The 576,716-nt window shown below is 32.9% G+C and overlaps 32 protein-coding genes, 1 long non-coding RNA gene and 1 pseudogene across 45 annotated transcripts; 17 read left to right on the top strand and 17 right to left on the bottom strand.

The window, feature by feature from the left end:
• The first annotated feature begins 94,369 nt into the window (after positions 1–94,369).
• Positions 94,370–151,687, top strand: LOC111004149. 2 transcript variants are annotated; one of them, XM_045630766.1, is made up of 16 exons: positions 96,303–96,654; positions 98,762–98,850; positions 100,601–100,787; positions 108,453–108,599; positions 115,741–116,002; positions 121,630–121,810; positions 133,635–133,779; positions 134,241–134,498; positions 135,117–135,246; positions 136,208–136,371; positions 136,642–136,873; positions 137,372–137,533; positions 147,268–147,419; positions 147,760–147,872; positions 148,023–148,205; positions 148,551–151,687. In XM_045630766.1, exons 3-16 carry the CDS (start codon positions 100,664–100,666, stop codon positions 149,064–149,066), a joined length of 2,769 nt encoding a protein of 922 aa, XP_045486722.1. In that variant the 5' UTR covers positions 96,303–96,654; positions 98,762–98,850; positions 100,601–100,663; the 3' UTR covers positions 149,067–151,687. The 2 variants fall into 2 exon arrangements, with proteins under 2 accessions (XP_045486721.1, XP_045486722.1); XM_045630765.1 differs by lacking the exons at positions 96,303–96,654; positions 147,760–147,872; positions 148,023–148,205; positions 148,551–151,687 and adding an exon at positions 94,370–95,682 and having other exon boundaries at positions 147,268–147,471.
• Positions 151,688–152,156: 469 nt separating this feature from the next.
• On the top strand, positions 152,157–186,475 carry LOC111004138 (alpha-actinin, sarcomeric). Of its 3 annotated transcripts, XM_022275008.2 has the most exons (20): positions 152,157–152,460; positions 174,997–175,201; positions 175,949–176,079; positions 176,780–177,014; positions 177,359–177,444; positions 178,214–178,291; positions 178,750–178,842; positions 179,415–179,518; positions 180,048–180,174; positions 180,338–180,485; positions 180,588–180,738; positions 181,071–181,256; positions 181,761–181,983; positions 182,085–182,273; positions 182,455–182,582; positions 182,681–182,859; positions 183,287–183,409; positions 184,012–184,118; positions 185,190–185,348; positions 185,794–186,475. In XM_022275008.2, the coding sequence occupies exons 1-19, from the start codon at positions 152,332–152,334 to the stop codon at positions 185,346–185,348; spliced, it is 2,781 nt and encodes a 926-aa protein (XP_022130700.1). In that variant the 5' UTR covers positions 152,157–152,331; the 3' UTR covers positions 185,794–186,475. The 3 variants fall into 3 exon arrangements, with proteins under 3 accessions (XP_022130700.1, XP_022130699.1, XP_022130698.1); XM_022275007.2 differs by lacking the exon at positions 177,359–177,444 and having other exon boundaries at positions 178,206–178,291; XM_022275006.2 differs by lacking the exon at positions 178,214–178,291.
• On the bottom strand, positions 186,451–187,911 carry LOC111004141 (uncharacterized monothiol glutaredoxin ycf64-like). The gene is made up of 2 exons (XM_022275012.2): positions 187,526–187,911; positions 186,451–187,344 (listed from the first exon to the last, which is right to left on the bottom strand). Exons 1-2 carry the CDS (start codon positions 187,779–187,781, stop codon positions 187,163–187,165), a joined length of 438 nt encoding a protein of 145 aa, XP_022130704.1. The 5' UTR covers positions 187,782–187,911; the 3' UTR covers positions 186,451–187,162.
• Positions 187,912–188,332: 421 nt separating this feature from the next.
• Positions 188,333–190,284, top strand: LOC111004140 (serine/threonine-protein phosphatase 4 regulatory subunit 2). Its single transcript, XM_022275010.2, has one exon. The coding sequence runs from the start codon at positions 188,485–188,487 to the stop codon at positions 189,877–189,879; it is 1,395 nt and encodes a 464-aa protein (XP_022130702.2). The 5' UTR covers positions 188,333–188,484; the 3' UTR covers positions 189,880–190,284.
• Positions 190,285–190,313: 29 nt separating this feature from the next.
• LOC111004139 (probable 4-coumarate--CoA ligase 1) lies at positions 190,314–199,555 on the bottom strand. The gene is made up of 9 exons (XM_022275009.2): positions 199,291–199,555; positions 196,389–196,599; positions 195,799–195,945; positions 194,431–194,631; positions 193,961–194,069; positions 192,747–192,973; positions 192,032–192,210; positions 191,589–191,744; positions 190,314–190,602 (listed from the first exon to the last, which is right to left on the bottom strand). The coding sequence occupies exons 1-9, from the start codon at positions 199,501–199,503 to the stop codon at positions 190,330–190,332; spliced, it is 1,716 nt and encodes a 571-aa protein (XP_022130701.2). The 5' UTR covers positions 199,504–199,555; the 3' UTR covers positions 190,314–190,329.
• Positions 199,556–199,718: 163 nt separating this feature from the next.
• On the bottom strand, positions 199,719–211,182 carry LOC111004142 (probable 4-coumarate--CoA ligase 1). The gene is made up of 9 exons (XM_045630732.1): positions 210,891–211,182; positions 207,964–208,174; positions 206,166–206,312; positions 205,560–205,760; positions 204,307–204,415; positions 202,415–202,641; positions 201,132–201,310; positions 200,833–200,988; positions 199,719–200,034 (listed from the first exon to the last, which is right to left on the bottom strand). The coding sequence occupies exons 1-9, from the start codon at positions 211,125–211,127 to the stop codon at positions 199,756–199,758; spliced, it is 1,746 nt and encodes a 581-aa protein (XP_045486688.1). The 5' UTR covers positions 211,128–211,182; the 3' UTR covers positions 199,719–199,755.
• A 2,782-nt stretch (positions 211,183–213,964) lies between these two features.
• On the bottom strand, positions 213,965–222,624 carry LOC111004143 (ATP-binding cassette sub-family B member 10, mitochondrial). The gene is made up of 10 exons (XM_045630731.1): positions 222,176–222,624; positions 221,889–222,095; positions 220,971–221,173; positions 220,353–220,487; positions 219,357–219,503; positions 218,355–218,586; positions 217,619–217,896; positions 217,239–217,322; positions 216,222–216,374; positions 213,965–215,820 (listed from the first exon to the last, which is right to left on the bottom strand). The coding sequence occupies exons 1-10, from the start codon at positions 222,525–222,527 to the stop codon at positions 215,542–215,544; spliced, it is 2,070 nt and encodes a 689-aa protein (XP_045486687.1). The 5' UTR covers positions 222,528–222,624; the 3' UTR covers positions 213,965–215,541.
• Positions 222,625–222,778: 154 nt separating this feature from the next.
• LOC111004148 (Golgi resident protein GCP60) lies at positions 222,779–227,616 on the top strand. Its single transcript, XM_022275021.2, has 10 exons — positions 222,779–223,035; positions 223,269–223,482; positions 223,599–223,667; positions 223,744–223,848; positions 224,120–224,380; positions 224,567–224,649; positions 224,721–224,909; positions 225,698–225,808; positions 225,891–226,009; positions 226,438–227,616. Exons 1-10 carry the CDS (start codon positions 222,915–222,917, stop codon positions 226,552–226,554), a joined length of 1,389 nt encoding a protein of 462 aa, XP_022130713.2. The 5' UTR covers positions 222,779–222,914; the 3' UTR covers positions 226,555–227,616.
• A 209-nt stretch (positions 227,617–227,825) lies between these two features.
• On the top strand, positions 227,826–236,936 carry LOC111004144 (GATOR complex protein NPRL3). Its single transcript, XM_022275015.2, has 11 exons — positions 227,826–228,341; positions 228,568–228,780; positions 229,135–229,229; positions 229,379–229,592; positions 230,208–230,362; positions 231,083–231,214; positions 231,923–232,087; positions 233,193–233,391; positions 234,924–235,395; positions 235,773–235,966; positions 236,616–236,936. Exons 1-11 carry the CDS (start codon positions 228,143–228,145, stop codon positions 236,765–236,767), a joined length of 2,190 nt encoding a protein of 729 aa, XP_022130707.2. The 5' UTR covers positions 227,826–228,142; the 3' UTR covers positions 236,768–236,936.
• A 1,114-nt stretch (positions 236,937–238,050) lies between these two features.
• On the top strand, positions 238,051–239,169 carry LOC111004147 (motile sperm domain-containing protein 1). Its single transcript, XM_022275020.2, has 4 exons — positions 238,051–238,314; positions 238,385–238,548; positions 238,690–238,856; positions 238,927–239,169. The coding sequence occupies exons 1-4, from the start codon at positions 238,194–238,196 to the stop codon at positions 239,114–239,116; spliced, it is 642 nt and encodes a 213-aa protein (XP_022130712.2). The 5' UTR covers positions 238,051–238,193; the 3' UTR covers positions 239,117–239,169.
• A 249-nt stretch (positions 239,170–239,418) lies between these two features.
• Positions 239,419–241,636, bottom strand: LOC111004146 (beta-1,4-N-acetylgalactosaminyltransferase bre-4-like). The gene is made up of 4 exons (XM_022275018.2): positions 241,182–241,636; positions 240,842–241,114; positions 240,550–240,765; positions 239,419–240,460 (listed from the first exon to the last, which is right to left on the bottom strand). The coding sequence occupies exons 1-4, from the start codon at positions 241,511–241,513 to the stop codon at positions 240,331–240,333; spliced, it is 951 nt and encodes a 316-aa protein (XP_022130710.1). The 5' UTR covers positions 241,514–241,636; the 3' UTR covers positions 239,419–240,330.
• Positions 241,637–241,827: 191 nt separating this feature from the next.
• LOC111004145 (shootin-1) lies at positions 241,828–246,561 on the top strand. 3 transcript variants are annotated; one of them, XM_022275017.2, is made up of 6 exons: positions 241,828–242,605; positions 243,160–243,254; positions 243,707–244,011; positions 244,314–244,524; positions 244,838–244,986; positions 245,476–246,561. In XM_022275017.2, the coding sequence occupies exons 1-6, from the start codon at positions 241,963–241,965 to the stop codon at positions 245,681–245,683; spliced, it is 1,611 nt and encodes a 536-aa protein (XP_022130709.2). In that variant the 5' UTR covers positions 241,828–241,962; the 3' UTR covers positions 245,684–246,561. The 3 variants fall into 3 exon arrangements, with proteins under 3 accessions (XP_022130709.2, XP_022130708.2, XP_045486749.1); XM_022275016.2 differs by having other exon boundaries at positions 244,305–244,524; XM_045630793.1 differs by lacking the exons at positions 241,828–242,605; positions 243,160–243,254 and adding an exon at positions 242,873–243,127 and having other exon boundaries at positions 244,305–244,524.
• Positions 246,562–250,893: 4,332 nt separating this feature from the next.
• Positions 250,894–253,547, top strand: LOC110995911 (ankyrin-1). The gene is made up of 3 exons (XM_022263318.2): positions 250,894–252,329; positions 252,408–252,626; positions 252,787–253,547. The coding sequence occupies exons 1-3, from the start codon at positions 251,172–251,174 to the stop codon at positions 253,003–253,005; spliced, it is 1,596 nt and encodes a 531-aa protein (XP_022119010.2). The 5' UTR covers positions 250,894–251,171; the 3' UTR covers positions 253,006–253,547.
• A 77-nt stretch (positions 253,548–253,624) lies between these two features.
• LOC110995912 (xaa-Pro dipeptidase) lies at positions 253,625–261,644 on the bottom strand. Its single transcript, XM_022263319.2, has 13 exons — positions 261,506–261,644; positions 260,671–260,865; positions 260,100–260,291; positions 259,873–259,920; positions 259,621–259,682; positions 259,449–259,493; positions 258,588–258,663; positions 257,441–257,634; positions 256,788–256,922; positions 256,600–256,714; positions 254,470–254,661; positions 254,047–254,198; positions 253,625–253,770 (listed from the first exon to the last, which is right to left on the bottom strand). The coding sequence occupies exons 2-13, from the start codon at positions 260,839–260,841 to the stop codon at positions 253,716–253,718; spliced, it is 1,437 nt and encodes a 478-aa protein (XP_022119011.2). The 5' UTR covers positions 260,842–260,865; positions 261,506–261,644; the 3' UTR covers positions 253,625–253,715.
• A 1,203-nt stretch (positions 261,645–262,847) lies between these two features.
• On the bottom strand, positions 262,848–265,041 carry LOC123689624. The gene is made up of 2 exons (XR_006750559.1): positions 264,936–265,041; positions 262,848–263,988 (listed from the first exon to the last, which is right to left on the bottom strand). It is a non-coding gene; the product is annotated as an uncharacterized LOC123689624 (long non-coding RNA).
• Positions 265,042–268,109: 3,068 nt separating this feature from the next.
• LOC110995900 (organic solute transporter alpha-like protein) lies at positions 268,110–283,801 on the top strand. Its single transcript, XM_022263297.2, has 7 exons — positions 268,110–268,388; positions 275,920–276,068; positions 280,344–280,492; positions 280,927–281,013; positions 281,692–281,788; positions 282,853–283,099; positions 283,502–283,801. The coding sequence occupies exons 1-7, from the start codon at positions 268,238–268,240 to the stop codon at positions 283,696–283,698; spliced, it is 1,077 nt and encodes a 358-aa protein (XP_022118989.2). The 5' UTR covers positions 268,110–268,237; the 3' UTR covers positions 283,699–283,801.
• On the bottom strand, positions 283,775–289,963 carry LOC110995899 (GRIP and coiled-coil domain-containing protein 2). Its single transcript, XM_022263296.2, has 6 exons — positions 289,153–289,963; positions 287,513–287,730; positions 286,831–286,975; positions 286,377–286,599; positions 285,917–286,122; positions 283,775–285,443 (listed from the first exon to the last, which is right to left on the bottom strand). Exons 1-6 carry the CDS (start codon positions 289,780–289,782, stop codon positions 283,821–283,823), a joined length of 3,045 nt encoding a protein of 1,014 aa, XP_022118988.2. The 5' UTR covers positions 289,783–289,963; the 3' UTR covers positions 283,775–283,820.
• A 516-nt stretch (positions 289,964–290,479) lies between these two features.
• On the top strand, positions 290,480–296,974 carry LOC110995891. 2 transcript variants are annotated; one of them, XM_022263287.2, is made up of 6 exons: positions 290,480–290,648; positions 290,731–290,870; positions 291,228–291,394; positions 291,695–291,869; positions 291,975–292,058; positions 292,124–296,974. In XM_022263287.2, exons 2-6 carry the CDS (start codon positions 290,844–290,846, stop codon positions 294,374–294,376), a joined length of 2,706 nt encoding a protein of 901 aa, XP_022118979.2. In that variant the 5' UTR covers positions 290,480–290,648; positions 290,731–290,843; the 3' UTR covers positions 294,377–296,974. The 2 variants fall into 2 exon arrangements, with proteins under 2 accessions (XP_022118979.2, XP_045486694.1); XM_045630738.1 differs by having other exon boundaries at positions 290,480–290,870.
• Positions 296,975–301,647: 4,673 nt separating this feature from the next.
• On the top strand, positions 301,648–306,179 carry LOC110995905. 2 transcript variants are annotated; one of them, XM_022263307.2, is made up of 5 exons: positions 301,648–301,762; positions 302,008–302,195; positions 302,683–302,802; positions 305,368–305,525; positions 306,045–306,179. In XM_022263307.2, exons 2-5 carry the CDS (start codon positions 302,031–302,033, stop codon positions 306,148–306,150), a joined length of 549 nt encoding a protein of 182 aa, XP_022118999.2. In that variant the 5' UTR covers positions 301,648–301,762; positions 302,008–302,030; the 3' UTR covers positions 306,151–306,179. The 2 variants fall into 2 exon arrangements, with proteins under 2 accessions (XP_022118999.2, XP_022119000.2); XM_022263308.2 differs by having other exon boundaries at positions 301,656–301,762; positions 302,018–302,195.
• Positions 306,180–307,370: 1,191 nt separating this feature from the next.
• LOC110995895 lies at positions 307,371–334,958 on the top strand. Of its 2 annotated transcripts, none has more exons than XM_045630856.1 (13): positions 307,371–307,482; positions 322,109–322,142; positions 322,404–322,526; positions 323,562–323,609; positions 327,034–327,175; positions 327,884–327,967; positions 328,809–328,942; positions 329,341–329,474; positions 330,849–331,003; positions 332,601–332,679; positions 333,210–333,372; positions 333,727–333,883; positions 334,506–334,958. In XM_045630856.1, exons 1-13 carry the CDS (start codon positions 307,466–307,468, stop codon positions 334,679–334,681), a joined length of 1,446 nt encoding a protein of 481 aa, XP_045486812.1. In that variant the 5' UTR covers positions 307,371–307,465; the 3' UTR covers positions 334,682–334,958. The 2 variants fall into 2 exon arrangements, with proteins under 2 accessions (XP_045486812.1, XP_022118984.1); XM_022263292.2 differs by having other exon boundaries at positions 329,338–329,474.
• A 1,980-nt stretch (positions 334,959–336,938) lies between these two features.
• On the bottom strand, positions 336,939–363,000 carry LOC110995897 (actin-histidine N-methyltransferase). Its single transcript, XM_022263295.2, has 9 exons — positions 362,550–363,000; positions 361,889–362,110; positions 361,353–361,441; positions 361,030–361,169; positions 341,500–341,608; positions 340,506–340,633; positions 338,462–338,661; positions 338,124–338,307; positions 336,939–337,752 (listed from the first exon to the last, which is right to left on the bottom strand). Exons 1-9 carry the CDS (start codon positions 362,833–362,835, stop codon positions 337,653–337,655), a joined length of 1,458 nt encoding a protein of 485 aa, XP_022118987.2. The 5' UTR covers positions 362,836–363,000; the 3' UTR covers positions 336,939–337,652.
• Positions 351,739–360,889, top strand: LOC110995896. The gene is made up of 6 exons (XM_022263294.2): positions 351,739–351,855; positions 351,944–352,105; positions 356,644–357,378; positions 357,992–359,264; positions 359,340–359,891; positions 359,965–360,889. The coding sequence occupies exons 2-6, from the start codon at positions 351,965–351,967 to the stop codon at positions 360,456–360,458; spliced, it is 3,195 nt and encodes a 1,064-aa protein (XP_022118986.2). The 5' UTR covers positions 351,739–351,855; positions 351,944–351,964; the 3' UTR covers positions 360,459–360,889.
• Positions 363,001–379,855: 16,855 nt separating the features above from the next.
• LOC110995893 (activating transcription factor 3) lies at positions 379,856–442,170 on the top strand. The gene is made up of 6 exons (XM_022263289.2): positions 379,856–380,288; positions 430,195–430,635; positions 433,015–433,104; positions 435,281–435,436; positions 438,959–439,117; positions 439,866–442,170. The coding sequence occupies exons 2-6, from the start codon at positions 430,369–430,371 to the stop codon at positions 440,376–440,378; spliced, it is 1,185 nt and encodes a 394-aa protein (XP_022118981.2). The 5' UTR covers positions 379,856–380,288; positions 430,195–430,368; the 3' UTR covers positions 440,379–442,170.
• On the top strand, positions 395,876–396,835 carry LOC123689655. The gene has a single exon (XM_045630866.1). The coding sequence runs from the start codon at positions 395,876–395,878 to the stop codon at positions 396,833–396,835; it is 960 nt and encodes a 319-aa protein (XP_045486822.1).
• Positions 442,171–443,925: 1,755 nt separating the features above from the next.
• LOC110995904 (histone acetyltransferase Tip60) lies at positions 443,926–454,141 on the bottom strand. Of its 5 annotated transcripts, none has more exons than XM_022263302.2 (14): positions 453,980–454,141; positions 453,773–453,899; positions 453,424–453,576; positions 452,706–452,840; positions 451,110–451,273; positions 450,003–450,191; positions 449,624–449,707; positions 449,064–449,265; positions 448,284–448,406; positions 447,212–447,374; positions 446,889–446,997; positions 446,351–446,454; positions 445,219–445,249; positions 443,926–444,009 (listed from the first exon to the last, which is right to left on the bottom strand). In XM_022263302.2, the coding sequence occupies exons 1-13, from the start codon at positions 454,028–454,030 to the stop codon at positions 445,243–445,245; spliced, it is 1,611 nt and encodes a 536-aa protein (XP_022118994.1). In that variant the 5' UTR covers positions 454,031–454,141; the 3' UTR covers positions 443,926–444,009; positions 445,219–445,242. The 5 variants fall into 5 exon arrangements, with proteins under 5 accessions (XP_022118994.1, XP_022118995.1, XP_022118998.1 ...); XM_022263303.2 differs by having other exon boundaries at positions 443,926–444,005; XM_022263306.2 differs by having other exon boundaries at positions 453,448–453,576.
• A 3,666-nt stretch (positions 454,142–457,807) lies between these two features.
• On the top strand, positions 457,808–459,130 carry LOC110995907 (mitochondrial import inner membrane translocase subunit Tim9). Its single transcript, XM_022263309.2, has 3 exons — positions 457,808–458,001; positions 458,421–458,516; positions 458,916–459,130. The coding sequence occupies exons 1-3, from the start codon at positions 457,957–457,959 to the stop codon at positions 459,048–459,050; spliced, it is 276 nt and encodes a 91-aa protein (XP_022119001.1). The 5' UTR covers positions 457,808–457,956; the 3' UTR covers positions 459,051–459,130.
• A 110-nt stretch (positions 459,131–459,240) lies between these two features.
• Positions 459,241–464,553, top strand: LOC110995913 (annotated as a pseudogene).
• On the bottom strand, positions 464,552–465,848 carry LOC110995892. Its single transcript, XM_022263288.2, has 4 exons — positions 465,304–465,848; positions 465,140–465,223; positions 464,966–465,061; positions 464,552–464,775 (listed from the first exon to the last, which is right to left on the bottom strand). Exons 1-4 carry the CDS (start codon positions 465,695–465,697, stop codon positions 464,579–464,581), a joined length of 771 nt encoding a protein of 256 aa, XP_022118980.2. The 5' UTR covers positions 465,698–465,848; the 3' UTR covers positions 464,552–464,578.
• A 223-nt stretch (positions 465,849–466,071) lies between these two features.
• Positions 466,072–468,843, bottom strand: LOC110995902. Its single transcript, XM_022263300.2, has 4 exons — positions 468,173–468,843; positions 467,799–467,846; positions 467,066–467,205; positions 466,072–466,598 (listed from the first exon to the last, which is right to left on the bottom strand). The coding sequence occupies exons 2-4, from the start codon at positions 467,824–467,826 to the stop codon at positions 466,110–466,112; spliced, it is 657 nt and encodes a 218-aa protein (XP_022118992.1). The 5' UTR covers positions 467,827–467,846; positions 468,173–468,843; the 3' UTR covers positions 466,072–466,109.
• Positions 468,844–470,554: 1,711 nt separating this feature from the next.
• Positions 470,555–473,924, bottom strand: LOC110995894 (UDP-glycosyltransferase UGT5-like). The gene is made up of 4 exons (XM_045630893.1): positions 473,798–473,924; positions 473,362–473,584; positions 472,726–472,942; positions 470,555–472,185 (listed from the first exon to the last, which is right to left on the bottom strand). Exons 2-4 carry the CDS (start codon positions 473,504–473,506, stop codon positions 471,891–471,893), a joined length of 657 nt encoding a protein of 218 aa, XP_045486849.1. The 5' UTR covers positions 473,507–473,584; positions 473,798–473,924; the 3' UTR covers positions 470,555–471,890.
• A 1,180-nt stretch (positions 473,925–475,104) lies between these two features.
• Positions 475,105–478,240, bottom strand: LOC110995915 (UDP-glycosyltransferase UGT5-like). The gene is made up of 4 exons (XM_045630865.1): positions 478,040–478,240; positions 477,031–477,250; positions 475,816–476,032; positions 475,105–475,389 (listed from the first exon to the last, which is right to left on the bottom strand). The coding sequence occupies exons 1-4, from the start codon at positions 478,238–478,240 to the stop codon at positions 475,113–475,115; spliced, it is 915 nt and encodes a 304-aa protein (XP_045486821.1). The 3' UTR covers positions 475,105–475,112.
• A 1,850-nt stretch (positions 478,241–480,090) lies between these two features.
• On the bottom strand, positions 480,091–483,572 carry LOC110995916 (UDP-glycosyltransferase UGT5-like). Its single transcript, XM_045630787.1, has 4 exons — positions 482,748–483,572; positions 482,110–482,332; positions 481,108–481,324; positions 480,091–480,384 (listed from the first exon to the last, which is right to left on the bottom strand). Exons 1-4 carry the CDS (start codon positions 483,555–483,557, stop codon positions 480,099–480,101), a joined length of 1,536 nt encoding a protein of 511 aa, XP_045486743.1. The 5' UTR covers positions 483,558–483,572; the 3' UTR covers positions 480,091–480,098.
• Positions 483,573–483,710: 138 nt separating this feature from the next.
• On the bottom strand, positions 483,711–489,417 carry LOC110995909 (UDP-glucosyltransferase 2). Its single transcript, XM_022263316.2, has 4 exons — positions 488,408–489,417; positions 487,054–487,276; positions 484,881–485,097; positions 483,711–484,149 (listed from the first exon to the last, which is right to left on the bottom strand). The coding sequence occupies exons 1-4, from the start codon at positions 489,224–489,226 to the stop codon at positions 483,834–483,836; spliced, it is 1,575 nt and encodes a 524-aa protein (XP_022119008.2). The 5' UTR covers positions 489,227–489,417; the 3' UTR covers positions 483,711–483,833.
• Positions 489,418–534,377: 44,960 nt separating this feature from the next.
• Positions 534,378–535,541, bottom strand: LOC110995910 (DNA translocase FtsK). The gene has a single exon (XM_022263317.2). It carries the CDS (start codon positions 535,484–535,486, stop codon positions 534,695–534,697), a length of 792 nt encoding a protein of 263 aa, XP_022119009.2. The 5' UTR covers positions 535,487–535,541; the 3' UTR covers positions 534,378–534,694.
• Positions 535,542–576,716: the final 41,175 nt, after the last annotated feature.

Raw genomic sequence — 576,716 nt, 5'->3', positions numbered from 1 at the left:
ACATATGCTCTGTTAAGAAACAAATAAGAGGAAACCGTTTGAGATCAAAATCGACTACCTGTAAGCCTTATAACGTATAAAAACAATAATTAATGAAACTGGTGCAGAACTCTGATACAAAGTCCCACTAGTAGTTAGGGAATAGTCGAAAACATGACTTAGCATATAAGCATATAGCTTCTATATTAGCAGACAGCGTCCACGCGGCTTCGTCATTAAGGACCTATCTATCCAAACTACAAAAAAGTACATTGTTTCTTTCCATTTTTTTGTCATCATTTCTTACAGTATGGCAAATGGAAAAAGTGTATGGTAGAGTTGAGTAGTTTATGTATCCATTTTAAAAGATCGATACATGATTGAAATAACTTCGCTCTATAGAAAAAAAGTTCAAACAATTTTTGACAATCATTTCATTTCATGACGAAGATTTATTGATGAAATTTACATTAATTTAATGTTTTACAAATGCCACATACAAATGACACAGCAATTCATGCTAGGATAGAGCCTTAAGGTTTATTTTAAGCACAATTGGAATTACAATAACTGTAATACAATTTTAAAACAAATCCATGCTCATAGTTAAAATTATATATATATATATATTATTATTATATATATAATTATATTAAACAAGGAAATTTGATAAATATTGAAAGAAGATTTCAGTCTAATGTATGTTCTACATTTGGTGTAGATAATTTTTTTGTTTTATGACGATGTACTATTAACGCAAAATATTTGATAAAAAATTATTATTTTTAGATTTAGTCTTTAGCTTGCGATTAATTATCCAATTTGGATTTGTTTAAGAGAAGTTTAATTAGATCACGCTGATTCTACAAAGCTACCGACCTGTTATAATGAAATAAAAGTGAAGCGAGCTTTTTGATGAGAAGAAATCTTACAGCGATTTTGAGCACTAGGCATTAGGTATATAATCAATTTATTTTTACTTACCACACATTACCTATACATTCATTCTTCTCATTGGATGCGTCTTTCACGTAGATCATTTAATATGTAGGAGTATAGATATTATTTTCTATATCATTGTACACACAATTAGAATTTCCACACAGATTTTTTTTTATGAATATTACTAAAACTCTATTAAAAATAATAATTGATAATTTGTCCTTGATTTTTATTACATAAGATTATAGATATTTAGATTACAAACATTTACATTTTTATTTTAAATCTTTTATTTTTATATTAAATTTCATAAAAAAATAATATTAAAATATGGTTATAAATCAAGACTGAGGTTTAAACCTAAAAACCTAAAGCAAAATCCTACATCACATTACCGAAATCTGTTGAAATCGTGCTGGTCATTGGCACTCCACAAAACCCTTGGAAACCTATCAATATTGCCTCCCTCCACCTGTCCCACATGTTTACGTCAACATAAATGAAAGTGCACTTAGTGGTAGCCATCGAGAGGGTATACAATGGTCCCTGTATCGGAAAACCATGTTAGCCCGTAGGTATGCCTTTCAGTATCTAGGTTTTATTTATCTTACTTATATTTATTTTTAGGCCATTTTTATTTAGATTTATTCACTTTGCATGTATGAACATCATATAGGACAGGAAGTAAAAGTACAACAAGTACATATATTTACATATCATTTCTTTTAAACTGTAGAAGTGAATCAAAATCCTTTCAACTGAGAATTAGAATATTTTCGATAACCAAGAAATTGACGAAACTATTTTCACTACTTTTGACGTGTATGTATTAGAAAGAATCTGTTAGCTCTATAATGTTTAAGAACTTATTCACTAAAATGTATCTTACTGTGAAGAAGCAATAAAAAGAAATGTGTTAAATGTACAATTATTGTGTCTATACACATAACACAGAAATGAAAAAAAAACGAAATAAAGCAAAATTTATTTGTATTTCTATCTTTGATTTTCAAAATAGATGTTATTTGAAAACATACAAATTGGGTTTCACGAGATATTGAAGATTGAAAAGGTTTCTTTATCATATCGAAATACATTCAAACAAGGTAAATATCGACATTTATTTTAGGCTTTTCAAGCAACATTTATTTCCGCCCAACCGAGTGTGTGACCCGGTCGAAGGCTTGACGTGGGCGAGTCAACTTTTTACGGTCTGTTTATAAAATAATAATGTTCAGTGACGACGGTAACATTCAGTTTTTTTCTTAAGTAATAATAGAAAATATGTTCTTCTTGCTTGTATAAGCAATGCAATAATGAAATATTTGGCACTGATTTCTGCAGTTACTTACTGAAACTTCTTTGTTGTGGTTCCTAAATTTTGTATTGGTTTCAATCCTTGGTTCTCTTATTACTTACTTCTTAAACAATTCTCAAATATTCTTCTCTAGTCTGTTGTTGTTGGAGTGACCATACGGTCATGAATTTGGTGCCCCATCTCTAGCATTTGTTCCGAGATCAAAACCAGACCGTAGTTTCATACCTTCTACGTATATTAATTCCTTCCTTAATTGTACTTCTATAGGATAAGTGTACTTTAAATATTTAAAGTATACTTACAATATTTTACTACATGTTCCATTATTTAATATTACCAAAGTTTTAGTTATAATTAATAATACCCAGACGTTGCAATACAAAAGCAATCATCAAACACTAATTGTTCCGAAGTTCATTACGAACTAAATATTCCCATTAATATCGTTAAATATCATTAAGAGCTCATCAATTACATCGTTTGTATCAATTTCAGTCGATTGTCTTTTCTGTTTAATAATGGAACGCTCATAAAGTTTGAGTTCTTAATTTAAATCAGTCCAAATACTGTTTTAGTACAGAGTAGGGTATTTTTATGAAGTTATTGATTTGACTTTGCATTCTTGTAGTAATATATAGTCAACCATATGTCTTGTTTCTAAATATTAAAACTCAATTTGAAATAATACAAATATAAATAAAATAAAATTAAATGTTATAATTAAGTAGTAATTTAATGATGTAAAGTAAAAAATATTTTTTTATATTTTTATAAAATAAATATAAATCCGCATATTAACAGCGATGAAAATATTTATGTGTTTTCTTTCAACAACAAGCAGCAGCAGCAGGTTCAACAGTCTGCAGTTGCCGTAACCTTGTTTATCACGCTCTTAAGGTTTAAGTTTTTCTTTAGTCTAGGTTATCATTGTTACTTTTTTTACTATTTTACTTATTTTTTAATGTTCTCTTTTGATAGTTTACTAATGTTCTCAAATAATTGATGTGTACGTGTGTTCAATTTGTGAAGTCATATTTTCTTGAATTTACTTAGTCGTAGTTTTGTTTTAGATTTTAGAACGTATAAATAAATAAAACGATTTATGAAAATACTCGAAACGCATAATAATAATATAATTTGTTACAATTAAAAATATTTTTAAAAACTTCGATGCGGTCTAGATGGATAATTTAGTAAACTCGTTTCACAGTTCCTTCGTTTGAGATCTGCCCTTAAAACTTTCTTAGAAATATAAATTGATAAAAACTCGTTGCTTTACCATTTCGCATAAGTTATCAACTTATATTATCCCCTTCGGGTTAGCCCCTAAACTTTGAATAAATAATGACAACATAAACCAATGCCATTTTAATATTAGCTACCCTTTTTTGATGACTATTATGTTATATGTGAGAACTATATGTCGAATACAATGTGAACGGGTAAAGTTAAAAAAAAACGCCATTGTTTATTTATTTATTAACACTTCGTTGCATTACATAAAAGGAAAATATTAAACATAATTTAATGAAAAGCAACTGGCGGCCTTATCGCTTTAGAGTGATTTCTTCCAGACAACCACTGTGAGTAAAGGAAAAAACCACTGAAACATTGTTACTGAGCTCGACTAATTAATACTTACCATGATTATTAGATTCAAGTCTTACGTTATGGAACATTACGTCTTCGTCACGACACAATATCATGTATAAAAAAATACTACGATTTCTACTTAACGGTTGTTTTATTTTTTTTGTAATTTTTTAAATCTACTTAATAAAAATGACCAGTTTTCACATAAAAAAGTGTCGAATAACACTTCTTACAGTCTCTACAGTGGAATCTTGTGTACAAGGAACGGAGTTCCTGAAATTGGGAAAAAATTAGAATTCTAAAAGACAACTTTTAATAAATTTTACCCAATTTCTACGTATTGTCGGACAGTATATAATTGTCATAAACATAATTTGCATGGTTAGTCAACATAGTATTAAACTGAAATGGAGTGATTAATATTTACTAAGATTGTTTGAATACTGTTAGCAGGGGATTCCTTGAATTGTCGATATTATCAGAATATTTAGGACCATTAATGCTGCTTTATCGAATGAAGTGCCACAAATCTTAATCCTCCGTATAATTCTCGTTATTTTGACAATCTAGAATTCTTAAGTAACCGTTTTTTTCTTGAAATGCTTTAAGAAGTGGACTGTACTATTAATAAACAAATGGTGCTACAACACTTGTGTTAGCTATCTCTATCTATAAATATTTTAATTCAGAGTCGGTGTGTGCCTTCTGTTTGTGTATCTAGTATTTTTTTTTTAAATTTTGACATATAAGAAACGTTAATAAAATAACATACCTACTCAAGCATTATAAAATTAGTAAAAATTATAAGATTAGTAAATCAGTAAAAATTCCTTCAGAGATAAACTTGCCAATGAATTCCATTATTCATTCAAATCAAATCAAAATTCGTTTATTCAGTTTAAATGCGTCTTAGGGCATGCTTATGAATGCCAAAATCGTTTACAAAATTCGCGAAAGAGCAAAACTACTCCATACGTTCGCAAAACTACCAGGAGGCCTCGATCTGAGAAGAACAGGCAAGAAACTTTCAAGTTTTACCCTCGCTCTACATTACAATAATTTAAAGGAAAATGTCATAAACCACATTCAGGTCAACGTTTTTTAGTGTTTAATAATAATCGTGTCTCAGCAGTCTTTATGAGTTGTCGTCATGGCTGACTTGTAGGCCTGAAATTGGCAGATAAACTCATCACAGGCGTTAGGTTGGAGTTGGCGGACGACAAACGTCTTTTGTTTTTAGTTTTATGAAATAGTAAATATATTGTGTGTCTTGGTAGCCTTAAATAAGCATTAGATCAATTCATTATGCATTTAGCCACAGTTTTGACGACCAGAGGATTGAATATCGTTATATCCAGGCAAGACCTTACAGTCGGCTGTTACATGCCTTTGAAACATTATTGAAATATATCGTTCTTATCATATATTATGTATCATACCCGCTTTACGCCCTTGACTTGCGAACTGGTAGTAAATGTAAATTTAGAATCAACTTAACATCTTTTCTGTTGACGTTCATGAGTCTACTTAGCTATCTATATGAATAAAGTTATTTAAAGTTTGAGTTTATAAAGATGACGTAATTAATCTGTTACTATGGTTTCAATTAGATTAATATTCTAAAAGAATCAAACGACTTCAGTTAAGATCAGCCAGTTGATATCGTAATCTCTTTTATGGCAGAAAAATAGTCTTTAATATTTTAATGTCGGAATAATTTTTGAATAGAACACAGGTGTTTTCTCACAAATCGCTCCCACGATGAGGTTTGCCCTTCAAAGTGATTGTCGCCTTGATTTATTTGCAATCTTAACTAGACAGCGATTTAAATTGCCTATCACCAAGAGTATACATTCTAAATTTCTTATGTACTGAAGATTACTGAATAAAGTCCCACTACCTTTGAAGACTTAAGCTTTGTAACTCTTGTAGTTCTAGTATACGAGAACACAATAGTTTGTATACTATGTGCATTTATGAAATTGGGCGCTTTTTTTTATAGAACCGGGGGCAAACGGGCAGGAGGCTCAGCTGATGTTAAGTGATACCACCGCCCATGGACACTCTTGATGTTTGATGATTTTTTTCGCCATAATTAAAGTTACGGACCTCAACGTTACACAATGTTTAGTAGTTTAAACAATTAATATATTATGTAGGTCAAAAAATATTTTGATATAAGTAGAAGATTTGAAATAAGCATATTAAAGGGGATGCAAGTTAATGAAAAAAGGGGTTCTTTCAAGTTTTTATCATATAAAGTGGTCTCGCTCTTTAAAATAACTTCCAGTTTACGCCAGACTTAAAATGAATATACAAAATACATTTAAACGCTACCAGGCGGGACTAAATATGGAAACTAAATGCGAGCTACTTATTTACTAACTAAATAACACAGTCAAGCCACTTCATATCTAAATTTACCATTCTTTTCAACTTTAAATGAAAATTCTTTGTAAAAAAATAATTTGTTTTTCTATATCTATTTGTGATGTTTTACGTTTTTTATTCTTTAGGTAGATTCAATGTGAATTTTTACATTTAGGCCATTAGTAATTCTCTTAATGTAAACATTTTTTGTGTGTACGTTGTAAATATATTGATGAAGACAAAATTGAGGATAAAATACTCATTTACTGAAAGAGATTTCGTTTGTTTTCTGGTCTATCATTTTATTATGCAACAAATTTAATTTTGATTTTGTACTATAAATTAGAAGTCAAATTAGTTAATATCGATGATAAAGGACTATTAAATATTATATTCATGTCTTAATACTTACAAAGTATACACACACAACGAAATTTTTACACTTGAACGTTCGGTTTGAATTAATACCTGCAGCTGCAATTCATCATCGGACCTCAAGACAGAATGCAAAATACAAACCGTAAAACCTTGACGTCCGTCGTTGCAAAACTGAGCGTTCTTGTGAGTGGTGGTGGTGTCGTTGTAAGAGAAACCCTCAGTGAAGTTCCGAAGGAATTTCACTGAGGGTTTCTCAAGAAAAGAGCGTACTAGTGTTCATGGACGGGTATCACTTAACACCAGGTGATCCTTCTGCCGGTTTTCCATCTGTGACAAAAAAATAAGTTAACAACACAAATTAATTAATCAAAAGCTTAAATATAACTTACTTTTAAAATCCAATACAAAAAAATAAAGAAAATATTTTACTTCATGTATAAGAAAATTTATTTGAAAAATAAATAAAAGATGTTTCTGGGGCTTTTTACCGTCTAAACATTAAAATTAATGTCTGGCGTTCTTCTCCACTGCTCTGAATTATGCTTCGTAATTATTTCAATTTTGGTCGCGGCGTTAGAGTGTATTTTTAAAATGTTTCGCTTATTTTCCTAATGTCAAATCAGTTACTTTAATCTTGTAATATTTATTGCTCTTTGGGGTTTTCAAAAGATAGCTTTCAATTCATATTGACAAAACGAAATGTAGGGCGGAATACTGGGCGGTTTATACATTAGCAAAACAATTCACGAGTTCTTGGTCCACATAAAATATTTTTTATATTTTTCAAACTTACCACATGTGTATTCTTTGTCGATATGAAGGCATTCAAATGATCTGCCGAATAAATGGATTTTTGTGTAGTTTTCCCAATAGATAGTGTGATTCCTGACATGGGTTCCATTATTGTTGAAAAGGTTTCAAGAAATTTTAATAAATCATATGTCGGCATTTACGAATTGCTGTCATATGTACGCACTTGTCATGTACGGATTATGTTTATTATTCAACTCGTTTGCGATTCCTATGTAAAGACATAGGAATCGCAATCGAGCTAAGTTTAGAGTAGGTTACTTCTTTGAAATAGTGTCGCAAGTGCCTTTATTTTTTTGTTGAAATATACATAGGATTATTCTATCTGTCTAACTGTGTTAATACAGGGGTTGTCGTATATATACACTTTGTATTTTGTAAATTCTATTAGGATTCTCATCTGATAAAATGTTTTAAACAAACTCATTTTGAAGACAGCATATTTGTTCAATCATGTTTGTACAATATTCAAATGAAGTTTGTGCTTAACAAACATTTTAATAATAGCATCGGATTATCTTCAGCACAAACAATTCGCAAGCCTGACTGATAATATGAACAACAATTTGTTTGTTACGATAATTTTACTTCTGGGAACTGATTTGACATAGTTCACACTATTATTTTTTTTAAGACATTTCTGCCTTCTGCATCCCCAAATTTATTTTTTACCGTATATGGAATCAGAAAGAAATCAGACTTGTGATTGAACGAACTTTATTTACAAAGACGCTACCGGGTCGTCGAGATAGTAGAATCGAAAACCAGAACATATAACAGAATATATTCTGTTTAACTTATTTTAACTTAACTACTAGTTATGTATAATATAGTTATTTAAAAGTGACCTCAGCTTGACATGGTCACGCATATAATCCTTTCATCAAATTAATGAAGGAAATGCTATTACTAGATTAAATATTAAAACATGTAATAAGCTTGTTATGTTCATTGAATTGAATACTATAATTGGTTGTCATGGATATGTTCATATTTTGTCTTAAATAAAATACTTTAAAGCTAGGTCTTAACTGGCTTTTATTCTTATAACACGAGCTTATAGCGAACATTACATTAGGGGTAGTGGGGTTGTTATCAAAAAACTACCTTGGCTTATTTAAGGGTTCTCAAAGCTAAGTTACAGTTCAATGTAAGTGTAGACGACCTTTTTGGACATTATCGGAAACGATGTTAAATTATAATTTACTAGCGTCACAGCTCCTCGCGGATGGACATGTTCTTTTATATTGATTTTTTTGTTCTATCATCCCTTTTTTTTTTTACTTTGCGGTCTTTGTATGTGGCTGCTATGGTGAGCGATACTGGGTTCGATTCCCGGTTTGAAGGCAAGTTTTAGTTAATAGTTATTTAAAAGTTAATTTAAGTTTGTCCTTGGCCTAAGATTTCCGTTTTGCCCAGGATTCAGCGCTAAAAAGTAAAAAGCAGAAACACCGGCGTCTCAACTAATTTCTTCTTATCTTTATGGAAATAAATTATACCCAAAAAATCTAAATACATTATGCGAATATGAATATAAATGTAACCCAACATATTTCTACGTTTGAGTGATTAATGTTTTTGTTAAACAGCCCTAATGGATGGTTATGACAAGTACTAAACCTGAATAGCGTACAAAAGTTTTATCTCGTAGTTCTTGAAAAAGGTCGGATAGCGGTAAGCTGAAAACATCTCGGGAAGAACAAATGTGCTTTTGAATAATGGGAATTGGACTATACATATAGTCTATGGACAAAAACTTTGCTTGATTTACTAGCAACGTTTATATTATTTTAGCCTGACTGCGCAAAGCTGTATAGGGCGTTTACATGTTTATTTCTCTGTTGCGTTTGATTCTCTTAAATGTTTTCACTGTTGTGTCTTATGACGTATTTTACAATGCATATTTTATCAATAATAATATAGTATAGTCTTGTTTATGACTGATATAGCCACTGTAAATAATGGCAACACAGACAACCAATAAATATAAGAATTATTATAATTATAGAGCAGTGTAGGCGTAGTCGATTCTACCAATAGACACCAATAGACTATTATTTCTATGTGCGCATTTAACATTCGCTCGAACGGTGAAGGAAAACATCTTGAGAAAATGGTTTTCCTCAGACCTCACGTCAACCTCAACTTTGACTTATTGATAAATGATCATAAAACAGATCCAGAAATCTCAGACCTAAAAAGATTGAGGCGCCACTGTTTTATATATAATTATTATATATACATTTAAGAGTTCTTTATATAAGCATCTTTATATAAGGATCGAGCCAGTAAGCTTCCACGTGTCACTTGTAACATTCCTGGAATTAATATCGTAGACCGCTTTATATATCTTGGATCCCAGATCTCCAACGACGGCAGCTCTGTCCCCGAAATAAAAAGGCGAATCGGCATGGCTAAGGATGCCATGACACGTTTAGGCAACATCTGGAAGAAAAGAGGAATTGGCATCAAAACTAAAATAAGACTGATACGGGCTCTGGTTTTCCCTATCTTCCTGTATGGAGTAGAAACGTGGACCATCCTGGCTCGAGAACGACAAAGAAGAAGAAGCCTTTGAGATGTGGTGCTGGCGGCGAATGCTCAGAATACCGTGGACTGCGAAGCGCCCCAACACATCAATCCTGACCCAACTTCGCATACGAACTCGCTTGTCTACCGTATGCCTACAGCGAATCGTATCGTATTTCGGCCACACAATGCGCAAAGGCGATGAGAACTTGGAGAAGCTGATCGTGGTTGGTAACACAGAAGGCAAAAGATCACGTGGCCGTTCACCAACCAGATGGACCGATCAAGTGAAAGACTCATCGTCTTCAAAGCTATACAATGTTATAAGAGAAGCGCTGGACAGAAACCGGTGGAAGCAGATAGTCCGCGCTAAATGTTTCGTTGCTGACCACGACGCTCAGAAATGAGCTGCCGACTAAAGAGAGAGATATAAGCATTGCTGATATGACTTCATAAAACGAATGTGTATACTATACTTATTAATTAAGTTTGCCGTAAGAGGAATCAGTGCATACGCAACGATAGCGGAACGTCGTGAAGCGCATCACATCTGCCCCTTCTATTACCACATAGCGATCACGACCGCTCTATCAAGAGTGTACCGAATAAGCAGAAGAAGAATACTAAGACGGATACAAGTAAACATCGTTTTCTACTCTATCAAGCCAGACCTATCACGTAAACACACCAGGTAACCCAAACGCAGAGGCTTGCCGTAGGCATGTGAGAGTGTAGGAAGTTTTTAAGTGCGACTTAATAAGAAAATTAAAAAAAAAGAATATGACTTAAAATTTGGTACATAAATGTTTACCTCTGTATTTCATCGTTTTAATTTAATATTAAACGCTTGCCTAATTCTAGCTGATTTTATTGCAAGCTTTTCATAACGAGGCCATAGCGCACTGACCTGTCGACGCATTTCACGCCAAGACAACTCTCAATGAGGTTCGGTTGACGTACATCAAAGACACCATTGTTAGCATGTATTTCAGTACCTAATATAACCAGAAAATGCAAGGCAAATAAAATTAGTTTTGCATAAGCTTCTGCAGCAGTTTAATTATATATTTATTTTGTGTTAAGCAAGTGAAACATTTCATATGACTAATCGTAGAAGAATCCAATGAAGAAAAACACTTTTTTAACGGATTATAGATATGTATTATTATATTTAAACTTATAATTATTTGTACATAATTTTAAATTGAAACGTCGGTTTAAATTTAAAATTATGTACAAATAATTATAAGTTTAAATATAATAATACATATCTATAATCCGTTAAAAAAGTGTTTTTCTTTAAATGTGTAAAAGTTATGTAAATAAAAGACAATACTATAGAATCCAATGAATTTCAAAAATATACCAACAGTTCATATGTCGTAATACTACACTATAAATATTATTAGATTTGTCCGTTGGTATCTATAAATACTTTTATATCTCGTTACAACACCCGTATATAAAACAGAAAGGACATTCGTATTTTAAAATTATTTGACTAAATTAAACCCTCTAATAATACTGGAAAATTAATTTCGAAATTACTTCATAATTTGATGTATATATTTAGGACAAAATTTCTCCAAGTTGGGAGCCAAGAAGTTTTGTATTTCATTAGAGGTGACCAGAGAGTTTCATTAAACTTATGACGTTGCATCTAACGGTATGGAATGTCTCTCTCTTTGATGAAGTTTCTACTTAGAATTATAAGATGAACTTTGATTAAAAATGATTTATAACGAGATAGGGTTGCTTATAATATTCGCAATTGACAGTTACCATTTCAGCAACAGCAACAGAAAAATTTGGAAATATAAAATAGCATTCATTATTTTATTATTTAATGTACATACACTTTAGTTAAACTTAATATAAAGATGTTCTGTTATTATATAATTGAACTGTCACTAAAGAAAGACATTTTTTACTATATAACAGCGTGTTAAGTTAAAAATGAATTTAATGAATTATAAGATTTCAGGGGTCAAATAATCAAATCACAATCAAAATACGTTTATTCAGTTTTAGGGCGTCTTAGGGCATTCTTCTGAATGTCAAGATTGTTTACAATTTTTTCGTGAAAGACTACGCCATCCGTTTGCAAAAGGCCTTATTCTGAGAAGAACGGGCAAGAAACTCAGCAAGTTGTACCCTCCCTCTACTCCCTTGACTCGGCCAACGCTACGTATACAATAATGACTTCTATTCTTCTGTACGAGAGACATTAATTAAAACGAGTAAAGAATTGATCTAAAAGAAATTACGTCTTTATATTTCGACATGAAAAAACTTTAACAATATTTTCAAAAATAAATTTTTCACTAAAACCACGGCATGTCAAGGCCGCTTGAAACAAGGAGGCCGTAAAATCACTTTACAACCTATTGCTGACAGAGAGGAATTCGGCTAACGAGTCACGGCCTTAAACGAGGGCGCAAACGACACTTGTACTCAAAGAAGTACTTAGGATTTTATGCGACTTGGTTTTCTTGTAAACGGGAACCTTTATTGACGGATGACTTTGAGTAAAAAAAAATTTAAAAATAATGAATGTATACTTGCAAGTTTAGTAGTACGACATATGAAATCATGCGGACTTACAAGTGTATTAATGTAATTCTTTTGAATGCTATTAACAATTGCTTGTACAGTAAAGGAAAGTATTGTGTGTTAACTTTTTAGGTCAGAATGTTTTCGAACATAGAGACAGACAGACTTCTTCATCCCTTGACGAAGTTACTAATGCGCAAATGTATGTCCTTTAAAATACTTAATAATATATGAATAATATAAAATGTTGTAAAGAAATATAGGATTAAATTGCTGTATTCCCAACTTCAAGACTATAAAATCCCACAAATATAAGCATGTATTAATTCTGAAGAGGACACTAAACTGAAATATCCGTGATATTAATAAATTTTTCCTCGTGCGAGTTTCTTAACGGTTAATATCAAAAGTTCCTGTCGTCGCGAGAGTGTTCATAAAGTTAATTTTATCTACTTTACATATACCAAAAGACTAGGTAATTGCTGGATAAATATTTTATTACGCTTTTAACGATGTTCGCTAAAATGTTTGCCATATTTGTAGCGAATTGGTTTGGAAATATTTTGTTTATTAATACAGTAAATTTTATATAACTAATAAACAAGTAAGTAAGTCACGTCACACAATGACAAATTGTGGAGTTAAACGATAGACTACATCGAATATTTTTATGTAAATAAGTGTGTGGACTACAGATACTGTGACTAATTACCATTAAATGGAGAAAATGTCATTTCGTGTTTTGTTTTAAAATCTTACCCCAGGACAGGTGTTGTGACCTGTGGTTAAACTGGAGATACAATTGAACAGTCACAATTAAGCCAAACACGCCTGTTAAGTTTACCTAGCAGTAAAACCGAGCTCTAGAAAACTAAGCCGTAAGAATATTAAAAAAAATATTAACATACATAATAAAACTATTTTGTGAAATTATTTACTTTGATACAAAAGGCATACATTTTTGCTAAATTAGCTACTTCTATAAAACCTTACACAGTATAAATTGTATTTTAAATGGAAAATCCGTTTTCTCAAATAAAATAAACGACCATTATTTTGACCAAGATATTAAATTACGATGTATTTTGAGCAAACGCTTCGATAGAAACACTTGTCATCTTCACTTACCGTGATGAGGGTACCGGCCCTTAAAATCCCACTTTTCCAATTCCAACGGCAATATTTCATAAATTTCTTAATAATGTTTACCACAGTGCCTCGTAAAATAAGGATTATATTTTCAAAAAAGGATGACCATAAATCTAATCGAAATTACGAAAAATATATTAAAATCAATTATTATTATTATTAATAAATTATTATTAAAATTAAATTAAATAGTTTTGTGTCACAACCCGACTCATCATCCAGTCATTGCCGCTGTAGCTAAAAACTATTGGAATGAGCTGAAATAAAATCAGTGGTGCTATAGGCAATTTAGCTCTAAGTCTTAGATTCTGTAGTTCATGACAATTTGTCAATCTAATAGGCATTTCGCCTCCTGTGTCTGACACTGTATGCCGTCGACTTTTTTCCTTCACAGTTCGAGAGAATGTTTAATGAATGTTTCATTTATCTTATTATTTCATTGAAATTAAGAAATGTGTTTGCTTCATGGCCATAAACACGCCTAATGCCTGCTACCGAATTTTTAAAGATTAAAGATACTTGAGCTCATACAAATATTTATATATTAACTATGCAGCAAGGGATTATCTCTCTCGATTTTTAATACTTGGTGATACAGAGAAGGAAAGAACAAGGTAACTGGTATCTTACACAAATACCGATATTACTATATTATCTCGGCCATATTCTTAATTCTTTGTTTGTGTTCCTATTGAACGCACTCTTTTTCAAAATTAAGATTTTTTTAACAATTAAGTTATTCAAACAAATAGGTAAAACATTAATCTATTAATTTAAAAAAAATTGATTATTGAGAATGAATATTCTCTATTTTTATTGATATTTTTTCTTTAAGGCATGCACAATGCACATATCTTCAGCCTCACTAATAATGTCGGTCTTTGTGTAAGATACCAGTTACCTTCTTCATTCCTTCCTTCTCCGTATCACCAAGTATTAAAAACTCTTGCTGCATAGTTCTCTTCAAGATGGTCTGATTCTGTTGTCTATTTAATGTGAACCTTAACCTAGTGGAAGCCGCGACTTTTGTCCTCAAGATAGTTGTATAAATTGTACAATAGATTAAATTTTATTTTATTAAAACGTGACAAGACTAAATGAAATAAGAAATATTGATTAATCGTAAAAGAATATACTTAATTTAATGACTGTAACTCGGGTGAACAGTTTAAATTCAAATTCGTACTCGCCTTTCAATTATTGGAAAAGTTATCCTGGAGTTCAAACGTGTGAAAAGAGAAAATTCACTGTGATCAGTAAAATTATCGTATATGTGAAATGGCACGAAATGATTAAACACATACCCTCATTCTTGAAATGGTAACAGTGGTGAAAATAAATGTGGAATAAAATTTTATACCTACCAATAATAACCTAGGAATAAGTAAAATGTCTACTAATGAACCCGGAATAACTTAAACCTTAGTATAAGCGTTATTTCAGTTAATCGAACACAAGAAACAAATTAAAATTCAATTAATATTAATATTATTATTTGGTATTTAAATTTTTTTAAACTGGTTATGATAATCTGGTAATGATTAATATTGTATTATTTGTTTTTTTTTTTAAACTGGTTATGATAATCAAAATAAACAACCCCGGATACAAACTGACCGAAATACGGTTATCATAGAATAAGGTATGAATAAGTTAGCTTGTATTTGTAAGGAATAATTAATGGGCAGGTAGGCCTCAAAAAATCTAAACTTCTCAAGATTTCACATGCAAACTTATATACTTACAGTAAAAGAATTGCAACCTATTTGCTATACAAATGTTTTAAAAATGAAGCAGATTTCATAACAATGAATAAATTAATTTGATATTTTCACCAACAAAGGCCTATGTTATGCAAATATTCAGCATTGTGCAATCATTTGCAATGCATGCCAAACATTTGTTCATTTCAATCATATTACAATATACATTTAATAGTTGGTGAAATATGAGTCGGTTAAGTTGCTCAGTATCAATATTGGTCGGTTTGAATAATTTTAATAACTAACCAGAGATAATAATATAATGACCGAGAATCGATACAATAAAATGTGTTCAACTGTATAAGAAATATAGTCAGATATGAATCGGTCACGCCATGTATATTTTTGAAATGCACACGCTTGTTATCTCTTCACAGGATGCAGGTGTGTGTGTAGGACACGGCAACTACGGAGGTGTTTGAAAATATAAAATTATATTACACACAGCCCATAAAAATAATTGCTTATAACATTAATTCTTAAGCAAAATGGCTAATAATGAATTTACCTTTAAATTATTTCTTTAAGTCGATAATAATAATCTAAACTTTTTAACTACAGACATCTTCAATAAACAATTAAATATACCACACAAATTATCGGAAATAATTAATTTAAATTAATTTAGCTCACCTCGTTTCAGTGGTACTTGACACGCAATGCTATTTATTGCCGCTTACAAAAGCTCTTAGATACTTATTTAGTATTTATTAATTACCGTATAAAATAAAGGAAAACATCCCTATTTTATATGGTATCTCATTAAAATATATACACAATACTACAAAATATCACACTATTTACACATAATTTATTTTAATTAAAGCGAAACAATTTGCGAGCGATTCATACTTGCTCCGACTATGGATATCCAAACCTCGAAGCTCGTTTATCAGAATGTGAACATTCTGATAAACGAGCTTAAAGTAAATATCAATAAATAATTTGATATTTACTTAGAAGGTGTGTAACTGTGTAATCAACCCTATTCATAAATATCTTATAGATGCAAACGATATATCAATAAATTTTCTACGGCATCTTAAAGTGCGCTAGCCTGTGGTTTTGTAATTTGCCAACTTATTTTGCAGAAAAGTATAGGTATGCAATGTAGTATTTTTTGTAAGCGCTCGAGTCGCAACATATTATGTTTGTTTAAAGTATATATAAAAGTTATATACATTCCGTACAAATGAATCTTATATGGAAGTCATACCTTTAAGTAAGCTGTTTTGAAATAAAAATGTTTTCTTTGTGGTGAAGGATTATCGAAGGAAAATACTCTTAGCAGATTAAGAATCAACCGTTCTCGTATTTTGAAATCTCGATATCTTAGATATTAAAGTCGTGTAAATACCGCATTTAATACCATTTTAAAACCGTATTGAATGAGGACTAATTGACGCTCCTCTTATTTATATTTTTTTATTTATTAAGTTTACGACATTATACATAGTACTAAGTCTACTGATTATTTTACAAAAAATTTAAATTAAATTTTTTATATGCTTTTATCGAATCAAGCAATTCGCGAATTCCTCAATTTCGGTTATATCTTTAGAAACTTCAGTAAGTAGTAAATAAAGAATTATACAACAAAAAAATGGATATATGAGAATGCCCATGAACGTAGTTACTTGAGTAGCAATTAACACAAAAACCACTTGCTTTTGTCTTGCATTTGAGTCCCTCGGAATTGCGTTTACTGAGTCTAAGATAATAGGGAAAATCAGGGGCGGCTTTTAAAGGCAATAATTTTATCCATAAATTTGAGAACATAGATTCATTTTTTTTCTTACAATAATTCACAAAAAAGATTGTGACTTTACATGAATTACAATCTAGCCTATACAATACAATAATAAGGGCTAGTAAGCAATATAGTCTTGACTTAATTTTCTACAATACTAATGAATAGCTTAAACTAAGACAATGTTCATTAACAGTCTTAGTGTTCTATAATATAAAATTTGCGTAATTATTAAAAATAATTGACAAATATAAACAAGTGTTGAAACTTACTAATACTATACAGAATTTATAATTTAATAATTTACATAAACCCTTTTAACCCAATCTTTAAGTGAATACCTAATAAGGTATATTATTATTAGATTGAACCTTAAAATGGATTAAGGAAAACCTTTTATATTCATTTAAAAAACCGAGGTTTAGCAAATACTTCTAACATTTTAACTGAATAACATAGTCCTGAGTTGAGTAATTGGTTAATTAGTTTTTAGATTTTTCTAGTAGTATTTTTATTCATACGTATGTATGTCACTGAACTCCTCTTAAACTGTTAGACTGAATTGATTGACATTTTTTTGTATGCGTTTAGTTGGTGCTCTGGATGGTTTAGATTTACAAATCAGGTCGGCAGATGGCGACGTATTTGTACTTTCATACATTGTTTGATAACCGCTTGAAAATCTACTTATAGCAAAATATCATACATTTAAACTATATTAGGTTGGCATCTAAAGTAACTCGGTAACTTGAGCTAGTAACACTTGTACAATTCACAGGTTCCTGTCGAGTGAAAAGACAGACAAGTAAATATGAGAAAAGTAATAACAAGTCTTACTTAAAGCTTGGGGTACACGTCATTATAGATAAATAAATCAGTAGCGCTAAGTTTGAAAGTATGGGCCTTACATTTCTGTATCTATTGATCATTTGTTAAACTAATAGGCAAATAAGTGATCGATCCTGATTCTGACACACGCCGTGGTGTTTATTGTCGTCTCAGGCAAACTTCACGACATTTTACATCACTGTTCGAAAGAATTTTATATCCACACACATACATATAAAGAAATTTCATTGGTACACAGCTGGGGATCGGAACTACAATCTACGAAACATTATATTATTTCCAAAGTACGTTCAGTGTCCAGTGGAAACTGCTACGTAAATATTATATCATACACCACTTCCATTTATAAATACCGACAGAGACCTTCAAACACGTTGTTGACCTTACATACAAACTGCATTAGCCACCGATAACTCAGTTACATGTACCTTGACCCACCTGCAACGTTTGTAATTTGTTTATACTTGAGAGAGCTCTGTCCTAGAAAACATGTGACGACCATGATCGGGTCAATTAATATGACATTTTAAATATATTCATCGATTGCAAGAGACCAGACGGTATTAGTTTGATTCCAAGGAAGATGGGCCGGGTATGTGATGCAACCTGTTCAGACACACTGGCTTTTACATGGAACCAACAATAAGGCTGGTGCGGCTTGTATAGTGGTAATAAAAACTAAAGCATGCAAATAATGGGGTCTAGGCTCCGAATAGAATTTAGTCCCATTCCTGCCTTGAGGTGGGGGCCTTTTAAGGAAATAGCAAAATGGTTCGTCAACTTCACAGGCGACCGAAGAGCAGCTATGTCGGACAAAGGATTAGTCTAGCTATTCAAAGGGGAACGCTGCCAGTATCATCGGAACCTTGCCTAAACTGACTTTTTTATAATATTTCAGTTATTAGTTTATTATATTAGTTATTAAATATTTCAATTATTTTATATATTTTAAGGTGTTTAGTTTTAGATCAAATTTATATTTTATGATATGTTTTTTCCATATTATTAAAAATAATACTACGGCCCTACATTATTTTCACTTTCGTTACAAAATTTTGATGGTATTTAAATTTTCTTCAAAGTTATTTTAAAATAAAATTTAAATTATATAATTTTTACAGTCACTCTTATACTATTGATAAATTTTAATTAATAATTTATATTTAAGCACGATTTTTTTTAAACCCGTGCAAGCGACTGTACAGACCGCACAATAAATATTACAAATAAGACATCAAAAGAGCCTGTCAATTAACGGTTACACAGATAGATATTAAAAGTATGTATGCAAAAAACGTTCACACCACATACTGCAAATATGAAGCGAAAATAGTTTTGAATTTCACAAATGGTATTTGCTGAAATATTCACAGTGTATATTAAATTCCGAGATGTGTATGGTTTCGATCCTGTATTAATTACTTGGAACAAAATGGAAAGGCTTTGATATATTGAGGTCTTCATGGAAACAGACCATAGTTAATTAATTGAGGTTTTAAATAAATGTTTCACTTTTATGCGAGTCAAAGACATATTTTTTTATACATTTGTCTTTAACAAGACGTCATTGAATCTTACGTATCTAACTTTACTATTCAGTATTTTAAAACGTAAGAAAATCTCTAATAACACTACTTGTATAGAAATGTATTAAAGAAAAGCTGTGTAAAAAGGCTTACTATAAAGTTAACGATTATCTAGTTGATTAAAGGAACTGGGACTAGTGCTAGACAGGCTACTTCTAATTAATTTGCTTTATTTGTTTTAAAATAAGTGTTGTTTAATGATCTTCTTTTTTAAAAGAGTACCGAGAGAATTTTACGCCGGTTTTTTCTCTCGGCCTACACCCTTTGCCTTAATTGCCGATGAATAGGCATGCCTACAGATTCAAATTAAATGACGTGGAATAAGTAATACCTGTCTATCTTATGTTCCATACTTTAGATCTATGCCTCAGATTTCTGAATCTGTTTCATGATAATGTTTCAATCTAATAGGCAAGTAGGTGATCAGCCTACTTTCTCTGACATACGCTGTCGAGTTTTTGTTGATGTTTTCCTTCGGCGTTCGAGCGAATGTTAAATGCGCAGATAGAAATAATACCATTGGTGCACAGCCGGAGATTGAACCTCAACACTCAGCGATGATAGCTACTGAATCTCTAACAGTCATATGAAGAGATACTTATTAAATATTTCAACTGCCATTAAGGTATAATTAAAGTTATAAATAGGTTTATACAATTATTAAATGAAACCTTAATGGTTAACTATGGATAATTCGGCAGCAAATACCAGCATTTGAAATTCCATCGGTCTAGAGCTCCACTCCTATACGTCTACAAGGGGCAGATTCCACAGCTTGCTAATTTGTATAAAATGTTCAAATCGTTGTAGTATCGAGCCATCATATTTTAAATAACCGACCGTAGTTTTGTACCCAATTTTTTAGCGATCAAAATATACCAGAGTTAAACTCATTATGACATTATTAATTTACATAGTCCACGTAAACATGAACTAATAATTTAATGTAAATTGCCAAAAACTTTATTGAACTCATCAAATTCAATCATTTTAGATTTTGATTAAAGACAAAAAAGTTTCCAAACTCTTTACCAACAAACTTGTTAAAATAAAATGAATAAATTTGGTGTTTATTAAATTTTCTCAAGTTGTCACAATATAACTGATAAATATTCAAAAGACGTAGGCATTTGAGCCAAGGGTCGGGGAAAATAATCTGAGTAAGAATTATTTTAGTTAACACATTTGTAAAAAGAGATTTGTTTAATTTATCGAGACATATTTAATGACATTAAAATCTTATCTCTTTATTTTACTCTTTTATTTCTGGCTAAATAAAATATTAACATAATAATAATATCATTAGAGCATAATAATAATATCTTACACGCACAATTATTGCTGATTGCTTGTTTTACAAACTACGATATCTTATAAATTTCCAATATTTTAGACTTGCCGTCTGTGTTCTAATTATATTAATTGCTGGATATTTTTTTTACGGTATATAAAAAAAAAATAGCCTACATTATGGTTAGTAAATATAATTTTAATGATAACGTGTCATTTTTGAAACGGGCTTGTGATTTTAAATTAAATCAATACAAATTCAAAAATTACAAACCTCTTTATAACGCATATATTTATTTACACATCTGTCTCATCTTATTTAGTTGCGAGTATTACAAAGATTTGATAAATTCGATAAAAACCAATTATCTACTAAATATATAATGCGAAGACAAGATATATTTTGTTTGTACTTACACAAGGTTCGATTATATTTTATTATCAGCATTGTTCCAATTACGGATCCTTATAAATTTATTGCATGCCCCTTGAAGCTAATTGCGAATGCCACACAATTAAGGGTTCTCTATAGTTACTATAAGCCATTAATATAAATAGTTAAGATATACAGCGTTTTAAAAATATTCTCATACGATTACTTAAATTAACTTTTATAAAAATACAATTCTCGGTAAGTAGTATTTTGATAGGGGTGTTTTTTTTTTTGTCTTTTTAATTTTTATCTTTTTTGGTAAAGTGGTTCTGATTATAAACAAATGACAATAAAAAATACGTTTATTTTGGAACATAAGATCATCATGGCTAATTCTATGTCATTAAAGTCGAACCTGTTGGCATGAACCCTCTGTCTTCTTTGCCAATTCCCTATCATCAAGTAGGCCGAGAAAAAAAACCGGCGTAAAAAACTCTCGGTACTCTTTTTAAATAGTTTCAATATGTATACCATAAAGTTATCTCGGATTAACCGCCATGTTATCCGCCGGTTTATCTTAAGTGAAACAAAAGGAAATGCAAAAAGGTAATCCTTGCTGATATTGTGGCAAAATAATATATGAAATACAAAAAGTAAATAATAAGTAATAAAATATCAGTGCGATCATTTACATATATCAATGTTAATAATATTTCAGTAAAATATATAAAAATCTTTGTCAAACAATTTAAAATATGCTTAAGAGAAATTTGCTGGACAAACATTTAGAAAATCCACGGCAGTCCAACCAAAAATGTATGTAAATGAAATTATCTACATGATACCTTTGTGCCCTACCCTAACATCAAAGGGCGAGGTAGCATAGTATATGTCGTTAGATTCATGGGTAAGAACAACCCAAACGGAAACATATTATTATATGAATTTGCAGGGTTAAGCGAAGAAGATATAATTTGTTTATGGACCCTATTTTAACAACTTTCAATACTTTGGGTCATATAATAAAATGTATATCTGCAAGTCAGGGCTACTAAAAACAAACAAATAAAAAAAATCACTACTGATTTTTTTAATGAATGATCATTTAAAACAAAGACTTTTAAAACAAAACGTTAAGAATATAAATCGCGGCACTTAATACCAAGTAATACTTATAAAACAACCTTTTGCGGTTACCCTCCGACAGTTACAAAAGTCTTCTAATTAAACTTCCGTATGAAAAAGTCAATCAACCCTTCGACTTAGCAAAAGTACGGCCTATTCACTGCAGACCCATGTCAAAAGCATCGCAATCTCTAGTCGAGATATTCAATATACGAGTTCATTGATCTTACTTTTTGTGTAACTCTGAGAATGTACACAGCCACAATGGACCAATGCTTTGAGAAGTTTGGAAGGGCTAACTGAGGAACAGAAAAACCGGATTTTGGTTCTTCTACATACACAGACACACACTCACACATAAACATACCCCGTTTGGTTTCCTTATATATATTACCTATGTATTAAAGATATATGTATATATATTTTCTTCTTTTTGTTGACGTTACAACCTACTATAATCATAATTGTTTATCTGTATATTTTAATATCTTTTGTCGATCCCAAGTGGTACTTACCTTTACCAGGCATCAGTCTCACAAATAGTATTCTGTCAACTCGATGTGGCAGTCTCTTTCTGATTATCATTACAAAAAAGTCTTCAAAACGTAAACGTATTTTAGCCTAAGAAGATTTACGTGTTATTGCTGTATTAGTATAACATAACCAATTCTTAGCTTAGCTCTCTGGAGATAACATACATCTCCTATTTTTTAAATATTTAAACGTTGTTTCTATTATCTATTATAACACTGTATTAAAATTTAATAAGGTCCTATACCTTAGCTACATTTTAGCTTGTAAAAGCCTTATAAATAAAAGCATCAGATACATATTTCAGTGTATTTACTTGATTTATGGTGTTAATGAAACAAGCAGCTGAGCAAACAATTTTAATCACCAATTATGAGAGTGGTTTGTTTTACGATAACCTCGTAAAAGTATCAGATTTATGTAATTAATGTAATAAATAGTATACGAAGGTAGGAAACGCCAGCTTTGTTCTGCATTTATGTAAAGGAAATTGGTCAATGTTAGTACATTTAGGCCTTAAAAATAAAAGTCATTTATCCAGACCTAGCTCGTTTATCATAATATCGCTGAGTTTTGGCCAAAATGCGTTCTTTAAAGGAGAGACAAATAATATTAGGTATCGCTATTATTGGTACGCTCTTTTCTTGAAGGACCTAAATCGCATTGGTTCGGAAATACTTCAGTGGGCAGCTGGTTCCACAAAGTGGTGATGCGCGGCAAAAACTGCCTTGAATAACGCTCAGTGGTGGACCAACCTAATTCTTATCACAAATGCAAAGGACGAATTAACTTATTTTCTACGATTCTACAATGGAAAAATCTTAAAGTGTGCTAGCGTGGTTTCGTATGTCGGCAACTGTTTGTTCGACATGCCACTGGAGAAAAGTAAAAGTAAATACAGTTCTAGATTCGACTCAGACAAACATTTTATTAATGCTGATGGACGAAACAGTGAACGACCGTGGACTGAAATGAAACTAATGATAATCTGAATATTCAATATGTATAAGATATACTCCGCATTAAAAACGAAATTAGTATTGTACTTCTTAAATTAGGTTTTCGTCTTTGTTGAATTGCGTTTAGCCTGCAATAGAGGCTGGGTTGACATTAGGTCAAATGGTGCAATTTTATAATTAAAGGTCTAATAAACATAGTTAACATATAACTATCATATGATATATATTTATTTAACAGGTCACGCCACAAAGCGTAAATGTTACCCAGTTTGATTTACGATTCGATTGCATTATTTGATTTTCAACGAAGTTTAATTACAGCATGGTGGCTTTAGCGTGCGACTCTTAACCTAGGGGTCGTGTGTTTATAACCAAAATCTCGTTTGTAACTTACTTGAATTTTTCTCAATCAATCATTTAGGGACCTAACAAAATTTAAGCCAGTGCGAAAAATTCAGATGTGTTGTGATTCAAAATAACATCTGTTATTATTGAAATAAATTTAGTAAAACAAGCTATCTTTGTTTGCCTATCCGTGACATCATAATTCATAAATAAACTACAGACTGTCTACTATTATTCATTTAACTTTAGCAGCTTAACTATAGGACAGACATACTAAAAATACAAAAATAAATTTGGAAACATTTGGTTTCTATGGTAAGAAGTCTCCAAGATCGTAAACAAAAACGTCAATCGGAACCCACAATATCCTTATATTTATAATAAATTTTGTAAACATATCAACAATACGCCTTCGCAAATCTACGTCGTCTTCGAAACCAATCAGTATATTAATGATCGCTTTATAGATAAAATCAATACATTATTGATACCGGTACTCTAGCATTCATCAGTCATAATTAGCTATTGCATTGTGCTCAGCGAAGGCTTAACAAAATCAATACAGAATAATGCTTACAATGTTTTCATCATATATCGTGATTTTTCCCGTACACCTCTTAATCCATTAAACACATTCTTCGTCACGTCCCCTTGTGTGGAGTCCTGCTGATAGCTCTTAAAAGGATTTGCGGTCCAACCCTGCTGTGACTGGCTAACCATCCATAATCCTCGGTCGATATATGTCATACTGGTTTATGTTAGCAAAAACATAGTACAAACTAACGTCTTTACGAAAAGAAATCGTCTTATTTAATAAAAGTTATCTTTAAAATTCAATTTTGTATAAATTAAGCTTTAGAAGTGGTTTAAATTATCCAACAAGTCTAGGTATATTTTAAAAATATATAAATTACGCTTAACTTGGGTCACCAAGTCTGAATTATTTTCATATTATCAGCCTTAGTTCCGCTCTATCTGTGAAACTTGATATTAAATACAATTTGAATGAAAGTGAACCTTACCGGAGTGGTAAAAGGGACGAAAATCCATTGTTTCAGAATGTGCATCCACAGAATACTTTACCTATAATATGCTTCATTTGCAGATGGGTCGGGGACTATTATATTATAGTCATTAGAAAAGCGGTTACGTAAGCCGATTGCGACATAGACCCCTACGTATTCGAATACATGCGATGATGTATATATGCTTCTTTTGATATTATAACAAAACGTTGTGTTCGTTGTGTTTCCAAGATTTGGGATCCTTTTAAAAATAAAAATATCTCTGTTAGTGTACCCATCTCTACCATAACAAACTCAATAGTAAATTCAATAAATAATAATAATAAATAATTTATTAAGCCATCAATCAAACAATTATTTAAGCCATCTAGCTTAGTTAGCTGTTAAATTAAAAGTCTAGCCTTTTAACTAAATTGCGCTATTTAACTAGCGGCCTGAAAGATATTCAGCCGCAGCGTTTGTTACAAAATTTATTAAACTGACTGAAAAGATGAAACATGCTATGTCACAAAAAATATTTCTTTAAAAATTAAATTGCTTAAGTTAAATTCACATTATTATTGTCATTACAGTTTTCTATTGTACTAGTTGTTTTTCATGAAACTTTGGAAAACACCATCAAAGCTGTGGTTTGCGGGCTCTATGTTGACAGTTGGAAGAGTTTTGTTTTAAGTTTGAGAGTGGCAGAAAGTGGAATTAAACGTAAATCAACAGTCAACAGGCTAGGCAATTAATGAAACATCGATCCAAATCATTTGGGTAGCTGTCTGATCGAATGGCTGAACATCTTTCAGGCAGCTAGTAAAATGGCTAGACTGAACGGCTTATTAATTTATATATATACTAGCGGATCCGACAGACGTTGTCCTGTCTACACGTCTTTAATTTCAAAATTTCAATTTTTAATAAGCCATTTTGATGAAAATTATTATTCAAATGTTATGACAATATCTAACGATCCAGCACATGGTCACACACGATATAACACAATGATAACAAAACTTTTTTTAAATTTCGGGACAGACTAAAATTAAAATTCGAATATTATTTAAAATTTGACACTGCGATGGTAGCGCCGTCTGTCGGATCCAATGTAAAACATTCCAAAATCAACAACAACTAATAAATTGAAAATTAATTAAAAAAACATTGTCTAAACATTTCGTCTAAATCGGTCCAGTCGTTTAGGAGGAGTTCAGTCACATACACACGCACACAAGAAATATATATATTAAGATATTTTTTTTTTCTATATACATGTGTCTTCACTGAGACATCATGGAACATTACGATCTAGCCTAACTTAAGACTAATAAGTAATTTAAGTCTAACCTAATTTACTAAAAAGGATTATTATATAAGTGAGTGTCCAATAACACTACTTACAGTCTCTATTAAAGGGAAGAAGACACTCTGTTCTTGTGTTCTATGTTGCAGACACTCTTTAGCACTTGATATTTACGTACATTATCACTAAATCACTAGTTCAAATGGTTTTGTCCTTTTCAGTCTTCTCACTAAGTCCGTGGTGTCAAGGAGTTGGATAGCCTCGACATTCACGTGATGGTGGAGCCTATGTTCGTGTGCTCCAGCAGTCTTTTTTATTACTGTAGCGACGTCCTCAACATTAAGGTCCCGGTGGAGGTCGTAATTGCGAATGTACCAGGGAGCATTGACTATTCCCCTGAGCACTTTGTTTTGGAGACGTTGGATCACTTGGATGTTACTATTACTGGTGCAGCCCCACAGCTGGCAACCATAAGTCCATACAGGTGTCAGGACTTGTTTGTATATCAATAATTTATTTTGTACTGATAAGGTGGAATGCCTTCCGAGCAACCAGTACAATTTAGTGTAACGGAGATCCAACTCTTCGCGCTTCTTTTTAACATGGACCTTCCATCGTAGTTTAGTGTCCAGCGTCATACCTAGGTACTTAGCTGAATTTTCGAACGGCACTTTGTCGTTATCAATGTATACTGGCAGGTAATTTGATGTCTTGTTGGAAAAGTTAATGTGAACTGATTTCGACTGATTTAGTCTTATCCGCCACTTCTTGGTCCACAAGCCAACAATATTTATAGCTCTTTGTAGTTTTACTACCGCTTCCTTTTCAGTAGCTGCCGTAGACATGATAGCAGTATCATCGGCAAAGGTCGCGATTATGTTATCTTCTAGTTCAGGGATATCGCACGTGTATAAGAGGTACAGGACCGGACCTAATACACTCCCTTGCGGCACCCCAGCTTTTATTTGTTTCAGTTCTGAATAATCATCTTCTTGTCGTACCCTAAACGTTCTTTGTGTTAAATATGACTCGAGGATATTTGAAAATTGACGAGGCAGTAGTTTCTTCAATTTGTAAACAAGTCCTCGGTGCCACACTTTGTCAAAAGCCTGAGCTACATCCAGAAAGACCGTGGAGCAGACTTTTTGTTCTTCTAGTGCTATTTCAATATTATTTGTAATTCTATGGACCTGCTCTATGGTAGAATGTTTATCTCTGAAACCGAATTGGTAATCCGGTATGAGCTGCTTTTTGGCAATAATGGGGTTAAGACGTTTGAGAAAGAGTTTCTCAAATAGTTTTGCTATAACAGGTAACAGTGAGATTGGCCGGTAAGATGTTACTTCGTGTGGTGGTTTTCCTGGCTTGGGAATCATTATAACTTCCGCAACTTTCCACATACTGGGAACATATTGAAGTCGAAATGTGGCATTAATTAAGGTTGTCATTTTAACTACGGCTTTACGGGGGAGATGCTGTAGTATCTCACCCGTAATTAAATCAAAACCTGGCGCCTTTTTCTTAGTTAAACATTTAATTTCTCTTATAACTTCTTTCGGTGTGACTAGACGGATGTTTAACTCTTCTAACGATGTTTCTTCGAAGTCAAGTGAATCTTCTTCATCGATTTGAAATATATTTTCTAGGTGATCAGCAAACCTCCTAACTTTTTGTATGTTACTTGCAGCCCAATTCCCATTAGACTCTCGTAAGGGAGGAATATGTGTTGTAGGTTTTTTGATATTTCTTATCGCTTTCCAGATGGAGTAGTTGGTGGAACCATCAGATGTTAATTGGCTTAGGTATTTATTTATTGAGGTATCTTTATATATTTTTATCTCTCTCCTTAGTTGTTTAGTAAGATTATTCAGATGTTTTTTGTCTTCAGGACATCTTGTGGAATGCCACCTTTTTCTTTGAGCTCGTTTTGTCTGTATGAGATTTATAATCTCTTTTGGAAAGTAGTTGTTTTGTACCTTTTTCTTAAATTTAGGAGTATTGCTCCAAGCAGCTTGTTGGATGTTCTTTGTAAATTTATTTACTTCAAATTCTAATTGTTCCTCAGTCTTTAAAGGTACTCTTAGGTCTATCATATTCTCAAGATAAATTTTGAAGCTGTCCCAGTCCGTATGCGGGTTTACGAGAGATGGATTCTGTTTTCGCTTTATAGGGTCTTCGCCAATTGTGAGTAAGATTGGTGAGTGATCTGAGTTCATATCATTGGCTTCCTCTATTTGGAGAACATTTGGTGATACTTCTCTAAATATGAAGAAATCTATAAGATCTGGTATTTTATTCTTGTCTGTTGGCCAGTAGGTAGGCTTTCCTGTCGAAATAGTATCACATCTCAAATCTTTCATAGCATTGAACAGTTCTTTTCCTTTAGTCGATATTAATCTTGATCCCCAGTAGGTATGTTTTGCATTGAAATCGCCTCCCAACACAAATCTATTTCCAAGACTTTCTAGTAGGCTTTTGTACTGATCATACTTAAGTGCATGTCTAGGTGGGCAGTAGATAGATGAAATTGTTAATGGACACTGTTTCATTGCTACGCTTACAGCCACAGCTTGAATATGCTCTTTTTCATATTTAAATGTCTCATGGTGTTTTAAACTGTCCTTTATTATAACTGTACTTCCCCCACTGGATTTATTACTGGGATGAAGGGCATGGTAGGCTTGATATCCTTTAAGTTGAATGTATGACTCCCTGGTAAAATGTGTTTCCGATACCAAGCAGATGTCAATGTTTTCATGTTTAAGAATAATATGAAGTTCTCTTTGGTGTTTTAATAACCCATTAGCATTCCATGCCATTATTTTTAAAGACATCATTGCTTCAGACGTTTAGAAGCTGCTATTATGGTGCCGCTTTCTAGTTTTTTAAGTCTTTCATCAAAAGATGTCAATAATGAAAGTATGGTGTTAATCTTTTCATCTATGCCTGTGTTAGCTTTCTCATGTTGTTGTGTTGAGGATTTAGCCTTTGGTCCTTTAGTGACCTGAGCAAAAGAAACAGTCTTGGAAACTAGTTTTTCTGGTTTTACAGATTTGACCGGTTCTGTATTTGATTTTGATTTTAAGACGTTTCTCATTTTTTGCAGTTCTTTTGCAACTACACAGCCTCTATAGTTAGCTGGATGTGACTCACCACAGTGAACGCACTTCGGTTTTGCGTCTCGAGGCTTGTTACAGTCTACTGTGAGGTGCTTTGCAGTACATTTTACACACCTCGGCTCCTTGGAGCAGTATTTCTGTGTGTGCCCATATGCCTGACACCTCTTGCATTGAGGAATCAATTTTGGTGATTTCAGTGGCTGTACATCAATTTTGCAGCCAAGTATCGATTTGATTTGATAAATGTTCTTTATGTTTTCCTCATGATGGAAAGAGAGAATGAACATGTTCAGCGGTTCCTTGTTTTTCCAGCTATATTTAACGGCTGCGTCTAAAATTTTAAATCCTTGGAGGATGAGGTCTTCAACTATCCTATCAGGCTTGCAAGAAGCATGCAGATTTTTTGCCATAACTCTTATTGGTCTGTTCTGCTTGTTTTCGTAAGAGAACCACGAGGCTTCTTCTTCTTTTAGATGTTTTGTGATACATCTATAGGTAGCTTCGCTATTGGTATTGATCTTCACCGATCCATTTCTGAGCATTTTTACTGTAAAGGAGTCTTTATTTAATTCTTTTTTCATTAAAGTGTCGTAAAATGATTGGTATTCAATCACATTTTCGACGATAATCGGGGGTGGAAGGGGTTCCTTTTTGGACTTTTGTTTGGCTACTTCACAACAAGTAACTTCTTTCATGGGGGAAGGGGAGGTGTTTAGTTTCCTTTTCTTTCTGCTTTTTTGTCGCACCCATTCCGTTTCTTTAGCCAGTTCTTCTTCGTCCGTCTCATACTGGATAGGTTCAGCGGCTGCCGCATCCCTTTGTGTTAAGGGTTGATTTTGCTCGAGCTGAGCTATCCGTTCCTTTAGTTCATGGACAATAGTTTCCAGGTCTGAGCATCGGGCTCTTTCCTTTTTCAATTCAGCTATTAATAAGTGGGTTTTAATTTCACTGACAATTGGAGATGCCATGATGAATTTAAAATAATTAAAATTATAAAATCAAAACCTTGCCTTAATTCATTACACAGTAACAATTAGGTCAACGATTCATCGTAGCGCGACCGCAGCGCTGCGTCAGCGCGTTGCACTTTTTCGATTACAATAATAAATACGCGTCGTTTCTAACCGAAATGGAAACTACGACTGAAAGTAAAATATTAAGATATGACACAATATTTAATACGATCAGTAAGCTTGTCTTTTTTTCTACAGTTGCTATTAAAATCTTAAAGAACCGCAGCGAGGCGTTAGCCTCCTTCCTTCCTATTTCATAGTTGCTTGATCCCTTGACGTTGAGAGACATGTGGGGTCTCTCTGCATATTCTATTTTTTTACTTGTGTTCCTCTGAACAGTAGGTTTTAGTCCAAATAACTTCTCTAAGTTATTTGGACTAAAACCTACTACAGCTGACTGTCATCATCGGACATTAAGTATCATCACGACGTCCTTTTTTCCATAACTGAGCGATTCTTAAGGCAGTGCCACGCACCATAACTATATAGAACCAGCTGGCCACTGAAGTATTTCCGAACCAATTCGACTTAGGGTCTTTCCAGAAGAGAGCGTACCAATTCTTAAAAGCACTTGCGAGCTTTCTGGCAATGTGTCAATGGCGGTATCTCAAAAAAGATGTGTTTGTGAGGCAAAAAAGAGTCATTTATCTAAATAATCCAATCTAATTATTTAGCCGAACTTCTTGCAAGGTAATTCTTATATATTCTGATATCAATCTGATGTCTGAATCTAAACATACAATAACATACAAGCAATAGAAAATCTTTATAAATACCCTTTCTTTCCCACCTTGGAACCATATATTATCAATCATGTAAGCTTCAGACGTATTATAGAAGTCTGCACAAATACTGGGTTGGTATTTGTGCAGACTTCTATAATACGTCTGGGGTACCATTAATAATAGGATTCGCTTTTCATCTCACATGTTTTAATGTTAAATATTTGTTTGAACCTAAATCTTTGTTACATAAACACTTTACTTAAATCACGCTCCACTGTATTAATGGTCGACTTCAGCTATTTGTTCTACATACATTTTTAAGCGCTTGAAATTAGTATCTGTCAAACGTTTTTAGTGCTTTTAGCTAGGATGTATAATATTAGTTAATGTTGTGTTTAGATATCCGAAAATGAATCGCTTGACACATTATTTTCTATTAAATAATAAAGTTGATTTTCCTTTAAACGTTAATTATATTGAAAACCTTTTCATACCCTATCTGTATGTTATTGGTTGCGTAATTCGTTGAAGCAGAATACCGCTTACGGCTGTTTCTGTTTCGGAACAGCAGTATCAATTTTCGCTGGCGTTGAAATAGGATTTTGTAATTTACGCGAGGATAACATTTAAATATTGAGATAGGATTTTTATTTTAGAAACTTAATTTTTCATTTAACATGTTTGTTGTATATTTATGAATAAAACAAAGTATATGCATAAAATTATATAAAAATATTGACATCACACATTCTATAAACATACACGTCAATTATATTAGAACATAAGCATTTAACATTCCATTGGTAGCTAGGAAGGAAAAAGGTAAAAAAGCATCCACAAAATGTTAATAAAATAATACAACTAAAAAATATTCAAACTTAATAGAAACTTTTACCTCATTAATTGCATGGTAAATACGGTAAGTTGGAAGATTGTTGTATAATATAATATATATTAATATCACTAATCTCTTTGTTCACTTACGATATCTTTATTCACCATTCTCTCAAGTAAAATCCCAATTAAATTTGCGATATCCATTGTATAAACAAGTAGGTACATTGTACTAAATACACCTTACGACTAATTAAGAAATTTAATTGCGAACATTGAAGTAAATGATTTGAACCCATGACAGCTAGTAGATTTATGCAATTAAAAATAACATTATTGATATCAACAGATACAAAGAAAGCAAACAATAAACGCGAGCACTGTTTTATCCCACTTTATTTAGTTATGAGGTTGATGTGAAAACACAATAGTGGCCATTAGTAAATTACCTAATAATATTAGTGGGCGAGCCTTTTTGGTTGTACAGACCCCGCCGTGTTCTTATATTGTTAATAATATTACGTATAACTTTTGATAAAGAAATTTTTGTTTGGCTTATAATTGAAGAACCTATTGTTAACAACTAAGAGTAATTTCTCCAACAATATAGCTTACTGTGTTGCGGAAGAAAGACTTATTACTGAAGCAGGTCAAGCTGGCAGCCAGATGTTGCTCCAGGAAACGTTCATAAGTGATGAGGGCAGTAAAAATACATAAGTCCCGTTATCAGCGTCTAGTTTTGGGCCTTAGTTTAAGTTATAAAATGTCTGTACAGACGTTGGGTAGCCTAATTTTGTAATTGACGACAACTAAGCTTCGATGAATATACGGAACATTTTATAACTTAACTTTTCAGTTTCATTATTCAAGTAGGTACGGTAGTGGTTTAGATCCAGCCATCGTACGCTTTGTTAGCTGGTAGTGTATTGGTAAACTCAAACTCCAAATAACTTTTTTCATATGGGTAACCGAGTACACTTACTTATGAACTTCAACAAAAAAAATGCTAAATTGATTCTAAATTTACATATACTATGAGTTTGCAAGTCAGAGCGGGTAAGAAACTCTCCGCCACGAATTTAATTTCTTCTAAAATCTTTGGTATTTTTTACCACGACTCAAATCTATTACATTCGAGTAACAAAACTTTGAGATAACCATTTCTATGGCACAATACGAGTATATCACATCACAAAAGTCGTTTATAACAAATAATTAATTTTACTCCGCAATATCCAAAGTTTATCGAATGAGCGACGTAAACACGTACGAAACTGTTCAAATTCAACAATTTCATATGACAAGTTTAAGTAAGTCTGAGAGCTATCGAATATTTCGACGTTATTTTACATGATGTATGACGTGTTTGGATAGAAAATTAATAAATATCTCTGCGTTCCGTAAGCGGCTAGGTTGGTTACCCATTCGACAGCGACGTGATGCTCATATTCTCCATCTCCTATATTCCATCCTGTTCAATCCTAAAACTCCTTCTTATCACAAAAATGATTTCAAATTTTTGGGTCCACATAACTATAGTTTACGCTCTTCCGAAAACTATACCCTTGAAATCCCATCTCATAACTCCTCTTTTCTTGGCGATTCCTGTAAGGTTTCAGCAGTTCGGCTATGGAATTCACTTCCCGTCACTATTCGCTTAGCTCCTTCTCTATCTTCCTTTAAATTTCTGCTTTATAAACATTACCTGTCCATGTCATATCACTAACTACTAACTGACGTGAGACCGATCTTGAATTAGATTGTCATGATTCATGTGCACTGTTTACTTTTTATTTTGTTTTATGTAACTTGTATCAGTTTAGTTTATTTTTATTTCTTTTTGTTTCTGTTAAGTATGTTTTTTTTCTTCCCTTTTTTATTTTTGCACTTCTTGCCTACCTTATCTAATATACTCATAGTGGTTTTTTCCTTTACTAACAGTGGTTGTCTGGAAGAAATCGCTCTAAAGCGATAAGGCCGCCAGTTGCTTGTCATTAAATTATGTTTAATATTTTCCTTTTATGTAATGCAACAAAGTGTTAATAAATAAATAAATAAAAAAACTACTGAAGCCAATGGATAAACCTTTGAGCCTATTTCGCTCTTTTAGGATCACATGATGCTTATACCAATATGTATGATGGAGTGAGATTAGAGGAATATATTAAAGAGAAAAAAAAGACAATTGACGGGAAAATATGGTGGAAGAACTAGACACAATACTGAGAGGAAGAAGAAAAGGCTTTGAATAAATTTGACTTTTATTTAGTAAAATTATAATGACAATGGCAGTTGACGGAACGTTGTTGTTCCGAGATTAAAAGTTACTTTTAAAAATAATACAATGAATAATGAAATTTCGTTAATTTTTATATATACATATAAATATGGGCCAATCGGATAAAGCGCGCCGTAGCGCAGCGCCATTTCCCCGACTTATGTATACAATCGCAATCTATTAACACATTAACAAAATATTTTGACTAAACCATACAAACTTGCACACTATTGAACATATAAAATTTGAAATTCGAAATTGGCTCGATTACTTAAACCTAAAGTCACGCTAGAAGGCTTTTAAATAATTGGCAAGTTACTCACTAATCACGTGATATAAGATCGTTGGGTGGGATTTACTGCATGTAACCTGTAATAGCTGGTCCCGAGGGCTTTCCTACGTGACGAGCGTAAATGGGCACACTTATATTTACGTCCCTTTTAGAGGAAAACCGCTCAAGCCCGATATATCGTATCTATTTAAGTAAAAAGCTACGATATCCGAACGCACCTATTGATGGTGGGAGCTTAATTTTATAGATTGCGGTTCACGAACGGATCCCAATAATGATTGAATTGACCGTTTATAAGATTTGAGAAATCAGAAACCTATAAGTCTTCTAAAGTAAAAAGATCTTTTTATATACTAAAAATCAGCAATTGATTATAACAAAATAGTTAAACTGTAATAATAATAAATATATATCTTAAACCGTATAAATATCGATAAATATTTTTACTTGGATCTAAAAATCGGAAGCATTAAACATCAAATATTTAAAAGCGTACAAAGCTCCAAGGCTTCTCTTACTTACTAATGGGAATTTTAAAGTAATGGTTTCGAATTCAGTTTCCATTTACTAAAAGTTCTTTATTAGGAAATACATAGAACGGAACTTTAGATATAGAATTACCAATAACGTAGTCAGTTTGTCTATTTACAGTGCTCTTCACGATAAAATTAGATTAAAAAGTATGAATAGTTGTGCCTTTCAGTTAAAAGAAAACTAGATCATTCTAATTTGTACCATACAAATAAAAACTTACTTATACGAACCTTATACCAGAAATAGTTATGCTTAGAATACGCTAAGAATGAGGAGATCATAATTTCTTATTAATAAACTTTTTACAACGTTGGTATAACTATACCTTATAACCTACCGTTCTGCTATACCTTAGTCATTTGCATAATACGATAATGTTACATATAATTTTATTTATAATTTGCAATTGTTATAAACTACGAAAGTTAAATTCACCGAAATAACATTAGCTTGAATTTGGGAAACTTTTAATAGTAGACATTTTGCTTATTCTTAGGTTATTCTTGGTAGTTATAACATTTTATACGACGTTTTTTTGTACCACTGTAAGTCTTCCATCTCTTTTTGTTTAATTGTCTTTGAGCATACCATCAATTACACAATAAAATAAGAACATACCAACAATTAGTTGGTCTAAACGAATAAATAATAAATTTTAGATTAAAACCCAAATATCTGAAAGGTCATGAAAAGTGAATGTTAATTTAAATCGTGCTATGGAAATCCAATTACCTTAGAACTTTCATTGCACCGTTCACTTTTTATTTGATCGTTTTCGATAATGAAAGCGTGTAATTGTGTTTTATTTTGATGTTTTTGCAAAAATATTCTCGAAGTCAAAAATCTGTAATGAAATATTTATACTTATGTATATAATAATACAATACATATCAAATCAAAATCAAAAATCATTTATTCATGTAGGTAACATAATGTACACTTATGAACGTCAAAAAAGAAATATTTATTAAATGCTTCTAATTTTACATTTACTGCCAGTTCTCAAATCAAGGGCGTAGAGCAGAAGAGAAGAACTGACAATAAACTCTCCGCCACACTTTTTAATCGCCAAGTTTTTTTGTTTACACAATGTTTTACTGAGCTGCAACCATTACACCATGTTCCACATGACAACTTAAGTAATAAATGATAGTAAAATAAATTAAAAATAAAGATTTTTGTCAGATTGTCAAAGTTCCTCGGTCAGCAGGAGGCATGGTGAAATAGCAGGTGAAATGCATGCACTAACATTCTCGTGGGAAGACGCAAATACATAGTCGAAATAACTAACATCACCGCATACACGAATTCAAGTACGACCAGTCACCACAAATAGCACCCGTTCACGAGTATGACGCATGGCCATCGCTATATTTTAGGGAAAGAGATAAACCGACACAAGGACGCCACCACAAGCAATGAATATCAAGCGAGCACGCCAATTCTTTATGTACTTTTAAATTAAAAACAATTTAGCTAGCATATAGCTAGCAGTTCTTGCAGAACACTTTCACTCACCACGATGTAAGATAATCTAGTTAAAATTTACGTTTAGCCAGCATATTAATACTTTTGTAAAACGATATTCTGACGTGTATCAACGTAATATTAGTCTGTTGTATCACTGATTTTACCAACATGACATGCAAAGCTCGTTAATTATGATGATCAACGGAGAAATGACATAACGCAATTTATCCGTACAAGGAAAGAGCGCTGTCTTCCTCATACATATTATATTTATTATCCAAGACATTGCCTATTGATCTCGTAACGTAACTAAATTGTTTATGTAAACGTTTTATTAAGTGATGAATGTGTCTGATAAGGAATGGAGCACTCTTTGAATAAAGATAGAAATCTCTTTTATAGTTGGCGTATCAAGATATATATATAGATTTCTGCGACTTTAGGCTAAAAACTTCTATTATTTTTAGTTTAAATGATAAATTGATTAATTTGATAAATCCAAATGATTGACACGTAAAAGTTTTTTCATCAGAGCGTAAGTACAATTTGACACTCATACATAAAGCACTTTTTATAGAACATAGGGTAAACGGGCAAGAGGCTCATTTGATGTTAAGTGATATCACTGCCCATGGACAAACCCTCAATGCCAGAGGGATCGCGGCACTGACTGACTGACTGCCTTAAATACGGTTGTGGAACATCGGACGTCGAGGTGATACGGGTGGTATTTCGTATTCTGCCTCGACGTCCGATGATGAAAGATTATTGAAAAAATGTAAATTTAGTTATTTAAATACAATTCAAATAACTAAAATATTAAATAAAATATTTAGAGACAATTTACTCACAAGCCAGTCTATCAAACACTCCCTCTCTGCCACTTTACTTGTTATAAAAATTTAATTTAACTTACTTCATTACAAAGTTTGAACCAGTGGATGTCAATTCTAATTTAATTTTATCTGTACCGCTTGCATGCCATAGAATTCATATGCCTTATATATTTGTATCAAAGATGTTTTGTTTTTGTTATGCGCGTATTTCGGGATTATAATATTAAATACTGTTGTCAGTTATGATAAGCTGGGTGCATACAAATTTCAATTTTATAATACAATAAAGAAGCAAAACACTATTAAAAAAAGTAATTAAATACATCATTTTCAATTTCATATTAAGGCTTATTTTGTTATTTATATTTACAGGTATATAAGGAAATTTTTACCTGAAAATCATTTAAATTAGCCTAAGAAGGCTTTTCCAAAGAGGCCCTTAGGGGCCTATACTAATTAATATGCAAATTCTGTTGCAAAATTTTACTGTAAACGTTACATGTAACAAGGTTACTTCGGATTAAATGTCATAAGCCGGCTCCATTCGCTGTTTATAGGCTCTGGAATTAGAAATTATTATAATAATTTAATAGAAAATAACACATCTCTTTAATTAAAGTTTTTAAGTATGACCATCTTAGTAATTTTAAAAGCTTTACTGTATTTCTTTAACGTTCATTAGATATAGCTTAGTTATAACTGGAAAAAAACCTTAAAAACATCCATGGCTAGATTTTTTTTAATGTAATAGGAGCATGCGTTATGTGACGGGCAGGAGTTATGTGATGTTGAGTGATACAGTTGCCCATGGACTCATATTTCCAGAAGGCTCGCAAGTGCGTTGGCAGCCTTTTAAGAATTCGTACGCTCTTTTCTTGAAGGAAGTCGAAGTCGAAGCCCTAAGTCGAATTGGACAGCTTCCACATAGTGGTTGGGTGGGTGCGCAGCAAAAACTGCCTATATAATATGTATATACCTAACTCTTAAGTTTACACACATTATACACTTATTACATCACCTTTTTTTCATATAAAGCACGAGAATGTCCAAACTTCGCTTAGTTCAAGAGGTCTGCTTTGAATTTTTTCTAAGAAAATTTGCAAAACATATTTTCCAGCTTCATTATTCACTTGAAACCTTACATACTTGCAAAGGCACAGATATCACAGAAAGAAAGAGCATACCTATGCCAGGATATATATTTTCTGCAGATTACGAATTATAAGTTTACTGCCTGTTTGCGTTTGCAATTGAACAATGCGACAATCAATTACAACTTGGCACATGTGGAATAATTTTCCAATTCAATGGGCATGACTGAGCCAATTTTAAATATTCGTGTTTTTGGTTAATTTATATTGCTTACATTCAGAAATGTTTTGTAACGTTATCTGAAAGTGTGTCTGAATCTATAGAAAACAGTTTCCTTCAATAGATCACATTTAGTTAATAAATTATCAATATTTTATAGACTATAATGAATTACTAAGTCAGATCACATTTTGTTAAGAAAATTATCAATATTTTATAGACTATAATGAAATAGCAAGTCCATAGGTCAGTAATTCAAAATAAGTTTTGAGTATTTGTTAGTATGGTGAGATGGACATTTATAAACTGAAATTACGCTTTATTCGGACTCAAATAACATAATTTAGTCCACCTTGATGTCAGATATTTACATTTTTCATACATAGTAATTAAAATTGCTATTTTCAAAATAAACTTTATCATGCCATACGTATCGTGAAACGCGTATAACGGTAATCAAGTGTCAGTAACAGATGCTCTGTTGGTAATGAATTTTACTCATTATCTTTCCTTGGTAAGGCATATAATATAACTATGGTAGTAGTTAAGATTTTTTTATAGAACAGGGGGCAAACGTCCAGGTGATACTTGTACTAAACGTTACCAATTGTTATAGTAATTTGGATGTCTAAAGAACGTCTACTCTAATTAAACGTAAGCGAATCTAGGCACCAGTTATATTAGTATCGGAAGACAAAGTTTTCCACCCACTTATATACCCAAAGCTGATGGATCAGTCGAAGCATTGATATGGAGAACGGGAATATTTACAGCCTACTTGCGAAGATTTTGCCCTTTCACTAAGTTGGTTTTAGGATACGATACATAGATATCTATCTTATGTGATAAAAGCAAAGTGATTTGTTTCTATAAATATGACTCTAGTGAATATTTATGTGAGCTAAAACAGGATTATTATTAACTTTGTGTCAGTCAAGTCGCTCTGATGATAAGAGTAAAAACGTCACAATTATTCTGATTTGGAATATATACATCACAGAATATGAGACAGGACCCTTATATTGAGAGACGCCTATTGCTCTAAAAAAAAACAAGCCAAGAAACTTAAACATATTTATTATACAGAAATATTTTTAGGTGGTAATCAAACCCAGAGTTGCCAGCCATAAATTGTGGCTTCGTAAATTAATGAGAAAATTCTAGAATCAAAAAAGCGATCTCATGTTAAATGTTTAATAATTCTAGTAATCTTAAATTAATTTCATTCAAATCGTACATTTATTTTATACATTAAATATTTAACTAGTACATCATTATAAAAGGGTATACTCTCTAGAATTAATTATGAAAATGTTGAACTAAAACATGCTACAAATATACTAATTACATTCCAGTCAAATCGCTAAAAAAAGGTCGACTTACCTTGCTAGGTATAATTTGCTAATCATATTAAAATTTTAATACTTTATTCGCTACTGATAATCTATTTCTTTTTTAAATAAAAATCTAATTCAATTTTTCGCCTTAATTCATTAGAGAAATATACTCTTCTGTCTTGAGATGTCTCAAGAGAAATCAACACTTAAACAAGACAGCGTCAAGGATCTGATAATGTTATAATTAAGTCGTTTCATGTAATATGAAATTCAGACGAAATGTAAAACCAAGAGCAGCAAAATACAATCAACCATGAAATAATGACTTAATGATTATACACATTTTATACTAAAACTAGTAACTTCTAACACTTATCAAGATGATTTACCTGGTAAGTTGTATGTTTCATAAACGTCGCTTCAAAAATGCACGCATATCTCAACTATTGTAGGGCATAAATCAAATTAAAAAGAATTGTCTTATTCTGTCAAGGCTAAGTAAAAATACCAACCGTATCACCTCGTCGCCGTCGTTTAACAACTGAGCTATTCTTAAGTTGGTTTTTTGCAGCACACTATGTGGAACCAAGTTGCCCACTTAAGTGTTTCCGAACCAATTCGACTTAGGGTCCTTCAAGAAAAGAGCGTACCAATTCGTAAAAAGCCGGCAACACACGTAAGCCCAGGTGACTCCTATCACAAATAAATTAAAATATGTACAAACGTGTTAAACATATAGTATTAGTACTCTTACGAAATTAAGTTTATGAAAGCTTAAATCATCATACTCAAATATTGTTGAATTCATAAAATAGCACGCACTTACCGTTTAGCTTATACCGACCGCCTCTTATGAAGTCGATAAATATTTCCGAATTTGGCACAGTCGGCTCTTAAAGAATGGCCGAGACATATTGATTCAAAACTGTAGTTCGCGTTTATTCATAAAATATATCTCAGACAGCAGAGATTCTGTAAACTTATTTTAGATTTTCGTGTCTTTATTAATTTGAAATATATACTTTGAATTAATAATGTAGCTTATTTCTAAAGTCTTATTAAATTATTGTATGGCTCAGCCATTTATAATAATAGCCTTTACCGTTTTAATATACTTACAATTAAGACATTTATTTTTCTATCTCATTTTTTAAGATAAATAGATATCTGTGTGCCCTTTTTGTCAAAGGCCTCCTCCAAATCAAGCCGTTCCTGTCAGCGCTGAGCCACCCTCTGCTATGAACCACCTGCTGCTTCCTTCTGGCCTAACCACCTTCTAAATTGAGCGTCTTCGTCTTTTGCGGATATTGTACCTTGAGCACAAGTTTAGTACTTTCTTGCACCATTTTTCTGTTCCTTTTACCATGTGCTCCGCCCATTTCATAAAAATATTGTCCTGTCTCGGCCATTACTATAATATGTTACGTTTTTTATACCACTGGGGAAAAAATAGTTTTTAGGTTTAACCTCAGTAATTTTTGAATTTTATCGTTAACAAATGATCCCACCTTAATATTTAAATACGATTTAATAGGTAGGAATTACCTAATCCATGCCTGATAGTTCATCTCGTCTCCGTAATTATGCGAATGAATCCTTGTCATTACGAACGAGGGATCGTAAAACTAGGGGAAGATGGCCAGTGGACGATTTTATGGCTCAATTATTCCTTATGTTGTCATTTGTAGCACTTTGTTGGTTATTGCTACCAAGTCAACTTTTGATAGGTTAAAAAGATTTATTCGTTTTTTTTATTGTTCACTATTAGCAGAGGTTTTTTCTTTAAGATAACTCTTTTGAATTTACATTAAATATTGACTAAGTATGGAAAAAAATCTTATATCCTAAGTTTGATTCTAAATGAAATCGTAGGAATGCTGAACATTATCAATCACATATTATAGATACAAATCAATTTTCGGCCAATGATTTATAATGACTTTCGTTGTGGACTTAATAACAAAGTTAATATGATAGGCAGCGATTAGCATTTCTCAATGAAGCTCCATCTAGTGCCACTATGTTCAATTAGTTTAACAAGTTTAAGTGTGGACGTAGACGTAGACAACTACTGAAGATAACATCAGTTGTGCGACGCATGATAGAGGAAGATAAGAGAGTGACCTATGGAAGGACAGTTACTGCAGACTGGTATGCCAATCGCTGTTTGCCTGTTAAGACAACAGAAAAAAATCTATGAGATCATTAGTCATCCGCCACACAGTCCTGACCTGGCACCCTGAGACTTTCCTTTATTCCCAAGAACTAGAGATAATTCGAGGTATTCGCTTTACAAGGCCTGAAGATGCGGTGAAAGCGTACGAAAATGCCATAGAAGGAAGAATGGGCCCACTGCTTTTCTCAATTGTTCCTTCAAATGCGACGATATAATACAGAGACGAACGGAGAATACTTCGAGAAACAATAAAAGTATTGGCAACTTTCTAAATTTCTTTCATTTTAAACCTTTTCAGAGTTACCTAGGTATTAAGCCTGATTTATGGCTTTCCACCAACGTATTTTCCTTTCACTTACGCAATCACCACCTGCATAAATGCATATAAAACAGATAAATAAATCTGAAGCTAAGATCTAAAGGTAGCGTTTGGTTTTTTAATGTCAATTTGGAACCGACCATAGTTCACATCTAAGCTATCAGTGTTCGGTAAAATTCTTACCACAGCAATTCAATCCCTGAAATTAGTATATAAATTCCTTAAATTTCGATACGAAGTTACCAATGTATGGATATAATTTTATTAATACTGCCTGTAAATCGGTGAAGGTATTTTGCAATATAAATATTGAAATCGTTAACTTAAAGGATGACATTGAGTGCAGTCGTTAGTTTAAGTATAATATTTAATATTGTTTATACTATTTAAATAAATCTTTAAATTCTTTGTACATGAAATATTTGTTTCTGACGTTGATCGCAAAAAAGTCTGCACACGTCTTATCTGTCACATCTCAAAAAGATATTGAGATATAGTTTTTTCTCGGATGAATTTGTTTTTCTATTCAAACACCCATTCCTTTATATACAAAATATTCAAGTTTTAGCTAGGAAAAATATGAAATTGCAAGTAATAGTAATAGCCTTTATTTCCAAAACATAATTATAATAGATTAGAAGTTTCATTGATTTTGAATAGAGAAAAAAAATATACACTTTAACATTTAGGAATAATCATTTGCTTGTTAGGTTTTGATTTGTCCACCGGTGGACATGGGCTTCGTCCATCCGGTTCCACTCGTATCTGTCGTGGGCCAGGCGCGGCCAGGTGACCCCGACGGCGGCAGTCATCAGCCCAGCGTGGGTACCAGTGCAGCACTCTCTCGCTCCATCGGTTGTCGCATATTCTAGCTGTGTGCCCCGCCCAACGCCATTTCAGGCGGCACACCATTTTAGCCGCGTCTATTATTTTAGTTTTATTTCGTATTGAAATATTTGAATTATATTGATACAATTTTTAAATAGAACACTTGTATTATCGCAAACATTCTTTTTGAAGTGAAACTTCTTTAGAATCGTTGTGATTTCAAACCGGATGCAACGAAAAAGCGACAGTAAAAAGAGACAGAAACATTAATTCATATGATTTAACGTGGGAGAAAATGAGATAGATAAACTTCTTTCGAATCGTCGTGATTTCAAACCGGATGCAGCGGTAAAGAGAGACAGAAACATCAATTCATCATATGATTTAACGTGGGAGAAAATGAGATAGCAGGCATTATACAGCCTCTCTTTACTGCCGCTTTTTCATTTGATCGAATTTCAAACTTTCGATGTTTTAGTTTTTCCCAAATTAAAAATTTATATTAAACTTATAAATTAAAATTTATCATTAAAATATACTGTTTTAAAAGAACACACACATTTAGATAATGGAAAATGATTAATTTATATATGATTAATAATAAAAAAAATGTTTTTGAAGGTTTCACTTCTACCATGTGTGAATTGTACATATGTTTTTTTTTTCAACTAATGATATACATAACACGTTAAAAGGAAAATAAAACCATGGAGATAGAATGGCTGTATTGATATAAAAAATTTTTCGACAAACGATTGTTGTGAAGTAGGCACCATCGGAGAACCAATTTATCTTGTCAACGATTTCCTATAATCCATTTTTCGCACTCTTCTTTCTTAAAGTAAATAGCACAACACGCAATAGCCTCGTGTATTTTTAAGCGGTCTGCTCCGCTTTCGTTTTGATTATATATTGAAAATTTTATATTATACAATTCCCCATGGTTTTAAGTCCAATAATGTAGTTAGTTAAAAGTAAATAAAAACATTTAAACGTCTAAGTGCTACTTAGTATTCACTAAGACAAGAGTAAAAAACTCAGTAAGCGCTGAAGCTATTTAAATAAACGGATTTTTGCAACTCCACAACAGTTTGTAAAGTTTAGTTTCCGCGTAACTAGATGGTTTCCGCCTGTTTTCCTTCGTCAACGCTCCACTGCAGTATTAGGTCAGAGAGACACTTGGGTTGTATTTTACTAAACTAGGGCCCAGGATGTTTGTGTAAAATTTATGTATGTGTTGTGTGAGCATGTTGATGTCCACTATCCTAAATTTCCAGACCTATACCGAGAAGTGGGGGGCCGTCCAAACGGATTACCAACTTGTCCTTGGGGTCCATTCCAGGACATCTTTGCTCCATCATCCATCGGTTTTTTGGGCAATATCAATCCGATGTCATTTAAGTTTTATGTCTATGTTAGTGACTGTAATGTAGATGTAAGCCGTATATTATGAAATGTAGTTAATGCGGATGGCATAAGAAAATAAATATGTAACATTATCATCTAGAGCTTTGTAACATTAACATAAAAGACTCGATGTCGTCAAGGGTGGCGTGTTTTTTCGGGACGGGATAGAAATTAAGAATTTTGTTTAAAATGTTTTGCAAGTTCAAAACGTTTGTAGTGTGAAAATTGACTCATAATTCTAGTTTGGGGCCTTTAAAAAGCAGGGCCCTTGGGATTTTGCGCTTATTAGGTATCTGTAACACTGTATACTATGTAAATAGGGGAGCAACGGTTTAAGATAAGTTTACTTCATTTTAGCTTTGAAGGTAATTCGTGCGTGCAAACCAGTTTATTAGGATCTAGCTTTAATGAAAATTATTACAACTGTGAATACGAATTTAAACTTTTATAACTTTGATAATAATTTTCATATATATATGTAATATTTTATGACTTGAATTAATGATTGTTTAATAAGCACTTGATACTAATATTATTTAATGAAGTAAACTATTAGTGTAATTAGTTGATTAATTGAATTAAAAAAAAACAGTGGCGCTACACCTTTTAAGTCTGGGCCTCAGATTTCTCGTCAGATGTAATTATTTGTAATAAGCAAGTAGGTGATCAGCCTTCTGTGCCTGACACGCCGTTGACAAGTTGGGTCTAAGGCATAACGGTTTCCTTACAATGTTTTACTTTATCGTATGAGCAAGTCTCAAATGCGACATAGTCAGAAAGTATATTGGTTAAGCTTGGGTTCAAACCTACGATCTCAAGAATGAGAGTCGAACTCTGAATCCACTTCCATCTGTTTTTATAAAAAAGTCTAAACCTAACTATTAAAGTTAAAGTTCTATAATGTTTATTAAATTGCTGAAAATCTTATACTAAAATATCTGTAGACAAATTTAAATAAAAAAGCCGCGATGTAATCTTCATTAATAAGTTTAGTTGCTGTAGGCCTCCTCAAAGCTTGATAACGAGCTTAAAAATCGATTCACTCCCTCATCAACGGAGCTGACAAAGCGACTCTGCTCTAGAAATTTAAAGGGTTCCAATAATTTCATATTGACGGTTGATTGGCGTACTATCTGGTTTAGAATGCGAGCAGTTTTTGTTTGTTAGTTATGATATACATGCTGTAATGGCGGAGACCAAGAAAAGGTGGGCCGAGGGGCAAGTGGAATGCGGCGTAAAAAGAAGAAATATGGGAAACACCACTCACCTTTAGTCCTCAGTCACTTCACTTGTCTCCCTGGGAGAAGACCACAAATATAATGTTAAGCGGTAAGTACTTAGTACTCTGCGGTAGCGTAAACACAGTAGTAGAAGTGAGCAAGCGTGACCTCGCGACGGCGGTAGTGGCTTCTCTCTGAGGCGCGGGCGCAAGTCTCATAGTCCCCTCCTTCCACACTTTAATATTGACAGAGAGAGAGAGTGGTGTTTAAGGAACGGGTGCGGTTGGGACAGAAAATGAGGACAGAGAGGACTAAGGTGATTGGATGGCGTGAACACATGCAACTATTTGATGAATGTGTCCATTTAATGTATCTTCTAACCATCTATTGAAGCGGTTATTACTTTAATTAAAATTCACAGTTAATTTTTTTTTTAATTTCATTTTTAAAACTCTTTGGTTACCTAATGTAGTATATGGCATTCAATTGTCATTTGTTTCCATCCTCTTTCACCACGACAATGCTTCAGCGCACTCCGCAAAACCGACTGTTTAATATTGGACTATGGCAGGTGTCGAGATAATGAGTCATCCGTCCTGACCTAGTGCCCAGCGACTTTCACTTATTCCCAAGAACTAAAGACAAAATTCGAGGTATTCGCTTTACGAGACCCCTAAGGAAGAATGGGCCTACTGCTTTTCTTAGTGGTTCCATCGAATGCGTCGATGTGTAGAGAACGGAACGGAGATTACTTTAAAACCAAATACAAGTATTAGAAAGCTACATCAAGCCGTTTTTGATTTTCAAACCATTTACAGTGTTACCTCAGTATCGTGTTATAAACGAATGAATGATGATTGCAGCGCAGCGATCTCACATCCGACGGCGGTTTTTTTCCGCACTATTTCCTTCAATTGTATCAGGTTTGACGAAGTTATTTTATAGGGATAATACTCCTAATTTGGGCTCAATAATAACGAGATTGTGTGAGAGATAGAGAGATTATGTGCTCTCTTATTAACTTTCTCGTCTTTTTTAGTTAAAGAATTTTTTCTATCTATTTCCGTAAGTCTAAGATAAAAAGTGGGTAGAAGAAATAGAAGCTTTAGCAGGAAGCGAATAGAGAAAGAGAGCCTTGTACTGAGATATTTGAATTAAAGCTGGAGGAGGAGAAGTTAGGATATAAGGATAACAAGCAAAAAAGTATGTAATAAATCTAAATTTTAAATTCTAGTTTTATTAACATTGGAAATTATAATAATAAAATAAAACAAAAAAATAAGAAATAATTTAGGTCCTTCCTAGCCGTTGATTTATATAATTCGATTGAAGACTGAATAAACCAATATCTTATAAACTGTGCTGTGGTGTGAATTTACATAAAGGTATATATTCGATCATGGTCACAATTTGCATTTAAACGAGCAATGATAGTCGATTTAACCGGGCAGGTTACGTCTCATTGAATTACACCACTCAATATCGCACTATATTGAAACAGATTGTCTTCGCCAATTTCTTATCACTTTCTCTTTTAACGTTTATATCTTGGAATAAGAAATAAAAAACCGTTTGAATATTATTAAACTTGCGTCGAGCAGTTTTGGCCTCTTGGTTACAGCGACTTTAATCTCTGGTTGTAGTTTCAATCACTGGCTGTGCACTAATGAACTATTTGGTACTAACTATTTGTAAAATAAAATATGTTTATTATGGTACATAATATTCAGGTATCACTTATTCGGAGGGAGAAGGTCAAGGATAGAGAAACATGGAAACAATTGGGGGAGGCCTATGTCGACACACAACCTAACCAAATCGGTTGAGAATAAATTATTATTTTTGCTATATAATTAGATTTTAAAATATTAATGTTTGATAAGAATATCACTTAAGCTAAATGGTCAGCGAAGAAAGGGCTTTTATTATTATTGTTATTCCACGTCATTAAATTTAAATCTATAGGCAACCTTATTCATCAGCAAATGTATGTTGTTACAAAATGTATCTTTAAGTATTCGCTTGAACGGAAAAGGAAAATATCGTGAGGAAAATGGGCTTCCTATATACAAAAAGTCGACGACGTGTGTCAGGTACAGGAGGCTGATCACCTACTTGCCTATTAAATTGATCTCATCACGATCATGTAACAGATACGGAAATCTGAGGTCCGGACATAAAAAGGTTGTAGCGCCATCGAGTTATTTTTATTGCGTCGTGTTCGATTTATTCAGTTATTTATAGAACAAATTTAAACATACATTATGACATAGGCATACCACTGTCCACATACTGCAAGGGAGTCCTACGTTTGTAGTCTCTTTCTTTCTGATACAGCTTTGTATCAATGGATTTTTCTTTCTATGAGCACGATTAACACTAAGTTGTTCGTGGAATGAAAACATTTTAAGAAAATTTAATATTTCCCAAAATTCCTAGACAACGTCAATGACCACGTCCTTTAAAATATAAATAAAATAATTAATGAGTTAACTAGAAATCTTAAGACTTAGAAGACTTGTTCGTGGAATGAAAATATTGTAAGAAAATTTAACATTTTCCAAAATTCCTAGAAAACGTTAATGACCACTTACATTAAAATATAAATAAAATAAATAAGTTAAATAGAGATCTTAAGACTTAGAAAAGGTTATTATTTTTTATGTTAGAGTATGTTACACTCGGTGCGGTATAAGACACCAAAAAGCTCGGCTAATTATCATTAGATACATTACGATATCTCGTGAACACTTTGTATTAACAATGACGCATCGTAAAAGCGTGCCATCAATTATACACGGACACACCCATTTACGAAGTATTTAAATAAAATATTCACAAACATTGGAAGTGATTTTTAAGTTTTAATGTTTGTAATGGGTTCTTTGATATTAGATATCAAAGAACCCGTTACTTATAGTTTCACCATTCCCTGAGTAACTTGTATAGACATCATTACTTTCTTTAAGTTATGGTCACATGTACATGTTGTTAATTTTGTGTCACAATAATAAGACTATAAAATAGTTAAAACATCTAGAAAATCTAAGAATCACAAATGTTCATAGCAATATATTTGATTAAATGTAGTGAATGGATAAGTAAAGTATCTGAAAGCTATAATTGAATAGATTCCTGTTTACTAGTTCACCTCATATTCTATCTATAGAAAGGGTTTCGTTGATATGTCTACGAAGACATACTACAATTTGCTACGCAAGTAATTCGTATTACTTTGTGTCTACGAATTTCGTAACTTTGCCAAATAAAATAATTATTGTGGCTTTTATTTCAGTCTGATAACAACATATGAATCTTTTTTTTTCTTTGTTTTATTAAAACGCTTTTTTATTCTTTTTCGCCTTAAATTGAGTTGTTTTCGTTTTAAATTAAACTGTCTAATGAAATACTTAAAAACCTATTTGCAACCACCTTTTGTACAAAGGCTTCCTTTTTCTACCACAGCACAAGTGACACCACATAAGTGTAACATATAAATTTAGTGTTAGTAATATATACTCATCCAGGCCGACACAGAGAGGACACCTTTTTTGTATAGAGTTTTCCTATATATAATTATACATAAAGATATGACAACAAATGCGCCGAAAACGATTAATGTGTCTCACGAGAGCATCCATGAATATTTTCAAAAATTCAAGGTTTTCCTTTAAAAATCGAAATGGTGAATTTTTACTCGGGAATCTTCTGTCGAACATGTGGTATTTATCTCAAATATATAAATCGTATATAATAGCTACATATATTCATGGAACTTCCTATAGATATAGTTATGCTAATAAACAGACATGCTATTCACTACACCAATTAAGCACATACAGATTTAAAAACATTTGTAGAATATCTCCTAACATACAACGTACTCACTGAACATAAAATTGCAACGCATAACTTGGGTTTAAAATGTCTGCAGATTTATTTATACCCGTGCATTCACCTCTTAAAACATAATATACATGTTTATCTTTATAATTTAGTTCTCTTAGAAACTTTATAGAGGTACTTTTGTACTAATATTTGTCTTTAATAAGTAAATAAGAACTTCGGTGAAACAATCCGTAATGGTGACCTTAATTTCACTGGGTGTTTATAGGTGGTATATTTTACAGTCATATAAAACTGTATTGAAAATGGAAAATAATCATTTATTCATATAGGTAACACGATGTACACTTATGAACGTCAAAAAATGAATATATGTGTAATGCTTCTAATTTTACACTTACAGCCAGTTCTCAAATAAAGGACATATGACGGAAGAGAAGAACTGGCAATAAACACTGTTTTTGTTATATTGTAAATTTGATAGAAAGATGCTTACAACAATATTTTTTTATTTAATTATAAGAAATCTAACAGCTTATACTTATACATAATATAAGACAAAACACTAAGGCAATACAGAAAGTCAAAACAGATTACATAGATACACAATATGTGTATATAAAACAGAAAACAAGCATTAATAGACAAAGGTACATTAAAAAACAAACTAAAGTAAAATGAAATTTAACATTTAAAAAACAACAAATAATACACTTAGAATTTAAAACAAAATCAGAGTCTTCCCGCTTCTGCAAGTACTTATCAATAGTTTGTATGTATTTAAAAGTTTCCCTATGGCAGGTCTTCAGTGGTTTGATTTTTTGTTTGTCTTAAGTTAATAAGTTCTTATATTCGCATTAAATAAATGTATAAAATAGCGCGGTAATATAAGTTCAAGGTATTATTCAAGAAATCAATAATACATACATAAATGTATATACGTTGAGAATCGGTATGGGTATCTCATCAAACAAAAAATTTCACACAATTTGCTGTAATTATCTTAAAACCCTATTGATAGAAAAACTTCAACATGAATCACTCAATATACTTATTTCGTGGTAAATGAAGCTAAGTTATATAGATATATAAAGAAAAATCAATTAGTACATAACTGGTTTAATCCAATTTGAGAAAATCCAGATTTCGACATAATTCGTTGTCGTTAGCGATCAACGATACGACTTAATTATTTTTTATTTTCGTAACAAATTGAACAAATTTCCCCTCAATATATTGGATTATAACGGGCTGAAGATAGGATTAAATATAACGAGCTCAGTTTTAGTGGCTTAATTAATTTTTGTACTTTCGGTATTTTCGCATAGAATTAAATAAATACAAACGATTTAACTTAGTCCAAGTACTATTTGGCTTACAATATTCAAATAAATACTATTTCATGAATTTTTAAGTATGATGAGATAGCAAATGTTTTTACCGTATTTAATAACAAGTTAGTAGGCATTTAATTTAATATTAAGCCAACAATACCCCAATTTTATGGGTTTTATAAAGCCATAAACTAAAGCACTATCTAGGAGGTGTTGAATTATTATTATAATTATTAAAAAAGTATTAAAATTACTATATTTACAAAATATTTAATAAAGCTAAATTGAACGAATCTAAAAAAATTTAAACTCTCATAAATCTTGCGAAAACTGGGCTCTAAAATAGGATTTTTGTGATTAATATTACGTACATGATTACTTTAATTACGAAATTCCTATAAAAATAGCTTATTTCAAACTTGAAATTCGAAAATTCTATAACTCAAATACTTGGCTATGGTAGAGTGGAATGGTCTTCGTTGGTTGTTGCGAAATGAGTTTTATTAATTGAGAAGTACCCTACGGCGAAATGACAAGATTACGAACTTTTTTTGTCGCCTTGAGGTGATGAATCAAAATTCAAGCTGAAGGTATTCCTTTATAATTGCTTCGTTAGAGTTTTCGCGAGATTTATGAGGGTTTATTAAATTTGAGACTCGTTCAATTTAGCTCTATTAAATACATTTCTTTGTGATTGTAGTAATTTGGAGATTGTTTGAGCTTAGATATAAAGCAATCTTTATCAATAAATTCAATTTTGCTAGATCTTTAAATTATCTTTTTTTTTAATTATCGAATTATTTATTTTTTATAATTCATAAAACAATATAATATGTATGCCTAAAATATACAAGAAAATATGACTTCACAAATTTTATATGCATTATTCTGTATACATATTCTGTTCGCTTGCTTGAATTTTTATGTTCTAATATAATTATATATTTATTAATTATATTAGAACATAAAAATTCAAGCAAGCGAACAGAAAAATATTAATTAAATATAATATACCTTATTAAGAGCGTGATACACAAAATTATGGTTAAACATTGTTGTAAACTATATTAATATTTTCAGAGCAGTGTTAGCCTAGTGGCTTCAACGTGCGACTCTCATCCCTGAAGTCGTAGGTTCGATCCCCGGCTGGACCACCACCAATGGACTTTCTTAGACCGAAAAAGTCGACGACGTGTGTAAGGCACTGGAGGCTGATTACCTACTTGCCTATTAGATTTAAAAATGATCATGAAACAGATTCAGAAATCTGAGTCCAAGGCCTAAAGAGGTTGTAGCGCCACTGATTTATTTTTATTAATATTAGTAATTAAATTGTAAGAACGAGCAAAATGGAGCAATAAATCTAGCAGATAAGCGTATGTACGTACAGAATACTATTAATCACAGCAACTGTACGATTTCAAAGAAATGAAGATTTAGCAAGAACCTGACCCATTTTATGGCACAACTACGCTGAGCTCGTGCGTTTAAACCCTGGCTGGCTGACATACTTTTGGGGTGTAGAACACCTTATGCTCAAATACTGATTGGCGTGTAAGGAACCGTAGATAATAAATAAAAAAGGGTTGTTGTATCACTGGTTTTGAAGCATTATATCTTTTTAGCATAATTCTCTAAATTTATATTTGATGGAATCTGCTATTCATAATTACCATTAAATTATCATTTTTAGCGACGTGCAATTTTGTATTATGTCTAATATGCATGAAATTAAATATCCCAAAAGCTCCGAAATCGTATACGTGTTACGTTATTTCATGGTTGAAATATAAAGCTCGGATCGTGTCGAGACACGAGACATCTCAATAATAGAGTTATCCATATCGATTTCACGGAATCGCCCCCAGCCAGATGCAATCTGTTGCTTCCCTGAGTTATAGCTGTATATGTGTCTTACTTTACGGCTTGTCTTTGCTTACGTTTATTATTATATATAATGCAACAAAGCAATACAATTTTAAATATGATGATTATAGAACCTAATAGAGAGGTGTGACTCTCTTGGGATGTCTTTAGCTAATCGGATACATAGATGTAATAAAGAGGGGCGCAGACGCAATTTCTTTAATGAAAATATTGGTAGAATTTGTTATATCCCAGCTGCTCCTGCAAATTTATGAAACATTTTGGTATACCATCCCATAGTGTAATTTTCTGGAAGAAAAACCTTCCTGAGATTTGAGAGAATAAATTTAAATAAATATCTTGATTTGATACATAGAGATGTTTTGCGCTTAAAAACACATTTTGCGATTCATTTTTATTATATAGATAAAAGAAGTTATTAGCGATATAAACAGTTGTACATGTTGAACATGTATGTGTATGTATAAAATATGTATTTTAGGGAAATGAGGCCAATATAGGTTTTAGAATGTTGACCGTACATTTAATCATCGTTGGTGAATGACACCAACGATGATTAAATAATATGGCGTGAAAATATCAGGAATGTTATATCGTATTCACAAAAATGGATATTTAAAATATCTCAAATTAATAAAGTGTATATAGTAAGTTATAAAAGCCACCCTTATTACAATTGAAACCATTTCATGTATTTTTAATTATATGAAGTGCAATATTTAAATAGTTGTCTTTATTACACGGTTTTTCAATCAAATGCTATTTGTTATATTTCCACATAATTATGAACTATTTATTATTATAACTATTAATACTTAAATATAGATTCGTATGTAAAAAATGATTGTATTTTAGTAACACCTTCAAAAAATTCTAAGTAACAGAGTTTTAAAGTTTAAAACAAAAATTGGGTCCTTTTATCCCTTCCAAAGTAACTGAATTTGATCCTTTAATAAAACCTTAATAATGTGATTGCCTCCATTAATTAAAGGGTATTTAAGAGTTCTTAATTAAACGTCTTTTAATCACGAATATACGTTGAAAGTTAAAAAGGAAATTGGTCTAATCATGAAAACTCGTTTTCGTAGTAAGTTGAAAAATAAATTAAATATTGTTAAACGTAAATAAAATGTTGTAGAAATTTCTTCGTACCAACCAATCCTGTAACCGACAGTCAAAGTCCAAACAACTTGTAATTATTTTTTTATGAACTTTATAATATTTATACTATAATAATGTAACTTAATGTACAACTTATGCAATTGTCTTTTATGCGTTCTGTAGTACAGTCGGGGTTACTCGGGGTAAATTTCGCGAGCTTTACTAATCTAAACTATACTATACTTTTTTTAATCACGATTATAAAAGAAAAGATGTAAATTATTACATATAAACAAAGATATATATGACTATTCGATACATTTCAAATTAGACTTGACTTTTTTATGTTTTTCAATATCAACCTTTTGGGATATTCAATTTCCTGTGAAACACACGGCTAACAATGCGTCTGACGTGGCCGTCGACTTCGAACGAAAAGTTGATTGACTTTTTCCCAATATTGAAGGGAAACTTTAATTATCAAAGTTTCCCAATAAAATAAGGCTTTTTGAGGATCATTCAATTGACGGTAATTCTTTTCAACTGGAATGTCAGCTATTGTTGTATACCAAACATACATTTTCTTTATTATTATTTATTAATTTAATAAATACTGAAGTTATATTATTTTTGGCGCGATGGAGAAAATTATGAGAGTGAATATTTACGATGCGCGCGCACACCAACACCTAAATTCGATATCGTAAAGTTAGGTCTAGGTGGCATGGAAATCGATAACTATGTTCAAGTTGTATATATTCTAGTATTTTTATATTTAGAATACGTGTTTCGTAAGAGTACCGTAGTACTTAACAGTTTGAATAAATAAATATCATTTTGGTGTTTTTAAATCAATTTTATATACAATAGTGATAGTATTTACTAATAATTTATTTATTTAAATAAAATCTTTTTTATTAATTTTAATATTTCTCTTTAATCACTACTGCATTTTAGTTATTTCTGTTCCATACGCCAAAGAAGTATAACTTCTAAAGCGTGTACATAAGTACACATTCTTTTTTTATACGTTGACAACTATACTTAAGATGAATCAGATATAAAACACTACAGATAATCTAAAGAATATCGCAATAAAGTGGAAAATTAAAACGTAATACGTGTGTGTGTTTTGAAGATTAAAAAAGTGGTGTTTTACGTAATTATATGAATAACACTAAAGATTATTAATATCAGATTTCTTTTTTCAGATATTATCCCTTAAGCGATGAGGATATAGGTAAGTGAAACAAGATATTTAAGACCGCAAAAAAAAATTGCCATACAAAAATTAGCACGTATTGAAAACAGCATGATGCGTCAACTAGCAAAATTTCAGATATAACAATATTTTACACAATTTTTTGTGAACGACTATTGAAGAAGAGACTTAAACTCAATTGGTCGCAACAACTACTGTAGATTCCCTATTTAAGTCGTCCGACCACTTCTTGGTGCGTACCGTTGTAGCAATTAAGCGAACCCGCCGACAGTTTTCGGAATGCCGAAAAATCAGCCAATTGGGATGACAAGCGTCATATTTTGCAGCATATCCATGGCTATAATTCTGCTTCAAGGTTAGCGACCCGACGCCAGCGCTCAGTATATCGCTGATGTGGTGCTACAAGCAATAGATATCCCATACTCTGGTTTCCATTCGTGGTTAATGTCGGCCATTGTTTGGTCATTCTTGCAAAGAGGCTTCCCGTTTTAAGCTAGAACTGTATAAAACCTGGGCTCAAGCAAAGGCAATCAAAGATATAGTTCTCCATTAAAAGAAATTTTACGTGGTTTCCCAAACCCCTTAAAACGAGACGTTTTCAATGCCAAATACCTTCTGGAAGCCGAGCGTTTTAGTAATTAAGGATACTTAGGGAATTTTTGTTAGCCCCTTCAGCGACTCGATGGCTCAGAGAAAGCAGAGCTCTCTTGCTCACTCTTTACGTCTTACTTCACGCGCGATGATTCAGGGTACATACATCCTACTATTCCGCATTGCGGGTTCTCAATATCTGAAATTTGAGTAGAACAGACTGGTGTGCGAAAAGCTTTATTTTTCCTTGAATAACAAGTCGAGTAGCCCTGACTGTATTAATCCGAAATTGCACCAACGTAACCTTGATGGCTAGAAATGTGCATTTTATTTAACAAACTAGCCAACCGTGAAATAGTCGATTCGCGGTGCGGGTCTTTCCTGAGATATACCACCTCCCACTCTTCAAACTTGGAGTTTATTCCTCCCTCAAAGGCCGGCAACGCACCAACTAAAATTAGTTTTCTATGGGCTGCGATGAGTGCCCTTTTTGGGCCTCCCGTAAACTCGTTTGCCCCGAAATTATGTAAAAAACATAATGGTAATTCTTTTTTTTTTACATCCGAGGTGAAAAAGGCATTTGCACATCCTCTCCCCCTAAAAGTAGCACTGGTGTGTGGTACTCGAACCGCACCAGAATCTCTGCTATTCAGAGACTAAATTAATTTAGCAATATGCACTGAAACCACCGCAGCCTGCGTTAGAGTCGCCTATCGCTCACAAATTCTACCAGGGCTTCAATGGCATAACTGCTAGACCCAAAAACTCTGGTAATCTATTAGTAACCCTGCCAGTACTAGATTCACTATAAAGTTTATTAAATACATTATTGTGGTATATTTAAAGAAATGTACGAACATCGTTAACCTATATAATTTTAATGAAAGCAAAGCACCAATCAGCCGAGCATTCATAAGTGAAGCCGGAGATTGCACAAAAAATATTTTACATTACTTCGCTTCATATTACCTAAGTTTCTTTCTAACTAAAAGAAATAGGCATTTCAGTTTTTAATTTCAACCTTTTTTGTAAATTGCTTCAATTTTAGTTTCAGGGTTTTTAGAGGACAATAGACAAACTGTATATCTGTTTCATAGTTGAGGAATGTTCCATCAGTATTTAATCTTTACATATAGGTTATGCCAGTTGCCTCATGATTTCTTCAGCAATTGTTGACTTATGAAATAACCTGGTGAACAACCAGGCGTGATGGCATAAACTTTGGGTCAAAAATCGCACTGCTTCTCATAAAACTGCATTCTTCATTAAATTTGATGGATCGTTCACTTAGAATATTTCATTATATAAATGGAATGAAATATTCAAATAAATTTTTTTAATACACTATCTATTATTAAATTATTAATAAAGCTTTGATATGTATGAGTAACAGTGATTTAATTAATTTTTAGCAAAAAGAATTCAAATTATTGTATAATTAATTAAATTAATAAAATTTGACTTGTAAAAACAAATTACTTCGATGTTAAGTGCTATTCATATAATATTTATAAATTATCTTAAAATACAAATTGTATTACCTAATTTTATATTGTTTATTAGTTTAAATGTAGAACAAGTGCAAACGGACAGGAGGCTCATATGATATAAGTGATACCGCCCATGGAGCTCGCGGGTGCGTGGCTGGCCTTTTTTACGAAATGGTACGCTCCTATCTTGAAGTTTCATATTAGGTATAGATTTATCTTTACCTTTTATCATATTTCTATCCACCATTTTCTCATATATAGTTGCTTGTGCTAATTCTTTGGGTAGCATATACTTTAAAAGCTTATAGAAAAAAAATGTCACAAAAAATGTCACTAATATAATTCCTAAATAGTCTAATAAATGATATTATATTGTATTCTTATTAAATATTGTAATCAAAGTCGCAAACATCGAGTTGAAAATATTTTAAATTCAATTTTTCAGTTTGTGTTTTAAAGATGGATTTATTCTAGATATGTTGTAATAAAATGTTTTACGATGCTATTGAAGCTTGGAGAGTTGAAATAGTTTGCAATAAACTGTACAAAGTTAGCAAAACCTTTATTGTATAGCTATAAAACTTATTTTTAGATAAGTAAGAGATATTGGAGATACCATACATATCTAGATGACGCCGAAACAGTATCCCGTAAGTAGCCTGTAGCGTTGTATGAGAGTATTGGAATGAAACTACATTTTTATTGAGCTAAACGACAAGACACGTATCAGATCAATATTTGGCCACCTGCAATTTGTATAAGTTACAATAATATTTTAAAGAGATCATTTATTATATATAAACAATGAAACGTTTGTAAAACACCGAAAAATACTTACAAAAAATACTACTGGTCATTAGGACATAATAGTATTCTTGCCCAGGCAAGTCTCTATGCAGATATCGAATTCCAAAAATATACCTATTGAGATCGCCCTTCTATAGAAATAAACTAATGTAATTTGACAAGGCCAATAAGAAGTAGTTATATAATATTTTTTCTAAGGTCTAGGTTTTAGTGGGTTCCTGAGGTCGTTAGTTTGCTCCCCGGCTGTGCACCAATAAAATTTCATTCTAGGCGCGCATTTACCTTTCGCTAAGCGTATAGGAAAACGTGAGGGAACCGGCTTGCCTTAGACCAAAAAATAAGACGGCGTGCGTCAGGTACAGAACCTACTATTAGATTGACAAATGATCATGAAGCAGATTCAGACATCAAACGCCCAGGTTTTAGCGCCGATTTATTTTACTTAGGCAGTCACTTGTTTATTTTTCTAAAAAAATTATTTGTTTTAATCTTTGTAGGCTATCTAATTACGTATATTGAAGGAAACTATATGTTTTCAATTCGGGCTTATAGTTGGATGTGGGTAAGCTACTGATAAAGTTTTGAAACGTTGGCTGGATTTGCGTTTAGCTCATCCATGTTGAACTATGTATTCACTTTGATTACTAGTATTGGCTAACCAATAGAAATTAACTTTCAAAATTCGAACGTACTCGTAAACATACTAAGCTTTAGTGAAAGTTCTAACGAGATTTTCTCGCCGAAAAAAGGTTTTTTTTTATAGAACAGGGGGCAAACGGGCAGGAGGCTCACCTGATGTTAAATAGTACCTTACCTTTGTCGAGCCCTCTGGCATTGAGGTTGTCCATGGGCGGTGGTATCACTAAAAGCATCCTGCCCAAATATTGAGATTCATATTAGTTAAATGTAGTAGTAAGTTAACATCGGGAATTTTTAATACACAAATGCAATGTTTATAATACAAAAGTGTGGCGAAATCAGAAAATCTATACATTGTAGAAAATTTTGTAACTATACAATAATAGGAGCATTATTGTCGGTAATAAATAATGACGTTTTATAAATAAACAATGATTTTAATTAACATAAAACATTATTACAGTGAAACTTTTATTACATCGTCTCAAACTTTTTGGTCTGTGTGGCGTATGTCGCGTGACGGTAGGCCGGAGTAGGGATAAAGTGAAAGGCGCTCGTCATAGCAGCCAAGGCCAATCTGTCGTACTCTTCAAGACACAGAATTTAATAAAAATATTAGTTGAAGACTAAGTCTACGTATATTCCCATTATCATACAATTTTTCCAAGTATAAAATTAAGATGATAAAGCGAATGTATTTTTAGTTAAATGTCTATAATGTGAAAAAAAGTTTCGCTTTTACCGTGGTTTCATTTATGAATTTACCACGCAACCTTTTTCAGATCAAGTTTAAAATGAGTGTAAAAATACTCATTTAGTTTCCTCACTGAGTGCCGCAATTCCAATAAGTAAAAAAGACGTTCACTGTATAATTTTATCTCCATTTAAGTTTCCTATTGTAAGTCTATATTAGGCCTCGTTCTATAAATGGTCAATTGAATAGTCAAGGATAAAGTTTGGGACAAAGATGTATAGTCAAATTATTTCGGGTTTCTGAGATAAATAACAATGGGCGGGCGCCATGGGCAACTTTTTATACAGACGCAAATAGCATTGAAATATTTTCTCTATCCTGCTAGTACATAAATAACTTGACAAAACATTATATCACCAAATTGAGTGACAGAGCGACAATACCCTTAATTCAAATACTTTTCCCATAAAATAAATCCCGTGCTAACTTTCACCAATTACCTTCAAGTAGATTCCGCATTGAACCAAAATCTTACGTGACCCAAATGTTGATTTGCAATTCAATAAACACTTCTTTCGATTGTCAGTGAATAAGTCTTGTTACCATAAATATAACACTTACATAAATCTTATCTGCGATCTCATTTGGTATATATGTACTTGTGATATTTAATTTATTTCTTTTTAGATCAAGTTACATTTGTGCGTCTGTTTTCATAATTCATAATCGTGGTACGACGACCACGCGCAATAATAATGTTTTTTTTATTAATTTATTAACAATTCGTTGTATGCAGACACATAAGATTGCCCGTTTCCTTCCTTTTTTAAATCATGTAGATTAAATTAAAGGCGTCCTTATCGCTCCTTCAGACAAGTACTGTGAGAAATAAATTATATAAGAAAAGCAAAAATACATAAGATGTGTAGTTATTACGACAAAACTAATGAATCAAAATAAAACAGTATTTTGCGGGGAATCAAACCATAAATAGAGATACGCTCCTTCGTTTACCACTTAACCATATCACATTACAATTGCAGTCCCATATTATAACTAGTAACTTCTGGTTTTAATATTCCTAATTTAAAATATATACGTTAATGATATAAAGCGATTATTTTTATTACACTTTTTTGTAAAATCAAATGTTGTTATACATACCAACAAATCATTTGTTGAAAGTCTAAATCATAATATTACTATAAAGTCCTGTAAGATGCAAACCCAATTTAAATTAGGAGAAAAACATGTAAAGATATGCAGATATAAGAAGTTTATACAGATCGGTTCACGACGTGTTACGTAAACATAACACAGTTCAATATAAAGGCTGGCGCTTGAAATCTCTGCTTAAAGATTTAGACGGTATTTCGCGAATCGAAAACCATTTCGACGGATCATTTTCCAATAATCTTGGCTTCGGATTCATCATATATTGCAGGTAACGCACTGAAATAAAATCATATTTTTCATATGATATATTTTCATGTCTTGTTAATGAATTTTTTGGTATGCGTTTGCTTTAGATTCACAAATCAACGCTGCAGTCGGTATCTAAGTTATTTATCTATATTGCAAATGAACAGGTGGTATAGATGGATATGTTCTGTGCGTGGTTTCATAATTATTAAAATACTAAACGACTTGACAGATTTTCTGGTTACCATGGTACATGGTTTAGATTAATAACTAACGGTTAATTGACTTGATCAGAAAATTTCCTATTGATCGGAGTATTCCCTGACAAAATGTGACAAAAGTTGCAGATGATAATTCATTTGAATGTTTTTTATACTCATTTTTGTGGATTTATTAATGTGTCTTAACTTAGTGATAAATGAATAATGTATATAAACTACTACTTTAAACAATCCAATAATACAATTTTGTAAGATGTAATGAAACTACAAAAAAATTAAAAGTAATCGATCGATTTCAAAGTTTTTACATCATTCAAATGTTACATTATCCCTAAGTCATATAAAGAATTCTAACCTAGAAAAGCCTATATGACTCGTCAAATAACATTACACTTGTATATGAAAAATCTTCATTCTAGCTGAGTTATCCGTTTCTATACATTCCCTATAATTTACTGCCCAATCTATATATATATCAAATACATGTCATAAACACAAAATTATCGGGATTGTTTAAGCATTTTTTATCTTCCATTGTGTCCCAAATTAGGGCAAGGGATGATTTCAGAAATACCGTTGGTTTGTCGTGAATTATGTCTTTGTATTTAGAGGTTAACAAAAGGTGACCCGCATGACGCCATTTTGTAATTTACGCGATTTGGAAATGAATGTCTTTTTTATTATGTTTGAGGTGGGATGAAAATTCATGACAGTTTATATGTCGATTGTTTAGAGTGAAACAGGGGATTCAAAAACGAAATTTTTCTCATGTTGGACTCAACGTTAGAAAACCTTTGATGTGAATGTCTAGACAAAAGCACCTCCAGTGCTTCATGCTTAAAACCAACTTTGCCTATAACCATGAGTTATAGGTAAGATTTAAAAAAAAGTCAAAGTTGAATGTAATTTAAAAACGAATCCAATAAAACCTTAAATATTTAAAGTATGGCTAAGAAATGAAATATGCGTGGGTGCGCTATGTCTGGCTTATTTTTTGCAACCTTAGATAACTCTAACTTCTTCAGCCTTCTGTAAAATTCATATTTTACATTATTCAACATCGTATTAAAAACTGAGAAGAACATCGTATTCTATTCATGGAATAGAAAAGAAATAATAATTTGTCAATTAATAAGTATAATATAGTATGGTTTGTTCTGGTGTAAAAACCAAACAGTTTTTTAAAGAACCATTAGTATAAATAATTTTGAACGTATTCACTTAATAAGTCGTTCTACGATGGGCATATTATCGAAGTATCTAAATATTTAATGTCAGCAAGTAAAATATTTCTCCTGGCACTTCAAGAATTTGACTCATTATTTTGAATGTTAATTTTATGACAAGGGTCTCCGCTGGGTTAGAATGGAGACAATTTCTGACCCTTTGTTTAGATATAAATTTTCACTCGATAAGCTATAAACCATCGACTCCTTTGTCACAGTGTTTTGTGCTTGATTAACTATCTTTGACGCCTAATATTCATGATTTCTTTATAAACTGATAGATAGGATTCGACTCAACTCATTCTCTATTTATTGAGATTAATATAATAATAATAATTAATTAATCCTCATTTATTCCATCACATTCATCCAGTGTTACAAAAGATAAATAACTAAATGATATTTTTTCAAGGACCTCTTAGAGAGTATAGGCGTCCTCCAATTGGCTCCATCTCTTTAAAAAAAATCAGTGGCGCTACAGCCTCTTTAGGTCTTGGCCTCAGATTTCTGAATCTGTTACATGATCATTTTTAAATCTAATAAGCGTCGTCGTAATTATTAATAAATTTAAATTAATTATTTCTGTCGTCTAAAATAAGAAGGAGATAATATCTGAATTGCCAAATTGGTTTTTAAAATGTAATTAAATTAAGAATTTAGTTCCGTTTAATGTTATCTTTGTTAACAAAGCGTTCTGTATACGATTTCGTCCTAATTAAATAAGGATAAAATAAAGAATTCAGAACCTGGAATCAGTTTGCTTTGAACAAAACATTGCTTTGAACCGGTTTAGTTTTGTTTACATACTTTACCTTTGAATATCTTTCTTTGAAATACTTTAGAGAGAATTTAAAGAATGTTGAGATTTAAGGATTTAGATATGTTTGTGTTTTAAAGAACTTGAGCTGTGGTCATCTTTAATATAGTCTGTAGAAAAACATTGTACAGTAAAATCGTAAAAAAAATTAAACTGTCGGTCTTTTGTTTCACTAGAAACTTTTTTGAAAAAAATTCCTTATGCGAAAGCGCTCTATATAGTTGGAAAAGCATGGATTTTTCAAGGGTAAAAAGTTCTGATAGTCCTTGGGCTTTACTGTACTGTACCTTTAACTAGAAGCATTTGACTCTAGACAAACATTCATTAATTCTTTACACATTTATAAAAACATTTTATTCAGTAGGTAGTGTTACACTAAGCAATCCGCTGAACTTAACACGAGCATATTCAAAATTAAAAACTTTCGCTTATATTTTCAGGAACAAAATAATAATAAAAGGTTTTCACTGTCAGCTGGTTACGAATTTCTCAAGCCCTCTGAGATTCGTGCCTTATTACAAAACATAAATAAAACATGTATGAGATTCAAAGATAATGCTACTTTCGTGTTTGCTATCATTTACATTAGATAAAGTGTGATTTCACATAAAGACCTCTTACGGCCATTATATGTTTATATATAAATTTATTATATATATAAAAACTCTACTTTAATGTTATTTTAGTGTTGAATTAAATAATATGTTATATTTAAATTAACATAGCCAATATGAAATATTTTTAAATATACTTTTTAAATCTGAATAGATATCTAGCGATAGATGAGTTTGGTCTTAAACATATTTCTGTCATGAATTTTTAGTCTTTATTATTTTATTTTAGTGCTAGGTTTTAAGATTAATCTTTGGGTATACCGAGTTACTAAATATAGAATTCATTAATATATATTTATATTATATATATGTACAGATATTAATCTGTACATGCCTCATACATACACTATCCTTAAAATGGCGTTGGGCGGGCGCGGACAAGATCCGATGGCTACTATAATAGTGACCTTGAAGGAACAAAAATCCCGCTCGCCGTTGAGACGGTCAGACGATATCACGTATCAAGCAGACTACAAATGAATACAAAAGGCGAAATTACGGACGAGTCGGAGGAGGCCTACGTCTAAGAATTAAGCTAAAATAATAGCTGATGTTGATGATGCACTTGGGGATAACAAGATCTGAGCCTGCTATAATTGGCTAACTTTCAATTTATTACAGATGCGTTCATAGCAATTAAGAACTTAAAAACTTTAGTAACAAAACCTTGTTTAAAAGTTTAATGAAGTATTTTACCACTTAAACTTAATATAGTACTCTTCAAACACCAATTAGAAGTAATAAAACTATTATGGTAAGGTCGTACGGTACAATTTGACTTGTGCCAGCAAATCCGTTAGAGAAACACGTCTTTCTTTCCTAAATGTATATTTGAAAGAACTGCAAAATCGTTAATTGAGAATAAATTTTAGGTTCAAAATCGCTAGACAGAATCACTATAAGCCGTCTACCAAAAGCCTACTGAAGTCCTTCCAAATAAGTAAAATCAACAAAATTTATAAGTATTCTGAATCTGCAAGAATCCTTGGTATATGGTGCGATCAGAAAGAATTTATACAAAGAACAATAGAAAGATAATAATTGTTGACCACTATATAGCATAAATCTAATTCGATGGGCAACGCACATGGTTTGGTTACCCATCGCTTTTTATTATTATATTCAGTTATTGATTAAAAACTTACTAACAACCTATTGAAATGGAAATAAAGCCTTCTAAGGCGTCCTATCCGTTTTATTTTAGAAAAAAAGAAAATTTGTTGTTTCTTGAATGACTTTTATGTTGAAGAATCATAAATTGGAAAACCTTCATTTTTCATTGCTTTAGGTTTAGACACGTCTTCAATTTTTGCGACTAATCATTGTTTTTCAAGAAAAGTTAAATATAATGTATTTTACAAGGACTGTTTACATATCAGTATATTTTAGCGGGAAAAATAATTTTATTTCAAGGTAATTAATAAAACATGGACGCCTTAAAGCTCGAAATTTGATATAGCAATTAATATTCTATATCCTAGATTGTAGCTATTACTATATAATTGTGGTCTAAATTACACGAAATGTTATGCTACACTTCGCCCAGCCCTGCAATCATGTTTAAACATAATTTCAAATTTGATTTAAGACTATGCTATTCATGAAAAAATATTATACCTTAAGTAAGCGTGTCTCGTTTCATCACAGCCTTAACGTAAATTGTCAGAAAGAGACGAAAAAGGATTTTAGTTGATGATATAAATTTAAGTCGGTAAAAATAATCCTAAAATAAGAATATATATGTTAGAAGAATAAATAAAGAACTAAAATGTTTACTTTAACTAATTTTCCGGGTATCGGTTTTTCGTGACGGTTTGAATCTTAAAAAAATATATTTATTATTTTTCCCTATAGCGCCAAAAAAGTATAAATATCTGTATTCGTACTACAATATTTTTTTATATATAATAGAAGATCCAAATTCGTGATGACCAGTGGACAACAGTGTTAGACTAGAAATACTGATCAAACAAAACGCGATGTCAGTTTATTTAACATTCACACTAAAACTTATTATTAATTGCGATAAAAATATTACAGATATCTTTTAGATACATCTAAGTAACAATTTCACAAAAGATGACGAGAAATAAAGTCAATTCCGATAGGCATATTTGCATAATAGAAAAAGGATTTATCCCTAGGTTTGTGCACAAATATCTACGCATAATGGAGTATTTGTACAATCGCTGGAAAATCGAATTCTAGTTTGCTGTAGGCTCGATTGGGCTCAAGGTATTTTTACACATTATTTTACGGAATGTATCCACATTGCTGGGTAAAATGGGCACACTCTATACAACCTCATGTAAATGCATCTCGTGAATTTATTCTGATATCGCTTCACGTTTAGAGAATAAAATCATAGAGTTACATTCCAATTTCCAGGTGGCTCCTAACAAGTGCATACAAACATAATATGTGTATTTGTATGAACGAGTTATTATGAGATCTACATTTCAAAGGTAAATTGCTGGTGGGGTTTTTACCAATGTAAGAGTGTGCCAAGTGTGGGCAAGCTTTTATAAATAAAATAAAACAAAATAATATTCGAGCGAAGCAAATATTATTCGGGCACCTGTGTGGAACATAAAAGAACGCTTGCCGTCGAAATATTTATAATCGTGATGTCTAGACCCCATAAAGAATTACAGTACCTATATGCTAATGTCTTTTGTTACAATATCCTTCAGAAGTTTTTTAGGCAAACAAACCCAATATCCTCAATCGATTTTGTCCATCTGAGATAGATATCGCAATCCAAATATTGATAAAAGTGGGCCAATAACCAATCCACGGATAGTAATAGAACTTTCTATGAAAAGGACAGTTCCACTGTGCCAAAATCCTATCTTATGATTTTAACTTACACCAGTTTTTTAAATAATTAAAAAGCTATTAAATAATATATTTAAATATTTGTATGTAGTAAATCTAACTTTTCTTACTGTAATCATACAGTTATGATAGATACTACAATCATCAGATTCAACTAGAGAATTTTCAGTAGTGAATTTAATCCAGAGGTTTTCGACTGCTGAATACTAATGACTGTTGCTAATTATACGGTCCTTTTCAATACGTTCACTATCAAATAAGATCAGATTCCCGTGTAAATTGGTCGTCCATTCATCGATTGGATGTCTGCCCGTATTCACATAGAATTATTATTTACTGAATGAAGCATCTATACGTGTCGCTTTATCAATATTCAATTTGGATAATTATGAAGCGTATTTGATGAATTTTATAATGAAAAAATAACTTCATGAAATGGGTAGTCGGGTATGGCAATATCGTATTTTCGTCACTAGCGCAAATTTGATGTAAATATTTATAAACAGCAGAAATCTTGCGAAATCGTGGCTTCTTTAGCCGCATGAGGGTAATTTTTTTACGGAGATGTGCAGCCTTTTGTCAAAGAAAAGGGAGAGAGCGATTGAGACCGATTGAGGAGAGAGTGAGAAGGGGAGATCGTGAAAAAATGTACCCTAGTGGTTGATTCGTTTAATAGTTACATATTAACTAAAACGCAGATTATGTATTTATATAAATTAGTTTAGCACGTATACAGTGTGAATAAAGATATAGAAATACATTAAGTGATCATTAATGGTACATGATCATCTATTGGGGATTTTACCTGTGTAAAAATTTATTCACAAAGACACACTTTATTTCATAATTTTGTCGTATTGACTTAATTTATAATAATCTTTCAATATAAAAATTAGAAGACTGTCTTGTCTGTATACTGACATTGAAATGTGAACGTGTAATATCCATTATTTATTTTTTTAAACGACCGCTTTGTCAGTCATATGACCTAGGATTGAAATGAAAACATTGCCCACGCTTCAAATTCCATTATTATTTACAACTTTTCTCAACATAATTTAACTTTGAGAATATTCGAGAGGCTTCGTTTGGATTTATGAGCCTATCGCACAAATTGTTTTTCATTCACTACATAATAGTATCTTAAAATGCTATTTTAGTTAAGCTATATCTATGTTGTCCTTTTATTATCAAGAGTACATTGAGTATGGATATCTAATCCGTATGTATTTAAACGCGTATACAAGACAGTTACTTCTACAATACATAACATACAATATAGTTCACACATGTTTATATCTTTATACGTTATACTGATATTTTGTTATATTTCATTTTTGTTTAATTTTAACATTACCGTACTGCAAGGATAATGCATGTAATATATGTTTTGTGAATAAATAAATAAATTTAAGGATTAGGATAAAATTATTACTTTTTGGAAATATTTTTTTCTTAATACACTCATAACATAGTTAAGTGCGCAGAAATCCTTATGATGCAATGTCTTTATGTTATTAAGATCAAAAATGTGGCAGTTTAAACATTTACGGCCTTGTTATAAAACGTGGACTGACGATAGTTTAAAGCTTGATAAGAATCGGGCTAAATTAACTTATTTAAGGCTGATATGAATGGAGTCGCGCCCAACGCGCCTACAGAATGCACGTGTGGTACGCGCTCTGCATGCGCTTAGTTATTTGTGAATGCGTAAGCGCGTGATGTGTTTTATGAGTTATTTAAATGTGCTGGAGTGACCATTCTATGTGTCTGTATGGTCCAGATTAAATCATTGCAAGAAATTTATTAAGACCTTGGTGTCTGGATGGAGCTGGACACAATAAATATTATATCTGTGTCTGCGCGTGACGATAGTGTCTTGAAGCGCGAAGATTTATAATAAGTTGTGTGGTATCTACACTTTGTGTAAGGGACAGTGACCCACTGTGTGCGAGTATTGGTCCTTATTAAGAAATAACCACTACTGTTGAAGCGATTGGTCATTGGATTAGTCGTTGGCGGCCTGGTGGAACCGGGGGTGAATTACGCCATCTGCGCGTATTGCGTCATCCAAGGGCGTGGCGTAATAAGCTGTGTGTGTATATATATTTGTATAAGGAATAGAGACCCATTGTGTGTGTCAGTTGCGGCTGGGAGGAATTGGCGGTACCCCATTTTTTGTGTGATTACGTCATCTCGACTAGCGGCGGTGATTTCAGTTTAAGCGTATGAATTCTAAGTGTGTATAGATTAAGATTTTAGAATTTAAGTTTATAGTATTTATATTGTTTAGATAGTAAGCTTTTTCTTCTTTCTTTCTCTTGGTAATGGGTCTTACACTAATTTTGGTGTGATAGTGAAAGACACATTACTGGACGGGCAAGGCCAGGTCTCCATAAGGGGCCTGGACCAATTTTTGGCGGCAAGATGGCCGAGAGTGACAGAAGGAGTAGATCTCGCTCTGGATCCCGGAGGCGGGAATTTATACGTGACCTGTCGCCCCCCTCTGTTGTGGTGAAGGCGAGTAAGAAGAAGGCTGCGAAACACGCAGTTGGTCTCGAGGAGGCTGAGCGGGAGATGGTGGAGCAAGTGGCTCGTTCAGCTTTGGAACGCCAATTGCGGAGTGCTCGTAGGGAGGCTAGGCGCAAGGAAGAGGCGGATGTTTCTGAGGGCGCCTCAGGCGCTGCCTTAGAGGCTGAGAGGACGGGAACCACGTCATTAATGTCTAGTGACATTAATGACGTGATTTTTAAAGAGGTGCCTGAACTGAGGGAACGGATGGTGGCCCAGGTTCGTCGTATTGTGGAGATTGCGGCGAAGTCGAAGAACTTAAAAGGGGACTTTGTCCGTGACCTCAAAGTCGCAGCAAAAGACCTGGGCGAGATTGTGGAAAACCTTGCAGAACGGTGCTTGGAGGGTGATGAGGGGAGGCGTCTCGAAAGAGATAATAACCGGCTGAGGGCCCGAGTGTCTGACCTTGAGTCGGAAATTTGTGCCCTTAGACGGGACTTTACCGAGCGTACAGCCCGTTCTGTAGAACAGGAAAAGCAAATGGTCGCTCTAAGAATGGAGATGTCGAGAGGAAACAAGCAGTCGGACGAATTAGCGGGTCTATCGGTGAATGGACTCCGCGAAATTATGGCGGGGTTTGTATCGGAAGTTAAAGGGGAGTTGTTGGCGGACATGATGCGGGCGGTGGGAGGCATGATGGATGCTAAGCTAGCTGGAATTGGAGATCGCCTCCTCCCGAGGCCGACCATTCGTCCTCCTCTGGCGGCTTCGCGGGTAGTAGATGTGGGTTCTTTTGGTGGAGTCGAGGGGCTTGCTGCGCGGCGGGAGACATCTGAGGTAGGCAATGTTGTCATGGAGGTGACTGAGAATTGGTCGACGGTGACGGGGAAAAAGGGAAAGAAATCAAAGGCGGTTTCCACATCTAAACACACTTGCGGGACATCTGGTGTGGCATCCTCTGCAACGCCCCTGGTGAAGGCCGTGCCTCCTGAACCATTGAGGCTGCCAGTTGGAGGACTATCCCAAGCAAAACCTGGTCTGAGGCAAAATGGTCTTGGGGGTGTAAAGTATGGGCAGGCTGAGCGCAATACTACGCGGACGCTCGTGGAGCCTACTACTGCTGCTGTTGTTCTAACGTTGCGGAAGGAGGCGGCAGAAAGGGGCCACAAGTACGCCGCCCTTCTGTCCAGAGCCAAGCAGGACATCAGCCTGTCAAGTTTGGGCATTGAAAGGGTGAGCGTGCGTACAACTGCTACAGGGGCGCGGATGCTAGAAATCCCGGGTTCCCAGAGGGGGGAAAAGGCCGACCGCCTCGCCGCGAGCCTTCGGGAGGTGCTGGCGGACGTGGCTCGGGTGGAGAGACCCGTCAAATGTGCGGATCTTTACATCCGAGACCTCGACGACAGCATTACCGTTGAGGAGGTGGTGGCAGCCGTGGCAGCTAAGGGTGGTTGCTCTGCTCACCAAATAAAGCCCGGGCAAATCCTTAGGCGTGACAATGGTATGGGGGACATATTTATCTTATGTCCCATCTCTGCTGCCAAGAAGGTAGCCGAAGGGAGGCTTCTTATTGGGTGGAGCTCGGCCAGAGTAGAGATACGCGAAGAACGACCTCTAAGATGTTTTAAATGCATGCGACTGGGGCATACAAGAGAAGTGTGTACATCAGAAGTGGATTTAGGAATGGCCTGTTATAGGTGCGGGAAGGTTGGACATAAGGCTGGTGATTGCGGTTTGCAGGCACATTGCGTGGTCTGTGCTTCGGCTGGAGTGCCAGCGGGGCATAAAATGGGTGGACGGGCTTGCAAGCCTCCACCGATTAGCAAAGGGGGTTTTATTGTGGCTGCGGAGCATTCTTCGCCGGAGGTGCTCATCCCTGGGGAGTCTGGTGCAATGTCTGATTAATATGGATAGAAATTGCACCAGCTTCCTACAAGGGAACCTAAACCATTGCGCTGCGGCGCAAGACTTGTTCTTGCAGTCCATGGCGGAGCTGGGGGCGAAAGTTGCGGTTGTTTCTGAACCATACTACGTGGCTCAGCGGAGCCACTGGATGGGAGACACTTTGGGGGTGGTGGCTGTTATCGTAAGTCCGATGGATATGGCTATTACCCTTAGAGAAAGGGGGCCTGGGTTTGTCATGGTTGACTGGGGGCTTTGTTCGGTAATAGGCACTTATTTCTCCCCTAACAAGCCGCTTAGGGATTTCGAAAGCTTTATTGGTGACTTGGGTCGTGCGATCCAGCGGGCCTTGCCCAGGCCAGTTATCCTGATGGGAGATTTAATGTTTAATGCTATATTTTATGCTAGGTCCACCGCCTGGGGTGACACTTCTGTAAACCCAAGGGGGCCGCTTCTGGAGGAGTGGGCGGCGGAGTTAGGGCTTATATTTAAGTAGTTAAAAATCCTAAACAGCTTTGGATAAAAATTAATGAAGTAACTCAATTTAAAACCCCCAAATCCTCAAATACATGTCTACTGAATATTACTCCGAATCCGCTTGACTCACTAAACCGTATCAACCAATTCTTTGTTAAAATAGGGTCAACTTTAGCTGAGGACATTTTACTTAACTTCGGTAACCCAACAACTACAGACATTTGTTCTCGGGTGTCTTCGTTTGTTCTTCTTGAGACTAGTCCTCGTGAGGTGGATGCTATACTCATGGGTCTCGATTCTGGGAGCGCACCTGGTTGGGATGGTATACCCACAAAGTTTTTGAAAATGTCCAGAGACTTTATTGTCCCGCTCATTAGCCAGCTGGCTAATTCCTGCTTCAAAACAGGAATATTTCCAGCCGTATTTAAGAGATCGTTGATCACGCCTGTGCATAAGAGTGGGGACCTGAACGACGTCAATAACTACCGTCCTATATCCGTACTGCCATGTATCTCTAAAATATTAGAAAAGTTACTGAACAATAGACTGGTCAATTACTTAAATAAATTCAAAATTTTATCCAACACACAGTACGGATTTAGGAAGGGCCTGTCTACACAAGATGCCGTGACTGCACTTACTAATGACATAATTGATAATGTAGACAGAGGTATTAAATGCGTAACAATATTCTTGGACCTTAAAAAGGCATTTGATACCGTTTCCGTTCCCATTCTTCTGCGCAGGCTGGAAGCCATAGGAATTCGTGATACAGCTCTCTCCCTTTTTAGAAGTTATCTACAAGGTCGAAAACAACAAGTTAAAATTAATAATTTGATAAGTGAAGAAGAAACCGTGGAATATGGCGTCCCGCAGGGAAGCGTGCTTGGCCCGACATTGTTCCTGATATATATAAATGACCTTTGTAATATTCGGAGCAATGGCGGACGGATCTACTCATACGCGGATGATACCGCGATTGTGTACACGGGAGCGACTTGGATGGCTGTGAAATCCGCAGCTGAACTAGGTCTGGCTGAAGTAGCTGGCTGGCTTAATACCAACTTACTTTCACTTAATGTTAATAAAACAAATTTTATATGTTTTACTGCGAATCAAAGATCTCAGCCGGGTTACGACTTTGGAGTTAGGATTCATAGGTGTGGTGATCCGATTGCCCAGAATTGTAGCTGTCAGACCATAGAACGTGTCAACTCTACCAAATATCTTGGAGTTACAGTGGACCAAAGGTTATCATGGCACTTACACATCGAAACAATTATGGCCCGGGTTAGAAAACTTATTTGGATATTTAAAAACTTACGCTACGTCATGCCCGCGTCATTGCTTAATAAAGTTTATCTAGCCCTGGCTCAATCTATTATAATATACTGCATTCCCGTATGGGGAGGAGCAACTAAAACTAAGTTTTTAGATTTAGAGAGATCTCAAAGGGCCCTTATTAAAGTAATGAACTACAAACCATATAGATACTCTACCGATGACCTTTACAGAAATAGTGGCTTATTGAGCGTTAGAAAATTTTTGCATATCACCCTACGTATGCACAAAACACTACCATTTAGTCCAGGTAAACTAAAGAAGAGACGTAAAGATATTGTAGCATACGCCCCACGCGTCCACACAGTTTCTGCTCAACGTCAATATACTACACAGGCTGCCTACATCTATAATAAACTGAATCAGAAATTAAATATATATCCGATGTTATTATATAATTGTAAGAATACCGTAACTGGGTGGTTGAAAACTATCACATATGAAGAAACAGAATTAATTTTGACGAGAATCAGATAAACACACACACACACACACACACACACACACACACACACACGCACACACACACACACACACACAAACACACATGCACGCACTCACACGCACGCACGCAAAGACCGTGCGTTATTATTTGTTTAATTTAGTTAGTTTTTAATTCAAAAATAAATAAATAGAAAAATAATATATTTTGTAACTAAGTTTGTCAAGTCATATTTCAGTTGTTTTGGTCCAAACATTGTAATCTATAATTTAAGGGAAGTTGCGAGGTTGCTCCATCACAAGTATTATTTAACTTACTGGGGCTACCTCAATTTTACATGTATGTTAATGTTTGTGATTCAATAAAATACTTTTTTTTTTTTTTTTTTTTTTTTTTTTAATATTTATAAATAGGGGGACGGAGCCTACATGTGTACGACCACAGGGAGTGTCACGGGTAGATGTCACGCTTGCTTCCTCAAACTTCGCATGGAGGTTGTCTGGATGGGAGGTAATGAGGGATTTGGAGACGTTTTCAGATCACCGTTACATTAGGTTTGTCGTAAATGCTTCTTTAGGACCACCTCTGAGGTCGCGGACCAGTCGTCGGACTTTTCCGCGTTGGACTGTTGGTCGACTTAACCGGGAGCGAGCGGAAGAGGTTGCCATTGTTCAGGCGTGGTGTGCGGATTCAACCCCGGTTGAATGCGTAGAAGAAGGCGTCCGCAGACTCCAACGGAACATGACTGAGGTGTGCAACGCCTCCATGCCTAAGTGGAGACCGCCACCTCTGCGGAAGGCAGTCTACTGGTGGACTCGGGAAATCGAAGAGCTTCGCAGGGTATGTAGTAGTGCTAGGAGGACTTATCTTAGGAGTTGCCGACGAAGAAGTGATGATCCGCAGGTCAGAGAGGGATTGCGGTTGGCCTACTGTAGACACAAGAAGGTTCTTCAGGTGGCCATCTTAGACGCCAAGAACGAGGCACATAAAATGTTCTTAAAGGAGTTAGACAGTGATCCCTGGGGGCGCCCTTACCGAGCAGCTCGGAAAAGGCTGAAGGGCGCAGGGGCTCCACTAACAGAGACTCTTGAGCCCACCTTGCTTGATAATGTGATCTCGGGGCTTTTCCCTTTGCCTCCGAACATCGTCCTTCCAAGAATGGTGACCTCGGTGGTGATGGGGGACGTCGATAGAGAGCAAGCTCCTGAGGTGACTGACCCAGAAATAGAGTCCATACTTTGTCGCCTGAAGAGCAGAAAGAAGGCACCAGGTCCAGATGGCTTGCATGCTAGGGTCTTAGCGGTAACTTTTCCACACATGGGGGAAACCATTCGGGGTCTGTTTAACTTATGTCTACGTAGTGGACGGTTCCCAATAGCATGGAAGGAGGGCCAATTGTGTCTCATCCGAAAGGAAGGTCGTGCGCCGAACAGCCCTGGAGCTTACCGGCCCATAATTCTCTTAGACGAAGCTGGTAAGGCGTTGGAATGGATTATTGCCTCTCGTTTGGGCCGTCACCTCTCGATCGTCGGGCCAGACCTGGACGAAGCCCAATATGGCTTCCGGGCTGGTCGCTCTACAATCGATGCTCTCACAGACCTAAAACAGCACACCAAGAGAGTAGTCGAGCGGGGTGGGAGGGCGTTAGCAGTGTCTCTCGAGATTGCCAATGCCTTTAATAGCCTTCCATTTGGCGTGATCAGAGAGGCCCTTAAATTTTTCGAGGTTCCCCTGTACTTGCGCCGAATAGTAGGGAGCTATCTGGAAGGACGACAGGTCGCTATTGTGAACGGACAGGGACAAATCGTTCGCTATCCGGTGATGTGCGGAGTTCCACAGGGATCAGTTCTTGGACCGTTTCTGTGGAATATTAGCTATGATTGGGTGCTGCGAGGTGCACTGCTTCCTGGGATGCGCCTTTTCTGCTATGCAGACGACACTCTAGTCGTAGCGAGCGGAGGGTCATTTGGGGAGGTGGCTCAGCTTGCGATGGCCGGTACAAGGCTTGTTGTTAGGCGGATCCAGGCCCTGGGTCTCAAGGTGTCCCTTGACAAAACGGAAGCCCTGCTATTTCATGGCCCGAAGATAGGTCCTCCTTCGGGGGCGGCATTGGTGATTGAAGGCCTTAGGATTCCAGTGGCCCCCTCCATGAAATATCTTGGTCTTGTTTTAGATGGTCGCTGGAATTTCGAGCCCCGAAATTCCATTTCGAGGCCGCAGCGAGTGATCGCGGCTCGGGCAGCTCGCTGCTACCGTACAGTATCGTTTGAGGCGGCCTGTGTGTTAGCTGGTACTCCTCCTTGGGAGCGGGAGGTAGAAGTGATTGCTGCCTCATACCGCGCGAAGGCCGAGGTAATGGATAGCGGGAACGTCACATGGGGGGAAATAGCGGGGCATGTGAGGCGTCATGCCAGAGACATTCTTTTTAAAAGGTGGTCTGACGATCTTGCTACGCCCCGCGCTGGTGCATTGACGGTAGGGGCAATCCGCCCAGTCCTAAAAGACTGGGTGAATAGACATTGGGGTGCTGTGACGTTTCGGCTATCGCAGATATTGTCTGGGCATGGATGCTTTGGTCGGTATCTATATAAGGTGCCTAGAAGGGAGATGCATCCGTTGTGCCACCACTGCGGCGCTCCAAATGACACGGCGGAGCATACTGTGGCTGAGTGTGTCACCTGGACAAGGGAGCGTCATGACCTGGTATCGGTTATAGGGGCGGACCTCACTTTACCGGGAATTATAATAGCCATGCTAGGGAGCGCGGAGGCCTGGAGTGCAATGGTCTCCTTCTGTGAGCATGTAATGCTGCAGAAGGAGGCAGCTGAGCGACTGAGGGAGAGGTCTGGGGATGATTGTAGAAGGACCGGTAGTTCAAGGTTGGGGGCTCGACCTCGAGTAGCCCGGAACCGCAGGTCATGATTAGCTCTCTATGTCGGATATAAGCCCGGGTCCCTTGGGTAGAATGCCTAGCGAACCCCGAGGGCCCATCTTAAGGGCGTGTGATGGGCTGAGGTGGTTTTAGTGGGTAGGGTCTCGCTACCCCTCTGAATAGCAGAGGGTTTTGAGTGTAGATCCAGCCCCACAGTCCCCGCGTTAAGTTCGATTCTTGATGCGGGCCTGCAGAAGTGCATTTCCACCTCATAAAAAAAAAAAAAAAAAAAAAGGCTGATATGAATAGTTAAAGATAATAATTATGGATTCGTAAAAAATCAACATCTTTCAGCCATTGAAAGGTGTAATACCTACAGTAAAATTATAAACCAAAATATGTACTCTAAAAATCATATTAAGAAAAGCATTTTAATTTTATATTTTCTGATAAAATAAATGATATAAAGCTAATTATTATTTTTCGAACTTTCAATATAAAAACATTTCCAATTCAGTAAATGTCGATCAAACTCTCACATCAATGAAACATTTTATTAATACAAAGTTCACGTTTTGTGTTTGACTTTGGTGATATTGTATTTGGCCACTGTATCGATTGATTGATATTACTCAAACTAGGGATTCAAATGTCAAATATCAACGACATAGTTGAAATCTATTATTCAAGCTTATAGACCAGTGTCGATAATTTTTGAAACCAAAAAAAATTACAGTAGGATGAAACCCATTAGAAATGCAGGGGAATATGATCAAAATGAAAGGAAAAATAAATTACGGTCGATCCGAGTTCGGGAAGTGGGAGGGGGGTGACTTTTAAGGGGGAAAAATGGTTTATCTTGATTTCCGGCGAAACTACCAGTCCTATGGAAAAAAGTTAAATGGCAAAGTTGTAGGTCATGAAAAGATCTACAACTTTGATATTTACAATTTTTTCACATAACCTCAAAATTTAGGTGAAAAATTCAAAAAACCAAGTTTTTGGTTTTTTATTTATATCTTTTTTAAAAAGTTTTTTTTTTCTACGAAATTTGGTGAAAATTTACCTTATTATGTCCCAAATATACTGTAATTTATTTGATTAAAAATATTTATTTTTTCGCCTCATTTTAACTTAATATCAAAAAAGCACCCTAATTTTCAATCGAAAATTCTGACGTCAAAATTTCAGCTTTTTTCAAAAAGTTTGGGGGCTTTTTGTTCGTTGAAATATCTACTTTCTGATGGTGTAAAAAAAAATATACATTACTATAGGAAATATAATTAGAAAAGGCAAAAAATTGAAAAAACCTCAAATTCGAAAATTGTCTTTTAATTATGTACAATTTTGAGGTATTTATTAAAATTTACACTTTAATTGCTCAAAAAACGTAAGATTTCATGCTTCATTGATAAACGAAAATATTGCAAATTAAAATATACTTCTATAATTAACAAACAAATAAGTTAGTAAAGTTAATATTTAATAAGACATCTACAATATTTTGAAAAAGTTGTAGAATCTTCTGTAAATAATATTTGTAGATGCCTATTTATTGCTGTTTTAAGATAATTTATATACCTGAGTGACCTTCGGTGAATTTTAGCCCAGTGTAAGTTATTTCATTGAGAAGTCGGGAGGACCTAGGAGGGTCTGGGCCTTACTGCTACCTGCTATTTCGTAGCAGCTGTAAAAACCGTTAGCCAGTATTCGAGATACAGAGTAGTGTACAACATCGTTTTTAAAAATACACCTGCAGGCTGAGTTACTCTAAGTGATTTGTGAGAAATTTACTTTATTCAAAGAAAAATTCAAAATTCACCGAAGGTCACTCAGGTATATAAATTATCTTAAAACAGCAATAAATAGGCATCTACAAATATTATTTACAGAAGATTCTACAACTTTTTCAAAATATTGTAGATGTCTTATTAAATATTAACTTTATTAACTTATTTGTTTGTTAATTATAGAAGTATATTTTAATTTGCAATTTTTTCGTTTATCAATGAAGCATGAAATCTTACGTTTTTTGAGTAATTAAAGTGTAAATTTTAATAAATACCTCAAAATTGTACATAATTAAAAGACAATTTTCGAATTTGAGGTTTTTTCAATTTTTTGCCTTTTCTAATTATATTTCCTATAGTAATGTATATTTTTTTTTACACCATCAGAAAGTAGATATTTCAACGAACAAAAAGCCCCCAAACTTTTTGAAAAAAGCTGAAATTTTGACGTCAGAATTTTCGATTGAAAATTAGGGTGCTTTTTTGATATTAAGTTAAAATGAGGCGAAAAAATAAATATTTTTAATCAAATAAATTACAGTATATTTGGGACATAATAAGGTAAATTTTCACCAAATTTCGTAGAAAAAAAAAACTTTTTAAAAAAGATATAAATAAAAAACCAAAAACTTGGTTTTTTGAATTTTTCACCTAAATTTTGAGGTTATGTGAAAAAATTGTAAATATCAAAGTTGTAGATCTTTTCATGACCTACAACTTTGCCATTTAACTTTTTTCCATAGGACTGGTAGTTTCGCCGGAAATCAAGATAAACCATTTTTCCCCCTTAAAAGTCACCCCCCTCCCACTTCCCGAACTCGGATCGACCGTAATTTATTTTTCCTTTCATTTTGATCATATTCCCCTGCATTTCTAATGGGTTTCATCCTACTGTAATTTTTTTTCGTTTTTTACTATTTTTGAAGGCTTCGGCACTGGTCTATTAAATGTATTCGAATATGTGTTAAATATCCTACAGATTTTTATTTTTTGAGCGCAAAAAACTTGTGCCGTGGAAGAAAATCAACGAAATAGTATCTTTGCAATGTAAATCTCACCCCATTGATATCTCATAACTGTGATAAAAACAAATTTTTGACAAAGGCTATTTTAAATAATTAAAAAGCTTTAAATTTATTTAGGTACTTTATTCGGTTTATATTGATTATCAGTATGAGTGTAAACTCAGTAAAATGGAACGATAGAGGTATAAGATGTAATATCTTTGTAAGAAACTTGTTTTCTACGAAAAAAAACCATATTATGATATGTGTTTATTACATAGTTATACAGAAATAATATTTCTGTAATTTATCTGTGTACACTTCTAATATTCAAGACGTTTCGTTAAATCTAATTTAAATTTTCATGCCATAGTTAGGGGTCAATTCAAGGGACAGGTTTCTGATTCATTTATCAGCCAACCAATCCGAAACAATTCAATTTTCGAGTAACGGATACTTTGAATATTTATTAAATAAAAAACGTAATTGTATAATATTTAGTTTTATATTATTTTTAGTTCTGTAAATAAATAAATAAATATATGCCAGTCTTTTCCGACCTTGTCAGAATATACACTACACCTTCCGAATTGTAATAAAAAACGTATTACAATAAACAAAGATTGTTACAATTCAGTCTGAATCTGTTTTATGATCATTTGTCAATCTAATAGGCAAGTAGGTGATCAGTATCCTGTGCCTGATAGTCGCTGTCGAATTTTTGGATCTTAATTCGATCACGGTTTGAGGAAATGTTTAAAGCGTATAGCCAGGGTTCAAACCAACGACCTTAGGGATGTGAATCGCACGCTGTAGCCACTTGGCTGACACTGCTCATAACTCTGCCACAGTCCGGTTTAGCAAATATAAGTCAGGCAAAAAATAGTCCAATTTAATATTATTTCAAACATTCACTAAAAACTTACTATTTAAGTAGATATTTCATGAATAACTAGAAAAATAACCATTCGTTTATTTATTTATTTCATGAGAACACTCAAAAACTTTATACCAAAACAAAATCATTTAATTTGCCAGAGCAATTAATAAAAACAGAGCAAAGAGCTATATAAAAACGTATTTAAATTCTAATGAAATATGCAAATCTTGTCTGCGTTAACGAGAAAAGTGATTACCTATTTCAAACTGCACTTTTAACGACACATTGTTTTTGTGTCAACCGCATACACATACTATGTTGATGAACAGTCCTTATGTAAAAACTATCGTTAGAGAATATATATTGTATTTTGAAATGTGTTTGGAAAATACTAAATTTGTAAAGCCGGAAAAAAATTATCCTATCCATTACACTAATGGTTGAATTCGCAATTTATAAGAATTGTTAAAACTTATTTTTTAAGCGAAATACCATCTGAGCACAAGAAAACAATTCATCCAATTACGATAAATGACTTAAAAAGAACCGAATATTATAATTTACGTTAAACAATCGCTTTTATAACAACTACAATTCAGGATAATAAATATATTTCCATGTAAGAATTCAGTATTTCTATGACTTTTTGTAATTGGCGCAAAATACTATTTTGTAAAGATATATCTACGAATGACTACCTACCTATATAAGAACTACATTTGTCTTGTGTCATTAGACTAGATTTACTAGCTTTGATTATTATTACTTTGATATACATACGAAATTGCATTGAAACTAATCCTCTCCTACCTTCTCATTTTTACTTTATTTTTTTCTTAAAATAGACAGACCAGCCTACGATTCAACAAGATTCGTTTTTTAATATATATTATAATTGTAGTATTTCTCTCTCCTAAGACAGAATGGATCCTATGACTATGAAATACCAAATCTATTGATCCGAACCACCTGTTGCAAGAAAACCTATAAATTAGGATCATGATACTGACGTATAATAAATCTCATCCAACAATATACAGCAAGATTAATGTATCACAGTATATGAAGGGTCTAATCCACAGATTATTGTACTCGTTCCGATGTTTGGAACTCATGAGAACTCCAAGGGTCTGATTCAATTCTTTATTCGTAACTAAAGAAGCCCTGAGGGGTGGGAGTAATTTTCTACGCGGTCGAATTCTACTCAGTGAATGACATACTAACAATACAATATTAATGAGTTGTTCGTAGGTTACATATTACATACGCATATTGATTCCCTTATTTACTTCTATACATTTTTTTATCATGACATCAAATAGGCCAAAACATTCAATAGCTATTTCATTGCTTTTTTTATGTTATGCAAACGGGCTCACCTGGATGGACATTGCCAGAAGTAAGTGCGTTGCTGGCCTTTTAATTTTTTTTTTATAAAACAAGGAGTGAACTAGTACGAGGCTATTCTGATGTTAAGTGATACCGCCCATGGACACTCGCAATGCCAGAGGGCTCGCAAGGCGCTACCAGCCTTTTAAGAATTGGTGTGCTCTTTTCTTGAGGGACCCTAAGTCGAATAGAAATTTTATTTTATGAAATCTTATTTTATACTTCTATTAATACTTCAGTAAGCACCTGATTCCACAAATTGGTCGTGCGCGGCAAAATTGCCACTCAATTCTGGAACGATGGACGTCTAGGTGATACGGATGATATTTTCTAATCTACCTTAAAGTCCAATAATGAAACTCAATTGCAGGTTTAGTTTTCATTAGTCCAAACACTCTCCATGTTAAATACAGTTATTGAATTATTCCTCTGACATTTTGAAATACACGAAATCCTACACATACTTTATGTAGTTAAGACATGTCTTATTAATTGTGGTTAATGTATTTTTATACTAAATAATTCATATAACATGACAGACACTCGGCAGTAGCATGTTCATTTGACATAGCTATCGTCTTGATTTCGTTGTTAAAACTGTAATATAAGATGTTAATTTAACAATAAGATACGCCTTTAGCAGTTTATATAATCTACGACTTGTAGATGTGGATGTTTCTTAACAATAACAAAATGAATTTTAATTGCAATAAAAATTACGTACCATTTATAAATGAATACCAAATTGAATCTCAATGGATTAAAATGGAGATTTTGTGGCTTAAAGATTAATCCCAGTTAATAACTCTATAAGGCTTTGACAGAATTGGAAATGTGCCTTCCAATTACAATGATTCTTATTTTAATTTATAAGAGTTTTATTTACAAATGCTTATTTATAAAAACTAAATAAGTTCAAAAAGTTTTAAGATAAGTACTCTCCTGTCTCTTTTCAATTTTAATTACAAAAATCTTTTACTTAAACGTTTTTACTAAATATATTTTTATAGTAGAAATGTAGGTACAGAAGGCTTTCGAACAAACGAACCCAAATCAGATTCATAACTCTAAAGCTAAGATTTAGAGGTGGTAGTAATTTTATAAAGGTGTTAAATATAAACTAAACAATTCACGATACGTATTGAATCGAAAGGCCTAAACGGGCTATTTCCTTTAAACGTAGCTTAACGGAAATTGAAAACTCTTTCCCAATTGTTCACAGACACGACAATAGGGCTAGAACACACTGCCCAACTGTTTCGTCTATGATAAGATTTTACCGGCTAATATAAGTATGTCCTTAAAATAAGAGACACACAGAACAATGTGAAGACGTGAAAACATCTGTATTAGCGTAATATTATTTTGTTTCTTAAATTAGTCCGTATTTAATATTTAATTTGTATGAAATACATTTCATACACTTTTTAACTTTTGTTTGACTTTTCAAAAGACTATTTAGCAGTATAAATTGATTTTTAAATGATTAGATCTTCTTCTTTAGACTTAAACATTGTATTTACAGTTATCTCTGTGTGGGTTAAAAGAGGATGTAATGGCATACGAAAGGGAATCCTTGGTTGGTTAGGCCATGTAGAACGAATGAACGGTTAGAGTGGATGATGGAATCGGATTGGGTAGGCCATGTCGTAAATACCTGGACTAAATCCAAGAGGTAGAGAAGGGACAAATTAAAAGTTCCCATGTCGGACGAGTATGCATACTGAATATCATGGAAGTGGATAAAGCGATAGACGTATGTCGTATGATAGGATCGTAGCAAGGGGGATAAATAAAATCTATAACACTACCTATTAAAACTTATATTTAACAGATTTGGATTTTTTATAGTTCCTTTTTTGATTATAATTATCTTGTGTTTTAATGGAGTGTTCGCTGAATTCACAGGAACAAAATCACCGTGAGAAATATTTATTTTTATTTTTATACCACTATTAACGTTGACAAAGCAAGCCTTTTAATTACGTTAAGAACAAGCGAGCATCTCAAAATAACCTCTTCACTAACATAATATTAATAGCTCTGATAATATCAAAGGTTATTTTAATGTTAAGGCAATTAATTATCTACAAAATAATATCTCAGTATCTCACTAATTGATTGGATAACGCTTTTGAGTCATAATTGCGATTAAACAAAGTTATTCCGCTCAATAACTTGTATGTTGCCAATGATGGTTAATAACGATAAATGAATGCAATATAAGTTTACCAAAGAGTTCTAAAATTGAAATTCAAAAAGTTTTCATTAGCAATGTTTGTAACTGGCCGGTTTTAAAAATTTTCAGTCTTACCCACGTACTGATATAGTAGTGTTTTATTTATTGAAGGCTGATCGTGGCATCTGTCAGGAACTGAAATCTGAGTACGGCAGGCCAATTAAAATACTCACATGAAATCCTCTGAAAAGGTTTCACTACCTAACCATAGGTGTGTTTATTTTAGGCAATATAATAATTTTATGTAACATTTTTGTTTTAGATTAATATTTGCATTTCTTACAATGTATAATTAACATATTTCAGGGTAAATAACGACTTGCATAATAGCAGTGTGTTATTTATATATATTAAACAAAAATCTTTTAAAAGATACAATTGGTTTTGTAGTATATTTTTCCTTTTTATATCTGTAATATATTACTTTATTAGAAATATATTTCTACGGAATCAAAATGTCAAACATCAATTAGTAAGAATCATCTAACAAAAGTGTGATCTAGACTTCACTGTGAAGTCAGCTTTAGAAAATGCAACGACTCGAAACGACTACGTACGGAAATACGTGGTGTTTTCCGTTTTCCTATCATTTCCTAGCTTTTCCTCTTTGGAAGACATTTTTTGAACCACTACTAGTAAATATAACTACTATATTATCTTAATATATATATTTCTTGTGTGCGTGTGTATGTGACTGAACTCCTCCTAAACGACTGGACCGATTTAGACGAAATTTTTTGTGTGTGTTCAAGGGGATCTGGGAATGGTTTAGATTCACAATTTTGTCCGCTGGACAATGTTTTTTAATTAATTTTCAATTTATTAGTTGTTGTTGATTTTGGAATGTTTGAACATTGGATCCGACCGACGGCGCTACCATCGCAGTGTCAAATTTTAAATAATATTCGAATTTTAATTTTAGTCTGTCCCGAAATTTAAAAAAAGTTTTGTTATCATTGTGTTATATCGTGTGTGACCATGTGCTGGATCGTTAGATATTGTCATAACATTTGAATAATAATTTTCATCAAAATGGCTTATTAAAAATTGAAATTTTGAAATTAAAGACGTGTAGACAGAACAACGTCTGTCGGATCCGCTAGTGCTTATATAAGTATTTATTTTGGATAATCGATTTCGAATTAACTTGCACGAATTTTTGCTCACGTGATTGGCTAATGTACAAGTAATGCCTTTCCTAAATTGTCCCCTGAATCTATAATTTTTTTTATGAATAGACACATTTTATCAATATGAGAGGCGCACTTATCTTTACAACATCGTCTGTATAGAATAAATATGAAACGAGAAGTACTACACAAATAATTAAGGCCATTAATTAATTAATATTATTTATTGTACTATTTTTTTACTGTAATGAGGATTTTGGTTTTACAAAAAAGTACTCCATAATACGTTCTGGTTGTGGTTGCCTGGAAGAGATCGCTTGAAAGCGATAAGGCCGCCAATTGCTCAACTTTTCATTTAACTATGTTCCATTTTTCTATTGTAATGTAACATATTGTTAATACATAATAAATATATAATGGGAAAATTGGTTTCTTTTTGTTTTGCAATTGAAAAGAATCACTTTAATTTATTATGTAATTGTAAACTTTTCTCAGTTGTAAAAGTGACAAGTTTAATTCGTTTTAATAATAATAAGCTGGCGTACGCTTTAAGTCGTGAAATTAAACCACTTTTATATAATTTTAAAGTTGTCGCTACTGAGTTCATAGTTTTCGTTTTAGTTCATAAACTCCAGATGAGAATCACAGAAAATTTTATGTTTACGAGTACTTTTGTTTGACTTCTTACTTACAATTTTAGATTGGCTTAGGAGATTTAAAGCAAGTTGTGTGTGGATAAGAATATTTAAAACTATGGCTCAGCTATGAAGATACAGAAGAAATGCTATCCATAATTAAATAGTTGGGTTGTTGACACTAAATTTTAAGTAAAATGTTAGGTAATAATTTATAGTATGATTAAGATTTTTAAGGTTTTGTTAATGTTGCAACCTACTATAATAATAATGGTTTATTCAGCATAAATTTTCACTACTTTTTAAGACCTGTCGATCTGAAGTGGTGGAGGCCTGATTACCTGTAACACAGGCAGTCTTATCTTTAGCAGGCATCAGTCTCACACAAACAAGCATTTCCCTGAATTGAAGAAAGATTATTATTTATTTATAATAATTAATAACTGTACCTTGTTTAAGTATGAAGTTTTTGTGAGAAAAATAAATAAAGATTGTTTTTATTATTATAACATATTTACCATGTGTCTCGCTCTAACGAATTAACCACAATAGTTTTTGTTTAGACGCTCGGTTTCCTAGAGCGTAATATAGGAACATATATTCTGCTCTTGTGCTGAATTTGTAAATACTTTTACTAATGAGATAAAGGTATTTGGACCATGAAACCATTTATACGAAAAATTTCTCTAATTAAGGTTAATTTTATATTTCAGATGATACCGGAAAATCGTTGAGGCGACGAAAATTGTTGATGTTATAAAATGTAAGTATTGAACAATCACAGAATCCCCATGGCTTATTTCCAAACGTCAGTGTTTACTGTTCTAAATTTTGCATTCATGTCCTTATATATGTTGACATACATGGAATACACATACATATGAAAATACTACATTACAACGCTCTAGATAACAAAAGAAGTAAGATATTACATTTCTGAAAGATTTCAAAACTCGAAAACACGATATTTCATAGAAAGTTTCATGGGTAACGTCCCGTGGCGACCAAAACTGTTTTAGGACAATACAAGAACTCATAGTGAGTCATATTCTGTTAAGAAATAAACCCAGCCGGAATAACTTCGACATGATAACCTCTTTTAATCGATGAACGCCGGCGGCATGCGCGAAGAAACATCAAACATTGTCACGTTCCGCCTAAACCGAGCGTGCAAGCGAGAGCGCGGAACAAGCGATAGAGAGGCACGATCGGCCTATGCGTTTGGCTTGCGACGCATTTATCTAACGTTGTTACCAGAACATTGTTATTTGTAATTAATCTGTATAATTTAAGTAAAAACATTTATGACTAACAACGTTTTTTTTTTAATTTTTAAAAATTACAAAAGTGAAAACTGAATTCATTTCCAAACATCTTTTAAATCAATAAATAATAATTCATTGTATAATAGTCCTTAGCCAAGCTTGATATGTTATATAGATATGTTATACGTTGAATTGACGTATTTTTTTATTCTATTAATTAGGAATTAACTAAGGTCACTTCGAATAATTAACATCAATCTTTACCGTTATTAAACAATTTCTAGCCATATATGTAGCAGTTCATGTCTCTGTACGATTTTACGCGAGTCACTGGAGTTGTAGTATCGTAACATCATTAAATGAATTATCCAACCAAATAAAACTTTTAAATTCAAACCCGTAACAGTTCTTGGGATCGATGACAGTATTGTTATATTACGAGCTGATTATAAGATAAATAAAAGAATGTTTAAAATTGGAATTTCAGAGTTTATTCATTACAAACAAAAAATCTAATTAATTCATATTACAATAGACTGTTTTCCAACATTGTACACAGTGCAACATATAAAACACGCACGAACAATAACATAGTACACGCTAACGCACGGAAGACCAATCTTATTTTTCATCGAAATAATAGTGATTAATCTAAAAACTTTAAGTACACAGCATACATATTTCAATACGTGTATAAATAAAATATGACTGTTAAAGACATTTGTCACAATATTTTTATATTGCGTATTTGAAGTTATTGTATTGTTATAGATTGTCAGGTGTCAAATTATTGTTCAATTGTTTTTACCTGGCGCAGAGTACAAAGATTACACCTGACATTTAATTACTTCTAGCTTTTAACTAATATGGTCGCATTGAAACAGTTCTATTGTATATTAAACCAAAATCAATTTAGAAAGATGAGTTATATCTAACTATTCTTGTGTTCAGTGGTTTCTGAACAACGAGGATATGTGTACTAACTAGTGCCCATATATCGAAGAATACATCGTATGGATATCATTTTGATTCTCAAGTCTAACTGAATAAAACACATTACTTTGAAGATTTAATTTTTTTTGATTAATTAAATTAATTTTATTTGATTTTCCGCATCCAGAAGATTTCCGCATCCAGAAAATTTGGGTTACTTTTATGTAAAATATACCATGTATATCCAATTTAATTTCTTAAGTTCTTAAAATCTTAAGCACTGAAGCTATCAAAAAACTATCGAAGTTAACCTAGGCGTCTTTGGTGACACAAAAACCGATTAAAACCTCTTATCTTGAAGTCAGATAATATCATTTAATTCTTCATTGATTGTGCATAAATTGAATCCTATGATTAAATATTTTACTTTAACTGAATAGTAATAAAATAGACAACAAAGTAATGTCTAAACAAAATTAGTTCGAGGTTCATCAAATTAAAATTAGTTTTGCATTATGAACGTAGTATCTTCGTAGCGTTGGCGTAGCAGTCTCCTTGATGAATATTAAGAGACGATTTTAAAGTAATTATGGGTTATTAATAATCAAAAATAAAACTTAACATTATTATTTATATAAGGATAATAATAATAAAAAATTGACTAGTGGCGCCACAAGCTTTTTAGGCCTTGGCCTCAAATTTCTGTATCTGTTTCATGATTATTTGTCAATCTAAAAGGCATGTAGGTTAGGTGCGAAGCCGGGGCTCGAGGATGAGAGTCGCTTGCTAAAGCCACTAGGCCAACACTGCTTAATGGATAAGAATAAGCTTATCATAGATAAAACATACGCGTCTCAATCAGTAATCTCTATCGATTTTTGAAGCCGGTAAATAAATAAAATAATTTATTATTTGTAAAATTATTTTCAAAAATATTAGATTGTGAATTAATTATGCATATTTTCTTGAGTTTTTAAAATAACCAAGGATCGTTCATTCTGCCACATTTCATTTAAATGCTTAGCCTTCTTCCTCCTAACACGTACTAAATACGTGCCTAAAATCTAAAGTGCATTGAAAAATTCTAGAAGCAACTACAGTTTTCTAAACCACGGTAAAAGCTAATCCTTCTTTAAGATTTCTTAAAGTTATCATATAAGTTCTTCATATTTTAACTTAATGAAAATCAATTGTAATAAATATGTTTAAAGGGTTTACAATTTATTTAGTACAAGACTTTTTTATATATTGTCAACATGATATATTTGAATCAACATCCTGGAAAAGTTCACCTAAGATTTCATAATTTTCGTTCAACTTCTTAATAAATCCTGGTCAGTTTTCGAAAAAAATATTAACCGCTTTAGATTTCTCGTTTCAACTCCAGATTACCATAGTATAAATAAACTGTAAAAATTTCTGTCAGATATTATAAATTGTGAAATCTTTAAAAGGCACTCAGCTCTAAGTACGTAGACTTCAAACATCCAAGTGGATTATCCCCTTCAAGAAGAAACTCCTTAAACATATTTTAATATTAAATGAGAAACGATTTAAGAACACACTAAGAAAATGCGATGAACATTGTGCTGAAATACGCTTTTACCCGATTAAAGCACGCTTCAATAAAATTTCTAACCACGTTTAAACAGGTATTAATAATTCTGAATCGCGTTAAGCTGAAATAGTAATCTTGATCACAGGCAGTGTAGCTTTGTCGTTAGACTATATATATTTGTATAAAGACTTAATTAAAAAAACTACAGAACCGAATTTAATATAAGTTTTCTTATTTAAATATGAATCATTATCAAGAATACTTCATTATTCCTAATATAGATTTCAGCTGTTGGAAGATCATTAATTAGACGTTATAAATTCAAAAACACTAAATACTTTTCTGTTTAAAAGCTCTTTAAAGTTATAGTACATTGACTTCTCATTTAAAGCAAATTAATTGGTATAATACTCTCAAGAGGCTTTGAATTCGAGCTAGAACCTACTAGAACCTCTTTACAACCTACATAAGATTCCCACTTGAAAATTCACCTCAGTAATATAATACGCCAAGAATTTCCATTTAATTGGTTATTATCTAATTCTCAATATAATGTCTTAATTTATGCTTAAGCATCAGGAGGGCCACGCTTTAGTATGATAATTAAATATGTTAATTCGAGAATCTCATGAGAACCATTCTAGGACAAATTAGATTAAACACTCTCTCGTACGTCGAAAATATTATGTGGAAACAGGCTCTAGAATCAAAATCGGCGTCAGAAAGGCACATGCTCCTAAATTTAAGAAAGACAAATGTTCACGAAATAGATATAGAAGTCTAAGGCCAACGCATGGTTCTTATTATTAATCTATGACCTACGCTATATGATAAACGCTACAGCGATACAAGCTTTTCTAATTACAGCAGATAGATCACAAAAAAATAAGTGTTGTATTTCAGGTTCAAGCGTAAAAGATAAAACAAACAACAGAGATGACCATTTATACACCAAAAGTAAAAACACACCAAAGTTACCAAGCGCCATCTGTACACTGTTTTCAGAATTAACATCGTTTGTGAAAAACTCAATTTATTGTTGCGTCATCTAGCGGAGCTTTTCCAAACTGAACAGAAGGATATTTCCACGCACTGAAAAAGATACGGGCAAACGCCGCAAGGCGTCGCCAATTTAAGATTATACGTAAACAAGCAGGATCAATTGTTTCTTACCAGACAAATACTACGATATACTTATCCGATGACGTACATTTTAAGTGTTTTACGATATACCAAAACGTGAATATACCTAAACTGAAGAAATAATAAAAATAAATCGTTTATTTACAAAGAAAGTGGTAAATACAGATTGATTAAATACATAAACGCACTCTCGAGCTCTCTGGTATTGAGAGCGTCCATGGGCGGCGATATCACTTAACATCAAATAAGCTTCCTGCCTGTTTGCCCCTTCTGTTCTATAAAAAAAAACCTTCAAAAATTTAATCGCCTTCCTCGTCGTACATTGCGGTGCAACATGCAGGCAAACACAGTTCTTTAAATGTTTTCATTACAGCTTTATTTAAGTCCATAAAAATACAAACATATTGAACATAAACATTAACTAAAAACAATATTACACACCACCAATTATACACCAAGTACTAACCATATTTAATACTAAATCATACAATACACTACAATTTCCACTATACATGATAAACCTACTAATTGACAGGTATAATATTCTGCACACAATTGAATCTCAGATTACAGACACTCAAAGCCTAATACAGTGAATATTGTTTCAGATATGTTTGATGTGATATTGTATATCGGTTACTCGAGTTAGAACCCAATGCCCCGGCTTTCGAGATGCAATCCCCTTCACCTCGACTGCGTCACTACAGGTCCCCAAAGTGTCTCCTAGCATGCAGCTTTTAGCATATAACATCTATGTTTAAATATACAATAGATTTTTTAAGTAATTCGGATAGATTGCCTATTATCTTTGTATATATATATATATTGTATATTTGAACTAGATTACTATTCCTATCAGGTCTAGAGCACTTTTCAATGGCAGGTTTGACTGAGCACTGAGAACATGCAGATAATGCGTTAATATGCATTTTCTACTTGACTACAAGTTCATCTAATATATTTCTTGTATTAAAATAGAATTGTTTTCCAGAAATTTTTTTGTGTATATTTTTTAATAATAGCATCAATCCACTGTTGGTATGATTTGTTTGTGTCACTATATTTAAAAGTTACTTTAGATGAAGTTGTGGTGAGAAAACTTAGCTGCACATGCATGATAATTTAAGATTAGTCCCGAGTAGTTGGAATAACTTTGATGCTAGCTTATAGCCAATTAAAATTTTAGGCACCTTATCAAACTTTGTATCTAGTTTAAATTAATTTAAGAGGTTCGTCAAACCGTGGATGGTTCTCGTTTCCTTACGCTTAAGCATCAGTATTTCTCCATTCCTCAAGTTTCTTATAGGTTTAAGAGGGATTGAGTCAGGAATGACTCAGATCCATCTCTTAATTAAGGCATTGAAAGGTTGCCTACTTGCCTAAATAGTAGTGATCTGTAAACCGACGCATAAATTACGAAACTGCATTCATCTAAGGGTTATTAATTAGCTTAATTAATAAAGGTTGGTAGTGTAAAATCTTTCTTTATTAAAAGTAAGTAGTTTTATTTTATTAAGTAGCTTTACTCTTATTTTATTGACATTAGTGTTAACTTGGCGTAGTGGCTTCAGCGGGGGACTCTCGTTCTTGAGGTCATAGGTTCGATCCCCGGCTGTGCACCAATGATGCAGGAAAACATCGTGAGGAAACCTAGACCCAAAAAGTCGACGGCGTGTGTAGGCTAATCACCTACTTATTGGACTTACAAACTATCATGAAACAAATCTGATGCGTAGGCCTAAAAAGGGTAAATATAATACATTCATAACTTAAAATTTATTATTATAACTAAATATTCGCTACAAGCACGATTGAAATACATTATATCAAAACGCAAATTGAAATTGAACTTCATTGAACAAATCATTTCTAACCGATTGCACGCATTCAGTTTCCAATTGAAATATTTTCAATATAATTCGTAGTGCCAAACCGATACTGAATATGATGGACTTATCGACACATCAACCTGTTTGGAGCCGGTGAATCCGTAATCAAATCTATAACAAAGACGAGACCCATATCACGCTTTTGAATAAAACATGTTAAAAATAAGTGGTTATACAAAATTTATATTTAATAAGTTATAGAAAGCAAAAGCTATCGGTTCATTAACCCCTTGACTGTTAGTAACTTGGCTATTACGATTTCAATATTGAGTTGGGTTACATCTAAACCCCAGACAAAATACCTGCATGAACTATTCAATTTTGCAGGTCCATTGTGAAATCTGAATTTCTTAACTTATGCCCAAACCCAATAACCTATCTCAATCTATTTTTGACCATCTGAGGTAGACAACTTAATCCAAATATTGATAGTATTCCATTACACAATCCACGGATTGTAACAGCCATCCGTCGATCCATGATATGGTCTTTGCATTATTATCCGTCGCCAAAAATGGATTATCTTCGTAGGGTTCGGTTATTAGGATCCAGAAAGAAGTTCGATCGACTGTCACGGTCTGATCTCAAAATGTTTTCAATCTGAGATTGTGGATTAATTATTGGGCTCGGGCCTTAATCTATCAGTATCGTTATTACAAATATTGTCTAAATAAGTCTTTAAAGTGTATGATTTAAACTATGCCCAGTCATATTTGTAATGCAGTCTCGCACATCTATATTTAGTATTAAATAAAATTCTATAAGGTAATGATTACGTTAATTTTGACGTGACACCATGAATAGTTTATGGGTGTAATAGATATTGTCGACACGCATGGGAGCGGTTATTAGTTAATATCTCGTCGCTAGTTCACTTATCGGAGCGGTGATGTGAAAACAAGAGCCCGATATCTAAAGGTTTACTAGTACAGCAAACGAAACGACGACATGTACCCATATTCGCGTTTTAGGAACAAATCGTGAGTCAAATATCTGTGTGTCAAAGGAAGATACAGATTTAATTCGACATATGTCAAACAATCGCCGTGTTGTATGTGCATGTTTCGATAACTGTATAATTTCCAACTAAAGTTCTTTGTAGAATTATAATAAGTTGCGTTGAAAGTTTTAATTTTTTTTTACTGAGATGCTAATAACATAAATTTTCCAGGACTATGACAGCAATATGCTTCGTTTGCAATCTACCAATCCTTTCCCACCAAGTGGGGCTGGTTTGGGCTGGAGGCAACGGATGGGACGAGCTCACTCGCTCTACTCTAGAAGAAACTACACTGAGGCAGAGATTGGGCAATCGAAGAGACTCAGCAGCTCAAGTCTCATGCCTGTCTCCACCGGAACCAGACTCAGCGGATCAACCAAGAGGTACGTGAATAAATTTTATGTAAATATATGATATTTTAAATATAAAATGGTTCGTCATTGAATTTCTGAAGTGAAACTTCTTTAGGCGCATGAGGGTAAACGGATTTTTGTTTCGAGACGTCATGTGTGATTTTTTTATTAAATAGTAAAAATGAACAAAAAATCCGTAAAAATGTGTAGCGTTTTTGTCGAATTAAACGATAACGATTGTGACCAATTGAAAAAGGAAGAATGAGACAAATACACGCTGTTGGTTGATGTATTCGTTTAATAGTTACATATTAGAACTTTAGATGGAAATTCTGTCGCATAATGTCTCTTGAGCAGTAAACGCAGATTTCATATTTATTTACAGATATAAAATATATGGAGTGATCATATACTGGTACATGATCATCTATTGGGGCTTTTACCTTACTTTATTGATATACAAAGTAGTTTCACTTCTGACATGTGTATTTTTACCCACGCACTTAACCTATAACCCCTTTACAAGAACAATTACGGCAAAGTTTAAAAAATATTTCTTCTAGGTGGCCCTCGTCGCCGTCGTTCATCACTGGCACAACTGACCGACATTTTACGCGAATGGGGAGGAGGAGGAAGCAATGCCCCAAGGAGACAAAGGGCACCTTTATCACGACGGGAAACATTAGCAGACCTTGCTCGGTCACTACCCTGGGCCCGCCACGAGCCTCCAGTTCGCAGACGTCGAGATTCTTCAGCAGATTCAGGGATCAAGTCAATGGCATCCAAACGTCGCGACTCAAAAGTTGCTCACCAAGACTTCCGTTCAGACAATACCCCTTGTTTTGAAAGAAAAGATTCCACCACAATTATACCTTCGCGAGAGCGGCGAATCAGACGTCGCGGCTCTGGAGATGACAAAGAGCGTAGAGATTCAGTAGATGGACATAGACATAGAAGGGATTCTGTGATAGCTCCGCCGCCAAGAATTGTCGCCACACATAAAAAGAGAAGACCATCCCCACCAATGCAGGCACCACCCTCGTTTGTTGATGCTTCTTCAGATCCCGGGCCATCACACGTACCATCAGTAACCGTAGTAACAGTACATGAACCAAGTCGATCCGATGGTGAATGCCCACCGATAACAATGCCAACTATCATAACCTCCGCGGTAACGCCATCACCAACATCACCTACTGTCCCCAATGTCAACACAGTTACGACTCAAGCTTCTCCTACACCATCTGTCAACCAAGTCAGTCAAGGTACACAAGAATGCCAAACGATTCAAACTACACAGACAACTACAGGAGGAAAGAGTCCTCCTAATTTAGGAGGACGCCGAGACTCGACAACTCAATGCGGTCGGACAAGAAGAGACTCACGAGCCGCTGCTAGTCCAGAACGCCGGCTAGGTCGGTTACAAAGGCAAGCAACTGCATTTGATGATCCCATTGGCCCACCTGGAACAAGGCGTCCTTCTCTAGAGCCAGATGATGCTGGAAGAGCTCGCCGTGATTCTTTAAGTCCCGATTCCGCAGTTAGGTCAAGACGTGAAAGAAATCAGCTAAGTCCTGACCGGGCTGGTGGCGGTGAATTAAGCCCATCAGCAGCACGCCGACGAAGTCGATTGAGGAGACAAGCTTCTTGTGCTAGAATGGGACGAGCTAGAAGCCCAGAGTCTAGTTCTTGTTCTAGTCGTGATCCTAGCCCTTGTGCAAGGCCCCCTGAAAAAACGATTTTTAGAAGACAATCAACAACTGAAGAGATATTAATAGCTAGAGGCTTTCGTCGTCAGTCAACCACAGAGGAAATGATACGGTGTCGTAACTTTAGGCGGCAAAGCTCCCAAAGTGATGATGCCTGCATGCGCGCTAGAGGTCGCCGCGATTCCTCAACTCAAATTTTAGATGGCACAATCGGAACTATGACTGTTGAAACAACTAGCACTTTTTTCGATTCCAGCACACAAACTGGTAAGTCCTATCAATAACAGATTTATAATTTAAATTAGATTGTCATAAAAATTTCACACAACGTTTAAAATTAATCTATCCACACGACATCTATGGGACGCTATTACAAATACATGACGCAATTAATTATTCAGAAAAACAATTGCAAACAGTTCACAATATCTGTTTATTAATCACAAACTAATCAAAGATCTAATATTACGCAATCATTAAAAGAATAATAAGTTAAACGTGATTCGTTTTTCTGATTTATTAGTAATTTTTAACATATATTATCTGAGAAAATCGTACTATAACAAGTTAATTAAATCATCCATTCTTCTCAAAACAATTTATTTTAAAGACAAGCAATTAGTTGTACCTAAAGACAAAGCCCGTGCAAAATTTCCACCTGAACTTTGCGAGTACAAAGACACCACGTGTTAGCCCTCCGCCCCTTTCCGTCCACCAATCACGGGTCTATTATCTCTGTCGCACGCGTATCGACGAAAAACTTATAGAGGGCTTTTGAGGAGAGTGGCGCCATCCGCAAAAGCTCTGAATTCGTGAGTCATTTTGAATAGACAGCGCTTTCGCGCGGACCTCGGCCCCGCCATGAGATGAGTGAAGACTAGCGGCGCAGGCCCGTAGCCCGCGCCTCGTCATCTGTTGCCTTACGCTGCCATGTTTACTAAAATGAAAGTGACGTGCCGTACACAACGAATAACCTCTACGAGATTTTGACAAATTCGCGAAGCATTCCATTTCGATATTACAACGAAACAATACTTGTGAAGCTTTTTTATATTGAGACAAACGTTGGTGTGTTATCACTTAATAGTGAAGGTGTGGACATTAATATTTACGAGTGAATATAACCTATTTAACTGATATCAAACGAAACACCAATTTTTATATTTTTATGACGACAGAGTTGATATTTGGGAACATTTATATTGAGAAGTTTCAGTAAGAGTGAAAGTGAGCAGGATGGTAAGTACATTTGATAATGATAACATGTAAATAAAAACAAATATAATTATTTACGATAACTTACAATGGATACAAAATTATGTATTTTTCCAGTTCATTCTAACAGCTTGGTGCAAATATAATCTTTATAAAAAAATCTACTGTAATTTCTCGTGAATAAGAATTAACCAAATCATTTACAAAAAACCGCTCATTTTCTTTCGAACTAACAATCGACACTCTAGTGGAAAAAGACAATTAGAGTATATCTACCATAGTTTAATTTATAAAATAAATTTGTAAAGCCAAGAAAAGCAATAAATTGTTTACATTAATTTAAAGCATATTTACAAAATAGGATAATGAATAATGTTATGTTATGTACGAATGCTCTATACAATCAAATGATTTCTAAATAAACAATTACCTCCAAATAAAAAGATGATTGAAACAATATTTTCCAACATAATGGGCCGTTACATTTAAAATAACGAAATCATTTCTGGCTCACGCAATAAAAAAGAAATGAAAAATACCTATTTATTGCCCACTTTACTGCCTACGAGGCATTAATTACGATCTCCTGTAGCTCTTTTTTATACTTCAATAAAATACTCAGGTAGGTTTTATAGTATCATTTATTTTATCGATATATTAAACGTGTCATAAATTTAAAATTGCCAAGTACGGAAAACTTTTTTCCAAACCTGAGTATTGAGTTTGTTAGTAATCATTCACTACTACAGACTATTTTTAATAGTCTTTTTATGATGTCAACGATAATTAAATTCAATGAAACCATGTTAAATCTATTAATTTTATATTTGCTTTGTTGTCTAAAAAATCTGAATCGTACATCATATTTTATCAAATCTCGTATATTCCCAAAAAATCATAAACATGATATGTCCGGAATTAAATACAAATAATAACTACACATAAAGTAAATTTATATAAACGTTCATAAATCTTAAGATAAATATACGTTAATTTAATACGTTAAAAAGTCAGGGTATTGTAAACTTTGTACATGTATGCTTTGACAATAGTTTTATTTTTACAAATCAAATCAAAATTCGTTAATTCAGTTTAGATGCGTCTTAGGGCATTCGAATGTCAAAAACGCTTACAAAATTCGCGAAAGAGCAAAACTATGCCATCTGTTCGCAAAACTACCAGTTGGCAAGACCACCTGAGACCATTCTGAGAAGAACGGGCAAGAAACTCAGCAAGTTTTACCCTCCCTCTACATCACAATTATTCAAAGGAAAATGTCATAAAGCACAGCGTCATTAAAGTTACATAAGTAAAAAATTAAATTAAAATCTGTTCTGTGATTTACCACATTCACCATTACAAACATTTTCACAACACTGAAATTTATGTAGTTTATAATAAAAGTGTTATTAGTTTTTTTGTCTACCAGGACGTTGAACAAATTAACTTATTTACCAATGATAATATGTTGCACAATATAAGAAAACCATTGCCAAACAAAATAATTAACTCATAATTCACATTCTCATAAGTCGATCTTGAAGCAACGTAACGAAGTGAAACGTGAACGAACAACGCAAAAAAGTACCCAACATCGTTCAGGCTGCTTCAAGCATTTAAAAGAGCTTAAATATAAAAGAGGACACAGTTTTGCCTTTAAATTTCAAAGGTACACAGGCGTTGGCAGAGTTCCCATTGGATCCAATCCGCCCTTTGGCGTCGTTCCAAAACAAAAATCGCTTTCACTCTCCTAGTTGCGCGATTTGACACGCACAGCTCAAAATTAAACCTTCGTCTAAATATATACAAGGTATATAGGTATAGCTACGTTAATATTTAGAATGCTCTAGACACTAGCAAGAGGCTCATACTTATTTTCCAAAAGAAGCGACGTACTCAGCATATAATAATAATAATAAAAAGTCTTTATTCATTTTAAGTACATTTTCTGTTTATGATTCTATCTATAGTTTATCATATCATTTATGTTGTAATTGTATTACATGAACTACTTGTACCCTTTTTAAAACTAAGAATCGAACGTTATTCAGAGTAAAAGTCTTCATGTCTTCATCGTATGAATAACTTAATAAAATCAAATTTTATTTATGTTTTTAAATTTTATTTATAGAACCTTCCCCGCTGTATGACAACAACCATTACCACGAGGAATGTCTGCGTTGCAACTCCTGTGGATTGAACCTAACTGGACCCAATCAGGTAATAATTAAAAAAAACTGACTTGTTTTGTGTTGTTTACTGTATATTTTTCGTCAATTAAGTCAAATCAAAGATTTATATAGAGACAAAGTTGGGATCGAAAGTTGAGATCAAATTTTCGTTGTGATAAAAGTGGCAACAATTTATACTATCTCAAAAATCAAAATCATAATTCGTTTATTCAGTTTAGATGCGTCTTAGGGATGCTTATGAATGTCACCAAGCCGAATTGATGAAAATATATTTACCTAAATGTATTAATATCTTCATGAGAAAATTATAAAAAAGTAGTAATGAGTATTTTAGTAGTGTACTAACCGTAAGTCTCCATATGTAAGATTTTTCTTTGATTTGCAATTGTTTTAGTAAGATTGATTTCCTTTCTCGACCCCAATGGCCTCCCGTGGGCTTTGAGATTTCTTCGATTAATTTCGATCAAGGCTAGTTGGTTTTCTATTCATTGCTATTAATAAACAAAATATTTTATAAAATAAACTGTGCTTACTTTTGGAGTTCATCGCTAAAATACGTGAGAAGCATGTAAAGTAAAATTTTGTGTATTTTTTAACTATTTTGTTCCTAAAATTCGTCGTAATAGTTTGGTTAAAAGTCCTTTTTATTATTTCTTATATAAGATCGGAAATACTGCAAGTGTAAATCATGCATATGTACAAGCTTTTAATTAGGTATAAAATTGTAGCAGTTCAAAACCGAATCAAACTAAACTTACGTTATTTCCAATTATTATTGTATGATCCTACTTTCGTTTCAAATAAAAAATTAAATTTTCAATGAAATTATTTATTTAATTTAAAATTCTTATACTAAAAGGTAGCTCGGTAGCTATTACATACTCTCAGAGGAGTAGGTAAACCGAGAATATTATGTTTTTTTAGTTTGATTCTGATTAGCTAATACCATCTCTAATCAAATCACAAGAACATTAAAAAAAAAGATTTTTGTTTTATTTTGTCTGGGACAGTGAAAAGTTTTCTAATTAACGCATTTCTATTTAAAATTCTATTTACATTTGTTTACACGTAATGACTTAAGTGCTATTCGATCTCTCCTTTTAATTAAGTTTAAATTATATAACTTCTATGACCCAGCAAATATTATTTGAGGATCACAGTTTAGTCGAATAATTGAATATTACTATAAACGTTATATTACAAATGTTCCCTATTGACGGTATATTTACCAAAATAAAAGAATAAATCCAGCCATGTGAGCCGGGATAAGCTACTTTTATATATAACTTAACATTATATACAGGTTAATTGTTTAGTGAAAGAGTGTGCTTCTCCCTGAAAGACCGGCAATGCACCCACTAAAATGGGTGACCATGGGCTGCTCCTTTTTCGGCGCCCCAAAGGCCTATGCAATAAAAAAATTATAAGTGATAAATTATTACACATGACACGACATTCAGATAGTTCAAAGCTGCCCATTAAGTTAGCATTATGTATCTAAACAACGATGCAGGTCATTTACGAAACGTCATGCCCAATTAGCCACTGGTTTAAGGACGTACAGTTCCCACTGTACTGTGTCTTTTAGTTTTCTATCGAAATCTCGGTGAATTTGAAGATATTTATTAAATAAAGGATTTTTAGCTTTCAGTTCAGTTCTTAATTGCACTGGAGTTTTCCGAAGTCGATTTCTTAGCTCACGAATTTGTATTTGTTAATCTATAATCTGTAACCTATATTGTTTTTTTTGACAAACATTTCATTATCTTTTTTTGTAGAAACGAGCGAGGCGTTTCAAGAATCACATACTCTGCGATCTGCACTTCGCAGACGTAGCGCTGATGGAGTGTAGCGACTTTATGCAGCAGCTTCGCAGCTTCAAACCCCAGTCACTGGGCTGCGCAGTAGCCAGGCGGAAGTCTTCTACCACATTAATATTCCCGCTGCCACCACAGGCGTGCTCAGGTAATGTGAAGTACAACTATCATAAAAACCTGAATGTGCATGTGCAATGTGCAATGGGCGGATGTAGTTAAGGGATTTTTGGGCTGCAGCAAACAAATACCGGTATTTTGAATTAAAAAAAATCAGTATTTCCAAGCTGAGTATTCCTGAGATCAGTCAATGCATGTATTACGGAGGAGTTCCACGTCATAACCCAGCGCCCCATACATTTAAGATCCACCCATGCATAGGCATATGACAGTATACAAACTTTTCCTACCCACGATCTTAGAAATGACGTTAATAAGTGATTTCGCGTGTATTTTCAACATCTTTCTAGGGGCTTTAATAATGTCACAAATAACAAAAAAACTAATAGAAGTAACAAAGGTAAGGAATTAAAGGGAAAAATATGATTGGTTTTTCAATGTGCTTTCTGGTGTGGAAGATTTCTTTATTTAAGAGAAGAGTTTTTTTACGCCTTAATGTTGCGTACATCACCACTTGTAGATCTTCGATTCGACTCAGGGATCTTCAAGAAAAGAGCGTACCAATTCTTAAAAGGCTCACTTCACACTCGCGATCCATTTCGGATTATGAGTATCGTTTTGAATACTAAATTAATTAATTATATTATATCTATTGGAATGCAGTAGTTTTTGTATTAATGTTGAATAGACATACATACGTAGCGGACGTCTTTGCTTTGTTACAATAGTATTGGGATGGTTTCTATTTATAAAAAGCGATCTCCTAGTGAAAGCTAAGACGCAATATTAATTTCTCCTAATAAGATAAGAGGTTAGGAATATTATAAAATGCTTAGCAACCCAAAATCTAAGTTGAGTGAGATTGTCTCCAAATTCTCTGCTTAATTGACAAGATAAAACGCGTCGGCCATTTTGTCTTCACAAACTTACTAAGAATGCCAATTATGAATAAAATTTAATTAATATAATTTTGCTTGTGGTAGGTAATAGTTGCGCTATTATATTTGGCGTCAACGTCTCATATATCAACTTGGTAAGTCATGGAAGGTAAAAAATATGAAATGGCATATATAGTCCTTGCGATTTAATGGCGATTTAATAACACAGTATAAAATAGTTCCAGAAAGCTTAGGCCAACTTAAAAAAGGGTAGTTATTTCCTTTAAAAAAGCTATCAATACTAGTTACTGATCGTTAAAAATAGGCTTCATAGCTCCAGCTCTAAATATAAGTCCCATTATGCAGCGAGGCTGCACTGAGCTACCTGTCAGCTGTCACTTGATAAACAGTCAATAAACGTCAGACGAAAATGGAGGAAACGTGTTGGCGGCTACGGCTAACAGCTAATTATACCTGGAATAGGGAATAATCATTATTTTATTTTATTGAGTTTATTTAAGTTTCGAATTACTTAGTACCTTTTAACTATGTTTTTATTAATCAACATTGAAGCAAAAAAGGTTTTATTTTATTTATAACTTTATCTGTCTGATGAATGAAATGTAATCAATGTAGCTCTAAGTAAAGAAACGAATAATAACTAATGGAATTTCCATTGAAACATTCAAATGTAGAACGAAAATGTAATTTCCCGTATTTCCGGTGTGGAGCCACAGATTCACAAAAACTCCGTTCGCTCACCGGAAGGGCCCACATAAATGTGAAATACATAAGCTCTCGAAAAGGTCTGTCATTGTGAACATTTCGTGTATTGTGATGTGCTACATCCATTTATATAATATATTTAAGGAAAACTATTACGGTACAATTCAAAGAGAAAGCTTTAGGTATAATAAAAATACTTGAACGTCACAATTGTGTCCATATTACGGTGTTATATAATAAACAATATTAATCTGGTGGATCTGTATCTCTTTAATATAAAATATAATAATACCTGTGACATTTCAGTCACACTTTGAAGTCGACCTACAGCATTTTAATCCTGTAATTTTTTTTATATATAAACAGAAAATATGCCAGCTCTGTGGTTTTTGTTCTCAATTAAACCTTACCAATCGACTTTGTAATTTTTGTATAAGCATTAATAGACATTTATGATTGCTAAGTAGTAGTAAATAGAACTTAATGTAATATATAAATGTATATCTGCTTTTATAGAGACTAAAAGGAACACGTTTTAAGCATTTTTTTAATATATGTTGGAACAATCGTTCCAGTGCCATTGCTCCGACGTATATAATAATTAATATAACCTATACTTATATTAATAAATAATTAAACCATTTTTCCTACGAAAAATCTGCGTTATTTTAACAAAGCACAAATATAAAAAAAACAAGCTAATTATTGAGAACAACCTTAAATCGATTTCACAATCGAATAAGTCGACATACAACCTACATTAAAGGTAACTTGTTCGCTGTGAGAGCCCTAAATCTTGTTTGTGCCACCCCATTGCGTGGATAGTTAGCAATATATTCAATGTAAAACCGAAAAACTCGAACCGGTTCGTTATGAAAAATTTTCATATTACACTAAAATGTTTCATGAAAGCAATTGTAACCATGAAATAAAAAAAATATAATTATGAAAAATATTTATTTATTTAGGTATTATACCGGTTTAAAGAAATACTCACATATGAGTGATAATTACTAATGTATAATACTATAATGTATTAAGATTTTTGATTAATTTACAAAACTCATTGTACATATTAAGTATATTTGTAGATACTGCAACTTATTGCATTCGTTGCTTTGTTTTTATTTTGAAGTATTATGTAAAACCAATATATATAAGTAGTGCCTTTCTCGAAAAATATCCAATTTTATTTTTCAAATTAATCTCTGTGACTTTTACCGGAAGTAAAAAACCGGTATTGAGTAAACATGTCAGTGATAAACCTCAAAGGCCCGCGAATATGTTATCAACTTTCCACCCCAGCCAAAGTTCAACACTTTACAACCAACCCAATGTTCACAAACCTACATTCGGTATAAACCCTTTCAATAAAATTGCTACGTTTATTTGAGATGTAGTTACCTGAATTTTAAAATAAATTAGTTAGCATTAGTTACATACATACATTTTATATAAGTACAGTTTTTCATATCATTAAGTAAACATTCAATGTTAATAACGTGAAGAAAATTATTAAATAATGAAATAGTAACAAAACATTACAATACCGTTTTCGACCGCTTTTTGATCACCGCAGTATCAACTAAATAAAACTAATAAAAAAGGTTCACGTTATTCAAAGTGATCACATCAGGACGAAAACAAAGATCACTGATGTCAACCTTCTCCTTAAAGCTAATATAAAAAGGGGTAAGCAAGGTGAACAGAAAAAATAATGTCTGCTGAAGACACCACCCACTGAAAAGGTCCTCCGTGAAAATGTAACGGAAGACCACAAAAGCGGTGGGCTGACGACATCGTTAAGGTTTCTGGGGAGAAACCTTAACGATGGGGATGGAGCAGCTATGAACAGATCCCAATGGTTCAGAAGGAGGCCGTTACCCAAAAAGGGTCCATACTGCAGAACGGAACTGGAAATGACAATAACTAACGAAGACTAAGGGTATAATCACAAAACTAACACCCATTTGTTATTTAATTTTGTAGCAGTATGGAACTACTATTAAAGAGGTAATAAAAACAATCTTTATTGTCAATAAAATCTGGTCTTACAAACCAAATTTCCAGGATAATCATAACAGTGCTTTATAAACTCCAAAAATATCGATTTAGCTTTATTTATAATTAAAAAAGCCTGTACACGTCTTTAATAAAATACGATACTAGAAATATTTCGTTACATAATCCCTTTTCCACACTTCATACAAAAACAGAGCGTGACATGATATCAAATTAAAATCCAAAGCTAAGCGTTCGCCGAGAGCCAAAACACACATTGAAATATTAATTAAACCTTCACGTTGTGATAAAGCACGTAATTCATAAAAACTGTGTACTGTTCTTTAATTTAACTGCAGGTAACAATCGTTTTTTTAAACAATTCTTAAAAATAATTTCTTTTGTTTATAAATTTAAGAGTTGCTAGCTACTCTTTTGCATCTCCTTTTTTGTTCCATCTCGCAGGAACAGATACATTTCTTCTTTTTTTGTACGCATTCCTTCTTTCTTCTTTCGATTCTTGTTTTGTCGGATAACCAATCCACGCTTTGTGAAATTATTTTCAAAATAATACAATATTATACTTCAAATTCCTTTCATTGTGATTATAGAAATTTTTCTGTATAATTTTATTAATTACCTATCGTTAATATATTATTGCCGAGTATTGTAATTATGGCGTATAGTTATAATTAACATTTGTTGAGTTTATTTATTACAAAGTTTGTGAATATAATTACAATATTCATGTATATTTAACGATATATAAGGTACAAAACGATTTATAAAAAAAAATCAACAAAAATTAAAACATATAGCAATTGAGTATTTCTCACATAAAGCAGCACAACAGACGCACATAGAACATAATTTTTATATAAATAGTTTTCATTTCATTTCATTTCATTTAAGTTTTATACTTAAGAAATATAAACAGTAATACATGTATATACATATAAATTTATAACATAATGCTGTGCCCATTAAATGCACTTAATATTTTACAAATATTTTTCGCAATTGAAACTAGAATGTTGAAATAATGAATAAATTATCGTTTCGAGTCCCATTTAAATTTCAAACTAGATATTCAAAACAGATGAAACCGACAAATACACACGAAACGTCTTTCCCTATTCAACTAATTTATGTTCTTTGTGTGTCTGATTTGAATAATATCTTAATTATGACATGTTTCTATTCAATTTAAGCTTCATAGGAAATGTGCTAGTGACGTTTGAGTAACAGAATAGCAGAGTTTGTCTTGAACAGCTGTATGAAATGTCGACTTATGTATAATTTTTGCTCAATTCAATAATTTAATATTATTATTAATAAAGAGACTTTCATTTCCGATATTTTTGCACATTTATTTTCCTATCTCATTCTTTTTTGTCAAAGGCATCCTCCAAACCCCGCCATTCCAGTCAACACTGTTCTCTGCCATGGAACAACAGCTGTTACCTTAATTAAGTCAATCTACCTTCTAAATTGTCTTTCTCTTTTTCCTTTATTATACCTTGGGCACCAGTTTCGTTCATTCTTTCTTTTCCGTTCGTTTTGCCATGTCCTCCGACCTTAAGTTTATTTAATACTATTAATATTATAACTATATAAAAACAAATGCGTTTTTATTTGTGTCAATGTGCCAATGTTTATTTGTAAATCATGTTTCTACTCTTCATATCAAAAACCGTTAATTCAGAAGAAAGAAGATTTTGCCTCTCGATACACTCTAAGTATGAACGCCAAGCGTACTTTTTAGTTTGGTGTTCTACCTTACAGTGAATTGAGTGACAGAAGACATCAAGAGAAGAATACGAGAAGAGAGATAATAGTGTAGATTAAAAATACGATACGATACGATACAATATAAGTGTTATATATCGAAATTGCTTAAGGCCCGGCCCATACATACCAAATAGAATTTAAAGTTTTTACATAATTTGCAGTATATTTCCAACTGAATTGGTTTTATGTCAAAAAGAATGAAAATGATATTAGCTTTTTTGTATAGAACAGGAGGCAAACGGGCAGGAGGCTCACCTGATGTTAAGTGATACCGTTGCCCATGGACATTCAATGCCAGAGGGCTCGCGAGTGCGTTGCCGGCCTTTTAATAATTGGTAGGCTCTTTTCTTGAAGGACCCTAAGTCGAATTGGTTCGGAAATAATTCAGTGGGCAGCAGGTTCCACAAAGTGGTGGTGCGTGGCAAAAACTGCCTATATAATAGCTTTCAAGAAATTGTGCATGAAAATTTTGAAGGTTTGAAAATAGTTCAAATATGAATCGTAATGCGAATATTACTTAACAAATAACATTTAGTGTCTGTATATTCAGATGCGAGCATGAAAATAGCATTGCATTCGGAGATGATGCTGCAATGTTGCGGGTTGTATAATTTTCCGAACATTTTCCACGAAAACAAGCGCAACTCTCTCCTGAAATAACTTATTTTATTGAAATATACTTTGTATTCAGACCAGATATTTAATTTTTATTTAATATTACTTTTTTAACTTGCATTCGTTCCAGGGTTTTAGTGTTATAGTTCATTTAAATCGTTGTAAGTTCAGGTTCAATAATAATTGAATCGCGTTCCTACAGCAACGTTTGTTTATTGTGTTACTGGTGCAGTAGATTTACTCCATTCACTGCTATCTTCGGCAAGGCAAATAATTTAATAAATCAACATAAGATATAGTTGACGACATGACATGTTTCTTATTCGTAGAACAATGTCAATGCTACGGCGTAGCACATGTACTAATTCAAATATTTCCTGCATACTTCATACTTATAAAGATTATAAATTGGTTTTGACGTCCGTGAGGAGTATTTGTTTGAAACATAACCATGGTTTGGTTAAATGAACATATATAAATAAAATTTGTTATAAACTTCAAAAAACAAATTTCCAGCCCAGTCGTCTTCACGATACTCGGTAATTTGTAGTAAAACAAAAGGGATTTCGGTGAATCGGGTACCCGTAGCACTTAAACCGTGCGACACTCACGTTAATATTTTTGGAGCTTAAGGCCGAATGTAAATACTTTATGTAGGCTTCGCAGACCACGTGGTTAATGGCAGGGGCATCAGATTTCCGTACCTCATTATATAGGTATGCTGAAAGTAGGTAAATGATTTGGTATTTTCAACTCATTTTATATTGTTTTATATGTCTACATATATCATAGATAGATGTAGATACATATCTAGTCTAATCGTACAATTTGAATTACGATCTTCAAAATCTTTCACTGACTTATTATAATGGTGCGTATTGAGATAAATAAAATAAATTTTAACATCAACATATTGGTTATAATATACGTTACACTTTAAACAAATATACCATGATGTTTTTATGAGCAAACAGTTTTGTTATTATTTGTTGGTATATGCGCAATTTCGATACAGTATCAAGTCATAATTTTACTAATCTGTGTAAGCGGCATCCATACAAAATATTTAAAATGAGTTAAGGTAAATTAATTTAAAAAAACGCATCTTGCTTGCAAGGTGCTTTGATTTTGCATCCGAAATTAAATCAGAAGTCATTTATCCATATTTACAATATACATTATAGTCTTTATTTACATTGCGTCCCAGTTTCAAAATCAAGGGCTTAGAGCGGATGAGATTAACTTCTTATCTTTTTATAAAAATCCAATAATAAATATTGGATTACCTAAACAAGCAATGTTATTTTATGTAAATACTGAAGAGTATCGGTTTTCCATAATATCAGTTTCAGTAAGGCTTTAAAATTAATTTCGATTGAAGTGGATTAATTAGTAGGCTTTGAATTGACTCCGCGAGGTTTTCACTAGCTGATACATGTAATTTCAATGATTAATTATGGGTGAGGCTACTTTAATAGTTCTACTGGATCAATTATATAACTCATCACTACCTGTTATTAGAACTTTTGTATTGCTGCGTATTAAACCGGAGTGATGCCGAAAATTTAATTGTTAATAATTGAAATATAATTTATCAGTTTGTTTTATATTTACGAATTTAGACTTAAAATATATATTGTATTGTACGATAAATGTATATTTATTAACTTGATCAATATTTTTAGATGAATTCTGTGAAGAATATCCACATAACTTGATACCAACGCCTGGCTACTGGATCGAGTGCTCAAGACAGAAGATTGCTACAGACACGATATGGGATGAATCCGAATCTGAACATGATAGCGGACCAGATAGAGAGAATGAAAATGGTAAGTTACATGCATGTATATACAGGTAGGCAGACTTGATTATAAAAATAATTTAGTATGTTTTTAAGTATTAATAATTTTTAAATTTTAAATAAATTTTGTCACAAAGAGACGAAAGAGTATTTTAGTTTATGCAATTACACTGATTTAGTATGTTTATATGAAAAAAGAAAGGCAATTGACTTAACACAACTTACCAGAAGTGTTTAATAAAATATTTTTATTCCTTTCCTTACAATTTAACGCGGAAAATATTAAAAAACTAATATCTCTTCAGTTTTTTCGAAATCATCTGTATTCAACAGTAAGAAAACATAACGCAGAAGACGCATTTTTGTGAATAATGCTCTAATGTAATTTAAATATAATTAAGATAGCGAAATACTTCGACAGAGTTATAAGTTTGATGAGAGAATTTCCATAAACTCGATCAATTTCTCGGGTGATTGATGGAAACCCCACGCGCCAATCCGTCAAGACAATGATAGGAAGGCGTATATGTGATTTGTCTGTGAATTTCTACTTGAAATAAATAATTTTGTAGATCTAACATAAAAACCTATATACTATAAGGCCTGAAAGTTTCGAAGAGTTCTATCATTAAGTAATGTAATTGATTAATTTATTATTATTAATGTAATTTCATTAAATACTTTTCAAAATTAAAAAAATATATGTTGTATGAATATCTCGGAATCTCGGATTTCAAATAATTCTAAAACAAATGTGTATATATAAATAAATACAAAGCCTTCACTATTAAACGGAACAGAGGGAACATTATAAGATTACACACACATCATCATCAGACTCACCTCATTAATTAGATTGAAGGTTTTCCTCTTTGAAGTTGAATTTTATTTATTTATGTGTGTCATGTGTCTTTTGTTTCCAGCAACAAGAAATCTACAAGTTTTTTGTTTTTAATATTTTTAATAATCTATTGTGATTAATAAAAACTTCACACAAAACGTTTCGGCACTTGTATTTATTCTAAATGCATCTGAAATGTAATCTTTCTTTGGCTATGAATGTTACTTTCTGTTCAGAGTAAGCCAGGAATATTCAAATTAAAGGGCTGTGTTTGCCTCTAACGAGGGGTGCCACGCGGAACTTTTTCAATTTCGATTTTCATTGCATGACTTTTCCAATAACTCTCCTTTAACAGCAACCTTTAAACTTTCAGGCACCCTGTAAAATACGGACATACCAATTAGATAGTGATTCGAGTAGATTTTGCATAAACGTCTCGCCTTTGTCGCATTTTGATAATGCGGTTGCATTATCCGGCGCAAGATAAGTAATATTAAACCAGTAAGGTCTACTAGTCTTTTAAAATAATTATTCACTAAGACGACAATCCTAATTTAGATGAAATACTAAATAATGGATTATATAAACAATTCTAGACGCACGAAATTCACGAAACCGGCATTTATGAATTCTGAAGATGTGCAAAGAAGACAGGATGTCACGGCAAATTATTAAAAATGACACCTCGCTTTTACAAAATTATAAAGACGCGTCTCAGTTTCCGAGTTCCCTTTGTTACCCGAGATATGGAGAAACATTTGTTATCATAATAATTTACGCGTAAGGAGAACCAACAGAATGTTTGTCTAATGGTTTAATATAACCTAACCTACGTAGAGTAGCGGTCGCTAATCGAACCGTGTGTTTGAATTCTGACTGTACACTAATAATAATTATAAAGGGCAAATTACAAAAAATTCAAAATTAATTAATAAAAGAACTATTTAGATTCAATTTTTTAATATAAAATAGACTAATAAAATGTACCAGGAAACCATAATTATGACGATTAAATGTTTATAGTACCTGCCTCTTTATTTTTTTTTTAAATTACTCTCTCCATAGTAGCTTATCATTTAAACAAAATCATATACACAACAAACACGCAATACTCTAGCGAGTTTGTTTATCTTGCAGAAGCCGATTACAAATTATTTGAAGAACGTATTAGGTGTGCAATTATTTAATCAAATTACCGCCTAAAAATCGCAATATTGGTGCGTTTCACAAATTCAAAAAGGCAAAGATACCTGTCAGAGCGAAAATAATAGACTAAAATGGGAATGGCTAATGGCGACGTGTATCTCTTTCGTATAAACATATTAAGTTTCTCATGTAAGTAAAATACATTTTTGAAATGAGAAATAAAGTTTTTTAAACAATATAAACTGTTTCTTCCATCCAATTTGTTTCACGGTGCAAAACATCGTAAACTTATTGATATGATATAAAAATAATGATTTAAACAGATGCAGGAGGCTCACGTGTCGTTTAGTGATACCACCTACCATGGATACTTTCAATGCCGCACGCCACTCGCAAGTGCGTCACATACCTTTTAAAGTTATAGAACAAACCTTTTACATGAGAACGAACATTTTTGCCGCCTTAGATCTCATCGAAGAAGTTGTAATAGAAGGGCCAAGTATTGTATGATTCAAGCTAATAAAATCAATCGTTTCTTTGTAAAATATCTCGCTTTTATATATGTTAATCTTAAAATGATTCATAAACAATTTGACGATTAAAGATATTTTAAGAGCTGAATAAAATCTACTCTGACGTTTACCTCAATATATTTCTTTTCTGGGAAAACAATTGAAAACTCTTCATGAGTGTGAATAAAATATAGTACTTCTTTAGACCTTGTTGTGAAGTACAATACTAAGAAATAAAACGACTTTTCCGTGACTTAAGACGCGAGAAAGGTGTACAAACTTGGCTTTTGCATCAATAATGCGCGAGAATGTCACAGGGAAAATTTCTTTCTTCCCGTCACACGATTACCCTCTTTGCTATACTTATACGTGGGTAGAAGAAACATTTACGATTGAAATAATTACGAAAATATTTATACATTTTTCTTTTCGGTTCTTCAAGTCAGTATGACTTTGATTTGAGTTTCAACGTAGGCTTTTGATTATAATTTAATTATTTCTCTGTTTCCAAACAGTTATTTTTGTTTACTGGTGTACCTAAATTAATCACACTCAAAACTAATCAATAGTTATAAACGCAAAGTATATTGTTCCTTCCAATATGGGTATGAGTTTAATGAATTTGTATTAAGATTTTATAATTAGAAAAAGTACAGGACATCGAAGCACATCTCGTTTCGCCATTTCTTGTTCTTGAAACAGTGAAGTTTCTCATAAAGTTATTACTATTTTAACATGAACCGTTAAATGTTCAAAAATCAACACTATCTACTGTTGCCTGTTTATTCGGTTATAATTTTTGACAATACTCAATATGGCGTTTATATTGTAATATGACATAATATGATTCATTGTATTCCATTCCAATACATCAATAAAATACAATACAAGAAGAATTGTAATGACCGTGCCATGATGTCGGGCGCCGAGCATCTTAGCTGTGATAATGGGAGCGCTCGATAAATTGAAAACGTGTGCCGAATGAGACTTGACCCATACTTTCAATAATTTATATATCACTCGCCTTGAAAAGGCGGTCAAGGGAAGGTTTGGCACATTGCATTCTTGTACAGGACGTGAGACAAATAGGGAGTAGGATGACTTTTGATAAACAGATCTTTCCTATAATTCCTATTTAAAATAATCATTCATTACTTCAAATTTGTAGTCTCTGCTATAATCTTTGACTCAAAGGATATTGTAATTAAGATAAGATATTCATAATTGCAGGATAAATCTAACAGTCTTAGGGCCTGTTTCACAATGTCCGGATAGGTTCCAAATAAGCAATTTATTACTTATTGGTAGGATAAATACTATTGTTTCACGATTGTCAGATAGCGCTATTCGTCACGAATGACAGTCGTGAATCGCGAAGATTCATTTTCGGAACTTTTATCTTCCGAAAGATTTATGTGTTGCATAGCTAATGGTATGTACTATATCCATACATTGTGAAACAGACCCTTAATGTTTTTATCATGCTTGCTTTTACGAGAATTAAACTCAGTAGAATTAAACATGACTAAACTAACATTATTATATAACAGTAATTTTTTTACAAACTTAACAATCTATTTAAAAAAACAGTTACCTTTTTCTGTCACCAGTTGGAGTTATTTTATTTTGTCATAACTAAAATAAAATAACCCTCAACTTTCAATAAAGTAATCTAATTATCAGACTCATAATTTAATCTCCAGGCCCTGGTTTTTCGTTTACTATTTCTGTATTCAGCTGAATAGCAGTGCCGAGTTACATAAAGTTGCTATGCAAATGCAAACTTCATACGTTTTGGACGTATTCAGAAATTAACTAACTAATATGGTTTTAGTATTTATTTTTACTTATACGATTCAATATCGTCATAGAAAAAAAAACATTTGGTGTTTGTACGATACCACTATACTGAGTATGATAATTCTTACCCGAGTAGAAAGGTGTAAAGAAAGTGTGATATTTAATTATCCCATTAACCGGAAAACAGTTGAAAAATAAATTGTAAAAGGAAATTTCTGAGTTCTCTATGCTTTATTCCTATTACCACATAAGCAACTATAAGACCGACGATATTAATTATATAATCTGTTTAACATTGTGGAAGGGAGTTTCTTGTTGGCATTAAATTCCTTTGGAACGTCAACTCTTCTAAATACCTTAATTGAATTTATCAACATTTTGTCTTTCATAATATTTTGATCCACGAGTCGAATATAATTACTGTTTAAGATACTTGCTTTTAGTTTTATATTCTAAAATCTTTCAACTATACTTTATAAATAAAAATTTTTGTGGGTCTAAAGCAAGCCAGTCTCCTCGCGATGTTTTCTTTCGATGTTGGAGTGAATGTTTAATGAATGCATTTCCATTGGTGCACAACCGGGGATTGATATTTAAATCATTTATATTTTGGTGATTTGCATTGTGATTTATAGTATTTCAATGCCAAAGGTCGGGAATATAAATAAAATCATTGCGATTGTGCAAAGCAAAATCTTTCTTCTTTCTTCTTCTTTCTAGATCTTTTCAAGATCTGCCTTTGGCACAAACATGTCACCAAGTCATTATTCTGACGGATCACCCCATAGCAGCTGCGCGAATAAAGTGGAGACATATCACTATCAGGGCAACAGACTCCTTGGTGGCGCGCACAGAAGACTGAGAAGATATTCGTTAAATTTGTATTAAAATCTTTTTTATACACGTATAAAGTTTACCTAACTTAATGAAGTTTAACGTCCCACAATCGCTTGTGATAGAACAACGAACGAAATACAATAGAGACAAAAGCTCGCTCAAGTAACTCCATCCGATAATAAAGCCACAAAATAGCCTCAGAATGCATTTTTACAAACGAGTTTCCCGAAAATTACACTACGTTTTCCAGCTTTTGTGGTAACAAAGTGCTTATCTTGACAAAATCATATTTTAAGACTAGGAGATTTAAAGTGCATTTTCACACTATTTATTTATTTTAAATGGGCTCACTAACGACACATACAAACACACAAAACATGCATGTGCAATAATAAGTGTGCACAAGATTTAAAGAAATATTACAATTTTAACGTGATACGAGATTATACAATAAAAATAATAGACAACAAACTCAATTTAGGAATACAAATATGAAAGTTAAAAATTAATAATAATTTAACTATTTCTACTTTGCAATTCTGACGTATTAAGGGAACCACTTCACACCGGTAAATTATTTGAAATTGGAATAATACTTTTATACCATAATTACTTTATCCGTATTTACTATAATATCGTAAACCGGTTTTAAAGTTGGTGAAATTGTAACGTCAGAATACTCCAATATGTTGTAAACCAAAAAAGGTGTGCGACAGGGTTGAATTCTGTCACCTGCTCTATTTAACATATATGGAGAATATGTTATTCGGAAAGAGGATAGCAAACTTACGGTATGCCAAGGACACAGTTCTTCTGTGTCACCACATGGTATTTGCATTGTGACGAAAACAGTGAAAGACTCATAAACGTATTTAAATTAAAACTGTTGTAAGTCCATATTAATTGGATAGTTTCTAATATAAAGCTAGTGGCGTATGAACGTCGTAGTTCAGTCTGTTATTCTCAACTCTGATCTACTGAGTTCTCCAGTTTTTCAACGACCAAATTTGTTACTAATCTATATTAAATGCTTAAGTGACTTCATAAGAAAAGGCTTTAAAAGGAAATTGAAATTAATGAAAGGCATTAAATGAATGAGCACGAATTTATACGTTGTATGTACACATGGAAAGGAAATGAACCTTATTTTCAATTTTATCTTAATCCCGAGACAATCGTGGTAAGTGTGTACTTAACTCATTTATTCCCTGACACTGGTTTAAATTATTTCATTCCCTTTCTAATTAAATATTGTGCTATTCTGAAAATTCCCTTGATAATATCAGAGGTAGGTACTTCGTTTACTTTAGAATAATTCTTTTGTATTAAATTTAATGTATTTAAAATAAATAAGCCTACTTCAAATATGCTTTATCGTAATTTATTTCGGAGAAAATTCTACAGTTTCTGAATTAGGAATTTAAATCAATATCTAAGAGTATCTTAATATCGCTTTTAGTTTCCGAGAAATGTCTAAAGATTATATATTTATTGGAAGCCTTAATAGTCCCTTATACAAAGGAAAAACTACTAGACAATAACGATAATTTTGATGTCGTTATAAGAATTAAAGAAGATTCTTGCAATTTTACCAGCATTATGAATAAAACAAATTAACATAGAATTTATGAGTTTTACTATGTATGGTCAATATTAGTATTAATAGTATTTTTACGTAAATACTGATTTTAACCTGGAATACTTAGCTAAAGAGGTGACTCTTTCTTGACACTTTACTTGTATTTTAATGAATGTTCAAATTAATCGTTGACTACATTTTGTATTTTTGTTAACTTTTCTTTACATTTTCAAAAGTCAAGCTTTTATATATTCATCAACTATCAAGTTTCAAAATTAAATTCATTAAAAACATTATATTGTGCCTTAGAACCGGCTCAATGCATTAGAACCGGCATCTACCCGTTCTCCTGAATATTTTAAAGTAAAACAACAATAATTATGAGTTACTAAAAAAGTAAAATATCAGTTTAATATTAAAAAAGTCCAAATAATAACCAGAAATATATTTCCAGACCGTTACCAAAGATCCGGTTCCCTTGACGAAGCGGCGGAAGATAGCAGTGACAATGGCGGAAGTACGCCCAAAAAGAAAACCGCGATTGAGGAACAATGGGAGAGGTCGGGAGGCTTCGAACTGACCTCCGTGGAACAGGAGACATATGAAAAGTACTTTTATGGAACTGAACATTGGAACTACTTCACAAATGATGAAGATCTTGGACCTGTGATATTGTCTATTAAGCAAGAAACTCTGAACAACAGGGATCAGTTTAGGTAAGTTTTTCATGAAGTATTCCGTAATTTTAACTCATCTCATAAAATCTACAATTAAAAATTAAATAAAAACTATTCAAAATAGTCTAAACAAATATAGATTAAAAACGTTTTTGATAAACCTAGCGCCTGCATATTTAGTATATAAAACAGAGTATTTATGATTTATGTATTTCCTTAAAGTGTTGGCCTAGTGGATTTAGCATGCAAGTCTCATCCCTGAGGTCATAGGTTCAATAACCGGCACCAATTAACATTTTTTTTTTATGTGCGCATCTAACATTCGCTTTAACGGTAAAGACATCGTGAGGAAACCGACTTTCCTTAGACCCAAGAGGTCGACGGAGTTTGTCAGCCACAGAAGGGTGATCACCTACTTGTTTATTACATTTACAAATGATGAAACAGATACATAAATTTAAGACCAGACCTAACAAGGTTGTAGCACTAATTACTTATTTATTATTTCTCTATCTAAAAACAATTTATTTCGCAATTCTAATAGTGTATTGCTATCAATCACTCACATAATTATGCAACATCGTACTAATCAGTACACGTTGCAACATACACGTGATTAACAAATTAATTACGAACCAAGCATACATATAATATAAGTAAAAGAATATAAAAACTTTGTAAAACAGTTTGTACATACATTAACGTTTCCTTAAAGTAACTGATAAGTCTAATAATAATTAATTTTGATCTGCATTAACTAAAACTCATAAATTTTCTAAATATAAATATATAAAATTTTGATGGCTATATTCCAACCCTATCTCTTAATAATAAATATAACTTTATTCATGACAAATACACAAAACTCCTTTGTTGTGTCCCTGTGTTGTGTCTAGATGACAATTAGTCAGTGATGTATGTTTAAACCAGTTGTTTAAGAAAAAGTATGTTTAGTGTTACAACTAATCAAACACAAGCTTTATACATTAAGTGTGTGTGAATACATATGTGCGTTTGTAATCTGGAGTACGTTGCGTTAGTTTTTCCACATCTATATCAACTAATATTTATAAAACTAGACATCTATTCTTAAATGAATCGTAATAACAATGTCGACTTTGGAACTGTGGGGAATGTTATGAATCTACCAGCTGAGCTAAAAGGCGAGAACGGAATTTAATCAAGTATATTTTAATTAAACAGATATGAGAATTGCTGGAAAATTAGATATTCAATAGTTTTGCTACTTATTTACTTTTATTTTATATCGTGTAGTGCCATTCTATCAATGTGTTAACGATGGATACTTTAAAAGACCTGATCCTGGACCTGCTGTCCATATATAGGCTTTCATAAACTTCTTGACTTGATAGAAGATTAAAAAGGCCTATCACATTGTCATAAATCAGAAGTAAATATGATAATTTATAAAAATCTAATAGATAGGTTTACATTCCTTGTATGAAACATTTGTATAAATAAAAAACGATGATTATTTATATCTTTTAGACTCACTACTTAGTGTTGAATGAAAATCTTCTAATGATTTCAATATAACTAAATATATGTATTTCGAGAGGTTTTCGTAATCAACGAGTTGTAATGTAATGTATTTAAAATAAGTACGGATTTTTTAAATAATTTCATGTATGTGTATACCAAAAATAATTTCGTAATATCTATTTTACGGCTTATAATCTAAGAGGCTACTAAAGATATAACCTATTAATTCACTCGTAAAAGAGCTATCACGTTAAGAGTTTTAATTCCAAGGGTATGGAAATGAGGGTTGAGTTCTTGATTAACTATCATCACAACGCAGGTTGATTCGCCTCTTACGCCGGTCGTAAATACAGCCTCGAAGATATCAAGTGAAATACTTAAGAACACGGAATTTTAATAAATACTTTAGTAAAACTCTTATGAACTCGAAAATCTTTAGAAAGGTAAATAGCATTATTAAACAAACTGCGATAACAATACCAAGATCCTTCCTCGGTTCCTATATTATTCTACAATTGGTTATGCGAGTCGTCGAATTGTAAACGAAGCATATTTTACAGGCGTTCCTATCTATAAAAACTGTGTATGTGTGTGACAAATACTAATAGTTCATATTTGTATTTGTCACACACATAACACTGTAAGTGTTGATAGCTAGAAACATCAAGATTATATAATATGTTCGTCTACGTCGCAATACAACACGTTTTGAAACTTACGAAATTCAATCTTAATATTTTTCGGCTCTATATCTTTCCTTAGTTTAAATTCGCCTATTGCCTGTCCCTTGTAGAATTTCCAACGTAAAAATTCAATTAGTGTAATGTGAGTCAAAAGGTGTAAAGTTGACGGTTTGCTCCGTCTACCATAATTTCCTGGCATCGTTAAATATTTTGTGACCCTGTTTCTGACGTTCTTTTCAAATTAAATTTTTTGTAAATATTGAATTGACAATTTTAATTAATTAAAAGAAATTGCCGCTTATTATACTAACAAACTTTTAACTTTATGAGTTGTATTAGTATAGTGGCTTTAGCGTGCGACTATCATGTCTGAGGTCGCAGCTTCGTTCCCCGGCATCAAAGGACTTTCTTTCTATGTGCACATTTAAGATTCGCTCGAAAGGTGGAGGAAAAGATCATGAGGAAACCGGCATGTCTTTGACCGAAAAAGTCGATGTGCGAAGGTGTGTGTCAGGCACAGAAAGCGTGATCACTTACCTAAAAATACTTACTAATACTAATACCTTAGACCTAAAAATCCGCCAGTGCCACTGACTTATTTAAGTTTTACCAACCTACTACCATATCATAACATGATTCGTGACATGTATTAAATATATCATCACGCATAGCATTTTGTTTTAGAATTATTTGATCAAAAATGTTTCAAGTTTGTGTACGTGATTTATCGTAATGTGACTTATAATATATGCGGATACACTTTGGCCTGGGATTTTTACTGCGATGTCAAAATTTAAAACGCTTAAGAGTATAAAATTAATTGATTCAAATGTTGATAATATTTTAGAAGCGATTGATGATTAATGTTATATACTAAACTTTAAAGAAAATTCAGTTAAATAACATTAAGTAATAAGTAATAAAATTAAGTTATGGAATACTGCCGATTCATACGATTGGCTACCTCCGTAACACCTTTTACAACTTTTCTGCATAAACATATCTTAACAATATACCTCTATCTATATCAATCGTGATCTGTGTAATTCTTGTATTTTCCTTTTCTTTTGTATTGCATCGCAATTGATGAATCTCTCTTTTAAGTTTTTTTTATTATTTTCAATTAAGGTTCTATAATTGCATCTTCTTCAATAAGGACTATTGAATATGTTATACGTTATATGCAATCAATCAAAAATCAATACTCAACTGATTTTCTATGGTATACATATATATATATAGTCAAAATCGATTACGACGACATCGTTTAGAACATCATACCGGTCAATATAAGCTAAATCAAAGGTCCCGGCTTAATTCTTAATATTACGTACTTAATATCAACGTCATTAGCTGTTACGACTATCGGTATTAACGACCAAATTTCAGTAGCCCTCTCTATAACATATGTTATAACGACAAGATGTTATATTTGTGATATGATACCTATCTATGTTTTTAAAGGTTATAATATTTATTTATTATCCAATAAAAGCGAAAAAAGAGTCCTCTTTCCTTAACATAATAAATTTTAAAACACTTAAAGACTAAAAATGAAATACCGCGAATATTTTAATGAAATGTACCTCATAGAATGTGAACACGTAAATATCTCTTTTTGGATAGAGAGTTCTCGAAATTCCCCAAATGCCGTTGTTTTCAGGTATTTTCATTACTCTCTGTCACAGCGAAACTAAAAAGGAGCGAAAGCCAAATTTCATTTAAGCAAGAGATTTTCATAAATGCATCAAGTTATTTAAATTACGTCTTACGAACTTTGCTTATAAAGGAAACAACTTGAGTTGTTATTATCGTTTTTTTTAATTATCTCATATAGGACGTTGTTGGAAATTGTGTGTATTTAAAATATGTCGACTTGTTTTAGTACATAATATACACCGTGACCAGTGTGTATTAAAAACAGACAGTTGCAGCATGAGCAGCATTTGCCTATTTGCTTCAGCAATTTTCTTCCTTGAGGTCATAAGTTTGAACCCCGGTTTTTTTTAATGGCAATAGAACCCCGGTTTCACCAGTGGGATTTCTGCGACTTTGAAATCGACATGACTTCTGATCAACGAACAGTATCAGGCACCTTCTTGTCTACTAGAAAAAAAACAATTGAACACGAAACAAATGCATAAATCTGAGGCCAGCGCGAATGTGTTTTTAGTGGTTTATATTATTACGTCAGCAACTTCATCTGATAAAATAGACTTCCTTGCTTATATGCAAAAAAGCGTTTGTACTTGCTAAAAATTTTGCTAGACTTATTTAAAAAGAACCATAACATCAAATGGAAACTAAATTAATAAATAAATAAAAATATACACCAGTTATAGTATTACTACTTTTAACATGAATACGAAACGAATAAATACATATGTATGTATTATCATACCCACAGCAGTGGTGACTTAGTGGTTTTAGCGTGCGACTGTCGTCCCTGAGGTCGTAGGTTCGATCCCTGGCTGTACTCCAATAGACTTTCTTTCTATGCGTGCATTTAACATTCGCTCAAACGGTAAAGCAAACATCGGGAGGGAACCGGCTTGCCTTAGATCCAAAAAAGTCGACCAAGTTGATCACCTACTTTCCTATTAAACAAATGATCATGAAACCAATCCAATAATCTGAGGCCCAGAACTAAAAAGATTGTAGCGCCAGTGATATATTATTTATTTTTATTGTACCCACGAATAGCGTTCAAAGTTTTATCCAATTCTAAATTTATTCTTACGATAAGGAATTGCAAATCAGTTTGAGTACTAATAAAATCTCGGGCATCGTAAGTACGACCAATACAAAGTTGTACATATGTTAAAGTTTACATTGTAAATAAGATTTACTTCAACGAACGAAATAAAGTTCTAATTTGTTTCTTGTTTGCGGTCGGCAAAGTCCATTTGAAATCCAACTTGCGCTAAACTAATCCACTTTGTTTACGACAAATGAACGATATGTGCAGGTAAAGTGCAGTTTTGCGGCCTTTTTATTTTGTTATTTTCTTTACAAATAGCTTCAGGCAGAGCGTATTGTCACAAAAAAAGATTTGCGGCCTTTTTTAGGTAAACAATAACTTATTGGCCTACTTATTGTCAATAAGTAGGGACGCGCCATAAAATACGGTAAAATCCAGTACACCAACTCTTGGTACCACAGTAGGTTCAAGTATGATGTATAATTGTTATCAGAAAAAACTTTATTGAGAAATAGTACTACTATACGAAAAAAAGTTAAAGAAAATAGTTCAAATGCATGTAAATGAATGTTGTTGGTTAGCGAATAAAGGCCTTTATTATTAAATTATTATTGATAATATATTATTGATTAAAATACTATCCAAGTCGGTCACATCTTCACTAAGTGTTTGAAAGGTTTTTCTATTCTTATCCAATTTCAAACAAAGCTAGATTGTTTTGTGCTTTAAGACAAGTAATTCGATTTTGTTCCCACAGCTAACGATTTTAAACTTTTTAGGATTTTAGTTCGAGCAATAAGTTACACAGTGCATGGTTTGATCCCAGCATCTTGTGTGTTCGCGGACCGGTACAATCGCGAAGAAGTGGTGAGGTCTCTCGGCAAGGAGGTCAATATAAACCCACCGCTTATGCTGGGACAGCTGCCCGACACACCCGAGGAATTACTGAAGCTTGATCAGGTTAGTTCTAATTAGATAAACTTATTAAAATATCGTAAGTAATTTGTTAAATATTGACATATAGTTTTTTAGGGTATACATTTATTTGCTTTAATGATAGTAATTATTTATACGAGATAAAGAGATGGAGCCAATTGGAGGAGGAATAATTATACTTTATAAGATGTGTTTGGAAAGAAAATGTTTTTGTGTTATATTTTAAGTAGGTATATGTGTTTTGTAAAGATGTTACAACAAATAAATTAAGCTTAATTGTTGTTGTTATTAATAGTTATTTACAACATAACAGGTAAGAATAGAAAATGCATTTTTTTACCCAATTGTATTTATAATTGTTTTTTTATAGTTTATTATTGAATTTCTTTTGGTACTAAATATATTTACGCTTCCAACTTTCCAAGGTACTTGGTAACATTCTTATTTAACTTATTAATCCTACACACAAAATGCACACACATATTACTTACATTATTACATGCAACAATACTCGTGTTCGGTCACTTAAGGTTCAATATTCAAATAACTACCACTATACTAATACCACATATTGTTAAATTAAACTTAAACACGTCTTCTCTCTTCGACTCATTTATTGCAACTAATGACTAAACATACCGCTCACCAAAACATATTGTTTTTAACTTAAAGCTTTACATTATATTATATTGAACTTAAACTTCTTACTTGACTTTATACAAAAATAACAATGCTTATTAACCTTATAAAAAAAAAATGTAACAATACTTGAAAAACTTCCTTTCGAATAGTGGACTGTATTAATATCATGCAGATTACATGAAATCTTTCTCTTTTGGTATATGGGGCGGGAGTTTAGACATGCTTCTGTTTATGCTAGTAACGTCGAAACGTTTACACTTCTTGAGATAAAATAATTGGATGTTGACTAACTTCAGAAATTTCTGCATTCTGCAGTCTTCCTCCTTCTTTTAATATACCATCTAGAAAAGGACACAATGTTGACAGTGAGCTTTTGGGTTTGACTTTTCTTTCTTTCTTCAAGTCTTCTATGTCCTTTTGATATATTCTGTCTTGATAAAAATGAACACACCTTTGTAATGTATTTTCCATTTCTTCGGTTGTTATATGTAACTTCTTGCTTCCTTTCTTCATTCTCATACAGTACGATATAACTCTTTTCAATCTGTTTAAGGTTGAAAATCGTTCCCATATTGGTTTTTCGTCTTCCTGTAATATGTTGGTATGATAAACACCTTCTTTTTCACTTCCTTCTTTTTCTTCTTCATAGGTCTGAGGTATAGAATAATTTCTTAAGCTTTGTATTCTTTCATGTTTAAGCCATTCTGGCCCATTCCACCATAAGTCAATGTTGTTAAGTTCACTGGATTTTACTCCTCTGGAGGCAACGTCAGCTGGATTTTCATATGATTGTACGTGATTCCACTTGCTACTATTAAGATATCTTTGTATTTCTGCCACTCTGTTGGCGACGAATGTGTGCCATCTACCCGGCTGAGATTGAAGCCAAGATAACACTACCATGGAATCGGTGTACACGTAAACATTATCGATGGAAACTTTTAGTATTTCAGTGACTTCTTCCATTAATTCTGACAGCAATGCAGCAGCACACAATTCAAGTCTTGGAATAGAAAGCTGTTTTAGAGGAGCCACCTTTGTTCGAGATGCAATCATTGATACATAGATTGCATTATTTTCATCAACTACTCGCAGGTAAGCAACAGCTGCAAACGCCTTTTCTGAGGCATCTGCGAAGCCGTGAATTTGTACTTCTTTCGTGTATGATGACATATGAAACCAACGAGGCACTTTAATGTGTTGTAGAGCTGGTAAGTCATTTCTATAATCTATCCATTCTTTAACTAGCTTTTCAGGAAGTTCATCATCCCACTCAAATTTTAGAAGCCATAGCTTTTGTATAAAAGTTTTTGCTATGATGATGACAGGAGATAACCACCCAAAAGGGTCAAATAAACGGGCAATGTCAGACAGGATAGATCTTTTTGTTATAGGATAGGTAAGTAAAGGTAAGTTAACTGTTATTTTAAATGCATCTTCTCTTCGATCCCAAGTAAGTCCTAAGATTTTAATAACTTTGTCTAATTTAATTTCCAATGAATCTTCAATTTTGTTGTTTTCTTGAATGTGTTGTAGTACTTCTTCAGAATTACTTGACCACTTTTTTATTTTGAAACCGCCTTTTTCTAATATCTCTTTAATGTCAACACATAACTTTTTTGCCTTCTCTACATCTTCATGTCCCCCCATTAAATCATCAACGTAAAATGACTCTTTTATTGCTTTCATAGCTTCAGAGTACCTAACATCACTAGAACATTCATCGTCGGCTAACCTTAATAGAGTTCTTACAGCTAGGAATGGAGCTGCAGCCGTTCCAAATGTTACAGTCGTTAATTGGTAACTTTTTAATATTTCATCTGAATTGTCTCGCCAAACGATGCATTGTAATTTTGTGTGTTCCTCGGACATCTTCACCATTCTATACATCTTCATTATATCACCGACAAAACAAATATAATGTTGTCTGTGATAATTGTGATAATGTGATAATTAAACTTCGAAGGTCTTGTTGTATTACAGGACCAACCAACATTGTATCGTTCAAGGAATACCCTTGAGAACCTTTTGCTGATGCATCAAAGACTACTCGAACCTTCGTAGTATCTTTGTCTTGTCTTACTACCGCATGATGAGGTAGATAAATTGTATTGCAGTCATTCTGATCTTCAAGCTCTTTCATATGACCCAAATCGATATATTCTTTTATAACTTTTGTATATTCATCTTTTAATTGTAAATCTTTATTTAATCTTTTCTCTAGATGCTGAAATCTCTTTATTGCTTGTTCTTTAGTATCTCCTACTTGCTTAATAGTATCTTCTTTACTTCGCTTTAGTGGTAGTTGTACAATATATTTACCGTCAATGTCTCTTTGGGTTGTGCTTGAGTAAATTCTTTCACATTCTTCTTCTTCTTTTGTGTATATAACTTTCTTCTTAAATAAATCTTTGTCAATTTCCCAAAAAGATTTCAGTAAATCATTGTCTTCTTTAATGTGCATACTTGTAATATTAATGTTATAGTTGGAGCATAGGGTTTTCCCAGACAGTATCCAACCAAGACTAGTCTTCTGAGCTACTAAACCGCATTCAAGACGGATTAACCCATCTTCTATTATTTTTGCAAAATCACCAGCACCCAATAATAAATCAATTCGACTTGGCATAAAACAGGTAGGGTCAGCCAACTCAATATTTAGTAAATCACTTTTATTCATAATTACCTTCTTCGCAGGTATTAATGATGAAATAGTTTTTAGAACGTAGGCTTCAGTGTAAATGTAAGTAGAATTAGCTTTAATTGATAGCTGGACTTTAGACTTAAGGCAATGCTTTTCTTCACCGATACCCGAAACTGTGCCGTTGACTTTCTCTTTCTTTAAGTTAAGAAGTTCAACGACTCTGGTTGTTACAAAAGTCGCTTCTGAACCCTGGTCAACAAGGGCACGGAGTGTATGATAGTCACCCGAGCTTGATTTCACGTGAACTAGTGTAGTAGCCAATAAAACACCTTGACTCGATTTTTCTTCGCTGGAATAATGTGATGCTACCTTTGTTTCAATATCTTGAGATGTTAATGAAGTTGTTTTTAGTGATGCAGGAGCTTCTTGTTTCCTTTTTAAATGCAGAAGAAAATTATGTTTTCGTCCACATAACTTACATGAAATGTGTCGCTTGCATTCAGTCACCTTGTGATTTGGTAGCAAGCAATTAAAACACAGGTTGTTTTTTAATGCAATATTATGTCTGTCTTCCACACTTTGCTTAATAAAATCTGTGCAATTATGAATGTAATGGTCTTTGTTACATAAGGAGCATGAGGGCTTAGTATCAACCCCTTCTTTAGCCACGTAAAAACTCTTTTGTACTATTTGTCTTAGATCTTTTGAACAGTTTTGGTTAGTTGTGTTTACTAGCTCCAAAGTTCGATACTTGGATTCTAGAAAATTCTTTAGGTCTTCCCAAGTTGGTAAGTAGTCGGAGTCATCTTTGTATATATATTCTTCCCAATTTTTATGCGTATCTTGATCAAGTTTATTTACCACTACATGTATTATAATCGGACTCCAAGACTCAGTCGATATTCCTAAGTTATTTAAATTATTTAAGCACTCACTTGTTGTATCCAAAATTATTTTAATTTGATTTGATGTCTGTGTGTTGATTTTACGTAGGTTAAACAGTCTTTTTAATATGTAATTTATAATTATTCTCTTATTTCCGTAACGCTTCTTTAAAATATTCCATGCTTGGTCATAGTTATTTTCTGTTACACTAATATGTTTTAACAAGGCAGCTGCTTCGCCGGTAACACTTAACTTCAGATAGTGCAACTTTTGTACATTGGCAAGCGAATTATTATTGTGGATGAGGGTTAAAAATAAATCTTGAAAAGTTAAGAAATCTTCATAATTACCGGAAAATACGGGTAATTCGATTTGAGGCAGTTTTACACAAGATGAATTTGTTTCGGTGCTTAACCTCTGGTGGTTACTGCAACTTTCTTGGCTACCAATTACATTCTTACTTAATAAGTCCAACATATCGGCTTTAAAATACAAATACAACTCTTCATATTTATAATATTCTTCGTTTAGAAAATAGGGTAATATTCCCTTTTGTTCCCTTGGAGTGCATGACGACAAATCTTCATGTGCTACATTAAATAACCTCCAATAATCTTCAATACATTCCAGCCTCGCACGAATATATCCAGTAGTTATTCTTGACTTCGGACTTTTCTTAAAATTTACTTCGGTTTTTTTAATTTTCGAGGCTAAATCTTCTAGTTTATTTAAAAGCACTTGCTGTTCAGCACTAACTGTTGACGTCATGATTATTTATATATATATATATTGTTTATATTTTAAATATATCTTAAAACTTCAAAACGTCTTTATTCTTCACTTATTCACATTTATTCTTTCTATGCGCAAAACGACCACTCAATGCATCAAAACCGGTTTCTTATCTAAGGAATGCGGCCGAGCTCACTATTTTTTTGTTTTGCACGTTTACTTCATCCGGCTCGATTATAGACCAAATGTTCGATCACTTAAGGTTCAATATTCAAATAACTACCACTATACTAATACCACATATTGTTAAATTAAACTTAAACACGTCTTCTCTCTTCGACTCATTTATTGCAACTAATGACTAAACAACTCGATTTTGTGAAATGTAAATTAACTTGGCTAATTTTAAGCGCATCAAATACCTACTGTTGAAACTTAAAGCACCATTTGCAAACAAAGCCGTCCATATACAGCGAAAGATTCATATGTTATCATTTTATATTTCACATACGGATTAAGTCATTATAAATTCGAATCTAAAGCTTTATTCACTCTGCGTACTTTTGAATATATCTGCTGGACCACCTAGGTTGTCTGCACTTCCACCACCAAAGCCTACAGGGCTCAACTAACTATTGCCTCAGTGATCTATAACTATTAAGAACATGGACTCAATATCCAGTTGCTCTTTGCAGAATTATTGAATAATACAATCTGTTACAAATCGAACCCTTTCTAAATCACAAATAAATTAGATCGGGTACTCCGAGCCGATTGTTTTTCTATTCCCAATCACCGAATAAATATCCCCGCCCTCAGCCGTGAAACATTAATGAGGGCCGTTAAGAGAGGCTTACCCTGGGAGACCTCAGCTCAAACTAATCACGCTAATGAACGACAAGTTTAAAACAAGACACAGCTGGAATCTTAACTGTTATTATTTATTACTAAATTCTACCGTCTATATCTTATATTTCCTTAAAGGTGTAACGATTTTATCTAAATTGTTTTTTGTATTATAATGTGAATAACACAAATTATTGTTTATATTGTTTTTCAAAAACGTTTGTATAAAAAATATCCTCATATTTTTTTAGATAAAATCAAATTGGCTTTGTAATTAAGAATTATACACATGGTTCACGGTCCATTTAAGTATTGTATTTGACTTTTGCGTTTTGAAATTTTCTTTGGTTATTTTTTTTTTACTGTGCTTCCTATTGTATCAAATGCATCGAATATAAGTACTTGGAGTGTAGGCAGAAATAGCATACAAGTGATTTGAGAGGTCCCTGCAGTGCTAAATGACAACTTACTTTATATAGTGTATTTAATTTTCTGAAAAAATAAAAAAAATACGGGTCGCAAACATTAATTATCTTACTTCACAAAATCGCCACGCACCGGCTTCATTTCCGCGCGGACTTCGTATTTTTAAATCTTTCCCTACCTCTATCATAAAAGTTGCATGTAAATTGTAGCCCGAAAATATTTAATATTGCAAAAATGGACTAAATTTATGAGCATAAATTTAAAAAAAGCCACAACAATAGAAACCCCATTTAACTTTACACACTTTCAACCCTACGATACATCGAAACAAGAATGATATTGGAAATAAAAGTGCCAGATTCGAGTCTTTAAAATCATACCGTAATTCAAGGGGATAGATACCACTTTTGCATATCACAAAAAGCTTTTGTGTGAAGTTTGTTCGATCCAGTGAACTGCCAATTTTCATTAAGGCCCGTCAGAGGTATAAGTCAGAAGTTTGGTCCTGTCCGTCCTTTTGAATTAACTGAAATGTCTGCTTTCATGAATACAACGGCTTATGCGAGGTACTATCTTAACAGTATTGAAATCACACGTTCAGAATTTAAACTATTCATGAAGTTTAACAAAGATTTAGCATCGAGTAACATTTACCTTATAGGCGCAATCGTTTAACGATTATTTAGATTTCGATTTTGTACTGAAATTAGATAGAAAAATGTACGCTATGAATCCCAATAAGTGTTTGACTATAAAAGTTTACGTAATGTAGATTAATTCTCTAAATCTGTATAAAACTCCAAAATTGAAAAGACAAATGATCGAAAGTTTTTTTCTCTTTTTCGCAAAGCTCGGATACTCGAGCGAGTAATTCGATTCTGAAACTTAAGTTTTCCTTCGTGTTCCATATATTTTGTGGATTATAACTCTTGTTGTAATGAAATTAGGAACCAATTCCATTACAGACATGGCTTAATGGTTTTGGCTCAATTCTCAAAGTTTATATGTTCCTAATTATTTACATTAGTCAGTAATTGCGTTAAGGTTTATTCAAAAATTACCTTTTTTATTTTTCCTAATAATTTTTCATTAATGAATTCGATGTTTGAAGATTTTGACTACGTATTATAATAATATGATTGCGGTCATTAGGTCTTGGTTGGAGATTTCTACGTGTCATTGTTAATTTATACGCAAACGCTTATAAAGCTTTTTATTTTTCGATTTCCATGTAAAGAATCGACGGCCGTCTGGTCGTGATTGGTCAAAAGTATCTTTAGTCTAACATTAGTTGATATGTCATAATACGTCATAATATTACAACCAATTGAAATTAATCATATCCTATTTCCATCATCGAATACGCAAGTTTTGATTACGTTTTAAAAAAATGACGATCCATATTAGCCATATTTACTATTTGTTTGTTTTCATAAAATAAACGTATAAATACAAAAAGCTTTCGGTTTATTAAATATCGCATTGGAGCCACTGAGTGGAAACCTGTCTCAATTTATTATTGACGGACACTAAGGTTGCTCTGATTCAACCTAAAGTTGATATCATTTTATATTTTCCCCAGCAGTACCAACCTTATATTGAACGTTTCAAGATATTAAAATATAATTTATATGAAATGTGAATGAATATAGCAAATGTAGTAGTTTCATAAAGTGCTTGGCTAAATTATGTCACTACAATCACCTGTATAAAATATAACACATTGCAAGGTGCATTATTTACTACATAAGACGGATTTCGAGAGTAGCGGCATTTCATAAAAATCCCCATTTATTTTTCATTATTTTAATGTAGAATTATTTTCTATAGACTTAATATCTGACGTTCCTGAATAAAACTAGCATACTTAAGTTGAGACGGAGTACCTAATCATGTAATAAAAAGTACATCAAAGTAGTCGGGGGCAAAGAAATATGTGTGCTTTATTAACTAGAAAGTCGTAAACTGTTCTCTCATCAGACAGTGAACTACCCTTGTCTGACACTATTACAGTATTAACTAGTTTTACAACGTTTTTATTTTCTTATTTTTTAACGCATATGGGGTGTATGCTCTAGATCATTTAGGCAATGACATATCATGTGTACTTCTCACACACTCTCACATGTCCTATAACCCCTAGGTGGGGCAGAGGGCGTCCACAGCGAGTCACCATCGCGTTCGGTCTTGGGCCTCGTATTTCACCTCGCTCCAAGTCTTACCAGCTCTCTTTGCCTCGTCCGCTACTGTACGGCGCCAGGTTTGCTTGGGACGGCCACGCTTTCGCTTTCCTTGTGGGTTCCAATCAAGCGCCTGCTTGGGAATATGATTGGGATCCCTTCGAAGTGTATGGCCTATCCAATTCCACTTGCGCCTCACTGCTTTCTGATCGGGGTTGCCGAGAAACCCCGATATGTGTACTTAATGAACAAAAAATTTATAACTAAAATAACTAAAAATTAAGCAAAAATTTAATACAAATTAATGAAGTTTGGTCCTATCGCAGTGTACCTTTACGCTGGCAGCATTTCCTCTCTGTATTGCAATATTAAGCGAAGAAACCAACAGCTCTGGACTTTCCTCGTGAAATCACTGGTACTGGTAACCACTAGGTGCCAACTTAAATCTTTAAATAGCACCTGTGCACTTGAACCTCGTAGCCCAAGAGTCTCGACACCAAAGGGATAAAAGTAGAAGTTGGAGAAAATATTTAGGCCGTTTATTATATTCCGCCTGCTCTAAGGCCGCGCCAGATATTTTGCTTATCCAAGGGAAGTGAGACGGGGCTAACATGTCTACACATGGAGCATCCTATACCAAGGCCCAGTCCCATCCCATCTGGCCCCTTGCACTCATATCTAGCGATTCCTGTTGACTCCAAAATGGCTTATAATGATATTTATTAGGTTAGGTTCGCTTGAGGGACAAGGACAGGGACTCTGAAATATGAAATACTAATGATGCATCAGACCGGGATCTCTTGGATTTTTTCGGAATGTGAAAGTTTTTTGGTAAAGCGTGCAGATACGTCTACGCGAACCCTTGTCTACTAAGCATAATATTCATAATATTCATCTCTATCTTCACCTTGTGGGGCCGAGTTTCTTTTTAAGTAGAATTTAATTCTAATTGATACACTTTGATACTAATAACTAACCTAAGAAAAAATTATGCTGTATATGATCTAAGTATGGATCCAGAAATTTTGCCATATCTTGATATGGCAAAATTTCTGGATCCATACTTGCCCTTGGTGGGAAGTCGTGGAAGTTGATTTAAAAGCTTAACACAAAATCCTAACTAAATAAGAATAGAGAAGAGTGACTTGCTAATCCAGCACAAGAAGAAAATTTGAAACATGAACAAAGATGATGATGCACTATTTTATTTAAAGAAAACACGTTTTACCAGATTGAAGCTATGTCTTATTAAACTTATAATTATTTAACATTAATAATACATAGGTTCAATCCCGTAAAAGTGTGTCCTTTAAATGAGTCAAAATTATGTTAATAAAAGACAATACTTTGTGCAACTATTTTATTTAAAAAAATGGAAAAGGTACATCGAAGACAGGTGAACACAAAGACTGTTAAAATAGCCGGGGCCTCGACACACTAGATCGAGAGGCCAGCCTGATGCTAGATGAAATTGCGATGATTCCGGGGGAAAGAGGCCTGGAAATTGTGGATTGCCTTGTAGGAGCTAGGAGCCTAGGAGGCTTTTACCCATAGGGTCCATAAAAATATAAATACAATATTTTATTGAATTACTTACTATATTTTTTAAAATAATAATCATCAATCATGAGATGAGGTGAATCAAGGAGTATGGAACTACATTAAAATTCAATTCAATTTCAAAAATTCTTTATTCAATGTTCAATAAAAATTAAAAGTGCTACATGTCCAGTGTACATTAATTCCTAATAACTAACACGTTTTATTAAAAGCCGTATTGCTTTTTTAAAAAACTTATGAGAAAAAACAGATAAAAACTAAAGTTATAATATTTCGAGATTTAGCATTAATAATGAGGTAAACTGGGAACTATGCAATCTTAAGTTGAGATTTGCGATTTTTGACATATCTATATTTAACTAAATAATTAATTATAACTAACAATAAAAATAGGGTAGCACCGAGAACAAAGGAGTGGACGACGGTGGTATATCCCAATTCCGAAAATGAAATACATATATTTATTTTGGAATATAAGATACAGATATCACTTATTCCACGTCATTAAATAATATAGTTATTAATAATTTATAGTTCAACTTCTATGGGTATAAGGTAAATTAAACACTATTAATTAAACATTTACAGCTTACACAAATCTCAAGGTTATTAACCTTCTAAAATATGTTAATTCGATGTATGAAATTTCATTAAATAGTAATTAGTATTAGCTTGTCTAAAACCGATATCTGATTTCATTATTTTAAAGATTATGTATAGGTAATAGAGAACGGGCCTACTGAAAATCAAGTTAAGGTTTGTGTTAATACTAATTAATAAATATATTTCTTTTCCTTATTTTAAAGGACCACATTCGTTATAGTTTCCTAAATTTGACATTTGTGTTCATCTTTTAATATTAATGAATGAAACATTTCAAATTTAATAAGAAATATTGATATGACTGTACACAGAAACCCGTTCTATATAATAAAATGATTGACATATAATAAAAAAGAAATCTTTATAATTAGTACATTTAATGGGGATTAAGAAACAAATTACTTCTACATTAAACTAATCATATTTTTTGTTTTTTTGAAATTGATACAAAAGTTAGCTTTCGATCAAAAAATTTCGAGCACACTCAATCCAATTTGAAGTGTTTCTGCTTACTGGTTAACACCAGACCTTGGACATGGATAGACATAATATCTTCATTTAACCCATCTCTCAGTTTCTGTCCATCACTCATTAAACAACAAGGTTGAAGGATCTCTTCAGTGAAATAATGAAGGGCGTCTCTAGAGACTCGAGACCAAACGCTACTTTGGACGAGACGCGGAAATAGATTGCCTCCATCGTAATTATCTGATAAATTAGCTGCTCCGTCGCCTTAATTACCGAGAAATAAGGCTATTAAAGATTATTGTAAACTTGTGCACGCGATTTTCTTTTCATAATTTACATTATAAAGTTGAACGAAATTGTGTTTTAAGACGTCTTCCTCTACAAAGGATTATTTAAAAATAAGAAACAATCACCAAAAAGATTGTGTAATACGTCTTCTCAATTTCTTCTTTTCTTTTTCTCAAAGTAAGATAAGTAACTTAACTAAATCAGAGACTGCCATTTCTTCAGGAGATATTGTGTGTGGATACCTGTGGGCTAGTGGGTAGTTAATTAAATCAGGTTCCTGATTTGTGTCAGGGGGTGTGATAGTGCCATTTATCTTGATCCTTGGATGATTTCGGAAACAATGATTAGCCACTTGACTTACAGGGGTTTTTGCAAATGTCGTATGGAGCGGCCCATGTCAGAGAGTTCTGCGGAGTGTCATAGAGAGAGAATATTATATAATAACGAATTTAATTTTATGATAAAAAGAAAATGACATTTGCATTCATGATATTATAAGTTCTTGATGTTTCAATGAACTAGTCAAAGATATAAGATTGAAAATTTAATTCATTAATATTATGAAAAATTCTAGGTATTCATCAAGTCGGAGCTAAAAGTCGGTGTTATTTACGTCAAAGAGAACCAGTACACTGAAGAGGAAATATTGGATAATAATGAAAATTCGCCGCTATTCGAGGAATTCCTACAAGTGCTTGGTGAAAAAGTACGATTAAAAGGTATGCCTCTCTTTCATAATATTTCTTGTAATGACTTTTGTTCTTACTATTTTTATTATTAGACTAGTTGTGCTCCTTCTCCAAGGGATAGCTGAATTCTTGCGTATATAGATACTTTAATTACTTTTACCATTCTTCTTACTATAATTTCCTTTAATAAATCGTGTATTAAATACAAGTTATTCATTGAAATATATATCGCAGATTCTGAGCGATTATATCAGCCAGATAGTAATCACAATCGTGGTCTGATATTAAGATATTTTAAAATAAGTCAGTGCGCATTTGCGGTGCAGGCGACGATCAAAGAGCAACTAAACTCACAAAAGATGTCTATGATATTGGGTGGTATTGCTATTCAAAAAAACAAATGACATCGTATTCTCTTATCACATTTTCTCTTATTTGTCGACTTGCTTTTGCTTCTGGCAAGTTACACCTTTACAACGGCTTTATTACAGGTTTTGACAGATATAAAGGTGGTTTGGACACTGTACACGATTTGACTGGACTATATTCAGTGTACACTAACTGGAGAAGCATAGAAATAATGTTTCACGTATCAACGCTGTTGCCATATGAAAGGCACGATCCTCAAAAGTTACAAAGGAAACGCCATATTGGGAACGATATTGTGTGCGTCGTGTTCCTCGAAGCTGACAACACTGCGTTCTCGCCGGCTTGTATTAAAAGTCATTTTCTGCATACATTTATTTTAGGTGAGTGGTTACTATGTAGTAATTGATCAAATTGAACAACGTAATTTTATTTGGGATATACAGATTTTATTGATTAGTAAGTTTTTTTCCTCCATTTCTAGAACTAAACATTACTTAGCTTTTGTCAATTTTTGAATTATGATTATTGTTCCTTGAAGTTCTGGATCTTTCTTTTTTTCACGTTTCACACGAAAGTATTTCTATGGCTAATAAATAAAGTTTTAGCGGCCTGGTCCGGCTTTGAATGACTGGATATTATGTTTTTTATATTTTTAATTTTAAAATATAGGTAATTCTCTTAAGGGATGATGAAGCATTTTTTTATGTAACAGGAGGCAAACGGACAGGTGGCTCACCTTAAGTGATACCGCCCATGGACACTCACATTGCCAATAGGCTCGCAAGTGCGACGCCGGCCTTTTAATAATGAAAGAATTTTTTGAATCAGTCAAGTAGTTTAAGAGGATATTCAACATACAAAAATTCAAATCTATTTATTTCCTACATTCGTATAGACAGAATAGACAAGGATAGTGTGAATTGTAATTTGAAAAAATATCAAGTAAAATGAATTCTCAGTGATTTACATTGTTATCTGATTCACATCTTTTATTTTAGTGCGAGTCGCAACGAAATCGAAAAAGCGACCAACAAGATATGAAGTTTCCGTCGTAACTCGTGATGAAGTGGGTGCCTATAAGCCTTACTTGTGGGAGCAGAGCGTCTTCGACAAAGGACCTATGTTCAGGTGAGATATAATCATCACCAATGACTATAAAGCCACTTATTAGCCAAAGCCTCCTCAAGTATATTTCGCCATCAAATCTATTTAGTGTTTCTTGCGTCAAACTTTGATCCCCAAGAAGAATGGGCAAGAAACTCCACACGTCTTACTCTTTTGAAATATAACTTACAGTATTTATATTAGTATTTAAATAATTATATGTGAAGACAATGTACTCCTAGAATATAACTACTACACAGTTATATTATTGTTTTGTTACATGTTCATCACATATTTACAAATATCGAAAGCGTAACCGTATTAAAGTAACCAAGCATATCTTCCAACTAAAATACATCATTTGCTTCAAAAGCTTTAGTAAATATGTTTAATTAGATTTGTTCCCTTAGGAGCTTAACATCAAGCTTGTTTAAAATGTTCCTGAAATAATGTTAAAACGACCCTTAATAACCTGCATCAAAGATCAGCAATCAAAGTTTAAATTAAGTTTTAAAAGATAAATGCAAGTAATCTCGGCAAACTTTCAACAGTAACAAGAACTGTTATAAGAGAAACACACTTACTGTTTAAACTTTGAAATATTTAAATAAATCCCAGTGTATGTGGTGAAATAATGTTGTGCTCTTTCTCTATAATCATATTCACGTTCCTCTTGAAAGGAAATATTTTCGACCAGTTTCAGCATTGACTAGCCGACCCGAAGGCTCTAGGCCTAGGCTGTTGGCACTAAGGGCCTCATAGCCTAGCGGTCTTTGTATGTGGCTGCTATGGTGAGGGGTACTGGGTTCGATTAATTCGATTACAATACTGTTATTCTGGCATAACCACCCTAGATTTCGTCGTATCTGGCGGCGGCAATTGACTGCGTTTTATGCAAGTAATAAATAATCAGGAAGAACTTATTAGCACCTAAAGAGATAACTATAAAAATAAAAACTATAATGTTACATCATTTAATTTCTAGGGAATGGCTATTGACGAAAATCGTGAACGGAGAACGAGCGTCCTACTCCGCTCCGAAATTCGCGAGGATGCAGGAACGCACGCGCAGCCAAATGTTAGAAGACATTGTTGCTAATCTTCAGAACCACGCCGAGACCGGACAAATACCTAAACCTTATAGACGTGGTAAGTTAGGGACAAAGATTATTTTTAACGAAGATTACATTGAGAGAAAAAATTTCTTACTTGCCTTCTATAACAGAGTGGTCACTTAAAAAAAAAGAAAATATTCAATGGAACTCACTAGTTCAATATACGACCAATACTACGCAAACCGTGTATAAAGAAAAATAGTTAGTCTGGGGAAAGATGGGTTAAATAAACAATACTAAAGAATTACCAAACATTGAATTATTATCTGCCCCATCTGTTACCAGTAACCAAAACTGTTTTCAGGATCGTGGCGTCCAATAGGCCACATGCGGCCTTCTTCACCATTACTGGATTCCGTACGGGATCAGTTTGAAGACTACGATCAGTTGGCTAAAGATTTCACTAGAGTTTTTCTTAATAATGAACTGAATACAGCACAGAACGCACAATTGTTTGACGTTGTTTTCCTCGTGGGACAGTCGAAGCAGAAGACACGGTTTATTGGTGTAAGGGCTATACTTGGAGTAAGGAGTCGGTAGGTTTATAAAACAATAATAAACAATTTATTTACATCACAAATAAAAGTAAAATATAATAAATAATACAAATGAGTCCGCTGAGATAGCAAGTTTCCAGTCTACTCCAGGCGTAAATAAGCTAATTATTTAAATAATAAAAGTACTAAACTTGGAATTACATCTCATTTAAAATTATATGCGCTACTACTACTATTTCTTTTGAAATTCTAAAAGGGACAGCTAAATCGCCAATATTACTTATATTTCCTAGTAAGTTTGAGATTGATATAGTGCTTTGCAAGGATTGTATTTGGTACATGTCCTAACTTACTAAGCAATTTAATTTAATTTTGGCAAAAGCGTAATGGCGCCTTGGTTGACTCTTAATTTCTATCACTGCTTTCCTTTTAAAAATCCAAAACTTTTTTAGAAACAGTGCTGTATAAATAATAAATAGACAATGTTAACTATTTAAAAAAACTACATTAGAACTTATGAATCTGAAATGTTTCCAGAGTGTTCCAAGAAATGTTGTACGGCATCCAAACGGGTTTTGGGTCCCCTCAAGTTCCGGTGGCGGAGCTGTTGGCCCGACCCGCGCCAACCCTGCTCTCCCCGACGCCGGCTAAACAGAAAAGCAGCAACTTTTTACAAGTACCAGACATTGAGTCACCCAGGTAAATACAAAATGATTTTCAATAATTACACTAAACTAAAATAAACAATCCATTAGATTCCAATTCCAATCCGTTTCCAATCCCATTAGAATTTTACTTACTTAATATTCATTTAATTCAGTATATATAAAAAAATACAAATTTTTGTAGCAATTTAAAATCAGTTTTTATTTCACAGCCATATCTACCGAAATATTGATTTGAATTAAGTTAAACAGTTTCGAGCGAGCTTATTATAAAACTAAATATTAAAAAAAAATATATATACACATAATCAAGGACAGTATCCAAACCCAAAATCAACCCAATATTTATAATAAGTATTTCTTATTCTTCTGTATTGGATCGCAATTTATGAATCTGTGAGATTAGCTTTTTTTAGTATTTTCCTTACTAGGGTTGCCTGGAATAGGTCGCTTTTAGCGATAAGGCAGTAGTAGGGATTCACGGGTTCTGCCTCACTCGCTGCCTCAGTCAACCTAACCCCCCGTGCCGGGTTCTGCCTCACTCGCTGCCTCAGTCAACCTTACCCCCCGTGCCGGGGACTGCCTCACTCGCTGCCTCAGTCAACCTAACCCCCCGTGTGTTTCTGGCTCAGCGGCAGTCCCCACCTAAAAAAAAAAAAAAAAAAGTTTGGTCTCTTTCCCCACTAAACAGACCGTGCTGAGTCGATAGCACTCACTCCCGAAGCGATATTTCTCTCTGTTTCGAAGTTAGGTTTTGCTATACGTTGCAAATTAATCGATTTACTAATCACCTCATAATAAGAATGTAACGTCTCGTCCAAATCCTCATTTACTAATCACCGAGTCAGTTTCGTATGCATAATTAGCAAATTACCATGCGCATTTACCTGCAAATGCACCAGGACAGATGGGAAAAGGATTTACTGAACATTAAAAATATGATTTCCGTGTTTTATGTGTTTATTTGCATTATGTTACAATACAACTTTACTAGTGTCATGTCATTTCTTGGTGAGTCATACGAAAAATTTCTGAGGTAATCTTCCAAGCTGAAACCCCAGAACTTGTAGTACAAATATACTACACAATACTCCCCACAAAAGGCAGAACAGATGTCCTGAACGCTAGCTGTATTATAGCGCCATACCCGACAATTTCTTCTTAAAAAATCCGCTATTACTCTAATAGGCTTACGTCCAAATGAATCAAAATATTCTCCAACTTTTTCGTGGTTGATATGAATAGCTACCCAATGAGATCCTGGTTGTGAGTCAGGGTCGAGATTGCATATAATAAATGTGGGTAAGTGTACGTGCATTGGTAGGCGATTCGAGGGGTACACGCTATACTGGATGCTGGGATGTATTTTATGGAGACTCATTTGCAGGTTTAATGTATTCATTTTTACTCCAACGCGTTTGACCTTCTACTCTTATATATTGCACTAAATACAATTCCAATTCCTATCAATCATCCACCTCAACTAACATCTCGTTGTATTGTCACCCCAATATATGTGATATCTTATATGCATTTATTTAGAAAAGTAGGGAAACTATTAATGAGAAACCATATTTTTATTTATTATATTTCATTCCGTTTATTATTCTCAATTTAATCATAAGTACATAAAAGTCATTTCTTAACTACTATAATCCACACATACATTTCTGTTCTTATCTATTTCTATAATGTTTGAAAACTCTGCATAAACTACACAGTTAATTGTTTCAGTCAATGCGTTCTCGAATCTTACTTCCATTCTCACACTACCATGACGAATGAGATTCCAGTGAATATTAGAGTTAGCTGATAAGTCGGGGGTTAAATCAAAGGCTAGTAAACAGTATCCATCTGAGTATTGCTCCCTCGATATCCCATTACCTTCGTTAAGAAAATGTATACCGGTACCTGAGTACAGTGTGTGGTATGCGCTGGCAAATACATCGTTTGGGAATGATGGTTGTAATGATTTTGATGGTATTTGTTGACCGTCTATATATAAACTAAAGGAGCAAATACCGAAGTTTTCAAAGTTGAATGGGTTTTTATTATAACTACCATTGAAGGCGGTATTATTAACAAAACCAATGATACATCTCTTAGGAACCTGTCCTAAAAATATATTGTCCAGTGTCTTACCCTGCACACCAGATGGTATGGTCAGGACTTTCACTTCGCCTCTTGTTATAGGATATTTAGCTGTAGTAGTGGCAAGAACCTTTTGATGGGCTATTAGTATTGATGGATTAATTTTTGCTCTGCGTATTATTAAAGTTGCATCTGTGATACAGACTTTGTACTTATTATCTGCATTCTGTGACATGAGGTTAAATGTTTCTCTCGATCTCACTAATTTTATAGATAGTTCGACCCCGTTAATGAGGAATTTATCTTGATTGAATATATCCCCATGTAAATGTCCAATCATTTCGACATCCTTACCATCCTTTGAAAGTTGTTGTCTTTTGTAAAAGCCCTTATTTGCCTCATTAGTTTCATTCATTTTACCAGCTGTATCCTCGTACCATAAACCACATGTCAAATGTGATTTTTTGGCAGATGATGAATAATTTAATAGAGTTTCTATGAAAGCACGATATGCATAAGTATTATTTGGGGGTGACACGAGTTTTTGGTTTAGGTAAACATCCAATTGGTTAAATAAAGAATGTAACCAATTATTGACTGGTGCCACTACATTAGCTGCATTAACTACAGAACCGTCTTGATTTTTAATTTGAGCCTTGAGATGGAGTAGTGTATGCGAAAGGTCTATGTAGTCGTCTCCTGTACCAGGTACTTGGAATTCGATGGGTCCATCATCGCTTAATGAAGAAATTGGTTTGTAGTGTATCCAGTGCCCATATTCGATACTTGTTTGTGTGGAAGGAAGAGCAAATAGGTCCAATTCAGATTTAACACACTCACATGAATGATTATGAATAAATGACATTATGATTAGTTTGAAAATATATCTTTGGAAATATTAATATTTTTGTTCCTTGTTTTCCTTAAAGCGTCTTTCTTCTTAAGAGGTGAAACTCGAATGAGCTCATTTCTATATTTTCGTCTTTTATTAACACCCGATCCAGTCATAAGTTCATCAATTTTGGTATCAACTTTGTGTTTAAGGTTAGAACTAGCACTTTTCAAACGATTTTTAATTGATTCTTTAATGGGGCGACTAGCTACAACATCTGACAAAAGCCCAATACCACTGTTAAGTGCTTCTTTTCCAATCACCTTAGCACCACTAGTGAGTAAAGGTAGCACACTTCGAAATAACCCCCCAAGAAAACTGCCGATACCATGACCACGTTGATGTAAGGCTCCTTTGTAGATTACATTAATACCAGATCCAGCTTGTTGCGAATAATAATGTTCATAAGGACATATAATAGTATCTTGAGGTGTATACATTTCAAAAAAGATATAAAGATTATATTTTTTTAAAATGAAGTTTCACACACGATGTACCGTATTGAAATGGTACCGCATTTCCCGTGGTTGTTCTTATATCTACCTCAATAACATCAAATTCTCTTCTCATAACAGGTAAATAATGTGGTGGTGAAAATATATGCATTTTATTTGAACCATATATGTATTTAGCGGGATCTAAGGGTATAATTCTCAACAGGGGTGTCATGACATCACCAACAATTTGTGGTTCTATAATATCACAATACACAAATAATTGTGATGGTAACCCTAAATGTAGATTAGCAGGGCGTTTACTGATATTTTGATTTACTAGATTGGTATCTGGCTCAAACCCAAGTTGAAAACTCAAATTAGGTGATAGAGATAATGAAATTATTGATGGATCCTTTACTGCAACAGAGACAAACTTTGACACGGTGTCCTGGCGAAAACTAACTTTCTCTTTCGAATTTAAAGCTATAAGAATATTTTGTATATTATCATAGTTGGTGGCCGGTATATGGTTCTTATACATTAGTGTGGTCTCTTCGTTATTGATGGTAGTTTTTTTACTTATGTACATAATATTTTCATGCTCTTGCACGGAGAACATAGTAGAGGGATATTGGAACTCAACTATACCTACCATCCATTCTCCTTCTAATGTAATGGGCTTAGGTAGTTTTGTAGAAAAATTTGAAGTCATATTTCCCGGAAAATATTGTGTGGAACTATTGCTGAGTAAAGTTAAATAAAAACTTTCCTTCATTGTAAAGTTTTGATAGAAGATAATAATACCCAAGAATTAAATTTGTTTGGGTACCCTTTCCACTTGACTAATGCTTCTTTTCTGAGTCCAGAGTTACGATACCTTAAGATTTTATCAATTTTATAATCAGAAGTGGGGGAAAATGTAACTTTTTGTAATTCTTTCTCATAAAATGTGCCTGTTATAGATTCATTTTCCAAATCCATCAAAGTGTATACAACACATGGTGAGCGATCTATAACTGAAGTTATAATAAATATTTCATCACTCCAATTACTTTCATAACCTTTTTGAAATGTATGTTTTTGTTTAGTAATTCTTACATGGTCACCGACTTTAAACTTGGGTAACTTTTTCAAATTTGAGTTACATGAAATTCCATCAAAATATAGATTCCTCCAAACTTTCATAATGTTTTGGTTATTAACATCACATGGTCTCATTTTTATACTAGAATGCACACTGTGATTATATGAACTAACTAAATCTTGTAAGATATCTATATAGCGATGTGTATTTTTATATGTAAAATAACGCCACATTTTCATTTTTAAAGTTCTCTGAAATCTTTCTACTATACTTGCTTTAATATCTGGATTATTTGTAGTATAATAATTTATATTTTTATTTTTTAAATAACTTTGGACATCTTTAGATACAAATTCTGTACCTTTATCTGATTGTATATGTCTAGGAACAGTTTTAGCTTCATCAAAAATGCTAGTAAAACACTGTTTTATTGTAACAGAATCTTTCTTTTTTATTGCTCTAACATACGCATATTTGCTAAAAACATTAATGACACATAAAATATACTTATATCCATCATTATCCTGTTCGTAAGTTCTTAAGTCACTCAAGTCAGCTTGCCACAATTCATTAAAATTTGATAAAATGTACTTATTTCGCAGAAATCTTTTTCGAACTGGCTTATGTAACGTATATGTTTCTTGAGACTGCAACCACGTCTCTACATCTGTTTTAGAAAGTTTTCCATTCATCGCTTTTGTTAATGTATTCACATTACTGTAACCGGCAGGATGTGAAATATCATAATATATTTGATGAAGCTTTAATATGGGGTCCATTTATCCCAATCAATTTTGTTTTTTATTTTACTGTTATGATTTGATTGAGTCGGAGAAGTGTAATCGATGCTTGATTCTTGGATCGGTAGTGTGTGATGTTTTTTAAGATTGCCAATATATTTAAGTCTTTTGAGATTACCAATGTATGTCAGTGGTATATTTATATCATTTAAAAATTCTGAGAATGTTTCCCAACCGATGGGATCTGCTTTCTTTGAGGGTCTTAATGCATCATTTACTAAATCAATAATATTACTTCCAGGAATTTCTTTTCCACTAATTACCACTGTACCATATTTATTCCATTGTAATTTATCACTATGGTTTTGAATGGATTCCATCAATAATTCTCCTTTCTTTATATAAGTTTTCGGAATCAAATTTAATATGTCCTGTGTTGACAACTGAAACGAGACGTCTTTACCCAACGACGGTTGTTCACCACCTACCACTTTTTCATTTTCATTTTCATTTTCGTTATCAGTGAAATTAATTTTACCATCTTCATAAGTTTTATTATTTACTGTTTTTTCAGTAAATATTATTTCTTGAGGTTGACGTTCTACCATAGAAAAATGAAGGTATCTTTGTAAAATTTGTTGGTAAAGGGCCCATTTCTCACGATCTCCTAATTTGCTTGACATTATTTTTTCCATTTCACTGTCTAATCGACTTCGTGGTGTAACTTTATTTTCATTTTGTTGATGTGTTATTTTATCAACAAAATCGTGTTCAATAATCAGCATTTTTTTAGTATTCATAGTGGTTTATTAGTAAAACAACTTATAAGACTACTTAGAACAGTGCCTAATATTATTGGAAGAAAGGAACCTCCTTTTTGAATTAATATATTTTTTCTATATTCAAAACTTTTTCCTCTGCTTACTAGCTTACGTAAGGTATTTTTTAGGTTTTTAAGTTTAGACTTCTCTGCTCCTTTCAATGGTACTTTTCCTTTCAAAACGTTATAAATACACTCACAAAGACAGTTTATTTCTTGATTATTGCAGGTTTTCAGTAATACCTTCCGATGTCTTGGTTTTAATGTGTGTAGAGCTGACAATAAATCTTTATGTGTTGTTACTCGATGATACATAGTTTAAAACTGACTCAAAATCGTTGATTACAAAGATATTTATATGCTTTCATGGTGATATATAATGTACAATAGTGAGTGTTTTCAAAAATGTTTGATTTTATCCGGTGTGTATCATCAGTATTTTGTTTTAAATCAATCATCAAATATCCGTGAGCAACTTTTGTAGCATCTGCATATGATTCTTCGATAAATTTAGTGTTCTCAGGCGAAACCTGTCTGGCTAGAAATTTAATTTGTGTTTTATCACGGGGATTTTTGAAATAAATGATGTAACTTGAATTAAGGGAAATGTCACGTTGTCCTCTTCCTTGATGAAATAAGTTTTGTGTTATATAAAAAACACTTAAATTTCTATGGTGACTTCCTTTTGTAAATATATCAACAACTCTACCGTCAGATTCTCTCATTAAATCATCTATTATTATCAAATGAGGATTTTTACCATCGAACATATGCAAATCAGGCAACCCTTGATGATAGTTCACTCCAGGTATATTATATAGTGGCTGCATTTCATCATAACACCATGTTATTTCAGAAAAAGACTCATTACATGCACTACCCCTATGTTTAATGAATTGTGCTACAAAGTTTGATTTTCCACATCCTGTTGGACCTGCTATGATTGCAGCAAAAGGATGAATAAAATGAATCATTTTTTTATACTTCTTTCTTCTTTGGGTATCCAAATAAAACTGAATATTTTTCTTTAAAAGATTTTATTTATACATTAAAGTTACTCTAAAATATAAATAAGGTAATATCTAAATAAAACAATAATATGAAAACATTATCTTACAAAATATTATAAAACACATAAATAAATAATAATGAGTAATGAAATTATCTACAACTAAATTTCATAAACATATTATTAATAATTTAGTTCACATTTTTCTTTTATTTTTTTTACTTGGAATTGCTAACGAGTTTATAATGGCCCAGTGGTATCGTATCTATATTATTTGGTAGAATGTGTCGCTTGGTATCATTAAAAGATAAACATGTTTTATTAATTTCTTGGGTGAAAATTGTATGTTTTAACGATTTAAATCGATACATTTTACAAAATTGAATATTAAATTTATTAAATAAACATGACTTATAATTGTCTAACGTTAATTTTTTTGTGACACATTTGTTAACACCCTTCGCCTTAGTAATAATTTTAGAATACAAAGTCTGTATCACAGATGCAACTTTAATAATACGCAGAGCAAAAATTAATCCATCAATACTAATAGCCCATCAAAAGGTTCTTGCCACTACTACAGCTAAATATCCTATAACAAGAGGCGAAGTGAAAGTCCTGACCATACCATCTGGTGTGCAGGGTAAGACACTGGACAATATATTTTTAGGACAGGTTCCTAAGAGATGTATCATTGGTTTTGTTAATAATACCGCCTTCAATGGTAGTTATAATAAAAACCCATTCAACTTTGAAAACTTCGGTATTTGCTCCTTTAGTTTATATATAGACGGTCAACAAATACCATCAAAATCATTACAACCATCATTCCCAAACGATGTATTTGCCAGCGCATACCACACACTGTACTCAGGTACCGGTATACATTTTCTTAACGAAGGTAATGGGATATCGAGGGAGCAATACTCAGATGGATACTGTTTACTAGCCTTTGATTTAACCCCCGACTTATCAGCTAACTCTAATATTCACTGGAATCTCATTCGTCATGGTAGTGTGAGAATGGAAGTAAGATTCGAGAACGCATTGACTGAAACAATTAACTGTGTAGTTTATGCAGAGTTTTCAAACATTATAGAAATAGATAAGAACAGAAATGTATGTGTGGATTATAGTAGTTAAGAAATGACTTTTATGTACTTATGATTAAATTGAGAATAATAAACGGAATGAAATATAATAAATAAAAATATGGTTTCTCATTAATAGTTTCCCTACTTTTCTAAATAAATGCATATAAGATATCACATATATTGGGGTGACAATACAACGAGATGTTAGTTGAGGTGGATGATTGATAGGAATTGGAATTGTATTTAGTGCAATATATAAGAGTAGAAGGTCAAACGCGTTGGAGTAAAAATGAATACATTAAACCTGCAAATGAGTCTCCATAAAATACATCCCAGCATCCAGTATAGCGTGTACCCCTCGAATCGCCTACCAATGCACGTACACTTACCCACATTTATTATATGCAATCTCGACCCTGACTCACAACCAGGATCTCATTGGGTAGCTATTCATATCAACCACGAAAAAGTTGGAGAATATTTTGATTCATTTGGACGTAAGCCTATTAGAGTAATAGCGGATTTTTTAAGAAGAAATTGTCGGGTATGGCGCTATAATACAGCTAGCGTTCAGGACATCTGTTCTGCCTTTTGTGGGGAGTATTGTGTAGTATATTTGTACTACAAGTTCTGGGGTTTCAGCTTGGAAGATTACCTCAGAAATTTTTCGTATGACTCACCAAGAAATGACATGACACTAGTAAAGTTGTATTGTAACATAATGCAAATAAACACATAAAACACGGAAATCATATTTTTAATGTTCAGTAAATCCTTTTCCCATCTGTCCTGGTGCATTTGCAGGTAAATGCGCATGGTAATTTGCTAATTATGCATACGAAACTGACTCGGTGATTAGTAAATGAGGATTTGGACGAGACGTTACATTCTTATTATGAGGTGATTAGTAAATCGATTAATTTGCAACGTATAGCAAAACCTAACTTCGAAACAGAGAGAAATATCGCTTCGGGAGTGAGTGCTATCGACTCAGCACGGTCTGTTTAGTGGGGAAAGAGACCAAACTTTTTTTTTTTTTTTTTTTTTTTAGGTGGGGACTGCCGCTGAGCCAGAAACACACGGGGGGTTAGGTTGACTGAGGCAGCGAGTGAGGCAGTCCCCGGCACGGGGGGTTAGGTTGACTGAGGCAGCGAGTGAGGCAGAACCCGGCACGGGGGGTTAGGTTGACTGAGGCAGCGAGTGAGGCAGAACCCGTGAATCCCTACTACTTAAGGCCCTCTCGTTGCGCCCTTTATAATTAATACGTATTATGTTATTTGTTATTTCTATAAATGTAAGTTTGAATATATAAAAAAACGTGAAAATAACATAAATATTTGGAGAGAATGGGACTGATTACTTAGTTATTTTTATTCATTGCAGCTTTTTTAAATGTTTCTTCTTCTTTAAATGTACACAGGCGCCCAAAAAAAATTTTTTTCCTCCTTACGGTCTGACTGACCCATAGGCCACAATGATTGGCTGGATTGGAATTACTATGAGAGCACGTTTCAGAGTTTGACGTGAGCGCAGTATTTGTAATCTGCGCGATTCGCTGCAATTCTAATTTCAAAGTACAATAATAAATTTAATACTTTCAGACCAAAAAGTGTTCCAAGTTCTCCGATGGTAAAGCGCGCATTCTCCCGCCTCGGGACCATAACAGCAGGTTGGGGCAGATCCATCAGGAAACAACATTCGCAACTGAACGCAGACGATAAGAAGAAGTGGGCCAGTTCCCAAGATTGTTCTAGTGAGTTATTTAAAATTATTGGTCATTGATGTTCACTGTCCATAAAGCTTTCTGTTTTTTTTTTTGTTTCTGCAAACTGCTCCTGTAAACAATATTTTCCAATGTTTTCTGTTATGTATTAGGCACAGAAATCACTAATCTATACTGAAAACTGAACTAACTGAACTGTATATATTATGATTACAAACTTCCGTACATCACAGTAGTTATATTATATAATGGTTAAGTTAAAACAATAATATACGTATAAATAATAAACTAGGTTAAATTATAAACTGCAGGTGTAAATAAAATATTATGTTACACGGAACAATGAGTATTTGATACATGATATTTTCAGATAAAGAGAATAAAGAAAAGGAGAAAGAGAAGAACGCAGCTTTAGCCGTGCCAAGGTTGTCAGTATGCGCAGATGCGCAAAAAGTCGATCGTGCCAAATTAGCTCAAACTGAGGTAAAACTAGCTAGAACTTTTTAACTGCCCTAAGTTTTCAGAGTACAATTCGTTTAAATAGATTTTTTGATCGAAATTATTTCAAAAATCAAACAAAAAATAAAAAAAGCTAGTATTACCATACTAATAGTCGATTTCATTTTATTCCAGTTTTCCATAATAGAATTCGACCCGGAAACATTTCGTATCCTCTTGGATTACTTACACACGGGCAGCTGTCCTCTGACCTGCGCGTCCATTCCGGGGCTTATCTGTGCAGCTGAGCATTACGACTTACCAGAACTGCTGCAGGCCTGCTTCCACCATGCCAAGCAGTTTCTAAGGATAGAAGTGGTAAGGGTATCTTCATTTGTAAATGAGGAAAGACTCACCTTGGTTTATAAAATTAGTTTAGCTTAATTTGCGAAGGAACAAAAAATCTAATCATATAAAATCATTCTCGTCCCTATTTGATTTCATCAAAATCTGTACATTATAGTACCAGTATACCAGCTGTTTACTACACGCACAAATCAACTTGGCACCTGCGTGGAATGTGCTTTGCCTCAAAAGCGACACCTAAACGAATACAAAAAATCATTTAAATCGGTCCCACCGTTTTAGAGGAGTTCAGTGATATACACACGTACAGTGTAATTATATATGTGAATATGAATGAGACTTTAATATATGTTTCAGGTGTGCACCATGCTTATATCTCTAGAAAATTACTACTGGAGATACACCTCCGCCTCGGAACTGGTGAACATGATTCTTGCATTCATAGAACAACGCGCCTACGCCTTATTCCAGACACCGGAGTTCCTAAACCTCTCAGAATCAATGGTCCAAATGATTATGTGCAGGAACCTCGAAGTACCCGAGGTCCGCAAATTTGAGGCCATGCTGAGTTGGGCGAGAAACAAAATCAAAGCGAAATCTGCCAACAAGACTGACGCCAAAAATGAATTCAAATGCATCATGGAGCGGTTGGCGAGGGATCTGAAGCTGTACAGAATATCCCCACAAGAGTTGATCAAAGTGGTGCTTCCTTCAAAAGCTATCAAGAACGAAAGAATCCTGGAGACTCTTATGTACCAAGCTAATTCCGGGATGTATAGGATCCAAGAGGATTACATCGAGGCCTGCCAACAACGTATTCAGAAGCAAGACTCTAGATTTTCCGAATTCGAGAGTTTTGACTACGGCATATAATTGGAGCTGTGAGGAATATCAGTGTATTAGAATAGAAACTGTCCTGCAAGAAAACTTTCGGTAAATTTTAGTATGGTATAGTTCATAAAACAATCTTGGTAGCATCGTTCTATATAGAGTCTGATCTTCCAATGTATAAAGAGTCTGTTAACTCTAAAAACGCAAAATTGATGAACGGCGTATGCATGAAGAGATTCTGGGTCTCAAGGGTCCAGACTGTTTAAGTTCTGAAACGTCGAAATTTTTCTATCAGGCCAGTTTGGTTCGGGTTCTTCTTCGTGGAATGTTGAAGCCTTCTAAAGTATTATTGTTGTAGATGTACTTTGTAGAGGTGCGAGAAATATTTGTACACTTCTCGAATACACCTAATCCTTGTTGTTGTTCATTGATACCTATATATTTTATACATTAGCTAGACGTGTTCAGTATAATCATCTCTATTTTTGGTACCAGAAATTTGGAAACATGTCGAGTACAAAATCGTGATCGTACGCTCAGAAACTGGGGAATATGTATTTTTTATTTTCCTATATCATCGTCCTTCTTACCGATAAGCGCCTCCTAACTTTGTACCACCAAACCAAATTCAGCGAGACGATTTTATCTCAAAATTAAAACCCTACTGACAGACCAGTAGGCTGATGTTAATGATCAACTGTGCAGAATTCGTGAACATAACATTACTTTGATTTTCCATGGATGAAATTTAAAATGTAATGGCTGTCTAGACAATAATTACATAAATGTAATTAAGCTGAGAATCTGTTAATTGAGGCCATGATTAAGATATAGAGAGTCTGTTTGGAGGTGTTAAAAATGGGTTCGTCAGTTTTCATCGGTAAGGGGGCGTAATAAATAAACATACTCTAGTGGGATTAACTTTAAAATGCGTATTTAATTTAAATTTATGATAAACCTTATATCTTGAAACTATCCGCCCTTGCAGTTAACTAATGTTGGAATAATTTTGCTCATAATATTATGAATTAGAATTTAATGTCCCTTTTATTGCAATCAATTAGATAAGATCCCCAGAATGATCAAAATGATAAATATTTATTACTAGCCGAGCATTGAAGAGACGAATTCAAAATGGCTACAGCTTTAAGTAATCAGAAAAGATTACATTTTAAAATACAATATAAACCTAAAAAGTATATTAAATAGAATGTTTTAAAAGGCATATTAATATACAATTAAATATGAAGATTGCTAATACAATATAATATTATTAATTGTCACTAATTGTTACGTATATTTGCGTAATATAATGATGAATTTGAGGATGTTATGAGTAAAACAGGAATAGTGTGCGACTGAGAGGCGAAGAGAAACGCCATTTTGAAATCATTTCTTTAATGCCTGGCTAAAGTTAGAAATACAAAGCGACTGATGCATAAATTAAACAAAAATATAATGGAATTCTAAATGTTAGATGTTATATATTTATGAAAATATGAAAAATTGTCTAAACATAAATGTAAATAACAAAGAAAAAGCAACAAAAAAATCTTATGTTTGTGTAGATGAATGTAGAACCTCTATACCTATACTTTCGATACTGTGACAAAACCATCATTTCTGTTATTTATACATCACCTAGGTTCTATATGAAAAAAATGATTCGTTATTTTTACGTATCGTATATTTACGGGGAATTCGACATAAAACACCTACTACTTCTGGCAATTACGAATTGTGCTTTTCTTATAGAACCAGGCGATAGATTAGATTTTATACTAATAACCAATAAGTCAAGCTTTAAACTCTACTATACCTGTGTGCCTACTATGTAAACAATCGTGGATTTGAGCTTCTGACACCAAGAACATGCGTTGTAGAAGCAACACGCAAAGAAATTCTGTCAGGCGCTTACGTCTCCGATAGTGTCATTTTTACGCGCTCTTCCTTATTTTAACACTGCTTTGTCTATGTTCAAAATTTGTATACTGGCAATAAATGTATTAGTGTTCAAGAACCGCATCTAGATGAAATTAAAACTTATCAAGGTTTGCCACAATACAAAAACAATTTTTTACCTTAAATTCTAAAATATTTCTTCTAAAAAAACATTTTTTTGAATGATATTATTGCATAATTCTGTTAGGCGATCTGAACATTGAATGCCTGTTAATTTCTTAACCTGTAACTTTTTTTAAACCTGGGTCTTACTTTAAAAATATTATAAGAGGCATAATATTATTTAAAAACTATTGTATAGCATTACTATTGAATAGGTGTTAATAATATTGTGTAGCCTAAAACGTTTCTAAAATCTGAATAAAATTTAAATGCGTTGGATTGTCAGTAAAATTTTTATACTTGTGAAAATCTTGTTGTGAACGGTTCCCTGCTCAACCCTGCTCCTTATTAATGGTAAATTTTCAAAATATTATATAGCTTTCTCCTATTATTTTTAAATACTCGTAAATTAAGTTTGGTTCATGGTAACACCAAGATTCGTCAAGCTATTGATATAAGTTTTCTATTCCAATATTTTACCTTCCCGTGTTTGTGGATGTTATTAAATGTATGAGGTACAGATCTTCAAATGTACACAAACAATAAAGTATCTATAACTGTTATTTTGCGTGAGCAAGAATATTTATTGAAATTTTATGTGGTGAATAAATTTTTTGTGTATGATACAGAATTATCATTTCCGAAAAAACCTTTCAGTTAAATAATAATAAAATGGAATAGTAAGTTTAATAATTAATTATAGTTTTAATTACGATCTACAATAAAATATATATACTTTCTTAAAACCAATAACTACTAAAACAGTTTAATAAACTAAAAAAATAAAATGTTTAAATAAATATATAAATTAAGTGTTTACAATATAAACTCAATACCAGCATTCAAATCATAGATTCAAATTAGTTGCGGAATTCCGATAATCGACATGCAAGGGAAATAGTTTGTGTAGTTAAAAATATTATCTGTGAAGTGTCCCAAAAAGATAATGTTATTGTCAACATGGCATATTGAGTTAAATATCATTCAGTAGATGCCAATGTCAACTGAAATGCCGCCGAGAATGCTGCCAGATATAAATTAATGAAGCGCAGAACGTTACATAACCGTGAAACCGAACGCAACACAAGTTCCCCGCGCGGCCACTAGTAGCGCTCGTGTGCCAGTCTTTTCGCAGCAGGCGTGCGGCCGGCTGCTTGTTGCAGTGCGCGGTGCGAACTATCACATACGAGTTCGCGGTCATAGGCTCGAACGAACATCGAAATCGACGGTCAGTGCGGTGACCATGATGATGGACAACGGGGTGATGACTAATCATTATGATGGGGGATATACGGATGGATACATGGAACAGGAGGAGGAGTGGGAGCGCGAGGGTCTATTAGACCCGGCATGGGAGAAACAACAGAAAAAGGTCAGTTAACACCAGCCAAATATTTGCAATCACATTAAAAAAGTATTACAATAAAGAATACCTACAGCGTTATCAATATCGTGACTCACATTGATGGTGTTTATGTTTTCCCTTTCCGATTTGGTTATTAAATTTACACCGCAGCACTATTTATTGCAATTCGATACGTGTTTATATTTTCTTACTAGTACTAACATTCAGTGATATTTTTGAAAAATATGTAATTTAAAATGAAACGTATAGCGAAGCATTCATTAGATAAATTAATTAAATTTAATCTAGATAATAATTTAAATTCTCAAAAAAATATATTCCTTTAATTGGTATTACGCAAGAGTAATTAATATACCCAATGAAATCCCTGAATTTTCATATTGAATTTTGCTCATTTCCCGCCGTAAGTTGAAAGTAGATCGCGGCCGTGGACACTATTAAAAGATTTCTTGAAGCTTTTCGTGCGAGCGAGATAGATGCACACTGTCACGCCACAAGCGGGAGCGGGTCGGAGCGAGAGGAATCGAATTTCCGTTAGTCATGTCCTAAAATGGGTCCGGCGCAGGCGCCGCTGAAAGCGCGGGCGTCCGTCTTTGCGTCATGAAACCCGCATTTCAGGGAAACGTTTGGGTCCACCTTGACTACGTAATGCATCCCTAAGGGGGCTATTTATGTTGCTCTTCAGCTCTGTGACGAATGCTCTGACGCACCTAGTGAGCTCGAGGAATGTCATTAACGACTTACGAAAGCAATCTCCAGGGCCATTTCATAATATGAATAAGCAGTTAGATTATTATTTAAAGATATTCAGTCGGCTACAAAGCCAAACAATAAAGGTAGATCACAACAATATATTCATGTATACTTACGTGTATTGTACGCGTAGCAGTATCCTGCATAATTATTGCCACCTACCTACCCGCATTCTGTTCTGAATTGTAACATTAAAAAAATGTAATCATTCTTATGACAGCTATCTAGATGCCTTTACGAGATTACATGTCTTCCGACAGAACCTCATTAAAGAACAGTTTTCTCATTGATTTCTTATCTTCTTCACGTCATGTTTTTGCAAAGCGTAATTACGTTAGCAATTGCACGTGAGGTCCTGGGTCTTAAGCGACAGGACTAGTCCAACATAAACAAAGCGGCTGCGACGATCGGTGCATTGGCCGTTCGCGTATGGCGGGTCAATGTCGCGGCTATAACTCGGGATGCCTCTTCGGAAAACTCACCCGACCACTCTTAGGCTTAAGAACATAATCCCCTATGCAATAAAAGTTATTATTAACAAGGAAGTCGTGACACATTCGAATTACCGAATTGTGACTCATTAAACATTGAGGCAACATGAGGTCAAATGATTCCGCGAAAACAAACACGAGCGTACCTTCTAATAAGGTAGGTCAAGCGTCATGCTAAACGTCGATATTGTAAGATTCAATCGTTATCTCGCCAGAAATCATACGTGAAAGTGAGGCGAGTTCAAAACTGGTTGTAAATTTAAATAAAACTATTGCGCCTCTCTCCAGTGACACACCTATCCAATTAATTTTCAATGCAATTTCAGATAAATCGGCCCACGACTCGCTCAGAATGCTGTTGTTATTCAAGTCACCTTTTGCATACTGTGGGTAGTAATATAATTCAATTTGTCGACATTCGTCTATAAACTTGTGCACTTGCAGATGGCCCATAACTGATGCTACAAAATAAACGCAATATTTTTAAATTAGGTTAAATCTAAATATCGTAAAAAATATTCAAATTTCTCAATTTTTTCGATAAATTGTAATCGGCAGCAAGGACAGTCTGTTTTACTGTTGTATGTTTATCAAAAAGTTGATAAATACACTTATGATCATATAATTTTAGACTATAGATTTTCACTAAACAGATTTTCTAACTTAACTTCAAAAGATTTCACTATACAAAAAATTCTTAACTGCTTGTGGCTTATAGATCGTTTATAAGACCGAGTATTTACTAACTGTAGTTACAATGAATAAGGCAATCCAATTAAAACGGTCGAACCGTCTAAGGTTAGAGCAATGTAAGAAATTCTAGTTGACTCCTGTCGACCTAGAAATTGATACCCCGTTGAAGTAAGTTGGAGAAGAAATGAAATAACGGCATCTGATATACGATGCTTACAGGTAGCCATAACATTGCAACTTGATATGTTGCCAGCATTTATTTACCCTTTACGTTAAGTTAGTACAAATTGACTGCCAGAAAATCTAAATTTTAATGCCTATCATTTAATATAGGCCTAGCCAAAATATAGCTAAAATTTGAAATAGTTCGATGGATTTTTACAAAAGCGTTCCAGCGTGAAAGTTAATGAGAATCACTAATTCTTAGTAGTTCTGTTCTGGAATCATTTTATTATTTCACAAACCATAACGAATACAGTAATTTAGCTGCAACCACGACCTTTCTGCACAGACTGTCAAAAGTCAAAATTTATTTATTCATATAGGTAACATAATGTACACTTATGAACGTCAAAAAAAGAAATATTAAATGATTCTAATTTTACATTTACTGCCAGTTCTGAAATCAAGGGCGTAGAACGGAAGAGAAGAACTGGCAATAAACTCTCCGTACTGTAAAGTTCTATACCAATGATTCCCAACGAAAATTTATTAAAATGCATAATTTAGAATTTGAATTTCAGTTTTTCATTCTTTCGAAATTTTAATATCTGCGTTTCGTTAACAATTTCGAATACTGGTTCTTCGTCTTCTTATTAACATTTTTTATTAATTTTTAATAAATTACTAAATTTTTTATGTATGTTACATAAAAAATTTAAGCTAAGGTGGGGCACGGGACAAAAAAGTTGGGAAATACTACTGTAATTAAATTTATGTTATACTTTAACTATAACACAATCAGTGTTTACTTATAATAATAATAAAATTGTATAATACAGATTTTCTGTAATCCGAGCGACGAATCTCTTGAAAGGGAATTCAATTTAAACAAAAAAACAATTCCAAAGGTATGTCAATCGTTACAGGTCATAAATTTAATCTCGAGTTGCATTTTTGCTGCTACTTAATGGAAGAGTTATTACTTTGGCATTGCTTTTTTATTTGTTTTTTGGGGTCATTGGCAGCGATGCATTTTATTTCAAATTATATTGTAAACATCGACTATGTGAAGCATGTAATTACCCTCATATATAAAAGTAAAACGTGCACAATTTAGCAGAAAACGTTGAATTGAAACTGTTTCATAAAAAATCGACTGAGTTTTTGTAATAAAAAGTGAAAACTTTTAATAATTTTTATAAACGCAAGCGTTTATCCATTCATACTGTTTTAATCGTGGGGTAGTTTAAATGTTTAGTACTTTTTTACACCTAATAACTTTTGCTAATGTCAGTTTCCAGTGTCATCAATTAAAATGCTACACATTTGAAATTGTTATCACAAAGAAAAAACTATTAAAATTTTAATTAGCTTAGGTATGACAAGAAATTTATTTAACTCACTTAGAATTAAATGAATATTATACGAAATAATTAATAATTCGTCAATTAATTTATATGGATTAAGGCAATTTCTTTCGTCTCTTGGTTTGGCTTGACTTGACTTGACTTGCCTATCATACATCACTTAGGTTTCCCAATGCGATACTTACACCTTAATGTCGGTTACGTAATATTCGACTTGGCTATTTTTTCCATCGCGTTCCCTAGTTTTTTGGCACAGTTCCAAAATTCATATCAGTGATTCCGCTGTCGCGGAACAGACAACTTTGATGAACAGGCTCAAAATTTTACAATTATCGCTTTATGTTTTGGAAATTAATAACTTGGAAAGTTAAAAGCTTACATAATCAAAATCTCCAACTTGAAGGAAAGTAACGAACTTCGTCTAAGTAAAATATCATTTAAGCATATACCTACTAACGCTCGTCAATACATATTTGTGTTATATATGTATATGCTATGGTATAATAAATCTTAATGACTGGATGAACTTCTGTACAGACTAACTACGCCACGTCGTATTACCTAATTTTTTACCTATTAATAGTTAGTATTGTCTTTTATTTACATAACTTTTACACATTTAAAGAAAAACACTTTTTTAACGGATTATAGATATGTATTATTATATTTATATTTATATTAATAGTTGTACGAACAAAAAATTGTATTTACACACTTGATATATTAAGTATAATATAAAATAACAAACGAGGTTCCGTTATCCGTAAAGTGAGACAAAAAAACCAGCGGTAGTGTACCGCCCACATGTCAACAAAGTTATTGAACCACGCGACCGATAACAATTCATTTTAAAACCTTAGACGATCTACGCCATAACAACGTGGATAAATTAATAGTAGGCTTACAAGACTAAGTAAAGTTTATAAATATGTAACATCGACTACTATTTAAGCCTAGTAAGATAGCGGATAATGCTTAAAGAAGTATCAAGAATATCCATGGCGCTAAATCACCTCTATCATGAGCTCGCGCCATATACCATCACACTGCACACCCGAATTAGGTATTATAATATGTTTATTGATCTTTTCTTTTCGTAAACGCTTAACGTAATAAATTACCTATTCCTTTGACATATTATTTAGTCAATCAAATCATTTATTCCAATTAGACCACCAAATCGCACTTTTGAACGTTACAAATATAAAGTTCTTCTAGTTGCTCCTTCCAAATGGTAGTTTCGTGTGGAGAAGAATAGGCAAGAAACTCCACACTTACTCTTAATATAGAATGTACAATATTTGTATACATTAGTCAAATAATTATATGTGAAGACAATGTACTCCTAGAATAAAAGTCTATTATTGTATTGTTAGTATACATGCTCCTCACATATTTACAAATATCGAAACTGTATAATATTATACATTAAAGAGTATAATTGTTTTTCGTTGTATATAAGTTATGATGGCTGTATTTCGAAATAAATAAGTTAATGGTAGTTCGTGTTTGTGACGTACAAAACTATTAACCAAGTGCATGCAAGTTGCGACACTGCAGCTTATATATTGTCAATGTCCGACCTTGAACACTAAACTGCTAGGCACGAATCAACATTAACCTAATGGTATTAACTTTCTAAACGTGCTTTATCTGAGTCTTGTTCCGGTTGTCATATTTGTGACTCAAAAAATCTCGATAATACATTGAACGTGTTGTATATCTATTATTATAACTATGAAAATAAAATTGCAGGCATTTATACGCGTACTTTCACAAAACTATTCCTAAGATAGATTAATTTATTCTCAAATTATTCGCCGGATTCTGTGAAAGTACTTCCGAAACAATTCACCGGATTATCAGTTCCTTTAATTAGATAATATTACATACATTCTAATTTCACGATATCCGTAACTTTAAGATTACTAGTAGTAGATTTGTTGCCGCGATAAAGTAAATGAATTAATAAATATCTGCCTCACATTAATTTTTAGATTTTAAGAATAATTTAAGTTTATATTTAAATATAATTTAAATTATTTAAATTTAATTTGATTATTCTTCCCTATCTTTACGATACCAATATACCTTCCTTGCATTTATATATTACGAAGAACCTTTTATGTGCAACTTTCTATCATTCGCTCGAACGGTCGCGGTGAAGGAAAACATCACGAGGAAAGCGTCTGGCCTTAGACCCAAACAGTAGACGGTGTAAGGCACATGAAGCTGATCACCTACTTGCCTATTAGATTGACAAATGATTATTAAACGAATCGCCTACAAGATGGTGCTACTGATTCATTCATTCATTTTATTAAACCTATTTACTTGGAATTTAATATAATTTTCCACGAAGCTCGTATAATTAGCATGGTCATCACTGGTGCACTGGTATATCCTTTTACACAACGCTTTCAAACGCACTCCATTCAAAGTTGAGTATGTGTTATTTAATCTCTTTATAAACATAGTATCACGATTACATCTACCGGCATTTCGTGTGAGTTTCATATGCTGTAAAATTCCCAAATGAGTTTTTTTAATGTTTATTGTAAGATTGATTACTAACGCATATATATTTACAATATTCTGAACCTACATAGTAATAATAATTAATAAATATAAAATTTAAAAAAATTAACGCTGCCAGCATTTCATCGCTGCGACATACAGTTTTATAATTACACATGTAAAATTGTTCTATCGAATTTTATACAAATTATGAAGGTACCTATATAAAAGATAGTCAACTCAGATTATATGAATTATTGCACTTTTACTAGCCTTTGAAATCCGTACCATGTCATTCACTGCTAGACATAGGCCTATTCCCTAAATTCCCAGAACGACTGGTTCCCCGCGCTTTGCATCCAACGCCTTCCCTCTAACCTTACCAGTTCCTCTGCCCACCTATTTGTTCCAGTTCCAACGCTTCCTCAACTAGTATTCATCTTTATTGGCTGAATATAGATTTAATGAATGTGTCGCTTATGTGTATCATACTTTGACCAAGCCAAACTCGCCATCGTTTCTATGTCTTATATTAAACCCACGTAAAAAATGTCAGTTACAGAGATCATTCCGCGTCAATGACGGACCCAGTAACATTGCCAAATATCTATTTCTGCGCCACGCCCACGCAAATTACTTACACTCACTCGCTAGTATAATTAGAAAATTGTTTATCACACATTTATATTTAACGTTTAAAATATCGATCAGTCGTTGAGGACAAAATCCAAGGTTCAGCCAATAACAAATTCCATTTGCTCTGTCTGTCAACCCAGTTACAATATGACAAAAGGAACTATGCAATATTCAAAATAAACCTTTTGAGATGTTCGCATGTTTCATAAATTGTACGCAAATTCAGGCTTCAACGTCTGACGCAATTTATTACTTCTGGCCTAAGACATTCCGGATTCCTCGGTTCTTCACCATGATAGAAAATAAGTATGGATTGTGGATAGGGATTTTAGCAGTCGAGAACTCTTGAAAAACCATACATACTTGAAAAACCAGACTAGATATAAAAATACATTTCATTTTATATTTTGAGTTAGTGCCTTTGACATTTTAACCATTGGCTTTACTTTTTTAAAAATGGTTAAAAAAATAATTAATTAGTTAATAACCTTTTTAGGCCTTGGAGTTCTAAATCTGTTTCATGATAATTTGTCAAACTAATATATTAACAAGATTACCTGTGTAGTAATAATAATCAAAACTGTATTAATAGAATTATTATTTAATATAAATTGATTCGATTATTAAATGGTATCGCGAAATACGACGATGTATTTGTTAAATTTATTTGGCAGTAGTGTCATTCGACAACAGGAAGTCTAAATATAAACCCATAATTTATAAATCAGCAAATTATATATAAAGCTTTATAGCTGAGTAATTAAAAATATATTGTTCGGCCTGTATTACTCTAAAACGCAATTTATCACGGCCAAGGTGACAAAACTACGTTTATCGTTGCATTATCTATCGCTATCCTTATCACACATGCGATTATCTGAGATAAACCCAGCTGGCGACTGGCGAGGGGAGTTCATTGTTAACGCTCCCCATTTATGCAATTATGAGGGCTGCACACCTTTAGATCTACCAAATGACAAATCTGAACTAAACCGCAAATAAATATATAAATACATGTATGTGTGCGCTCCTTTGATTTATCTTATAAATATTCTGTATTTTGTATCTTACCTACCTATCTACATGTACAAACATTGTTTATTTTGTGTATTAATTAAAGTTAATTAACATTATATTAATATGCAATATATCAAATAATTTTTTTACTGTTCTGCCACGATCGTTTTATACATGTTATAAATTTTTAATTGCCATCGTGGCCTCTTAAACTTTGAATGTGTGTCAGGCACGCCCTTAACCTGAAGTACCGTAAGGAAAAGTTAAAGTGATCAATTTTGCATCTCAATAGCTATTAATGAGTGATAAATATGGTTGTTAATCAATATAAAAACAACTTAAAATCGGTATTTAGAGATCTCGACGTGGTACACTGTGCCGCTCTCTACCGTGCCTGCGGTTGCCTTAATTTGGTCTGTCTACATAGATGGTCTTCCTCTATTCAGTTTTTTGTACCTTGGGCATCAGTTTAGTACTTGCTCATATATATACATACATAAAGAAAATCACAAATAAATACATATTTTTGTTTAACACTTGCAAAAATCAGTGCAATCAGAATAATTAAGAAATAAGGAAGACAGGTGATTGATCTCTTTTAGGTAATCAAATGAAAAATAAATTGAAATAACGCGAGCAAATATTTACTGCAAGTATTACAGAGAGTTTTTGCGTTCTCAATGATGATGACACATCCAAATTTGAGTGAATTAACATATGACAAAACATCTTATTACAAACACGAAATAAATCTTCTTAAATCATAAACAACCTAGCCTTTTTTATGACAGCACCACAGATAGCAGAACTAATTAGTCGTTACCATTGTAGTGTCATTTGTAAGAACAGCCTTTGTAAACAGTTTGGCGTGGGACGCTTCCGTTCCCGATGTGTACTTTACCAAATGTAGACTCTTAGTTATAAATTAATAATAAGACTTATTACTTCCAAAAAGATCTGATAAAATTGTATTTTGAAACCTAATCTTTGAAGTATGAAAATCTAATTTAACGATAGTGGTGCGTAATAATAATGACGTATAAAGTTTTAAATATAATAATATTATACATAATAAATTACATGTCATTCGCCGGCACAGGACGCGTCATTTCCGTTTTATGCGCAGTTTTAAATACAATATAAATGATTAAGTCTAATTCCACCTACTACAATATTTTATAAATAAGCACTAAGTGTCCCTGTATGTATTTTAACATAAGGAAGTCATAATTTTTACTGGTTTAACCATTTTTTTTTAATGTATAAAGAAAAAAATGTGTGTGAAGGACGAACATAAGAACTCAGACAGATTTTAAATGCTTGTGTACAAACACCAGTGGGTTAACACTTTTGGGACCACATAGTTAAAAGTGATATAAATTATATAGCGTGTTACCAATCTACAAAACTAACAAACCAGGGGCACTACAACCCTTTTAGGCGTGGGCCTCAGATTTTTGTATCTGTTTCATGATCAATCAACCTTATAGGCAAGTAGTAGGCTTTATAGGTCTAAGCCGCCGGTTTCGGTCATCGATCGAATGATAAATTCACACATAGACAGAATGAACCGGGGATCGAACCTACAAACTAAGCTTACACTACTCGATGTTACTAATCTACATGACGAGAAAAACTAGAATGTATAAACATTGTTGTAATAACACATTTTATTTTAATCCTTATCTAAACACAATAAATCGGTCATTTGCTGATATGTTACACAAATATTTAGCCCAGGATTATTTAGATATTTCTTAGATTACAACACTCGAACAATAGATCATTTTGAATTTAATGGCCGCCTTCCAAATGGTTATCAGTTGAGTGGGTGTTGTGATTTTGGCTGAAACAGCTGTTTACTTTGTACAAGGTACTTTGGTTCAACAGTAATTAGCGACAAATGGCCGAGTGTGAATCGTAAATATAGCGAGTTAACTGCTGGGAATTTTAAAAGATTCGACTGTCAAATTTTAAGGTTATTGTGTCGTTATAGAAGATTTATTGCTTTGCTTATACATAGCTATTTATCTATTTTATGTGTATTACCACATACATACATAAAATAGATAAAAAGACAATTATAACAAGTAAAAAGTTTGAGTTGTGTGGACATAACTTTACCTTTAAGATACTTTTAACGCTTGTAGCATTTTCTCGTTCAATCAAAATATAATAAGAATATTTTAAGCAAATTTTAATATGTTTTTTTAGTTAAATGGCAGTAATATGTTTCAGAGAGAACAGACAGCTTTATTTAATGTATAATCTGTGCACCATTTCTGTTGTCTATATCTATCTTTAATAGATAATATTTGCAATCATAAACATCAAAAGGTCTTCGACCTCACACCATATTCTCATTATACTACACATGGTACTACAGTACCTCATTCTCCATTCAAAACCTAGTAAGGAGGTATGACGCAGCAAATCTTCAAAGCTTTTGGACGTTGTACTAACAATGCTAGTACAACTCACATCCCTTCTCACAAAGTAATTACTGTAGACTTACTGTGATCAATATTTTTATTATTTATTCTAATGAATAATTATTGGTTTGCATAGGGTTTTATTAAATCACTCGCTAACTAAGGAATTTATATTTGTCTATTTTCATATGTCTATTATTCTATTTTCAAAATTTTTATTCAAATATATTTTTGTAAAATGTAGCGGTATCGCTGTTTAGAACTACACATTTGCCTCGAAGATATTGATTATAGGCGATAGGCAGTTACAGCTCAGCCTTGAGTTTTATGTCAATTGTCATTATTAAGTAAATTCTTAAAAAAAAAACAAAAATCAAGTTTTTGAAAAGGAAATATCTGGTATAAACATTTCGAAATTTACTGTTATTTTTAGCTGCAATTTTACTACAATCTAGACGCACAGCCTATTGTTCAGTTCTCCATGGGCGTTGTTTGGCCTTATTCGGATTTAAACCACTGCCGCAATCCTTTTATGAAAAGATAACCCATATTTGTATTAAAATATTGTGATATAATCTGCCTTGCCTATTGCCAAGTTCTCAACACCATTTATATACCCGCGAAATGGTTATAAACATCTTTATGAGTATATTTTAAAATAATATTTTTTTCTTAAACTACTGGTCAGAATTACGAGTTAAAATAATTAATATTGTTTAACCCAAGGGACTATCTTTAGTTTTTTTGGTCGAAAGTCATTTAAAAAAGCGTAGCGAAAAATGACCTTTACTTAGCAACTTTTGGAGAAAGAATTTGTTTGTTACGGCAATTATATTTGACCCATGTGCTCTTACCGGCAAAATGACATTTACCCTTGCTCATGTAATAAAAAACAATATGTTTTTACATCTTTGTTGAAGATTTAAGTAGTCTATTTTAGTACTGATGCAAATCTTCATCATAGACAAAAACGAATACGGCTATTCTTGATTTGTCATTGTTGCATTTGGAGCGTAACATGCCTTTGACCCCACTATTCTAATAAATCTATTTCGGAATTAGGTGGCAAGTAAATTCCACGAAACTAAATCATGACAAAACTGTAAATTTACGAAGCAATTGAAATACTGTTGTAGAAATAAATATATCTCATAATTCATAAATGCACCATGATACATACAAGAATTATTAAAAATTATTTATATTTTAACTCGTGCTCCAATTCCTGTAGGAATTATTAGCATGTTTATTACGGCCATCCGTTGACTTTGGTATTTTTAATTTGTCTGTGTTCTGTCCAAACTCTATGACAGATCAGTTTTGATTTAAACTAATCTGACTTATGGGAATAAATTTTCCCGCCAAATAAATGGGTAAAGTCAAGTCGCGCAATTTTTGATACGCAAAATCAGGCAGAGTATAGTCTATAATATTTATCTATGACCAAATCGAACCAATTGTAAGAAAATGTATTATTAATACATATTTAAAAGAATTCAAGCGTCTTATTTCGAGTAAGGTTTCTTCACCTTGACAGTAAAAATACTTCTGAGAAAAATATCTTATTGCGAAGGTCAAATGACATTGGATTGTTTCAACAGTTTTTCAGTTAACATCAACAGAACTAATAGATTTACATAATTCAGTGTTAATGTTTTATTTGTTATTTATGAATAACAGCTGTCTTGTAGGAAGTACATAGGGAATTTACACATATTTAAATTTATTAATACATATTATTAATATTAAAATGAGCCGTGCTGGCCTAGTGCGCCTCTCAACCCTGCGATCATCGGTTCGAATCACATATATGGAGACCAATGATCATTTCCTATGTTTTCATTCATCATTATCAACATTCGACAGAAACCGGCTAGTCTTAAAAATTACAGAGCGAGGCAGGCACAGAAGCTATATGGACTACTTGACTTGAAAAATTTATGATGGACATATTATACAGTAATCGTAGTAGCGGCTTTTTATATTAAAATACTGGTTCATCTTATTTCAATATAATACATAAGTCAGACAATGTTATTTAAACTTTATAAAATAGTAGAACGTTTTACATTCTTAGTTATATATATATCTAAGTGGTTAAGGGATGTGAGCCCGGGTTCGATTTTTATTGAAACTAATTATTAAGTTCTGTTTTTCTTAAAAAACGATACACATAAATCTATAGTTAAAAAAGTGTGAGAGTCATACTTTCCATAAAGATTGATTCACACGGTTCATCGATAGTGAATACAATTGATTTTCACCTGCCATTTCTTAGAATGTTATTTACTGGAAAACATTTTATGTTTCGACGTTTATATTTCCTATAGTTCTTTAAATGTCTGGCATAAAATTAAGAATTTTATGCCAGAAATAAAAAGTTAACTGGTTACAAACGCTGCCATACATTTGAAGGCACTTTTGTGATTTTTCTAAATGCGCATATAACATTTACAGTGAAGGAAATCGTAGTAACCATTGAGATTTTGACAGAAAGCTAGTTCGCTCTTAATCGTTTCTAAATCTCATCATAAGCCTCGACTGAATCTTATACAATCCAAATATCGTTAAAACTTTAAACCAAACTGTTATCGGATATATTTGTATTTATCTTTACCAAAAAGCACAAATATATCCGTTTTCTATTTATGAATTTATTACTTAGTTAAATGTATTGAATTTTTTTCGTCAACGTTTGTATATATTAGGTATTTACATCGTTGGCTATATAAAAACGTGTTTATTCATTTGACAACAATTTATTTTAATGTATAAGATTTGGGAGCCTATTTAAGTAAAAAAATACCTATTTCAAGGTTCCCAGCACTTCCTTAACAAACTTTATAGTAAATTCCATAAAACATTATATCTATTGTATAATTTTATTAATTTTTTTATTATTTTTGTTTTTTCAACACGACTGAGACTATGAATCAGGGTGCATGTGATCGAATGAGTAATTTAATGTATAGCATAATTGTAATTTGTGTATATATAATTTATGTTAGTCGTAGTATTACAAAATAAATACCAACACAGTAATGACTACACCTTATTTAGAGTACCGGTTACGTGGGAAATATTTATAACATCTCAATCGTGCCCTAGATTAATTGCCTCATTTCCTGAATATTTACACTGGAACGTTACGAGAACTTTTGTGCTTTAGATATTTTTAGTTATAACTGGCCAGCGAAGTAGGTTTACTGCTTGTACGTTATCGATCTGATCTGATGATGTATTTTAATCTCCAATTTTGATAATGAATTTGTTTGAAACAACTTCAAATTGCGATAAAATTTTCTGGTTGACTGCATTTTATATTATAGAAAATCTAAATATGTTTTCTTATTCATTTATTACGAAGAGATTTTACTCGATTTTAGCATGTTTTTGAGTCTAATAAAAGACATCTGGTGTAACGAAAAACTTCGCGACAGTTGTATATATTAAAAAAAAACGTATTAAGTATTATGTTTAACAAATCTTTTCAAGGTTTTTGTTGTCCACTAGGTATCTAATCTGAAGTCGTATCTAATATTTATTATTATACGCAGAAATAGAAGACACATGCAAAAGCATTCGCTTATACATATAATATTATGTAAAAACTTGTTCTAGAAGTATCTGCGTTGTATGGATGTTTCAGTAACATACTCATAGCCTTCAACAGTTGAAAATATCCCAGACCACGGATTTACACGCCCACACGACAAATTATTACTATCATGACGAAAATACGTATTCTTCATATTATTTTTAGGCAATCGGTAAGATCTAACATGTTTTGAGTTTCGAGAAACACCATAAGTTTGATTATATATCTACCGTATAGTACCTACCTAAAACTAATCGTGGAATAGAAGGGTATACAATTTTTTTTTCAAAATTCTGCTTTTCCGTGCCTATGCTAGCTTGGCATATGCCTAATGAGTAATATAATCGAATATAAATCGAAAAAATGCCTTTTTCGTCTTACATTAACCTTACAATAATACTTATTAACCATACAAATATGTATTATTATATATTTTGATTGAATCCAGAGAAAAATACATTGTATTGAATTAACGCATATAATTCTTATTTCAGGTATTAAAGAGATACTAAACTTCGACTGAGTGCACAACTCGTGAGTACAACGTGTTCTTACATACTTACATTTTGTTACTATATCTGTAGTGAAACATAGTTCTAAAACTTCGAATAAATTTTGTTGCCATGGATACCGTGTTCTTTCCATGAAGAAGCACAATCCTTTTAACCTACGTTTATAAGGCAGAATACTTTTAATATCTGTTAAATAAAGTTATTCTTAACCTTATTGTTCAAATAAATATTTTGCTTAATCTTAAACTCTAGAGTTATTACGCTAGAGATTGAGTATATAGGCTATATTTATTTCAAAACATTTTTAAGACTGACAGACGAGTAGGAATTAAAAAAATACAAATATTTACAAGGCCGCTATTTACTTTCACAATCTTATCAAAATCATGGGTCATTAACCTTTGCGCACCTTTTACGTTCATACACGTGAGGTAACTTCAAAATAAACAGAAGTAGTATCGCTTCCTACATCGACAATTATGTCAAAAATATTTATGCCAAGGCAAGCATTTTCTTAGACATACTTACTGAATAAAAAAAATTACAGCTCTCAAAGGTTGTAAAACGGGCAAGAAGAACTGGCAAAGAAACTCTGTGTTTTAAATCGCACAGTTACTACTCCAAACATTACTCAGTCCATATTGAACCTGAAACTACATTGCTTTGGTATACAAAGCAATTTATGCACTTTTTTATTATTTATAGAGTTGATACTGACCGACTTGGCTATAAACCAAAGTGAAACACCTTCACAGGTGTTGTCATTTATTAGCAGACACATTAACCTAAATTAATTAATTGTTACCATTCGAACGCACCGTTGCTAGGTATTGCCTGTTTAAGACCTAATTTACGGATATTAAAAGGCAATTATTAGTGGTTTAGTTTATGTATATTTAGTATAGAGTATTAAAATAAGTCTTAACAAAATTGCCAATTAAAATAGATGTGTCATCAGGTAGTGGTACATGTAGTACGTGCATAACATGCATATCTATTTTTTATCTATGATCTAAGCACAGATAACACGATCCACAACTAAGCGTTTTTTAAAACAGTTTTTCCCGCGCACTATCACTAGGTGGAACCAGCTGCCCATTGAAGTATTTCCGAACCAATTCGACTTTAACTCTCCTTTGAAGAGCGTACCAATTCTTAAAACGCCGGCATCGCACTCGCGTTTTATTTTGCTAATCACGGCTAAACGAAACGCGCATCTTGCTTAATTGTAATAACGAGGTTTTATATTAATGATTTGAATATATCAACAGTAGAATTAAATTCCATTTAGACTTAGTAATTTCATGTTGAAATAAGTTTTAATATAACGTGATAGTTCGTTTATTAGTTATTTAGTGCGTAATGCACTGTACAAATCCTCATTAACTATCATTTAAAATGTTGAAATGTTAATAATTAAATCGGCCGTATATCCTATATATTTTTAAATATAACCATACCTATTGTAATTATAAATGTATGATACATACAACTAATATAAATATGTAACATACTTATACAACCTTAATTACGTTTATATGTGTATGTTGCATTTTGTATGCGTGGTTAGTATATCCCTGTCGTCGATACATCTATAAATTTTTCGTTCTTAAAAAAACGGGTGTATGTTGTTTGGCCCAGCAACCTTGCACAGCGTACTGGCGGTGTGCCGTGAGTGCGCCATCTTGAGACCATCAAGAAAACATAAATTAAATTGTTGTCTATTGGTCGTTTCCTGTGGTGTAGTGATCCGATGTAGAAATACTGTATCTCCAAACTGTTTAGGTATAGGCTGTTTGAGGTGTGAATGGCAGCCTTTTATTTAGAAATGCTCAAAGAATGTAAGAATAAGTTTTTTCACTTTTTTTAATAGGAGACAAGCTCCTGGCCGCTTGAGGCTCACCTGATGTTAATTGATAGTTATTAGTAGCCCATGAACATTGTCAAAAGGCTCGCAAGTGCTTTGCCGGCCTTATATCGGTTGGTACGCTCTTCTCTTGAAGGATTTTTTTGTTCTTACAGAATATAGTACATCATTAACACTATTCAATATTGAATTTATAACTGCCATTGTGGCTTGTAGCACATTGTAATGTAATTTAAGACACCCCTTATAAATAATACAAAATATTAAATCGAAGCGATGGAAAGCTAATAGACATTTATGAGTCAATTTAAACGGTGAACGAGTTATTGAGCCGAGAGGTAACAAAGCACGTGACAGAACAAAGAGTGATTATTTTGATCGATTATGACTACTGTGGGCACAGTACAATACGCCTACAACTCCGATACCAGTAAATGTACCTACAGTCTTTCGCAGCCGTCCTTCGAAAGAATCGGTGAATAGCTGACCACGATAGGTGAAAGGCATTTTTGGAATTGTAAAAAGTAAAACAAATTATGGGAATTTTTTAAATTGTAAATAATGTATGTCTGTGGTGAGTTTTTATAGAAGAGCAGATAACCCAGACACAAACACCCATACACCATATCTTTTACTTAAAAAGGGTCCCAGATTCTTTAAATTACAATGCATAGGTAAGTTTTTTCGCCACTCAACGCCAGAGCGCTCGCGAATTGTGAGCAATTTACTTATAATGACGAAATTATCTAATAAATTCGTGTACATATAATATATGTTAAAAAAATGGTAGTACATCCTTGTGTTAGCTAAATACAATATAATGCTATTATAATCAACTATCTTCTTTTTCCAAAGAGTTTATACAGTTCGACAGAAAGGGACCAATTTGTCATTGAAGTGATTAAGGAATGAGTATATTTTCAATATTTAGTTATAAACGTAATTGTAAAAAAACCTTTTTGCCCCTTTTAGGCTTATGTAATACTCGAACTGCCTATTAATGGTGATCCGACAATTTAATTTGTCTTATAAAACAAGAGTCAATTTACATAAATATTAACTATGTGCCGGAATTCATGAAGTTCTATAATATTTTATAGCTGTTCTAGAATAATTTATCATCTTTCTAAAATCAATTTTCTCTTTTAAATTATTCATCAGATGTTTTCCGAGTTTATATAACTCGTGACTGATGATGGGTGCAATTAATATAATATTTGAAAACTTTGCTTTCTAAACAACTTTCAAAATTTAACTTCAAATGCGATATCCGTAAATACATCTGAGATAAACTCTTGCCAAAAGCAATAACCCACCAGTGTCACGCTTGACTTCTTTAAAATTATTTCTAGTTCATAAATTAGTCGCCGGTATAAATAATAGTTAATTGTCATTCTGACAGTTCACAGTCATACTAAGGTCGTGTTCTAAATTCAAATTGATACAGATAAAAAAATCGATTGACCTTGTAAACATAGAGCGCCCTAAAAACATACCATAGAACATGACATTGTTTATCAATTCTCGTAAGTCTATAAATCGATATCTTCAAATTTTATATTGGAAAAGTTTAAGACATAAAATGGAAATTTATGTATTTGTTAAAACGAACCATATGCGTGCTAGTTTAGTCAAACTTAGAAAGTGTTATAAAAATACAGTATTTGTTGATTCTATATTAATATGTAAATTCTCGAACGTGTAGTAGAAAAGTGGAGTATGACGTCAAAAATTCAGCTTAGCCAACAAAAAAGATTTTCAGTTTCCTACATTATCATAAGATCCCAGTTTGAATGTGTACAAATTCAGGATATAACACTATATGATGCCACCAATGATTTAAAACGCTTTTAAACTTGGAATATAATAGAATATCTGGCACCTGCAAATATAATTTTAGAAATGACCGTGCAGATATATCCACATTCTAGGTCACCTGTCGGGGACTATCCTTCGAGGTCGAGTTTACACTAAGGTTAATTTGTTATTCCTCTATCTCTAAAAATATTGTAACTAGTTCGCGTGTCACATTTCGTTTTGTGTTTATTTTAACCGGTTCTACTAGTACAAGAAAGTTGTCGTATGCAAATTCGTTTAAAAATACAGTCTTACTAAGATACTATATAAGTTTTTGATGGCTGGCTCGTGTTTATGGAATTTATGGCAGTTCATTAAAAAATAGTCTTCTTTTAAGCCTGGTAAATGAAATTCCTTTTAAATAAGCCTAGCATATTTTATATTCGTTTATATATTGTCATAGTAACTACATACATATACTAAAACCATTATATCAGGCTTTTGTCTCTGTAATACGAGCTAGCCATCCATAACTGCTCCCCTCACACTTTGAAATCAATTTTTCTCTAGTTTTTATAAAATATTATATCTCTTCGTGTTTCTTTTCCTATAAGTGTTTATCACATTAAATTTTTTTTTCTTGTACCAATGTATCAGTGTGCCGAGCGTTGACAAGCTTTTATCAATAAACAAATTCTAGGAACCCGATGTTAGTTTAAAGTCAAGTCCAAGTCCTTATTTTACGTCAGGTATGAATATCGTGAACAGACGTCCCGTCTTGAACGGGACTGTCCCTTTTCCCCAATTACGAGTCCCGGTGTCCAGAAAAATACTGAGGGACCCAAAATTGTCCCGTTTTCAGAAACCGTTCGAAAAGCAGCAGAATTTAAAAAAACGTGCCTAAAGTTTCATTCTTATTTGAAATCGTCACCAGATATATATTAAAATTGTTCTTCTGATAAATATAAATCTGTGGCCATAGGTCAGAATATGATAAATGCAATTTCATTACAGCACGAGCAATGACATTATTAAGAAATCTTGAAGGCACTATTAAAATATGAACCACTTGATATATTAATAATTAATTTACTTATAAACCTATATTTTGTGATACGTAACTTATAAGCCATATAATTTTAAGGTTTTTTTTCATTGACTTTATTATTTATTTGGCTTAAATTAAACCAATGTCCCGTTTGGAGTCAACGAAAAAATGGTCACTTTAGGTATGATCCACGTAAAACGCCACGATGATGAGTCATGACAAACTGTATCAGAATGCAGTCCGGTCACTTCTGCATCGAAATGTCGACAGACGCAATCACTAATCACCACGCATCATCTGATTTATACCCAGAGCAAATCTGTCTTAAGTTTGTTAATTCGATTAAATAGTAAAGGCCAAGTGATGATCTGCTGTGTTTATAATTGATGCTTGTATAGCTAGCTATAACTGCTGTTTAAACGCGTTAGATTTGTATTAGGAAATAGCAGAAAGGTTAGTAGACATCATAGAAAACCGAAGAGCTGGCAGCTACCTCCGGCAAAGAGTTAGTCTAGCTATTCAAAGGGAAACGCTGCCAGTATCTTCGAACATTGCCTAAACTCCTATTAATAATATATTTTAGTTATTATATTATGTATTTTAAGGTTTTTAATTTATGTTCATTGTTCTAGTATAATTCGTTATTTCTAAAATATATGTACTACTTATTAAAGTGTTAAATATATATTTATGGTTTAATTCAATGTAAGTAAATTATTTAAAGTATATTGAGTTAGACGACTATTCTCGCATTTTGTGAAATAAGCTCATTTATTCATTTCAATGGATTCATAGGATACCACTGTGTGTATTTGCGATTTCTAATCCTATTAAATTACTCGTAAAGGCGGAATGATAAACATTATTAGACTGTATAATCTGTGCAAAATATTATTTCGTATTATTAAGCTGACAGATCACAGATTATAAACATAACATTAGAATGAATAATCTAACTATAGAAATTCACAATTTATAAGTCAAATTCAAATTCAGGTATAATCTATTAACGTATTTATAAATGAATTTCTTAATTTAATTACGTATACAAAGTTACGAGACCTTACGCTATAATTAAAAGCGAAAGTATGAGGAAAAGTTAGCCATAAATATTATAGATTCTATCCGTGTCATTGGAAATAAATTACTTCTGTAGCTCATTGATATTCTATTGTCTATGATTTTGTGAAAAGATTTTGTGTTCAATTTATTTATAAATAAAGTATATTATGTATTTGAGTACAGAACGTATAAAAAAATTTAAAAGTTGCAATATGTCCCATAATCCCATTCCAACTTATCTTTTTATTTATGTATTAGGATTTAAGGAGGCAAACAGTCATGAGGCTCATCTGAAGTTCAGTGATACCGCCGCCCATGGACACTCACATTCCCAGAAGGTTCGCAAGTGCGTTTCCGGCCTATCAAATATTGGTACACTCTTTTTTTTATGGACCCTAAGTCGAATTGGTTTAAACTACTTCTGTGGGCAGCTGGTTCCACATAGAGCCTGCCTTAGTAAACGCTGAGTTGTGAAAAAACACTTTAAAAGGTGAACCTATGATCCTACTAATAATACCAAACATGTTGCTCAAACTCGCAAACTCAAAGGTATGTTAAGATGATATAACAAACAAGTAGATGTGCTATTTTGAGTACTGGAAACCGAGTATAGCGATTACAAATGGATGCGCCATAAAACGTGAACTAACAATAACAGAATGCAAAGACGTAACAATTACTTCAATTACACCCGCAATCTATTGTAGCCTTGTAATTGCCGACCAGTGCTTTCATATAGCAAAAGTATTGCGGTAAATTCTAGAAAAATCGGTACATCGTCTGTAAGATGATCTTAGATCTATAAGTCAACAATGATATTATATTATTATTATTTATAATAATAATATAAAATTCTACATCTTTAAGACAGTAAATTTTTGCGTATGATTTAAAACAAATGACAGCTTAGGTACAGAGCTTACATTCGTTTCCTTAAATACTTCTTAAAATCGTATTTTTAATTCAATACAATTTTCGAAAATCCCGGCACTTTTGGGAAAAATATGAACTGTATCTACTGAAACTGCAGTATATCGGAATTCAATTGAAAAGAAAACGCAACAAATGAAGCTAAAGAATTATCGGAACGACCTTGAACACCGGAACCAAAGGCGTGGTAAACTGGTTACATTTCATACAAAAGTAGCTTTACCTACTTCCATCACCTGTTTTGCAGCTGCCTTTACCAATTTACCGGTCGGCACGTGATCTTTCATGCTTTTATTTACCTTCAGATATCTCGTCTCAGAAATTAATTAAACAAAAATATTTGAATAATGACAATGAATTAATATTGAATAATGACTTGTTGCTTACCAAACCATTATCTGTGGCAAGAACTTTCGCTGATAGCATGTGATTGTTATAATCTGTATTAGTCGAAGTCTGTGAGATACTGTGCCACAGATATATATTACTTTTTAACAAGTATGACCTTCCAATAGTCACTTTATTACCCTGAGGAACCTATCGACATTCGTTGACTCAATGTTTTGAGATATCATAAAAGGAAAAGTCGTGATGTTTGAACATGATTCTTACATCAGTATGACTCTCATATCTACAATTGCTCATTTGCGGACTATTTACAATAGATATTGCAACTTTCATTGCTCAATGTATGGGTCAAATACGTGATCTCGGCATTAGCTTTGTGTAACAGTTTTTTTTTTGTAATTTGAAATTGTCCTTTAGGTTTATCTTACTGCAGTATTAATGTTAGTTATCTATCGTTTTACATTTGTATATAAAATAGTTGTTCTTATTTCTAGCTTTCTTTCTATTCTAAGAGATATCCTGATAGTAATATTTTTTCTCATTAAAAAAACATTCGTTTGCTTAATATTGCTAAAACGATTTTCGCCATTACCAAGGAATTTTAATTGTGGTTAAGACCAAATACAATCATATTTCGTACATAACTCGTTTCGTGAGCTTTTCTGAAATGGCATAACATTACAAATACTGTAAATAATTCGAGATTAAATCCGTCAAAATAGTATTTAGTATTTTAGAGTACTTTCGTAAATCAAAGACAATATCATCGAAGGAACTATTGAACATATTTACATATTACAGTTAGATCCAAAAGTCGAAATAATTCTAAATTTAAAAGCAACACATTACCATAGCCACTTGCTATAAACCAATAACCGTCTGAGTTTTGGCTGAGAGGGTCGCACCCTCCCGGTCCCCGTTGCAAATGCAGTATTGATCAGTGCTACACACGTGGGAATCCCCTCTCAACACGAATCCACTTCAATAAATTGAAGGTCATTGTCGTTACTCTCAATTTACTACTATTACTACCGTAGTATAACAGGACCCAAATAAAGATTTAATTTTGACTCAAGAAACATGATAAAGCATGATAATTTTAGGCAAGGCATTTATTTATTTATGATGTGATGACGACATACTTATATGTTCAATATATGATACGAGCTATCGTTTATAAAATATTTTTCAATAAAAATACTCGTAATTTTTATTCTTCATCTCATATTACGCCATCACACTTATTCACTAATTACTATGAAATTTTAATTTTAATAATAATATTAATTTTAAATAATATTTCCGTTTCCAGACGTTCACAGCATGGTGCAACAGCCACTTGCGCAAAGCCGGAACTGGCATCGAGAACATAGACGAAGACTTCCGCAATGGGCTGAAACTCATGCTTCTCCTGGAGGTGATATCCGGCGAAACCCTGCCGAAGCCAGACCGAGGCAAAATGCGCTTTCACAAGATCGCCAATGTCAATAAGGCACTTGATTTCATTGCATCCAAAGGTGAGTTTTTTTTATCAAATCCTGCGAAGACATATAGAGTGTAATTACAAACCATTGGTTTGGTTTGTTGGTATGAATTATTATACTCGCCAGAATTTTGTAAAATTACGATCATTACGTAAAGTGACAGTTGTATTTTAGAAATTTGAATATTTTTAAGCTTTACGTATTTGTTATTTTATATTGAATTGATTTATTTATAAATAAATAAATCAGTGTTGCTACATCTTCCGCCTGGGCCTGAGATTTTTGAAGCTGTTTTATGATAATTTAATGTAATAGGTAGGATAGCTGATAGCTGGATAGGTCCTGTGCCAAACACATTTTTTTTTGTATCCTAAAGCCAGCCGGGAACTTCACGATGTTTTCCTTCGACGTTCGAACGAATGTAAAATGTCCACACGTTGAAGCGTTATATAAACACTGCTTATTTATTATTATATTAATTTAAAATATATGTAACAATCAAATAGACCCATCGAAGAAAAACAATTTGAGGGGTGTCAAGGGACATCCGGATGGAACGAAGTTCCTCTCGATTGATTAGTAAAAATATAATGTAATATAAACTTAATCAATTACATATAACTGGCTTGCTTTCTATAAGAGAGAGAGAGAGTCATACAGAGAAACACGCGCGTCTTATTTTTTTCCGTCTAGCCCCCTTTCGAAACTTCGTTCCAAAAATATTATATATCCCTTATACCATCAGAAAGAGAAAATAATATATTTGCATATGTATTGCAGGTGTAAAGCTGGTCTCCATCGGTGCTGAAGAAATCGTCGATGGTAACCTAAAAATGACACTTGGTATGATCTGGACTATCATTCTTAGATTTGCCATTCAAGACATCTCCGTTGAAGAAATGACCGCTAAGGTAATATTAACATTTAAATACTTAAACCAATTATCAATATTAGATGAAAATCTGTTACGAAGTTACCGATTTGTTGGCCGGTTTAACGAATTGGCCAGTAAAGTTCAATACTTATATAGTTAAATCTGTACTGATGAAAGATTTTGACTGCAGTCGAGAAAAGATATCACGGCTATTACAAACTATTAGTTGCGATGACAAATACGTATTGAATTTGAACCCTACAATGAGTTAATTTTAAGGATTGGGGGTGCGTAGAGTTTCTTCGACTTTGTACGTCAATCGAGGTTTTTTTCATATCAATTATTATAATCGGTAATACTGGAATGAAATAATCATTAATTTGATAGCGTAGTTCCGTTTTGCTTTGTTGTCAATGGGCTTTCTAGATTTACTAATAGTTTATCTTAACAAGTATGTTTATGTATGTGTCACATGATATTTTTAATTTGATTTTTTAATGGGGGCAAATTTATGTGTAAACCTGTGTAAATATAGTAGTTTTATATTTGTTGTTTATGTATATACGGAAAACTTTATTTACTGAAGTTATTATTTTGCCGCGTTAGGGAAAAATGATGAGAGTAAATGTGTACGATACGCGCGCACACCGTCACAAAAAACCGACACCCTAAAGTAAACATACAACTTCACTGTAATGATAACTAATTTATCTAAACGATGTGTTTCTCAATTGCAGGAAGGTCTTCTTCTCTGGTGCCAGCGCAAGACCGCCCCCTACAAGAATGTGAACGTGCAAAACTTCCACCTGTCCTTCAAGGACGGTCTCGCCTTCTGCGCCCTCATCCACAGGCACAGGCCTGACCTGATCGACTACAGCAAGCTCTCGAAGGACAACCCTCTCGAGAACCTCAACACGGCTTTCGATGTTGCCGAGAAGTATCTTGATATTCCACGCATGTTGGATCCAGATGGTGAGTTCCTCTAATAGATAATACATCGTATGATAAGGGCTTTAGTAGTTTCTTATAGCAGAGAAGAGAGTTAGTAATCGTTATTTTATTATCATTATTAAAAATATTTGTCGTAACAAAACACGTAATTTTTAAAACGATTGTTTTTTGCTTTATAAATTATAAGTTTATTATATAGAGTATAGACAAATAAATAACCAGAAATCTTAGCATAGACAATAATATTTTATTCAAACGAATAAGTTTAAAACCAAAATATTCATAATGCAAATGTGATATGTACATTATGGCGTATGCTGGCTTTCCAAGAAATCCATCGAATCTCAAACGTAATAATATTGCAGACTTAATAAACACCCCCAAGCCGGACGAACGCGCTATAATGACCTATGTATCATGTTACTACCACGCCTTCCAAGGCGCGCAACAGGTATTTGAGATGGCCCTTAGCATCGAGAGCCCTAACGCCAGACAGTGTGTCACTTATAGCATGTTTAGTGTATCGCCTTCCTTAGAATTGTTAAGAAATTGACAGCTTAACCTGATTGTGAATTTCTTTTTATAAACTTTGATATTGTTGTCCTGCTCTCGGAGTTACTTGTGAAGTAAGATAGCAATATCTTTTGTTTATTTACCGATTCCCCTAACTTACGCTGACGCGTCAAGTTTTCTACTAATAGATATAAGATATTTTGTGTATTTTTATTAAACCCTATGCCTATTGTTATTAACTTACAGCAAAATGGAAGCCTTAACGACAGTCATGAAAATGCTTTTATTATTACCTTTAAGCTCAGTCTAATATTTAGGTGTCTTAAAGAAGTCTAAAGCTCATATAAAACCGACCCATTCAAAATCTTCACTTGTTTATATTAAATTTATAAATAAAATTGTTTCAAAAGATCTACGAAGACAAGTTCATTTGTCGATTTAGAATCCATCAGAACTAAAATCGGATTACCTTTGGACTCTTAATTATACGGCGTTTAAAATTTCATTAAAATATTTACTGTTTAATAAAGTAAATAAAATATATTGAATCTAAAAAAGTTACAACTCTATAATATAATTTCCAAGACATATCTTTCTCGGTCGAGACTCAGATCCATCAGCCTTTTGTGACGCGTCAAAGCCTTCCTAGTTCCTAAGTAAAGCATGTACTAACCATCGTCGCTTGCGTGCGCTTGCTAGATCTGCAGAACACGGCGATGCCAGACGAGCGAGCCGTCATGACTTACGTCTCTTCTTACTACCATTGCTTCTCTGGCGCCCAGAAGGTTTGTCTTTCTATTTAACAATGTCTTAAGTAAGTCAGTGTATATTATTTATCAATTATATATTGAAATATATATCAGGATTTTTCATTAATCATTTCTGTAAGCACTATAAAATACTTAATATTTGTTCTACGCAAGATACTTTTTAAGAAAAATAAATGTAATTGTATTGATTTAACGTACGCATCTGTCTGTTTTCAAAATAGCGTAATCAAGATTTAACAGAAAGAGAAAAGAGGACTTCAACGCCCGCAATTAGATTAATTTAGTTTTATAAACAAGGGAATCAGTTTTTCAAGTAATTATAGGATAATAGGTCAAGTCGCGTTAGTTTTCTAATTATTATAATTCACAATCAATTATCACAACTAAATTTTTCAGTTTCAAAGCAAACGCTTAGTATGTTACACGTAAAAGATGTTTGTAAATTTATTTTAATGTAGTTTATAATATTGTAGGCTGAAACCGCCGCGAACCGCATCTGCAAAGTGCTCAAGGTGAACCAGGAGAACGAGCGCCTCATGGAAGAGTACGAGCGTCTTGCCAGTGATGTAAGTCATTTCAGCAAAATCCGTATTTCTCGTTCATTTCAAAAATAAACCTCTACCTTTGTACATATTCTTAAAAATGATCTTGAAATCACTCAGGTAGTAGTTCCTTTATTATAAATAAAATCAGTGGTCCCTTTTTAAGTCTGGGCCTCAGATTTCTGTATCTGTTTTATGGTCATTTGTTAAGCAAGTAAAGGATTAGCCTTGCCTGACACAAGCCGTCGACTTTATGGATCTAATGCAGCCTTTTCTCACGATGTTTTCGTTCACCGTTCGAGCGAATGTTAAATACGCACTTAGAAAGACAGTTAATTGATGCATAGCTGGGGATTGAACCATCATCTACTACTCTCACTAACTACTAACACTACTCTTCTTATTTTCATTTCTTCACTTCACTTCTGTTTCATTATTATAGTTTGTTTTATAATGTTTTTCACTACATGACTTTTATCAAATTAATCGCGATTTTATTCTCACTTGTTTCTATTCCTTTTTTCGTCATCATTAAGGCTTTTTTATACTAATTGCAATGCTCACGATAGTTTTTAGCAGGTTAATATGATTTACAGTTACTGGAATGGATCCGACGCACGATGCCCTGGCTGAACAGCAGACAGACCGACAACTCGCTCGCTGGATGTCAAAAGAAGTTGGAGGACTACCGTACTTACAGGTACTTTATATACAAAAAAGATACACAGTTGTATTTGTATGAAAAGCAAAGTTTGAACATGAAACGTGGGTGTCGACAGCCAAGTGGTCTCTCTGCATCTTCTACTGCATTTTTAATGGAGAGTATTGAGAGGAGTTGTTCGAAATCATCTGCAGCTGAGTTTCATCATCGGCAATCGAGGTGGAATTTGAAATTCCACCCGTATTTGGAACCAGCTGCCCACTGAAGAAATTCCGAACCAATTCGACTTTCCAATTCGAAAAAATTCGAAAAAAAAGAGAAAACAAAACAAACAAACAAAACTATAGTGGTCGCATTTTCTTAAAAGTCATAAATATGTACTAATAATTATAAAAGAGCTAATAAGTTTATAAAAAAGTAAATGCAAGAAAAAAATGTTGTTATAAAACATAAGTAGATTGTAATAAGAATGAAGATAGTAAGAATTCCTCGTACTTTACATAAGATTATGTTTTAAAAAACTTCTAAATAAGTTACAAATTGTTATAATATAAATATTTCTAAACAGACGCAAGCACAAACCTCCCCGTGTGGAGCAAAAGGCGAAGCTGGAGACCAACTTCAACACGCTCCAAACTAAACTGCGTCTGAGCAACAGGCCCGCCTACATGCCCACCGAGGGCAAGATGGTTTCCGTAAGTGGAATTATTTGTCACCCTAATTAATATTTCCTGTCCCTCTCTAGGAAAGAAGAGAGTTGACACTCCTCTGCTGCAAAGCTTCTAGGCTTCTATTATTAATAAAGGAATTTTTATTTTTCTAGTACATTGTAATTTTAAATAAAATGTTAACATTTAGGACATCGCCCAATCCTGGAAAGGTCTGGAGATCGCAGAAAAGGCTTTCGAGGAATGGCTCCTGAGCGAAATGATGCGTCTGGAGCGACTCGAGTACCTGGCGCAGAAGTTCAAGCACAAGGCCGACATCCACGAGGACTGGACTAGAGGTGATGTGGTCTCTTTGACCGACTGCAAAATAGTGTTATCATAGAAAACACAAAAATCTACTTTACAATGCTAAATAATTAATAATTTAAATAAACTTCCAGGCAAGGAGGAGATGCTGCAGTCTCAAGACTTCAGGCAATGCAAGTTGTACGACATCAAGGCGTTGAAGAAGAAGCACGAGGCCTTCGAGTCGGACCTGGCCGCGCACCAGGACAGGGTGGAGCAGATCGCCGCCATTGCACAGGAACTCAAGTGAGACATTTTCATAAAATTAGGAGTCTAATCACAGACTCTCCTTTTCATTTGAAATGGTTACTTTTATATGTATAATAAAAAATACCTTGCCAGAATAAAATCCTTCCAACCCATAGATATTGTTGTCTGTTCTATATAAAATAAAAAAGGTTAAACAAATAAGCAACAGCAGGGCAACTAATGAAACCTTCTGATTTTTCTTGCAAAATCACTTCATTAAACTGAATTTTTGCATCTTCCAATCATTTACAAGAAATTAATTTTAAGACTACATTTCACTGGCAGCTTTTCTTCGCATCTCATGACTTCACACCTGTCTCTTTCTCCAGCACCTTGGAATATCACGAAGTAGCCAACGTGAACGCTCGCTGCCAGCGCATCTGCTCCCAGTGGGACCGCCTCGGAGCCCTCACGCAGCGAAGACGCGCCGCCCTCGACGATGCAGAGCGGGTGCTGGAGCAGATCGACTTGCTGCACCTCGAGTTTGCCAAGAGGGCCGCGCCATTCAACAACTGGTCAGTATTTAGTCTTTCAACTGTTTGCGTGTGCTGTCGCTAGATGGCGTTTGACAAACTTTTTTAAGTATAGACATGTTTGTATCGTAATAGGCTGTTTGACAAGATTTCAACATTGTTTATTATTGTCTATGGTACACAACACAGTTGAAACTCCTTGCTTAGGTTGGAAATATTTCGTTAGCGTGTTTCAGGGTATGACGTCATTGCAGTAATTGCAGGCCTTAAATAATTTAAATTAAAAATTACTTATTTCCTGCTAGAAACGCTTCTCTAGACAAAATGGCGTTTTAATAATAGATTACTGATTATTAGTAAAACTTCGAGAAAAAATACACGCTATTGGTTGATGTATTCATTAGAGTAATTACATATTAGGTCTTCAGATAGAAATTTTGTCCAAAAACGTCTTATGCAGTAAAAGCTGATTTTTATTAATTTATATTATCATCAGCTCGCACTTTTTGTTTGCAACTATCAGTTTATTCCGAATCGAATTATTAGGCTGGACGGCACCCGCGAGGACTTGGTGGACATGTTCATCGTGCACACCATCGAAGAGATCTCCGGCCTAATGGACGCCCACGCTCGTTTCAAGGCCACCCTCGGAGAGGCCGACAAGGAGTACCAGGCCATCGTCAATCTCGTGCACCAAGTGGAGTCCATCGTCAAACAGCACCAGATCCCCGGAGGACTGGAGAACCCTTACACCACGCTCACTGCGCATGTAAGCTGCCCGATTAAACATATTATATTGTTATTTTAATTGAAGCGTAAAGCGAATTAATCCAATGACAGCGAATAACGATATTGATACTTTCTTCACAGGAATTGAACCGCAAATGGTCGGACGTGAGACAACTAGTGCCGCAGCGCGACGCCACGTTAGCGGCGGAACTCCGCAAGCAGCAGAACAACGAGAACCTCAGGAGACAGTTCGCGGAGAAGGCCAACGCGGTCGGACCCTGGATCGAGAGGCAGATGGACGCCGTCACCGCTATCGGTATGGGATTGCAGGTAAGAAGTGGGTGTTTTGGTCTTTCGATAAAGGTTAAAGACCAAAGATATTTAGATAGAGTAAATTGTCACCAATTACTGTTATGCAATTGGTCAATATTAAAACATAAAACTTTTGCAGATAATTTGCTTAAATACGATTTTTTAAATATCGCTAACCTTAAGCCCATTATATTTCCAGGGTTCCCTGGAAGACCAGCTCCACCGTCTCAAGGAGTACGAATCGGGCGTATACGCCTACAAGCCCCACATCGAGGAGCTCGAGCGCATCCACCAAGCCGTGCAAGAAGGCATGATCTTCGAGAACAGGTAACATTTATTTGTTCATTCAAATCACCTAAAAACCTTTTTTAATTTAATCAATTGGAATGTATCATTTACTTAAATATTTAATCACTGAACCACAGGTACTCGCAATACACGATGGAGACCCTCCGCGTGGGCTGGGAGCAACTGCTGACCTCCATCAACCGAACCATCAACGAAGTCGAGAACCAGATCCTCACCCGCGACTCCAAGGGCATCACCCAGGAACAGCTCACCGAGTTCAGGGCTTCCTTCAACCACTTCGACAAGAACCGCACAGGTTCGTTTCGAAAATCGTCAAGAATTAAATTAATTATTTTGACCTTTCTAGTTTTCTTCAGTAATATTTATAATTCTTATTTAAATACAAAAAACACAATCTTGTCTTTTACTTATCACTTCCCGTATTAATAAAAAAAAACTAATAAGAAAAAAAGTTGTCATTAAAGTCAGTTTACGGACGTTACGTGACAAAACATTGATGAAATGATTGCATACCTAAGTCTTCGAGTGGAAGAGAGATAGATGCGGCGCAAGCGTACAATGAGCGTAACGGGACAATGATTTATTAGACTTTGACACGTCAAAAATAAAGATGAAATATATATTTTATGAGCGTGACGTGCATGATTCAGAATTACATTCGAACAAAAAGAGCAATGTAAATTCTTTTATGTAGAAAAATTACAAATAATTTGATGTTTCAGGACGGTTGGCTCCCGAGGAACTCAAATCGTGCCTCGTGTCTTTGGGATACAGCATCGGAAAGGACCGACAGGGCGAACTCGACTTCCAACGCATACTCGCCGTCGTCGACCCCAACAACACAGGTGAACAAAAATTTGAGGCTATAGTAGTCAGAACAGAGATAATAGACTATTTCAGGAAATGACAACAGTGCGAGACCATAAATGGTAGAAATGGGCAATTATTAATTTCTCTTTAATAATGTCATTATCTCGCATACTTGTTGGGAGACATTATATCGACTGTACGTTCAAACATAACCTTTTTGTCGTGAATCTACTCTAAATACTCTTGCAGCTAAATAGTTTTCTCGAAGATTAATGGATACTTGGATTGGATAAATGGACTTGCGAACTGGTTGTAAATGTAAATTTACAATTAATTTAATTTATTTTTTTTGACGTTCATAAGTGTGCATATTTATCTATATGAAGAATGATATTTTTGAGTTTGATAACAAAAGGGTTTCCGTTCATTTTATATGTTTAGTTGAAATTTTGGAAATTAGGTAAATGAGCTGTAAATAAATTTTAACAGACTAGGTGTCTGCGTGGGCGGTTCTTACAAAACATTTACAAATCCATTAAAAAGAATACGTCAAATTTCTGTAGAAAAGATCACGTGTGGCATTTATACGTTACCAGCTCAAAGCAATATTTTATCTTTAAAAAAAAAATTTCTGCAGGTTACGTATCCTTCGACGCTTTCTTGGACTTCATGACCCGAGAATCCACCGACACCGACACCGCAGAACAAGTTATCGACAGCTTTAGGATTTTAGCTGGTGACAAGGTAATCTATAAATTTATTGCCAGTTCTTCTCTTCCGTTCTACGTCCTTGATTTGAGAACTGGCAGTAAATGTAAAATTGAATCATTTAAAGTATATTTTGACGTTCATAAGTGTACATTATGTTACCTATATAAATAAATAATATTTGATTTGAATATAATATTACTGAATTGAAAAAAAGAAAAATGATGAGTGATTTTTACGATGCGCGCGCACACCAACACCTAAATTCGACATCGTAAAGTTAGGTCAAGGTGGCATGGAAATCGATAACTATGTTCAATTTGTATATATTCTAGTATTTTTTATATTTAGAACACGTGTTTCGTAACAGTATTAAACAGTGTGAATAAATAAATATTATTTTGGTGTTTTTAAATCAATTTCATATACGACGGTGATAGTATTTACTAATAATTTATTTATTTAAATAAAATCTTTTTGATTTATTTTAATATTTATCGTTAATAACTACAGCATTTTAGTTATTTGTTTTCCATACGCCAAAGAAGTATTTAACTATTATACTTATTATTATATAACACGTGACTTCACTTCACACACTCTTTTTGATTTTAATTACATTTTCACTGTCGATTATCTCTATTTCTACGATGTTCGTATTTTTTTTAACACACTGTTTTAAAATATGCAATACTTCTTGTTCGGAATGGTTTATAACCTACTCGAGTCAAGTAATAACAGCATTTCGTTAAGTTTTGCAGTCGTCATAGACTTACATATTTTTACTAATTTATTAGCTACAACTTGGCAACTGAGATGAAAATACTAAATGCTTGGGAACATGCTGGTCCTTGCTCCATAGGTGATAGGACAATCATAGTGCCTTGATAAAATCAAATGGTTGCTGATCTAATTTTACATATTTTTGGTGTTTTCTACACAAATATTGTAAATTCTTATTTAAAAAGGTGTGAAGTTTCTTGCCCATTCTTCTCCACACGAAACAACCTTTTGGAAGGAATTTTATTTAACGTTCAAAAATGCCATTTTATGTGGTCTAGTTGGAATAAATGATTTGACTTTGACTAATATCCAATTTGTCCCCAGCCATTCATAACAGCGGAAGAACTCCGTCGTGAGCTGCCTCCAGACCAGGCAGAGTACTGCGTGTCCCGGATGCCACCCTACCGCGGGCCCGGAGCCCCACCTGGAGCCCTGGACTACATGTCATTCTCCACGGCACTCTACGGGGAAACTGACCTCTAAGTATGATCAAGTGTAGAATGGACCGAGAGACTTATTTTAATATTTGAGACATCAAATTTCAACAAATAGAATTGGAACACCACCAAGCTAAATGGGTGCCAAATATTTTGTTTACAGAAAGTTATTTTTGTGTCGGGGCACTGTACTTGTGAATTGATATGTACATGAATGTGTATTGTTATAAATACTCACAAATTTGAAAGATTTCTTCTTTTTTATTTGAATATTATTTTATCATAAAAAACTAATATACTATGGAAGTATGTATGTTATAATCTACTCCACTGATAAATAACTACTTTAAAATAAAATGAATATACTCTTTCATTTTTAAATTAGAATATAGATTTGTAAGAAAAGGAAGATCTAAGTTCCAAACATTCTACAATATGTGTGGCAATGTAAATTACATAATTGGTTTTGATTATCATTTATTGACTTACAGATCACCTCGATTTGAGAAAGCAAGAGGAAACTTGAAAGATCTGCCCTCCGCCATCAGGAAATTTATTTACTAACATGGAGGATTACTTAGTCATGAAATTGCGATAAATTACTTCACTTGCGTTGATCATCTCTTCGCCCTAATCATGATCAACCAAAGAGAATAAATTTTGCAATAAGTTGTTTAACAGTTATGTATGTGCAATGTTCAAACCAAAAATGTCATTAACTTGTGAAATTTCACTCCCTAAAATTACATTTGGCTCAAATCCGAAGAAACTGTATGTTTAATACTATTTATATTAGATTTAGGTATTATTATCTATTTGTACGAGGAGAACATCAGGGGAAGTCACAAAACATTTTATTTGTAAGTAAAAATGGTGCTAATGTTAGGCTCACTAATGTATGACACACCAAATCAAAACTCATTCATACTGTGAGAATGTTTTGTTATATCTTATTTGTAAGCAATTATTATTTATACAAATCAAATTTTAAATACTGCCATTAGTTTAATGGTAATTATGCAGCATTTAGGTTGCAAGCAAAGAATGATCTTAAAAATGTCTTATTTATTCAATAGATGCCACACCTTGCCCATCTATTTATTATCATTTTTATACTATCATCGTTTGTATGAGTATTTTTGAGTGAGTACTCTAAATAAATGATCTGCCATATTATAGTCTTTTTAATAATGACTGTGTTGTTAATTCAACCAATTATATTATTTTAAGGAAGAAGTGGGATATAGAATAAGAATCATTAATGTGCCCAAAAAATATACTAACTCGAATGTACAGCTAAATTAATAAAGAGCTCTTAAAACAAACATTACTTTATTTACGAACCAAACTTCTTATTCCAAAGTCAAGTAAACTTTAAACACTTTGAATGTACAATAACAAATTATTATTTATATTACATAATATATATTAAGTAAATACCAGTATTATAATATATAAATTTCAATATTTTATAATTTAGACAGGTTTAACAAGGACAATTAGACAATATATAAGATATATATTAAAACATTTAGTTGATTTTAAATTGTGCTATATTTAATATTTTCAAACAATAAATATTACCAGCTCAACCTAATTATAAAAGAAACCTACAAGAATATTATAGAACAACATTGTTTCAACTGTATTCCTAATAAATTTATATATTAAAGTGTGAATTGCTGATGTGTTCTCATTTCAAGGGTTCAATATTTCACTATTTTATTGCTTTATACTATACATATTATACCTGTTGTTCATAGATTAAACCTTCACATTTTACATTGATATTTAGTTACATCAAATAAAATGTCTATTATGGATATTAATTATTTAAGAACCTACAGATCATAGTCACTCTTAAGCTCCTTCTTTCTTTGACTCTTCAGCTGTGAGGAGTGCACTTTTAATTCCAACTTTCTTCAATTCTTCTACAAGCTCTCCTGACTGATGCATTTGAAGCATTATATCACATCCACCAACAAATTCTCCATTAATAAAGACTTGAGGAATTGTTGGCCAATTTGAGTAATCTTTTATACCTGAAGGGAAAGTGTAAGTTACAACATTTGAAATATAAGACTTAATTGTATAAAGAGAAATACAATAAGTGTAACACTATGTTGGGTAAAGATCATTTATAGGCAAAAATTGTAATATGACTGACTATTTGTTTAGGGTCTTATAAATAGACCTTAAAATTATATAATATTTAATTCTAACCTTGTCTAATATTTTCGTCTGATAAAACATCATGACTTTCATATGGAACAGCGTGCATTCTCATAATTTGTACAACTGCATTACTAAAGCCACATCGCGGGGCGTCAGGAATGCCTTTCATGAATACCACCACTTTGTTATTTTTAACTATTTGATCTATCTTCTCCTTTATCGCTCCATCGGCGAAATAGCGCGTCGATAACTTGAAAGTATTACTATAAAGCGGGTAAATGCTTCTTCTTATTAGAGAATTCATCTTGCGTTACAACTTACAAGTTGCGCTATAAATATTATCATAAAATATTAATTTAGAATATTCAAAATTGTAAGTAGACAAAAACAATTAACAGATGAAAATCACAGATGTGAATTGTGATTCCAAGTAGAGTAGAGATAATTCATATAATATAGTACGTTGATATTTCCCTGTCGGCAGTTATGTTGTATTCTGTGCAATTTGCGAAAAAATTATGAAATAAATTTACATGATTGGATTTAAATAATAATGTTCGTAATTCGTATTAACGTTTAATTTTGACTTTGAAATGCGTATTTAAAATATATATTTTATATGCCATTCTATTACAATAGGTATTAGATTTTACGTATTGTTCGCGTTTAGCCTCTAATAACAACAATTTAGTTTTTACGTCATATTTCTCTCTTCTTCTCTCTCTCTTCTATTGGAGTAGTAGAGTGTGATTGAGCAAGGTCTACAATCACATTCTAAGGTGTAAGGTAGCGTCAACGCTGTTCTATGTTACTACAGTTATTGCGGCATGACAGTTGACATGATATTAATCTCATAATCTGTGCTTGTACCAAGAAAAGTGAAAACAGTGCAATCTAATTCAACAGTGTTGAGTGTTTCCATTATATTTTGTTTTCTGTGTGTGTAAACTTATTATATATTAAGGAAAGAAAAAATACTGCAATTTAGATTTTTTACTTTAAACGATATGGAAAACGCAGAAGAAGTATTTCAATTTCTCGAGGAGTTCATGAAGCGTAAGCCCAAAACAATACCACAGGAATTAAACGATTACTTAGTATATGTGGCCCGAACCGGCGATTCAATATACCAGTGGTCGCTTGTTAAAAGCTTATTCAAGGAAAAGTTGTTGAATGTAATCACCGACTTCCACGAATCGACACCAAGCGTCGAGATACCGCCGTGTCCTAACGTTGATCCGTTTAATTACGATATAATGAAAAACAGTCTCATAGAACGACTTGACACATTTACTTCAGCACCTTTTACAGTACAAAGAATATGCGAACTTCTTACATGTCCGCGAAAACAATACAATCGTGTTGACAAATTTATGAGAGCAATAGAAAAGAATATCTTAGTTGTTAGCACAAGAGAACCTGGATTGCAAAGAAACCATGAACCTGAAAATGGTGAGCCCATGGAAGCAATGGTAAATGGTTCCGATAAGAATTCTGAGTATAATGTTGATGTGGAGATGGAGGATGTGTCATGGAAAGAGACGGGTGAATCAAAGCTAGAACCTGAACCACAACCAAGCTCTTCTGATGCTCATATTTCAGTGGATGATTTGGAAGCAAGATTGCAAGCTAAGCAAGATGACAAAGACAACCAGGAGAGGCAAAAAACTGAATATGAGTCAGTGACGCCCCCTGAACCAAATGTTGTTGAGAATTCAGACATAATTCAGGGACAAAAAGTTGTTGAAACTGCATTGCCTAGTGTTTTGATATCAAATGATAGTGATAACACTGTTTCTGAAGCAAGTCATGATCATAAAATCGATGTAGAGATGACTGAAGATAGTACTTCTGAACGCATACTTGTGATACCAGACATTAAGGTAGATGATGCAGAAATGACTGAACAGAAACTACAAAAAGAAGCGCTTGAAAAAGCAGAAACAGAAAGTAAAGAAAATATAGACCCAACTATGCCAATAATTACTACAGATGTTGAAAAACCTACTGATGAAAGCAGCTCTGATGTAAGCACTAAAGATGAGACTGAACCTAAGAATATATCTGAAGCGTCTTCCTCAAGTGAAGAAAGTTCATCTTCAAGTGAGAACAATGATGGTAATAGTAACTCTCCCAAGCAATTGTCAGAGGATGAGAAACCAGCACCCAATATAGAAAAAAAAGAAGATGACTCCACATTCTCCACCACTCTGTCTTCTAAAGAAACTGAAGTTATTTCATCTGAAAATTATTCAATAACTGATGTTAATTCTGAAATACAACCTCCAATTGAGCCAAACATTGCCCAAGAACCCACTCAAAATCCTGAAGAACAAAAAGAGGATATGAAGAAACAAGAACTTGTTGATGTTCCACTTAATACAGAAACTCCAGAAGTATAAAGTAATATATTCAAACTAAACTGATGTTGATGTTTAATTAAACTACAGTTACTTCTGAATATCAATGACAAATTATTTCGACAATGATAATAACAGTGAAACATTTCACAATAATTGTAAATTAATTTAATAGACTTGTCAGTTATTGTGATGAAAATGATCTCCGTTGTTGTATTGAATCAGCATTGAGATAGGTGATAATAAATAAATGATTTCCAAAATAATTTTTATTTGTACAGTAACCATTAACCTTTTGTTAGTTTTTACTTACATAAGATGACCATACCAATGTATAGTTTTGTAAGAACAAATATCACAGTAATTTGATATGGACTACAGTTTTCAAATGATAAACCGGTACATTAAAATTATGAATTCTTAGAAGAACAGTTTAGATCTTGCAAGTTTTTCAACACACTTAATAGAGGCCCATATTAGTTTTGATAATCTTTATTTTACTTTAAGATCTTTTCTCATAATTTTACCAGCAACATTTCTTGGGACTGCATCTATGAATTCGACACCACCCTTTAAATGTTTATATTTAACAAGTTTTTTAGCAACTATGTCGTAAACTTGTTTTTCAGTTAGCTGGTGGTTGGGTTTGCGTACAACAAATGCTTTTGGCACTTCTCCATCTCTATCATTTGAAATACCAATAACGGCTACATCAGCTACTTCCGGTAGTTCCATTATTATTGTTTCAATTTCAGTTGGAGAAACCTGATAGTAAAAAATATGCATTTATAAAATAAATTTAATCTCACAATTTTTCTTGGTATCCTGTGAATTTTAAATATCACTAAGCTAACTGGCTTAACAATTTTTTTCCATTTAAAACCTCTGATCTTAACCATAGTTAATTAATTAGTGCATATGTCGCAGGCAACTAGCTTAAAGTTAATTAACCGTTCAACTTAAAGCCTTACCGTTTAACTAGCGCCCTGAAAGATGTTCAGCCAGTTAATAAAACAGCTAGGCAAATGACTTGGATCGATGTTTCATTACTTACCTAGCCTGTTGACTGTTAATTTAAAATTATGTTAAATAATTATAAGTTTACAATAATACATAGCTTCAATCCGGTGAAAAAGTGGTTTCTTTAAATGTTAATTTAAATTTAATTCCACTTTCTGCAACTCAAACTCGCAACGAAACTCTTCAAACTGAAAATATGGCGTCGGCAAACCTCAACTTTGATGATGTTTTCCTAAGTTTAATGAAAAACAACAAGTACAATAGAAGAGTGTTGTGACAATAATAATAGGAATTCAACTGTATTATTATTAATAGCAATTTAATTTGAAAAGAAATATTTTTTATATCATATGTTTCATCTTTTTTATTTCTACCAAATAATGATAGCCAGTTTATTAAATGTAACAATCGCTGCGGCTGAATATCTTTTCAGGCCGCTTGTCAAAACAGCGCCATTTAGTTAAACAACTAGGCTGTTTGAACTGAACGGCTATTTAAGCTAGCTGCTAGGCTGCGACACATACATTCCGTAACTACGTAATGCAACGGTAAGGATTCATTTCGTGGTTTCTTATTAGGTTTCACCCTATTATATATCTAGTAATTTAGTGCAGTGTGAAATATCCTTACATCCATACATTTATATACAAAACCTTCTGACCTGACTGGCGAGCTTTATAATGTGCAAGGGCCGCGGTTTTTGACATTAATAGCATATATTATTTGCTTACCTGATTCCCTTTAACTTTGATTAACTCCTTGGTCCTGTCCACAATATAGAAGTACTCATCTTTATCGTAGTAAACAACATCACCTGTGTGCAGCCACCCATCTTTGTCTATAGTTTCCTTCGTAGCAGCTTCGTTCTTAAAGTACCCTTTCATTACCTATTTTAAAATTACAATTAGTTACCACACTACCTACGTCACACGTCAATTCACAGTTTGTTTCCCGTAATAAAAGTAATAAACAATAAGAAACAAATTATGTTTAGATCACATCTCTAATTTAACAATCCAAATCCAAGTCTAATTAAGGTACCTACTAGGTCCGAAATCAAACGCGAGTCTGCGATTTTTACCAATAAAGCGTCTGTATACGATTTTTGTCTGGTTATGACTGATAATGGACTGATGGATGGATTGTTAAAGGGGTGAATTTGTTAATACTTCACCTGTTTTCCTCTAACGTATATTTCACCAGGTTCGTTAGGACCGAGTGCCTCGCCCGTGGTAAGAGAGACAACCTTTACTTGTGTTGAAGGAACTACCTGGCCAATAGTACCAACTTTGTCATGTGGATAGAAATAAGGAGTCACTAATATAACCGGTGACGTTTCAGTCATACCATAACCTGAAGCAAAAACAAAATACATCCAACAGCATAGCAAAATTGTGATAGTAGGCAAAAGTTTAAGCCTGCAATTTTAGCAAAAGTTGGAAGACCGACCTGTACAATATATTCGCACAGCGTTATAAATTACGATGTTATTAGCATACCTACATGGTCTTTTACTTAAGTTCCCAATTTAATAATTAGTTAACGAAATCTTTAAACAAAACCTAATTTTAATGAAGTTCAATATATGATAATAGATATGGAAGGCGCTTTTGAAGTTACTTTGCAGACCATAGACACAATTTTCTCTTAAAGCATTTAAGTACTAACTTTAAACTTTATAAAAAAAACAGTCTTTATTAATTTTAAGTAGGTACATCTTTCTTTTCATAGTGTACTTCCATAACAAACTTAATTACTTAAAATATAATTATTTAACCAATTCGTTTCCTTTTATCTAAATATAAAACGGAATGAGCACAAATTTAAGTTAAATTCTTAATGTGAATAGGAAATACGTGAAGGTCTGACCAGAAAGGATAATTAGGTACCTTGCAACAACACCAACTCGTCTTTAGTCCTTCCACATTTATCAAGAAACTTCTCGAGAATACTTTCAGTTGCGGGTGCCCCTCCAACCGTGATAGATTCCACTGACGCCAAATGTTCCCGCTTTACTAATGGATGACCTGCTAGAAATACTAACAATGATGGCACTACGAAAAGATTTTTCGGTTTATACTCGATCAATGCTTTTAGATAATCCTCGGGTGTGAATCTGCAAATAATAGAACAAATTCGTTGAAATTTAAGGTGCCTCGAGATTTGGATTAGATGTGACATAGACACGGAGTCACTAGTCGCTACATTCCAACAGCTAATTATATCTTATTTCAGCCATACAATGCGCAGAATGTTTGAGAACTTGGCTAAATTGATCGTGGGTGGTAGACAAATAAACCGATCAAGTGAAAGACTCATCGTCCTTTAAACTACACACTTTTAAAAGAGAGATGGACAGAAACCGGTGGAAACAGATTGTCCGCTCCAAATGTTTCCTTGCCGACCACGTCGCTAGATGAGACGAGAGAGATGTGACATGCCTTTCCAATATGTTGTCATTTCATCCTCCATAAAATTTGTTTATTTATTTGTTGCACCAACAAAGTAGACACTGATACATGCATGTAACACAAACACAAACACATTAAGTATATAGTTAATCCAAAATATTTGTATCTTTCCGTTTAAATTTTTTTTGACAAGCAACATTATTGCGTCGATGACCTTCACTAAAACACTTTCATAGACCGTAAACCCTACTCTTTCTTGTGTGGCGACTTCTGTTAATTACATTATGAAATTATCATTTTATCGTTTCTAATTTCGGAACCAACTAATGGAAAGATACTCTTATGGCCATTCATTGGATTTTTTTTGTTATTCTCGCTCTGAAAAATTATTAGTGAAAGGTATCCAAAAAGTACATCTTTCCCTTTTACTTAAGGAGCCTTTTATTTTTCCATTTAAGGGAGTTATATTTTTTACATGACATTAATATGGAAAGGCCGCTTCGTTTTTATAGTTCCAAGTCAGTTCACTCCCAATCTATGAGTACAGATTATCCGATACATTTAAATACCTACCTAAACATAACTTTTTCATTTTAATTTTTTACTATTTTTATTCAATGCTGTATTACTGATATAACTTTTGTATGAAAAAATAAGTTCACCGGCATTACAAGGTTGTGAAATAAACTTACTTTGGAATGGAAACAAGATGAGTGCCAATAGCCTGGGCATAGTTCAAAACACTGTTGAAGCCGTAGATGTGGAAGAACGGTGGTAGCGTCAATGTCGTATCTCCTGTACCTAAATTGATAATACACTTATTTATCGGTTTATATAACTTCTTCTTTAGAATTAGTGTTTTATTTAAAAAATTAAATCGAAAATTAAAACAAATTTAAAATTTTGGTGCTTTTGACAGTGAGCCTTTAATGCTGTCAGCATTTCCTTGCTGTATTGCGATACTTATTCGTTGAGCGAGGAAAACGACAGCTCTGGGTCATAGGTACTATCTACCAGACGTTAATTGTCCCCTGTGCACTTGAACCCCACGGCCCAAGAGTTTCTACTCCAAAGGGGAGTTTGAGGAAATTCGTATAACTGACATTAAAGAATATTTTTAATATAAAATTAATATTCCTTGAAATTCTGTAAAATTACTTACCTTTGGCGCCCTTATATTTCATGAATTCGGGTCTGCACAGTTGTTTTACACTAGATACTAGGTTTCTATGAGTTAGCATGACTCCCTTCGGCAGACCAGTGGTTCCACTGGAGTAAGGGATCAGACAGACATCGTCAGCGTCCAATTTAGGAAGCTCGACTCCCTGACCCGCAGATAGAAGAGACTGGAATCCATATATGCCTGAAATTTTTAAGCACAAGATATAATAAATAAAAGGAAAATATATTTATGACATGCCACGCCCAAGGGGTTGCATTATCTGTATTTTCTTCGAGATCCCCAACGATAACTGGGCAGTCTGAGCTTGATAGGTTCTTTTAACAAATAGCACAATTTTTGGAAGTTAGCTAATTCCATATAGAAGGTTGGTGCGTAGAAAACACGTATGTACTCATGTTACAGAACAATAGATAATGGGACAAATAGACGAAGAGGCGAGAAACATTTCTTTATTTTTAACCCGACCATTACATTATTGTTTTGCGGGGAAAGGAACCTCCTAGTAGTTTATACGTCTTTCACCTCTGGTAGCGTGTAAGTTCCCGAAACTGGGGTGTGGGATTGATCAAATTTCATTGATTAACGAATTAACTTTAAATTGAAATTAAACTTTCTTATAAGACATATTAAGATATACTCGTACTAGAGATATTTCTTATGAGACTTTTAGTGGAGTAATAATTAAACTTATTTTTAATATTTTTTTTATATTAATAAAAAATAGGATTATTTAATAAACACATATTTCTTAGCGACTATATCACGTCAAAATTATTTATGAAAGATAGAAAGGAAAAGATAAAAACTTATTGCACATTATAAAAAGGATGTTAAGTTAAAAGGAAAGTGCTCTAGCTTCACACACTAGGATTCGATTTCGAAAATAAAGTGTACAAACTGCCCTTACAATAATTCCTAAATACCACTTATAATTTTATAATTATATAACTAATGTTGCACAATAAAAAACTTTCCGTTTTAACCTGTCCTTAGGTTTGAGACGATGTTGTTTAAGATTGTTAGTGAATATGAAAAATTTTAAATCGAAAATGAAAATTTCGTTTTTCTGAAAGTAATTAAAGATAAAAAGGCCTCTCAAGATATCGTAAGAATAGCGCCGGGTATTTATCCTTCAAATTAAGCTATCAGTTTGCAAAAACCAAATGTATTTATTTATAAGTCCTAAAACAACATGTATGCTGAAAATATATACGAAAATAAGACTTCACCAATTTTATTAAGAACGCGATACATATATTTTTCTTTAATGTTGTTTATTAAGTTGTAAGAGCGAGATAGCCTAGTCCATTGAGGACCATTAAAAGTAGCAGATCCTAAATCTGTTACCTCGAACTTTATCTCCGTCTCCACCAACACAAATGGTGCCTTTATAGTCTTTTAAACATTTGCTGACTTCCATCACGACCGGCATAAACATCTCAATTGTAGCAATGGCCTTTACGTTGCAGTCCGCAAACTGACGTAGAATTTCATCTGAAAGATTTAATTTTGTTATAGTGGCTTCAGCGTGCGAATGTCATCCCAGACGTCGTAGGTTCGATCCCCGGCTGTCCAATTAACTTTCTTTCTATGTGCAGATTTAACATTCGCTCGAACGGTGAAGAAAAACGTCGTGAGGAAACCGGCTTGGCTTAGACCCAAAAAGTTGACGGCAGGCACAGACAACTGATCACCTATTTGCCAATTAGCTTGACCATGAAACAGATACAGAAATCTGAGGCCCTGACCTAAAAAGCTTGCTTATTGCTTATTGATGTTTTTAATAACATTAACTCCCCTCAATTTAACTCACAACTCGCCGAAATTTTGCATTGTATTTCAATTTCTCAAAGTGAAGAGAAGAAAGATACGACTGATGATCAATAATAGAGTAGATTATATGTGAATTTAAGTATTATATGTATTTAAACAGTTACCATGTGTATATAAGGGGTTAATAAAGGTCACTACCAGACCAGCCTCCATTGCACCGTGAGCCAGTACTACAAACTCTGGCATGTTTGGAAGAATCAAACCAAGACTGTCACCGGGAGACAGCTTCAATTCGCTTAGGAGACCTTTTGCGCATTTTTCGATTAACATTTTTGTCATTCCATACGTGTAGGTGCGACCTGATGCTGCACAAGTCTGCGACACAGAATGTTATCAAAATACACATTTCTTATTTCTGACCAATACAGGTTAAGTATACATATTTTTAGCGCGTATTTTTTGAGACGTATACAATGTTTGTACGTGTTTGTACGTTGTACGTGTAATGTTTTTACGATAAGACTTTTATTAATTTTCACATACCAATCCTTTTTATGACGGCGAGAATTTAATGTGTAGTGATACACTAATCTAATTCTACAATTAACTAAGTGTATTTTTTTTAGTATAGTAACCTAGAAACTGAAATTATGGTATATTGTAAAACAATTTTTAACATAAACTTCAACTAAAATAAAATTTCTCTTTGTTTTACTAGAAAGGCCATGAAATCCACGAGGCCTAAAAGAAAATTCTAATGAAAAAATCTTACTAATAGCTATAATAATGTTGCTTCTATCCTTGACTATTACACTTAATAGTTACTGTATACGTGTTATAAGAAAATCGTCTAAGAAATTGTTATATAATTCTCTACTAGCTGACCCGGCAAACGTTGTTTTGCCATGTATATTATTTGTAAGAAACATTTTTATAGGTCAATAAAAATAATAAGCATCACATATAGACGACTCTAGCTAAATTTGGAGTCTGTAGGAGCTACGGTTTAAAAAATAAAATTTTTCATTGTTAAACCACCCCCGCAACCCCCTGTGGGGTGAGCTACCGTAAAATTCGTTCATAGACTATTTCTACATCTCTTACAGAAGATTCCTACCAAATTTGGAATTTATAGGAGCTATAGTTTAAAAACGGGAATTGTTCATTATTACGCCCCCGCAATCCCCTTTGGGGGATGAATTTCTTAAAATCCTTTCTTAAAGACCTCTACATAACGAAAGTAATATTACTAACAAGTTTCACATTTTTAAGTCCTATAGTTCCCGAGATTTCGTGATGAGTAACTATAGAAATTGGAATACTTCGATTATCATCGAAATTTTTAACGTATTAGCAGACTTTTTTAAAATTTTCTTACATATAAACATTCTCCTGACAATTCTGAAGACAATAAAAAAAAATTAACCCAAAAGGTCCAGCCGTTCTCAAGTGATACTCGATCATAGATTTTTTATTTTTATCAAAAAAAATGAGAGTGGGTGTGCAGGGGTGCGTGGGAGTTGGTGGGTGGATGCGTGGAAGTTTGTAAGTAGATTCTTAGCTGAATGTAAAAGAACATTATCCGTTTAGTAAACTCCGTTGAAATCCATGAAAACAAAAGAATCAAGACAAAACGCTTGCAATTAGCGGGATAAATGTTCATAAAAGTAAAACAGCAATAAAAAAATGAAGGAACGTTAGAATTCGATACGATCAGTGGTTTAGGCGTGATTGAGCCTCAAACAAAGACCATTTTCATTATATATATATATAGATATATTATGAGGATGTTTTGTACATTTCTAGGCAAATGATATATTATTTGATCTTACTCAATCTTTTTTTTTTCAACACACAAAAGCTTCAATCATATTTTAATTGTTTATGTAAGTTTTAGTTATAAATTCGAATGTAAATCATACTTTAATAAGAAACAAAATAATATTTTAACCAACTGAGACAATATTCTACTAATATGAGAGAACGAAAATGTAAAGTTACCTACCCGATTTTAAAAATCTGTTTTTTTAGTTCTATTACGTTACACAAATATGTATATATGTACATAGTATCGAATTACAATCTTTACAGAGCAATGAGAACCTTGTGCGATTGTCATCCAGGGGTCAGGAGTTCGATCTCCGTCTATATATTATTTTATACTTATCCAAAATCAGCACATACAGTACAGGTACAGTACAGAAATTGTGAGAAAATCATTTCGGACGGAAGAAAGTGAAATCAATCAGCTATATTGTTAGTTATGGATAGATAGATTTAGGAATATAAGTTTAATTTCTTAATGTTTTTATCTAGAATAGTTGGTGTGGGATTTTGGAATTCTATCGTATTAGTAATTACTGTTAAGATAGAAAAATGTAGTGATAAATAAATAAATATTTAAAAATCATAATAACAATTTTAAAAGATAATAATTAAAAATATGTATGTCATTTTATTGGTTGAAGTGTATGTTGAAATGAGTAACTGTGTGCGTATGCATTATTATGTGATCATTTGATTTGCCCATCTCTTACGAAAAGTTGAAAAAATAAAAGTAATTTAACAATTTCTTTATAATTCAAGTAAGTATTTATATGTATGAGATAATCAGATGGTTGATGCATAATCAAAGATGCTTGGAGGAACAAAGTTATTAAATATTTAGATTTTTACAAGGTTGAAAAACCTGTTTCATGCACCCCAATTGTTTCTTGAATACATCATGTATTAGATTCAACAAATTATCTAATTAAAAACGTGTGTGCACTTAATACTTATGTACACGCGTTATAATTATTTGGCGTAACCAGATATTTTTTTATTTTTCGCCTTATTCTACGTTTGTAGAAAGAACGACACTAACAATAGAAAAAACTAAAATGTTGACAACTGCTAACTTCAGGGTGTCGGATTTTGGGACGGTATGCGCACGCATCGTAAAATTTACTCTCATCATTTTTAACGCGCCAAAAGAAGTATAACTTCAATAAATTTAACGATATAATAATAAAAATATCCAAATTGTTCATGTTTTTAATGCGTGTTATTAAAGATTTTACTTACCAAAGCAGGGGAGTTTTCCCATAACCCAGCTTCCCCATAGACATGTTTCGTCAAAGTTACATTTTCATCTTTTATCACACCGTAAGGGGAATTCAGCACATTTTTTTCCGAATTCGAAGATAAATACCGTACTGATGGACATGTTCTTATATGATTTGATATAAAGGTATTTAAATTGCGTGGAATAATTCTATTTACAATTTTATATGACATATTGTATCAAGTAATAGATTGTAACTGGAAATTTTACGATCGACGCAAAAGTTTTCTTTGATAATTAGATTTTATGCTGCGATAATATAACTTAATGGTTTCCGCACGAACCGTAAATATTTCGTAAAAATTAATTCAATGATTTAAAGTTAAAAGTGGGCAAAGAAATAAATGTTTAAAATAAATAATAAAATTTATTAGCTAATCATAAAAAATTACATTATTATTCTATCACTTTAAATAGTTTTTTTGTTATTTTTTCAGCACTTTTAATTCATTTCGCATAATTTTTCCTCCGGCGTTGCGCGGAATCGCGTCTAAAAAGGCAACACCGCCTTCCAAATGTTTATATTTCACCAACTTCTGGGCAATTATATCCTTAACTTGTTTTTCTGTCAATTTGTGATTCGGTTTTAAAACGACAAAGGCTTTAGGGACTTCCCCCGCGAGTGCATCCGGTATACCGACAACAGCGACATCTGCCACTTCCGGTTGCTCCATTATTATATTTTCGATTTCTGTTGGTGAGACCTGTATAGATAATAAAGTATGATTAGAAGAGACAAACTTATCACCAATTTGTAATGTTTAAATAATATAATTTTGGATAAATAATGCCAACCTCAAAATATATTGAAATATTTATTTAAAAACGAAATAACCTCTAAAAGATTACTCCAATGTGGTTACTATTTAGTTATATCACATACAAAACAATACATACACACATGAAAACATCACAACAATAATAGAATATTTTTTTACAAAAAAAAACTATTTCTTACATTATAGGAAGTGACTTCAATTAAAACTTTTGTCATTAAATTTTATTAAACTGTGAAATATATGTTTAATTCGAATTAAAACAGCAACATAATAATTGAAATTAAGAAGTATATTATTGTTGTGCAGACTGATAACATAGTTATATTATAGAGGTTACATTTGTGAGGTTTTAGGGGGTTGTTTTAGTAGATAAAGCAATTATGAAAATCCTTTTACCAACAGAAAGTCATGTTTTTGTTAGTATCATATGTGATATTACATCAAAAATTGAAAAGACTATTGTGGTAAGACACAAGAAGTATACAAACGTGTTTTACGAACGCTGCCTTAACAACGGAGATATATTATTGAGTTCTAGAGCAACTTCTGAGTACCTATTTTTTTTAAATATATATAAAAACAAGTCCTCTGTCATCTATGTATCTGAGTGTTTGTTTGCGACAAAGTCAAAAACTACAGCAAAATACAATCCGGTTTTCACCTTCTAGAATGATCAAGAGGACTGAAATTTTAACAATTATTATTTGCGTCATATTGACTTACCTGGTTCCCCTTAACCTTGATAAGTTCCTTAGTCCTGTCAACGATGTAGAAGTAATGGTCCTTGTCATAATACGCTACGTCACCTGTGTGTAACCACCCTTCATTGTCTACGGTCTCTTTCGTCGCTTTCTCGTTATTCCAATAGCCTTTCATCACCTAAGAGAATATAAATTTTCACTAGTCAAATATAACGAAATTAGTACTTGATAATTTGCAATATAAACATTGTTAAAGTTACCACGATTTTTAAAAACATATGTATATACTAAGAAGTGTATTAAAAGATATATTCAAGATACCTGTGGCCCCTTGAATAATAATTCCCCTGATTCATAGGGTCCCAAAGAGTCACCCGTGGTGAGAGATATGACCCTCGCCTGAGTGGAAGGCACCAGCTGACCGATGGAACCGATTTTGTCATATGGGTATATGTATGGTGTCAAGAGAGTCACAGGAGAACACTCCGTCATTCCGTAACCTAGAATTTTTTTTAATAAACAAGATGATTTTTTTAAATAATAATAGACTAATTCACAAGACATTAAAAACTATTTCATATAATTGATAAGTGAGTATAGAACATACGCAATTTTCTTTTATTTTTGGTATGTACTGTCTTTAAAAAACAATTGAAAGATTTCAAAAACCCGCCAAATGCTTCTCTAAGCAAGATGGCGTCGCAACTTGTCTCTCAAATTAAATATTAATAATCTAAAAGATAAGTTAAAATTTAGACTACGTTTATTAAAAGGACTGTTTTACCCTTCATTGGAATTGAAATCTTAAACTGACATCCAGGGGCTTAATTCAAACGATCCAGCTAAGACGCTGATGAGTTTATATTATTTAATTTAGTCGCAATCTTTCGTATCTCCTATAAACTGAAACGTATTGGAATTGCAAGAACGAACGAAAGAACGATAATTCTGTTTGTGGTATCTATGTGTTCTATGTATATCGTATATTCTATGATAATCTTTATGAACTATTGAATATTAAAATATTGAATATGTCATGGAAACAATACATAACCAAAATATATTATTTTAAACTCCATATAAATAATTATTTATAATATACAGATGAATTATAATATAATATTAATATTGAACAGATGGAAAATAAACTTCGATCCGTTTCTCAATTTTTTGTAAATGTAATAAAAGAAATTATTACGAGCCACACAGTTAAATTCGTAATTGTATTATTAATTTTTATTAATTCAAAATGACCTTCTCTTTAGTAAACAATGTATGACTTTGTTCCTTAATTTTAATGGGTTATAAAATATTTTTAACTAAATATAATTCATAAGTAATATATTTTCTTAACTATGGGTTTTAAGCTGACACCGAAATCGTGTAATCAATTCGAGATAATATTGTTTTATATAAACAAGTTTTTTTACACCGACACAGCCACCGCGGCCATTTTGTTAGAAGTGTTAATGTTTTTTTAATATTTCTGCGGCCGTCGCAATTCGATTCTAAGAGCTCACCTGTGTAGCAAAGATACACATAAGCGGACTATTAATGAACACAGTTAACTAATAAGGGTTTATAGTACGGTTATTCTAATTTACCTTGTAGTAGCTTGATTTGATCCTTAGTCTTCCCGACCTTGATAAGGAACTTCTCCAACATACTATCCGTGGTGGGAGCAGCCCCAACCATAATGGTTTCCACTGACTTCAAATACTCCTTCTTCACTGAAGGATGAGTTGCAAGGAATGTCAATAATGATGGCACCACAAACAGAGTTGTTGGTTTATATTCGATCAGACATTTTATGTAGTCTTCTGGTGTGAACCTACAATTGTAAACAAATATACATAACTAAAAATTAATCTCAAAATACGTTGCCAAGCGCAATACTCGAAAACTGTTGGGCCAATTCGAAAATTATTATTTATTCCTTAAACTAGAAAGTAAAAAAAGGATAATTCGTTAAAAATAAATTGCACTAGTAATACTTGTATCGTGAGTAACTCTCTGTTCCGTTTAACACACAAACAGTACTGGACCTGATAATTTCTATATAACACTAACAGTTTTATACTTTAACTATTGTTGCACTATAAGCTCTGGGGAATATTTTTATGGAGAGACGAAGAAAGAATAGATCTATTTAATAATTAAGTTTTTATTACGGAAAATCAAACCGTCTCTATAGGGAAAATAGCATAGCAAAATGTTGTAACTAAAAAGGTAGGCTAAAAGAAAATTATTATTAAGGCGTATCAAATACGAATTAATATTTTTGAAGTTGTACTTCTTTAGACGTCTTATCGTTAATCGCTACTACATTTTAGTTTTTTTTTCCATACGCCAAAGTAGTATAACTTCTAACGCGTGTACATAAGTACAAACTCTTTCTTTTTAGCTCACGTTTTACCGCAGGCGTAATAAATTAAATATTAAAAAAAATCTCTTCATAATTCTAATCGTGAACAGTTATTTTTATAATATGAATATTTTAATTACATTCCTAAATAAATATTTTCTTAGGTGTTTAATAGGCATGGTGGTATTTGTGAATTTGTCGGCGTTAACAACACTTAAAAGATTCAGATTTCTGTATCGGTTCGACATGTCTAAACCAAAAAGTCGACGACGTGTGTCAGGCACTGGAGGCTGATCACCTAGTACTTGCTTATCTATTAGATTGAAAAATGATCATAAAACAGATTCCGAAATCTGATGCCCAGACCTTAAAAGTTTGTAGCGTCACTGAATTTATTTTTTATATGTTTTGATATGTTAAATATATATATAAATTTATTATTAAACTTCTAAAGGTTAAAGACGGAAAACTCTACCTGTTGTTATAAAAATATTGTTGTAATAAAAAGCGGGCGTTTCGGTTTGATAATGGTTCACATGCATACAACTTTACGTTTTTGGTAGACGATTTTCATATTTTCATTAAGTTAATGTAATAAGTGGCACCATAAATTATTAGGTCTGGGCCTCAGATTTCTGTAGCTGTTTCATGAGCAGTGTTGGTCTAGTGGCTTCAGTTGTGACTCTTATCCCTGAGGTTGTAGATACGATCCCCAGCTTTGAGCACCTAGACTTTATTTCTAGTGCAGATACTAGTCTAGACACAAAAATTCAACGGCGTGGCCCAAAAAACACCAAAATTATAAAGATAAAAAATATACCAATTTTCTCATTTCACTGAACACCTAATAAAAACCCATATTTGAGGGAAAATTATTGTATCAAATGGCAAAACTGACCCTCAACCCCACACATGCTCAAAACAAATTTTGTAATTTTTAATAAAAACTTGTACTGAAAAACTCATTTAAGCTTACCTTCCTCTGCCCCGGGGCGTAATTCGCCGGGGGGGTTGGCCCACTAGCCAAAAAAAACGAAGGTCTCTCATTGTGCACTCAAAATGATTGGAAGTTTATTTAAAAAACTATGCTAAAAGTTTCATTAAAATAAATATTTCACACAAATAACTCACTTGGGAAGAGAGACGATGTGATAGCCGAGCACCAAGTTATAATTGAGAACGCCGTTAAATCCGTAGATGTGGAAAAATGGCGGAACCGTCAAGATGACGTCGCCTTTTCCTGAAAATATTTTTTTTAACAAAATTGTATTGTCTATTTATATTTAAGTTTTATTCACTGGCAACCCTTTATTCATAATCACTAACTAAATCACTCTTTTGACTAAAATGCGCCGTTTATGTCATTTGTATACGCTTTCATGAAAAATTTGGCTGGCTGCATTAGTAAAATTGGGGCTGATTTTTTTCTTTTGCATAATACCAGTTATTAAAAAAAATTAAGACAAGAGCAATGTTAATTTTGTTTTTTATTTTGCGTGTTAATTATCAATAGTGTCGGTTGAGGTCGTGACGTCGAGTTTCAAACCCGGCAAGCCTTTTAAGGGATAATTAAATCAAAGTAGACTTTCAAAGCCTGTGAACCTCTTTATGTAAGTTGATATATTAGGGCCCATTTACACGAGCGGCACGATGCCGACGGCAGAGCAACTGCACTCGTCGATGGTAGCCGTTGACGCTTTGGCGACATCTGTCGACCCGTCGGCGGCAGCCATCGTCTACTCTCTTTTTATAGGAGCCAGTAACCAGTTGCAAAATGAATTCCGAAGAAGAAACACTATTATTGCTTTTACTCCGTCGACGTCGATAAAAACGAAAGAGAAACACACGTACATTGTCGGTTCAAGAAATATTAATGAATAGAGAACAAGATGGACATTTTTTTCACATACAGCCGCCCACGCTTTGTTTTTTATTCTTTTGTTACTGTATTCATGTAGTTTATAATTCTAAATACAAGCATTTTTCTTTACTGCCACAATAACTTTAATGTTTTCTTTCATTAATTTTTTAATAAGCATTTCAACATCAATATTGTCTGGAGATCATTTTATATAATCGAAACGCGTGCGCACTCCTAAACCATTTGCAGTCAACTGACAAAATGGCGGACAGTGGACACAGCACGCTACAAACACAAACAACTGCAAACGTCGATATAGATCTACGACGACTACCGCCGCGGTCGATGCGTTGACGGCTACCGTTGCCTTTGCTGTTGACATCGTGCCGCTCGTGTGTATGAGCCCTTAGTAACTAGACTAAATTAAAATATAACATATAAATTATGACATTTTTATCGTATCAAAAATAAGTTAGCGTCAATAATATAAAATTATAAACCGAAGGAAAATAAAGCAAAGTACCTTTTTCGCCTTCATACTTCATGAATTTTGGTGTCTGGACTTGCTTTATGTTGGACACTAGGTTCTTATGAGTCAGCATGACTCCCTTGGGCAGTCCAGTGGTTCCACTGGAGTAAGGGATCAGACAGACATCGTCAGCGTCCAATTTAGGAAGATCTGCTTCATGACCCGCCATCAACAGTGAGCGCAGGCCGTGGATTCCTGGAAATGTTTTCATTAATTTTGTTAATGTCTAATAATAATAATTATTTATTTATTTGCAAGAATATGTAACATATTATAATGGAGTTACAAACTAAACTTCGTAAATTATAATCTTTTGACAGACAGACACACATATCATTTATTACAAACAAAACACACACATAACTACACAAAATAAAAATAGTCAAAGACCTGCCAACCAATGAAAATGAAAAAAGAAAAACCGACTATTTTTAACTAACTTATGAATTATATTATATATATGTAATTTATCGAAAAGTATCTATATAATACTTAATTTAAAAGGGCATCTGTAATATTTAGTAGCACAGATAAATAAACATGAAAAATTGACTTTGAAATTGAGAGTCTCCATGGACTATCAGTTAACATCAGGTTTACCTTTAGTTTTGTCATCTTCCCCACCGACCCATATCGTTCCTTTATAATCCTTCAGTGATTTGCTGACTTCCATCGCGACCGGCATGAACATCTCAATTGTAGCAATCGCCTTCACGTTGCAGTCCGTAAACTGACGACGTACTTCGTCTGAAATTGTTTTATTAAAATGTATTGACTATTTATAAAAACAAAACTATTTGTGTGATTAATTTGTAAAACCCTCATTAAAATCTCCAAATGTTTTTATTTAATAAACAAACAAACACAACATAGTTAAAAAATCATTTCAATTCATAGGTACATTGAAAATTGAAAGAGAGTTTTTTTCGTAAACTTAGGCCATCAAAAACTGGTAAAAAAAAACAAAAAAGAGTAAAAAATTATGACCATGTAATACCAAGTCAGTCCTTACTTAAGATACTTTGTTATTACGTACATATTATAGTGACCATATAAATATTACAATACTTGGTTCAGGCTTCTAATTTTATGCACAACGAAGTTAAAGGGGGTGAAAAAAACCTGAACTGCTTCGAGAAAAGGATAGAAGTAGTTTTTGCTCGACATGAGCGACGACCCCGATTAGGGCCCAGATTTCTCTTAAATTTCTATTCTATATGTAAACCTAGTTTTGAATTTATGTATCTTTATATGCATACACACTTATATATTCTGAAACGCTATAAAAATAAATAAATTTGTATACGTTATCATAATTATATATTGATCAGCAAAACACAATTAACTAAAAAAATACACGTCATAATTTGCGTCTATGGGTTTCTTTACTCGGTTAAATGTTTATCGTCTAATAGTAATATATTATTAAAATTATTATTTATTTGCATATCATCTTTAAGAAATTACGTTCTCAACATTGCATTAGGCAAAAATCCTTAATATATGTATATCAACAGCATCTTATTAATTTATTTATTTGATTTCACTAAAATTATATATTTAAAATACTTTACAGCGATTTTGGATATAGAGTCTCAGTAACCACTAAATAAATTCGAATTCACTTTTTATTTCTTTTTCCATAAACAAAAATTTAATCTCTAGTATAAAATAGACTTTGGCCAGTAATATAATAAAATAAAAATGTGTTACACAGAATACACAAATAAGGTTGGTAGGGTCTTGGTTGGACTGGAAAAAGCTTTCTTCACCATTTCCATACATAATTTTCATGAACGAAAAATAATCTCTACATTCAATAAGCCTTCCGCATATATACCCTGTACTACACTTGCACCCCTAAAATATATATTTAATGGTAAAGAAATGGGAATTTGAGTTCGCAGCAATACTTTTTTTTTTTTTAAATAACAGCAGCAATACTAATTAACAAAAGTAATCCTCTTAATACTTTATATGAATATTACTGTATATTTGTTTAGTCAAAATATATTAAGTAAGTATATAGCAAATATGAAGTAATAGCTCGCATAACGTCACGCCGTTTCTCTTTTAATTACTCTATCTTTTTTTAATATATATAATAGGGGGCAAACGAGCCTGCGGGACGCCCAATAAGACAGTCGTCGCAGCCCATAGACACCCAATTTTAGTGGGTGCGTTGCCGGCCTTTAAGGGAGGAGTACGCTCGAACTTTGAATTTTTAGATGGTAGTCAATTCCACAGTTCGCTAATTCGCATAAGAAAATGCCTTGTGAAACGGACCGTGGAAGACTTCCAGCCATCAAGCCGATGTTGGTTAAATTTAGCATTCATGCGGCTCATACGATGCTGAAAGGAGGCGGGAGGGATCAACAACAATCTAATAATTACTCACCAGAAGTGTACAAGGGGTTAGCAAAGGTGACTACAAGTCCTGCTTTCATGGCACCATGGATGAGAACAACAAACTCCGGTATATTTGGCAGAATCAGTCCAATTCGTTCACCCGGTTTCAGCTTCAAATGGCCGGCAAGGGCTGTCGAACAACGTTCGATCATCAAACGCATCATCCCATATTCGTAGGATCGTCCGGAGGCTCCGCATGTCTGCAACGGAATGATTAGCAGGCGAATTTTGTTTAATTAATATTGATATAGTGGCTGCAGAGTGCGTCTCTTATCTCTGAGGTCGTAGGTTCGATCACCGGCTGCACCAATGGATTTTTTTCCTATGTGCGCATTTAACATCTAAACGGTGAATATCGTGAAATATATGGCTCAATGTCAAACTCATGTCAAAATCCAACAGGATTTCTTGCCATAGACTAAAAAATCGTTAACGAGTACCTGAGGTACATAAAACAATTTTATTAATTAAATTGCGTTATTAATAATTGACTAAATCTTCTGGTCTCGGAAAATGAATTCACGTATTGAATTTATATGTAAGACCTGCACAACTCACTAAAAGTGTAAAATAATAAATTTCAAGTAAAGTAATTTCTGTATAAAAAAGTGCGTGCGCACAAAGTACACATGTCAGAAGTGAAACTTCTTTGTAAATTAATTATTACTAAGATAAAATCCCCAATAGATGATCATGTTCCTAGTATATGATCACTCCATGTATTTGTATAACTATATTCACACTATTTACGCACTGTATACGTGCCAACGTAACGTGGTGTCCACCCCAAAAAAGGTTTTTTTATATTTAGACAATTTTTTTTTAATTTATTATACACAATATACAAAAAATTACATACAGTTTAGGTACATCTACCCTTTACGAGCAACCTTTATTTTTATTAGTTAGTTAAGAACTTAAAACTTGAACTCTGAGGTTTACATAGACAGAAATCACAGAAAAACCTAAAAAAATTCATTTTAGTAAACCGAACAGTCTACTCTCTCTCTCTCTCTCTGGGGTAGCATAGCAAAATGTTTAAGGAGAAATGAAGTTCTCGTGGGCACCTACTGATAATATAAATAAATAAAAATTCTGCGTTTACTGTACAAGACGATATGCGGCAGAATTGCCAACTAAATAATATGTAATGTTCTAATATGTAAATACTAAAGGAATACATGAAACAATAGCGTGTATTTTGTATCGATCTCTTTCTCACTCTCTGTCAATCGGTCTCTGACTTTTCTTCGACAAAAACGCTGCACAACTTCGTGACGTTTCATCAGTAAAAAGTTACCCTCATGCGCCTAATGAAGTCTCACTTCAAAAATCAGTGACACGACAATATTTTTATGTCTGGGCCTCAGATTTCTGAATTTGTTACATGATCATTTGTCAATCTGATAGGCAAGTATCCGCCACCTGTCCCTGACACATGCCTTCGAATTTTTGTGTCTGAGGCAAGCCGATTTCCTCAGGATGTTTTCCTTCACGATTCGAGAATGCTAAATGCACACAGAAATATAAATGTCCATTGGTCCTTAGCTGAGAACCGAACCTAGGCCAACACTACTTACTGATTTTTGTATGTTTTCCAATTATCAAACGAAGGTAGAAAACTATCGATTTCAACACCAGATAAGTTTCTATGATTGTATGCTGTAAATAGATGATAAGGTGTTCTAATATTTGTTTTTCTTATCAAATTGAATTTGTACACTTGAGTAATAAAGTGAACATACAGTATCACTGGATAACGTTATAGTATCAGCATAGTAAATGACCCCATTGGATCGAGACACATGACACAACACATATAAGCGCTGTATAATTGTTATCTAGTATTGCTACCATACGTGATCATGATATATTTTTATCCGTCTGTTTTAGCCGTCTGTGATTATCCAAATTGATTTCTGGGAGTTCAAACGTGCGACCTTAACTTTGAGAATCTTATAACTAACACTAATGCATCTTGATATAAGTTACAACAATTTAAGTAGCAGACCAATCACGTTTTTTCACAAGAAATTAAATCAACACAAATATAAGTGCGTATAGACGTGTAAAATTCATTAAACTCACGTCATAACGAACGTATCTACTACGAACGCGAGCTTTGGCACAAGAAATTTCCTAACTATTTATAAACCAGAATCAAAGATCAAAGATCTTTAAACTTAAAAAACAAGGCGCACAAGGACTTAATCTAATATAAAAGTTAATCAAAATCCAAGTTTAGGAAGTTAAAAGTTAGAAATGTATATAACAAACACAAAGTATCTTAAAATACCAAACGTGACCTATTTTTGAGAACGACGCGTTTCAAGCAGGGAAAAAGATGAATACATATTATCTATGTTTAAAATAGAAATTATACTCTACTTATTGTCTAGTATTATTATGTCGAGGAAAAATATTCAAATAGATCCTTATTTTAGTAGTTAAATGCAATTTTAATGAGAATAAAAATATATATTTTTTTTTACTTTCTAAAAAAACATCTCCTTCCTATCAGCCAATTGTAAAAAATCGTCATTCTTTCACCTTTAGTAAGGCTATTTATAATTTGAATCATCTACTCCCTTGAACTTTGTACTATCATGGAATCGTTGCATTTAAGCCAATAAACATAGTTAATCAACCGTTTATTGTATATGTAGTTAATTGATTAAGGCTGATTCATATAAATAATACATATTTTTTTTAATATAATTTTCAAATATAATTCATTTTACATTAGCTTTTATGAGTCCAGGAAAATACATTTGTTCAAATTTAACAAGAAATAACACAATATTGATAGTATCCGAAACGAAGGTTAGTGCAAACTACTATATTTTAACCTACCTTCATTGAGAAAGCTTCATTCTTCATATATTCAATTTTTTTAGATAAATAAGTTTTGCTTACCACACATGGTGCATCCGACCATTCCTCAAAATCTTTAAACACATGATCCGTTAAATTTTCATTCCCAACTGATATTTCACCGTATGGAGATACCAAATGGTTTGGCTCCAGTACCGGCGCTGTTTGTGTGGCTAAACATCTAACATTCCTAACTAAAACATGTCTTTTAATCGGTTTTTCAGTCAAACTTTTTAATATGTGTCGCGCAACCTTCCCGCGCAAAATTTTCATAGACATCGCGGTAGACGCGTGTTGCACGCTGCGGTTACTGCAACTGTTTGGTTCCTACGCTCCTATAACTTTGCTTTCAGACCAGTGTTGGCAGCAAATATATACAGTAGATTATCGTAGGTTCTGTTATAAAACCTTTTTAATTGATATACGAAACTGGAGTAGAAAATTTAGTATATGGAAAATATTGTATTATAGAATATCTAACCAGTAATTTTAGAAAGGTGGTATATTCATGTTTATTTTTGTCAGTGACACACAACAATGTTAGAAATTACAGTATATCTACTGTATTTTTAGTCAGTCGTAGACAACATTGACGTGTTTTGGCGCGTACAGTTAACTGCATAGGGCAAGGTCCATCTTGATTAATTCCAATGTTTAGTTTTACATAAATAGTAGCATTGTCATAATACATATATATAAATCGAACTTTGACCAATATCCTATTCTAAAACCTGTTCAGTGCTTCTGTTAGTGTTTTAAAATAGTTTACAGCAGTAGTATTCTGCAGGTGACACCAGGGCCTAAAATGTCCTTGATAAAGAATTCTTGTACCACGCTCGGGAATCGAACCAAAATTATTTATAAACGCGAAATGGTACAACGATATATATATATTCTTTTTATATTAAAATTAAGGTTTTTATCGATGTTTTATTTAATAAAAGAACGAATATTACCACGAAATTAAATTACATATATTTATGAAATAATCTACAAGAAATAACTTTTAATCAAAATTTATCCAAAGCAATTCAGACTCTACAGTTTAAATTGTATTTACGATAATAATTGATATAATTATGTTTAGAAAACTGCATTCTGTTAATAAGTGCAATCGCTACGAGTAATTTTTCTATTGAGGTCAAACTTCGTACTGAATTAATTATCCTAGTAAACCTCAGATAAACTACATCAAATTATTATAAAACTTTTTCGAGATTTCTTCCTGGCATAGACATTTTTCAAACTTAGTACTTAAACCCGGGGTTATTGAAAAAATAATCATTTCGAACAAAGATTACAATTCTGAACTAATACTTAGAAGCCATGATAATATTCTATATATTATCCATTTGGTTGGCTGTTTGGTATAATAAAAAGCTTGTTTGATGTTCAAATTGACCTATAATTACAAAAGTAGAATGTACATGTTAGATTTGTTATATTCATTGAATACCTTCTTTTATTTTTATCCTTATCAGTACCGTGGATCGGAACCCTTCACAGGTAAAGGCCTCCTCCTTTTTCCAAGGATCTCAGTCCATGGTTTTCTTTCTCCATTCGCTTCCTGCTGACGCTTCTATTTCTTCTATCCACCTTCTCCTTACCCTTAGAGCTTTACCTTAGTTAGCAGATCCTCGAAAGGAAACACCCACGGAGCTGATTGTCTTTTGGTTTCGAGTTCGTAGCAAGGTATATCCAGCTTTGAACTTAGCAGCTTTTTTGCACTTATCTAATTGTAAATGCTAATCGCAGTAAAAGTCATAATAAATCATTGACCGAAAATTTTCTTGCGTTGTTTCATTTTCACTTGTCAATGTGTAATCTAAAACGAGAGTTTTAGATTAGCCGCCAAAACATAAAAACAATTGACAAATTAATGCAATATTAATTTGTACATTAGGTTACCAAAGAGTTCTAATAGAAATCAAAAAAAGTTTCCTTAGCAATGTTTCTAACTGGCCAGTTCTAAACATTTTAAGTGTTACCCACGTACAATGACTAACGAAACCACAGTCTTAGATTTTCATATTATGAAATGCGTTTAGAATTCGAAAAAAATACGTTATGTAATATTACTTTTGAGAGGTTTGCTTACTTTTGCTGACAAGAGGGGGGCGAGGGGTTATAAATTGCTGTAAATCTGCTTATCTGCTTGGAGTATTAGGAATTTAATATACGATCATATTTCTATGTAAAAAAAGTCCCACACTACTCTTACGCATTTTTATATTTTAAGTACATATTTATAAAAATAAACTATGAATTGTACCTATGAATAAAGCGTGCGACCGGTTCGTACGGATCAAGAGTCAAAGGTGAATCTCAATATCCTTCTATTTAGTGCATTATAGTGCCACGAAGTCCCCCTCTTCCCACATTACATGCATGATACAACCGCTAATAATATTACTATATATACACATATTACTATGCTTTCCAAAAACGCAATAGTTCAGTATTGTGACGCGATGAATAAAATATTTTAATGTAGTTATTGCACTCAACCGAGTCCTCTTGGAAACAGGAATGCGTTATTTTAATCGTACGTAAGCATCCTTAAAATATCCAGGTGCTATAATACTTGACACTTAATTTTTGAACGTTTCCGTCAAGTTTTGATAGAGCAATAAATATCTTGGGTGTTTACAATTATAATAATTATCGTTTTAAAAAATGTTTTTTTTATTCTTAATACGAACTAGTCTATTACTATTACGGTATCTTGGTTCAGTGTGAAAACTGTAGTTTAACTCTTTCCGACCTAATATATGGATATAACAGATCAAGTTCTCTGCTCTGCTCAGTTGTTTTTATAGAAATGTATTGTAGTTATAAAAGCAGTGATCCAGTGGATTTCGCATGAGACACATCCCTGAGGACGTAAGTTCGAGTCCCAACTAAGCACCAATGGACTTTTTATTCGTTGGCGTGCTTGTACAGTGAAGGAAAACATCGTGAGAACACCAGAAACCAGAAATCCATGAATTTCAGACTGTGTGTGTGTGTATGTGTGATGAAACTTTTTTTAAATAAAAATCAAATTATACAGTCTGAAGATAAGACAATAGTTTTGATAACTTAAATATATTTATACAGTAATAATTAAAACACAATTAAATAACCACAGTATTTATTTAAATAATCCATTACCCGGTAATTCTATACAATCAAAATTTACATCTAATTTACAACACAAACATATCACAATAAAAAGTTATCGTTTTAAAAGTTGTACGCTTGTCGTACTTACGGCTAAGTCATATTATTTCAACTGAAGGCTTACTCTGTAAATTCGATATTATTTGTGACTTCAGCACCGAAAACACAACAACTTTTCCTTATTAGAACGAATTAATTATTGGAATCGGTACACAGTTCCAATTATGTCAATAATTAAAAACCGTAATCAATTTAACAGAGTAACCTTGCTGATTCAGATATGATTATTGCGAACATTATAATTTTAATTTGTATATCTCGTTTTAAAATATCGTAATATCCAAAAATACCAATAGATTTATTTTAAGGGTATTTAATAGAATTTTCCGTCTTAGCTTATCTTACCATTTTACACCGTCCATGAGTTAAACAAAGTTAAATCTACTAACAAAATAACTAAGTTACACGTGAGTGTAAATAACATACATATTTTAACCTAACTTTGTTAAACTCGTTACTAACAACCACAAAAATAAAAAATAAATATTTTTTTTTAGATATTTTTCTCACATGATATCGCGACTAGTTTTTATGAAAAATCAAACGCGGAGTTGTAATCAATTCATACATACAAAAAGTAATTAAATATTTAATAACCGTCGTTACCACACCCTAATTTTAATAAAAATTGCACAAACTTAATATTATAATATAACAAAAATTTACTGAAAAAAAATGGCAGTGATGTGATCACAATGCTTTATTGTACTTTTGTCAAACAAAATTTTAAAAAATGTTCATAAACCACAGCACCAATAACTAAATGTTACATGTTAAATGGTACCCGATTCCATTATCTGTCTACATCTTTCTATGTAAACTGTCAAATGCGCTCCGTATAACTCTCTACTCTGTGAGCGTTTACGGTGTTACTTACCTGGAAATATTTGATTAGCTATTGACATTAGCGTTTATTTATAAAACTGGCGCCAAAAATGTAATATTTTTTTCTTTCTGTTACATTTATACAAAATAATCCAGTTTTAGATAAAGTTAAAAAATATATTTTGTATTTGATCTTTCTATATAAAAACAAGAGTGAAATTAAATTGATATATGAATAAATGTTCGTCATAACATGTGCTAGTTCTGGTGTAATCCATATTTTACGCAACAAACTTTTAAACTCAAAGAAATCCAATAAATGCTATGTATTATTATTATAAAATTATTTACTGGTATTATAACACCATACATTACATAGAAAAATAAATTTATAATTTGTTGCATTTTTACTAAATACATAACAAGTTGTGGTGTGTCAGTAGTCGATCATTTATTGATTATAAAAATTAAATAAATACAACAATGTAAAAATTCAATAATTAAAATATAACATCAGAATTAGCACAATAAATTAACGAGTAATTATTACTTTTTTATTTTAATAAACTAGGAGCCATGTCATGTCTCGAAAGCGAAAAAAAAAGTCAACGAAAACGTCACGCCGCCAACAAGTCAATAATTTAGGTTAACTTTTTTCTTTAGGCTTCATGAATGTCTGATGCGTAATGAGCTCTCTGAAGTATCCGTTCGGCTTCTCCATTAACTCCTTGTAGGAGCCCTTTTCCACGATCACGCCGTTGCCGATCACCGCGACCTCGTCCGCAGACTGAATGGTACTGAGACGATGTGCTATCGTCAGTACTGTGCGCTCTCTGCTTATCTCCTTCAATGCTTTGTCGACTAAATATTCGGAATACGTATCTAATGCTGAGGTAGCCTCGTCTAGGATGAGAATTTTTGGATTCTGCAATTATAATAATTTATTGCCATGTTTCCAAGGCTCCCGATGCTTAGATTTCAGGAGTCTGCGACTTCTCGGTTACAATTACTATGTAGCAATATAAATAATTAAATAAGCAAAAAAGTAAAATTAAAAAAAAATTAAATAAGGAGGTATATATCTCTTCTTGGAGGACGCTCTGTTATTGGTATGTAAAAATAACCCGACTGTAAATTTTTATTTCCATAAAACATAAGATATTTATATTTTAATCGAATTAAAATTGTTAAAATCGTATACCTATTGCGTTTTTTTAATTTGGAAACTAGTTAAGAAAAATAAAATAGAAAGTGAATAACTAAATTAAATAAATTACACAATTACTAATTATACTTCCAAGTATTTGAGTGCCATGGTTCAATTACCTTAACAATAGCCCTGGCGATGGCCACCCTCTGCTTCTGCCCTCCGCTGAGCTCGGAGCCCCCCGCCCCCACCTGCCTCTCCCACCCCGCTCTGCTCTGGTTCGCCAGGTCTTGCAACTGAGCCGCTTTTGCTGCTTGGAGCCATGCCTCCTCCTGAAGTGATTAAAAACCGTATTTATTATATACCCGATAAACAATTAAAGGTCGGAGTAAGAAACGAGACTAAACTCGTACCATAACTCCCATATGTCAAAATCTAATATCTCTTTACACTTAGCGCTAAGTTTCGACTCTGAGTACCCCTACTTGGAGAGCACAAGGCAAAGTTCGTAAAGTTATTTTTAAACAAATAAATATCTATATATATTTTATTATAAAAACCCTGTTTCTTTCTATGTTTTATTTATTTTAAAAACCCTGACAACTTCCTAACTTACGAATTTGTAAATGTGTGTGAAGCCTTGATTTGATGGTATTAAATGTCTGATAGTGTTTGAAGAATATCTTTTTTGAGTTGAGAGTTACTCAATATTTACCAATTGCGTGCAACAATAGAATATAAGCGAAATAATTAAATTTTGTTATGAAAGAGTTGAACTCGGGGCGCAACTACAACGATGTAGGAAATCGCCACGCTTATAAAACTAAGTCAGTTTAAGTGGGCAAAATATACATGTGCCTTGGCCACAGTTATTATATTATAGTGGAATAAATGTTTAGTGTCAAATATAGGAGCAAATGCGAGCTGTAGGGATAAAATATATCGTTATAGATAAACAATAGTTTTAACTAAAAATTTGGGTACTTAATCTGTGGACCAATAAGTTCGTAGGCTGACACCTAGATGTCGCTACTCGTAATAGATTAAATAGATTTTTAGTTTTATACATATTTAGTAAATGGCGAAGATATAATAAAAAAATTGTAAAAAAATATCCTGACCTGATACAAACTACTTATAAGAATCCTAACATTTGTAGAATTAAGAGTCAAACATTTGGAGAAACAAAAATCTACCTTCTCATTTGCCTCCAGTGCTGATTCTTCATCCAGGCCATACAGAATGTTTTCCTTTATCGATCCAGTAAATAAAACTGGTTCCTGGAAACAAAATACTATAAACTCGTCTGCAAAAAAAACGGGGCATTAAAAATTCACATTCTGTTCCAATTCAGAAAGTGACGGGCGGATAAAGTTGTGGACGTTCAGCGGAAGGCATTTGGCAATAACAGGATTACTGCCATTTTTATAAAGCTGGGGGCAAATAGGCAGAAGCCTCATCTGCAATGTTACCGCAGTCCACGGACACTATAATGCTCGCGAGTGCGTCGCCGGCCTAGTAAAAATTGTTAAACGAAAGAACCCTGAGTGAAAATACTTCAATAAACAGCACTCACCTGACTGACAAAACCAAGATGACTCCTCAACCACACAGGATCCAAATCCCTTATATCACGACCATCTAGAAGGATCCTCCCATTCTCAGGGTCATATAGCCTCAATATGAGAGAGGCGATGGTGCTCTTTCCACACCCTGATCTCCCCACAAGGGCCACGGACTTCCCCGGATGGAGATGCAGGTTCAAATTCTTCAGCAATGGCGCCCCACCGTAATTATATGTTATGTTTTCTAGTATTATTTCGCCACGAGGACGGTCCACTGGTCTGAGACCGCCTGAAACCAAATATTACAATATTAAAAAGTATTCAACAACAAAATTTTCTATCGCATTATGCTTTCTGTCTCGGTCTAGCAAATGGCAGTTCAAAGCGACAGAAAGAGAAAGGGCGACGGAAAAAGGCAATTCCGTGTCCGTGGCGAGTTCCGAACTTTTAATATTAAAAAATAGATTTGTTCACTTAAGGGACATAATTGATAGGTTTTAGGAAGAAATTGTTAAAGAAACATAACTTTGTTATAGGTGAGATCATATTTTACTTTATAATCGAAATCAATCTGAAACAGCAAGATTGTTTTGTTCTATTTTCTCGAAAAACTAACTAATGATTTAATACTGAGCGCGAGACATCTTAACTTTTTTAATAAATGAAAAACTGAAATACAAATTCCAAATATTTAGACTGAACAATAAAAAAATAAGTCAAACTGAAAAATTCTGAAATAAAACGCACCGGATACTGGAATTTTCGGCTCCCGATCCACAATTTCCCAAAGCCGTGTCGCAGCACCGATTCCTTTATTCATCTCTGTATAGAAACTGCTGAGTCCACCAATACTTATGCCCACATATGCAGCATAGAGTAAGAACGACGTCAAATTACCCACTGTTAGTTGCTCTGTGGCCACCATACCACCGCCATAGTAAAGTACTAGGATTATTATTGTGTTGCCAGATAGACCCGTCTGTAAACGTGAAATTATTTCCACAACCTCTGGTAAAAAGACTAGTTAATAATAATTGTATAAATATATATATATATATGTGCGCTACAACTTTTTAGACATTTTTGAAGTGAAACATCTTTATCGGCGTTGGAAAAAAAATTACCGTCACATTTTTCCATTCCGCGCCATCTCTTTCGTGTCCCTACCACGGTTGATTCGAAGAGATTCGAAGCCATTAACAACAAATATATAATAACGATAACAATGATAGTAATAATTCTATTATAATTAATGAAATTCTGTAATAATCTTAGTAGTATTTAGGTAAAATGAAATAATCGTATTATTTGTATTCATGTCTATGATAGTAAAACGCTTTTGTTAAACTTTATCTCATTTAACTTTAGCTAACCGATTTCTGTAAAGTTGAATATAGTCAAATATATTAGATATTATAATCGACTATATTAAATCAATATATAGAAATATTTTCGAAAAATAAGGTCACAAAGAATTTCACTTATAACGTGTACTAGTACACGCACGCAGTTTTGTTTCCGTTTCCGTTCCTGTTTGTACTATATTTCGACTCAAGGGGAAGAAAACAATTTATGAATATATGAAACACAATTTATAATAACTTTAATGATCTAAATCATAAAAAGTAAGACAGTCCAATTGCACTCATAACAAAAGTACTCTTCCGTCTCTTTCTAACAAACTATGTTTACGCTATAAAGAGACAGGACTATTTTGGCTTCTACAAATAAGAAAGTAAAAATCCTTACCAATCCATAAAAACTCCCCACAGCCAACGACTCCTTATAGGCTAATGTCAAAATATTCTCTATTCTTTGCGCATACGATTCGCATTCTCTCTTCTCTTTGCTAAATGCTTTCACTGTTTTTATATTTGATATTTTTTCCTCGGCTAGCTGAAATTTAACTAGAATAACTATCGTGGATTTATTGATACACTTTGACCTGTATTTCTAATCAAACATTATGAGTATTGTGATAGACGAAATCAAAAATAGTTATTAATTACTTAGAGGTCGTTCAACTATTACGTAAGTACTATATGGGGGTGATTTTCTTATTTAGTGATTACTTTAACATTCTTTACACATATTACTCACATTGCCTATGCTTAAACGACATGCATTTTCGAGGCTCCCTACAAAAAAAAAGACAATGTTTATATGCTATTATTTTAGAGCTTTGCTTACTTTGGCTGACAAAGGGGCGGGGGGATAAACTTTCTTACGTAATACTTGAACGGCCTCTTATTGACGGGCTATAATATGATGGCGTAAATATGATCGCCAACACAAAGCAATGTGGTGGAATTTTATACTTGAGCTGTCTACCAGTTTTTTTCTCCTTTAAAACTTAATAAATATTTGTATTGAACGCACTATCTCCAGCGCAAAAGGAATAATTCTGAACGGACAAAAACCATACTTTTTTTTAAACTGACTCACAATTATTATTATCTATAAGTATGCTTAATAAGCCGTTCAATTAACGGCCTAACCTTTTAACTAAACTGCGCCATTTAACAAGCGGCCTGAAAGATATCACAATCGCATAACCCGAATTTTTAACCCATCAGGGTTACTCTGTAAAATTCGTTGCAATTATCACCTCAAGTGCACACTCATTAATTATCGAGCCGTATAAGCACATAATCCATTTAGCCCTGTCACTTAAATTAACAAATACACAAATGCTGTAAATACAGGGTAAGCCTACCATACAACTATTTAATTAAATCTTCTTACCTCACTTGTATCAGCAAGTGTATCCTGCAATTGTCTAGTAATACTTCGAACGAATCGTCCATAAATAACAGCTAGTACCGATACCGGAGGTACCACACACAAGCCAATTAAAGCTAGCGATGGTGACATATAGAACTGAAAAAATATTTGTATTTAATTTTCCTTTATAGCTAAGTATATGCCAGACATTTACTGTCATGTTTTTAGGTCACGATGTTTTGCACCATAGCAGCAAGTATTAATTGCATCGGTTCAAACCAAAGCACTAGATTAAAACCTTTTTATTTTAAATAAAAATTGTGCAAAAGAACATAGAAAAAAATATTTATTTAATTACGTCAAAGTCAATATTCTAAAACTAATCAGTGGTACCTCGACATACGAGTTTAATTTCGTAACCTTGCTCATATGTATGCCAATAATCCGTTCCAGCACCCAAATCACCACTTCGTTGTTGATGAATAAAAAATTATTACATGCTTTCAGTCAACAGACATCTTATATTTGTTTATAAAATTGGTTAATGTACAATGTACAAAGCACAAATCGTGAACCCATCTTTTTAAAAATGCTTAGAAAACCAATTTAACATGTAATATTTTATTTAATAATACATACCATCATGCCAGTTCCAGCGCCAACCATAAGTAAAGATCTTAATCCATCACTAACATTTTGGCTTAGATTTCGCCCAACCAGTTGAGTGTCTGCGGATAATCTATTTACAAGTTCTCCAGTTGAATTTTTACTAAACCATTGTGTTTCTTGGCGCATTATTGCACCAAACACTTGCTTCCGGAGGGCCTGTGTCATTCTCTGTCCTAAAATATTCTAATATTAATTTGATCCTTATTATAACTGCTGGTTTATTCATTTAAGCTTTATATAGAAATGGTATAATATAAATTAGATTAAATACTCAATTAGTTGATAACAATCTATTTTACGATAGATATTTAAAAATTATATTTTTTTCAAAAAGTTTTATCTTAATAATAAATATATAGTAAAACTTCTATACTAGTAAACACAAATTATTTAAATAACTTACTAATAAAAATACTTTTAATTTTTTTTAGTAATTGAGTTTTATTACTTTAATTTTTTATTAATTTTAGTAATATTAATTTAATAATCCCGTTCCTTCAGAAGAAAACCAATTTATTAGTTTAAATTATAATTTACTTTGATAGCTTGAATAAATAGCATTGTTTTCACAATCATATTTTATGAAACCAGGAAGAATAATATATGAAACAAGGTTACATGACTCTTAAATATAAATATTTAAGGCCCCAGATTTATTTAGTTAAATTTAGCTTTTAGGAAACAGTTTCAATCCCTAGGTCAAGTAATATTATAATTATGCAAACATTCAAAACTTATTAAACCAGTTGTTTATGCAAAAATGTAGTACTATGATATTCATAAAAATTGATAAGAAAAGTCTCAAGGTAATAATTTTAAGTGCCTTTTTAAATAATGTTGCACAACTTTAAATATATGAATGTATTTAAATATTTTTTTTAAAGTTACCTGATATTGACATTAAATAAACCCTGCCAAAGTTGCATAATCCTCCAAGAAGAAACACCCCACATAGCATTAGACACAATGAGTCAAGTTTCTCTCTTGCAGCCCCCAAATCACTGGTTGTATCATAAATAATGTCTAAAACTTTCCCAAGTGAAAATGGTACTGCCATGGTCACACTTGATGATATGATAAGAAAACCAATAGCACCTAAAAAGTATCATAATACTAATAGAAATCGAGTTATTAAACTTATTGAGGAATTAATACATTATTTACATCTTCAATACCTGTAAGAGTCCATTTTTCTGGACCAGCTAGACTGAATAATCTTCTCAATTCTGATGATTTTAGTTTTACATTAGTTGTTATCACAGTTTTATCTTTTAGAGTTTCAATCTGTCCATTTTTCTTTTGAGCGTCGACTTCACTGGTATAACGTCTAGTTTTAACAGTGAAAATATTGGTTTTACTAAAAGTTTTTCTCTCAAGATTACAATGTAAAACTTGAATTTTCTGACTAGAATATAACTTGGACCCACAGTGCCTGCAAGGCCGGTTGTGAATCGATAATTTATTAAAGATCTTCGTCCTGCTGGGTAGTTTAACTTGAAATCCTTTTAAAATAAAATTTTGTAACATGTTGAAATAAAAATTTAAATTTTATTTAAAAAAACAAAAACATAGTTGTCACATCACTGTCATGCACAACCACAAAATGCACAGTGTACTAACTAGTGTAAGGGTATTCAATCTGACAAAATGTGACAAATATTAGACTAAGAAATGAGGGCATAGTTCGTTGTCATTGTCATTGGTCAATGGTCACACTTTGCGAGTGTAGTCGGCTATTTCAATTTTGCAAAGTTAATCAATCCAGTTGTCAGTCTGATACTATTATTGTCAGCAACGTTTTGACTTTTCTATTTTTATCAGTCTTTTTCTGATTCGTAAATTGTTATTTATATTTTTGCATATAAATTTGAATTTAACTTGAGTTTATCAAGATAAAGATATTGTCTTAAAAGTATGAGGGTTAACGCAGAAAAAATTCCTCTCGAAACGGATCAAGGAATCATAGAGAGCGAAGAAAGAAGATGGGGTCTACCTTTGCGGGAAGTATATAAACACGGACTGTCTTTTTACAAAGGTAAAACCAACTTACTGTTCCTTGTATTTTTATTAAATAATGAATATATATTTTATTATGTCTCTTTTTTTCTGCCTTTGTTACTTAGTATAATTTATATAAAATAGTAAATTTGAATACTGTTTACTGCAAAAACCTGTTTGATACAGTAATTTTACTTTTGACTTAGTATGTCGCTGGTCACAAATTTCGATATTTTTTAACACTAACCAATGTAAATAATTATTTTCTAGATAAAGATGGAAAGGCTATGCACTTGAGTTATGAAGACAAGCTGAAGCTAGTAGCATATACACAGCAAACATCTCATGGTCCATTGGATGTTGCCTCAGCTTCACCATTAGGAGTCTTAGATGTCATTGGAAGAGATAGAAGGGCAGCATGGCAAAATCTTGGTCAGATGTCTCAAATTCAAGCTATGGCAGGCTTTGTACACAGTCTGGATCGGTAAAAAATTTCTTATTTGGAATTATTAATTATTATATGAAGTTTCAAAAAGTTAATCATTAACATAAAAACTATTTCTGGTTAAACAAAATTTTCACAACCATTATACTTTGCAGATTGTGCCCATTGTTTAGACCTTACTTGGAAGCAATTCAAAAAGATATGGAAGCAAAAAAGCAGGAGGAGTAAGTGTACTTAAGCATTCCAATACAAAACTAAGACTGATGTAATATAAATAATTTAAATGTTGATTGTTTCTAGGATAAATAAAGAAAGAGAAGAAAAAAGCCACAAAGATTTGGAAAACAGAATAATTCTGGAAAAAGAGAAACAACAGTGCAACAAATTAACTGAAGAGCAACAAGTGTAAGTTTTAACTATATAAGTAAAAAAAATAATTACACACATATTTAATTTTGATTTTTATTATCTAGAACTTTTATATATTAATCAGAATTTATTCTAATGACATCAGTCATTCTGTTACATGTTACAGATATCTGTTATTATTTTTTTGTTACCAGCTATAGTAATTGAGTAATTTAATCAAATGACACACAGATTCTTGATGACTATTGAAAATATAAATAATTTTAATTCAAAATGGCTTGTAGAAGAATCAACTGTATTTTTTCAGGCAGAGAATAAAAGATGCACTCAATGTACAGTCTTATGACCAGTTTTTGGAGTATGCTCGACAGCAGTTTCCTGGCAACTTTGACCAGCAAGCTGTACTTATACGTCAGCTGCAGGATCAACATTATCAACAATACATTCAACAGCTTGCGGTTGATGAAAGATTAGCAAAGTCAAATATTTCTTGTCTTGAAGATAAAGAAAATATTGAAGTGACAAAGGACTGTAATTCAAATGATACGGAGAATGTTGTCGATAGCAAGTATGTATGTTACACACTATGAATACTTGGTAAAATGGTACTTTAATTTGATGATATTAGTTGATTTATTTTAACATATATTATGTAATAATGAAATGTGAATCACAAGCTTTTGTGCATTTAACCCTATAACAATATTTAGGATAAATTGGTTTAGAATTAAATATTTATTAATTTTACTTTAAGGGCAATGCAAACAACAGAAAAACCTGAAATAAGTGATTATAATGATGAATCAAGGGAGGATGATGGAGAATCGGAAATTGATGGTAGGTGGTTAATTTTAAGATTCTTAAGAAAATTGGTTTACATCCTGCTGAATCTCACATTTTAATTCAAGATGGCTTACCAGCTGTTGAAGAGGCTCGTATGTGGACTCGCAGTGAAGTTGATGAGTTTAAGGAATCAGCTCGGGCAAATGGAGGAATGCTAACAGTAGGGCATGGGGAGACAGTGACAATACGAGTCCCAACTCATTCCAGAGCTCGGTCCATATGTTGGGAGTTTGCTACTGACCATTATGATATAGGTAGGATATTCTATTTGCATCAGTATAAAAAACATTACTATAGATAATATAGAATATGAAAAAATTTACCAACCCAGGAATCAAATTAAAGACGTCTTTAACTTTTGTAACTCCTCACTTTGTACTATCTATAGTGTAAATACCATTGAATATTGTAGGAATAAGAACCGCGTTAATTAAAAAAAAGTTTGTGCGTACACATGTCAGAAGTGAAACCTGTTTTGAAAATAATTATTACGAAGGCCCCAAAAGATGATCATGTAGCAGTATGTATGTAATGACCACTCCATATATTTGAATATCTATAATCTGTATTCACACAGTTTCCACACTGTATACATGCTAATGATAATATAAATAAATAAAAATTTCTGTTTACTATACAAGACGTTATGCGACAGAATTTCCATCTAAAGTTCTAATATGTAACTACTCTAACGAATACATCAACCAATTCTCGATATCTCTATCCCTTTCTCACTCTCTCTCAATCATTCTCAATTGCTCTCTCCCTTTTCTTCGACAAAAAAGCTGCACATGTTTGTGACGTTCCTTAAAAAATTTACCCTCATTTTTTTTTTCAATTTCAATTTAACCTCTATCTATTATCCTTATTAATCATGAAATCTATTGTATGGTTTTTAAATGCTATTTGAATTTATTGTGTTATCTTTAGTTTTAAGCTATGATGTTCAGGCGTCAAGGTTAAATCCCTCAGTGAATCTTTGATGCATTTACAACAGATAATTTATATTTTCTCATCAATCAATCATTGTATGTGTTGACAGGTTTTGGTCTTCACTTTGAATGGAGCAAGTCAACTACATCAGAAGTAACTGTACACGTGTCGGAGTCTGATGATGAAGACGACGGCGATGAGGACGATGATGCAGACGAAGGTAAGTTTTCATTGCTTTTGCAAGAAGAAAGAGGATTTGTCTTTAAAAAAATAATTATGATGTCGAATTTTATTTCATACAGAGTATACAATTCAAAATACCTCAGATCCGGAAGTAGGTTCCGGCAAACGAGTGCCAAACACACCGCGGCCTCTCGCCAGTCTTATTGTACCTATATACAGGCGTGATTGTCACACTGAGGTAAGCAACAAGCAACAACAATTGATAATTAAAAATATAATGTTTTTAAAATTTCATCTGAAAATACAACAATCCAAATGTATTCTAGCTCGAAAGAGCTAAAACAATTTGCAATTATTTTAAGGTTATACAAGGACATTATCAGTATTTCCTGACATACATATACTTATTTACGGAAAAAAGTTCGATGTCGTATTCATGGCATTTACTCGTGTGAAATAATTGCAATTAGTTACTGCACTAATCATTACAAAAAAAGATTTAAATATAAGTACCTGTCAACCTCATCTTTCACAGCTCACCTATTCATAATAATTGAGAAGTAAAATAAAAAAAAATTTACATATCCACAAATGGCAACATCTCATAGATAATAATTACCCTATTGTTTAGTAAAATCAAAGAATTATTTTTTTATTATTATTCAGGTGTATGCAGGATCTCACACCTACCCTGGCGAAGGCGTTTATTTACTCAAATTTGATAACACATATAGCCTATGGCGCTCAAAAACTCTATATTACAAAGTATATTACATACAATAGATGTATAATGTTGTATAAACATATTTATATTTGAAAGATGTATTGATGTAACTAAGTGTTGTTAAAGTAAATTTTGATTTTACAAATTAAAACAATTATTATTGACTAATAATTACCACCCAATTATTTGATAATTAATAAAAAAAATATTAAGTTTATTATCTTATTTTTGTGTGTGGAAATTAAAATATAGATGTTATTTTTTAACTTTAAAAATTAACTGTTACGTCCAGTTTCGGATTATATATAAACCATGACAACTAAAAAAATATTCTAATCTATTCCATTTCGCTAATGGTTATATTAGTAATTAGATAATTAGTGAATTTATTTAAGAATATATTATTACATTTATTTTAATTTACATTTTATCTAAACCCAATTGTATGTTTCAAATTTAGGTTCAGTCATGATCTTGTATGAGCACAATAAATAAGTAAAAAAGTTTTTTTTTTTACAAATCTTGCTTGCATTCAAATATTTTAATTATCTCTACTATATTGGTCAGACGGATGCACTGTCAGTATTTCTTAATGTGCAAAATTTCAGATTATATTATTTAAGTTTATGAGAAAATATTGTTACATCTAGTCCCAAAATAAATATTATCATGTGGTTAATATATTTTTTTGATAATATATTAAATTTATTTTGTCATTAAACGGTTCACTGTAATGAGTAGGTTAATGAAAAATATAGTATTAAAGTTAATGCATTTGTTAAGATGTTCTAGAATGTATATTTGTTGTGGCGTAGTTCCTCTGTATTTTGTATAGCTATTAACATTTAGAATTTAGCAAAAGTAGTACTTAACATGATTTAATAGATTAAATAATTGTTTTTACGAAAAGGGAATATTTATATAGAAAGTTTTATTTGAAATAATTATATTATTAAACTTTCGAATCTGGTAGATCCAGATTATTATCTGATATTGTAATACACATAAATTAAAAACATCTATTCGTTAGGATATATTTAATTTATGTGAAAAATGGTTACTGGAGAAAAATACATGTATTACATATATTATTATTAAACGAGTTGTTATTTTGCACTTTATATCTCGTCCTTTCAAAATTTTGAAATTTGGGCGTATCTTAAAAAATAAACATTTGCTAGTTAATTTTAACACTAAATTGAAAAGACCACCTCATTCCGTAATACATTTAGAGCTATGGCAACACTGATGGCTGCGTATTTTTCACAGATCTCTTTGACGATGACACCTACAAAGTGATATTGATAAGTGACAGTTTTGACACATCTTGATCTTGAGTATTCAGCATTCACTAGCAAGTAGCAAGTATCTATCTTTTGATTAATTTATTGCACTAGGCTTTGTCTTTTGTATTTTAAATTGTTATTTTCTTTTCCTCGCCACTTTTTAGTCGTTTTGTGTTAGTTTGAGCATTGATACAATGGAAGTTTTAAATTTTTGTCTGATTGAGTAATTACTATTTGAATTTTGATATAATGTTTGAGACATTGAAGAAGCGGAACTGTTTTTACTCTCCTACCTAATTTGTTCAAAATAAGTGCAGCTTGCATTGTGTTATGTGTTTTTCTGGGTTAAAATTTCGATGAGATGGAAGTGAATCCACTAAATATATTTTTTGTCAAATCAGACAGCAAGGGTGATAGATTGCTGTTTAGATATCCATACACAACAGAAAATAAAGATGAAAATAAACAGAAAAATTATGGACGTCTTAACCCCTATGCAATTAATTCAACAGAAGATTTACTGCAAAATCCTCAATCACAAACTTCAAACATTTGTAAAGGTAATGTTTCATTTGGTTTTAAAAACCCACACACTGAGCAAACAAAGTAGGTATCTTAGATTAATGGCTGTAGAACCATAATTTATTATACTATTTGTGTAAATATGCGTCATTATTTATGCTAATTAAGATATAAATCATTACTGTCATATTATACTACACCACAAACTAACAATGTTCTGATAACAACTTATTTAATTTTTTTTACAAGTGTCCCTTTTTTCAGGAGAACTTAGTGGTTTTACAGATGAAATGTTATCTACTCTCTTTGCCGTTAAAGCAGAGTTGTGTAATCGAAAATTTGAGCTCAAAGTAAATGATGTTCGATTTGTTGGACACCCCACTCTACTTCCATATAGGATGAATAAGGATGACACAGCTGCAATGATACTTATTAATATTGTGTTTGCTTTGCAAGCATCTGCTAGCCATTCTATTGGTGAGTTTATGTCACCCTAACTCATGTAACTACAACTTAATTTGCTTTACATTTATGTGTAACATTCTCTTGCCAATCTTTCATCAATTAAATGCTGTAATTATAATAATAGAAAAGTAAAGGAGCAATGAATATACAATGTACATATAATTTGTAGTATTTTATCTTAGTTGTTGTTGATGTTTGTATTCCTGTGTGATTTTGAAATTATGAATAATTCAATTTTGGCTTCTGTTTTCAAACCATCATAATCGTAGGGTACTTGTTAACTATGTACTTTTTATAAATTGTCATTTATTATTAATAATACTGCATAATGCATATTTCAATAACAGTGAAATTCCTCTCTTACAGTAAAGTGTTATTATGATTTAAGCAAAAGACTTGGTAAAGCCCTAACCCATGAAGAAAAACGGTGCTCATATCTAACAGAAGAAATGAAAATAATGGTGAATAAATAATGTTTTATTAAGTAGCTTCTTTGTTATCAATTGGTTTAGCACCATCTTTCAACCAACTAAGGATAGTAATTTCGTTGGTTTCTCACTCATGTTTTATTTAATATAAACTCCTTGAATAGAAAATATATATTTTTTAGCTGGAAGCGCATGATCAAGTGTCAGCACTAGATCAAGAAATAAATGGTGATAATGAAGATGAAGAGGAAAATTCCCGGCATTCAGTCAGTTCCACAACACAAAATGTAGATAATGGAACTGATTCCGATCCCAAAAATGCTTTTGACTTGATCCTGCAGAAGAGCTCTTTAGCAAAATCTATGAAAGATGTTTTTGAAGAGCTGAGTAATACAGGTAGGGGTTACTAAATTTTATCAGCTCTTTCGGCCATGTTTTCTTTTCATTTCAAACCATGACTTAAAGTATGTCTCGTACTATAAGCTTAACGTGTTATGGGTGTCATTTGGTATAACACTGGGTGCAACACACATTCAAAGTCCAATAACTTTTTCATTTCTAGAGAATTTTAATTACATTTTGAAATTTTTATATTACTTATATTTGTAATATCTATCATGAATTTAAAAATTTTGCTATCCTGCTAAACTTTTTCATCAGTTGACTGATTTGTGTCACAAATGCCTCATTTACAAATCAATAAGCTAATAATTGTTTATTATTTGAGATTAGGTAAAATAGTTATAAAAAAATATTTACATATAATCTAAAGAACATTTATAAGTGTTATAAATAAGTTTAAATGAGATAAGCAACAGTTATGATTCAAGGGTTTCTAAGCACCATTTTAACACAAAAATGCAATGGCTGCCCTGGATCCCCGTAAGGGTTCATGATTATAAACAAAATAGGAATATATTTATTTCAACTACCATTTAAGGGTTGTACTATGTACTACAATAATTAACAACATTGCTAATAAAATTATACATGAATATTTATATTTTTCAGGAATAGTTCAAGTAACAATAAACAAATGGGTTCTTCTCTCATTTTGTCTGCCGCACAAAGCACATCAGATCCATAATAGGGGCCTCATAGTTGAACCAGAGACTATAGACAAATGTATTAGCATGTTAAGGCCATATCATGGAATATTACTTATGGTAAGATCATCATTTATATTCTCAACTATTGTTTAACTTGAGGTAAAAGCTTTTGTTAAACATCTATGTGAACTACCTAATTATATAAAATTATTTGATTTTTAACCCTTTTTTTGTGAGATGTCTTGCCAAAATTTAATATTACAGCTTCTCAACTGCTGGAAATAAACCACTAAACGTTTTTTGTTGACATATAATTATTATGGACCCCAATTCATACTTTACTCTATGCTGGGAACGGAGACTATATCATCAGCTTGAGCAGTGGCACCAAGTGACCTATGCTTACCACTACATTATACATATATATACACTCCTCACGATTACACCGAAATAACAATACCAAATGAAACAATCATAGCGGATTCATCAACATGTTTACAATTTTACCAAAGACCACAATTTGAAACAAAAAACTACTTTGCCAAAAGAAAGAAGTAACAGCTGTTGTCGTGACCGCCTTCTTCTCCTCTTCTCTTCTACTTGTTTTACATTATTAATGTACTGGCTGGTACACACTGGCTTTCGGTCAGACAGATACCTACGTTTTCGACGCTACTTTATTTAAATCAAAATGTTAGCGACTTGATTGAATATCGATCTTTAATTAATTGTCTGATTTAACTACTTTGTGACATATACATATTACGTTTGTCTTGTAAATAAAATACATTTTCGTAATGGGAAATAAAGTTCTTTAAACATTAAACTTAATTTCAGGTCGATCCAAATGCTTTGCTGGCGTCGATACCTCTGGACGGAAGCCCGGCGCTTCTTCGCCTAATTAAGTGCTATAGTCCTTTGAAAAGCCTGCAGACTTTAGCCATAGAGGCTGATTTGACATTGACACAGGTATATTAACTAACCTGCTTTTAAACTATAATTCTCTAATTTAAATTAGATTTCTTCTAATTTTTTTGCATATTCACTAAGTCTGAGACTTAGTAATTAGGGTGTCCACAACAAAAAAAAATAATTTTTTATACTGTAGACAGAATTGTTTTCTTCTTTTTATGATACATCATACAAAAATACATACATCCCTTAATTTTCATCTACCCTCTATGATCAACTCCTATTTTTTTGTTAAGAACTTATAAGTTGAACTCTGTAGTTTATATAGAGAAATATCACAGAAAAAACAGAAACATATACAGTCAAAATCTGTTATAATACATATTTGGTCGTAAAAACCGATAGTCGTAACAGTCGATGACGTTTTTATTAAAATATGCATGTATAAAATATAACTACTACTACTATTGTATTTATTTTACGTGAAAATTATAATAAAATGACTACATATAATTATCATTTTCCTACATTAATAAAATCGATTATTTTAGTTTGTTTGAAACACTTGGAATACTACAAAGTTCGTATAGTACATACGTGTTCATACTGAATTTAAGTTATTGAATCGATATTTTTAAGTCATGAAAAGCTTGTCCACCAGACAACACCATCCTTCGCTGTCTGATCGTACGAGCGAGCTTTTAACCTTCGAAGCTAACACCGCTCACTACATAATGTATACACGCATGCATATATCTGTTACAGGCGTTCCAGTTGACAGGCCACTTAGTGTACTGGGCCAAGGCGACCGTGATATTCCCACTGTGCGAAGGGAACGTATACGTCGTGTCGCCGGCGGCCAACGTGCACGTACATTCACCGCTCGTTGACGAGTTCGCTAAGGAATTCCCCGGACTTTGTTTGTTGCAGGTGTGTATGGCCATACGGTCTAATATCTAATCTAGTTATATAACAACATTAGATATTAGACCTTATCAGTACATTTTATATAAAAATGTAATGAAAAGAAATTGCTCCTAATTAAATTTATATATTATTATAAATTAATAATATCGTCAAGTTTTTACATTTGTCAGTCCAACTATAGATTTTATAGGATTTTTATTTTGTGTGTATGACACAAACTATTTACAGCGTTGACATATTTTTTCTGTGTAGTTGAGTATTATTATGACAAGTATGTTTTCTTTGCCTTTGCAAATATAATGTTTTATGGCGAATTCTGTAACATTAGTTACATATATATTTTTTAGTTAATAATTAGAAGTACATACCAAATGTTAGAAATCATTGCATATTTAGTTTTCGCTACACTCTATAGTAATAAAACATTACTTATTAAGTATCACTTAGATTTTAAAACCCTTATGTTTGAAGTGAAACTTCTCTAGGCGTATAAGGGTAAATCGGCTTGCCTTAGACCTAAGTCGATGGTGTTTGTCAGGCACAAAAGGCTGATCACTTGCCTATTAGATTGACAAATGATTATGGCATAGATACAGAAATCTGAGGCCACGACCTAGAAAGGTAGCGCCACTTGTTTCCTGTTGCGTTGTGTATGTTTGTTCAGATGTTCTTGAACTCTTAACATTCAATGTTCCTGCCAATGGTTTCTATGGTCACACAGAACTTTTAAACATCTGACTCCCAGAACCTACATTGGGTTCTGCGAGCCACTTCACAGGATGTGTTCTGCTTTAGATTCTGTCAAAAACATCAAACTCCTTTACGCACTCCTCTACTGCTATATTTAAAAATATTTTAAAGTGACTGTTAATGTCCGGATCCTTGTATCTTTCTTCTTCATTAGCTAATAAAGAAGAAAGATACAAGATACTGATATGTTTGTTGTTGTCCGGATTTATATTTTTTGTGCTGTCATGTTTTGTTTTGCTTTGCTCTGTATCATATTTTTATTCGTGAAACTTTTTGTTGAATGTGTTTATGTTTTTTTATCGTATAGATGTATTTGTTTTGTATCCAAATAAATAAACATGAATTTATTCTGCTAAAGATGCTGAGCGAGTTCTCCCTGCCTGCCCCTCTGTGGTACGTATGCCGCAGTGGGGCTTGGGGCGCGAGGGGCGGGGGGCGCTTGGCCCGCCTCGTGGCGTGGCTGCTGCAAAGGCGCCTCCTGATGCAGCTGCACACGTACGTGCAGTTCAATTCGCCTCACTGGCCACGGCAACGGCATTCTGACTCGCCACAGGCCGGTAAGTTTTCCAGCAACTTTTAACTGCACTATAAATGAGAATTTTTACACGATTCTCGTTGACTATTACAAGGCCATACAAATGAGTTTCTGATAGAAAATAGATTTGTTAATAAAATTAGATTTCAAATATAAATAAACTATTTACTAAAATTCTTAATTAGTCATTGGACTCAAATATCTCTGAACGAAAATTTACCTATGTTAATTTACTTGTTACGCCCTCAAATGCCGGTAGAGCACCTACTTAAATAAAGAAAGAAAGAAATAACTTTATTAGACACAAAATACAATAATTGTTTCTATAAAATGGGTGTTCATGAGTTGCTGTGACTGTTCTTAGGGTCCCATAGGCTCGTTTGCCCCTATCCATTAAAAAAAAAATCAAAATAGATTTAGATTTTCATACGTAGCAATTTGATAGTATGAAATTCTTTTTATCACTTACTACAGACTTATAAGTGAAAAAAATAGCTGAGTTTCATGAACTGACGTTAAGGCAGAATACAAAATAACATCTGTATCACCTTGACGTCCGTTATTTCACAACTGAGCGTACACGAACATACACACTGTGGGACCAGCTGTCCACTGAAGTATTTCCGAACCAATTCGACTTAAGGTCCTTCAAGAAAAAAGCGTACTAATTTTTATAAGGCCGGCAGCACACTTGTGAGCCTTTTGGCAGTGCGTGTGTATGGGAGGGTAACATAAAAAGGGTGTGTGCGTAGAAAGTACGCATGTCCGAAGTGAAACTTCTTTGTAAATTAATTATAAATTTAAGGTAAAAGACCCAATAGATGATCATGTAGCAGTATATGATCACTCCATGTATTTGAATATCTACATTCACACTGTATAATTATGTGCTATTGACATCACTACATAGTATAAAACAAAGTCGCTTTTTCTGTCCCTATGTCCCTTTGTATGCTTAAATCTTTGAAACTACGCGGATAACTATACGGATTTTGATGCGGAGTAGATAGAGTGATTCAAGGAGAAGGTTTATATGTATAATAACATCTAGTAAATAGTGGAGAAGTACTGTTATTTTTGAGGTTTCTAATGTGATGTCGTAAATAATTAAATTTTTTCCGCTTACATTGCAAACGCAGGAATTTTATAAAAATAATGTACTAAGTATTGTACATATTGAAGAGGTCTACAGAAAAGTCCATGATGGTATATGTCTATCTCTTATGGATAACCCACAATAACATTTTTTTTATTTACTTTTTACGACAAAAGGAAATTTTATATACAACGTTCACAGGTTTTCTGTAATGTGTTTAGTATCAGCATTGCACCCGTGCGAAGCCGGGACGGGTCGCTATTTATAAATAAATAAAAATCTGTGTTTAGTGCACAAGACCTTATGCGACAGAATTGTAATCTAAAGTTCTAATATGTAACTACTAAATCAACCAATAGCGTGTATTATTTCTCCGTCTCCGTGACGTTAAATCCGTAAAAATTTTACCCTTAAGTTTCACATCAATAAATGATTTCGAATTCTGCTTGTATTTCCAGAAGGCAAAGAATATTTCTGCGAAAAGCACGACTCGTATCTCTCCAGCAACATCTCGTTCTCCTCATTGAACCAGTTGCAACTGAACGTCCCCGAACCGGTCGAGCCCCGAGAGGTCGTCGACCCCGAGTCGAACAAACATTATCCCACCCAGAACAACCTCAACCAGACCGACTTCTCCCACACGCAACCCATCGTCATCGAGTCCGATACGAAGTACAAATTCGAGGTCGATTCCGCGAATCATTCGTTCGACGAAGGGGCCGATGTCGTCGACGGTGATTTGGATAAGGAGCAGAAAAAGGCGAACTCCGTCGACAGCGGCATCTCCAATAATGAGAAGAAGCTGACGTCACGGCTCTCGGACGTCTCCCTGAAGGACACGCACAGCAGTGACGAGGATCGGTTCGAGAGTGATGAACGGTATTACAAGAATGGCGTGTCTCTCAATCTGAAGTTGCAGAGTGAAATGAGGTAAGTCATTTGGGGATATTGGAACAAACAGGGGTCGGGCACGGAAGCCTCATCACTCAATGATCACAGAGCAGATACCAATGTTTTTTTGCTCAATCAAAATCAAAACAAGGGTTTAAAATATTTCACTTCTAAAAAATATATGGATAAAAATCAAAAATATCTTTATTCATATACTTAGGTAAACAAGTACACTAATATGAACGTCAAGAAAAAAAATGTAAATTGACATTTACTGCCAGTTCGCAAGTCAAGGGCATAGAGCGGGCAAGATATTATAAATCATCGACTATACACAGTTAATATATTGTTTTTGTTATGGTAACATATGAAAAGAACATATTTTACTCAATTCTAAGATTAATAATATTTTTAAGTTTCCAATCGCCTACGGTCTGGACTGCGCCTCTTGGATGTGATGCCGTGGACTATTGTCGGTTTCCAATGGAACCACCCACCACTGAATCACTGCTGGATACATTTACCCCCGAAGATAGGGCAGTTCTAGCCAACATACCAGCCGCTGATAACCCTGACGACTTACTTCTTCTCGCACAATTGCATAAAAAAGGTATTGAAAATATCATCGATTTCATATCATCATAAATACAGATGGCCTTATCTGTATTTTAAAGCCATATCTAAAATTAGTATATGGAATGTAAATGTAAATGGAAAGAATATTAACGGAATTCATTGTTTATTAATTGTTATTTTTACACATAGTAAAGTCATATTATTTGATGTGGAATACTTAAACAATATCTGAAAAAAATATATAAGAGACTGCACCTGAACATAAATTTTAAATTTTCAGGTGCAGATGCAGGCCTTTAGAAATTCTAACTAAAGATTGATAATGTAAATAAATGCATCTTAAATGCATCTCTAAGAATGAATTAATGATTATATGCAAGGTTTTTTACTCGTCATATTGTATACAGATTACTTTTAATAAGTTTTGTTTTTCATACTGTCAAATAACTTGTTGTAATTTTTACAATATGATGTATACATAAAAATGAATTCAGCAGAAATACTCCCATTTTGATTTTTAAAAAAAATTAATTTGGGTGTAATGTTACTGATTGAGCAAAAAACCCAATATGTAGAAATTTGTTATTTCTGGGTAAAACTCAATTGCTTACATTAATTTTAATAATTGATGGGATTTAAGGGGCACCAGATAGTGGACAATATCTATAATCTATTGCTTACAGGCTATTTCCGTGGTGAACAACACTTGGAAGAAATAATGTTTATGGAAAATGTGACCCGATCCCAGCTAATGCAGCTTTTGGACAAGTTCAAAGAAGTCCTGATCACATTTGAGACTGAAGACCCAGCAGTGGCTTTGCTTTATCCGTATTAGATATTTTTGTAAAAAAAATTATTTATTTTAATGATTGCAACTTATGTATAATTGATTAATTAAAAGAAATTTATGTTAAAACATTTTAATTAATTAGTGTAGTTTAAATATTGTGATACTATTTTCTGCGAATTTGTAGTATATTTAAATAAAATTGTTTAATTTTTAACGTGTTCATTTATTTTATGTTAAGGCTATCGACATATATTATGTTTATCTACATTTTAATATAAAAAAAATATTAATATTTTCGATTTTTATGTCTATTCAAAGGACTGTTACCAGAAAATCTTAACTTAATTGTTTAACTGATAATAAATCCGTTTACATTGGATTATGAATGAGTTTAATACTAAGGGCCATGATTTTTCTTTTTCCCAAAGACAAAATCCAAAATCTTAGCTTCTAGCCGCGTATGGGTGTGATACCAAAACGAGATTTACAACACTGTCAGGCGTACACGGTAAAAGGTGGTCAAAAGCCAATACGTTTTTGACGTGAGGGAGTCAGTCTTATGTCTCGTTTCTAAATCTACTCTGCGCGAAGTAGAACTTTTTACCTGAAATCTGGTTAAATTCGAATTCATATTTATATGTAAAATATCAATAAGAGTAATAATAAAAAATAATGTTTATTTCTTCTCTTACTATATACATACAAGGTAATTATGATGAAACTAAGATGAAAGCATTTGGATTCATTTCATAAGTGTATGTGAGAGACTGATCTCTGTAACAGGAGACCTGACAGATAGTCAGACTACACCACCGGACTGGAAAACGTAGAATCAGATCATTGTCATAAAATACAATTTAGAAAATAAGTAAGTGCTACAAGAAAACATTAAACGGAGTCGTAAAAATAAATTTGTTGTGTTTGTGTGTGTGTGTGTGTGTGCGCGTGGTGTGTGGGCGATTGGGTGTGGTACAGAGTAACAGTTATTAAATCTTCTGTTTTATCATAACTCAACATTTTCAGCCGTTAGTTTTTAGCTAAGTAGTAACCGTTTTTTACATTCATATTTATATAGTGTGTAAATGTTAATATTTTCATTTAATTTATTATATAGGAAATAGCCTAGGAAACCAAAGATGCATGAAAGAAGTTGTCCATTTTGTAATACGATAACAAACTTTATGTTGATTGATTATATTTAATTCGGGTCGTAACTAGTTTTAAAATGTTTTAAACTCTGTTGAGAATAAATAATTGACGAATTGTTAACACATCGGGTCATCATAGTAAATTGTCAATACATTTGACGTTGACGACATCAACATTGCAAAAATAAAATACCACGGGGGAGGCGGAGGTCCACTGTCCAGTCTTCGCGAATCGCAAATCCGTATTGTGATTGTTATTGTTTTTACTTTGTTTTGGATCGAGAAGTGCCAATTGCAACTACTAAATAAATAAATTGGTGAAAATGAAAAATTTCCCAGTGTTCGTGTTTCCTGTATCGTTAGAATTTTATTTAAATGCGCGACATACGCACAAACAGCTGTTAACTGTATATAATCCATATGACTTTTCTGTAAATTTTAAAGGTAACATTGACCATAAATTCAAAATTATATTGTTAAGGCTCATTTCTGATTAAGTATTTAATTCTTTTAGTCTTATGTACATCACCCAACAAATTTACTGTTCTCGACCCTGAAGGTGTGATAGCGCCCCAAAGTTGCATCGATATTGTTGTAAGATATACACAACCTTCCGTATCGCACTGTAATACAATTGAAAAATTTAGAATAACAATGTATGACAAAAATACCCAGCAGGTTAGTATTGTATATTAAACATAAATAATGTTTTTTTCTTGTACATGATAAGTTTATTATTATGATTTTTTTAATATAATTAATCCCAATTATAATTTTCAATTGTTTTTCTCAAATCTTTTATTTATTTACATTTTGCAGGCTCTAGGTAAAAGAGATATTCCTACAACATTGATTGAGGGTGAACCAATGAGTATTAATCAAGAGAGCCTTGGAGATAGCTTTCATCCTTTGACATCTCGTCCAGCACCCATAAGGCCTACTGAAGAACATTCAAAAGCTAGTTGCAGTCATCCCTCTCACCAAAGGTAAGTTATCATTTCAAAGTTTTAGGACTTCTATTTCTAAAACTGTATTAAAATTGTTTACCAATTACAGGGAACAACAACCAATGAACATTGTGGCTGTAGCAGTAAGTATATGTTGCATAGCAGCATTACTGTTACCCACTCAGCCAGATCCTGTTGTTAAATCACAATTACCTGAATGGCTTCATATTGGATCAAATCTAAAATTAGTTTTTTCCTTTGTACTGGGACTAGTAAGTATGCTTGTATTACGACCCTAGAATGTAAGGGTCTAGGTGTGTTAGAAAACATGCTAAAATTTTAGGTTTTCTTATTATTAAGTTTTGCAAGGATTTTATTATTTAGGTTTACATGATGATTGGGTATTAGGAAATATGTGTGTAAAACTTTCAAAATTTTTGTAGTACTTACATTAGATTATCATATTAAATGATAAGTGTTAAAAGCTATATTGCAATGCAATGGACGGGTATTAAAAAAAACAGTACTGTGTGTACAATATTATATTTAAAGCATTTTATTTTTGCAATAAATTATCAAGACAATGATTTTTAACCCTTACAGTTATGAAAATGTATATAAATAAAAAAAGAAATATTTTCAATCTTGGTGTTGCTTTCATTTTAATTGGTTTTGTGATAAAATTTTTTGGTGCTGAAATAACAATCTTTTGGTGTGATATTATGAAAGTGGAATTAGTTATATTTTAATTTTAAATATTTGACTTTGTAAAAAAGTAAAATTAATGGTCTTAAATTAATTTAGCTACACATTATTCATTGAGCAACTACATAATGATTAAAAACCAAATATAAATTAAATTTTTATTTGCAACAAGTTCATTTTATGCTTATACAATATTTCTAAACATAATACTAATTACATTTTTTTAGTGTATAAATGAATCATTACCATAGGTGCAAATGTATGTAATATTAATTCTGTTACAAAAAAGACACTACAATTTATTTTTCCTTGGGACCATGTATAATAAATACCAAATATATTATGAATTAAAGTTCAAGGTGTTTTTCTCAGATTCAATTATATTTTCAGTGTCCACACTTTGCTATACTACTCCACTGTGTCCACTATTGGACACATTACACTGCTTACACTACCTATATTTAATGTGATTTATTGTCATTAAATAATTCATTATATTTTGGACGGCAAAACAGAGAATTAGCAAAATAATTATAAAAACAACTCTAGTCTTTATTTTCTTAAACAATTTCATAATCTAACATTAAACTACTACTAAAACATGCATAATCCTTGATTAATGCTGGAGTATTCTAGGAACTCTGTGTTAATTGATATGATAATTAATAATTTATTACAAAATTGACTAGTTTATACTTACTACTAATATATAAGCCATGACAATGATGACATGGCAGTTCATGCAATTTAACATAATATCAGTACTGACTAGGAAACAGGAACCCAAAGCAGCTATTCTAAATTCTAATTACAAGTCCACCATAATATGAGTAAATAATGGATGGAGTACAGTTGCTACTTCTGTAAACTTCAGTGAATTTAAACCGTCTTTCACCATCCTCTCATGGGAAAACTCTGGACTGCTTTTCCTTATTTCACTGTAGAATAATTTTAATTAATATATTATTTATGAAGGCTTAAAATTTCAGAGATGTTTAAGGGAAGACATTTATATTATATAACTTACATTTGAAAATGAGAGTCATGTGCAGTCATATGATATTGGCTTATTGATGACTCAAATCTACACAATTTTAAATGATTGACCTTAATCCTTGAAAACAAATTAGAATTATCACCACTGAGGCCATAGTAGGCATTGCTCATACCATTTATTTTTTCATATTGCTGAGATTGTATTGCTATAGCACCACCAAAGACATTTGGAGGAGGCAGTGAAAACCTATAAAAGCAATAAAAAATATATAGTTCATTTGTATTATAAAATATTCACTGGATATTTTTAATTATATTCATACCTTGGCCTATCAATATTTGAAGACATGTGCCGTGGTGTTTTCACACATGCATATATATTAGCTATCTTTACTGGTAGGAGATCTACATCATGAAGAATTAGACAAGGATATCCTGCTTTAATTGCAGCAACAGCGCCTATGTTTAAGAGCTTTGCTCTATTAAATGGATGTGTATCAACTTGCTCAATGACATAAATACGATAATGTAATTGTTGTTTATGTAAATATGTATGCATGTAAACTAGGAACCCTCTTAACTGCTCTGCTCTATCCCTGTAATAAAACAACACAATTGCTGACTCTTGGAAAAACAAATCTATTCCTTCAATAGGTAAATTACCTGTAAGGAACAATAATGGCTACACTAAACTTTGGTTTGCATTCTGGAATGAATTCACCGCCTTCTCTGATTTTATGACCTTCCTCTAAATCACCATCGACAAGGCTCACCGGCAGTGCTGTATCATCATGAAGAATGTCGTAATAATCACAGTCTACAATAGCGGCACTCGTAAAGTTAACAGCTAGCTTTTCATACAAACTATTCATAATATTTTCCTTCATTATATAATCATACTCCTCTTTCGATAAATTGCTTGGATGTAGAAATAATAATATTACGCCTATCGCAGCACAAACAACAAGTATTTTCTTTTTGCTTATGTGAAACATATTTCCACTAAGTTGATTTTTTAAAAATTATGTCAGCATTCATTACAATTAATAAATCAATTGCAAAACGTGGCTTGTGGACTTGAGGTCTTTAAATTTTTAAATTGCCGTAATCTGCCTCAGCGATTTAAGTACTAAAAGTAAACGAACAATAAAGTGTAAACATAAGCACAGCTGATTGATTACTGTCAGCTGTCAATATAATTCGTCTAATAAGTCCAATCCAATCAAAATGCACCATTTTAACCTAATCTGTGTCGTAACATTTTTTCAAAATTCAATATGAGGGTATTTTAAAAGGTAGTATTTAATTTAGTTTAAACACAACAGTATCCTGTATAACGGCCTGAATACTACTACTATTTTGCCACTAGTAATTTTTTAAAAGAATTTTATTGTATCTTACATAATAGACGTTGCCTTATTATACTGGTAGGTAACAATTTAAAATGGCATGTAATGATAAAAAAGAAAATACAGCTCGCAGCGTCGATAGTGACATCTTTGATGTGGAAGATCAGCAACAAAGCGATGAAAACGAAAGTGACTCTATAGAACTCATACGAAGATGTAATAAAGAAACTGATTTCGATACATCTTGGGATCAAAGTCGATACAGTGATTTAAAACCGAGTGATAACAATACAACACCACCATTTCAACCGGTTATAATGTCTGACGTAAGTCCTAGCAGTAGGACAAATACCTCAACACAGACCGATATAAAACAGGATGAAGATATGACGGGTATTAATTTGTCCTTTAGTAAATATTTTGACATGGAGGATTCTAGTTCCTCCGAGAGTGTAGGGAAAAGACTGCGTCGAGATTCACAAGAAGAATATCAACGCCCATGCAAAAAGACCAAATGTGATATTTTATCAGAAAGAGAGGTAAACATTGGTACATCAAATTCCTCAAATCAAATTTTATGCTCCGAATCGGACGTGTCCTTTGTATCTGTGAACAGCAACTACTCCTATAAGACACGTAAAAAAAGACGACGGTCAGAGGCGACCTTGCTTAGAGATGCCCTTCAGAGAGCTGGCAAAAATTTTCACACAAATAATTGTTCCATCAGTAATACTTCAGGTATGTTACATTGTCTAACGATAATTAAAAGCATGTTGCGGTGACTAATGAATTTATTACTGTTATTTAAGACAATTGATTTATACAAATATTAAATATCAGTATTTATTTATGTTTTCAAAATATTTTTTTTACTAACAACCTAGTTAGGTAATTCACATATCAAACACACAAAAATATATCTAATAACTAACCATAAATTTAATTATTAAAAAAAAATTAATTATAGTATTAGTAGTAGTTGATGTTTTCGATTTGAACCTTCATTCATCAGCGCATTTTCGTATCTCTCACATTTATTAAAACCTCACACGAGATAAACTGATACAAACATCATTTTTGATTGATAGACTTGATCTACCTAATTTTACTCCCGAGATAATTTCCTACACACAAGACGTGACATCATTCGGGCCTCGCTGTAACGGCTAAAACTTGTTAACGTTTATTTGTAATGATATGCAAAGTATTTTCGTATGGATTTCGTTATGTGTTCAGAAAATAACGACGCGTGTGAGACAGGTATGAAATTTATGTGTTTTATGTTGTGCTAGTGTCTGGGAGTCCTAGGAAAGAGAAAAATCTGCGCAGGAGCGGAAGGACGAAATCTTGGCGAGTGATGGATTTGTGTACTTGGATCGGCAGAAAGGTAATTTTAATGTTTGTTGCATGAATTATCTGTTAAAAATTCGTTGTATTTGTTGTATGTATATTGTGTTATTTACTTCGAAGTATTTCGGAAGCATATATTATTATGATATAATATTCGGATTCTAATTTTTATTACAAACTAGGTACGTGTATCTATATTAAAGTGTTAAGGGCCTATTAATTGTATGTTTATTAGTTTAATATATTTGTAAATAGTTACGTTACGATAGCGAGCTTATTAACTCATTATTATTTTTTTGTCTCGAACCATGAACTTATTACCTACGAATTAACATCAAGAGGGAATGGAAGCTAGACTGGTTCTTCATAAAACCGCACGGGATGTCCCTTGTCTCAAAGAAATTAGTAATCTTTATGAAGGCTGGGATAAATTCTTCTAATACATACAAAATAGGGTTGACATTAAGATATGTTTTTTTAATATTATAGGGTTATCAGTCCATTACTGGTCTCTATGCGGACATGTTAAAGGAGCCTATCAAAGAAAAGGAAAAGAAAGATGAAAGATTATCAGAGGACCTGTTGGATTTGAAGAAAAATGTGGAAGATATGAAGCACGAATTGAAGGGACTTAAGCAATTCGTAGAAGAAATGAATCAGGAAATGAGAAACGTCAAGAAGTATGTAGAAGAATTAGACAAGAGTCATAAGCGGCAGACGAGCGAGACAGAAGATTTGCGACACCAGGTGGGCAGACATGAGAGCGCAATTGAAGACCTGCAGGGTAAGGTCAGGTAATAAACACCCCAGTTACATTTTTGTTTATCAGAATATATAACAAAAATCATTAGTATATCTTTGACAAGCTGTTCCAACAGTCTCTCTTTTTCTATCTATAGTAATGTTAAAAAATCAAACGCAACTTTCTTGCGCTTTCTGCCTAAAGCACTGAATGTTGATAAACTGTTTTATCAAGTTTAAAACAGTTTATCAACATTCAGTGATAGTTCAGTTCTATCTTAGATTGTTTTGAATTTGATTGTTCAATATTAACTCTGTTAAAGTCGCTTGATCCTTAATCAAACAGATATTACAGCCGCCTGGAATCTCAACCGAAAGCGCCATCTTGCCCTCCTCCTCCACCGCCCCCTCCTCCCCCTCCTCCGCCGCCGCCTCCACCACCACAGCCCTCTAAGCTCCCGGTCAGGACCAACATCCAAAGGTGCGGTTCAGCTCCACCAAGTGTCGGACCGAGGCTTACTATCACACCACAAGATATCGCGAATGTTAAACTGAGGAAGACAAAGGTATTTTTAACCAACCCAATAATATTTATGTTATAACTACTCAATTGGAATGTTCAGAAATCATTGGAGAAAATCAGCTTTCTAATAAATATAGCAATTAATATGGTAGTTGCCTTTTTGTATTACATAGTATTTAAGTCGTTAAAAGTCCCAAATCGGTATCATACATTATCTAAAACCGTATGAAAAACCACAACTTAATGTTTCATGGTAATTTCTTAATGTTCAGATGAGCCTCCTGCCCGTCCCCCTATTACATAAAAATAACTGAGTATATTATGAGTATATTATGGTTCAAACTTTTTTGAAAAAGGATAACCCAGTTCGCCCAAAACCTATGCCGAAAGAAAGTCCACAGCCCTTGGTGACCCAACACATGTTAGAGACCACGCGGGCAAAACTGGGCCGAGCCAAACCCGTGGCTTCGTCTACGCCTAAGCAACAGCTCAGCGAATTGGAAAAGTATGTATTTGTGTTACTTTCTGGTGCTAAGTTTATTAAAAAAGGTATATTCCTTTTTTACCAAATAAGATGTTTTTATTTAGTATTTTAATTGATTTAATACTTGCCATAAATAATGGTCTATCAATAATTATTTGGTGCCCAAATACAAATGGCAGATTCCCTAATAGACAATTCATAATATTGTTTTTTATTTTGTACAAATATTTGTCTTGGATGTTGCGTGAATATTAAATAATAGTAAATAATTGCCATAACTGACTACATAAAATACGTCTCAAGACTCTTACTGTAATGAGAAGTGTATTTCAAGATGTGACTTTCCGGTTACATTTACTGAGTAGTAATATCAAAATTAAGTAATTATCGTTTGGCTTTTATTGGCCGCTATCACTGCAGTGAGTATGTTATTCTTATCTTCTAACCGGTTTTAAAACCGCTATACATTTAACGTTCATTATCAAATGTTTGTTGTTTAAATATTTGCAGATGTCTTCTACAAGAGGTATCAGTGACGTCACTTTACAGGCGTCGTGTGACGCGCGGCTCGTTCCGCAGTGCGGAAGAGCTCCGCCCGCGGCCTTATCCCGCCGCTAGGTGTCGCTCTCCAAGGTCGCCTCGGACTCGAACGGCGTCACTGTCCCGAGTTACCCCAATCACCCCAATCGAGTTTTCACTTCTGTTGCCCACAGAGTGAAGTAGAAGAAAGAAACAATTATTATTTACAAAGTTGACATATTATTTTTGATCTTTTGACGTATGTGTAAGCCCGACAAAATATTATTCTCTATTTGCAATGCTTGGTGCCTATTGGATTTCAATTGCGCACCTTTTATAAAATGTTATTTTCTGAAATTTAATAAATAGGTATTGTTCTTATATAAAATAATAAATGTGACAACTTTGATCGTTAAGTTTTGTAAATTTTAGTTATATTAAATATATGCATTAATGTAGTAAACGTTTTTATTAGGTTTAGATTTAGATGATAATGACGTGCAATTTGCAATTGTATCTATGTGTATTTAAATTGGGAAAATAGATTTGGAAGAATACGACTTTTTTGTGTTGTAGGCATATCTATTACGGCACATTGAAAAGATTTCTTTATAATAATTTTATTTGTACGAGTTTTCGTTTTTGATACGCTAGAGTATTTGTATATAATACTCAATATTATGTTTGCTTATCACTATTTGGACGATGGTTTTGATTCGGTTTTAAAATATAAATTACTTATATACTAATAACATAAGGCTGATTTGTTTTTTTATGTTATATATTATAATATTATTAGATAATAATGTATATTTTCATTACAAAAATCGTAATTTGTCAGTGCTAAATTTAATTGCTGTAGTTATTAGTACTTACTTACGTCTTTAGGTGCAGGCACACGCGTTCATGAGAAAAACAGTGTTTTTAAATTGCGTTGGTATAATAATAAAACACAATTTCTTCCATCTAAACAATAGAAGCAGTATATTTTTTATTGTGAATTTTCTCATAATCTCCAAAAAGATGCAATTTTGAAATAAAAATTTAGAAACCACTAAAATTAAATACTTATGATTAGTACTTTTGTTTTCTTTATTCCTATTTGTATATTTATTTGGTTAAAAATAATAAAAAGACACGACGTTTTTATTTTTTTATTAAATTCAATTTTTTTGCCTTGGTCCTAATACCTATAACATAACACGCAGAAAATAGAAAATAAACGAACAGTGACATGAGTAACAATGACTGAAATTGAAGCAAAAAAATTCGCTTGTCATTTAAATATAAACTAACATTACATTTGCGACATTTCACATGTGACCTTCCTAAAGCCCCATTTATGACCTGTCTGTCTCAAGTAAGAGCTTAGTAGGCAAGAGCTGTAATCTCAATCCTGTAGCAGGTCAGTTTGAGCAGAAGTGTCTCATGGTTTACGCAGTCGATCGCCTTTGAAAGGTCGCAAAAGATTCTAATGGCATCTTGTACTTCCTCCCAGGCGTTATATAAATTTAAATTACCAGGCGTTAAATATTCTTGATTCGGAAGACTCCGCATCAGTTGTACATATTTTGTACAACGCCCTTTGGTGAAACTATACTGTTGTTGATGAAGATGGAGTTTTTATTAAAGTGCGTAATATTTGTTTGAGCATTAACTTTTTAAACACCTTACTGAGAACTGGCCGAAATGACACAGGTCTATAATTATTGGGTTCTTTACTATAACCGGATATGAATACTGGAACTACTTTATTGTGTTTATTTATTTATTTATTTATCCTTTATTGACTTATACAAAAACACACATAACAAAAATAATAAAAAAATTAAAAAAACAGTTACAAAAGATATAAGGCAAAGGGCGGCCTTATCGCTCACAAGCGATTTCTTCCAGGCAACCCTAATGAGAGACAACGATAAAGAAACACCATCAGAGGGTAGAGTACAAAAAATAAAAAACAATTAACAAAAGAAACAAAAAAACTAAAAACTTAAAACAAGCGTTACTATAACTAATTGAATATAATAAAACAAAATCAAAGAAAAAATAGCTATAATAATAAATAAAAATAATTATAGACAAAAATTTAAAAGCCAATAAAAAGGTTAACCTGTAAAAATAAAAATATATAAGCAGAACTAATTACGAGGTAGAAAGAAAGTGATCAAAAAGAAGCTTTTTAAATACATTTAAAGATTGCGCTCGTCTAATATCGATTGGTAGGGAATTCCATAGCAGGATACTCTGCACAGTAAAGGAGGAGTGATAGAATTCAGTTTTATGAGTAGGAGTTTCAAGAATTAGGTTGTCTAAGGAACACAAAACTGCCGCCGGAGAGGAACATACAATTTTGCTTTAAGTAACTAGCGGTTTTAGGATTAAAAAGAATATTAAAAAGAAGTTGTAAAATGCGCATCTTACGCCGCAATCGAATGGGTAGCCAATTGAGCTTTCTTCGGAACTCCGAAATATGGTCAAATTTACGAAGTCCAAAAATGATAGAAAAAAGTTAAAATTATATGAAATGTATGATGAAAAAGAATATAACACCAATGAGGAATTTAGGGAAAATGTTAGGTTGTTTTCTAATAATTTCAAAAAAGATTGCAAAATTGCAAAATCACAATATTTAAGTTCAAAAATAAAAAATTGCATGTATAAAGTAAAAGCTACCTGGAAAGTAATAAATGAGGAATCCGGTAAAGCAATCGAACCGATACATTATAAGTAAAAGGGAAATTAATAAAGTCGGACTCAGAGGTGGCTTCTACTTTTGAAGAGTTTTTTACAAATGTACCACTCAGTACGACCAAGTCCCTGGATTCTTCACCTGCTGCTGCGATGTAATTACTAGAAAAGTGTGTACCTAAATGTAATAATAAATTTATTTTAAACATATAACATGTAATGATATCGTTAAAACCTTAAATCTTATTAATCAAAAAAAAAGTAAAGATATATGGGGTATGTCAACAGTAATTTTAAATTTCGTTATTGATGTAATAAGCTCTGAATTGTCTATTATTCTAAACAGATGTATCGATTGTGGAGTCTTTCCGGACGAAATGAAATTAAGTAAGATTACTCCATTGTTCAAGGCAGGTAGTGAGTCTGATCCGTCAAACTTCAGACCTGTTTCAGTGCTCCCAGCGTTGAGCAAAGTATTTGAAAAGATAATGCTAGACCAACTTTTTTTCATTTTAATAAAAATAAACTCCTACATACTAAACAGTATGGTTTTACTAAGGGTCGCTCCACAATCGATGCCGGTGTGAAGTTGATTTCGGACATACAGGGTGTCCCAAAAGTCGACGTCAAGTCGAAATTTTCTCATAGGTAATGCCACACCAGTTATCAGAAAAATTTAAAAAAAAATTAAGTCATGTATTTTGAAGTTAGGGAAATTTTCCTTTTATTCCAGAAAATGTACACCATGTGACAGTTTTTTCATTCCTGTTGTTACAATTATTTACTTTTTGCCAATTTCTTTTCTCTTCCGTCATCCCAAATAGTGCTTTATGTAACCTATGATCCTAAACCCTGTGCCGATCACTCCAACTTGTAGGAAAATGTCGTTTTATACCGTACTAAGTTTTCAAAATTAATTTTTCGCACTAGTTCAACTGATCGTCCTGAAAAAAAAATGTACTACTCCAGTTTGGCAAGCAGCTTTAAAAGTTTGCGCATTTAATAAGGATTCTAACGTGGTATAACACTTACTTCATTATTTCTTAGATCGGCCATAAAAAAATTTTTTGTTAAACAAAGTCTCTTTGAAATTACAACAAATGATTCTAGCGCACCCAAAACGTTCCTAATGACCACAGCGTGGTTTAAATAAGATAGCGTAAAGGTTTCAAAGTTAATATGTGGACTGGAATTTTGAACGGAAAAGTCATAGGGCCTTTTGAGTTACCAGAAGTTTTAAATGCTGAAATTTATTTAGATTTCTCACAAAATCATTTGCCCAATTTGCTGGAGGACGTGCCGCTTACTTTGACACTTCGCTTTTATTTAAAGTGAATAGGAAAAACATATTATTGAACGATGTAAACAATTCCATCTCTAGTATAGTTAACTGGTTTAATGTGAATAACTTACTGCTTAATGAGAATAAAACAAAATGTATTAGATTTACAACTAATAACGTAAAGCGAGATATTGGTAACCTGAAAGTTAAGGACAGTGAACTAAACTTTGTTGACAAAACTGTTTTCCTAGGCATAACAATAGTATTAGTAGTAGTAATAGTAAACTCCAGTGGGGCCCACTCATAGAGACTCTTTCGAATAGGCTGAGCTCTGCAGCATATGCAGTAAAGAAAATCCGACAGCTTACTGATAAGGATACGGCTAAAATTGTGTACCATAGCTACTTTCACAGCGTTATGTCGTACGGTATTCTACTGTGGGGTGCTGCTGCAGAGGTTCAATCCATATTTGTGTTGCAGAAGCGGGCTGTTCGTGGTATTTGTTGTGTTTCCCCGAGGGAGTCGGTACGGAATAGATTTAAGGAACTAAATATTATGTCATTATCCGGTCAATATATTCTTGAAGCCTTGTTGTATGTACAAAAAAACTTAAAAGATTTTAAAACAAATTGTGACTTTCACCAGTATAATACGCGTAACAGAACTTATTTGAGTGTGCGACCAACCAGGCTCCAGAAGATAAACCACTCCTTATATGGAAATTGTATTCGTTTTTACAACAAACTCCCAAGCGAAATTAGAGAACTATCAGTAAATAAATTCAAAGCCCTTGTTAAAAGTAAATTAATTAATAAAGCCTTTTATAAATGTGACGAATACTTAAATGATCCTAATCCTTGGGATTGATTTGAAAACTGGGCGATTGAAAAGAGTGGCGGAAAGTTTCTTGCCAGTTCTTCTTACCCGCTCTACGCCCTTGACTTGCGAACTGGTGGTAAATGTAAATTACGATTAATTTAATTTGTTTTTCTTGACGTTCATAAGTGTACATGTTTACACTTATAAATGAATAAAGATATAATGATTATGATAATGATTATTCCCCAAAGATCTTATGTAGTTTCAATTTTAATATCTTTAAAAGCTTTTATAACAGCCTGGACGTTTGTGTATTGAAATTTGAAATTACATGCCCTTACATTCTTCGTAAGGAACGCTAAAGAAGGTGCGGATTGTAAATTTAAAGCTTCAGAAGTTTTAAGGGGAATATTAATAAAAAAGTTTTTAAATTCGTGACCTATTTTTATTACATTTGAGTTAATTGGGCCATGAGCAGTCTCTAAGTAATTAAATTCAGTATTAAGCTTTCATAATTTATTATATTTTATTATGTATATATTCACTTTCGTAGTCTGTGCTTTCAACGCAAGTTAAACTACATGTTTGATGTATCAGTCATCAGAGCTCAGACTTGATTAGTGGATTTGAATAAATTATAATATATAAACAATTAACAAAGGTCGATTCTATGATTTGAATCATCAATATTGTTACTCGTTGTTAGTATTTTTTTACACTTTATTTTCTGAAGAGGAACAAATAAAGTTCAAAATACTTTAAAGTTAATATATAACGAGTATTAAATATTCATAAATTCGTGAACAGTGTGATATTTTAAAATTAATTTCTTGAATGACAACTTTTACGGTGAATATAAGAGATAAAGGGGTCAATGTGATACGATACGAAGAAAATGGATTTTAGCTCTTTAAATCCAATTACATCAAATTCCTTAAACCTTGCCGCACGAAATAACGATGTCCAAGGTGTAAAAAGGTTACTCAAAAAGATTAATCCAAATTGTATCGATAACAGGGGATGGACCTGCCTTCACGAAGCTGCTGCTAATGATAGTTATGAAAGCTTGTTGCTCATTTTAAAACATCCAGACACTAGACCATTAGTTGAAACTCATGAAGGGCATACAGCTTTATATCTTGCCTGTCGTCATATTTGTTCTCTGAAAACAATTAAGACTTTGCTGGATTATGTACCAGATATTGCAAACTATGGGAGTACTGAGGGTGTAACCCCGTTGCATGTTAGTTGTGGACAAGGAAGAGTTGAGGTAATACAGATTTTAATTGATTATGGAGCTATGCTTGATGTACAAGACTTTGATGGTGACACTCCTTTACATGATGCAGCTTTAGGCTTGCAATATGAAGCTGCAGAAACGCTATTGTATGTTGGTGCAGATCCAGAAATAAGAAATGAAGCAAATTATACACCATTTCACTTGGCTTCTTATAAGGGCTGCTTGAAAACAGTGCATTGTCTATACCCATTTGTTACTGAGATTGACCAATTAACTGTCAATGGTGATAGTGCATTGATTCTTGCTGCACAAGGATGCAATGATGACATTGTAAAATTTCTGCTGAAGAATGGAGCTGATCCTCATATAAAAAATCAGTATGGAGATTTAGCCTTAACAGTTTCTTTAAATATGGGTTATAGTACAATCTTTAAAACATTGCTATCGGTCATGGATGTTAATAAAATAGATCAGAACATAATTTTATATGCATGTAAGCCTCATTATTTTAAATTTGAAATATTGGAGAGTCTTCTTATGCATAACTTGGGTCCTGAATTCTTTGACTTTATAGAGCAATTCCATGTCACTTTAGAAAAGATTGGAGATTTAAGGCCCACATACTTGACAAATGCTCCAATTAACTCCTATTTGAATATCTGTGAATATATATATAGTACCTCACCTGAGAAATTTAGGGAGTTTTTCCTTTTATTTCTTATGAGAGGTTTAGCAGTTGATGCATTGGATGTGAATGAATGTCCACCGCTGGTTTACATTCACTATTGTATGCATTCTGTGTGTTTTGAAGAGGTAAGTTAGTATTGTAATGTACAATACTGGTTTTTATTATCTCACTAATGACCTACAATTTACATGCATATTGTTTAGGTTTTTAGGATACTCCGAGAACATGGCTGCAATGTGGATTATTGTAGTGCCAATTCATGTATAAATACAGAGAAATGTGTGCCTGATGCATTTTTGGCATCACTTACCTCAGATCCAGCAACCATACCAATTATGTTGCCATACAGTATTTACAGTGAACCAGGCTTTTTGCTCAAATTTGCCTGTGATAATGGTATCCTAGGAAGGATACCACAAAGTGTAAGTGTATAATCATTAAAATTGGCCATTTGTGCTCAACTCATTTTAAATAATGAATTTAAAAAGTTACCATTATTTATATAGTATGTTCTCCTTTAAAAACAGTTAGAAATGTATAAAATTTATTACAGTTAGAAATATATATATTTTGTTGTTACAGGTTCAAGACCAAATCTTATCAATGATAGGTATATTTAAGGAAGGGACCACTGCAGAAATCCTACCATTCACACCATTACCCTTGAAGCATTTATGCCGAGTAAATATTAGATCACTTTTAAGAAAGAGAGCAGCACGGTTTACTACACAAGAGTTTTTAAATGTTTTAGATATGATGAGACTACCTCATATGATTAAAAACTATTTACGGTACATGTAATTGTACATAGGAAGCCTTAATAGATGCTATTGCCACATGTTAGTTCTATTTCATATTAAATGTAAAATTGCACAAATAGTGGCCTTACTCATTGTTTTAACTTACCTTTAATTATGTTACTATTTGTTTACTCTTAAAAGTTAACCTAATACAGAACAGATAAAATTGCAGCAGAGTGAAAATTTACTTACATTATTTTAAACACAAAAGTTACTCATAATATAGAAATTGTATGGAAGGTTTATTTACAAAATCTGTTTGTGAAGTACTGTTAATACTTGATTTATCCCAAGATTTCCTCAAGAAAAGTTGACGTCCAATATTTCTGATGTTTGAAATGTTGTTAGGTTCATTATAGCTTACTTAAGCTGCTTATCCAACTGTAGCACAGCATAGTATTATAATTTGGAAAAATATATGTATTTTTCCTCACTTCGCCCAATTAAAAAAAAAATTGTGAGTTTTGAAGTATGAAAAAAAATCTGGATGTTTCTAGTCATGTCTGCAAGTTTTCATAGCTTTCGAGTTCATTAATAAAATATATTGTGATATTATTATTATAAGATTTGTTATTTATTCATAAAGTTGCTTAGTTCAAATTGTGATAAAAAAAACAAAGAACAGTGTAAATATTTATTTTAACAAAAATAAAATGATATAAAAACGATTAAAATATACAATAAATGAAATTGTTTTTCTTATATGTACAATTAAATTGATTTGAAATTGGCACCCATAGACATGTGTTCTTCGATTTCTGAAACACTGTAAGAAAATTTTTATACAATTTATTTGTTAAAATACACAAAATGTGTTATATCTGAGTATTTATTTTGCTATTTCAATAGATATATTCAATAGATTATTCAATAGATAGCTATTTCAAAAAAGATTTGATAACAATATCCTACCTTGTTAAGGAAACTGTTTCTATTCATATTCACATCAATAGATGGCGCTACAACAAGTGCCGTCTAAATTGAATATTTTTTGTTAATGACATTTTTTCCAGTCATATTCAAGCATCATCAATGCACTTACGTTCTCGGTACGAAGGTGAGGTTCTCCACCCCGTCTTCCGTGATGAGCACGTCATCCTCGATCCTGACTCCGCCGCAGCCGCGGAACGACTGTACGCGGGGCCAGTTGAAGAAACGAGCTTGGGATGGGTTTGATTGGGCTCGGTCTAATAGCTGAAGAAAATACACACAAAAGGGTACAATAAGAGAATTTTTTTTTTAAATTAATATAATATTTTTTAATCAATAATCTAAACAAACAATTATTCTTTAAGCTTCAACGATATATTATCCAAAGAAACAACAAAATAATAGGTATTTTATTTGCTTCTCTTAAAAGAGATATGTTATCTCAAAGTAGTGTTCTTGAAAGAAGAATTTTTTGTGACATTTGACACATTCTTTTTTCACGCTTAATCCGTCAAAGTATATTTCTTACACTTACCTTGTCTATGAAGTAGCACCCAGGCTCTATAGTTAGCGCCATGCCCGCCTGCAGTCGCCTGGCAGTACGTAGTCGGGCAAGGGGTCCCGAGGGCCGAGGGGGGCAATGGGGCAAGTAGCCCCCCACGTCGTGCACATCCAGGCCGATCAAGTGGCCCAGACCGTGCGGTTGTAGGATTGCGCCTACACCGTTCTGTAAGGCAAAATCAATTTTAAGGCGGAATATATTCCAAAGAAACGGGCAATATAATAAATATACCGCGAAGATAGTGGTACAATTAGATAGATTAATTATAAAAATCCGCCATATAGGCATGCAAGTGTCATATTAATTTTTATAATGTCAATAATATAACATTAACGTAAATTTTAGGTCGCGCTGACCGTGGAACTTTTTATAGTAACAATTAAATCTTATTATAATATATAGTTAAAACCAGTGTTACAAAGCGTTTTGTGAAAATAGGTCTATCAGCCTTTTTACCTGATAGACGCCTTCGCCTGTTTGGGTTCTATGAATGCCGGTTTCCTAAGTTATTTAAATAATATTTACAAAGTGTTTGTACAACACTCTGGTTAGAAGTAAGTATTCGTGTGTTTGGACAAGCAGCTTAATACTATTGGAGCGAATACAGAATATATTTTTTAATACAGTTGCTCAAAAAGTGGCATATTGCAGGGAGGTATAGCGTTTGGAAAGTGGGCTATTACACACTCGTGCTTTTTCTTTGCCATTCCCGCACTCGTGCGTTTTCTTTGCCAACTGTCAAAACAATGTGTATTAAAAAGAAAAAACCAACCACGAAGGTTTTATTCAAATGATTCATAGAAGTTTTTATGATATATGATGTCTAAATATTATAATAATTGGATTCAATAAGTTCGGTTAGGTTTCTTTTCATTTCATATCAATTAAAAAAATATTAAAAAGAATTTTATAATATATGCAAATACGTATTTTTAAAAAGTTTACTAATAATTGGATTCAATAAGTTAGGTTAGGTTTATTATATTTCATATCAATAAAAAAAATATTAAAAAGAAAAAACTAACCATGAAGTTTTTACTAAAAAAATCACAGAAGTTTTTATGATTCATGCAAATATTTTAAAAAGAAGCTACTATTTGTTTCAATATCAGATTTAATGATTGGATTCAATGAGTTAGATTTGGTTTTCTTTCAATAAAAATAGTCTACTGAAGAATTGGCTGTATGGGCCAAGTTCCCTTTGCCTACCCAGAGTGGGTGAAGAAAAGAAAAAACAAGCTTTGCTCATATTCTTTGCGGTTGGCGCCATTTTCCAAAAATGTTCTTTCGAGTTGAGTTATTTGTTGCACAAAATGAGTAATTTCGATGATATTTTATTTGAATTAATACCACCCGAACTCAGTATAATTGCACAAAATGCTTCGGAGAACAATTTACAGGAAACATATAACATATCTACGTGCAATGAATTTATTCCGTAGAGAGAAGAGAAAAAAGTAAATAGTTTAATTAAATTGCTTAATTTTTTCGCAACTGTATTAAAAATAGTCGTTCAGTACACGTGCGGTACCGTCATTTCAACTTGTTCCGGCTGTCTACCCTCACCTTCGGCTGCGCCTCGGCTCGGGTAGACATTCGTCGGAACTCGTTGCAATGACAGGCTTTCCGCACTTGTAATGAAATATACTATACAGGACATCTCTAAAACCGTCTGTATGGCGTCTATCCCTACTCTTAGGAATGGTGGGAACAATAATTTGGAAACCAGACGGGACTTACAGTTGGCCTACTACGTACTGAATGTCTTGAGGGGGGGAGATGCAACCCAAATGTACTCCAAAACTGGGTTTCTTAGTACCTATGGGATATGTGCGACGGCGAAGGCCCAGGTTATTTGCGATACCAAGAGCAAGAACCAGTCTGTTTCACAGATCCCCGTTATCCAGGACGTTGCATGCTGTCTCCGACATATTTCTATGTTCGCAGAGTCACAGTGGCGATTTTGTGTATATGTGTTTAATTTTATATATGTACTTTATTATACATATTTTATTAAAGGTTTCTCGACATTATCGTATTGGCATAGGCTGTAAAGATAATGGAAGTATTACTGTAATAAATAAATAAATTTAAAAAAGCTACCTCAATCATTTCCTCGACATTTCCAAAAAGTAACCCTCCATCCTTTAAATGCTGCAGCATACTCCGATTTGCAGTTAAATGCATGTCTGTCCATAACACACCCGGTTTCGCTTCTCTGTAATAGTACTTCAGTTTAAACAAGACTATTTAAACGCTAATACGTGCTTATTGTAAACTGTCAAAATTACCTAATAACGGCGTCTCTAGCAGCAAGTACGGCTTCGTATACAAGTTTTTGGTCCTCCGTGAATTTTCCGTTTGCGGGAAACGTGCACGTTATGTCCGCGGCGTATCCCGCATAGTTACCGCCCATGTCAAACAGGCTATAATCATTCTTATGTATAAATAAGATGAAGAAAGCTCATTTAAGCTTTAGTTTTTAAAAACCTTTGCGCCTGAGCAATGGACTGTCCACATTTAAGATTCGCTTAAACGGTTAAGAAAACATCGTGATGAAACCGGCTTTCCCTAGACCCAAAAATTCCACGGCGTGTGTCAAGCACAGGAAGCTGATCACCTAATTGTCTTTTTGACAAATAATAACAGATAATGAAAGACCTAAAAAGGTTTTAGCGCCACTGATATCATTTTTTATAGGTAACAAATTATAAACGACAATAATTCTGCTAAATTAACATTAACTGCCAGTTCTCTATTATCTATGATAAATAAACCACTTATTGAGTAATTTAATTATTACAATGAGGTAATATAATCATTTCCATTATTTTTGTTATTTTCGTGAGAAAAATATTCAGAATTAGATTAATCTATCAGTTAACAGTTGCATCAATCATATCGCGTTTTTTATTTTAAAGTCGCAATTCAATAGACAACTTACCAAAGATCACCGTCCTCTATCATCTTGCTGTTGGGTGCAGCAGCGTGTCCATAGTGCAGAGTCGCTGCATTCTGTCCCGAACCACAGATACAGGTATACGACACGTGTCTACACCCGCCTATGCGATAGCAATGATCCAGAAACACCGATTCGCATTGGTATTCTTTTAGCCCCGGCTTGGCGTACAGCATAACCTTTAATTAAAAAGGCCGTTTTTTTTTGTTTTTAATTCATAATAAATATGTAAAGTGCTTTAAAATAAAAATATAATGTTTTAATAATTTAACGATCAATTCTCCATGACAGTAGTATTCTTTGAGACTTATGGAATGATGAAAAAAAGGCCTAGGCACAGTGGCACTAGGCATAATGGCACAGGTGTCTGACACACCGGGTGACAGACTCCTGTGCCTGACAACCGCCATTGACGTAGGTGTTTTTGTTCACTGTTCGAGCGAACATTAAATGCGCACATAGGAAGAAAGTCCATTTGTGCACAGCCAGGGATCGGGCTTACGCCCTCAGGTTGAGAGACGCACGGTAAAGCCACTAGGCCAACACTGCTCGCCAACGAAATTGTGCAACAGCCCCTCATGTCTCCCGTTTATATTCAGGTTAAATAAAACTAAGATTCAACTTGTCCTGCATGATACTTCGAGCGATTATTATTAAACAAAGTATGACAGTACCAACTGCAGCGCCATCTGCCGGGCTGTCATGTGAATCTAAACCATCCAGGCCACCCTAACGCATTAACGACCTTTTGGAAAGAGTTCAGTGACAGAAGTACAGTGGAATTATATAAGGAACATCAACACCCCACATACACACCATCACGTACATACCCACACTTTTACATCATCACACAACACAACTATTTTAAGCTTAGTAAAATAAATTAAATCACAATTAGTCAGATGTATTAAATAATTTTTGTTTTTTTGTTCCATTTTTTAAATCTTTTTATTGTTAAATATATCATGTATTCCATATTTGGCTATATTCTCAGTGTATTTGTACGTCATTATGTAATTTATGTTAGCTGTAGGAGTACTAAATAAATAAATAAACTTTAAGCATTCTAGATTTACTGCTAGCTCTAGGATTTACAATTGAGGTTTAATCGGGATTTAAAATGACTACACACCTGTTTATGAGCATCCGACGAAACTTTACACACATATCGCATCACTTCAATCTCCTCGGGTGTTTTTATTACTCGCCTGGATTTGAACATATTCAAATAATATTAATAAGTTTTTCAGGCAAAAAATGCTTTAAAACAGCGCGCTTACTCTGTAACTTACAATAGCTATACAACAGGTAAGGTAGGTAAGGTTTTTGAATTCAGGTCCGATATTCTTTCAAAATCGGTATAAATACTGATTATAGAGATCGGAATCACTATTGGATGTTACATACCCATACTCTGATTTTTAATTTGGTAGAATTCTGACATTTTATAAGTGTTGCTACTAAAAAAATTCTCCACCGATAAAAGGACAAATTTGATACATTTGAGGGAAGTTAAATAAAATGCTACGTATTTTTTATGTTTTACCTGCAAAAAGGTAAATATTTATATCACTCGCCGTCAAACCAATTTTGATGTGGAACACCACACCTTATAAAATGGATACATTTACTAACAAATTAATGTATGTATGGAGTCAGATGGTCAAACTCGTAGTGAAATTGAAAAATGTGCCCGGCCAAAAAGGTTTGTAATCTCTGACATGTCAAAAAAAATAGCTGTTAAAATTCTATGGAATTAAAAATCAGAGTATAAGTATATTTTTTTAAACAATGAAAAAAGAGACAAATCAATATTTGAAAAATGTTTGATGGCATTTGACAGATGACTTACTTCATATTGATAACATAAAAAAAGCGTAATTTAAGTAGATATCAAAATCTTTATTTACGCGGGAATGAATTTAGTCTATGATTGTAGAACGGTTATAAAGTTTTTAGTAAAACCTTATTAGAATCGGTATTATGTACTTACAGCTCAGCAATAGTTGGGAATAATATTTCATTGTCCACTGTAAACCTGAAATTAAATCTTAAATAACAATACATAGAAAAATATAGATGTATAACAATTCACTCTTTAAACTACAGTCAAACTATTAACATTACTATTAAAGTGAAAGCTATTTTAACAAAATGTGACTTACTCATCAATTCCTTCAAACACTGCTTCCTTTGCTGTTAAACCGCTGTCTGTATTAGGACCACTCTACAAATAATAAACCTTTTTACCTTAATATTTATGTTAAAAAAGTACAATTAAGTATTTCAAGAAAATATTGACATGAGAGTAAGTTTAAATAGTTTAGTATTATTATGGAAATAAGAATTACTATAGCTTATAAAAACTGGTTCAGAAATTAAATGTGAAGACTTTCATAAATGTTACAGGTACTTACAAGTGTCAGCAGTTTTTCTGGATTTAGCGATTTTAATACTTTTGCGATCTGAAAGAATTATACAAAAAATATTATTTATTTCCTTAATTAAAATAATAAGTAAGCAGTATTTTATTATAATTTACATATAATGAAACAGGGGATCATGTAAGACAGAGTTTATGTAAATGTGTTAATGCTGTCTGTATTTCTTTTAATTTCATTAAATTTTATATTAAGTTACCTACATTCTCAACATAATGTACTTCATCAACAGCATAGATTTTTTTAAATTGATCACAAGTGAGCAGTTTCCCCATCCAAACTTCATACTCATCTGGCAAGTGCGGGACAAATAAATGTGCCTTTTTAGTTTTTACATCTAGTGCTAAATAGCACCCAGGTTCTTTAACTCCACACATCCAAGTGAAATATGCTTCCTGTAATCCATACAAAAATGGTTTAGTATATGTGTAGAAAAATAGACTGTATGCTTCTTCTAATTAAAAAATTGATAATTATATTTTGTTACTACTGTACATTTTCCTATGATTTATCTTGTTATACTGTCATAGAAATCCATAATGAATGAATATGCTATTTGGACTATGGACTAGCCATAAATAACAGAGGAATTTTTATATTTCAGCAAGAGAAAAAAGGTCCATCATATTAAGGTTTTGTACCAATAAGGTAGTGAACAATATTGCAATAAAAAACTGTAATATCTTAAATGTGTTAGTACATGTATAAAACATTAAACCACTATCATATAAACTGGTAATTACAATATTTAATCAATTGGTATCTAGAACTTACCTGTCTGAAAACATATTGTATATCAGTATCATAGTGGCTAATATCTTCCCCACCTTGTAATAGTACAATTTGACCATCTTGCAGTTTTTCTGCTAGTCTCTGTCGGTTTTTAGCAAACAAAGACATAGGCACTTCAAGAGTCAGAGGACCCATAGACCAAAAAGCAGCCATAATTGTTTAGAGGTCACTTGAAAACTGAATCAACAATTATAATGTAGCAACTAACTAATTGCTTTAATCAACAAAGATAAGATAACAATGATAATGCAATGTTTTCTTTTATTAATTATAAGGTACAACAATAAAATTCACCGTTATAACTTTTAACTTAATTTGAACCTGCAATTAAAAAAAAAAAATTTTTTTAATATCTCTCAAGAAGATATTTTTTAATTAAAACTTGATGCAAAAGCTAGATCTGCCCTTGGAAGTCATAAGATAAGATAGATAAGATATTAGGATATTATAAAGCTTTATTAAGATATATGTTGGATAATAACATATGTTTATTTCAATATCAACTGTGTTATTTTTTTAACCTGTTTACATCTATTTAATCCGAGATTTCAAATAATAACCACATGAATTTGTGCATTCTAAAGTTTATATATATACGAAATATATGCTTTGTGATTTAAAGTGAGCTATTGAGAAGATAACTAAGCTTTTGTGAATAAAGCATGAATGATTTTATGGTGACAATAATACATTACACATAAAGATATTATTGTCAAAGAAAAATCCATATAACTATGTATTTGCATAATAAATTACTTCTTACTACTTTTGCGAGTGATTCTTTACCATTTGCCTGTTATGTGAAAAAGATACTTACCACGAAATACTGAATAATCGTTGGCAAATTGGAAAATAATAATATTGATAATATGAAATGTCAGGTACGGTACCCAAGTTAAGAGCACAGTTGAATCCAAGTGTTAAACGTATCACGTAATAATATGTTGAAACTTTAAGAATAATTAAAAGGTTTATGGTATATTATGTAGTTTAGAACAAGATAATAATATTTAGTTTTCACTTTTCAAACTTAAGAATACTAACTACAAAGGTAGTCTGTGACTTCAAGATGACAGATATTTAACAATTATTATTCATGATGACTAACGGGAATACAATTACATATTATATAAATAAATGTAATTAGAGATAACAGCCAGAGTTTAAAAAAATGTAAATTTATATTGTGTTTAACTATAATGCATAATTGTTTTTAGTTTTAAAAGGTTATTATTTTATCTTGAATATATATATTGTTATTTTTTTAGTTTGTAATACGTCATAATCAGTTTTTATTTTCCTTTTATTGAAACAAAAAGTAAAAGAGGTCATAGGAACATAATATATACATCTTACGTAATAAAACAAACAATATGAGTTTTTTGATTGATTACCTATTTACGTTAGGTATTTTATAATTTGAAGTTCTACTTGATAAGAGATGGCGTTGGCTGGAAAGCAACATTTATTTTTATTAATTTAATAATTATATCAATATTTAATTCACATAATTAAGTAACAATGTTTGTGGAGTATTAATTTATATGCCAATAAATCTTTTGCTAGTTAAAAAACGAAAAAGTAATAAATCGTAATGATAGCACCACCAAACACGAAAATATTAGAGTAAAATATATTTTTTGCAATTTTGATGAACTAATATTGATTATTTAATTGAACTACATTTTACATAATATTCCTCATAATATGTAATAAGTCACTCTTTTATACAGCCTTGTGACTTCAACAGACAAGGAAATATTAAATAAACACAGTTTTTTTTATTTTTAAGTTCATTTAATTTATTTAACCTTTTTACATATCTAAATCACAAGATCCACGATAAATTATACTATCTAAAATCACAAAATGCACTAAAACATGCACACATGTAATATTACATAATTTTTTATACCTGTTTGGTACGATTGTACATATACAGAATAATATTTATTAGAGTTTAGACATTCTAAAATCTATATATAATAATCTGATAATAGTAATTGAAATATTTTCTAAATTTTCCTAAATTAAGCAATTAGGACACTATATACCATCTATCCAGTAAACATTAATCTGGAATGGAAAATGCTTTATATCTGCTATAGATAAATCGCCCTTGTGCGAAAATTTCCTAATATAGCATGCGAAGAAATAGCTGTACTTATAAACACTTTTATTATGTACTGTTATGTTTACAGTTGTTGTGAAAGTGATAACGGAACATGTCGCATAATATTGAAATATTAAGATGAATTAAGTATTGTTTCGTCCCATTTTGTTTTATGGTTAAATTATTACGTATACAAATATCGATTGAAGTGAAATATTTATAAGTAAAGATTAGTCATATTTATTACAATAGTAATTATTTTTACAATACAACTATAGGAAAACAATAATTTAAAGCTTGTAAATACTTTTCATTTATAAATGTTGGTATCATTATGTTAATCATCTTATTTGGAAATGCTTTGCTTACAGTAATAAACGGTACGGTATAAAAGAAAATAACGTTACGTAAAAATCATTTAAAACCGTATTACAATCCTAAACGTTAGGTTACGTCATTCAGTACTTTGATCAGTTAAGGTCACTATAAAACGAAGAATAAATATTATGATTGTAGAATACCGGCGGCCATTTTGGTTCATTCTCGTGATTCGTGTCGTGCGTGGACACGTCACAATCAGCCATCTCGTTCTCGCATGCTCTCCGCATATAGCACCATTGTAACCCGACACGTTTCTTACACACAAACGATTTCACAACACGTTCCACACTTTCACAACTAAAATGTTTTGTTTAAATAACATAAATAAATTATGAGTCTACTGATATTTCATGACACGGTTGTTTCTTTTCCTGTAATCTTCGCACAGCCTCGGCGACAAGGGCACGTTGCTCTAGTAACCTTTCCACGAGATCAACTGGTTCTTGCTTTCTAATATAATAAGGTGCAGCTCTTGTCCGAGCCTGCAGGTGAAGTTTTTGCTTTAAGCCAAGTGTGAGTTCTTCGATAGCTGGTAAACGACTTGCCGCTAATGGACGCCTCTCTTCTTGTGAAGTATTACGGCTATCATAGCGGCTGGTTTCTTTCAACATAGCGTTGAAGGATAGTAAATTATTATGACACGAGAAATCGATTCTCTCTGACTACGTCTACCTACGTTTGCGAATGTCCAATGAATGAGCGAGTGTGCGGAGTGAGTCGACCCGACCCCGGTATAGGAATAGCGGGTCTCAGAGGGGGTGCGGGGTAAAGAGGTATGACGTAGCCAGATGCGCAGTCGTGCCGGGCTGTATACAAACAATACGATGGACGTAAATAAACACAAGAGCAACTTAAAACGTCTGGAATGTGAACAGATTTGTCTGTGTGGGGGTTAGTTTGTCGGTCCACTTGACCATCGCGCATGGTGAACCTACAATAGATGAGTTTTCTTTAAGAGGTTTAAATAGTATTTATAACGATAACCTATATTTATAAGGAAACATTCCAAAAAATTTACTCATTTGTTATTAGTGTCACGATAATATTAATTAGGTCAGTTTTGAATTTACGCTTGCTGCCACTAAATATTGATGACTTTATTAATAATTATTGTACGTAATATGGTAAACACGTCATTATTTTAATTGTCGTTTAAGGTGTATCCATTTCTCGTGGATTGTCTTTATAGCATTTTTGAACTTATTTTTATTCACTAAATATAGACTATTGACAAAAACACTGGAGACCAAAGATACATACTATTTCAAATGTAAACACATAAAACATTATTTTTATTTATTAAGAAATCTTGTGATGTGTTGTCTGTTTCGGTGAACCGAAAACTCGATTTGGATTTCGGACGTTGCCCTCAGGCTTACTCAGTTTTTTTCCTAACGTTTAGGCATAACACGATGCCGTTTAATTTAAGTTCATTGTCTTTAAGAATAATCTAGCATATTAAGAATAACAAAACTGGTTTTAACTGAAAAACAACTCACTTAAGTGAATTTTAAATTATCATTCCGACAATAGGTACTTAAATGAACTTATAAAGAAGGCAAGATACGTTGACAGTGGAGTAATTTTTTTAAGATGGTTGTAGTCCAGTTTTCGCTTCCGAAAACTAAAAATTATTTGTATTTTTAAACGTCTTCCCAACCAAAACGTACTGTTCATATTATGTAGTTTATTTAAGACTGCTCGTAATCTATCAATTACATAATAGTTTTATTTAAAAAGTGCAAATGCTTACTATTCCGAGCGACCTTCACTTATGTCCAAAACGATAACGTTATTTTAATATATTGATTACAAAAAATAATAACTAAACAAACACGATAACCACGTGTTAATTTTTAAATGTCACTAAGGTTACGTACGTTATGCCATCTAGCGGTAGATGAAAAAGTAAAATTTATAGCACCAATAAGCGATATACATACAGCCAATTAAATTTTATGGTAGCAGCCGAGGCTCCATCTAGTAACGAATTGCTAAACTAAATAGTTTGTGATTCACAGCAGTGTATATAATTTAGCAATAATAGTAATATCTACCATACAGCAGTAAGTACTTTATTAATCTCTATGTGGTGATATAGAAATTAATCAGTTAATTAAAAAAATACCAACTAATACCAATGAATCATAAAGTGTATATCCACCACTATAGTTAAAAATCTTAACTTAAAATAGTGTTTTAGTGTGTGTGTGTGGTATTGAAATCTGTAATTCATTTTTATAACCGTTCAAGAATTTATTTAAATAACCCGCCAAAAACAATTATAATATTGATAGTATAATAATAGTAATCATCAATATTAATAGATTTGAAATTTCATAGATAGCATAGCTTTTGTAACTGGATTCAACTTGAATCCAGTTACGATTTATAATCCCTTTTGATTTTCTGCCATAATTTAATTGCCATTTTTATATGTATATAGATATATTAGATGGCCTGTGGCATCTAATGAACGCACGCCATTTCTAAATGAAACCAATTATTACCAATTAACAATGAAGTAATTGAGACAATAGATAACAGTAATTATCCTCTTGGGAATTAAGGCTTTATGGTCAATATTCATATAATGTGAATTTGTTTGAAAACGTTGCCAAATTTGAGAAATAATTACTGCTATTTTTACGAAGTACGTCATAATAAACTTCATACAAATCGACTTATAATGTATGAAGGAAAATACAAGAAATAAGTAGGATATTTCATGAAAAAAGTACTTTCATAAATATTTCATGAAATACGGTTCATGTCTGGCCAAATTTCAACAAAAAATATTATTAAGGTATTTTTACAAAATTAACAGAAACAGCTTATGTTTGCGGCAGCGGTGATAATTATTGTCCGGGACGTACAGTCTTATAATCTGTCCAAGCAAGTATGCGCCTTCCGTTTCGTTATATAATTTATCTAAAGCCAAACTTCATCATAGCTTAATCGCTATCGAACTTCGTAGGATAAGAGAAGGAAAGATACGGGTTATAATATCAACGAAACAGGACCCCAACAGTATAAAACTTAACTGTCGAACTTATACATTGCAAAAGATTGGTCGATTATACACACACTGACAATCCCGGATCTAGATTAAATGAGAAACACGAGTCACTTGCTTTAAGGTAATTTTATAATACTTAATTGTTTTTTAGACAATGACAAAATCCTTATACATATTATACTCGTAATCAATTTGAAACCTAACTAGAAATTAAACTAATTTCTATAATTAATAAAACGATATGAAATATTTCCCTGGTTTAAATTAAAAACAGATTTTCTTTTAGACTGTTGTCTCACTAATGCCAAAATAATTTGTATGACAATGGTCACGTGACAAAGTGTCACTTTCAAAATATTTAATCCTTTAATGAGTGACGCCCTTCGAAACGTGAATTTGCCTGTGGCTCCAGCCTGTATTTGCCGTCGCTTTGGGGTCTGAGATGTATGAACTAGAGTTGACTGCGTCTTTATGTAATTGTAACCATATAGGTCTGTGGTGCTGAACAACGATGGTTAATAAAAAAAGAGTGTGTGTAGTTATGTACACGCGTTAGAAGTTATACTTCTTTGGCGTATGGAAATAAAAAAATAACTAAAGAAAGAAGATAAATATTACAATTAATCAATAAGATTTTATTTAAATAAATAAATTATTAGTAAATACTATCCGTTGTAGATGAAATTAATTTAAAAACACTAAAATAATATTTATTTATTCACACTGTTTAATTGTATTGTTACGAAACACGTGTTCTAAATATAAAAGTACTAAAATATACAACTTGAACATAGTGATAGATTTTCATACCACCTAGTCCTAACTTTACGATGTTGAATTTAGGAGTCCGGAGGCGCGCATCGTAAAAATCCACTGTCATCATTTTTCTCAATCGCGCTAAAAGAAGTATAACTTCAAAAATGCGGTATAAATCTTTTTATAATTTAAAACAATAAAACTATTTTATTTTAACTGAATTAAAACTCGAATAAATGTCTCGAAAAAAAATGGCGCCGTACAATGAGTAAGCCACAATTTTATATTTAATTTATTTATACATAGTTTAGTCTGTGATTTCCTTCGAGACAGTGATCGCGAGACGCTTGATCTCGTATTTTTTTGTCGATTCAATAGCTAATTGGTTTTAGCTTAAAATATACCGTGTAATTGTCTTTCGATTCGCGGAACATTTACAAACTCGTTGAATAACATATTTAAATACAACAATAACTAAAATCTGAAAAATATAATCTCAATATAGTAGTAAAACTCAGATTTATAAAATTCTCTCAGCAAAAAGAAACCAATTCTCAGAAGGGCTAGTTTTATAGACATATTGTCCTAAGTGGGGCAGAGGACGTCTATTGCGTTGCCTGGAGCCAAACAATAAACATAAACCAAAAGCTCGTGGTTCACCTACAGCTGACCTTCAAAATGTTTGACTGAAATCCAGAATTTGAATATTTTGAAAACATTTGTTGCCTGGCTAAATGTATAAGGCAATATCACTTTATTGCAATGCTGTGGTGTTGTGTTATCAACAGAATAACGATTTTAATAATATTTAATAATGATGTTTTTTATAACAGTAGGTATTTTTATGTAACTTTTAAAACACAAAATGAATAGACGAGGTATGTATACAAATTTAATACGGAAGTGAAAACGACTTTTCGGAAAAAGTTGTGAATTCTTGATCATGTCTTATGTACGTGTAGAAAACGAAGAACACCAATTCATTAATACCAATGCTTTTATAAGGAGAGTGTTGAGGATTATAAAAGTGATGAATTTATTAGCAGTACGTGTAGGTTTATCAAATAGATATGTAGACGTAATATGGTACAATAAGTATGTCGGTTGGGATATTGTACAATGAGTTGCGCAGCCGAATGTCGAAAGAAAGTGAACGCAACGCAGCCATGGTAGCAGTCGTTCGTGAACCGCTGAGTTGGACTGTATCGTGAGCCATTAAAATAAACCGCGTAATTCAAAAATGGAATAGAACTGTCGCTGTCAATTAGATTTATTACAAAATGGATCTAGTGTCGGAAGCTAGCAGCGGGTCCCGTGTTTTGGCGGCAAGGCATATTGCAACTCAACTACCCGATGTCAACAAAGCTATAAACACAACATTGTTGTGCCACAGTTATAGTATTACACCTGACACAGGATCTTACTATGAAGGTAATTTTTATAACTAAAAGAACAGGCTAAAATTATATTGAAAATGTGATTTATTAAATAATTAATGTAAGTTGCATTAGCTGTTTACAAGTATTTGGATGTTCATAGTTACTATCTTATCTAACACTTGCAAATTCGTCTGCAAAGAAGAAATACTTACTTTTATTCTTTTAAATCCCAAAATGTTATCTATCAATTTTAACTAAAAGCAGTATAACTGGTCCAGTATTCTGTAGTCTATAAGTGAAAGCGTCAACAACTCACTAAATAGCATTTCCTTAACTTTCTTGAACTATTTCCTCGTATAAACACATTGTATTTTTTTAGAATTCACGTTTTTTTAGTATATATATGAATATTATTTTGTTATATTAACTTTTATTCGTAATAAATTTGAAAGCTTGAAGTAACTATTGTGGTTTTAGTATAAGCAATATATAATAGCAAGTATAAACTACAAATTAAACTAATTAATTATGTATTTGTAAATCGATATGAAACATTTTCCTGATTTAAAGTAAAACGGATTTTCCTTTAGTTATTTGCTTGTCCAAAGACAGTGTTGCCGGCGTCAATATTATTTATTTTCGATAGGATTTTTTCCTCGATACACTATCTAACACAAGTGCATTTACAATTCGACCCAACAATTTTCTAGCGCGTCTATAAATTATTCTTGTCTATGTTCGAGCAGTGTTATTTGTATCTTCAGGTATATAATTTATTTATTTATTTATTTATACATTCTAAAACAATGTATATGCCCAAAAAATACAAGAAAATTTGACATCACAAATCTAACACACATACACATCAATTACATTAGAACTTAAGCAATTTATCAAAGGAACTAAAGAAACGGCCACAAAATAAACAAAAATAAAACAAAAAACAAATTATTAATAATAACTAATAATATAACAGTAACGAACTAAAAATATAAAAATAACAATAATAAACAAACAAAAATTAAAACTTAAACCACATTAAGATTTAAGAGTCTGCAAAACAAAGTTACGGAATGTTGGTAGACTGTTGTAAAACACATCAATATTTTTATCAATGTTTGGAAGATTGAATCGTATAAAACTGTTGCAAAGTGTTCAGGAAAAGACTTAAACGATTTCCCGTTTCGAGCCTCCTTGAATTATTTATGAACTGATAACTGAATTTAAATTAATACCAATACAAAAATTTATTGATATAAGTCACTTTAAATAATACGCAATACAAAAGGAGAAATCTAAATTATGAATTTTAATTCTTATTTACTTCTCTAAAAAGGTGAAGCTGTTGAAAAGTATATAATTTATAGCAGTTAGGTCTCAGTTTATGCACTCGCGCTAATTTTCGACTAGAATCGTTAAGTAACTTATAATAATAATACGATTGACAATACTATCGGGAATCTTATATTATTCATGTTTATTAAGTTTAAAAAAAACTGCTAAACGTAATAGTGTTGGCTAAAAACTGACAATTTAACTCTCCAAAGATCGTATAATGAACTGTAAAGAATAGCCTTATGCAGTCATCTGAATGCGCAACCGTCTTAGACCGGCACGGCTACCAACCGGCTTTCCTCATAAAGAAGGTCCCCATCGTATAATGAATAAAAGTTACAAAAATCTTTTTACTTCACAGTTTCCCCATAAGTCCCAAGTTTAATCAAAAACCCATATTAATGAATATTTACACCTACACGAAGCTGTGAAACTGCTGACTAAAGATATTGCATTTTGGTCAACTTATGCAGTTATAATTATTTTTATGCAGTATTTTTTTATTTGATATTAATTAAAAATGTGGTATGAATATAGAATTATCTACCGGACTCAGACTAATAGGCTTATGAGTATTGGCCGCAGCTATATTACGTCATCGGGTGTTAGGTTTATTTTAGTTACGGAATTTCTTGATTCGGTCGCCGCGCTCAAAGCCCACGATAAAATCTATGTAATAACTAACCAACTGTTAAGTTGATTAATGTTAAACTATTATGTTAATATCAATTACGTTAATTAAATTCTCATGTCTAAATCTTGAACTTTGTTGATTTTAATAGATAGCCTATAAATAGATAATAGGTCACAATTCTAAACCATACAATGATTTGATAAAATAATGATAACATAGATATAATGGTCTTGAAGATAAAATCTAGATCGAATGTTACACAGATAAATCATCCAACCTCTTCATAGAGTATATTAATTTTGCTCGTCGTTCCTCAGTCTCTAGAAATATTCATTATGATAAAATATTTTCCTTGAACCCGTTTTGTCTATGACTAAACACAAATTATTAAATCAAATGGAAAGTGATCGTGAATCGTAGAAAGCATTATTTGTTCTATTAGTTTTAGCCATGAATTGCTAGCTGTAATCATTTAATTCATCAAAAATGTATTAATGTCATTGATACTATGAAGAGAGGACGATACTTTGCAATTAAAACGAATTTAACAAGTTCATACAAATCTACTTGACTGTAATCTTATCATATTGCGTTATCTACATCCAAATCAGCATGAAAGATTCGATATGAATTAAGCTATGACCATAAAGTTCTCTTTAAATACCAACAGTCGATAAAGATATGTCAGAGTAACATATAAGAACAAGAAGAGGTTGGAAAACCGTTGAACGAGTGTATCTAATTTTTAAATTATATTTCAAAAAAAATGTGTGAATAAATTTCAATCAAACAACCGTCGTATTAAAAACCTGACAAATAATAATTTAATGAGAACCTGCTAATTAAGACTTCTAACGCTTTTACAAAGAGCTCTTCAAAGTCCTAAAACTTTAAATATAATAGTTTGTAAAAAATCCCTTTCTATGTATATAGCAAGAGCGCTGCAAATTTTTGCAGGCGGAGTGTGGAGCGTAAGTAACTTTTTACACTTTTAAGTGCTGATAAAGACCTTTCGTCACTGCAGTTGGTAACACTCATTATCAAAAAAAACTTAATAAAATAGACATACAGAGAATAAACATGAAATATCAAAACTTTTAATTATCTGCAGACTGCAACCAAACCCTTTGGGCTTCTGGTAGAAATATAATGCTCTGCGCTAAATGGACGCATTATTCTAGGAAGGTTTTACGTAAATCAGTGACATATAGTTGTTCTATTTTAGACTTTTTACTTGGATTTTTTTCGAGGTTTTGACATATTTTTAGTACCGTCGATTCTTCATCTAATGTAGGAACCAAAATCTGCCATCTGCTTGTAAATCCAGTTAACAGTTCATTTATATTTTGTCTCGGTCTAGTTGAAATATGCAAGGGATGATGCTAACAAAGATGTTATGTCTGTTTGTCTGTCTAAGACGCAATTAGATATTCGCGCCCTAGGCTGCAGCCTCATTACCCTAAGGGTTAATCAGGCCTTGCCTAAAAGCCACTGGTTTTCTTGTCTTTTGTGTCTAAAATTACTTAATTTTAACCTGGTTGATTACTGTGCAGCTGAAAGGTGCTAATGGAAGTAGATGTCAAAAAAAATGTATTTGTGTACTAGTGTACACACATAAGAAGTGATACTTCTTTATGACCTAATTTTTCGAAAACTGATTAACTATATGCAACTTTATCTACAGAAATTGGTTATATAATGTTAAATTAGACAATTTCTAAATTAAATAAAAAAACTAAATACATATATGTACTTAAATTCTAAAATATATTATAATTTTTTTGTAAATTAACTAATCATTACAGAATTAGAATTTCATTAATTGTAATAGAATTATTACTAACATTGTTTTCGTTTTTATATATTTTTGTTATTAATGGCTCGAAGCCATTAATCTCTTCGAATGAACCGTAGTAGGCACAAGAAAAAGATTGCGCTGAACGAAAAAATAGGACGTAACCGAAAAATGTGACGGTAATTTTTTTCCAACGCCGATAAAGAAGTTTCACTTCGAAAATGAAACTTTCCCTACACATGGTATACAGACACGAAAAGGAATCTCATATCTCTATAAATCTTGAGAATGGTCCTGTTCGATGTCAGGGCTAGCGAGTATTATATGTAATTACAGTAATTTAAGAACCCGTGTTGTGTTTTTGTTGCTATGGAAATATTGTTTTAATCAACAAAATTCAGCTAGATCGAACGAGTTGATATCTGCTTCATCTGATACAGCCGTGATTTCTGTTATTTCGAGACACGTAAAACATTGTAGAGATACACAAGAACACTAGTAATATATGAGATAATAAGTTTTAAAAAAAAAGCAGCGTTGGTCTCGTTACTTCAGCGTGCGAGTAGCAGTAGAGCAGATTCCCTGAGTCCGTAGGTTCGAATCCCGTCTGTGCAACAATAGATACCAACCAACGGTGAAGGATAACATAATGGGGAAATCGGCTTGCCAAATTAACTTGCCTATTACAAATGATCATGAAACAGATAGAGAAATCTGAGACCTTAATTAAATTACACTAAAGTTCTTATTGATACATAATATTTTAATGTATAAATTTTATTTTAATTTTAAATAATGATAGTAGTGTAAATCTGTTAACGATACGTGAAAAAAATTGGCAGTGTTTATGCACGAAGGAATTGCGTTTTGGCAGCTGTTAGCAATATTTTAGCTAATTAGCATTTGACAAACTGATTTTGACTTGATTATTTTGTTGTATCAGGAAGTATTTGTTCAGTACCTTAGGGTTAGTTAAAAGTTTGTTTTTTTTCTGAACACTGCCTGGTTAAAATAAGTGCATTATTTTAAACGTCTAACGAAAACGATAATGTCTCAATTTTCCATTATATACATAATATAATAAACGAATTCTATTCTAGTGTTACCAGTTCATTCCATTAAGTTTAAAAAACCTACGCCCAAAGAGCACTTCTCAAGAATGCAGAGAAGATTTGTTATAGAACAAGGGGCAAACGGGCAGGAGGCTCACCTGATGTTAAGTGATACCGCCGCCCATGGACACTCTCAAAGCCAGAAGGCGAGTGCGTTACGGGCTTTTTAAGAATTGGTACGCTCTTTTCTTGAAGTAGCCTAAGTCGAATTGGTTTGAAAAACGCTATTTATAAATGTAATTTTAATTCATGTAAAGAACCAATGTAATCTGCCCCATAGTGACCATGTAAGATATCTTGGCTTGGACATTAATCGTGGATTAAGCCATTTATTAGTACACGTTAATAATTGTTGTTCAACAAGAGGTTTAAACACAACTCTGCTCATCTCATATAAAAAACCGTCCAATCTTTCCTCCACACACCCAACTTAATCGGAGAATTGTCTAAAGTTTTCCAAGTTAAGATTACTTTGACCAAAATATCTTTCGTCTGGTCACTCATGACCGCAGCCATGATTTCCTGATCCGTAGCCAAAATTAGGTATGAAAGGCAGAAGTTATTAACCTATAACCTTCGCAGATTCCGTAAAATATTTCTGGTTAACAATATTATAGGAACCGTGTTTAATGATGCGATGTCCATGGCAAGTATTTTTTTTAATTGCAGTCCTTTTTGCTTCCGGATTATAATTTGTAAGATGGCGATTCTTCTATTTTTAGAGGGCTTATCAATTTTAATTCAGTTTGTTTATGTATTAAATTTTACAACATATATCATACCTGCAATATGTTACAAGCTTTTTAAAATACGACAAATACGGTAACAGAAACGCTACAAAAATACATATAAGTACATTGACAACCTATTAAAAATGGCCAGCAAAATAGCGGAGTAGGTATAAGATAGGAAACACTTTTTTACCGGATTGAAGTTATGTATTATTGTAAACTTAACTTGTCGGATAAATTTAAAATTATGTTAAATATTAATAAGTTTACAATAATACATAGCTTCAATCCGGTAAAAAAATGTTTTCTTTAAATGTGTAAAAGCTATGATAATAAAAGACAATATATCAAACTAGTGCTTGAGAAGAATTCGAATGAGAGGTGCCTAAAATCCTAGATAGGTTTTGCAGACGGACTTATAAATTATAATCTACTGACACTTATATGTAATATCTACTGATTTTCAACCTTGCTAATGAATATGGGACGACAATGTTAAATATTTGAAACTTTAACAACAAATTGTTAAACACTTTTATTAAATTTTTAAGAACGTTCTTCGTTTAGTTTTTTTTAACACACCGGTTTATGTTTTATTCTATAGCACGATTCATGTCAACCTTAGGTAATGCATTCTATGTTAATCATTAGCGCACCGCTTGTGAATAAATTAACTATCTGTTGAAATAAAGTTTTTCTTAAGTAATAATCGAGGTGATAATGGATCTTTGTTTCGCGATTTAAGACGGTCATGGTCGAAGGGCCGTGTGAAAGGTAGTTAAGCCTTTTCCAAATAAATCGAGAAATATCAAGGTTCTGAATTGTAAAAGTTTGCTTAAAGACTGTGTAAGTTGACTTGACATTTTGTAAACTGTAAACATCTTTTGATTATTGGCTCAAAGTCGGTGGTTTATTCTGTGAGCTTTAAAATTCTTATACAAGAAAGTGTATTGTGTGTTAGAATAAAATTTTATGTGGATTTATGAAAAACAAAAACAAATCACGCCGCCGACTTTTATAACAACAAAAGTGCGTGAGTACAAGGTACACATGTCAGAAGTGAAACTTCTTTGTAAATTAATTATAACTAAGGTACAAGCCAAAATAGATGTTCATGTGCAAGTATATGGTCACTTCATCTATTTGTATACCTATATTCACACTGTATACGTGCTAATGGTGATATAAAAAAATAAAAAAAACTGCGTTTGCTGAGACGTTGACAAGACGTTATGCGACAGAATTGCCATATAAAGTTTTAATATGTAACCTTATTTGTTAATTTCCTAATACTTTGTTAGTAAAGCATAATAGTTTTTTTAAGAGCACTGTTAGTGTTGGCCTAGTGGCTTTAGCGTGTCACTTAACCCCGAGGTCATAGGAACCCCGACTATGCACCCACTGACTTTCGGTCTATTTGCGAATTGAACATACTTTGGTGAAGGAAACATCGCTAGAAAACCGACTCAAGACGCAAAGTTTGGCGTGTGTCAGGCATAAAAGAACCTTCTTTCTTTAATAAAAACAAATTATGATATGGTTTAGGGGTTTTATTACACGTGCACAGAAGATTTATATATAAACCAGCTTTTTATTAGCTGTATACTTGTATAGATAAATAATTAATGCAGCGCCATCTACCGGGCTGATTTGTGAATCTAAACCATCCAGGGCGCTACCCAAATGCGTGCAAAATATTCATCCAAATCGGTACATCCGTTTACGAGTAGTTCATTGAAAGGTACAGTAGAATTATATATCTGTGGTCATAGATCAGACATTGATAAGTACATTTTTGTTCTGTATGACTTTATGAGGGATCCATATTTTAACAGCCTTTAAGATTTCTTCATAATTTCATTGCTTTCGCGGTAATGAGATTGCATTTGTCATATTCTAACTTTTAGCCACAGATATATAAATATATGTACAGATAGAAAATTGGTTTATTAATAATGGTTTATGTTTCCTTACAGCATTAAACGCATACACGTGGGTAATATTCCTTTGCGGAGTATTTCTTTTACTCGCGCTATGCATCCTATATTTTGCAACATTGCGAGCGGCGTGGACTCATTGGGCCGAATCGAAGTTGAATGTTGCCATCGTACTCAGCATTTACCCTGTAAGTACTTTTATTAATTTGGAACTTTATGTACACGAAGAAATTATAATTTGCTAACCGAATTTTTGTATGGTTTCATTAAAATATAGTGTAAGAAGGTAAGGGGAAAACTCGACATAGTTTTAGATAAACTACCGATTTAATTTATTTTATATATGTATATAATTTTTATTCACGTAAATAAACATAACAAACAAATATGCAGTATTTACAAATTTCTTAACCTACATGGTAATAATAAAAATAATTAAAAATTAAACCAAATTTAAAAAGATTGAAATTTTTTTGAAGCTTAAAAATTTGTGAAAATTTCAATTCCAATTACAAAACCCAAACCTTTTTTTATATACCATTTTAAAATGGCAGTCAGATTTCTACTTGCATTACATAATATATATAATTATAATTTGCTCTTTGACCCGGACTGAATTTGATATACCAACCGTCGCGGTCCCATTTACAACACCACTCAGACCTCATTTAATGAATTTTTGCCACACAATTAAATAATGTTTACTATGACCTCGGAAAAGTGTGTTACATATGTGCCTATATGTTCGGTGAAGCGGAAATAACACAGGTCACGTAATGCATTTAAGCAATCTTCCCAATTTCTAATACACAATAAACTTCTAGATTTATTAAGACACATGGAAGAGTCATAAATTATGTTTCTTTTATCTTCTGTCGCCGTTATAGTTAAGAGTCATATTATGTACTTAATATGTACTGAATTAGAGTTGCTACCCCATTTAAAAATTCAAAATACAATTGAGTTAAGTATTATATTGTCTTTAATACTCGTAGTATTACATTAAAGAGTTATAAAAAAACGCAGTTTTGAATTGGCGGCAATAGATGTTAATATTATCATACAATCAAATGTCGATTGGTCGCTGGCCCCTATAACACTCGAAACGTCTAGAAAAAATTAAATTCGTATATATATTCGTTAAGTTGATTTAATTACAAAATGTTCAGTTCTCTCTTATATATTAATTCTAAATCAAATATTTACAATTTTCGTAACCTACATATAATTAAAAATACATAGAAAATTAATACAAATTTAAAAAGATTAAAGTGTTTTTCTTTATATTGTTATTTTTTCATTGAAATCAATAGCAAAACAATACAGTAGGCTTAAAAAGCCGGCAACGTACTCGCGATCCCTCTGGCATTGAGAGTGTCCATGGGCGGCGGTATCACTTAACATCAGGTGTATGTTTATAACAGGTCTGCTGGCATTAATTACCATGGTACTTATATTTATATATACAAACAATTTAATTCGGAATTAAAAATGAATATATTATGTCCTATTAGGTCTTTAGATAAACTAATTTGAGTGTGCGACCAACCAAGCTCCAGAAGATAAACCAATAAACATATGGAAATTGTTTATTGCCCTAGCGAAATTAGAGAATTATCACTAAATAAATTCAAAGCCCTCGTTAAAAGTAATTTAATTAATAAAGCCTTTTATAAATGTGACGAATACTTAAATGATCCTAATCCTTGGGATTGATTTGCTTCAGTTCAAACAAGTTGTATTAAAAACTTGGCGATTGTAAAGAGTGGCGGAAAGTTTCTTGCCAGTTCTTCTTACCCGTTCTACGCCCTTGACTTGCGAACTGGTTGTAAATGTAAATTTATAACTAATTTAATTTTTTGACGTTCACAAGTGTACATGTTTACCTAGATGAATAAAGATATTTTTGAGTTTGGGTTTGATACATTCATTAATGAAATATATTTTTGCTATTATAAGTTACGATGTTGATTGTCAGTAATTAAGGGTGTGTTAATGTTATCTATATCTTAACTACTTTGCTCTTTAAATCAATAAATTAATTTAAAGTAATCAAGGCAATATTGTCTTTCAGTGAAAAATTATGAAACGTTTTAGTTATTTAGTATTCGCAAGTCTAGTATTGGGCACTTTGCCATGCTAAATATATTTTGTCTTGTGTGCATCTTTGACTATTTGAGAGACTAGAAATTTATTGAAATAAATTGAGGTTCAAGTTTGTTTAATTCCGGAGATGATTCAAATTGTATAATATTTTTAAAGAATGGTTTCTGTCTACGTATATCTTACAGTCCTATTCAAACCTTGATTAGTTTATGATAATGCCATATGTAAGAATTGAAACCGTGTTTATAAAAATGATTTTTTTGGGAACAATGATAAGAGAGGAAGACCGCTCATGAGATGGGCTGATGATATCATCAAAACGGCTGGCTACTTTGGTTCTAGCTTGATGATGACAGAGATACCTGTCAAACTAATTAGAAAATAGTTGTTATTAAGTATGTATAAAAATTTGTGAGATTTATTTAATTTTTAATTCAATAATGTAGAATTAAGATTACTAGAAATAAATAAAAGGGTTTTTATTTATTATATAAAAAATCATAACTATGTAACAAATACGCTATAGTCTAGAGTCGGGAGTTACCGCAAAGTAGGGTCAAAAACGTATTGGAAATCGACAATAAATCAGAGAATGCGGTCATCATTTTGAAGTCTTGATTTAGAATACCAACCACAATGTTTGATCTTGACTATTGAAGAATAAAAACCTATAAGAAATACATAATTTTTAAGTATTGTGTAACTAAGCTTTGATGAATGATTATGTATAATTGCATAAATATCCATCGCAATTTGAAACAACACGTCATTTGTATTACAAATTACAAAACAATCTTACGATGACGTACTAGTCCAAGTCATCTGTAAGAAAGAGATAGAGAGAAGAGGAAAACAGCTGAGACCATATATTATCTAGTTCTGTCTTTACTATGTTTTCTGAAAGGGTGTAAGGCTCTTAAGATGTCAAGCAGAAGACGATAAATGGATGGGATAAGCGTTAACGACAGCTGCAAGGTTGACATCATACAAAATCTAAAAGACGTGTATTAGCTACTTAAAGAAAGGTTCAGCCCCCCCCATACTATCAATTCTGATGATTTAGAAGGCTAATTTTGGACAGTTAGCGAACGTATTAAAATCCTCCAAGTCACACCTGAAGTTTTCTTCGGTTGAAGCGAGAGATATAAACAGGACGATATCCGTCCTGTTTATATTTAAATAATATTTTCGGAGTTGTGCGGCCGGCTCCTAGTGTATCATCAAATAGGCTCTGAAACATCCCTCACCTACACTATCAACACCACTCTTGTAAACTTAAAATAAACAATTATAGTGCTGGCCTAGTGGTTTTAGCGTGCGACTCTCATTTCTGATTTGAGTTCGATCTCCTCGCTCTTTCTTGTCCGGTGAAGGAAAATATCGGCTTGCCTACAAAGTCGATGGCGTGTGTCCGGTATAGAAACCTACTTGCCTATTAGATTGACAATTGATCATGAAATAGATACATAAATCAAAGACCCAGATCTAAAAAGGTTGTAAGCGCCACTGGTATATTGTATGAGATATATTAATTGATCAAACTTAAGATCCGTAAATACACATAGTACATATATACATATAAATTACGATTCCTAACATTAGCAACATTTACTCACTAATTACCTACTCGACTGAGGAGATTTGCTTGGATTAAAACCTGTTTATATTGCATAAAGGTTTCATAATAACGTTGGTATTTCTGCTCGTACAGGAAATATTGGTTTTAGCCGCTAAATTTTAACTTTCTCTTAAGAAGAATCTTTTAATTTTATTCTAATAACTAAGCGGCATTGGTTCATATTTCTGTCATTTTTACTTATGCAAATCAATATTGGTTTGCCGGAAACACGTTTTTTGTATATTTTAACATCCATACAAGTCACTGTTGATTTAAAATTATTCTATATTACATCAATTAACACAAGATTTTCGTAAAATCTACCTTACCGTCATACAGGGAGACGTTCATAAAGAGATACTGTAAACTAATCGGGTTATACTTACACACAATTATTTATCTTATGGATATGAGTTTAAAAATAGTCATCAATTTTGATAAAATTAATTGCGTCAGTTGCGTTACAACCGTCTTGGCATGAGATTTCTGTATCTGTTTCATGATAACATACGACAAAAAGGTTTAGGAGCCAGCCAGGTCCCACACGCCGTTTTCCTTCAACGTTTGAGCGAATTTTTAATGCGCCAACAGATAGACAGTCTATGGGCTAGGGTCGAACCAACGATCTCAGGTAGACGAGCCCAAAAGCCACTAGGCATAAACGGCTCTGTCTTTATACAAATTCTTTATTCAAGACCATTAAGCATGAAACTCTGCAGCAACGATTTTTTGATTACAGATCGTCGCAGCCGCAGGATTAGTGACGATATTGGTCCCTCGAGCCAGAATAATTTCTGAGGCGATAGCGCAAGAGTCTGTGATGATTGCGATGTATCATCTGTATTTCATGGTACTCGCTGAATGCGGTGGCGCTCAACAACTAGTCAGGTGGGTTCGCTTTGTTATTAAAATACCCCAAAAAAGAAAAAAGGCAAGCGTGATTACTAAGTGACATAATTGTAAAGCATTAATCTGATTCCGTCACACCCTTACAAACAGCCCTCATCTAGAAGCACGATGAAGATTTACTCCTTTGTTGTTGACTTCCCCAGGAGCCGTATTGCATATGCATGATTTGGATGGTTTTTTATAAAAACAGCAAAGAAGTGAAACTTCTTTTCCACTTACACCTTTCTTAGACTTATAAAGGTTCATTTAAGCAGCGCATAAATAGGAATCTCTTACGCCACATCCACGAAGCATCAGGTGGGATTGTGGTCAAACGTCTGTCCAATTCTGTATAAAAATAATATAAATACAAGTATATTAGGATTAGTACAAATGGGGCAATTATATTTATTTCCTATTTCTAAAATTTCCAGACGGTCAGGAGGATCTCAAATGGAGACCCGAGTGCTACCGTGCTGTTGTTGGCCATGCTGCATTCTGCCACGGCCTCAAGTTAAGAAGTAAGCTAATTATGTCTGTAGATATACTGATACCGGCAAACATCTTGAAAAAATGTTCTTGGCTGAGCAGAAGCGATTTTAATATCGCATTTACATTCAGCCTTAGTGAGCAGGGAAGTGGGCAGGACGAGTGTGTTAACGCGATGCTTCGTCGTAAGAACATTCGTCCTGGCCACTTCCCTGCTCATTACGGCTGAATGTAAATGCGGCATTAGGTATTACTGGGGGGTAATATGTCGATCGCGTGATTGGTAAATATTGCGCTATTTTCCCCCACTCCCTTGTTTAATGCAAAAGAAGTTTGGCGGCATCTCTACGTCCTTTCAACCATGAAATCTGAACATCACATCTCTTAGATTTAGCCTTAAACATAGCCCGTTTGACTCCCGTCAAAAATGTGTATAGTATTTGAAACAGAGTTATAGATGTTATTTGCGTGTGTTGTTTTAATATTTTATTATGTCTATGAAGAATTGAAATATACTTTTCATGTGTTCTTTAATTTTGTTAGTTCGTTATTCTAATATTTGTTTTCTTTGTGTCTAGCCTACGTAATGTTATTTGTGTACCTTTTGAATATTTTAAAAGAGAATATTTACATTATCTGACCTTCTAACCTTATAGCAAGAAACCCAACTAAAAATGACACGTTTTAACAAAGTCTATTATTCTTTTCAGAAAAAGCCTAACATGGCTGCGATATCTCGTACTGCAGATGCCGATTTGCCAAGCCATTATTTACATTATCATTCTCATCCTGTGGGCAGAAGATATGGTGAGGAATATTTGTAATTATTTCCATAATTATTATGTTTTTAGTTAGAAATATTAATATTTATTTATTTATTAAAGTCAATTTTGTATCCATTTTGTGACCACAGATCGGCGATGCTCAGGCTTTTGTCAACTTAAAAACCCTTTAAATGACAATCAACGATAATTTTGTAGTCACTTTTTAATTTCATTATTCCTTAGGATGGAATTTGTTACCTGGCATTGCTGTATTATTATTGCTCTGACGACTTCTTTGAAAATTTAATAGCCAAGTCAAGCCAACCAAGAGTGACTAAACTCATCGCCGGCCTTTCTCAGAAAAACCTGCTCTTGCGCCAGTATCAATGATTAAACTGTACTTTGATAAAGAAACAATTATACTTAAACTTTTGTCCAACAAAACTACACCGGATTATACTAAATTTTACATTCTAACTTGTTATCATTGATTAATTTTGAAGATATTATGAAGATATAAATAAACCTATTTTACCGTTTAAAAAATAAGTCTTTCAACAATTAATTCACATTTTGAAGTTTGTTTCACGTAATTTAACCTTAAGGTTAAATTGATTAGACTTATAAGTTATAAATAATTCTAAATTTAACATTAATTAATTTTTGCATGTGATTCATTGATTCATATGCTTCCAATACGCGCCATATTTTTGGAGTTTTATAGCTGACTGTACATTCACTGTATAATAATATAAATTAATGGCACATAAAAGAAATAGTCGGGTGATTTCTGAATAAGCAGCGGCACGGAAAGGTTTGGAGAATCCGAAGGTATTGGAAATCTTGCTGGCGCTCTGGATTTACGGATTTATTTATTTATATATATATTGAGTTAAAGAGAGTTAAAGAGTTTTTTATTACAGCGAATTTAATAAGTCTTATTTTAAATTTGAACTAGCACAGCCTAATTACTTTAGTTTTTGAATTTGACTATCAATTATTATCTATAAATTATTGTTTAAGAAAGCAGATCCTCATACCGTTAGCTCGTCCCCATATATATAAGTCCATTAAGTTTATTCTTCAGTAAAACTCTTTTTATTTCAGGAATTATACGTTAACAGTTTCGTGTTCATCCAGCCATTTATCGCAGCGTCAATCCTCTCTGGAATTTGGGGAATGATGATGAGCATGAGGGCGGCTGCGGCGACCGGCGCCAGGCCAAGGGCGAGGTTCTTATTGGTGCAATTGGTGCTCATCATTGTGAAAGTGCAGTGCGGAGTTGCTAAAGTAGTTCCAGAGCTGTTTGTGTTACCTTGTTTAATGTCCTTGCATCCGACTGTCGTTGTGCATAGTAAGTATCATTTCTACTACAAATACATGAGTATCATTTTCGTGTATTGCAGATTTAAACAAAACAAAATCTACACTTTTAATTTTATTGCCAGTTCTCAAATCAAGGGCGTAGAACGGAAGATAACTGTCTATAAACTCTCCACCACTAAACATAAACAGGATACTAAAAAACAATTCATAATTGAACTAGTTCATAATATATGTTCAATAGTTTAACTTTAAACGCATTCGTTAACACGACTGCTGCAAAACATTATTTACGTCATTAATAACGTGAAAGTTTAGATACTAATGTTTTTTAACGATGGCAAATATCCACAATATGTTTCCAATTGCTTCCACAAGCACCGTATTCTCCAGATTAATGTGATTGTTGCTAAATAAAACCTCTTTGTTGCAGTGATTCAAAACATGCTTATGATGCTTGAAATGTTCTTGCTGTCCCTTTGGGCTTGGAGGCTCTACTCCAGTCCACCTGGCAAAGTTGCGGATAAGGTTCAACAGGTTGTGATCGCAGTTCTCGAAGACAGTACTAATTCACTCGAGAAGAGCAAAGACTTTGACGATAAATACCAGAATGCCGATGTTAAGATGTAAAATAATTTAGTGATCTGTTTAATATTAAGGACACAGAATGTACCTGAATTATGTACGAGTTTTAATAAAAAAAAAACAGAAATAAATATTTTATTTAAATTGACATTTTACATATAGAAAAATTAATTATTTTCACTTCCCTTATCATCGTCATTGCTTTGTGTTTCACCCGTTTCCTCAGAGGGTGTACCGGAACGTGAATGCTCAGATCCGTAAATATTGTGCAGTTCTTCCAATTTATAATGTATTTTTACACCCTTTGTGGTCGTATCGTTGACTTTATTTACAAGAGACTTCGTCTGTTCCTCTAGCCTTTTTAATCGGAGATCTCGTGCTGCAAATCTCGCTTCATGATCGTTGGATGTTGACGCTTCTGTTTGTGTTAGATTCTCATTTCGCTCTTCAACTTTGTCCTCCGTATTGTAATGCTCGTGAACGGCATTTATCTGATTTAAAAGTTCATCGCTGTTATCTACAACCGTCTGTATATTTGCAACTACTTCTGAACAACCATTTTCTAAATTGACAAGTCTTTCATCTTTTTTTGCTAAATATTCATCTTGCTTTTTAATATCCTCTAAAATTCTTTTAAAATCGACTTCAGGCTTACTTGTCGAAGCCACTGCCTCAGTGCCTTCATTATTAGTGTCTTGTGAGGTTATAGGAGTTTTATTGCTGTATTTTTCATGTAACGCGTCTAACTTTTCAGCAATAGCTTGTCCGTCATTTAAGGTATTCGTTATATTTGTTACGACTGCTGTACAGTTAGCTTCTAGTTCATCTAATCTTTTATCTTTTAGGTGAAGACGTTGATCCTGCTGCTTTATATTTTTTAATATGTTTTTATATTTATTTTCTGGCTCTTCTTCGAGTTGGGTTTCTTCATCTATATGTGCCATATTGTTATCAACAGATGTTGGAGTCTGTGAATGACCCTGAGATGTAAATTCTTCTTCAAAGTGTTTTGAAGTTTTGTGTTCATCTTTTATTATTACATCAGTATTTAACAAATCTGAACTAGAGTCCGCTGTAGAAAACTCTTCATGAGAGGAATCATTACAAATGTCAACAGCTTCGTCTTCTGTTTCGTCGCAAATCCTATCACTTTTTAACACCTCACTATTACAAGAATCATCTAATATTTCATGACACTCATCTTGTGTATCCAAAGAAAGATCTGCGACATCAATCATATCACTCACGGGATCTTCTCTTTCAGCTAAATTTAGATCTGCACTTGAGTCTACTGCTGCTTCTAACGACTTTTTATTTTTTCTGATTTTCTTCTTAGAGTCGGGAATATATTCACTTTCATCATTTGATTCTGATGATTCCTCTGACGGTCTCTCATCGCTGTAGCCACTTTCAGCAGAATGACTGAAATTGGTCGAATCTTTTAACTTTCTACTAGAAAACTCTCCTCGGAGTTTTTTCCAGTCTTGTTCTGTTTGAGTGTTCTTTTCTCTTGCTTGCTCCCACTTTTCTCTGCAGTATTCAAGCTCTTCTTTTAATTCATTCAACAGTTTTCGTTTTTGCTGCAATTCGTATTTGAGTATTTTCTCATGAGTGTGAAGTTGATGATGATGCTTGCGCAATCGGCCTACCACGTGCCATGTCTTACTTAGTTCAGTTGTAACAAGACACAGGCGTTTTTCTTGTTCTTGTAACCTCGTTTCCAAATGAGTGTTGAGTTGCTTCATGCGATTGACCTCTTTTATGAGGCTAAGTTTTTCGATGATCAAGTCCTGTCAATATAACAATTATTAAATTACTATTTTATTATTTACATAAGAGACACGTGGAAATTTTCAAGTTTATCTTTTTTGTGATCAGTGAAAGCGTTTGGCAGTCATCCAAGAATCTTAACAGTTACACCTATTTTTAAAAACATGCATCTTAGTCATTATTTTGTTTTAAGCGTAGTTGTTTTATTATGTTGATTCATACAATTTTGAAAAACACTTTAAATGACTCACGCATCTGGGATGGTAATTTATGCTTATTAATAATAAATTATCAGATTTATTTTCGTTTAATCGCAACATGATGTTATTTTTATTAAATTTTTAAGGTTTAATCAGTTTTAATTGATAGTTCAACCGACTGATCGTGCTTTGTGGATAAGGATTTTTTTTTTGCTGAAAACTATTTCAATATGTTTGAGGAAATATTTTTAACGAAGTTTTAAATAGTAATATATAATATAATATCTACTTGCCTTTAATCTAATATAAGTCTGACTAACACTGGGTACAAGGACTGGCCCAGATTTAGTTTCCACTGACTTATAGCATGTAGTAACTTTCTCGGCTTCGTTCGTTGTTGATTCTGTTTGGTGGCTTAAAAGCTCTATTAGAACTTTCCAAACTTTCGGAAGATTTTGGACAATTTCCTCGGCTCCATTGGGTCCTTGAATTTCTTCGCCTAAAATATATTTAACTTACTACAGTGCCATAATAATTGTAATTTTTGTATTGTAGCAAAAACCAACAACTTCTTATCCAACTCAGATTTTAGGTACAGCCCTTAAAACCGATTCTAATATATTGAAATGCTTAACCTTATCAGAAAGACAAATTGAAAATGCCGGCTAATTATTGTCTGTAGTTAAAAAAGTCTATGATCCACAGATTAAACATAAAATCTACGTTTTACACCAAAAAATTAAAAACTTGTACCTTTTTCGTTAACTTGTGATACTCTTTGGCTGGTTTCAGACTCACTATTGCCGTCAACTTGATTAACCAATTCTAGGAGTAATTTAGGTAACGCCGAAGAAATTTCAGACCCTTTCTCTTGTTCCGCCATGTGGATTAAAATGCCGTGATTCTCTTCCAATCTTGTAACTAGTTGATCTAGATCTTTTTTAGACTTATAACCTAGGATAACTTGCGAGAATAGCTGAAAAGGAAACATATTAAGAGCGTTTAAGATTCAACGATTGAATTTTTGAATGTGGAAATAGAATAGTATGGAACATTCTATTTTTAAAAAAGGGTGTAAGATTTTGAATGAAACCATAAACTACGCCTATGTAAGACCAAGGAGGCCAGGATTCATTGCAATTTGACATAAAACTTTAATTTCTGTTTTTCAGTCAATAAAATAAAAACAAATATCTTTTATACAAACCTTGTTAATAACCAACATTTCTGACTTCGTAACTTCTAACTCCTCTTTGCAAGCAGAGATTTCGTAATCCTTAACGTCGATTTCTTCTTCTAGTTTAGTTACTTTCTCTTTTAACTCTTCCACTTCAGAATTAAGTTGAGTACATCTTGAAAATTAATTATTACATTCTGATATTAAATTTACAACAAAACACAGAATTTTCTAAATATTATTTTCATTATGATACATATTGTTTGTGTAAATATATTTATATGGGTTGTGGAAACTTTTTTGGGTTAGATTTAAGTTGGCGGGGCGGTACCTGGTAGGTACGAGTAGTATCGGTGACCCCAGAGCTGGTCTCTCTTAACGTTTATGTATTCAAATACAGCAAGGAAATTATGCCAGCATTATAGGTTAAAGGCCACAGAGAATGGCAGGAGGAAAATTTAATTTGTCTACATTTATATTTATTAATAATTATTATTATTGCAGTGGACGTAAAGAATATTTTAAATACTAATTAATGTATGTTTGTTGTTGGAAATACATCAGACACCTTGAAAATTTTATCACGGAACGCCCATTTTACGGCTTTTTAAAAAATACTCACCTATAAATTGACTATTATCTATGACTTTAGAATGAGGTTTGCTGTCTCGACTCACAACTTTACCTGTGTATTATATAGAATGGGTTTTACCTTGTTTTCTCTACTTGATATAGCGATTTTTGATCGTCCAATTCCCTTACAAGCGCCTGTCTTGTTACTTCCGCTAAGCGCGCACGTTCCTCATAAAGCCCTCGCAAAGTTCTTATATTTTGCAGCTGACGTTCGTACTCCTGTCGGAGATCTGTAGATAGCATATTTGCTTCTCTATCAGCGAGAGACTGCTCGATTTCAGTCAATTTGTTTTTTAACTGGAACAGAAGTAGTGTTTTACATATCATGTGCTTATTTTAAAACTGTTTATGAATTTAAAAGTGCCATTTTGTATGTTAAACAAACCATTGTGGAACTAATCAAAGTATGTTAAGAAATGTTTCAGAAATTTTAAAAAGTTACAACGTTAGGATATGCCTAAAACGATTGTTTCAGAAGATAATTTAACCCACGTTACCTAATTTTATAGATTATTTTTTTTACTTTTGCCTATCTATATAAATAAAACTAAATAGCCAGAATGTATACGAACAACTGCATTGGATAATTCTTTTTTTTGTCTTGATGCCAGGGATGTTTGTTTGGATAAAAAAATATTGACCATTTATTGACAAATAAATCAATATTTCAATTATATTAATAATATTATATTAATTTGGTACAATCGTAGTACACAATCTTGCTGCGGCCGAATTAACGCCCGCGTTTTTTTTTCTCCCGAGAAATGAAGGGTACAGCTACTATCATATCATGTTTATTTTCTATATATTGTTTAAAATTGTTTTTGCGTATCAGTATTCAAAAATAGTTTAATTAATACACGTCACCCTAGTCATTTATTCCGTGTAAGGAAGATGTTTATAAGCTCGCAGAAGTCTATATTGGCTGTAATTCAAGTTTCCGAGCCAAATTGCTTGCTCGTAAAACGCATTACGCCGACCAAGTCTTTGACCGGAATATGTTAGTTCTTCATATCACATATAACATAAGCATAACGTATGAACTGAATTTACAATAGACTTTTAGTGTAACGCAAGAAGTACGACTCATAAAACTGCAATGGCTATCAATATATCTATCAAATTTATTTTTTTATTCTTTATTACTCAATATGTCATATGGAACATGGTGTAGTGGTTGCAGCTCCTTACAAACATTGTGTAAAAAAAAACTTGGCGATTAAAAAGAGTGGCGGAGAGTTTATTGCCAGTTCTTCTCTTCCGTTCTACGCCCTTGATTTGAGAACTGGCAGTAAATGTAAAATTAAATTCATTTAATATTTCTTTTTGTTGACGTTCATAAGTGTACATTGTTACCTACATCTTAATATATATATTTCTTGTGTGCGTGTGTATGTGACTGAACTCCTCCTAAACGACTGGACCGATTTAGACGAAATTTTTTGTGTGTGTTCAAGGGGTTCTGGGAATGGTTTAGATTCACAATTTTGTCCGCTGGACAATGTTTTTTTAATTAATTTTCAATTTATTAGTTGCTGTTGATTTTGGAATGTTTTACATTGGATCCGACAGACGGCGCTACCATCGCAGTGTCAAATTTTAAATAATATTCGAATTTTAATTAGTTATGGAATTAATCGAATACAGGATGTACGACACTTGACTACGCCAGCTAAAAGCTGATAAACTGAAATTAGTTACTTGGGCTAGTAATCTTACCTCAGTGAGTTGATCTTCACGCAAAGAAATTAATGTTTTGCTTACAGCAACTACTTCTTTCAGGGCTTTTATTTGCTTTAAAGATTCTGTATTCTGAGCGCTTAAATCAGCCATTTCGGAAAACGCAGCTTGTAACGCACTGTGAGAACTGGCTAGATCACATCTGAGTTTAATGTTATTAGCTCTTTGGTTTTCCATGTCTTGCGTCAATTGATCTAGTGTGTCTTTAAACATTGAGTATTCTTTATAATTTGGTAGATTCTCTGGTATCTCAATATCATTCCTAAGAAGGATATCTCTAAGATGTCTATTTTGTTCATAAAGCTTCAATTTTGACTTTCTTTCTTCTTCCAGGGCGTTTTCTAACCTTAGCTTATCAGATTTATGTTTAGCTAGTATTTCGCGTCTTTGTTCTCGTTTCAGACTTAATTCCCTTTTAAATTCATTCATTTCTTCTTCTTTAACTTTTGATCGTTCCTCATCTTCACTTACAGTATCATGAAATTGTTCTTCTGGAAAATCTTTATTACTTTCACTTAAAGCACTCTTATTTTCCATTGTTCTATCCTCAATATCACTTTTATGAGATGAGGCGGTGTTGGACGAAGAACCACTGATGATATTTCCCATTTTGGATCACTTTTATAAAGACTGATGACCGAATTTGACCAAAATACTTTAAATAAGACAAAGGATTTCTGACTATTAGATCAGATTGAGTATGAAGTTCGACTGCCCGAAATAGATTCGACGTCAGAAGCAGACGTGCGCCGACGCTTAAAGTGTACACAGAATTGGTGAACACGCCTCGTCCACGACGAAATGCTGTCAATTACTTTTTTCCCGGGTTATTTCAGGCATGTTGTGAAATACTGTGAATATTCGTATAAAAATGTCGCGCATCTTTACAAAAATTATCTGCTATAGTATAATTACATTTAGTTTTTCATACGTACATTGTACATACAAGAAAGTTAGTATTAATTTATTAATAGTGAAACTATTTTTTAACAATGTTAATTGTTGAGATTTATTGTTTTTATGTTATAGTGCTCTTGTTGCTAGTAAATCATAACTGGCGGTAAATTCAACGAACAAACGTAATAAATAGAAATAATAACTGTTTTATTAAATAAATTTAATTAGCATGAGATATGTGTTAAAATCTTTTGTTAATTAAATTTGCGTTCATTTAATTTTAAACAATAATACTGTGCTGACCGCATACCTACAGAGATTATTAATAATATCACGTAGATGTTTGCATTATCTACCGTAAACGAGTGCAGAAAATTGACAGTTGACTCGGCAGTTTATGACCAGTCAATACTCAATAGTAGTATACGATTTTGTAGTTTTGTTACAATTTCCAATTCGTGTACCTGTATTTCAATTTTAAAACATATTCTTGTGAAATTCTAGATTTCCGTATTTTTGTTATTTCAACTCTTCCAAATTTTCTAATGTGAAGTGCCAAAGAGGCCCATAGGCCTTAGGTAGTACCGATGGTTTTTTCTTAGAATTTAAGTAAATATTCGTCCACTTTATCCACTTTTGTTCTTTTTATTTTCTCATCAGTGGCTTATTGATAAAATCGCTGTTTAAATTCACTTTTGCGTGTGACGTGGCGTAGATGTTAACGCACAGTTCGTACGATAATTATGTGAGATGTGAATTTAATATACGTAGTGATGGATGAAAGCAATAACTCTTGTAAGGTAAATCATCTATCTACATTAATTTTGATTATTGAATATGAATTTTTAGGTGACGATTTCTATGGTATTAGCTTAATTCTCATTTTTATACAATGAAATATATCATTCTAGCATGTTAACATAATCCATCAGTAAATTTAAACGATTTATTTAACTTAGATTTGTACTTCTTAGAATTGAACATATACTGCTATCACTTTTATCTTAGTCACAACATTAAAATCTTGACTAATATCATTTGTAACAATGCACAATGCTTTTCTTTTTTATTTTGCAAAACCCATAATAGAAAAATTAATCATTCACCACATCACTTGCTTGTTTGATTTTGTTTTGATATTGCACACAAATTACTAGGATTGCCAAGGTGTTGAGGAGTTGCATAAAGACGTCGAGCATTTGAGGCAACACTTGGCTGAAAAGGATGCACATTTTGTAGCTCTTGAGACTGAGTACTTTAAGTGTAATGCAAGGGCAACTGACCTAGAAGACCAGGTTAATACTTGGAGGGAAAAATATGAGAGGTTTGTCAGTTTTTAAACAAATAAATATCTTTCATGTTGATTTCAGTATGTGCATTATCATATGCCTAACATAAATGTTATCTAGCATAAATACCACGAAAGAATCAAACCAGCTAGCTAATTGTTGCTTTTATTTGATAGCACTGAACTAGGCTTTACAGGGTGCTTAACAGATGTTATATTAATTTATCATTAGGTTTCTTAATTTCAGGATGCAATATACAAGTTATAGCTATATTTCTAATTAATTTAAATATAATGTATAACAAAATATAGAAAAAAAATATTTGAATGTTACAGATTGTATGATTCCCACAAGAGAGTTCAGAAACTAAATCAAGTATTAGAAGACAAATTGCTTCAATTGGTAGATAAGATGAAGAGTGAGAAAAGTCAGTTAACAAAGGACATTGCCACTCTGTCCGTCAGATTGGCAGAATCAAAGCATAATTATAGCATGCTTCAGAAGGAAAATGTATGTTGAGATTTATAGATCAGATTAAAAAAATTTAAGTTTATAGCTACAGAATCCAATTCATTTTAAAAAAAATATGTGCTAATTTGTTGTATATTTTTTCAGGAAAGATACAAAAATGATATGAACTTGGCAATCCAATTGCTTCAGTGCAAGCCAGACAATTTTGTTTCCCAAAAACTAGATAATGTAAGTAAATATATACACTAAATAAATTTATTGCAAACAATTGATATCATAAATTAATTTTCCAGCTTCCTGTAGATACACAAGCTCGAGTTTCTCAATATGTTATGTCTAAAACACCAAAGACTGCCAGTTCTGCGGCCTCAAAGACCGGGAATGAAATTGATACCTTTGATGCTAGTGAATATGAATTCAATATATCAGCTTCACTTATGACTAAAATTCTCGAGGATAGTATTCAAGATACTGTCACAAAACACTGTGACACATGCACTTGCTCAAAGTCGCAGACCAAACCATTTTGCTACAACGAAAGCTTTTATAGTATTTCCACCCAAACCCATCTGAGTGGGGAAATGAAAAATTCTCTTTGCCTCAATTGTAATGCGGAAATAAAATCTCTTCAATCTGGCTTAAGTGTCAGAAGCATTTCTCCGCACAGTGTTAGAGTTATCAATGAAAAACTAAACAATCACAGCCCTCAACCAATGTTTATTGTGCCACAAATTGTAGAACAGAATGAAATTAATGTGCCATCTATTGAAGTTATTAAAACAATTGTTCCTGAAGTAATGGTTGAAGAAAAACCGAAGATAGAAGTTATAAACAGAGAGTGTATTCCTAAAATGGAAGACATGAGAAAAGATACAGTTAATGTTGAACCAACAGTTCATCATAAATTGTGTGATCGCACAAAGACCTCTATTTCAAGCAACAAGGACAGTATTCAAAGTGCTACAGAGGATCTATTACTCAAAGACATTCCAAACTCTAAAGAAATTAAAACAAAACATTCCAGTCCATTCATAGAAACCGGAAATTTCAGGAAGAACTCTCAAAGTTCAATGGGTAATGGAAGTCGAACATCTTCGATAGCCAAATCAACAGTCAGCACTCATAAATCCGCTAACCAAGTTGGGCCAGGGCCCAGATTTTGCCACTTAAGGATGCAAGCCGGATCAAAAAATATTTTATTAGACAATGCCGAGCCAGACGTTCCCCCTGTCTTATATAGGAGGCAGAGCAAAAATGAAAATTCAATATTCAAGGATCTTCATGATGGGATGGATAATTTTATAGACCTAGATAGAACCGATGATGACGTAAAAATAAATAAAAATGACAGTGTGGTAATTGAGACAACACTTATAGACGTTCATGTCGATAATAATATGAAAGACTCCAATTCTAGCAACAAGAGTAATTCAATCAATCCGATCTTATTAAATGTCGTATCCTCATCGCCACTGCAGCCGTTGAAAACACATAACTTTACTCCAAATATTGAACATGTCAACAATGAACAAAGTATTGCCAGCCAACAAAATTCCTGTGAAGTTGATAACCTGTTGAGTGATTTCAGCGTTGAAAACGCCAATTGCCAAAAAGAAGTGATAAACGAAGTTGAAGACAGTAATAAGAAAGATGTAACACCAACTGATAATCACGACGTGAAAATATTCAACTTTGACCGCTACGAACAAAACAAAGTGACCACTCAATACACTAAGCCAATGAAGAAAATCGATATGTCGCAACTTCATTCTCTTGAAAACACCAAGATCTCAAAGGACCTGCCGCCTCAAGGGCCGCCACCCAACGTAGAGAAAAACGCCGAAGCCGTAAAAGTGGCGCCGAACATCGTCAATGTATATCCAAATTTGACCCAAACCCATCTCAAAGTTAACGAAACTACGAAAGTTTGTAAGAAAGAACAGAGCACCAGTTCAATGTCTAGCGACGATAGCGCTGCGATATTGCAAAAACAACAGTTGTTGCGCGTCGCCGAATGGGTCGAGAAGAACTTGGAACAACAGAACCTGAACGATCCGTTGGAAGACGAGTGCTTCGCGAGCCGGGCGTTGAGGAGTAACAGCAAAATCCACAGACTAACCGAAACCTTGAACGAGCTGGCTCTCAACATGCCACACCCGGTCAGCAAATACTCCAAGTCGTACAGAGACGCTCGCAACAGCTGGATTCACAGCATAGCGACGCACGCCAGCCAAGACAAGGCGGCGAAGCATACGGCAAACGCGAAGCTGGTGAACAACATCAGCAAGGAGACATTATTCCCTGTGGAGAGCGGAGAAGCGACGGTCACCGAGGTCAATAACGCTAAAAGTCCTTCGAGCAGCGAATTTGATGCGAACAAAGAGTTGCGGGAGGCCCTCAAAGGGGCCGACAAGGATATATCGCCGGAGGATTTGGCGCGTATGGAGTACAACGTGAAGAAATTCCTGCTGAGCGGACCCTATTGGAACCCGAACGAACCCGGCAGAAGCCGACGCACAAGTAGCAAGACTGAGACTGATGTATAAATCCATAGATAACATTCCACTGCGCGGAATCGTGTTCATTTACGCACGCTTTTTGCCGCTTTTATAGTTGTGTGTTGTGTGAGACTTGTTCGCTGTGCCCCTAGAATAAACTTCAGAAATGGTTTTGATTAATTTAAAACATTCCAATTTAATATGAATAAAATATGGGTGCAAAAGTCCGGTTTAGGTATTAGGTACTTTGTGTGCTTAGTTAAATTATAATGCTATATACAGACGGACGATTTAATTACAAATATTTTTTTTTAAAGACTACCCGTCTTGCTCATAGTTTATTTAGATTTTTTATTGACGCTTGTGCTAGTCTGTTACTGATAAGTAATTAATAGCTTTGTGATTATTGCTTCATCTGTGGTATTGATGTCTTTAATTAGATAAAATGAATTCATATAAATCGATGTTTACCGACTTAATTATATTAAACGGGATTTTAATTGACCGTTTAAGTCGCACATTAGTGTCGGTTTTGTTTTACGATATTTTATTTATTGAGCGCGCGTTTTGTAGATTTGTTAATCTATCAAAATGTATATAGCAGGATGCCACGGGCTTACTAAGTGTATTGTACGCTTAAAAAGGACTCGATTGTAATAATTTTTTATATTAGGACAAATATAAACCGCTTCTGAAATTATCAAGATATCAAAATCTCCTTATAAAAGTATCTATACTTGTGATAATGCTAGTTACACTATGTACAAAGTTAGAGCACACCAAATGTTGTCTTCAAAAATATTGATTGCATAAAATTTATGACAAGTTATAATAAATGTTTATTTTCTTTGTAAAGCGCCATCTATGATAGAGAGAGATAACTAAAATGTTTTACTCGAGCATTTCACTTAAATAAATTCATTAGCGGAAATAAAGACGAATTTATAAAAATATTTACGCAACTCGGCGTTTTAACTGTTTCACAGCAATCGCGGTTAATGAGACTCGCGCAGCAATGTCATTAAAATAAAAAACAAGGTTATTTTTTTTTATTTCTCTATGATTTGTTTATGGTCAAAGTTATAGCTAAAATCGGCGGTTTGCGCTTTTAAATATGTATTTAAATATCATATTCTTTTTTAATTTTAATCTCAAGTCGTACTGTAAGAAGTTTTTACTAGTTTCTACTAGTTTTGTGCAGATAAACCAAAATTAATATTTTTGAAGATGAATAGCGGCTTAATTTATTCACTCAATAACTATTTTCATATTCTAAGTCCACGTCGATTCCGTCGAACCTATTGGTATATTGCTTCTGCTTTCTTATCAGACAGCTAAACATATATTTTATTATATGCAGTGTGTGTTTCTAATATGTGTATGAAATTATATTTTTTAGTTAGCGTAGTTAGATTAATAGGGGAGTATCGTTTCCATTTTTTTATTTGCTCAAAAAAGTCGAAATGAAATATCTATGGTTCTCTAAAAATTTAGGAAATGATTCAGTAACTAACCCATTATGTTCGGGATATTCGCGTCACGAAGCTCCTTAGGTATATTATATTTTGTTTTTATATATTTTTTCGAATTAGACACTGAATATTTAAGAACACATACAAATATAGATAATAATAATGGATTAGTAACTTAACTAACACATTATTTAAAGGAATACAACAGGTTTTTAAAATGTATCAAATTAAGTTTAAAATCGAGGTTCAATAAATAGTAATTAGATTTGAGGAATCAAGTGATCATAGTACATCATATATGATAAGCAGTTTGTCTATGGAACATGAGTGTGGTGGTCATAGTATGTTTCGTAAGTATATAAATAAGAGGCTATGGTGGTATATAATAATCGCCTATAAGAAATAGTTTAAACATTTAAAATTGGAATTATTCGACTTGTAATGCCTTACCTAAATTAGAGCTTTTTCTGTATTGATTTTTTTTTTATTTCATCTAATCGAGCAAGTAAAGGAATGGAAATTGGATTGCCACTGCGTGTGTACAGCACAATTAAGCCCCGATTATGTGTTTTGTGAACGAATTTGTTTAGGGGCTGAATTTATTTTGTTTTTTTTAATAAATGTATTTTTTATAGAGTCGTTTTTGACTTATTGGTGTAAAGCACAAAAGTTTGATATGAAATTTGAATTATTTTTACATTGTTTCTACGGTTAATTATATTTTTGGTAATGAAAATTGTTAGATTGTGAAGAGCGCTATATTTTTAAATTGTAAAATGTAATAATTAGTTTTTTATGTAAATAGATAATTGATTTTTAATACAATGTGTATTTTCTAGATTCGTTTGAGATCCATCTATATAACTTTGTTTCTATATAGCGATGTTTGGAACAATAACCAAATTAAAGACAACCAGAAGTCACCTCGCGTTCGCGTATTTCCACAATTCAATGAATTCTATACTTCTCAAAAATATTTGTTCCTAAAAAAGACTAATAAAATTATTCTTTCGTTTGAAGAAAAGTTATGATCAATAAAGCGCTCTTCAATTATATTGTTTTTAATTTTATTGTGAAATTAGGTCTGCTTGCTGACACAATGGCTAAGGCTGGTCCCTAAAATAGCTTCAGCGGCGTAAATTGTAAACTTATTTATTAAATACCTTAATGGTGATATGCGTTTTTTTCTTTCCCAATTGCTGTGTCTGATAACCGATTTGAAACTAGACTAAATCTGACCAAAGGCTTTGAAATATCCTTTGATTTTGTTGGTTTGTGTGCCAAGTGTGGAACAGTCAGTCAGACTGACGTCAGCTTCGAAGGAGCAACCTAATTGTTTTGGGTTTATCGTTCTACAACTGAGCATCTTGGGCAGTTTTTGCCGCGCACAACTATGTGGAACCAGCTGCCAACTGTAATTCCGAAGAAAAGAAAAAATGAGCGTGCCGATTCTTAAAAGGCCGGCAACGTAAGTGTCCATGGTGTACCAAGTGTACCACTTAACATCAGATCCTCCTGCCCGTTTACCCTATTAAAAAACAGAATTTACTTTGGAAGGATTTTAAGTTATTCTATTCTATATTAGTTAAATGATGTTTATTGTTCTATGTTTAAAAACTTATTAATTATTTTTAGAAATATAATTTTACATATTACAAAGATATTTTCAGCCTTGGAGAGTAGTAAGTACAAATAATTTAAATGTATTAATTTGTATTTGAGAACTGCATTAAAATATATTTAAAAGAAACAGTTATGGTGAATCATGAATACGTCGGATACATAAAATCACATACCGGAGTTATCTTGAATCAAAATTACGACCATTGCTTTTCCAAAATATCTACTATTGTATCCATTGTGCTGTGGCCTTTAGCGTAGCATTGTCTATTTCAGCCTTGAATACTTTAACTAACAAAACAGTTGTCTAATGAAATAAAAACAATATTAAAATTATACTCGTATTCCTTGTAAAGCACAAATTAGCTTCCCTTATATATCGGGATGGTTGGTAATTACCGTGTAAGAGATCGATCGAAATTGTGTGTTTATTTATTTTAAGTTAATTTCTGAAGCGTTATACGAGTTGTTTGTTTCACCTCTATTTAATTTAAGAAAATTATCAATAAAATAGTTTGGTAGGATGATTGTCAACTCCTGCGCCTATCGCCAAATTAACGCTAAGTTTTAGAATTTTATTGCAAAACTTATTATCGTAGGTAGGTTCATTTATTCTTAAATCTTTTATACATATCCATAAATCTCAGATTCAAATTTTTACAATATTAGATCGCAACATTATCCCCAAGTGACGGCCATTCTTATTTGCAAAATATAACTGTCAATGTCAAAACATATCCTATAGTGACCGACAAACAAGTTCACAAGACTCATTAGATGCGCAGAAATAGGTTTTACTTAAAAGAATCGTGAGTTGAGTTTGGTGGCGATTGTTGTAGGGATGTTTATGTATTGAAACACTTTTTTTTAAATCTCGGTGTCAATTGATTGGAATCGTTTAAAACAAGGGCTTATAATCAAAAATAGCGGTAGTGGGGTTGCGACGCTGGACTATCAAATTACCAGTATGATTTATGATTACTTACTACATGTATTTGTATACATCTATATTCACACTGTTTACACACTAAACTGCATTTCCTGCACAAGACGTTATGCGACAGAATTGCCATCTAAAGTTCTAATATGTAACTTCTAAACGAATACATCAACCAACACCGTCTATTTTTCTCACTCTCTCTGAATCGGTCTAATCGCTTAATTACTCTCTATTGTTCCATGTCAATTTCTACAAAGCGATGTCGTATATTGTTTCTTATCTAAAACGAAATTGTTTTTTTTACAATTTATATGTGTATGAAAAAATAAAGGGCACATTTATTACTCCATAAATATTTGGGAATTGCTACTGTCGCGAATGAAATTAAAAGATCTACCGTGCGATACAAAATGAGACTTCAGCAACACGTCACCTAGCTTCGGGCCTCTTGGAAACGGCGGACAGTGTGTATCGGCTAAAAAGGGCGAAACTTGAAGCAGCATAAAAAAATATTGGATTTGCGTTCCCTAATCGACATCATTTCTCATAAAATCTGATAAAAGCCTGATTGCAGATGTATTAAAAGAAAACAAACATTTATTACTAAACTGAGGTATTACAATTTTTGGCTAAAAGTGAAAGATTAACATTTGCTAAACTAAAATAAATATAATACTCGCGATACGTATCAAAATCAGCTCAAATCCCACAACACACTTAAATCCCAACGTCTTGTATAATATTTTCCCATTTCCAATCTTTGCAAATGTTTTGTCCAACGATTCGCACGATTAAGGCAGCATAACAAATTCTAACACATTTTCTACACACGTCCTGCAAATTCCAGGAAGCTAGAGAAAGTCAATCGAATGTTTTGCCTGGAATACTTTCAATTCCTCGCAAATATTGCACGGTTGTTGCATTCCCTTCTCGGTAATGGCTTCGTAATAGCACTTCAGTTGTTTTCTTCGAGTGAACGAACCCGCGATTCGTGACAGGTGGCCCAGTGAGGTTACCATGAGCTTTAAAGCATGACTGATACAATTATTTTACAAAGGAAGGGGTCGTTTAAATTGTTTCTCCTTTCCAAAGAACGCGTTTTGGTCAAATCTCACCGATATTCAGATTAAACATTCTGTTAAACCATCTAGGTCTGGATATCCATAGTTGCTCCCCTCATACTTTAGAATCGATTGTCGTTTAGTTTTTGTGATTTTAATTGTTTTGTTTTAATTTGTGTATGTCATGTTTGCTATAAGCGCTTGTCACTTTTGAAAATTGTATAATATTGAGGTTCTTTTAGCGATGTATCAATTTGCCGAGCGTCGGCAATGAAAGAATATAAATGGACAGAAACGTCCTTTATGTTTGTCTTTATCGATTGAACGATTTAAAAGGTATTTAGGCATAATATAATGTTATCATAAGCTTTAGATCGTGGCTAGTACAGTGACTTTATTTATAACACGTGCAAACATAGGGGTATCGATAAAGAAATTAAACGCCATTGGATGTTAATGCATATTACAAAATAATATAAGCCTTTATATAATAAAAGCCTTTAATTACAGATACTTTACATTTAAATACATTCGTATTTCAATCAACTCATTATTTCGAGATCTATGCGGCTTTTATTGCCAAAGGCCTCTTCCAAATCCCTGTATCATTTTAAAAAAAGAATACACTTTAATACATACACGCTTTATCAAACCGCGAAAATCCGTCTGACACATACCCATGTTCTTAATATCTAAAAGTTTTTTTCATTTACTAATTCCTTTAATGGCATATTTTCGTCAGCTCATTGAGAGCAATGGAAACGTAAAAGCTCACAAACCTAATTGAATGGATCCCATCAACCTAATTGCTCACAAAGTTAAGACGCACCGCTTTGAATAGCTGAATACTTACCGCAACAGTGTCGCTAATTTGTTGGTGATTAAATACTGCGTGCGTCCTTATCTTAGATAGCAGCCGCACTGAGATTTTTACCCGCCACAGATTTTACTAAGAACTAAATAAATTGTTAAATATTCACTATCCTTTGGAACTACACATATATTACACACACAGATAGAACATACAATTAATATTAATGTAAAAACACAATACTTGAAACTTTTACACTGATTACGCCAGTATATTTTCCTTCATTTACATGAAATATTTAATGTTTCCTGTGCTGAGAATTTAACTTTACTGAACATAATGAAATTACATATGACTCCTGTATGAGCCAGAGGAGGTTAAATGCGCTAAAACAGATTCCACTAATTAAGGAGGTAAGCGCATAAAACCGATTTCGTATGTCCGGGAGCTGTAAAGCCCTACTACCGGACTAGGATAGTAAGGTTTATTTTCTATCTGAAAATCAAATGGTTTAAGAAACCGAAGCAGAGAATTCATCTTACAACTTCTTAAAGACTATTTGCCTAAAGATCGCGTGTTTTCTCCACAGTGCGGCCTCAGAGTTATTCATACGGTAACATAGCGGTACCAAATTTCTTTTATGTTAAGGTTTCGTTCTTTGACCGTGAGATAGTGCAGTGCAAAACTCACATAATATCGTTGTATAATGTGTTGTGTGTGGTCCAGATTTTTTATTATACGTAACGTAGACTATAATGTTCGGGGAAATATGACTACTATGAGAAACAATTACCTACTGTAAAACCACGTTAGCTCCGAAAATATAATCAAAGTTTTGTTACGTTAAACCGAACACTTAAATATATTATTTATTCAATTAGAATTTGACATACAGCTTCAAAATTTTCATTTGGCTATTTCATTATTATAAACTGTTTGTATCAAACAGTCAAAGATTAAAAAATATTTACGAAAACAACGTACAAAGCAAGAATAATATGCCGGGTCGAACGTACTGATTAGGTACTAAAATACTTATCATTATTATATATATTATACCTGGACGTATAGAAGCTAATTTTACAGGTTTATTTGTAACCTGTTAAAATGCATGGAAAATAATAAATTTTGTCTCTTGCAAGCGTTTTGTCTTCATTTGCGATGTGCAAAAAGGCATACCACTATAATTGGGTTAAAACAATTCTTTATAAGTTTTATGGCGGCAAAAGAAAATTTTGTCTATGCGACTAGTTTATCATGATCAAGAAGAACTTCAAGAAGGTTGAACTAAAGATATGTTGGTGAAAAAAAAAATTATACACTTTGAATTATATAAAACCTTCTTTAGTTTTATGTAGTCGTTCAAAAGGAATTATAATTTTGACAGTTAGCTGCAAATTAGCAATTTTGAAACCTTCTAAGTGTTTCATGTCTTTATTTTTACTGAATTAAATAATGTCATAATAAAAATCAATGTTCATAATAATAAATATTTATAGTTAAATTTCTGTAGTTTGAGACAAGGTTCAAGTAAGTACTTATATATATAAAAGTTTTTGTATTATTCTTAATTAAATAGATAGCTAATAAAGTAGGCTTTATAAATGAAAATAATACTCCCGTAGTTATATTTCTGGGTAAACAATTGTTTCGTTATTATGCGCGCGTATTGTTAGGCCTACATTTTCCAAAATCTGTAAATTTCTAAGTTGTTTGGAATTAATTTATAAAATTACAATAGGTTTTGTATGTACAACTTATGATATGTGGTTCAGCGGTTTCTAGTGTACGATCCGAGATGGAAAGTGAAAAATACACTGCCGAAGTCGCTGGTAGCAGCCGCGATGATAACTGGCGTCGGAGATGCGGCTGTCTCAAAACCAGTGAAAAGTTAAAAAAGATCCTGGAGACTTTCCCATCGGCACCTCCGCCCACACCAGTGGAAGATGTGTCGCTTATTCCAGTAATTTATTCGTTATTATAATAAAGATAATTCTTAAGATTTAATTGGAGCAACTGTCCGGATAAAAAAAAGATCTCTCATGTTTAAGATATTTTTAATATAACACGGGAAGGAGACTCATCTGATGTTAAGTGATACCGCCGGCCATGGACACATTGCCAGAGGGCTAGTGCGTTGCCGGCCTTTATTGGCTTTCTAAGCTTAAAAGCGTGTTTCGTCCCTGAAATTGAGGGTTTTGAACCCTGCTATCCAGTTATGGACTTTCTATTATTATTATTATTCGTTCGTGAAACACCGTGAAATCACATTACTAAATGGTTTTTCTGTCATAAGCTATCACAAAAATCATGTTGTTATATTTTTTTTTAATGAAAATTTCGAATCATGTTAACATCTTTTCTGTTGAAGTTCACAAGTGTACTTGGTTATCTATATGAATAAAGTTATTTTGAGTTTGAAGAGTGAACTTAAAAACTTACTTTTTTAGCTAAAACACACGTGCATATCGGCGTACTGTAGCCAAGTTCACCATCCGCCGTTTAGCCAAATTGACGAATCACCTCGACCGAGATTGAAATCTTTGGATAGCGATACAAAATTAAGAAAGGTAACAATAGAATTTTACTTAAAACCTATTTACACATATTTTACATAGAGCCTGGATATAATATGTTTTTCAAGTTTCATTTTGTATTATTTTAGATTAGATTAAGGTTTTTTTTTATAAGATTTGAACCGCACTTGCAATTTACCAATAATTATTTTTCCTCACTAGGGTTTAAGATATCGCTTGTTAGCGTTAAGGCCGTCTTTGCATGCCTTATACTTTTTTATTAGGTTTTATTTGTTTTTTTATATATATTATATTTATAGTATTGTGTATAAATAAATAAATAAACAATTTCTCTACTCCAGTGAACAGTATTTCAGTAGAGATTTAGCTTAATCTTCTGTAAAATGGTCATAGGAAATTTTGCAAGACATTCGTAGTTCTTCCTTATACCTCTTAACTAACGTAACTAATATATTTATTTATTTAATATTTATTAATGGATACAGATTATTGGTTTACATTTCTTAATTAAATAATTAAATAAAAATTTAAGTTTTTTTTAGTGGTTTAGGTCTATGGCCCATTTTAGGCAAAAGCCTTATCCATATTTTTCTATTTCTCATCTTTTTATCTGATTTTTCCCAAAACATTGTTCACTTTTGTCTTGTTTTGGTAGTTTTAGGTTAAAAATGCATAATTTTAATTATTGTTACGCGGAGTGCCTGTTTATTACTTATTATTATTCTGTTTTTCGTTTTTCATATGTAATGGAGGTTTTTCTAAATACATATATAAGTATTAAATAGCTAGTATAATTTTTTTTAATTTCTTGTTTATGTCGAATAATAGGTCATAATGTTTTATACCCCAATGTGTTAAGAATGGCCCACCGCCAATTCTTTTGGACGGTATTGAAGTTGTCTATAATTGGCATTTAAGAATACATATAATCTTTATTTTTCACCTTCCGTCCCGTGTTATTATAATAATGATCTGTATTACATATTTAATTAGTATTTAATTTCGGGATTTCTTGATACGTACAGGAATTTATGGACGTTCAAATCGTTATTATAGAAAAACAATGATAGACAATCCTTTTCCAATGTCCTGAGAATTTGACGCCAAAGACAGAAGTATACGCAGAAGACTTATCTTTAGCATCAAAGCTACGATCCTCGAAACGTGAACTTCAACATATGTTAAAAGATTTATCTTAATATCGTGAATAACGATAGGATCGGAATTTGAACATAAAATTTTACAACTAAAGCTTACATAACGTGAGTTCTAAAAGGATAACTGAGATGTAAAAAGTAAAATAAGAGATCATTTATTTATTTCGTACTCCTACGGCTAACATATATAACATTTAATACAAGACAATTATAGTAAAGGTATAACCAAAAATGTAATACATTATGTAGAGAAAAGGCTCAAAATCATTCAATACAATTAAATTAATTGTGTTGTGTAATAGTGAAAAGTTAGGGGAACTTATGTACATAGTAAGTGCAGGTGATTTTGCACTGTAGATATTCTTAATAATCCTTTTAGGTATTATTATTATTTTTCTTTCTCCTGTATCATTCATATCTCTTCCACCTTGAGGTCATGAGTTTGAATCCCAGTTTTTACTCGATGATAGGCATCACAACCGACCTTAATAAAATCTTATACAGAAGGCAAATATTATACGTTATATAGTCCTATCGGGAACTGGATAATTCTTAATTGTATGTATTTCATTACAAATAAGTACATTAATTTTATGTATACTGTAATTGCTTTTTCTGTATAATAATGTAACATTGACAAGGCTATTAGAGCGCAATATTTGTTTATTGCTAATTATAATGTTCTCGAGATTGTTATCTCTACGTTTCCAAGAACAAGTTAATTTTAATTGAGAAAGGTTTTAACCAAATTTTATTTAAAATTATAGCATTACAGTGATAATTATGGGTAAAAGGTGTATGCAAGAATTTGTCGATTGGATTCAGTTTCTACGATTAGTGAGTTCAACCAAGTAAACTTGATTTTATATGATATATGTGTCGCAGCCAACTAGCTTAATTAGCCGTTAAATTCACAGCCTAGCCTTTTAACTAAACGACGCCGTTTAACTAGCGGCCTGTTAATTGAATGGCTAAAAAAGCTAGTTGGCTGCGACATATAGTAGATATCATTGTTAAAGATGTCAAAGGCTTCTGTAGCATCTTACATTACATTTTATATATAAAATTCTTAGACTTTTCAAAATATTTTAATTACGTACGTACCATCAACTATTTCATGAGTTACGATTTACAAAATAAGTATGTATTAATATGCTACCATTATTAATATTAAAAATTATTATAGGTACATCTCCGCGTGACTTCCAAGTATTAAATATTCACAATATATTTGTAAAATCCTAACTAATATCCCGAATCGTAAATAAACTTTTGTTGTTTAACTAATGTTTTTTGACTACGCTAAGTACAAACTAGTTCGTTATGGTCATCGGTCTTTTAAAACGTGGATTAAAGTTCCGTGTTTGTTTCCATGGTAACGATTTTCCCATATACATATGTATAATACCATACCGCCTTATTTACATTATATATTCTTCAGGATACGTGCAAAGCTGTGCGAGTGCTAAGGGAATTGGTACAACTATTGCAGTTCTCTGTGACGACTACGGCGGTGGCTATATACTACCTCATATATTGTTATATGCAACTTATATACTATACACTGTGGAGTGCTATTTACTTCCACAATGCGGACGGGTTGGTTGTTTTTTTTAAATAGTAAATAACGCACTATCAAAGACTGCAGAGCAGTATTTTAGCTTCAGCGTGCGACTCTCATACCTGAGGTCATAGGCTGTGCACCAATGGACTCTGTCTGCCTTGAACGGTAAAGAAAAGACACTGTGAGGAAACCGGCTTGCCTTAGATCAACTCGACATCGTGTGTCAGGCACAGGAGGCTGATCACCTACAAATAAGAAGTACCGAGAGTTTTTTACGCCGGTTTTTTATCTCGGCCTACACCCTCTGTCTTCTTTGCTGATGATGGGTAGGGATGCCTACAGATTCAAATTTAATGACGTGGAATAAGTGATATCTGTATCTTTTGTTCCAGAATAAACTTTTTTTTGCCTATTACATAAACGATTATGATACATGATACAGAAATCTAAGGTCCAAAGCCAGAAAGGTTGTAGTGCTTTGGATTTATAGATATATTATGTTGGTTTTCAAACCTTGCCTGGATATTACTTTCTAATAATTTCATATTTTTTAGGCCTATGAAAATAACGATTTCCCTAATAGCCATCACATCAATTGTGATATTTATTAATTTAATATACAAGTTGGAGAAATTTATCGGCATTGGAATGATGGACTGACTAAAATTCTGGAGTATTATTGCAGAAGACCTGATAACGCAATTGGATTTTGATAATAAATATAGATCAAAGTTTACAGAGTTTTATTTTCTATGAAGCCTTAGACTACATAATATAAAAAGCATACCATACCATTGCGAACCTTTGCGAGGCTGGCAATGTGAGTGTCCATAGTCGGCTGTATCACTTAACATGGGGCGAGCCTAAAACATTCAAAGTTAGAAAGTGAAAAACGATTTTATTAACCATCGGTTCTTAAAATAAATATTATTATACATCGAAACAAGTTTATTTTGTTTTGAATGAATTTAAATATTGCTTAAAATCTATCTGTTTTGACTTGATCTAGTAAATTTCTAAATAAATCATCAATTTTTCAATTAAAAAAGTCTCTGGATGTTTCTATAATTACGGTGTGAACATTCCGAATTCACACTCCATAGAATTAATACCTTAAAAAATTAATTACAAACTCCCAAATTCAATTCGAAATCACCTAGATTCCTTTTAACATATTAGACAACTTATCCACATAAAGCTAAAATATTAGACAGTAATCCTAATCGAAAACACAAAGTTTTATTGTACTTTTGAGATATTAATTTGCATAATTTTGCAAACAAAATTATTATGAAATATTAATTTAAATAAGAGAGTGATCTACAAGCAACAGCCAGAGAAGAAAAAGAATAAAAATGTATTTTATCATTACCTCGATAGTTAAAATATAAATATACTTAGTTATACATACTATAAAACAAAGAAAATTCACGTGTTTAGATCTTTGATTGCGAAACTGATTGTAATTTTTATGTCACAATCAGCCATTCAGCTGAAATAAATAAATAGAAATAACGTCTTCTAAACCATTTTCGAATCTACTTGAACACATACAATATCGAATCCAGCTATAGGATATTAATGTATATTATATGTATAAGTCGATAGATCCTGCCTAAAATTATTCGAAGAAAAGAGTCATCTCACATCCGAAGCCTCTGCCAATGTGTCTATCTTTTAATCAGAATTTCCTGTTCATTTACTATATATATAAAAAAAGAGTTTACTCAACTGCACTAGTATCTTTATAAGATTGGAAATGAAAAATTTGTGTAATAAATTCGAAAGTATATCTTTCGCTGCACTAACATCTTTATAGAGTGAGGCCTTTTGCCAAAGCGAACAATAATGGTTGCATCAAAGACAGTCGGAGGCTGCTTCGGTCATCATTCCTCCACCAGCCGCTGACCAAATACGAACTCGGTGCGAGAAATTTTGATCTGTGTTGTGTTATGTGTGTTTGTGTTTGTGCAAAATGGTGCTAAATGCGAGGTAAGTAGAGTGTAAACAATAGTTTTTTTATGTGTTTTTGTGGTTTTGTGTAAATTCTATGTGATTAGTAAAAATATTATATATTTAACTATCGGGAATATTTTTATTCTTTTTGCGTATTTAGTGATAATATGTATTTTTACTAACTACAATTAGTTAAATTATCTTTTAAGGAACCAAAAAACTTTCTTAGTTTAAATAGACCCAAGAAATGCAGACTACTACTGCTACTAGATTTTAATTAATTTATAATAACAATTTAAATAAATATATTTATTTGTATAAAGTACCAATGTCTCAATTATTCTTCGATAGTGGATCACTCACAAATTTTATATTTGCGAGATATTTCGAAATGAAAAGTTTTCGTAAAAATATTACTACATACAACCTTCATTAAATTATTTTAGTAGTCACAATGGGTAATTAAATTTATTAAAATTGTTCTAAATTAATACATTTTAATTTAGATATATTTTTCCAGTAGATATGTGTTCGGATATTTGATATAACAATTTACGTTGAGATGAATTTATAGATTGGTAGCATGGTATTAATCCTAGGATTTGGTGTGAACGTTTTTGAGCTGAAAAGGAACTAATTTTCTGGTTAACAACCATTGAATCATCAAAGTAACGAACAGTACCAAAAACAGTAAATGCAAATTGAATGGCGGCTGATGCAGTTAAAAGTTTTGCGAATAAAATTATATTTGTACTAGTTCTGTGACCCCGCTACGCTTGATTTGATAACCGCGATGATTATTTGCTTTCAACGATTTTGAATAAAACATTTAGTTAATTCGGCGCGACCTTTCTACGTCTTGGAATGTCTATCTTTGTCTGTGGTTATATATAGAATCATAATTGAATGACCAGCCAGTAAGTTTATTATTTATGGTTCCCTTGGATGATTATTGAGTTTTGTTCTTAGAGACTAAGCTTTTAAGAGCAGTAGAAATATTTTTTTAAAAATATATTTGAAATATGTTCTGCAACAACTATATATATTAATTTGTACGGTAAATCTTATTAAAAATTTGTTATTGGTAACTTTAAAGTAAGCTTTAATGAATTGATGAGTAAATATTAGGTGTATAGAAGTCAATTAAAAACATACCTGGAAAAAATAATTAATTACTGGTTTTTAGGTTTGGGCTTCAGCTTTCTGTATCTGTTTTGTGATTCAGTTTCAAATTTCAATTCAGTCAATTTGATAGACAATATTTTTTTGAAGAATTGCTATAGGCATTGTAATATCTGCTGATCAGCGTCCTGTGCCTTACACACGCTGTCGACTCTTTGGCTCTAAAGCAAGCCGATTAAATGCGCACATAGAAAACCACATCTGTGGATCGAACCTACGACCTCAGGGATGAGAATCACACACGGGAGCCACTAGGCCAACACTACTCTTACACTGTAAAAAAAAGTGCATGCGTACAAAGTCACATGTCAGAAGTGAAACTTCTTTGTAAATTAATTATTACTAAGGCAAAATCCCAGTAGATAATCATTTACCAGTATATGATCACTCCATGTATTTGTTTATCTATATCCACGCTGTTTAATTTATAAGTGCTAATGAAATATAAATAATAAAATCTGCGTTGACTGTACAAGACGTTAAACGTAATTGCCATCTAAAGTTCTAATATGTAACTAATAAACGAATACATCAACCATTATCCTGTCTTTCTCACTCTCTGTCAATCGCTCTCACCCTTTTCGACAAAAACGCTGCACATCTTCGTGACGTTACATCCGTAAATTTTTTACCATCAAGCGCCTAAAGAACTTGAAAAATTAGAAACATAAAAGTAATTTATAACACCAGTAATAATAATAGTAATAGTAATAATAACAACGTTTGAAACATTTGTTTGTTTATAGTACAGTAACTTGGGTAATTACAGTGACTATACGAGGTGTAAAGCGATGTCATATGCCTTGGCCCGTGTTACGGAGCTTAACGGTGCGTTCCGGTGTCGCCTGCAATTATTGACATTTATGATTTTAGGTGACGCCATTTTTAAACTGCTTTTCATAAAACATTTAGAAATCATATTAAACTTCTCGCTACTAACAAAGAATCTAATTCAACGGAATTAGATATACAATAACTATTTATTTAAGTCCACCAGCATCACAGATACGTTAATACTTTTGTATTATTAATTAAATATTTGTCTTAGTTCTTTTACACTCAGCATTATATATTTAAGTATAGATTAATAACATACATACATAGCCAAACAACTAAGCTAACTACGAGTTAGTTAACTACTGAATTAAAGAAATATAGATCAATAAACGATTTTAACCTGATTAGGTCGTTAGTCAACAAACAGTCTAATGGAATGAATTTAAAAAACTAAGGATAAATACTGGAAGAGTAATTATTGTAGTTTCATACGAAATTAAATTTCATAATAAACAAGATAGGTTTAAGTATTTTGCCATCGCGTCCATGTTCTTCTAGTCTATTTCAGAGTAAAGTTTAAAAAAGAATTGGAAGCTCTGTGAATCGAGTGGACTCGAGAATCAAAGAAAATTTTAACGATTATAAAAGTGGAATTATCAAATATATAAAATCTTTTTTCATAAAAAATGAAACTTTAAAAATAGGCTTAGCCATCATTTAAGTAACAATGAACAATGCTTGGACGAACGTGTGTATTGTAGCAAAAAAAATCTTTTGAATTATTGTCTTTTTTAAATTAATTTGTTAAATGTTCCATTCCATTTATACTTTTATATATTGTGTAAATATGTAGATATTATTATAATAAATAAATATTATTCGTATGATACATTCCGTTTTGAATGCTTTAGGGTCAGAAGCAGATAGCTACAAAAATGTAAAATATAATTTTTTCGTTATTTATAAAAACGGTTTTAAAACTAAAATGCTTTAATATATTTCATAAACTAGAAAGAGGTCTACATAATATTTAAATACCGACTTCCGGTTGCCTAACTTTTGTTATAATTGACGCCCTTGTAATATAAAATTATTGTGGAAGGAAGCGTAAATGAGGTCGTTGAAATTGTCGATGTTGTAGGAAACGAGCTAAGGTCAGTTTTTGTTTAATTAACCGATTTATAATTGATAAAATAATGCACATAAAATAATCTTATCTGACGAGACAAAGATCCAACACTTGGTTCAAAGGTTGTTTGGTTTGTTAAGTTTACCATAATTGTCATATATTTTGGAAAAGAGAATTGACATTATACATGACATTGTACATGAACGTCAACAGAAAAGATGTTAACTTGATTCTAAATGTATACTTATTACCAGGTCGCAAGTCAAGGGCGTAGCGCGGGCAACAAACTTGCCGCGACTCTTTTTAATCGCCAAGTTTTGAGTCATACAAATTGATTGTAAGCCGCCATGAATATTTGAACTAGAGCAAATCAATGATTTAAATAATCATTAATTCTTACAAATGTCTTTATTGATTAATTTACGTTAAACCAAAGCTTTGAATTTATTCAGTGATAGTTCTCTAATTTCGCTTGAGAGTTTGTTGTAAAAACGGAGGTCCATAAGGAGTATATCTTCCGGAGCCTGGTTAGTCGTACGTTTAAATTTATTCTGTTTGGAGTATTATACTGGTGAATTTCACCATTTGTTTTAGAATCGTTTATACCTTTTTGTACATACAACAAGGCTTCAAGAATATACGGCCAGATAGTGGCATAATATTTAATTCCTTAAACTTATTCCGTTTCGCCTTGGGGAAACACAACAAATACTCCGAACGAAAAAACTAACGAAAAAATAGGGGTAATGACGAAAACGGTCAAACTTCATTGATAGCAAAATAACAAACCTACCTCTTCATTTACATTCGTACATTAAGCCCTATTTAAATAATTATTTCGACAACATACGATTATGCAACAGCCCAAGCTGTAAAAATACTATACAAGACACAAATAGCTAGATTCTATTCAACCACCGACATTGGACCATGGAAATAAATCTAGTCACACTGTGTATGAGTCAATATTAGTAAAATTGTATGTGAAGTAGTGAGTTCTACATATTTTAATATTTTTTTTACATTACTAATTCTGGGTTTTGAGTGCTTTTCAGCAGTATCTCACACGGAGATTGCTGTAAAATTGCATAGAGATAACATCGACGAATTGTCAAAATCTGCTTGGTAGAAAAGAATTCAACGCGTAATTTTTTTTTAAATCTTTGAACGCACGATCATTACTAAAAAGAATTTTGTTGTTCTCAAAGATCAGTGATTGTTATATTTTATTTATTTTTGTGTTTCATACATTGAGGGCAATTATTACAGAAACATTTCAGGGCCTAATTATGGTATAATTATTACTCATCTGCAATAAAGCAGTTAAATTGTCTTAGCCAGCATAGCATAGCATCTGACATGATTTATTTATTTTAATTTTTTGACAAATAATAAAAATAATTCTACTGGTAGGAAACTGATTGACACTTCAATATTTAAAGGAAAAGGTTAAACTCTTGATAGCGTCTTTCTCAGTTCAAATCGTCAAGTGAAATAATTTTCTTCACTTGCATTGCAAAAAATTCAGTATAAAACTTAAATTCTAATACCTAGAACAATATCTAAAACAATTCAATGAGTAACGGGAACAATTTGATCACGAAGTTAACTACAGCCCGATACGGATAGCGTTCGATTTGATGCGATTAATTTACTTTGAATGATCCGGATACTTGCTTCAGAATTAATCGTTGGAATGTCTGGTCATCGAAGATTGAGAACAAAAAAAGATGTGTAAATTTTCTTAACTACAGTGGTACAGTACATTATACAGGAAAACTATTAAAAAGGCTGTATTGGTCTTAGATATCCAGTTTCTCTGATCATTTTACTTTATAGGAATATGCTTTTCATTATCAAATACATGAAGATTTATTGAGTAGACTTGAGGCTGTTTCCAAAGACGTTTCAAGATTTCGTCGTTACTTTTTGACAGACAAACAGACATAACATTATTCCAAACAAAACACACACACATAACCACACAAAATAACAATAATTAAAGAATATAAATAAAAAATTCAAATGACATATCAAAAACAATAAAAAAAAATTTCTTTTCTCATTCGGCTTTTCACATTTGAAACGTCAAATGTGTAATGTGTGTGTGCTGTGGCTGTAATTGGCCCTGACTCGGCATTATGCTGAGGAGTAGAATATTCCATTCATTTAGTTTGTGCCAGAATATTCATTTAGTTTGTGCCAGTCGCAAAAGGAAAAAAAGAAAAGGAATGTAATACTTGTTCCTGTGTTACACTAACATAGAGAAACCAGATGGTATTCAGCTGAGATTTTAATAAAGGATCTCAGGGTTGAAAGGTCTTAAATCACTACCAACTTAACAAAATAACACACTTTTTTCCATGACATATTAAACAAATCATAGGCTAAATTTCAATTAATTGTAAATTGTCTAGTGATGAAATATAAACTCATAATACTAAACGTTTACATGTTTAAGAACAATACAGAATCTCTAACAAGCACTGTAAATAATTGAAATTATATTATTAAAAAATACACGGTTCCTTCTTAGTCCAGAACACGATCATACGGAAAGTATTAGGTAAAGTCATTTATAATACAAAAGACTACATTTGACAACTTGGCCTTACTTTTACTTACCCAAATGTTCACTACGTCAAACGTATTGAAAATTGTTAGAAACTTTAAGCTTGAAAAGCTTCAAATTACTCATTTTCCCTGCATTAAGGATACTCAGGCTACGCTTGAATGAGCAGGGGCCGATGACCGCGCTGGGAAGTTTATTGTAAATGTTTATTATCATTAAGCCATAATCTTTATGCAATCGTGCGGGGATTTTGAGGAAGTGCGTGACGGAATCACTTCATTTGGACACTTTTTATACTCGCCAATGAGATCGGACTGTTAATTAACCGTAAGGGGAGACAAATTAAGATATTACTATATTAATTGCGTACATTATGATATAATGAAGAGTAGCGATATTTATATTTCGTTTCTCATGGTTTTCACGGATGAGAGGGAATCGTTAAAATCATTTAATTTATTTATTTGGAAACAAAATAGATACATCTATACAATAAAAATAAGTTAAAACAAAACATAACAGAAACACATTGGATGTATCCACGAAAAATTACACTAATAAAGATATAATACAGAGCAAAGCAAAACAAACAAAACAAAACATGATAAAACAAATTACGAAGGCCACAGCCGAAGGTTCCAAAAAAAACCAAATGTTTTAAACTTATTTATTAAAATAAAAAAATTACAATTAAAATTATAATTATAATTACAGCTAGTCAATCCGAAGTTAGGAAATTGAATGCTACATTATATAAAATAATAAAAGACACAAAGAGGCTATATTGATTACAAAGCACAACGTGAGGCACGTGTAGTTCTTATTATAAATTGCGACATAGCGATACTGCTGACATCGTGTAACCTCACGGACGTGTAATACTTAATAAATAATAAGTTGAAGTGCATATTCCATGGTATAGGACTTCGTAACACCTCCCTCCTAAAATCAGCGACTATTCGAGAACTTTGTTTGAGAGAGTAGCTGATGAAATGTGTCCGGGATTCACTTTAACTAGACTGGGGTCTTCAGGAACTTGTTCTCTTCCAGGATGTCCTTTTGTTTCAGATTTAATTCCCATTCGTCTATATGTTATGATACAAACTAATATAATCGTAATCACCAATACTATATATAGAGGTATTGTAGTATGATATAAACTTATATCCTCATATTGGTTTAAATGTACCGGAGGCTGCATAGACATCTTCGTGTTAAGACTGTGGAAAGTGTTCAGGTCTACAGATGCCAGATTTAATATTGGTTGTTCACTATACTTGGATTCAATGTGTTGTGGTATTTCCAATATCTTCACAATATGACCTTTTATACGATTATTCACATTAGTAATGGTAAATCCTGGTGCCTTGAGGTAACAGTTAAGTGGAATGGTTGCTACATAACTGCCTTGTAGTGTCCTATATTGTTCTTGTCCACAGAATAATTTAACTTTCGTTAAGGTTGGAAAACTTATTGTATAATGCTTGTCATCGAGTTGTTCTAAAGCCTCATTTTGCAGGACAACTGAAGTTAAGGGGCAGGACTGATTGAGTTCCTGATGGGTGATCAACTGCTGGATACAATCATGTTTATCTTTCCTATAATCTGGCTTTGAGGTGCAAAGAAACCACGAATTCAACTTCGGACATTCTGTCTCTATGTACCTAGAGTCTTTTCCAGAAATTGCCAAAAATGGAGAGATGGGAATAAGGACTTTATGGTTTTTATTCGGGACAACAGATAATTTATAAAGGTCATAGGTATAGGATATAACAATTGGGACTTTTATTACTATAACAACTTGCCTCCCTGAGTAAAAATATCCTATAAACTAATAAAATAAAATATAATGAACTTAATTATTTCATAAAACTGTCTAAATTCTATGTCAAGGACTTTATCACTAGAGTATAAAATCCTAAGTTTACCTATCATTACTTTAACATTATTTAAACTAACACGGCTGTTAAGTTCCGTCTCTAACTTATGTTCATTATCGCATAATCTAGGTTACCAGAAATGCTTTTAATAATGGAACCTAGACCGTCAATGAGTTCTCTTTTGCGACGTACTGACTCAAACATACTAAGTTCGTTTGAAATTACAGCTATTTTTTATTATTAAGATGTCTCAAATGAGGATCAAATAGAGAAAGCGTCAACCATAGTAGTATCCTGTAACAAAGTGGGATGTTTAGAACTTCGCTTAAGGCGTGATTTTGCAACGGGACCACGCTTCTTTTTTGTATATATATGAATGGGAAGATCCGCGAGCACTGTGTCTTGCGTATAACGTGGTGCTAATTTCTGTCGGGATGCCATAGGATTACTTATAAAAACTTGTTGGTCTGGGGTATAGTCTTTTTCAGGTTCTCTGTCTTTATTTCGGTTTTCAGTCAATTGAGTCCTGTCATGTAAGGAGGTTTCGTTAATAATTTCATATACTTGAGTCATTCGTCTTCTATGGTCCTGAGAATACTGTTGTAATAAATGTTCGGTTAAGTCTATGTCTACAGGGTCACGAGGGTCAAAATGTCCTGTAATTAGGTCCAATGGCCTACATTTTGTGAAACTGTGAATAGAACTATTATAGGCTAAAATGGCATATGGCATAAGATTGATTGCCGGTTCGTTTGGTTTCTCTAATTTTAATATTCTTAGATGTTCAAGGATAGTTGAGTGGAATCTCTCAACGATTCCATTGTCATTCGGAGAATGAGCTAGAACCTTATGATGCTGAATTTTGTGAAGACGAACAAATTCTAAAAATATTTGATTAGTAAATTCAGTACCTTGATCCGTAACTACAGTTAACATCATACCATGATGGGTACAAAATATAAGAAGAGCTTGAACTACACTTAAAGCTGTGCTATCTCTCAAGTGATAAGCTTGTGCATATTTGGAAAACGCATCGACTATTGTAAGATATTTCTCTGACTGAACTGTGAAAAGATCGAGATGAACTGTCTGAAAGGGTTTAGAAGGGGGTGGAACTATACAGAACCTCTGTTTAATTGGGCACCTATCATATTTGGCTTGACCGCAAATATTACACTCGTTAATATATTTTGAAATGCTATCCTTCATTTTAGGCCAATAATACCTGGAAGATAATGCTAAGTAACATTCTGTAATACCACGATGATTTGTTTTTCCTTCATGGTATTTTTTTATAATTTCCTGTTGACGTAAATAGTCCTTAACATTTTCTAATTCTGTTTTCGTTAAAATAAGATTCATTGCGGAATTTTTAAAATTACTTTGTATTATGGGGATTATTTTATACATAGCTAATGGGGGTTGGATTAAGATTCCTGTCTTGACCTTGGGATTTACATATTCCTTAACTGCATTAATAACGTCATTGTCAATATTAGTCTCAGTAATTTGTATAGTCGTTTTTGTATGTGTCTCAAAAGGTTTCGTTACAGTTGGTCGCTTTTTAATGTCACCTACAAGGACAAAGCATATCTGTCTCGTAAATTTATTTAACGGTTCGTCTGATATAGGAACTTCAAGAATTGGGTTTTCGTCACTGGTATGAACTGTTTCAGTGGCAGAATCAGACTGTGATGGAGGTCTTTCAGATGTATTTACTATGATGGAACTCACGTCCTCATTGTGAATTTCGACGCGAGATAAAGCATCGGCATTGGTATTCTTTTTGCCCTGCTTGTATTCTGTGGTAAAATTATATTCACTTAATTTAAGTCTCCAACGCGTTAACCTAGAACCTGGTTCCTTAAGATTCATAACCCATTGAAGTGGTCTATGATCTGTGACAATCTTAAATTTTCTGCCAAATAAATACGGTCTAAAATATTTAGTAGCCCACACTATTGCTAAAAGTTCTTTTTCTATTGTACTATAATTAATTTCACTCGAATTAAGTGTCCTTGATGCATATGCTATAGGTTTGTCACTACCTATAGTTCCTTGAGAAAGTATAGCGCCAATAGCGAAATTAGATGCATCAGTCGTAAGAATAAAATCTTTATTAAAATCTGGATATTGCAAAATAGGATCATTAATCAATAATAACTTACATTTTTCAAAGCAATTAATGTAATTTGAATCGTTAAACGTTATTTTAGATCCCTTTTTAAGACACTGCGTCATAGGTTTTGTTATACGAGCAAAATCAGGAATAAATTTTCTATAATAACCAACTAAACCAAGGAAACGCTTTATTTCAGTGGCGGTTTTAGGCAAAGGAAATTTTTTAATTGATTCTATCTTGTCAGGATTCGGCTTAATACCGTCTTTACTAATTATATGCCCTAAATATGAAGTTTCAAGCTTTAAAAATTCGGATTTATCCATTTGTATCTTGAAATTTGATTCCCTTAATCTTTTAAAAACCTTTTCTAAATTTACCATATGTTCCTGTAATGAAACACTAAAAACTATAATGTCATCGAGGTAAACTAGACATATAACATTTTGAAGGTCTCTAAGAACATTATCCATAACCCTCTGAAAAGTTGAAGGGCTGTTCTTTAAACCCATGGGCATTCTTAAAAATTCAAAGTGCCCATGTTCTACGTTAAAAGCTGTCTTATGAATATCTTGAGGGTCCATTTCGACCTGGTAAAAGCCACTTGCCAAATCTAACGTAGTGAAATAATGGCAATTACCTAACTTATCTAAAACGTCATTAATATTCGGTATGGGATACTTATCATCTATAGTTTTTTCATTTACTTTTCTAAAATCTATTACTAGTCTCCACTTCTGTTTCCCAGAAGCATCAGCCTTTTTGGGTACAATCCAAATAGGAGAGCTCCAGGCTGAGTCCGAAGGTCGAATTATACCTTGCTCTAACATCTTGCCAATTTGATCTCTAACCTCTTGTCTGTGTACATATGGATAACGATAACTCTTTGTATAAACTGGTACTTCGTCAGTAGTTTTAATACGATGTTTAATTTTATTCGTGAAGGTAAGTGGTTCACCTTCAATATAAAATACGTCTGCGTAACGAGAACAAAGTGATACTAAATTTACTTTTTCTTCAGGATTAAGATGGTCTGTGCGAAGACGAGAGATAACATCATCAACACGATTAGGCTTAAGACAATCATAGCTTTCAACATTAAATATTTCAGCATGTGCGGCATGATCAAAGGAAAGTATTATATCATTATCTGTTGGATTTTCTACTTCTAAATAACCACGATTATTTTTGACAGATGTAATGCATTCATGAATAATACAATTACAGATAACTTGTTCTTGAACTAAAACATCACCATCTAGCGTATCGATAGGAACTCTTATTAACTTAGTACTATTAGCAGGTATTATATCTTCATACAAATTACAATTTCTAGAGTTATACATATGAATAGGATTCGAACCAAATTTAGTTACTAATAACTTATCCTTAAGATCAATTTTAGACTCCCATTTAGTGAGTAAATCGAGTCCAATCAAACCATCGAAATAATCATGAAATTTATATAAAAATAATTTAATATCTTCATTATTATTTAATTCCGAAAAACAAGGTAAAGTAATAGAATAATTATTCCTAGTAGTTGCATGGACATTAGTCACCTCGAATGGATCAAATGTCAAAGGTATGTCTGAAAAATAATTACTTACGGCTTCGGGGCTAATAAAAGACTGATTAGCGCCGGTATCAATTAATAACTTAAGTGGTGGATTGTAAATTTGAATATACGGTAATTGTCGTTGAATATGCAAATTAATTTCTATTTTGGCTTTTCTAACTTGACCGCTTTTTGAAAATCCTGATCTGAAGTTGAACTCTCTTGTGGCTCTTCAACAGTAGGAGGTGAATAGTCATTAGCGTCTTGATACTGTTCATAAGTCATGTCATAAACAGGCTCTGAATAATAATATTCCTGATAATAAGGGTCATAGTAATAGTCATGTTCATAAAAGTCATAGTCGTTTTGGTCATATAATTCGTTAAAATTAACATCTTTAAATTTAAAATAATTAGAAGGTGGTGGATTACCATGTCTAGACCAATCATGCCCGGTAAAAACGGGTTTAGGTTGAGAGGTCTTAGTAACATAATGACTTACACCACTCATCGGTTGTGGACCATTATTAATTGGTCTCTGTTGAGGTAATCTGAATACATTGCTCTGAGGACGGTAATTAGGTGGAGGAGCACCGAACATCTGCTGAGTTCTAGTAGGACCACGAGGCAACTGTGGTTTCATAACTGGCATAGGCATAGGCCTATTAGGTTGCGGGATCAAAAATCTAGAGGGGCCTGGCTTAAAATTAGGTACAAAATTAAAGTTACGCTGAGAATTATGGCTATTAGGATTATTATCACTATTATATAATTTCCTATCTGTACAACTCTGGTTGCGTTGTTGGATGTATAACGTATTTTGTTCCTCATGTACAAACTCGAGAGCTTTCTCTATTGACTCCGGCCGCATGCATCTTATTCGGGATCCTAGTGGATCACGAAGGCCACGCAAATAGGCTTGAAGAGTCAGTTTTCTATATAACTCTCTCTTTGCTTCAATGGTACTTTGAACGGAATCGTGCAAGCTAACATAGGTCATTATTATACTGAAAAGATTCTGACAACGCTCATAAAACTCTTGAGGCGTCCCCGAATCTTGACTTATAAGAGACAGATCGTTATATAAAGAGGTCTCATCACGGTGGTCTGCAAAATTATTTATTAAAGAATTACGTATGCTAATCCAATTTTCGGAAATTCCATTTGAGTTTAAAGTCCGCGCAGCAGGTCCAGTAACCTTATTGAGAATGCCATTAATAAGTGCTAAATTACTTAATTCATAACCCGGTTCCGCTGTTATAAATTTCGCCACTAATTGATCACATAAATTAATAAACCTTGTAAGAACATTAGGGTTACCATCAAACTCGGGAACTAAACGTAAAGCCTTAAATATGTTGTCAACTAAAAGCTCCGACATATTTCCTGTTAAATTTCTACCTATATCAAATTCTAAATTTCTACGTATAATACCTAACCTAGGGGTCCGTGATTCTCTAGGATGGAAAATCTTGGTATAGGATTATAAAAAAAAAACTTAAAGGATAATTTGGCAAGTCTAGATAAAAACTAGGTACTCACCACATCTGGTTTCTTTGATAAATCTATGTCTTGATTTCCCTCTGGCTGCAGGCTCTTGTAGGTTTCCGAATTTGCCCGGTCCGCGATCGATTCACTGACTTTACGAACAAATCCTACCGACTGCGCCAATTACGAAGGCCACAGCCGAAGGTTCCAAAAAAAACCAAATGTTTTAAACTTATTTATTAAAATAAAAAAATTACAATTAAAATTATAATTATAATTACAGCTAGTCAATCCGAAGTTAGGAAATTGAATGCTACATTATATAAAATAATAAAAGACACAAAGAGGCTATATTGATTACAAAGCACAACGTGAGGCACGTGTAGTTCTTATTATAAATTGCGACATAGCGATACTGCTGACATCGTGTAACCTCACGGACGTGTAATACTTAATAAATAATAAGTTGAAGTGCATATTCCATGGTATAGGACTTCGTAACAAACAAAAGTATATTATAATATTTAAAAATATATAATTATGGAACTGAAAGTAAATGTAAAATTCTTTTCTTTTTTTAAAGTCCATACAACAGAGAACTTTACTGATAGTATTAAATACGGTTTTAGTTAAAATTAATTTAGGTACAAACAAGTGATTAGTTATTTTTCTAACTATGTTATTATTAACATAGTGTTATTTCTTATTCTGATGTGTCTACAGAAAACACAGCTAGTATTGATAAAGAAATTAGCTATATCAGATAAATTTTAAGTTCGAGAGTTAGAAATTCTTTGATACTATTTGTACTGAAATAATAAATAGACAAATAGAGACATTGGCGATCCTTTGGTATTCCTATCCTAATGATTGTTTTCCTTTTCGTTAGTTAATGTAACGTGTCCTAGTGTTTGATTTCCGAGAAAATCGTTTTGTTACAGTCGGAACACATTTCCCTTATAAGTTTTAAAATTCCTATTCCATTTCATTTTGATCACAATTGTTTGTAGATTGAGAAGCAGTTTTTTTAATGCAAAATAAATTATATACCCAACTCAACCGCTCCATTATAGCTAATTTATATTTGTAACGGTAATAAGAAAAATTTAATACAAAATAAAATTATATTTTCGCTACCGATTGAACACGTACCCTGCCCTGTCATTTGACCTGTCATTATGATTATTCAAAATAATGCCTGCATCACGATCTACGGATTTTGCTACTTTACATTTAGTAACATTAGTTTTTTTGTTTGCAAATTGTTCACGATTTTGATACAATTATTCGATGGCTGTGAGAAAAGAAATTTGGGAATGATGCTCATTTGAACTTCTATTTAAGTCCCGTAACATTTCAGTTCTATCTTTTTTATAATAGATAAGTAGGCCATTTGAGTCTTATCTGTGGTAGAGCGAAGACATCCTCGTGTCGTCTGAACAGGAGGGATTCAGTTAAACCCCTTTAGCTATAGTTCCATCATATACTATTAATAATTGAGCGCATACAAGATAAATTTGCACGATACATTTAGAATATGTATGGCGTATCTCTATTACCCTTTTTTGTACCCAACATTATTTGTCTTGAGCATGGTGAGATATAATAAATTGGAAACCAGACGGGACTTTGGTATACTATGTACTGAAAGTCTTGTATGACAGCGAAGGCCAACGTTGTATGAGCCACTGGCGCCACTGTTGAACAGACCCTCGTTATCAAAGACGAGAATGTAGTTTCTGGCAGTATAGACATATTTATATGTTCGCGATATTGTTTTCTGTTTTCTGGTAATGACCGTATTGAGATAGTCTGTAAGGATATGTATGTATTTCTGTAATAAATAAATAACTGTTTCATGACGCATTTGTTTCTGAAAGTACTTATAGAAAATGAATACGTTTGGTACTTTTCACAATAAAGATAAATAAAATAATAACATTTTTTTTTGCTTTCAGGTTAATTTTCATTTGCTGTCTTGCTTTATTTAATGTGAGTAATAAATGTTTTTAACTTTATTCCTTAATGCTTAAGATATAATTAATGTCACTGCTAAATAGGCAGACTGTTTGGTTTGATAAATAACTTTGTCGGGTGATCTTCTGTGCCTATAAAACAAAAACAAATAATCACCGCGATTAAATTAAAATCTTCCCTGTTTCCTGTGTTGAGACATACAAGAGTTTTGTACTTTGTTAGCGGATGGTATGATATTATTTCATTATATAACTTGTAAAACAATAATATTTACAGGGTGTATCTTCCCGAATATCACAAGATACATCAGCTGAGTCATTGGAATCAACGGATAGCATATTATCTGCTGAGCTTCATGAAGGTTCTGGCGATGAACCCACAAGACCACTAACGAGAAAGGTAATTTCATCAAAGTTATTTTTTTGTTTAGGTAACGCAATGTAGACTTATGAACGTCAATAAAGAAATACATGTTAAATGCTTCTACTTTTACATTTACCACCAGTTCTCAAAGAACGGACGAGAAGAACTAGCAATAAACTGTCCGCTACTCTTTTTGATTTCCAAGTTTTTTGTTTTACAAAACGTTTGTAAGGAGCTGGAACCGTAACATCTTTATTAATTAATAATAAATATAAAAATTCAAAACAAAGATTTCTCTTCTATCAGCAGTAGGCAAAGAGAAATAGCTCCAACTTACATTCTCGTGCGAACAATACGCAAATACATAGCCGAAATTACTAACAGAGTAACTATAGTTATGTATATCAAAAACAAGCACGGTTATATTTTATAGTTAACTGACATTTAGCTTTACAGGATACTATTATGATATAATAAGAAAACCTTAGGGTTTGTTGAGTATAACTTCCTGTTATATTTAATAAGCGGCACATTTCCAGCGAATCTTTGTTCAAGTCACTTTTGTAAATTATTTTTTAACTAGAAATTACTAGTACGCTCCACAACAGTATTTGTCAAACTGACCAGATGATAAAATTTAAGAGAAACGAAAAGAATTTTAATATTTAGCACCGCATTGTATTAAAAATGACAACGCCATGGCGATCAAACTATTTAATCACCTTCCCACTCACAGTACGTATAATGTTTTTAAGGGAAGGTAATTAAATTTAGAAGGCACTGGTGATGTGATGGAGTACTTAGAGTTTTAAGATAATAAACACAGAAACATGTGCGGTCTTTAATTATTTAATTTTACGTAACTAACGAGAAATTAAGCTTCATCTAAAGTTCAGTAAATCTTTATTAATGCTGTCTGTGTGAAACTAAATAACACAAATACAGCAACGATACTTAAATTTACGTGTGAACAAGATAACATAATTTCTTAATACCTACCATATATAATATATAGGATAAGCATTTGTAATAATTTTAATAATTATATATTAATATAATATTTTTTTGCAGAATCAAACACGACTGGCTCTTAAACCCGATGGAAGTGAGCAGGATCCGGTGAGTATTTTTATTGACATTGCAATATCATTTCAATTATTCATTTAAACACACACAAAAATAAATACACTCTTATATAAGCGTTTTTTTAAGCCTGAATTGAGGAAAAATTTAAGTAGGCAGAAAGTATAAATTTACCTATATATATATTTATAATTTACATTACATAACATTCAAATAAAATATAAAGAAAGTCAATGTATATAATGTGTAAATTTAATCAAATTTACACTACCTATGATATGGAGTTGGAAAACGTTTGAAAAAATAACTTCTATTTCATGGTTGAGTTACGAGTTACACAAGTTGTATATGTACTACTAAACTTCAATGGGAGGCCACTGCTGGCTTATGCAATATAAATACAATAACACCATACATTATCTTTGAAGGTAATTAAAAACGGACATTGTTTAAATTAATACTTATTTACTATGAAGAATTTCTCAAAAGGATTTTGTAAGTTTTTGCGAAATTTTAAGTAGTTTCTAGTTATACGCAATTTCCATTGTGACTAGAGCATCACAGCGAGATAGAGGTCTCTCTATCTCGGTACTTACAGGCTGTGATCGACCTTAACATTGGGCTAATCGAAGTCTGCAAAAAAATTAGTGTCATGTTTTACGTGGACGTATTGTCAGTCCAAATCTCTAAATTAAATGAGTACGTTATAAATAATGTCTGAAAAGGATTTTCTTAATCTATTTTTTACATATATTTTTTACGACACTAAATTTGTTTATCACAGGATTGTGATCGTCGCATACTTAGTATATATGTCGCAGCCCATGTTTCAGGCCGTTTAGTTGTACGTCTAGGCTGTTATTTGAACGGCTAATTAGGTCAACGCACCAGTGTCAATAAAAACGGATATTTTGTTTGAATATATGATCAATCATTCCCAGTTCATTCCCAGGCTCTACTAAACATTTGAACGGCAAAAAGAGCAACGACTTAGCGAAATCTTACTGCGAATTGTGTTATCAGATAAATTGATAATGCAAGTGCGTTGTAGTCATCGTGAGAATAGTGTGTTACTATGTTGGTAGTAACAGCGCAGATATGCATCTTTGACCCGTCGTCGGTGTGTGATAAATAGCTGTTTCTCGACTTACATTGCACGCAAGTATTATCTGCCCTACATATATTTCCCTTCCCATCAAATCGCAATTATTAACAATTAGATTGAATTCGCTTCGTGCACTTCCTGTTTGCAATTGAAGTGATAATCTCACATTTATTCAGTGTTCAGTATGATTTTTAGGTATCCTAATTTCCTTTCTTTATTCAGCATAATGTGGGAAAATACACTTGCGTGTATTTATTTAATAAGTCTGAAAAATATCTGTTTTCTTATTGTTTATGTGTCAATGAGTATGTCCAAAATAACGCGACTGAAACCACTGGCAAGTTATTGATAAAGCAGTTCATAATACAAACATTTGTACCTACATTGTTTATAATGTGGGAGAAGATATTGAAAACAGTTAAATTTTTTTAGTGAATTATTAAGTTTGTATCTGTTTCATGATCTTTTGTCAATCTAATTGGCCAGATCAGCCTCCTGTGCCTGACACACGCCGACTTTTTTTCGTCGTTCGAACGATCGAGCGTCTGTTAAATGTAAAGGGCGTATTTACACTCGTATAAAAATTCACAAACACGTCTTTTGTGGCAGTCAAAAGCAAAAAGTAGTGCATTTTGTCTATACCAAGACGTAAAATACGCAGCCGAAACAAAATAGAAATGCCAGCGTGAAACAATATGTCATGTTCTCAATTCAGTTAATTTGCACGTACGAAGAAATTGATTTTATTGGTAATGGAGTGGCGACAAGGCAATTGGCCTAAATTTTATAATGTGAGACCGCCGTGCGACCGCGGCATACTTACCAACCAAATCTAGTTTTTTTTTCTGCAAAACTTATCGTGACTGTGAAATGGTGCATTACAGTTAATATTTGTTTTGAATAATGGATGCAATTTGTTACATTCTTGAATGCTTTTAAATAATTTCGTTATTTTTTTATTGGGCGTTTAGGCCGAGTCAGGTACGATCAGCAAGACAAAATGTTAAAAAGTAGACTTTATTAACATGCATTACAAATAAGAGGTTTATATTCATGATAAGAATGCTTGGATACATGTTGGTTCTGCTCCATAGGACAATCAAATCAAATAGAGCCTTGACAAAATCAAGCGCTTATTTTTTTATCTGTTTTATAGTTGTTTTTATTACTCTTTAATGTATAATATTCTCCGATTTCGATATTTTTAATTATGTGAGGTACATGAATACTAACAATACAATAATAGACCTGTATAGTAGTTTAATCTGGGAGTACATTGCCTTCTCATATAACTAATGTGTACAAACTCATAAACACAACAAACCTTCTTCTTCAAAGGGCAACTAGTATCATCTTTATATTTTATTAAACGATCAACAGAGCCTTTTAGGTGGTCTAATTGGAATAAATTATTTGACTTTATGATAATCTTTTCTCTAATGGGGCACACTTCACAACAGTTACATTATTTTTTCTAAGATCAGTAGAATGCTTCTTTAGAAACAATTATTTTTTATCAGAGGGAGATATTTTTATAGGCCATAGGAAAAAGGTTCGTACCACAAAATGTGTATCCCAGTATTTAATAAAAATGTTGATGTGTTTGGTAAGACTCAGAAGTCGCACTTGCAGGAAGGAGGTTGTTAAAGATGTTTTATCTCAGGGCTATCAGTGTTCCGCAACCATGTTGCATGTTTACGCTCCCGGGAAATGTGAAAAATTACCGATTGCCTTATGCATGTTAAAATCGGCAGCTTGTCTATAGATCTTAATTGGAGAAATAACAATGTAATTGAGTATATCATTGCGTATATTCGTCACGGCTGCTAATAATGAACTTAATAAATGATTGTCGAAAAGTTGTTCAAGTTACAGTTGTTGTTGCTCTGCTGTCCAAGCATAAATACGCAAATAATAAAATACCTCTACACTTCAAAGAGTAGGTACTAAAGCAAAGTATGTGAAATTCCACCTTTTAATTAAAACATAAGTAAGACAAATTTACACGCCACCAGTCTGGTAGAATATGTGAGATTTAGATTGTATTACCATAATATTTTTGTACCATACTCTTACAAATAAATTATTTTAACTTTAGACATCAGTAAATTTAATAACCTTATTAATTTCTACATTATCATTACTTTAGCTAAAAAGTTCAATGTTTGGAATACGTTATTTATGGTTAAAAGTACAGACAGTTTAAATTTTTTTTTAGACATGTTGAAGTTCGTTGCGTTAAGTGATGAAACTTCCTAGTGAAGAATGGTAATGTCAAAATATGAAACTATTACGACAATCATTTTAATCTGCAAATACTGTCATGTTTAAAAGTAAATTACCTTTTGTTAACAGGTCGTGTTTCTGTCAGACAAGAATAGCTACATCCCAGTGAGCATCAAGCCTCGTTCGCCATCTTCAGAGCCTTCTTGGCGAGAGCCCCCAGCCTGGGAGCGTGAATACAGACGGCAAAGGACCAATGGCAGTCGGGTTCAATGTAAGTAAACATAGCAATGGAGAAATCGATAGAACTTAATATGTTGCTGTGTTACAGCTGCGTACTTTTTTAATGGAACGAAAAAAAGGGAAATCTAATTAGTACCTACAAACACGTGATGGTTTTGCTAGGAATTAAACCTAAATCCTTTGGGGTTATAGGGTTAGTTGCCTGGTATATCGCTCGAAAGTGATAAGGCTTTTCATTTAATTGTTGTAAATTGTATTTTTTTCTGTATGCAACGAATAAAGATATATGCTTTAAATGTAGTAACTTAACGTTTTCCTCAGATATTTCTCATAAGTCATAAACTTGTTTTTTTTAAACCTAGAGATTCCATGATCAAGGCACTATGCCAGGCCATTAAATCCCGGGTGCCTACTGTGTAGATGTATGCTTTGTGATGAGTTTGTAAGCGGCGGATTTCCCACTTGGCGTATTGTTGTGAAACCGGAAGAATAATGATGTTATCAATATTTACAAGGCGTTTACAAGTACCCAAAGTCCATCTTAAAACGATTTAAAAGTTTGTTAATATTATATTAAGTTTTTACGTTTTACTTACATATTTTCAAAAAAAAAATTATAATCTTGAATTACTTTTATTTTTGCATTTCCAAAAAAAAAATACAAAATAAAAATTGAATTCATTTTCCTGTTCCTATATTGGGATAGCTACCATAGCTCATAAAGATTTTTTGATTTCAGATATTGAAGCTGAATGCCAAGACGACTTTATGAAGATAAGAGTTGGTTTCAACGGCTCGTTTTCAGGATTGGTTTATTCTGCTGGTAAGTTAAATACAGCACGCACTGGAAATCACACTGATGCTAATGTTATAAAAATATATATATATCTAAGTTTCCTGAGATCACCAACCTAACAAATTTATTTTATAATTATTAAGTAATTCGTTTCGCCAAGATTCTTGTTTGAACCAGTAAATTTTTACGTGTCGAATGTTTTTATCCATAAATCTTAAAGTCTTTATGAACAATAGTTTATATGATATTCGAATAAACAAAAGATGTTTGAAAGAGCTTTCCGCCTGATATTACATTTCTTTTATAATTTTACGTCTGCATACAAGTGGGTCTCAGCCATGTGTTGTTAATTTGGTTAGGTTTTTGGTAAGATATGCTTCCAATGTTTTCCATCACCGCCAGTTGCACATATTAATTCCTTTAGTATCCAGCCAGGCTTCGAACTCACGATTTTGGGTTGAGAGACCATTGTGGATCACTGTTGCCACTCTGCCCTTAATGATATGTTTTATTAATCGTGAACAAAGGACGGATTACTTGAATTTGAATTTTGTGTGAAAATTAACAATTATATTATTTGTATAGGCGGATTTTCCCGTTATTAAAATTGCGAGATAACTTTGCATTGTTTAGCACAACGATACAACCGAAATTACGTATTTATTCAATTTTATTTAATAGGCGTTAAGAACAATTAAACACATGTCTCGTTAGTAGTTTGACCTAGTTGCCTAAAATCCTTAACAAAGGTGACTGGTTTTTCATACGTAAACTCTTTATTGATGGAGTTTTATTATATTTAATTTTGTTTAAATTTACCGAGGAGCTTCTGTAGCATAGGAGACTTACTGAAGATATATGTTTTTAGGTTATTCATACGACCCTGACTGTATGTATATAAATGGTTCGGGTCGTGATTACTACGAGTTCTATATACAGCTCAACCGATGTGGTACTCTTGGAAGAAATGGACAACACGATGAGACTAGAAAAAATCCCACGGTAAGAGATTCTTTCTTAAACTGTAAGTAGAAGAACTGAACAATTCTTAAACTTTGAACTGAATTTACACCGTCTATATCATGGACGATAACGAAAAACTAATCAATGAACTAACAATATAGAACACATATTGTTCTATATTGTTTTTCCTTTTTTACTATCGCGGAATTTGCTTAAGGAGTATTAAGAATATCCATAAAACACCTGCATCATGACACCCAACATACACGACATAATATATGTATCGCGTGTGGAATATTAGGAGTTACTCAGTTTTTTTTTAATAATTTTTATTTATCTTATCTTTGGATTATATCTGGATATATCTTTAGTACAATTGTTTTTTGTTATATATCATTGATGTTATCTAGACTTAATAAAACTCTTTGTCGCAGAAGAACCTTATGTGGAACACGATAACGGTGCAGTACAATTCTCTGATTGAGGAGGAACTGGATGAGCATTTTAAGGTCACCTGCGAGTATGGATACGATTTTTGGAAAACTGTCACCTTTCCATTTCTCGACGTCGAGTAAGTACATTTGACTAGACGCTCAAGTTTAGTTCGATAGCGATTGTAGAAGTTGTTCAAATGCATGTTAGATAAAACTCTTTGTTTGCAGCTAGTATCAACTGGCTTTAAACGTTTAAAACTTGAACTTATAACTAACATAACATAAGTACTTATTACTATTAAATAAGTGTAGACAATCTATTGGACATAATCGGGAACGATAATGTTATATTACAATTTATTAGTGTGGGAAAAATTAGGGCCATTTTACAAGTATAATTGCTAACATTTGGTTTGCACTTCTAATTATTTAGTAACATATACCTGTAACTTAACTAATGTTAGGTAACATCTCTTGTTTATGATTTTTTTTTTATTTTCTACAAGCAATGTCTCATGAACATATAACAGAACAATAGCGCGTTGTAGTTACAATTTGGAATCACACATACATTTTTTGGAATTATAATAATAAATATATTTATTTCCAACACACAATTATACAGTTCCTACATTATTCATAACGTTCGCTTACTTTTTCTTTATGGAATTAAAAAAAAAACGCTTATTGGAACGCGTCATTATTTACTTAAGGTTAGATTTTGGTTTCAATAAAAGTTAATGTTGGAACTAATCGTGTAGTGAAAGTAGAACCTATATTACCAAGGTTCAAATTTAACGTAAACTTTTATTGATTTGTTTGCATTAGCCTAGAAACTACACTATAGTGTGACGTTGCTTTTTCATTGGAACGAAATTATGAGATATTCAAGTTTAAATTTTCGTGGAAACGAGGGCAAGTTTTATATAGAACTTTTGTCCCACATTTTATTTGTAAACTGAATTTGACGCTTTTTAACTCGAATGGGAAGGAATGCTGTTTGAGAATCGTTTATTCTCTATGGCTTAACATGGGAACGTAAAACTATGTATTACTGTGTATATGTACTGTACTTTAAAGGTAACTCCGTAAAAGACCGGAAATTGTCTTGTCAGCCTTGGCTTTGACAGTATCCATGGGTATCATATAAAATGAGTCTCATGCCCGTTTGCCCTCAGTTCTATAAATTTTTTTTATAAAATTTTTCGCCCTTATGTAAGTTAAGTAGACTTTATAAAAAAATATAACATTTTAGACATAGTTATGTAAGGAATACAAACGTGTGTATAAGAACAAGCAAAGACATTTATTTACAAAATTCTACGAGTGTATGTGATAAATTTAAAAGGCATAAATTTTTTTAATGGTATTTTTGGATGAAGTTAATTTATTTGTAACAGTAACTGTAATTATAATATTTTATGTAAAATTTCACTGGGCATCAAACAGGTTAAGACGCGAAGGCTTGTGTTGTTTAGAAATATTATGTTATAGAAATTGTTATGTTTCAGGGTCGCTACTGGAAATCCCGTAGTATTTACGTTGCAACCCCCTGAATGCTATATGGAAATTCGGTCTGGCTATGGTGCTACTGGTGCACGAGTCTCGGGTCCCGTACGCGTGGGAGACCCCTTGACTTTACTCATTTACATGAGAAGTGCTTACGGTATGTTTATTTTTAGATATTAGGAGCGTAATGCAACTTGGTGATTCTTCTCGTCGTCCAAAGTAGCAAATGTCGAAGCATTCATGATTTACTGATCTACATATAGATTTGAATAAATAATATTTTTATTTCATTAGAATCAAAATTAAAACATTCAACATTAAATAATGATAATAATAATAGCCTTTATTTCCAAAAATAACTTTAAAATTTAGGAATGTTTAATCATTTAGTTATGTTTTGGTTTATCCACCGTTGGACATAGGACTCCTCCATCCAAAAACATTAAATAGAAATTCATTAAAACTACAAGTTTCAAAGTAACACATAACATTATCAATATCTGACAAGAATGCGCAAAAAATAATTTTCGGGTCTTTTTTTTCCGTTTAAAAAATTACGCAACTCATTTTATAACACTAGAATTTAAATCCTTTAAATTATGATAGTCGTTAACATGAAGGTTTAGATAGTTTCGTAATACAAATATATTCCTTAAAAATTACTTCCTTTGTAAGAAAAAACTATTTTATATTTGAAAACTATTTGAACTATACAAATCAAAAAAATACTTATATACCAGTTAAGCTATTATAAATGATGTATTTCGCTATTCGATTGTGTGAATTACTAAGAAAAAACTATTTAACAAAATCAAAACAGACTTCGTTAAGCGAAACTAAATTAGCCCTTAAAACGGTATACGTAACAGTTTCTGTTTCAAACAACGTAATTGTTACAACTTTAACGCGGATTATACAAGGGCGGAGGCTTAACGGGTTATGTCGAGATTGCGTGATTTATCGTTATTCGTAGTTCATTGATCCGTCAAATTAATTGTAACGGATAGTTTAAATGTGTCAGTATCGTACGGTAATTGAATATGGGTTATGGCGCGTGCTAAAGGGAGCAATGTATGCGTGTAGACGATTAAAAACCACGGAGAATCATGGTTTGAAACACAGTTACTTTAAAATATATTCAAGTGGATGCATCAAAACAATGTGTGTCGAATGGAGTAGAAGGTTTTTTTGCATGGATGGATAATCCATAAAACAGAACCAATCCATTACGAGTACTGATTCTTTCGATTGGTAAAAATAAAAATAAATCAGTCCTTTAAAGGTTTGGGCCTCAGGTTTCTCTTTCATGATCAAGAAGGTGATTAGCCGCCTGTGCCTGACACACGCCGTCGACATTTTGGGTCTACAGCAAGAGATCTACCAGCCTCAGTGATGAGTCGCACGCAGAAGCCGCTCTCTATCTCTTCTATCGATTAGTAGTTTCCATATAAAAGTTGTGATTAACACAAAATCACTTTGTAATATCAATCGGTTCGTTATTACAACAAAATCTCTACACATTAATTCAAATGATTCTGAATTTAACGATTCGGATGCTCTCAATTAGTTTTGCCAGCTGTCAATCAAATCATTTGTAAATATCGTCTGTGTTGGCTTGTTCTTCCGAAGGGCGCGTTATTAAAGATACCTTTCTTTTTAGTGACACAATATATGAAAACTCCTTCGTCAGACCAGAACACAAAGACTCTTGCCCTTCTTCTTTTAAACTTAATCTATGAAAAATGTGTTTTCAGATGGTTTCGATATTGTGGTAAACGACTGTTTTGCACACAACGGTGCAGCTAAACGGATACAGCTCATTGATGAGTTAGGGTATGTTATATAACTGTTAATTGTGTTAATTGTTATAAGGTTAATACAAAGTAATTAATCTCGCATTTTATATTATTATTGACATAATATACATACACAAGAATTCATTCGCTTATATTCTATTGTACGCGAGGGGCTAATACAAATTAAATCCTTTTTTTTTTTACTTTAAATTTTGACCCAAGATGTCTTAATATGGAACATAGTGTAATGGTTGCAGCTCCTTATAAAAGAAAAAACTGGGCGATTAAAAATAGTGGCGGAGAGTTTATTGCCATGTCTTCTCTTCCGTTCTACGCCCTTGATTTGAGAACTGGCTGTAAATGTAAACTTAGAATCATTTAATGTATATTTCTTTTTTGACGTTCATTATGTTACCTATATGAATAAATGATTTTTGAATTTTGAAACCGTAAAAACAGTTAAAAATAGAGTTTGCGTATACTTATACGTACGTACGTATACATTGTGTCATACATGAATATTTCATAGCAAGGAAACATGATCACTAATTGGTATTAAACTTCCAGATGTCCCGTTGATGACAAGCTGATCTCCCGCTTCCGAGGATCGTGGTCCGAATCTGGCGTATTCGAGACACAAGTGTATGCATATATGAAAACGTTCCGATTCACAGGATCACCAGCTCTCTATATAGAATGCGATGTTCGAATGTGCCATGGACGGTGTCCTGTAAGTAGCTATCATTTTATATTTAATTAGCACTATCAAATAAAATATGTTAGCAATTTTTTAACTTCACTCCCTTCTTTTTACCTGTCAAAAGGTCTTTATTTATTAAATCAGCGCTAATTTTTTTATTAAAATTGCAAATTCTATGGTATGTTATTTACATATTATAGTTTAATATTTAAGAAATTAATATAACCCGAAGCATCGGGAAAGGGAGAATATTCTCCGAGAGTTATGACATCGCCTGCTAATAAATTATTATCTAGTAAAAACTGAGGGATTTATACTATAAGTTAAAAGCAAGAGTAACGTTCTAGTTGACTTCAATAGGTCATTAACAAATTTCCTCTTTAGTCCCAGCCTTGCCACTGGCGAAACATGAAGAGTGTGCGTCGTCGTTCAGTGGAAGAGAGCGCTAGTGTTGCGCCAAGACTGTCAGAGAACATCTCTCTCTTTCAGTCATTACGTGTTTTGCAAGAGGGAGAAGAGGACGAAGAATTATCGAGGGCTGGTACGTATACTATTCTCGATTAATTTAGAAGTATGACAAACAGAAATAATGTCTTTCTTCTTCAGAAAACAAAATTAATTAAATTAAAAACAATTTTTTTTAAGATTGAAAACATTATACATTACAGGTTGAAACGGAAAACATTTGTGCAACATTTTTATTATAAAATGTGTTAAGTAGACATTATTGTTAAATAGTGTTAACATGGCAATAGGAAAAGAAGCTGCCCACGAAACAGGGAATCCTAGTGTGAGGGCTAGTGCACTCTTTAACTAAACATATCGTTTTTTCTTTTCTTCTTTTATATAACTAAAAATTGCGTTATACTTGAATATCAGATTCAATTCCCATCCCGTCTTACTACTACACGTTGTAAGTCAGTGATTGTTAACTTCATTAGAGGCATACCTTCTACCTTGTTTAATTCAAGACTAAACTGTGAGTCAAAGCATAACATAGTGTATAATATATTGTATACATAATAATATCAGACAACACTTAACATCAGGTGAGCTTCCTGCCCGTTTGCCCCCTGTTCTATAAAAAAAAAAACAGGTGTCGCCATCTATTGCCTGATACCAAAAAACTTTGCCATTTGAATTAGTAACATAATATGAAACAGTTTCAGAAGGCCAGACCTGTATGAAGACATCAGCGTTATCCGCAATGATAGTATCTTGTGGGTTACTGATTGCCGCACTGCTGGCTGCTCTACTAGTCGCGGCTCGGGGCTGGCGGAGAAGTGAACGAAGAACTCCCCTCCATGCGTACGTGCCCCATAAGGGACGGATAAAGTAATGTCGAATAGTGATTTCTAAATAATCTATTATGTTTGGTTAGGAGCTTAACCAAGTATCAAACACGTAGCTTCGCGCGGTATACAATCGTTTTTGGCTGACGGCTTTAAATTGGAAATCTTAGTGGAAAAAGATCACTAGGTTATATTTTTATCAACAAATACAATTAAGACTTATTACCTACGCATATTGTAAGTAAAATATATGATAGTCGAATTTTGTATGACGTAGGCACGATTTCCACCATTTTATTTGACATAGAAAATGTATAGCTGAAAAGCACGCGACATACTGGCAGTGCCAACCATCTTTATTTATTTATATATGGCTCGGATGTCAGGATATATTTTAACGACTCACTAATATGGACACAATAAACTTAGTTTCGTTTTATGTTGACGTTAATTAAATGTAGAGATAATATGTAAAATGGACCTTAACTATGTTAAAATTAAATGTCACACAAGGATTTAACCCATAAAACCTAAATTCGTATACGAAACAATCAACAAAGTTTAACAACAACAGAATATCATATTATATTCTTAAAGACGTATGCAGTTTTAAACACGTTTTCATTTATAAAAAAACTATTTCATGTTAAGTCGAATATAAAAAAACAAACATACTCAATAAGTAATGCTATATAATAAGAATTAATTGTATAAGTTTGCAATGCCTCCATTGTTCATTCTAAGGGTCTGTTTCACAATGTATGGATAAAGTACCAAATAGCTATGCAACACATAAATTATTCGGGAGATAAAAGTTTCGTATAAGAAACATCACTTTTCAAGACGAATACTATATGACAGCTGTGAAACGCAATAATAGTAAGTATTTACCAATAAATAATAAATTGCGTATTTGGAACTTATCCGGACATTATGCAACAGGCCCTTAGTGATCTACGTTCGTCTGCGACATAATAATTTCGTCTAAGCGCTATTCGCCCACTGAGGTAAATGTATATAAGACGTATTGTGAGGATTTATATTTTATTAAAATAAATCTCCTTCTTTATGTCTTAAGATTTTTAAATACGGAAATGTAACATTACTAAACAATAATAATTATTTATATTATTTAAAGCATAGTTGATTTACAGTATTGTAATTACCGTCCAGTAGTTAAGAATTACTCTAGGAACTACTTATTTATTTATTGTTAAAAGGGACACTATAGAAACATATGTTTGTATATGTTTATTAGTGTTTCGATACATTCTTACAGAGTATCTGCTTCGCATGTACTCAAAGCATCGTTTACTGCAGATAGAGATCTATTGAGAGGGGCATTAGAAGTTAGAACCGACGTTCGTCCTGCCCGAACGTGAAAAAGAAAACCTTGTGTGTTTCTTTTGTTTTCTCTTAAAATAAAAAATGTTTACATTGGAATATACGATACAGGTATTACTTATTCCACGTCATTAAATTTGATAGTGCATCCCTACTCATCGGAAAGAAGACAGAGGGTGTAGGCCGAAAGAAAAAGCCGGCGTAAAAAACTCTCGGTACTCTTTTAAAAAAGCAAATCATCAAACATTGTTACAATATTTAATACAAATGTGGCAATTTAATTAGATTTCTTTAAGATATACTATAACTAAAATCCATTTATACAAGAAACAACTTTTCTTATAATATTGTCTTTGGTTGTCAAGAGTACTTTGCATGAAGGAGGCCGTATAGGTCCGTTTGTTTTTTGGCATATTTATCAATAATGACAAAACTATCCAAGGGAAAAAACGACGCATTGAGTGTAAAAGTTTTCTTAATTTTTTGGACGAGTGCGAAGAAACTAAAGCCTTATTTAATATTATGTAATTAAATAATACGTTTCTGAGAGAGGAATATATTGTTATACGAACTTTTTAATTTGAATGTAATTTAAAGGTTGAGCCCGTTTTATGGGTAGCCTTAAGACTAAGTTAGATTAAATCCATGTAAATATTAACATAATTTTTATACTATAATAAATTATATGAAAGCTTAAATATTTCATTTAAACTTCTTTTGATATATATTTTTTAAATCCTAACTCTTAATTGTATTGTCACCACCTTTTAAAGTTGGGTTACTATAAACATATAATTCTACTGTACGTCTGTTACTAAACTGTTGAGTCACTAAACTCCTATTAAACGGCTGGACCGAATTAAATGACTTTTTCGTATGCGTTTAGGTGACCTGGATTCTTACGTGTACAGAGCTATTATGTATATTTATTTCATATATATGTGCAGAAATAAAAGACAATAATAAAAAAACACGTATATTAAAACATAATTTTTAGTAAAAGCTAACGTAAAAATACTGTTTTATTTTATAATTCGTTATAATATTGCACTTTACATACACAAATAAATCACGATTTACGCCATTCAATATCAGCTTGTTGAAACGTATAGTAGCAATTACGATCCGTTAAGAATTTGGGCGTCAATTTTAATTAGATTTTTTGAATAAAAACACATATTCTGCGCATGTATTTAAAAAATAAATTCGATGATCGCAATTATATAAATAGAAAATACATAAGGTTGGTAGCGTTGTATACTTATAACATAAAAAAATAATCACACATTAACTAAAAAGTAACCATTCCTCTCTTTCCGTCAAGTTGTTTTATAATGAAAAGTCCTGCGAACTTCTGACAGATCTGATTTGACAATTGACAAATCATTCCATTAGAATGCACTTCAATGTTGAACATATAATTACGAAAGTAAATTGTCAAAATGACAAATGACGTTATAAGATAGTTGATTATTTCTTAATCAGCCTTCTAAGCCTACTACGATAGATTCCATCTAATGTTTCAAAAACTTAAAAGTAAACTGTCAAACTGAGAAATTGAAGGACAAAATAATTTATTTACTATATATATACAATATATTTAAATAAAAATTGATTTATAAATACACAAAAATGCACTAACCGCCTGACACACAAATACAAATAGCTTTGGTATTATGCGATAGCTTTTAATTGTTCTAATGTCGTATTTATATATTTCATGGCATTTTCTAGTATTTGTACTTCACATTCTTTTAGGAGTTGGATATTTTTTCTGAAAAAAAAATATATGTAGGTAATACACGACATTTCTCATAAAATGCTAAATTTAATATTTTTTAATTTAGCTCTTTTTACGCATTATTTAAGCAAAGTTTTATAAGACCGTGTAGGCCGTGGCTTCGACGTTATTTAATTTGTTTTTTAAGATTTGATATGAAAACTACATATTTTTTTTGTTATTTTCACTCTCAAACATCACACATGAGAACAATCAGATACTTATGAAAATATTTTATAAATAAATTTAAAAGAAAAAAAAAATATGTTATAGGAAGATGTGAAAATGACATGAGAACTTAAGGCAAAGGGAATCTTTCTATCGAAGAAGTTGCATTAATAAAATTAAATATTAAACATATTTACCTATTTTGACTATTCGCATCCTTTACCTCCAACTTTTTGTATGCTGACACCAAAATATTACATCGCGTTAATAAATACTTGTATGCGCGCGCGTCGATATCACAACCCACTTCCTTCGCGCTGGATTCTTCTGACGACACCAAGTCACTAGGGAGACCGGATTTGCTCCATTTTTCTAATTCATCTGGAAAAAAAACATATGTTTATTAATTTGTAACCATAATAAACGAAGACAAACAAAACGACAAGTAAAAACCAAAATAATCAATTAGATACTGAAAAGTATAGTCAGTACAGAATAAATCAGAAATCGACACAAAATTATACATAAAACCCACCTTTATTCATATTGAATATCCGTATAAATGCTAGTAATTCGGGCATAATAATCGTCCCCTTTTTGTAAAGTCGGTATTGGGTGACATTATTTAACCCCAATTTTGTTAACAGCGTCATTTTCAACTCTCGCAACGGATCACTTAAACTCACTCCCATCGTTAGAGTTAAATAATCATAATCGTTGTTTGTGTAGACGAAACTGAAATTAAACAAATATATGAAATATCTATCGGCAGATAGATCGACCATTGCTGTATAAATAATAAAGACTATACAATTACTACATGTTTCGTTTCCGACGAAAATCTCAATAGATGGCGCTAGCAATGCGCCGACGTATCATTGACACCTGTATAGTAATTTTATTCTGGGAGTACATTGACTTCACATATAATTTAACTAATGTATGCAAATATTGTAAATTCTATTTTAAAAGAGTAAGTGTGGAGTTTCTTCATTTTCAGTTTCCCATTCTTCTCCACATTAACCTTTTGGAAGGGGCAACTAGAATCATCTTTATATTTTATTTAACGTTCAAAACTGCTATTTTAGATGATCTAATTTGAATAAATAATTTGAAGTTTAATCAAAGTCATCCGTCAAGCACCTCAGACACAGAAAAAGAATGATATAATAATAATAGAAAACAGTGTAAACTGAGGTGCCGTAGTGAGTGTGAGTGTAGTGATAAGTGATACCGCCGCCCATGGACACTCAATACCAATTAGATCGCAAGTGCATTGTCTCCCTAAGACGCTCTTTTCTGGAAGGACCTAAACACTATTCATGTCAATTGAACCTACCGGCTTAAAATACAAAGATCAGATTTCTGTATCTGTTCCATTACCTTTTGTCATTCTAACAGGCAAGTAGGTGATCAGCCTCCTGTGCCTGACACACGCCATCGACTTTTAAGTCTAACGCAAGCCAGTTTCCTCAAAATATTTTCCTTCACCGTTCGAGCGAATGTTAAATGCGCACAACGACAGAATGTCCATTGGGGCACAGCCGGGGATCGAACCTACGATCTCAGGGATTAGAGTCGCTTCTATTTAACTAACATACACATTTCTATCGAGTACGTTAATAAGGCAATTATTTCGTTGGCAATAATCGATATAACAGTTCGCACAGTGATGCAACATGCGTAATCAGTTACGTGATTATTATATCATAGTATTACAAAGCAAATTGTTTATTAACGTCAACAGTAATGTTTATTTATTTTAAAATATGATTATTAAAACTGTAGCAGCCGACGCTGTTTTTCTCACAAAGACTTTCTTAGTTTTATAAGCGTGGCGATTTCCCAAATCGTCGTATAGGCCCCGAGAGTATATCTAAACGTAGGAAATGTTTATGTTTATATTTAAATAAGTTTATATCTTTTTACAAAAAGGACATGAGAAACTTAATATGAATATTAGAGCGAGATACACGTCGCCATTAGCAATCCCAATTTTAGTCTACTATGTTTACTTTAACATGCATCTTTCATGCCTTTTTGAATTTAACGCGCTAATTAGCGAATTTTAGACGGTAATTTATTTTATTATTATTATTTTATAGAACAAGGGTCAAACGGGCATGAGGCTCACCTGATGTTAAGTGATACCGCCGCCCATGGACACTCTCAATGCCAGAAGGCTCGCGAATGCGTTGCCGGATGTGGCCTATTGGAAGACACACCTGTCTAGGAAATGTCTATTTAAAGGCCGCTTCCTTCTTTGCGCCTGCAGGACGCCTAAAAAGGGCAGTCATCGCAGCCCATAGACACCCATTTTTAGTGGGTGCGATGGCGGCCTTTGAGGGAGGAGTACGCTCGAATGTTGAATAGTTGGAGGTCGTATCTGACAGGGTAAACCCCCACAGGGAGTTGATTCCACAGTTTGCTAGCTTTTGAATTGACAAATATCACAAATAACGAGACTTACAACTAAAACATATTATTCTTAACTGAACACATTGATTACTACACGCAGCTATAATCACGGTTATTTGGCGCCCACAATGTAATTAATAGGATATACAAACATAATTTACCCATTATGAACGAAGAGGTCTGCGTTGGGTCGTGCGCCATAGAAAATAAACACTTGTTCACCAGGCTTAAAGTCGCGTTTTGCATAACATTCACCTCTATTCCCGTCTTTGTTGAAATCCGTACTGATCTGAAATTGCATACATTTGCTCTGAAATTTATTTATTGGAATAAAACCTATAAGAAAGATTCTTTATTATTAATAAAACGTACGTACAAATATGTATTATGCAATGTTCCTGTCAGTGTATACAACAATTATATTATAACATAAGCAAGATAGCCCGGGGAAAAAAAATAAACAAGCAACCACAAATTAAAAAAACAAAAAAAATAATTAAAACTAAATAGAAACTTCATAAAAATCTAATCAACAGCATGATACACAAAATTACGATATTATATTGAAAGATTTTACCACCTAAATTAACGATAATTAGTATATATTCATTTTAGCAAAAAGTTTTACGTTAAAAAAAAATATTATTTATCATGTATGTATCGTAAATTTGAATTACTAATAAATGCTTTAATTAATTATATTATAAAAGATATATAATCTGCCTTCTTTCTGACGCGTCGATTTTTACATTTGTGACATGCCGTACTTCCGAACCAATTCCACTTAAGGTCCAGAAAAGAGCGTACCAATTCTTTAAAAGACTGGCAACGCACTTGTGAGCCCAATAGCATTGTGAGTGTCCATGGGCGGCGGTGTCCTTTAACATCAGATAGGCCTCCTGCCCGTTTGCCCCCTGTTCTATAAAAAAAATGCCGTTGTCCTCACAATGTTTTCATTTACCGTACGAGACACTGTTAAATATGCACATAGAAATAGAAAGTCCATTGGTGCCCGACCAGGGATCGAACCAACGATCTTAGGTGTTAATCGCAAGGTCAACTCTAAATAAATTTAAGTCAGTCTATAGGAAAAATATAAGAAAGTATCAAACACATGATATTAAAAAAAAAGTTGTAGAGTAACAACTACTTTACCTTTCCTTGCTCGTGATTGCACATGTCCCACAATGGTATGAAGGCTGTTGTGGTAAAGTCCGTCAGCTGAATATGGTTCTGCCGAGTCATCACCGTTGATACTGCCCATCTGTAAATCATAGCATAGGTATACAAAAAATTATACGTTTCGATGATTTAACTAATTTACTTTAAATTTATTAGCAGTCGCACTCAAATGTTGTACAAATTAAAATCTATGTGTGGCATCATCGCTCAATAATGTTTATAGCATATGTAATCATACATAGATAAATATTACATAAAACACAAAACAACAAACAATTTAGCAAAGAAAGTTCTAGTTCTGAGCTTCTTTCTGGATGTCTTATTTAGCCAGGACTTTCTTTGAACATCCCACCTGATGTTGAGTGAAAACTGGCCTATTGAAGGGCACGCCTGTCCAGAAAACTTAGTATTGCTTTATCGTCAGTAAAAATTTATAGCCCGAAGGCGGTATTCTATTTTTCAGTTGTGGCAACAAAAATGCCGGATACTTTGTAAGGGATACACCGATATTTACCAAACACGCGTATTGTTAATGAATGTTTTCAAAATTGTATGAATGAAGGAAATCAACTACGAAGTTACCCGCGTCAATTACAATAAATATATATATTTGTAGGTTTTCTACGTAAATAAAAAAAAATTGATTCAACTATTAAAAAAATCTTGGCTAATAAGAAAAAAAATCTAGAAAAATAGAACAATTTTATTTGCAATTTTGTTGTTATACTTAGATGTATTGCCGAGAAGCTCAGCCTAGCTTCTGAGAGTGTGTCAAATCTTCCAGTGCATAAAAAAGAAGTTTATATACTTAAAAGGATTGGCGTCTCCCGCCGGGCTAGAGAGAGAACTACTGCGGAAATATCTTCATGATATTTATGCGCGAGTCGGTGCCCGCTGGCTGGCAGAACCCGCGTTATCTTGTATTATTTATCTTAGTGAGTGTTGATAATTTTACGGCAGAATTTTTTGTCATTTCTACAATTGGGTACATGAAACGCATATATGATAATTGTCATAACCTGCTCCTAACTGTTAGCTAACTGTTAGTCCTATAAAAAAAGGAAGTCATAATGTACTGTTTCTGGATGAAAGAAACATTTTAAATATAGGAGCATATTATCGATCTATAGTTCGATATACACCACTTTCTAGCAATTGTGTATATTATGATTTAGATTATATATCAAATTTTTATTAAATGTTTCTCGACATTATCGTATTGGCATAGTCTGTAAGGATAACGTATGTATTTCTGTAATAAAAAAAATTAGGTTTTTTAAATCTCTAAGCAGTTTTTAAATCTTTATCTTTTTAATGTAAATAACGTAATAAATTAATAAATTCGTGTTTAATAATCGATAAAAAGACATTTTATGTTCGCGTCTCTAACATAACTAATTCATTTGAATCCCTATCATTTATCGACCGCAAAGTAATTTACTGTAAATTATGCAATTCCAAGGAAGTATTTTATAATGTGGTTATGACTTTCAATCACGTTTTAAGTTTGCGATTATCCTTTCACATTTATAAGTTTCTACCCGAGTCACCTCAGCCCATGTTAGTTTCTTGCGGGTTAAAATTGAACCGTAACTGTTGGTATACTCCATCGATATTATAATTAATTATAATATTAAATAGTAATCTAGAGTACTGTCAGCCTAGTGGCTTAAGCGTAAGACTATAGGTAGGTTCGATACCCGGCTATACAACAATGGACTTTCTTTAAGCATATAGCATTAAACATTCGCTCGATCGGTGAAGGAAAACATCGTGAAGAAACCGGCTTGCCTTAGACCCAAACGTCAACGTTGTGTGTCAGGCACAAGAGGCTGATACTACTTGCCCATTAGATTGACAAATGATCATGAAACAGATACAGAAATCTGAATCCCAGACCTAAAAAGGTTATATTTGTTTGTATTTTAGATATCTATGAACATGATTCCGGAGTCACTCGCAGACCAATATATTTAAGAAGCACTTGAAATATTTCTGATGAATTATGATAAATCTGATACATAGATAAAAAAAATATTTATAAGTGAATCAGTTTAATCGTAAAACCGTAATAAATAAACGCAACGGAAACCTAAACATTCGCATTTCTACGTAAAATAATAATAACAAATTTCACATTTTATAATAAATTGCAGAAATGTATTCGAATACTTATTAATATTAATACCAACTGTAATGTTAGCCTTATTAATTCACTGCCATTAGACGTCGTAATTTCCCAACGGAACAATTGTTTCACGATTAATTTTGTTGTGTCTTTAATGATATTTCTAAAAAAAATATTGGCGCTGCAACCTCTAAGCTCTTGGCCGAAGAATACTGTATAGGATATATAAGATTCTGGGAACACGTTCGATTTTGGAGTGTAAGGGATGCCTTCCACGCGATGTTTTCCAACATTGTCACGGTCTCCTGTTACAGAGACCAGTCTCTCGCATAATCTTCCAAATATTATCATCTTAGTTTAATCATAAAAGCCTTGTTTGTATATGTGAGAGGAGAAATAAAGGCAATGGTACACAGCCGTGATTCGAACATACGATAGCAGGGCACTCTCAAGGCTATAGGCCCGTATCGAGATCTAAAAATCTGTATATTTAGTTGAATTTAATTAAGTACATTCGAACCGGAGTTAATAAATTGTATATATATTTTTATGTAAACATAAAGAGAGAAGAAACCGGCTTGGCTTGACTTTAGCCAAATAATAAAAACTACATAATATGTAGTTTTTATTATTTGGCTACATATGATATTTGTCACCTATTAATATATTATATTAATTGGTAGCTAGTCCTCACACTAACTAAAAAACTAGATAACAATAAGTCAGCAGTGCATGGTAAATATTTAAAACATTTTTTTTAGTTAAAAGTTTTTTTTAGAGAGAGAAAGTTTGTGTTACAAATAATAAAACACAAGTCTTATACGACATTATGTATGTGTCAGGGTGTGAATGGATGGTAGCTAGGAGTTGTATAAGCGTGACTGTGTAAGTTTTTGGCACCTCTGAGTTGGCTCTTGTATATCAAAAACGTAACGGATTTTGACCAACGAACGTCTAGGCCCAAGTTTTGACTCTAAATCTCACCCTTATAGTGATTAGACTTCATACAAAATAGTACTATGCTAGAAGTTTAACCCTTAAAAGAATTTATTGCAATATTTACTTGCAGCGTTATTCAGAAAGAAATTTATCGCTTAATCATTATTATTTTTAAATAAAAGTTGCCGGCTTTTTAGAGAGGAGTAGGTACGCTTATTTTCAAAATGTCATAAAAGTAAGGACAAATTAATCAAGGTTTTTAATAAGGTCAATGAACCTAATTAAGTAGGTTATACTAAATGTATATTTAAATTGCTAAACTCAATTAAATAGTAATTACATTTTGAAATTTATGAATATTTCGTTAAGTTTTGAAATAATTACAAAATAGAGAAATACATATTTCGTCCTACTTGGAGTATAAGCGATTTTGAAAAAACAATACACGGTTCGATGTACGCTCTTCCTATTAAAAGCATAGCATTAATTGGGACATATTAATCTTATTTACAATTCTACGAGTCTACCTTAATAAGTAACAATGAATGAAAAAAACTTTTTACAAAAAATTACGACTTTTGCCTATTTTAAGACGAAGAACTCGCGATTAAGAGCTTATTAAACTACATTTTAATAACACCAACACATACATGTTAGTGTTATTAAAATGTAGTTTAATAAGCATTTAATTAACTTTCCTTTTTTCGTGTTTTTATTAAAGATAATTCTCGTTCTTTCTCTTTTAATAAAACGTAATTCGGTTTCGTCATAAGATATTTATTGATTTCAGTTAGATGTAGTAATAACATGAATTAAACGTTTAATCTCCTTTTTTCATTAATTACACTATTAACAATACTTTTTCGTCTCTTTCTGTTGCATTGCATTTATACCATTACCTACTCAAAGTCAAAATAACTTTATTCGTATAAGTAACCAAGTACACTTATGAACGTCAATAGAAAAGATGTTAAATTAATTCTAAATGTACCTTTATTACCAGTTGCAAGTCAAGGGCTTAGAACGGGCAAGAAGAACTGGCAAGAAATTCTCCGCCATTCTTGTTGTATCTTACACAACAACTATATTAACTTAAGTTACACGAATGTTTTAGTGAAACTTAGATGAAAATGTTCCACATTGATTGTACACGTCATTCGAGATAACAAGCTTTTTCCAACAATCTATTATGTATTCTTTAAGGAAAGTAAGAGTTCGTGTGAAACGCCAACAATGACCTGCGCTAGCTAAGGCAGAACTGTTAATAGGTAGGGCTACCGAATGAGTATCACTACTTCTGATATGGACACGAGGTATTTGTTAAAGGATCTCGTAGCCAATAAGTCTTTTCACAACCAAAGGTCAACAAGACTGTCAGCAATCATTTACAAATGGGTGCTAAGCAACTTCCACAGAACCGGACAGCCCCGACAAGCTGCTTAGGAGTAATCGCAGAAGAAGTTGAGATCAGTCCAGGTCTGATTAAGAGAGAGACCAGAGTCGCAACATCTTTACAAGACAAGCTGAGAATGTATTGGTGTGCAGCAAGTATAGGTCAAGGTATTCAAGACAGCACGATCTTCAGTAACGAAGACTACGAAGAAGAAAAACTAGGGTGAAATTTTAATACGTAATTGTCTAATTGTTTTATTGGAAAGATGGTGTCAATTATACTTAACTGAAACTAGAGTTAAAAGTTTAACTAACCATCACATAAAGTGAATAATTAATAAAATTTTCTCTACTTCAAAATCAAAAACCATTTATTAATGTAGGTAACATAATGTACACTTATAAACGTCAAGAAAGAAATATACATTTAATACTTCTATTTTTACATTTACTGTCAGTTATCAAATCAAGGGCGTAGAACGGAAGAGAAGAACTGGCAATAAACTTCCGCCACTCTTTCTAATCGCCAAGTTTTTTCTTTTACACAACGTTTGTAAGGAGCTGCAACCATTATACCATGTTCGATATGACAAATTAATTTCTATTGAAATATTGACTATTAATGTAGTATTGCTGACTCACTTCTACGCTTATCAAAGGGTAGGTACAGCATAATATATGACACAGAGAGAAGTGACAGGAACGAGAAATAAATGTGGGCAACACATAAATTATGGGGCAAGGTGTTCAAGGCTTACGCGTGGAGGAACCTTCGTACTCTTACTTACCTAAGTAAGAGGTAGGAAACGTCTGTGAACGACAGGAAAGACAGAGAAGAAGGGACCGATTGAACAAACGATAACCTGAACAATATATCGAAAGCGCGACCTAAATTGTAACTAAAGCAATAAATTATTGAAGATAATGACGTGCGATGCTGCATGTACTATCCAGTCAACATATAGGGATCTTTCCTAGAACCATTGGATTCGTGTCTTAGATAATATGTAAATTTTACCTTTTAATTATGAAAGATTGTGTGTCAGAGTATGCAAAGTTTGAATCGTACCACCATTTTTTGTACCATATACAAAAAAATGTTGTTATTACGTCGAAAGTAATGGTTTTTTTTTCTTTATTTTACAAAATATTGGTTGGAATTTTTATTAAAACTGGCAACCCTATTTTCACTCAAGAGCTTACTAGATCACTAAATAAAAACGACGAACAATCGCGAGGCTACAAATGTAGATAATTATGTAACAATTTTACATAATTCATTACTATAATACTTGTTTTCACAGTTCATAGTACATATTTAATGTGAAATTCTGTGCATTGTTGCGTTTTGTTTGTAATTTTTGAAGAAAACTTACTGACCCGGAAAACTATTTTTGGCGAATAAAGATTATTATTTAAAGTACTGTTATACTAATATCGCTATTGAAAAAGTTGTTCGAATAAGGACGAAAATGAATGAATATGTACTTATAAGTGCGAAATAAAAATGTTTGACGTACATTACTGTCTACTGATTATACACCAAGAATCAAATCGGTCAGGTGTAACAAGTTTAGGTTACAAATACTGTAACACGATTATTTTCTATATTAGACTAAATCTAAAATACTTTGTTCAAGCTCCATACTAGAACAACATAATATGGTATAGTAAATAGTTATTGGTGACCTATTTTCATAATGGTAAAAATTGCGAGCAAGTTATCATAATAATATTGTCCCCGTGTTTAGCGTACATTTTCATAGATTACCTAGATTTATAAAATAATCTCAGTACTTTTTTCAATAAAGAAGAAAAATAACTATAAACAGTCAATATAAACTATACTGTATAAACAATCCTGAGTCAAAACAAATCGATCAACAAGTCGGTTAATGACACAAAAAAGGTAAAAGCCATACATTCTACTTAACGAGAACGCTTGCGCAACGTGATATGAGAAAAAATATACATTGATCATTACGTCTATTACCCGACTTAGTAGATTCTCAATTTCAGCATTCGCAATGAAGTCTTAGGGCCTGTTTCATAATGTCCGGATAAGTTCCAAATAAGCTGTTTATTACTTATTGGTAGGATAAACATTATTTTTGCGTTTCACGACTGTCAGATAGCGCTATACGTCATGAAATGCGAAGTATCTTATTCGAAACTTTTATCTTTCGAATAAATTATGTGTTGCATAGCTATTTGGCACTTTATCCATACATTGTGAAACAGGGCCTTAATATTAATTACTATTAATTACCCTCTAGATACGCCAGGTACTTGTGCGTTTTGGCCAAAAGTCATCGATTGAGCATTCTGACAAACGAGCTAGGTCTGAATATCCTTAGTAGCTCTCACACTTAGAAAACGAAAAATTTTGGTTTTATTATTTTTTTGTATATCTCTTCGTGTTTGTTACGTTTTCCTATGAGTACTTGTCATATTAGAAATTGTATTTTATTCATGTCACCAATGTATCAGTGCACCGAGCGTTGGTTATTTAAAAACAAATAAATAAAAGATCTTAAAGTCGTTACATAAATAACCAAAAGGCGGAAATCGTACGAAAATACGCGACAAACATAATTTTCGATGTGATTAATGCGCGTTATACTAATAACACTCGTTATATATATTACTCACTTCACTTTCCATTACTCACGTAATATACAAAAAGTATTTCACATTAATTATGAACTAAATTATAGGCTTTTGAATAATCGTTTCAAATTTATAATGTTATATTAAAGCCTTTTCTAAACCTAGGCTTTCAGCTTAGGTCTTTGCCCTATCGGATGAGAGCAGCGAGTCGAGCCTATGCCTCCTCGCGCGCTGCAGCCCCCACCAAGGGCTATATTGACCGCCCCCGTACTGCCCTGTATCAGCAGGGCGCGAACCTATACACCACCCGAGGGGGGCATATGCTCCGAACGGGCTTAAGCATCTCCCTCGCAAGGGAGGATGTTACATGAACCACGACACGTTAGGTCTTTGCTTAAATTACGTTTCCCTGATATATAAAGGCAAGGCTATCTTCCAAAGATGTACATATTCCTCACGTTTTTCTTCGCTATATCACATACTAAAATAAACCTAAATCCGTCACGAAACGACGCCGGGGTTTGAACATATGAACTCGCTTTTCGATAGCCTTGTTTAACAGCTTAAACCATCCCCTTTTGATAGGACTCTAGACTCTACGCCCTTGACTTGCGAACTGGTGGTAAATGTAAATTTACGATAAATTTAATTTGTTTTTCTTGACGTTCATAAGTGTACATGTTTACCTAAATGAATAAAGATATTATGACTATGACTATGACTTGAACACATCAGAATTATGGTATTCCTTTAGTTGTCACTTTTTAAATTAATTATTGCTGTATGCTCTATATTGGTTGGGTTACTTGGTATGACCAGATTTCACCTACTTATGGAGCGTTCAAGTATTATCTAACGAATTTCGGGGAGTAGGTTACACTATTATTGAATTACGCTTTATTTTTTACTTTCCAGTACTTTACGTCTCATAATGGTAACATTTACGTTTAAAGTCGTTGTCGTCACTCACGAAATGTTATACTACTTTACGGCGCGCGATACTTATATTACAATAAACAAACAAACAAAGAACAAAGAATATCTTTATTTATATAGGTAACAAGTACACTTATGAACGTCAAAATATGCAGTCAAAATCTTTTACGACGACATCGTTTAGAACAACATACCGTTTATATTGACCAACTCAATCGTCCCGGCTGAATTCTTTGGTAAAAGGTTCTTAATAACAACGTCATTGGCTTTTACGACCAATTTTAAGTTTATAATATATATTAGAGTATACAAAAAGATAGATATATACAAATTTAATATCTATAAGCGGGTGGAAGGTTGCAAAGTCGTGAAAAATTTAAAAAATTTTCACGACGACGACAAAATTTTTGCCTTTTCAAACACACACATAGAAAATATATATTATATCGTTATAATACTATGCATCCCAATTAAGCAAAAACTACAGAGCACTCCCTATAATTCACAAAACGTTTAGAAATACTTTCTTCCGAGATAACTTATCACAACCACGTTGATCAGTGTATTGTGAAACGGAATGTTTGACGCGTCGTCTCCCATGCGGAATGCTCATAGACAACATATGGAAATGATGTTTTTATTTTAATGCTGTTTTGCGAGTTTCTTATGAGTTATTTTAGTTTAGTTATAAAAAGATTTAGGTTTTATGTTTTCTTGTTTTTTATATTAATAAGTTTTCTATTGTACGTGCATTAAAATACTTTAATATAGAACATTAATAAATAATTGTTTGAAAATTATACATACTACTCATCTCAAATCTCAAACAATATCTCGTCAACCTGTCCCATGCTGATACATAAAATATTCTTTTTGTCAAAATGGTTTTATTATAATTTGTGTTATGTAGAAATCATAAAGTAAAGTACAGTTAAGATGTCAAAAGGAAGAGACTGACTGCCTACAACACAGGGTTGTGTTGATTGTATAATAAAGTTTTTCTTTTCTTTAATTTATATTTTTTGGATTATGCCTCTACCAATCGCTAGAACCATACAGTATTTTTGTACATATTTTTTTAGTTAAAAATTACAAATAACAGCTAATCAGGCAGACGCAGTCCCCAGGAACATATGTATCACAAAACACTTTTCCGGGTACATATAATACAATGAAACAATATAAAACAGTTAATTTTTATTTTGCTTAAATGTGTTTTCAGTGCTTGTATTACTAAATATTTATTTTGAAGCTGTTTAACATACTACATAGTAGTTGGAATACTGCATCGCATATAATGAAAGTTTATTCAGTGTTTAAAGAACTTGGTTCTTAGTGTTATAAACTATAAATTAAGTTTTCTACATAGTTTTGAAGATTTTCTATAAAGTTACGGTAAGAATCAATGCATTTTAACTTAATTAATTTGAATATACCTAGGACCATACAAAATAGTTTGACAAAATCATAGAAATGCTTTCATTCATTAAAATGTTTTTAGCTAATACGCCGAATAATAGGAGAGTAACGTTTTTAATAAGATTTTTAAGGAACTTGGTTCTCAGTGTCTACCTATACGAAATACTAATATTATGAAGGAAATACTTGTATGAATTGGCTCAAAAAGTACTGGACCGATTTTAAAAAATATTTTACCATTGTGAATGCCACATTGTCACTGATTAATATAGACTATTTTAATCGCAAGAAAAAATAAGGATCATCCCTACTAAAACTACAATAGGTAGTACTGTTACTTAATATGTAAAAGCATGCCTATAAAATATATTTCAACGCTGCAAAAACTATAGAAGATAGATACAAAAAAAAGTTATATAATATATATATTAATTAATATTTATATAACCTATAAATATTAATTAATATATCTACAAGATGTTAATAAATGCCCAGACGTGTGAAGCCGGGACGGGCCGCTAGTATAGTATAACTATAGCCCGATAAAGAGTATTTGCAAAAAAGTACTCTACTAATACAGTTACAAAAATGTAATACAAAATCCTATACTTCAAGAAAATTGTCGATTCATTTAAAATACCAGCGTTTAATAACAGTAACCATTACTCATACGGCAAGTTGAATTGTTAATCGAATACAGCCTTATTGTTCTTATTCCAAAAGCCCATTAATTGATTACAAAAGAAAACCAAATCTAAACAATTACATAGCTGCGCGACTCAGGCCCGCCAGTCGCCACTCAGACGCATCGGTTAGCCGCGTGCGAACGTATACACTTTCACGCTCGAATAAAATAAATGGGGGGAAACGCGCGCGAGAAATCTCGAGTTTTTCCCTATTAATCGGTTAGCTGCCTGCGACACTACAAGTTTACATAAATTGATAAGTGTACACCAATTTACTTCTTTCTGTCTTCTATCCTTCTTTCCTTAGTGGTTTGTGCAGTGTTGGAATATGGGTAGAACCGCAATGACGCTACTTAGTACGTTGGCTGCGTTGGTTATTATCGTGCATACTGCTGAAGAGGAGTATGAGAGGAGTCAGAGGGGGTTGAGAGCCAGGTCCATGGATGTTGGATCACCTGGATATGAGCAGGTGGGAGCTAATTTTTTAGATTTTTATTAAAATAGCTTTACCATGAATTTTATGTAAGATCAGTGCTTGTTGTATCAACAAACATTTGTTTCACAAGTATAGTATGATTCCAAAGAATTCAGTAGCTAAGTGCGCTAATATGGTATTTCCACTCATATACTTTAATATTTTGTTTATTGTTTTATGAATTATACATTTGCACACTTACAAACCTTTTTGAAAAGGCAATCTGTAGCAGAGAGGCTTTCTTTTTAATTGTATATTGTTAATTTGGTAAAGTTTACGAAATTTACATGAATATCTCTGTCTATCTAATCTGTGAGCTGTATTAATTCGTCACACAAAACTACACCCTTAATAGATTATGTAAAACCAAATAATTTTAACAAAATAAATTTCAACCGTGGTTTCTAAATCACATTTTTAATATTTAATATATTGCGTTATATTATTATATTGATAGTATCAAACCAAATGGACTTATACATCATACTGCAAACGAAAAGAAAGTATTATAAATATTAATATCGGGAGTTTCGATAACGCAAGCATTTTATTAAAGAATTTATGAACTTACTAGATCGTTATCGTAGTAAATACTTGTACGAGATAGAAGCATATCCAAAAAAATTAACATAATCACATCGATGGCCTGGAAGAGATCGCTTGAAAGCGATAAGGCCGCCAGTTGCTCTCCATTTAATTTAATTATGTCTACTGTATTATATTTCTGTATGCAATGAAGTGTTAATAAATAAATAATCCCTGAGACTTGCATACAATTCCCGTTTCTGTCTATGCGCATTTCACTCTCGTACCGTAAAGGAAGCGACTTAAAAATTAAGCGGCGTGTGTCAGGCACAGGAGATCGATCTCCAATTGATTGACAATTATTTTTTATAGAATCTTTGATAATGTAATTTATTACCAGTTTCAAGAAGTCTATATATTATATTGATGCTTGGCATTTCCTGTAAAATCATCATTCATCTGCCAGAATCAGTAGCCCGCCCAGGCTTAAAAAGGTTATGACGCCACAGATAATTAATGTACGACAAACCTACCTAACCCCGGATCACTTCATCCTCTGTTGACCTGTATATCTTAAACCTAAATAGCCTAACCACCAAAGCATTCGCTTTCGTATCTTTGTCAGTATGTCTTCTTTTAACGAACACTATTCATTTTTATTTATTAATTAAATTAATGGAACTCAAACTAACAGCAGGCGTTTCGAGAAGAGTCGCTAAGAACGATGGAAAGGGTTAGAGAAGGCCTTGGCTGTAGTGAAAATATACTAAAGATAATAGATTACAGAATTTCGGTAAATAAAGGCTATATTATAAATAAACCTAAATAGAAACAGACTATAAATAATTTTTCGAAAGTCCTAAAACAATTTCGATCCAATACTTTTCCAGTTCTTCGTTACAAAAATACAAAACTTTATGGAAATCTATGAATCGTACGGTATTTGAAGCTTGCCAAAGTTGATTAAGGCATTTAATTGCAAATCAGTGTTTTCTATTTACGTAACCCGACTGTAAACAACTGATTTCAACTACTTTGTGACGAATTTTATGAATGAAAAAGGTTTTCTACATTTGAACAGTTTAAATTTGATGAATTTTTGCAATGTAGCAATGTAAAACGAATGATACCTACACACATAATTTAGACATTTAACTGATTATGTATATATTTATGAACACATTTAGAAAACGTTTTGTAGTGAGTAAGATGGAATTTGCGTTAGTAGCTATTTATAATCTGTGCAAATGTTTCTTTTGTCGTGCAAACTGACGAATAAATCAATGATTTTAAAATATATTTACTAATACGCGTAATATCTAAAACAGTCACTTCCTACAATTTTAAAAGGCGCTTGGAAGCTACTGTTTTTAAAATTAGAATTATTTTTTATTATACTTAAATTGCTACTTACATTTTCATACCAACTATTTTATTTTTAGGTAGATAATAATTATACTTTTATTTAAAATATAATGAAATAAAATAAAACACTTGTGAAACTATTTGAGGACACTTCTATAGTCATAACTTGTAAATACTTTTTTACATAATATATTTACAATATTGATAAATAAATATGAAACTATTTGTGTGCAAGTGCTCTTTAAATTCATCAATATTTAATTAATTTTTATTTATTATAATTTTTGCAATGATTGCATGTTCACTATAAAGGCATCAGAGTTATAATAAATCGAGATTATGCAGCGAAACATCACTCGAGAAAGTTCAGCCGTTCTTTGAAAGTTAAATTGATTTCTTTATTCTGATGATTGTATACATTTACTTAAAAATTAAAGCCAAGTAAAACATTACCTAACATATAATTTTATTATATCGTTTCTTTAGTAGTTACTGTAGTAACAAAATATGGTCACTGTGATATAGTCATTTTAAAATATCCGAAAATTGTTTGTCGGTATTTTTCACTCAATTCCCTGGTCTAATTTAGGCTTTGTATATATAAAAAAATATAGGTAGACATAGAATCATCTCTGAATATTAAACTAGCGCAAGACAATAGTTTTTACTCCGACGAAATTATTTAGTCTAATACGTTTTTATTTATACACCTATAATGGATATTATACAATCCAAGTATCATAATATCCATTATAAGTCCCCAAGAAACAAATTAAAATATTGTTCGTCAACAGCGTCTATAATTCGTACGGAACTTATCGACTGAACTTACATAGTATTACGTATAATTATCATAAACTCGCAAGCTCGCGTCAAACTGGTCGAGCCACTTTCAACTTTCGTATTACATGTTAAATATGTTTTATAACTGATTTCTTCGATGAGATAATAACATAAAATTTTGGTGTTTTTATCATAACTTCCGAACGGGCATCGCTTATATTTCTTGCGACTGTTTTCGTTAAGTCAATTAATAAACAACCATAATAATAGGTGTATTGTAGGTTTTTTCATTGAGGATTAAAATAGACCGTCGTTAGACAAATTATTATTATTTCTATTGCATTCGGCTGAAACATGCTTTAATTTTTTTTATACATTGAGATATCATAGAACATAGAATAAACTGTACATATTCGGAGTTGGATATATTCGGTAGTGGGTTAAATGCCTATCCCATACCTAATCAGCTTTTGCTGGTATTTTTTAATTTGCTTTACAAAAATTACAAGTATATATTTTATTTTATTTATAAATACTTTATTACCTTATTCAACATACATATAACAAAAATAAAAAAGACAGGTTACAAAAGTTATAAGGCAACGGGCGGCCTTATCGCTTACAATCGATTTCTTCCAGGCAACCCCAATGTGAATTTTTTTATTTGTTTGTAACATTTATGTTCACCAAAATTGTCATATTATGTTATACATACGATAGTTTGTACCGTGTACCGTAAATATACTATTACGTTTGATGCGGTAAACTTCAATAAATAAATAAAATCACTAATTACAGTCCCTATTAAGGGGAATAAATTGTTCTTATATCCTATTTCTTCCCTGACCAGTGTTTAGCACTTAACTGCGCACTAACAAGAATTCAAATGGCAAATATTCTTTCTGCTAAAACATGACGTTTTAGCAGAAAGAATATTTTTGTCTACAAAACGGATGTTAGATAAGCAAACAAAACATCATTATTTACTTAGACCATTAGCATACAATGCCCAGAGTATTTAGTGCATGATCTCTCTTATTACTTAACTTAAGGTAACTCAAAAAGCTTTTTGCCTCTTTTTATCAGGGTATTCGAATCCTGCACAGTATTCGTCATAATCTTTGTAGTGTGTGGAATGCTTTGCCTTGTGTTGTCCAAAAAATGGTCAGAAGTGACGAGGTATGGAATGCAGTGGTATCCTTCCGAGAGCAATGACAGCAAAACAAGAGACAAGATGACAAGACGAGAGAAACGTTTCAGGACGAATCCTAGGGTTAGAAGACGAGACGGAGTAAATAAGATATGTCCAGCAACTCCAATGTAGTTTGTTCTACATTGGAGGTTTTTGAGAGTATGGTGCTGTTGTGAACTACTCGAGGTTTTAGTGGGTGTTGTTCACTCAGTCTCGGAATAATGTGGGTCGATTCCTATATACTTTTGGGGCAGAGGATGCGCAAATATTTTCCTCCTTCAACCTCCGCAAAATTACCTAGATGTGATATTAATCAAGTTTTATTAAAATAACTAGCAAGCTGTGGAATCTCGTCTTTTGGCTGCAGTCTCTTATATATAGACTCGTTTGGCCTCTATTTTATATATATAAATGGTCTGATGCCTATGACATTAAATTGGGTTGTATTATACAATGCCGATATATATGTTGTAATGTTGTCTTTTATTTTTTTGTATTAATTGTATTTTTTATTTCAAAGTCAAATCATATATTCCAATTATACCACCTAAAAGGGCACTATTAAACGTTAGATGAAATATAAAAATTATTCTAGTTGCTAAAATCCACACTTACTCTTTTGAAATAGGTTTTATCCACTCTTATTAAATATTCAATATATTTCCAGACATGGAGAGCAATGGAAGTAGAGCCAATGCTGCCAAACATACCCCAAAGTGATGCTTGGCGAAATGCAGATGCAGAACCTAAACGCAGACGAATGCGGAAACGAAAACGTAGACCACAAATCGATCAGCCAGACCTTTTAACACAAGAGAGACATTTATCTAGTAATATCCAGTCTCGAAACACTGAATTCGGTGTGGATCCCCCTGACACAAAGCGACGTCGAAAACATAATCGTAAAAATACATGGAATAATCAGAAAGATTGGGGAGACGAATCTGATGTCGAACGACCAATCAGAAGACGAGGACATAGACGAAAACGACCTCCCACTATCGATTCTTGGCCAAGATTAAGCGAATTCGACCATTTAAGACCAAGCGAAGCTATAGACGAAGAAAATGTATGGAACAAGGAAACCGAACCTATTCACAACGAAAATGTATGGAACAAGGATAGTGAAGCCATTGACAACGAAGATGATACAAATATAGAAGAGGAAAATAAAGAAGATATGGAAGAAAATGACGAGGATACACCAGACATTCCAATAGAAGTGGTTTCTGAAACAAATCCACCAGAAAACAATGCTCCGATGCTACAGAATGAAAAATCTTTATCAGAATTCTCTTTAGAAAGTCTAATCAAGAGTTCAGAGGACGGTTTATCATTCACAGAAGTAAAAAACAAAAAACCGCAAAGTGAAAGAAATAAGGCACTGATCAAGATAGCTCAGGTATATTTTTTTTTAGATTATCATTTTAATTCCACTTTATTAAATGATTACTACTATTTGATACACAGGTGATCAGACTTGTTTGCGTGTTAGGGGTTTGATTGCAATACTGTATTGCTCCAAATTTAATACATATAGTTACTTAGTAGTCTCTAGTCAATTAAAACATTTCGAAAAGCCTTATATACCGTGCAGCTGTAATTATTTGCCATGATGTTTTAATCTAGTGTTAATTAATCTTCAGAATCGTTTTAATTTGAAAACCAAACGTAAAACGGAAGCGCGGAGGTTAGCAAAGAGTATGGATAAAATCATTCCACTTTGCAAGAAACTATCATTAGAGGAGTATAAACAAAATAAAGCTTTATATATCGAAGAAGAATTAAAAACGGTATATTGGTAGTAATTAACAAACTAATGTACAAGTTACAGAAATCAAAAAAAAATATGTAATTGAATATTTTAGAATAACAAAAATCACAATTTTCATATATACTACACCTAAGTAACAAAAATAATAAAACTAATATCAATTGTCGTTGTTTGGAGTAATATTTGTGTTTCACACACAATAATTGAAAAACAACATACAATAAGTCATATTATGTTTCAGAATAATGAACCGTTGGCGCCATTGACGTTAAAGGCGATATTAAAAAGATCTAACGGGAGAAGTCTTAGTGAAATTTTGCAACAAAACAACTTGTCACTGAGTGATCTATTACAAGGCAGAGTAAACGCACTGTCGTTGCTTAAATCCCGTGAGGAAAACAGTGAAAATACAAATCAAGTGGGCGACTTTGAAGGTATACCCAAAAATAAAGATGACGGTGACTCAACATTTCAGCATTCAGAGAGTAAGCAAATAAATGAATATAAGAAAACTAATGATCCCGAAACTGCTACGACAACAACAGAAATAATTTATACCACTGAATCTAAATCCACTATAGAAACCCTAAGTGTTTCGTCTTTGAATGATACTGCTGAGGATATTACAACTACTCCGAAGACCTATGTAAGACGTAGATTTCCATTTAATCTACGTCGTCGTACAAGACCTGTCAACGGCACGTACAAAGGACAATTAAGTCGTGATCTAATGGCTTTAACAACAAGAAAATATCAAAAAAATAGAAATATACACAGGTCAAGAGAATGGGTAGAATATATACCATCGAATACAAAGTCTCGGAAACTTAAACCTAATATAGAAAACAAACAAAATTCTGAAAATTACGAAACAGACAGTTCAGTATCAATGACTACGGTTTTAGTTGAAGAAACAACTCAACCCACACAAGACCTAGAAGACACTCTACCAACTTCCCCAAATGACTTGGAAATAAACGATTCAAATTCTTTCACACAACATAAAGTAACAGACGCGCCTGAATCTGAAGTGTTCTCCACCACATTAAATTCAGATGACGTACCTACCACTGTGCCTGTAACAGAAAAGATAGTAACAATCACGCAAAAGCCACAAATTATTCCACATATAAGGTCTATGCTTAACGCGTCCGAGCTTCGAAGACAAGCACTAAATAATAGATTGGAAAAGAAACGGTTGCGAGAAAAGAATTTGTCTACTGAATCCCACGGCCTATTACAAAAAGATGTCTTAAACGCGGACAATATGCAAACATCATCTGAATTTATTGCCAAAACTCAACCCAGCACAAGTAACACCGATATTGAAACTGATTTTACCACTTTAGAAGATTTTATGCCCACTGAAGCCGCGCCTAGGCATCATAGCCGGATGAGGACCACTAAGCCTCAAAATATCAGATCATCATTACTGCCTAAAATACAACCTTATTTAACTGCAACAGAAGAAACAGCGAAATTGGAAATAGAAGAAATATTAAATGACTCAATGAGTAAATATTATCCGTATACTTTAATCCATTAATTCATTTGATCTTGATGATTAAAAAATGTAATTATTTTTTCAGCTCGCGCTAGGCTTTCAAGAATACTTAGGGAAAGAAACATGACGTTAAATGAATTAGTGGAGCATAGAGAGCGTGGTTCTAGTCATGTACACTTGGCTGACATATTTCACAATGCCTCTAAGGAGCCGAACCCACCCGAACCTTTCCTGTCCAAATCACTCATTGAACCAATATCAAAGGAAACATATCCTTTGATAGCTTTGTTGGAAGCGAATCTTCAGGACCCAAAGACGAATATAGAAGATATTGGTGAAACTTCAAATTATATGAATATCCCTGTTGTCATGGACTTTGGTAACAACGTGAATGAAAACGGTGAGAATATGGGTATAATGTCGCTTTTTAACAAAAATAATGGAAGTGTTAATAACGGTGATGGAAACGAGAAACCCGATAATAATATAGATGTTATGCCTGAAATTGATAGAAAAGATGAAGAAAAACAAATCAGAGAGGGTCGCATCTTGGGTTCAGAAAAAGGATTAGTCAACTGGAATGAACTATTTAAACTTCTACACAATCAATCACAGGATCAGGAAGTGCAACCACGAAGTAAGTAAAATTTCATACATACCAAATACATATATATGTTTTAGATGTTACTTATGTCTTACTATCGTTCCAGTGTCAACAAAGTCAGAAACGTTACAGAAAATATTACTTGACGATGACGAGGAAGGCGACGGTATTGTTGTCTTTGAAGAGTTAGATAAATTAAAAGGAAATGATGTAGATACTTCCAAAGAGGATTTGGAATTTAGTTTGTTAAATAAAATTGAAGAAACGCGTGCTCATCCAATTTATAACTCAATAAGTAACACGAGATCTGTGACTGTTGTTACCGCAAGTATTATAGGCCTAGCGTTAGTGCTATTTTTGCTGACCTATGCCGCATTTAAATGGAAACAACAAAGTAAAATTATAGAAAATAAGCAATGTAACAATGACGATAGACTTCCGTCGCCAATATTTGAGAACCGAAAGGGTATTCGAAGTAGTACTCGTAGTAAAAGTCCTATGTTAACATCAAACATTTATTCTATTAACACATTAGATACTCATGCAGGAACTGAGTCGCCCGAGTACATGTGGGATTCCTTAAGAAAACCTTTTCAATAAATGATACATTTCAAGTACACCATAAACCTTGAAAAATTTTATCCACACCCCTCGCGGAGGTATGAAGCTCATATATTATGTTTAGGTGAACTTTAGCCCATTTTATGACTGTGGACACAGAATTGTTATCATTGTTGCATTTGTCATAAGATTAGACTGATTTTAAGCATAATTTATTGTTATGGAAAATAAGTTTATTTTTCTTATTATATTTAGAAAGTATGGGGTTGTTAATATTGTTTAATGGTAATTGGCAATTTATAAACTCAGTATTGAGGCAAGTGCAATAATAGTTAAGATTTGTATAAAATACTATGTATTTTCAGACTTCCTCTAATAAATAAGTAGAAATAATTGTTTTGTTATTGTATGTACATAGCCTTTAAAAAAGATTACAGATAACAATTGCAGTTAAATATACCTTTAAAGATTATGGTTTTAAGGTTTATGTTATATTAACTTTAACTATGTAGAAAAAAGATGGTAGCTACTACTATTTTAACTATAAAATGACTAAAATTGAGAGATAAATCTATTAAACTTACACTCATAACAAAAATATTCTACTTACCTATAATTTTCAAAAGTGAATATTTCCTTTAAATTCTTTAAACCAGGTTGGTTTTCTTTATTTATCCTGAGCCAGAGATAGGAATACTGTCGAGCAATGTTTGTATATAGCTTCAGTGATGACTCAAAAGTTGGTGATGGCTGAAAACGTTTTCATATTGATTTTAATCTTAAAATGAGACTTATAATATCTAAATAATAAATTATTTATTTTTTCAGTCTAAAAAGTGAATAATAATTCAAAGAAATTAATGTTTCTTTATAAAATGAGAGTGTAATTTTATAAAGCCTTCTCCTAATTTTATTAAATAATTTATAATATACCTTCAGTTCCGCCAATTCTTCTAAATCAAAATATAATACTGTAGAGTATTTTTCAGGCAAAGTGTCAATGTAGGGTTTCCAAAATGAATCTGTAATTAGTAGAGGATGGTTGATAAGAATAATATACATTTAAAATGTAACAAAGTTATATTAAACATAAATTAATAAAAAAAACTCATGAGAGCACTTAGCAATAATGTTTATCTGGATTTAAATTCTACAGATTATTTGATAATCTTAATAAACTCAACTCCATCATTACTTAGAATGCGCATCCATAAAGAGCCTATGTTGGTCTACAGTTATTGCCCCTAGTGGACTTCTTGGTTCTATGAGTCAGACAGATGAAGAACAAAAATAATAGATTTAATTTGGTGGTAGCAGATATTCATAATCAAAGAAAAGAAATATGTAAAGTATAAGTTCAAATGTGCCTATAATATTATGATAACTGTTGGTTAACTTATTTATCTATTTGTCTGTGAAACTGATTTGAATGCCTTAATTAATTTTTGCTTCTATATATCCATACCCACCTGATTTACTTTTTTCAAACAACAAAAAAAGTGCTAATGTAACATTGGGCATGTTTTGCATCAGTACATCATCTTTTATAAATTCTGATAAATCAGACTTTTGGGCATCAATTTCAGTCATCATAACTTGTTTGGGAATAGTTAAAAGCAGAGAATCCTCTGGAAATGACTTTAAAGCTTTTAGTCCATATTCATAGCCTTCAAATTCAGCAATTTCCAATCCTAAAACATAAAAGTGAGACAAATAGTAATTGACTAATTGAAAATTAAAGTTGCCATTGAACTTGAACCTTTTTACAAATCCAATCTCAAAAAATGGTTAGAGGCAGCATGGAATTAATAATCTGAGAATGTTCTCTTGACATTTTCACTGTATTCATTTAAAAATAAATAAGATCATATCCACTTATCCTAAATACATATGCATCAGCATTTTCGCTGGTGAAATAAAGTAAAGATAGGTATTAGGAGTGTGTTTGTACCATTACTTAAAAATAACAAATTGAGGTACATTATTATTAAACAGTAATAATAACCAAACAAAAAACTGACTAGTTAATTTGTATAAAAGAATGTTCTAAAATCTACATATTTAAAGTTATATGAATTTAAATATAAAGAAAAGTTTTACTTTCTAATTTTAATACTCATTAAAACGTACCTTCAAATTCTACTTCATGCTCCTTTAACCACATGACATACTTTTCTATGTTCTCTTCTCTTGATTTTTTTTGCTCTTTAGATGGGCTATGCTCATAGCCCATTATTTCTTTGGTAAGAGGAATAACTTCCTTATGATGATCCCATAATTTGTTCTGATTAGTCGCGCCGAAGAAAACGGTAGTTAAATTTAATAACTTTTGAACTAAATTGCTCAGTTCTTTACGTTTTTGTTGATGTATTTTATTTTCTTTTTCATTATGCTTACTTTGATGCTTTCTGCCCATAATTCCAGTATAATTCCAACTTTCTGATGTGGCACCCAACAATAGGTATTGAATTTATTAGTTTAATTATACTCAGTAATTTACAAAACGTGGGAAAACTATTGAAAATCTAAAAATAGAGAGCCATTCGAATACCGTACAAATTAAAAGTAAAAAATAACAAAGTAAATTTATCAATGTAAAATGATACCTGACATCTGACAACAGTTAACAGACTTGACAACAGACATTTCTCTAACAATTGACATTCTTGGTCAGCGCAAATACAGATAAACAAAACATCATGCAGATACCGTAAAGTACAATATCTGGTATTAACAGAAAAGTAGATATATATAGTTAGTATAGATATATAGTTAGACTCACATTGGTACATCTTATGTTCACTATTTTGTTCTTTCTCACTTAATTAATCACAAGTGTTGCAAGCGCCTACCCATTTATACAGTATTCTTTCTCTTTATAGTATTAAAGACCTAATAATACTATTTTTAAAAGTCATGGGAAACAAAATGTTACCAAAATGATAATATAATTTATAAGACATTAATGTGAAACTGAATAGACTTAGATTTGTAAAAAAATCTACTTTTGGTTTACAAAAATCGCTTTATATCCCATTATTTATTTATTAATAAGTAATCTAACAGCTTATACTTATACATATAATACAAAACACTAAGACAATACAGAAAGCCAAAACAGATTACATATATTATATTCCCAATGCCGCTTTAATCGCACTATAATAAGCTATTGACTATCTCAGCCCTGCATACCCATATTGTTCTGTTCATTTAATTGAACCTTTGGGCCCTAATTACCATGACCGAACATTGACATCGAAATATCTGGCAATGGCTCTGAAATCTTGGCAAACGCATTCTAACTTCCAAGAAAAGTTATTTGAAAGCGCCCCACTTATCAGTGAAGAATTGCAGTTAAATAATTGTTCAATTGATTGATTGTTTTTTAATTTTGTAAACAACGACGGGCCAAGTCAGTAATTCATATTTTTTTCGAAAGACGCGTAGAAGCCATTAAATAAAAGCACCTGTAAAACACAGTCTAATAATTAATGTTTTAGAAATTATATGATATACCTATAATATGTGTAAAGAACACAATCAACCCTGCCATAAACACCGATAAATTTGGACATATTTTTGTGACATTGACATGACATTAATTATTTAGAAAATAAAGGTAATTAAGTAATTAATATTTTTATTACGAAAAAATAATGAAAAAAATTATAATGCTGATATAGTTGCATGAATCAAAACGATTTTTGCTTTTATTTATGATATATTATATTACTTATACAATTTATATATTTCACGGAATCCATTTGCATATAAACATTCACGCACACAGGCACACAAATTTATCAAAGTTTTTGATTCACTTTGGTTTCCTCTTAATTTATGTTTAAAAACCTAAGTGTTTGTTATTTCATGTTACATCGCAAAAGTTCAGTCGCCCACAACACAGGAATATTCTGAGTAAATAAAAAAAAAAAAAAGAATGTCTGTAAAACAATGCAATAAAAGATCTTACTAAAGTTTTATTAATTTAATTTAATTCAATACGCGTGATATCTTCAGCTCCGCTTTTTAGGGTAAGATTAAAGTCAATATTTATCTCTAACTATGACTTTGGTATGCCAAAAAGGTATTTGATTTGAGTAATTGGATTCATTCACCAAGTATCGACCCGACGAACTTAACATTAAAAAAGGCACAACCGATTTATAATTTTGGTCAGTCCATTAATCTCTTATTATGGTAAGATATATATATTTTCATATACCATTAATTCTCTAACATCTTCTATGGTATGTACCAATGACAACTTCCGGTTAAAATGTTTTACAACAACTAGATGTAACTAAGATTCTTAAAGATACGCGATACTAGTGTAATGTCATCATCTAAACTGGCCAAGAGTCAATGAATCATCACAGCCAGTCGTAAAAAGTTATACATATATTGGAACTCAACAAAAAGTATAATTAACATCGCGTAGGGTATGCCATAAAAATTATATACCTATATATTGTATCGCGAGTAGTGATGGCCTAGTGGCTCAAGGGTCTCATTCACATTCCTGGGGTCGAAACCGACATGCCTTAGACCCAAAAAGTCAAATGTTAGGCTCAAAAGGTTTATCGCCTACTTATGTTAGAAATGATCACGGCATAGATACAGAAATCAGAGGCGTAGACCTGAAGGTTGTAAAAATATAATTGTGTTTATTCAGTATAATTTGTAATTCAAAATCATTAAATTCATATAGGAAACACAATGTACACTTATGAGTGTCAAAAAATAAATATATATGTTATGCTTCTAATTTTACATTTACTGCCAGTTCTCAAATCAAGGGCGTAGAACGGAAGAGAAAAACTGGCAATAAACTCTCAGCCACTCTTTTTAATCGCCAAGTTTTTGTTTGTAAGGAGCTGCAACCATTACACCAGGTTCCACATGGCATCTTAAATAATTAAGATTTGAGAAGTAAAGAAATACCTGTAAATAATATGAAACTTAATAGTAAATTACATAATATTTTTTTTACTTTCACAATACTCGTGATTGAGTGTATGCATTTTAGTGAGATTGAGATTGCATTAGTGAATGGGTAAATATGTGGGTGCATGTGAGTGAATGAGTAAGTGTATGGGTGAATGCGAGTGAGAGGGTGAGAGTGTGACTACATATTAGGTCTCAGGAGCAACTCTAACTCTTCTTAAGTGTGTTCATAAGCCAGTCATTTAACCGTTGTGGTACGTATATTACAATACTGACAGCACACAAATATTATTTATTTATACGTTTTAAAACAATTTGTATGCTTAATGAAAGAAATAGAAGAATAAAATATGACATCACAAATTTAACACATCAATTACAAAAAGTTAAATTATATCGCCCTTAAATAATAATATCCCGTGTATTGTATACTCATATCATCATAAAGCAGATACAATCATAGACATCATAATCCACTGACAACCAAATGGGTATGAAAGTGGATGCGTCGGCTAAACCAACCTTATACATATTTCCTGGTATTATTAACATAGGAAATCACTAGGCTTTAATAGTTATCCGGCGAGAGCTTTGCACAAAGTTCACGCATACTTAATGTATGCCACGAGCGCTGAGCTCATAGCCTTTAATAGAATTCTCAATCAACTTAAATACTCTGTAATCGGACTATGCGGCTCGAAGCTAATACAAACTTAAACAATTGCGACCGGTTTTAAAAAGCACTTTTTCACATCCGGTTTTCGACACTTATTGACTAGCCATTTCATTTAATAAGTTTCGATCGAAAATACATTTTTTTAATATTTAGGGTCAGTTTCACAATGTATGGATAAAGTACTAAATAGATATTCGAAAGATTAACGTTCCGAATAAGATACTTCGCCTTTCATGACGAATAGCGCTATCTGACAGTCGTGAAACGCAAAAATACTATTAATTATTTTTTAATACAGTTGCTCAAAAAGTGGCATATTGCAGGAAGGTATAGCGTTCGGAAAGAGTGCTATTACACACTCGTGCTTTTTCTTTGCCTTTCCCGCACTAGTGCGTTATCATTCCCAACTGTCAAAACAATGTCTATAAAGAAGAAAAAAACAACCACGAAGGTTTTATTAAAAAGATTCATAGAAGTTTTTATGATATATGATTTCTAAATATTATATAATAATTGGATTCAATAAGTTCGTTTAGGTTTCTTTTCATTTCATATCAATTAAAAAAATATTAAAAAGAATTTTATAATATATGCAAATACGTATTTCTAAAAAGTTTACTAATAATTGGATTCAATAAGTTAGGTTAGGTTTCTTTTATTTCATATCAATAAAAAAATATTAAAAAGAAAAAACCAGCCATGAAGTTTTTACCAAAAAAATCACAGAAGTTTTTATGATTCATGCAAATATTTTAAAAAGAAGCTACTACTTAATTTGTTTCAATATCAGATTTAATGATTAGATTCAATGAGTTAGATTTGGTTTTCTTTCAATTTTTTCAGAAATGTTCTAGCGAGTTGGGTTATTTGTTGCACAAAATGAGTAATTTCGACGGTATTTTATTTGAATGAATACCACCCGAACTCAGTATAATTGCACAAAATGCTTCGGAGAACAATTTACCGGAAACATATAAGTCAACTTTATTCCAACGAATTTATTCTGTAGAGAGAAGAGAAAAAAAGCAATTAGTTTAATAAAATTGCTTAATTTTTTCGCAACTATATTAAAAATAGTCGTTCAGTACACGTGGGAAACCGTCATTGCAACTTGTTCCGACTGTCAACCCTCACCTTCGGCTGCGCCTCGGCTCGGGTAGACATTTGTCGAAACTCTTTGCAATGACAGGCTTTCCGCACTTGTAATGAAATATATACTATATCCTACCAATGAGTAACAAATTGCTTATTTGGAACTTATCCGGACATTGTGAAACAGACCCTTAATGTGATTTTTTATTGATGCTGTTACTATGTTTACATGTTTTATTTTTCTTCAGTCATGACTTCTTTTAGTCATCCTCTTTACTTTTTATGGCAACAATCTTAAATTTTTGTAACATGAACACTGTAATTTAAAATTAAGTAAGGGCGATGAGAACTTACAGAATGCACATTGCACATGGACATGGAACACGGAATAGAGGAAGGAGGAAGACAGAGCAGTTGATCGGCAGATGATATAATAAAAGGCACAACTTGGACAAGAAAAGCTAACATTAGATATGAATGTAAGCAGCTGGAAGAGGCCTCTATTAAATTGAGAGGTCACAAGACACTTTGATCACCAAAACTGCAACATATGACGTATAAGATTAAGTTAGGTTATGTGACTAAAACAAATGTTTAGGTTCTTTATTTTTTTAAGTGAAACTCTTTATCGGCGTTGAAAAAAAATAACAGTCACATTTCTCGGTTGCGCGCCATCTAAAAAAAATTCATAGTTCATTACCATAAGCCAATTATATTCATGTCTATGATGATAAAAGCCTTTGGTTATACTTTGTCTAATTTCTCTTTATTTAACCAATTTCATGTTAAGTTGCATATAGTAGATTACTTTTCGAAATATAAGATCATAAAGAAGATTCACTTCTTACGTGTGTACACTAGTACACGCACACATTTATTAATTATAATTATTTTGTGTTTTTCTGTATGTGTTCGTTACTAATAAGTGTTATGTCTATGCCAATAAGTTAATTCGTTGAGATTTGTATAATACGGTACCCTTTAGTCGTGTTAGCCGACGTTATTATAATGATACAGGCGTGTCGCACAGGAATTTCTTGAGCAGCGGTACTAATTTCTATATAAAACCTTATTCAATATTCAATCAATATTCTACAGACCCTGTCATTATTCCGCTTACATTATCGAGGCAGTGTTAAGTACTTTGAAAGGGCAGGCAAAGTTTATACTTATGTTAGGTTAATTATTTCATATCGTAACTATGTGTAACTATTGTAGATTTAAATAATATTACGTAACAGTTTTGTTATCTACCCTTGTAGATAAATTTATTTGAAACCACATAATTATTCTGTCAGTTACTACTAATGCGATAGTAACTGATAGATTAACTACACAACCTACTAAAAAACATAAAAAAACTTCCTGTGAACTCAGCTAGTGTGCAATAAAATATTATGTCGATCTCGAAATTCTATAAATTAGATGTATTGCTCGCGTAAGTGGCGCTTGCGTGGAAGTTGGAGTGTGCGCGCTATACAATAGTTGAGACTTCCGCCTCAGGTTTTTGCTTGGAGCCTCTCCATTATATCCAGGTTATGAACCTGATACGTAAGTATCCTCAATAAGGACAATTAAGTATAATTTAATTTACTTTATTATTATTTATTTACTTTAGATATCATGTGGAACATAGTGTAATTGTTGCAGCTCCTTACAAACGTTGTGTAAAAGAAAAAAACTTGGCGATTAAAAAGGGCGGAGAGTTTATTGCCAGTTCTTCTCTTCCGTTCTACGCCATTTAAGAACTGACATTAAATGTAAAATTAAAAGCATTCAATGTATATTTCTTTTTTGACGTTCATATATGTACATGTACAATGTTATCTACATGAATAAATGATTTTTGATTAATACACTGACAAAGCAAGCTAACTTCTGAGGCGTAGCTGAACCCACCCAACCCAACACAAACAGGGGAATCATAAGCGGATACAAGGAATACACTCCAAGCAGCCTCTTGTAGAGGTGACGGGTGAATTTATATTGTTCAAAGACAAATCAAATTATCTTTGGTCAACGCATTGTCGCCCGGTCTGAGGGTTGGCGCGGCTCACCAATCCAATACGCATTTCCTCTTACAATTCAAAGATAAAAAATGTACCTACGCTAGACGAACTTCTAAATCAGAAGTTTTAGCAATTTCTAACAATTCCATCTTGTTAAACAATTTCAGACAGAAATATGACTCCTAAATGCAAGTTTTCTTTCAAGGTTTCTGCAAGTACTACGCGATGTGTGTGATGTTGATGTTTGTTTATCATGTGTGAAATAAATACGCGTTAATATCTTGAAATTATTCATTAAACTTAAAAATTGTCTTTTTTCTGTACAAAACTGTTATATAAAGCTCTCTTTGTAGCAAATCTGAGCTAGACACAGACGGAGTTGCATGAAAGACTTCGTCCTTTGTAAATGAATCGATTCAACGTTGCGTCACGAATTTAGTGACGCGTAGTTGGTGACGATACAGCTAACGATGTTCATGGATAATCGATACTTTATAAAACATATTTTATTATTAATTAAATATGTATAAAGAATATTATAGAAATGAAACAAGTATAAGCCAATGGAATCTGGTAAAATTATTGAAATGTCCAAATGTCTTTCGTATTATATATAGTGAGCTCACCACTTAACATCAGGTAAGCCTCCTGTTTTTTATTAATTAAAGCTTGCCAACCCTCGGCACACTCTCACATTGGAAAAAGAACCGCAAAATACTAATTTTTGTGATGAAACTTATAGGAAAATATGACATACAACATTAAATCATACCATTTAATAATTTATAATTTTTTTATTAAAAAATCACATTTCCCACGACGCTCCACACCTGACACTCAAACACTTGGCCGTCCAAAGCGGAATCATCGACAAATTTATAAATGTTGGCAACACTACAATATTAGAAGCGAATCATTGAATCAATTACGAGGAATTACATCATCGAAGGATTGAGTCACGGCCAACCTGTTGCCTTCAAGTTTCGTCCGTGGGCTGGATCCTTTTAGTCATCTTATGATGCTAACTGCTGACCGCAAAAACTAACCTACTGGCATTTATTGAGATAAATAGTGTGAATTGTTATACATACGTAATATTACGTTACGCGTCCTATTGAAGATTATCTATGTCGCATTGTCTGCCTACAGTTTTGGTCCCTTCAGTGTAACTTCAACGCTGGCAGCATTTCTTCGCTGTATAAAATAAATAAATCAGTGGCGCTACAACCTCTTGAGGTCTTGGCCTCAGATATTTGAATCTGTTTCATGATCCTTTTTTAAATCTTATAGGCAAGTAGGTGATCAGCCTCCAGTGCCTGACACACGTCGTCGACTTTTTTTTGGATCTAAGACATGTCGGTTTCCTCACGATGTTTTCCTTCACCCTTCGAGCAAATGTTAAATGCGCACATAAGAAAGTCCATCGGTGCACAGCCGGGGATCGAACCTACAACCTCAGATGTGAGAGTCGCTGAAGCCACTAGGCCAACACTGCTCTTTCCTCGCTGTATGGCGATAGTTATTCGTTGAGTGATGAAGGCTCTGAAGTCACCGGCACTGTCTACCACAATATGTTACTGAAGCTTTAATACTGAATTATTGAAATCAGCGCAGTAATTATTTATTAATAACAAATACATATATAAAAACAATTTCCTCATTATTATCTTATTGTAGGTTTATAATAAATAAATATTATTAAATTCACACGCTAAACTAAATTTATATATATGACTATTAAGATAAGAAATTAGTACGATTAATTAATCAATATTTTCAAGTGAACTTTAGGATAAAAACACTGAGTCAAACAGAATCAAATGCCAAGGTCTTGATATTTCTCTACATGCCATCTTAATACCTACTTGATTTGAAAGTAGTATACGGATATAAAGCTTCTAGTAGTTTTTTATTATTTTAAAATAATAAAAATTGTTAATGTGTAAAGCTAGGATGGAGAAGTTGGTAAAGGATGCCTTTAACCTTCCCATTTGTCCTTTCAGAAGAACGCGTTTTGGACAAAACTCTGAAATCCTGCATTCTGATAAACGAGCTAGGTCTGAATATCCAAAGTTGTTCTTCTCATTTAGAAATCAATTTTCTTATACCAAGTTTTAAAAAAAACACTTTCTATGAATTGGTAATTTGTTCACATTTTCAGTCTGTTGTAATTTGAACTTGCGATGTGAGTTCAACGTAGCAAAGTTGTAAAACGTGTTGATTTAAAAGTTATCTGATTACGTATTGGTTTAAGTGAAATATATCAGAATTATAATTCACTTTTGATTTATCCTCTTTTCGATTTTCTTAATGTATGCAAAACATTATGCGAAAATATTATACATTCTTTATTTAGATATCAGTATTCATACAGCTACTTATTATACAAATTATACAATATCTAAACGATATTATACGTTTATTATTATTAACGATATTATAATATTAACCAATACATACAATTTATTATATGTATATATTATAATAAATTGAGAGATGCGTTGATAACAATGACAGTACATATATTTAATATAAAAGCGCTAAAGCAAAGCCATCATGTCTAATAAAGGATACCATAGTTTATTATATTTCAACAATTTTTGTTATAATATGGTGTGTATACAAAACCTCGGTTCAATACAACTATGTATTTACAAACTATTTACGTAATAATACGCAATTTTGCAGCATTGAACGGTGAAAATTTTTAAGTCACCGTGGTGGTTTATCGTCAGTAATTGTATTAATAGAAATCTTTAGTCCGTAGATTATTACCAAAGCAAAGACCAACTTTTAAAATGAAGATTGTGTCAGCGCTCTTATAAGCAAAAGGGTCGTTGTGATGTCGATACTGTCTTCGAGTTATTCATTAAGATTGATAGGTTATAATTAAAATCGTGCTTATGTGCTAGAAATAATTATACAACGTGTGAATTTGATTATAAATTAATGAGATATTGGTTTACATAAATTATAAGGAATTAAATATTATGACACTATCTGGTTAATATATTCTTGGAAATCGTATTCGTTTTTATAACAAACTTCTAGCGAAATTAGAGCAATATAGCTTTTTATAAATTTGACGATTGTTTTAATGATCCTATTCTTTGTGATTGCTGAAGTCATCAACATTGATAAAGATATGATTAGACCCATCAGAAATGTATTACCATTAGAATCCTTGATGACCATAGACTATTATTGTTTCAATAATGCTAGGTATCCAACTAAAAACTCCGATAATATAACCAAAGGTGTGAAATACGAATAAAAAATCATATTTCGCGTATGCAGTGAAAACTATTAACAATAGAGCAAAGTGTACTACAGTTTAAATTAAGACAACAATATAAAAAAATCGTCCGTATATGATATCTAACAATGTTTTTTTTAAATTTAAAAGTCTGTTTATAGCGAGCTTTAGAACAGCTACGACCGAATGTGGGTGGAACGTGATGACAGAGTTTAGCCTAGGTTATAAAATTAAGATTTCTGAGACAATAAAACTAGCAATTGACGCATTTTATAATGTTACCCGTTGTGTTTTAACCTGCGTAAGAGCGCGTTGTACTTTGGATCTTCCCAGAGAGGAATAAATTTTCTCATTTTCCTAATATTTTATAATATATTAGGTAATTATCAACGTAAACCGCATCAAGCGTTTTTCAAGACGCTTTGTGTAACCTGCTGCAGTTTTTCCGAACCAATTCGACTTAGGGTTTTTCAAGATGAGAGCGTACCAATTCTTAAAAGGCTGGCAACAATATTTTATATATTAGGTAATTATCAACGTAAACCGCATCACCTCGACGTCCGAAGTTCCCCAACTGAGCGTTTTTCAAGACGCTTTGTGAAACTTGCTGCCCACTGAAGTATTTCCGAACCAATTCGACTTAGGGTTTTTCAAGATGATAGCGTACCAATTCATAAAAGGCTGACAACGCACTAGCGAGCCGAGAGCGGCAGAGAACTAGCGGCATAGAGTAGAGAGGGGTGGTGGTATCACTTAACATTAGGTGAGCCTCACGCCAGTTTGTTCCCTGTTTTATATAAAAGAAATGTTAACCCAAATTAAACGCTCATAACGAGTCAGCATGGGCATAAACTAGCTAATTATATTCAAAAGCATAAAGTCAATATGATTTAATAAAACCTTGTTGAATTTCGAAGAGCTTCGTAAAATTGACGGGGACCTTGACCAGTGCTTAACTAATTATCACCTTAAAGGCTTTAGGCCGTTGCGATAAAGTGTTTGTTTAATCAATTTATTCTCTTCAAACAATCCGCTTGTCAAAATATTTTGTATGATTTATACGCAATTTTAAATACAACCTTAGTTGTTATAAAGTGTAAGCTTTTCGAAGGTTGTTAATGAAAAAACTATCATTCAGTATCGTTCATTAAAGACTGTAACCAGGGTCTATTGCGTTGTCGGCATTTTATTACAAAAATAGAAATTTATTTTTATATATTATTATTATTTATTTATTTACAATTGCTGATATTGATTTTTTTTTTTGTCGAAGAGGGGTAAACGGGCAGGCAAGCATTTGATGTTAACTGATTCCGCCGTCCATAGACATTCACGTTGCCAAAGGGCTCGCAAGTGCGTTGCCGGCATGATAATCGAGCTTAATATCAATTAATTGAAAAAGAAAATTTAAATCTAAAAAGAGATCTTATAAAAGCATTTCCCTATTCTAAATTTTTTGAAGTGAAACTCTTTAATACTTAAATGATACTTAAATTATCCTAATCCTTGGAATTGATTTTTTCAAACAATTTGTATTAAAAACTTGGTGATTGAAAAGAGTGGCGGAAACTTTCTTGCCAGTTCTTCTTACCCGCTCTACGCTCTTGACTTGCGAACTGGTAGTAAATGTAAACTTACAACTAATTTAATTTTTTGACGTTCATAAGTGTACTTATTTACCTATATGAAAAAAGATTTTATTGATTGATTGATTTAGGCGCATGAGGGTAAAGTTTTTACAGAACGTCACGAAGATGTGCAGCGTTATTGTTGAAGAAAAGGGCGAGAGCGATTGAGACCGGTTGAGAGAGTGTGAGAAAGGGAGATCGAGAAGAAATACACGCTATTGGTTGATGTATTCGGTTAGTAGTTACATTTATTGGGATTTTATATGGCAATTCTGTCGCATATTGACTTGCAGTAAACGTAGATTTTTATTCATTTATCTTGTATCTTTAAACGAGCAATTCTTGTATATATATATATAATTGGAATCTCGGGTACGGCTCCAACGATTTTCATGAAATTTAGTATACAGAGGGTTTCGGGGGCGATAAATTGATTTAGCTAGGAATCATTTCTAGAAAATGTCATTTTATTTGTGTTTTATCAACTTAAACATAGAATTGCTCTTTTAAAGATGTCAGTCAAATAAAAACTTAAATATGAATATAATTATCTTTATTCGATAATTATATTCATATTTCATAATTTTATTAGTATGTTATTCGTCATCTGGTCATCCAGGTCCTGTTACTAATAGCACGTGTACAGTGTGTAAACGTACACGATCATCTATTAGGGCGTTTACCTTAGTAATTATTAATTAACAAAGAAGTTTCACTTCTGACATGTGTTATTTTGTACGCACTTTTTTTTGGGTCTAAAGCAAGCCTTTTCTGAGTTTTCTTTCACCGTTCGAGGGAATGTGAAAAGCGCACATAGAAAGAAAGTCCATTGGTGCATAGCCAGGGATCCTACGACCTCAGGGATGAACCAATACTGCTCCTTTTACAACCTCGTATCTCCTGTTTTATCTACCTTAACTGGAAACCGTGAGTTGAAAGGTTTTAGATATTTTTCTAATATACTGAATCACTCGAGGTAATTTATTAGATAAGCATGACCTATTTTAAAAGCAATCTAATGACAGTTTCTTTGTTTCGAAAGCCCATTTGTATACTTCCTGCAGTCGTTTGTCAAATATATTTATCTAATGTCGCCCCATTATCGACCACGTGTATGTTTTCAGTGACCTGACTGCTGACGGTAATAAATGGTGCTAGCAGCGCCCCCTGTCTACGGTAGATTTACAGTTGGGACTTGGGAACAAAGGACATCAATTATTTTGACAAGTAATTTTATGAGTTTCTTTGTATGGTTTTCTTTGTGTGGATTTGTGGAATTTCTGGAATTATTTCAATATTTTTCACTTGGAAATACCGTTTACTGAAAATGCCCTTATACATTATAAAAAAATTGTTTTCTTAATCCTACAACTAACATAAATTATATGTAACAAAAAGCAATTTTACAATATCATTAGCTATCTGCGAAACGGTTCAAAGATTTACAAAAAGAAAATGAAAAACATTAAACTAAGTATCTAATACCTAATTCGGATGTTGTGTGATGCAGCACACCCCACACAATTCGCTACAATATTTTTAAAAATAATAAGAACTGTCATCTGCGAGCAGTCACCTATTCGGCCTATGTTTTCGCGACTTATCCGTCTCCTCAGATCTGAACCAGAACTGTATATGTTTGTGATAAATTTAAGTTGTATTTTTTTGGGGGACACCCCTTATCACTTAGGGTTTTGAAAGATAGATAGTAGCCGATTCTTAGACTTACTAAATATGCATAAATTTTCATAAGAATCGGTCAAGCCGTTTAGGTGACGTATGGGAACGATATATTATGCTGTAAATGAAAAAATATGCTTAAGTTACTAAGATTTCAAATATCCGATACAACGACAAATTAATAATAATTAAATCATATTGTTAGCAACTGGAAGCGATAGCAATATTGAGAATTAAAAGCGCCTTCAAAGTGTAATATATATACGTATACCAAAATAACGATGTGATAGTCGTCTAAGGGGTTAAGTAACGAAGACCTTTCTTCGTCCGTTTTACTGTTTTTTTTCAACTGTTTTCCAACCACAAGCGATTGTTTTCCCGCGTAATTGCAAAATACAAAGTAAATAGCAAGATGGAGGATTTATGGGAAAAGCGAATGTAAAACACTTGAAATACTTTCACTTTAATTTGTTTTATTATACATGTATATGAATGCCTTCCATTAACTCACGAAAAGCAAAGATTGCCGGAATAGAGTTTTTTTAGGAAAAAAGGTTTACTTTAGATTTTCAGCCTCAGGTAGGCTCAAGGAATTCCTCTGTATGTAATGAAATCTCTTTGGTTTATAGTTATATATTAAATGTTAAGATTATAACACCAAATCTTACCTCATAAGAAAACTGGTTTAATTATAAATCATTCATACATTATCAATGAATTGTCACGACCTCAGGGGCGTGGCATTATCATTGCCATTTAACCACACAAACAATAAATAATAAACTTTAATAAAAATGTAATAGAGTATAAAATTCAAAAGCAAAGTTTATAGTCTAAACAGAAGCCGTATCTCCATTATTCTGTCGCACATTTTGAGATAAATTGTATGGCGCAGCTTTGTCTTGTCAACGTGTCAAATGACATTTTGCTGATGACATTATGTCATAGCTACATAGAAATAACACTAGTGTGGCACCACAAAGAGGTAATTACCCGTCGTTGAAAAGCTTAATGTTGCTAGAAACATTGAATAATATGATGATAACATATGTATAATAATTACCAAGATAATGTATACACACTACAATAAAAATGGGGGCTATATATTCATTAAAATTTACCACAGCATACATAATCAATAGTACATATTACAAACTTTTCTAAAATTAATTTATTTAGGTAGTACACTTTGGACGTCAAATACATAATACTTCGTTTATTAAAACCTAAACATAGCAATCAATTTTCCTTAACCTATATAGTAATAATAATAATTAAAATTTGATTAAAAGAAAAAAACAACATTAAAAAGTCCCTGTGGCAGTGTACCTTTAACGCTGGCAGCATTTCCTCGCTGTATGGCGATTTTTATTTGTTAAGGGAGGAGAGCACCAGCTATGGGGTTACCGGTACTACCAGGCGCCGACATCAGTCTCTGATTAGCAATAGAACCCCAATTTCCAAAAGTCTCCACTCCAAATGGAACTAATTAGAACTTAAACGAAAGACTCATATTTGTGCCATTAATTTCGCTTATTCTTTAACAAGGCTGGCTTAAAAGTAGACGGGGGTGTCAGACACAGGAGACTGATCACCTACTTGCCTATTAGATTAAAAAATGATCAAGAAACATAACTGAAGCCCGGAACTAAAAAGTTTGTAGCACCACTGGTTCCCACCTCATTCCTAGACACATTTATTAAGCCGCTGGTCTAAAACAGATAACGATCGCTACAACGCAATTTTTACATCAGTTATCTGTGGCCTAATTAATACAGAGGCTTACCAGGTTTAGCTGGTGACATTATCTAACTTCTAAAAGAGACATTTCCGACGTGAGATTATGATCTTTGATAATATACTAAACATGAACACTATGTGTCCAAGGATCAATTGTAATATTTTTTTTGGTCTCCATTTTTTTAATTTTATGACCTGGTAACGTAAACCTTTAAGTTATAATTTATTTAGAAAATGTTTAGCACTTTGGAGTCACAACACTTCACAAAATTTCGTCATTTAAATTGTTTGAATTGTATTTTTTATGTTGACTATACAAAAGCCTTTGACTATGTACAATGGGATAAACTTCGGAGGGTTCTACGTGAGATGGGAGTTCCTGAACACCTCGTAGCTTTAATACAGAATTTGTACATCGAAAACCAGTAAGTGCTATCACGTCAGTAATTTCTGTTATATCGCCAGCCCATGGCTTTTATGTGCGTCACAATGTTTTTCCGTCTGTCGTACTAAAATACATAATTATCGTAATAATTCGATTTTTTATTGAATAAATATTGAGTTGAATATGAATATTATTTTGTGAATAAAGTCTGTGAGGTAGAGTATGTACTAGATTAAACAATAGTAGTTCCTCAAAAATAATTTATTTTTAAATACCTATTCTAATATTATGATATCTAATTTACGAAGACAGCACCATAATTTAGCACAGAAATAATATACGAAAAATCAGGCGCCTTACAAAATATTACAAGCAACGCTTATTGGACCGGATATTAACCCCATTCACACAAACCAAATCAGTGTTATTACAGATTTGACTAACGTTTTACTCTATCCTTGATACCAAAGATATTTGAGAGAAAGAGATGATTGAACGCGCTAATAGATTAAATGTGGTTTATTTTTACTAATGACCTACCCTTCTGCAAGCGTGCCCCATAACCCTTAATCTCGCTCAGAAATCTTTCTAGATATTGACAGGACTAGTTTTTGAGTTTATCGCAAACGGACATATGGATACATACGGCAGATGACTTGTTTTTATATAATATATAAGTAAGACATATCCTTTATCAAGCTCTACTTCTCTCTAGAACTCAATAATAGCGTTAGAAAGCGTTCGTACGAAACGTTTTAAGTTGACCTGTTTTTCTTCGCCTTACTTTACAAATTCGATTAACACGAAAAGGGCCTTAGTCGAGGTATTACATAGCCTATGTCACTCCCAAATCATGTGACTTTTTACTTGTAAAAAGGTAGGGGGTAATCGATACAAAGATTACCCGTCTGAATATATATTTAATAAAAAAATTAGAAAATCGATCCATTTAAATTTATTAGTTAGGTACATATATTTATTAAATTACCTTATAACATTATAACATATTGAGTATCTACTATCTACAGTATATTAACAACGAATTTAATATTTATTTAATCTTAATTAGGAAAAACATATTTTAAAGAAATCTTTTCGTCCTTATTGAAGAAAATCTAGGCGTGGAGTTAAGGTCAAACCTTAATACCTTGCATAGCAAAATAATAAAAATATCCATAATATTGAACTTTATTTTTCAAAGGGTTACAAATATACTGAGGGGAAGATGGAGAGAAGACTCGACTAGAAGACTAGAGGTCGAACCATGGCTCTACTATTTGGTTTTTGACAAATGGGAGTTCTTTCCCCCCAAAAATACTAAACTATCTCATTGAAATAAAATAATAGGACTTTACATATAATAATGTAACTTAAAATTTATGAAAACGACTCACTAAACCTATAAAACACAAATAGCTAATGAATGTTTTGCCCTTATTACTCTCGTTCCGTTCCAAAAATAAATAATCGTCACAAAACATTATTTAACTATATTATCTATAGGTTTTGACCTTCAACAAGGGCTAAATGGTCAAAAATAAATTTGGCCTAAAGTAAATAAAGTCAAACATCATTCATTAATTATACATTCACTAACGATTATAAAAATAGAGATCATCAATCTAACGAACCAAAATGCATAATTAAAATCTTGGCTTTTTTACATTTTCTCCAGATTTCAGACTCCCAAGAGCCCCGGACAACCACTAATAAACTAAGATCACTATCACTTTTCTGATATTATATCAATAGAATAATTTCCTATTTGATTCGGTATCATTCAAGTTATCAAAAGTTTCGTTAGACGTTAATCGCGAATTGAATTGACTTCGGTATGTAATCCATCAATGAAGTCTTGACCAATGAGCGAATAGACTTGCGTCAGAATGCCCGCGTTTAATTGGTGAATTATGATGACAAAGTTATTTTAAGACCGAGCGAGAATGCGCGCGCCGGTGTCTACATGTGTTGATTGTGTACATGTTCTGTTCCATGTGTGCGTGTGTTGTCGAGGCGCGCTCTCTGTTTATCGCGCGGTACTGTGCCCGGCGAGCGCCTCGCATTCACGTGCGTTTCGCGATTTCAGTTTTCCGGCGGCTGTCGATTTAAATTAATGTTTCATGGTGTTTTCCTTCAGTTTATTGGTGCTAATTCGTGCCGGGCGATAAGAAAACAGAGTTTTGTGAGCACGCGTTTCGTTGGAGCGACTCGTAAAAATTATTAGTGTTTTCGACGGATGCGATGAATAAAATTTGCAAATCAAGTCTGTGTGGAAAGAAGATTCGTGATAGCTATGTTTTGATCGGTCGTTGTGGTGTGCCGGGTATTGACGCGATTCGGCTCGCGTTGATCCTGACATCGAGATTTCGGTGCTTTGGACTTCAGCTGAAGACGTAGGCTGTTGAATGTGATCCATCCGTCGGACTCGCAGGCTGTGCTGTGCGCATATTAAGGTATGACCTTGACAAAACACATGTAACGCCGTTTGGTTGCGATGCTTATCTTTAAACATTTCCTATACAATTAGTTTTTTCTTTACCTCACTGAGTTTTTTCGACTTAATTTTTATAAGATTCTAATTAGAATTACAAAAAACGAAGGTTCACTTGTTTGGTATATATTATGTATGTATAAGATATATATATATATATATATATATATATATATCTTATACATACATAATATATACATACATCTTATACATACATATATATATATATATATATACCATAAGATGCTACTTATGTAATATGTTGGTTTGTATACTCAATTCAATCCTTACACAGAGGCCTCGTTTAAAATGAAAAATGAATATTCCCAGTATGCTCTTGTAATATTATCAACATAATCATTGCACACTGCACTTGGCAGTGTCCACTCCTTATCAAATCACCTTAGAATTGTTTATTCTTCACCACTAGATGACACTAACGATGCATTTTATCATCTCACGGTTGAAATCTAATACGCTCCTAATTACTATTCTAATGATGTGGACAATTAGCTCTACGCTTCTTCAAGAATCTTTTGTCCAGCGACAATAAGCGTTAGGAAAAATGTTTGTAGCGTTATTACAAGTTTATTCCAGACTTTCTAGAAATTTCCTAGACCAAGATATTTCCTTGTCGCGAGAGGAACATTATTTAAATTGAAGACTTATTATACTTATTATTACTGTCTCTTAGATAATAGAACTTAGAAACATGTAAGTTCGTGCTACACTATGTTGTATGTAAATGATACATATATTACTACTATATTGTAAGCATATACTACTATGTTATTCACTATTCCATATTATTTCCCGAAAACATCGCGCGTATGATGAATTCCAAATTATGTAATACACGAACAAAAGTACTTAGGTCAAAAACTATAAACGATTCCTTTCTGTGACTCTACAATTCATTTAAAAAGTAACTATATTCTGAATTTTAGCACCACAATAATGCTAAAACTTGTAAACATGTTTTTCATCCCGAATTATTTTCCCAAAGGGAAATTTGTTTCATTAGGTTACAAGATGTGAATAATGTAATGACTCAATTTAACTCACATCCTGAATATTCATTATCGTGTATTATGCAACAAATCAAAATACTGTTTTATTATGAAACACCGATCTTGCTTCTGCTTGCTCCTTTGCTCTTATGTGTTATTATAACTTCTAATGTTAGTAATGTCTTCTCGAATACATAATGTAATCAAACTTATATGAAGTTTGTTTGACTGGATGAGATTTTGATTTGAGATATTTGGATATGGGACTATAGAAACTTGGTAAGTTTAATGTGGATTACTGACTGATCGATAAGCGGTTTATTATGACGCCAAACATATGATATTATCTTGAGCACTTATTTTCTTTACTTTAAAATCTAAACAATTACAGCTTTATCCTAAATTGCGAAATACAAAAGCTCGTTCAAAATATACCACCATTTTGAATTTCATAATCGTCATGAATAAACGCCTACACATGTTCTTGTTCGACCCCGAAATAATTGTTTTAACACTACTGTGATTGTCCTCGTATGGTTTACAAAGGTTTCTATACAAGTTTAGGAAAGTGTGAATTATAATGCATATATTTGACAGAAAGTTAGTTGCCAGTATTGCGGTGTGTTTGCCAGCACTCAGTTCCCCGGTACTTCCCAGGTGCTAGCATATATCTAACCGGCTCGTTGTAAATGCACTAATTCCTGTATTTGGTATTTTCAGATATAAAGAAACGTGAACATAACATATGTCTTACACTTGGTCCTTCGTGTTACGTTAATTAAATTAATGCGCTGGGAATTTGTGATCATGTAATGACCGAACATATACTAACATTTCTTAACCATATCCTATCCTGCTCAATAGTGCCCTTTGGAATGCTCGTATTTCTTATTATTTTGTATTGCATCGCAATTAATGAATCCGTAAGATTAGCTTTTTAGTTTATAGTTTATTTTATAATTTTTTTGTCATCAGAAAAGGTTGTTATCATTAGAATCTATATTTTTAGATTATATCCTTACTAGGGTTGCCTGGAACAGATGGCTTGTTTGTAAGGTCGCATGTTGCATCCATTATATTTTTTATGTATTATATTATTTAGACACAATAATGTACAGACACAATATACAGGAATGTTTCGATAAAGTAGAGTGCACTGGCCCCCACACTAGGATTCCCTGTGTTGTGGGCAGCCAGTCTCTTCCTTTTTACAGCTAAACAGTATTGCTTAATTAATTCTACGTAACACATTTATATCTATACTATTTTTGTACAATTTGTAAGTGATACCATGATGATCTTATGTTCCAAAATAAACGTATTTCTATAAAAGTAACGAAGTGTGTATGAATAAATAAATAAAATATATCGACGTTTCGAGAAACATCAAGTAAAAAATAAACATAAATTTATAGGAATATTAAGTATCGCCACTTTAACCTTATGAACTTTGTAATATATATCGTATCTTAAATTCTTAACATAATTTTATTCGCATAATATGAATTTATACCTAAGATGCAAGGGGATATAAAAGGACCATTACGCAAGACGCATAAAATGTAAATAAAACCTGTAGTAAAAGAAACACAGTCAACACAATATGAAAATACTTGTTATTTCTGTGATTTCGTCTTTGTTGAATCTTGCTGCGAACTTTGAGATTGCGCAATTTTTCGATTGTGCTGTTCAATATTTGGTTGTTAATATGATATGTTACTAAGAGCTCAGATGCTTGAAATTCCTTTCAATCTACTTCTTTTGGTGCCTCTCCGCTCTCCTCTCATCTCTGAAGGTATGCCGTAGCAATAGCTGTCCAATCCCTAACGTTGCAAAGCTATGATTTTGTACTTCCACCAACCCTCGGTTAGCCCTGGATTTTATCCATTATAATTAATTGAAGGCGGTGGTAATTTAATTATTTTTATCGTTAATGTTATTCGGGTAAATTTTCCGCGGTTTTAACAAATGGATGTCAATGTAATTGTCTGATTAAATGTTATATGTTTGTGTATATAAGTAGTAAGAGTGTTAAGCAAAATGCTAAGTAGACTGACTGACGGACATTAGTCGAACGTACAGACACACCGACTCTACGCACACATGTGCCAAGTTCACACATCTTAATTGTGTTTATTATAACCCACCCACACATACATACAGCGTACATAATGAGCGTTAACATTTAAACCGTTGATTAGAAACTAACGTAAACTGTTGTGTGACATTCTTAAAATCAAACAAAGTAATGTTTTCTGTAATCTATGGGCAGTTTTAGCATAATGCCCTAGTTCCTATGCCCACAATAGATTGGCCCAAATAAGAACTAGAAAGAGATATATATCGTCTTTAGATCTATATATGTCCTGGGAAAAAACCTGCGACACATCATATTACCAGATTTCTCACATACTCTTGTTATTTTGTTCTGTGTGTTTGGACACCCAAGGCAGATAGGAAGCTTCGGTGCATCGCCGGCCTTCGAATGGAGAGCCAACTCAGAAATTTGTCTTTATATTAGAATCCTTTGTTAGAATGAATTTTCTAGCGTAACACTCATTTATAATAAACAATGTATGCAATATGTGTTATATAACACATGTACGTGTTTAAATAAAAAGTTTTTGTCATTTTATAGTTACTGTTATCTGTTCCATTTTTATTTTAAGGTATAGTGTAAAACTACTTAATTTATGACCGCTGCAACCTTTACAGGTCTAGGCCTCAGTTTTCTATATCAGTTTTATGATCGACCTAATAGGCGATGGTTGATCAGCCTCCAAACGCCGTCGACTTTCTGTATCGCGAGGAGAGTCGGATTCCACATGATGTTTTCCTTCAAACAAAAACAAAAAATATCTTTATTCATATAGGTAAACAAGTACAATTATGAACGTCAAAAAATTTTTAAATAACTGTGAATTTAAATTTACTGCCAGATTCTCGAATCAAGGGCGTAGAACAGAAGAGAAGAACTGGCAATGAACTCTCCGCCACTATTTTTTTTACACCGTTCGAATGTTAAATACTGAATGAGAATGCACATAACCTAAAAGTCCATTGGTGATATGAGAGTTGCACCCACTAGGCCAACACTGCTTGTAGTGTAACTAGCTGTATGAATACCTACTCAAATATCTATATGAAGGAAATAAGTGAAGCGTTCACACTTCAGCGATTCTCAAAAGAGGTTAAAACCTTCGCACATTTAGTTCGTGAGAATTATAAGAACAAACTTTAGTTATAAACACTTAATCACTTCCTACATTTCAAAGAGCGGAAGTAGTGTGTTTGAAATAATAAATTAATACTCATCTGTGATTTGTTGTGATGCCCTTCGTATGAGGCCGATTTGTGTATTACGAAATATCATGACACTAACGAATCGAACAGTATTTTTTTAAGAGATATTTATTTATTCAAATCGAGTGGGTATCGAAGGATGTCTATCAACTGGCGTTGTGTCAACCAATTACCCAATGACATGGAGAGCTCTACCACGACGAACTGTACTGTGTTTTTCTATATATTAAGCGAGCCTACGGGATGCCCAAAAACGGCAGTCATTGCAGCCTATTTAAGTGAGTGCGTTGCTGGCCTTTGAGGGACCAGGCCAACTTTAAAAAGTTGAAAGTCTCAGGGAATACTAAACTAACTAAACTATCAAAAACTTGCCCTATTAATAGCCTTGAGGCAACCAGTGAGGCCCGAAAATTCGACACCTCTACCACCAACTACAATTTGTAGAAAAAGATAAGTGTCGCTATGTAGTGCAGTGTCGTAGTGAGTGAGATTTAGCCGATGTGTTTAATATATATATGTTTTTAATATATTGGAGATAGAAAATTGAAAAAACATTACTGTTCACGAAGAACTACGATTTTAAAAGACATATGCTGACGTGTTTTAGGCGTGTGCTTTAAAATTTCTAACAAATTTTAATAATAACAAAAATACAGATTTTTTTATGAAATCACAACACTATTTGTTTTAGAAATTACGTATTAATCTAAGGTTCTTAAATAATTCTAAAATCTGTAATTTGAATTCAAATTAGAGATTCGTTTAGAACATAGATAAACTATGTTAATGACACTATATAAGACTCTTAACAACATGTACAATAATATGAAAACAAAATCAATATTAGGTATTTTAGATAAAGTATGTAGAAATACATAAACATCTTCTTTGTACATAGACGGTAACATTTGTATTTTAATAGCTTGTCATATGCCAGATGTTTTACAGTCTTTTGTTTGTGATAATGCTAATCGTTTGACAGAACACTCAATTCTCAAGGAAAAGTTTTTATGAGATGGAAAATCTTTTAATTGACAGTATGTACTTATAAACAATAGAACTTAAATATAGAGAATTTACGGTTTGGATTTAGATTTTACTGCATTAAGTATTGCTACATGTTTCGGCATGACTAAGAGTGCAAACTTATATATATATGTATGTCCTAATCTCAACAACACTCTCTAATACAGAGTGTATACGCACACACACCCATCCATATACTCAAACAATCACGCATACAATGTCTTATACGACTTTTGTTTGATTAGGTATAATACTAAGACTAATTTTTCCTAAAACATGTTTTAAACATGCCTCTGTACCACGGAATGTAATCTAGTTAATTTTGTCACAACAATATTTTGTATTGAATAGCTGAAGGTTATTTCATAATATGAAAGGTTTATAATTTTTAAGGCACTGTTGAAAAATATTTTTGAAAATATCACAGGTTTTGTTTGTTTATTAAATGATTTAAAAAACCGAGTAATTCAATTCGACGTGTACATTTTACATAAAACTTGTGAAGCATTGCTATAAGCTTTTAATTTATACGAAACTGAGTACAGCAGAAATTTCTGCGTATTAACAATTTTCTTTATAGCAACTAGGTGACCTTCAAGACTTTCCGGTTACTTCACAAGGATCCAAAGTACTGCGTAGAAAAAGCTCATTCAGGGTTGAGGGAGGACCTGGACAACAAAAACGAAGTCATAAATATATTCGATATTCCATACTCTAAATGAAATCTGTAAATATGTCAACATCGAATGTAAACATATAATGTTTGACGGGCATAGATTATATTAAATCTGTGTTTGTGTAAACCAGTGCCAAAATACAATATTTCAGTCGTAAAGCCAGCATTGACTGATTTGAAGTTGACTTTAGTTTTCGAAATATAATATAAAATGTTTGATTGTTATTGGTGGAAATAATGGCGGTCGCGTGTTTGTGATTGGTCTAGAGAAGCTGACCAATCACAAACAAGAGAAACGGTCTTGGTTTTGGCAGTCTCTCCTTACGTACGTATGTTAGGAAACTCGATAGCTACTTTTAGATATCTGTCAAGAGGGGCACACATGACACAATGATTGAAATTAATTAACGTACTGCACAGATTAACAGACGTTTTTAATTGTCCCTACAGTGAACTGACAAAGGGTTTGTTTCATATCAGTTCCTATACAGTAAAATTTTTTAGTCTTTTTGTAAATATTATTACTTGAATGTATGTATTGTTTTGTATGTGATGTTAATGTAAATAAAACCGCATTTGAGTCATTTACAATGGTAGCTTATTTTGGTAAATAAATATAACCTACTACAAAAAAAGAAGGAAATGTTTTAAGTTAGAGAGTGTGTATATGCGTATCTCAAAGACCGCTAGTATTATTAATTTTGTGTTTTAGAGCTTTTGTGTTTAAAAACCAAAATTCGTCAAGGTCAGTTCAGAGTACCGCGCATTGTTCACATACATGATTCACACAATACAATGTATTCGAAATAGGTATCTACATCCTGGTGATATACATCTCACTCTCAAGATCAATTATATACATATTATAATCGATTATCATGATATTCAAAAGAATGTCAATGATATAGTCTGTATTATAAATGACATTGTGAGCTTTTCTGTTTTATATTTCCTTTATGTTTGTGAAATAATTGTAAATAGGTTTCCTTAGGTTTTAAGATTGAATTAAAATTATACCGTTTTTGTTACTATTGCTACCTCTTTTTATAAAACCGCCGTAACCATGGTAACAGCCACGCCACTAAGTCTCGTTTCCTACTAAGACTGTAAGTTACATACTTTTTCCCACAAAGAAGACATTTATTCCCTATTAATAATTAATTAAAATAAAATAGGCGTCATAATTAAAAACCTCTACCGTTAACAACGAAGTTCTTAAACCCGACTTTTATAACAAATACTTTCCGTTATTGCTACGAGCCGTTTACAATTGAAAATCTACGTTCTAAAAAAACATTTAATTTTCCAGACGTTAGCAATTATTTATCCTTCTAACGACATAAAATTCATAATTTCAATAACAATGAGGAATTAAAATGTCAGTTACTATCACGTAATATTATTTACGGGTATTAACATAATCTTAAGGCAGTAAAGATTACTTTTATCTTTGAAATTTGCACCGAGGCGGTCTTTGCTTGACCCGTTTGAGACTGCAAATATTGGTCCAGTCAAGTAAATAACTTTAACCGTGAGACCGTTTACTTTGCCTACGCACGTGATTTAATCAAACTTCTGAATTTAGAACTCCTATTGTTATGTCTTGACTATATATAGGTAATTATTGAACATTGTATGACAAATAGAGACAGGTCGATCGAAGTGGATTCCAATTTCGAAATGACATTTCCTTTTATTTCACAGATTACATAGTTTGTTTCAGATTATGTAATCTGTGGATGAAGCTGAAATTTCACTTTAACAGTAAGAGCAAATTGCCTAGAATTTAAATATATACAGCAATATAGTTATTAAACGTATATGTAAAAATCAAATTAACTAACTTATAAATAACATTGTTATACTATGTAAATTAGTAAATTGTTTGACTCTACGTGCTGTATCTGTTTCACGATCATTTGTCTGTGGCTGACACGCCGTCTAAAACAAGCCAGTTTTTCCTTCACCGTTCGAGCAATTGGTAAATGTGCATATAGAAAAAGACAATTGGTGCACAGGCGGGGATCGAACATACGACCTTGGGGTTCAGTCGCACGCTGAAGCATCTAAGCCTCGCTCTCGCTTCATTTCAAACACAACCTTATGGTGGCTATACGCAATGAAGCTAAAAAAAAACAGCACAACCTTATGACAGGTTCTTTATTTGCAAACTGTACTCATACGTATTAAAAAACCACACATTAAATTAACGAATGACAAATCAACTGAGTTTAAACTTGGAACGACAATTCCAAATTTAAATCACGAACAATCTGCTGTGACCCAATACTTGCAGGTCACAGGTCTAGGAATGCTTCTAGATATTCACGCCTCCGTTAGCCTTGTGGGCCATTTAGACGATTTCTGTTTGTTCATTAGCAACACCTTTTAGCGATGTTTCTGCATGCAAAAATACTATAGAAATTATTTTAAATTAGTACGAATTTAGAACCTTGCAAATTTGCTTTGCAAACAGAGTTATAAAAGGTAGTTAGTTATTCGATGCAGTTATCACACTGTTACGACATTACCGATTTTAAAGAATCTATTTTACTATACATATACTAGCACTAGAATCTAACATTTGTGAGTTATATAAAAATAAATAAATCATTAGCGCTTCAACCCTCTTAGGTTTGGGCCTCAGATTACTGAATCTGTTCCATGATCCCGGTTTTCTTAGGATGTTTTCCTTCACAAGGTTACTAGGCCATAACTGATTCTGATAATATACATATATTAATATATGAACGGTGAACTTCATATCATATGAATGTATTTGTTACAAAACTTAATACAACATATGTAAAATAAACCAAAGAGATCAGATGATACCTATGAAATACATCTGGAGGCATCTATAAATAGGTAATAACCAAGTTATATTTACTTATTTCTTAAAAGACATCAAATAGTTTGGAACAGGTTTTTTGAAAATTCAATTAACTTTGTATGTTTCTTTACTTATTATTTATTAAAACTACACAAATAAATCAAGATCATAATAAGCCAAATCGGTCCTAACATTCTCGAGTTTCAGCCAAACCAATCCCAATTCATTAATCTTAGATATATAATATGTAATATATAATCCCGCTTTTTCATAAGAGTTCAATGCTCTGTTAACAGAAGTACGTTTTTTTTCTTATTGATTGTGATAAAAGAGAAAGTTAATATATGTGTATGTGATTGTAGGGTGTAAAGCATTGATTGTACAATCGCTTAGATAATTAAACAATCGCACAATCTTTCAATGGCACGATAATGTCAGTTTCAGTCACCTCGAACACATTTGGTTTTTACAGTTTACAATACAAATATGTACTATTCAATATTACTTCCGTCTTGTTCCATAATACGCTATTTTTTATATAAAACGCAATTTATATGTTTTTACAAATAAAAATTATATCTCTTAGTAAAACAACATTTAATTAAAAATTAAATAAGATTTTTGCCTCAACTCGCTACATGGAATGTATTGTGTTTTTATTTAATTATGTGTTTGTTCTGTATTACTCGCAACTAAATAATCTAATGTGTAAATAAATAATCTATTAAAATTCTTCAAGAAATACTTCAAAACTATTCCCATTCCGGCTTCGCACATCTGAACATTCACTCGTTAAAATTCTAATAATTTTTAATTTTTATAATGCACTCACTGTCTTTTACACTAGATCTCTTTACCTCCTATTCCATTCATCCCTCCCCAAACATTATAGCAGCCATACACTCATGCTACAAACCTAGTAAACATGTACATTTGTTTTGGTGATAAGCCTCAATTTTCTATTTAACTTTACATACTAATTTTGTAACGACTGTTAAGTTGTATTAGTATGTTAAGTGTCGTAATTCGTTCATAAACATTTTCTGTATACTGCGTAACCCCTAAATTCAATTTACACACTAAATCTGATATTCTAATTCAAGGCTTGGAAGTTGTAAATTAGTGCAAGTGGGTCGATGGCGATTATTGCGATAAAAACTGCCTCTCAGTATCAGCTTGTTCAATTATTATCTCGCCAGGGCATAGAGTATAGATGTGCAGATACGCAACGCGATGCGTTTTATTTAACAGTTACTTTTATTTATTAATTTCGTATTCTTACAATTAATATCCAATAAAAATAATTATAGTATATATTCAAAGATGAAATACATACTTAATATATAAAAGATTTAATTATTTACGAAAAGAAAAAAAGAAAAAATGATTAAATACGTAATGCCGGCTGTGTATATACTCGGCTGTGCTATGAGAGTGGGTGTGTTTTGTCGAGATGTAGTTTGAAGATATTATATGTGTCTTTGTAGGGCCAAATTCTCCAAATGCGGAAATCCAATTCCAATATCACTTATTTTTATGAATTATTAAAAAAAAATTAAATGTTTCTGAACTGAAGTAACTTGTACTACTAACCCAAAATTTCTGAAATCACCTTGGTAGCTGGAAGTTTTCCAGTGTTCGCTCCACAAGACGCCATTATTTTACAAACTAACGAGCTGTAGAATCAACTCCCAATATTTTTTCTCTGGAAGATACAACGTCCAATTTTTCATACTCATCCCTCAAAGGCCACAAAAATGTGCGTCCAGTAGCGTCCCTTACTTAACATGACATTGGCAAACAAAACTAAAATGCCCTTTTTTCTCTTTTATCTCTTTCCGCCAAAATTGTTTATAATACAGAGATTTTGTTCCAGTGTGAATAAGTTTATTAAAAATATGGTGTTACGACATAACTGAAATTCGATTCTAGTGGGATTTCAAAACCTAGTTTCTAAGGTCTTTAAAGTATCTATAAACTATTTATATTGGCTTTAAAAATACTGTTAAGTAATACCTACTTGTGTTAGTCTATGGCACATCAAACGAGCCGCATGCAAGAATGCTAATAGATTGTTTCTGGAACGTCGGCTCATAAATAGAATTTATTCTTTGCCTAATGAATGAAATAGCTAATATTACATAATGATTTTGATGTCAGTCGGGTTTTTTAATAAAGTACTTATAAATCCTAAGCGAAAATGCATTATTATCATCAGCATCAATATATTGGTTCTCGTATTACAAATCATAAATAATAATAATAATCTTTATTGCTGTATTTAAGTACATATTAGGTACATAAAAGTTTAATATACAAAAAATAACAATAAAAGTAAAAAATAAATACTTATAATTAATCGGTTAGCCGGTTGATTTCTGTAATACAGCTTGTCATAGGCCATCTTCTAAGGGCTTCCACTCTTCTCTGTTTCAAGCTTTACTCATCCAATGAGGAACAGCTACTCTTCGAAAATCATCTTCCCATCTTTTCATTTGTCTATCTCGTTTTTTTTGTCATTGCGAGGGAGACACTCCGTCACTTTCTCCGTCCATTTATCTATCTTCTCTCATAATGTGTCTTATCCATTTCATTTTTTTACTAGAAGTATGTATAAGCATTTCTAAACTTTGTCATGTCCTTTAATTCTTCTAGTTTTACGCTATCTTTTTCATACAAATTCAAAGTAGTATAATATATGTGTATATATTTATCACACATTTTTGATACACGGGACTCATTGTATATCTGTCTCAACTCCGAAATCCGAATATTGAGATTAAAACTTACAAAACATACTGAATTACCGGATTTAAATTGTAGAAAATTGCTGTACAAAAAATATTTTCGAAATTTAGCAAATGAGAGTCGCGTAGTCCTAGTGGCTTTAGCCCACCACTAATCTCTGAGGTCGTAGGTGCGATCCCCGGCTGGGCCATTTTCTATGGACGCATATAACATTCGAACGTTGAAGGAAAAATTCTAATCTTAAAAGTGATGAAACTGGCTTGCCTTAGATCCAAAAAAGTTGTCGTCTCCTTGCCTGTTTCATTGAGAAACAATCATGTAATAGATACAGAAGTCTGAGGCCTAGACCTAAAAAGGTTATAGTTTTCGTTCGTTCGTTTTTTTAAATAATTAATTATTGAAAATGTGTTTTTGAAGTATGATTGACAATATACGTTAATTTTCCCAACAATTTACGATTAATCATATGACTAATATGTTATTATTTGCTTATCAAAACTAGATAAAACTTAGGGCATCTAGGTCAGGACGTATCACGAAGCTCAATAATTTGTCTAAGGGTTGATTAAAATATTATAAAAACATTAATTTATCATATTATTTATATTAAGATAAACGTATGCTTTCAACAATCGTGATGTCATATGTCGGTGTGTCTTTCTGATTACATCAATCATCATATTCTTTATTTTATTTTTATTATTAATTTTATTTCTTACACATGTAAGAAATAAAATTAATCAATAAAGCTTTTTATAAATGTGACGAATACTTAAATTATCCTAATCCTTGGGATTGATTTGTTCAAACAATTTGTATTAAAAACTTGTTGATTGAAAAGTGTGGCGGGAAATTTCTTGCCCGCTCTACGCCCTTGACTTGCGAACTGGTAGTAAATGTAAAATTACAGTTAATTGAATTTTTTTGACGTTCATAAGTGTACTGGTTTACCTATATGAATAAAGATATTTAGTTTGTTTGTTTTGTTTAAACAAATAATTGATTGAAATTGTTATTATACATGTATACAATAGTGAAGTTGGCAGCAGTTGCAACAGTGTTAGCCTAGTGGCTTAAGCATCCTTGAGGTCGTAGGTTCGATCTCCGGGTTCGCACGGACTTTCTGTTTAAGCACTAAAGGAAAACCTTGTGATGAAACCGGCTTGTTTTAGACCTAAAAATGTCCAAAACGCGTGTCAGGCACACGAGTCGGTATATTCACATATAAATAATAATAATAATATATTTATTTTATTTCTCACAAAAACATATACAATAATTGTCATTCTTCTTTGGAGATAAATAATAACATATGATTATGAAAAAGATACAGTTGTAGCACCACTGTTTATTATAATAGTAAAGTTGGCTGGTTTAGCTCTTCAACAGAAATTATATTTATAAATAATTAACAATTAAATATATTACATGTAAATTTTTTGAAGATAAGGTATCTTAAAAAAATCGGTTCCAACAATCCATATCTATAAACTATTTTTTATTGGCTGTTGCAACTAAAGATATGTTATCATTGAATAAGCAATCTTTATTGATGTTTATGCTAAAAGTCAGCCCTGTACACGCGAGATAACGCATCGGTCCCTTTGATTCACTTAATCAAATATTATCATTAGCGTGTGCTCTACTTGTTAAAAATGAACGGAAAACTACTTTAAGTTTTAGTTAACAAAAGTCAGAAACTGATTAAATCTCGTTATTATCATCTCGTGCCCATGAGATGTTGGAATAAAACTGTATGCAAAATTTTAATATTTTAATTTTTATCAGCCGTCGAAACGTCGAGTAAAATTAAATGTTAATTTAAGTATATCCTTAAGTTGTAAAATTTACGTAAATAAACACACACACTTTCATATATACATCCACTTGACCGCATTCAACGAAGAGCGGTTCGAATCGTCGACGACCAATCCCTCTCTGTTAACCTGTGGGGTCACTCTGTATCTTCTACTACGGCTACGGCTAAGTTTCAGCGTTTCTTAAGGCAGACCAATAAGTAAGTAAGACCACTGTGTAAAACCAGCTGCCCACTGAAGTATTTCCGAACTAATTCGACTTAGGTTCCTTCAAGAAAAGACCGATACGATTCTGAAATAGTGTTGCCCAAAATCGGTCTTGGTCTTGCAGTCTTAGTCTTGTTCTTGCATTTTTGCAAGACCAATACCAATACCAAGACTGAAGCCTGCAAGAATTGAGCAAGACAATTCTTTAAAGGCCGGCAATCCGGAATCTCTCTGGGATAAAGAGTGTCCTTGGGCGGTGGTATTACTTAACATCAGATGAGCCTCCGAAACAGCCCCGATATGCGATGATGGCGAACACAATTAAACAGAGAGGCGGAGAGTTTATCGCCAGTTTCTCTTCCATTCTAAGCCCTTGATTTGATAACTGGCAGTAAATGTAAAATTAGAAGATTTGATTTGATTAATGTCTATTTCTTATTTTTGACGTTCATAAGTGTACATTATGTTACCTATATGAATAAATGATTTTTGATTTTGACTATGAATAATTACAATATAAAATTAGATGAATAACAATATTATAATACCTACAAGAGCATATTACTAGTTATAAAATTCCCTTATGTAATATTATAATGAAAATAATTTCATGAAAATATTATCAACAATGTATGTTACATTGAATATATTATTTATACAACGAATGAATTCTCACGTTCTGGTTGTCGTCCTTAAACTTATTAAAATGCAAGTAGAAATATGCAGTTTTACGTGTTTATCTTAAAATTTATCACAAGATTGCACAGCGCTGACATTAATGAAAATAATTAACACAATTACAACATTTACGAAAGGTAATTCGTAGTGTAGGTATACGTCAAGTAGACGGGGATTGGTGTGGTCAAGGGTGATTGTGAAGAAAGGAAAACCTAAAGGGTTGTCAAGAAAAGTTGTTCCATCCCTGTAAGTTAATCTCCCTTAGCTCTTACAACGTCGTCCGGCGTCCATGCGTCGAGTTGTCTCTCTCCCTAAAATATGGCGAGGGGGCCGATGGCTGGCTATGCGTCATACTCGTGAACGGGTCCTACTTGTGGTGACTGGTCGTACTTGAATTCGTGTATGCGGTGATATTAGTTGTTTCGACTATGTATTTGCGTGTTGTTCCCACGATAATGTAAGTGTGAGCTCCTATTTCACCAAGCCTCCTTCCCAAGATAGAGGAAAAATCTTTGTTTTTAATTTATTTTATTATTATTTATTAATTAGGATTTCTTGTGGAACATGGTGTTATGGTTGCAGCACCTAACAAACGTTATTATAAAAGATAAATCTTGGCGATTAAAAAGAGTGCCGGAGAGTTAAATGCCAGTTCCTCTCTTCCGTTCTACGTCCTCGATTTGAGAACTGGCAGTAAGTGTAAAATTAGAAGCATTCAATGTTTTTCTTTTTTGACGTTCATAACCTTGGGTTACCTACATGAATAAATAATTTTTGATTTAAACATTCTTGGATAAGCCTTGGAACAGAAAACGTTGCTGTATCAATTATCTTCACAAAATAACGTGGAGAGGTGGACGCAACTGCCGTTTTGCATGTCGGAAAGCCGATCAGAGTGTTACTGTGACGTCATGGGGTTTTAGAGGTACAACCCCACGAGTGTGGGACTCGTAACTGAGCCGTTGAGCCACGGAAGGGTATGCCCAATGCACAAACTTAGGAGGTATAATAAAATAAAATCTAAGAAACTATTTCATAATAATCAGTTTACTGCGGAACGCCTTACGCATAGGACGTATCCTTGTGTACAAAAAATCGTATCGCGAAATTAATTATCTATAAGGAACTGTTATTAACCTACGTTAAAAGTAATACTTGGATATTATTAAATTTTAGTGTTTTTTTTTTGTGAGTGTATTTGTGAGCTTTATTCTGGACGTTGTCTTTAATAACAAATACAACAGGACAGCTATGACGAAATGTGGGGAATGCAATGAAGGCCTCCTTGATGGGGCAGTTTGCTCATTATGTAAACAGACGTTCCACTACAATTGTATAGGAATTACAGAGGGAGGATATCGAAAACTTGGTGACAGAAAATCTACTTGGCGTTGCCCTAAGTGTAAATCAGGGGGACTATGTCTACAAGTGAATACACCGACACTTTCTCCAACGCATGAACCTTCCAGTAAGATCTTAGAAGAGATAAGAACCCTGTCCTCCAGAATGACAGCCTTTGAAGAACTTGTAGGCCAGATAAAGTTAATGAGAGATGAGTTCTCTGAGCTGAAATCCTCAGTAGTCGAAGCTAGCACAATAATTAAAGACTTTGGGTTACGACTACAAAATATGGAGGATAGGCTTCTGGAAGTAGAAAAAACCAAAGAACTTATTAATGGTTTACAAAGCAGAGTTGATGTCTTAGAATGTGAAAGGGATGCGGCAGAGCAATGGAATAGAATGAACAACGTTGAGTTAAAGGGAATACCACAGACCGCGAATGAAAACCTGCTGGATTTAATAGTAAGCATAGGATCCAAAGTTAATTTTGCTGTGACGAAACAGCAGTTAAACTTTATAGCCCGCACACCATCAAGAGACTATAATCACCCAAAGCCGATTGTTGCGTGTTTCAACAGCAGGTATGTTAAGGAGAACTTCGTGACAGCTGTGAGATCTTTTAACAGGGAGAGCGCCCTATCTGCCAACCTGTTAGGACTTAGAGGCTCCGCAAAAATATTTGCTAACGATCACCTGACCACCCGGAACAAAGTTCTTTTAAATAAGACAAAGCAGTTAGCCAAGGAAATGGGCTGGCGGTATGTTTGGGTCAAGCACTGCAAGATTCAAGCACGAAGAAGTGACTCGTCACCAGTTTGTGTAATAAAGTCAGACAAGGATCTTCAGAAAATAACGAAAGGAGAAATGTGACTTTGTTCTCGCACGGTATTTTATCCAGCTCAGTTTTTTATATTATTATCATTACGCTTTATTATTGTTACCATTATTTTTTTACATTTACACATTATTGTTACCAGACCTCTCTATTGTTCGCTCTGGGTTGACCGGTTTGTCACAAGTAATACGATTGCTAAATACAACTCTGCTGCTATAATCATAAGGCTCATATCCTGCTGTGCCTCACTGTTTTCGAAATTAAGCTATTATCGCATGCTGAGGGTACTAAATAATTTGCATGATTTTACCGGGATATATTATTGTCTCACTCACTTTGATATTGATTTAAGACTTTCAGTAATGTACATCGAATTGATATTATATGAAACATATAAGTGTTTTTGCACATACGATACATACCTGAATTATTTTATATTATTTACAGTTGCACTATCTCATCAAGAATTATTTACAAGTCGTATAACTGTTGTATGTTTTTACGGATTCAGTAAAGAAAATAGGCTGCTATCTCAATGTGGACTTAATTATTTTGACGGTAAGCTGGCGATAGATAAAGTAGCAATGCTTGTTAATAATATAACTTGCATCAAAATGCTATCGTCTACTCTTATAGTCGTAGTAAATAACTTAACTTTCGAAAAATCATCGTTACAGCTCAAATTCCATGTAATATATAATGTGTATAGTATTCAGTTCTTTTTATTTTATTTTATTTGTATTGAACAACGTCATTATTTCGTGTTGTGTATGTATGTATTGTTTAAAATTGCATATACATATTACATAGGCATTGGCAATAACTTGATTTCAATTCTTTGAATATATACTACCAAAACCTACGTGGCTTACGTACCAAGTGCAGCAATCTTCTAAGTAGTATTTTGTTAAACTCATATGATATCCTTTCTTTTACGGAAACATGGTTAGTTGATGGTATTTATAATAACGAAATGTTTGACAACAGATACGTGGTCTTCAGACGTGACAGAAATTATGAGAAAACTAGACAGACCAAGGGCGGAGGGGTCCTACTGGCAGTGAATCGCAATTTAAAAGTAAGAGAGCGAGTAGAATGGAGGTCATCTGCTGAAGACATTTGGATTACAATTACGTCTGGAGCTAAAAAACAAAAAAATATTCAAAATCTACACATCTGTACCTTATACCTTTGTGCCGAAAATTGTGGTAACTCCTTTTTAGACCAACTAAGTAACTTTACGCGTAAATTAAACGAATTAATTTTTTCAAACCCACATGACAAATTTTTAATTTTAGGAGATTTTAATCTCAGTCATATTGACTGGTCTACGAGCGACGATGATTACACTTGCCTCCAACCGAAGGGCTACTCCGGATTGCAACAAATCGAGTTAATGGATACATTGATTCTTGGTAATCTTAACCAATATAATCATGTAAGAAATGTATACGGCAGAATATTGGATCTGGTTTTCTCTAATATTGCGGTGAAAGTCAGTGCATGTGACGATCCCTTGTTACCTGAAGACCCACATCACAAATCTTTATGTATCTTAACTGAGTTTTTACTTACCGATACTATTGAGGATAACAGAATAGTAAAATACATGTATAATAAAGGAAGTTATGAAGAAATTAACAATGAGCTAAGAAACTACAATTGGCAGAATACTTTATCGTCGAATGATTTGGAAGATGCTGTATCAACATTTTATGAAATTTTATACACCTTAAGAGATAAATATATACCAAAGAAAACTTATAAGTTGTATCATTACCCTAAATGGTACACATTACCTTTAATTAAAATGATCAAGGAAAAATTTAAGTTTCATCGTAAGTTTAAAAAGTACAAGAACCTCTCGGATTATGAATCTTTTTCGCTTCTCAGGTCACGTGTCAAGATTCTTGAGAGACAGTGCTTCAATGAATATATTAGCAGAACTGAAAATTCAATAATAACTAATCCTAAACATTTTTGGTCTTACATTAAAAGTAAAAAACTTAACCACTCCTTTCCGAAAACTATGAATTACTGTAGCGAAACAGCCAGCAAGGGTGAAGATATCGCTAATCTTTTTGTTAAATACTTTAAGTCTACGTATAGAAATGATAATTTCAACAATCCATACACAACCGTAACTACCACATCACAACATGCACAAAACAGTGACTCTAATATATCCGCAATCGAAATACAACCTAAAAAAATATCGGCATTGCTAAAAAAACTAGATCTCTCAAAATCGGGTGGTCCCGATTTTATTCCACCACTATTCTTAAAGAAGTGTGCTGATAATTTGTCAAAACCACTTTCGCACTTATTTAATTTCTCCATACGCAAAGGTCTAGTACCTAACATATGGAAAGCAGCTTTCATTACTCCTGTTCATAAAAAGGGCAATAAATGTGATATTGAAAATTACCGACCAATTTCTAAACTATGTCTCATTGCCAAGATCTTTGAAAAAATTGTATATCAACAGGTGTATGCAGCTGTAAAGCCTCAGCTCACCAGTGAACAACACGGGTTTTTAAGGAATCGATCTACGGTCTCAAACCTTATTATTGCCAATGAATACATATCGAGTGGCATGGATAGGCGAGCGCAGGTCGATGTCATCTACACAGATTACAGCAAATGTTTTGATCGTATTGATCATGACATCTTGCTTACTAAGTTGGCTTCCATGGGTATACACGGCGACCTGTTTCGCTGGTTCAAGTCATACGTTGACAATCGTTCACAAGCGGTCGTTTTACAAGGATATACATCTAATTGGATGTCTATTCCTTCAGGTGTTCCACAGGGCTCCTTATTAGGACCCCTCTTATTTATACTATTTGTGAACGATATACTATCATGTTTTAAATATTCTAAAATATTACTATATGCGGACGACATGAAAATTATGAAGATAATAACAAACGCGCAGGATGCATTACAACTCCAGGAAGATTTAAATCGATTTGAGGATTATTGTTTTCGAAACAAGCTGGATTTGAATGTCTCGAAATGCTTTTGTATGACATTTACTAGGAAAAGTAATAAAATCAGTATAACATACAAACTTAAAAATTCTGCATTAGAGGCTGTCGATGTTATTAGGGATCTAGGAGTTCTGCATGATAATAAGCTAATATTTGATTTACATGTAGATAGTATTGTACGGAAAGCGACCAAAATGCTTGGCTTTATTTTAAGAACATCATCTAGTTTTACCCAAGTAAAGACATTGAAAATTCTATATTGTGCGTATGTTAGAAGCAACTTAGAGTATGCATCACAAGTTTGGAACCCTCAGTATGCTTTTTACAATAATAGAATTGAAAATATCCAAAAAAAATTTCTTAAGCACTTGCAATTTAAGGCCAAAATTTCGCTGCCTGATTACAGAGCCCGGTGTAAACATTTTCACATGTTACCATTGTCATTACGACGTGATATTGCGGACACTATCTACCTTATGAAAATTGCTACTGGCGAAGTCGATTGTACTGAGCTAGTGAGTAAAATAAGCCTTCGAACATATAACAAAACACTTAGAATTATGAACATATTGCACGTGCCGAGAGTAAACACAAATTATAGAGGGAGGAACTTTATGGTTAGGGCAGCAAACAAATTCAATAACTCAACGGTGGACATTGACATGTTCGCTTGGAGTGTGGAGGCAGCAAGGAGAGCTCTGGTACAAAATTATTTTAACCAGGATGAATGAAGTGTATTGACTTCATTTTCATTGTCAACAAATTAAATTCTGTTTTTCTGTTTATTGTTATTGTTTTGTTTAACACTAAAATTTTTTGAAATGTCTAGGTACCTTCTTGTTATATATATTCATTCAAATTAAACTATTTGTGAAGATTTATAATTGGCCCATGATGTTATGTATATATTCATCTATTTTTGTATTGTGCTGTGAATCTTCTTATGAATAAATAAATAAATAAATAAACTATAAAATATATATCTGCTTATAGCAATTATTGTCCTATTGTTTTATTATCAAATAATAACTTCATTGTTCTATTTAAATAATATGTATAATTCAAATTTTCAATTGAATTTCTGTGCTTTGAAATGAAATCGTTTATTTGCTATGATAGTGGTACAATTAGGTACATTAATTATAAAAATCCGCACAATTCGTCATATATAAATAGGCATGCAAATGTCATATTAATTTAATAATGTCTAATAATACAAACATTTTTAGAGGTAACTGTACTTTTTTGAAAAAACAACATGTTTTACAGTTGCTGCCAGTGATTGTATGTGGGAAATATCAAAATAATAAATATAATTACAGACACGCCTCTGTGTTGTGGGTAACTAGATTACAATTATGCCGTGGTAGGGGCTGTTATATTCAGGGGCTGGGATGGCCCACAAAACTACCAGGCCGTGTAGACGCCGGGATCTCTTTCGCTTTCGATCAGGAATAACATGGCCGTCTGTGACAGCAAGGTAAAATACATTCTATGTATTCGGATTGTTTTACATGGGTGTGGCTACTCACGAACTTGTCGCGTATTAGACATGGTTTTTAGAATACAATTTGAAGGTTGTTATATAAACTTATTATTAAACGTCTCTATAACATATTTATTATACATGGGGACCGTTCAAGAATTATGTAAGCACTAAGGTTGGGGGGGTAGGTTATTTTTCATTTTATTTAGTTTTTTTTTAGAACAGGGGCAAACGGGCAGGAGGCTCGCCTGATGTTAAGTGATACCGCCGCCCATGGACACTCCTAATGCCAGAGGGCTCGGGAGTGCGGCCCATTAAGAATTGGTACGCTCTTAGTGAACAAAAGTTACACATATTACCCACATGACAAACGAAATGCATTTACGTTTGTGTACTTTTGAGAGCTTTGCTTATTTTTGCTGACAAGAGGAGAGGGAGGTAAATTGCTTATATCTGCCTTCGTTATACTTAAACGGGCTCATGCTATCCAGGAATATAAGACGTCAACCTGTCGTCGGTATCACTTAACATCAGGTGATCCTCCTGCCCGCTAGTTTTAGTAAATGTAAAATAAGAAGCATTTACTTAATATGTATTTCTTTATTGACGTTCATAAGTGATAAATAATATTTATAGTATAGAATTGTTAGTAAGTAACCACTCCTTCTCCTGGTATATCTCCTGAAATCCGTTATACCTTACAACGATATAACAAACGAAAGACCTCTTGATAATAGTATAGAAAAATTTGTTACAAAAATTAAACAATTATTATTCAACCCAATTAATAACAGAGAGCATACTCAGGGGAACAAATGTGGAAATTAATGAATTTTTATTATACACACGCTATTCTAATTGTTGAGCAATATTCATATTTGTTTGTGCTAATTTATTTTAAGCATACCTAATAAATACATAGAGGCTAAATGCGTAGAGGTGTTGACTTGAGAATCGTGGTTGGAACTTGGAAACAGATGGCAAAAGATCACGTGGCCGTTCACCAACTAAGTGAGGTCCTTAAAGCTGTACCCATAAGAGCTCTGGGAAGAAACCGGTGGAATCAGATAGTCCGCTTAGTAGATTCTTCGTTGCTGACCACAAAGCTCAGACATCAGCTGGCGATTACAGATAGAGAGACATAATTGATTATCAAAATAAGGCGCTCTATCTTGGCCCATGTGCTCAAGGTATCTTAGTAGCCGATTGGCCTTAAATGGTTGATTAAGGATGTTGTTTTCTTTGTCGACTCTAAGATTATAGTAATTAATTATATACTGAAATACAGTTCCCTTAACATCTGTAGCATATATGTTATATAATCTAAGTTTATGGTAATAAATTATTTTTACATTTTTAACTAAAGTATTCGTTATGCTTGGACTAATTTTATTTTAAGTACAGCTTCCATATTAAGTATAAAGGTATATAAGCTATATACCTTTAGTTTAAATAATAAAGCTAGTGTTTAAATCACGATAATATCACGCCTAACTGAGTTTCTTGGAACCAATTTGATGCCGTGACAAATGAGTTAGCGAGGAATGTATAACAATGAAAAATAATATTTAGTTCAATCAATCTATGGCTGTTGTATAAATATTGACTACGCCTCGAAAATTAATTTTCTATTTAATGTATGTATAGGCAATAAAATTTCTTATTTAATAACGTTAAATGTAAAGTTTCTCTGTTATTTATCTGTGTTTATATATTGGTTACTTAGTACATCTGTATTTTTTATAAAATAAGAAATATGGTGAATGAATAAAAATGATATGCAAAATATGCTAAGCGCGACGGCTGAGTACAATTGGAGTATTTTGAGCTTTGGGAAGGTTACTATTAAGAGATTCCATGCGCGAAACCTGAAAATTGGTTTTTAGCAATTCTTTTTCATGAGGGTAGTTTAATACAATTAGCTCTTTTATAAAGTGGTTTTTTAACAACCCATTGTGTAATGAATAGCTTTTTTTACAGTTGGAAACAAAAGTAGCAGCTCTATCTCAAACGTTGTGCAAATGATTGCTACGCAACCAGTGGCTGGATTTATTAGACATTCTGACAAGTCAAAAAGATTAAATACTGTTATCTAATACCTACTTGGAAGAATGCCAGAGGCGTGATTGTTTACAAAAAATTCTCGCTCATGTACTGTAAATTGGCTGTTAAACATTTTCACACACACACACAACTTTTTTCTAATATTTTCCTTTGGTGAGCTCAGTATTTAATTCATTATGTGCTCATTTTTTATTCAGCACTGTGTAATTCGTGGCATATCGCATATAGCAAGTCCAAAATAAATTGTTTTGTTTGTTTTAAATTTAAACGTTATGAGGTTTAAATTTAAAAGAGTATTGTTGATACTTGATAGTAAGTCGCCTTATAAGGTAAGAAATTGGTAACGAATTTAATTACGATTATATCAATTCGAAATTTGCCGTTGTCTGTAATTATCATTGATGTCTAATATGTATGTAAAAGGTCGGAGTATTTTTTGGTAAAAGGTTTAAAATTACTTTCTTCTTCTTTGAGAAATTAAGAAAAAGTGTATACAAATAATAATTACGTGGGAATGCATTTGCGTATTCCCTGCCCCCAAAAATAACAGGTGTATGTGATACTCGAACCTCAACAAGTTGCTACTCAGAGACTGCGTGAGAGATACCCACTAAAACTTCGAGTAGTCCGGCATGCATGGTAGGTTTTTGAGGCTCTTATGTAGTGTGCTACTTAGAAAGTACATAGCATCTTCTCCTATTTTCTCCTTCGACTTGGCGTTCCCTAGCATTCGTCCTAAAGCGATTTCTCTCTCGATCTGCTGACTCCTGTAGTATTAAGAAGTATACCACTGCATTCTAACCTGGTCAATGCTGACCATTTTTTGGACCACACAAGACAAAGCAAGTCCACCACAGAACAAGATTATGACGTTGCTTAGAACACGGTAGACAATCTTCCAACGTATGATTCAACTGTCTCTACACTTCGCTGGCTCTTTTGTCAGGCTTTGTAACATTGGTAAAACTCGGATTTCTTAGTAGGCTTATTAGAATACTATCGGACAAATCCGCGTTGCCAATTAACAAGTCAATTGTTCTTCACGACCTCGAATCACCCTGCCTAGACTTCACACTACACTCATTAACAATTGAATGCAAATTAATTAATTCGCGTTATATAACGCATCATGAATGGACAAGCGCTGGGTTTTAATATTACTCACTCTTTAACTAATGGTTAAAATTGAAAAATTGGAAATCATGACGAGGAAGTAGATGGATTTGGAAGTGTTCATTTCGCCACATGAGTACTCGAATAAAGGCTATTTTTATTTTTTTATAGTGGGACAGTTCCGGAAACGCCAATAGATTTTCTTTGTTCCCAATAAATACTTCACATACAGTAAGGGAAAACAAAATCTTACGGAGAGAATCAGAATTGAGATTTAGCGGTATTTTTATAGTACAGGAGTACAGCAAGCGGCGGACACCTAAGGACTTGTATTCACTTTGATTAGTGCGAGTGCGAGTGATTAGTAATTGTGGATATTAGTCCAGGTGTGTAGTTCAAGTAGTAGTTGCTTTGTAAAGTAACTTCGACGCGAGTGCGAGTGAGGAGTTAGGGACGTACTACTCGCAGTTCACTCGCATAAAAAACAAGCTTCTAATCACTTTACAACGCAGACAACTAATTTGCCTGCTCCTGCACTATTCACTAACCAAAGTGAATACAGGCCTTAATGTGAAGTAATGCCGCCACCACCCACTGATATTCATACTCCCAGAAGGTTCGTGTGTTGCCAGCCTTTAGGAAATGGCACGTTCTTGTCTAGAAGCACCGTAATAATACGATTCTGAAGAATTATGACGTCTATTATTGAATTTGACTATTTATGAAAAATTGACGATTATTTTAATAATCCTATTGCTTGGGATTGCTCTAGGTCCTTGATGGCTACTCTGCCTTACAATCAGTCTGACTGAAAAGTTGGCGATTAAAAAGAGTTGCCAGTTAAAAAAATACCATACGACTGACAACTCATTATTAATATTTTAACTAGACAGCTATTTTTTCGGGTTATAACCAATTAAATCATATTATAATAATGTATTCGGTGTCCGTTTGCCGGATTTGACTGATTCCCCATGTCAACAAAACAAATCACGGGCGTTCTGCCAGTTTTGAAATTAGGTCGATATGATTTATAAAAAAATAATATATACTTAATAGCGATGTGCAGTTTACGTGTGTGAACGATTTTAAAGCATTTTATCTCGATATTCCTATAACTTAACCAAATTAGAATGTAAATGAAAATAATATTTATTTTATCTTCATGCACTCATCATTTTTTTTCCTTACTAGGGTTGCCTGGAAGAGATCGCTTGTTAGCGATAAGGCCGGCCGTTGCATCCCTTGTAATTTTGATGTATTGTGTCATTGGTGTTTCTTTGCAACGAAGTGTGAATAAATAAATATTTAAAGTGAATATTTCAATAACTATAGGAATCTGGTCTTCAATAGTTATTCCGAAAACTTAGCTCGAATTATGGGTTTCGTATGTCATCCAGACGTAAGTCAGATTTACTGCTAAGAAGAGCTACCGTCATTTTAATGTTACGGTCTCTAAGTTAAATTGTAGTTTTGTAGCTGGTCTAGTGATGTCAGGTTGTGCATGCATCTGTTTACCTGTGCTAGCTCGCACGGTGAAGGAAAACATCAAAAAGTTCGACCATCGACCCAAAAATTCACGGCGTGTGCTATCACATATTTATGAATTAATACAAAGCTAAGATAATTTTTATGAAGAAATTAACACAAAAAGAACGTAGCGTTTGAACGCACGCATTGATATTTGACAACCAATATAGGTCAGACAGAGAGAAGAGGTTTTAAAATCTGAAATACGCCATTAACTGGATATTATTAAGTGGATGTATCTTGTCCATTCGAAACCTTAATTTAATACGTTCATTAAGTGAGAGTTTACCGTATCGACGGGTAAATAATTTTGTTTTGTTTAACGGTTACAAAACTTATGAACATTTTGTATTGGGGTTTTCTTTTATTTTGTGACAGTTAATAATTACATAAATATAACAATTTTAATATCCTTTGACTTGAGATACTTTTACATTTTAATAAATACGTTTCTATTCAATTTTCTATTAGGCATCTGTGTGACTGATAAATGCCGCCTCCAAATTTCGCTCTTCCTCTCTGTCATGTATCAACTGCTATTTCATTAATTGGTCTATCCACTTTCTAAGTTGACTTCCTCTTTCTTTTGCAAAAATTAAAACAGATACAATATAAGTATATCCGAACCATTTCGACTAAGGGCCGTTTAAGAAAAGAGCGTACGAATTCTTAAAAGGGCGTCAACGCACTTGCGATCCTTCTGGCAATGTGTAGCGGTATCACTTAACATAATTTTGAACCTCTCTCCCGTTTGCCTCCTAATACATAAAAAAATAAAACCAAAAACCATCAAGTTAAAAGTGTTCGAACTAACCGGTCTTTGTATATATTAAGATAATATAACCGAGACTGATAACAGAAAACAAAACGTGGCATTGTTTTAAATCACACCTACGTATTCCGTTTCTGTGTTAACATGATTTATTTTGTTTTTTCCCGGAGTAATCCATTAGCTCTGAAATGGCTTCTATTTCGCTTTGAAAACGCGGGGAGCGCACGGGCGATCTGCCAGACACGAAAAATACGAATAAATGTGAAATATTCGCGTTAAAACGACATTATTGCCGATAGTTAAATGTTTTAATTGATTAAAGGTTTTACGAAATGGTTAATTTTTATTTTATTGAATTGTTTAACTAATTATTAATGTTGGATATTTGGACGGATATTGAGGATTCTTGATGAGTTGTTCGGATTAAAACCTGCAGCTGAGCTTCCACCAACGTCAAGACAGATTATACCATCTGTATCACTTCGATGTCCGTCGTTCCACAATTGCGTGTTTCTTAAGGAAGTTTTTGCAGCGCACCACCACTAAGTGGAACTAGCTGCCCACAGGTATATCCAAAGCAATTTTACTAGGGTCCTTCAAGAAAAGAGCGTATTCTTAAATGGCCGACGACCCAATTCCTAGCCTTCTTGCAATATGGCTAGGTAATTAACCTAGTGTAATTGGTTCTCGTCTCAACTGTTAAAAGAAGTCACTAAAAAGGTATTCTAAGTAAAATAATGCTATTAATAAAGTCTCACTTTGTTCTAAAGTGATAATTTCTTAATAGCCCAGTCATATTAGGTAAGAAAAGGGGTCAACCTCGGAATGAAAGATAATAAGCTGCAAATTGGTATGAACCTTTGTTTTGTCATTCTAAATGTTGTCTCAAAAGTCACAATCGTTATCGTGTCCGCGTCTCAAGATATTCAAGGTCAAAGGTCACAAAAATCGGTTTTTCGCGAATATCTGGCTTCCTATCGGTTAAATGAGATTTGCATTTATTATAAAAGTTGTAGGCTATAAAATTCCCTACAACTTTTGTTTAAACTTTTTTTTCATACGACCAACCGTTTTGAAGGTAGAGCGCGAAGTGCACATCGTACAGTCATAAACCTGTACAACTGTCAACACTTCCACCAACAAGTGTAGCAGCTCATCAACACATAAAACGTTTCTACTACCAGATTCAAACGTGGTTAGGGAAGGACTTAGAACCTCAAGAATGGGGCTGGATGCTTGAAAATGAAATCCTGGAGCCCATACGAACGTTATTACCTCCAGCACCAGCCGAACTACTAAACGTAATATTTTGCAATTGCAAAAATGGTTGTGGTTCCCGCTGTGGATGCAGAAAATCAGGGCTACAATGTTCTTTAGCTTGCGGCCAGTGCAACGGACAAGCTTGCCTCAACGCTTCACTGTATCCAAGTAATCCCGATGAAGAAAATACATATGATCCCGATATTCTGGAAGGTTTGGAGATGAACATGACAGATAATGAGGATGATGACAATGAATCGAACATTTTTGAGCGACAAGAAGAAGAAGAAGACGAAGAAGAAGAAGATAATTAGCTTCCATTTCCAATTTCATTACAATTAAAATCAACAAAGATACTTTTGATATTTGAACTCACATTTTGATAAATGTATATTATGCCGTATTTAATAATAAATCAAAATATGTGTAAAATATATACTCTTACTATCATTTTAACTTAAAATAAAACTAAAATATATAATCCAGAATTAATAATATTTTATACTTAAATAGTTAAATATGAATAATTATATATAAATAATCAAGTTACTTACTTTAATTAAATATAAATAATTAACAGTTAGAACATAAATAATAGGCATTGTTTAATAATTATAATTATTGTAAATAATTGACTTTATAACGTACTGATAACCATAACTCACGCTTGACCTTGCATTAGGCCGTATATGACTGTACGATGTGCACTTCGCGCTCTACCTTCAAAACGGTTGGTCGTATGAAAAAAAAGTTTAAACAAAAGTTGTAGGGAATTTTATAGCCTACAACTTTTATAATAAATGCAAATCTCATTTAACCGATAGGAAGCCAGATATTCGCGAAAAACCGATTTTTGTGACCTTTGACCTTGAATATCTTGAGACGCGGACACGATAACGATTGTGACTTTTGAGACAACATTTAGAATGACAAAACAAAGGTTCATACCAATTTGCAGCTTATTATCTTTCATTCCGAGGTGAAACCCCTAATATGACTGGGCTATAAGAGTGCACATTGATAACCGAAAGTTTTTTGAATATAATGTATGATACATATATTCAAAAAATTTTGTCAACGAATTTCTGTTCGGCAAACCAAATTCTGTATTAAACGACAGTAATACAAACAGTGTTCAAAGTCTGACACACCATCTGCAACGCCTCATTTTCAGGTTACGCAATTTTTCGATATTTTCGGAGTATTGGCTAATATAATATGGTAGATGAAGATATCTCTTTGTTTATCAAATCTATACTATACTATGATAATAAAAACTTAGTTAAGCTGTATTAAGCTACTTCCCCTTCAAGGAAAAGATTTTCTTAAACAATTAAGAAATTAAAAATATGATATTTTATATTTTCTTTGAATAAATTAAAAGGCAAGTAACTTGTCGCCTATACAAAGATATTGGATTTCAGTACTGAGTGTACTTCTATATTTTGTTTAAATAATAATCATCATCTTAATTGTCATTTAGTCATCACGTATTAATATTGTTTATTAACATGTACTAAAATATCGTTTTACTGGAGTATTGTGCGTTTAGTTATTTAAAAAAAAAAGTAAAAATAATAATTTCGAACAATAATCGGTTTCACAGACCACAGTAATATAACAAAATTAAAAAGTTAAATCCTATTTTGTGGCACTGGCCACTTAAAAAACAAAAGATTCTTAATTTAAATATCTATCGAATCTCACAGACTAGATTCGTTACATAGACGATGAATGTTGTTTAGAATCATTTCAAAATAAAGAGTTGTTTATTTATAACAGTCTATTCACCAACCCTTTGTTTCATATGTTTGTGTATACAAAAACATAAGGTTGTTTTAAGATTATTAGAAAGGGATTGTCTCTAAACACAAAATGATTTTTGCGTTCCTTTGTTAGCTCACTGCTGTTGTGATGCTCCCGACTCTGTTGAGGCAGCATACAACTGCTTCTGTCTTTCAACGATCTTCAGCTGAGACTAGGCTTCCATATTCAAGGTCATTTCAAGTTGCGTTAGATTTCCGGGAATTGTAGCCACGATATTGTCTAGAAACAAATGTTTGAAACACTACAGTTTACGATAGAGAACTAAGTACGGAAGAGGCAATGTCATAATAAATATTGCCTTATATAACACACATTTTAAGGCTTATACAAATATAACGACGAACACACGTTTGTGCTTCCGTTATACCAAATTTACGTCTTGTTTAAACAACGTTATTCCATATTGTCAAATAGTAGGAATTACGTAATGACTATTTATTTATTGAAGTTTACCACATCATACATAATACTATATTTGCCGTATAAGCTATCTTTACTGAAATACCTGTGTTAGTTAAAGGAAGAATAAAGTACAAATGAAAGATGTAACTCTGTGACTTCCAATACCCACAGCCATCCCAATCCAATCAACTCCATAAGTTTTTGTACTGCGATTTCAAGGCGACATTGGCGCTACGGGTATAGATATCCTACTATATATAGAAAACAATTATGCTAAAGAAATATTCAAAGATGGTATATATACAAAAAGGTTTAAACATTTACGAAAGAAAAAAAAACAATAAAAATATGAATTAACTAATTCGGCTGTAAAAAAATAAATAAAAGTTAACAAACATTTTGCCATTTGCTAGGATTATTGGTTTGTGTGGGTGGCTGTAAACAGAATGTAATGGATTGTTCATATAACCTTTACCGTCTTAGCTATGAATTGTATTGTAAATCATTTCGTAGATAATCTTAAGTAACACAGAAATGTGTATTGTCACTATTAACCGACTTCAAACACTTTTATTTTATATGTTGAATAATTGAGTATCTATGTAAGCTTTCAAACACATTGAATACTTGTCAAAATATCGTGAGTATATCAACAAATTTTTCGTAAACTATAGACCAACATAATCTTGTATGTGTAAGGCTGTTTAAATATATGAATTTTAAGCATTTATTTATTTTAACAGGTTTTCGGTGTAAATTTATTTAATTAAGGGCCTGTTTCACAATGTATGGATAAAGTCCCAAATAGCTATGCAACACATACACTATTCGAAAAATAAAAGTTCCGAGTAATATACTTGGCATTTCATGACGAATAGCGCTATCTGACAGTCGTGAAACGCAAAAATACTGTTTATCCTACAAATAAGTAACAAATAGCTTATTTGGAACTTATCCGGACATTGTGAAACAGGCCCTTAATTATGAAAACTATGGCAAAATTTTATTTGATTAATTATATTTAAATTTAGGTTTGCTAAATATAATTAAAATTTTCTTGATAGTTATTTTTATTATAGCAAAACTCTGTTTCCTTTTCCAATAATATTAACATAACCGCGAAATAAAACCCTATTTAACCTGTAAAGACCTGTGGTGAATAATTGTTTACCGCCTACAAACAGGTGGCAGGGGCAGGTTTTTTGAAATAAGAATACTAACATAAAAGCACGTAACATGTTGCAACTACGTAGTGTTAAGGAAAACGTCTATGAAAATCCTTATTAGCAGTCTGTGCAAAGTGAAATGCTTCTCCATTTAAATTCAGCCAATGAGAAACTGAGTTAGAGCCACGCCCATTGGATGCGCACTGACCTAAGGCTGTACCTAGAATAACTAGGCGGTTGCGTAATTACGTGAGGCCATGTAAGCCGGATTTAGGTTGAGAAGTTTTGAAGGACTCTTTGATTAGTGTGGAACACACATAGGCTTACACTTTGCGAGATATCAGAGACTGTTTCGATAGACTTTGCCTGACTTATCTTTATCAAACATGTACCTATTCGTGTCCTAGAATGAAACCTATGCAGATTATAGCTTCACAGCTTTGTACTTACATGATGTACACCACAGTACAGTCGACCAAATATATATATATTCTGGAAATATCAAAAAAGTTAGTCGACATCACAGGAGTACGAAGAGCTGGCAGCTACCTCGGATAAAGAATTAGTCTAGCTATTCAAAGGGGGAACGCTGCCAGTATCTTCGAACTCCTTTTAATAATATCGTTTTATTATTAAATTTTAAGGGTAGTTATTAGGTATATTAGAATTAACTCAATTACATATTTAACATATTTAATTGTTTAATTATGTTGTCTATGTCAAATCATACCAACAGGCCATACATTAAAAGGCCAGCAACGCACTTGCGAACCTTTTGGCAATGTTGAGTGTCCATGGCGGCGGTATCACTTAACATAAGTTGAATTTGCCTACAATGTTTGTTTTATTTATATTATTAAAATCTCTGTTAAACTGTTCTAGGATACATAAGACTCTTAACTTTATATTTTCTTTTAGTTTCTTAAAGCGATCTGTTTTTTTATTGTTAGTAAATATATATAAATCAAGTGCACAGTGGGGTTAGAATTTTTATATATATAAGCTACGCGATAACTTGTGTATGAATGAAAATGTTGCTTCAGTGATACTGTACATAACATGACTACCTTTTTTTGTTCCGGATAAATCAGGATTAATTGATTTCTGTAATTCAATCTACTGATCCGATTAAATTTCTCAATGCTAAAATTAATTTAATACAAATATAATCAAGTTAATGTTTTGACAGTTAAGGTAATTAATAAATGTCAAAATATATTGTTTTGTTTTGTTCTGTGGATAATGAATGTGCGTCAATTACGCAATATCGGCCTTCGATTTATTTGAATACATCAATTAAAAATTTCGTGTTTATCTTGGTTTAATAACGCCCACCCATGAATGATGGGCCGAGTTCGTAGGTCATGAACGAGCTTTTAACGAAAATAATATATTGTATCGGTTTTTTATATTTGTATACTGATAGAGGACAAATCTTTTTAATTTTTTTAAATATTATTAATGAACTATTAATTAAATGATTAAAATGTTAGAGATACTTGAAATTAGATTGGTTGTCTTGTAAGTTCACACTTAAGCAAAAGTCGCATAAAATAAATTTTCAAAACAATGTTGCTATCTTTTTATTGCGTTGTAAGTGAAGTAACCTACTTTTTACAATGTTGATCTACCTCGAACGTGATCACGGATTTCGTTTTACTCGCCGTTAATGCTGTAAATAGGTCATAAGGCAACATACAACCGCAAAGAATTTAAAAAACCGACTTGAAATAGAACACAAAATTATTTAATAATTTATTTACCTAGCTTTGAACCTGTATACAGACCCTCTGTCGATAAGGGGCAGTTCAAGTATTACGAAGGTAAGCAGATTTACTGTAATTTATCCTTTTCAACCCCCCCCCCCCTTTCCTTGTCAGCAAAAGTAAGCAAAGAATCCTCGAAAATGCATTTCGTTTTGAAGCATAGACAATGTACCCATACGTCTAATAAAGTTAATAATTTCTGTTGACTCCCAAAATATCCATTCCTACATATTGTCGAGAAATTACAGAAATATGTACATATTCACAAATTCAAAAACACGTGATTCTCCTGCTCTAAAACTAAAAATTCACTTAAAAGTGCAATATTACGACTCGTACAGTTGTACTGTTTGGGGTCAGAAGCGGCTTTGATATAAATACGATATCAAATCGAGTATATATTATACATATTTATATTTTTTTTACAATATTATATTTATCTACCTATAACTGTACACTTTCGTTGTTCACCTACAACTACAGAGCGATCTCATAACTCCAAACTGAATGTAGCCCATTTAAAACTTAAATTAAACGTAAACAATAAAACGGAAATACAAAGGCGTCTACCAATTTATTAACTTCCAGATATAGGAATATTTCAGTGTTCTCTGAAATTGAAGGCGTTAAAAATAATACATATTACCTTCGAAGGCATAACCCATTACTTAAGTAACGACATTGCATGTCATATTACTGCACTATATTACCGAGTGGACACGTAAATAGACCATTAAGGGGGTAGATTACGTTCTCCTTGAGGGTGTATGAGAAACTTAATACGGGTTTGTGGGGCAATAAATTCTTATTGAGCTAGACGTGAGCTCGTAAAGAGCTTCAATCAGTTCGGGCGGTTATTCTCGTGTATATCAAAATCTCTACCAAAGCCTCTTATGATATTTAATACGTCAATAAATTTTAGTAATTATAAGATTTTGAATGTCGATACGACCCTTATAAAACAGAAAATATATTATCATATGTCTTGAAAGTATAAAGTTAATATTTGAAATATTAATGAGATATTGTATTATGTATTTAAAGTTTTTAACGTGTCTGAACTCAACGAGGATTGAGGCGAAAAGAGTATTAGCCTCTGAAATGACAAAAATCCAGCGCCAAATCACGTCTTGCTCTACTCTGTCGATCCAGCGGTACGTAAGCCGCCTCGAGTAAGCTTACTTCATTGCCCATGCGCACAAGGTGCCCCAGCCAACATGTCTTTCTGTTCATGTTCTTTAGCGGTAATGGCGATTGACGATTACCAATCGTTCCGTTAAAATTGTTTTTTTGCGTTGTCAGGCACAGGTTAATTACATTTATAAAACTGACAGGAATTAGTTAGCTCCATGCCGTTTTAGTGTAAATAACTCGTTGTAAATAATATAGCTTATAGCCATTCGATAGCTCTATCGTACGCGTGGAAATCAGAACCGAATTCGAGGTCAGTGGGCCGTTAATATTTTAATCAATTCTTAGGATTATCATAAAATAACTATATGTTATTACCATGGTTATACGTTTATGCCATAACAATTCTTGTTTACAACCTTTACGATTTAAATTATACATTTGTGTTAATGGAATAATTTTAAATTTTTATACTTTGGTGTAGAATCCTAATAAGCAAATCTACTTCTAGTACCTGTGTGTATGGGTTGAGGTTATGTGGTGTTACTTTTTGAACCTGTTTAGCTGTAATGAAATCCAGTATATATCGATTTTGCTGACACATTTGTGTATCTATAAAACAGTGGTTTTCAGTCTCTTGATATTCAGTATTTCATCTGATTCAAATGGTTACTTTATTTACTTTTCGAATGATTTTATAAGCACTTGGCTGCCTTCAGATAATGCAACGTGCAATTATACCGAAAGACAACAATTCAAATAAGAATCGTTGCTCCAACTTTGATTTTCTTCCCTTTGAAGTTGAGACTCTTAGGCCGTAGGCTAGCACAGACGCTAATTAAAGTATGAAGTTATGGTCTGGTATATAATACCATCTACTACTATCTATAATACCTGTGAACACAGCTGGTTCTTTTCTCATTCACCAAATAAATATCGCAATACAGCGAGTATAATGCTGCCAGTGTTAAAGGTTTCACTATCACACGAACCAACATTTTTATATTTGTTTTAATTATGTTTTATTGTAAATAGTGTTGTAAATAGTAACAAAACAAATCATAAAATAACTGTTCAATACAACAGTTTTGACAATTTGATGAAATTTCCTCTATAACAATTGACATTGAATGTTAAACGAGGGCGTGGGAAGACAAGATTAGGGAAGGATTTATATACACATTTGTGGGTCAAATTCCAATTAGATTCATAGGTTCCAACTGATCTAGCTTTAAAGGGCATTGATGCATTACAAAACTTATTGTTTTGAATTACGTGAGTAAGGTTCGATGGTGGTTGTCGGAGGGATGTTCAAATGAAACTCTTTGTTTGAAGCTGCGTGTCAACTTAGTGGCTTTACGTCCGAACCCAATAATTAATCCAAAATCTCAGATTGAAAACAATCTAAGATCAGACCGTGACAGTCGATCGACGGATACAATGCAAACTGTTCGCTCTTTAGACTCATATTAATTCATAAGCAATATAAATCAAGTAAAGAATATAAAACCGTTCACATAATATTAAAATATACATGTATATGTTTTAAACAAATCAAATAGTGTTTTTAATATTTTAAAAACTGGTGTAAGTTAAAATCTTAAGATATTGGCACAGTTGAACTGTCATTATCATACAAAGGTCTATCTATCCACATACACCGATACGACCTACCATGGATAGCTTGTATCGGCAGATAGCTATTACATATATCAATCCATCGACTGGTTATTGGCACACTTTTATCAATATTGAACTCTCTATCTCAGATGGTCAAAAATAGATTGAGTTATAACATCAACTTATTTTTTTATTATTTTAACGTCGTCGGTTCTAATTATAATCCCCAACCAAAATAATATAACGGATTTTTGGGTCCATCCTTATCTGCCGAGGTCTTACAACTCGTTTCGCTTCGTCGTTACGCAAGATATACAACATGGCGCTGTTTGAAGGAAAAGCAAGTGGGAATATTTTAGGCAGGCGTGTCCTTATCACATTGGTCTTATCTTTTACTAAATAAAATGCAGACCTGTGTTTCTTGATACAAAAGCCAAAACTAATACATACTTAAGTATAAACACAGTTAAATAGTGAATATAAAAAATGTATTAACTGTTGGTAAATGGGCAGATGACCATTTAATACTTAGATGTCTTTAGTATTAATACGCAATTATTCTATAATCGCTGTAATAAGTGTCAAATTTAGTAGGCAGTGTGAAATGATGAAACTATTGATCCAGTGAACACATCGTTGATAATATTTACATTACCTTCAAACGAAACTACTAAACTACTATTATTCAAATCTTTTTGACGGAATAAAACGGAACAGACCAAAGAGAGAGTTTGTCTATATTGAATTGGAGATTATTCAACAAATGATACAAAGAAAACTACAAGCGGTATTGTATCGGCAGAAAGTTTAGAAGCTTTCGCAAATGTAGGCGGAAAACTTGTTTGATACGTCTTCGATAAAAAAGTTTAACTAAAATTTATACGAACAGGTAGGTCGTAAAACCGTATAACGTGGGTTCTGAATCAACAGTTTATATATATATAATATAAAGAAAAATTTTAATTTTCGCTTTGTTTTCATTTATTTATTTTTATTGCTTAATAAACTAACACTATAGAAAACACAAAAAAGAACACTAAGGGGCACCTTGATGAAGTACACATTTAAATTCCTTCTGAGTAAAAAAATACAGAAAAAGAAAAGAGAAGTTGTTAGAAGCTCTTTAATATATTTCTAGGTTCACAGAAGGACTAATTGGGTCCTTGTAGCTTCCACGAGTGAACATGCAGCCCGTAGACTTAAATTTATAATTTGTAATGATCTGGTAATAATAATCTGTAGTTGTTGATTTATATTGATTATAGTTTATAAAGGTATGTGAGACTCGACCCATATCAGAATCTCTGCTATTCATAGACTGGATGAGCTTTACTTTCTAAAGCTCGAGTAGTTCCTACAAAGTTACAGAGGCTCTGGGGACACTCGCAATATACAGGCATGTTATACTCAAATACCTCCGTTGCAGATCACACTACATAAGAGGTAAATTGGCATATTTTCTTCTAGTTACTCCCCGTCTTCTAACCCTAGGATTCAGATATAGATGTCTATAAATAGAGCTTATTTTCGTATCGTGACCTCATAATTTTTAATGCGCAATGGCTAGAAACTGGTTTGCGGTTTGGTTATTGTATTCATAGTAACTTCATAAGTTCAATGTAAAGAGGATTTATCGGAACTAATATTAGTAACATTTGTTAATGTTTTCCTTGTGTTTTTCTTGTTTTTATAAACATAAATATTTTTTTGATTTTTGATTCATTTAGGGTTATGACATACATATTGAAATCATAATAATTATAAGATTATATATGTACTTTCTTAGTATTGTATATGTATTGGCATAATGTGTAAGGATAATGTATGTATTTCTGTAATAAATAATTCGCGATGTCTCGTTACTGAGTCAGAAGTTAATTCGTTAATACACAATGCTTTTGTGTATGAATCGTTCTTACGTCCTTTTCATCCAACGGTGAAGGATAAAGTGAGGTAACTAAGCCCTAAGGTCTTAGACCATGATCGACAAGTATACGGAACAAAACAATTAAAAAATTCAAAACAGATGTCTGATGTCAGAGGGTTTTGTATGTTTTTATTTCCATTTGATTAAAGAAAGAGTGGAGCAACTATTCCTTTTTGTTGATGGTTGTTCCCACGAGGAAGTTAGTGCGTACTCCTATTTCACCATGCCTACTTCTGATAGAAGCCAAATATTTGTATATATTATTAAAATAGTTTATTATTTCAAAATATCATGTGGAACATGGTGTAATAGTTGCAGCTCCTTATAAACATTTTGTAAAACAAAAAACTTGGCGATTAAAAAGTGTGGCGAGAGTTTATTGTCAGTTCTCGTTCGTTCTACACATTAGAGAACTGGCAGTTAATGTAAAATTAGAAGCATTTAATATTTATTTCTGTTTTGACGATAATCATAAATGAATTTAAATTTTCACTGTAACAATGTTATACGATTGTGCAAAGCTACAATACAATTATTCTATTTATAGATAAATCAATTAATTTAATCGAAATGCTCATCACATAAACTACACCTGAGATTACTAGATTACGTCATACGATATATATGTTAGTTACATCCGAACCGGATCTTTATAAGGTATTTAAATAAAAACAATCCTAACGCAAACCTTATTTTAAAGGGCTTTTTAAAGTTAGGAGAAATTTGGTAATAACAGATTTTACCCATAATTCGTAGCCTTGACCTGGAGGATATCACATACTTGCCTATTATATTGACAAGTACTCATGAAACAAGTACAACTATCTGAGGCCCAGATCTCAAAAGGTTGTAGCGCCACTGATTAATTTTTTTTTAATAAGTACCACGTTATTATTTAAAATATATAAAGAAGTAATTATAAAAGGAAAAACCTTATAAAAGTAAAAACTTTAAAAAATCACGTGACTATTAGAATTTGAAAGTGGTAGTTATCGATTGAATTTTTCATCACGCTTAATTGAGTAATTAAGTACGGTCGCTAAATTTCCTATACATTCCGCACCCACGCAGTTGTAAAATGGTGCCAAAGAGTTGATATTATTTCCTGTTTAAAGCTATACCGTTACACGCATTTGTAAATACTAAAAATGACAAATAACCGCTAAATGCAACCTTTTTTGTAAGATGCCTAAGCTTGAATGATTGTAAAGGTATCTTACAAACCGTCTAAAGAGACTCGAAGAGGTTTTACACCTACATACTGATACACCTCCGGAGATTCTAAGGTCGATTTTTGCCGATAGACGGATAAATTACGGCTTTTTGATTTTAATAATTCGTAAACATCTAACAGGCATAATATGTCTAAATTACTGTTTCCTCTGTAATAAGCTCGCTTCATGAAGCTTGCGAAGTGCCCTGGAAACTTCGAATGAAGCTTGCGAAGTGCCCTGGAAACTTCGAAGATTAGCCCAGCACACAGCGGACCAAATGAGCACACTAACTGTTTGCGTCCTTTTTAGGCCATAGATAATAAACTCTCTAAAATGGCTGACAGTAAAGTCCACTTTTTATTTTTACCTATACTAACAGAAAAACTATGTACGAATGAAATAACCTAACGACAGCTTGCTTATAACGAAGAATTTCATCGACGCTATTTATTATTTCACATGAAATATAATATATTACAAATATAACCTGTCGACTATGATTATGTTCCCTTTGGAGTAGAACTGGGCCTTCGGGTTCTAGGACACAGGCGCTAATTGAAGATTTTAGTTGTTATGATTACATAAATGTATTTTTGTGTGTTGTCTTAAACTGATTATGATTCTGTGATTTAAATCAATTGGGTGTAATGGATAATACTTTTTTTAATTCAACTTATTATTACGTATAATGTATATTCGGGGTAATTTAGTTTAAATAACAAGGTCAGTGTGGTAAATAACAATGAATTATGTGTAAATCGCGGTTTTATACATTGTTTTATAATAGTTTTTCATTGTTTTACTGACCTAGATGTAAGCATTTGTCATAGGATGTACATATGTAGGACGTATCAACCACCTAATAAAATAACATATCAATCTTCTCTATTATTTCTTCAGGATACAGACTTTAACTAAAATTAATTAAAATATACTCTACTAATTTGATAATGTAAATAATAGATGAAGATTAAAAAAAATATATTCAAATGTGTCATACGATTCTGTTTATTTGTCTTTTGTCGCGTAAATAGTTTGTGTTAATTTTTTTATGAAATTTAAAATGATTTTAAAGATATATTCAGTTTCCTTCAGTGTGCCCTTTTCTCGCGACTACATGCAATAATAAATGTAGGCAAATGTATGTAGCTCGGCTATATTTATACGCACATAAAACTAAATTACTACTCGGCAATCGCATGACTTTTTGTGTCAAAATAAGTTGAAAATAGTTGTTAATTTTGCGGGAACAGAAATTCGTTAACATTCTTACACTCATATTTTTTTTATATAGAACATGGGGCAAACGGGCAGGAGGCTCACCTGATGTTAATTATTTGCGTTGCCGACCTTTTAAGAATTGGTACGCTCTTTTCTTGAAGGAGGGACCCTAAGTCGAATTGGTTCGGAAATACTTCAGTGGGGAGCTTGTTCCACAAATACCTACTGTCGGTGGCATATGCACGTATGATATTAAAATTGTGGGACCCACACCAGGCTCCAGGGAACACTGTAAAGACTTGGGCAAATCCAACCCAACCGCGGCTATATTATCGATGGTTTATGTAATAACTACAGTCTTTGTGAATATGTTAGTTTCATTATGTTTCCTGTATTAAAATACTCAAGGTCAGCGATAAAATTGAAAAACACGATCTATTGCAGTTTTCCGTGTGTGTGGGTTGGGTTTTTCATTGAATTCTATGGGTATTTAAATACGATTTTAGCAGAATTTATACCGCATGCTCGATATTGATCTAAGTTTGCCATATCAGCGCATGGTGAACTATATCCGAAGAAAAACAGAACTTATAGGGATTAGGACCCATTTAAATGCATAAAGAAATTTAATTAATTAGTAAAATATTTTAATAACACAAATATAGAGTATATAACCAACCAAGAAAATTTAAAAAGTTTGGTCCCTGTAGCAGTGTACATTTAACGCTGGCAGCATTTCTTCGCTGTATTGCGATACTTATTCGTTGAGCGAAAAAAGCATCAGATCTGGAGTCACCGGCACTATCTATTAGTGATTTAGTATAGTAATAAGCGATCTAGTTTAAAAAATTAATTACAGTTTTTTGATCTGTTTCTTGACAGCGTCAATACTATCCGTCAGAAAGGGACACACGTAATTTTCCTAGCCAATTTAAATTGCTGTAGCTGAATGCGTGAGGAATTGTTTTCAATAATAAATAAACATAAAAAACCTCTCTTTGAAATTATTCATTGTATTATATAATATTAATACTTTTGTCACTTTGAAAACTCTATAGAACATTTTTCCTTTTGAAACATGTTATAAATAATTATGTTTTTATTACAAAATGCACGATCACAGAAAGGCATTACAATAAATTAATTTAAATGAAATTAGTGTTATGCGTAATAAATTCGAATGATCCGAAATTAGTGTCCTTTATTAGAAAGGAAAGGTCACATTGAAACCCTAACATATGTTTGCATGGAAACGATACGACGCGTTGTCCTTGACTTTGTTCATCTCACAATACGGAAAATAGCGCTATTTCAGTACGAATACATTGTTTACACGTAATGTCGATAATGGTTTAACCTAAAAGAATTTAAATCACTTATAAATTACGTAACTGTGGTAACTATCACTCATAATATTATATCTGAATCTATCACAGCTGAAAAACTCAAAACGTCATATAAAACTCATTAATTCGTGTAAATTTTGTGAAACAGTAAATGTTGTCTTTACTCTCCCACCACAGGGAAAGAAATAGTCTGTGTAAAGTACCACAACCTTTACCTATTTTGACAGGTCGATTTCGGTACTGATGGAACAATCCATTTTTGACATACGTGATTAAATAAGCGTCTCTGAATTTGTCTCTTACCGTACGAGCTGTCAATTGCCCGTACAGAATCCATTGCTGCAATGAAAACTTGTTTTTAATATCCGAGTTACAAATGCACTTGCACATTCACTGCTCCACAGCAGGGGAACGTGGAACTCGCCCCACACCAAAATCTCTGCTATTCTGTTGTATTGTGGGTAGGCCCACTAAAACACCACCGGTTAGAGATGTCCCAGGATGCTCCCATTCTATCGGAACAAGTGCTTCACTTCACAAATCTACATAATAGTGCAAATGTAATATATTGTTTTACATAGCACCCCTTATAACGGGAAGATGGTGGAGAAGCTAAGCAGAAAGGTGTCAAATCTCCTCTATCCTAAAAAGGGACTCGATTTGGTAAAATTAGACCTGATAGGCCCGTTCGAGAACTACTCCGGAAATATCCTCATGATGTTAATGGGCAACCGTCATCTCTGCTATTTAACCGAATCTAACAATTTTGTGGCAGATGTTTTTCCAAGCGCGATCTGTGCTCGATATTTTATATCAAATATTACAAAGCTGTGATCATACTTAGCTAGGACCAGGTGTTTGAAATGCATTTCCGTTCACAGGAACTGATAATAATGGATACCATCAAATAAAATATATTTATGTTCATTTCAAGGCACGTCAATCGTGACTACGCGACTCGCATTAATTCAATATTAATAGTAAAGATATAAAATCGGTGAAGGCTGTATATGTTTATTACAACCACAGATTATGCAGTGATTGATGCTTGCATATGTAGCTTACGTAGTTCAATTAAAAATTATTATTATGTATGTTCAAACAAAGTGTTATAGATATTTGGGTTTGATTGACAATTCATTCCATTTAGTTGGGAGACAGGTTTCGGCTGCTAAGATTTAAAGTACATACATGATGAAGAGTATGGGTGATATTTAAAATGATAGATTTGTGCTATGACTCCTGCATCTTAGTATATCAGTTAATAGATTATAATATATATATCCTTATCATTATAACCACCTACTCTGCCAGTTAAAATAGTAATAACAGCGTCTTATTGTTAAAAAAATAACAATCATAACAAACTCTTTGTTCAAGTTCGAATTTTAAAAATCATTCCCGCTAAAAAAAGTATCGAAACTTGAAATTAGTCTGTGGGCGTCAAAATCGAAAATATTCAATGCAAATTTTCGTCTACAAGTTGACGGAATGAACAATACATTGCCTTCCTTTGTTCCTTTTACGAATATAATACATGTATGTAGATACGGCACGGCGCCGAATTATAGGTCATAGATTAAAAACTTATAGACGTTTCACATTCTAAGAAACGTTGTAAGAAGAATATTTTCATTCTTCACGAAGCCCAAGTCTTCTTAAGTGTTAATCTTTATCGCTCAAAATAAATGTTCATTAGTCCACAGTACGGCTATGATACCCGTATGACTGCTCAATATTCTTATCTAAAGTAGTTATTAATATTTTTAGTTTGGCTATGTATTGTATGTCTTGTATGTATCAATAGAGAACAAATAAAAGCCACTTCCTAATCTTAATAAAAATATTTAGGAATTCAAAAAAATACAAACTCGCAAAACAAAAAATACATCTAGTACTGAATAGAATTCCAGAACAATTCAAATCTATTTAATGTCAATCAATATTTTTTTGTCTTGTAGCAATGACCGCATTAACTGAATTTTCTATTTACGAGAAATGTATACGCAATGTAATTTAATAATTATGTTTCATTCGAAAATTATACATTTGCACAATTAAGTTAAAACGTGACATGTAATAATATAAACCATAAGATATTATATTACTGTTAATGTAGGTTAAGGTTAAACATGCCATAAATTGTAAATAAACGATGAAGAAAAGTCTTTAATTTATGTCACGCGCTTCCTTTGAACAAATTTAAATTACATTTTAATTAATAAACTTTGGGGCAAATCACCTATTAACATGCATAATTATGAATATTGAATCAAACTATGAAACTTTTATTTTTTCTACATTTAATATACTTTAGTATGCATATACTTGAGGTGCTATGTTAAATATATGATATTTTTTAAATTTATATTTAGATTTAAAATTGTGCATTAATTAGTTACTAATTATTTATCCAAACGTGCATTTCTAATTTATTGTTGAACATGTAATATCTATTCATGACTACAGATTAAAATTACGTAACCGCCAAAATTCGACATCTATAATATAATTACTCTATGGACTTGTCGCTGTGTGCGTGCTACAGAGTACGAAAAAGTGAACACACCCACCGCGCGCCGAAAATTGCGGCCCATACTTTTTGTCCGCGCCAAGTGTCAAGGACACGCGCGCTTCTGTTGCTACGTTTTAAAATTTTTATTCTTTTTGCAGTTTTTTCGTGAATACAAGTCCAAATGAACTTTGGACATTTTTAATTTGAGTGGTGAACTTTTGAGGTTATTATTGTTGCAATATACACATAATTAACCTTTGTTTTTCTATATTGTTTGTAACCTAGTGATAAAATATTGTTCGTACGAGTAGTCAAGAAACTGGTATAAACGTGAAATTAAATAGTTTGATAACAATATTTGCCTCTATATTAATATGAAATATGCATAACTTTCGTGAATGTCAGCTGTCACACATAATTATTGACTTATTTTTTTACTTTACAATATACAAACTGAATTTTTGTGAATATATTCTAATGTTATTAATGTGTTATCAAATCATCTAATTTATTATACGACACTCCCTAAAACGGATGTGTAATATGTAAAAATTAAAGTGCCATTGACCTTAATAGCTTATGATTAAAATCAAGAAACGTGTTAAACAACACATGCTGGGTAAAGCGTCTTTGAAATAACAAGTGTATAACAATATTATTTATACAATTACTTAGTGTATTCATTAGAGGAAACGTAGTGAAAAGCTATTGATAAGCAAATAAAATGAAATATTTTTGACATTTTAAGTCGTGTTAAAAAGTTACATGACTTCTATTGTAAACATTTACATGCTTTAAGATCGATTATCATGAATAAAAGCTAGTGTTACACTTATTGCAATATTTACGTTAAGAAAAATAATATTTGGTTATAATTTTCATACAGCAGTGTAGGCCTAACTTTAGCGTGCGTCTCTCATTCCTGAGATCGTAGATTCGATCCCCGGCTGTGCGCCAATGGACTTTCTTTCTATGTGTGCATTAAACATTCAATCGAACGGCGAAGGAAGAACGTGAGGAAACTAAGACCCAAAAGGTTGGCTTGTGTCAGGCACAGGAAGCTGATCATTAATTATTATGATTGCCTATTAGAATGACTAATCTCGATATTGACACATATACAGAAATATCATGTTTTATTTTAATTTTTATAAGAAAAAATCTTTACAAAAAAGCCTCAAAATGTATCATCTGAGCCCTTATCCAAAGGTTCTAATCTTGGCAAAACAATCGTTACAGAATATTGTATACCTCGTATAGGTAATATTTAACATACATACCTCAGTAGATTTCTTCATTTATTTTATGGTGCCTTTGTACAGTCCAGTAAACTTATCCCCCGCAGATATGGCGCCAGATTAGATTTCATTGTTTGCTGATGTTAATTTCATTAAGTGTGGTATTACTACTGGCTTGAAAGAGATTAGATACTCTGTTAGTAGCGCGAAATACCTTGGACTAATTCTCGACGAATAAAAAACGTATACCACAGAATTATCAATTAATTATATTACAGATTATTAATAAAACGTACTCAGAAATGTAGACCATATCCTGTAATTGACTGTTATTCAGTCAATTACAGGATATGGATGTATAATCTTAGCTGATCCTTTTACAATGTGTCAATAATTTTAAGACACTTGTCTATGATAAAAAGAAAAATAAACTATGTTTTGTAGTTAAGCACTTCCAAGAAACCAACTACAAAGTAATATAATGTTTAATATTAAAAAAGCTTTGAATCGTTTTAACTTCTAACAGCGTAATAAAACTAAAGTAATACGGTCATATACACAGTAAAGTGGGTGCGACTCGAAACTAGGTCACCCATTTCTCGTATCCCGAGGACAAAGACGGGGGAAGCTTCCCATTAACGCCATACAAGATTCTTTATCCTTTGCACACTTATTAAAAATAAAGGAGTATGAAAGAGAAAACTAGAGTTCAAAACATTCCTTAAAGATATTGAGTACATACTTTGAAAATATAATGAAAATGTCAATAGTGACTTCAGCGCGACTCTCATCCCTGAAATCGTAGGTTCGAACCCACAGCTGTGCAATAACTTTATCTTTTTGCGCCTTTAATACTCGTACGGTACAGGAAAACATCGTCGCCATGCCTTAGAGCCACGGTGTGTCAGGCACAGAAGGCTGATCATATTTGCCATTTAGTTACAAAAGATCACGAAACATATATAAAAATCTGAGGCCCAAACCTAAAAATCTGTAACCAAATACTACTGTTTATATTGTGGATTACCAACGGTCCCATGTTGATAGAAAACATACATCTGGATACATAATTATTGCTATAAAATCTTTGTATAAGTACAATAGATACCATATTATAATTCTCAAATTATAGTTTAACCGCCGGGATCCCGTAGAACGAAACGTAAACATACTGTTTCATACTATATCAGAACAATCCGAAATTTCGCCTGCTGATTAACACGATTTTCATCATGGGATAGGATCATGTGATTCCAAACTCTTTATTTTATTTATCTATTATTCAAAGAGTTCATATTGAGGCCTACCTAGTATGTGAAAGACAGGGAAGGTTTGCTCTTAAAGAACATTTTAACTCAATTATTAACACAATTGGTTTTAAAACGATGGTGGATAGAGAATAAATATATATGTGATTACTTTATTAATCAGATATATAGACGAACGAGAGAATGTGTGAATGAAATCATTGAAGACAAAAATTATATTAGAGTATTAAGCAATGTTTTGTTAGTGATTGAAAGTGATATTTTACGATTTGTATGAAATGCAAGTGTCTTATAATTACGTCCGTTTATAAGCGAAAGACATAACATGTTTTCTCCCACGCAATATCGACCGGATACATTTATTTTTCATTCTCCTTTTTGGGCTACGGACGTCCTACTGCCTGGTGTTAATATATGGATAATGCTCTACCTACGCGGCCATTTGACATTTCAAATAGCACTCGATAAATTTGCATTTTAATGCAGTCGTAAATTCGAGCACGTGAGCTTTCTTCGGCTAATATTTGCACAGATGGTAGACTAGAAATATTCGTTACGAATTAAACATTCTGTACTATCAGAAATTTGTGTTGAATAGTCCATTTATCGAAGGACTAAGACGATTTAATGTGACAGCTGACATTTGACAATTTGACATATATAATGTGAAAATAATTTATGAAAGCAAATGCTTACTCGATATGTTACAGCTGGTACAAAAGTCGGTCAAATTCTACTAAACATTAACGCAATCTGTGGTATATCCTAAGTATAGAATACATACAATAAAATTATATTTACAAATCATGACCCAAAGATTCAGAAACAATACTTAGCACATAGATGAGTCCTGTTAGTAAAAACTTTAGTGTAGTTCAACTTATAGATTAAATGGCTGATTGACTGGCTGAATTGGCTGAATGACTGATTACTGAACAAATTAAAGAAATGAATAAATTAGAGACAAAAGATATAATATACTAAATCCTACTAGTTACATATGATATTTTAATTATAAGTTTCTTAATACCTCAAAAATGTAGTTCGGAATGAATAGCTGTCTAGTCCGAATATTATTTTGTCCCATTCGGTGTCGAGACCATTGGTCCGTGGGGTTCTACCGCTATACGACTTTTTAAGGATATAGCTAAAAGGTTAGTCCACATCACAAGATACCGAAGAGCTGGCAGCTACCTCGGACAAAGAATTAGTCTAGCTATTCAAAAGGGGAACGCTGCCAGTATCTTAGGAACCTTGCTTAAAGGGACTCCTTTTAATAAAATATTTTAGTCATTACATTTTAAGGTGAGTTATTGTTTTTGTTTAATTTCATTGTGGTTGCTTGGAAGAAATCGCTCGAAAGCGATAAGGCCGCCAGTTGCCCACCTTTTCACTTAATTATGTTCAATTTTTATATTGTAATGTAACGAAGTGTTAATAAATAAATTATCTTAGTGGCGCCACAACCTAATCCAAGCAAATATCGTAGTCGAGTAATTAGTATATGTTGATAATGCTAGAAATAGTAATGTACATATGTCTTAATACCACTATTCGGATACAGCAAGAGATTCACGGCCTCAGAGTCCTATATTTGTTTCATGATCATATAAGAGCCAAAAGAGATCATTCAATGCCACCTAAGAGGCAAGTTGGTGATCTTTGTGTGCCTGACACACGCCGTCGATATTTTCCTTCACCGTTCGAATCTTTAAGAAAATATATGTAAAAAAATAGAGTCATACTTCGCGTTTATGAATACTTATCTTATAAATTATAGGTTTATAAAGTTATAAGTTATATATTGCCTAAATAAGCTGTATATACTTGCTTACTAATTGACTAGTTAGCATGCAATTTGCAATTGCGTAAAACGCATTAGCGTGCTCAGTTTTTGTGTAGCTTTTGCTAAGTGAACCTGTTTTGTGTTAAACAGCGGATAATGTTCTATTACAATCTTGATGCTCTTTACACTTTGAAGATTCATTGAGTTTAAGCTTTTTTTTTTGATAAAAGCTTGCCAATGCTCGGCGCACTGATACATTGGTAGATAAATAAAATACAATTTTTAATGAGACAAGCGATTACAGGCATACATGACATGCACGAAGAGATACATAAAAAAAACAATTAAAATTACAACTAAACGCTACTAAAACCAGTGCCGCTACAACTTTTTAGATCTGGTCTGGATCTGATCTCTCTCACGATTATCTGTCAATCTAATAGGCAAGTTGGTGATTCGCCTCCAGAGCCTGAAACACGCCGTCGACTTTATACCGGTTTCCTTACGATGTCCTTCACCGTTCCATCGAATGTTAAATGCGCAAATAGACAGAAAGTCCATTGGTGCAGAGCCGGGGATCAAACCTCCTGCTTCAAGGATGAGAGTCGCTCCCTAAGCTTGGCCAACACTAATACTCTCATAAACAGCATGACTTCATGATTTTTTTGTAATTACGTGTAATCATTATGACAAGTTTATGAATAGCATGTTCGTTGATTGGCATCATAATCGTTTTAATAATAGCTTTAATCACGCAGTAAATTAAAATTACAATATTTTTTGAAACTCAAATGAAAAACTTGCCTATTTATCGTTGAGTTACGTAAGAAGGATGCGTCGCGCAGATTTTCCTCTCCGCTAACGGAATAAACGATTTTCGCATCTAGGTTACTGCCAGTGCTTTATTGTATTTACGTGACAGATATATACAGATAGCTGCTCCGGCTGGGTCAAGGTGCTCGGCAGCTTTCGACTATATCTAAATATGGAATCAATGTTAACTCACGTTTAGCAAATCGTGTATTACCGCAGGCACCTAATTTCCACATAATATCCTCACACCAGTACAGCTGTTAATCCGCTGGTGTCCTTGTTATAATCTACTCAACAATAGATACGCGGAAGCCCGTTCAGAGTCGTAAAAAACTTTATGACGCGCTTACAATTGACGACTGTAAAATCATTTTATTGGGGAAGCGTCCAGCTAATAACAATACCAGCTGTGTGATTACGAAAGTGCCCATCGTGTGCTTGCAATAGGTTAATAAGGTTAGAAGGACCTGGTACCCGGTTCTGTCTAGGCTTTGGCTTTCAACTACTTCTTAAATGACAAATCATTCTAAATTTAAAAATTTTAATAAAAGAAATTAACGCGCGGCTAACGAGTTTAATTTGTCTACTAGTAATGCCTATTGGTATCGCCTGCATAAAACCAATGGTAATAAAAATTGTTGAAGAACCCCATACAGAATATCAACATTGTCTTCTCTTATTCATTACTAAACGATAAGCAAAAAATACTGCTAAAATAAAAGAAATATATTAACTTTTGGTAACATTTATGTCTACCATAATTGTCATGTATTTAGAGAAACTTGCAACGTAAACTACGTTCCGTAGCTATCTTCTTATATGCTGTGGTGAATTTTAATAAATAAATTCGCACTAGAACTGCGTTGCAAGACTAGGAAGTCTTCAGAGTTTTGGTTCTTTATGAAATGTCATTAACATAAATTTCTTTCTTTCCAGATCGAGATACCCGTGAAGACTTCTAATTGTAAGACTAAAGTGCCATTCTGAACCAGTTTACCACGACAAGTGATATTAGGTTAAAGTGATAGTGATATAGAGATAGTATTACCAGATATTTTTATTGTGTAACGTAACCAAAAAGAAGCTAAACTGGCTCCATACAAGGATATCATGAATTCGTCGAGCATGAGCTCAGCTGTGCCGACAATCAAGTGTGAGGACACGTCTCCATCACCGACGGCCGCTGTCGGAAACGACGGCGATTCCGCGTCATATTTAAGCGTGAATGTCAACCTGAATGCTGCGATGATTAACCTCCTTGCAGCGGAGAACGCGGGAAACGCGACCACCCTGAGAACACCAGAGATTGTCAACGACCTCATCACAATGACAAATCCTCTAGACCAGTATAATTACGACAAGAATTCCAACTTTAGGGTAAGTTGAATTATATCATCATCACATCACTGACCCTTGTCTTTGCATTCGCAATCTATTTAGTGCTTCTTGCACCTCCGAACCCCTATTGTTTCGAAGTCCTTCATAACTCCATCCCACCGACGCAGCTTCGGTCTACCTGATTGTCTTTGGGAGCATTCCAGTATTAAGTCACGCAATTTTTGGAGGTTCTGGCCCCCCCTCACCATATAACGCGCCGTATCGTATCCTAAAATATGCCATTTATGTGGTGTACAGTATCGGAAAGTCGAAAATAATATTAACAATAACGCATAATTCAGTCCCCGCCCCGCATCAAAACATTTTGAGTGCTTTCTACTAAGAAATATCTACTCTCGGCTGAAGCTATAATAGTAATAGATTTTACATAAGTTAAATTATATATGATTAAATAATCGGATATAATTATGGTCCAGCGTAATAAGTATCATTTGACTTGCGCTTTGACTAATTGCGTTGGCGATTTAATAGAAAAATTGGTTTATTAGCAACAGCATATAATTTTATTTGATCACGATTCACAACAATATTCCGTCTTGACCATGAAAGTACTTAGAAAATCGAAGTGGTTTAAATTGAACAAACACCTACACTTAGATAAAGTGCTAGATTAAATACCTGTAATGTTATTAAAGTCTAGATTTAGGATTTATCTATTTTACGTATTTAGTGAGCTTTAGATGTCAAAAAAGAACTTTTAGTGTGAAGGTTATGATATATACTCATATGCTAATGGCGACATCTGTTGGCAACTGTTTGTAACTCTCATAAATATTAGTCTCTTGTATATAGAGAAATTAAAGTGTTAGTCTTTTGAATGGTTATTCAAAAGACTAACACTTTAATTTCTCTATACTATTCTATATTGGAGGTTTCCAAGCGCGTTTAAACAGGTTTGGTATGAAATAGTCAATATTTTATTTTTCTACACATGTTATAAGGAACACAGCCAGATACACGTGTAAAAATAACAAGAGAACTTAAGAGACCAGATCGATGTAACTAGCTACTCGATGAAGCCCGCAAAGAACTATATTTCTCATTACAAAAATGTATACGAGCGAGATGCATGTCGCCATTAGCCATCCCAATTTTAGTCCACTGTGTTCACTCTATCATGCATCTTTAATGCCTATTTGATTTGTCAAACGCACCAATATTGCGAATTTTAAGACGGTAATTGATTAAATAATTTCACACCCATTAGGTATTAACCTAATAGACTTCTTCAAATAATTTGTACGCGGCTTCGGCAAGATAAGCAAACTCCCTTAGTATTATATATTTATTTATATATTTAATAACGTGTAGTTGAGTGTTTGATTTTATTTAAATTATACCCTACTATGGAGAGAGTTAGTTATTTTTTTTAAATTAAGATAGAGGATATAAACATATAGTTCTTTAAACGTCATACTTCTGTGTCTTGGTGTTTTTTGTTAGTCTTTGTTAAAAAATTGTATTTAAAATGTATGAAAATGGCAATCAAATTTGATGTCTACAGAAGTTGCTATTCATAAGCATTACGGCACACTTGAATATAAAAACCACCTTATATATAATATACTTAAACTTACTACCCTGGGCTGTAAGGTTTTCTTACTTTTAAACTCGCAACGATTTCCTCAATCGTCGGAAGTATAGATGGATTCTGGAACGCTAAATGGATTCAACATCCATTTAGCGTTTAATTATTTCGCATTTATTTATTATATTAAGTGGTTAATATAATATCCCCTCTTTAAAGCATCCCGCTGACAGTACAGTAGGTATAACCGGCTTATTTCGCTAGATTAATGAATGGACGTGATTATAAACTACGATGAATTCAGAGCGTGAAATGACAATAGACAAAGCCGATATTTATCTGTTGTGACACATTTTGCATAATAGAACTGCTACCATTCATGTCCTGTACGATTAAGCATTCTGTTTTTATCTGAAGTGGAAATGCAGAAGGTCGAAGGTTGTATATAGATGCTTCACCTAGCTACAAATTGCAGTGTGTTGGCCTAGTGGCTCCACGCGTGACTCTCATCCCTAAGGTCATAGGTTCGGTGCTCGCTATTCATCAATGGACTTTCTTACTACGTGTAACATTCGCTCGAAAGGTGAAGAAAAGCATCGTGAAGAAACCGGCTTGACGTAAAGAAAGCAACGGCAACAAAGTCGACGGCGTGTGTCAGGCACAGAAGGCTGACCGAAGGCTTGCTTGACCTTGCCTTGAAATTGAGTTGTCTGTTGTACTTGTCTAGATAATATAAGTATTGCAGGACCAGCATGTTTCCAAACATTCTTATATTGAATATAATCCTCTAATTTGTAATCTTCTTATTAAAATATACCTTTTGTTTACAGAATATGTGTGGGAACGATTCAAACTCTTCGATGTCCAATGGATCTTCGGCTACCTCGCCAGCCTCTGGCACTCCGCCGAGTATACAAAAGGTAGAAGAATGTTTTAAAATATGTACTTGCATTATTATTGCTTACGTAGATGATTCTCGCCGTTTTTACTTGGAATGTTACGATATGTTTTTTATATAAAAATATATAATAAAAATATAATATTAATATAATTATATAACACTATTAAGCTATTTATAAAATTAACAGAGAACGTTTTGCTATCCTTAATTCTATTCGAAGTACACTTTATATTTTATTCTTGATAAAACTTCGTAATTAAAATCTACAGACCATTTAAATCTAAAATCGAGTGTCATAACTTATCTATATTATACAAACTTGCAAAACACGCCTTTTTATGACGCCGCAGCCACGCCCATTGCATTAGATAACGTATCTGAAAAATTCTAGAAAATTATTTAAGATCGATAAATTCATCACGATAGTTACGCGTATAAAATGCTACTTTTAAACTGTAACAATGACCACGTAAATTGATTACTATGGACTATGAAAGGATTATTATTAGTAGGGGTTATTCATTAATACTGGAGTATTCTTTATAAATAATTAAAAAAAATACCATCCTTGTTCCATATCTTTTTTATTATTTGTGTGTGTTCGTTAGTAATAAATGTTATGTCTATGTGTATTAAATTTAGGATAAGAATCATAACATAGTACTAAGTAATAAAACTCGTCTAATAACGAAGAACACTACTTGAAATTGTGTCTCCTAGACCACAGCATTAAGAATTCAAATATTTTTACTGTACTGCAAACATAATAAATCAATGAATTATGAAAATTGCACATTTAACCTCTATTCAAGATAATAAGTATAGTTTTTTTAACCTCGGACAATAAGCGGATGTTATTAATGTGAGAAAATATACATATTCAATAGTTAAATTGAGATTGCATGCACCTACCTGTTATAACTTTAAAACGAATTATGATTGATCCACTACCAGATTTAATCTATTAAAATTACTATAGAACGACCGAATGAATATATTTTAAAGTATAGGGGGGCAAACGTCCCCACGGGTCGTTTAAAAGGGGCAGGGAACGCGTCCTCTGGACACCCATTTAGCGGGTACGTCGCCGATGATTATATATATATTTATGATTTTATACCAATATTCAGACTTCCCCTTAAACTACTTTAAATTAGACAAAATTTCTTATATACAATTATTTAGTAGTTCCCAAAATAAAATTTATCCATCAAGGAGATTAGTAGTCGAGATATTATTGTGTATTTAAAAATTATTTATAGAATCAGTAAGAACTAGTTAAGATTATACCTGACCTCTCCAAAGTGTGATTCCACTTGGGTAAAGATATGTCTACAAAATGATTTAACATGAAACTAGGAAAAACATTGTGTACGTTAAAATAACCTTCTAATCAAGGTGAGTTTTGATATAGTCACGATGTTTACTTTAAAGTTTTAATTTAACTGTAAATTGATTGATCGTTAGTGATTGCCAATGGTTAATGCAAATTCAATGGCCAAAAGTTTGTTAAATATTTCAAAACTTATGAAATGATTGATTTACTATTAATTACTAACAAGACATATAGAAAAAGAATTAAATTGATTTCGCATAAGTTTTGTGGGCTAATGGCTCATCTGATGTTAAGTAATTCCACCACCCATGGACACTTACACTGACTGCTAAGGCCCGCAAGGGCGTCGCCGGCCTATAAAACTGAACAATGATGGTTTAGTTTTATTTTTGAGAATACACTTAATTGTATACACAAGGGTAGATACAATTAAAAAAAAACTATAAAATAGGTCTTTTTAAAATTATGTGTATACGTATACACATAATTTTAAATGTCTATTAAAAAAATTGTGTGTAAATAATATACAATTGTTTATACAATTGTTTGTGTAAATATTATACAATGCCATTTAAAAAGAAATTCACTTATAACACTTAAGGAATATTCCCAAACAATTTTTTTGTTACGTGATTCCAAGTTACTCAGTAAGGGCGTTGTTTATTTCTTCGTTCTGATATCACGTTAATCTTTTTTTTAACAAAAGCTTTCGACGTTTTACGTGGGCTCGCTTTGTGTCATATCCTAATACCCCACCAATACTCGCCCAAAACGGGACCATACCTAATCTACTTACCCAAACATTAATATTTTCAACACACACATAAATATTTACGACAAATGATATTATCTTTTCCAGACGTGTTCGGAATTAATCAAGGCTGGCTTGAAGCTGTCCATCGAGTCGAAACGGAAATTATCCGGTAGCGACACTGATGGCGGCATCAAGAGGATGAAGAGGGAAGATAGTGACGACGACTACGATAGCAGTAATACTCAGACGCCTAAGAGCGAGGTGAGAAGATAAGTCATCTTACTTGCTTCCAAGCTTTTTTTATATATCACTCGGCAAGCATTTGTGTATGACATATGTGCACTTGAAAGCTTTAAAATTTTGTGACAGACTGTGTAGTAGTTGATTGAATGAGAGAAAAGAAGAGAGTGTTGCTAATATTTTATTTTACTTAATAAATGTAGGTTTGAATATGTCCTTTTTGAACCATTTTTTTACCATAAATTTATTGCTAAAATGTTTTTGTAAATGTTGGACGTACTCTAATAAACTAACATTATTTCTGGGTTTCCATTACTAATCGTAGTTAGTGACTTTTTTAATGGCTGAACCGTTAACTCGAAAATAATTCCAAGTAAGAAGTATGGTTTTATATTAAATTAAATAATTGAGCAGTTCTACATATTTCCTTTATTAATGTCGGTCCGTTTGTCTGCCACACTCGAGTATGGTAACGATGAACTGAAAATTCTATCAATGTTATATATTATACATTCACATTTGTCATAATTATATACAGTACAATTATAAATAACTTAATATTATGACATTATATTAATGTTCTTATTATATGATATCTTAAAAATTAATATGACATTTGCATGCCTATTTATATATCTCGAATTGTGCGGATTTTTGTTAATCATCGATCAAATTAGAAGATAGTGAGAAAGATAGTGGTATCTTGGCAAATAAACTATTATTATTACTAAAAAACTTTCTTTATAAATACATATTAGCCGAATCTATCTTGGAGCATTTATTTAAGTCCAGGGAAGGTTTTAATAGTAAGCATAAATAATGTAGTACCCTTTAGAAATGTGTGATTCATAGCTAAGGTCCGTTCTCCATTAAACCAGTTATTATAATTTTTTCATTTTGAAACAAATATTTGTTGCTAATTGTGTGTGTAACGTGTGTCATGCACTGGAGGCTGATCACCTACTTGCCTATTAGATTTAAAAATTGATCAAGAAACAGATTCAGAATTCACAGGCTAAGACCTAACGAGGTTGTAGTGCCACTGATTTATTTTATTTGTTAGTAATACGAAGTTCACCGGGTCATCTTAATAAAACTTGTTCGATAATCACCTTACATTCTCAACGCAATTCGCTGGTAATTCTCCGAGCTATTAAAAACATCAGGACAGTATTCATATTTTTCAGCTAATTTATTACTTCCTCGCATGTGGCGGCACAGTAATAAATTTGTAACCGAATTTTATAATGAACGACCTCGGTTTGCAGTTTACTAATAAAAACTCTGTTTTCATTGTGATAGTGCCATCTTTACATTACAAATTTGCTAAATATTTTGTATTATTCCATAGCTGACAATGAACCTTTATAAAGATTGTCTTGTAATGATAACAAAACGTTTGTTTGCCAAGATAGTGGGACAATTAGATCGATCAACGACAAAAATCTGCATATTCAGCCAGATATATGTCGCAGCCAACTAGATAAATTAGCCGTTCAATTAACAGTCTAGCCGTTTAACTAACGGCCTGAAAGATAGTCAGCTAGTTGATTTAACAGCTAGGTAAATGGCTTGGATCAATGATGTTTCATTACTATTATATCAATAATGGCGTCAGCAAACCATAACTTTGATGGTGTTTTCTAAATTTCGTGAAACACAACAAGTACAATAAAAGAATGCAGTGATAAAAATGATGTGAATTTGACTCCAGCAATTAATTGAAAAGAAATATTTTTATTTACGCTACGGCTAAATATATTTCAGGCCGTTAGTTAAACGGCTAGGCTGTTAATTGAACGGCTAATTAAGATAGTTTGCTGCGACATATATTTAGGCATGCAAATGTCATATTAATTTCTACAATGTCATATAATAAGAACATTAACATAATGTCATAATAATAAGTTAAGTTATTTATAATAGTATATATAATTATGACAGATGAGAATGTTTAATATATAACATTGATAGAATTTTCAGTTCGTTTGCCCTTATTGCTTTGACGACCAATTGTTTTATTCTATATTACAAGATTGAGTTACGAAGTTCAAGGAACTTTGCAATACTTTTATTAAATAAAATATACAACATATTTGTGTAAATAAATAAATAAAATACAATAAAATTATACACTTCAAAAGCGACGGATCTTATCCCTTCAGAAACAATATGCTGTGAAGAACTCGCTGTCATATTCCCAAATATATTTTTTCAATACTCTAACCAGTTTAATGATTGATTTACTCATATGGTAGAACACCTGGTTAGAAAAGTGGGTGTCATTTGTGTAGAAACCTGTGCCTACTTTTAAAGATAATTTAATGATATGGTGGGTGCAAATGCTGTTTATACTACGCATTTTGTGATGAGTCGCTTCTCTGAGTATTCATAAATGTAGGGCTCAATTATTTAAATATTTCTTACTCAGACGATAAAGACGAAACATTTAAACCGCTTGTAAGAACTTTTATAAATGGCTGAACTGTTAACTTGAAAACAAACTAATGAAGTATGGTTTTATATCAAGTTAATTAAAAAAAATTTTTTATAGATAAAAAAAGCTTACCAACGCTTGGCACACTGTTACATCGCTAAAAATAGAAAATCACTAAATACAATTTTAAATGTGACAAACTTATAGGCAAACATGACATTATTTGACAAAAAAATAAACTTAAGAAACTAAATAAAAATTAATATAAAATAAATTTTAATGTGTAGTGTTAGTTAAAAACATACTTCTTAATATAATTAATTCACTATTTAAGTACATCAATAGTTAATATAAAATCTCTACTCAGTAACTTTTCCCAACAATGCGTCCCAATTCAATTGAAGTAATAGAATATATATTGGGATCCACTACACATTGCAGATCTTTATGAAGTCTGTTAACGCATTATAATTCAACGGTTTTATTGAAGTTTTACGAGTTTACAAAGAAGGCATTGCAAATGCGTTCGTGACTTAACTTCCTGATCGAAGGATAGGCTTGCAATGTTGCAAATGAAAGCCTCACAGGTGTACAGAATAGCTAAGCCAACCTTGCATAGTTAGATAATTTTTCTTTAATTAAGAATGATTTGTAACACTTTTTTAAAATTAAATAGTACATTTGGATGCGAGGTATAATGTAACATTGTTAAAGTATTTTTTTGAAATAGGTACGTTTAGTTTACCGACAATTAGTAAATGATTTGATTTTTTAGTATTTTGACAAATTATAAAAAAAAAAACAGATTCTAACACATAAAATTATTTTAATTGCAATTGCAAATTTCCTATCGTCGAAAGGCTTACAATTCTATTACAGACTTTTGTAATCGATTATAAATGATTGTAACTCAAGTGATAACATACAAAACAATTTAATAAAACTATTTTATCTTTCAAATCCGAGATGAAATGGGACTCGATACCAGAATTTCTCCTATTCAGAGACTGTGTGCAATACGCACTGAAACTACTTCCAGCTCGCGTATTCCACCTAGGCGATAAAAGAATCTGTTAATGTTATTTAAAATATATATTAAATTCTAGTTAACACCTGAAGACGAAGAGCGAAGACGCCGTAGACGGGAGAGGAATAAAATTGCTGCCACGAAATGTAGAATGAAGAAGCGTGAACGGACAGTGAACTTGGTCAACGAGAGTGAAGTCTTGGAAAATCAGAATATCGACCTGAAGGCGCAGCTTAAGGTATCTTCTTTTTTTTTTATAGAACAGGGGGCCAAAAGGGGGAGGCTCATATTATCACTTAACATCAGGCCATTGACACTCAATGCCGGAAGTTGCCAGCCTTTTTCTTAACTTGCGAGCGCGTTGCCGGCCCTTTTCTATTTTACTTTATAAAGAAGGAAATATATTAGTCGCTAACCACAATATGTTGGTATTTCTTGTTGTAACTACTGACAATTTAAGTTGACTTGCAATCGCAGTAAACATATAATTTAATATTATATGTATCCTTCATATAATGATAATAAATAAAAGATATTTATTTGATTAAAGCATACATAAAAGGAACCACACAACCTTGTTTAGCAATAATGTGCTCAATTTAGTTTATAGTTCCTATCACCAGCAACACTAATCTTGTGTTGGTGGGGCCATGCTGGAAGTGACATCTTCACCCATTATGGAACACACGATAGGATTATTATTTAGTTTTTTTTCCTAAAATCTGTATGTAGTTTAAACGTCGATGTTTTTCTGATATCCTGAATCTGAAAAACATCTGAAATGATATTACATAATAATGACAATAGTCAGGCACAGAATCCTGATCACTTCTCTGCTAATTATTTCTCACTACAAAGCGCAATATGTTTCCCAATTTACCTTAAGACCTATCGTAAAACTTTGAATGGAATATTTCAAGAACTGCATATAAAAACGCAGCCTTATACATGACCCAGTTACCAAAAATGGTATTTGTACGTTTCAGGATTTGGAGGTGCAAAAGAGACAGCTAATGGACATGCTGTCTCTACATTCTGCGTCGTGCGTCAAAAACAACTCGAACAGGACCTCGCCAACAAATTCCTTCAACATGATGCGATCCTATGAATCCCCAACAACATTCCCCGTCAACTACGACGCTCATTCTCCTTACATCCGGCCGGAATCCGCGAACATTCTAGCATCTAGCTACACCTGTGTCACCCCCATCAACGGAAACTCCATAGACACAATGACTCTAGAAGCGACATACATAGCCCCACAGAACATAGACGTCGACTACAATAGACCGGACAGCGTCCTCAGTCTTCCCCCCAATTCCGAAAACTATATGACCACAGATGGATACTTGCCAAAAGCCACGACCATCCTTGGGCCAATCGAACCCGAAGCCGAGTATTTTGAGGCGGAACTGAATTACTCCGCTCAGCAATGCCACAGCTACCCCAACCAAGACGCTCAAACGAAACTCAACATGAACGATGGCTGCCTAGTTTAGACGCTCGGGTCCAAATTCGTATACGTTTAGATTTTATTCGAAATCGTCTCCGCATCTCGCTTCCAATTTGTGATTAAATTTTTATTGGTTGTTCTGTTGATGAAATTTTATTTCGAAACGAATTGTATGTCTACTGTGTAGAACGGACCTGTGCGTCCATTTCATTCAATTTGTGCGCAAAATTGAGAAATTTGTTTTAGTGTTGTGAATAATGTCACCGTAATGTAACATTGAACTGTGTTAAGGTAATCGTACATAATATTTAAATTAAGTTGTTTTATTCTAACCGTTGTATAAGTTCGATAATTTTGCTTTGATCTGTACAAAATATTCAAGATCTGATCTACGTTTGCGGATTGCAAATGTCCGCAGTGAAAAAGCCATGAGTCTAGTCGACTTTTCACACCAAATACGACACATAAAATAATAAAAAAAACTTTATTTATGACAAATGAGACATCACACGATACTTCCAATACGAATACCTCCTGTTGAAATTCCAAATGTATATTTTATGTTATAAATATATTTTTGCAGATTATAATGATATATTACCATATATTATAGGATTGCGTAGATTAAGCCGCTTTAACTCTAATGAGGTGATATGTAAATTATAGTATATGTATTATATACTAATTACATACCCTAAATTTTATATTCAGCATGTATTTTCAGCGATTGGACACAAAGTGTCGTTAAATAAGTGCCTATTTTATTGTTCGTTACTTAATTGTATCTTGCGAAGATAATAATGTTAAGGAACGAATGTTGGAGATATTTTAACAATTATATAATATTTTCATATGCGTATTTGAGCTTATTGTATTTACATATGCGGCAGTCAGCTATTTATTTAAAGTTCACGTTAATTATTTAAATAATTAGATTGCATGTGCGCTAGTGATATTTCTGTGGAATCTGTGGAGATCTCCTTTGTGAGTATAATAAAACAATATTTAGTTTGGTTGCCCTTAAACCGTGCCTTGTACCAGTGAACCTAGTCTTCGACTGCCAACGACACAAACGAGCAGTCAGTCACGCAAGCATTTATTTTTGTCGATTTGTGATATCTAAATATGGCACAAATCAAAGTAGATATATATCGCTCACAGATTTATATAAATAAGGGCATAGAGATTATAGAAGAAACGTCAAATGTCACTGTGACAAATCACTTGATCAGTCAATTATCACCGATTTGACTGACAAATTATTACAAACCACGCTTTGTATTCTTTATGACCTAGTTTATCTAAATCTCCTTGGTATTGCATAAAGCTTTTTTATCTATGGTAAGTTGGCATTACGGAAACCTCAACGTAATCTTAGATAGAAGATTTACTTTTGATGGTTTATCGTCTATGCTAGAATCCGTAAAACATACACTTTTTCTTATATTATAATTAATAGCGCTTACATAATATTATGTTGATTTTTATTTAAATAAAATGTAATTTATTTTTTAATATCTATAACAAGATTTATTATAATTCTATTTTGAAATTACTATAGTTCAGAATAGTATTGAAGGTTTATACATCAGCACGATTAATTACATATTGTATAATAGTGACATAACTGAATTTTATCGACTTTGACGCCTAACGCACGTATATGTTCAATATATATTTTAGAGATGAATTTGTATAATGAAGTTCATGTTTCGATAAATTTTATTATTAGACGTTGTAATTGTTAAACATCACTCGTACCTGCTTCTTTATAAATATTTTGACAATCGAAGCAAAATTGTGCTTATTTACTGAAAAATTAAAAATATTATATTGATTTTATTTGTTTATTTTTAATTCCCTCTAACCTGTCATGTATATCATCGACAGGCCTCTATCTATATAGACTAAAGTTTTTAAAAGCCGACTATGAGTCTGTAACAATCAGTGTTTGCCTCGTGGATTCAACGTGCGAATCTCATACCTGAGGTCGCAGGCTTGAACCCACTTGTGCACCAATGGACCTGCGTTCGTGTGCGCATTTAACATTCGCTCGAACGGTAATTAAAGACATCGTGATGAAACCGGCTAGCCTTTATACCCAAAGTCGATGGAGTTTGTTACGCACAGGAGGCTAATCACCAATTTGCCTATTAGATTGTACATACTGTATTTTATATATATACTTATACGTTGTTGGTCCCAAAGTTCTGGCTGGCCGGCCACGCTCGGTAATAACAGAGCAGAAATCAAAGCTATCAAGGCGCGGATAGAATGAAATCGTGTCCAACAACAGAAGTTGATGGCTTTGCAGATGGGTGTCAGTAGGAAATCAATAAAAAGGTTTTTAAAAAAAGATCTTCGTCTACGAGCATACAAAAAAGAGAGGGCACTTGATGCTCATTTAAAAGCAACTAGGCTTAAGAAATCGCAGATGTTACAGCGGTACTCCAAAAGTCCCGTGGAAAAATTGTTAAAAAGATCTAAAAGTTTTGTATTTACACTTTTTTTCCCATAACCTCAAATTTCGATATGGTACCATTTAAAAATTTAATGTTATTTTGAATTAATATTAGTCCTATTATTATTATTTTTAGTTTCAAAAATTATCGACCCAGGTCTATAGGTGACATATTAAAGAAGAATTATGCTGTCCAAATAATTTGTAAAAATATAGGAAATTTAAACACTACTTAATTTAGAATAAAACAAAATGTATTAGATTAGTAAAGCGAGATATTGGTAACCTGAAAGTTAAGGACAGTGAACTAAACTTTGTTGACAAAACTGTTTTCCTAGGCATAACAATAGATAGTAAACTCCAGTGGGGACACACATAGAGACTCTTTCTATGTCGTACGGTATTCTACTGTGGGGTGCTGCTGCAGAGGTTCAATCCATATTTGTGTTGCAGAAGCGGGCTGTTCGTGGTATTTGTTGTTTCCCCGAGGGAGTTGGTACGGAATAGATTTAAGGAACTAAATATTATGACATTATCCAGTCAATATATTATTCTTGTAGCCTTGTTGTATGTACAAAAAAACTTAAACGATTTTAAAACAAATGGTGACTTTCACCAGTATTATAGGTACGCGCTAAAGGCTCTAGAAGATAAACCATTCCTTATATGGAAATTGTATTCCTTTTTTACAACAAACTCCCAAGCGAAATTAGAGAACTGTCACTAAATAAATTCAAAGCCCTTGTTAATAGTTAATTAATTAATAAAGCCTTTTATAAATGTGACGAATATCTAAATGATCCTAATCCTTGGGATTGATTTGCTCCAGTTCAAACAATTTGTATTAAAAACTGGGCGATTGAAAAGAGTGGCGGAAAGTTTCTTGCCATTTCTTCTTACCCGCTCTACGCCCTTGACTTGCGAACTGGTGGTAAATGTAAATTTACGATTAATTTAATTTGTTTTTCTTGACGTTCATAAGTGTACATGTTTACCTAAATGAATAAAGATATTATGGTTATGACTATGACTTATTTTATCCCAGTCCAACTAGACCACAGACCGTTTTTGAAGTCATATTAAGAAAACAAAAATCTCAATGTATTACTTGTATACAATAAAAACACAGACAAACGTTTAACATTTATTAATATCACAAAAAATATAATACACTTGACTTGTATTGTTCGGTTTTCAGTCCAGCCATGAGGTCTACCTAAAATAAAAATGTCTTATGTATTATAACATTTGACAGTTTACTAAAAACAAATACAATCTATTACAAAGCTCTTTTTTTCATAGGGTAAACGTAAAATGACAGGAAAAAAATAGTAAAAAGCCTGGTGAAGCAATGTCAGTACAAAATTTTTGTTACAATTTCTTGACAGATTATATAAAAGATTTTCACCATCATAGGGTAATATAAAAAGTTAGTTAGGCAAAAGCAGTAAAGACAGCATTTCTTGTAAAACTATAAGCTGAATAATATAATAAGGGTGTGTACTTATGTAGAAGTTATAGTTGTTGTTAGAAGTTACTAGGTTTACTTTTTATAAAAAATATTTTCAATTTTTATATCTTCGGCCCTTTCCCACTTTTGAAAAAAAAAAACGACACAACAGAAAAAAGTATTTAATACATTGAATACAGTTTTATTATAACGCGTCATCTAGTTACATTAAGTTTATTTAAAAATAATTGTACATAATTAAAAAATGACATTTTTATTTTAAAATGTAAACCATGCTGACTTCAGGGTGTCGGGCTTTTGTGACGCTGTGTGACTAAAAACTAAGTTGACTTCTGTATGTCATAGCTGTATCGCCAAATTTTGCCCTTACACTGTTAAGTACAAATGATGAGAGTATTTTTTTACGATGCGCACACACACCATCACAAGACACCCTGAAGTTAGGCTATAGTGAACACTTTAGTTTTTTCTATAGTTAGTGTCGTTTTTTCTATAAAAGTAGAATAAGGCGAAAGATCATTAAAAAAGATCTTCAAAATCTTTGAAGGGATTTTTAACAACGGACTATAACTTTTAACGAGTGCATAAGTACAAACACGTTTTTTTTCTTAGCCAAAAAGCGCAGACATTGCATGGGCATCTATTTTAATGGGTGTATCTTTCTTTAAACAAGTCGGTTTGCACAGTTCGCTAGTTCGCAACTGTCTTGTAAAGGGAATTGTGCAAGCCGTCCAGCCATCACGGTGATGGTGATGCTGATGAATTGTCTACCTTATATATCTATATGTTCATGAATTAGACGTGGCATACAAAATCAAAGACAAAACTAATAGCATTTCGTATAATATTCATAGTATAGACCAATCACAAACAATTGTTTAACTTCGAAAGTTTCCCTGTTAAAGTTAGTGTCATGAAATGAGAAAGCTGTTAGTTAAAAAAATTGAACCATACGTGAGGTCGTCGCTCTCGGTAACTTCAAACACTGGTAACAAAAAAAATTTTTTTTCAAACAAAAACTAATTAAAATTTGTATGCAAATTAAAACAAATATCACTTGATCTAACAACTTATATACCATTCGTAATCGCTACGAGTTAATGCGTTAACTATCGAATACATACTATACATAAGAAATAAAACAGTTCAAATGAACCGGGAAACTACAGTATTTATGTCTCTTTTTCTCACAATTAACTCAATCTTTCTCTCTCTGTCTCTCTCAGCGTAACATAATTGGAGAGAAAGAGTAGTTAAAATAATTAGCATTTAATTTTATTTATTTATTAAGACTTTGTTGCACACAGCAATATAATACAATTGGCATAATTAAATGAAATGCAGGTGGCCTTATCGCTTTCGAGCAATCTCTTCCAGGCAACCAAAGTAAGAGAAAAATCAGATGAGGCAAGCGCATGAAGTGCAAAAATACATGGCATATATATAATGAAACAAAACAAAGCAATTAAAACATTTAAAAAAATGAACACGACGATATAAAAAAAGGTAATTTTTGTAATATTAACTTATTAAAACAGTTGTTTTAATTATATAATATATGGGCACTAATGAGGACTGTATTTGGAGAAATAAATGATTTTTGAAGTTATACTTCTTTAGGCGCGTTATGAAAAATTTACGAACGTGAAATTTTACGATGCGCGCGCACCGTGACACTAAATTAACAGAATGAAGTTAGGTCTAGGTGGCATGGAAATCGATAACTATGTTCAAGTTGTATATTATTCTAGGATTTTTATATTTAGAACACGTGTTTCGTAACAAGTACAATTAAACAGTGTGAATAAATAAATATTATTTTGGTGTTTTTAAATTAATTTCATATATTATTCTTTAAGCTCTATCAGTAAATAATTCTCTATCATAAAATCTTTTTGATTAATTTTATTATTTATCCTTAATCACTAGTGCATTTTAGTTAATTATTTTTCAAAGATTTATAATGAATACAGCCAGTTGTTTCATACACTACTAAAACAAAGTATGGAAAATAACTCGTAGCTACGATTACGATTGGTATATATATATAAAATAATTCGTACATAAAAATGTCACAAAAACGTACCATTTCGCTCGCTTCGACCAGTCTTTGGGCGTCCAATGCAGACATTTTGGGTCTATCCGCAACAATTTCCTCTCCATCGCCTTCTGATGTTGTTGTACTGTCTCCTGTAATATAAACAATTGAATTGGGTTTCAGTTTTTGTATGTTTGGCCATAAATTTCCTAAAAACTAAAATCCGTTATATTGCTATTTCAACTAAGTGAACCGTCGAAATTTAATCAAAATCGGTTAAGTGGTTTTTGAGATGCACACTTGTTGTAAAGTCTAATAATAAAATACATTGGCAAGTATATAAAGGAGTGTATGTGTGTCCACAAACTACTCAAAAATCATTTTTTCAATTCATTATATTTTATATTCCAACCGTCCAAATTACACAAAAATGGGTTAAGTGATATACGATATGCCCACAAATTCCTGGACATAGGTAATAGGTATTTATTTATATTTTTATCTGTATGTCAAAAAAATTGGATTTGACATACCTACATAATTATTTTCCGTCACCATTATAAAAAAACCTTATACAAAATCATACCTTGTTCACGGAAATGATATATTGCCCCTTGTAATAGTTGATGAGGTTCAAATTCTGTAGCGTACTTATAACATCCTCCTTTTTTATGCTGGTTAATTCACATATTTCACTGAAATTTAACAAATGCTTAATTTAAATATATATATATTGGATACCTAATACCTGAATACTCGCATACTAGGCATGCGTATATTCAGATACCTGATGTCTCGGATACTTGGTACGCGTATATTCGGATATAGGAACAACAGATAACTGGATACTCGGATACTTGGTACCCAGATACTCGAATACTTGATTTTATACTTGCATGTCATACTTACTTGATAGTTATAAGTGGTTTCTCATTTTCAGCCACTGGTTTAATACTAATAAGTATGTCGAGTATTGTCTGCGCCCAATAACTTCTGTATGAGAGAAGTCCAAGATCGGATAGTGGCTTCTCTGGGGAACCAGTTTTGCCTTCGAACTTCGACAATTCATAACCTAAAAATATATTAACTAGAGTTAGTTTATATGAAATTGACAAAAGTTTACACACACACAAATTATATTAAAACATAAAATAACAAACAATGTAAACTCAAACTAAAGAGAAACTTAAACCTCATTAAGAGTGTAACGCTTTACGATTTTAGTTTTAATTTTATTTTATTATTTTTTGTATTAATTTAGACAAGGTTTGATAATTCTATAATTTATAAGTGCTAATTTAACTTTTGATTGGTTATGCAATTTACCCTTGTTTTTTATTCCTTAATAGAGTTGCCCGGTAGTAATCGCTTAACAACGATAAGGCGGCCCGTTACAGTTAATAAATTATGTTATTAGTTTTTATTTTAATGTACCAAAGCATAAATAAATAAACACAAAATGTTGCAAATGTATATTTTTTGAAGCTTCCAAAAAGCTATAGTTTAAAAAAATTGAAAATAAATCTAAATCTAAGTACAGGTAATAAATCCTATCACAATTATTTAAGCCTAGAACTGTATTTTCTAGATACTTGTGTACGTTGTTTTATTAAGAAATTCCAATAAATAATTAAATAAGCATGACAAATTATTCCCCTTATAATGGTTAATTTTGATTAATTGGCAATACTAATATCTATGACAGCGACTCTCTTACCGGCCAAAAGAAGTATGTGGCACCGTACTCAGTTTTAACTGACTCTTTTGCTTTAGTTAAATGAGAATACATTTTTTTAACGGATTGAAGCTATGAATATTGTAAACTTATAATTATTTTATATAATTTTATTTATAATTATAAGTTTATAGTAATATATAGCTTCAATCCGTTAAAAAAGTATTTTCTTTAAATGTGTAAAATTTATGTTAGTAAAAGACAATACTAAATGAGACTATTAGTTATTTATAAAACAACACTCACTAAATTCTATAAGTAATGTACCATAACCCTTCCTTTGGTAAGGAGGCAAAGTTAAAATACACGCCACGTTATAATCCTCCGTACTTTCCTTCTCCTTTGAAAAATAACCAACTATGTGAAAACCTGAAAAAATTATAATTTACATACATAAAAAAAATACTGTATTTTTCCTTGTATATTTTGATTAAAAATTTGCTGTTGATCAGTTAAACATTTTCAGCAAGATAAACATGGTGTATGACCATATCATAAGAAGGTCAACCAAATTAGAAAATTGTAATTTGCATGTTTCTCTTGTTTTACTGTGTCGTCGATTTTAAAACGCTTTAGTCTAAATAATTAAGATCTAATTAATTAAGATTAAATAAATAACTGTAGTGTTTTTTAAAGTTAATTTTTACTAATCACACTAAATACATAAACAATGCTTACATCGTAAAATCGTCTAATAGCTCATAGTCTAGCCGACTCATTGCAAGATAGACTTATAGAAAAAAAATCGTCAAATAATGAAAGTAACTTTCAATTTACTTAGTATTTTTAATGTAAGAGGCAAACGGTCAGGATGCTCACCTGATGTTAAGTAAGTTAAGTTAAACACCTCAAGTGCGTTGCCGGCCTTTTAAGAATTGGTACGCTCTTTTCTTAAAGGGAAAGTCCCTAAGTCGAATTGGTTAGGAAATACTTCAGTGGGCAGGTTCCTAGTAAAATCTACTTTTATTAACAAGAAATAGATTTTGCTTTCCCGTTTTTTCTCGATGTTAAACTATGTTTATTTACCTCTTGTGTCAAAATCCGTCATAACATAAAAAAGGAAAGGATCCGTGTCATAATACAGAGTCTTGTGGTCCAAAAAGAGTTTCGCTAAAAGGCATAAGTTCTGCGCGTACGTCTTGTTCTTTCGGCCGTCTATTTCGAAGAAGGAAATGCTTTCTTTTCTGTATATTTCGTTTCCGGGCGGGTGTTTTAGCTTACATTTTATCTGAAATTAACATCGTCAAAAATATCATTATATATAAAAAATAACCAATCGATATCATTACTTTTCAAATATATATACAAAATATCTTTGAGGCCGCTTGTTAAACGGCGCCGTTTAGTTAAAAGGCCAGGCCGTTAATTGAACGGCTAATTAAACGTTGGCTACGGCATTTACGTATTTTAAGTATAATTTTTTGTTGTTAGTTAAGTTGTTATGAAATTGATAAAATTAAGTTTCTGTATCACATGTAAAGATATTTTTTTATTGATAGAGAGAGAGCACAGACTGTTTCTGTCTTTATCGCTCTCGGGCACTGCAAATAAATAAATGCGACAAAACAATAAGTGTTTATACTTACAAGATGACGATCTAAGCACTTTTTACTTTTTCTATATTTCAAACAAAATTCACATATATAGATACACGGCAGATTGACCATTTCCTGAAATGAGAAAAAACATTTAATGAAATGACATATGAAGCAATACTGGTACTACATTATTACTTTTTACTTTCTTTTTTTACTCATATTTTATACAGATTCTTTTTAATAACTTCCTTTATAGCGGTTTAGTTTTTATATTTTTTATCTATTGTGTATGTCATGTTTGCTTATAAGCGTTTGTCACATTAAATATTTTATTTAATTTTTCTTGTACCAATGTATCAGTGTGCAAGTGAGCAAGTTTTTATAAACACTTTTCACACTATCCAATAGCCCAAAAAGTATTACCTACCTGTGGATAAGGCGCGAAGTACCAAGGCCTAATCCTATGTCTACCCAGTTCAATCATTTCTATATTCTTCATTCTAGTGACCACATCGTCGTGCCCATGAGCGAGCATACTACCCGACTGACGAGGTCGGGTCGTCGGCGTCGCCGTTCCACTTACTGTTTCGTTCTCTATTGACTCTGTTGTTTCTGACTGCAAATAAAAAAGAATACAGAAACTATAGCAAGAACTAGAAAATTACAACCTAATTCGCTAACCCATTCAAAAAATATCATGAAAATTAAGATTTATTGTGATTAATTGTTTTAAAGGCACTTTTATTTATTATTTTATTAAACATACTATAGAGAGCTGGTTTCACATGGGTGGGAGTCATATACTATATCATATAGAAATCATATAAAAATTTGCCTGCTTTTTAAGCCAAGAAACAATTCGTTTCATAGTCTGTTTAATTCCTAATCATTGTAACTGTTTTAAAAAAAAACAACTATAATTGTAACTTTAATACATAACTTATATAAATTCCTGTGATGATTTTGTAGTAATTTTTTACTATTTACACTTAATACATAAACAATTTTGTGCAGTTGTGGAACGTCGAGGTGATACAAAACGATATGATGCCTAGATTGTGAATTTAGTAGACAGGTTTTTGAAGTCAGATATTGGTTTACATTACTTTCATTTATTATATTATGTTCTTCGTCTATTCCGTACTTTTTGTGCCAACTTCATGCCAAAATTTAAATAATAGGTTTAGGGAAGAAATCACTAGGAAAACACAAAAAGTAAATTTTCAAAACATTCTTTATAACTTTCCATTGTGTCACACCATGGAAAGTAAAAAGCAATCAATTTTATATGATAAAGGACATGAATCATCATTGAAAGATCGCGAGTATGGGACGGGGAATCCCCCACGACACCCTCAGGCTCTTTAGCGGGAATCCCCGAATTCTACATAGAGTACTAGTAGTTTTGTTTATACATTGTTTTTAGAGTTGAGAGACCCCAGAAAAACCATCCCCTCCCCCTTTTGTTACGCCACTGGGTACTGAATTAAGTTATGATATCAAAAACAAACACAATATTGAGTGTTCAGCTTACCGTGACAGACACATCGTTATCAACAGAGACAGCCTTTCTTTTCCTATTAATTTTCTTTTGTAACGCGGCCGCCAGTACAGCGCCGCCGTTGACTAGAGATGAAGAATCATGACCGAGGGTCGGGCTCGCTGGCCTCGATATGAGCTGACGGGGCTCAATACCAACTATAAGAATAATAATAATTCAATGGCACCACAGCCCTATATGGATGCAGTTTCGCAAATACATCAGCCTAACATATTCAAAACTTTCATTACATTTGCAGCTGTCTACAGTCTCATTTCGAACGGATTCAGGATTTAGGTATATGTCGGACTAATGGCGCTGGTATCAGCTGCCATTTTCATTATAATTTAATAACATCGCAACTTAGTTCAAAACCGTTATATGGTTTGTTTCAATATTAATTAAACTACAGATTAACAGACTTTTTGGTATATAATTTTTAATCAGACAATTCACACTCGTTAGTTAATATTGTGTTACAGTATTGTTTTATTAAAATCTAAAATTACTTTTTTCATATACATTTTTACAGAGTATGTCTAGGTTTTGTCTAACGATACTTCCCTAACGTTAGTTTGTACGGTGAACTCGGCATGCCTTAGACGCAAAAAGTTAAGTGCGTCAGGCGCAGAAGGCCGATTACCTACTTATCTATTAGTAAGAAATGCAAGCTTAGAGATCTGGGGCCTTAAGTGGTAAAACCATGTTTATTCATTTATTAAATCTCATCTTCAATTATAAAATTTAATATGGATTTTTTTCTACCTCCAACCATTACCCCTATTTAGTAGCATTATTGTTTTATATCTAAATTGAGCTAATATATGAGGTGGCAAGAAGAATCGGTTTTGGGTACTTTGTTACAGTCCGTACCAGACCTCGAGACTAGGACCGGACAAAAATCTGTATCAAAGAACCGATGACTGAACTGATACTGAACCCACATTAGGCACTATGATATCATCAGTATCATCTTTGGCAAACTATGAGTATCATATGTCAAAATCCATGTTTATGTCATAGTGGAGTTAATCGAACTTTAGCTAGCTAGAATTGTGAAAAAATTTTTTCTATACAACATATTTCACAGTGCTCAAGACGAGATTTAATCAAATTACTTTAAAGTACTTGTCATTATCCTGTTTCCACAATGCAAAACACATTTTCAGGAAAAAAACCAAAGGCCACCAAAGTACTAGATCCTGTCTATTTACCACTATGTAATAAAAGTAATTATTTTAATATAGGTAATAATACTAAAATGTTAGCTAAAGGCAAATAATAATTGTTTTTAATGAATGGCTCATTAAAGTCTTTATCATTAAATATTTTTAAAATAATAATTAAGTTTGAAATTGATATTTAATTAAGACATTGAATATTGTTTAATTATGGTATTCTTCACCTTTTTGATATTTTAATGTAACTAAAAGAAGCCAATTAATATTATTAAAGAAACTTGTTATTAATACAAGCAGAATGAATCATGATAGCCTGAAATTGTCTTTCCAGCCAATAAATTATATTCTAATAAGTACGGTCGACACCATATTTCAAATCTCAAATTGTAATAACTCTTAAATAACATACCAGGTGTAAACTTTTGAGCTGAGCCATTAAGTGCATGGTTGGAATGACTTTTTTCAGGTATTTTTGGTGGTATTTGTATAATTTCTCTATGCGGAGTGCTTTGTGACTTCTGTGGTTCAATACAGACATTATCATCTGCAGACAAAATAAAAATATTAATATGTAGTGCAAAATAAGCAATATAGGCAAATGTTAAAATAGGAATATGCTTATAATTCATTCCGTTTCCAATGCCAGTCCAGCCAGATACTAAATACCAATGATAAAGGGGTAAGTAAATTTAATTTATGGTATTAAATGAAAAGAAATGATAATTAAATTTATGTTACACAATTTTGATATTTAATCAAGTTATATTATTATAATGTTAACAAAATAAATAAATCTTATAGTACCTAATTACAACTCTCATATTGATTTTCTTAGTTAACATATATATTATGCATGAATGTATTTTTTTAAGAAATAAGAAAGATGCACCACATTGTAATGCGACTACAGAGCATGCAAAGCCCTTCCAACACCCAAAACTTCATTCAATTTACAAAAAACTTAAGCCACTACTCTGATGTACTAACAAAAAAAAAATATAAACAATTAAAAAAAGAAACGGCAATAAAAAATATCACAATACAAAAATAACAAAATTTCAGTAAGCTTAATTAGTTTAAATCTTGCAAAACTACTAAATTAAATTCTAATAGCGAAACAAACATACTAATAAAAGTAGGCATCACGCCACCTCCTGATCCAATATGTGTTTTCTTAGGAGTTGTCGTTCCACCAGTTGGTGCCCCATCTCTGCGTGGGAACTGAACTTTTCTAGTATCAAGCCATGATTCCTCAACCCATTCATCTAATCTCTTATTAACTGAAATATGTACATAAATAGTCATCCATCACATCTTAATCAATTGATAGAATCTAAAGGAAATATACTAAACTGACAACATTGGCAGTGTAAGAAATTAAATAAAATTTGTTAGTTTTTTTTGTAGGAAAGACTATAAACAAATTTTAATTTTATAGTATAAAATAAATAAAGATTATTATAAATAATTTCTTACAGTCGACATAGTGAACATAGTATCCTCTCATTCCACTAATATCTTTGATACTTATAATTTCTGCTAAAGGCCAGTCATCGCCGCCTTGCATTCGAACTGGCAGACGACATCCTTCCACCAAAGATGCCTAAAACACGATGAATTGTTTAGATGAAAAACTTAAAAGTTACATGTGCGTTTTTTTTATTTTAACAAGGAAATAAATACCGCTGAATCACAAAATGTTGTAACTTCGTCTTCATTTTCAGTTAAACTCATAATAATACTATATTACTGCTAAAAATGATAAAACTAACAATAAAACACAACTAGCATCGCTAATTCGCTAGTAAAACATCAACCACAGATTGACAACTGAGAAGTGAGATTTTTTCACATTGTCACAGATTAGGACTGTGTTAAAAGTTAGGTACAGTTACAGGTTAGGTTGAAACTGAAGAGTTTAAAATAAGAATTCAACAAGCTCACAAATCTAAATATTACAATTTTGTCATTAATAATTTTCATATTAGCAGTATAATGTAATGTCCTGCAATGCCTATTGCCTATGCCAATATCCGACGAGTTCCTAAGCGTAACTAATTAAAATTATATTATATTCATTGATATACAAAAAACCCAAGATGCACAGTCTCGAATAAAAGTTACGCTCAAAAGTGTCCCGATACCCTATTTCTGTCTCTTTCTATAAGTTACAAGTATAATATATTATTGCAAAATCAACCTTATGCAAATTGTTTAAAGTTGTTATTACAACGCAGTGTACTTAAAGCAATAAATTTTTACGACCCACCGTGGTCGGTAGGACAAGGTATTGAGTGAAGTCGAACATGACTTTTTTTTTCATTATACATTACGATTTAGTATTTTAAAAGTTTGTTAAATTGTGTTTTAAACACATAAATATACTTTTATTTGTGCATAAATATGTTTTGGGTAGGCTTTGGGTATATCAAAAAAACAAATAATAACTGTTAAATTTGGTTATTCAAATATTTGGTTCAAAACGATTTAAATCACGCACTTTAAAATCAAAGATGGAGTTTGATTTACACATTCTTCTTACTTTGTAGAGCAATGAATGAATGATAGATATTTTAAGATCATTCAAAGACTGGATGACACGAGGTATGTGTGCCACTTGTATCTCAAAAGGTATTGGATTTGACTCACAGGAGTCATAGTTAGTGCTAAGTTACATCGACGTCTCACGGACAAAGAAATTTAAATTTAAGCCACAGAGTACTTTTTGGTGTTACAGAGTGGCTCTGCGACTTGCGAGCAAGTATTAAGAAACATACGTTTGTCTTGTCTAACGGGACATATCGCACACCTAGATAAAGAGTAGCATAAGTCAAAATACCTCTTTTTTCAGGAACAGCAAAAAACGTTTTACTCAATTTCTGATTGACCTATTTACAAAATTATTGTATTATATTGTACATTTTTTTATTACGCTATTTATTTTCTCCAATTCTTGCACTTAAATACAGATAATCACTGTTTTATTCAGTTTTTTCGTGTTATATTAGTAATCGTGACTCAATAATTGTTAAATATTTTTATCAACTCAAATTGATGACATATTTGTGAAACATTTTAAATTAATGTACTCTTCATCTGTATATTTTTTCATAATCTTTATAGGAAGAGTAGTGTATCTCAAAAGTTTTTTTATTAATTGACCATTATTAATGAAGTAAAACATTATTTTTGGTTTACACACATATTTATTTTATATTAATGCACAGCACAGAGGAGAAGCAAATAAAGGTTTTCAAAAACACAGCACTTTTTGAGGAACAAAGTAGACTTTTTCTTATAATTTAGTTAGTAACATCTCTATAATCAGTATTATAAGTCTATAAACTACAGACAACATTGTCCCTAAGTATATTTTTTATAGCAAAAACACAGCCTTTCATGGCTATTTCAGAAATGACCTCGTCACAAAACAAGTAGCTTATTCAAATTAACAGGCATAACAATTAAGGTACTAGGTACCAACAAGGATACTTGCCCTTTAGGCAATTGCATCACGGCTTCCGTACAACTACCTATTTCCTTTTCTTGTCGGCTTCTTTTTCTAATCTAGACAACTCTTTCTCTTTCAAATGTTGGTCATAAGCCTCACGCATTTTTTGTGTTTCTTCTCCGTTAGCATTTTTGAATGTTTAGCAAAGGTCACATGCATCTTTTTTCGAAATGTGAAAAGAAATATTTAAGTGTGCATTAAAAATGTGGTTAAAAGTTGATGACGAAGCAAATGGCAATTGGTTATTTTCGCGTAGATCTTTATAGTCTCGGTAAAGATCTGCAATTAACTTTTCGCTTGGAAAGAACTCTCTCGTTGTTTGTGCTCGAAGGTAATGAGATTCTATTCTGGAGATGGACTTGATGAAAGCCACCTCACTTTCTTTTATTTCATTATCTATGGTGGAGTGTTTCTCGTGCTTACTCCTCTGGTCATCTTCTATGAAACCGCCTCCTTGTCGTTTTGAAAGAGCTGTCCTAATATACTTATTAGTCAGTTATGTTAAGGGTAGCTTTGAAAAAAGTCTTGCAGACTCTAATACGAATATCATAAACTTGAAAGAAAAATGCAGAATTGAGTGACCTTAAATTTTGGGTATTGCTGTATCTGTATTTAGGCTTTATCTCTTATGCCTTACAATGAACTCTGTTTGACTTTGAAGATCTCCTAGACCCCAAAATTTGTCGAACTAGGATTTGGCTAATATATCACTTATTTGATATTTGCATTTCAATTTGCACTTATCTTGGTATGGAGGCTGGACCGTTCTTGCAGGGAACTTACGTAAGTCTTGCCGGTATTTCGACGAGTTTTCTCAACATTTGTTGCCCAACCAGCAGGGTTTCTTGTCCTTTCCTTCCCTTTTGAAGGCTTTTAGAATCAGGAGACTGGTTAATAATCAGTGGAGAGATGGAAACTTCAGCAAGTGGATTCTCTTTTAAGAGATTGACAGGATTCGGCATGGTAAAGTGGAGGTGTGAAGGTGAGGTGGGTTGAAAAGCGGATCCGCATCCGAATCGCGGTTAATCGGTGAAATATAGTACGATGATTTCACCTGTGTGCTTGTTAATGGTGATGCTAATGTTGCTGAGTTCTTTTGTAACTCCATGGAGCCATTTTCTGATATTATTTGTTCTATCTCCTCGAAGAAGGTGTTGTTGAGTTCTCTGGGAGCGCCATCTGCGCATTGCTGCTTTCAGGGTCTTTAGTAGTAGCCTCCATCGCCTTCTGTAAAAGTAAAAGGCCACGGCCCTTCATAATCTTTAGTAAAAACTACAATGTCAATAAAATTCACGAATACTATACTAACTCAAAAATGTTTATAGATTGAAGTATTTTATTAAAGAATTAATATTTTTTCAAATCTAATTCTAAATACAAACGCAACTCTAAATAATGCCTTTAGCAAAAGAAACATAGCATTTATGGTTTTAGAATAAGAGTCAATTTAAATTTAACCAGCAATAACATACTGACTCAAATAGTGTAAATAATTTCACAAACACTAAACTATTTCTAATATAAAATAAAAATTACTTACTTTTGTAAACAATACCAGGGTAAGTGGAAATAATTTGAAGCACGCTCAAGAAACAAAACTGTTCAATCACGAATATCAACTGAACTCAAAATAATTTACGCTTCATTACTTAGTTAACCACAAATAGAAAACTAAGTCGAAATAATTTAGTATTTCATTTCATTGACAGCATCTTTCTCTACAGCTGACATGTTGTAATTGGTGATGCGTTACTGTTGTTGGTGAGGGGTGTACGTGGTGCTAGTCAGAAAGACTGACTTACAGCGCCATCAACATTTTATTAATGGAGATTAGTAAACAGGTGTCTTTGAAGTTAGTGTAATTCTCAACGCAGATTCCGATAGGCGCTAAAACTTGATTTTGGATTATTTCGAGTTGTGCGACCCTTTATCTAGGTGTGCGATATATGTATTCTGTGAAAGTTCTTCAATCACAATTCACAAATGTCAATTAAAATCAAATTTTCAAATAACCTGAAAAACTTATTTAGTAAATTCCTCTAATATAATTTAAAAATTACTTAATTTTCTCACACGATTCATTTTAAGGTCGCTTTCCAACTGATTTTGTGATTTGTGTTTATACAAACATAATCTTCATTTATTAATAATGGCTGCTTCAGTGGAAATGAGCGAAGCTGATCAAATTAAAACGGTATTGTAAATCATTCTGTATGAAATAGTATGAATATGAGTAATTTAAATTGCATCTTTGTAACCCGAAATGATTTCCGCGACAAATTCAGATGTAATTTATTTATTTTATATAAACATATATAGTTATAATATCGCCTTATTTTAACTATAAATAAATGTAGGATAGGTCAAGATGTTTCTTGAGCAATGATTTCGATTTACAGAATGTTTTCACGCTTTCTTATTACTTACTTTTTATACAAGACAACACGGTGGTCCTGAGTTCGATGACACTAAAATTGCTATATAAAATACGTTCTTGATTATAACCATAGTTTATAAATGATAAAATATTATATTGTGCTTAAAGAGGATTTTTATACATAGTTTCCATATCCTTGTTTTATATTACAACATCTATAACAATCTTTGTTACAGTTCAAGGACTTTCTTGTTCATTACAATAAGTTATCAGAGTTGTGCTTCAACGATTGCGTTCATGACTTTACATCCAGAACTTTAAGATCAACTGAGGTAATTATTTTTACTATATAAATGTGATTCACATTTAAGCTTTAAATCACTCTCCAGTTATAAACAAAAGCCTAATTTCTAATCAGGGTGATGTCTACTGTTCAAAAAAACCTGACTAAATACTATATCATTTAATTTGAAAGGTTTACTTTATTAACATATACATAAGCCATATCTTTAAACCTTACCTCAAGGCAAAACAATAAAGGAACACTTAAAGTCAATATTCTAATTTGGAAAAAAATGATGGGTTGACACCTCTTGAAACTACAGAATTTTTAAAAATGTAGTATATTACTGTTTTACTATAATACATTCAGAAATATATCTAAGATGATTACTAAAAATTACTATACTAAAACACAAATAGTATCTTAAAATTACCAATTTTAATTACAGGAAAAATGCATAGCTAATTGTATGGATAAATATTTAAGGACAAACCAGAGAGTGTCACAAAGATTCCATGAATTCCAAATGGTTGCAAATGAGAATATGATGGCATTAGCTCAAAAATCTGGAAACCCTAGCTAAGTTCCTGATGTATATTTAGGATACATATTTATTGTTAGGTTGTTTTGGTTACAAAATTAGTAATTAAATGTTGTTAAAAATTTGGTCTTTTTTTCAAATGTATGTGGTAATATCACATACTTGCTACTACATATAATAACCCAGTTGCAACCACTACCCAATGTGTAGTATCTACCCCTGGCTTCAAAACGTATTTGTTTCTTTGATCATTTTTTTATAACATGTTTTTAGCAGTAGTTTAGTGCAACAAGGGCGGTTTTAATTAATATACTAGGAGAATCAACATTTGGTAGTATATTATTTGAATACAAGTTCAAATGATGTACTTGATCTTGCGTTTACATGTCTATCATTGCCTTTTTCGTATTGTTAACATTTTAAACCTTTTTTACACACTAAGGGTCTGTTTCACAATGTCCGGATAAGTTCTACATAAGTTCCAAATAAGCTGTTTATTACTCAATAAATAAAATAAAAATAAAAAATCCTTTTAATTATTACAGCAGAACAAGTTACATTGATTGAGTTTACTTACATACTAGTGTTAGTTTTGTTAGTAATTAAATTTGTATCCTAAATTTAGTTGTGTTAGTTTTTCCTATAGACTATTATTTTTCTGTAAGAACTCCTCTATGGGTAAAGGCCTCCTCCAAGGACAGCCAGTCCTCTCTTGACTGGGCCACTTGGATCCAGTTGAGACCAGCTACTTTTTTTTTATTACTTATTGGTAAGATAAACACTAAAGTTGTGTTTCACGACTGTCAGATAGCGCTATTCGTCACATAAAGTCCATCATAAGTTATGAGGCTGATGGAGTGGCAAATAGCACAATTTATCTGAAACTTAAGTGATTTGTGTTTGACTGATGTCAAACTAGAAAACGTTGTGATTCAATAATATGATGGACGTTTTTGAAACTCTTGAACATGAGTTTGATGAATATTTTGATCGCATCACAACCCCGCGTAGGAATCCTGTATTACAGAATAGAACCAACTATATGGAGACATTAGACGAAACGGACTTTAGGACACGGTTCAGACTTACTAAAGGAGCCGTGATGTTTGTTTATTCAAAGATCGAAAAAACAATTTTTGCCCTTACAGAAAGCTAAGTACCTACACACATATAACCCGCAATGTTTGACCTGATGAGCGTTGCTGAATCCTAACGGATCCACTTAACAATAGATTTTCTATCGAGTCTGGTTTTCCGGGGCTAGACAAAGTAAGTAGCAATAGTAATCTATTTACCTAAACAACGAATTCGTTATGTGTCTAATCTAACCCATGTTTGTTTCAGAAATCATGTTATGCCGATTACTCGTCTACTATTGACTTTGAGATATTATGCAACAGTAAGTTTCTCTGGAGTCAGCAAAGCTTCTGCCAGTCGCATTGTCACCATGACTTCATAGGCTATTGCACAGTTCCGTCCTGATTTTATCAAATTTCCAATCGATACCCAAGAAATACAGCAAGACTTTTACAACATAGCTAAATTTCCAAGACTCACTGGCGCTATTGATTGTACCCATGTTCCTTTAAAATCTCCAGGTAAAAGATCCAATATAACCGTAACATATTTCTTTAACTATGTTTTTTTATTCGATTATTGATTCTAGTTTCTATATTACTTTTGTTTTTTTTAGGTGAAGACAATGCAGAAGAATGGAGAGAGAAAGTCACAGTTTTCCTTTAATGTTCAAACTGTAGTGAGTGCAAAGTTGAAGATTTTAGACATAGTGGCTAGATGGCCAGGTTTTCAATAATTCATTCCTAAAACTGTTTTTTGTTTTTTTTTCCTATTTTTATTATTTGTAATATGTATTTTTGCACTTCTTGCCTACCTTATGTAACACTTACTCACAGTGGTTTTTTCCTTTACTCACAGTGGTTGTCTGGAAGAAATCGCTCTAAAGGGATAAGTCCGCCAGTTGCTTTTCATTAAATTATGTTTAATATATATATAGTAAGAAATTAACAAATAAAATTACTAAAAATAACCAAATTAAATTACACGAAATTAACCACAATTTCAACAACAATAGTAACGTCCTATATCTAGTGCGAGTGTCGAAGAAGTGCGCCCGACCATACAGCGCGCCGTGCTTATATAGCCCGAAAACCAGTTTAGTCCAGTATACCCCACTGCTACACGTCACTTGACTTTTTACAGCTTATTCGGCCTCTCCTGACGACGGTGCGTCCTCGCCCGTGTGATGATAGGCAGGTTGGCATGTTGAAACTTGACCTGCTGATGACTCTTGTATCACGTGCGGTGGTTGTGGTGAAGGACTATCGTCATCATCAGCGCCACCTAAAAATTACATGATTTTTGTTATTATAACGTTAAATTAACATAACTTCATCGAAAGTAAGAGCGCATCCATTACTCTCGACACAATATTAGTTCATTTTTTTTTTTTTTTTACATAGCAAGAGCGTCTCCATTGCTATCAACAGTAAGAGTGACTCCATTACTGTACATCACACTAAGCAAGAGCGACTCCATTGCTTTAACAGTAAGAGCGACTCCATTACTGTACATCACACTAAGCAAGAGCGACTCCATTGCTTTAACAGTAAGAGCGACTCCATTACTATCACACAAGACTCCCGCAGGTCTTTACCAAAATAGGTACTACCGATATGATAAGCAGTTCTAATAAAATGACAGTTTTCACAAACATTTATCAACATACATAAGTTTTGAAAAGGCAAGTAAAAATTACTTACTCTCAAAGAATGCGGCACACACATCAGGGGTCCATTCCCCGCGCCAGGGCAACATGTATTCCGCGGCAGCTTTACCATAAGAACCAGCGACTAATTTTAGTTCATATCTGTCCTGCGACAACGTCGCTAAAACCACATATGGTCCGCGCATACAGGAGTCTAGCTTACCAACAGCTTGGCACAAATGCAAAATCGCCGCCATTGAAATGCACACCCTTGCGAGTCAACCTCGCAAAGCACGATGTCTTCATATCTTGACCATTGCTAATGACTTGGCATAGATACTCGATCTCCGTAGTCTGAAAGTTACATTTTTTTTTATTAATGAAAAAGCCTGCCTGGGTCCCTTACCCCCATCTCTGACACATCATGTAATGTACCTAAACCCTCTTCTATTGTTTTACTAGGTAATAATACGTCATATACACAATTACAACACACAAGGGCTCTGCCTGAATCTATGTAAAATCGTAACGTATTTGATATAATTCGTTGATATACAACCTGTGCATTGCCTAATTCTTATGGCATCTTTATGTACTCATAGTGACCCTCAGGTGTTACGAATCTCGGGAGTGGTGTCGATGTTTTTTATTTAAATTTATCTGGTGAAAGCCAGTAGCCATATCAAGGTAAATATAATAGGTAGCTTTACCTAGCCAAACAATATGGTCCTCAATTAACGGAAGCGGGTATTTTAACTGTCTTTGAGTTTTAAGTTTAAAGTCGACACAAAGCCTATCTGAATCGCTTTTTTTCTTTACAAATCTCTATCTCTAATTATTTATTGATTTAACACATCTTTTATGATATCTCTAACGCGTAATTTTTCATCATACGACATTTTATAAGGGCGGTAAACTATAACTAATTTAGCCTACCGCTCGACTCGGAACGCTGTCGAACAAAACAGTCCTCCGTTTTATGTCCTACCTTCTTACAAAATGTGCAAATAATTTTGATATTAGAAAACTGCCTTTTTTCTAAACTAGAATTGTTTGTAGATTGAGTCTCTGGTGCGGTTTCATACTTAGTTTTTTTAGGACACAAAATTTGTATATGACCAATTTCCCTACATGAATCATGAACAGTTAATATTAGACTGAAAATTATCTCGTTTTCAGAAATTATCTCGCAAATTTGGCCTTTTAACGTGATTTTGTATAATAGAGCGCGGTTCTAGGTGCTTGGTATATAATGAGAGGAATTTAACTAAGCCTTCCGATGATAAATTAGCACAAGTCGCGGCGGCGCGAACTTGTGGGTCCTTAATACCCCAAATAACTACTGCGACAATTAACTCTTCACTCATTCCTCGTACAACACGCAATACGTGAGATAACTATCAGAGTCTGTTGTCATTACGTCGAATAAAATATTTGCTAAGTCTACTCGCTACGGAAAAAGCTATTTAAATTCTCTCAACTATGATCATTACTAAGCCACTCATTTAGCCACACTTTAGCATCCCCTTTCAAACAATATCCAATCAGAGATACACACTCACGGTCATCCCAATAATTAGACAACCGCGCAGTCTTCCTGCTCACACCATATATCGAAATATTTGAAAGACGGATCAAAATTAGAAATATAAATGGAGTTAGATCTTACCAGAATTGTGCTCAACGCACTTACTAGTTTGTCGGTCACCTGATTAAGTACCAGATCAGTGCTTGACTCGCATGCGCTGCTTGAACTTGGCACCGGAGCGTTCTCAGTACCATTGTGCGAACCGTCAGTACCAGGTGGTAACGAGTGTCACTTAAGGAAGAAAGCAGCAAATCCGATGGTGTTGCGCATGTCGGTGCAAAGGGCCGATCCCCTTGCGGTGGTGTTGCTGAGCACAGTTGTGGTGACACCACTGGTGGACATAGCTCAGTCGCTTGCGTCGGTTGACGGTTTAATATCGACTGTAACGTTTCTTCAAGCCCAGAGACGGGCACACCGTCTTTTTTTTTACGTGTTCACCGCCTACCCTCCATTATTTTTATTAAACGTATATCACTCGCGTTTCAAACTGACTAAAATAAAACCACGTGGGCGTTAATTTAAACTAATCAGAAATGAGAACGAATCCCACTACTGAAGTAAGAAATTAACAAATAAAATTACTAAAAATAACCAAATTAAATTACACGAAATTAACCACAATTTCAACAACAATAGTAACGTCCTATATCTAGTGCGAGTGTCGAAGAAGTGCGCCCGACCATACAGCGCGCCGTGCTTATATAGCCCGAAAACCAGTTTAGTCCAGTATACCCCACTGCTACACGTCACTTGACTTTTTACAGCTTATTATATATATTTTTCCTTTTATGTAATGCAACAAAGTGTTAATAAATAAAACAAAGACTTATAAATGAAGAATAAATCTTTTGTTGGTGACAAAGGCTATGAAAATACTTCATACCTACTAACTCCACTCCAAAACCCAATGACCCCAGCAGAACATCTTTATAACATGCACGAATCTCAAATACGAAGCACAAATGTGGTTGAAAGGACATATTATGATGTTTGGAAAAATCGGTTCCCCGTTTTGTCAAAAAAGGTTTTGCTTCATGTATCTACAAGCCGTAATAGTGGCATGTGCAGTCAAATTTGCATCAAAGGGCAATTGCCAATGTGGGAAATGCAAGTGTGCGAAGTAATCTTAAAAGTGAATATTTTGTAATATAATATTTTAGTGATTAAAAAATTTTTGAGATAAAATTAAATAATTTATATGAAAATAAAAATACAAATTTTTATTACAATACATCCTCGCTCCAGGCTCAAAATCTATTATTTTTCTAATTTATTTAACAATATACTTTTTTCTATGGCCCATAATTCTCTTTTATGCTCTCTTTCTTCCTCTTCAAATGCCCATTGCTTTCTCTTATTTAGAAGTTCTTCGTCCAGAATCTTCTTCTGCAGATCCGCGATCTCTAATTTTGAGTCAGAAACTTTTTCGAATGGCCTTTTCATCTTCACAGCAGCTAGAAATAGATAGATTGTTTAGCTGTGTGGTGGCAGCAGAGAAGAGTAGTATCAACCAATATTTGCTTGTGGGTGTTGATGAAAGTGCTCTAGGTCACATTCATCTTATCCGCGAGTTTAAGATATAGCGTGGTGACTATAGGCAAAACCTAGTAATGAAATAAATCTACTTTAATACAAAGAACTTACATAAAGCAGGATGTTTTTTGGAACGTAGATATTTCGGCTTCCAGTTCGTCCACTTTTCGATTGCCAATTTTTTGGGCGTAGCACTATCACATTCACCTGAAGTTAAACATAAAAGGTAAAGTCCGACTAATTTACCCACAACTCTGAGGCATAAAAATTTGAAGCATTACTTACTTATTTTTCTGTTTGGAGGTTGCTCCTCATCAGAATCTTCCTTCTGTGCAACATCTGCCTCAACTGAATGGATAGATTCTCTATCTAAAATTATATCATATTATGTATGTAAGATTGTTTCATTTGTGAGAGAAGATACAGTAATTTGTATTGTATTTCCTTACCAATGCGATCGGAGTCAAATTGACTTTCAATTCCTTCGACTGACAAAAATATCATGTCTTTGACTTTTTTCTCGATAGGGGTAAGAGGAGTAGCAGCACTAGGGCCACCTCCTGTACAATATGACTCTGCAACTATTAAAGCAGACTTTTTTCTTGTAGCCCTCTTTAAGCCTTCGTATTTACTTTTTAAAGTTTTAGCACTGCGAAAGTTTACCCCACTTGTCCTATTAAACAATAACTCCAGCGTCTTCCAGCACTGCTCTTTCTCCTGCCAGGTGGCTGAGTCACTCTTTTTATTTTCTAATATATTTTTATGGTCAGCAACAAGCGAAGTTAAAAGATCAACTTCTTCTCGGCTGAAATTGACGCTTCTTTCACGTTTTTGCGTCGACATTTTTTTAAGTTAAAGAATCAACCTCGAATCACAAAAACAACATACACAAACTACTCAGAGAAAATTAATATTTGAAAGGTCAAGCTGAAGGCACCGAACTAAAATATGTACTAAAATACTCAATAGTCAATAAGTAATAACTCACATAACAATACTATGTGAAAATGACAGCCCGTTTCGTTACAAACAAAAAGGTTAAGGTTCTATTATTTTTTTATAGAATTTAGTAACTATTTGTTCGTAACAAACAAAAACGGAACATGCGAATTTGGAATTATGTTATAAATTTATATGTTGCATAGCTATTTGGTACTTTATCCGGGCATTGTGAAACAGGCCCTAAGGGTTTGTGGTAGTAAATAAGTGGTGTTATATGGTGTTTTATATGAAGTTTATTGTCTTTGTAAAAAAATTAACATGGCAAACATATCAAACTTTTCTTCGGGCAGGGCTTGTAACACTTTTGTTCAGGGGGCGAAAAGTCCAATACAAAGGATGTTTGCGAGCTGGTGTAATCGAAATGGTAATCGTTGAATTTGGCCTCAACGCTGTACTTTACGTTTGTACTGGGCGTATCGTCACCATCAGTGTTCAGCACATATTTCAGTGGATAAGGCCCAGACGGAGCATTGCTGACGTTTGAAGGTTTCGTGCATATTGTGTACTGTCCGCCATGTCGTATTATTCGTATTAGGGGTTGAGTGCAAGGCTGTTTGCAACAGGATATGGAAGAAGGGCATGCTGCTAGGCATTTTGGAGGCATGCAGCATGGTTTGCTGCATGGCCTGGAGCAGGTTGCTGATGGGCATGGAGTGCATTCGTTTGTTTTCATACAATTATGCTGTTCGATGCGTTTGAGCACTGGACATGAGATGTGGCCTGGGCGCCAACCGCAGCGCAACTAAAATGGCAAAAAAAAATAATTGCTTTAAATATAATAGATATGGTGTAGCAAATAAGTTGAGGTCTATCAAATGCGAACTTGTCAAGTTCGTTATGATTTTTTTTATACTAAATAGCACAGACCTGAATTTCCGCTTCGCATAATCTTGCGAAGAATCTTGTAATGTGGTGTGATAATTGACTTTAATTTATTATAACATGTAAAAAGAAGCCGTCGCCTTTAAGATTCCTAATTTTTTTATTGTAAAAAAACTAGTCATAATTTAAATGCCGGCTTTGTTCCTGCAACGAACCTGCAAGCCTTATGGTAATGTGAGTGTCCATAAGCGGCGGCATAACTAAACATCGTGCCTGTTTGCCTCCTTGCTCAATCAGCTTCTCTGCCTAAATTCAGTTGAATTTATTTTTAATGAGTAGAAAAACAGTTCATTCGTTTTATTCTTTAGGTGAGGCTTGACTCATTACCTGATGCTCTGGTGCATCTTTAGCTGTGTAAAGCCATCCCATATGTTTCGGGACGGGACCGGGCTTAACGTCATCTTTTTCTAAACAGCGGTGTTTGGGCAGATCACACCGTCCCAGGCAACTTACGGACGATTTATTTGCTATAAAAATACAATTACTGTCTTTAACAAAATCAAAGGTCTGAGACGTAAACTTTTGTGGTAGTATTGTCTTTTACTTTATTATATTATTTATTTACCCTTCGTAACATTTATAGAACAACAATAATAATTATATGGGATGCAATGGACAAGCGATTTCTTCCATGCAACTAATTTACTTGGTAAAAGGTAAATTGCAAGAAGTGCAAAACCAAATCTTATAAAAAGCTAATTTTATAAGTTATTTAAAACCATTAATCTAAAATAATAAAAATGTTTTTTAGTAAAGTTAAAACATAAAAGTTAATCTCACGGCTTCATGAATTGAATAAAATACAAGAATTACTAACGTCATGCACGGAAATTACTTACTACTAATAAATTACTTTATACTAATAAATTACTACTTGTTCAGGAATGGCAAGTATTGAGAAGTTCAGCGTGCCCTAGACCCAATGTCGGTTGATATAGGCTTGGATTATTTATTAATTAAATGGATCTGGCTGATCACCTACTTGCCTATACATTAACAAAATGATCATGCATCTGCTTGGGCTTCAGATTTCTGTTTTTTTTTAAATAAATAAACTTACATCGACCAGGTTTACAGCAGCAGGCCATTTCTGTATTTTCTATGGAATCTAGATAAACAGAAATGTTTGTTAATTTTAAATTGTTAAATCAAAGTTTTAGTTATGATCAAGAATTGTTTCGTGTATTACTTGGCGGCCTTGAAGTATATTATCTAGGCATAGTTTGCTTTCTGAGTGCGCAATTAAATTGTCTTAGTAAAACAATGATATCTACTTAGATAAATTAAGTCGTATAATGTTAACTAAGTAATGCATTGAATATTTATCTGTATTACTATTATTTATATAATAATAGAGATATACTATTATTTATATAATAATAGAGATAATGAGATTGTTTGTGTTTACCTACAAATAACTGGATATATACTCACTTTTGTATGGATTACGGTAAAGAGAACATTTTCGATCTAATCATATTGTGCACCTAGAGAAGTTTTTGAGGAAAATTTCTTTCCATTTTAATTTCTATGTAAAAAAAAACATGATTAACATGACGTGACGTGAAAATGGTGTCAGAATTTTGATTGACATAATTTCTTTTTGCTAACTAACTGCTTGTGGTATCAATAGTAACCTTTTTGGGGGTAAGAAATTAGCAAACATCTTTATTTATAAAGTAAAGACATTAGCAAAACATTTAAATAATAACTTTATTAGATATATAGCAAACGTATTATATGCATCCTCACTAGCTAATATATTTTTTATTTAGTTTAACTGGATACAATATCTTTTATTCATATAGGTAACAATGTACACTTATCAACGTCTAAAAAATAAACATATATAAAATGCTTCTAATTTTACATCTACTGCCAGTGCTCAAATCAAAGCCGTAGAAGTGAAGAGAAGAACTGGCAATAAACTCTCCGCCACTCTTTTTAGTCGCCAAGTTTTTTGTTTTACACAACGTTTAAACTGCAACCATTACACAATGTTTCACATGACATCTTGCAATAAAGTAATCTACACTAATGTTATAAAGAGGAAAACTTTGTTTGTAATGAATAGGCTCATAAACTACTGGACCGATTTTAAAAATTCTTTCACCATTCGAAAGCTACATTATCCACGAGTAATATAGGCTATATTTAATTTTGAACAAAAATAGGGTTCCGTTAGATACTAGGGTTTTTCGGACACAAGGTGTAAAAAAAGTTATTTATTTTGCGAACCCTGCCTAAACTATTAAAAATAGAACCATAAAATGTTGTAAGTAATTGTAGATCTTATAAATATCTACAAAAAAGTCCGCGACACACTATACCTATCTATGTCGAGTGAGGCACAATAACCATAAATGATATACATGGCAAAAGGACGTTAGCCAGGTCAGCTAGTCTATATATATAAAAATCAATTGCTGTTCGTTAGTCTCGCTAAAACTCGAGAACGGCTGAACGGATTTATCTTATCTTGGTCTTGAATTATTCGTGGAGGTCTAGGGAAGGTTTAAAAGGTGAGAAAAATTCGAATAATTGCCGGGAAAATCCTCAAAACAGCATTTTTCTATTTCCCATACAAACGTTTTCTAAATAAAATGGAGAGTCAATTTGTAATTTGTTACTGCTGCATAAAGTTCAAATTCGCGTGCGCGTTGGAGGACCTAATATCGCGTTCTGAAACTCAACAAAAGTGAAAGTGAATCGCGAACGCGACAAAATTGCATAGTCTCAAAATACATAGTACATAAATAAACACAATTTTAGCTAACTTCAGTTGTTACTCTGTCCGATTATTTTTTTTATTTTAGCTAACTTAAGTTGTTACTCTGTCCGATTATTTTTTTAATAAGACTATATAGAAATCGAAAGATAAATCAATAATAATAAAGACAAATTAAATTATGGTTTCCTTCAAATCAGTCGACACCGTAATGAACCAGGATGACGTAATCAACTATCCCACTGAGTTTTTAAATTCACTGGAATTGCCTGGATTACCACCTCACAATTTGCAGTTAAAAGTAGGATCAGTTGTCATCATGCTGCGTAACATTAATCAACCTCGACTATGCAATGGAACAAGACTGGCTGTGAAAAGACTGATGAATAACGTCATTGAGGCGACAATCATAAAAGGAAAATACAAAGGAGAGGATGTCTTGATCCCGCGGATACCGATGATTCCAACGGACTTACCATTCGATTTTAAACGCTTACAATTTCCAGTACGTCTGGCCTTTGCGAAGACCATAAATAAATCGCAAGGACAGTCTTTAGAAGTTTGTGGAAGCAACTTGGAGTTTCCCTGTTTCGCGCATGGACAATTATACGTCGCGTGTTCGCGCGTCGGAAAACCGTCTTCTTTGTTTATTTACGCACCACAAAACAAAACAAAAAATATAGTTTATGAGAAAGCTTTAAATTAATTAACAGACTGTATTTTCACAGTGTGTGTCTGTGAATATCAAATTTAAACCTTATAAATAGCCAGTATTTCAGGAAAACTCTGATTTCTAAGTAAGCAACATGATGTATCGAAAATAATAATAAAACTTCATGCTTTATTCAATAAATGCTTTTTCATTAATAATTATTTTGTTTGTTTTAAAATCATTTTATACAAAAGATTAGGTCTTTTATTTATCGATGAGGCAGTACGAAGTCTGCCGGGTCAGCTAGTTTATAATAAAAAATAAATTAAAAATAAAGATTTGTCCTCTATCAGCAGGAAGTATGGTGAAATAGGAGCACGCACTTACATTATCGTGGAAACAACGCGCAAATACATAGTCAAAATAAATAACATCACCGCATACACAAATTCAAGTACGCCCAGTCACCACAAGTAGTATCCGTTCACGAGTATATGTACAAATATAGAAAAAAATTGAGTTTGTTCAATAGGAGCTTCAAGTAGGCTAGCAGGGCAAGCGACAATACGCAATCGGCGACTGTGTGGACGTAGGTACTGCTGTGGAGGTCCAGAGTAAGAAACACGAATCATGGCCACGGCAGTTCACAGTTCATGAAATTTCGAAGGAAAAAAGATTCTCAGGTCCTGAATCTCTTAAACTCTCGACGTTTCGAATGCGTTCCAGAAGTCGTTATCAGGTGAAGCATTCGAAACTTTGAGTTAAATGATATGAGTATTATATTTAAACACGTAGCAATCACGTTAATCGAATATATATCAGATTAATTAGTTGTTAACACAGATATGTAACCAATTGTAGGAAGCCTATAGGAGGTCCTTAAAAATATATATTATGTAATTTATTTTAAGTGTGTTATTTTGTAAACGTTTCAAGGAATAAATGAGGCTTAGTTATTATTAATTATTTAGATTTTAGATAAGATTTAATGTATTTTTTGTAATAGCCTCACATGTAGTTGCAGTTCCAGTGATTAGTTTGCAAGCAGAAGTACGTGCGCAAACCTCCACATAAAGTTTACCTATAAATATAATTTACGTAACGTAATTAGAATATGATTTGATAGTTACTAAGTAGCAATCGAATTATACTAAAAATCTAATAATATAATACAAGTATTTCCTATTTTTGGTTTCGATAAGCGACTAAGAATAAACACATTGAAGATAAAAAATGCTTAGAAACCGGCTGGTCCTGCTTTATCTATCAAACTAGACTAAGTCAGGTTTCTAATCTAGTTGCATAGGTTTATACGTATATTTGCTTTAAAAAAACTAATCAACTTTGATTAGTTTTTTTTAAACGTAGCTCACTGTTTGACTGTATGTTAACTATTTCTTTTTTGTAAAGAATAATATAAAATCTATGGTTGCAATATTTGTCCATATGTGACTAAGTATGTATAATAATATAGTTATCTGCTGCATTGTTTTATTACACTATGCGCCTATTTTTAGTATAGTCGTTTTTTTGTTCTTGGTGCATCGTCTTTACATATAATCACGAAATTAATGTATACAAACTAATAAAAACTATTTTAAAAGAGTAAGTATGGAGTTACTTGCCAATCTTCCCATTTGAAACTACCTTCAGAAGGGACAACTAGTCATTTTTAAAACATATTTTTACTTGTAAGTTTGACTTACAAAAGTGTATTTTTAATAGGCCTAATCGAAATAAATGATTTGGCGTAGACTTTGATTATAGCGAGCTTAAGCTCGTTTTGATTTTTTCTTAAGATTATTAATACTTTTTTCTTTTGTTGTTCTTCGACATATTCCCGATATAATCCATCTTAAAATAGCATATATTAAAACGATAGCTATAGAAAATGCGCTAATAACATCAAGGCAGAAATATTGATAGAGGGGCGTGTCGACAGCCGCAGTTTTGTACGTGATGTTTGGATGACGAGCTACGAACTCAGTCCAGAACACCGCACTCTCCAAAGGTGGTATTGGTCGATCGTGCCATGCTTTTGATACTTCGTCCACATTTGCTTTGAATCTGAAATAGCGAAGGTTTGTGTGTCACAACAATATAAAGTTATTCTTCTTGATTAGACAAATTTGAGCTGCAGCCTGCAGCATCAGAACTTCAGATGTATCTGCGGTGTATCGTAAACCTTCGGAATCATAAAGCGAAATTTCTCATTTTTTACACACCAGACAATAATAATAATAAATCAATTTTTTTTCAAGAAAGTAGTACATTTAGAGTAATCAATAAAAAAATCCGCATAATCAGCTATATAAATATAGGAATGAAAATGTTATAGTAATATTCATTTAGTCATGTAATAAGAACAACAACACGATGTCATAATAATAATTTATAATTCATTGTTGTCAAAGTTATGTAATACTTGCACACTTTATTGAAGCGTTAAGTGTTTAAATTATCAAGATGAAAGGTTAGAATTCGTTATAACAAGTAAAAAATACTGAAATAAGTAATCGACAAAGAATACAAAGGGTGTAAGCCGAGAGAAAAAGCCGGCGTAAAAAACTCTCGGTACTCTTTTAAAGTAGGAAATCATGTACTTACTTTCGATCTAGAACTTTTTTAAATGCAGCAATAAGGTTATCTTTAGTGAGATCTTCGATTTGTAACTGAACCCCTAGGCCACTCTCTTCGATTGCTGCTGCATTAGAAGGCTGGTCTCCTAAAACGGGCATTGCAACCACAGGCACTCCAAAATGAATGGCTTCTGTTGTTCCTCCCATCCCCGCATGAGAAAGAAAAGCTAACGTTTTTGGGTGCCCTGAAAAAAAAACGTAAAATAAAAATATGTAACCTTAGCAACTAATATTTTATTTATTTTCAAATAATTTCATAACACAAAAAAAATTCATCGTGTTCCGTAATTGTATCACCGATCAAAAAATTTATGATTGTCTAGCAATATATGTACATATATTAAATGGGACTAAATTACTTTAATGTTGGCCTAATGGCTTCAAGGTGGGACTCTCATCCTTGAGGTCGTAGGTACGATCCCCGGATCTGCACCAATGGACTTTCTATGATCACACACATAACATTCGCCAGACCGGTGAAGGAAAACGTGAGGAAACCGGCTTTACTTAGATCCAAAAAGTCGACGGCGTGTGTGACTGATCACCTTTATTTTTTTGCAGCAGTCAACTTGGTTAGTAATAGGCATCATCAATTATTTCTCACCTAATATATCGACTTGTGGCAACCATTCAGCAAGGTAAAGTTTATTTTTGTCCAACAATATAGTTTTGCTCTCCCACTTCCAAATAAAACGCTGAGGAAGTTCAGAAATCGCTCCTAAAACTGCTTGCAGTTTTTCATCAGGCATAGTGGAACTTTTGACAACTGAGCCAAAACTTATGTATATAACCCCATGTTCTGCCTCTTCAACAAACTTCAAAAGGTCCTGAAAGTTGTGAAATCATTAATCAAATGTTTTAATTAAAATACTATGGTATCTACCGAGCGTACCAATTCTTAAAAGTTCGGCAAAGCACTCGCGAGGTCTCTGGCATTGAGAGTGTCCATGGGCGCCGGTATCACTTAACATCAGGTGAGCCTCCTGCCCGTTTGCCCCCGGTTCTATAAAAATAAAAATCTTTATAAAAAATACCCACACCGGTCAATGGCTTTGCTTTGACTACATGGTAGCCTCCGACTTCAATAACATTCGCTGGAAATAACCTGGAACCAGTGAGAACAAAGTTATGGTATAATAGAAGAATTTTTATGTCTCGCGCAAGTTGTTCCAAGGGTGGTATATTATCGAAGTACTTAGCAAGAGTATCCTGATCACGTTGTTGTGATATATAATAAGACGTTTTAAAATAAAAATCAAATAGAATCCGTTCTACTCTTTGGTAAAATGTAGGTTTGGTTCCTCCTTCCAAAAAGTGAAACGACACAAAAGCCGGGTGATTTGGTATTCCGAACCGGCTATACGTCCAAGGCATTAGTATGTGGGATGTAATTCCAATAACTGGAGCTCCGAGTATGTAAGCCACTCCTAAACCGCAATCACTATTAAACTGTTCAACCACAGCGATATCAAACTTAGGTTTATCTCTCAAAAGGTTCTGAACATTTTTATTTGCTAACATTACTTCACAGTTTTCACGTCCAGAACTCGTAAGGAATATTCCTGTGCCTAAAACTGTTGAATATGATCTTATAAGAGGAGAAGCATCTTCTAGAATCTTTATACTCCCCGCTAAGCTGACATCATGGTAATTGGACGGTGGATCACTTTCTGGGAAGTGTGATATAACAGTTACGTTGTGTCCTCGTTTGACAAGCTCTTGTAAATACACGCGATGCACGAAGAAATGGCTTTTTCCCTGATAAGGGAATATTCCTATAATATTGAGTGAATAACATGGTTGCAGAGTAATTATAATCGATATCAATATCACAACACAGTTCATGTTCATCAATGCGTAATAAAACACGACCGCTCCAAGCGAGACGAGAACAAAAACTAGTTCTACCGAATACAATGACTAAGATCAACGTTGTTTTATATTAGATTTATTAATTTATGTCTAATTACTGGGTTCTAATAACTTTTTATTAGAACCCAGTTACATGACTGATTATTTTAGTTCAATAAAACAAATGCATATTATATAATGATAACGGTATTGTGGATATTATAAATTGTTTAAGGGCCTGTTTCACAATGTCTGGATAAGTTCCAAATAAGCTATTTGTTACTTATTGGTATGATAAATAGTATTTTTGCGTTTCACGACTGTCAGATAGCGCTATACGTCATGAAATTCGAAGTATCTTATTTGGAACTTTTATCTTTCGAATAATTCATGTGTTGCATAGCTATTTGGCACTTTATCCATACATTGTGAAACAGACCCTTATACTGCTTAATATTTAAACAGCGGATACAGAATGTAAGTACAAACAAAATACTGTGAAAGTTAGGATGTCTTTATTTTTGTATTCGGTGATTTTCTCGACTTTTTCCATACTATAAACAGACATTTCATAATATACAGAAGCGAGATGAATAATACACAAATTATTAACATGACATCTAAGCATAGGTACTGATACATTGCAATGTCGATTATCGGCGAGGTGTATGTGAAGTTTGGATATCGTGCAGCAAATTCCGTCCAATGTATTGCAGTATTAATGGCTGAGACTGGTCGATCATGCCACATTTTAGATATATTTTCGACCTGAGATTTGAACCTGTAAAGAAATCAATCATTGGACTATTGGAGTACTTATATTTAATTTGTTAGAACACGGCTATAATTGTGTATCGTAGCTAATTTCACAGCGTTATATTCTGCTGCAGAGGTTCAATCCATATTTCTGCTGCAGAAGTAGGCTATTCAGGGGGTTTGGCTGTGTTTCCCTAGCGGAGTTGGTACGTAATAAGTTTAAGGAATTATATATTATGGCACTATCCGGTCGATATATTCTTGTAGTCTAGTTGTATGTAGAAAAAAATACAAACGAGTTTAAGACAAATGGTGAGTTTCACCACTATTATACTCGAAACAAACCAAATCTTAGCGTACCACCAACCAGATAACATCTTTTCAGTTGGCGTTCATTGTGTGTCAAGTGTACATTTTATGATTACAGTTATTTTGAGTATCAAATACTAACCTGGGATTTAAAATGATTTTGAATTTTTCTAATAACAACTCCTTAGTGATAGCATTAAGATCCACTTGAACACCAAGACCCTTTTCTTCGATAGCAGCTGCGTTTGAAAATTGGTCTGCTGTGATTGGCATGCCGATAATGGGAACTCCATGATGTACAGCTTCTGTAGTTCCTAACTGTCCACAGTGTGAGAAGAATGCAATAACATTGGGATGTGCTAGAAGGATAAATTTAATTACAGTCAAAACAGTTTATGCAGATATCGATTAGAACACACCGGATATATAACTATACAATGGCCACATAATGCATGTTGTAACATCAATGCGACCTGCTGGCACCTTTGTAAATAAGTGTTTTGTACAACTATATTGTACATATTGTTAGAAACTAATATTTTTATTTTATATAGCTTATTTTTCATAACACATGACTAACCTACTCTAAATTTTCTCGTTAGGTGAATGTATGTAAAAATAGAGTGTATTTGACAGATAGTCCCGGCTAAATTCTATTGTATTACTTGTACTGTAGTATGTACTTAATAACGCCATAGGCTTTTACGACTATCGGCCTCTACGACCAAATATGAATAGTCCCTTCGATGTCGTTATAACAGATTTTAAATATAGTTTAAAAACCCCAAGCCGTGTTGCAGTAACGATAATGGTTCGAAACGCCAACAGCCGCCCGACGTGCAAACAGTCTGCTATCAATCGGTTTTTCTTTGTCCAACTAACACTTGTTCGTATGGCGCAATTTAATTATGTGATGATGTAATCATAAAATAATTATATAAGAAAGTATAAAAATTGATTATGATGATATGATTGATAATGTAATATGTATAACTTATATGTAAAATTCTACCATTTAATTATGTTAGATCTTTTATATGTGTTTTTCTCCTTACATTTATTTTAATATCGGCAATAGTCATAGTCATAGTCATAATATCTTTATTCATTTAGGTAAACATGTACACTTATGAACGTCAAGGAAAACAAATTAAATTAATTGTAAATTTACATTTACCACCAGTTCGCAAGTCAAGGGCGTAGAGCGGGTAAGAAGAACTGGCAAGAAACTTTCCACCACTCTTTTCAATCGTCAAGTTTTTAATACAAATTGTTTGAACTGGAGCAAATCAATCCCAATAATATGTTTATTAATGATATCACCAACTATAGTATGTATATATGTAATATGATTTACCTAATATGTCATTTTGAGGCATCCATTTAGACACATAAATAAAATCAGGATTATCAGGTATCTCTTTTTCCCATTTCCATACAACCCTGTGGGGTAATTCTTTCAAAGCTCCCAGTATTGCGTCAAAAGCTCTTCGTGGCATAGATGACCCATTCAGAATAGTTCCAAAGCTTATATAAATAACTCCATTTTTTGACTCTTCTATAAACTTTTTAAGGTCCTGTAAAAACATACGCCTGCTTATCATTTGTTTAATTGAAATCAGATGACGTTGATGAAGGTGTTAGAGCCCAATTCTCTTTATGATAGTATGTATTTAAAAGGCCAGAAACGCACACGCGGCCGTTAGTCATTGAAAGTGGCTAGGTATCACTTAACATCACAATATAAAACATGACATATATACAAATTGAAAAGCATTTAATACATTATTTATGTTCAGGTATAATGTATTTTTCATTAATATAGCACTTTCAACATATTTAACACTCTCTCTCTCACACACACACATACACCCTCTCACCTTACTCACAGGGAGAACACTTGAACACTCCACACCATAATACTACTTGTTAAATAGATTGTATGTTATAATTTATAAGATATTTGTTTTTCCAATGAGTTATGTTCTTGATGCTAGAGTTTTTATCTGATATATTTAAGTGGTTAGGCGTTATGCTGAAATACAGGTTCAGACCTAGTTCAGCGTCAGATAAACCTGACTAATATTGTTTATATAATTAGTGCAATTATATATAAGCTTTTCCTGTGAAACAAACTTGAAATATATTATTGTTATTATTATTATCACTTAACATAACATCAGGGGATCCTTCTGTCCGCTTTCAACATATTTTTAAATTAAAAATAATTGTTTATATACTTATATCTCAGAGCAGGTTTTATATTCCATGCTTCTTTTTAGAATTGTATTGAGAAGGCCAGGAATGCATTCGCGAGCTCTCTTGCATCCTCCTGCCAGATTGCCGTTTGTATAAAAAATACTTACCGTTGGTAATCTTTTTGCTTTGGCCACATGAAAACCCCCAACTTCAATGACGTTTGATGGTAGAATTTGTGTGCCACTAACAACAAAGTTTTGATATAGAAGCAAAAACTTTATCTTACGACTCAATTCTTCTATTGGAGGCACGTCATCGAAAAAATCTGCAATCACCCTGTCCTCACTTATGGAACAAACACGTTGCATTATTTTTATGTAATGGTAGGAAATTGTTCTTACAATTCGATCCAGGAAAGTAGGTTTCGATACGCCATTAAATATGTCATACAAAACATATGAAGGGTTGTATGGTACTCCGTATCGGTTATAGTGCCATGGTAACATGAGACCAGATGTCATGCCTACAACTGGTGCGTTTAGTTTGTATGCTATACTCAGCGGGCAATCAACATTAAACTGCTCCATCACTAACAGATCAAACGTTTGCTTAGACCTTAACAGGCTTTGAACCTCATCATCTTCAAGGATCAACCGACATGTGTAAGGTCCCATCACTGGCTGCAGGATTGTCAAAGAAAGAAGCTTGTGAAAGGAGGAAACGATAATTGGATGTCTGAACTCGAAGTACTTATTATCTTTTCCTAAATCGATGTCGTGGTAATTCTTCAACGGTTGCTTTTGAGGAAAGAAAGAAACAACTGTTACATTGTGGCCTCTCTTTGCTAGTTCTTGTAGATACACTTGGTAGACGTAAAAATGGCTTTTTCCAAGGAAAGGGAACACTCCGAGTATATTATACGAATTTACTTTGCAAACCAAAACGCATTTTAGTATTACAAGAGCCAATACTACGTTTAGTCTCATCGTGTTTAGCTGGAATAACTTATTTGTAACAAAAGTCGTGAAGATTCTTATCATTTTTATGTTAGTACTTAAATGTTTATAGCCTTCAATGATTTAAAATAGTAACACAAAGTCAGCTAAAACTTTTATTTGAGATGTACATTGTTGATTTTATAGCAAATTATTTATCCTTTTTCATGTTTTGTTTTCGTTTGATATTTGATACACCAAACTTTAAAATTAAAATGATGGTATTCTGAGCATTCGCCGCCAGCACCACATCTCCAAGGCATCGATCCTTTGCCGTTCCCGAGCCAGGATGGTCCACGTTTCTACTCCATACAGGAAGATAGGGAAAACTAGAACCCGTATCAGTCTTATTTTAGTTTTGATACCAATTCCTCTTTTCTTCCAGATGTTGCAAAAACGTATCGTGGCATCCTTAGCAATGCCGATCCGCCTTTTTATTTCGGGGACAAAACTGCCGTCGTTGGAGATCTAGGATCTAAGATATATAAAGCGGAATCCTGGAATGTTGCAAATGACACGTGGAAGCTTACTGGCTCGATCCACTAACATCAGTTTAGTTTTTGTTCTGTTCACTGCTAGACCTATGTTCGTACTTTCTAGCCATCCTTATTCTGTCGATACAAGTACATGGTAGGTCGGATCGGTGGAGTGGATAGAACTTAGAAAATCTTAAGATTTTCAGTTACAACATTTTTTTTTAATAATTAAAAAGCTATGTGATATGTTTTAAACATAGACATGTATATTTCAATATTATTTGTACGGTTTTATTTACTTTCTTTGGTTTATATTGATTATCAAATATGAACGTAAAGTGCAAAGAAATTGCATTCTATCCATTGCCAAAAATGGATTTTCTTCGTAGGGTTTGATTATTGAGATGCAGTTAGGAGATCGATCGACTGTCACTGTCTGATCTCAGATTGAAAACAATCGATCGATTGTGGATTAATTATTGCGTTAGGGCGTCAGAATAAGAAACTTGTTTCAATAGTTCTCCGCGATATGGGGAGATTTTATATAAGTCAGGCTTTAAAAATTACCTTCAGGATATTGATATCTATATATATAGATTTGGATATTTATATATATATATATATATGTATATATATACGGTTAAATTCATTCTTACACCTAACAGGTATAAGAATGATTTTACTAATATGTGTTTTAAGACATTTCAGTCTTTAGTTTTTGAGTAGCATATTAATAATAAAACTAAATTTAGATATCACTGACTTTTATTTTTCGGTTTCCTCCTTAAGCAATAGGAAATGTAAAGTATAGTACATCGTATTGCGGCTTTTATAAGCATGAAAATAAGTAATAATAGCAATATAAATACTGCTAAAACGTCAAAGCAGTAATACTGATATAATGGTACATTTAAAATGGGACTTCTAAATGTTGCGTTCGGATACCGAGCGACAAATTCCGTCCAAAATACAGAGGCGTTGAGAGATGAGACTGGCCTATCTCGGTACATCCTTGATAATATCTTCACGTTGCTTCTGAAACTGAATAAAAAACACTTCAACAGTTAAAATGTTACTTAAAAATAATAACAGGAGAACTCATTGTGATTAATGTGAACGGAAACGAGACCAAGCGGTTCTTATTTAAACGTTAGTATATTGGTAACGAAAACTATGTGGAAAAGGTCAAAAAGCGCTCCAATTCTTAAAACGGTGCTTCTTGAGCAATGAGAAACACAATGGGAGGGGGCGGTATGCTCCTTGTTCTATATAAAATCTATTAAATTACACATTTGTTTGAATTTTAATTCGTAGAAGGAATAAGTTTATTTTATTTTTCTACTGACCATAACTCCGTGGTAATTTCTATTTAATCTATACTAATATATAAAGAGGAAAGATTTGTATATAAGTATGTTTGTAATGAACAGGCTCAAAAAGTACTGGACCGATTAAAATTTATTTCACCGTTTGAATGCTACATTACCACTGATTAATATAGGCTTAATTTAATTGCTAGAAATGTTAGGTACCCTACTAAAACTACAAAAAGTTACCAAATGTAAAAAAAAACAGAATGTGTCCAGCCGTGCGAAGCCAGGACGGGCGGCTAGTGTGATATACATAATTATGTAACTTACAATTTTATAAAGCAATATATTTCGTTATATGTATAAAACAATAACATACGAATACCATTAAAATAATGTTTTACTACGAACGACGATTCAATAAAAAGAATGTGTGATACATAAAGTCACTTACTCGGGATCCAATATAGTTTTAAACTTCTTCATAAGATTCTCTTTGGTCAAATCATTAACAGCAGTCTGTACCCCCAGTCCACTTTCTTCAACGGCAGCAGCATTGGAAATCTGGTCTCCGAACATGGGTATTCCTAATACCGGTACTCCATAGTGTATTGCTTCAGTTATACCCACTTGTCCACAGTGGGAAAAGAATGCTACCACGTTTGGGTGAGCTGAAATTCAGTAGAAAAAATAATACAAAGATCGGTACAATAGTTCCTAGGATAAACACATTTGTGTATTAGCAAAACGTCACATGACACATAATTAAAAAAGCATAATGTCATAATAATAAACAGATCCTTTAGATTAAAAATGTAAAAAGAAACTGAAGATGGCCGTGATGTATGGTATATTGTGTTTGATTCGACGTCAGAGCTTAAACTACAGAAAGCATAAAATCAAACTCAAAATAACTTGATTCATAAAGGTAACCAACTACACTTACTTCTGAACGTCAACAGAAAAGATTTGACGACGATTTGAGAAATTGATTCTAATTTACTAAAAGTCTGTACAGGTAAGAACAAAAGGTCGCAGAACGGGCAAGAATAAGTGGCAAGAAACCCTACGCCACTCTTTTATAATAGCCAAGTTTTGAGTGATACACATTTTTAGAATTGAAGCAAATCGATCCCAAGGATTAGGATAAAAATTAATTGATTAATTAACATTTGAGAGTTTTGAACTTATAAGTGATGATTCTCTTATTTTGCTTGGGAGTCGTCAAACGAATACAATTTGAGATTTGAACAATTTCCATATGAGTGGTTTATCATCAGACGCCTGGCTTAGATTAGTTCTGTTTGGAGTAATATACTGGTGAAAGTCACCATTTGATTTTTAAAATCGTTTATATTTTTGTACATACAACAAGGCTTTATTGCCCCGATAGTATCATTATATTTGATTCCTTAAACTTATTACGTTTACTTACCGTCTTGTTATTAAACCTTACCTAATATATCATTTTGTGGCAACCATTTAGATGAATATATCTTTTTCATTTCAAACGGTAAATTGTCATTATCCCATTTCCATATAACTCTTTGTGGTAGCTCTTCTAACACGTCCAAAATAGCTTGTAACTTATATTTTGACAACGAAGTTGCCTTTATCATTGACCCGAAACTTATATAAATCACACCATGTTTGGATTCTTCTATGAATCGTTTTAAGTCCTAGGGAAATAAAGTGTAAAATATGGCTATTGTATCAGCCCTTAAAGAAAATTTTACATATAACAATTGCAACAAACAATGTGATAAGAATTAAGAAAGTATTGGATAACCAGGCTTCGATTCCACAGATAAGTTATTCTGAGTGGTAACAAAAAGTACCTACATATATGGGTGGGCAAACTAGATTACTAGTTAGAAGTTAGTAGAAATAAAAGTTGTATGGGTGTATGTGAGTGTGAGTGAGTGAGTGTTGAGAGTGTGTGTGTGTGGATATATTGTATCAGGTAGACGCCACGTTTCAAAAAGTTCTTTTATTAGGTACATACTATAAATGGGTAATTCTATAACAACAATTAACGAAAAGCAATTCAGATATCAGCTAAAAACGGATAAGTATGTCTTACTGGTTACTTACTTTTGGTAAAGTCTTTGGTTCGAGTACATGATGACCAGCCACTTCAATAACGTTCGAGGGTAGAAGCAGTGCACTATTTAAAACAAAATGCTGGTATAATAGAAGGAATTTTATATTCTTTTCTAACTCCTTTATTGGTGGAATATTTGGGAAATACTGTCTTAAATAGTATTCATCAAGGAACTGACTAGCAAAGTCAACCATGTAGTTGATGTAAATACCAATTAACGTTCTTTCCACTCTCTCGAATAACGTGCCCCTTGTTCTGCCACCCAACACCTGATTTCTAGTATACGAGGGATTATCTGGTACTCCGTAGCGTTTATAATGCTGTGGCATTAAAGAGTTTGCTGTTATACCCACAACTGGAGCACCAAGTTCGTAAGCCAATCCCAAACTACAATCACTGTTGAATTGTTCGACGAGAACAACATCAAAGTTTTTTCGATATTTCCAAAGATCTTGAACGCCTTGATTGTCTAGTAGTGTCTTGCAGGATGCCGCTCCCGTATAAACTAACACAACTCCAGCCACCAACACCGTTAAATATGATGGAGTAGTGACTGGAACCCAGTTTTGAAACTCCTTTTCAGACAGTATGATTTCATTTAAGTTTTTGAGGGGCTTTTCTTGTGGATAATGAGATATGAGGGTAACGTTGTTACCTCTTCGAGCCAGTTCTTTGAAGAAGGGTAGAAATGCAACATGATGGCTTCTTCCGGGATATGGTAGAACAGCTAAAATGTTGTGTGCTTGTATGTGATTTAAGTATATTAATGCAGTAATACATACTCGTATGTAAGCCGGCATTTTTCCGACGTTAGAATTGCAACTATTAAAATTTATTTGTAACATTAACGCCGTGACGAGGTTGCAATATTATTACATTTTTATCTATTCCTACGTTATGTTATTCGTGTTTTATGTTCTCCTTTCAATGAATGTTTGATAATAAAAATACAATTGTTCTTAAAATGTATATTAAAAGTATGATAAATTAACAAAACCAGTCTAGTTGATAGTCAATTAAGTACCTTATGGTAGGAAATTGTTAGTTCCTTTGAGAGTGAACGAAATATACATAACTTATTCAAATTTTACACTTTTTGAGCCCTTTACATCACTTTTGTCAATTTGTATAGTGACATCACTCTGGCAACAACAACAACATACACTCAAAAGTTTCATAACAACAAAGGCAAGTATGTAAAGAACAGCCCCAACGAATGCTAAAACATCTAACTGCATTTGTTGGTACCAAGGTACGGTGGTAGATGTCGCTACTAAGTTAGGTGTTCCCTGATATCTAGCTACGTATTCAATCCAATAGATGGCAGTTTCAAGCGGTGACATAGGACGATCGCGCCACATCCGTGAGACAGTCTTTGCCCGATCTTGTGTCCTGAAACAATTTATATTACTTTATCGTATAAAGATTTAAGGCCAGCAACGCCATCGCGAGCCCTCTAGCATCCATGGGCGGCAGTATCACTTAACATCAAGTGAGCCTCCTGCCCATGTGCACCCTGTTCTATAAAAAAAAAAGAATAATAATCAGACTTCATAATCGCTTATATGTGTTTATAGAAATTCTATTATTTATTGTATCAAAATCAAATCATATCAAGATATAATTATATGATTATGATACATTTTGAACTTCTTCATGTGGACATCCTGAGTGTTCATCGCATTTTGTATAGAATTGGGAAATAATAAGCGAATCAGAATTTTTTTTTAATATTAAACTTAGCACCTGTACAACTGGTACAGGGGAATGTTAAATATGTATTTAAATTGTCAGGAGTATCTGTATAATATATTAATATATTTAGTGTATGTATCAACTCTATCTGGATGTCTGCACCAAGGTAACAACATGGTATCGGGTTATCCACGATAATAAAGGTTTTACAAAGGTTTCGCCAGTGTGAGAGGAAGTAAGAAACACCTACATATTTTAAAACAGAAATATATGATTTGTGTAAGTATTTGACAAGCATTTCTAAAAATATATTGTCTCGCTAAATATATTTCTAATAGTCATCTTGAAACTTTTACTAACTTTATATCAGATTATATTTAGCTCGTACAGGCAAGCCAATAACTGAACACCATAAATAAAATACGTACCTTTTATCTAATACATCATTTATCGCGTCCAACAGATACTCCTTGTTCAAGTTCTCGTAAGGAACGATTGTTGCCATTCCAGCATCAACCAAAGCAGCTGCATTGCCATACTGGTCTCCAAACAATGGAATTGCAATGACTGGTACACCTGCATCCAAGGCTTCAATCGTGCTTAAAGTACCAGCATGTGAGATGAAAGCTTTTACGTTGATATGTTCTGGAAAAAATAAGAAGTTCTTTAATCTGGAGTGGAGCTAGAGGTTTCCTGTTCGTTCGAATCCCAGCTGTGCAGCAGTAGAACTTCTACGATAAACATTGAGAAAGGCAAATATGTAATAATAATAATTTATTTGCAAGAATGTTATGGTTGTACAATCTAAAGTTTATTAATAATAAAACCTATGTAATACAGTATATAACATAGTAGATAAAAAAGATACAGTCTAAATTCGTAATTTAGTTCTTTGTACTATTAAAACCAATAGTTTGGGTAACAACACATATCTCTGTTTAAGACTTATCAATGCAATTTCTGTGTAAACATCCTGTTAAGACAAATTTGCAGGCATTTATGTGTATTTTTTTATATTATAAAAATCATCCTAACGATTTATTTTAATTTAAATCATTTATTAGTATACACTTTGTTACCTAATACAAAGCATACATATGAAAAAACAGTTACATAAGGCGATCTAATCGCTACGAAGTGATTTCTTCCAGGCAACCCAAGTAAGGAAAAATGAAAAATAACACAATAATTCAAATAAAGTAATTCTAAAAACACAATATTAATATAAACAAAAATGTAAAAGCTAACCTTGGGGTTAATGAGTCACAATTAATACATATATAAGCCAGTATTTTATTTTTCATAACATAAATAAAAGGGCAATGAACTTTGATACCAAACTCAAGTCTAACACAATGACATGTTGACGTCTACTTCAACTTTCAAGGTATTGAACTGGTCTATGATAAAATATAATTAGCTTATTTTTGTTTTTTTTTTGTTTTCATATGTTCTTCTTTATTATTGTCCTTTTCACTGTTCAGTATGTTTTGATTGCTTTGCTCTTAGTTTTTATTCATAGTTTCATTTCGTCTCACTCTCTTTGCACTACTTATATTTATCTCTCACAGAGGTTGCCGAGAAGTGATCGCTCGAAAACAATAAGGCTTTTCATTTAAAAAAAATTCAGAGCTTTATATTTGCAAAGTCTTTGTTATATCTAAATGAGTACACAAAATATTGTCCCATCGCTAAGTTTAATATCTGCTTCATAATTCATTTGTTTTTCTAATAAGTGACCAGGCAGGTATTAGGTACATAATATCTGACACGCTGTCGACTTTTTGGGTCAATGTATGTAGAGTGTTAAAGTGAAAACGGGGAAAGTTCATTCGTAATCAGCTGGGGATAATAAATAAATATAATAATAAATAAAAAGTTTCTTTATTTGACCCAAAAACAAATACTACATTACATATATTACAACATTCATTGTGGTCAACCGTATATATCTAGGGATATATATAGGGATCCTCATGATGTATTGTCCCAAGTTATTAAACGGATAATTTTGCCGTTTCACTATATATTACCAACTTTAATGATTAGTTGCAAAGACAATTTTACTATCACATTATATTTTTTAAGGTCCTTAGAGGTACAATATATAATGCGGAAATGTTGGATAGACTGGGGCTGCGTGAGCCAAATAACACTCGGCGTGGTAAACGATAGCAATTGCTTCGGGCGCGTACTAACTTACTCAGATACCATTAACGCGTGTCTTGCGCTCCCTAAATATTATTGCTGGTGAGACAGATGTTTTTAGTTGCACACTGGCTGAATTCACAAGAATTGCATTATTTAAAAGTTTTTACTTGTTATGTTTTTATTATGTTTTAGTTTAGTTTTCTATTGTATTATTAAGTTACTGTAAAAATGAAAATCAGGAAAATAAATAAGTAGCAGGAAAAATGTTATCGGCATTTATTTTTTTTATTGTTTAGCCTATTCTAAGACTTACATAAAATATAATAACAAAATTACTTTATTATACGACGGTACTTAAACCCGTAATACTGGCGGGTATTTGAAAATAAATCCTGAAACATTCTATGTAATATTCATAGTAATATGAAATTGAATATCAGCGGTACTCACTTAAGATATCATATTGAGGCAGCCATCTCATAGTCATAACGTTTCTTGGCAGATTCTCCACGATGCCTCCATCCCATTTCCACAACACTCTAAGAGGCAATTTACCAAATGTTGATAGCAGTTCATTTAATTTATCGCTCGGTAGTGTCGAGTCCTTTACTGTTGAACCTAAGTTCATGTAAATTACACCATGTTCTGCTTCAGTTAGGAACCGCTCAATATCCTGAAATATATATTATAACTATACATTGTGAAACAGGTATACATTTATATCAATCATAAGAGCGTTCCAAATTTTAAAAGCAACGCACTCGCGAGCCCTCTGGCATTGAGTGTCCATGGGCAGCGGTATCACTTAACATATAACGGTAACATCAGGCGAGCTTCCTGCCCGTTTGCCCCCTCATCAATAAATCATTTCTGTAGTTGCAAAAAAAATTGTTTAATGTTATTACCTAAATGAAATCCTAAATTAAAATAAACCAAAGTTGACTGGTAGGCGGAACAAAGTTCGCCGGGTCAGCTAATATATATATAACAGTATATGTTTAACAGGCCTAAGCGAGTCTAATTCAGATTTAAGTCTTAGTAAAAGTGGGCGAATGATATAATAAATAGAAATGAGTTGCTCCAGCATATTTATTAATAAATGTCGCTAACAGTCTTCGTTTAGTAAAATATTAATACTGTGACAAGTGTGAACGCATCCAAAAATAATAATCATATTGCGTGTTACAATATGTAGTTGGTGCTCTTATTTATCTATTTCTTAACACTAATACTTATTTTTAATTTTATTTTATTTACTTTACACTTTTACATAGCACTTAATGAAGTGTTGTTAGTAGTTAAGTCATGACTTACACTGCTAACTTTTACTACTATTATTATTATCTTTTCTACTAAATATTCTTATTATTTTTTGCGACTGAGGCGCAAACTAGCCGCTGTAGTCTCTGGCAGAATGACCAGAGCTGTGGAACAGTCTGCTCCTCAGCATAATGCTGAGTCTGGGCCAATTACAACTACAACACACACGCATAACACACATAAAACGTACCTTGTTATTTAAAAGGAAAAAATTGTTATCTCATTATTTTTTCTTTTTGATTATTGTTATTTTGTTAGTAATAAATGTTATGTCTATGTCTTTAGCGCCAAAAATATCTTTTTATATACATTGTATTACACTTAATTAATAAGGAAAAATATCTCGATATTCTTTGTGTTTTTTTACGTGTGAAGAAACAAAACAACAACTCTTGTTTACGATTATTATTTACAATGTCTAGAGTAGATAACACAGTATAAACTAATATTAATTTCAAGCCAGTTACGGTAGGTAATTACTTACCGTGGGAATAATCTTGGGAGGCCTGATGTGTATACCTCCAATATCAATTACGTTGTCTGACCGAGCCACCCCGCCGAAAACGGATTGGTGTGTATTTACAAACACTAGGCTTGCGTTAGAAGCGATGCTCTCCAACGTAGGAAGATTGTCTCCCAAATATTTGTACAAATAAACGTGATCCGTCACTTGCGATCCAATATAGTATACCCATTGGGTAATGTAATACAACACAAAACTCTTCAAACGCTCGAAAAACCAGGGCTGCCGTCCGTACTGCAACAGCGACTGAGGGACATGAGCTGAATTGAAATTGATCCCAAGTCTATTGAAATGCCAGGGATGAATCGGCTGTGGATTGAAAGCGATGTATGGTGCACTCAAATTTGCTGCCAAAGCGAGAGCGCAGTCACTGTTATAAGATTCAACGACTATAACATCGAATCGAGGTCGTGTTCTTATCAATTCATTCACCTCACTATTGTCCATTAGCATTTTACAGTCATCGTTACCGGCTTTAGTCGACACCAGCGTCTCAAATGGAAGCCGCGACACTTCATTCACTATCACTGACTCGAAAGAGTAACTACGCACAATTTTCTGGTTAGTGCTGAGCGAAATATGTTTGTAAATGTTCGATGTATCCAGTTGAAAGTGGCTTATTAAAGTCACATTTTGATTACGGCTCGTTAACTCACTAAACAGTCCTTTGTATGTCAGGTAGTTGTTGCGGTCTGCTGATGGAAATACACCGAGTATTCTATAACCTTGTACGACAAACAGTTGGGCGATTAAAAATAACAGGAACGAATATTTCGACATATTAAACGTTCGTTTTGCTTCGCGGCACCGATGTTACTAGGTAAATGTTTAAGGTATGTCACTGCGTATCCAATAATAGGACGGTATGAAGTAATCGGATGACGGTGTAGCTGTCGTAATACTCAAAAATATTCGATGACCGCGCGTCATTGAACGTGACCCCGTTAGTAACGCGTGCTGCGAAACCAGTCGAGAAATGCCGACTGAATGTAGGTTTTATGGAAAAGAAAGTTACGCGTTGTTTTGACTAACACAGTAGTGGGGAATTTACATTACTCGTGATTTTAAATATTTGAAAAAAATTCCATGAACTTTAAAATTAAAAACTTTGTTTTGCAGGCTCTTAATGTGGTTTAAGTTTTCATTTTGTTTTGTTTATTGCTGTTGTTGTTATTTTTATCTTTTAGTTATTATTATATCTTTTCTGTTTATTTTTTTAAAATTTATTAATTTATTTACCTTTGATATATTGCTTATGTTCTAATGTAATTGATGTGTATGTGCACATGTGTTTTTTTTTAATTTGTGAAGTCAGATATTCTTGTATTTTTGAGACATAATATCTACACATTGTTTTTTAATGTATATGTATAAATAAATCAAAGAAGCGTTTAAGACGTTATAATTAATGTATTATAAATTCAAACAATAGGTTTAAAGTCCGCTAGTTGTACCTGCCGAGTTACCTTTGCATATTTTATACGGCCCGTAATTTTCTTCATTATTTTAGTCGAAACTTCAATGTCATAATATGACGTAATTATGTGCTTCTAATATTATTCAAAGCGTTTTGAAACTTTTTACTTTTCAATATGAATTATATAATTTGATTTTTTAGTGCCTACAAACCTACAAACCTAGTTCTCTAATACAATTTGAAGGTATTTAAGTATTGTTGACAAAGACAACGTTATTGTTTTAATTTTTGGTTTGTCTATCAATAAACTATAGAACTGAAAAATATAAAATGCTTTGCTTGTATGGTTATGTCATTTAAAACCTCGCATGATATCTTCACATATGCAGTCTCACGCCAGATTATACATAAAAAAATATGAGGTAACAGGACAAAATATATTTATTTTAAGAAAACACTTTTTACCGGATTGAAGCTTTGTATTTTTATTGTAAACTTATAATTAGTTAACATAATTTTAAACTTATCCGACGTTTCTTTACAGAGTGCGTGGTGACGATGACAACGTCGTGTAAAAGTTATGTTAATTGAAAAGACAATACTTGATTTATTTGATAAAAGCAATATACACAAGAACAGCAGCACCATTCATTTTCAGTCATTCTATTTAATAATAATACCCTTTATTGTTGTAGCCTAAATTACTTCTCCTAGTAAATAGAAATGTGAAGTATTAAAAACACTATTAATTTATCGGCAAGCTGGTTAGTATCTATTTTACAGCTTGTCTTTGGACATAGGCCTCCTCTAAGAGCTTCCTCTCTTCTCCGCTTAGCCACATAAAAAAAATATGTTTATTTTGGAATATAAGATACGGATAGCACTCCATGTTATTAAATTTGAATGGGCATCCCTACTCATCGGCAAATAATACATTAATATACATTCTTTTAATATACAGAGGGCCATCTGCTATACTCATATCATCTTCCCATTTTTTTATTTGTCTTCTACGTTTTCTTTTGTCTAAGCGAGGAAGTCATTCCTCTTTTTTCTTTGTCTTCTCTAATAATGTATGCTGTCCATTTCCATTTCAAACTTTTACTCGAGAACAGCATATGTAAACTTTGTCATATCTTTTATTTCTTCTAGTTTTATTCAATTCAATTTCAGACCTAGGACACTCTACTACATATACTATAATAAAGAACCAAAATTACTCATACGAAACTGTGTTTGTTTGCTTTCTTATAGTCGATGAAAAATACACTAACATAGTAAATGCAATGTGCATTGTATGTGTAACAATGCTCAAAGTAGGTCAACTGAACATCATTAATTGATATCTTGTGACCCATTTAAAAGATACTAGTTAATGCCCGCGACTGAGACTTTCTTTGTGGAGTTTTAACCGCGGCAGCTGGTTCCACATAGGGCTTCCACATATGGGCGGTCCGCTCCACAGGCTTTCTTGCAAGAAAGAGCAAGAGAAAGAGATTATATTAATTATTCGCAAGTTCGCGGGTGTGTCAGACAAGAATAAGAAACATTATGGCAGAGAGTGGCACGGTGCAGGCAGGAATGGTGGGATTTTCCGGGGCTTTGACAAAAAAAGGCAAAAAGGCTTTGACCCAAAACGAATGAATGGAACGATAAAATGATCTGAGATAAAAGACTTCTATACTTGTTTTTCTTTCTTAATTTCCTTGTAGGATCAGCCACAATGTTTCTCGAGAATTAAATCATGTGTAACACAAAAATTACACTAATCCTATAGTTTTAAAATCAGCAACAAACCTATTTTAAAATTACTAAATAAAAAGTAAAATTAAGAAAATCTGATGTTGGGGGGATAAAACTTCTAAATGCACAAAATGAAAAACACATCAGCACCTAGAACACTCTATTATCTTCGAATTTGTACGGCATTAGTTTCAAGTTCGGAACCCGAATAAAAATGTAATTACAAGGAACTTCGAGGTACTTAAATATAGATTTACCCTTTGTAGGGAGAGTTGAGGTGTGAGATCCATCATACCGCGATTGTGGAGATCTCAATTATTCCCTCTCAGATAACATCATTCATTTTTCATGTTTGACGCCTTTTCCCGAAGAAATGTAAGCGTATTTATTGTGTGATTCAATTTGAATTATTTCTTTGGCATTTCTCGGTTTTTCGTGTTTTTTTGTATGATGTTTTTATAGAAAATATTTTGAAAAATGTTTCAAGTAGCTAATGCTTTGTATTTTTATTAAAGTGAATTTATATGGGACTAATAATTTTTATATTTATTTATTGATAAGGATCATTTAAATATTCGTCCGACTTATTAAAAGTTTTATTGATTGGTTTTCGTTTTACGAGAGCTTGGAATTTATTTAGTAATAATTCAGTAATTTCGCTTGGGAGTTTGTTCTAAAAGAAATACAATTTCCATATAAGGAGCGATTTATCTTCTGGATTCCGGTTGGTCGTACGCTTAAATTAGTTATGTATGTTTCGAGTATTATATTGGTGAAAGTCACCATTTGTTTTTAAATAGTTTATATTTTTACATACAAGGCTTCAAGAATATATTGACCAGATAGTGTCATGACATTTAATTCCTTAAACTAATTCCGTACCGACAACCTCGGAGAAACGATATAAATGTAGTGTCCCACCAGCCCGCTTAACCACAGAGGCTCCAGTCTGTTACATAAAAATACATACAAAATCTCCTGTTACATAAAAAAAAGACTGCGACTCCTTTGAACAAATCTGTAATAGTCTAAAAACATTTATTAGATTCCAAATATTATGGTTAAGAAAACAGCATGTAGTCCAAGGCAGAGAGTGGTACAAGAATGCCAGGATTTTTGTACCCTTTTTGGCAAAAGATAACTCAAAAGTGAAGAGAGATATAAATATAAATGTAATAAGTGTAAAAATATGTTAAAAAAGGTTGTTATTATTTTAAATAAAATTATTATAATCGGCCAGTGTTTTCATTTATGCAAATCTTGTCGGTTATTTAAATATTACAAAGCCACGAATTTCTAGAAGCGTATCAGAGCTTTAAGCTTTTGTTTTCATATTAAAGTGATTAAGCTAGTTACGCTAAAGCCGTCATATAATATTATTATATAACTTTGCTTTTATGTTACTAAGAACCATTAGCAACATATTAAGTAAATGGATCGTGGAGCAACATCAAAGATACGAATTAATAATCTCTATTTGAATATCATTTATAATATAAATTAAATGTCATCATTTTTGTACACGACTCAAAACACTAAAGCTAAAGTTTTTAATGTATAGTAAATTAAAAAAATAATCTTCGTAGTATATTATTTTAAGTTTGGCAAACGACGGAAACGCACCCACTAAAAACGGGTGTCTGGACATGGACGACTGCATTTGGGCGACCCGTAGTCTCCTCCTCTTTCCCTATTCTATAAAAAAGCCTGTACGTTAACTCTTTCTCTATGATGACGATCTCATTTTATTTTTATCTTGAAACCAATTTCTTTTGGAAGCTTCAAGGTGAATCGCACGCATGTTTTTCTTTATTATTATTATGCCGTTAACATTGTGTTGCATAGGTCAAGGGACGAACAGCTGTAACCTTAGAAAATCACTTTAGCATGTAATAAATGCTCATTGTAATGCGATTAGAGACGGGTATTAGTGGACGGGTTAATCAACTCGACATAATAAATGTACTTTACATATTTCTTTTTAAATGTTGACCAGTGACCACACCGAATTTCGTTTAGCTTTTTATATATTTTGTTGCGCTTGTCACTTTATTTTTCTTGTGCCAAGCGTTGGCAATCTTTTATAAATAAATGAATAGTGTGTTTTCACGATTCGTATAGTAACGTTAGAAGTACAAAATATATCTAAAAGTTTTTGCGTAAAATAAAGAGATTTTCGTATTTGTTTACAGGATGTTGGTAGCATGGAGAGAAGTGGGCTAGCGATTATTCTTGTCTTATGATAATAATAAGTGGGAATTTCAGCCAGGTGGTGGTGGTGGTGGTGGTCAATACGCTGCGTATTCAACACGTTTAAGTTGCTATTGGGTTTGCCAAGGTTTTGCAGTCGTACGTTTGACGATACCCGAAGTGACGGTTCTAATTCCATGATTTGAATGTTGGCATCCTTGATGCATAGTGTTAGGCATAGATATCCGGAATGTGATGATTACAAAGAACAGGTAACTTACATTTTCGTCAATGCCGTACATAGCAAATTAACGTTCTGTCTACGTAGAAGCTTATATCAAAGAGTTACTAACTGTACCTAAAACTACATATCGATAAAAATTGATATAAATATGTTATAATTAATCGCAACGGGTTAGACGATACGTAATTCTAAGGCTGTTCTATGAACCCTTCAGAGTTTGTCAGTAAGTAGGATGCAAGACGAGGCTTTGCGCGTCTCTTTTATACACGGACGTACAGAGCTATAGTTGGCGTCTTCAACTTAAATTACACTTTTTTAATACAAGCGGCCCATCACGTGCACATTTATTTTTAAACATTTTTCGTAGGTATTGATTCGTTCTTTAAAATTGTGCAACAGTTTTTGTTCTATCATCTTTAATCTACGCAGCGCGTGGGAGGAAAGATATTTTATAGGCATTTTTTACACCTAGGTTACCATGTTTTTTCTAGCAATTAAGCCTTTATTGATCAGTGATAATGTAGCATTGAAATTGTAAATTAATTTCTTAAATAGGTCCAGTACTTTTTGAGCTATTTCGTTACAAACATACTTACATAAAATTCTTTCCACTTTATAATAATAATATTCGAATCCTACCAAAACTTATCTTTCGTCTGTATCAACAGCCAGCTATCGTGATCATCTGTCTACTTGTGCAAATCTTTTCTTTTTTATATTATGTTCTATAAGGAGGCAAACTAACTCGGGTCACTCGATGTTGAGTAACACCGCCCATGGACATTCTCAATGGCAGAGGGCGCTGGATAAACGATGTTTATATACACGTCTTTCCAGTTTCGGTCATTAGTAGAAGCACTGACTAAATCGTTGATTTTAAATAGTAATTAATACAACATAAATAAAGACTAGAGAAGTAAGTTATGAAACATCGCTTGAAGTACTTTCTAGGTATTATTGTGATATAAAGCGCCTTTCGTCATAAATAAACACATACATAGATAAAAGGGTTCCCAATTCTTATACACTATAGTGAAATGTTTATAATGAATAAAAATATTTTTATTTTATTTATCTTATACAACTTCAGTTTAAATTTATTTCTGGAAATTGTTGTGGACGAACCTGTACATTAGCTAAGTATAATCACTGGAACATATCTCGTATGATGTTTAAAATAAATTTATGATGATGCTAATAATAAAACTGGACGCCTGTCCGAAAATACTAGCAAAATTCTTTTTCTTTAGCTTTAGCTTTAATAAATTTTCATCGTAATTTTGACATGATTTTTCTAGAATAAATATATAAAAACTAAATAACTGTTATTTATTTACTTATATTATTTATTTAGCTTATTTATGGCCAATGGCCAATGTTCAATATTTTTTTTATGGAATAGGGGCAAACGGCCAAGAGGCTTACCTGATGTTAAGAGATACCGCCGTGTGGCCAGAAACAAAAGACTAACACCTACCATTTAAAGTCGGCAAAAGACATAATTTTCTCACGAATAACATTCAAAAGGGCGTGTTGCATTTTATACACGGTCAGTAGGGGTATTCTCTATTTGACATGAGTTTGATAGCAACTGAAAATACTGTAGTAAATTATTATTTATTTACTGACTCAAGAAAAAGGGAATCATTGTGGTCTTTGTGTGTTGTGGTCTTGTGTGTAAGTCTATGTAAATTTGTATGTACAGAAATTAATCTTAAACCAAAATTCATTAGCATTAACATTTAAGCTGCAATACACGTGCAAGGTTTTTGAAAATCAGTTAAGTAGTTTTTGAGGTAGGTTTAATTAAAAATATAATAGTTCTTGCAGTAAAATTCCAAATGTTAGCGAAGTATTTATTCGCGGCGACCGACATACTATTTCCAATACGAAAAATTGAAAAAATTGTGGTTCGTTTTTTAAATTGGTAACTCGACAATTCCGTCAGCCATTCAAGTGAGCTATGGAAAATAAATAAACACTTGTCATCATTACGTAAAAGCCCTGCAGGATGTAAATTACTAACATTTGAAATAGGCACAGATGCCGTCTTGACCTACTTCCATTTTCATTTCACACTTGTGCTTATATAACGTGGTGAAGAGGCTTCTTTCGACTCGGAATTAACACGGAATGGTTTGTATAAAGCTTGTAACATACCTATTCAATGATTCGCTGAAAAATAATCTAATTAAAAACATATGTAATTTTATATTCAGTGCTAGTTAAGTTTTAGGAGACATTACAGGTATTTTATTACAAGGGGAAAATGGATAGGTCATATGTGACCGAAGACACTCAATGCCAGAGGTTTTGCGAGTGCTTAGCCGGCCATTTAATAATTGGTACGATTTATTGAAAGACCCTAAATCGAATTGGTTCAGAATTATTTCAGTGGGTTCCTATAATAAAATAAATATCATATTAATGTATACTTATTCTGTAACATATGATTCCAAATTTAAATTTACTTTCAGGTCTCAAGTCAAGAGTGTAGGAAGAGAAGAACTGACAAAAATCTCTCTGTTACTCTTTTAAATCGCCATGGTATTCTTGCGAAATGTTTGTAAGCCTACAACCACGAAGATAAGCTTTGAAATTAATTTAAAACTTTTGTACCAGGTTTTATCGTTAATTCCGCTTCTAATAAAAAAATCCATATCATTACACAAAACTGAAACACAATTTGCACATAAATGAAGACACTAGTTAACGCGTCTTGTTTAAGTCGCGCGTGCGAAAAGAAGCGGAAAATTCGTGAAATCTCTTTGTTTTTTTAAAAGAAGAATCTAGGAGATAATACAAAACGCCGGCGGCTCCGTGCGAGTGTCGGGTAATCCCCCCGTTTGGATGTGGGTACACTGAATAGTTGGCTACAGAAGTGCGTGGAGATAAATGAATTATTAAATATACTGTGTTTCAGTTGTATTTGGTAGGTACATACAATTCGTATATACCTAGCCGCTACCGTATAATGATGCTCACTTTTCGTCACTTATACCAAACTTTATCGACATCGGAATACAAGCTTTTCTTCTATAATAATATAGTTTATGTAAAATGTCTATGTCCTATTAACTAACTAATGCATATGATATTTACACTTTGTGAGGGAATTTAATTAATAAATATGTAACTATTTCTAAATGTCAAGAAGGTAATGAAACGATTTCCAAAATAGCAAATTACTTATTTGACACGCTGCGAATTGAACCTCTAATGCCAACTCCACACATTCCTTTCTTCCAACAGGTCAAGTTTAAAAGAGATTCCACTAAATTTTCCACTTCACCGATAAATTCACGACCAAGAAATATGACACTATTGTTGGTTCAGTCAGAAAAAGGGGCTCGTTCGTTTTTTGACATTTCACACAATTCGAAAAAAGAATTTGAGGGCTTTGTTTGTTTTTCACTTAGGTTTCCCACAACAATGTCCCTTTACAAATAAAAGTTTGCTTATGCCGAGTATTTTTTTCGTAAATAATGCAGGTTCTTTTGTACGACGGTATCCTCTCAGAATTTACAGACCAACTCAACTATAAATAACTCTCACTGCATAAATATAATTGAATAAATTTTTAACATCACATAAAACGCACCCACACATTTTTACATCCACACTCAATAAGAAAATCATTAATAGATTTATTCATGTAATGTTACACGTATTATGCTGCAATCTGTTTATATATTTAATAAAAAAATTGTAAATATCGGTTTTAATGCTTTATTAATGCCTGTTAAATAAATAACATTATCCCCATAGCGTAAATACACTTCAACTCGAAGAATAATTAACTTCTTTTTTTAAGTTAATGAAAGGCTTCTCGAATTATCTATCTCCAACGTATTATTGATCAGCTGTGCAATCCCTGGAAGTAGTAGGGATTCACGGGTTCTGCCTCACTCGCTGCCTCAGTCAACCTAACCCCCCGTGCCGGGGACTGCCTCACTCGCTGCCTCAGTCAACCTAACCCCCCGTGCCGGGTTCTGCCTCACTCGCTGCCTCAGTCAACCTAACCCCCCGTGCCGGGGACTGCCTCACTCGCTGCCTCAGTCAACCTAACCCCCCGTGTGTTTCTGGCTCAGCGGCAGTCCCCGCCTAAAAAAAAAAAAAAAAAAAAAAAAAGTTTGGTCTCTTTCCCCACTAAACAGACCGTGCTGAGTCGATAGCACTCACTCCCGAAGCGATATTTCTCTCTGTTTCGAAGTTAGGTTTTGCTATACGTTGCAAATTAATCGATTTACTAATCACCTCATAATTAAAGAATGTAACGTCTCGTCCAAATCCTCATTTACTAATCACCGAGTCAGTTTCGTATGCATAATTAGCAAATTACCATGCGCATTTACCTGCAAATGCACCAGGACAGATGGGAAAAGGATTTACTGAACATTAAAAATATGATTTCCGTGTTTTATGTGTTTATTTGCATTATGTTACAATACAACTTTACTAGTGTCATATCATTTCTTGGTGAGTCATACGAAAAATTTCTGAGGTAATCTTCCAAGCTGAAACCCCAGAACTTGTAGTACAAATATACTACACAATACTCCCCACAAAAGGCAGAACAGATGTCCTGAACGCTAGCTGTATTATAGCGCCATACCCGACAATTTCTTCTTAAAAAATCCGCTATTACTCTAATAGGCTTACGTCCAAATGAATCAAAATATTCTCCAACTTTTTCGTGGTTGATATGAATAGCTACCCAATGAGATCCTGGTTGTGAGTCAGGGTCGAGATTGCATATAATAAATGTGGGTAAGTGTACGTGCATTGGTAGGCGATTCGAGGGGTACACGCTATACTGGATGCTGGGATGTATTTTATGGAGACTCATTTGCAGGTTTAATGTATTCATTTTTACTCCAACGCGTTTGACCTTCTACTCTTATATATTGCACTAAATACAATTCCAATTCCTATCAATCATCCACCTCAACTAACATCTCGTTGTATTGTCACCCCAATATATGTGATATCTTATATGCATTTATTTAGAAAAGTAGGGAAACTATTAATGAGAAACCATATTTTTATTTATTATATTTCATTCCGTTTATTATTCTCAATTTAATCATAAGTACATAAAAGTCATTTCTTAACTACTATAATCCACACATACATTTCTGTTCTTATCTATTTCTATAATGTTTGAAAACTCTGCATAAACTACACAGTTAATTGTTTCAGTCAATGCGTTCTCGAATCTTACTTCCATTCTCACACTACCATGACGAATGAGATTCCAGTGAATATTAGAGTTAGCTGATAAGTCGGGGGTTAAATCAAAGGCTAGTAAACAGTATCCATCTGAGTATTGCTCCCTCGATATCCCATTACCTTCGTTAAGAAAATGTATACCGGTACCTGAGTACAGTGTGTGGTATGCGCTGGCAAATACATCGTTTGGGAATGATGGTTGTAATGATTTTGATGGTATTTGTTGACCGTCTATATATAAACTAAAGGAGCAAATACCGAAGTTTTCAAAGTTGAATGGGTTTTTATTATAACTACCATTGAAGGCGGTATTATTAACAAAACCAATGATACATCTCTTAGGAACCTGTCCTAAAAATATATTGTCCAGTGTCTTACCCTGCACACCAGATGGTATGGTCAGGACTTTCACTTCGCCTCTTGTTATAGGATATTTAGCTGTAGTAGTGGCAAGAACCTTTTGATGGGCTATTAGTATTGATGGATTAATTTTTGCTCTGCGTATTATTAAAGTTGCATCTGTGATACAGACTTTGTACTTATTATCTGCATTCTGTGACATGAGGTTAAATGTTTCTCTCGATCTCACTAATTTTATAGATAGTTCGACCCCGTTAATGAGGAATTTATCTTGATTGAATATATCCCCATGTAAATGTCCAATCATTTCGACATCCTTACCATCCTTTGAAAGTTGTTGTCTTTTGTAAAAGCCCTTATTTGCCTCATTAGTTTCATTCATTTTACCAGCTGTATCCTCGTACCATAAACCACATGTCAAATGTGATTTTTTGGCAGATGATGAATAATTTAATAGAGTTTCTATGAAAGCACGATATGCATAAGTATTATTTGGGGGTGACACGAGTTTTTGGTTTAGGTAAACATCCAATTGGTTAAATAAAGAATGTAACCAATTATTGACTGGTGCCACTACATTAGCTGCATTAACTACAGAACCGTCTTGATTTTTAATTTGAGCCTTGAGATGGAGTAGTGTATGCGAAAGGTCTATGTAGTCGTCTCCTGTACCAGGTACTTGGAATTCGATGGGTCCATCATCGCTTAATGAAGAAATTGGTTTGTAGTGTATCCAGTGCCCATATTCGATACTTGTTTGTGTGGAAGGAAGAGCAAATAGGTCCAATTCAGATTTAACACACTCACATGAATGATTATGAATAAATGACATTATGATTAGTTTGAAAATATATCTTTGGAAATATTAATATTTTTGTTCCTTGTTTTCCTTAAAGCGTCTTTCTTCTTAAGAGGTGAAACTCGAATGAGCTCATTTCTATATTTTCGTCTTTTATTAACACCCGATCCAGTCATAAGTTCATCAATTTTGGTATCAACTTTGTGTTTAAGGTTAGAACTAGCACTTTTCAAACGATTTTTAATTGATTCTTTAATGGGGCGACTAGCTACAACATCTGACAAAAGCCCAATACCACTGTTAAGTGCTTCTTTTCCAATCACCTTAGCACCACTAGTGAGTAAAGGTAGCACACTTCGAAATAACCCCCCAAGAAAACTGCCGATACCATGACCACGTTGATGTAAGGCTCCTTTGTAGATTACATTAATACCAGATCCAGCTTGTTGCGAATAATAATGTTCATAAGGACATATAATAGTATCTTGAGGTGTATACATTTCAAAAAAGATATAAAGATTATATTTTTTTAAAATGAAGTTTCACACACGATGTACCGTATTGAAATGGTACCGCATTTCCCGTGGTTGTTCTTATATCTACCTCAATAACATCAAATTCTCTTCTCATAACAGGTAAATAATGTGGTGGTGAAAATATATGCATTTTATTTGAACCATATATGTATTTAGCGGGATCTAAGGGTATAATTCTCAACAGGGGTGTCATGACATCACCAACAATTTGTGGTTCTATAATATCACAATACACAAATAATTGTGATGGTAACCCTAAATGTAGATTAGCAGGGCGTTTACTGATATTTTGATTTACTAGATTGGTATCTGGCTCAAACCCAAGTTGAAAACTCAAATTAGGTGATAGAGATAATGAAATTATTGATGGATCCTTTACTGCAACAGAGACAAACTTTGACACGGTGTCCTGGCGAAAACTAACTTTCTCTTTCGAATTTAAAGCTATAAGAATATTTTGTATATTATCATAGTTGGTGGCCGGTATATGGTTCTTATACATTAGTGTGGTCTCTTCGTTGTTGATGGTAGTTTTTTTACTTATGTACATAATATTTTCATGCTCTTGCACGGAGAACATAGTAGAGGGATATTGGAACTCAACTATACCTACCATCCATTCTCCTTCTAATGTAATGGGCTTAGGTAGTTTTGTAGAAAAATTTGAAGTCATATTTCCCGGAAAATATTGTGTGGAACTATTGCTGAGTAAAGTTAAATAAAAACTTTCCTTCATTGTAAAGTTTTGATAGAAGATAATAATACCCAAGAATTAAATTTGTTTGGGTACCCTTTCCACTTGACTAATGCTTCTTTTCTGAGTCCAGAGTTACGATACCTTAAGATTTTATCAATTTTATAATCAGAAGTGGGGGAAAATGTAACTTTTTGTAATTCTTTCTCATAAAATGTGCCTGTTATAGATTCATTTTCCAAATCCATCAAAGTGTATACAACACATGGTGAGCGATCTATAACTGAAGTTATAATAAATATTTCATCACTCCAATTACTTTCATAACCTTTTTGAAATGTATGTTTTTGTTTAGTAATTCTTACATGGTCACCGACTTTAAACTTGGGTAACTTTTTCAAATTTGAGTTACATGAAATTCCATCAAAATATAGATTCCTCCAAACTTTCATAATGTTTTGGTTATTAACATCACATGGTCTCATTTTTATACTAGAATGCACACTGTGATTATATGAACTAACTAAATCTTGTAAGATATCTATATAGCGATGTGTATTTTTATATGTAAAATAACGCCACATTTTCATTTTTAAAGTTCTCTGAAATCTTTCTACTATACTTGCTTTAATATCTGGATTATTTGTAGTATAATAATTTATATTTTTATTTTTTAAATAACTTTGGACATCTTTAGATACAAATTCTGTACCTTTATCTGATTGTATATGTCTAGGAACAGTTTTAGCTTCATCAAAAATGCTAGTAAAACACTGTTTTATTGTAACAGAATCTTTCTTTTTTATTGCTCTAACATACGCATATTTGCTAAAAACATCAATGACACATAAAATATACTTATATCCATCATTATCCTGTTCGTAAGTTCTTAAGTCACTCAAGTCAGCTTGCCACAATTCATTAAAATTTGATAAAATGTACTTATTTCGCAGAAATCTTTTTCGAACTGGCTTATGTAACGTATATGTTTCTTGAGACTGCAACCACGTCTCTACATCTGTTTTAGAAAGTTTTCCATTCATCGCTTTTGTTAATGTATTCACATTACTGTAACCGGCAGGATGTGAAATATCATAATATATTTGATGAAGCTTTAATATGGGGTCCATTTATCCCAATCAATTTTGTTTTTTATTTTACTGTTATGATTTGATTGAGTCGGAGAAGTGTAATCGATGCTTGATTCTTGGATCGGTAGTGTGTGATGTTTTTTAAGATTGCCAATATATTTAAGTCTTTTGAGATTACCAATGTATGTCAGTGGTATATTTATATCATTTAAAAATTCTGAGAATGTTTCCCAACCGATGGGATCTGCTTTCTTTGAGGGTCTTAATGCATCATTTACTAAATCAATAATATTACTTCCAGGAATTTCTTTTCCACTAATTACCACTGTACCATATTTATTCCATTGTAATTTATCACTATGGTTTTGAATGGATTCCATCAATAATTCTCCTTTCTTTATATAAGTTTTCGGAATCAAATTTAATATGTCCTGTGTTGACAACTGAAACGAGACGTCTTTACCCAACGACGGTTGTTCACCACCTACCACTTTTTCATTTTCATTTTCATTTTCATTTTCGTTATCAGTGAAATTAATTTTACCATCTTCATAAGTTTTATTATTTACTGTTTTTTCAGTAAATATTATTTCTTGAGGTTGACGTTCTACCATAGAAAAATGAAGGTATCTTTGTAAAATTTGTTGGTAAAGGGCCCATTTCTCACGATCTCCTAATTTGCTTGACATTATTTTTTCCATTTCACTGTCTAATCGACTTCGTGGTGTAACTTTATTTTCATTTTGTTGATGTGTTATTTTATCAACAAAATCGTGTTCAATAATCAGCATTTTTTTAGTATTCATAGTGGTTTATTAGTAAAACAACTTATAAGACTACTTAGAACAGTGCCTAATATTATTGGAAGAAAGGAACCTCCTTTTTGAATTAATATATTTTTTCTATATTCAAAACTTTTTCCTCTGCTTACTAGCTTACGTAAGGTATTTTTTAGGTTTTTAAGTTTAGACTTCTCTGCTCCTTTCAATGGTACTTTTCCTTTCAAAACGTTATAAATACACTCACAAAGACAGTTTATTTCTTGATTATTGCAGGTTTTCAGTAATACCTTCCGATGTCTTGGTTTTAATGTGTGTAGAGCTGACAATAAATCTTTATGTGTTGTTACTCGATGATACATAGTTTAAAACTGACTCAAAATCGTTGATTACAAAGATATTTATATGCTTTCATGGTGATATATAATGTACAATAGTGAGTGTTTTCAAAAATGTTTGATTTTATCCGGTGTGTATCATCAGTATTTTGTTTTAAATCAATCATCAAATATCCGTGAGCAACTTTTGTAGCATCTGCATATGATTCTTCGATAAATTTAGTGTTCTCAGGCGAAACCTGTCTGGCTAGAAATTTAATTTGTGTTTTATCACGGGGATTTTTGAAATAAATGATGTAACTTGAATTAAGGGAAATGTCACGTTGTCCTCTTCCTTGATGAAATAAGTTTTGTGTTATATAAAAAACACTTAAATTTCTATGGTGACTTCCTTTTGTAAATATATCAACAACTCTACCGTCAGATTCTCTCATTAAATCATCTATTATTATCAAATGAGGATTTTTACCATCGAACATATGCAAATCAGGCAACCCTTGATGATAATTCACTCCAGGTATATTATATAGTGGCTGCATTTCATCATAACACCATGTTATTTCAGAAAAAGACTCATTACATGCACTACCCCTATGTTTAATGAATTGTGCTACAAAGTTTGATTTTCCACATCCTGTTGGACCTGCTATGATTGCAGCAAAAGGATGAATAAAATGAATCATTTTTTTATACTTCTTTCTTCTTTGGGTATCCAAATAAAACTGAATATTTTTCTTTAAAAGATTTTATTTATACATTAAAGTTACTCTAAAATATAAATAAGGTAATATCTAAATAAAACAATAATATGAAAACATTATCTTACAAAATATTATAAAACACATAAATAAATAATAATGAGTAATGAAATTATCTACAACTAAATTTCATAAACATATTATTAATAATTTAGTTCACATTTTTCTTTTATTTTTTTTACTTGGAATTGCTAACGAGTTTATAATGGCCCAGTGGTATCGTATCTATATTATTTGGTAGAATGTGTCGCTTGGTATCATTAAAAGATAAACATGTTTTATTAATTTCTTGGGTGAAAATTGTATGTTTTAACGATTTAAATCGATACATTTTACAAAATTGAATATTAAATTTATTAAATAAACATGACTTATAATTGTCTAACGTTAATTTTTTTGTGACACATTTGTTAACACCCTTCGCCTTAGTAATAATTTTAGAATACAAAGTCTGTATCACAGATGCAACTTTAATAATACGCAGAGCAAAAATTAATCCATCAATACTAATAGCCCATCAAAAGGTTCTTGCCACTACTACAGCTAAATATCCTATAACAAGAGGCGAAGTGAAAGTCCTGACCATACCATCTGGTGTGCAGGGTAAGACACTGGACAATATATTTTTAGGACAGGTTCCTAAGAGATGTATCATTGGTTTTGTTAATAATACCGCCTTCAATGGTAGTTATAATAAAAACCCATTCAACTTTGAAAACTTCGGTATTTGCTCCTTTAGTTTATATATAGACGGTCAACAAATACCATCAAAATCATTACAACCATCATTCCCAAACGATGTATTTGCCAGCGCATACCACACACTGTACTCAGGTACCGGTATACATTTTCTTAACGAAGGTAATGGGATATCGAGGGAGCAATACTCAGATGGATACTGTTTACTAGCCTTTGATTTAACCCCCGACTTATCAGCTAACTCTAATATTCACTGGAATCTCATTCGTCATGGTAGTGTGAGAATGGAAGTAAGATTCGAGAACGCATTGACTGAAACAATTAACTGTGTAGTTTATGCAGAGTTTTCAAACATTATAGAAATAGATAAGAACAGAAATGTATGTGTGGATTATAGTAGTTAAGAAATGACTTTTATGTACTTATGATTAAATTGAGAATAATAAACGGAATGAAATATAATAAATAAAAATATGGTTTCTCATTAATAGTTTCCCTACTTTTCTAAATAAATGCATATAAGATATCACATATATTGGGGTGACAATACAACGAGATGTTAGTTGAGGTGGATGATTGATAGGAATTGGAATTGTATTTAGTGCAATATATAAGAGTAGAAGGTCAAACGCGTTGGAGTAAAAATGAATACATTAAACCTGCAAATGAGTCTCCATAAAATACATCCCAGCATCCAGTATAGCGTGTACCCCTCGAATCGCCTACCAATGCACGTACACTTACCCACATTTATTATATGCAATCTCGACCCTGACTCACAACCAGGATCTCATTGGGTAGCTATTCATATCAACCACGAAAAAGTTGGAGAATATTTTGATTCATTTGGACGTAAGCCTATTAGAGTAATAGCGGATTTTTTAAGAAGAAATTGTCGGGTATGGCGCTATAATACAGCTAGCGTTCAGGACATCTGTTCTGCCTTTTGTGGGGAGTATTGTGTAGTATATTTGTACTACAAGTTCTGGGGTTTCAGCTTGGAAGATTACCTCAGAAATTTTTCGTATGACTCACCAAGAAATGATATGACACTAGTAAAGTTGTATTGTAACATAATGCAAATAAACACATAAAACACGGAAATCATATTTTTAATGTTCAGTAAATCCTTTTCCCATCTGTCCTGGTGCATTTGCAGGTAAATGCGCATGGTAATTTGCTAATTATGCATACGAAACTGACTCGGTGATTAGTAAATGAGGATTTGGACGAGACGTTACATTCTTTAATTATGAGGTGATTAGTAAATCGATTAATTTGCAACGTATAGCAAAACCTAACTTCGAAACAGAGAGAAATATCGCTTCGGGAGTGAGTGCTATCGACTCAGCACGGTCTGTTTAGTGGGGAAAGAGACCAAACTTTTTTTTTTTTTTTTTTTTTTTTTAGGCGGGGACTGCCGCTGAGCCAGAAACACACGGGGGGTTAGGTTGACTGAGGCAGCGAGTGAGGCAGTCCCCGGCACGGGGGGTTAGGTTGACTGAGGCAGCGAGTGAGGCAGAACCCGGCACGGGGGGTTAGGTTGACTGAGGCAGCGAGTGAGGCAGTCCCCGGCACGGGGGGTTAGGTTGACTGAGGCAGCGAGTGAGGCAGAACCCGTGAATCCCTACTACTCCTGGAAGATAACGACCTCAAATAGTTAAAGAGTATCCTCTCTCAAAGGCCGGAAACGCACCGACTAAAATGGGTGTCAATGCGATGCCATTTTACGGCGTCTGATAAAAAAATTACGTCAATTATTTGTAAAATCTGAGACTTGGTTCAACTGGACAGTAATTTTAATGTCTAAGTAATTGTATATCTTATGTAGAATTGCACTTCTTGCACTCTTATTTAAACAGGATGTATGTACCCGTTGCTCGTTATTTTTTTTAATTGTAATCTTGCAACGAACAAAACTATACTAGCAGTAATCCTACTGCTAGTATAGTTATTAATACCAAAAAACAATTATACTACAAATATAGCCAAAGATTAAATGATTTACATAAAATGGTTCACGTTCAAGGAGAAATTATTAAATACATTTACACTGAGAGTATGTACATAAATAAATAAGGAATAGTTTCATCGTAACGTTACGCCTTATTATAATCCTTAAATAAATTTCTTAAGTGAAGAATAGAAAAGTCATAGATAATTACGCTTGTCAGTTTTCCTGTACCCTATGAGCTAAAGTAAACGAACTCTTAAAGAAAAACCAAAGAAAGTAACGCAAGACAATTAATCCGCTACTGAACTAACATTCTTCTGTAAGATATCTTTAAACTTTACGCTGTATAAAATACATTTTTGTTTTAATTCTCCCTAATAATTAATATAATTGATAGATGCCTGTCCTTGCCTAACACTGACCCAAGTTTATAAGGGTCACGATTACTGTCGCTTAGCAGGGATTTCCATGTGGAGTCTCTCACGGGTCTTAGGTCTTAATCTCTCCGTAATCAGGACCAATCTCTGCGGAATCCCGACGTCATGGTCCTTACGGATAATTAATTAATTGCGTCACGGCCATAAAAAGCTTTTAAAATACGGGGAAAATGGATTTTTCAATTTTATTAAAGAAATTGGGTTATATTTACTTCAAGTTCGCACGATAGAGCTTATTTATTTATAAAAGCTTGTCAACGCTCGGCACACTGATACATTGGTAAAAGTAAAAATATACAATATTTAATTTGACAAGTACTTACAGGCAAATAGAAAATATTATATACGAAGAAATACAAAAACTAATCTGAAACCTACAGGAAAATCGAGTGTAAGAGGAGCAACTATGGATATTCAGATCAAGCTTTATCAGAATGCTTAATCTGGATATCGGGGAGTTTTTAACAAAACGCATTCTTCTGTAAAGGACAAATAAGATACTGGGATTTTATTTTATTTTTACATTTTGGTACAGAATCAGAAAACGGATTGATTTAATACAGTTTAGTTAAACACTATGTTTAGTGAAAATATTTGAAAACCTGAGTTCAATTACACCTTTACACAGTATTTAAGTGACATCTTCAGTGCTGGTTTATTCAATATTAACCATTACACATATTGAAGTTAAAGATCAAAAAAATTTCAGGTTGCAAGTCTTCACCGCGAATAATCTTTTTAAATTCATAAATACTGTTGTTAAAAAACATGAGAACACACAGAATTCTAATACTGGCACCTTCTAGCGAGAGGACCATTCCGGGATACATTGTTGTTACTTTTGGGTATTATAAATAGTTGTGGGATACGCAGAGACGCCTTAATCTTCTGAAAACATCAGCCAATCGTAGCGTTTCCGCAACTCCATCAGTGCTAGATCAGGGCAGAATCTCAAAGGGATTTGACAGTTGCCGCGTATACAGAAACAAATGAATGAGGACTGTAATAACATTCAACTGTTTCGCGGACAATTACTAGCGGCGATCGAGGCTCCAAGGGTGAAAAGGCACACCTGGCACTACTTTAATTACGTTGCCCATTAATCCAAGTCAGAGAGCAGGGGCTGCTGACAGAGACGAATCGGTCTATTTTCAATATTTCAAACAAAACATCGGGTTAAACGATGTTTTAACTGTTAATCATGTTGTTATTGCGTCATACCGTTTTGACATTTTTAAGATCGCTTTATACATTTTTAGGAAACCTATGGGTTTTGTTGTATTAGCATGTTTCCCAGAATGCTACTATGTAAAGGAAAATTTTGTAAATAGTTCGTTCGGTATTTTCCTGATGTTATAATAATAATCTTATTTTTATTAATTATAAAAAATGTTTATAATTAGATTTTACAATAAAAAAAGAATGCCATTGTTACATTAATTTCTAACAGACATTGTATACAATTTTATATAACATTTACTAATTCGGTAAATAACGCAATTGCGAATCTTCTGGCACTGCGAGTGTCCATGGGCGGCAACCCATAACTTCAAGTGAGCTTACCGGTTTGCTAATCTACTAAAAAAACTCAATTATAACTAGATTAAAAAAGATAATAAAATTTATCTATCATATACTTTAGTTTTAGATAAATTTGTGGTCCTACTTTAATGAAATTTTACTACTCTAAATTATATAAAAAATATCTAATATTACTCACGGTATACGTCCTTTATTTTACGCATAAAAGATAGTTAATTTCAATGAAATGTGAACATAAAAATTAATTAACGAAAACACTTGAGTTGGGTTCACGTCTGACACAAAGACGTACCATTCCGTGGTTGTTTTTGCAAGTGCTGAACTCAAGTGCCGTGTAATGACCCTTCCACATATTATAAAGTCTTTTAAACGCTTTTATGTACAAATTATATCCCTTTGCCTTCACGTCGAGCATAAAATACTTTGGGCTCTGTTTAATGTTTGCGTTTTAGATAATTACAAGAAAACACCCACTTTCCCACTTCAACGTTTGAATACATTTTAAATATATTTAGTAAATTATAAGGAATGGAGAATAAATAAAAGTTTTAGGTCTCATATTTCGGTATCATGATGATATCTAATCAACCTCAAATCATCATGAAACAGATATAGAAATATGAGACCCAGACCATGGACACTCTGAATGCTTAAATGCTTGCAGTGCACTCGCAAGCCCTCAGGCATTGAGAGTGTCCATGGGCGGTATCAATTAATATCAGGGGAGCCTCCTGCGCGTCTGGTTTAAAAGAATTCAAGTTACGTATTATAGAGGCCGTTTAAGTATTACGTAAGCACTATGTGGGATGAGGAGGGTCTTTTATTATCTTATTTGGTGATTACGTCAACAGTAATTATTTACTTTTTTTTACACATATTACACACACATTGTCTATGCTTGAAAACGAAATGCGTTTTCGAGGAATTTTACAAAATAATACGTTAATTTTTTTGGGAGCTTTGCTTACTTTTGCTGTCAACAGGGGAAAGGGATATTGGTGCATAAAATAAAATACAATTTTTAATGTGACTTATAGGCAAACATTCATTGCCGCGCACCACCGCTATGTGGAGGCAGCTGCTCACTCAAGTATTATCGAAACAATTCGAGAAAAGAGTGCACCAATTCCTGAAAGGCCGGCAACACACTTACAAGCCTTAACTATTACTTAACATCAGGTGAGCCTGCTGCCCGTTTGCCTCCTGTTACTTAAAAAAAACATAACAAACACAAAGGAGACAATTGTTTTCAAAGCGTAAATGGATATCAATTATGGATATCCAGACAGTTTTGCCAAAAACGTAAGTTTTTGGGTTTTACAAATAAAACACTAACAGAAAACCGTTTTACAAAGTTTATTTGTTTTCATGTATCTCATTTCACTTAATATTCAAATAGACTACCAATGAATACTTAGCTTTGCGCAATGGTTTCATCTGAGGAAAATACTGTGTTAGTATGCTGAATATTATCTACGTATTGGCGATAATCCAAGCACTTGCGGTTCGGGGATTGCTTTCGGGTGCAAGCTGTGTGTATCTTACAGTATATTATATTATCAGTGTATACTGAGGTTAACTGATATCGATAGCTAATGAAGATTTTCACGAGGCAATAACTATAAGCAAGTGAACTGCGAATTGTGATTTAGGAATTCATAATTCCTTGCTAGAAATAAAGAATAGATGTTACAACGCCTCTAATTACTTGAATCTCTAGAATACACTTATAATGTAAAATGAAAAACAGTCATTATCAAAATTAATTCTCATTATCTTTTATATGTTCTATAAAAAAATCTTGATACCAAAATTTTTGAAGGTTTCACTTCTACCATTAGACCAGTGTCGATAATTTTTGAAACCAAAAAAAATTACAGTAGGATGAAACCCATTAGAAATGCAGGGGAATATGATCAAAATGAAAGGAAAAATAAATTACGGTCGATCCGAGTTCGGGAAGTGGGAGGGTGACTTTTAAGGGGGAAAAATTGTTTATCTTGATTTCCGGCGAAACTACCAGTCCTATGGAAAAAAGTTAAATGGCAAAGTTGTAGGTCATAAAAAGATCTACAACTTTGGTATTTACAATTTTTTCACATAACCTCAAAATTTAGGTGAAAAATTCAAAAAACCAAGTTTTTGGTTTTTTATTTATATCTTTTTTAAAAAGTTTTTTTTTCTACGAAATTTGGTGAAAACTTACCTTATTATGTCCCAAATATACTGTAATTTATTTGATTAAAAATATTTATTTTTTCGCCTCATTTTAACTTAATATCAAAAAAGCACCCTAATTTTCAATCGAAAATTCTGACGTCAAAATTTCAGCTTTTTTCAAAAAGTTTGGGGGCTTTTTGTTCGTTGAAATATCTACTTTCTGATGGTGTAAAAAAAATATACATTACTATAGGAAATATTATTAGAAAATGCAAAAAATTGAAAAAACCTCAAATTCGAAAATTTTCTTTTAATTATGTACAATTGTACATAATTAAAAGAAAATTTTCCTATAGTTTATTAATATTTCCTATAGTAATGTATATTTTTTTTACACCATCAGAAAGTAGATATTTCAACGAACAAAAAGCTCCCAAACTTTTTGAAAAAAGCTGAAATTTTGACGTCAGAATTTTCGATTGAAAATTAGGGTGCTTTTTTGATATTAAGTTAAAATGAGGCGAAAAAATAAATATTTTTTAATCAAATAAATTACAGTATATTTGGGACATAATAAGGTAAGTTTTCACCAAATTTCGTAGAAAAAAAAACTTTTTAAAAAAGATATAAATAAAAAACCAAAAACTTGGTTTTTTGAATTTTTCACCTAAATTTTGAGGTTATGTGAAAAAATTGTAAATACCAAAGTTGTAGATCTTTTTATGACCTACAACTTTGCCATTTAACTTTTTTCCATAGGACTGGTAGTTTCGCCGGAAATCAAGATAAACAATTTATCCCCCTTAAAAGTCACCCCCCTCCCACTTCCCGAACTCGGATCGACCGTAATTTATTTTTCCTTTCATTTTGATCATATTCCCCTGCATTTCTAATGGGTTTCATCCTACTGTATTTTTTTTTCATTTTTTACTATTTTTGAAGGCTTCGGCACTGGTCTACATATGTGAATTGCACAAATGTTTTTTTCAAATTAAAATAATTTATTTATGTAGGTAACATAATGTACATTTATGAACGTCAAAAAAAAAATATACATTAAATGCTTCTAATTTTACATTTACTGCCAGATCTCAAATCAAGGGCGTAGAACGGATGAGAAGAACTGGCAATAAACTTTCCGTCACTCTTTTTAATCGCCAAGTTTTTTTTCATGATACCAACAGGATAAACAAAAGCTGTAGTTTAGTATACAGTTTAAAGTAAAACTGTTAGCAATAAAATTTCAACAAAAACCACCAAATTTAAACTAGTTTCAGCCGAGCGTTGTAAGTTTTTGCTTTAAATGAATTCGTAGTGTCTCCTCGGTAATGGCAACAAATCACTACGTTTTTGTCTCGCACAATGGCCGGGCGTAACAAAGGGACAACAAAATGTAATCGCGCGGCGTTTGCATGTCATGACTGAAGTGAATTACTGTCCGTGGTTTGAGCTTTTTCAGGTGCGCCCAGCGAAACTGCAAAAAGTTCGCCAGCCGTTGTTAACAGTTCGCACTAGCTGTAAACATTACTGTCGTGTTCGGAATGGGGCTGGCGGCCTTATTACGCTATAATTTTTTAAAATCAACATTTCTTATTTTGTGTTTGTTGGGTTATGTGTGCTTAGTGATATTTCACACATTGAACACAAATGTTTAGTTGACTACTAAAATATGGTCTGCTGACTTTAATTTGTGATACTAAATAGATATTACCAACCTGGCATTTCCCTCCATTTATGGTACAAATGACTAGATATATAAGATTTACATCTGTTCGATGTCCTGGCGGACAGAAAATTTGTGTCCAGTTATATTTCCACCACGCTGTTGTAAACTTCTTTTTTTGTAAATATAACGTGGGCACAAACTTGCAACTCTGGCTTAACTGATTTTAAGTGATATCGCCAATGGACCCCCACAGTGCCAGAAGGCTCCCAAGTGTGTTGCCGCCCTTTAATGATTATGTATAAAATGAAATAAGTAAGTAAATTACTAGGTGTTCTAACATTGCTGTCATGTCTCTGAACCAACCAACGAAAACAATTATTGACATTTTGACAACAAACTGAAGATAGAGACATCTATCGACATCTATGTACATTTTTTGACGACAAAGTTCCGTGCCATCATAGAGATGTCGCTAGCTTCGTCGTTACAACTTTTTATCTTAATTTTCCGTCTAGCCCCCATTTCGCAACACACGATACGGAACTTCGTTCAAAAAAATTTAAAACATGTTCTAGTTACCATTCTAGATGCGTTTATCACTGATATGTAACACATTAGAATTGTACGATTGCTCGAAGCTCTTTATCCGTAATAGCACCGCGGAAGCCACAACGCGTGTTGTTTGCTAAAAATGTTAGCTCGCTTTGAAATCGCTACGTACATACGCTGATGGACTGTGGTTTGGACTCATCAGAATGTGGCAGACTGCGTTGCTTTATATGGCTATTTGAAAGGACCTTTTGTCTAATATAAATTTGCAAAACCAGTGAGCAAAATCACTCGAGAATGACTAAATTCCTGAGAATAATAATGTTTAAATTAAATAACGATAGATATGTGTAGTTTCTTTTTAAATCCCACATTAATAGATTTTGTATTAAGTTTTCTATAGCCTCTTAACGGCCAGGCGGCTCTTCTGACACCGCCGCCCGTATATGTACACCAAGGCTCGCTAGTGCGTTGCCGGCCTTTTAAAAAGTCGCTTTTTTTCTTAACTAGACAATTTAAATACGATATGTATTAGAAACAATTACATAGTATAACACGAGTACCTATATAAAGTATAAACTTATGTATGTAAAATGCATGTCAACTTTAAACATTAAAATCGACACAAAAATTATGAAAAATCCTTCCTTTAATTATATTTTAAGATTTCGTCGTCTTAAAATATATAATAGTGATATTTCTTTTCGAATGTATAGAAAATAATGATGAATGTCAATATGTAAAAATAATAGATAACCTACAATCTGTTCACAGAAACCAGAAAAACCACTATGTGGAACCATCTGCCTACTGAAGTATTTCAGAATTCGATTTAGGTTACTTTACATACTGGCGAGTCTTCAAACAATGTCAGTGCCCATGGATGCTATCACTTTACATCATTTGAAGCCTGCCCGTTTGCCTCCTATTACATAAAATAAAAGAAATAAAAGTACGTCTTTAAGTACGTGGATTCATTTTGTTACCAATGTACATGTGTAAAGGTTGAACTCAGACAGGGGTGAACAGTAAATTCTTTACTTTGCCAACAAATCTCTTCTGATAGCGCTGTTTTATTTGGGTCAGGCTGTAGGAGCCAAAGTGCCTCTCAAACTGTCACTTCTAGACACGGTTTGTTTTGGAGATTTCATTTAACATCGTCTTTTGTTTCAAATGTTCGCGTTTAATTAAATTGTAGAAATGCTTTAAGTGACATTTATCTCTTAATTTTGAAGATTTTATAAGCGATATGGTTATGTCATCGACATAATATGCATACTATTATTACTTAAAATATACACACACACAAAATAACAATAATTGAAGAAAATGATAGAAAAAAGAACAAGGTGCGTTTTATGTGTGTGTGTCCCGTGGTTGTTATTGACCCAGGCATTATGCTGAGAAGTAGATTTTTCAATGGCAGAAGCCAGAGACCACAGCAGCTAGTTTGCGCCTCAGTCGCAAAAAAGGAAAAATAATATATTACTACTAATACTTAGTAGAAAAAAAAACGTAAAACGTAATGTGGTGTAATGGTTTATTGTTATTTATTTTTTGAAATTAGGTAACATAATGTACACTTATGAACGTCAAAAAAGAAATATACATTGAATGCTTCTAATTTTACATTTACTGCCAGTTCTCAAATCAAGGGCGTAGAACGGAAGAGAAGAACTGGCAATTAACTCTCCGCCACTTTTTTTAATCGCCAAGTTTTTTCTTTTACGCAACGTTTGTAAGAGGCTGAAAACATTACACCATGTTCCATATGACATCATATGTAGTAAAAAATAGTAAAATAAATTACAAACAAAGATTTGTCCTCTATCAGCAGGAGACATGTAGAAATAGGAGCACGCACTTACATACTCGTGGGAACAACACGCAAATCTATTTTTACATAATTACAATTATAATTACACGTTTACACATAATAACTGTTTTGAATGTAAGTAAAACACCACGAAGCGGTTTATCAACCCTAAGTATGGAAAAGCCCCTAAGCACTTCAATTATAATAATTCTATTATCAAAACCTCCAGACGTAGAAGACATTATGGCGAAGTTAAGTAAAAGTCCGGGTTTAGTAGGCTTCGAGTACTAAAGGGTACTTTTAAAGGGTTATAAATCAGTACTTTGAAATGCTTTTGTAATTATAAATTTCTGTCAATTTACATTGTTTAATATGAAAAGGTATTAAGAGAGTATGGTAGGAAACTTTATTAAGTAATGCTAACAATTGTTTTTGTTTGAAGTTTTTAAACGTTAAAAAAAATGTGTTCATTCATACAAGAGCAGTGTTTTGTGCGCCTCTTATCCTGAGGTCGTAGGTTTTATACCCAGCTTTGCACCAATGGATTTTTTTTCTACAAGAGGTTGTACCGGCACTGGTTTAGTTTATTTATTTTAAGTAGATATGCAATGCGTAAGATATGGGAACCCTTTTAAGTAAAAAATACCTTTTATGGGTTCCCAGCTCTTCCATAACAAAATTAAAGTACCTATATCATTTAATCAGAAACAACACATTCATATAGGTAACTAAGTACATTTATCAACGTCAAAAGCGAAGATGTTTAATTGATTAAATGTTTATAACACTATCAATTTATGACAGAGGGCTCTCAGGAAAAAGTGATAATCGCCGCCCATGAATATCTTCAACCACAAAGTGAAAACAATAATCATCTTTGTATGTATGAAGCAAATAAAATAATTGGGATAAACCAAAATACTTAAAACTATAACTCGTATTAAGTTCTCTTCAACTTAAAATCATACGTTTCCTAATCAATAACATTCTAAATGCGTTAGATCGCGTAGCGCTTAAATTTTGTCTATGACACAATATTCGACTCATAAAAAAGTTTCAGTTACCCCTTGTATACAGGGGCGAATCTACCTAGCTGTTTGAGCACCGTGGGCTCCACTGATAACAATAGGCGATATTGTGAATCTAAAAATATATCTGAAATTTAAATAAATCCCATTATAACATTGGAATCCCTGAGATCAATCAATCCAAGCGCGTCTATTGAACGTAACAGGGAATTCCCCGTCGCTTGTTTTCGGTCGGTGTAAGTGTCGCAGTAAAGTAGTTAAATCAGAGTTATTGAATTTCTAAACAGTTAATTCATGATCAATATTTAATCAAGTCCCTAGCAATTTGTTTTAAATAAAGCAGCGTCGAAAATGTTTAACTATCTGTCTAACCGAAAGCCAGCGTGTTGATTATAATTGTAAAAAAAGATGGTAGCACTCCGCCATGATTATTTCATTTGTTATTGTTATTTCGGTGTCATCATGAAGAAGTGAGAGTTTGGAAATTCCGTGTTTTGTTTTATTGTAAATGGTTTGGTTAGGTTAGTCTTGTTCCCTGGGAACGTTTAGGAAACTTATTAAATTTTAGCGACTTGATTGAATATCGATGTTTAATGAACTATCTAGAGATTAAATTAACTACTTTACTGCGACATATGTTTTACGTGCGTGTCTATTACGTGGGACTTCCCCGTGATAGCCCAGAGCCCCAAAAATTCCGCCCATGCTTGTGGGTAATGTATAAGGCATTATTTTTAAAATTACAGACTAGAAATGTAACGAAACCGCTATATTAATAACGAAATTATAATTAAGCCTTTGGTTAAAAACATTAAACAAAACGTAGATTAAATTGACTCCTAGATGACTAAGCAAATATTCGTAGCGCTCTTTGCGATACTTGAATGTAAATACAGTCTTTAAGGCGCGCAAATAAAATGCAAGTTGACCCAGAAAATGTTCTGTTTCCTTTGAGACTATCCTGTCACTTTGTTACTTATCTCCAGTACATCCGTAACTTAATTTAAAACGTGACACAATTTAAATGCGCTTTACTCAAGTTTCTTCACGGTGCCATGTGATTATACTTATCTTGATGGGAGTAAATTTTGTATGAGCATCGTATTACCAAAGGGTAGCAAACGTATTTATGTCATTGAATCATACATAAATTTAAGTGTAATTAACACCCAAACCCAATAACCTATCTCAATCCATTTTTGACCATCTGAGATAGACATCTTAATCCAAATATTCAATGATTCAAATATAATAAATAATTCAAATGATTTTTACGAGAAAAAAATATAATTAATATTAATTTGATAGCGAGCAGTGTTGGCCTAGTGGCTTCAGCGTTCGACTCTCATGCCTGAGGTCGTAGGTTTGATCCCTGGCTGTGCACCAATGGAGTTTCTTTTTATATGCGCATTTAACATTTACTCCAACGGTGAAGAAAAATATCGTGAGGAAACCGACATGTCTTAGACCTAAAAAGTCGACGGCGTGTGTCAGGCACTGAAGGCTGATTACATACTTGCTATAGATCACATATTAAATTTAAAAACAATCATGAAACAGATTCAGAAATCTGAGGCCAAGACCTAAAGAGGTTGTAGCGCCACTGATTTATCTTAATATATATATTTCTTGTGTGCGTGTGTATGTGACTGAACTCCTCCTAAACGACTGGACCGATTTAGACGAAATTTTTTGTGTGTGTTCAAGGGGATCTGGGAATGGTTTAGATTCACAATTTTGTCCGCTGGACAATGTTTTTTTAATTAATTTTCAATTTATTAGTTGTTGTTGATTTTGGAATGTTTTACATTGGATCCGACAGACGGCGCTACCATCGCAGTGTCAAATTTTAAATAATATTCGAATTTTAATTTTAGTCTGTCCCGAAATTTTAAAAAAGTTTTGTTATCATTGTGTTATATCGTGTGTGACCATGTGCTGGATCGTTAGATATTGTCATAACATTTGAATAATAATTTTCATCAAAATGTCTTATTAAAAATTGAAATTTTTAAATTAAAGACGTGTAGACAGGACAACGTCTGTCGGATCCGCCATACCAAATACATGTTCTACCAAAAGATCTTTTAATGTTTTAGGTAAATTATTTTAAGAAACCTTGATTGCTTTACAAAAGGTTTTTTGTCCTATACGTCTGAACTAGAGCAAAAAATTTTCTCATCAAATCCGTTTTCCGTTGAAAGTATTCAAAGCAAAACAAACGACAGATCTTATTTAAAGTGCAATAGTAAACGCGTAGATCCTTCGAACAGTTGCTAAGGCACTCATCTTGCAATCGCTGTTGCATTTTATTACTTTTCCATTTCCACTGGGGTTTCAATTTCCTTTCTCATAATTAATAGCCTTTCTACGAGCCGCTGACGTTTTCTATTCCCAGAGCACAGAACTTTAACGTTCAATTTGCGTGCAACTTTGTTCGGTTACTAGCTTTATTGTTTCTGAAATCCCGGCCTATTTTATCATATAACCAGTATTTCAATTTAATAATTCAATAAAGACACATGAGATCACAAATTCAAGATGGAAGTTAAGTAAAGAACCGAAATAAACAAATACAATAAACGGAACGAATATGTAACCACAATTTAGAATAAATAAAAAATTATTAAGAACTATAGAAGCAGTGTTGGCCTAGTGGCTTCAGCGTGCGACTTTGATACAGAGGTCGTAGGTTCGATCCCCGGCTGTACACCAATGGAGTTTATTTGTATGTGCGCATTTAACATTTGCTCGAACGGTGGAGGAAAATATCGTGAGGAAACCGACATGTCATAGACCTAAAAAGTCGACGGCGTGTGTTAGGCACTGAAGGCTGATCATCTACTTAGATTTAAAAATTATCATGAAACAGATTCAGAAATCTGAAGAGGTTGTAGCGCCACTGATTATTTATTATATGACACTATTGACAAATTGATTGAAAATTATTTTTAAATGATTTTCAATTTCGGTGGCGGTTGTTGTAAAGATATGATCACATATAAATGGATAGCTTTAATTGTGTAATAAATGAACTTATAATTATATTAACTGCTGGATTAACAAAAAACTAAATTGACTTATTGAAGAGTTCGTTAATCTAAGTGACACTTACGATTATGTTATGGGATAATACCAGAAACGAAAATGTTAAATTACTTTTTAATTTGAGTGTTGTTAAAACTAAAGAGCTCATATAGGCTTCAAGTGTGCGATGACAGTTTACACTTTTACTAAAATATGTAAGTATATGTTAATGTTAATTAATTCGATTTAGAAAATAGAATCTCGTGATATTAAAGTAATTCAAAAATGTAATCACAACTCACAATTTATAGAATTAGTAATCAGTATGTATTATTATTTATTTCATTTGAGAATCATATTTTGTTAAAAAATTATTTTAAAAAACAGCTTCTATAAAAAATTAATTTGCTTTACATTAAAGTCCTTCTATATATCACACCCACCCAAGGCCCTAGACGGACGGCCAGTGAAACCGGTACGCGTTAGAGACATGCTATATATATAGCGTGTTAATTCTTGTCTACTAGTGGTAGATTGAATTAATATCAAAGAAAAAAAATGCTGCAAATTAAAAAAAAAATATAATTGCAAAAGTTGATTAAAAAATGCTATGCTTTACCGCCGCAATCCCCGAGTTTCACACGTTATTTATTTATTTAATGTGATGTTAATATTGTGTAAGGTTTATAAATAAGAACTTATGTTTACACGTATCATGTCAAAAAAACCCACATAATTAGGATTTCAAGAGAAAGAGAAAATACACAAACAAATATATACATATTTAGATGCAGAGTTGTTACTCATATACAACATGAATTATGTTGATTTCCGTCGTTAAGATGGGCTATATCAAACCCTGAAGCAAATGAAGTTTGCGAAGACACTGAGAATTTTACGACATATTTGAAGATTTATGGATCGTAAGCATATTGACGTTTCTTTATGACTTGTGACGGAAAACAAGGGAACTTTATATATATTTTACGAGAGTTAAGTTTTATTTATTTCTCCAGACATTAATTGTAGAGATTAATATAATTGTTTTATATATATACAGTGTGGGCCTAGTTTCTTTAATGTGCGACTCTCATCCCTGTAGTCGTAGATTCGATCCCAGTGGACAAATGGACTTTCTTTCCTCAAACTTTGATTTGGTTCCCTTTGCAGTAGAGACTCTTAGGTCGTGGGGTTTAAGTTTACAGGAGCTAATTATTTAAGTTGGCGTCTGGCTGATGGCACCGGCGACCCCAGAGCTGTTGTTTTCGTCGATCAACGAATAAGGAGGATTATTATTATTACTATTTATGGTCAAAAATAATCATAGAGAAAATTCTGAAATTTAAGACACAGCCTTGCAAAACCTTTTTGTGTTCCCAATCGAGTCGCCCAGTCGCAGACAACAACGACGTACACACCAAGTTAAACACAAAGTTATAATTAAAAGTTATTGTATTAAATCCCTAGAAACTTCTCATAATTTTCATATGTACACGTCCAAGAGAGCAAGTTTATTGACGTTTATAGTGTTCAGGCAAAGTACGTACTCTAAAGGAATTTCATAGTTTTGACGTTAACATGAAGGCAACATGTTTTAACACAGCTATTGCGTTGTTTGTCATGTTATACTGTCAATGGTACGCTCTGGACGGGAGATTATTACGGTTCGATAAATTATCGTGTTTAGAAATTGTTTTTCAAGTGAAACTTCTTGAGGGTAATTCGTTTCTTCTTAATGTAATTTGACTTAGCCTACCACTTTTGTACATACCAAATTGGATAATTTTGCTATGCCAGAGACAGTTCGGTTTTCCAGAATGAAAACTTTTTAGGTTGTTCTGTCATTTTTTCTCTATTATATAGAGCAGAGTTTATGCCATAAGTTTTTTTAATTAACAAATAAAAAATAGGGGTTAAACCTGGAGGGGTGAAAAGTAAGGCTTGTATATATTTTTGTATGTTGTATCATAAAAATAAAATTTAAAAGTTTAGGGGTGGACCTCTCTTATCACTTAGGGATTTGAAAGATAAATGGTAGCAGATTCTCATACTGAATATGCATAAAAAATTCATAAGAATCGGTCGAGTCGTTTGAGAGGAGTATGTTTTTATAAGTCTTTATCGTGCAATCAGTCAGCTAGACTATGAGCAGAAGTGTTGAGAGCTGTTAGTGGTTCAGAGCTAAATCTCCATCGAAGCTGTTCTTCTCTGTCAACCTCGTCTATCAAATATTAGGATTTGTCGCCTTTTAAGCCTTTAATTAGGTCTGGTATGGTAAGTGGCGTGTCAAGCTTATTAGGCTGCATTTCTAGCCTTTTTCTATATTTCATACTCAAGATTTGAATCTCCTCTTTGACAGTCCTGATTTTGAGGTACTCATGAATCTCCGATGTTTTTATAACCACGAACAATTAGATATTTGTTTCAAGATGTAATTTTGATCCCGCTGTATGATACTTATGGTACAGTAGTGGGTACAGTAGTATATTGATACAAGACAAGCTGAATTGATTGCACACCCTGCTGATAAATGAAGCTGTGTATAAGTGGCTAATTAGTATTGGCACAAATCTCCCACCTTCAACTAAAAACTTTTAATGACGCAGAAGTTTACACGTCTTTTAAGTTATGCCACTCGTTCCGCACGAATATTCACCCTCATTATGAAGTTGCCTTTCTGCAAAGTTACCATTATTGATAATAGTACATTAGTGCACCATTAAAACTCGAGTGCAGGCAAGGTATTAATCTGCGCAGTTTTTACAAACAGAAATATTTTAATGAACTACGCAACTTTCTTTAAAAGCTTTTCTCCGTATAACAAAGTATTATACACTCAAAACTATTTAACTAAAGATTTTTAATTTCCATTTCAAATGTTGTAAGTATTTACATATAGTTAATGGACCCTCATTTCCACAAACTTACTACTAATTATATTATTATTGGTTGAACACTGCCAACCCCATTCAGAACTCCACCTTTCCAGATTCTCTACCTTTGCCAACCATGTTAGAAACGTCAGTGAGGGACGTAGGAGTTGCGAGTGGATGCCCAACTGAATTTCCGAGATCATGTGGACATTTGCAAGAAAGCATAGCAAGAATGGGATTCGTGCTTAGAAGAGCTACAACGTTAATATTAAAGCCATCGAAAGCTTGTACAACACTCTGGTTAACTAATAAAATATATAGAACATATTTTATTTAGAAAGAACAATAAAATTAGGAAATAGAAGGATTTTTTAAATAACCCTTAGTTATGCATGCTCAAATTGATTATTTACTCTCGAAAGCATTGGATTAGCAAATGAACTTTTAATTAAGACTTATAGTTGGAATACGAGCGGGTGTAATTTAAATTAGTTTACGTAATCCGGGTCGCGTACACAGCTTTAATTTACATATTTAAGAAACAATATTCCATACATATTTCTTGTTTAAACGTTTTAATTATGCGCCATCTTGGTGTTAAGCGTCCGACCCCGTGGTCGAGCGTTCGATTCATGGCTGTGCACAAATGGTTTCAAGAACGCGCACCACCACTTTGTGGAACCAGCTGCCCACTGAAGTATTTGCGAACCAATTCGACTGTGGGTCCTTCAAGAAAAGAGCGTCACAATTCTGTAAAGGCCGGCAACGCACTCGCGAGCCCTCTGGCATTGAGAGTGTCCATGGGCGGCGGTATCACTTATCATCAGGTGAGCCTCCTGCTCGTTTGCCCCCTGTTCTATAAAAAAAAGGAAAGACTGATGCATAATAAAGTGACCATTTATTCTTTGACTCAAAACGGGACATTGGTTTAATTTAGGATTAAAGTTTTTAAAGTTAGATGAAAAAATGGTTGGCTTAAAAGTTACGAATAACAAACTATAGGTACCCAAATTGTTAAGTTATATTTAATTTTTTAATGATACAGCATACAAAAATACGTATACAACACCTATCAACCCCTTATTTTTTATTTGTTAGTTAAGAACTAACAATTCGAACTCTAAGGTTTATAATAAGAAAAATATTCCATGTTGGTATGTACAAAAATGGAAGACTAGGAGAAACGAAATTCGCGGGGGCTGCTAGTAACATATGAAAAATCCCAGTTTTTCTAAACCATACAATAACGTATCGAAATATGTTGTACACATTACCCCGACCGCATTTTTGTCGAGCAAAAGGGTTCTATCATTCTTTGCGTGGTCACGATCCGCTCATAATTTCCGGACGTGAGATGCAGTGCAAGCCGAAGCAAAAAGTTTAATTGTTCCACCTCGGTTAGCACACTTGCTGGCAGACCCTAATAAATCAATATGTTTTTGTATATGAAACATGGGTTGAAGGCGTCAGTAGTACTATATGGTTGGCACAGTTTAGCTTCTGTTTGTTATAAATATAGATCTTGGTAAATCTATATACTATCTTTTAGTAGTCGATATCTATATCTATGTATATCGACTATTAAAAGGCAAGTAAAGGTATCAAGTAACAGATATTTACCGCCTGTTTTATTATATAGAGATTTAAATAACACATATGATTGTTTAATAGATTTGAGACATAGCAATTAATTATCCCTAGATAATTTGTATGTAATAAGTTTATTAATGACGAGTCAAAAATATATACGTACGATACGTCGATACTTTAATGCAAGATTTCTACAAAAATAATATTATATATGGCCATCGAACCCTTTCAACTTGATTTAAAAAATCGGGAGAGTTCTTGTGAGAAAATATACAAACTAAATAAACTGTAGACTGTATTAGGTCGTAGTAACATACATGGCGTATATCCCAGGTTTGCTTGCCTCAAAAATTTTCGATAATTCAGTCACCGAACCGTACTACTTTGAAACTTCAGTTGTTTTTATTTAATATAAGACTTTTAAAAAGAAGATTTAGTATTCTTTTTCGCGTACCACTATCGTTAGTGTACACCACATTAATGTTTCACAGACTCAAATGAACATTAGCTGGCTAATTACGCTGAATTTGTGATAATTGAATCGGGGATGTCTCTTTGTACAAGGAAATAATCTCTTTAAGTAAACAGTTGCACTGGCTACGTGCTCCACTGTCTCTACGTTCTTAGATAACACAGAACTTTATTAATATTTACGAACTAAATACGAGTGTTTTGCAGAAAATTGTTCTGGCGAACGGGAAATTGAGTTTCTTGCTTGTGGGTAAAATTTTCGGAAATTCTCTTGATTAATATCTCTACTACTACTACAACTACAATATTTCTAAACTATATGATCCGTTCTAAATTTGCCTCAGTCCCATAAATATTTTCTTAAATAAATGTAATACAGTGAACACAATGTACACTTCTGAACGTCAACATATTAAATGCTTCTAATTTTACATTTACTGCCAGTTCTCAAATCAAGGGTGAATGACGGATAAAAAGAACTGGCAAATAAACTCTACGCCACTCTTTTAGTAATAATTATATTACTTATATATCTCACTGCTTTATGGACTTATATAGATATCTATTCACGAATTACACTAGGTTTGATACTTACTACTAAAGCTTCGACGTGACTTCATTCACCTTTATATAAAATATAAAATACACTGGAATAATGACAGTTGACGTTTGATATCGATATTTAACTTTTAATACAACTATCTTATATTTATCTGTACGAGCGAGGGCCCTTGTTTGATTCCCATAGACGCCAATATAATTTGTATTATCGGTCAAACAATAGCGGTTTTAAAACTTTAATGTATGGTGAAATTCAAAGTGGATGAAGCGAGAGTGGTATGTCTGGATCAAAAATTATTCAGATCAGAGTCTATTAATTTGTTTCTAATTGACGCCATAACTAAGTGCTGCTACACATCAATCATGGACGGACAATGGGGTTGGCGCCAAACAGTCGCATCTCACGATGGTGTCATGTATTGATTATTTTTATTATACCATTAATAAGACTGATTTCTATACAAATATGTTTTGAGTAGAGTTCGATTACTAAAACCCGCTTGGATATAAACTAGTGATGTATTAAAATTGCTTTGGAGTTAAATGTAGATACTGATTCAGATTGAATCAATAAATGGATATTGTGGTAAAAGACAGAATTATATTCAAATTATAGTAGATTGATTTAGTGTTTATATATAAGAATGATAATTAAAGGTGTATGTAGCGTGTGGTAGGTAGTACCGCTGACCCCAGAGCTAGTGCTTTCCTTGCTCAACGAATAAATGTTGCCAGCATTAATTAACACTTCCACACTAACAAACTTTAATTTTTTGCCAATATTCTATTCATTAATTTTAATTTATTATTATGTAAGTTAGGAATATTGTAAATGTGTGATGTTATTCGATTTCACATTTTAAATATGTATGTAATTAATATTTGTTAACTTAAGTAAATTATTTTTTTCTACACTTCTCTTAGAAAGCAACATATATATAAATATAGTTCTTTATTCATACATCTGTTTGGTAAGCGTAAGTGGCAGTATACTCTGATTTGAGGGTATACTAGAGATTAGAGAATAGCATTTACTGGCAATTTTGTTAATAACTTAATTGTATTTAATTATGTTTTATGTTATTTTATATTCATATATTTAAGTATGTTTTAGTCTAAGCTTGGCCATACATGAGCTGAAAGTAAATAAATAAATAATCTGGTTTTTAACCAATACCAAAATTTTCCATTCTTTAAAAAACGATAATATAATTAAGTAACGATTTTAGGCATATATGACCCAAATAAAAAAAGATTTTCTTCGCATTCGAAGTTGAAGGTTGGCGTTTGTTACAACGGCCTAAAATTTATTGCCACTAAACCCGACTTCATTGCTCACTGAGCGTTTCCGAACTCGATTGAGTTTAATGCTTGTCTGTCATAAAACATGATCGAAATGTCACTTTGCCGACGCGGTAGTTTTCTTCACCGTTAAATATTGCAATAATACGTTATAGCGATTTTATTGACAATAAGAACTAATTTTTTATTTATATATCTTCAAGGCTTTACAGAAACAATACATTTCTGTTACATTTGATTATTTTATACTAATTCATAATCATTGAGAAACAAAAACAAACGCTGAAGTATTTCAGAACCAATTCGACTTAGTCCTTTAAGAAAAGAGCGTACGAATTCTTAAAAGGCCGTAAACGCACTTGGGAGCCCTCTGCCATTGAGAGTATCCATGGGCGGCGGTATCACTTAACATCCGGTGAGCCTCCTGCCCGTTTGCCCCCTGTTCTATAAAAAAAATACAAAATTAACTCTTGCGTAGCAAATATTATCAAGAATGTTAACGCACGCGAAAAAAAAATTTTTATTTAATATGTTAAGTACGGGGAAAAAGGGCAGGATCTGAACTTGCTCACTGACATTGCCAGAAGGTTGGCGTCGCAGCCCTTGCATATAGAGTAGGGCCCCAGAATACGAAGAGCAGTCTTTGCGGAATGTGGTAGATGTCCGGAGGGTGATTCTCCAGTAGTATATTATTATATAGTATTCATGTATTGGCAAAGCAAAGCATGCCGGATCTTCAAGACGTTACCAGGTCTTAGAAATAACTCTTTACATTATTTTAAATAAAGAACGATAAAAATGAGTGTTAACAAAAAATTCAGTGTTGGTCTACTGGGTTCAGCGCGTGATTCTCAATCCTGAGGTCGTAGGTTCGTTACACGGCTGGACCAAAGGACTTTCTTTCTATGTGCGTTTTACGTTGGCTTAAACGGTGAAGGAACACATCGTGAGGAAACCGGCTTTGCTTGAATCCTTAAAGTCCGCGGCGTGTGTCAAGAAAAGCAGGAGAATCACCTTCTTGCCTATTAGATTATAATTATCATAAAACACATACGAAAACCTTAAAAGGATCTCAGACTTAAATATTTATAAAAATTCAAACAAAAACACCGATGGCAATGACATGTCTTATTGGTATATTGTTCTATAAGCTTTTATCGATCCGGTTTCCATGTTGCTTCCTTGAGTATTATTTTATCCTACCTCCGCCTCCCGTGGGATTGTGTCGGCATACACGCAATGAAACGGCCACAAACCTGTCATACTTAATTACGCGTTCATGTTTGTTTAAAACTCAGAGTATTGGCTTGAAACTAATACCAAAAAGTACATTGATAGAGAAGAATAAAATCTCTAAACTTATGTATTTACACGTATGTCAGAAGTGACTTTGACACTTTTTACGTAAATTCATTATTACAAAGGTAAATGCCCCAATAGATGATCATGTACCAGTATATGATCACCCATGTATTTTTGTATCTATATTTATACTGTTTACTTATGTATACGTGCTAATGATAATATAAATAAATATAAAATCTGCGTTTACTGCAAAAGAAGTTATGGGACAGAATTTCCATCCAAAGTTCTAATATGTAACTACTAAACGAATACATTAATGGTTTTCTTCTTCTCCAGCTTCTCACAGGGCCTTGGTGTCAGGTATAGCCTCGCAATTTACGTGTTATTCGAGTTCAAGAAATTTATTTGATTATTGTGCCAATATTTTCTTTAAATAATTTCAATAAAATGTAAATATTAGTATTATGCGTGATTATGAGTATGTTAAATTTATTTATATTACAGGAGTCAGAATCGCTAAGTCTCGATTCTGAAACAAAGCCTTAAACTCAATAATCAATCATATCTCTCCTCTCCTGTATAGTAAGATCTGGTGCAAATAATTTTCCTAATTTCGGACCTGTGTTTTATTTTCCAAGTACATTTTGATCACTACGTCGAGTCTTTGTCTTGATCAATCCATCTCGGTCAATTTCGATGAGCCTCTAATTCAAATTGAAAATAATTTATTCATATAGGTAACTTAATGTACACTTACGGAATTCAAAAATAAATATACATTGAATACTTTAAATTTTACCTTTACTGACAGTTCTCAAATCAAGGGCGTAGAACTGAAGAGAAGAACTAGCAATAAGCTCTTCGCCACTCCGTTTAATTGCCAAGTTAAAATCAGTCATTTAATACCGAAAAATAAATAGCCTTTATTGGAGTACTACATTAGACTATATTAAGTTCATCAATGTTTAACATTGGTATTTGACCTCCAATGGAGTGAAGGCCTCTTCCAAATTCTTCCACTATACCTAATATTTTCCAGCACTATAAATATAGGAAACAAAAATACACAAACACAACTCATTGAACAAAAGGAAGAATTTAACGTAAACGGACGTAACTAGCCAGCAATTTAAGTCACAAAGTACGTTCCAATTTCAAACTCAAACCGAAAAATTTAAAATCCACGACCTACTTTCATTACCGCAAAAATCCAGTAAAGAGTTAAAACAAAAGTATGAAAAGTTGCCAATTGCCAAGTGTTTGTCGTGTCGTTGCACGAATTCCCGTCGCTCGTGATTTGAAGCTGAATTCCTCAAAGGTGCACAATGCATATTGAACTACAAATCTACTGAGCCGTGATTTTTCTTTCCTATATCCTCACATGGTGCGAGGAAGTGACAAAGCGCGATTCTTACATTTCCAATAATGGAACGTGTTCCGAAGACCTACGTGAGGCAAACGTTTGCATATTTGTAGACGATTTTACATTCTTTTAACGCAAATTGCTTACGTATTGTGTGCGTCTTTTTCCCATTTGGAGTAATCATGCGGAAATAGAATGGACTTTTCTCTAACGAATGCTCATACGGAAGCGTTCTTCAAGTTGCTTTTTTATTAGCTAAATCGTTGTATGCTAAGTTAAGTTGTTACGAGAAAAACAAATTTATCGTAAAGTGTTGTTAAATTGTTTGATAAAGCTGGCAACCCTATATATAAAACTTTAAACAACGCTTCACTTAACGTAAATTGTACTATTTTCTGAAATATTTCAAACTTCAAGTTTCTTTTAAAAACTGGGCTTTAGACTTGCTACAAGAAAAATTAATACTTAAGTTTTAGGGTTGTCACTATTAAAAACTTCTTTAAACTTTGGACTTTAATATCGATGGGGTAAAGGGCACTTCAGCGTGTTTTTCGATATCCAGTTTTTAAAGACGGCTTCTTGCGGGAAAAAACAATGAAAATTATAACAATTTTCATAACGTTTTAAAATTAGATCAAGCACCTGTAACGAGTTATGTATGTAATCATTTCAATACAAAAAATACTACATTTATAATATTTAACTAGAAAAAGAATAAATTTAACAATCCCTCAATAATAATAAAAATACTTTTATACTAAAAGCAACATACTAAATACGAAAATGTGCTTAATAATTGCATTCAATATTAAGCTGGCGCCTCCACAGATCAGTAAATTGATAGTATCGGTGACTATAACAATGAAAACTCCTTGGTTATGTATTTTTGTCAGTAGTCCTTGTTTAAACTAGTTATAAAATCACTTTGATGTATCGTATTGACGTTTCGATACTCAATTTAATGAAATGTTTAATACCACTTCTATCAGATTTTGATATCGCGATAATGCCCCAAATAAAATATTGATATCGTTTAAGTGCACATACATTGCGAGAATAATGTTAACTAGAATCAAAACTACTTTTAAAATGTTATGTATTATTCATTATTTCATAACATGCCACAGATATATTATTGTCACATATGTGTTTGCAATTTGGGATACAAACCAGAGATTACAATTCCTTGTATTACAAAATTTTTTATGTGATAAATATAAAACTTGAATACATTTGTCTTTTAATTTGTGTTATTTCCAGAACTTGTAGATATAAACATACAATTTTACTAGCCATTTTCCGTTTCGTGAGGTAAAAACCTTGTTTTGGGAGAAGTATGACTTCCGCTGTCAAAATCTTATGGATTTGGCAGTCATTATAGATCTCTCGGTTTTAATAATTGCTAAAAGCTGCATTCAAATCTTTCAATTTAAAAGATGCATTCACGTGAAAAATTATTTAAAATGTCGAATTTAAACGAAACTCATTTTGATATTTCGAATGTTTTTCAGCAATCGAGGCAATGTTTTTAATAAAAAGTGTCTCAATGGGGTAAATATTTAATTAGAAATTATTCCCGTTGTATATAAAACCTTATTAACTTAAGGCTCTACAAGAATTGCATTTACCAATGTCTCGAGTTGAAATATTGGTTTATAAGAGTGGCCTAGTTACCGCTTTTTGCTTTGACTTTTTACATCAAGACCCAGGTGCATTTGAGTTCCATTTCCTTTACAATAAAATTGTTAATAGCTAAGTTTATTAAAGCTCCCGGCAAGGCAGCTTCTTTTAACATTATTATTTCTCCGTCTTAAACATATAATGACTTTAGTTCGGTGAATTTATGTTTTTAAGTTATTAAGATGTTTATAACAACATTTATAATAAAGGAATAATTTTAGTTATACATGTTCTTATCACACATCCATTCCTTACAATACTTCAAATCGTAACACTAATGTAAAATTGGATTTTTCATATAAATAATAGAATTCATACGTTCGGGCAGGAGGCACACTCGATGTTAAGTGATATGCCCATGGACATTCTCGATGCTAGAGGGCTCGCGAGTGCGTTTCTGGTTTTTTAAGAATTTGTACGCTCTTTTCATGAAGGACCCTAAGTCGAATTGGTTCGGAAATACTTCAGTGGGCAGCTGGTTCCACAAGGTGGTGATGCGCGGCAAAAACAGTCTAGAAAAACGCGCAGTTGTGGAACGGCAGACGTCGAGGTGATACGAGTGGAATTCCTCGACGTCCAATGATGGTAAACTTAGCTGCAGGTGTTAATCAGAACAACTCCTTTGAACACTCTCCATGGTAAATGCTCAAAGCTATCGGGCAGGCTCACTACGACAAATAAGGCCTTGAAGGAGTTTTCACTTTGAGAGGAAGCAAGAAATCAATATGACAGAGCAATATTCAAATGTAATTTATTATTTAAAGACAATAAATACTACGTACACCTACTCACACATACATGATATTAATCGAGTGATCTTTTGTATTCGGAACACACGCGACCCATGTCAGCAGTTGGTGGATGCTTAAAATGAAATCTGAACAGTTTGAATATAGAACATAGATGAGATGATATTACTTGTCTTATATATTGTCAAATAGTACATAAACAATAAACTTCAATTGCACACAGTTTGATTATCAATGATGTCTAAATAACTTCAATTAAAAAGAAATCGCTTGTTGCAACGAATCAATACAATCACTCGTATGACCAATCGTCAAAGGTTAAAACGCCAACTGAAGTAATTTGTAACATTCTCTTTGTGGTTTATCAATGAAAGATAGGTAGGTCATATACCTACCTATCTATATTACTTTGTTCGCGTTGAATGCAAAACAAGTGTGTCAATTCATGCTTATTAATGATATAATATATGTTATACCCTTATTATATATATTTTTAAATATAACAAACGGGCTGGAGACTTTGCGTCTACTTTACTTCGTACTTTTTAAGAAGTAAGCTAATTTCTTGAAGAACTCCGAGTCTATTCCGAGATTCCACATAGTAGTGGTGCGCAGTGGTGCGATTTATGCCTTCCTCGCTCGAACTCTTGTGTCAGTTTTAGTTGCACAAAAACACATTTTTTAATTATTGCTATAGTTAAGTTATTTTGCACTTACAAACAAAGTATGAAATATTAAGGGCCTGTTTCACAATGTCCGGATAAGTTCATAGCTTCAAATAAGCTATTTATTACTTATTGGTAGGATAAACAGTATTTTTGCGATTCAGGACTGTCATATAGCGCTATTTGTCATGAAATGCCAAGTATCTTATTTGGAACTTTTATTTTTCGAATAATTTATGTGTTGCATAGCTATTTGGCACTTTATCCATACATTGTGAAACAGGCCCTTAACTAGATATCAATAACAACCTGTAGAAAATTATTTTATACATATAATATGAATCTCCTAATGGCAATGTGTGTGGATTTGCGAAGACTACTCAAAGAGGTAAATTCTCGCTAAAAATCGATATACAGGTTACCTGAAATATTAAGAAGTTTTAGATCGTAACTGGGAGATTGCTGCAATAAGATAGAGAAATTCCTCTCTCTCTCAAGGGCATGGCGGAGGCGAGACGACGGGCCCCCACTCGCCTATGAATATAGAATAAGAATAGTAATATATTTTACGAAATTTACTGTATATATGTGTGTTTAAAATAAGGTCTCATAAGGTCTCGCACCACAAGAGTAATATTGGTAAATGTATTTATTAAAAAAAATATATTTTCGCTATGTGGATTCTACGCGGCGACGGCGTCACCAATCATAGGCCTGATATACTCATTTCTAACTGAACATTATAATTATAATTAAGAGCATCCGTTTCTTATAGTGTTGACTAAAATTATTAATACATCATTTACATTTTATTCAATTACCGTTAAAATTTGTAGAAACCTAAAGATGTTATAATGAATTTATAATGCCACTTCAGCGTTAATCGATGAGTCTAGACGTAAATATTAAGTTTTATAATCTTCCAAAGAAATCTTAGAAAAATATTACTAGCTAGTATTATTTTAATGAAACGTACTTTACATAACGGTTCCTTTTCTTACAATTAAGTTCACAAAAAAGAAGCGAATTTACATGAATTACAATCTAGCCTATACAATACTTGTGGCTAATAAGTAATATTATGTTGACTCTATTTTCTACAATACTAAAAAATAGCTTATGCTTGCCTTAGACCAAAAGAGTCGATGGCGTGCGTGAGAATGATCTTTCCTAAGATTGCCAAATGATCATGAAAAATATATAGAAATCTGTAGCCCAACTAAAAAGGGTTTTACCGCCACTAATTTATATGATTTTTTATTCAGTATAATGTCTGTCGCGATATAATATAAGGCGGTTCTGTAGCAATTTAAAATATTTACAAAGGCCTCTTTTGTACAATTCTGTGTGTTCCTAGCTAATCGTGAATACTAGATATGTCTCAAAAGGTCGAGTTAAATAATCTAATACAGACTTTTCATCAATGTAACGATTAAATACAACGCGGACCAATTATAGTATTAATTAAAATAAACGAGTGAGTTGGAAAAGACAGACTGACTTGTATATTTTATCATAGACAATTACATAGATACTGTTTAAACATAAACTACACTAGATGTCGCTACGGTACATATTTGGATATACAATCAATATCATCTAGTCTTTATTAATATAGATTACGTAATAATATATACTTTCTCAATCGTAATTGTATATTATTTTTATATAGACTGCAAGTCATAATAATTACATAAAGCAGTAACAAAAGCGTAGATAATTGATGTTTCGAAATTCATATTAATAATTCTCGAGTATAGTAGGCTTGATAGAAAGGCGTGGTACTTTATTCGCTTGAATTAATAATAACCTCTATAAGCGTTAAGGTGATCCAGTTTGTGCAAGTATTGTAGAATGCGGACAACGCCTTGGGAGCGAAACAGGAAGTGATAGTTAAATATAAAAACTTCCAAATACACGATCGTCATAATTTTATTTGTATGAATGCGGAATGTGTTAATTAAACTTTTATGTTTTAATATAATTAAGGTAATTATATATTATCTAATAAAGAACTACAAAGTTATTATGTAGGAGATATACATGACATAATAGGGGGCTGTGAAATGATGTGTTTTTGTGGAATTTTATTGTGATAGCTAACCTTGTGTTTCTTTGAAAAAAACTGTTTGATCAGGTAAATCTGAGAATCAATTCCAATCGGGAATTACTTCAAAATATTTTCTACAATCGAAGACTTTTCTAGTAAAACAAATGGAATTTAGTATTTTTTCTAGAGAAATGAACAACCTACTTATTACGTGGTATACAGAACTGGGGCGTTAGATGTAATTTATAAATAAAGTGATGCAATATGTGATTATATCTTTATTAACGTGGACTAGGTCAGATACTTGCGTCCAACTTTAAGCGATAAAACAGAGCACATTACGCAAAGAACAGTAAATTAAATATTTACCGCAGTACAGTAAATTCATTAGCTAGGAATTCATTTAAATATAATTTCGGTATAGCTACATTTATTTACAAATTGTAATTAAGCATTTCGATGGAACCTTCAACAACAACAAAACGTCCATCACATTATCACAACAAACAACAATGAAGAAATGCTTGGGGGGAACCCTCGATGTTCTTTTTCTACCTCTCATTCTTGCCGACGATTATATTTAAACTTTGTGGAATGAGTAAGTGTATCCGTCAGGTGCTCTGTTTAGACTGAACTTGCCTGGGGGGAAGAATCTTGTTGGAGCGGGGGTTGTAGGTTCATAGTACTGTTCCCTTTGTTGCGGTGCGTTGTACTGCTGCGATTGTACACCGCTGTACTGTGCTTGCTGTGTTCCAGGGTATATGTTGTTCACGGGGAATTGAGATTGAGATTGAGGCTGGTATTGAGGCTCTGCCTGATACTGTTGTGCCTGGTACTGTTGCTGGGGCGCGGCGTTGTTCCCTTGTTCGTATAACTCAGGGTGGTACTGACCGTCATCAACACTTGGCTGTGCGTTGTAGCTACGGGGGGCCGAGTATTTCTGTGGCGCTGAGTACTGTTGCTGCTGAGGAGCACTGTATTGGTTAGATTGGTATTCAGGTGCCTGGTAACGAGGGTCTGGGGTATATCCAGGTGTAGGTGCCGCTCCTAATGGTGCTGTTGGGATGTGGTCGCCGACAGCTTGGAAACCGTTCTTGCCGGCAATGTAGTTCACCGTCTTCTTTTGTCCAGTGGGGTCGATGTAGGAGTAACTGCCTCTGCGGTTACCATCAGCGTCAGTCTCTTCTTTGAAGTTAATTCCATCTTCCTGTTGGTATGCCGAGCCGAAAGCACCGTTTCCACTGAGATACCGCGCTTCTTGAACGATGGCGGCCGTTCTCGGATCACCAGCGTACTTGGGTACGCGTTTGGCTCCTTCATGTTGCTGACACGCGACCATCGCGATAACAAAGACAAATATGAGCCTGTACATTTTTGCTCAAAATGTGCACTGCTCGCGTGAAAGTAACAGATTGTGCGTGGCGGGCGGGTCGCAGGTTTTATATGAACAGTTTAGGCCTTGAAGGATATTGGAAGGGTTTCGAGCGCTGACCGCGAAAACATATCATTCACATTGCGAATATTGCGGTAACGTCGGATGCTTGGACGTAATTAAGTAGGAAGTGACATTAAGGCGAGGATTACGGATCGTCCTTTGTATTGCCTTTTTAACTTGATTTAAATGTCAGGTTGTGCGCGCGAAGCCTACGAGTAATAAAAATATACATTGGTTAAAAAAAATATTGTGCTGCTTATTAAATTATATATTTATATAGAAATACATAGTTATTTATACAGGGAATGCAGTGTAACTATACAATATATGATCTAAATTCTATACTTTAAAAACAGAACATTTGTAATACTAGTATGGTCATTATAAGAAGTTGTCTGGTTAGATAATTACGTAAAAAAACTCAAAATCAAAAGCCTTCCCGCCTGTTCAAACATTTCCTCACATTTTGGTAGGGTGGAAAATACTATTACATAAAATATTCTTACAGTGCAAAAATAGTTTAAATATAAATCTGTTGATGTAGAAATCATAAAGTACAGTTTACATGTCAATATAGAATTGCTGCCCACAATACAGGGAATCTGTGTGCACTAGTGCACTTTATTACCTAAATATTGTTTTATAGTCTATAATAAAGCTGTTCTGTCTTTCTTTAGATTGATATATGTTTGACGAGTCTTTGTACTACATATATATTTTACACTTAGTTACAGTAAATTTCCAAGGTCTTATCAATCCAATATTATGTACGCAACCATTTGTATAAACTAGGTTATATCATAGAAACTATCACAGTTATTAAATTCAGAGCTCACTATCAACAGAATATGAATAGATGGCAATAAATGAGTTTCGTATGAATAGCTAAGGCTAGTGATATTTTTATGAAAATATATGAAAACGATTCACATGTCAAACTAATTAGGTGAATGTTAATTAAAAATGCGATTCGCTTTTCATAATTTGTAGCCATTTTATTTGTTTTTAGACAACTGACGAAAAAGTATAGGTTGCTTGCGAATCTGATTCCTGAGGTCGCGTGTTTAAACTTTTTTTTGAATTTGAATTGAATTTTTACTTTTACCCATTGCCAAGATGAAAAATCATAAATCATGACCGGGATGACAATTTTTATAGGACAGAAGGCAAAAGATATTTGAATAAAGTCTTTACCACCGCCAATGGACATCTATAACACTTGGGACCATTTAGGGAATGGTACGCACGTTTCTGGAAGGCTCCTAAGAACCGTCGGTTTGGAAATACGGCTGGGTATGTCTATGTATATGTCTGAACGCCGTGCTTCGAGGTGGAAAGGATGGAAATTTAAGAAGCAAGTCACCTAAAGAAAAATTACAGGTGTTCTTATATACCCCTAATAAACTTGTAATAATAAATACAAACTACATTTATTAAAGGAATAGGAAAATACAAAAGACTCATTTATTAATAAAGTCAGAAAGCGACATTGCCCGCCTTTACTTCATGTGCCTACAGCTAGGACTAACCTTCTGAAAAGGGCACATATGATTCGGTGTCTTAATTTAGTTACCGAAATACATAGCCTTTTTCATTGTTCGTTAAGTGAACTGTAAGAAGTTTTATTATTTGTTAGTGCCTATAGTAGTTAGGTAATTTCTTGTATTTTTTATTATGTAATTTTGTTTTTCCCAATTAATGTAATATTTTTGTTTCTTTCGTTTGGCTTCGTCTGTAAATTGTATTCTTTACTCTTCTCAATTGAGGGTCACCTGTTACGACAGGAGTGTTTTATAAATAAATAAATAAAAATATTATACGTAACTTTTTGGCTTTTCCGTATGTCGCGACATACAAATGGTTGAGAAACGATGGGCTATACCATGCACTTACAGTATCTGTGAGAAATATAATTGTAATACGTAAGACAGGTTAATAGACAACTAATATTGGGGTAAGTACAGAATAACAATGTGACTCACACGGTCTAAAAATTTATGGTAATAGTCTAGTTTTAAAGCATTCTTTGTTCTTGTTTCGCAATAATTAGTTAAATTCTTGCAATCTACTACGTGCTTATTAAAATTGAACTAGAATTTTTAGATTTCCACTAAAATATTTCCGAACCAATTCGACTTAGCGTCATTCAAGAAAAGAGCGTACCAATTTTTAAAAGGCCGGCGACGCAGTGGCTTCTGGAATTGAGAGTGTTCATGGGTATACTATATATATACTTAACATTAGGTGAGCAATCTGCGGCATGTCTGTTAGCCCCCTGTTCTATAAAAAAATCACTAGTAAATTCAAAGCTTTTTACATTTTTTTTACTTTGACATCAGCAAAATTTGTTACCTCTGGCCAGCGAAATGAACTTGTTTATGCTCGTTAAAAATGTGCAGTTAATAAGTTATAATTTTTAAAGGTTAAAGGTTTACCCCACTGGCTAAAAAACTAATCAAACACAATACATATATATATATATAATAAAGTATGTGTGATAGTGTGTGTTTAAATCGGTGTGTTACTATTTTTTAATTTATTCCATATTCCTGTATATAAATATATATTATCCTAACGTGAGGACTAGCAATATTAGAAATTAATGATTATTATATGTAAGACCAGACATGACCAGGTTATTACAAGGCCAGAACTAAAACCACTTATTTACGCTAAACACCCCCGTAGTGAATGTTCATGCGTCATTTATTTGCTGTTACTATAGTATTTGTCCTTGATACATAGGTTACTGACCTGTTTTTAAACATCGATTGACTTTTTGAATCACTTACGCCCGAACCCAATAATTAATAAGATAGAAAACAATCGGAGATTGTGGATTGACAGACCGTGACATTCGATCTCCTATCTGCATCCCAATCACCAAACTTACGAAGACAATCCATTTCGGCGACGAAAAGAATGCAATGTCTTTGCTCTTAGCACTCATATTTGATAGTCAATATAAAGTAAATAAAACCGTACAAATAATTAATAATATTAAAATATACGTGTCTTTGTTTAAAACATATAAAATAGCTTTTTAATTATTTAAAATACTGGTGTAAGTTAAAATCTTAAGATTGTATATTTGCGTAGTTGAACTGTTATTTTTGGATTTAGATGTCTGTCTCAGATGGACAAAAATGTATTGAGATAGGTTATTGGGTTTGTTTTTTTACTAAAAGCGATTCCTATGTGTTTAAATTTTGATTAAATGCTATTTGATTAAAAGATTTGTATCAAATTTCGCAGTCGGCAGTACTTCTTCTTTCCTTTACCTTGGTTGGTCGATCCTCGAAAGGAAATATCCACTGAGCTGATTGTCTTTTGGTTTCGGGTTCGTAGCAATAAATCCACCTGAAAGGTGACCAGTGACTAAATACAGCATTTGAGTCACCTCCGTTGAATTAGTCGTTGGCTTACTCTCACTCTCTTATCATCCTCTATGATGCGGCACACAGTAATGATGTTATTTACAGTAGTCGTTGTTAAAGGACGTCCCTCAAGCGGATCGTAACTGAGATTGCGATAAGCATCCCCTATCATAGCCAAGACGCTTTCTTGTCGAGGAAGCCCAAAACGAAAATCATAATAAATCATTGACCGAAAATTTACTCGCGTTAGGTTCATTTTCACGTGTAACAAGAGTTTAAGATTTGCCGCCAATTCACAAAAACAAATGACAAATGAATGGAACATACTTCATTAGGTTACCAAAGAGTTCTAAAATTGAAATTCAAAAAACATTTTCGTTAGCAATGTTTCTAACTAGCCAGTTCTCAATGATTTCGGTGTTACGTAGCCTATAAGATGATATTTTGACCCATATTGTGTCGGAATTGGCCCCCGGACCATTTGCATTAAACAGTTTGATATATTATATAAAAATAGCGGAAAATACCGTGTAATCCGGATACTTACAAAGCAAGCTTCCTTCCTGACGGTGCATGAAAAATATTGCACATAATGGCGTATGGCTATTTCTAGGCTCTTTACGTCTAGACCCAGATAGATAAGAATCGTCTGGAATATTATGCTGACGCAATGTCTGAGAATGAAGTGTCTAATTAAAAAGACCTCATTGAAATTCTTCCCTTTATTTATTGATCAAAGAAAATCGCTAGTTGTCTTACCTACTTTTATAAATATATCTAATTTTGTTAACGTATAATAACTTGACTTTTATAGAAAACGTATAATAATAACTCCAGCGTGCGACTCTCATCCTGAGGTCGTAGGTTTGAACCCGGCTATGCACCAATAGACTTTCATTCTATGGGTATGCGCACATTAGCTCGAACGGTGAAGGATACAGCGTGAGGAAGCTGGCTTGCCTTACTTTTAAAAGTCTAGAACGTGTGTCAGACACAAAATATATAAATCAGGAGAAAGATCAACATACTAATAGCTATAAAAAAAGAAGAAAGTATCAGGATCGTTTTTTTAACTTATTCTTAAATGTAGCAGTAGAGTAGGTTAATCCTTAAACCAGGTTATTGGCTGGTTAGTACCCTCAAACAAAACAGGATATAAAAACTAAAAGGAATCAATTTGTCATACACTAAGCACGTGGATGTTCGCCTTGGAAGCTTACCTTCAATTTGTCGTTTCTGTAATGTTTTAGTAATCATTAGGAATTAACATTAATTTAAATTATTTTTAAGCTAGGAAATGTAGTTCCGGTATACAGCCAGTTTGTCAATCTGTCCTATGTTAACTACAATTTAACGGCCCGTTTTCTTTGACGATTTTGTATCTTTATTTTCCCTTAATATTTTCTTCGATTCAGATCAAAATTACGTTACCGTAGTGAGCACCATGAGGATTGCTGAACGAAGTTTTTAATAATTTGAAATAACTAATAACTCAACATATAAAAATCATGTCGGCCGTTACATTTGTGCATTTATTTGTAAAAAAACCAGACTAATTAGCTTATTCTAACTGTGCGAAAAAAGTGAAAAACGATCTTTTTTTGGATGGTCACACTGAGACGATACCTTTAAAATCAGTACAATCAATTCGTTATAAAATACAATAAAAAGTTTGCATCTATAAATTATACATTCTTGTACATTAAAATAAAACGACTTATAATTAGACTTCAATGGGTGGACTTATCAGTAATATACAATATCTTCTAGTGTCGTCAGTTATAGTACATAACAAACGACTTCTTATATACTTCCCAGGATCTTTGTCTTCCTCGAATTGTTTACAAATAGGTGATCTTCTTCATGATGAATGAAGTGAGAATCAGGGTTACAAAGCATCGACTGGTTTAGAAGCGGGCCGTTAAAGAGTCTATGAACTCAGCCTTTATTTATGAATGGTTGTCGGAGTCACACGCGAGATTGTGTATGTGGGATTTTTTTTGAAATGTAATTCAATTATTTACACAATCCAAGTATATAACATTGTTTATTTAAATTATTGTGCGAATAAAGAACAAAATATATTGGGATAATCGGGAAATGTTCGAAAAAACGTATAATTTATTATTATTATATATAAAAAAAAAATTATATTTTCCTTTTTAATGCGGACAGGAGGCAAACGGCAGGATCCGTTCGTCTGAAGTTAAATGATACCGCCCGTGGACACTCACATTGCCAGAAGGCTTGTATGTGCGTAGCTGGCATTTTAATAATTGTTACGCTCTTTTCTTATCCTTAGTCGAATTGGTTTGGAAATACTGCAGTGGTCAGCTGCAACATAGTTGTGGTGCAAAAATGTATGAACATTTTATATATATATATAAAATATATATTATGTGTTCCATTTTTGCTTATATTTTAGGATAATTGTTTTGTGTTATATATTTGTGTTAGCTGTAAGATTACGTTATAAATAAATAAATAAAAAATATTTACGTTATGCTTGTTGTTTTACTGTAAGCCCAGAGTATGATGCTGAATCAGCATCGTCGAAAATGTTACGAACATCCGAGCTCCTCCTATGTAGGGTAATATATTAAGTATCCCAGTATTTTTTTATAAGGAGGTCTAGAGAGACTGCTATTAAAGACAGCTCTAGACTATTGATTCATGCTACTGGATACGCCACCGGCTCTTCAGGGAGTAGTAGGCTTTGTTTTTTTAAATTGATAGCAATATTCAGTTTATTTATATTTAAGGGGTCAAACGTTTTTTTATATAGAATAGAGGTCAACCTAGCCTATGGGACAAAAATGGGCAGTCATCGTAGCCCATAGACTATGCGATGGTGCGTTGACGGCATTTGAGTATGATTTTTCAATAAGAAAAATGCTCTTAAAAAGTTTTAAAAAGGTTTTACCAGTCTAAATAGGACAGTTTATAATTGAGCCGCACTTATTACATGGTGATCGAGGTCAGTGGTTGGCCGCAACCAAGGCTTTATGTGGTATGCGACCGTCGCTTTATACAACTATTCAATACGTTGTTTAATTACATTAAAAGGATGCGTATTTAATATGCCCTAGCAATAGTGACACTTGCAGTAAGTGGAGGTATATAAGTGGGTAACACTGAAAATGTTTAGAACTGGCCAGTTAGAATCATTGCTAATGAAAACTTTTTTTGAATTTCAAATTTGGAACTCTTGTGTCACCTAATGTAGTATATTGCAATCATTTGTCATTTGTTTTTTTGTGAATTGGCGGCAAATCTAACCACTTGAAAATTAACCTAACGCGAGAAAATGTTCAGTTAATGATTTATGATGACTTACGTTGTTGAGTTAGCCCATACTCAACAACAAAGTTATGATAGGTTGCGGTGAGCATTTTTTATGAATCCCCATCTCGTGTCACTATTTACAATTTACGAGTTTAAGCGTGCACGTGGCAAACTCAATGATGACCCGCGTAAGGGACGTCCTTTAACAGTGACTACTGAAGATAACATCAGTGCTGTGCGACGCATGATAGAGGAAGATAAGAGAGTGACCTATCAGCAGATACGGGCAAGCCTAGGCATTGGTGTGAGACTAGTTAAAAAATAGTATACGAACATTTAGGCGTCAAGAAGCTTTGTACCAGACGGATTCCCCATACTTTAACCGACGACCACAAATACCTTCGCATGGACTGGTGTTAGATAAATTCTTATATTATTATTACAGAGGTATTTAGTAGAGTATTTATTTATATTATTCATTACCGAGGTATTCGGTTCCATATTATTCAAAAAAGATAGGCCCTAAATTGTATCCTTAATTTATATTTCTAGTCGACTTATACTATATTATTATAATACTTGGTAATACAAGGCAATATTGTTCAATAAATTGTTGTCAAACTACGCCAATTTAGTGATTCGCTACGGGTCGTACAACTTTTGATTCAGTCGCAAATAGAGCTTGTTATTAACTTATTGTTGGAACAAGTTGTTAGGTTTCTCTATCAGTATGTCGTTACCTATAACCTACTGTACGTGACACGTTATGAGTTTTATAAGGGCTAACCCGACGTCTGCGTAATAATAACAAATTCAAATATGGAACTACGAGGAGATCTCAATAAATAATGGTAATGTATAACATTCTCCTTGGAAGCAATAAATACTGGCAGGCTTAGCTTACATTGAATACGACAGTAATAAAAAAGAAATCAATTCTCTTTTGTTTTTTAAAAATAGAAGTAATTTGTTTGCATCCTGTCAATCCGCTGTCCGGTAAATCAAGACTTAAGAACAATATTAGGGGTTCTCTTCTATATTTTACGGTTGCGCTATGCTGACTCCAAGAAGTACGTCCATAAACGACGACGATTAAGGCTCTATCCGTCGATAAGCTCTGTGCTGTTTTTTTCTGAGACAGCCAAGATAGGTATTACGAGGATTCTCTATACAAGATAAATAACAAACTTTTGTGAGGAAATACACACGCAATGGCATGGCCAACTCGTTAAAGTTGTTTTATTTTATATCTTCAGTCTCCGTCCAGAATTCTGATAGACCCTCTGCAAGAAGTTGGTTTTTAATTGGTGGAACATCCTCCACATTCAACGGACCTAACCCACCTCCTAGTGATTTCTTCCTATTTCCGAGGTTAAAGGAACATTTCAGAGGCTATAAATATTAATATAATAAAAAATATAAGAAAATATTAATAGTTTATCTACGAGCCAAGTACATTTTGCTCATTCAGACTTTCTTAGTTTTATAAGCGTGGCGATTACCTGAATAGTCGGAGTTACACCCGGGTCAGACGCAGACACTCTCTTCAACAGTTATATTGTATTCATTCGTTTCATAGTAATTAACATTTCATTATTTGGCATAATATATTCCATTGTTGGACACGTTTAATTATAAAGTAAAAAAAATCTTCTATTATTTAAAGGACCCCAATGAAGCTGAACCGTTCATTTTAGTCAGTCGAGTATAGAAAATATGTTTATAGGCTTAGGCTTAGTTAAAAAAATAAATCACAATTAGTTAAATGTATTAAATACTTTTTGTTTGTTTGTTCCCTTTTGTAAATGTATCATGTATTCCATCTTCGGCTATATTTTCAGTGTATTTGTTTGTAATTATATATAATTTATGTTAGCTGTAGAATTACGAAATAAATACGTAAAGCCATCATTAGAAACTTCCATAATCTCTTTGACTTAACGTGAATAGAGATTAATTTAATACAATGAAAACATTGGCATAGAAAACTCTGAAGACAGCGGGCGTAGAATGAAACGATTAATTATGATTTCTTTTAACTTGCAGACATCTGGACCGCAGTCCTTATTACGTTTGTAAGAATTGTCTCGGCTCTTTATTATCAAAATAATGTAGTGCTTCCGTAGCTTATGAATTCAGTATTGTCAATTAAGAAGCTTTGAGAGTATTTTCTTTAGAAAGTTTTGTTTATAGGTATAGTAATAATCCAGTGGAGCTACAATCTTTTATGAGTTGATGCCCCTTCTTTAATATTATTAGGTCGCTAATTAACAGTGTATATAAGACAAACCATAATTAAAAATATAACCAAAGATCTAATATTCGAAATTCAAAATTTGAGGAAACCGTAAAAATTATCAGAATACATTTAATAAAATAAGTCTTTTATAGTAGGTACTTATTATATTGTGCCCAAAGATTATTATAAGTAGATTATAAGTTTGACACCAAATCAAAATAACTTAACTTACCTATTATTATGACATTATAAAATTCATATGACATTTGAATTATTTATTTATGGCGGATTGTGCAAATTTTTATAATGAATGTATCTAATTGTTTAATTTCATCTCAAAATCATCGGTGTACTATCAAGTGTTTTTTTCTCACAAATTAAGAAAAGTAGGTACGAACGAGAAGTATAACAATTGTCTGACCCATAGCGTTACTATACATTACATACAAGCCTTTATTTTCACCCCTCTATAATTAACACCTATTTTTTATTTGTTAATAAAAAGTTTATGACATGAACTCTGAGGTTCATATAGAGAACATTCACAGAATAACCCAAAAAGTTTTCAATCTGGATAACCAAACAGTCTATAGGGTAGCATAGCAAAATGTTCCATGAAGGTAGGCTAAGGAGGAGGGAGGGAGGCTAGCTTTAGGAGAAACGAAGTTCACGAGGGCAGCTAGTGTAATATATATTAACACTACCGAAAGGAAATACTGTGTTCTTGAAGGTAAGGTGTTTTCTGCGGCAATAAATTATTAAATCGTGTACCTTTAGACCGACCAGAATTGATCTTAATATGTGTATTTTTAGTTAATATTAAATATGATTAAAAGCTACTCGCGCCGTCTTATTACTTTTCCTAATGTGAAAAGCGGTAAGATGAATGTCATTTAATTGCATACGCATTTAAAAAGAAATGAAAATTTCAGTAAGCAAGTAACTTGAATGTAAAGAAATGTGAACTTATGTTTAGAATGCGGACTATTTTTAGTTTAATGAAATGCTTAGGTCGTAGGCTTTTATTTATTATGTGATTGGATTTTAAAAGGAGGTTAATGATTTCTAGATTTTAACTAATAAATTAAATGTATTGCAAGTTAGTCGTACGCATAGTAGTTATTTTAAATAGGTTGAGAAAAAATCATAAAATACTTGATCTTCTCCTGTTCTTTCAGGATGACCTGCCTATCCTATGCCTTTAATTATCTTTATCTTTAAATAATACAGTAATTGTGTGGACAATTATTTGTTATGATTTGACTTTAGATATATGTTTTAGTATATTAATGGATCGTCTCCAAAATTTCTGTATCCGATTTATATTCGGTCTAAGAAAGTACGACCATATCTCTTTGCGTTCTGTAAGCGGCTATGCTGGCGAAGCAGCGAGCATCATGGAATGGATTATATTCGTCAGCGACGTGATGCTCATATTCTCCATCTCCTTTATTCCACCCTGTTCAACCCTAAAAGTCCTTCTTATCTCAAAAATGATTTCAAATTTTTGGGAGTCCATAACTATAGCTCACGCTCTTCCAAAAATTATACCCTTGAAATCCCATCTCATAACTCCTCCTTTCCTGGCGATTCCTTTAAGGTCTCTGCAGTTATGCCATGGAATTCACTTCCCTTCCCTATTTGCATAGCTCCTTCTCTATCTTCCTTTAAATTTCTTCTGTACAAACATTACCAGTCCACATCGTATCCCTTACATTCGTACTGACTAGTAACTGACGTGAGACTGATCTTTTGATTGAGACTGATCGTGATTCATGTGCACTTAACTTTTTGTTTTTCAGGGAGTATCAGATTAGTTTTTTTGTTCCTGTTTAGATTCTTCTTACTAACTATATGTAATATGTATGTTTGCACTTCTTAATTTAATACAATATTATATTTATTTTTCCCTTCACTCACACTGGTTGTCTGGATGTGATCGCTCGAAAGCGATAAGGCCGTCAGTTGCTTTTCATTTAAATATGTCCAATTTTTATATTGTAATGTAACGTGTATTTCCGGAGTAGTTGTCGGCCGGGCCCGGCGGGAGACGCCAACCCTCCATGTTAATAATGTGCCTTTTTAGGAAAAGGAGAATTCGACACTCCCCTGCTGCTAGCTACTCCGTCACAAATCTGCCTGAATCCTAGCCTATCAGGCTGCGTGCCTGATATGTGGATGGATGTGGACCCAAAAAAAAGAACAAAAAAAAAGTGAAAAAAAAATTAATTAATTGTGTGATACTAAAGCTTTGTTTAATATTACATTAATAATTTGATAAGTTTCGTGTAAGTCAACGATATCACGCGAGCTGTACGTGAAACAATTTGTTCAAGTTAAAATTGTTCCGTGTTTAAATGCCCGAACACGAAATACTTAGCTTTGAGTTATGTAATGTGTTGGACCTTAAAAAATAGCCAAAATAGGTCGTTGAATATATTTATTACTATTTGTACAATAAAACCTTAAGGACTTAGAATGAACAGAAAAGAGCGTACAAATTCTTAAAAGTCCGGCAACGCACTTGCGAGCCCTCTAGCATCGAGAGTGTCCATGGCCCGTTTGCCCGCTGATCTATAAAAAAAAATACAGTCGAGAGGATGTCTTTGTTTAATAGACAAAGGGATGAATATAATTTTAAAATGGAATACTAAATGTAATAATACTTTTATTATTTGAGCCGCGGGTCGGTTCTCTTTCTCTCGGAAAGTGATCGCTGGGGGCTAAATAAGAAATTATTGCAATATAATATGTATGTTTTTTAAACTATCAGCCGTCATATAAACTGAGTTATTTAGTAAATGAAATAAAAAAATAAATCATTGGCGCTACGACCTTTAGGTCTTGGCTTCAGAATTTTGAATCTATTTCATGATCATTTACATTCATACATTACGACATCGACTTTTTGGGTCTAAAACATATCGGTTTGTATACACGATGTTTTCCATCACCGTACGAGCGAATGTTAAATGCACACATAGAAAGAAAGTCCGTTGGGAAATAAAGTACATAGAAAGGAAGCACAGCGGGGGATCAAACCTACGACCTCAGGGTTGAGAGTCACACGCTGAAGCCACTTGGCCAAAACTGCTTTCTTATTTAGTAAATAAAATTACTAAGTTAAGTTTGATTTATTTCTGCATTGTACATAACAAACTTGCATTGAAAGTAAGTTTTTTACTTAAGCCTGTATTGGACCTATCCATATAGATATCTAAATTACATTGAAATCCTTTTTCTTATAGAACAGAAGGCAAACCGGTTGGATGCTCACTGAATGCTAGGTGATAATTACGCTAATGGCACGCGACAGCGTTGTCGGCCTTTTGAAGAATAAGTACGCTCTTTTCATGACGGACCCTAAGTCGTATTGGTTCGAAAATAATTCAATGTCTGGTTTGTCAAATAAAAAAAAAAATTACATCCATATCACAGGTAAAATGACAATAATTTAAAACATCATCGTCACGTTCTTAAATCTTCAGTAAAATACATCTAAAATAAAACCAAATCTTCCTAATTAAGATTTACGAAAAACGTAAATTAAACTATATTTCATAAATTCTATTGTCTACGGATGCTTCAAGTCGTATTCGACGGATCGTTTGATTATCTGAATATAATTTCCTCTGCCGACCCTCTTTTCAGCTGATCCCGCACTGTTGCTAATCCGCCACGGTTTTTAACCGCATACGGCTGAAATTATCAGTGTTTGACACAAGCAAGGGAAGGCAATACATTTTACGTAAATAAGATCCGGTAGATTATTTTTTTATATATGTATGTATATCAAACGGGAATCATCTGATGTTAAGTGAAGCCTATAGTGCGTTGCCAGTCTCTATAGAGAAGAGAGCAGAGGTCGCACTCCTTGTTTTGTCCTTGCGTTATCGCGTGTTACTATCGGTTTATACAACAAATATATTATTAAATTTTATTTATATTATAATAACCTTGAATGTCCTGATAGATTCTACCACCACATTGGAGACAATAGTCTAACAAGAAAAAAACATGTGTGTACTTATGTACACGCGTTAGAAGTTAAAAATAGGCTTAACAATATAAAATCTTTCCAAAAATTTTATTCTATGTTTGTATAAAACATGACTCTAACAATAGAAAAAAAATATAATAAAGATCATTTAAACATCAGAAAAAAGTAAAATGTTCACTATAGCTAATTTCAGGGTGTCGGTTTTTTGTGACGGTGTGCGCACGCATCGTAGCAATATATATATCTCTTGCTTAAAACAAAATGTCTATATAAATAAGTTGGCGTTTAGTCGCAGGTAAAATGCGCAGTGCGACCTGCGTCACACCCAAGCAGCAAGTGCTTGATGAATTTCGTAGTGAAAAGGGACAACAAATATTGATTTAAAACCCCCGATACAGAGATGGAATAAATTGGAATATTAATTCAGCATAACAATGGACAAATAAATTAAAGTGTGCCAGATGTCTTAGAAATCTCATTGTGTTTGATTTAGATATTTGAAGCCCACTGCTTCTGAAATACATATCTTTAAGAAAAACTTGTGTAAAACAAAACTTGGCGATTAACAAGAGAGGCTGAGAGTTTATTGCCAGTTCTTCTCTGCCGGTCTACGCCCCTGATTTGAGAACCGGCAGTGAATGTAATATTAGAAGCATTTAACGTATATTTCTTTTTTCTGACGTTCATAAGTGTATGTCGGCGCGAAGGGCCTGTAAATAACGAATCCAGATTAATTAAAGCTGTCATTAAATTATTGAAGATAATGACGTCAGTAATACTGGTGTCATAGATTAGTTTGTTGGCATCTGCCATTTAATTTCGACATTAGAGTCTACACTTTAAAGGCTTCTGCTTGGTTAGACCGCTCAATCGAACTGAGGCTCGCACCAATCAGTTCCTGTATTTATAACAACCAGAATTTGTAATAAACAAGCTTCGTAACATTTCGGGTACTCGTTCCACGACCGAACCCGAATAGACAACAGAGTCAAACAGAGTCATAAGAACGAGTGTCAAAGATTACTTTAATATTTATTGTTATCTAGTCTCCAATATTTAAAATTATGATAAATAACTTTCCATAATAATAATTATGACTATGGAGTCAGAATTATTATCGATCATTGAATAGTGATTAATTATAAGATCTAGCAACATTGACAAGTTAAATGAACTAGTCATATTAACGGTTTTAAAGAGATTTGACTTCGATGTCATTAAATGATAATGACAGTGGCAGCTGACACTAACACGCCATTGCTGTAACATAAATAATAAAGAATATAAAATTACTACAGACTATCATAAAATATGAATCCCAAACATTATTAATATTTTTCGTAACAATATATAAATTTGCGCCGATACGGCCATACTGACTCCAGCGCGTCCCTTGCGCTGCTTTACATTGCAACAACTTTAAACAAGGCATCACTCATGACGAGATCTAGCCAACACGTAACGCATCACCCATCCTGGGTTCAGCCAACAAGACCAGGATCAAGGATACGCATGGTGGCCAGCCAGCGTTTTAGGAAGGTTATTGGATAGGAAAACAAAAGGCATCACTCATTACGAGATCTAGCCCACACACAAGGCATCACTCATTACGAGATCTAGCCCACACACAAGGCATCACTCATTACGAGATCTAGCCCACACACAAGGCATCACTCATTACGAGATCTAGCCCACACACAAGGCATCACTCATTACGAGATCTAGCCCACACACAAGGCATCACTCATTACGAGATCTAGCCCACACACAAGGCATCACTCATTTAGAGATCTAGCCCACACACAAGGCATCACTCATTTAGAGATCTAGCCCACACAAGGCATCACCCATCCTGGGTTCAGCCAACAAGACCAGGATCAAGGATACGCATGGTGGCCAGCCAGCGTTTTAGGAAGGATATTGGATAGGTAAAACACATTTTTATTTTTTCATAAACATGTCAATGCATATACATAAAATAATTATTACCTTTAATTAGATTAGTTATTCAGTAATTCAATGCAATTACCTAGATCCAAAAACGTCAGTAGAAGAGGTCGAGGCCTCCTCACATAAAACTCTCCGACAAATCTTCCGCCGATACGGTCAATTCGACTGAAGTATAAACTCATGGCGTTCAAAGAATTGCTCCAATTGGTTACTCAACCAACCACAACATGTAAACCGCCTCGGCCTGCTGACATCTAGACTAAGAATTATAAAGCAGTTCTTCTCAAAAGCAGTCTAATGACAGAATATACCGATACCCGTTCTCTTTAAAAAAAGATATATTAAAAATTAAAACCCACAGTAAAATGGTATCACAAAATACTTGATATATTTTTTTTTGTCATCACACTATTATCACATTAGTTATTCACATCAAATTACATTCATGCACCTGATGTTCGTCAAAAATATTAGAAGGTTTAATTTTACAATTACTTTTACAGTTACATTTACAACTTAAATTCAAATCTTAATTACTCATATCTGTAACGTATGGAATGTTTCGCTTATGATGGTTGATATAAAATGCACACTTAAGTTTTTAGTAATGGGCCAAACCCAGCAAAATAGAATAAGAACGAAAAGTGGGTAGAACGAATACGCAACGTACGGTAGACAAAAATCACTGCATTTTGATGTGTAGAATGTAACTGAGCTGAAGAGAAAGCGTTTTGGATTGAGTATTCATACAAAGTTGATATTTGTCATGACAACTATGAATAAAATTAAAATAAAACACGTTTATTTTGGAACACAAGATCGTCAAGGTATCACTTCTTCCACGTCACCAAATTCGATCCCGTAGGCATCCCTACTCATTGGAAAAGAAGACAGGGTGTAGGCCGAGAGAAAAAGCCGACGTAAAAAACTCTCGGTAATTTTCAAAATAAAATAAGTCATCAAACAATACTACAACGCTCATAGCAAATTAATTAGAAGTAGCTTGCCCAGCACTAGTCCTAGGCCCTTTCATCAACTAGACAATCGCTGACTTTATAGTAAGCCTTTTTACACAGCTCCTCTTTTTAATACATTTCCCAAATTTATTAAAAGACAGAGATACAAGAGCATCTGGGATTTTATATTAAAGAAGAGAATCCCTTTTCCCAAAAAGAATTAGTAACTAAACCACTCAAATCAAATTTAATTTTTTTTTTGTGAGCAGTTAACGTCTCCAAATATTTGAATGTTCAAATTTATATTTACAACTTTGATTTGGATTTTACTTTGCCATATGTGCAAAATATTAGAGAATGTTTATAATGACCGATATAAAATTCTCTTTTCACTTTCAGCGATGACGAAAAGTAAAAATACATAAATTTACCGAAAGACATACGTAAATATTAAACACAAAAGCTGTTTTTTTTAATAGTGTCATCTGATTAGGGAATTCCGTGAAAGCCAGATGCTATATCTAAGCATCTGTAATATCGGGCTCTGCCTAATCTCTAAATTTGGTCTGCTAATATCTCTAACCGCACTTGAATTCAACACGCAAAAATCAACGCAAAGTTGGTCCGTCCCGTTCTTTTTCTCGATTCATAAAATTCATATCTTATTATGACTTTCTCGAATTAATTGACAATTTTAATAGTTTTAAAAAGTCTTATACCTTTCTTTGAACAATTAATTACATATTTTGATGTAGTAAGTTTAATAAATGAACAATACTTAATAGTTTAATTTAGCGAGTTACATTCGTCATTTTGACGGTAGTAGCAATTTTACTCTAGATGACCCACACAACGGCAGAAATCTCATTTAATAAACTGTGCCATGAAAACCGGTATTGTTGTTACTGAATTATGACGAAATAACGTTATGCTTAGACGAATTTCTCACTTTGCAGTCCCGGTAACACGACAACGACAAACGACCCGGTTTAAGAAAGTGAAACGAACGACTTGATATTTTGAAGATACCATAACACGGGATCTTTGTTATATCATTATATTTACTCTACTTTCGATTTTACGCCTACGAAATATTATAAGAACTGATAAGAATTTATTTAGTGAATCGGAGGTAATTCTCAGTTACTCAGATCGAAAAAACTCAGGGTAAATACCTGTGATCACCGCAACCATTACCTCGGCGTCGGCGTCGGTAGCATATGGTCGAATCCTCTTAAAAAAACGTCCGTGCCATTGTAGCATACTCTGCGTAACGGCTCGCTTAATCCGAAGTGTAGTTGCGCCATTTCGGCACGTCAATCGAGTACCGAAACTCTACACGTCACTTACGTATGGATCAGCTCTCCCGAAGTCTCTTGGAGATGTGTGATCCCGCCGCTGCTGTCGGCGCGAAGGGCCTGTAAATAACGAATCCAGATTAATTAAAGCTGTCATTAAATTATTGAAGATAATGACGTCAGTAATACTGGTGTCATAGATTAGTTTGTTGGCATCTGCCATTTAATTTCGACATTAGAGTCTACACTTTAAAGGCTTCTGCTTGGTTAGACCGCTCAATCGAACTGAGGCTCGCACCAATCAGTTCCTGTATTTATAACAACCAGAATTTGTAATAAACAAGCTTCGTAACATTTCGGGTACTCGTTCCACGACCGAACCCGAATAGACAACAGAGTCAAACAGAGTCATAAGAACGAGTGTCAAAGATTACTTTAATATTTATTGTTATCTAGTCTCCAATATTTAAAATTATGATAAATAACTTTCCATAATAATAATTATGACTATGGAGTCAGAATTATTATCGATCATTGAATAGTGATTAATTATAAGATCTAGCAACATTGACAAGTTAAATGAACTAGTCATATTAACGGTTTTAAAGAGATTTGACTTCGATGTCATTAAATGATAATGACAGTGGCAGCTGACACTAACACGCCATTGCTGTAACATAAATAATAAAGAATATAAAATTACTACAGACTATCATAAAATATGAATCCCAAACATTATTAATATTTTTCGTAACAATATATAAATTTGCGCCGATATGTACATTGTGTTACCTATATGAGTATTAACAGACAGTATTTAAGAGTACTATGTAACGTATTTATATAAACATCGTTGTTGCACTAATCTCACTCGCAAGAACTCTCAAGAACACTTGAGAAGGAGTCTCAAAGCGGATCGAACTTTTATGAACATCTTTTGAATTGGCTGTTTATACAGCCGCTTGATTTCATTATGTTAATAATAGTAATAAACTAGCTGTTGTGGTCTCAGGCAGAATGACCAGCTCTGTAAAACACGTTTACTTCTCAGCAGAATGACAGGGCCAGTTACAACGACAACACACACGTGCTTAAAACATACGTGTCAAACTTAAACATTTACCTGCTCCCTGGCTTACTGATGAGATAAAAAGTTTGATTCACAAAAAAAACAGAGCCAAAGCTAAAATGAGAACTGCCAAATCTGATGCAAAGCGCGAAAAATATAAAGTAGTTCGTAATCGTTGTAACACTCGCTGTCGTGATGCTCAAAGACAACATATTCACGATTCAATATCCAATGGTGACACCGCGAAAGTCTGGAAGTTCCTCAAGAACTTGGGGATTGGCAGAGTGGCACAGAATGATATTTCTTCAGCTATTGATATAGACAATCTTAACTCTCACTTTACCTCTTCTACTACCCATGATAAATCTTCTCTTGAGAAGACACTCAATAATCTAGCATCTCTTCCTACTCCAAACTTCATTCCCTTTAATTTCACTGAATTCACCGAGCCTGAAGTGGAGGGTTGCATCTGGTCCATCTCTTCGGATGCTGTCGGATGTGACCAAGTTAGTCGAGCTATGATATTACCTATCTTGCCAGCTGTCTTTCAAGTTATCACTCATATCTTCAATTATTCAGTTAAGGCTGGTAAATTTCCTACTTCTTGGAAAGATAGTTTAGTCATTCCTATTCCCAAACGGCCTGATCCTACTAACCTTTCTGACTACCGGCCCATTTCCATTCTACCATTCCTATCTAAAGCTCTAGAGCGCCTTATACACTCGCAGCTTAGCGGATTTCTGAATAAGAACTCCATACTAGATCCTTTTCAATCGGGTTTCCGCCCGGGGCATAGCACGACTACTGCATTGGTTAAGGGCTCTGACGACATTCGTCAGGGGATGGATGATGGGCAGCTCACTGTTCTCACTCTGCTTGACTTTAGCAATGCTTTCAATACTGTGAACTTTGAAATTCTGCTTGGGTTGCTTCGTTCTTTAAAAATCTCTCCATCTGCTATTGCTTGGTTCGATAGCTATCTCAACGGTCGTCGCCAGCGTATTAAAATTAATGAAACACACTCGCAGTGGAATAATGTAAGTACTGGTGTTCCGCAGGGTGGAGTACTTTCGCCTCTTCTATTTTCTATCTTTATTAACACACTGACAGCACGTCTTTTGGTTCATTATCACCTTTACGCTGATGACCTCCAAGTTTACGTTCAGTCTACACTGGATCGGCTTCCTCTCGCGATACAAACGATGAATGATGCTCTTAAAAATATAGCTAACTGGAGTAAAGACTTTGGTCTTAAAATTAATCCTTCCAAGAGTCAGGTAATTGTCATAGGAAGCCCTTTCTTTATTTCAAGAGTGAAATGGGCTCAGATCCCTGGCGTTTACCTTGACGGTGTGGCTTTGGCTCTTAATAAAAATGTAAAAAACCTTGGGGTCTTCTTCGACCAAACGCTATCCTGGGGTCATCACGTAAAGGTAATCAGCCGTAAACTATACGCCGCGTCTAATTCTCTGAGACGTCTTTCTAATTTCCTTCCTATCCGCACTAAAACTATGATAGCGCAATCTCTTCTGCTTCCTATTCTCGACTATGCAGACTCCTGCACCTCTGATATGAATGAAGAGCTACTCAACAAGCTCGAACGCCTGCAAAACTTGTGCATACGTTTCATATTTGGTCTTAGGAAATATGACCATGTGTCTAAGTTCCGCAGGCAGCTGGGGTGGCTACCTATTCGACTCAGACGTGACGCTCATATTCTTCAGCTTCTATATTCAATTCTTTTCAATCCCAAAACGCCTTCTTATCTCAAAAATAATTTCAAATTCTTAGGTCCTTCTAACTATACGCTACGCTCTTCTAATAGATGTCTATTGGAAATTCCATCCCACAGCTCTTCCTTCTTAGGCAATTCATTTAGAATTTCCGCCATTAGGCTGTGGAATAAGCTGCCTGAGTCTATACGATTGGCTTCCTCCCTATCGTCTTTTAAAACCCTTCTATTCAAATATTTCCTAACCTTATCCTATCCTGATCAATCGTGACCTGTGTAATTCTTGTATCTCCTGTTCGTTTTGTAAATTCTGTATTTTCTTGTATTTGTAAGATTAGTTTTAGTTAGTTATTATAATATATATAGTTACTAATAGATTAAGGATCTATATTTTAATATAAATTTATTTTGTTTTTTATATAACTTCTGCACTTCTTGCACCCATCATTTTTCTTTATTTATTTCTATTCTTACTAGGGTTGCCTGGAAGAGATCGCTTGTTAGCGATAAGGCCGCCCGTTGCATCCCTTGTAATTTATATATACTGTGTTATTTGTATTTCTTTAGCAACGAAGTGTAAATAAATAAATAAATAAATACCTTGTTCATTAAATGAAAAAACAGTTGTTATTTTTCATTTTTTTATTATTATTTAGTGTGTTCTGTGTTTGTAGTTTAATAAATGTTATTTCTAATTTAATGTAAAGCATAAGGCTACTAACTTATTCATAGACAATAGCTAGTATGATATTCAACTATAATTCTATACAACAATATATGAATGTACACTAACAAAAATTCGGGCTTGCCTCTGGGAGAGTAACCGAATGCTTATAGCATCTTTTCGATGATTTGCGATGCTAATTCCCTGGGCGTTGCTTTCCACTCTCTTAACGTTTCAGATAGTCATAGTAGTAGCTACACCTACATTCCCTATAAATTCTATAGGCAGATAGATATTTGTGTAGTTTTAAATACCTTTTTGTGTGACTGTAAACCATGACACACAGAAAAGATGTGTTACATAGTTTGGTTTCATAATTAGAGCGCCATCGGTGATACAATTAAAAAATCATTATTTATTTATTTATTTATTTATTGGGAAACCAAACAGAGACATCCTTAATAAAAACAAAGTCAAAAATAAAACATAAAACAAATACAAACACACTGGATGCATCCACAACAGGTTACACTTATATATGATACACAAAATAATACATGACAAATATATAGAATATATAGAATAATTAGACCAGTGATAAACGAACCTACAGATGGACCAGGCTTAGCCACTAAACTGACACTGATTAAAATACCATCAATACAACGAAAAGCATTTATAATACGTTATAATTAAATAATATTTGGTTCACGTAGTGATATTTGTAATATAAAAATACGAGACATGGTTTTAATTATGAGGTTTATAAAAGCTTAATGAACTCGGCGGCGAACACGAAAAATAATTACATTATCTCATAGTCGGGGTGTTAATAAAATGTATTCGTACACGCAAACGGAATACGGCTCTAATGAAAATAAATCTATTTTTGTGGGATAAGCTCTGATTAAAAAACATCGTTAAAAATAATACTTTGTATAATTACGACAAAAATATCTAAAGAAAATCGTATAAGTGTATAACATACAATTTTCTTAAGTAATTGAAACGTAACCTAATTTACTAGTAAAAATATGAATAGGAACGTGGTGTAATGGTTGCAGCTCCTTACAAACTTTTTGTAAAATTTAAAATTAGCGATTAAAGAGTGGCGGAGACGCCCTTGATTTGAGAACTGGCAGTAAATGTAAAATTAGAATGTATTTCTATATAGATATGATTCTTATGTTCATATGTGTACATTGTGTTACCAAAATGAATTAATCATTTTGAATTTTACTTTACACTTTTTTACCGACATTTATAAAGTCGGTAAAACCATTTCAAACAAATTCTAAGACGCACTAAAGCGCGTCGCATATCATAATGGCCGATGCTGTCTTACAATATTATTATTACTGAAGTTAAGTTGTAGTGAATGTGAATTTTAAGCCTTTTATGATATTTTTGTCATATTAACTTCGTTATCACCTTTACCGAGCGAAATCAAACAAGCGAGTAGATTTTATCGAGAGAATTCTATCTAAAATATTTAGTTTAGAATATAATATTTATTGCAACAGTGGCAGCACTAAAAGCGTGGTTGTTCAATCACCAAATCTAATTTGACGCGAGTGCAGCCACGAGAAATTCTATCAATTTATTCTAGGACTAGCTCAGAGCCCGACTTTCTACGCTGTCGCTAAAATAAACCTTTATCACTTGACAATTTTTTTCGTTTAATGATGCCAGCTTTTCTGAAACCAAGACTTATTGCGAGATATAGAAATGAAATCATATAAATTAATATTCATTACATAGAATAGCTTAGTTAATCACGAACGCTTTTCACAAATTTAACTTTATAAATTGACATCAAATCAAAAACAGATGACATAATATGTCAGACAAAAGTCTAAATGGTTCTTGTCTATGAAATAAAAATCACCAAATATACACGAAATCTGAGGCCAACATCCATATGGGATTGTAGCGGCACTGGCTTATTGAAGATTCAAAAAACGGATAAGTTTTATACATAAAGACAGACATCACATAAAATATATAATAGTTTTATATAAAAGGCAACAGTAAAATCGTGTTTTGTTCTTGTTTTAGGACAATTTTAACGTAGCGTTGTTAGCAATTTGTTCACACTATGTGCAAACTGAAAATTTATAGTCGAAAATAACTCAATAACAGGACAGATTCGTCAAAGAGCTAATGGTTACTTTAACTATGTATATACATATATTATGTCGCAGCTGCCTATCTAAAATAGCCGTTCTAGCTACATACTAGTCTCTTTAACTAAACAGTGCCGTTTAACTAGCAGCCTGAATTATTATATTATATATATATTATACCCGTTGCATTTGTTACATTTAATAAACTGGCTGGCTTCGTATGATTATTTTTTATTTTACCATCTGCAATCAACCTCTTAGCTTTTATCACTTCTGAGTTGATTTTAAGATAATTAGGAAATGCAAATCCAATACTTGTTGTTCCCTCCGTAAATCGTAAAATTAACTGATAGAACTAAAAAAAACTGAAGTACCTGACAAAACAAATTCTATATCTAATATATTTAAAATGTATCATATAACTGTGTGTGTTGTTTGCTTGTGTGTGTGTTTGTTGGGGGCCATGGTAACTTCAATACTGTGGATTTTATGACACTAATTTCGCATATTTCAAAACTACTTTTCCGCCATCGCCGGGGTCTGGCCACGCCTGGCCCACGACAGACACGAGTGGAACCGGATGGAGGAGGCCTATGTCCAACGGTGGACAAACCAGAACCTAACAAGCAAAATATGTTAAAGTGTATTTTTTTCCTTTATTCAAAATCAATGAAACTTATAATTTATTATAATTAAGTTTTAGAAATAAAGGCTATTATTATTACTACTTTAGCAAAACTGATTTCACATGCAAATTACTAATTTCGCAATGTAATTCCGGCTTAAATGTCACACTTGAAATGAACAGGATAGGCAAGTTATGTAACGTGTCAATCCAAGACATTATGCCTAGCTGTTTGATCAAATGGCAGAATATCATTCAGACCTCTAGTTGAACGGCACTGTTAAATAAAGATACTAGGCCGTTTACTAAACAGCTAATTAAGCCAGTTGCCTACGACATATTGATTTCTTTGACGAATATAAGACGCGTCGAGTTCTCAGAACAACGATCTTAGAGTTTCATAAATATAAAATTGGATTTGTTATCTATAAAGGTAAGTAAGAATAATTGTAATCGAATTGTAATATAAATCATTTTATTACATTAACCAAGGGAAAAACATATATGTGAAATTATTATATCGAAACAATAATCAGTTTACATTTAGCTTGTCTCATACAGTTAACTAGTCTTAGTATTCACAGATGTCTTCGATCAAGATCAAAGCCTGGTTATGCATCTCCTCATTCACTTGAAGATATAAGATGTAATTTCTTGAACTGACACGAAATCGATGTAAAATGATGCGTAGTTTTGTCAACAGATGGCACTACATGCAGTTTGCATTCGTAAAATTATTTCTAGAAGAATCCACCAAAAAGACTGACATCGGTCCAGCCGATCTTGAGTTATAAGTGGTGTAACTAACAAGACTTTGTTTTATAAATTAAAAGGAATAATCTACACAGTTGTATTTTTAATACTTAATAGGTTTTGAAACGCGTTTCATTTTTGAATACCGCCGTTAACTCAGCCTGTAGTATCAAGTTATTGATATATCAATTTCACGCGGCAAGTTTCACATTACATTAATCTGGGACAAGAGCAATAATCTAAAACAAATAGAGCATAAATCAGTGTACTATAATGAATTGTTTGCGGAGTCAGGGAACCGCTAGCCAATTGGAAGTGTGCCTCGCATTTCCTACAAGTTCTTTAATTTGGCATCGCTTAGAAGCTTAGAAATTTTATATTGTAAGCACTGTATATACATAAGCTCCGGTTAAGGTTGGTCTATGTAAACAATTAATAATACATTATCGATTTAATAGTAATACAGTTGTTAATAAAACGAAGTTGTTGAACTGTTAGTAATATTTAAAACTAAAAACCGATATTTTCAATTAACCGTTACAGTTTCTATTAAACAGTTTGTATACTATTAATCATACTCGTTCGAGGTTGTTTTTCTATTTACAAAACTTTATTAATTTTTAACAAACTCCAATACTTAGATACAAAATTGAATACCTGTGTGGCTTAGTAGTTTGTAAAAATATCATGACCATTGTCTGATCTTTGACCACAGATATTATCTGTGCAATATGTTAATAAAAGACAATAGCAAAGTGAAAAATAGGCGGAGAATTTTGCGCATAAAACTGTATAGAAGCCGCAGAGCCTGTGCAACCGACACACATTTAAATTGCAAATTGCTTATACATATTGTGACACTCATATGCATAATACAAAATTGACAAACGCATTATCGTTCATGTTTATATCGATTTGTGTTTGGGTACATTCTATGTGATATTTATAATTTTGACGTTATTGTCACTATGGTTATTTTACCTCTAACTAGGTGGGTAGTCGAATCATTGAAAGCTTTGAAAATTTATTGATTTTTAAAGAGGTAATAAATCTGTCGCACTACTTGCGTTTATGGTCTGGAATTTATGTATCTGTTTCATGACCATTTGTCAATCTAATAGGCAAGTAAATGATAGGCATGCCTCCTTTGCTTGACACATACCGTCGATTTTTTTCAGTCTAAGGCAAGCCGCCTCACGATGTTTTCCTTCAACGAATAGTAAATGCGCACATAGGCACAAAGTCTATGCACAGCTAAGGATCGGATGATAAGAGTTGAATGCTGCTCATATTTTTAACTATAAATATTACTTGTTTCTTAAAAATTTACGTTATCTGTTGTACATTTGTTTTTTTTTATTCTGTTTTAGTACATAAGATTGCATTGATATATTTTGTATCATAAATTAATCTCAGAATCTTGTGTTTCTCCACAATTTCTTTTGAATTCCTTTAATTCCCTGAATAGACCGATTCGTAGCGAAACCGCCCATTGCACCAAGATTTTTAAGTTTAATGTTAAGCATAAATACTATCTCAGCATACATAAAAAGATGCCTTGATGATGATGTTGTGATATTTATTGTAAATATTTTTCGATAGATGAGCTCCAATTAACTTGGACGATATACGAAATCAATGACTCATATATTATTACAATTTCTAAGAAAATTTGGATTAATCAAAGTAACATAACACCGAAATAATCCAGACGATCAGCACTTGATAAGGGAAGTAATTTCCATGGAGTGTTAGGGGTTTTCTTTGAGAAGTTTAAGCCGGCAGTAAATTATTGTTCGACAGGTGGGGCAGTAAAGGCAAGATTTACGTTCATAGTCATAGCGGGTGGCCTTTGATAAGACGTACAATTTTCACCTATAAAGTTTTACTTTTTGACTCCATCCCATAAATATCGAACTTTACACCATTTAATCACCTATATTTCCAGCTGCAGGTGTAGGACAATAGCTTTATGTTTTCAAAGCTAATGGATTACCAACACAAATTTGTTGTCATAAATTCCGTGCGAACATTTCAAATAGAAAAATGCCAGCGGAATAAAATACGTTCGGTATTATCGGGGATGTCAAAAATATAGCATGCCGTATGCTTTTATTATTTCGCGGGATGAAATTCATTTAAAACTTGGAGATTGTTGTTATTGTTCGCGATATTATTGTTAACATCATATTGGTGCGTTAGTTAACGATGATTTATTTCTTCAGAAACATTGATTTACTACAACTTAGATTTTAATATGGTGTATCATAAGTACTTCGCTTCAGACGGGATTAATAGAAAAGAACTCTCGTTTATAGAAATCATTTACATAGTTTAAGGGTTATGCGGTTTTTCTCCGCAAATAGAGATTTTTAGTGCTATATATTCATATTATTTCACCGTGTTCTTTTCTCGGATGCGAGTGGAGCGGGGACGTAGTAGCGGTGGCGTCATTATTAATAGCAAATATTTATTATATGTAGTTGCATCTCCTATAATAAATATTTGCTATTAATAGTTAATAAAAAAATCTCAATAAATACAATTTTTAATTAGTCCATGCAATATTAAAATTTTAATTAAAATTTTAGATTATTTTTTTATTATATTAATTAAAGTTTTAGATTTATGATATGTTTCAAATTCAATCACCTAATGCATCAGATATGATACTGGTATGTTTACAATGACAGACAATTTAAATTATCTAGGGCTAAATTGAGTGTGTTAAATAAAATTCTGGACTATGGACTCTGGATTGCAATATTTCGTATGGTGAAGGATCCTAGATACTCTAAAATATTAAAAAAAATATAAATTGCTCTCACAAGGAACAAAGACAGATTAATAAAGTCGTCATGTCTTTGAGGTAGAAATTAGAATGTCAGACACAGAAAGCTTATCATACGCTGATCATCTCCTTGTCTATAAATAATAAAAGAAAATCTGGGACCCATAAAACAATAGTATTGGTACCACACCAATACTACGCCGTTTAAACAAATTACCTTCGTTCTTCTCTCTATCACTGTTCTTAAAAGAGATAGTTTTAGTTATATTATGAAAAACTTTTTCTATTAGAAGCCGCTTAAAAATGGGATTTGCGAAAGGAGTTTATTAAGTCCGGCAACGCACTCGCGAGCCCTCTGGCATTGAGAGTGTCCATGGGCGGCGGTACCACTTAACATCAGGTGAGCCTCCTGCCCGTTTGCCCCCTATTCTATAAAAAAAAAATCTTCCACTAGTGCCCAATTTCATACACCACTCATTACAAGCTTGCTTCCTTCCACCCGAAAAAGCCTGAATTATTAGAGGCCATACGAGTGCCAAGGTAAACTTTCGCCAGCGTCCATGTTAAGTAGCTATCGAGTTTTGTAAAAGCCAACGTATAAAGTAAACGGACTGGGGGCGTATCACAGTGCCCTGCTCAGGCAAAATCAAAGCCTTGCTACTTGTCAACTCTATTAGCATAAACAAACGGAGCCTCCATCGATTTAATGACACCATTTCAACAAGGACGCTCTGTATGTATCAGTTTTTATTTCAGCGATATTTGGATAAACATTTGCAGTCAGTTGGATATTTCGTTCATTATTCAAATAATTTTTTAAAAACTTGACTAGTACGTCATATTAAAGCCAGCCAGGACGCAATACGATAAATCCAATAATGAATATATGTACTTGTATTCAACTTTTAAATATTTTTCGCGTTTTTTAAGGCAGTTTTTGCCGCACACCACTACTATGTGGAACCAGCTGCCCACGGAAGTATTTCCAAACTAATTCAACTTAAGGTCATTCAAGAGAGTGCGCCAATCCTGGCAATGAGTGTCCATGGGCGGCGGTATTGCTTAACATCAGGCGTCTTACCCGTTTGGCTTCTATTACATAAAATAAGTAATACTAGTACACTTAATTACCTTTTCACAACTAGTCTAAAGAGGTAACAGGTGTATGTACACATACTTAAGTATAAATACACCTTATTAAGGCAATATATCGTCATTTAAACCAATCCAAGTTATCTCTTTAAAGCAATTTATAAGGTAATTCGCAAGTCATTTGCATACGTAGAGGATTCGATGGCAATCTAGTCGTTTCAATTGCTTGGTCATTTATTAGGGCGGAATACAACCTGTTATTCTAATGTGCGATTTCCATCTTTCAATGGAATTTTCCTAAATTTTTCAAATTCGTAAATCATGACACATATTTTTGGATGTTTAATGCTCTATGGTAATTTATTAAGTATCAAATAACAATGTATTGTATTAACAAAGTAAAATGTACAACTATAAACCTCTCTTAAATGAAATTCAAACAAGTTTTAATATCTTTCGTTTAGTTTAATTAGACTTGCCAATATAAATTTAGCTCATTTGAACTAATTTGAATTTGATGTTTTTAAATAATGAAAAAGGCAGTCGATACCAGCGCCGACATATATATATATATATGTCGGTTTTTTATATATATATATATATAAAAGGTATTTTATTTCCTTCAAAAGAACGAGGTAAACTTAAACCTATTATAACTTGTAGAAATTAAAATACTATTTTTCCTATTTTCTTATTTCTAAGTTATAACTATTATCTAATTAATTTTCAAGAACATTTCCATAGGTGAAAGCCTCCTCCAAGAATGTCTATGCCCATGTCTTGGGTGAGTTGCGTCCAGCTTGAGGCAGCCATTTTAGTAATACCATCTCTTGAGCGGACTTCTTCTGTTTCGTTTCTCCAAAGACCCCGGCTCAAGCGGTCCACCAATCCTCAAACAGGCTTCATACCCTCTCAAAAATATATGCAATCAAAATTGTGTTTAATGAGTCATAAAAGAAATATTTGAGTCACAATTGTCAAAATTTTATCGCTACTCAACATTTGATTATCATCGTACAATATTTCAAATGAAACCACTCCAACAAAAGCTACGTTAACAATATGCAGAAAATGTGGGCTTGTTACAAACGTTTCAAATGTCTGAAAAGGTAGAGATACCGCAAACGAATCAAAAATTTTCATATTAAAGTCGCATCTGGGGTTTGTATTCAGGCCATAATGTATTGAGGGATATAAAATTTGTCTAATTTATTAAACGTATCCTCTAAATTTCAATTGGTTTTTTAATTAAATAATTTTGCCTCCATTTTGTTTGAATTGATTTTAATAAATGTGTCTCAACATAATATCAAAGTCTCAACTATGTATCTGTATGTATATGTATCCAGTTTACGAATGATATAAAAACATTTTATATTTCCAAAAATACTTACTTAGCAGTTTAGTTATATAATCGTGGCAAAAAATGTTATTATTAATTAGTTTTTGAACACTACAAACAGCAGTAAGGCATATTCCGAACCACAAAATAATTTGAATAAAAATTGATTTCTCTACATGAAAACCGATTTGTTCGATTCCAAATTAACTACAACGAGTTTAATGAACAAAAAACCAGCAGATAGCAAATAGCTCATCGTCCTGCCTTCATTGTATGCTGCACTTTTGCGGTGAAATGTTAAAAATTTAATCGGGTCCAAGGCTCGGCCGCATTATTGCCACCGTCATATTGAACTGACGTGGAGCGATTGGGTCAACCAAGGACTTTATTACGTTCGTAAAAACAACGTAATATGGCGTTAGCTTTGTAGTTGCTTAAAAGTGTATTCGAAATGAGATTGAGCTTTTGAACTTTGAGGTTTTGTTTGTGGTTAAAGTTCCAGATGAAACGATTTTAGATGTGCTTATTGTTTGATGTTAGATTAAAATATGACATGATTTCGCATAATTAAAATTATAATAATATATTCCTAGAATTTTTACGAACGTATTACATACATATGTTCCATTGTAAAAGTATTAGCTAGGGTTTCCTATCACCAGTTTCGCAGGGAGTCGAATTCAGTATTTAGTTGCTACTTGCACCAACCACTCTATATACTATAAACTATTTGTTCAGCTCAAATAAATATTTACATGAATACAAATTCATGTAAATATTTATTCGAGCTTAATATATTTTATAAAAGCTTATATGAAGGCTAACTATTTGCAAGGTCATTTGGAGGTGCCTCAGGCTTATAACATGTTTATAACGCTTGGCGGTATACGATGAAAACCGCCTGAGGTGGATGCTCTATCTTTGGCTTATAATGTCGTCCGTAGCCTCATGCGTCGTCGTAGTGCGCTACGGTGCTACGCCATTACGACCGCAAGCGTCAAACTGCGGTGAGCTATAGGAAGGCTTGTACCAATTTAAAAAAAAAAATATTTAAAATATCAATTTTGAGTTTGAATTCAACAATAAAAACAACGACCTATATACGACAATAACTAAGCAAGTAAGGCTATATTAATCTAGATATTTTATTTGTATTAGCTACTATTATGTCTTTATATAATCCTGAGTGCGTTGTGGATAAAGACGCACTTTAATTAATATTCTAAACGCAAAGTATGGTTCATTTAATTTTAATAATTATTAATCTAGATTGATTAAAATATACTTTTAATAAACATTTGATTACAAGATATGAGTACAAACGATGTATTATGAAAAGAGAGAAATTTTAATTACACAAACGAGCTATACTAACGTATATAAAGACTTATGTTAGTTCTCTAACGAAGAATATGGAAGTATTCTCTTCAACCGCAAAGTTTGAAAAATATTGGGAATGTTCCAGTTTAATAAAAATTGAGATGCGGTTCTCTCCATATTGCTGCCAGCTCGCTCTACAGGTACTCGTCATTTATCATAGGAGTAAAAGATATTCCAAGAAAAAACCTTGATGAAATATTTCTAACATTCTTCAACGGCTGTTAAATGTTAACAACATCGGAACACTGTTCAAGATTCCGGCTCGAGGGTCCAAAGGATCTATACAAGTATATATTAAGACAACTTTAATTGCTAACAAGATCAAAGTTTCCAAATTTGGGCCGACAAATCGAAATCGCTCTTAGCAAAACAAGTATTAATTTTGTATCGGCGTCCCGTAGTTAGGGCGGGCGGCGCAGACCCCTCCCCAGCCAGTCTATGCCGCGTCGCCGCCGCGACCCTACGCGTTGCAACCTCGCTCGCACATATCAAAAACCTTTCAAATTCAAAAGCCTCGTGTTTTAACATTACAATACCTGTTTACATAGCATTGACATTATATATACAGATTCTTTTTAACCCACAACAATAAATTAACAAGTGATATTTTGTGTTGTGTTGTTTAATTTAACTAATGTGAATTGTGGGATTACATAATTATCTTAGGCATAAATGTTTTCTGAGGTAAGTTAATTTTCTTGGCCGTAATCGATTTCCTTATCTCGTCAAGATGCGTAGTCAATTTGCATCACGTCTATGCTCAAACGTCATAAATCTGTATTTACACGAGATGATAAGCGAATCGGTATCAATAATTTCGTTTTTATTATTGTACAAGTGTTGTATAGTCCCATGTTGTTTAAACCTGTGTTTCTATTTTCATGCTCGATATTAGAAAAGCTCAAAGGTGTCGTAAGCACACTCAACGTGAAACAAGCGGGGTTGGCATGCTGCACTGATATAATCTACATTTCCTAGGAACCTAGTTAGTAGGTAGTTATATCAAACTGGCACGTCGCTTTGAAACTGTATTTCAATAAGATCCTGGCAATTTTGTTATAATTGCTGAACGATTTGAGGTTTAGTGGGAATGTTTTCGCTTTCATAATTATACCAGTGCCGTTTCATAATATTCCAAATAAATATCAATAATAAGAAGATTGCTGTATTTATACAAATAATAAAGGCACAATTATTTGAATTTTTAATAAATTTATTCTTTGGAATTTGAATTCTTTGGAAATACTTCTCATAAATTATTATTGATAAGCTTAAGTGGTTTACGGATTTTCTATGCAATAATAATGATTGTTTATTAATCTTTTGGTTAAATCTTATTTTAGCCTTTGTTATTTTCTTCTAATGGTACCCTGATGGTATAAGATATATTATAAATATATTCGTAGTTATAAAATATAAAACAGTGATTTTCGGATCGTTTATAAAGAACTAGAAAGGTGTAATGTTATTTGAAAATATGCAATGTTTTCTTAGAATGCTTATATTCAACTGCAACCCCTATCAAATAATATAATCACTTAAATAAGACAACCCCTTTTTAATAATAATCGTACATAACATATTTTTTTAACTCTGGGCCCAGATTTCTGCATCTATTTTATCATCATTTTGAATCTAATAGGCAAGTAGGTGATCGGTCTCCTGTCCACATGCCGTCAACCTTTTGGATCTAAGGCACGCTTTTCTTTTACCATTTGAGCGAATGAGCTTTCTTTTTCAGTGCGTTCAATGCGTACGTCCATAGGTGCACAGCTGGTATCGAATCCGAACCTAGGACCACAGGTTTGACAGTCGCACGCAGAAGCCACTAGGCCAACATTGTTATAAAAATACATAACATATGACAAATTGATATATTATCATTTTAATACGATATGCGGATTCTATGCTATCTCAAATAGAATTATGATAATATCAACAAAATACGACAACGTGGAGCGATAAGCGGTTTTGCGTGCAAATCTTTTTAAATCACAAAAGCCAGTCAAGATCTCGGAGGAGGAAAAGAAAATATCCTATAGCAATGGAACAGATGGCTCCGGTGCGAAGTTGGTTAATCCGAAACGAAAACACAAGATGTAGGCCATGATTCTTTGTAAGATAAATTCAAAGGATCCCAACAACACATATTAAGAACTTCATTTTAGGAAAGTTAGATCTCATGAAGACATTCTTACGTGAGTTTAATCTTTAATTAAATGATTTACGGATTAAAAGTATGACAAGAAGTTGGCACCATATACACGACGAAGAATGTTTCCTATTTATTTATTAAGGTTCACCACATCATACATAATGCTTATATATGTAGCAAGCTATTATTCTAAAATATATGACGTCGTTTGCTTCGCAATGCAAATTATTAGGTATGAGATACTAAATATATCTCTGGATAAGTGATTATTCTGTTATAAACGTAAAGAATTCGAATCAGAACTGCCTAAATTCCTCGGTTGGTTTTTCAGACGGTTTATGGAAAAGTCAACTGTATATAATATTTATATATAATGCAATACCAAGCGTACTATAACACAATTTGTAATTTATTGTTGAGTAAGCGGAGGAATTAAAAGCCTCCTAGAACTTGTTTAAAAAGGCTTTTAAACAAAATGAATGTTACAATTGTCTCCCCGGTTTATAATAAAGTATATAAAGGACCAATAAAGCGCTCTTCTGAAATTGTTCGGTCAATTTTATAATTGTTCTGATAATTAGTGGCATACAAGCATGTTCATATACGTTCAGATGTATATTCATTACCACCTGTGTTTTATGAATGGCCTTTAATGCTATTCAATATCGTATTTATAGATTAAATAGAGAGAAATTTATTGGAATAATTATTCACTTGTTTGACCATTACAAACCCCTTGCTAAAGAGAAATGAAACACACAAATTTGACTGTCCCTACCATTATATGCATGCAAATATGAAATGATCTAAGTATATGTGTATTTTTACGTAAGCAAACGGGAAGAAGGCTCATCTGAAAATTAGTGATACTACCGTTTAAGGACACTCTCATTGCCTATATTTATAGCTTCTTCTTGAAGGACCCTAAGTCGAATTGGTTCGACTTCAGTGGCCAGCTGGTGGCCAGGTGGTGCGCGGCAAAAACTGTTTTGCTGCTGACGAACGACGAGGTGATACGGATGGTATTTTGTACTTTAAATTTATATAGTACAAAGCTTCATACTTATATTTTATATTTTTGTACAGCGATATGTAACACAATTTACAGTATTTATGATACCGCACGTCTCAACTACAAATGAATTATTTAAAAGTATTAAGTTATTAGGTAGATGTCATTTATATTTTAAAGCTTTCTCAATACTTGAGTTTAAGTTCACCGCATAATATCACTTTCTCTTTAAAGCCTAGGTTTTTAGTTACATTTTTCTGTATCAGTTGCATTATCATGTTTTTCCTTTTCTCTCTGTTATCGTTCAACCTAAAAATGAAAAAGACACTTCAATAGATGCACAGCTGAGTTTGAATCTATAACCTCACTGAAGAGAGTCGTACCATCAAACCACTTTACCATTAACTGCTCAGTTATATTTTACGACAGTAATTTCATTGTTATTAAAATATCTGCAAAAGTTTTATAAAACCTAAAAAAAATTCTCACGCTCTTCAATTATAAAGGATTGAATGTTCCATTTGATTTTTCTTTTAAGAATCTTTTGAAAAACTAAATAAGACGCTTTTTCAAGTTATTTTATCGAAGTTTGAGAAATGAAATTACGATCGAAGACTAATTTAACTTTCTCTTTGATGAAACTTTGACAATTTTACCGATACCCATTATTATAGGGCCGAATAACTAGCGGCTTTCGATCTGCAGATTCTTATTTTAGGCGCTTCGATGGGGAAAGCAATATTGCTCTTCATAATAATTCTCCGGAATATAGACCTTCATTAAAGATGGCATCATAGTGATGGTTTGCGAATTTATGCATTATTTTGCTTTGTGAGCAAAATTTTTCCAAAAATCCAGTCAAATGTTTGTTAATTTTCATATGATATTCGTTCATATATTTTTAGACTTAGTTATAAAAAGGCATAAAAGAGTAACTACTTAAATTAACATACAAATTCTATGAAACAAGATTATTGAATCCTGTCATAGATATCATTGAACATGGCACACGGCAGAACGGCCTGATGTTAAGTGATACCGCTCATGGACACTCAATGTGCCCTGTGCGTTGCCAGCCTTTTTTTTTTTTTTTTTTTTTTTTATTCGAGGTGGAAATGCATTTGCGCATCCCCTGCCCTAGGAAGTTGCAGGGGTATGTGGGACTCGACCCACACCAAAATCTCTGCTATTCAGAGACTGGGTGAACAATACCCACTAAAAACACCTCGACAAATACCTACAAAGCCGGGACCTCAACGGCATAATACACTCAAAAAGCTTCGGTGCAATACACTACATAGGAGGTAAGAGATGGGCATATCTTCTCCTATTTCCTCCCCGTCTTCTACCCCTAGGATTCGTCCTAAAGCCCTCCCTTTCTCGTTCTGCTGACTCCTTCTGTAGCATTACATGCTCACAGAAGGATACACATGCTCACAGAAGGATACGTGCGTTGCCAGCCTATATTTTATATGTATGCCGATTTTTGTAGAATAAACTCGTTATTGAGATAAACATTATCCAAATAAAATCAAGTAAACTATATGACGTATATATATGTATTTAAAAGAAATGTAATAGGTTCTATTGTGCATTATAAAAAATTATAAGCATAAATCTTTTCACAAATCAAAGCCATTAATTTTTAATTTAGGGTACAATTTAGGAGTGGGAGGGGAGAGTAAGTGCCTCCTATTTCACCTCTTACCTCGGTTGCAGTGATTTGATAACACCGTTTGTTTCAAGTACCACTCACTTCGACCGACATTTCAGAAATGATTTCTTGATAATACAATCCATTTTCGTTTAATTGAAATCTTTTTGTGCGGAACGATTTTTAATATTCAAGTTCTCTGTTCATAACGAAATCTTTGTAGTTTTTTGTTCGTAAATTAAACGTACTTAAGTGAATTAAACGCATTTACATCACAATTATACAACAACGAGCCCTCTAGCATCGGGAGTGTCCATGGGCGGCGGTATCACTTAACATCAGGTGAGGCCCCTGCCCGTTTGCCCCCTGTTCTATATAAAAAAAAACTTACAATCCTAAAACTATTCTAATATTTCAAGTCACACACACTGCTTGATAAAGGTTTTGTTGCGGTAAACGTTTATTTTCAAAAGAATTTAAATAATTGTAAATCTCTTTATAGAATTAAGTATCTATTTGAACTAGTGATTTAGTGTAAGTGCACGGTAGTCTTAAGTGCTAAACAGTGAATGAAAAAATTGAATACAAGGACAGAGTGCCTTTTCTTTAGTGGTATTGAACACTTGCGTATGATAAAAATACCTTCTTAGTAAATTAGGTTAGACTTAAATTACTTAGTCTTAATTTAAATTAATAATGTCTCAGTAAAAACACATGTATTAAAATGTATATACGTATAATAACAAACTAATTAAATAAATGTGAGCTCTAAAATAAATAATTTAACACAGTTTCAGTTTAAAAACAGTTCCTATAATACATACGCAACATTGCGTCTTTCACGTGCTACGAGATGTGCTACAATCCTGAAGATATGTATTCGTAGCATCGTATTACATTACTAATAATTTTCAGTAATAATAAAAACGTTTTACTGACGTAATAAGTAATAGATTCGTATAGGTAATGCACACTTCTGATCACCAATACGAAAATAAAATTGCATATCGCTTGGCTTATACTTTATATATAAACAAACATTTAATACACAAATGAAGTGTATATATAATATAATAGATATATAACATATGATATTTTAGAGAAAAGCTTAAGAACTAGCCCTGTTGCCCTGTTATAATGGAACTAAGCTTTTTAAACATAAATATATATTCATAAATTCTCTTTCTTTTGTGCCACTTTATTGTTAGAGGTTAGCTGTTAATAACTTGATTTATCAGGTGTCTTGCGCTAGTCTTAACAGTTCCTCGGAGGATGTGTTGCTGGTCCACTCCCGTACGCTCCGCAACTACAACTTCTCTGTGCTGCTGGCGTCCTTTTTTTTTATTGAAACACTAGGGATCGTACTTGGGATGAAACCTTAGTTTTGACCTTATTCAGTACAAATTAGCGTAAAATTTCATACTGAGTTTTTTTTGAATGTCTGAAAAATACGATATGACGCAAGTATGTTTCACTTAAAAACGAATTAAGTATAATAATATACTCAAAATTCTTACACAAAACTTTCAAGTGAAATGCGAAAGCAATAAAAAAGCAATCAAAGTTGTTTTACGAAGGGCCCTCGACTGTCCATGCTCGTTGATGTAAAAGTTAGACTTTGCGTATCAAATGTGTTAGAAAGCATTTTATAACGTTGTTTTACGAAGATTTAGAAAAATACATCAGTGAAAACATCAGTTTCGTAGAATAATTTATTGGAAATCAACATATTAAATAGATAATAATTTTAGATTTATCCTCAAAATGTCTTGATAAATGCCCTACTTGCAATACAAGCATTTATTAAAACGTTATATTTTTAGGTAAAGTTATTTTTTTATAGATTTAATTGTATGAATAAAACAACCCAAAAATATTAGTCTAAATCATCAAATTCACCTTAATGCATTATTTAGAGTAGTGTTGGCCTAGTGGCTTGAGCGTGTGACTCTCATCTCTGAGGTTGTAGATTCGATCCCTGGGTGTGCGCCAATGAACTTTCTTTCTATATGTGCATTTCACATTCGCTCGAACGATGAAGGAAACATCGTAAAGAAACCGATATGATTTAGACCTAAAGCCAACGGCATGTGTTAGGCACTGGTGGCTGATCACCTTGCCTATTAGATTTTATAATGATCATAAAACAGATTCTGAAATCTGATGCCCAGACCTTGGTTGTAGTGCCACTGATTTACAGCACTATGTAGAATTTAATTGAGCCATAACTTTCCTTTAGTTGCCAATAGAGTATAATATAATAACGCCTCTTTTGCACATACAATGAGTATCATTGTTATAATATAATTGATTAAATTGAATTAACTTTTTATTTCAAGAGATAACGCTTAAAAATAATAAGATTTAATATATTTTAATCATAAATTCATTACCTTATAATATTAGATAAATCTCATAGCAATATCGCAACCTTTGAAGTTGTCTGATATTGAAAATTGCAAATTAAAAGTCAATTTTCTCGTCCGGCTGGCGTTAAATAAGATCGATCGATTTAAAGCAATACGCAGAGTATAAATTGTTAACAAATTTATAAATTTCCGTAGATAATTGAACTTGACTATTAATTAAGTTTTAATATATACCTCTAAGCAGGTCAAAAACACAGTGGGCTGATGACAAAATTGTGATAGCAGGAAAAGACTGGCTAGTCTTTGGCAAAGATAGAGCTATAGAACTTTGTAGGACGGATGAAGTCAATGTAGTTATGTCCTACCATTGTCTTACTGTTTTGTACACACAAGTATTGTATGATAAACTTAATGTATGAGTAAATATCATGTCACTAAAAGCTATAAAGCCATCTGAAAAAGTCAATCCATTGTCCATCCAGTCATCCATCCATATCCAGTCCACACCCAGAGGCGACTAACATTAAGCTCTAAGTAGATAACAAAACTGGTTAAAAAATTGTAAATTAAAGATATGTACGCATAACGCATCTGCAATCTAGCCGTAATACTCTGTGATGGCTTTTTTATGTTTAAAGAAAAAAATATCATCTCGTGTTCTGCTTCTGATGTCTACTAAGTCTGTACGTAAGGTATACATTTTATTTATATACAATTGGTAATAAATAAATCAATAAGAAATAAAAATAACATCGTTTGCCTTTCTATTTATTCGTAAATATCGTGAATGAATAAAATTATACAAGAAAATATGACATCACAAATTTTACACACACACAAGGGAAAAACCAGACAACAACAAAAAAAAACAAATAACTGAAACTAAATATATACTTGAACTTCATTAAATTAATAGCTAAGCTTATAAAACATTAGATATTTCCTCTTAATGTATGTTTACTACCAATAACTGTTAGTATTTGCGTCAGATTTCTGTACAAGTTTATTGATAATTATTCCCTTTATGGGCAAGGAGGTGATCGGTTTTTTGGATTTAAAATATACCAGTGTTCTCATGATGATTTCGTTCAACGAGTACTAATTGCGAACATAGAATGAATCGTTTGTGCAGCTGTAATTTAAACCCACGATTACGATTCACAGTCTGATACTAGACTAAAACTACCCAAAGCTTTTTCAAGACATAATAGAAAAGTTTAAGTAACGATAGACTTTTTTTTATAGAACAGGGGGCAAACGGGCAGGAGGCTCACCTGATGTTAAGTGGTACCGCCGCCCATGGACACTCTCAATGCCAGAGGGCTCGCGAGTGCGTTGCCGGCCTTTTTTTTAAGAATAGCTACTTTTCTTGAAGGCTCTTTTCTTGAAGGACCCTAAGTCGAATTGGTTCAATAGAATTTTAATTTCATTATTCAATATAATATGTAGTTAGCATCGAGAGTGATGCAACAATTATACATTTCATAAAAATTCTATACTATTTTTTTATTATTTTATAGTACAATTTGTCTTTAGCTTCAAAATAGCATTTAATTATATTTTACAATAGACTAAATTAACGATATCGCTAACTGATATCGTTGTATAATATTAGTGACATATTAAATTATATAAAGGGAATATTCTACAATTTTCGCACCGTATCGCAAAGAGCCTGAATATTTCATACTTAACAATTTATTGCATGATTTACGCACTAGGCTTCAGTTATGATAAATATGAGGCGGTATCGCGAAGGCGTAGGCGCTAGTTTGTATAAAATGGAATTTGTAATGCAACATTGAGCAGTGATATGGAACTATTGGAGTTTAAAGTGAAATATTAAGCTTCAGTGGGCTTGTATGAAATGCGACTACTTCGATATTAGTAATAGATATTATATACATAGTGGAAAGACGCAATAGCCGGCTGGCAATGGCATCAATATTTTGGGATGCGCATTATATAATATTCATCGACTATCTAAAAGAGAAAATGGGTTATTGGAACGTTTGAAAGAAAAAAGTGTAGTTTCCTCAAGATAACCAATGCACTATGGCTTAATTCCATCTTCAGCTAAACATGCTTCCACACCATATTCTCCGACTTTTTCCTGTTCTCAGACCACAAGAGCTGGACAAAAATGCTATTTTGAGGCTAAAGACAAATTGTGCTATAAAAAAATATAAAAAAAATGAAAAAATTTCTAATCGTTGTATCGCTCCCGATGCTAACTACATATACAAATGAAATTTTATACATAAAATATGTAAGCCTAGCTTGTACCGCCTGATTTAATAAAGTGGGAATCAAAATTTACACTTAGCTCAAAGTCCCGACTCTTTTAGATAAACTTTATATAATTATGAAAATCGGATAGCAAAATACAGAAATCTATGAGTGTAAACAGGACAATAAACTTTTTTGCTTTTAAATATGTCTTCTCATGTACACTGCTGTTACAAAAATTCCTTTACTTATACTAATGTCTAAATAATAAAGATGGAATAACTGGAAAGGCGGCTTTGAGCAAATTAATGAAATATAACCTGTTTTTTATAGTATAAATTATATATAGAACAAATATAATTATATATAGAAAATTTGGACCACCATACACAAAGTTTTAAACCATTTATCGGGTATGATAATTGAAAAACCAATGATATTTCACCATTTATCAATTAAAATAATCCGATTAAAGGATTCAGATTCTCATTGGTGAGTATTGTAACATTTTTCAATTATTTTATATATTGCATATTTCAGTGATGATATATAAAATTGACAATTAAAAAAAACGTTAGTTTGGTATTTAATTTAAATAATCATAATATTTAAATGATTAATTGATAAGTGGCTCTATAACCTTTTTAGGTCTAGGCCTCAGATTTCAGTTTCTGTTTCATGATCAATCTGATAGGCGAGTACGTGATCACTGATCAGGCTACGCTGTCGGCTTTTTGGGTCTAAAGCAAGACGGTTTCCTCACGATGTTTTCCTTCATCGTTCGAGTAAATGCGTACAGAGAAAGAAAGTCCATTGGTGCACAGGTGGGGACCGAACTTACGACCTCAGGGAAGATTCATATGTTGACGCCACTAGGACAACACTGCTTAGTAATAAACCTACTTAAATTAGTGGACGGTAATAAAAAGTTGCAATAATATCTATTAGTCAGCAATCAGTATAAACTTTAGCTTTATAAACTAACTATAGCCATTAGATTTCATATATATTGGTGATAAATTATAAGTTTGTGAAATTTTTTTCTTCATCACGGATAGATAGAAGTAAT

The sequence above is a fragment of the Pieris rapae genome, chromosome 13, assembly GCF_905147795.1.
Source record: "Pieris rapae chromosome 13, ilPieRapa1.1, whole genome shotgun sequence".
In the NCBI taxonomy this organism is placed as follows: Eukaryota; Metazoa; Arthropoda; class Insecta; order Lepidoptera; family Pieridae; genus Pieris; species Pieris rapae.
The sequence above is the reverse complement of the archived record's forward strand: the minus strand, read 5'-3'. Positions and strand labels throughout refer to the sequence as shown.

Coding starts and splice junctions, on each gene's coding strand:
- LOC111004149 (XM_045630765.1), top strand. CDS start 94,482: ATGGCATCCAAACGTCGCGACTCAAAAGTTGCTCACCAAGACTTCCGT. Junction 98,851..100,600: donor ACCTAACTGGACCCAATCAG/GTAATAATTAAA, acceptor CTTTTTTTGTAG/AAACGAGCGAGGCGTTTCAA. Junction 136,874..137,371: donor ATACTTGGAGTAAGGAGTCG/GTAGGTTTATAA, acceptor AAATGTTTCCAG/AGTGTTCCAAGAAATGTTGT.
- LOC111004138 (XM_022275008.2), top strand. CDS start 152,332: ATGATGATGGACAACGGGGTGATGACTAATCATTATGATGGGGGATAT. Junction 180,739..181,070: donor GCCATTGCACAGGAACTCAA/GTGAGACATTTT, acceptor CTCTTTCTCCAG/CACCTTGGAATATCACGAAG. Junction 182,274..182,454: donor CTATCGGTATGGGATTGCAG/GTAAGAAGTGGG, acceptor TTATATTTCCAG/GGTTCCCTGGAAGACCAGCT.
- LOC111004141 (XM_022275012.2), bottom strand. CDS start 187,781: ATGAATTCTCTAATAAGAAGAAGCATTTACCCGCTTTATAGTAATACT. Junction 187,345..187,525: donor AGACGAAAATATTAGACAAG/GTTAGAATTAAA, acceptor CTTTCCCTTCAG/GTATAAAAGATTACTCAAAT.
- LOC111004140 (XM_022275010.2), top strand. CDS start 188,485: ATGGAAAACGCAGAAGAAGTATTTCAATTTCTCGAGGAGTTCATGAAG.
- LOC111004139 (XM_022275009.2), bottom strand. CDS start 199,503: ATGTCATATAAAATTGTAAATAGAATTATTCCACGCAATTTAAATACC. Junction 194,070..194,430: donor GAAATATAAGGGCGCCAAAG/GTAAGTAATTTT, acceptor TTATCAATTTAG/GTACAGGAGATACGACATTG. Junction 192,974..193,960: donor CATCTTGTTTCCATTCCAAA/GTAAGTTTATTT, acceptor TATTATTTGCAG/ATTCACACCCGAGGATTATC.
- LOC111004142 (XM_045630732.1), bottom strand. CDS start 211,127: ATGTCTATGAAAATTTTGCGCGGGAAGGTTGCGCGACACATATTAAAA. Junction 200,989..201,131: donor TATTATTCAAGGGGCCACAG/GTATCTTGAATA, acceptor ATATTCTCTTAG/GTGATGAAAGGCTATTGGAA. Junction 200,035..200,832: donor TCAAGGTTAAGGGGAACCAG/GTAAGTCAATAT, acceptor TTATCTATACAG/GTCTCACCAACAGAAATCGA.
- LOC111004143 (XM_045630731.1), bottom strand. CDS start 222,527: ATGTTACAAAATTTTATTTTAAAAGGATTTCAAGTTAAACTACCCAGC. Junction 219,504..220,352: donor CACTTGCTGATACAAGTGAG/GTAAGAAGATTT, acceptor GTTAAATTTCAG/CTAGCCGAGGAAAAAATATC. Junction 217,323..217,618: donor ATCTTGGTTTTGTCAGTCAG/GTGAGTGCTGTT, acceptor TTTTGTTTCCAG/GAACCAGTTTTATTTACTGG.
- LOC111004148 (XM_022275021.2), top strand. CDS start 222,915: ATGAGGGTTAACGCAGAAAAAATTCCTCTCGAAACGGATCAAGGAATC. Junction 224,650..224,720: donor TGGAGAATCGGAAATTGATG/GTAGGTGGTTAA, acceptor TTTTAATTCAAG/ATGGCTTACCAGCTGTTGAA. Junction 224,910..225,697: donor TACTGACCATTATGATATAG/GTAGGATATTCT, acceptor ATGTGTTGACAG/GTTTTGGTCTTCACTTTGAA.
- LOC111004144 (XM_022275015.2), top strand. CDS start 228,143: ATGGAAGTGAATCCACTAAATATATTTTTTGTCAAATCAGACAGCAAG. Junction 229,230..229,378: donor CAGAAGAAATGAAAATAATG/GTGAATAAATAA, acceptor TATATTTTTTAG/CTGGAAGCGCATGATCAAGT. Junction 229,593..230,207: donor TGAAGAGCTGAGTAATACAG/GTAGGGGTTACT, acceptor TATATTTTTCAG/GAATAGTTCAAGTAACAATA.
- LOC111004147 (XM_022275020.2), top strand. CDS start 238,194: ATGAAAAATTTCCCAGTGTTCGTGTTTCCTGTATCGTTAGAATTTTAT. Junction 238,315..238,384: donor CTTTTCTGTAAATTTTAAAG/GTAACATTGACC, acceptor TAATTCTTTTAG/TCTTATGTACATCACCCAAC. Junction 238,549..238,689: donor ATGACAAAAATACCCAGCAG/GTTAGTATTGTA, acceptor TACATTTTGCAG/GCTCTAGGTAAAAGAGATAT.
- LOC111004146 (XM_022275018.2), bottom strand. CDS start 241,513: ATGTTTCACATAAGCAAAAAGAAAATACTTGTTGTTTGTGCTGCGATA. Junction 241,115..241,181: donor GCCATTATTGTTCCTTACAG/GTAATTTACCTA, acceptor GTTTTATTACAG/GGATAGAGCAGAGCAGTTAA. Junction 240,766..240,841: donor TCAAATATTGATAGGCCAAG/GTATGAATATAA, acceptor TTGCTTTTATAG/GTTTTCACTGCCTCCTCCAA.
- LOC111004145 (XM_022275016.2), top strand. CDS start 241,963: ATGGCATGTAATGATAAAAAAGAAAATACAGCTCGCAGCGTCGATAGT. Junction 243,255..243,706: donor GTACTTGGATCGGCAGAAAG/GTAATTTTAATG, acceptor TTAATATTATAG/GGTTATCAGTCCATTACTGG. Junction 244,012..244,304: donor GACCTGCAGGGTAAGGTCAG/GTAATAAACACC, acceptor TTAATCAAACAG/ATATTACAGCCGCCTGGAAT.
- LOC110995911 (XM_022263318.2), top strand. CDS start 251,172: ATGGATTTTAGCTCTTTAAATCCAATTACATCAAATTCCTTAAACCTT. Junction 252,330..252,407: donor ATTCTGTGTGTTTTGAAGAG/GTAAGTTAGTAT, acceptor CATATTGTTTAG/GTTTTTAGGATACTCCGAGA. Junction 252,627..252,786: donor TAGGAAGGATACCACAAAGT/GTAAGTGTATAA, acceptor TTGTTGTTACAG/GTTCAAGACCAAATCTTATC.
- LOC110995912 (XM_022263319.2), bottom strand. CDS start 260,841: ATGGCTGCTTTTTGGTCTATGGGTCCTCTGACTCTTGAAGTGCCTATG. Junction 259,683..259,872: donor CAGAAAAACTGCTGACACTT/GTAAGTACCTGT, acceptor TATTATTTGTAG/AGTGGTCCTAATACAGACAG. Junction 259,494..259,620: donor GTGTTTGAAGGAATTGATGA/GTAAGTCACATT, acceptor ATTTAATTTCAG/GTTTACAGTGGACAATGAAA.
- LOC110995900 (XM_022263297.2), top strand. CDS start 268,238: ATGGATCTAGTGTCGGAAGCTAGCAGCGGGTCCCGTGTTTTGGCGGCA. Junction 276,069..280,343: donor TCGTACTCAGCATTTACCCT/GTAAGTACTTTT, acceptor TTTTGATTACAG/ATCGTCGCAGCCGCAGGATT. Junction 281,014..281,691: donor CCACGGCCTCAAGTTAAGAA/GTAAGCTAATTA, acceptor TATTCTTTTCAG/AAAAAGCCTAACATGGCTGC.
- LOC110995899 (XM_022263296.2), bottom strand. CDS start 289,782: ATGGGAAATATCATCAGTGGTTCTTCGTCCAACACCGCCTCATCTCAT. Junction 286,976..287,512: donor TATCAAGTAGAGAAAACAAG/GTAAAACCCATT, acceptor TTAATTTTCAAG/ATGTACTCAACTTAATTCTG. Junction 286,600..286,830: donor AAATGTTGGTTATTAACAAG/GTTTGTATAAAA, acceptor TTTCCTTTTCAG/CTATTCTCGCAAGTTATCCT.
- LOC110995891 (XM_022263287.2), top strand. CDS start 290,844: ATGGATGAAAGCAATAACTCTTGTAAG. Junction 290,871..291,227: donor AAAGCAATAACTCTTGTAAG/GTAAATCATCTA, acceptor ACAAATTACTAG/GATTGCCAAGGTGTTGAGGA. Junction 292,059..292,123: donor TTTCCCAAAAACTAGATAAT/GTAAGTAAATAT, acceptor TTAATTTTCCAG/CTTCCTGTAGATACACAAGC.
- LOC110995905 (XM_022263307.2), top strand. CDS start 302,031: ATGGAAAGTGAAAAATACACTGCCGAAGTCGCTGGTAGCAGCCGCGAT. Junction 302,196..302,682: donor AAGATGTGTCGCTTATTCCA/GTAATTTATTCG, acceptor TTACTTTTTTAG/CTAAAACACACGTGCATATC. Junction 302,803..305,367: donor GCGATACAAAATTAAGAAAG/GTAACAATAGAA, acceptor TATATTCTTCAG/GATACGTGCAAAGCTGTGCG.
- LOC110995895 (XM_022263292.2), top strand. Junction 322,527..323,561: donor CAAGACCACTAACGAGAAAG/GTAATTTCATCA, acceptor ATTTTTTTGCAG/AATCAAACACGACTGGCTCT. Junction 329,475..330,848: donor TTTCCATTTCTCGACGTCGA/GTAAGTACATTT, acceptor GTTATGTTTCAG/GGTCGCTACTGGAAATCCCG.
- LOC110995896 (XM_022263294.2), top strand. CDS start 351,965: ATGGGTAGAACCGCAATGACGCTACTTAGTACGTTGGCTGCGTTGGTT. Junction 352,106..356,643: donor GATCACCTGGATATGAGCAG/GTGGGAGCTAAT, acceptor ATATATTTCCAG/ACATGGAGAGCAATGGAAGT. Junction 359,265..359,339: donor AATATTAAATGACTCAATGA/GTAAATATTATC, acceptor TTATTTTTTCAG/CTCGCGCTAGGCTTTCAAGA.
- LOC110995897 (XM_022263295.2), bottom strand. CDS start 362,835: ATGGGCAGAAAGCATCAAAGTAAGCATAATGAAAAAGAAAATAAAATA. Junction 361,442..361,888: donor GTTTGAAAAAAGTAAATCAG/GTGGGTATGGAT, acceptor TACTAATTACAG/ATTCATTTTGGAAACCCTAC. Junction 337,753..338,123: donor GATGCGAATAGTCAAAATAG/GTAAATATGTTT, acceptor TTTTTTTTTCAG/AAAAAATATCCAACTCCTAA.
- LOC123689655 (XM_045630866.1), top strand. CDS start 395,876: ATGACGAAATGTGGGGAATGCAATGAAGGCCTCCTTGATGGGGCAGTT.
- LOC110995893 (XM_022263289.2), top strand. CDS start 430,369: ATGAATTCGTCGAGCATGAGCTCAGCTGTGCCGACAATCAAGTGTGAG. Junction 435,437..438,958: donor CTCAGACGCCTAAGAGCGAG/GTGAGAAGATAA, acceptor ATTAAATTCTAG/TTAACACCTGAAGACGAAGA. Junction 439,118..439,865: donor ACCTGAAGGCGCAGCTTAAG/GTATCTTCTTTT, acceptor TGTACGTTTCAG/GATTTGGAGGTGCAAAAGAG.
- LOC110995904 (XM_022263302.2), bottom strand. CDS start 454,030: ATGAGTTTAACTGAAAATGAAGACGAAGTTACAACATTTTGTGATTCA. Junction 449,708..450,002: donor ACTTCGCGCCTTATCCACAG/GTAGGTAATACT, acceptor TTCTCATTTCAG/GAAATGGTCAATCTGCCGTG. Junction 447,375..448,283: donor TACATTACTTATAGAATTTA/GTGAGTGTTGTT, acceptor ATATATTTTTAG/GTTATGAATTGTCGAAGTTC.
- LOC110995907 (XM_022263309.2), top strand. CDS start 457,957: ATGGCTGCTTCAGTGGAAATGAGCGAAGCTGATCAAATTAAAACG. Junction 458,002..458,420: donor AAGCTGATCAAATTAAAACG/GTATTGTAAATC, acceptor TCTTTGTTACAG/TTCAAGGACTTTCTTGTTCA. Junction 458,517..458,915: donor GAACTTTAAGATCAACTGAG/GTAATTATTTTT, acceptor TTTTAATTACAG/GAAAAATGCATAGCTAATTG.
- LOC110995892 (XM_022263288.2), bottom strand. CDS start 465,697: ATGTCGACGCAAAAACGTGAAAGAAGCGTCAATTTCAGCCGAGAAGAA. Junction 465,224..465,303: donor ATTTGACTCCGATCGCATTG/GTAAGGAAATAC, acceptor ATATAATTTTAG/ATAGAGAATCTATCCATTCA. Junction 464,776..464,965: donor CAAAAAACATCCTGCTTTAT/GTAAGTTCTTTG, acceptor ATCTATTTCTAG/CTGCTGTGAAGATGAAAAGG.
- LOC110995902 (XM_022263300.2), bottom strand. CDS start 467,826: ATGGCCTGCTGCTGTAAACCTGGTCGAT. Junction 467,206..467,798: donor CTGCTGTAAACCTGGTCGAT/GTAAGTTTATTT, acceptor GTATTTTTATAG/CAAATAAATCGTCCGTAAGT. Junction 466,599..467,065: donor AAGATGCACCAGAGCATCAG/GTAATGAGTCAA, acceptor TTGCCATTTTAG/TTGCGCTGCGGTTGGCGCCC.
- LOC110995894 (XM_045630893.1), bottom strand. CDS start 473,506: ATGCCTGATGAAAAACTGCAAGCAGTTTTAGGAGCGATTTCTGAACTT. Junction 472,943..473,361: donor GCCACAAGTCGATATATTAG/GTGAGAAATAAT, acceptor TTTTTTTTTCAG/GGCACCCAAAAACGTTAGCT. Junction 472,186..472,725: donor AAAAAAGTTCTAGATCGAAA/GTAAGTACATGA, acceptor TCGCTATTTCAG/ATTCAAAGCAAATGTGGACG.
- LOC110995915 (XM_045630865.1), bottom strand. CDS start 478,240: ATGCAACGTGTTTGTTCCATAAGTGAGGACAGGGTGATTGCAGATTTT. Junction 477,251..478,039: donor AAGCAAAAAGATTACCAACG/GTAAGTATTTTT, acceptor ATGTTTTTACAG/GACCTTAAAAAGTTTATAGA. Junction 475,390..475,815: donor AAAATCATTTTAAATCCCAG/GTTAGTATTTGA, acceptor ATTTCTTTACAG/GTTCAAATCTCAGGTCGAAA.
- LOC110995916 (XM_045630787.1), bottom strand. CDS start 483,557: ATGCCGGCTTACATACGAGTATGTATTACTGCATTAATATACTTAAAT. Junction 482,333..482,747: donor AACCAAAGACTTTACCAAAA/GTAAGTAACCAG, acceptor TTATTTCCCTAG/GACTTAAAACGATTCATAGA. Junction 480,385..481,107: donor AAAACTATATTGGATCCCGA/GTAAGTGACTTT, acceptor TTTTTTATTCAG/TTTCAGAAGCAACGTGAAGA.
- LOC110995909 (XM_022263316.2), bottom strand. CDS start 489,226: ATGTCGAAATATTCGTTCCTGTTATTTTTAATCGCCCAACTGTTTGTC. Junction 487,277..488,407: donor CTCCCAAGATTATTCCCACG/GTAAGTAATTAC, acceptor TATATATTTCAG/GATATTGAGCGGTTCCTAAC. Junction 485,098..487,053: donor GCCTCAATATGATATCTTAA/GTGAGTACCGCT, acceptor TATTTTTTCCAG/AACATATCAACGTAAAAGCT.
- LOC110995910 (XM_022263317.2), bottom strand. CDS start 535,486: ATGTACAGGCTCATATTTGTCTTTGTTATCGCGATGGTCGCGTGTCAG.